The sequence below is a fragment of the Parasteatoda tepidariorum genome, chromosome 1 (genome assembly GCF_982258835.1).
Source record: "Parasteatoda tepidariorum strain Cologne lab strain chromosome 1, Ptep-v5.0, whole genome shotgun sequence".
In the NCBI taxonomy this organism is placed as follows: domain Eukaryota; kingdom Metazoa; phylum Arthropoda; class Arachnida; order Araneae; family Theridiidae; genus Parasteatoda; species Parasteatoda tepidariorum.
Window position 1 is genome coordinate 25,831,270 of NC_141755.1, and position 576,716 is coordinate 26,407,985.

General features: G+C 28.6%; 7 protein-coding genes across 8 annotated transcripts; all 7 read left to right on the forward strand.

Annotated features, from left to right (window-relative positions):
• Positions 1–6,594: 6,594 nt before the first annotated feature.
• LOC107450269 (protein O-mannosyl-transferase Tmtc3) lies at positions 6,595–256,940 on the forward strand. Its single transcript, XM_071180106.2, has 22 exons — positions 6,595–6,886; positions 66,571–66,595; positions 122,379–122,566; positions 128,747–128,883; positions 155,331–155,412; positions 169,226–169,325; positions 170,966–171,078; positions 186,602–186,765; positions 187,851–188,103; positions 191,023–191,171; positions 205,999–206,082; positions 214,577–214,714; positions 215,529–215,622; positions 221,062–221,196; positions 223,209–223,291; positions 227,283–227,355; positions 234,470–234,556; positions 235,874–235,947; positions 241,887–242,007; positions 248,144–248,245; positions 252,839–252,922; positions 255,685–256,940. The coding sequence occupies exons 3-22, from the start codon at positions 122,381–122,383 to the stop codon at positions 255,919–255,921; spliced, it is 2,496 nt and encodes an 831-aa protein (XP_071036207.1). The 5' UTR covers positions 6,595–6,886; positions 66,571–66,595; positions 122,379–122,380; the 3' UTR covers positions 255,922–256,940.
• Positions 256,941–358,067: 101,127 nt separating this feature from the next.
• LOC107450270 (uncharacterized) lies at positions 358,068–358,808 on the forward strand. Its single transcript, XM_016066030.3, has one exon. It carries the CDS (start codon positions 358,068–358,070, stop codon positions 358,806–358,808), a length of 741 nt encoding a protein of 246 aa, XP_015921516.1.
• Positions 358,809–412,370: 53,562 nt separating this feature from the next.
• On the forward strand, positions 412,371–419,781 carry LOC107450271 (uncharacterized). The gene is made up of 5 exons (XM_016066031.4): positions 412,371–412,548; positions 414,797–414,836; positions 416,259–416,302; positions 417,782–417,939; positions 419,275–419,781. The coding sequence occupies exons 2-5, from the start codon at positions 414,812–414,814 to the stop codon at positions 419,543–419,545; spliced, it is 498 nt and encodes a 165-aa protein (XP_015921517.3). The 5' UTR covers positions 412,371–412,548; positions 414,797–414,811; the 3' UTR covers positions 419,546–419,781.
• Positions 419,782–435,234: 15,453 nt separating this feature from the next.
• On the forward strand, positions 435,235–442,324 carry LOC122268334 (uncharacterized). The gene is made up of 4 exons (XM_043041562.3): positions 435,235–435,312; positions 439,378–439,437; positions 441,140–441,177; positions 441,272–442,324. The coding sequence occupies exons 2-4, from the start codon at positions 439,416–439,418 to the stop codon at positions 441,692–441,694; spliced, it is 483 nt and encodes a 160-aa protein (XP_042897496.1). The 5' UTR covers positions 435,235–435,312; positions 439,378–439,415; the 3' UTR covers positions 441,695–442,324.
• A 6,206-nt stretch (positions 442,325–448,530) lies between these two features.
• On the forward strand, positions 448,531–474,924 carry LOC107450272 (uncharacterized). Of its 2 annotated transcripts, none has more exons than XM_087160486.1 (5): positions 448,531–448,549; positions 471,178–471,230; positions 471,353–471,387; positions 472,197–472,403; positions 473,254–474,924. In XM_087160486.1, the coding sequence occupies exons 2-5, from the start codon at positions 471,206–471,208 to the stop codon at positions 473,491–473,493; spliced, it is 507 nt and encodes a 168-aa protein (XP_087016612.1). In that variant the 5' UTR covers positions 448,531–448,549; positions 471,178–471,205; the 3' UTR covers positions 473,494–474,924. The 2 variants fall into 2 exon arrangements, with proteins under 2 accessions (XP_087016612.1, XP_071036182.2); XM_071180081.2 differs by lacking the exon at positions 448,531–448,549 and adding an exon at positions 464,670–464,827.
• Positions 458,162–463,296, forward strand: LOC147816345 (uncharacterized). The gene is made up of 4 exons (XM_087150525.1): positions 458,162–458,416; positions 459,248–459,652; positions 459,884–461,388; positions 461,904–463,296. Exons 1-4 carry the CDS (start codon positions 458,162–458,164, stop codon positions 463,294–463,296), a joined length of 3,558 nt encoding a protein of 1,185 aa, XP_087006651.1.
• A 38,510-nt stretch (positions 474,925–513,434) lies between the features above and the next one.
• On the forward strand, positions 513,435–520,908 carry LOC107450285 (uncharacterized). The gene is made up of 5 exons (XM_016066043.4): positions 513,435–513,724; positions 514,742–514,782; positions 515,875–515,915; positions 516,547–516,753; positions 519,867–520,908. Exons 1-5 carry the CDS (start codon positions 513,627–513,629, stop codon positions 520,077–520,079), a joined length of 600 nt encoding a protein of 199 aa, XP_015921529.1. The 5' UTR covers positions 513,435–513,626; the 3' UTR covers positions 520,080–520,908.
• Positions 520,909–576,716: the final 55,808 nt, after the last annotated feature.

Genomic DNA, 576,716 nt, shown 5'->3' on the forward strand with positions numbered 1-576,716 from the left:
ATAAACACATAATGTTATACCATTTAATTTTTCAAAAAAAGTATTTTGAGAACAATTTTTATCAAAAAATTATAAACTAAAAAATGGAAAATAAAGAATTCTTAGGATAAAAAAACGATTTTAAGAATTCTTTACATTGAAATAAAAACTTTCATATTGTTTCTTTTTTTATTATTCTTATATTTCTTAATCAGACGTAAAAAACCATTCTGTAGAGAACCATCATCAAATGAAAAAAAATATTTACAAAAAATTTTTTATTGTAAAAATCATTGCACTTACCTGATTTATAATTCCCGGAAAATTCCAAAATGATAAGTTCCTTGTTTGAAAACTTTATTCTCAAATAATAGATACATAATTTATCCCTTCATTACTTTTAGATAACATACTACACAGCAAAATTTTGTAATTGATTTGAATTTGAATATGTAGCTAAAAGCAGAATAGCTGAATTCTAGTTGAACTTATTCTTTCAAAACTAAAAAATACTTACCAAGAAAACGATTAAAATTAATTAAGAATCAGCACAAATGGCACTATTTCAAGTAACTTGGGTAATTTTTTATTGTTGTTTTCCAAATTATATGGATACAGAAATATATACTATTCCATAACGAAGAAGAATATGCTATAACTATTACAATTCTGTATGTTCTGAATTCATATTTATTCACTGGAATGACGAAAGCAATGTTGATTTCACTTTAATTTGTAATGAATTGAAGACAGAAGAAATGCATTTTACCTTAATGCACACATCTGTAACAGTATCCGAAATTGGAAGTCATCAGTTGCAAGTTTGTTGATAATATAAATAAAAAATTATTGAGGAATTTTTCTTCAAATGTTTGGCGTGTTCTGTTCCTGAAAGATTTACTAATATTCTGGAGATTTTTTCCAAGTTCTTCGGCCTTCTCCTTAGGGAAATTTTGTTTCTTATTTGCTGCTAAAAAATGGCGTCTGATTCAGTCAATGATTTTGATGGAACTAAATGAAAACGTGATAAATTAATGTCTGATATTTACAGGCTCCCGCCAGACGGCGTACTCGAGCGTTGCGATCGCGAATTGTCATGTTTTTAGTGCATAAATCTGAATTGAACAACCTGATAATGCTCACTCTGGTTATTGTTATCTGGTTGCTCACTACGTGCTCTTGCGCTCCGAATCCAATCAATTAAAAATGAAAACAGTGGCCAGCGCGAGAAAAGAAATATCATCAGTTTTATTGATACATACATACATACGTACGTATTAGCGTTTTATATAATATAGATTATTAATTTCCCATGACTATAAAACTTGTTTATTCAAGTATAACAACGTGGAAGAAATTCCATTCTGTTTTTTATTATTTAATTTAGATGCTAGAACGCACAGATCGAGCTTCGAGTTCATTGTCAGCATTTAAAAAATGCTAAAATTTCATGACCAATTTTCATGACTTAGATCAATCAAGCTATGCATGAAAATCTATGTTTTATCAACCACTGTTTTGTGTTTAACAGCATTTTTTTCTCCTTTTCTCAATTTTTTTTATTTTTGCAATCTTTTTTTCACATATTTTGATAACTTTCTGACAATACATTTAAAAAATTATAAATGAATAACTGCATGAAGTTTAAAATAATTACAGTTTATTTTTCTTAATATTTTTTAAGTTTGAAATTCTGTTATAAATTACAAATAATAATAATAATAATATGCAATCTGAGTTTTAAAAATTGTAGAAATGCTAGAAAGAAATTTAAGAATGATAAGTAGAATTTTTTTTTAAAATTCTTAATAGTCGAACATAAAACTTCAGAAATAACAAAAAATCGTACTGAAATATTTTTATCATATAATATTGTTTTTTTCTGTAATAGCTGCAAACTTTATTGTTTAATCTCTACAGTATATGAGTATACAGTATTTGCTCTCTATAGTATATAAATATAAATAAAATTGCAAATTTCTATTTCATTAAGCAATTTTCTTTCATTTGAAAATTTCTAGTTCATTTAGATAGAAATGTGTAAATTGAACTCTTCTTTGACAACTCTCTCTAAATTCAAGATAATGAATAAAACATACATAGTAATAAAAATATTTAGTCACAATTTTGGCTAAAAGTGGATGTTAGGTCATAAAGGTCTCTTATTTTTCCAAACCTCTTTACGCCATCTTCTTTTTCCTTTTTCCTTACGCACCCTCCTGAATGCAATACTTGTAACGTTCCTCTTATAGTTCATCACATTTTAATAATTTATCCCACATCTTTTTAACTTTTTGGGTTCCTCATTTTATGCACATACGATTTGTTGGATTACACCCATCTTCCGAAAATTCCTGATTTTCTGCGCAGAGTCTGTTTTTAAACTACAGTGCACTCCCGATTATCCGGGCTGATCACCGGGACAGGTCGCACGAACTATCGAAAAACGCGGATAATCCGAAAACTCCTTTTATTAAAGAAAAAATCAATATCAGTACAAAAAATATAAAAATTACTCACATTTGCATGCTGTAAAACATCAAACTAGGAATTTTCCTTTTAAAAAAATGTTTAATGCGTCTTCGCCACTTATCGATACACATATTTTACTAACCGCAGTAATGTCACCGTAATCAAATCCTCCCATATAATCTAATAAAGTTTCCACAGAGCAGAGGTATGAGAAATTGTATTTCCCTCATTTACTACATCTTCTGCATCAGTTACTATCATCACTATTTGATTTAACAACATAACGATGTCTTCATCTGTCAAATACTAGAAACCAATCTTCTAAATTTCCTTCATCAAGAATTTCGAAACCTTAGATTCCTTTTGCTTGTTCGAAAATACTGTTATCATATTTTTCTTGAACATCTGAAGAAGATTGTTCATCAAGCGGTATGATCTCTCTCCAAGATCGTGATAACATAGACGATTTTACCCTTGACCATGCTGCTGATATTCCATATACTGTAATCCAATAACGAATATTGCTTCCAGAAATTTTGTAGAGTTATAACTTCATGAATCAAAGCTTTTTAATTTTGAAAATGTTTCTCTTTATATTTTTTGTGACTCCGGAATGAGCACGGATAATCCGCAAACCGGATAATCCGCAAACCGGATAATCCGCACACGGATAATCGAGAGTGTACTGTATATATAAATACTTCATTGCATTTACAAATTTATTCACTTGAGCAAACATTTCATAATCTTCGTACCGTTTTACATATTTCGTATTTTATATTATGTTCATATATTTTATCTGATTTTATTCTCTTACTTGTACCATTCTATCAAACATTTTTAATGATTATTTAATTGTAGTTTTTTATTCAATTTTGATTTTGATCTATTTTATTCTATTGTTTGATAAACCATATCCTCTTCAAGACTTTACGCAAATAAATCCTTTGTTTACTCACTTTTAGCCAAGTCAAAACTATGATTTGATATTCTTATTATTTAGCTATGCTTTGAAGAGGAAATAAAAAAGGGTTTAAAATATAAATATACGGTAATTCTAGAATAGATGACAGTATTTTTTATTGAAATAATAATATTAAGAATAGATGTAGAAAAATTGTTCATGCATACTTTAAATTCTTTTACATATACTCAACATATTTTGGAGAAAAAATATTAAAAAAGGCTGCTTGAAATTAAAGTTGCAAGAGGCCATCTCTCCTTAATGCTGAGGTTAGATAGCCACTTAAGAAAAAAGGAAATTTACGAAAAGTAACAAATTTCATACAGTTAGCGATAGAATTTTTGCAGTAAGCTGTAGGGAATGGATTTTATTTTGGAAAATAAAAAAATTAATCTAAGAAAGAAAATCTCTAATGCATATTTAATAAATAACTTTCAAAATAAACTTTACTACATTTTTGGCAAAGATTTTTACATTTTCGGAAAAGAAAGTTTGTGCATGTTTCATAGAGTCATGCCTGCACCTAATACACCGAGTCATTCACAACAAACTCATTGATATTCATCAAATTCTGAGACAGTAGAATCAAATAATATGTAGAGTTCTATCGGATAAAATGTTAGGTCTGTATAGTCGTACTGTAATATGCAGGGTTTGCAAGCTACTCACAAATTTAAAAAGTGGTTTCAGTAATGTAATAAAAAAGCTAAGGACTTCTTTTTTTTAGCTTTTACGAAAAGAAACCGAACGAAAACCAATATCGAACCCAAAAATTTCGTTACAACAATTTATTTGGAGATAGTAAGCTTGGTGGTGATGACTCATGTACTAAACTACATTTCATTACCTTAATTTTGATACCTATTTTGATGTTTTATAAGGACCCCACGATCCTTGATAAAACAATACACGTGAAAGAAAAATATCCATGTTTCCTCGTTTTTATGTGGCCATCTCTCTTACATTTGGTGATGAGAGGACCACTGAATTTATAGCGTCACTCAACTATAGCATTCTTCTATTTTTGTTGTCTTCTCAGGAACAAATATTGACCAATATATGTGGTTTAAAGGCCCACCTGGTTGAAAAGAAATATAACATACGCATTGAAAAACAACAGAATACTTAATGAACGAAAATTATTTGTCCTCTAAATAAAATAAATATTACAATTTTACATATTTCTGTAGTCAAAAAAGGCAATGCTTTGTCCAAATTGCTAAGCAAGTTAAACTTTCTGTGAAACTGCATCTCCTGCACTTCATTAGAAAAATTGTCGAAAATATTTAAAATATCCTCTATGTAGCCTCCTCTACAGCTATCTCACCTAGATTTACCCTGAAAAACACTGTAAAATATCTGAGAAAAAAATCATGTTTTTTTTTCTCAATTCCTTGCTACAATTATTCGATTATTCAAATAATTTGAATTAATTGAATTCGCAAATTTTTTTTATAAGCCTTCATAAGAAAATTGGTAACATAAACCTTTTCTTATCTTCAGAACATATTAATGACCATAAAATTATCGAAAATAGATAAACACAAGGATTGGTTTCCCCATAATTCGTGATCATGGGGAAAATGGAGATCATATTCGGTTTTAAGGGGTCGTTTTACATAAGAATCATTCTGAATGGTGTCTTTCAGTTTTTATATTGCAGAGGGAGAGGAAGAAGAAAGAGAAGAGAGTTATTAAACAATGTAATAGATGACAAGTAGTCTGATTTATTTTGACAATTAATTTTTGGATAAAAAAAAACAATGTTTTTGCCAAAAAATAAGTTATTAGTCTAAAGATAAATGAAACTTAAATGTTCGTTTTTTTTTTCTTTTTTAACACTTATTGCTGTTTTTTGTTTTGAAAGTTATTGTTTTTTTATATTTTTTGCCATAATTGCTGTTTGATTATTAATAAAACTTTTTTCTTCCAATGCCTGCCTGTATTAACATCCGCCAATTCAGGGATTTACAGGGCCTCTCTTTCAGGGACACCATATCAGGTGGGCCAACGTCGCTCCCACAGTGAGAACAGTTAGTACTGAGAAGGAAAGAACATCCATGGCTTGCCCAGGATTCGAACCCAGAACCGTTCTGATGCAAGGACAGTTTCCCGCCCCCTACAAAGGCCGGTCGGCACTAGTAAAACTTAAATCCATAATCTTCAAAGTACCAGAATACAATTTTCTGATTTCAGGCGTCTTTATTCATGTATTTTGTAAAATTATTATTATAGTTTTTTTAATAAATTCGAAGTTTATTTAGCGTATTGTTGAGTTTATTAGCAAAAATTTGATATGAAGATTTATACTCGCCAGAATGATATGATATAAATTTAGCTAGCTACTTCTTTTCTGATTATTCTTTTGGTGATAAATTCAAAAACCAACATCTTAAATTAAATTATTTTCAAGATAATAACTGCATAATATTTTTTTTATCATGTCTTTATTATCTAAAAAATTGAAACTTGTGAGAAAAAGAGAAATTTGAAAATTTAAATTAATAACTTGTGAAGGAAAAATTATATTAAAGGAGAGAAAAAAAATTCACTTAACAAATTTGTAATGATTTTAGTATTAAAAACAAAGATCATTAGCACAGTAATTATGAATAATGAGTATCATTTGAGAATTATTTGCAATAATAAATAATAAAAAAAAGATTATTAGTCTCATAAATTTTATTCAACTTGGTAATTAGGTTTTTACAACAAAATGCATTGAAATTGTTATTTTGATTCATTACTTTTTAATATTGAAATAATTATAATTTACATAAGGTTTCTATAACTATATAGTGAATTTTGCCTTATTTGTTAGCTCTGGAAAAATAATTATTTATATTAGGTATGCTGTGTTATTATCGGTAATATCAAATGAGCAAACTAATCATTAATAAGATTTGTTTGGGCATTAAAATGTAACGTTTAACTTTTGATGTGTAATGTTTAAAACTGGCTTTCTGGAGTATCAGCGATCGAGTTCTAAATAAACGAATTAATTCAAAAGCCGGATAATCAATCAGATTTTATTTGTTTCCCATGCCCTAACCATACTCGTTTTTTTTTCCATGCTAAAAAATTAATACCATAAGATTTGTATCCCCCTTCCCCTTGACATGCGGAGTGGTGGCGCTACCGCTGCTGCCGAGTCGACGTCATCATCTCCATGCAGCCATGGTAGTTCCGACGTGTGTGGCGGTGGGGAGGTATGTAAGAGGGGGTCGAGCGAGTGGCGCAATGTGCGGATTTAAAAGTAGGGTACGAGGTGGCAGACGACAACAGAACCGGGCATTTTCCCGAACCTCTTTCGTTCTTCTCAAATGCTCTTCTCGATATTTATCGTCTGCTACTGCAATTCGTGACGTAGATTAAGTCCAGATTTTCCGATTTTTCAATTCGCCCTATGGCGAATTGCACGAAAACTTAGCTGAAAGGATTTCTTTTTCTTTTCGACGATTGTTTTTAACGGTAAGGAGATATATTTTTTTTCATCTCCTTTTTATTTATTTACTTTATTGAAAATGAATTATTTATCAGACTTACTATGAAGATAAGCTTTTTTCTTGAACTGTTGCAAATTATTTTGCGTGTTATTGTACACTCTTTATAAATATGTTTTTTGAAATAGGTAAAATTCTTTTTTTTAGAAAAATACGTAGTTCACAGGAAACATTTTAAAATAGTCAAATTATTCTACCAAAGGGACGTAATTTAAAAGTGTAACAATGTTTTAAAATGTTTGATAAAAATAAATATCTTTAAACAGACTAATTATTTGTAGATTTTTTTTAAATGTTAATTATAAGTATGTAAATTATTAGAAAAATTTCAATACATTTAAAAAAAGAATATAAAATTATTGTCTGATGTGCCGAGAGGCACATTTAAATGAATCTTTATCAGATGAGAAAATTTTGACTCCACGACAGTTAAATTTTTCAATTATCCCTTAAAAAATGTATTTATCTTAAATTTTAAACAAGAAATATATGGTAAAATTGATAGTTTTACGTTTATAAAAAAACTCCTTTCGTTACAAATCCTACGTATTTCTAAAGAATTTTTCCGTTTCAATTTTTCAAGAAATTCTGTATTTGATTAAAGTCAAAACTACGCATGAAAGTCTTTGTGAAATATTTAACTGTGAAAAAAAGTTGAAAATTATGTTTCACTGCGAAAAAATATTAAAGTAAATACGCAGAACTTTGAAAGTGCCGAAAAATCAGATAAAAAACTAAGTTTATCACTTAACTGTAAAAATGGGAAAAAATGAATAAAAATGGTGCACTTCAGTTAGAAAACGGAATATTCCAGTTAATTTCGGGAAGAAAAGGGATAAATTAGTGCCTTACATTTTAATTCGACTTTAACGGGTCTTTTTAATATATATTTTTATCTTTTAACCGATAACAAAATATATTACGAGAAAATGCAAAATTCAACTACAACCGCAGTTGGAGTAATGATCCATAGTTTCACTTTCTGTACGTCATGCCAATGAAGTGTAGTATCTTTAGAATGAACTATTCAAAGTATAGCAAATCCAGTTAAATAGGGGAATACTGTAGAGAAATAAAGTTCTCTCAAATTTTTCCAGTTACGAAACCGTCAAGAGGCTGATAATTATTGCAGTTTTAATTATATAATCATTAATCACTCTAAAGTTATTAAAATTATACAGTTAAGCTCTGGTATTCTTGCATCACTTATTTTGTTCGATTTAAGGCAAGAAAAAAAAAGAAACATGGAATTCACACTGAGATGCGTAACTCTGAGAAAAAACAAATAGTTCAAATTACAAGAATAGGACAAAATTCACCAAATTTCTTGCTCTATAGTAACAATATAACGCTCAATATTTTTTTTCCGAAACGCTTTGGTATTGGTTTTGACAAGATTAACAATGAAATACGGTATATAATAAGTGAAAAAATTTGGTAAATCAGAAATTTGGCAATTTCATCATGATAACTTAGAGCTTGGCATAAGAATAATTTATTCGGTTAAATTTACTTTTCAGTTTTGTATTTCTTACTAAATGTGTGGTATTACGAGTTGTAAATTGGAAAGACAGATTTTTCCGAAAACTTATTACTATATGAATCTAAAAATTACCAAATGACTGATTTAAATGCCGTACATTTTGGCTTTATTAACCCTTTTTTTTACCAGAAATGTCCTTACCGTACAGTAAATTTTACCAGAATTGTTTTGTCTCTCCACATATCAAATTTATGTGATCTACAACAGTAACTACTAATATTCGGTATCGTGGACTTTAAGACAAAAAATAATAATGAATAAAGTGAGTTAACCATTCTTAAATGATAATAATGCGATTTATTTAATAAGCATTTAAATATAGGCAAATGAAGCAAATTTTCATTTTTCGATCAATAAATAAGAAGGTTAGTTAGTAATTTTTATTTTACGTTTGTCGTACAAAAGAAGAAAATGCTATTACGCCCCAAGCTCTTAATTAATATGAAACCATGACTTAAATTAAGGAGAAGTATTCTGTGCTTTCAAGAAAATCAATAAAATTTTGATGCGGAGTTGTAACAACTAAAGTAGATAAATTTTAAAAAATATACACAATTAAAGTATATTATTATGCAGAAAGGATTTAACTGAGATATATCCATTCAATGAAATTTATATTTAAATAAAATTTCAGTAAATCTAATAAATTTTTAATAGTGCAAACACAAAATACTTTATTAATCTAAATGAGTTATCATAGTCTCATTTTATAAATACGATAAAAGTACTAAAAAAGAGGTGTTGCGTTTGGAAACATACTTAAAAGCAAAATATCCGCCGTAAAGTAGGGCAAAAAAATTTACAAATATGCATTTCCAATAAATTACTCCGAAATAAGTTATTTATCATTAACGAACATAATTTCCAAGACTCTTCAGCATTATTTCAAAAACTAATAATTTATATAAAACTAATTAGAATAACTTTGTCGAGTAGTTTACTTTTTTGTTTTATTAAAAAATATTCGCATAGTTTCATATTATGTAAAAAAGTGATGATTTAAACTCGTGCATTTCTCAAAGTAGCTTAGTTTCTAATTGTTAAAATCATATAGTTATGTAATATTGCGGATACAAAAGATTCACACCATTTATAAATTATTTTTTTGCGTACTGAGGTCTTTTTTGGTATACATTTTATGTAAAACACATTTTATTCCTTAAATACTTTTTTTTAGTATGAACTAAGAGAAAAATTAATGAAAAACTTCAAGAAACATCTTAGAACAAATAATTATTTTTATTAATTGCGACAGTCATTGTGAAAAATAATAATAATGTTATACTTCTTATTACGAATCTATGCTTAAAATCATTCTTCATACTAACTTAGTTTTCAATTGTTTACATCATATAGTTTCGGTACTTTGCTGAGTCAAGAGATTTACACCATTTATAGTTTTTTTGCGTACGGAGTCCTTTTTCGGTATGCATATTACGTAATATAACACATTTTATTGCTTAAAATACTTTATAGTATAAACTTAAAGAAAAATTAACGGAACACTTCAAGAAACATCCTAGAATAAATAATAATTCTTTTTAATTGTCAATTTTAATAACAGTCAAAACGAAAAATAATAATGTTATTATTCTTAGTAAGAACCTATGCTTATAATAATTAAAAGAAAATCCTCAAAATGAATTGGTCTATCTTTCTATTTAAACTTGAAGTTTAGTAGTAAATTGTTAATAAAGTATTTAAAGGTGAAGTATAATATAAATCAAAACATCTGTTATCATTTAAAACATCAATACTTTGCGTTAATAACATCTGAATTTTTCATTATCATTCGCAGCACAGTTATAATTTTTTTGAAAATGTTTCTAATTTATAATAAATAAACATCGAATATAATACAATGAATTTATAACTGCAAATTTGATTTAAACGTTTTTTCCCAAGAATAATTTAATCGATTTGGTTCATATTTTAAATTAACCTATCCATTCTAAAGGCCTTGCCTCGTAAGTTACTTGATTATTAATTTTTAAGTTCCTTACTGCTTAACTTATTTTTAAATTCCAAAAAAACACAAATTTGAGTTTTTTAATATAACAATTTTTTTATTTTGACTGAAAGCATCACACTGATACTTTGTAAGTAACCAATCGCAAAGACAATAGAAAATAGTAATTTTCATCTAACACTAAATAGCAATTAATCAATATTTTAATTAATATCAAGTATCTGGCCACTTTTACAAATTCATACTTATTTGGCTGAACTGAAATTTAATAAGCAATTCACATAGTTTGCTTACATATTAAAATGTTTAAGAAAATTTGAAAAAGCTTAATTTATTATATGTCATTTAATATTGCTAACGTTATCAAGGAAGGAAATAAAAAGTTAGTTTAATTTTCTTAAAATAATTAATGATAGTTTTTCAAGTAGATAAAACTGTCAAGGGGGCATGAAGAAATTTACAAAATCATTTAGGGTGATATGAAATCATAGAAATAGTCAAATAAAATAAACCTTGAATGATTTTCTTAGGGACATGAATAAAAATATTTTTTATATATTCCTAATTTTCAATAAAACACGTCAAATACAAATACATATTTAAAAAGTACGGTGGAATCACATCTCCCAATATAAAATGACTTATTTAAGAAATAATTTTTAATTTATGTCCAAAAACATTTTGATTTCCTGCCTCTTCTATTCGATAAATTAAAATTTAATTATGTTAAAATTAATCGGAGTGATAATTTAAGTATAGAAATTATTTTAATTGAGAGAGTAATACAAAGAAAATACTCTTTTCTCAGTTTATATAACTTAAGTTAAATTTTAATTAAAATAATTAGATAAAATAATAAATTTCTAAAGCTTACGTTTCATACTTAACCATTGAATTGCAGATTCAACGACGCATAAATTGGCAAAATTTAACTTATATGCAACACTTACAAACATTTTAAAATAAATGTAAGAAAATTTCACATTATGTTTCAGAATTATATACCGTTACAATGTAAAAAAAAAAATATTCTTATGAAATAATTTAGTTGCAAAAAAATTAGGCAGGTATGTATGTAAACGAGCAAATAATTTCGCTTCGCTTTTACGACTGCGTGTATAATAATATGAGGAAAAAGTAGACAACCTGAATTATTCAGGATACATAATCTGTCGCATTAAAATTACCACATAAATTATAATCTAATTTATTTTCCTACAATTGTGAATATTTAAAATGTATCATTCAGATAACCTGTTTAGTTTCACGGTCTCTAAAATGTTCGTAATTTTATGACGTAAATATTATTTCTTTAGATGCAAATAATATTTAAATATTTATATTTTATGCATATTTCTATTAACAAATCATATAAAGCATTAAGTTGATAGCATTGCCCCTGTTTATTTTCAAGTTAAACTCGAAAAAGACAAACATTTGTTTAGAAAATATTTTAGTAAACATCATTGTAAAGATACTGAAAACTCGTAGAGTTTTTGAAATAAATTTTTTTTCTTCATTTCAAATTGAATCTTGAATCGAGTTTTCATCTTTGTCAAATAAAACAAAACGTTTTATCAGAATTTCCTTATTTCCGAAATTTTTCACAAATTTCCATATCGACATTAAAAAAAGAGTATTAAATATTTTATGCTCTGGGCCTTGATTAGGTCTATGAGTTTTTAAAAGATAAATGCTTATGCACTTTTACATAAATACTGATGCAATGTAAAAATGGCAGAAGTTTTATCTTGAAAATAATTATTTAAAATAAAAATTGAACATATGTGTTTATCAATTACTTTCCAAGTAATTATACGTAACATATTTTCTGCTACATATTCAACGATAGCATATTAACAAGTCAAATAAATTATGAAAATTTTTTAGCTATAACATTAAAGATGCTTAAGATTAAATAAAGTGACGTGATAAATATTTGATTTATTTCTTTTGAATTAAAACTACTAATGCCAAATAAAATACTTTAAACGAGAACTATAAAGAAAAGCTTAAAATAAACTGTTTATCTAAATTCGGAATGCAAACAGTAATCTGAAAACCGAGGATTATTTTATTCTATGTTTTTAATGAAAGTATTTTACTTTTTCTAAGTAATGACTTCAAGGTGTGATGCGATTTTAAAATAATTTTTTGTGAAACCTTTTAATGTTGTGTTAGAATACTGAGTTGAATGTTATTTTAGTTTTCTTGCACTAAATCACCTGATTTAAGAAAAATTTTCATATACAAAATGCATAGACATTAAATTTGTGCCCTGAAAAAGTTCAGAAAACGAGTAACATAGAAAAATAAAAATGAATAAATCAAAAAGATAATATATTTTTACATATTTTACTTTATTTTTTATTTATATTTTTTACACATAACGATGTAGTTTTGCTATAACTTATACTTTAATGAAATGTTTTCTCAATTTTTCGAAAAATGTTCGAAGGTTTTTTGAAATATAGTTATGTCAATCTTATGCAACAATATTGTTAACAGTATTTCAATATTTTTGAACTGTCAATTCCGGAAATTTTAACACTCCATAATATTTATACTGACTGTGAAATATTTTATGGAAGTTATACAAATGTAAAAATTATTAAAATGAGGCTATAGTTAAGATCATTTTAAGTCATATGTTAAAGCAAAAGTTTTGCAACTACATTAAATAATTGAGAAGAATTTTAGACTACAAGGCGAGGAAGTTAGAAGGTGTAGTATTTCTTTTAAAAGTCGATATGCTTTCTTAGATATGAAACTTAAAAATGGTCAGACACTTTTAAAGTTTGCGAAAAAAGCTATAAATTAATTCTGCAAAAAGCTAGAGACAACGTTACAATTGCTAACTAATTTAGTTTGAATCGATAGAGTATAAAACTTAAGATAAACAGCACGATTGGCTATATCATCTAGTCACCCTGTGAGTAGAAAGTCAAAAGGTCGAAGTTTTTATAAATATAAAATGCAAAACAATAGAAATTAAAAAATAAATCATTTGTCACTCTAATAACAGACAAATAGAATAACAACACTATTGGATGATCTAAACATTAATGTGATTTTAAAACAATTTCTGCTGTATGAAAGCTCATAAATATTCATCTTTTGTCAGAAAATTTTTTTTTTGTAAATGAACAATGGAAAGATGTACTATTTTTTACAATTGAGAAAATTACATACATATATTTTTTTTTTAAATTTTAAAGCAAGTTCTGCTGTATATGAATTCATAAATGTAAATTGAAAGTGAGCGAATCACTTTTTTTATTTATATGATATAAATAGACAAAAAAAAGATGCCTTATTTTTGGCTTTAAGTTATTGTTTTTACATAAAAAATCATTACTAATACGAAAAATGTTTTAATCGTTTTTTAAGGTTTCTGAAAGAATTTTTCAAAAGTAGTACTTATTGTTACGTTATTAGTTCAGATTAATCAAATAAGGAAATTCTAGTAGGCACTTTCTGAAATATTTTTTTTTTTTTGGGGGGGGGGAATTTTAAAATTTCGTTTTTAAAATCCATTAAAATTATTTAAATATTATGAACGATAAATTGCGATCTCATGCTATAATTATGTGCTATGTTGCAAACCTGAGTTGTAACCAATGTACTCCTTTGTAGCTGTGATCCCTGTAAAACTCTTTTACTGCAACATTAGATTGTAGGCGGTAAACACAACTTTTGGTGAAAATTCAGTCTCGCTGCATAGCAGCTGATATAATATAACAGGTTATAAATGATACAATAGGCTCTTACGAAATGAATTTAAATAAAAGTAGTGCAAAATCAGAAATATTTCTGCGTAATTTATGATATTGAATATGTTTATCAGAAAATTTTAAGATAGGCATTTTTTAGAAGAAGAGTTATTCTTAGTTATTCTTTAGATAGTAGAGAAAATATATAATGTTTGTTTCATAATTATTTGCGATAGGTTTATTTGTGTAAAGAGTTCTTTAAGCATAATATTAAATAACATATTCAAATGAACTTGTTTAAATATTCTAAAATTAAATGGATATATTTTTGTGTTACATTGTCAAATTTTTACATCTAATATAGTTAAGTATATGTATGTTGTTAAAAATATTCATTTTAATAAATGCATATATATAACTAGCTTGTTAATCGTATTGTTTTAATGCAATATTAATAAATTTTTCAAGTGTATATAATTTCAGTTTTTCTTAAAATGCTTGTTTAAAAGATATGAAAGAATTTAATAACATGCGGATTTTTAGAAATTTGTTAATGTGCTTGAAAGGTTAATGCACTTTTCCTAAATGCGAGTATTTGATAAACTGAATATAATGTTTGTATTATCGGCGTGCAGTAATAACACTTACGTATTCATCCAATGATAATTTTTTTCATTGCTTTGCTCTTTTGCTAATTTTTAAACTCTTAATGCTTCAATAATTTCGTATTTTTATTTTTGAGAATATTTTTAAACTGTTCTTCTAAACACTCTTTAAATAAGTTAAAAAAAAATAATAATCTTCAACCATTTTTTTCTATTAAGCAAGGTCACCTTTTTTTCATCTACAAGGTCATCTTTTTTTCATTTATTTTAATGCGTTTTTGTTAAAACAACTAAGCTTATAAATGTCTTGATGCATTTAAATTTCTTCAAAATTAAATATTTTGACTCAATTATTTATTTTAATCATGTTTTTTTAAACTTCTTTATGAATAAAAAAAAATCTGAAATATCAAAAAAACGTTCTGCAGGGAATAAGAAATTTATCAGACTTCGTGCCAGTGCAACATAAAAATTCAGTCTATGTACTGCACGGACAAAAGTCTTATCAAACATATAGAATAGACAAAGTGGCGACCGAATAAATATACCCGATTGAGAAGAATAAGAAAGAAAAATAATAATAAAAACGAAGACGGTAGTATGCTGGTTGCTAGGCAACGAGATGCCAAACCATTTCGTGCCTAAGTATAGAGAAGGTCAAAATCCAAGAAAATTCCCGCTAACAAGATTTGCTTACAAAAGAGCCTTTAAAATACCTTTTCCATCCTAAATCAGTCAATTTTATTTTGAGTTGAACTTTCAGCAGAGATCAGGGGTTAAAAAGCTTTTTTCATGTTTTAAATATTGATACTCTTAAGGAAATTCTAGAGGATTTTGTTTCTAATAAAATGTAATCGAAAGAAATAAAACGTGTTTTGTCACTTTTCATACGTGTTTGGAAAACAGAAATATCTTATTTGGTTAAATGGTGTTTTCTGATATACTTATGAATTATTTTTTATATATATATATAATGAGCAGCGGATGCTGAGTAGTTTTATTATTTTGCGTCTTATCTTTTGGAGATAAAATGCTTGATTATTTTTTCTCTTGATGTCATAAACTTTTTTTCAAGTTTCACTAGAAATTTTTTATCATATTCAAGTGATTAAAGTAGAAATATATTAAAGATAAAAACGATATAAGTGCTTGTAAAAAAATGTATTAAACTGTTCCCTGTTAAAAAGATCAAATTACGGTAAAAATACCGTGTGCTAGTAAATTTTACCATGAAATCCATTTTTCAGGAAAATTTTAAGGAACAAAAGATATTTTATACTGTAATTTTTGCAGTAATATTTAATGTCTTGCATTGAAAATTGTTTTATGCAATTTAACGGTAAAAACAGACTTTACCTTAAAAATACTGAAAACCTGAATTTTTAGTATTTATTTTGTAAGTAAGTTTTTGCAGTGAAATTACCTACTTGTATATTTAGGCTCTTCACACCGTTTGTCTTACAAGACAACCAGCATTCTTTCGTAAAGTGATTAACCGTTATTATTAATAAAACAACTATACCATTTATTTTTAAATAATATGCCAATTATACTACGTATTGTTTCGAGTAGGGAAACTGCTTTATATTTTTCTAATTGAAAATTATTAAATTTAGTTAAGTTAAACCTTTGTAATATTTAAAGAAAAATTTCTAAATTGAGATTAAAAAAAATTAAACATCACAAAATTATATTTAGACATTTTTGCATAAGTCTTCTTTAATCTGCTCTGCTAAACACTCTGCAGTTTAGTTTAAACTTTCTACAAAACTAATTAAACTTTCTTCGTGTACGATTAGCTTATTAACTTTAGTTATAGTGGCAACATAGAAGAATCAATATCCAAATCTCATTAATATCCGAGAAAATGAATAATACAAAACTCTAACGAAATTACTTTTTTCTATTGTCAGAAATTCTTTGATTTAAAGAATATTTAAACAGAACTTCTTCCATATTCAAGCAGAGATTAATTATAGTTGTGGGGTAATTTCACTAACGTATGATAGTTTTTGAGAAAATTGTGCTAAATTTATTAAAAAAGGGGTTTTCCTCACTGGTGTTATGAATTTACCATTTTTAAAATAGACGCTGTCAGGATGAATAATACAAGAGCATTTACCATATGCGAGTTCTTTTGTTAATCGAAGCCTTGCGATAAACTATCACCTGTCAACAACATAGTATAATTATTAAGAGCATAATTAATGACTTTAGTAATTGTTCGAAAGTTCATAAGAGTTTTTTTTTAAAAATACTGAATTTATAGCTTTTCGAAGTTTTGAAACTCATTTGATTCTAATTTTGACCTATTTTATAATGTTAGTTAGTTTTTTAAAAAATATTTTCCTTCGTTAACCAACATTTTTGTGGTATAATATAGATTTTTTTTAAAATTTTATGTTATGACACAGCTTGTACTTTATTAAACTCATTAATCTGATAATCGTAATTGAAGTAAGATGTCAGATTATAATTTATAAAACACTTTACCTATTTCGAATTGAAATGAAGGTATTTAATACAGATGTTTATTAAATATCTGTACTTGAAAAAAAATTCATTATAAATAGCTAGTATTAGAAACACAGTTAACCTTGGAAAAATGTGGTTATATTTAGAGTACCTTTAGGTTCCAGGAAAGAAAAAATATAAGTTTGCCGTCCTAAGGTTTCTAAGATATAAAAATTAAAGCTGAAAATTCGAAGCTCGTCTCGATTTCTCGCCTTGTACTCTGGGTTTTTGTTGTTACGTTCATATTTCTGGGAATTTCCAATAAATAGCAGGAATCGCACTGGATAAAGGCAATAAATATGCAAAAGTAAGTTCTAAATTTGATTATTTATGAAATGCACGATACTTGTATTCTGTGAAGCAAAAATAAACAACTATACTTCAAGTATTTCCGAGATTTGAAAGTAAAAAATTGTATCATTTCTAAATGCTTTTTTTTAAACTTTTATTATCTTAGAAATATCGCGACATAGCTTCGCTTACTGTATGAAACATTAAATGGCCACACGTGTTTTTCATTTTAGAAAAATCGTGACATAGTTTTGTCATTGTAAGGAAATTGAACCGTTACCAGTGAAATCTTGAAAATATCAGAGCACAATTTTCCCTGTTGTTATAAGAAATTAAATTTAACAAACTCTAAGGTATTTGAAAGTTCACTAGATAGCTTCCTGTTAAAGACAAACCCCGTGAAATTGTTTTACTTTTTTTTCTCTTTTAAAAACATAGTAGATGATAGAAATGAACTCTTACAGTGTTCTTCAGGTTTATTATTATTTTAAAAGCATCATAGTGTATATATATATATATATATATATATATATATATATATATATATATATATATATATATATAATGCGAGAGCTGCAGATACATGGCCTATTATTCTACGACTTCTGCAATATCATAGGTTTTAGAACTCAACTAAAATTGAGATAATAGCGCATCGACCTTTAATAAAAATATGTGTATGTTATATTAAATATGTTATATTACGCTATATAAAATATTTTACGTTCCTCAAAAAAAATTGCGAGCGAAAATTGCAAATCTATATTTAAACATCACTGGTCCAGTATTATTATAACTCCTATAGAAATATGAATATCGAGCCGCAGTGACACATTGGTTAAGGTACATTGTTTGGGACTAGACTGGAGTTCTAGCCCCCATGGTGGCTTGAAGTCCACCCCGTTTGGGATCGATCATGTGCCAGCTAGTCTGGGAAGAAAAATATGCCAGCTTTCTACCCTGAAGACATTATCATCATTATTCTATAGTTCTCGAAATTTTAGAGCTTTAACCCTCATAAATTTCTTCACATTATTTTAGCAAGTGCAGGAGTGCTAAAGTTTCTAACATGACTTTTTTTTCATAAATGAAATTATTTAAAACAGATATTGCACATTTTCATAAATTATCCCACATTAAGCACGTATGTTAAGCACGTAATGTTTTAATAGGCTTATACTGTTACCGTGATCAAAAGTTTGTTATTATACATGTTGGTTTAGAAATAAATACTAAACTTTTTATTATCATTCAAAAATATTCAGTTTTTTTATCTATTATTTTTTTTTGTTTTTTTGAAGTACATTTTTAAGAATCATCCAATTCCTTATGCTCTGAAATTCCAGAGGACTTGAATTGCAAATTTACAACGTGTTATGTGATTTTGTTTTCAATTTCGTTTCAAAGTTAAAATATAACTAAAACAATTCTAAAAAATTGAAACTTTAAATGATGTTCAATATTTAGATTTTGAAAATGCATAAAAACAATTTTTGTAGATTCCATGGTTTTACGCAGCAAGCTATGCAAAAGTTAGTTCAAGTTTATCAAAAATTGTTTTCAAATAAGTATGTAAGCCTTGAACATCTTGGTACCAAATGTGCATGCGTAAAAATTACTTTATACATATTCAAAAATTAAAACCTGCTTACAACTATTATTTCTAACAGTTCATCTTCCATGAAACGAACTATTTGCGTTAACAAATGTTTATTTTAACTTAACAATAAGTTTAAAAAAATAAATATATTTTATTATTGAAATTTTCATCAAATGCTCTAAGACTCTATTTATGAACTCTTATTTTGTTTTGAATTTCACCGATTACGCTAAAACAAAGCAAATGTTTTTATGACTTCATTTTCCCTCAAATAAAGTATCTTCATTAACTTCTGATTACATTCTTCCTTTATTTATGGTCATAATAAATCTTCTCAGTGATGATAAATCTTGTTTCAAATTGCTCTTTGAACCATAATTGAAAACAAAAATTTCTCAACGCTCTGGTCACTCAACTTGAAATTAAATGAGATCACTGTATACTCGATCCCTCATTTTTACTTTGTGAATAGCTAAGGAAAATAGCATCGCAATTTCGCGTTTTCATATCACTTTATTCTCATTTCATATTTGTCGGAGGCCATTCCTTAGGGAGGAGCCCATTTGCTGGCCCATTGTTATTAGGGCACGATAAGCCTCTTCGCATTTTCTTTCACCCCCCACTCGAACACCCTTTCCTCCTTGTAGCCATCCATAAATAGGCACCCTCCAGAAAAAGAAATACCCAATACACTGTAGTCATAAGCTTTCCAAGGAAGAAAAGGGGAAAAAATGCACCAGAATATAATGCTTTTATGGGAAGAAGAAATGTGGAAGGCTGATTCTAGTGTCTTCCGTATCCTTTGTTTGGGCCATTTTGTAGGAAATTATGTTGTTTTTGTTTTTAGCCTTTACGATGCAAGGGGAGTAATTCAAAAGAATAAGATGTATCGAAGGATTGCGAGAACAAACGAAATGAGGCTATTGTGAAATGTTCTTTTTCAAAATTTGTTAACATGAGATTTGTGTGAATTTAATATCGGAGACGGAGAACTCTTAAAACAAATTTATTCATTCTCGTTGCAGAGCGAGGAAATGCTGTAAGTGTTATTTTATTTTTTTAGGGGTGGAAAGAACGACAAATCTGTTAAAATGTCTTCTAAATCGATGTCACCCTAAATAAATGCTTGTTTTCAGATATACAGATCATTCATTCTGGGATTTGTATGCAGAATATTCCCCAGTGAACTTGATAAAAGAAACAGTTGTCTTTTATATCGATCAATTTTTTTAGGAGTGCTATCCCATTTAATAAGAGTGCCAAATGACTATTTTTTCAAGTTGAAAAATTTATAGTAAGGAAAAATTGCTGTTTACAAAAAGAAATGTGACTATATATAGAAAAAAAAAGTTATTTTTATTCTTTTGTTTCAGTTTGGATCAGGGAACATTTATATTCATTTATACAGCTCGGCTTAAAAAATATTTCTATTTCATTTAAATAACTTACTTTATAATACTAACTTAACTAAACTTAATAATTGACTTAGAAATGAATGACTTATTTATATTAAGAAATGAAACTAAATAGCAAGTTGAATACATAATTATTTTGTTGACGAATTACAAGAATTTAGATTAAAGTTACGTTTTAATTTTTTTTCATTTAAGTATAATTTCCATTTTTCATTAAATTTTAATATCTGCGTTGAATGTTTTTAAACATTTAATTATTTTATTTTAAAGATTATTTAATTAGTCTCCTTATTTAATAAAGTCTTTCTTCGATTACTAAGAAAAATTGTGAATTGAAACGTTTCTAAGAACGAAAACTAATTTCATGCGAAGTTTTTTTTTTTAATTTACTGTTTTTTGTACTGAATAATTTGTCTTCTTTTTCATCATATAAAGACATAATTACAAAGTGTTGTAAAATAATTTGAATCTAGTTAAATGCATTTATGTACTAATACAATTGCAAAAGAAAAGTTGATTTATATTTCTGCTTTAGTATCCCGTAAAGACATTTTATTTAACAATCTTGTATTCCAACAATATTAATTACTTTACGATATAACCAGCGTTTAGAAATCCCTTTAAATTTTGGTAAAATCAATAAGATTGTAATTTTGAAGCCAACTCAAAGAGCAAGGGAAATCTTGGATAAAATACTGGGATATATTAACCTGAGGTGTGAGGAAAACCACGGAAATAACTAATAGTTAACCCAACAGCAAGAGGACCCAAAACTAGTGATCCGTCGAACATTGAGGATATTTTACGTTTGCACTGTGGTTGGAAATGTGTCAAGATTTAAATGCAAGACGTCCAGATTTTTTAATCTTCAAAATATACAGGATGTATTTTCGGCAGAAAAACTCCTCTCTTTGAAAAGATACATGTAATCAAATAGTAAATATGGTGAACGTTTCATTTCAGATATAAATCCAAAAGCTATATTTATTAATTATAAGTTAATAATTTTATTTATTTATTTTTTGATATGGTATTTGATATTGACTGCTTAAACGCAAGTCGTATGTTTCAAGCAGAACCTTTCCCCTTGAAGCTTTAAAGCATTATATTAAATAAAGACTTTTATGGTATGTTTTATAAGATTTTAAGAACATCTTTTCACATTTAATAATTTTCAATTAAAATGTAAATATTCAAATCAACGCTTTAGAAATCTCTATGCGAAAAAATGCCCAAAAAAATTTTTGTATATGAATTATCGTCTAATAAAATTTTGTATGCGTGGAAAAGTTGATTCAAATTATAAGTCTTTAAGTTAGGTTCGATAAAGTATGTCAAACTGAACGGCGACACACACGGTGAAAAAATTTCAAACCAAAAATTTAAAGTCAGAAATTGAAATAAAAATTAAAAACCGAAATATACGATATTAAACCATTCATTCGGTATCTTTTCCCTTCAAGTGGTCTAATTAGTGATAACCAGCTGACCAGAAAGTCTGTTTTTAAAAATTATAGTTCATTCTACAGCACATTTAGTTAAAAATATAAAACTCAAAGGTAAATGCATCCGTATAAATTTTTTTTAAGCCATACTCTAAAGTATTATGATAAAATTACCAAATTTATCATATTATATGAAACCATATTTTGTTGCTAATTTAACCAAACCCATCACCGCAGCGCTCTATTAAAAACTACCGAGCTTTTCGTTTTTCTTGTAGAGATAGAAACATGGTAACTTTTACCATACTTTCTATGCTTATACCATATTTCAGTACATATATTTTACTTCATTTTTAGGATATGCTGCGCATTTCTACTATTTCGTTCTCATTCTCTTGGTAATTACCGAAATTAAAAATTGTGCTGTGTTTATCATACGTCCTATATATAAAACTCCGAGATTTACCCTAAATGATCGATGCACATTTTTAATTATTAAATATTTTTAACCCCTTAACTTAATAATCATTTTGTAAAAATACTGAAACTTTCCCGCGTTATCTTAGATTTCTGAATTAAGGGGGTATACCACTACATCCACGTCACTCAAAGCAATATCAAGTTGTGAAATACATTTCTACAAATTTAGGAAAAAAATTAAAAAAAATTAGTCACAAATAAAAATTAATTACTATATAGCAAATTTCGCAAATTTGAAAGAAATTTGAGTTTTAAATTTAGCTTGATTGGATGTATTTGGACACAATTGAATGTAATGCAGATTTTTTTCACATTTAATATGGCATTTGTCAGAGTTTAAGACCTGAGTTTCTGAAAAAAAAAATCCCAAAATATTGTTTTGAGTAGCTCTCTCTTTTTATAAAAAGTGAATAATCGATAGCTCATTTGCATTAGTAAGGGTATAAGGTTTACCCAAGTCATTGAAATTTCAAGACATCTAAAGTAAACAACAAACCTAAAGTAAATATATGTTTTCAGCTATTTTGCTTCTTTAATTATAAATATATATACAGTAGAGTCCCGATTATCCGAGTTAATGTGGACCAGGACTAACTCGGATAACTGAAAATCTCGGTTAAAACGAAGAGTATAAAAAAAGAAAGAAAGAGAGTTGATAAAAATGTAATATATTTAAGAAATATAAAATTCAAGCGAGTATACCACATATAATTCCTATTATTATTAAAAAGCTTACTTGTAAAAACTTAAAAAGTATACTTTGCGAGAATTAAAGAGTTTTTACTTAAAAAAAGTCCTTAATCGTTTTTTATTTTACATAACTTTGATGTTTTTCTGCAGCAATGTTTCGCCATTTTTTAGGGATAACAGGAAGGCTGGTGTCGCCTCTTTTTGTTGTTCTATGTATTCAGTAGCATTTTCGACAGCTTTAACTTCATCTGTGTGAGAGATTTTTATATGTTGATTTTTATCGTCACTGTCTTCATCATCTTCGCTAGGTTCATTTTCATTATTGACGATATTAACGATCATTTCATGGGAACAAGTTGTTAGATTTTGTTTTCCCGAGTGTTTGGAAGATAAAATTCAGATTTATTTTTCGGCGGTACTTTTAAAAATGAAAAATGAACTAGAACAAAAAAATTCTTAAAATATTTGAAAGCGCTCGGTTAAAGCGGAAACTCGGATAACCGGGGCTCGGGTTATCGGGACTCTACTGTATATATAGCACAATAAAGATAAAGAGAATAAAAAGAAAAGAGAGAAAAGTAGGAAAAATATTTTTTTCATTTAATGCCCATAAGCTGCAATTACATAGAACTCATAGAATAAGTTAAAAATATAGAGAAAACATGGGGAATAATATAATGAAGAATAATGAAAAGAGAAAAAGAAAAATTATGATTTAAATAAATATTTTTAAAATATTACATTTTTCTTTTTAGTTTAAAAAATATTATAAAGTCGGAAAACAAAATAACGAAAGACTATTATTGCCTCATCAGCTGACTCGATTATAACCGAAACTCCTTTGCGTGGATATAATCATATGAGCTGATGACGAGATTATATCTTTCCATTATTTCTTTTTCCGGCTATTTAAATTTTTTTTAAATTATTTTTTTCAAATATTTTATGCATTTTAGTTTACACTGTCTTTTAAACTCATGGAAATTTAAGAATGAACCGAATTTGCTATAGGTTAATGTTGTGAAATCATTGATTATGCTTTGCTGAACAGATCCATAAAATCTCATTCCATAGTTAATATGTTAATATTATGTTTTACATGGGTAATGTGCTTTATATGGATTGTTTTCGCATGGGTTCATGGACACACGTTAATTTCAGAGAACAAAAACTGCTAATAAAGCAGCAACCAAAATTCACACACAGTAACTCGTGTCCCTCTTAAACTATCAGTTATAAGAAATGCTGCAGAAAATAATTTGCTTTTCTATTGAAAGCAAAGCACTGAAGTAAATAATTAGTTGAATTGCTTAAAACCATTTATCCTTTAACCCCCGTAGTTCAAACATGACGGAATATAAAACAGGTTAGGCATTGAGCACATGCGCGTAACGCACATGTTCTATTAAATGAGTCTGCTCTAAGATGCTCAACTTGCAATCAGCTTTTTACAGATATGCAGTTTCTTACGAAATGCAAAAAATTCAAATTTCAAAGACGAAGCCAATTTGGTTGTGATTACCCAATTTTATCAGATTTAATTGTCTCTTTCATATTCAAATCATTCTACTTTTCACCAAGTTCATTCAAGAACACCAGACTATAAAATTAAATTTAGTTTCAGTTTTAATCGATTTATATTAATTTCAACCCAGTTATACAGATTTTAAACAAGTTTAATTTGCCTAATAGTTTCAGGCGCTGTATAGCCAAGACATGGATTTTGTTGCCAACAGTTCACATCACTCATTCACTCGACATTTAAATGTATTTAGACTTAAAAAATATCTTTTCAGTAGCAATAAATCCTCTTTTAGTCTCAACACAGCTTAACGCTGCGAAAAATTCCGGAACAAATTGCAGTATAAGATGCCAGCTATTTCGTTGCATCATCCAAAAATATCAATTTTACCGTAAAATTCATTTTTGCCATAAAATAGTTCTTACATTAATATTTATTTAATTAGAATGATTCAATTACTCTAGGACGATCATTGCTAAAATAATTACAGTATATCAAATTTTTTGTTCCGGAAAAAGTAACGGCATCTTGAATGCTGGATCTTTTTAAAGTAATGTGATCCGGAATTTTCAAAAGGGAATCTAAGACAATGAATTCAAAATTTGTGTTAGAAGTGGTATTTAATTTGATTTAACATCGGGAAGAAGCTGATCTTGATTTTGTAATGAGCTTTAGATATTCTTTGCCATTTAAAACAATGGCATCTGTTGAAGACTGACTTTTTCACAGAAAAAGTTATTTTAATAATCATTTCTTCAAACTAAGTGTCCATAAATTTTAACTTTATAGAAAAAAATTAAATTCCTTATCTCCTTATGTAGTTAATCGGTAAAAATTATATAATGCACTTCTTAAATAAATAAAAAATCAAAGCGTATTTACAGTATGCGTATATTATTCTCGTTTTAAATATTATTTATGATTACTAAACTTACAATGTTTTAAGATATATATATATATATATATATATATATATATATATATATATATATAATAAAGATTAAGGAAAAGAGAAGAGGAAAAGTTATTAAAATAAATTATTTTTATTTAAATTCATGGGACACCACAAGGATGGGATCTCTTAGCTAACTTATTTTTACACTATTGTGAAATTTTTGTTTACTTATTATTAAAAGTATACTTAATACAATTTTTTTTTTATAGATTTACTGATAATTTAATTATTTTTAATTTTTAAGATTATGCAATTTTGTTAAATAATATTTACCCCGAGGAATTTATCTTACTTCGTAATCATGATAATAATATGAATTAAAATCAAGATCATAATATGAATTATTAATATGAACTAGGCATTAAAAAAGAAAATATCTGCATTGTAAATTATACGATAAAAAAATACTATTACATGGAAATCCACTGTTTCTAAAAAAGTTTATTGAAATACCATTTTCAATCAAATGAACAGACTAATTTGTTTTATAAAAAAAAAAAGTAAACAGACAAATTATTTGAAAATTTGGTAGAAAAGCAATGTTTACCCAAGTAATGTATTTAAATTCTACGTAAAATCATTGAATTAACTCTATGCTTTTATTATTAATAAATTTACTACAACCTTTTTATTTTTATACTAAAAACTTTTTAATAATTTATATTTTTACTATGTACAAATCTATTTCGGGAAAATCTGCCACTAAAAATCTGTGCAAACTGAGCAAATCATGTTTTTTTTCTTTTTAAATAAATGTTGTTTTTTTAAAATCATTTAAATTGTATAATTAAGTATCAAGTTTATTAATTATAAACTTCAAATAATCCAGTAAAATATCATTACCTTGCGCAGATCCATTTTCAGGCCAATTCAGAAATCTAGCAAATCAAGAGCACTTTAGTACTGCAGCAAGAACGCGGCATATATATATATATATATATATATATATATATATATATATATACACATGATTGTGTGTGGATATATAACTGTATAACATATATTTTAAGTTATAGCATTTAAGTATTCACGAAAGCTTTCCCTATGATTAATAGTAGATTATAAAAATTTAGAATTCATGCCACTCACTCTTTCAGACTAATTATTTTAGTATTCCTATAACTATTCACTTGATCATTTTGCCTTAACAAATGCATAAATAATAAGATAAATGATAAAATATTAATGTGTGCGTACACACTTATATATTATAGCCATGATTGATCTATAGTTATAACAGAATGAATTAAATTAAGGGCATAAAAAAGTTGTAATGTATCACCACACGGCCGAAAGTCCCTTTAGACTTCTAGTGGCCAGGCGATTATGGGTCGATGACGGATCTAAAGAGGCGTGCCGATTAGTGAAACGAAGACGGTGATTCAGAATGGCTATCATGAATAGAAGGCCACTGGTGAGCAGTGACCCTCACTGTGGCTCTTTCTGCTTGGATGACATTTACGTGAAAAGTATGCATCTTCCATACATGAATAGAATTCCCTAACCTTTCATTTTACGCATCATCTGCAGTAAAAGGGAGAAACTATACCGCAGTGTAATATAACTTATGGTATTCTTATGTTATTAATATCGAGAGTAAGATAAAAACGAGGTGATGTGACTCAACTTAAAGACTTTTTCATGTAATAACCGTAAGATTAAATATCACTATTTGAGTTTTGAGAAATACGCTTCTTTACAAATGAAATTTTTTGGTAAACTATGAACATATTAAAGGAAATTAAATATTTCGACTGGGTGAAAAGTTATTTGAATTTTAATAGTGAATGTGAAGGAAGCTGAGTTTAACTCATATTTTAAAATTTCTTAGGGCTCTTCATTCAGAATAAGTATAGATAACAATTGCATCGTATATATATAAAGAAGATTCAAATTTAATTAACTTTATGAGCATAAAGTTGAATTAAATGTATAATCTCTTGTTACCTTAATTATTAATTTATATCTCGTTTTTAAACATTTAATATCATATTCTTTTAGTGATTTTTCCTGGAAAAGAGCAACGAAAAATATTATTCGACATAATAAAATGTTGCACATAAAAATAATTGGCATTAATTCTATAAATCTGTAAACTAATGAATACGCGATAAAATCAATTTGAAAGTTATTTCTTTAACTCTATCTTTTTAGGATGCGTTTGTCATATATGTTTACTACTTGATTGCCAGGTTACAAAATTTAAATAAAAAATTAAAAAATAATGTTTATCTTATGAGCCTAATATGGGACTTTAATACTACAAATGTGGTATGTAATCTATGGTTTTATTGCTGCAAAAAGAAATTTATTTATGAAATCACTTTTGCGGCATAGAAACGTTCTCATATATTGTCTGATTTCCCGTATAGTATGATTTTGATTCCGTAGTAATTTTGTGAATAATTTATAAACTTATTAACCATAGGTTTATATAAACATGCTCACTGATTGTCTAAATACCATCTGAACTATTATTTCATTAAATATTGTGGCTGCATGCTTAATAGATTAGTTTCAGAGTGAAGAAGAAGACCTCTTTTTATGTCAAATAATCAATATTATATTCAATTACGAAATTTAACTTGTATTTTGCGAATTTAACATCATGGACCTAAAATTTCGTATAACATTAAACATTTCATCGGTGCTCTTACAACGATGATTTAGACACGTGTCTGTCCCTGGTCCTCTAAGGCAACATTTTTTTCTGGATCTTGTGCACTTGAAGCCTACATTCAATTCAAATCAATTCAACTCTGTCCTTCTAGCCATTAAATTCCACATTCAAATTCAAAGTATCACTTCTGATTATAAAACCTAATAGAAGTACTTACAATGTGCCATACTTTACTTTTGTAAGCATTTATGCAAATTTGATCAAAATTTTCTATTTTTTAAACGGAAAAATAAAGTCAATAAAAATGTTTAAACAGATGTTTTTGCACTTAAGATTATCTACCTTCTTTAATTTCAAAACATATACTACAATAAAAGCACGGTTTTAAGATTTTTGTTTAAAGCAAAATTATATTGATTATGGCTTTTGGTTTAAATTATTTGTTGGTTGATGTCTTCGAATAATGTTTTTTTTAAACTTTTTATTCCAAAATTTACAAATTTTTGGATAGTTTCATTTTTAACAAATTATTGAAATACATACGATATATGTTAGTCGAAAGTACAATATATGTTTCCTTGTAACTTAAATTCAAATATATGATGCAGTTATTAAAATATATTGTAGACATTCAAATGTATATTGAATTCTAACATAATTAGAGTTATATGTGTAATGCGCAAAGAAAATAGACCACAATGATTAAAAACATAATTTTTAATAATTTGATTTCTCAGGAACTATTCGACCAATTTTGCTCAAACTTTATATTTTGCCATATAAAATAACATTCTTTAAGATAATATAAAGAAATGTATACTTTACATTAAAATTTTTTTGTTGATTATTAAATAAAACAATAAAAAATAATAAATATTTACTTTTAAGTTATTTTTTGCATGGATTTCTTTTTTTAGATAAAGAAATTCTATAACTGTGTGCAAAAACTTTTCAATTAACTTAAAAAGTTCTCGAGATATGGTGAAATATTTGAAAGTAAATTTAACAATAAAGAGTCCAACTTTGGACCGTTTTCCTGGCCAAACAATTAGGATCCTATTTCCCAGATTGCAGCTGTACCCTATATCTAGGGGGTCAAAAATTTGAATCCATCGAAAAAAGGGCATGTTTATTCAGATAAATTACGTTTATGCGTCTGATTTTGTAGCTTAAAATATAATCTGCATTTAATTAATTAGCATATTTAAGCCCCGGCCCTCCAAACCATTAAAATTGAGTCCTTGAACATGGAGATCCGATCATTAGATCAAAAGTTATTCGAGGTGGATGATTTATTTTTTTGCGCACTGTTCGTTATAAAAGATACGGTTACAGACACCACCATTTGTAAATATTCATTAATGCGAGTGTCTCATCTTTACACAAATCTTTTTTTAACTAAGATATTATATGGACTCTGGTTTAATGAAATCTATTATAAGAATGAAAACCATATTGTAAACTTAATATGAACCATTGAATATGTTAATATAAATATGTATTTGAAATGTCTTATGCTGAATGATAGTTAAAATTAAGAAACTGTTTAACTGTTCGAAACTAGAATGATTCGTCACTAACTTTCAAAGATTTATACCTGTTATAATATCTGTACATTTAAAAACAAATATGTTGGTATTTACATGCACTTGATTACAGATCAGAATTTAAATTCACAGGAGCAGAGAAATTTATTAACAAATTGATTAAAAAAATTAACATCATTAAATAAACTCCTTAAGGGTATGTGTTTCTAATAAAAAAATAATATTTTGAAAATAGTTTGATTTAAAATAATAATTATCTATCTCCTCCTTGAAAAATTCACACTTTCGTAAAAATTTACTACATACACTCTCAAGAAAATATATTTTCTTTTGTTTTTAATACTTCTATTGTATTTCATAGAGGTATAATTTTGTTGAAATTGATTGCAAAGTTAAATATATTTCTTCATTAATTTTATTCTTGAAATTTAATTATTAAATACATGAATTTATTAGTTCTTAAATGTAAAATTTTATATTAAATACACTATGCATCAATAATCTATAATGTTTTTAAATTTTAACATTCTATACTTTCAACTAAACAAAATATTAAGGAAAATATGATAAACATTTTTATTTAAAAGTATAAACAAATTTATATTTCAAATTGAAATAGTGAATCTATAAAAGGATATTTTAAATTATGATTCCACATTCATCTTTTAATGAAGAAAGAAAATATTATCAAATAATTTAAAATATATTTGATTAAATGTAGTTTCTCTGTGACTGTTATTCTTCATTTCTGAATTTAATTTTAAATGAATAGAAAAAAAAATCATAAAACCTTCACTATTTTTATTAAACGACAGTAATTGCGTAAGCCTTACATTATTTGAAAAATTTCATTTTCAAAGAAATCTCTAAGCGAATTCTTATAAAACATTTGCATTCTTTCCAATTATTGCTTGGCGCAATCATACACTTTATTTCCCTTTCATCGCATATTTAAATCTCCATCTAATTAATGCAAATACTTGCATCGATTTATGCAGTACATTATATTATTACTCGTAGTTTAATAATTAAAGAATTCTTGGTATCACATCTAAACTATGTTTGGCGAAAAAAAAATAGGATGTTAAGAATAAGAGAACGCTAGAAACGTGTAAAGCAAAAGTGATTTTATTGAAAATTCTGGAGGTATCCGTTGATAATGTGGTTGGTCTTTATGGACGAAGAGTTAATAATAAAGAGCAAGGCGGGTAGTTCTCTGGCAGGATTCCAGGAAAAAAAGGATCGAAGTAGCTTGGTTCACGTGATCTTCTTTCCCATTTTCGCTTTCTAGGGGTCGTCTTCCCTTTTTTCTTGTATAATTCTTTGACCTAAAATTATGAAACTTTGGTATTTTTGCTCCAAAATTTCTCATGTTTTACCTGGTATGATTTTTAATTCTGGATGAGCGCTTCTTATGTATTTTTAAAAGCATCTCTAATGTAACACGTCAATATAACAATATAATTTATTTATTTGATTTAAATGATTATTGTTAACATTTTACTATATCAAAAATATTAAGTTATCATATGCAAATGCTATTGAGTAGAGTGTTTTTCTTATTTTTAATAATCTTAAAGTTTAAAATACTCATTTTTAATCAAAAGCAGTATGTGTCGAGCATTTTTTTTTACTAATATATATATTTACTTATCATTTTCGATGGATTTATATCATTTGAACAATTTAATATCGTTCGTCAATTTATAATTTTTTAACTTCGTTTAATTTACATTTATTGCTATTAAAATGGAACACTAATGGATAATTGCAAAATATAATAATGTAGATTCGTTGACAAAATATTTTGATTCCGTGAGAAAGTGTCTTTAAGTGAGAGATCAGAGATGTGGTTAAAGTGTATTCAAGAAATACTATAGACATGATACTTGGGTTTCCATTACAAATAACAATCTGTTTGCTTTTTGAAACTGTATTTTTTAAGTCCACACAGTAAAAACAAGTAAATTATTAATAGGTAAAGAATATAAACTATTCGTTTCCCATTTGGTACTCTAATTTTTTGGTACTCTAATTTTAAGTATTGTTTTTATTTTTATTCCGCAATACCAAATATAGATTAAAAAAATTTTTGAATCATTTGATTATTTAATTTATGTTAGATTTATATGGATAGTTAATTCTTAGAATTAGTTAAATATTTCCTGATTGTGTTGTTTCATCATATTATGCATCATGATAGATATATATTCACGTTTTATTGGGTGCTGCATTTAAAACTCAATTGGCAAGAGCCCCTTTACTATCATACATTATTTCCAAAAGCACTTTACCATTGCCGATTATCTCAAACAAAACTATGAACAAAGTATTTGTTTTAAACGATAATAGAAACGGCATTGTTCAAACTATAATTGCAAAAGATAACCTCCCAATGGATGATTCATGCCTAAATATTATCGATATCCCGATCATCTTTGTTCGAATAGACAAAATCCCTTTAGTGAATCCCTTTAAAAGAATAGCCCGCATCCTAACGATAGGCTTTATCGGGACATTAAGATCAACGGAACGAATAATAATCCCCATCTCCAACAAACTCAATTACGCCACTGCTTTGAAAGAAGGCGACTTTAACAATTTTCCCTAAAATGTTCCCTCCGTAACAATTTATTCGCCAAAGTGTCTTACAAAACTTTTGGAAGGTGTCTCTTTCACCCTTGAGCCCATGGTTTGGTTTCAAAATTTTCGATCTTTTCCCTAAAATACTCCCAAAATACATTACTTGAGAGGTTAATTTCCTGAGTTCACGATCGAAATCCGGTATGAGAAGCAATTAGTATGCTTAATCGATGGTTTATCTAAAAGTTAGCGCTAAGGGAAAGTTGTTGGAGTGTAAGAACCGTAAGTAAGCCTTATAGTTGCTGTTTTAGAGTTGAATAAATTAATTTTCAATTTAAAATCGGCTCCTTTTAGCAAGACTTTAATTAAGATATTAAAGCCATTTTTCAAAATTGTTCTAAATCTTGATAGTCTTTGAAAACTTTCTCAACATTATTGAATATATTTGAGTAAAATATTTTGAGAATAAAATTATCAGTTGAAAACGATTATGTAACAACCAATTGCTGTCCTTAAAAATGCTTTTAGATCACTTAATACTGAGAGGATGGAATTCATTAAGTGTTGGGTTAGCATTTTTTGAGGTTTATTTTAAACTAAAAAGGACTAAAAACTGTTTTCTACTATTTTTTAAGACTTAACAGGTTAAACTAAAGCATTCTCTTTAAGGCAGGTTGTAGGCAAAGGGAGTCATGGGGGTAACCACACAACAATTTTGAAGCAAAGGTTTGAGAAAATTGCGTGCCAGTCATCTTTACTTCCCAAGCAAGTTGGTATCAATCCGCCATAGGGGATTACTTTACTGTTAAACACAATGACAACTAAGTGCATTACTCATTGAATACCGGACTGTGGAGGAATACAGGGAATTGGCCTTGCATCGGAAAGGTTCTGGGTTCGAATCCCGGTCAAGGGTTTTTTCATCCTCTGTATTCTTTGTCGTTACAGTGGAAACTACGTTGTCCCACACCTAATATGGTGCCCCTGAAAGTGTGTCCAACAAATCTTCCCTGTAAAATGCCTGAATTGTTGAGATGTCAGCACAGGTGGCAATTGGAAATATAAAAAAAATCACTCACCAAATAATCATGTCCTATTTAACTGGTTATATTATTTAAAAAAATTATTAACATTACATACTATTTCAGTTCTTGGTATTACTTTTTATCGAAACTTGCTTTGAAAAATATAAGTAAAAAAAGGAAAAAGAAATGCTTATTACTTTAGAAGTACCTTTGTGAATGGCCTTAGATATTCTGTAGAAAATTCTACGCTGATAACATATAATTAGTTTTACTTCATCTATACAAACTTGTCAAACGGTCAAATTTGTTTTATTTTTTAATGACGTAATGGTAGATCAGTTTAAACACCACACTTTTGATTTCTCCATTAAAGAAATCCACTTTAAAAAATAACTGGAAACATTATTCGTAAACTAGGGTTTTGTTTGAATTACAAGTAAAAAATCGTAGACTGATAAACAGATGTTTAATTGTAGGCTTTAACTTTATTACTCTTGTAAGAAATTAAATGAAATTAAAGTGAGAAGAATGTTTTTTTTTTATATCATCAATATTATTATTGTGGAAAAGAAATGTTGGTCAGATGCACAAAGAAATTTTACTTGTGCTGGCAGTTAGGTACTTAGCAACTAGCTCGAAGCAAAGTTTACTCCCAGAATGCATTGGAAGAAAGTGGAATAGAGTGCAGTTTGTACAAATGTTCAAGAGCTTGCATTTTGTCAAATATCACGTTAGAGCCGTGATGGCTCAGAGGATAGAGCGTTTGCCTTCCAATGAGGTGAACCGGGGTTCGATCCCGGCTGTGGCTGGTCATTACGAATTCCGCATCCGGCTTGCACCGAAAAAGTGCTAGATGGATCATGGGTTAGAGTCCCCTTGCCATCAGGCTAACCGTGGAAGGTTCTCGTGGTCTTCCTCACAATGTAACGCAAATGCGGGTTAGTTCCATCAAAAAGTCCTCTACGAAGGCAAAATTTCTCCCAATACTTGATCCAGGAGTTCCCTTATCTTCTGGATTGGATTCAAAATGACAAGGCTCGGAGTTGAGCATTAGTAGTCGTAAACCCAAAAAAATTGGGTCGGCTGTTCAACGACGGTTATGATATTAAAAAAAATATCACGTTAGAAGCCGTGATGGCTCAAGGGAATAGAGCGTTAACCCTTTAAAGAGGTCAACCTGGTTGGAATCACAGCGGTGCTGTTTGATACGAATTCCGCCCCGGCTCACACTGCCCACAGTGCTGAAGTAAAATATCCTTGGTGGTAGACTGATAACTGGTTGGAGTCCTCTTGCCGTTGAAGATTTTCGTGGTTTTCCCCTCCATCCAACGCAAATGCGAGTAGGTTCAATCAAAAAGTTCTCCACGAAAGCAACTTTCTCCCTATACTTGATCGGGATTTTCCCTTGTCTTCTGTATTTAATTCACAATTAAAAGGCTACGGAGTTGAACAGTGGTATCAATAAACTCAAATTTCGCTCAGCTGTTCAACAACGATTCTAAAATATCACTTAATGATTAATTATTACTGATCAAAAAATGCAGCTTAACGGTTGCCGAATCTTTAAAGGTAGGAATTTAATTTTTGGAGAGTAAGATAGGAGAAATAACCCATTGTCTCAAAACGCAGCGTATTAACATCAAGATCAGTTTTTGAAAAAAATGATTAAATGATATTCTTATAATCATATATTCTTATAATATATAATAAATAACAATGTTACGTAAGTTTATATAATTATTATGATACGATTATTATGATGTAAATTTATATAAGTTTGGGATAGTGTCTATACATTTAGGGTAGTATATGTATAATTTAGTTTTATAAATTATGAGATAATAGATAATATGAGCTGAATAAATAAATTTACTCAGTCGGCTTTATTTTTCAGTTGGCATGTGAAGTTTATGTTTTAATATAATTCGTGAGCTTTAAACTACTTATTTGTAAGTTTAATGTAAAAAATTTTTTTTCGAGTTCCATATATACTTGCTAGGATTTAAATAATGCATATGATATAAAAATACTTTTATCCAAGAATTTTGTAATATATCTTTATCCTAGAATTTGTTTATCTTTGCGAAAACAATCAAGGGCAAACATAAAATCAAACAATTTTAATGTATTCCTCTTTCACTTAAAAGAAGATCACATAAAAATTGTTTGATTTTTATGTATTCTTTTGGGCAACAAACGTCTTTCTAAATTTAGATCTTCTCATTAATGGTAAAAGCTTATGCACGATATGAAGATCTTTTTTAAGTTTTCTTTGGAAAAATCCTTCTTATTTTCAAACTTGAAAGAAAGATTTTCATTATTGAAGACTCTAACAAGGACTTTACAAAGAACTTGCTTTCACCTCTCATTTTTATTCAAAATCCTGGAAAAATGCGGAAAAAAATCCTTTCCTACGTCCTTTTTTTCTTTTCAAGCCCACTTTCTACTTCGGCGATAAAAATCAAAGTCCTCTGGTAATTACACGTCCATTATTTTTACCCCACACTGCAAATTTGCTTATGTCTCAAAAGGGAAGAGTGACATTCTTCTTTTCAAAATATGGTCTTTTAACCTTTAAGTGAGAAGGAGGCAAAGCTACTTTTTTTTTAAAAACAAAAAGTAAAAACTGGAAGACTAATGAAGAGGAGGTTCTCATTTCTCTGAATCAGCGCCTTCAAAACCTGTCGCTTTAGTAATTTTTTTGTAATATTCGATATGTTCTGTAACAATTTATAGCTACACCGTGTTTCTATATAACCCCTCCCCCCATTTATTGATCTTTTTTAGGCCAAAGATAATTAATTAGTATTTAAATGCTGAAAAAAATTTTGTAATTTACGTATACATACAATTGAAAATGATTACTAAGATTCAATTTGCTTTATTTTTATTAAATTTGGCAAGTGTCTTGAGAATTTATTTATAATGATTTTGAGGTAAACTTTGAATGAAAAAATTACTTATATATTTGTAATAATTGGGTAATTTCACCCTACACTGATGATTTTGTTATGTAAAGTAGGGGGGAGCTTTCAGTTGCAATAATTTATCGTAAAATCAGAAGAAAAAAAATCTTAAAAAGTGCTTTTCGTTACTGTGACTCACAAATTTTATTACCTGTTTCTTTTGTTAATTTAAAGAAGTGCTTTATGTCACACTCTCCACTGTTGATATTCACTATACCAATTTAAGAGAATAAGCAAAAATCCCGCAGAAAACCTACCACTTGCCTTCGCTTCAGAAAATTTTCCACAAACGGATTTTTCACAAAATGTACCGTAGGATTTAACAATGGGATTTTACACTGAGAAAATGTGAAAAATTTGGAATTGGGAAAATTTTAAGAAAGCCCCTATGGGATTTATTAAAATTTTCCCATACACTTTTACCGAAAACCTATGGAGGTTTTTTATTACTAGCTATGGGACACTTTTTCCATACAGCTATGACAACAGTTCTTCATGTTTATACATAAACAAATTATACTTAGAAAAAATTACACAAAAACAATGATAAGCAAAGGCCATCGTATTGCAGTGATATTTTTCAGCTCTTTCGCAAGGATGATTATGCTACAAGAATGTTAATAATAAGTGGAATTAATGTGTGAAATAAAGCAATTAATATAATGAGAAAACACAATAAATATTTAAGAGATCAAGGGACCCTTGCAGAATCTTTGCAACAAAAAATTATTAAAAACCAATTGTGATAATTTGAGTAATTATAAAGTAAATTGGAATACTTACAGATCTGTTGGCTTTCTACCGTTTATTAAAGCAAAATTAACGCACAATAACATGGAAATGCGCAAAGTATAACAGTTAATGCAGGTGTAATTCACAAAAAGATTGTTTTTGCTCGTAGATTCTTCTAAATTAATCTTAATTTAAAAACTATGAAGTTTATAAAATCAACTAAGTCGATATGTTAGAGAAACGAAACTATTAGGTTATTGATCAAGTCTAAGAAACTTGAAAATTGACCAACTCAGAAATTCGAAAAAAATAAAAATATTGATTAAAAAAAACCGAAAATTGTAACAAAAAATAAATGAATGAATAAAAAGAAGAAGAAAAAATTAAGAAAAAAATTTCCCGTTCTTTTAGCAGGAAGATACTACGTCGACGTCACATTTGCTTTTCCGTCAACTTAATGGCAGTAGAAACTGTGGAAGTTGCAATTTTTTGGTCGAAATAATTGAAAATAGTTTTAATAAATATAAATATCTATTAAGGTGGACGAACTTTATAGAAAAGCATCGTTTTTGATGGATTGAATTTTTGATGGAATTTGATGGATTTTGATGATTGGTTTAATTAAAGTAAAATCGAGCTGGATAGTCGGAGATGGAGTTAAATACGACTACTCCACACGGCGTCCGTTCCAACTCTCCAATAATAATGATGTACGCTTATGGAGTGTTCCTATTAGTTTGCTATATGTGCGCGATGCATCTCTTGATTCTCAACATAACATAATAATCGCATTAGAATACCATACATGTATGGTTTGTTGCCATATGTTTGCCGGATGCGTATGGTACATTTCCATAAGAAAGTCAAAGCCTTACGATTTTTCTGCCAGCAAATACAATAAAAATTTCTATGAATATCATAAGTTTTTATAGATTACTATAAGTTGGCATTGATCACCGTAGATTTGTGTGTGGCCAATTTTACTACAATTACTATTTCCACTATTATTAGTAGGGGAGAGTGGGGTCAATTGTAACAGGGTACGATTGTAACAGAGCAAAAATTTCGAGTGTCGGGTTCTAGATTTGGTTCCTAGGTGGCGCACAAGGTGTATTTAATAAATCTACATGTACACCCCTGATGGCAACCACTTTTATGTACTTTTAAAAGAGTTACATCACAAAAGATATTTTCACGCCACTCAAGTACTTTTTTTGGTATTAGAATATTATATTGTAACAAAGTAATTTTGTTTAAACAAATAAAAATTAGTAACCGAATATGTAAGTGGACACTTTAATTAACATTTCAGTAAAAAAAAAGATTAGTTTTGCTAATTAACTAGCATTGTTTTTAGCAAATGAAGCTGAAATGGTGTCTTGGGGACAATTGTAACAATAAGTAAAGGGACGATTGTAACAGCTGAAAATAAATAATCTTATGCTTACAAACCATTACTTAACTCTTTAAGAACCACCAATAGTTTCCTATATCATTTATATTATGTTGCATGTGCATTATTTTATTTGTCACCTTTCACAGCATAAATTAAAATTTTTAACCCCTTAAAGTTAAAAGTTTAACCCTTTAGGTTTCTGCTCATTATTATTTTTTCTCCTAAAATATCACTACTATTTTGATCAATAAAAAAATATATCACAACTATGATAATATGTATAATTAACTATGTTTTAGTTGAATTTATGAACTGTTACAATTGACCCCGTAAGTGGGGACAATTGTAACAACTGCACGACTGTCAAAAATTGTTAATAACTAATATAATAATATTTAAAATCAGGTATTTATTTTTTTTTCTAGTAGAGGATAGTCTACTTTACTCGTCTGTCAATTAATACTAATAATATATTGGATTTTTTGTTAGTTAAAAATAGTTAAGTAAAAAATGTTACAATTGACCCCACTCTCCCCTACTATTATTAGTAATACTATTACTATTATTAGTACTATTATTAGTAATACTATTACTATTATTAGTACTATTATTAGTAATACTATTACTATTATTAGTACTATTATTAGTAATACTATTACTATTATTAGTACTAATATTATTAGTACTGATCCAACTAATATTATTTCCCTACTATTAATAATAATATTACTTATTATCATGCTTTCTAATGCCTCTCTAAACTGATGATACTAATTTTATTTAACTTAATTTACCATCTTATTGAGATTGTATCAAATTTTTACAGCGAAACAGCCAGAAGTACTGATATTAATGAGATTGAAGCTCACATAAGAGGGTCACCTCGAACTATGAAGTTGAAAATACCGAGTTAAAATTTCCTTTTATTATTTCCGCTTCTGTTGCTGGCGGCTAACTTTTAACACAATTACAGAAGTAAAACTATTCTTTCTTCACAGACATTAGTCATTTCAAGACAGCAGGTTCGCCAGAAACGTCTTGAAAACGAATTACCTTGACCCTTCTCTTTGACAGACGAAATACGACGCCAAAATAATTCAATTGTCTCAGAAACTTCCAATTTTTGAGTCTTTCAAGTGTTTAGAAGACACGATGACTTCCACGTTTTTTTTATTCTATGTGATAAATATACATCGAATTCTATGCATGCAGAGATGTAGAACCATCAGCAATTTTTACGGATGTTCAAGTTTAGAAACCTCCGGAGAAGTAAAAGGTTGGATGAAAATAAATGATCTTTACCCTAGGATTCCATCTTTTAACCCCGAAATATAGCATCAGAAAACCATTTCTATCGAATCCCATTTGCTTAGCCAAGAATCTTTTATCTTCTCGCAAATAATTTGAGGTTACTTCCCATCACTCATCCCGCACCCTAGCAAATGCTGCCCCCCTTACCCTTGCAGCTTTGCATTTCCCAAATACCTCTTCTCTTCGACATTTCTCCGCGAACCCGGTTTCAATTTCGAAAAGAAATTCGAAAAAAATTTCTACAGTAAATGACAAAATATGCTTTGAAATATTACGCCGGAGGAGGAGGAAGTAGCTTTAAATTATTTCTGATGAATAGAACTGCTGAAAGGAAGAGGAAATGCGATTTGATTTTAAAAGTCAGATATGAATGTCGTTTGCATCTGTTACGGTGTAACGTTTTAGATATATGAATGACAAATATGAGTAAATCATTTTTGTAACAATGAATCTGTTTTGAATAAAAAACGAAGCATTTTTCAATAAAATGTAAATTTTTCGAAAATGAATGTGGAAATTAGTCGTAATTCTTTTTCTTCAGAAGATGAACAAAATAATTCTATCTCCATTTTGTAATGGGAGATTTTTAGAAAGGAAGAAATAATAAAATGCGCATATCAGTAGTGGTTGTTCTTATTATCTTCTTTTAAAAAATGCATCTTTTATTATTCAGATGGAGATGCTTAGGTTTCATTTAGAAAAGAAAAAAAAATTTAACAAATTATGAAGGCAAATAATTTTTCCACAAATAGAAAGGGACATTTTTGAAATTATTTAAAAACTTTTATTAGGGCTTTTTATTCCACGCTGTCTAAAATATTAATTTAATTAGCAAGTAGGAATTTTACTTTAATATTGTATTTGTTTAAAACTGACTTTCTAAATTTCTTAAGAAAAATAGATTTTTTTTCTTTTTGCAAATCTCATACGGTGCACAATCAAGTTAATTAATATTTAGTCAAAAACAATTAAGAAGAACTGTATCTGTTCCCGAAATTCCTTTTTCACAAAATTTTAATTTATGCAGAGGGGGTGTGCCTTGGGACATTGAAATTTCTCTGAACCTAATGGAGACATTACCCTTATTTTTAATTCTATTATGATCTTAACCAATCGTGGTAAAAATTAACATCTGAAGCATTGGATTAATATCTTAGTGAGGGAAAGAAAATTGCCTCTTTCTTTTCAATCTATCATGATTTTTTAAAAAATTTTATTTCTTAAAACTATTCAACAGCAATTTGCTTGACTTTCGAAGAAAATATTCTTAAATCATTTAGCTATTAGAAAATAATATTTAATTTAATTGACAATAGAATAACAATTGATATTGTAATAAAATTACAATAATGATTATCATTTTATTTAAACTGTAGGGTGATAGGTCTAGGGATAGTGAAATGTGTTGTATCTTGGGCCATACTTTAAAGTACTACACATGAATAATTTATATAAAACTACTGATTCCTTTCGCTATAAAGGATTATGTTCTAGCATGTTGCGAATAACATGTTCTAGCATGTTAAATTCATGGGACGCTATAGGCTAAAAGTATATTGTAGTTTATTATATTATTGCAATATTTATTTTGTTTATCATAATTTAACTATGAATTTGTAAATATTTTATTTGCTTTATGAAAGCAACTTTTATGGTATATTTATTTTTTTTTACTTTGTGAAAACTTAGTGTATAAAATTTCATTTGTTGTAATATGAGCCTTTACTACAGGCTTTGCATAATTTCAAGTATGACAAAAAAAAAGGAAGAAACTAAGGGAAGAAGAAGAGAAAAAAAACTATTTAGAAATTGAATTCCCCCCAAAAAAGGTAAACTGTGCTGATAAAAAAAGTATGATTATGATTTTTGGAATATGGTAAAATTTACCGTGTTTCTGGTTCTATGGAAATATCAAAAATCTAGGCATTTTTTCCAAAGCGCTTTGGTAATGATTTTGGTGAAACTAACACTTAAATATGGTTTTATAATGTGTCATAAATTTTGATAATTTTGTCATAATGCGTTAGTGAATGCTAGAAAAAACCAATTGCTCGGTAATATTTTTCAGTTTCGTATTTTTCGCTAAATGTGTGATAATACGAACGACAATCTTGAAAACCAAAATTTGTGGTACACCATGTGAATGGAATATACCATAAGAATTATACTTTTTTAAGAGAAATATTATTACTATATCGTACGGTAATTTTACCAGAATGTTTTTCTCCATGTATAGAACACAGTGTTTTCATCCCGTGGATTTCAAAAAATTATCCAAAATAAAAAAATTTCTAATTAACTGACTTTAAATACGTAATACAGTGTAAAAATATTCTGATTAAATTTACATTATTTAGGTACATAGAAAAATTTTTTAAAATCAAAAAATATCAACATAGAATAATTTTTTTTCATATACCTTCTAAAAATCTAATTCTAAAAATAAACAAAAACTTGCTATAAACTACCTTTAAACCTATTTTTTATTAAAAAATTCTCTAAGCTTAAAAATAATATTATGAAATAATTACTTGTTTTTTTTTTCGAAATTCTTTCTTTGAGTTATAGATTAGTTATGGATTATAGATTGAGTTATAGATTATAGATTGAGTTATAGATTTAATTTAAATTCTGACCCTATTCGTACACAAAATTGGATGTCAATCGGCTAAAATTTGTGGATTTGGATAAAGAATGCAAAAACATAAAATTAAACATTTTTAAAATTTATTTATTTAAGTATTTTAATATTAATATAGTGTTTTAATATTAATATATTGATATATTTTGCATCAGTCTATTTGGAGAAATGCTTTTTCCTTTTTTCATAAATTGAAAATGTTTTTATACGCTGTTTAATTAAAAAACGCTATTAGAAAAAGGCAATTTTTTGCAATTTTTTTAATTAATATGTAATGTGAAGGTTAAATATACTATGTAGTACCTATTTTTAAAAGATTTATTGACATGACGCTTATAAAAATATAAGCAAATGTGAAGAGTATTGAAAATTTGTAACCTTATATTAACATGTAAAATATTATATTTTTATACATAGGTTAATAATGAATAAAACAACTAGAAAAAAATAATTATCTTAAGATGAAGCTTTAATCTACAGTGATGTCTTAATATAATTTATACTTATATAAACTTTGTTGGAACCTTTTCTAATTATCTTAGATTTTTGCGATTGACCATAAAACAAACAGTCAATATTTTCAATGCATATTTTACAATATAAACCCATTATATTCAAATTTAACTTTTATGATGTTGTATTCTTTATTATACTTAAAGAATATGTTATGTATTTTCGGAGAACATGCAAATAAAAAAAATATTAATGTTTGTTAGATTACACTGCAAGAAACTAGTTATCATTTATTTGGATATTTAGAAGTAAACAAAAGTGATATATTTTTGCAATTGTTTGACATACATTACTGCTATATTTCTGATCTTTTCCTGAGTTCCTGGTTGCTAGTGGGCTGCGCCCCCTGCTCGCTAACGCTTGTCAACCCCTGAAAATTGCTACGCAATCTTATATGGCTATATGTTGAGCCACCTCAGTTAGATTTACCATGTGACATTTCTAGTGGCAATCATTGGTCGATTCACCGTGTAAGAGAAATAGTAACGTAAACAAAACAAAGCAGACGTTGCCACTGGTGGAAAAGAAATACAGTCAAAATTTGGGAGCCACGTTAGAGAATTATATATATTAGATTTTATCACTCTTACTAAAGTCCAATAATCCTTTTGATCTTGAATTCTTGATTATATTTAGAGAGTATGCTATGTGATTTTGAATAACATTCGTACAAAAAAATATTTATATTTCCTATATTGCACTTTATAAAACTAGACGTAATTCTTCTGATATTTAGAAGGGATCAAACGTGATATATTCTTGTAACTCCTTGGCATACATCATTGTTATAATTTGTATATTTTTTCGAAGTTTCCGGCTGTTTTATCATTCGGGCTGAAGTCAAATAATCTCTTCTCTAAAAGTCAAAACTTTTTTTCCTTCGTGTATCAAAGCGCAAACGAAAAATCGAACTCTTGTTTCTTTTTACGACACCCCCTGTTTTGCATATGAAGATTATTAGAAAGAATGGAAAGCTTGCACGCTTTTATACTCAATGCAAAACATAAATAAAAAAAAAATTCTACGATGAGCTTTCCGGAACAGAAAGATCGAAAGAACCAGACGGATGGATGTGCAACATACTAACATATTCTTTCTTCTTATAAAATAACAAGAAGGTTGGATTCAGAGCTGATTAGTACAGAGGATGGCGGAACGCATCCTAAGCCCCTTACAATCTGCATTGAATAATTTTCTGGCGCCTAGCTTTGGCGCCAATATTCAAATGAGGTATTCAATATTCCTCTGGAGACGAAACTCTAATTCTCAAGTAACACGAGTCTATTTCCCGGAAGCTTTATAAACTGGAAATATAGAGCAATGTGAAGTCGAAATTTTATTCAACACTTCGAGATGAGAAAAGAGTTGATGTAAAGGCGACTGACTTATGTCATTGGGATTCAGTGTTGAATGGTAGAACTGGGGATTTCAATTCTTTGTAGCGGAAACTGTTGGCGCATATTAGATTTTAATTACAAACGCAATCTTTGTGACTTTTATGGTAAGGGATATCCCTTACCGACTAATTGGAATACTTTTCGAGTTTCATTTAAAATAAAGACTTTAAAATTTTACTCCGTAAAACTCGTATATTATAATATAAAACTAATTATCTGATTTTGCATAAATGTAACGGTCTCATTTTTCAGCGATATAATAAACGCATTATTTTTTATTGTTGAGTTACTGAATTATACGGCAGAACAAATTAAACTTGCTTGTTATTTGAATTTAATGTAATATAGGTTGGTTATATTAATGCTTACTAATGTCTTTTATAGTTTTATAATATTAACGGAAATAGGATTCGCTTTAGCAAATTTTTAAGGTTGCATGAAATTATACTGTTGCTATTGTTCAAAAGAGTCGATGTTAATTTGCAATCATGGTTGATTTTTCTCCAAAAGGTTACAAGCAAAATAAAAACTGAAAATAGTTTTAGAATAACTAAAATATGTATATTTAGTTTTGAAGGGTAAGTCCCACTGAAGTAATTTATCATTACACATAGCAATTATTACATATAACAATTATTACATGTAACAATTTTCAAAACTAGATAAATTGAAATTATTTCGATGAACAGATGGTTTAATAGGGTACCTGCACTTCAAGAAGAAGATCAAAGATACCCACACATGTGACAAATGACGTCAGTGCCAGCTGATTGCTTATAAACAAAATGCCGTGTTCAACTTGAGCCAAGTTTCTCCACATAAGTTAAAATAGTTAATAATGTGAAATGAACTAAATACAGCCATATAGAGCACATCGAATTTATTGAAGCATTCTTTCCCGTCTACGTCTTTTACTTAACTTAGATTTATTATTTTGCTATGTATTTTATTGCAACCGCGACATATTTTTGCTTCGTGTACCTGACAACTTCGATGAATAATTAGTTTGTTTCTGTTCTACGTGGCTTCCTGCCTATTTTTGTGTAAGAAAGAAATATATGGTGAAAGAATTGAATTCTTTCTGAAGGAATCCTTGAGTAAAAATATAGAATATGTCACTTAAAAACTTTGGAGGTACAAGGCGGGGAATACCTCGAAAACCTGCCATGGTTTGCCTGACTGCAAGGGGACTCTAACCCATGATCCTGCTACCACTGAGGATATTTTAAGTCAACGAGAGGAGATTTGGTTTATTGCAAATTCGAACGCTATCAACTGAGCTCCCACGTCTTGATTGTTTCTCTGCTGTAAGGAATAGGTATCTGAATGGATCGTACTTTTCAATATCATGTCTTAAATATTCGTTATTGCTTCTAATATAATGTTTCCGACGCTTTTATATCTGAAGAAGTCCATGCACAGTTAGAGGTTTGAAAGGCGTTCGACAGTGAACGGGTGATCTCTTCCTACTTGTTTCTTTTAGTTAAATCGTGGTGTTATTATGAGGGTATGCAACATTGCTTTCATAGGATCATCGACAATTATATATCCTAGGTCATCGCTATTTTTAGTGTAACTGTAGTGCGACGTTAAAAAAAAAAAGCAAAAAAAATGAACGTAAGGTTAGTTGTTGAAGTACTTTTGGTTCAATCAGTAGTTATTTGCCCTAATTTTATGTTACTTGGATCACAACTGACTCCACTAGAAAGTACTGAATATCTCTCAGATTTTGAAGGAATGCTTACGGAATATGAGTGTTCCTGGAGGAAGTTAACTTTTTTCTTTGGTCGGTAAGATAAGTATAAAAACCCAAATCCATACTCACTGAGAAAAATTTATTCATTTTTGAACCATTATATCGGTGCCTTGAACCACAGTATCTGCTAAATTAGTAATAAATTGCGTAAGTAAGTAAAGTAGTACTTGTAAGTAAAGTAAATAAATTGCTAAGCTGGACCATTTTTTAATTTTAGTTTGACAACAGTATTTTGCAATTGAATAGAAGTATCAAGTTGCAGAAAATTTGAATAATACTTCGGTTCAATGTGGTCTAAAATTTCTAACATTCCAATTAAAATAAAATTAAACAAAATTCCAACAATTTTTGAGGTACACATAAAAGCGATATTTTTACGATACGTTAGAACGATTGCCTTTCTAATACAAAAAAATATGCACTTCAATAAAATCACAGAAAGATGCAGATAAGATTTAATAATATTAATTAATACTTCACACAGAAGGAGGCATGTGAGATAGAGTAGCTTTCATGCACTATGTCTATAAGCATTTTCTTATCTTCATATAAATGCATCTCTAACAGCATTAATGTAATCTGTATCAAACAGATGCATTTGGAATAATACCCATTCTCGTCTACATCCCACAATATTTGAAGAAGCCATCCACACACTGCTGGCGGGAGATTTATACGTTCTCCAGACAGGAACATGATTTCGAAGGCGGTCTATTATTCACGAGGAAAACGCAGACCCACACAAGATGCGGTACGAATAACAGCATTGTCCCGCGTCATTTCCACCCATAGCAATGATTCTCCCCGAGTTTGTTGATAGCATGGACTTAGAATAGGCCTTTTATTAGAACTTGTAATAGCAATAACTTATTTAGCCGAACAGATAACAGCAGGCTCAGACGTAATTGTTATCATAATTCAAGATGCTGTTCTAAGGAAAGGATACGTTTTGAATCGGATAATGTGGAGAATATCTCATTATGTTTTTGTTCCTTTAGATTTGGGGTTTAGGCCTTTTCTTTGTAAAATATTATTATTATTTGTAATATCAGAAAGAAATAATTATACTTGTAGTTCGGTAGTCTATGATATAAATCGATATGATGGATTATATTGTTTTCTGAATTAAATAGTTTTCTTTTCGACAATGTCGATGACGAATGTCATGTCAACTATGATGGTACATTGCATAAAAACAGGGAATATATGTTGTCACCATAACAATAAATTCAAGTGATAAATGGAATAAGCGAATATAATTTTAAATTTGAAAAAAAAACGTATTTTCCGTTTAAGAATGTACCAATTTGTTTTGACTTTATTTAAAATTTTGAAATAATTAACACAAACCATTAACAGGTTGGTAGTAAATTTATTTACGTCATACTGGAGCTGCACAATTGGCATACTGGTGGGGGTCTGGGAAACAATTTTGAGGCATGCCATCGCAATTTTAATCCTCTGCCGAGATAATTGCTCCCTCGCTTAAGTAGCCCAATGAATTGAGCGTGATGTGGAACACTTTAAAGTTTAACCAGGACCGATACCACACATCCTCGGTCACTACGCAGGCGTATCAAAGTAAGTGGTCGCCTACCTACTAATTACAGCAGCCAGTGTTGCTTGACTAATTTTGACTTGGTGTTCTACTTGGTGTTCTACTAATTTTGACTTGGTATCTCCTTGTCATCATCTACTGGCGGACGGGCAAACCATTTACAAAATATTTTTGGTGGAAAAAACTTTTTATGATTACGACATTGGACCAAAAAATATATGTTGTATATGAGCATATTTGAAAACAACAATCATCTACGCGATCATCAATACGTATGAAAGAATTTGGGCCCTATAATGATGAGTGACATTTTCAAATTGTTCAAACGATCTAGGAAATTACGTTATTTGAAAGAAGTTTAGCTACTGTACCTTATTTTAAACTACGAAAGTTTGATGCAAAAATGCTTCCTTTGAAATAAGAAAAGAACAGTTATTATTGGATTGTCTCGAAAACAAAATAAGATCTCTTGTAAGCAAAAAAAGGTACATAGTCATTTTGTAAATAAAGATACTATATAGTCTTTGTCGAAATTGAGTAAACATAAGTAACTTAACCCTTTATGCAAAGACGGGACATGTAAGTCCTTTCCATATAGCATTGAAATGGAACAAAACATTCTATCAGAACTTGTCCGTTCCTGTAATGTGACTTCCCGTTTATTATTACAAGTTGACAACACTAGTTTATTTAAAGTTAAACATCACTTTAAAAGCTATTTAGTTGTCGATATTTCTTTCGAGAACGTCATTTTATAAACAACCCTCAATTTCATTCCTCAATTCTCAAAGTTCTATATCGATCAATTTTGCAAATAAATTTTTTTACTGATTCGTTAATGTTTTAAACTAGTTTTAAAAAAATTAATAAATGCTAAGCTTTAATCGAAATTTTATAAGGTGCGGTAAGTCCTAAATTATGCAAATAAGAGAATAATAATAAATGAAAAAAATATGTTTATGTCAAACTATAAGATATACATTATTTTCTGGGACAAAAGGTTTTGCGCATTTTTTAATAATTTGATAAATAAGTGTTAATTTAAATATGTAGTATTACAAAACTACTTTTTTGTGGAATTTCTTTCATTACTTTTAATTATGACTAATGATGGTACATCCTAAAAATCCTTGCGAAAGAAAATAAGCATACAATTTTATAGAAACTGATTAAACAAGAATATAAAAGCAAAAAACGACAAAAAATATTTAAATTTGTCATGTCAAGAAGCATTTTCATTTAAGCAGCTGGAAAATATTTATATTCAAACATTAAGTACAAGGAAAGAAAATTATTATGATATTATATGATAAAAAAATATAGCAATGACTCGCTGATGAGTTTCCGAAAAAAATTGTTAATTGTTCACAAAAATAAAAGGACTCTTATTTTTGATTATCTAATCTTAATAATAACTTAAACGTCAAAGATAATATTTTGATAATATCAAAGATAATTGAATCCATAGAAACATCTTCAATGAAATAGGAAAACAAATCTATAGTGTTTTTTCCTTTTGTAAACGTAAACGAGATAAAATCTCAAATTAACAAAGTAGCTAAATTCTCTTGAGCACCAACCACATAGTCTTTTACGAACGAAACTATAAAGATCGCTTTGAAATGGGATTCTCTTCTTTCGTTTTCAAAGAAGAGGGTTATAATAGAAATCCAAACTAAGAGAATAGGAGTCCGCTTTCTCAGATAGACAAAACTCGTTTGAGTTTGTCTGGAGATTCAGCTTCGGTCCTTAATATCCCTTTAAAAGAAACCAAAATCACACTCTTCAAAGCTGTTTTCTTCACAAAATTACTTCTTTAATCTATTTTCTTTGAAGTGAGAGGAAGCCGTTTTTCGATTTTTTTTTTTCCCGTAATGGAAGTCAACGAAAAATCTTTGATTAGGAATTATTATTTTTTATTCGTTGGATTAAGATTGAGATTTTTTGATGTGTTGGGAATTTAATTCCACTTAAATTTTTTTCTAAATTTTAATGCATTAAAAAAACACTCCAAGTAAGTTTTAAAAAAAAATTGGCTCTGAATTCGTAAAAAAAATATGGAGTTTTTTTTATGTATTTGGTCTTTTTTTTTATTTGATACATCTTTTAATTAGTTCTTTAATTATTTTTTTCTGCAAAAACCAATTAAAAATATATAGATCACGCGTTGAGAAGTTTAATTTTTTAACAAAATTACCGGTTTTAAAAACATGAACCGAATTAACATCAAAACTTAATTTATTTTAATTAGCTGAAGACAGAAGTGAATTTTGTTGAATATTGAGGAAAAAATACATTTTGTAGAAAATTTCACGAGTTATTTTATGTTTGCAAGAAATTTATTTCATTATTTTTTCTTATGTATGAAACATATTTATTATATTTTATGAAACGCTTGAAAGATTATTCAAGATATTCAAAGAAATTTGAAATTGTTTCAAATTTATTTTAGAAAAAAGGCACAAAAAAACAACATATTTTCCATCTTCATATTTTGTTTATCTTTCATTGTGTATTCTTTTATTTTTTTTATTTTTTACTTAGTGTATTATCTTTTAATAAATACTCGCGTTATAAATATATACTGTCCTTAAAATAAATAAATAATCGAATCATTATGCATGACTTTTGATCAAGAGATTAGATTTTCTCGTATCTCAAACTCGAACTTAATTGTTCGGGGGGGGGGGGCGGTTGACCTCAAATATGCTAAATGTTTTTGTTGGCGATATTTTAAGTTATGAAATCAGACTCAAACACGTACTTTCTCTAAATAAACATACCTTTTTTACCGACGGATTTGGATTCGCGACCTTAAATACATAAGAAGTAGTCGCAATCTGGGAAATATTGTCCCCATTGTTTGGTCTTGAGAGTGTTTCACACGTTTGAATCCGTTCATGTAAATTTTACTTTTTGCATAAGTCGTTATATTTTGATAAATTTTTAGGGAATTGAAAAATTTTTGCTTACAATAATAGAACTAATTTATTTAAAGATAATCCCACACAAAAGTGTTTTAATAATTATTTATTATTAGAGGAAAAGGTGTAAATATGGGCACCCTCTTTTGTTTTTTGGATAAAGTTACTTTCAATTTGAAAATTTCTAGATTTTTATCTTTCATTAACAACTATAACAAGTTTCCTAAATGCGAGAAGGCAAAACAATGATTAACATCAATTATTTCATTTCAAAAACGACGATTTTCAAAAATCTTTTAAAAAAGCACCAGAAAAAATGGGGTGTAAATATGGGCCCTCTTCAAAAAAGCCACCAAAAATAGTTTAAAAACAGGATAAAACAATACAAAATGGTAGAGATTTTATTTATTACAGGAAAAAAAATTATTTACAGAAATCGCAAACATAACTGGCTCTTTCACCCCCGGCACAGTGCCCACATTTGGCACATAACGCATCTTACTCACACCTCTCCTCGAGTCTCTTCAGAGAACTTTCCATCACAAAAACTGCAAGTTGCATCGCTTGAGTCTGGTTTATCCCCACCGTTGACATTTATTAGATTCGTATCATCATCGTTTTAGATAAGAGGAGGGTCATCGAGTCTGATGATGAATCGTATCGTTGCGTGGGCCGAATTTTCTGTTTTTGAAGGCCTTTCGTCCTCCCACCCTGCCCTCTGGCCGGTCTCTTACCCCGGGAAAACTCAAGGACGTCTTCTTGAGAGCACTTGTCAAGCGTCTTGGTCAACTGATCCTTGTGTGGTAATCCGGTGATGAGGCTGGACCTTGCTGCTTTGCGTCCACGAGTAGTGATTATCTTCTTAATGTTGGGAACAGGAGATATGTCGAACGGAGAAATTGCACTTGAAGTTCCCGGGGAACATTGAGGTATTTCAGCTGCCTTATCAATTGGCATAACTAGAGCCTGATGTGCTAAACTCCACTAAAAAAAGTTGGTGTAATTATGGGCATCCTTTAAATGGGGGCCCATATTTACACCAACCCCACCTAAGAAGGATGGCCACTATCACAAGTAACCTAAAAGCGTGCGTGACTAAAGGTGTGCTTCAAAAAATAGCTTAAGATCTCTGCTTTCCGGATATCACTGTCAAATTATTTTTAACTGAACATAAGTACATGAAAAGAAAACGATTTCACATACCTCTCAAAAGTTTGCAGTCCAGAATAAACACAAATTTGCACAATAACTCACGCTGCATCCACACTACTTGAAAAAATGGTTTCAACTGCTCTGTACAATCTTATATTAGCAACTGGCGCCACATACAGTCCTTGCCGCCAGTCTTCAGTACCTCCCATAGCTACTAGGGAGGGGTGCCCATATTTACACCTGTGCCCATTTTTACACCTTCTCCTCTACTTATTGTTTCAATTTGAAAAAATCAAAAACATTTTGAGTGTTATATTCATAAAAAAAATTATAATTAATATAATTTTTGTAATAATAATGTTATAAATAATAATAATAATAATAATATAATATAATAATAAATAATTATAATATAATTAATAATAATAATAATAAAATTAATAATAATAATAATCATGAAATTAATGATAATAATAATAATAATATAATAAATAATAATACTAATACTAATATAATAAATAATAATAATAATATTAGAATATAAATTTAAATGAAAAATTACAAAAATTGAACGAAATCGGTCGAATTTTAAAAAAAGTCATAAAAGTCAGAGATTTGTAAGTTATTCAGGGGTTTTCATTTAATTTTTCTTACGCATTGCTTATTATGCTACCGCTCATTTATACTGATATATAATTATTAAATTTAAACTTTGCGTGTCTCTGAGTGATTTGGAGCAATACATAAGACATGCTTTTTTCAAGGGTGTATAACAATTTTTTTTATCAGCAATTTTATTTTTCATTGTTTGCAGATAAATTATTTTGCAAATTTTAAGTTTAACTTTAACACAATAAGAGGAAACGCCCAATTGCCTATAAGAAAATCGCACGATGTTATAGGCCAAATAAACTATGCTTTCTATTAATTCCAAAAACTCCTTTCTAAACAATTTAGAACTATGGCTTATTACATTGTTCCAAACCCTCTTTTATAAATCGTAGTATATTTCACCAGAAACGCCTTTCTAAACAATTTGGAAATATGGCTCATTATATTAATTTAAACCCTCCCACGTGAAGTTATTAAACAGATATAGTGAATTATTTTAGTGACTTTCGATCTCTAAGATCATTTCTCCCTTCAGAAGTTTTTAAACATCGTTTTAAAATTCTGTAATCATATATTTCACGGTAAAGGATGTTTTATCTGGAACTTTCTTTACAGTAAGGCTATTTTTATAGAAAACTTTCCGAAACACATATTCTTTCTCTTGGAATCTTTTGCAATTATTATTCTATTTTTTATATAATGTGCTTTAGATCATGTGTAATATTCATTTTGTTCTTACCTTGTTTTATTGACCATTACCTAGTTTAATTTTGTTCCGTCATTATGCTTTTATCTTTTCCAGAATGTCTATTAATAATCAATAATAATTACAATAATAACAATATGAATGATCGGATGAATTTATGAAATTCTATTTGGTGACCTAGTTAAGGGACTGTGATTAACTTTCTCCCAGGCTTAATCTCTTTTTAAAACAGTATGAATGGTCCTTTTTTTAGCCTTGTGCCACTATACCCTGCATCAATATTTTCGTCTCAGGCTTAATATGAGAGTCAATATAGCTACCAATATGTGTAAAGCAAATCACTGCAATATTTCATTCATATTTTATTGAAGCATTTAAGAATCATTTTCAGCTTTCTGTGAATTATCTTCACTTTTTTCAATCTGAATTATCTTTATTTTGCTCAAGACTTTAAGTCGCAACTTATTTTACTAATTTCTATTCAAGGGTCATCGTTTCACTTAATAAAACTATAACTTAAACTTTACGTATTATATCATTCTCGAGTATGATCCAGTAATTGGAAACCGATTACATTTATGTAATTTCGCAATATGGCTTTTGTGTGCAACAATCACGTTTGTTATCTTTTATTACTGATTTGATTTTTTCTGCAATTTCTAATTTCAATAGTTTTTTCGCCATTTTCAATTTTAGATAGCAGCATTAGCTAAAATAATAGCTTATTCAGTTACATTACAGTTTGTGTCATTCATTTTTTAATTCAAAGAATGAAAGGAATTTTATTTAATTTGTTTTGTTATCATACGAGCAAGGATAAAGTTTGATTGTGTATAGAAATTAAATCCTGCTAATTCTTTAAACCACCGAGCATATTTAAACATGGAATTCCATTACCTTTTAACATTAACGTCAGATCTAAATATACCATTTAAAAACAACTTCAGAAAACTGATAACTTCATTTAGCATGTCTCTGCAATTATTTACCAACCTTTTCATCGATTTTTCGTCTTAATTTTCACTTTAACTTAACAAAACTGATTAAACAATATCTCTTCCTTAATTGAAGCATTAATAATCTATCTGGAAAGAGAAATTTTCTGATTGAAAAACTAACAGACCAGCATCTGCGCGTACCAGAAGTTTCGTTTTACCCCTATCTACAAGTATTGACTAGAGAAATAGCGTTGGGCTCAGAGTAATTGAGCGGTTAACCGCAGAAGCATTGCATCGATTGAGCTAACGGAGAGTATTTTTCCTTCAGACTTGCTTTTAATTATTTGCAGAATCCTCTAATCTGTTAAGTAAAGTTGTTCTCTGTTTGATTAAGCGCGATTAATGAAGACCAGGAGGGGTAGGTCTGGTTTATCTACTGTTTTCTATTTCAGACTTCTTCAAACTCTTTTCTGAATTGAAATAGTAACAAATTTTGAACGAAATTGATCGCTCGCGGAATGAAAGCTACATTTTTAATAGTTTATGTAAAACATGCTAATTAGTTAAAAGCTTATTTCTAGTTACGTAATTTTAAAGCAAATATTTTGTGAGTTAACATTCAGCAAGCAACAAACAAATATTATTAGAATAATATATATATATATATATATATCCTCTCTAATATGTTTGAGTTGTTCACCCTATTTAGTTTCATAAATATGTTTTTGTCGTAAGAAAACATCAAATTTTTGGATAATATGTGGATATAATGGTAAATATGTGGATAATAATATACATCCTGCTACCACTAGATCTATTTTACTGACGCAAATAATAGGAAAGAATTTCACCACGCGATATTGCCTGATACGACAATGAACGTTTTGAAACTGGTTTTGTTTTAACTTATTGCGTTAAAGCATTAAAAAAGGTTTAGCGTTATTAAAACAGACTGAACAACGAAAAGGTATAAAAAAAGTTTGTCGTAACTTTTTGATTAGGTTAATTTTGATTGTGAATCTTCAACTGAATGTTGTATAAGAGGAGGCATATTATCTTCTTCGTTTGGTTGTAAATATCTTCTTCGACTGACGTACAAGCAATTCATGCACAATAGTAGGTAAAAAAAAAACATAGGTTGGTAAAAAAATAGTAGGTAAAAAAACGCAAACACAAATAATGACACTTAAGCAGATTCAAGATCGTTACTGTACTTTCTTCAGTGTCGTAGTATAAAATGAAAAATCGTTTATTCTGCGAAAAATGTGTTTTTAAAAAATGTGTTTTTAATTAACAGTTACAAAATGATAGTATGCCTGCTTACATTCTTTTTGCGTCACTTTCGTTCTGAAACTAATTGAAGTTTCATTTAAATTTTTTTTATGTTTTACTAATACATGCCTTTTTATGTTAATAATTTTTATTCGGTATTTAAATAAGAAAATTTAATTTTTAATCTAGAAGCCTCTTTAAGGACATCTCTGATATTATGTATTAGTATTTGTAAAGATATATGACATACATTAAATAGGGAACTATTGATATATGGAATTTTGAGCTGCATTTTAGCATTACAAATCAACAAACACTTTTTAACTAGGATCTACAATGCAGAATCTAATATCCTGAAAATCATTTCAGTTCTTTAAGATATTGAGAATGGAATTTTGATTTACTTTCAAAACTTTTCAAAATGCATCTTACGAAATTTTTCACTACTAGTTGTACTCTATTAAAATATCTCCAGGATTTTTACAGTTTAGCATTACAAATCAAATCCAAGCTGCATTTCAGAAATAAAAATCTAAAATATTTTTTAACTAGGAGTGACAAAACAGTGTCTAATATCCTAAAAATTATTTCAGTGCTTAAAGATGTCGAGAATGGCACTTTAATTTACTTTCGAAACTTTTTAGAATGCGTTTTACAAAATTCTTCACAACTAGTTGTACTCCATTAAAATATTTCCAGATTTTTGGGATAAGTGGAAAACTGAATCCATCTATCTTGTTTCTTAATAGAAAGAAAATGTTGAGAGTTTTAGGCAAAGGGGTAAACAGATGCCTTGCGCAGCGTGAATGGAGATCCAATACGTGTTCTATTCATCCGTCACCCAGTAAAATTCAATTTACGACATGGTCATAGCGTCATTTCCCCTGCTGCCAACGCTAAAGAAGAAATTCTATTGTAAGCGATGTGATTTGTATGAGCCATTCATCATAGCTGTGTCATAAGCTGTCATAAGAGTTGCTGGCTCGTAAATAACTATAGAAAACTATGGCACTATATTTCCTTGAGGATCGTTTTCGATGCTTAAATTGTCCGCTTGGTTCCTTCCTGTCTTCTATAGGCGTGAGTTTTGGAAAAGAATGTTGCAGTTTAGGGTTAGAGAAAGAAGAATGTGCGGTTGTTAAGTGTAAAGATATGATAGAGTTTTGTGGTTAGTTATTTCATACCCTAAATGGGTCACACCTGAGGAGAGGTTGTAATTTCTGAGGGAAATATAATGATTGTAATTTGCAATAAATATGGTAGCAATCTTTGTCATTGTAAATAAAAAGATATACATTTCAAAATTAGAAATCTGATTCAGGTATTCCCATTTTTTAGGTGATACACTTATTTTTCAATGATCATTTATTTACAACTTCAGGAAAATGCAGTATTTTCTTGCTATTGATTCTGCCATTGTATTACAGCATGAGGATACATTGTGCTACGTGAAAAAAAAAACTTTAAGAAATCTTTAACTATTGTTAATTCGTTTATTTCAGTAGTTGACACATACGTTTACCTTACTCGACTAACTCATCTTCATTTGTCATTTGGGAAGCCTCCTCCTAAATGCTGTACTTGCAATACTTCACTCATTCATCAAATCTAAATAGTTTGCCCTTGTTTCAACCAAAATCTTATCTTTTATTACAGCTCTATTTTATGTATAAAAAACTTGTTAGACGAAGTCAATCATCCTAACATCTATACATTTTGATTTTCTATTGATATTTCACTGAATTATCGTATTTTAGAATTTTATATTTTTTTATTCACTTTTGAATTCATCAGTTTCGGCAAACTGTTTTATCAATTTCGCGGAATTTAGTTTGAGAAATTTTTCAGCATACAATTTACTTTTGATTTTTTTAAAACTTCTTTATTGGCTCATCATGCTCATTTTTGGACCATGTGCAATTAAGTCTTATATTCAGTTCAATTCAATTCCAGTAGTTGACACCTTGTAACAAAAACTCAATTTTGGGTAGTAATTCTTGTTGGAGAATAATGTAGAATATTTCAATTATGGATCTTGTAATTCCCTTTCTTATAACTTTAAATGAATGTAATAAGTACTTGGTTTTGTCACTTTACGACCTATTACTCAGTTTATACATTATTCAATAAACATCATTACTTTATTTACTTAAAATTTCGTAAAATTATTCAGAACAGGTATGGTGATACTATATATTAAAATTCCAATTTAAAATTAAATATTTATTTCGAAATAAACATCGTAAAAAGTTTTTTTTCTTCAAAATAATAAAATAAAAGCGTTTCAATATTTGTTCCAATAAGGCTTTCTCTCTATTTTTAATAAAAATAGCTATATTTTAGAAGAACTTATAAATTTGAAGCATTCATTAACTGAAATTAGTACGTAACAGAAATTTCGTTAGATATTGATTACTAATATTTCTTTTCTCGCAGCAAATAAAATTAGGCAAGCGTGCTTCTATTTGGTTTCAGAAAAATATTAAACACTGAGTATCTGAAACATCTGCGTATTATGAGATGAAATCCCAGTAGTAAATATTCCACGATACATTTCCCCTCTCCCTATCTAACTAATTTCCCACAATCCTCTTTTGCTCGAATAAGTAGAAAGGAAGAAACTAAGTAGGAAAAAAAAACCTTTCAAAGGGTTTGATTCATCGCCAAAAATCGGTCTTGGCGAAATTAATTGATGCAAATCTCGCAATTACGCAATGTGCTGCCATTTGCATACAATTACGGTTCGAGAGAAACCGAATCGGCAAAGTTGTATGCAAATGCAATGGGGGTCTCGAAGGAATGAGATACATTTTGGGTGGGCACGGGGTGGGATTGGATCTTACAAAATTAACAACGAAAGAAAAGCTAAAAGGGAAAAGCTTGTTTCATGTTAATGGATATGGATTTTTAGGAGTGTATTTCTGATACATTGAACACAAACGGAAAATAATAATAAAAAAAAGAAAGGTTTTAAATGAAGAGGTGGTATTTGAATGAGAAAAGCGATGCATCATATTACGGTACTTTATTTAGTCGCCAGTTTTCGATAAAGGAAGAGATCAGGAAAATTATCATACAATAAAAAAATGAAAATCCTTCTTTTGGAGTTCCAATGTAGCTCTAATAAAGTCGTCTCTCAAAGATGGTATTTAATCAATTCTGTTTAATTTCTGCGCTTTCCAAATATCTCTCTCCCTCTAAGTAAAGTGTCTTTTAATTGAGGATTTATTTATTTTAATTAATTCTGGAAAGAGTTTCTTAATCTATTTTTATTCTTCAAACATTTATTTATTATATAAAGCAATATTGTACTTTCCATTGAGATAACCTTACAATGTTTCAAAAACATGTAATTTTGACTATGCTAAACTAAAAAAGCATAAAAACTAAATTATTTTTTTGAGAGTTAAACACGCATTCATAACAGGAAAGTTTATTTATTTGTATTTTTTTATTTTTTTCTTATTTTTTACAAAAATTAAATTTTTTGCATTGCAGGAAGAAAATCTTATAATGTGAAGAATATATAACATGTTCCCTCTGCTTAATTAAAAAAAAATATTTATTGGATTATAACATTCATTTTAGAATAATTATTTTTTCAGCTATTTCAAAAGTTTCATCTTTCAAAAATGTATTCATAATGTAGCGAATATTTTTTTAATCTCAGTTAATCTAATCTTATTAAATTATGAAAATATGCATTTTCCGACTACTTAATTTATGGTGGGGGAACTTATCTCCATGCTTTAGATTAGCCTAATTTTAAAATGTCTTATTAACTCTGAGGTAAGCATCGTTTTTTTTTTAGGAATATGTCCTCCTCAGTAATGTTAATACAGTCCAAGATGTGTTCCAAAGATGCTGAGGTATTGCAGCTAGTATACGGTGGGAAAATTATCATTCCATTTTTAAATCTCATGTACTTGAGGTTACCAATTCCGAGTTTACACAGAATTGGTGAGATATCGAGGGATTTCATACATCAAAAAATTACCAGCGGATTTGTTGTCATACCAATTAAAAGTAGAGGCTTGAGGTTGATGTAGCTGGTTTAGTTTCCTTCTCAAAATGGAAAGAGGATTATTATCGGAGAGGTTTCATGTTCTTTAGCCTCAAATAGGTCAATGACGCAGGATTTCTCCACTGCTTCAACATTTTAATTTGCTGCTAAATTGAAAAACATACTATGTTACTCTTGCTAAGAATTAAATGCATATTTTTCCCAAGAAGTTTCTTTAAGTGATAATAATGACTATTTGCATGTTACCCTCATGAAATTAAGTAAAACTCAATGGTTAATTCATGGTCTGCAAAAATAAACATTTACTTGTTATAACTTAACCATTAAATTAAAAATAATGTTCTAATAACATGCATGCAATTGAAATTTCACTGCAATTTCAAAAAAGCGAGAAGAAAAAAATTTCAACTGGAAAAAGAACAAAGCAATTAGATTTTTCCTTTTTTATTAGTTTGTATGAAGATGTAGTTTAATGAAGATTAAAAAAAGATTAGTTCATATAAAGATAATAAAGATTAGTTTATATAAAGATATATATATATATAAAGATATCTTAGCTGGCATCACTTCAATTACCAGACCACTGGCAATCCATCAATAATAAATCAGTTAGATAAAAACCAATAAGAATAAGTTTTATTGGAACTGGAATACCATATCGTTCGATAGGAAAAGTGCAAATAGCTAGTTGCATAGCCACAAAATTTTGACAGTTGTTTAATTTATTCCACGCAAGGATGTAGTTCAGCCTTTGGCTCAGACATCTCTTCAATGACCTTGTATACACCTAAAAAACGATACAAAATAACAACATTTAAAATTTAGAAGAGAAATGTGTATATAATTATATTCTTTGAGATGCTTATAAAATCTAATTCATTCAAGACTTGTTTTTTAGGTGAAAAATTCTTGAACACATATGAACAAAATAAGTATCAAATTATGCATTTGATCATTAACATTACATCAACAGTGTAATTTTATTTCAAAAAATATTTTTAGTCAAATATATATTATAATGACGGACACACAAACGTTAATAATAAAACATTCTACTCTTACAAGTGGAGATGGAGCAAAAATCTACTTATTGAAAACTGGGGATCGTGGTCTCTGTTTATACGCAGTAGGGTGCATATTGAATCTGAAAGCTCTCCTGTTAATGTTCTACAGAAGTTACAAGAAGGATATCAGGATCAGTTGTCAACTTAACCGAGATCAATATTACGAAGCGGTTTCAGCATATATGCTTAAAACAAGGCATGATTAATTTATTACCTCTTCTGGAAACGATATAATTATATTTATAGTGAAATTGTGCATTGAATTTCTTTAGATTTTTTACCTATCTTGAAGATTAGATAAAGATATTAGATTTTTTTTTCATTTCTCTTAGTTCAGAGCATCATCTTTTTGATGGTTCATCTTTAAAGTTTAAACCATTTACATTAAATTAAACTTTCCTAGAATAAAACAATTTATTTTTATTCAAAATATGTTTGCAGACTTTATTTTCATCAGATTTTGTTGCGTTTAAATAAATAATATACGTTGTTTAGTGACAGATTTATAATACATATTTTTCCCTTTTACGAAATTCTGAGAATTGAAAAACAATGCATTGCATGTGATATTTCGTACAAAGCAATAAAGGTTGTCTTTTTTATCAATATTGAAATATATTTTCTGCTTATTGCCTAGAAAAGCGACAAGATAAAAGTAAACTTCTGTAAGCAATGCGTATATTCAGAATGCGTTTCTTACTATTGAATAAATTTATATAGAAAGTGTTTCGTTGTGATGGCAACGTTTCGAGCTGTAGTTTCCCAAAACAATATTCATGGAAAGTGTTAGAGAACCAATGAAATCAGAAACAGTCCTCTTATTGGAAATATATTCTTATAGATCTTATGTCACCGAATAAAATTGCTGGCATTTTCGCTATGAAGTGAAACTTAGATATCTTATAAAATAAGTTAAAATATTCCTATAGACTTTCTAAGATATTCTATTTTCCTTATAAATGTCAAGTTCTTTGAATCTCTTTCAAAGCATATAAAAAGTTTTTAATATAATATAAAATGTATTAAAGCTATTGATATACACTTTTTCAATGTTTGCTATTTGTGTTTACGTGGTAACAATATTCTCTAAGTATATAGGTTTTGTGAAAAAAACTTTTTCAAAGCGAATATTTTGAAGCTATTTCTGTTAAAAGTTTGTGCAGAAAATCAAACATAATTTAAAAATAGTAAGCAAAATAAGAAGCATACTGAATTTTTAGTCATTATTAAAAAAATTTCAGTTCGCAGTTTTTTTAAAAAAAAGTGTTTAATACTTCGACGGAACTTTCAAAATTAAATTTTATTTCTTCCCCCTCTTTTATTTTTCACTTCAATTTTCGTCTTCTTTTTTTTAAACTTATATTTGCTCAGATGTTTCTCTTTTTTTCCAAGAAGCCGTTATCACATTTAATTATCAAAAGAATAAACTTATAACTACAGTAGTATTCTGTGTAGGGGGCAGGGAACTCTCCTTGCATCAGAAAGGTCCTGGGTTCGAATCCCGGGCAAGGCATGGATGTTTCTTTTTCTCTCTCTGCGTTCTACGTCCTTTCTCATTTGTGTGTGAATGTGACCCGCCCTCTAAACGTGTTGTGGTTACGTGAATGGCGTGGCAGAAGTCAAATTCCTGGCCATAGATGGCGTCACTGAAAAACAGGAACAATCGCACCTCCACTGCCTAAACAGGTGACAAAAAAATAAATAAAATTAAAAAAGGATCGAATTGAAAACACTAGAATAAAACAAAAAATTTTATATAATTTTTGTATAATATTTTGATATTTATTTAAAACAATGTATGCTGAATTTGTAAGGATAAATTTATGCAAAGAGATCAATTTATCAAATTTCTCACTTGTGCGGTCTAACTGACGGTCTATGTTTCGAATGGTTTTTAGGATTGGCGACTAAAATTTCTTCTAGCGTCCACTGTCCCAATTTCAGGACGCTGTTATTCTGGAGTTATAAAAAATAAACTCAAGCACAAATTTTTCCTTTAATAATTAGCACCATATCCATGTAACAAAATCCAAATAAAATTTGCTATTTCTTCTTTATTCCGAGTATAACAATACACATGTTTCAAAAGATTCTTTATTTCTAACTTGCATCCCCTTCAGGTAAAACATTTGAATTTAAAATGTGTTCTTTAATTTTTAAATGCACCAGACATCCTAACAAAATCCTATTCAAATTTACTGTTTCTTCTTTATTCCGAGTATAACAATACACATGTTTCTAAAGATTGTACATTCTTACTTGCAGTACAGAAATTTCTTACTTGCTTACCTTTCAGGTAAAACATTTGAATTCAAAATGTGTTCTTTACTTTTTAAATGCACGTATGCAGCTTTTATGCTTGGAAAAATCTTTCATAACATATTTGTTAGGTTATACGTTTATTTTAAACTGTTTTCTGCCCTTCTAATTGATCTGTATTGTTTAAATGCAAGCATATATAAATAAAGTCTAAATCCTTTTCCTTATTTACACTTATATCGTTTTAATTAAAACTGCGATCTTCAAAGTTAATGTATACGAGTATTGTGAAAATTCAGGAAACATTTCAGAGAAATGTAGTTTATATAGCACTTTTTTATCCTTTGTTGTATATTACAACGGAATACGGAGAAAGATCAATTTTTGTTGATTCATTGTAACAGAATTTTTAGCAAATCTCAAGTCGAGGCAACTAAATGTTACAAAAAGTTTATCATCATTAGCGAAATAAGAAAACCCCATAAGACGTTGGAAATATTGCAAATATTTCTAACGTTGCGTCATATTTATTAAAACAAGGAATGAGAATCAAATATGAATTATAAGTTTAAGAAAATCGAATATTAAAGAAATTGTATGTTTAAAATTCAATTTCTCAGGAGCAGTTCAACCAATTTTTTTCAAAATTTGTACTTTCATAAAATTACACTGTATAATTGTGCTTTAAAAAATTACATTGCGTAATAGATCTAATAGATACTAAAAAATTCTGTTAGATTATCTGAGTTACATTGGTATTATATTACCAAGAAAATTCATTCATATTCAAGAATTTATCTCTAATTTATTTTTTAAACTACCGAAATTTTAATAATGAATATCGGATAGTTGTTTTTTTTTAAATCTGAGCAACTACAAATAAGTGCATATTTGAAAAAAGTGCTTGAAAGTGAATCACGCTTGGAAGGTTTGACTTTCAATGCGGAAAAGCTGTATTTCATGTTGTATTTCAAAACCATAAATTATGAAAATGCTAAATTTAATTTTTTTTGTCCTAAAATAATGCAAAATAATGAAAAAAGTATGAAAAATAAATTTAATAAACATTTTGGGTTAAGATTGATTCCTAGTACATTAAAATCTGAACATTAAATCGAAATTTATTTCATGTGATTCTTTATTTTTTCAGCACACTGTACGTTAAATGCAAGAAATATTTTATGCATTGTATTAAACCATATTTTTTGATTGACATAGATGTCTAAAAAAGCTTGTAATAGTAACTAGTGCCAAAAAGCCCACATTTTAAAGCTATAATAATAAATTAAAACGGAAAAAGCCATTTTGACGCATTCAAATATTATTTTTATACTTTTTGTCAAGCGAAAGTTCATTCTTCTAGACGTTTATTATTTTATTGATGTTTCATTTCCAAAAATTAATCTAAGAAGAAATTTTCTTTTTTTTTAGTTTTGGTTATATTTTTAAGACATGAGAAAAGTCTCGAGGGGGAAGTATCAGTAACGATATCAAAGCATTCGCCAACTTGTTTCATGTCAAAACTTCAGTTAAAGCGGAAAAATTTTTCCTAGGGCATGTGTCATTTGCAGAAAAGGACCTCAAAAGGCTGGAACTAGCAAAATTGTCACGTAATGTCTTTCTAGATGTCATACTTTCTTTGCTCTTAGAAAAATGAAAAAAAAATTGAAATTGCGAAACTTTTTTAAACAATTGCGAAGAAAAAAAAAGTCTATACCAAAAAAAAGTGTTGGTATACTTTAAAAAATAACCATAAAGCAACAAAGTGAAATAATTGTTAATTCTTAAGATTTTTTTTTTCATTTATCATAATTTTAATTTGTAAATGATAAAAGCTGAGTAAATTACTCGACAATTAATTTTGCTATTATTTGACTTGAAATGCTTTCTGCTTAGGTGTATCATCAGAATATTTTTTTTAATCCGGGTTTGAACAGATTACTCAATTTTGAGTTAAGGATTATAAATATCTAACTCCATTTCTTTGCAATTTTGAACCCTACCCAGAAGACAAGGGACCTCCTTGAACATGCATTGGAACAAACTAGCCTTCGTAGAAGACTTTTTGATTGAACTAAACCGCATTTGCGTTACATGGACAGGAAAACTATGAAAACCTCCTGCGGATAGGCCGACGGCAAGGGATTCTATGATTCGTTTTTCACTTAGGGTATTGTACGTCATCATTGTTTCTGGTGCGAGACGGGAGCATAATTTAAATCTACCAGTCCTTCCTATTATTGAAACTTCACTTCATTAGAAGGCAAACGCTCCATCGCCTGAGCCACTACGGCTCCACTAGAGTAACTGCTAAAACTATAAAATAAATATTTATTTACAACTTAAGTATAATTTATAATTTTTTTAAATTTATTAAAAAAACTCTTTCCGATGTACAGCAAGCTTTTTATAGATTTATTATTCCTTTAAGCGGTTTTTAATTATGATGTGAAACTCTATTTTACGCATGTGATGAAACTTTCGTTGGTAAGATAGTCTTTACAGCAAAAATAATCAATTGTTTCATTAAATTAATTAAGGCTACTATTTTGGAAGTTGCTTCTATTAATATGAGAAGCGTCTTTGGGGACATTTTGATCGTTTTTTGCTATTTATTTTGCTAATTTTAATTGTTTGATATTTTTAAAGATACAAGTAAGCTTTAAAACTCTTTTTTTCATCTTTCTTTTTTTTTAAACTTTTCCTAAATTGTTTCTAGGAGTAATATATCAATTTTTTGCCTTTCTGTTGATTAGTGAAATAAAAAATTATGGAAATAACTAAAGCAGTAGAAAAAGGTCACTTTGGCTCTCATAAGAAAAACGTTCATTTTTTACATTTTTATGTCTGCTTAAGACTTTGCAGAACTGAAAGCATCATGAAGTTGAGTTGTAGAACAGAAATTATGGTCCACCATGAAATTATGGTCCTAAGCTTTCCATTAAGGCAATGGAGTTAAGTTATGGTTGAGTTGTGTTTTATCAAATGATCCGTGGAATGTGGTAGATTTAGTTAATCTGGTTGTTTTCTCTATAGTAAGAGAAGTTCAATATTATATTTTTTCATGTTAAGCAGATATATCGTTCAGCCATCTATGCGAGAATGAGAATATCAAATTTTGATAGTCCAGAGTCACAAATTAGGGAGTGCAAGACACTGGAAACTCTTCACGTACTTAAAAAAATGGAGGAAATATTGAAATGCCAACGCTAGGACTTAAACCCCCGTTCTGTCGTTTATGAGATTGACAGATTAGCCCTCTTGGCTATAATCTATAGCCAGTTGAAGGGAACGAAGTGGTTTCCTTACGTAGGCCTAGTTGGGGCAATAAAATTCTGGTTATTTAATGGAATTGGGGGAAAGTTAAGAAATGGTTCTTCTCACACATAACAGCTTTAATTCAGCTTTATAGTTACTTGACTTTTTTTGCAAATATGATAAAATAACAATTGAAGAAATTGTTATTTATCCTTTCTTTGCCCGAAAAATTTCAGATATTATATTATGTAATTTTATAGTCATATAATTATAGACACGTTGTAGCAAATTATAGCTCTTGCACATGGAATCCAAACCAATCCACTCAATCTGATGCAAAAGTTATTATTTGATATTGTTCTCCTGCAGTTTTAATTTTCAGAGTTAAATATTTAAGCTAATAAATTCGAAAATAAATTCTAAATATATTTTGAAGGAAAAAGACCTTTTATAGATAGTTTTAAATTTCAATTTCTTTTGAATATTGAAGATTATAATAAAACTTTCATTTTTTAACTTGTTTTATATATTCAGTTCAATGTATCTTGTGATTTATTAGTACTACGTTTTATTAAGTAAAAGATCTTATAAGAAATATTTGATGATTGTTTAATGGTATGATACAGTCTTAATGTTTTTTTTCTCTTCTTTTTTAGAGCTCTTTGAGTTTTTAAATACTTGGTAAGTACATTTTCTAGTTCATTTTCTTGAATATGTCATTTAGAGAATTAAAATATCTTGAATGTGTTTTTTTTTTCAAATTTATTCTATATATTTTGGGGAAAATAGTTAGAATTATTAATAAAACATTAAATAGATCTTAATATGGCAAAAAACTCCTATTAGTCAAATTAGTTTCATTATATTTTAACAGTAAAATTGTACTAATATTCATTATAATAGTTTTATTTTTAGAATATTTTACTTATTAGAAAAGTTGGTTATAGTGGATTTATTCATTCATGTGCTAATATGATTTTACTATCTCATTATTTTACCATTTTGAGAAAACTCATCAAAAAGCTCATGAATGTTTTCAGATATTTAAAATTGTAAAAACTGTTAAGAAAGTCCTAATAATAATACCAAAACTAAATAGGAAATTCGTAGTTCAAATTTTTGGAAAAGCAAAGAAACATTTCGCATAACTCGCCCAAAATAAGTTGTAGTACATAAGTAAAAAAACACGAGCTCTACATATTTTAAATTGAATTTGCTGAAATAGTAAAGTTTGTATAAACACGAAAAATACTCGTTAGTTTAAACTAAATCCAGACGGTAAAGTAAAAAATAATAATTCTACATTTTACGGAAATCAAAAGCTGTGTTACACTATATAAGAGTAATAAAACGAAGAAAAAACGATAATATTCTAGGCAAGTGAAAAAAAGTAAAAACAAATCTCATTAGTTGTACCATGAAATGTAAAAGCTTTTTGAATTTTGTCTCTCTTTTGAGATAAGAAAGTTCAGTTGCCGATTTAAAAAGTCATTAGGATTTTGAACTTCAGAGGAAAAGGAAAAAAAAAAACATAAATGAGATTTATATTCTTAATTTTTTTTTTAAATCGAGTTTAATAATTTTAATGAAAATCAGTTAAAATCGATAAGTTCGATTGCAATTCAGTAAAGCAAAAGTGTTTCCGTTTATGTTTGATTTTAATTTTATAGGAAAACTGTTCAATAAATGATACGAGATTTATTGAGGAATTCTTTTTTTACTACCAATGAAAACTTAATTAAAAAATTATTCCTGAATTAAGAAATGTTTGTGCTATTAACTGATAATGGTTTACTATGAAACGAAACTAACATCAATAGGATATTCTTGAAAAAGTTAACACAATGATAAATGATATACCATGGAACTACAAATAATATAATAATGGAATTGCAATTTTATGCATATTAAGTATAAAAAGATATGGTTTTTGACACTATTATGAGTAATATACGAACAAACTTAATATTTGTCTACAACGATTAAGAATTTTAGCCACGCTGCTGAAAATAACAGAAATGAACGTAACATTTCTGCTAACATAATCTCAGAAATGAACATAACATTTCTGTAAACATAATCACAGAAATGCTTTTATGTTAACGCTAAACATAACAATAACATAACGCTATTCATTGAATTGGTTAGGAATATTTTAAGCAATTTTCCTTGGAATTTACATATCCATTTCCAAGATTTATTCTTAAAAAAACGAGATGAACGGTGCGCGTTTCTTTAACTATTAATATTTATATATTAATTAGTATTTTTTTGTTTCAATACTTTGATCCATTTTAAATATTTGTCGAAAGCTTGGTGTATTTAGCACGTCATAATACTAGAATCTTTTTCATTCTCTTTGTTTTTTGTACTCCCATTAGTTTCAACACTTGTATTGAACAGAAAATAGTCATAGTTGGCTTTTAGTGTATTTCTTTTTATAAAGTGATGGTAAGAATTAAACAATTGGATTGCAGTATTTAAATAAGTCCACGCTAAAAATGAATTTCTAAAACCAACTTTAACAATGCAACACCAACTACAAGAAAAAATATTAATTTTTTACGTTTTCCAGCAGTAGTTTTTAATTTTACAAGCTCTGATTTGTAACACTTAAATATTCCCCATCAAGTAATTTCATTAATGATTTCTAAAATAGAACTGTTTTTCTCCATGGAAGCTGAAAACTGATTTTGCGAGTGGAAAAAGTTTTATCTACTGAACGGCCGATCTTCTCGTTGTAATAACTCTCGGAGAGATCCGATTTTAAAGTTTTGGTTTTGTCAAAAATTAGTAATGCTCAAAATGCAACAAATATTCATACGGACAATATTCAAATATTCAAAATGGACACAAATAGTGTTTTCTCCTTTGTCTTCACTTACATTTGACTGTCATAAATATGTATCGAGTTTAAGAAGGATCCTATTTTATATTAAAGCGTATTTTTAAGTGTAAAGTTAAAATATAATTCATAGTTATGTGAAATAACGCACATTGAAAACTAATACAAGAAAATAAAGTAATACGCCGTGCCTAATGAATTTTCTTGCTTTTGAATTTTAGTCTGATATTCCACACTTTATTTTATTGCAGAATATAATAAGCATTCAATAATATAAATTTGCGTTTCAAAATTAATTATCATAATATATTCCATATTTCTCAATACATTCTTTGACCATCGCTCAGTTCTTAGTATTTCCAATTAACATCATCAAGTCAATGCATCATTCCAAATAAGTATGTTGCATAAAGCATTCCATTCATTCATCTTTGGAAGATTTTAGCATCACATGCCAAACATAATGTTTGTGCAATGGCGAGGATATTGGAATGGGGGATGCTGTTCTAGAATGGTATAGCTAGTACGAGCAAGCAATAGTATTACCGCGATTGGAGGCCAGTAAACAAAGTAGTGCCATTGGGGAACAAACAGAGCGTATCTTGTGTTAGTGGATTATTAAAGTCAGAACAGAAATCAATAGGTATGTCTACTTCATCGAGTCAATATTTAATTCTCTCTCATGTGTCGAAATTTCAATCAATTCCAGAGCATCCATTTTGTGAGCGTTTAGTTTCAGACGGGATTACATTGTATTAATATTGGCAGAACGTATTATTTAATGCTGGAGATTCGTGAGTTTTGCAATGGGCGATAAATCGGAATTGCTGTGATCTGTTTACCCCGTTGAATTATATCCGGGTCTTTGATTCCAGCTACATTGTAATTCATGATTTCGATGTTTCAGGAAATGTAATCAATAAAGCTGTTTTGTTGGTAAAGAAAATGGTTATAAATAGAATGTTCATTGGCGAAGTTTCGAGAGGGATTTATTTGCTTAAGTGCACGCCAAATCTATTGAACAATATTAGTTTGATGTTAATAATAGTCGCCTAATCTGATAAAGTGAAAATGTTTAGATAAATGAACTAAAATGATCAGATTGAAAAAAAATTATGATTATATTCATTATTTTTTACTCAATAGTATTTATGTTTTAATATATATATATATATATATATATATATATATATATATATATATATATATATATATATATATATATATATATATATATATATATATATATATATATATATATATATATATATATATATATATATATATATATATATATATATATATATATATATATATATATATATATTCTTGTTGTATCGATTTAATTCTTTTTATTAAATAATTGTCTTTTTCCTTACAATTATAAATTCTAAAGAAATAAAATTGAAGATTTCAGAGCAATATATATATATATATATATATATATATATAAATATATATATATATATATATATATATATATATATATATATATATATATATATATATATATATATATATATATATATATATATATATATATATATATATATATATATATATATATATATATATATATATATATATATATATATATATATATATATAGATAGATAGATAGATAGTTTTCGGTCACTTCAGTCACATAGATTGTTCTAAAGTTACTGCTTCGTACACATTAATTACAAAAAAATTTATAAACTGCTTTTGTTATGATTGATAAATTTAGTACTAAACAGAATATGATAAAATTTACCATGTTTCTTGCTCTTTTGGAACACCAAAATGTTCAATAATTTTTACCTAATTACTTTGATAATGATTTTGGTAAAGTTGAAAATTAAATAAGGTCTTATAATGTGTGATAAAGTTTAGTAAGTGTGTTAAAATTTAGTAATTTTATCACGATAACTTAAAGTACGGCATAAAAACAATCTATTTAGTTAAAATGAATTTTCGGCATCGTATTTTTTTAACAAATGTGTGGTATAAAAAATGGTTATAAATAGAACATTTACGGGCGAAGTTTTGAGAGGAATTGTTTGCGTATGTACATGCCAAATCTATTGAACAGTATTAGTTGGATGTTAATGTTAGTTGTTTAATCAGTTCAAGTGAAAATGTTTCTGATAAATTATTTGTAATTACCTATTCAGAAATAAATTAGAAGCATGTAGTCAAACTAAAAAAAAAAATTAAATATATTTCTACACAATTGCGCTTGAGTTTTAGCTACGAGATATCAAATCTTGTGTTTCGAATAAATCAAGCCTAAAAAGAAATTTTTCTTTATAATATAATTTACTGTCATTTTTCGACTGCTCTAAGTTACTATTCCATACGCATTCATTTCAAAATAAAATTAATAAACTTATTTTGCTAGGATAGATGTGGTTATTTATAACAACTATGTATAATTAATAGGGCTTATTTAATATGACATTTCGGGTCACAATGTAAAGTGAACCAAAACAAAAAAGGTAGTCTGAAAAACTTTTTTGCACTGAGAAAAAAAGCATAGTCGAAACTACTAAAATATTGTAAAATTTACCATGTTTCTGGTTCTTTCGGAATACCGAAAATTGCGGTACTTTTTACGAGAGTGATTTGGAAAATTTAGCAATCAAATGTTGTTTTATAATATGTGATAAAATTTGGTAAATGTGGTAGAATTCGATAATTTAATCATGGGGATTAAAACCATTTACTCTGTTAAATTTTTTCTTATTTGTATTTTTATTGAATGTGTGTTAGTAAGAGCTGTACTTTTGAAAACAAAAATTTCCAGCAAACCGTTACCATATGAACGGAAAATTTACCAAGTGAATAGTTGCTTTTTTTTACTATAAATGTAATAACTATGGAGTGGGGTAATTTTATCAGAGTTTTCTCTGAGAAATAATAAGATTTTTACGAAATAATTATATACTGGATTTGAATTTATGACCACTAAAATATGGAAAACAACCGCAATCTGTAAAATATGATACCTTTAATTTACTCAGTGATAGGCATCGCAGTAATCGTTTGAATTTAGTTAGGATAGCGGTCAAACGTTTATGAGTTTTTTTTAAATGTTCTCAGCATATTTCACTATTTCAAAGGAAGTTTTGTACATACTTATGACATTCATTTATTTATAGATAACTTAATGCAAAGAAACTTTTAAAAATTATCTATTTTTTATTATTTTATTTAAGTATGGTCAAAAACATTTTGAATTCTGAGGTATACAAAATTTTTATATCCTCCTAAAATTCCTCGTTTTAATTGTCAAAATTCCAAATTTCTACTAAAATGGTAAAATAGTTCTTGTGTCATTAAAACTTGTTGATTTATATAGTACGAACTGTATATATAGTCATCTAAAATTAAATACTTTAAAAAAAATTGTATTCCTTACATTTTGAACTTTTTCCCACAATTAATTAATAAAATACAATAAATAAATTATTAAAACTCATTTTAATAATCTCTACTACACGAAACTTATGAATATGTGCAAAAAAAATATTGAACCACTTTAAATGTTTCAACGTGGTGAAATATGCTAAAAAAATTAGCATTAAAGGCCCAAATCTATTGTCCTCTCTCCTAACATTCCTTGGGGGATATACCCAAGGAATTCTTTGGAGGTAAAAAAATTCTCATTATACCTAGCTATTGGTACTGTAATTTCCGTATTATCATATTTTCCGTACCCACGACATAATTAATTAACTAATAATCAGAATTTCTCAAAATGGTTTAGTTTATTTAGCGAAAGAACGGTTTTGTACCTGATTTGTTAACTTTATTAATAATTAACACTGAATAGACAATATATTTGAAGACAGCCTATTGAACCATTACGATTGATACTCAATGTGCGAAAATCCAATCACGGGGTGTATTTTCTGGATTCATTAAATATTTTTTCAGTTACAAAATAATAAGATTCAGATGTATTTATTTAAAATATTAATTATAAACAAATAAAATTTCATTACTTACCATTACTTACAGAGACAACTGTTGGAGGCTTTTGAAAATTATTTTTTTAGAACTGAAGCAGAATATTTTTGAAACATATTTTTTTGTTTAAAAATAATGTTCGAACCTAATTTAAGAATGTGTCTATTTGACCTTATGGAGAGGCCGCGGCCAGAAGATAAACTACATCCTTGATAGAAATCAATCAATCATTTAATGTAATTTTCTGGTTGTGAAAACAACTAGCTGTTTGATACGTCCTACCATCCCAATAGAAGCATATTCCTATTGGTTGCTATCTAACTGATTGATGATTGATGGATTGCTAGTGTACAGGTAGGTGAAGGACGTCAGCTTATTAAAATATAAACACACTACTCTTCCTGCCACTAGGAAAATATGTACTGTAGTAGATTTATAGTCTTTAGTATTTACTTCGAAAAGTTCTCATTATTTTTCCAAGAAATTTCTTAAAAGACTGGTTATAAAACATTAAATGAATTTTCTTATTTTTTCCCATGATTTTTAGAATTTTAATTGCATTTTATAGAATTATTTTGGAAATCTAATTGCAGTTTATTCTTGTTGCATTTTTAATTTCGATTCGGATTTTATTAAAATTTTGATTTAAATAAAAAGAATGATATAAAAAGGATCCTTTTCAACAAAATTAATGGTCTTTATGTTTCTCGTATGTCAGGGTTTGATACGTAACTTTATTTTTGTAACGACTTCTGTTTTTTGAAAAACCTTTCAACGATAGATGATTTGTTGCTGGTATTAGATGTATTAGTAAAAAATATATAAATAACTTTACTTATTAATTAGGGAAACGAACCATATTTCATATTTTGAGGTTTTATATTACGTTAATTATAAAAAAATACTGAATTTTTATTTCATTGAAATTAAAAAGAAAACATTTAAATTAATATTTCCAAATCATTTTGTTAAATTTCTTTTATTTATCAAAAACTTAAAGGAACTGTCTTACAGAAAAAAATATCTATCTTCATAAATTTATAAAAATAGTTGTTTTCTTTTTTATTAAAATTCTAGTTTTTCCGGTTTGTTAACTATTTTGTAAAAACTGGATAATAAATAAGTTTTATTTTTGTATACATGATCATTAAATATTATTATGGTTTATTTTTCAGATTTTTTTATGCTTTTTTTATACTGTACTTACTAATTCAAAAATTTTTGATAACAGAAAACGACATAAGAAGCTACGAAGGGACTTTTTAATTAATATGATTGCTTACGTGAGGTTAAAAAATACTTAACTCACCAAAAAAAATGGGACAAAGAATTTTATTTTCAGAAAAAATTCTAGAAGCACTTAATGAATATTTATTTAGCTGATGAAAAAGGAATTTACAATATCTTTCAGGGTTTTTTTTTCTGAAATGAAAAATGAAATATTTAGAGGAATTTTATTTTTCCTTTTTCTTATTTTTCACTATTGTATTTTTTACATTCTTTTCCAGGCATTATTAATTTGCTTCGAATTTTCGAACTCTTGAAATTCTAGAAATAATTCTATTCTTATTTGTTTATTTAATTTCGGTTAGTTTTTTTTCTCCTTCGAAAACATGAGAGACGCTACATATTCGTTTAAATAAATTAAAAATTTTAATTAAAAGGAAATATGTTTTCGCTATTTGAGACACAGAGGTTTAATGGTACTAATATGATCAGTATATTCGATACTTGTCTTGAAAATGTAAAATATAGAATAAAACCATTTTGAAAAGAAGAAATATTTTTAATAACCATGCAAGTTTGTTCTTTATACGTACTGGTGATGTGATTATTATATTTTATGAAATTTTAAAGTTACTTAAATAAATATTCTCTGTATATTGCAATAAAAATATGTACAACTTGCTATTTCGAAGTTTAAATTAAACAAATTTTAAATATAAACTTTTAAAAAGAAAAGAAGTTGTTCAAACTGGAGGTATTTTGTAAAAAAAAAATTTTTAATTATTATATGAAAAATTTATAAAATATTTTACAAGTGTCTAATTAAATTTTTGTAACCAAACTCAGTAGCTTTTTAATCAAATTAGAGTAGTTTAAAAAACTAATAAAGTCAGTTTATGAGGTTGAAATAAAAAAAAGGCAATAAAGTTTGCTGTTAGAATTTTAAAAGAATAATTTTGATAGAATGTTTCTATTTGTGTTAATACAAAAAGCATTTAACCACTAAGAACATGTAATAGTTCTGTTCGCTCTAAAAATAGATATTTAATTATAAAATTTTGAGATAACATTTCGTCAAATAGGCAAAATAACTATCTCCACTTCTTCGTGGAAAAAATTCAATCAAAGTAAAAGTAATGTTTCGTCAATTTATTTTCTTCCATAAAAAATAATAATAAATAGATACCGTCACGTTTAATGTATCGAGTTTTTTTAATAATCAGTTCATGGAAGGCACCTTATAGGTGGATCACCCCAAGATCACTCGAAGGACCGATAAAAAAGAGATATAAATTACACCCATGATCCCGAGATCTTCCTCTTACGAGGCCAACTCCTTGACCACCATACAGTTTGGTCGGCTTATTCCGTCACTTTATTTTCAATCGTCTAATCTTCATTCTATGTTTGCATTTCTAGTTCACAATCTCTGACAATGAACTGCGATGTGACAATATGATTATATGAACTGCGATGTGAGGAATAACGAAATGATTCTCAAAATTAACAAAATACAGCTCAAGAATTGCTGAATCGTCAAAAAAGAGAATTTATAAGAAAGTGTAATGAATGTAAATGTAATTTACTGTATTATAAAATTATAATAGCGTAGGTTATTCAATAATCATGCTTGTGATGACATTGCTAAAATGCAGTCACCGGCATAAGAATTTAAAAGCTCTAAATAGTCGTAATTTATAGTTTGTACGCGAAATAGTAGGTGAATGTACGTTGAGAAAAGGAAGGAGCATAACAATCTGTATATGATAAAATTTACAGTGTTTCTGGCTCTATGGAGAAACACCAAAGAGCTTGATGATTTTTACGAAGGTCTCGATTTGGTAAAAATAACGCTAAAATATTGTTTTATAATGTGTGATAAATTTGGTAAATGTGGTGAAATTTGGTTTCTTTATCACAAAACCTTAGAGCATGGTTATTCGATTAAACTTGCTTTCACTTTTGTAATTTTGTATACTAAATATGTGGTAACTATAATTTTGAAAGCCAGAATTTCCTGTAAACTGTTTTCAAATGAATGGAAAAATTACCAAATTAAAAATTTAAGTACCGTATATTTTGGTTTTCTTAACCAGAAATATGTCTTTGTTTTTCAAACTTGAATGGTCCTAATCATACGGTATTTTTGCCATAATTTTTTTCCCTATGTGTAGGCTGATTGGAAAACCATGCACTTTGCACATAACATGTGTCTTTGCAATGCGCATGTCTAAATGAAAAATTCTTCAGAATTCATTTCTAATGTGCCTGTAAATATTTTGGTTATTTACAATAAGCATATAGACTTTCAAGCAAATAAAGAAATATGTGAAAGTTAACTTTATCAGATTGAATTTTTTTAAACTTTTCCCTCTTAATGAACTTTTAATAAGAATATTTAGAATAAGAATTTATCGGAAAATAGATGAAAACTTTTAGTAATTAATGAAATTTAGATATGATTTATATAAAAAAGCCAAAAGGAAAGTAACTCAGCGCAATAAGCCTAAAAATTGTCAGAAGTATTTGAAAATACCCGATATTTCTTCAATTAGTTGATTTATTTACAAAGAGTTGGATTATTCAGTTCTCATATAATATATTTATATATTAACCTTAATTAAATATATAATTTTGCTTATTATCAAAAGTATAAAAGTTTTCATTAATAACTTTTTTCTAAACAGATTTCGTTATTTCCTAATCCTTGTTTCAGAATTTTTTTGAAGAGCAATAAAAGCTAGAATCAGAAAAGAGTTCATCAAAAACTGCGATGAAAAAAATTAGAGCAGAAGAGGATAAAATCGAATAAAAAAATAAATTTTAAAATCCTACAACCAGCAGTGCAGCATGATTATTGGCACCTTGACGTCAATTAACGTTTAAAGAAAAGAAGCCTGCAAACGATACGGATCGATTTAGTAATTACGTTGCCTCATTTTTTTCTTGGGTGTTGCCATGACAGAATTAAAAAAAGAGTAAACACAGCTACCATGTGAAACACGCTCGCTGATTAATGTTACATCATGGCCAATTAGACCGTTCGCATTAATCGTATCAAGCAGACGAAAATTTCACCAACCCCCCCTTACAACAAAAGAGGCATTTAATTGTTTATTTTTAAAAATATGTGGCAACTTAGACGAAGAAAATATGCTCAGATATGTCAGATTAACCTTTGACCGATGAAGGTTTCCTAAAATAGGTATTTATATTCTTCATCTTTTTTTTCTACCTCAGCATCTCCAAAAAAAAATTTAAATTGATTAGTCATATACCTGTACGAAATAAAAACATCGTATATCTTATGAATTTTTTGCCCCAAATTCCATCCTAATTTGAGTAGAAAAAAATTACTTTTTTTTTTCTCAAGGCAACGATAGTGCTGGTTTGTTTTCGCTGAGATTTTGAGATCATTTATTACAAAAGAGAATCAATTATTTTTGTTCTTTTTTTATTTCTCCGTAATTTAATTGATTATCGAAGTAGGAGAATGGCCTTGTCGTGTGTTTTGTTACGTAAGTATTAATTTTTCATCACTGAAGTTCACTCGGTTGTAAGCGAATGTCTTTAAATTAATGACTTGTCTGCTAAATTAACGGTGTACTCTGTTATTGGAGAATATGTATGATTAAAATGGCTCCGATAAAGTGATAGGTAGTAAATGAAACTCGCCGTAATGTTTATTTAAAATACAGCTTATTTAAGTATTATACATAGATCCCGTTTTTGGGGTGTGATCCAATGAAATTGCTTTGACATTTTGAGTTGTGAAAGTAATTATCAAATTTCTCTTAGCTGCAAGGAAGAGTAACTATTTTTAGATTAAACTCTAAGTAAGAATTAACATTTTCCATTTGAAAAAATAAATTACTCTTTATTTCCTTTCTGAGAGTATTATTTAAATATTTTATTTAAAATTGACATGGCATATTCTGCTGAAATCGAAGCTGAAAAACAAATGCTACTACACTCAATTACTGGTGAAATTATCGTACTGTCTGGCAATGGCATTTCTGTTAAAATATGTCATGACTTTATTGCAAAATTTAAAGTATTTAAACCATTCAATTAGTAATTTTTCCATTCATATGGTGACGGTTTACCAAAAATTCTGGTTTTTGAAATTATAATTCTTATAACTACACATTTAATAAAAAGTAGAAAGCTGAAAAGTAAATTTAATCGAATAAAAGATTTTTATGCTATGCTTTAAGTTATAACGGTAAAATTGCTAAAAAAAATTTATTACATATTTACCAAATTTTATTATATATTTTAAGAGCATATTTTATTGTTGATTTTACCAAAATTATTACTGAAGAGCATTGGTAAAAATTACTGTGCTTTTTTGTGTTCTCATAGAACCAGAAACTCGATAAATTTTACCATATTCTGGTAGTTTGACAATACATTTTTTCTTAGTGTATGTATAGTAATTATTAGCTTCATGTAAAAATATTTCTCATGGCTATTTAAGGAACAAAAAATATAATAATATTAAACTTATCCTCTTTGCAAGCAAATTATGCATTATAATTATAAAAACTAGTTTATAAGTCCAGTTTTAAACATTAAAAGTTGAAGTTATAAGTCCAAAAAAGCAAAAAATAAAAAATAATTATTTGAAATTTCAAACATACTAACAACAATATGCAACAAATGCCTAAATAGAAGTGTCTTTACGAAAATAAAAATCCAGGGTCGTAACAGTCTTGAAAAATGTAAAAAGTGATGATTACTTTTCTACGAGTTAATCATAAGTTTCAGAGGATTTAGCTTCAAGTCAATTTTTAAAATTTGGTTGCCCAGTGTAACAAAGGTATTGAGTTGATGAACATTTTTGGTCGATAGCAATTAGCTAAAACGTTTTCTTTCTTCGATCATTTTCCTGCAAGTTTTTTTTTTAAATTTTCCTGAAAGTGGCGACCCTAAAATGTTGAAAATTACCTCTAATTAATCCGTGCAATAAAGTTCGACTATCTTAAAGAAAAGGGGCACTTTCAGGGGAACTTAAAAAAAGGGGCACTTTCAAACATCTAAACAAAATCAGGTTCTTAATATTAACCAAGTGTTGTCCATTACGGTAAAAAAATTACTAGCTGCATCAACTTATTCAAATAAACAGTTATACAATGCATTAAAAATGTTAAAGTTCACGTCTGATTAATTCTTACAATTGATTTCAAATATTAAAGACAAGAGGAATGTCAGAAATATCTAAAACAAATCAGGCTTTTAATCTTAACCAAGTGTTAGGCTGGATATAGCCGTTTTTGGCTGTTACGATTAAAATTAACTAGCTGTACCAACTAATTAAAATAATTTAGTAGTATTTAAATACGTACTAGTTAAATGCTAAATTTATGTTTGAAGTAAAATTAATTATACTTTAATTTTATATTTGTATTTATATAAAATTAACAAAATAAATGTTAGTTTTACTTTAATTGAACATTTTAAATTTTAGCATATAACATTTTATTGCCACCCTGTTATTTAGTTTACCCCATAGAGCAGTTGCACACATTTTATTTAATTAAGTTTATTTGTATCAAAATTATCAGTTTTATTGTCATTTATGTTATCAGTTGACTTGCTCAAATCGTTCGTTTTAGTTTCATGGTTCTAAATCGAAGACGGATTATCAATCTCAATTCATCAACAGAGTACTTACTGCAGTTTTATTTTGCGCACCCCATTGAATTTAAAGCATTAAATATGGGAATAAAAACCCATTAGAGAGCATATTAGCACATATTATACCCTCCTCTCTTCGCCTTCAGCACAGCTTAAGAAATATCTTTAAACGCGATTACCCAACACCAATAGTATTCCACCCAAAATGCGACTAATTTTCCGAGAGTAATTTCCCCCGTTTTAATATTAATTCCATTATTCTGCGCACTTCGTTATCGTTGCCAAATAGAGGATTGAATTTGTGACAGTCCATTAGGATTAAAATATATTGGTGGCACAAATTGCTTTTCGAAAACTCGATCCAAGTCGGAGTCTTTTCCCATTGAACTTCCCTTTCCCCCCTTCTTTCCGACCTCTTAAGATGGAATTACTTTTAATCTGTTTTGTTGATATTCTGGCATAAATTCTTTAAAGTGCAGTTGCGTTCGATTTTCTCTCTCTCTCTAATAGCAGCATCTTGGTCTTTTAACCATATAATTTCAACTTCTGTCAAAGAATAAAGAGAAACTCGTGAATACTTTTGTATGGACAAATGTTTGCATCCGAATTGGGAACAGTTATTGCTTTTTAAATTGGATACTTAGATCTGGTATTTAAATGTATCGTTTCTATAAAAGTTGATTAATTAAGAAGGGCAACCTATAAAAGTTTAAACTGATGTGTTTGAAAATGATTTCAAGAAATATATTTAAATTGTATTGGAAGTCATTAAAAATGGTTTGTAATTAAGAACTAATTGTTATTCTCTTACAAATTCTTCAAATTGCTCACAAACCAATAATCAATAATAATAATTGTAAACAATTTATTTTATCTTAAATGCAACATACATTATTTTTATAAATATACTCACTTCTATTTGTTATTTGAGATGTCGCCTTCTATAATTGCAAAGTTTTATTAACTTTACATCATACATGTTTCCCACTCAATTTCAGAAGGAGAAAAATTCCCTGCCTTTCCCAGGCATATCAGGTAAATTTTAATTAAAACCCAGGCCATATTTTATTTATAGCATGCAATTATTCATCATAAAATATTGATTTTTTTTATTTGTGATGTAATTTATTAGATTTTGTGATCAAAAACATATAATCGAACGAGAATAGAGACATTGAAAAGTTTCTCTAAAAGGTGAAAATTTATTAAGTAATTCTTATAGATGTTAGAATTATTTAAATCTAATCTCACTAACTGCTCACTAACAATTTTAAGACTGGATATTTTCGTTGCATAATATAGGAATTTTACTGATTTTTTTAAATAAAACAATGCAACTTTCTTTGACTATTCCCTACTTTTTAGAGTTAAAATAAAATTTCCTGACAACTCCAGGTTTTTCCTGTTCTGCCTGGCCCGTGGGAGTCCTGTCATATTTTAACCATTTGTTCCTGTTTTAATCACCTCCTTATTACCTTTTTTGGCAGCTCAATTTTATGCATCAAGTATTTGTCTGTTGTGGGTTATTTACATTGTCTATAACTGTTTTATCTTATTTACAATTTTATCTGAATTTATACATTTTGAATTCAACTGTCTTGCCATACACAGTTTTGTTAATGTCTTGTTTTTTAGATCTTAATTTGTTAAACCCAGCATTGAAATCAATTTTACATTACCTTAACTCATGGTTCGTTTCATACTTTTAAAATTGTTATTAACTCTAATATAGCTTGACTTGTCCCATAAATATGGTCACATGATCACAAAACAAGATCACGTGAAGTCATATGATCATACATCCATTTCACCATTGAGCCCAATATAAAATCTTTTATTGTTGAACTGCCATATACTTAAATTAAACCAAAGGTGCATGTGGACGTCACTTAAAAGATTTAGATTGTAACAGACTAAATTATTCAAGTAGAATAACCTAATATTGTGTTGCACTCAACCAAAATTAAGTTTCAAAAAAAGTCGCGCTAAGTAATAATTTACTGTATATGTAAAAATAAACCTTGAAACTTTGTCAGAAGACCAATAATTTGCTTGTAATAGAGCTTGTTTGAGATGGCAAATGATAAGTTTAAAGTCAATATTAAAAATAACTCTAAATGTACTAACAAAATTAACATGTATGGAATGAATTTCGCACATATTGGAAAATACATAGCACACCACAAGTACGCTGTTATCAAAGCTTATAGTCTATACTGTTGAATGTGTTTTATTTTTCCTTAATGAAATAATAGACATTACATTTTTAAATTTTCTTTAATTCCATGAATTTAACTTATTTAATCATTCTTTTTATGATTTTAATTTAATTAAATAAATTATTTTATTTTTATTACATTTTATAAAAAGCAAATATAAATATTTTATTATCTTATTAGCAATCAATGTAACGATTAACTCTTTATTTCAAAAAAAAATTATATTAACTAATTCTAACGCGACTAAATCGAACATCAAAATTAATATATCTTTATTAATAATTAATCTTTATTATTTTTTTCTCTTGACGCAAAAATGTTTTAATTACAGGGAAATATCAATTCTCATTGTCCTTTTCGGCGATTAAGCTACAGCTCAATTAATTAAAAATTTAAAATTAATTACGCAGCTTTGGCTTTGTTTTTGGCGATTTATTTTCTGAGAAATCATCAACTATGGATCTCTTCCTATGCTCCTAACTGTCTGTTTCGAATGATTCCATCACTTTTTAATTTGGCTTTTGTTTAGGCCGGTCATGGGGGGATTTATCTCTCATGGCCTGTCCTTATTTATATTATAATGCAAAATTTATTCTTTCACTTCAATTGGATAAAAATATACTTTTAATTTTGTATCTGGAGCTCTAAAAATATTACTATAAAAAAATTTTATTATGATCCAGTTTTCATCAAATGTAATTTTTATGATTCTGATTTTCTTCAATTAGTTAATTATACCTTGTTAATTAACTAATTGATTAATTAGTTAATTATACCTAGTTAATTATTACTTTTGCATTAATAAGTTTCAAGATTTTTTTTTTTTAATTTTCAAAATGGTGAGAATAATTGAGATCCCGTAGTTGTCTTTAGTTTTAGATGCCTATTTGCCTATTTAAATTCTTCAGAAATACTTATAGAAAATTACGATTAAAAATTGTTCTCTAAATGCAATTTGCCAAATAATTTCTACGATCAAATGACTGACAATTATAAATTCAAAATACTACTGCCAAATAAATAAAAAAGTTATTAGTTTTTATTATGAAAATAATGATTTTACATATAGTTTTAAATGATACTGTGGTAGTTCGGTTATTCACACAAAATTATACTTTGATCAAAAATCAATAAAAATATAAAATAAAGCAGAATCGGAAAATTTATTGCGAAAAATATTTCGAGTGTTTAATCAGTGAAAAGCATTTTTTTAGTATTTTTTTTAAAAAGTTAAACTTACGGAAAATAAATAAACTGTCGTTGATAAATTATTCTAAGTAAATATTTTTCTCATTACTAAATCTCAAAATATTCAAACGTCAAACACATAACGATTAATTGTGTAGCTTATTTATTGCTCAATATTTCAAAAGCATGCATTAAAATACATCATTAGAACACATATGTAAGGAAAACGTATTTTAAATGCAGATAAAATGTTTTTAACAACTAAAAAAAAACACAGCAATGTTTAATACCTCCCTCTTAGATAATTATTAAAAAAAGTGGAGCTTTTTTTCATTATTTTTCTATAAAGCAAATGTTAAGTTTTTCTTAGCCTTTGGCAAAATAAAGAATGATAAAAACAACGAGAATTGAAAATAAAATGCGCCAAAGAAAATTTTTTGCAACACCAAATTCTTGTTTATGAAAGACAAGTTTCGCTTTTTTAAACCCTCTGGATGTAGGAACTCTTGCAAAATAACAAAACACTCTTTCATTTCTTCTTTTAAATCTTCACTTTTTTCCTTTTATCTTTTTTAATTTGGAAGAAGACAACCGACAAATTGCAAACAATTGCAAGCACTTTCTTAATGGAGCAGAAACACAGCAACGCCGGGAATGGCATCAGAGTAAACTCCATGCAAATCAACGATGTTTAGCCCTGAAAGGGGTGGAGATTGGAGAACATTTCCGCAACTCCCCCATCCCTTTATTGACTCATCCCATGTTACTTTTTCGAAAAAGGCAAGCAAAGTCATAAAATGGTTACAGAGTCAACGACGTGGCCTCCAAGCAATAACTATAAAATGCGGACGATAATAATAACCCAAACCTTGTATATTCTTATCTTCAGTGATAAAAGGGGGACGGGAAAACATTCGAAAAAAGGGGGATGTTTCTCTACATCATCCCCCCTTTAATGCTGGAGGGAAGTTTTACTGCGATAGTACTAATACATAGGAAATGGAAATATAAATTAAAGAAAAATTCGAAAGAGTTGTTAAAAGAGAAGGAGACAGAGAACATTAAGAATTTTTAAGTAAAAAAAAAAAATCATGGATGGCAATTAACAGAAATGGGCGCCAAGCAGTTGGAAAAGAACAAGAATTGAGAACTCTTAAAAGCGTTTAAGAGGTGCTTAGGGTTAATATTCAAATGGTTCTGTTTGAAATTTTCGTCGATGGACAAAAATATTAATGAAGTGAATGAACAAAAAAAGTACAGGATTGAGATCACTTCATTCCTTAATTGACATCAGTTTTGTGGAGAGTGAATAAGCATCTTTCTTTATTTGAAAGTTTGATTTTGTATAATTGACACTAATTAAGCCAAAAAAAGAAAAACTCTGAAATAAATTATAGATAATAATCATTAAAATTAAATAATATTTTACTGCATATTTTATTTAGACACAGTTAATAGCTTAAGTTAGCACAATAATCATTCTTGAAATATATACATTATCTAATATTTTCCATGGCTAATATCTTTTATGGACTTAAGACTATTAACATCTATATTCATTAAAATTTGATTTCCAACGTTTGTTTCCATTACTGAAACAAAAATATAATAAGTTAGCGAAATTATGCATACATATATATATTATGTAAATTCAGAGAACTGTTATTTTTTGCTCAAACTTTTAATTCGCTCAATATTCTTTTAATTTATCCTATATTTTTAGCTCTATATTTTCTAATGCACATTCTTTTAAAGACGTTTATGCAATTTTACGGTGTCCAGGAACTATGAACTTTATATAATTTTTACAAAATTTAACTTTGACTAAAGAGCAACTTTAGGATTTTAAAAACTAAGAAGATTTATAACCGAACCTGACACGCTAACTCCAAATTGACTAGCTATCTAAAGCAACTCAAAAATCAGATTTTCTAAGTTTTATTAACCACTTATTTCCTGATTTTTTTTCTATTAAACTTTATATGACGAATTAAGTTTTGTGTGTCTTTGGAGGTATTTGTGTACTTGAAATTAAATTGTAAGCAGCCTTTTTTATATTTTTACGTAACCTGTTTATTAATTTGCGATTAAATGAATGCATTAATATGATTATTACTATAGAAAAGCCTCACTTTCGGCATTGTTTTCCTCATTTATTGAATGCAATATAAATTTTTCATTCATAGTTCAAAAAGTGCGGGAGGATTGCTCGTCCTACTTATTATATTTTACTTATATTTTACTAATTTCTGTTACACCCTCAAATGGTATCTCAACAATAGCTAAAATTTTAAATTTAAAACATAATACAAGTTTTGTTTAATGTTATTGTTTTTATATCTCTACCTAGTCAACGGAATTCAATTGGGTAATTGAAACCAACCTATTTTAAAAATTCATTACTGTTTAAATAAATTCTAATCATTGATGATTAATAAGAGTTTTGGTTTATATTATTAATAATTAATTTATATTTTGTACATAAATATATTTTTAATTTTCGTTTTTCTTTTCAATAAAGGCAAAATTTTAAACAAAACGAAATCCTCCGCAAAAAATGCACTTTTTCAAATATTCTTTTATTGCGAACTACATAAACAAGCATGGTAAAAAGGAAACTAAATGCAATGCCTTATGAAATGAAAAATAAACATATTTTGTTTGCTAAATTTCAGCAATTTTTCCGTCAAACACACTAAAAAGCAAAAACAGATTTAAAACAACTTTTAAAAGTTTGCAAGAAAACTATGACGTAAGAAGAAAAAATAATCTAAAACAATAGATGACGAGCCTATAGCGAAAATTCCAATTTGCCCTTTTTTATTCGAAAAAAAAAAATTTACATCCCGTCCCAGTAGAAATAGAAATGTAGCGCGCGTTTTCTTTCTTTCTTGTATCTCGACTCCTTTGCATACGATGAGCTATCAAAATGCATGGCAACGACGAAGAAAGAAGAAATGACAGTATGCATCGATTTTCGCCTATTTTTAGGCACTTTCCCGTAAAGAAAATTCTTGTTGCCTTTTTCACTTGGTCGCTTCATCTTTTCATCCTTCTTTCTCGTCTTTCTTTTCTCCAAGGAAAGAGAATAAGAACAGAGAATCTAGATTTTTCCCTTTTTGACACTCTTCCTCGCCAAGGGTCTTCTCCAACCACGCCAGAATGAACATGGAAGGGAAAACCGTCGCCGCAATAATCTGGAATTTCGTTTAGTATGTCCAAGGATAACAGTGGAATGAGACTGCATAAAAGAGGGGGGGGGGCGGAACTGTTGGCTTTAGGATGCTTTTGAGAAATTTGATGTTTCACGCTAGGAGAGAATATTCAGCGTTTCACGGCTTTGAAAGCTCGCTGATGGTTGTACTTATAACTTCCGAATATAACATCGCCTCAAGCGTTTCTCTCATCTGTGGAAGCTATTTGCTGGATGATGCAGGAATAAGCCATGGCCAGGATCATTTGATTCTTGGAGATTAGGTGTTGAAATTTTCGGGAAATCCCCGCAAAAATATGGAAATTTTCTGTAAAATGACGTGAGGTTGGCAAAATAGGGTTGTTGTAATGTGATTTTGGAGTTTACGGAAAGACGATGCTGTCGCTTCAAATTGCCTAACTGGATATTTAAAATGAACGTGCAGACAGATATTTTGAGTAAAGATTCTTGGCCTACGACAGATGCTTTTACATTCCGTTTGTTAAAATAGTAAAATGGTTTTATTGATTTTAATTAGGTAGATTGATGAGCATTTTTATATTCCATGAAAAAAAGTTAAATGTATGCATTATTTTTAAAAACAATTGACTTTTTTAAGTTCGATTTCATTAATTAATGAATACCAATTTAATTGCCATCCAATTTTAAGAAACTGGATTAAAATTGTTGTTTCTCTATTATGTGCAGTAGGATTAAAAAAACAAACAACTAGATTAGTAAACTTAGGAAACGTATACACTAATAAAACATTGTGGGTAGAAAAAATCTTAATAATTTTAAAGGGGCAAATGTGTTTACTTTTAAATGTATCTATATTAAATAAAAAATTAACTGCATCGTTTATTAAAAAGCAATATTATCATAAATAGTTGCATCAGAATTAATTAGAAATAAATATTATGCTCTAGTGGCCAAACTTTAGAAGGTCTTTAAGTTAGTTAAATTAAAAAAAAAATAGTTAAAAGGTCAAGCTATTCGATTTGTTAGTTTCCCAATTATAATATTTTAAATACTGAATTTCAAATCAGTATTTCTTTTAAAAAATAATTTATTTTTATTTTTCTCCATCAAATTTATTCTTATTTAATTGATTTAAATTAAAAGACTAAATGAAAATTTAAAATTTTATATTTAGTTTCTGTTTTATAATTATAAACTACAAACAAGCTGCATTTTTTAATATTTTTTTTTATAAAATCATGCTACTTTTTTTTAATAAATTCTTCATAAAATCACGGCTTTTCAATGTATGCATTTGAAAAAATTTAAATGAAATAAAATTGAAATAATATTTGCCATTGAAAAAAATAATTCTTGGGGTTAATAAGCAAAACTAAAAAAAGTGTAGTGCAAGGCTACCTATTATGAAATGAGAGATACACGGATAAAAAAAATTCCAAACTGTAAGGCAGTGATTTTTCGGGCTAAAAAACAAAACTTGGTAAATGAAGCCAAAATAATGGTAACTATTAATAAACCATTCATTTGATAATGTTTCGGTTTATATGGAAACGATTTACCTGAAATACTGGTTTTTAAAACTGTAGTTCTTATCCCCACACATTTATGGAAAAATGAAAAATAAAACTGAAAAGTAAATTCAACCAAATAAATGGATTTCATACCATGCTCTCAGGCATCATTATAAAATTTCAAAATTTAAACCATATTTACCAAATTTTATCGCATACCATAAAATCATAATTTATTGTGAATTTTACCAAAGTCATTTCCAAAGATCTTCAATAAAAATTAAAGTTTTTTGATGTTTCAATGTATCCAGAAACGCAGTTTATTCTTTAAGCTATCTACTTCGCTATTATAGAAATTTCACTACATTCAATAATCGCTAGATCTTGAAATATACCGTAATATGATATTTAGGTGAACCATATTGTGAAAATTAAGCAATTTTTATAATGGTTTAGCTAAAACGGAAACATTGTTTAACTTTAAATATTATTGTGTTTGAAGCAAATCTTTGTAATATTATGGTTGAAACTTCGAGTATTTAATGGCTCAATGTTATGATTAAAAGTGTCCACAATGTTTGTTGAGTTTTTTAAAAGGTTTGATGCGGAAATACTAATTCATTTATTTTGTAATTAAAAACATTAATTCCTATTATTTTCTACAAAGTAACAACAAGCTTTAAAAATCAGTAATGTCTAGTAGAATTTATATTTTTTAATGCTATATCAGCATTTGAACAGATTCATATAATCAATACATTAGCATTTGAAATGCGTTTAATAGGAAACCAGGACATTTCTTCCAATAATAATCCTCGTTATTCAGTCAATTTTCTTCTCACATTTTTGGCACCAAAGAAGAAGAAAGTTGATTTAAAATCCTTTAAAAGGTTACAAAATTCGCTCGTAAAAGTTTAGCGAAAACAACCTCGGTAAATTATCGATTTTGCGATTCTAGGGAAGGCTATATTTGCATTATATTACATCGCAATCTAGGCTATAACTTCACGGATCGATGCTCCAAGCTTCTTACGTATAAAGCCATTTTCATCATTTACGAACACATTGAAAATTCCATCATGTTTCCACGGAGCAACGATCTGAATATTCTCTCACGTGAAAAAGAAAGTCTGCCTAACACCCTTTAATAAGAAAGGAAGCTTATTTGAAAGTTCACAAACAGAGAGTATAGTAAGCATAAGCTTCTTATTTACATGCAATCATGTTGGCAAATATGTTTCGATAACTGAAATAAATGAAGCATATAGTACTTTAAAAAGTTCAATTCTTAGTTTGATAAGCTTTGGAATAAAATAATTTCATACATATTCTTGAAATAATAAAAGCATCTATATTTTCTGTGTTGAAATATTTCAAAGGAGTTTTTAAATTTTAATTAGCATGTTGTCATAGTATTGTTGAAAAAAAACTGCAACCAAAAATAAATCTTGCTCTTTCTTCTTTTTAAAAAAGGACAATATTTTATGATCACTGTTATCTAATTAGGAGTAAAGTAAAAAATGATATTTCTTTCTTTAATCAAGAAAAAAAATTAAAATATATTAAAATACCTTATGGTAAAGATATTTCTGTAAAAAAAGGCATAATTTTAATTAATAAAACCGAGCTAAGATTTATAGATAATATACGACATTTAAATCATTCATTTGGTAGTATTTCTGTCCATATCGTTTTCGAAAAGATAGATGTGTATTTGCTATTGTTTCTAACCAACCAGCAAGCCTGCTGGGTAAAACCAAGCCACTTTAAGTAAGAGGATGTGTTTCTTGTTTTTCAGTGGCACTATCTACGGCTAAGAATGCGACTTCAGTCACACACACACGTCACAGTCCATTTTTAGGACAGACCCAGCCACAGTCATACAAGCCACAGATCGTCAAACTCACGATCTCTTGGTAATAGGAACAATGCCTTGACAACCAAGCTATCCCGGCCTCAAAAATATAGTTCTTGCATTTAGCACACATGTAGTAAAAGTAAATATAATTGTAGCAATGATTTTTATGCCATGCTTAAACGTATCATGAAAATAACTACATTTACTAAATTATTTTATCACTTATATTGCAAAATCATACTTTATTGTTACGTTTACCAAAATAATTACCAAAGCACTTTGGCAAAAATTGCTGAGTTTTTTGATGTTCTTATATAGTCAGGAACACAGTAAGTCTTACCATATTCTAATAGTTTTGACCTTAAACTATTTTGAATTATAAATTCTTGTTTATTTTAAATAAATTATTTTATTATAATTCGTTTTGAATTTTAAAACTTTTTTTGTCTTGGTATCAGACATGTATTTATGGAAAAGAAAAGAACGGAAGTTTTTTTTAATACTTTTTCATCAGAATATAAATATATACTAAGCTTTTAAAGATACTTTTTTAGTATATAAATTGATTTTAATTACATAATTTCAATACATTATTTAAAATTATGATTTAAGTGCATATATATACTAAAACAATTGTTCTAAAAGTGCAGTGTATAAGAATTAAGAATTGAAATCTGAAATTAGCTTCGTTGTAAAGACGAAAAATTATGAAAGGCAACTATTTTGTTAAATTTCAGATAAATTCCTCTAATCTCAGAAAAAAGCAAAATATGTCACTATTAGGTAATAAACTCTAGGTAAGTTATGTATTAAAATAATACATAACGCATAAAACACTAAATAATTTTTGACCCGCAAATCAGATTTCAATGTAATAAAATGCAATCTTTATTGATAAATAATATACCTAATTGAAATAAATGTGGCAATAATTAAGTATTGACCTTTAATCATGCGAAGAAATCAGAGAAAATTATACAGAATTACATGAATGTAAAAACTCATTTAAATCTGTAAAATCTGATATAAGAACAAAATTAAACCAAATGTTACGCATTTTATATATTCTGAACTGTACATCTTTTTTTTAACCTTTCAAATATTTGACATAATGGGTTTTTACTATTTATTAGAATTGCTTTTTATTTGCTTAGAAAATGGAATGATATCAGTTAAGAAATCGTAGCCAACGCATTGAATAAAATAAATATATTTGTCCTTACAAATGCATTTGAAATATTGAAAACTTAAATTTATCAATTTTCGCGTAGTTTATGCGTTAAAATATCTTCTTTTCAACACTTTTCAGAAGGAGATTAGAAATCGAAAGCTTCCCTAAAAATTCTCTTCTTCGCCAAAAGATAGATCTTTTTTTTCCCTGTGTGATGATAAACTGGGTATAAATGTTTTCGAACTAAATTCTAAAATATTCCTAAAAATTTGGTTGGTTTCACACTTGAAATTCACGTTTGATGTAAACATGTTGTTAAATAATCCTAAAAGGGATTTTTTAGTCAGTTTGGCGAAATGATTAGAATATTTTAATGATTGCTTTTGGAGGACTAGTATTATATTTTATTTTATAGATCGTGTTTTATATCTTTGAACGCTATTTATAGTGATTGATATTGTAAATTAACACTTAAAGAATGCATAATTAGTGTGATACTTCATACAAGAATAATTAATGTATTTAATATTTAAACTGGAGTTTGTAAGCAATTAATGCAAAGACTTACGTTAGTATCTTATTTTTATTACAATCGATTGATTTTTTTTTCTGATATATAGCTCATTCGACTTTTCTTATTACGGATGATTTTTGTTGATTTAATGAAGCAGTGTTGTTGCTAATTGCAAGCAGAAGTGTCGTTTTAATTGCGTTAAAATTTAACAATATCCCTGCAGAATGATTAAGTTATTTATATGCGTTTCAATCATTTATGCGTTGCAAGTAAAATCCTTTTTGGTTTAAATAATTTAGCCTAGAATTAAATTTTGAACCTTTCGAAAATCTTTTAAGACATTATAATATAATCTTCCTACTCATTTAGGAAATTCGCTAGCTTTGCTAGTGTTAGTTTCCGTAACTTAAATTTTTGTTTAATACGTAAAGTAAAGGTATTGAACATTATTCATTGTAATTTCTAAATTTAAAAGGTTAATCCAAATACATATTGCAGTTATTTAATTTGCAATTTTGTAAAAGTTGTAAATCAAGCACATTTTTTTAACAATTTAAATGTGTTCAGCAGCATTTATAATGTATTAAAATGCTTTTAAGAATTAAACATTTTCTGTTTAAAGAAAGAAGCAAAATATTTAAAATATTGTATCTGAAGTTTTTTTTTCTTTTTTGAATTTTCTAGTAATATTTTGATATTTTCTCGAAAAATAAAAGAAATTTAACTGATCATATTTTTAAATCTGAATGTTAGGAATTCTAGTAATAAAAATCTTCTCGTCAATGTGGTAGGCATGCTATAAAAAGTCATACCAACTCTTAGCGTTAATCGCGTTATTAAAACGGTTTCAAAATTTTTTGACATTTCGACTACAACAAATAAAATATAGATCTCTAAAATTAGGCGAAGCGTGCTACCACTGCTCAATTGCTGAAATTGTATAGTTAATATTTTTCCATTTATCTTCACACTTTAGGTTGTTTTGAGGGTAATAGAATTCTACCTAAAAGCAACAAAGACAGCATTATTAGAGAGGTTGTTTTTTGAGATGTACCTTTTTCCCCACTTCCAGCAAATAAGTATATTTGAAGTCTGAACAATTTCACTCATTTACAATTAAAAATATTACTGAGATATGTATTTGGCTGATTTTATGAGATGTAAATGAGTTTGAAATTGAGATTTATTGATGAGGTTGGTGCAATACATAGCCTCATTTTCTACCTCAGGTATATTAGTACACCTATCAACCTCAAAATCCCTCAAAATCTCCTTATTTTTTTTCAAGCTATGTGCTTTGTGTTTGGGGTAATGATCTTATGGGATAATAACGTTAGTATACGGTAATGACCATTTTTCACTTTTACGAACAGTGTGAGCTATGTGCTTGGTTGATTTTATGAGATTTAAATGAGTTTGAAATTGAGATTTATTGATGAGGTTGGTGCAATACATAACCTCATTTCCTACCTTAGGTTTATTTTGTACAATATCAACCTCAAAAACATCAAAATCTTATTTTCTTATTTATTAAATCTTCTTATTTTTTGTAAAGACTAGTTTATGAATTATTAAAACTGAAAACTGGCATGAACTAATTTTATCAAATTAATATATTCCATAAAAAAAAATTTGAAAACGACTTCAATCAATAAGTTTTCTGTGCTTGTTACCATCCCGTTAACAAACTGTACCCAAATTTTACAGGAAAAAAATAATTCTTCCCAACTTTTCACACTTTAAAGAAGAGAACTCCCATTCTCGCTTTTCTTCAAAAATAGGGTTCTTTTGATGCAAATCATCGAGAAGGGTGAATAAAGAAAAGAGATTTCCACAAGTAATACGACTACATCATCCCCTCCCACTTTTTATGGGTATATATCTTACGGGAAATCCCCTTCTCTGAATAGGAATATTCAAATTGCAAGTCTGATGCATTCTCGCCTTGGCGGTGTTAGATGGCGAAGTTCAAATCAATTTCTGACATACAGGGGACTCCCTCGAGATGCAATTAGGACGTGATACTTCACGGATGCCCGCATTCCCACCCCTTTCTTCTTTGTAAGATGGAAAAAATGTATCTGGGAAGTGGGTGGGTGTATATGAGTAGCTCATTTATCAACGGAGGGTTTGCTAGAGATACTATCAAAGTTTTCCTCTGTGGATTCTCTTGCATTTTCGGGCTATACAACTGTTCAAAGATCGATACATAACTCTCTTATTGAACTTTGGTATATATTTTTTCTTGTTGTGAACTTTTTTTCTTTCTTTCGTCTTTGGGAGAGATCTTTATATCTCTTTTGAAGAAAATACTATATTTCTTGCTGTGCAATAATCAGTTTCATTCTAGGTTTTCTTCGTTGCTATCAAAGCGAAAATAATATACATCTCTAACATGAGGTTTAATGCAAAAAAGAGCATTAATTTCTTTTCTAGTTGATATAGTTATTTTATCATACAAAATGTAATGAGAGTACAAATATGTTAATAGAATTTTCATACAAAATTATGGTAAAATAACCGAACAGTGTCTGTGAATCCTACTGACCTTAAAGATTACGGTAAGGAACGTATTTTACCTTGATAAATTTGAAGCCGTTTGCAGCTAGCATGTGTCAAGAACTATGAAACTAAAACTATACATTTTTTAATTGCTTACAACTAGCATGGTTTCAAAACAGTAAAAAGAAATTTAACTGGACATTGGAGATATTTTATGGTGCTGCCATCTGTGCGTGAATGAAAGTATCGTATTTTAATTATCCTGAGCCACAAATTGGGGAATATAGGTCACTGTAAACTCTTCGTGTGTTGAAAAGAATGGAGGAAATATTGTAGTGTCAACGTTGGGACTTGATCCCCCGTTCTGTCGTCAGTCATGAGATGGACAGATTAGCCTTCTCGAAAATAATATACACCCATAAACAAAAAACTAAGTGGCTTTATTAAGAACTAGGTGATGCCACAAAATTGCGGTTGTTTAACAGTATTGGTTAAAGCAGTTAATAATCGGTTTTTCTCACTGTTAACAGTTTAAGTACCATCTTCTTATGATTAGTTGACTATTTTGTTTGAATATGGTAAAAATAAAGATTAAATAAATTGTTATTTAACCATTTTTTCTAAGAAATTTTGAACAGTGTTTGAATTAGAAACACATTGAATTAGAAAAGCGAATAACACATTTAATTAGAAAAGTGAATTATCACGAACGCGTGAATGATATTAATTGATTTCTTACATAAAAGACTATTTCATTTATAAAAAGCACACATTTTTATCGTATCCATAGATTATCGAGTAATGCCATTTAAGTAAACTACTTAGAATCGGCATATTATTTCAATGAAGAAATCCGATCAAACTTTTCTGTAACTTTGACTGGCTTTACACCTATTCAAGAATCGATACATAACTTTCTTATTGAACTTTGGTATATCTTTTCCTTTAGTGCATACTTTTTTTTTCTTGCATCTGTGAAAAAGAATCGTTATATCTCTTTTGACGATAATACTCCTTTTCTTGCTGCAAAATAATCCGCCTGATCCAGGTTTTTTTTTTCTCGTTGCTACCAAAACGGAGATTATAAATATCACTAACTTAGACCAATGAAGAGCATTGTTTTTTTTCTAATTCTATATTTCTGAGTCTATTCACCCAAATTAAATATATATATATATATATATATATATATATATATATATATATATATATATATATATATATATATATATATATATATATATATATATATATATATATATATATATATATATATATATATATATATATATATTTACCAAAAAAATTGAAAAAAACTGTCCTATTGATTATTTAATTTAATTAATAAATCAGAAATATTCGCTCATATCAATATAATAAATGTTATTACAGAAAATATTTGTAATGAATAGAAAGAATTTTAATTTAATTTAATATTTATAATTTGTTTTTGCAGAGAGTGCGAGAGAAAAAAAAAGTTATAACTCGACTTTAATTAGATTTTTAAGTTAAATCCATTTAATTTATTAAAATTTTACTTAAAAAAATATTTTCTATGATTAATAAAATGTCCTCAAGGCCAAATACTGGAATTGTTGATCAGCTCAAAGCATTTTATTCGCATTTCATTTTAATCACATTAAAGTTAGCTGGATATTATGATTTTAGTAAATATTTTTAATTTAATTTAAAATAATTAATTAATATTGCTTTAATAAGGAGCTTACATATTTCAAGGTATTAAAGATCAAACTTCCATATGAGTATGAAATATTTAGTCCAATATGAAATTCTAATTCATCCCTCAAAACTATTTTCACCTATTATTCAGTTAGTAAAATTCTACCTGATATTAAATTATGAATGGTAATAAATTTTAATTATTACAAAACTTAGGGAAATAATATATCGAGCCTAAATACAAAAGTTAACTGTAAATGTAATTTAATAATACCAAATTCTTTAATATGTGAAAAAGGAAATTTGTTTCAAAATGAATGATTAAACAATTATTTTATTAATATTAACCTTCAAAATTGAATAAGTTTAGATAATCAAACATTTAATTCAAGTTCCAACTATGTTTTTTTTTAATTATTCAAGATATAGGTAGGAGTATTTTTAAAAAAATTTTCTACACCACTTTCTTAGTAGAGAATTCAGCAGATTCTTAGTAGAGTCCAGGTCATACTTTACATAAATACTACAAATAATAAAAAAGCTGGACTCTTTCAACCTTCAACTTACACTTATAAAACAAAATTATTGAACAAATTGTCTTTTATAACACTGCATATTGAAAAATAAAAAAAGCGTTAGTCAACTGAAAAAGACAATTTATATTGTAAAATCCAAAGCATAATTTTTGTTTATTTTTCTGCTTAAATAGTTTAAAGCTTTTTATGCTAAAGAGTCAGAATCAATATATGTGTCAGAATATCAGAATATGTGTCAGAATCAGAATATGTGTCAGAATATCTGAATATGTGTCAGAATCAGAATGTGTGTCAGAATCAAAATATGTGTTAGAATCAGAATATGTGTCTGAATCAAAGACTTAAAATTCAAAAATAATTTTGCTTTTGAAAAGGTTTGGCGGGGACAAATAGTTACTAATTTTTTAAACCAATTTTTCGTCAAACTAACCTTTGGGAAAACCTAGTTTCCATCTCATATATGAAACTCATTTTTTCTGATAATCGTGGTTTTCATTAAATATTTCGTCACAAAATCGTATGAGGACTGAAGAAATTCAAACTTTCAGATGATTAATGAAACTGCTTCCTTAATCTTAAATCAATTCATTGTGCAGGAAGCTCTTCATCATTCTAGAAAGCAAACCCCTTTTTTTCATCTGATTAAAAATTCGTTTCCATTGTGTGGCTCACTTATTAAACATGTTTTCCACGCTTAATTACTGGTATACTTAGTCAATGATACTCTTTTTAAGTTTGTCTTAACCATTTATGTTGTATCTCCTATATTGTTTCAATGTATGCTTTATTTATATTAAATAATTACGCAACCAATCTGTACCACTAAGTAGAATGCTTTTGAAAAACTCTTATTCTTAAACAAGTGATGATAATTATTTTTTTTTATTTGACGAAGTGTCTGCTTGGAACATTTCTAAAGAAACGGTTTCGTCAAAAATAAAATAAACTTTGGGAGTATTTTAGAAACTTTTACTAGCTCTGCATTTTTCTACAGATTTTTTCAAGTAGTGTGACAGTTAAATCAATATAAAAAAGACTTTTTTGGTTGTTTATTTATTTTCTGGAGAGTTCGTAGTTTTGATTATTTTCCGCAAATACGGGTAAATTATTTGAAATTAAACATTAAAAATTTTTTACGAGTCAAATAATGCATCCAATACCTTACCAAAAAGGAGATCTTGCAAATCCATCTTACAAAAGTAATTTAATTAACAAATCACTGCAAACTCCCCTGGTATCTCAAGTATTTACAATAGTGTAAACATTTTAATAATGATATATTTAGAAAGAAATATTACATTACATATTCGAAATATCTGGAATTATCTTTAACTCCCCAAAGTCGAAACTATGTCATAATTTCTTTGTAGGAGTGATTTAAAAGCAAAATGTTTGGATTCTATTATGCAAAATCCATTTTAAATTCTTTTTATCAGGTCACAATCCTTATCGAGGTTCGCTACATTAAAAACATAACTTTTATATTGACATTTTTCTCCGTGCATTCCGTATCTTACAATAATTTTTATTTACGACTTTCTTAACGACCTCATATTAAAAGAAATCTGATCCCCAAACCTCTAAACTTTGAGTCTAATGAACAAGAAGAAGTAAAAGCGCGTTACAAATCAAAACAATCACACAAAGACGAAAAACATATTTTTGCCTTTGGGAAAAGCAAAACCATCTATTCGTAACCCCTACCACAACCACAAGCTCACAATTATCACAAAACTAGCAGAAGACAACAGAAGGATTTTTATGATCATAACAGAATATTGTTTTACGATTAATAAAATACGAAAAACATCCAGGACTGAAGATGTGGAGATAGGCTATATTTTTATGGTCCATAAAGAGCTCGTTAAGGGGAAGTGTGAAAGAGCGATTATGCCAAGAGCAAAAGGTTCTTCTTTATTATAAAGAAAATCTTTAATGAGAAAACCTCTTCTTTACTTTATTTTTATAATTCAGTCTCATTTCCTTAAGTACGCTTCTTTTCTGTTATCTGCTAAAGAATAGCGAATTCTAATGATCCACCAATGGAGTTTTGCACTTGGTGCTCCGTTGTCACAGAAACAAGGAGAAGAAAGCGCTCCCTTTTGGTGTATATTTTAGGAAAAGCAGCTAATTTCTCTACGTGAAATCTTTGGCGATGTGTAATTAAAAAGACGATAGTATAATATCTTTAATATTTTGAAAAATAATGATAAGTAAAAGCTGTTATTCAGTATCTGATTTGCAATAATCTTTTTTAGATGGATAATGTTATTTTGTGCGGTTTAAGTTAAAGAGAAACTCATGGTGAATTATTAATATTACGAAATTGGGAATTCTCTTTAAATGGTGTTGTGCATAATAATTTTTAAGCATAAATGCATACATGCGTATTTATTAGCGCCATGACTTCAGACAGTTAAAATAAAAAAGTAAATAATAAATGCTGTTGTTAAATAGCATTTATTTATTTCAATTTTTCCTTTAGTTAAATTTATATTAAACATATAAAAATCTTTCTGTATTATGACAACGTTTTCAAAAGCTAATTAAAGAGTTTTGAATATATCATTGCTAAACAATATTTTATTTTTAAACAATCAAAATTTAATTAATGGTGAAACTTGTTTTTCACATAATAAATAATTAATCTGTAATGGTTAAGGAAATGTTTTAAAGATAGTATGCTACATTAATTAGATAAAAGAAATACGTTATTGTGATTTGAAAGGAAAGTGCTTAGTAGTTTAACTAAATTAAATGCAATTCAAATCTTTAATTATTTTACTTCATCCAATTTAATTACTTCATACTATTGTTGTTTTCTGCACTAAATGAAACTATTTGAAACTAACACTGAAATATTGCTATTGAATAATGTTTTAGCAGAAAATATTTTCTGATAATTAGAGAAGAATGATAAACAAATATATATGAATTTAATTAATATATTTTTGAAGTCTAGTTATTATTGTCGTTGCTTTCTGTTTGGGGATTCACAAAAATCAATGTTTAAATCATGTTTTAATAATTTTTGTTTTACACAAACATATCTGTTTAAAATATTGTACCTATGAATTACACATTATTGTACTCCATTTTGATACTTTTCTGTTGACTGTTTAATTAATTTTTAATTATAAACAATAATGTTTCAAAATACTTTAGAAGCATAATAAAACAAACATTTATATCATTGCTAAATTCTTGTGACAAGAACCGAATGTCATACTTTTTTTTTAAATTTAAATTTTGAAGAATGTTTAGACAATCCCCGAGTGTAGACTTCTGATTGTGAGTGTTCTTTTAATCTTCTTGAAATAAGTGTGACACAAACAGAATGTCTTAAACAATGTTTTAATTTATATTTTCATGCTAGATCAAGCGTTCATCATTTATAGCATGTTTACAAAAGTAAGGCTTCTTAAAATCTGTGAGACACTAATCAGTTGTTTATCTTTAACTGATAATTCTTAACAACTAAATGCTATCCATTGTTATTCACATAGTATTTAAAAAGATTACTTTGCCAAATTAAATAAACCATCTTCTTCAAATAAGATTATAAATTTTAATTAAAAAAACTTTATTACTCTAGAATTCTAATGCAAAATAAGCGAAAACGCGAGCTTAAGCTCACATTGTAAGGCTCGTGAAATTAATCTCTACTTTAATATCTATAAACAACTCGTTGAATACGTTTAAGCATAAAGTATTATCATAGTTATTTTCAATGCGATATCGCAACTAATTTTCTGTAATACTTAGGATAAAACTAATTATTGTTGCATGCAGCAGAATGCCAATGTAGTGTACATGATAAAATAACTATTTAAATTAATTTTCCTAAGATAATGCTACAATTTCAAATGTAAGAAATGTGCTTTAAAAGACACAAATTTTTATATTTTCTTTTTCTTTAAGTCAAGGAACTAAATCACTTATTCACTGAAGTCAAGGAAAGTTTAACTTCCATACCACTTTTACTTTGATTGCTTAGTAGTAGTTAAAAATTAGAAATACAAATATAAATTGGATATTAAAAATGCATGATTTGAATAATTATTTATAGTTTTTTATTATACAAAAACAAAATAAAGCTATACTGATTAACTATACTGAAAACTATACTGATGACATTAACATGAAATTATTATCTAGCAAATGTCATCTTCACTTTCGAGAACTTTTCAGTTGTTTATTTTTACTTTTTTTATAAAAAAAAAATAAGAAACTTAGCTGAAAGATAGCAAGTTATCTCTAATATAGCTCAAACTTTGATCGAGTAATAATGTTTAACAGAGCAAACGAAACTTTTAAGGGGTTACAGTACCTTTGCAAAAATTTTTTTAAATAAAGGTATAATCATTCATTTTGAGGATCCTTTACATGCTTATTTAACTTTTAATCAATAATTTATCTTCAAAAAACAATTAAACAGTTTAAATTCTTTAAAATTTTAAAAAAAGTTGAAAAAATTCAAAATTTTTAAATCCTTAAAGCTTTTTTGTTCTAACTTATTTTCAATTTTTTTTCTTAGTGCTTACAATATTCTTCTTAACAATTTTGTGCATTCATTTATTGATATATCAATTAGAGTATTTTTTATAAAATATTTTGCAAAAAAGTAGAAAAAAAGGGTAAAAATTCCTGTTAGGTATATATAGCATACTGTAAAAATTATAATACCTTATAAAATGCTTATTCAATGCACAGTTTAAATAAGTGTATCATACTTAAGATAAAAAAGTTTACTTCAAAGCTTTATCTTAAATAGAAAAAATTCCTTAGGGATTTAATCAAGATCAAAACACAAAATTATCATTTATGAGGAAAAGCCCTTTAAAGTTTGTCTGCAGAGCAAGATTCTGTATTAGGACAATCTAAAATCATTCATAACTTTTTCAAAAATGTAGATAGAGACATGATTTTTTTTCAGTGCATTTGAAATAGTTTGAAGTTTCATTATAAGCAATAAAAAAAATTGGTATTTTTGTCATTTTTTGGGTACTGTGACCCCAAAATGCTATCAAATAAATAAAAACAATACTCAAATATTAAATAAATAATTCAAAGAAACTGAAGCGGTAAGACATTACTTGATTAAAAACTTCATTCGTTTCTAAAATATACAAATTGAGAATTGCAGTCGACATTTTTCGAGCACTCAAAAACAGGCACTCATTTTTGAAAGTTGGCTCCTGTTTTTCAAAGCTTGAAACATATCAACTCTCTTGCTTCCAGTTTGTATATTTTTGAAGCGAAGGAGGTATGTAATCAAGCAATGCTGAAATAGTCAAATCTTTGGAACAAGTCTCCCAAATTTGCTATGCAATTGGTAAAGGGATGACTGTTTCAATTTTTTTTAGATATATACTAGGACAATTTAACATTTTGACGAAAATTGTTATCTAAATCTGTTATCTATGAGGGAAATTTATTTGAACGAAATGCGAATAGAAAATAATAGTTTTATTTATATTTATAAAAGTTCTACAAACAAAAATAGCTTCCGATAGCTTCTATCATTGGATTGCTACTTGTCTGAAATATATCTCTTCACTTTATTATTTTCTCGTTTATTGATCTTTTCTTTTCAAATACAATAACTAATCATGGTATTAAAAATGAAGGTATAAAAAAACGGAACTTTTATTTTAGGAATCATAGTGAATGAGTGGGGTTTAACTCGTAATTCACTACGCCTGAAAAGTTCGGAATAAAAACGGAACGAAAGTAACACAATATTCCAATTTGCGATTTACCCTTATCTCTGTGACGCAAATGAAACAATAAAATGGCGAAAGATAATTAACATTTAGTTCAGACTATCGAAGCGTGTTGCTGTTGTATAATACAATTTCTCTTTTAAGCGAATAAGCTCGGGTAGTAATGATACAAAAATAATCTCTTTATTCAATTAAGTGTCCTTTTCTACTTCGTGTTTTGTTGCAATGACCGTTGAAGTGTAACAGACCATTTCTATGCCTGGTGATTCTACGTGAAAATGGCATATCTCATTCCATTAATGGCTATCTTATCTCTTGATTCTTCTTGTCATTTCCTTCACGTACTTCTGGCAATGTCATCTCCTTTCACTGCAAAATGCAAGAAGTGATGACGATCCGAATAGTTACGACGGTCCCCACTCCAGATATATTGCGCAGTAAAACGCTATGAAGTTACGCTAGTTGAATAAAATACGACACGATTAATGCGTTTGATCATTGATTTGCAACGGTGAATAGGTGATCAATTTATTATTATTAGTAAAATATCGGTGGTTGGATCCTAGACATGTGTCCCGATCGCTGGAAAAATTAAAAAAAAAATAATCGAAACATTTTAGAATGAATCACGCTGATTTCAAGGGCATTGATGTTGAAATTCTTATTAATATTATTCCGTGGAAGCATAATTTTTATAAAAAATATTTTTCATACTTTTCATTATTTTATATAAATTTAGATCAAATTAAGTGAAAAATATTATAATTAGAATTTTAATAATTTATAGTTATGAAAAGCAGTACGAAACTCTGGTGTTTTTTTCTGCGTTAAAGGTTAACTCTTTCTGAGATTCCAAAGAATACACTTATTTGCAAGTATTATTTTACTTTCTTTTATTTACAAAAAGGGTTATTGATGAATTTTTGATTATGAAGGGAAAAAAACTTACTACTTATTTTGGATTCTATAATTTAGTACAAATATAATTCCGATAATGTAACAGATTATTTTTCGTAACTATCAGACTGTTATTTGAAACCTCAAAATACCAAAATATATTTTTACTTTAAGAAACGTTCAACGTTTCAGAAGAAAATCTATAAAACGAAGAGGTCAGGGATAAAAAAATCAGTGATAAGACGGTAAATTAGACTTGACTGTTTACTTCTGGAAAAAATAAATTTAAGATTTCGACAGTAAAATGTAAGTTATATTTATTAAGAAAATGGAAAGAATTTTGAAGCGTGGTTTTTTTTAAATTTTAAAACTAATTGGTGTCAGAAAAAACAGCACAAAAAGCTACTTGATAAATTATGAGAATCAACATGATAAGGAATGGAAAAGAATGTAACAGATTGTTTGCTTTAATGCATTATCTAACCAAAAGTATTGCTTTAAATTTAAAAATAAATGAAATAGTCAGAAGCTTATTATAAAATTCCAATGCACAAACAATCATGCAACCTAAAATTACATTGTATGACTACAGAATATTATAGTTAGCTGTCAGTTTCTTAAGGCTTATATACTAACACTTCCCACAAAGTATTTATATTTTCAATTAACTTCTGCAAATTTGGTTCTATTTACGATTTTAAAGACACCGTGGTGACCTAGTACCTAGGATTCAAAACCCCTGCACATTTGATTTTTCTTGTGAGGATTTTTCCCGGTATTACACTTTAGTTACTTTATTTTTCAAAATATGCTTACTTTTTTTTAGATGTTGTTTCAGAAAATTTACTACAGAAAAAAAAAAGAAACTAAAAATTTTTTGTTTTCGATAGCATGAAAAACTGCATATGGGAATCTAATAGTTTTTATTAATATTTCTCCTTGATCACCATAATTCAAAGAACTTGAAAGTTAGATATCAAATCGGACTCATTAAAATTTTTTCTTTAAAAACAATTAATTCCGAAATTTAAAATAAGCAATATTTTACTAAATTTTCGAAAAAAAGCAGAAAAAATAATGCAATATATATATACACACACACATATATATATATATATATATATATATATATATATATATATATATATCAATTTTATCAATATGCATATTAGCACATGTATTTATAAATATAATACTTCAAATTTACTAATTTTTAAAAAAAAATATTATTCATCATTCTTAATGTAAGTGGTAGTACCCAGATATTAATTTCGAAAAGTTTTTTGGCAATTAGATCTCTTAAAGGGCTATTGACATTTCGTTGCTTATTATTTTCGTTCTGATAGGAGATTTTATTCTTTAAGAAAAATAAAATTCCTCTTTACGAAACAATTATCGATTTCTTAATTGAGTATCAGTGTAAAGTAGAACTGTTCAGCGAGTATCTCGTATTTCTTCACGCTACTAGGTATTTATTTCTTGATTAAAGAAGCATTTGGAAACATTCTAATCTATAAATCCTTTTTCTTCTTCTCCAGTCTAAACACGAAACTTTGAAATACTATTATGGTTCGATAATTAAATATGATTATAGAACGACCCTTTTACGTTTCGGAGCATTCGTGCTTATAACTATAAAATGAGTTACAATGCAAAAAAATTAGTGATCAAACAATAGTAAAAATTCTACAGACTAAAAATTCTGATACAGTGTAATTTTTACATAATATTTATCACTGCACTGTCAGAAAATGGTCACTCAAATTTGAGCAGAAATTATTCAAAGTAGCTCTGAAATAAATATCAAAATTGTAAAACAGACATCATTCAAAATTGAAACAGCATACACTTATTTTTAAATGAAAAGCGTAGTCTCAACGTAATGTGGAGGAATAAATATGTACGAGAGATGCTCGTAGGCTATTGCCAGGATTTAAACCAAAGATATCCGGGATATCGTCAGCTTTATATAGTCGCAAAGACACATCATGAAATGCATTCTACCCATTAAACAATTAAGATAAAGCGAAATGGGCAAAAAAGAAATTAAAATTATTGATCTCATGTCCGAAATATTGGGACTATATTTTCCAAATTACAATCATTTGTACCAATGAAATTGGAAATAAGTATATCGTCATGTGTCATTGTGGCTGTAACTATATAAAGCTTCTAAACTCTCTTCGCTCTTGGGTGTACGACTAAGGTTGTACACCCAATGTTGCTATGTTGCTTAGCTATGTAAAACTTCACGTGACACTGTTCTAATTATTTGTTGATTTTTGGTGGCTCAATAAAATATAAAATATTCCACTCAAAAATTGCAAATTATTTCATTTTTTTCTTCTGTTTTGTAGAAATTCTTTTTACAATTCAACTCCTTCATAATTGTCTTGATTCATTTTTACTGAAAATACAATTTTTGATTTGAAACAATGCATTTGTGTTCTGTGGGAGGGAAAGTTATTTACGTTAATAGCGACTTAGATGAATATAAAGAGACCCTCTGAGCACCTTCGTGGAAGAAAAATTATTCTTTTCTCTATTCAGAACATGTAACAATTTTGAAAATGAAAGACGTTGCCTTTTTGACCTAGCCATAATATTCAAAGAATTCTAAATTAAAATGGAAAACGATTTCTTTCATTTCATTTTCATCTCTCCCAAGTATCATTCAGAAATGAAATTTCACAGTTTTCGATTGGATGGTAGAAGTATGAAAAAAATATTCGTGATATAAAGATAAAATGGAAAAAAAAATGCCATTAATAATTCGGTGGGAAGTTCGGCAGTTACATTTCGAAGTTCGAACATCTGCGGCCCCATTTTCAAAGTCCGTCATTAATTTACATTTTATACCGCTACGGTTACGAGAGAAACTGAGATGAATTCGTAATTCTTTCTTATTTTCTTCTTTACTTTTAATGTCATGAAAGAAAGTAATTCAAAAGCATTGATTAAAAGAAAGTTCTTTTCTGTTTGTATGCTTTAATTAATGACATGCCGTGACAATGTCCTCCTTTCAAAATATTATTACTTTTCATTCTTTAACTTAACGAATGGATTAATTCACATTTTTTAAAATAATTTTTCACTTTTTAAGTTCTTTTTTCTCTTCATCCTTTTTATCATTAGTTTTTTTCGTGAAAAATAAATTAAGTAGAAAATAATTTTTCCATAAAGCCAAGGGCTTAAGCCAAAACATCAATTTATTTTTTTATTCTATTATTTTTTTTATTTTACCGAAACTAAACTTTTTTAGCGAAAAAAAAGTTTAATGTAATTTATTGCAATACTTAAATTAGGTGTTTTACAAATATCTTTTTACTGCTTTGTAATTATTGCAGACATTTTGTATTTATTACTTTTAAAAGAAGGATACATTTTATTTAAAAAAGACAATGTTGCTTTTAAATGCTAGGTAATAAAAAAAAATTAAACGAAGTTTACAGAAAAAGGCCATCACCATAGTTAAAATAATTTTTTGTTTACATTTTTAACCAAAAACTAACAGTTCTCCTGTTTCATTGGCTAGACCCAAAGCTGAACCCTTAGCTGAGCTTCTTGAGTGATGTAGTTGAGTTACTCGAACGTTGTAGCTAGACTACTCAAGGAATTAACCCCTAGATGAATTGCTTGATATTCATTTATTTTTTTAGATTTCATTTTTTTAGATTTACTTTTTTAGATTTGATGATTAGGAACTAATAATGAAATTAAAAATCAGAGATTCCATTAGAATTAGACCAGAATCTGTCATTTTGTAGCAAGACTCAACGTCGCTGAACCCTTAATTTAGCTACTTTAGAATGTAGTTGAGTAACTCCAAAATTTTAGCTAGGCTACTTGAAAAATGAACCCGTACATGAGCTACTCAGTGTTCATTTTATTTGAATCTTATGAATAAATCATGAAGAGAAAAATGTAAGGTTCCATTCGAATTAGACCAGGTTTTAATGTTTTGTATTGAGACTTAACCACACGACGGCAAGATGTTATAAGCATCATAAATGGTACTGTAAATGAAAATATGCAGCAAAAGATATTTAAAATGTAAAATGGAGTTGAATTGTTTTCTTATATTCAGTTCCAAACCCCCTTACTTTATCAAAACAATTTCAAAAGTAATTTTGAAATGCGCTAGCTTGAAAATGGGGATTATGACAAACGAATGTTCAGTGCACACTGTTAATTAATATCTATTCCATGGCTTTAACTCCTACCTAAAAGCATCAATTAACATAACTAACAAAAACTATTTTGTGAATATGTATTTTTGCCTGAAATATTTAAGTAGAAAATGTGAATACGTAAAAATAACATTATTCATATTCATAATAAACTGTGTAAAATTATAATACATTTTCCCTCATCGCGAAATCGCCAATTTTTTAATATAATCCAAAATTTTATACATTCAGGAAACTGAAAATTGACTGAAGAAAAAATATCACTATTATAATGACAATGACAATATAAATTATCATACCAATTTTGTGTCATACTATTTTTGCACACCAAATTTGTTTTTCTTCTCTAATCACTTGCTCTTGGAAATTGCAATGAAATATTTCTTAATTTAGTAGATTTTTTTTGCTTTTTAAATACTGGTTCTTTGATTAAAAAAAAACGTTCTTTCCCAGTTGAGAATCACGAGAATTAATCTCTTTAAGCTAAGAAAATCCTGAATCATTATTCTTTCAAAGCAGCAAGCCAAGCTTTTAAAACGGTTCGGTATACAACAAAAAAAATCAGTCAAACAAGCAATTCTACGCGGGAAATGTGAAACTGTTAGGCTAAGGCCAGTGTAAAAGGCGTGACAGAGTGAACCCGAATCCTTCTAATTTTCAGCTTTCTTGTCTTCCCAAAAACGCCTGGAAAAAAAAAGAAAGAAAAGTTTTCAAGTTTCGTGTTCTAGCAGAGACATAGACAGATCACCAAGAAACTTTAATCTTTCCTCCACTACGGCAGAGAGGGAAAAGAATTGCTTTGCCTTAGTCACATTGTGTTTTTTTAACTTTAGCTTCCATTCAAGTACAAGGCGAATGGGTAATTTTTCACCCTGGGTGACTCCGTTTGCATGGCACAAAGTGCCGTTATCCTGTGTTTTTAAACGTCCTTGCTTTAAAAAGAAAAATGTAGGCAAAGTCTTTGGTGAGACGATTCATTTTACAAGAAATTTGTTAAAAGAAACTTCGAAATGAAGTGAAAAAAAATTTCTGTGAACTGAAAATGGATTATTTCAAAATTTTGATAAATATGCTGTACTGGAAAACATTAAAGCGTGTTTAGTAAGAATTGTGATAGAATTTATAGCTTGCTTTTTAACAGAAAATTTATTTAAGTAAAAGGGTTGACAAATTAAAAATAATGGACAGGTTTAATTAAGATAACCTTTACTAGAAATTCCAAGAAAGGGCGGTGTAATACTATGCTTATATGGTCGACAGATTTTGGTTGCTTCTATAGTCCTGCACAGTTTCCTTCACTTCTTTCGTCCGAATGGAATCTTGTTCCATATAATGCTCTTTTAAGTGGCCCAATAATAATTTAAATAATTATTAATTTGATTAATTAATAGTTTAATTAACTAATAGTTTAATTATTTAACAATTTAAATTTCATATGTTTACTGGGAATAAAAATAAAAAACCGAAATAAAAAGTTTAAAAATTTACAAAGTTAAGTTTATAGTTTTATATTTAGAAAAAAAAATTTAAATATCCACATTGTACAAAACACTTGTATGCATGCAGAACGAAAACGAAGAATATTTTTTTGCCTTTCTCGAGTTGGCAACGATGAGCTAAGGCATAGTGAGCTATAAGCTATACAGAAATAAAAAATAAATAATAGTAAATCACTCATACAAATAACGAAACTAGACTGTAGGTATTTTTTTCATAATTTCACTTCATCATTTACGCCTGTTACTTAATAATTTACAGCTATATTTTAATTTTAATCAGGTTTTGTAATTTACGCTGTTATACTTTCTATACACTCATTCATTAAAAAAGTGTTTTTTTTCGATTAACTAAACTTATAAATGCATTTAAAGTAAAAAAGGAGAAATTTAAATTATTTTAAATCCTGCTCATAAATTAAATGTTTGATTTATTGTCGAGAAATTGATTTTATTTATTTTTTAAATTTTTTGATCATTAAGATGAAAAAGAAATCTTTAGTTAAACGAACGAAAATAAAAAAGCTAATAATAAATTTTTTTAAAGCTCAAAATGAATTCGAATATTTCAGTTTTTATTTTTTTACAATTTGTAGATATTAAGAGATCAATTATTTCAGACAAATACTCTTTTTTCTCTTAAATTCTTTGACTTGAGATTGACGTTACTAATTATTCATTTTTATTTTAAAAAAGATAAAATACTTAAGAGATGAAATACTAAATATTTTTTAAGAAATTTCTCGTTAAATTGTACATAAATAAGCATAAAAGAGAAATTGTTTTCTGAATACTAATCTAAGTTAGTTTCAAAGATTCTATTATTCCAAGTTAGTTTTATTACTGATAAGATAATTCTAATAAGATTCGTAATAAAATGTAAAATAAATAATATGGCTCCATGTTATCAAATGGCTATTAGATTTAAATAGTAATTCCCTAAGTAATAGTAAAGCTGTAAGTTAGAATCTGAAAAGCCCATATAAAGTAGTCATCTTATACACTGTATTACTTTTCGGTTATCAAGCTGTAAGGTAATTTAGCTATTTAATTTTATTTTTATTGAATTTTTCTTCTCTTTTATTGAATTTTTATGTGTTTTAAAAAATAAATAATATAAAAAAATGTTATTGGAGGTCTACATATATCGGCGACTTTTCGCTTGATTCATGCTAAACGAAAAGTACCTTATTTGTTAATGAGTTTATTGCGTTGCAAACTATTCAAAAGAAATGGTAATGCTTTTAATAGTTTGGTAATCTGCATTGCATAAAATATACTTCCATGCTTATTGTCCCAAAATCGAACTTCTTTTCTCGTGCTGGTAGCGAAAAGTTGTTACAAACTAAACAATATGTTGGGCAGAAATTAAACGTTTGAAATGTCAATGTTAGTAAACTGTTCCTTATTGTTATTTTAAATACACTATTTGCATATATAAGTAACATAATAATAAGGAGTTATATTTAGTTTTAATGATACACGAGGAAAAAATTCTGGTATGGTTGAGTAATGACATTTCTGGTCCAAAAAAAAATCTTGTTAATAAAACCGAAGTATATGGTAATTAAACTCTTCATTTGCTATTTTTTTTCGTTCATATGGTAACAGTTGCCTGGAATTTCTTGTTTACATTTTGGAAAAAATACAAAACTCAAAAGTAAATCTAACCAAATAACTGGTTTTTATACAATGCTCTAAGATATCATGATGAAGTTAACAAATTTTATAGTATAAAATCATATTTTATTTTTAATTTTAACAAAATCATTACCAAAGGACTTCCATTGAAATGAGTTTTTCAGTACACCCATAGAGCTAGAAAAATGGTAAATTTTACCATATTATAAAATATAAAAAAAATCAGCACTAATTACTAATTATATTGGTCAATATTTACTTTTTTTTTTACTATTGCATGCTACAATTACTCACAGTTTATCTCAACTTTTATCTATTAGTTACAACCTATTATTAATTATCGACTGCATTATTTAATACCAATAATAAAAGTATAAAACTAAGTTTTCGTTAATCAACATAATTAATGATAGAAAAAAAAATTGCGTGTCTCAGCAGGCATGAAAAAAAAAAGGAGCATGAACCATATATTAGAAGAGAGATTTACAGTAACACGTGTCGACCACATCTCCATTACTCTGCAGTCAAAAGAACAAGAAAAGGCTCTGATATTGATTTATTCTGTAATCTTTCAGTATCTGCTGAGATGTCAACGTGGTTTTTCTTCATAATGTGTATGAATGGACACGCAAGTCAAATAATGGCATCCATGCAGAGCTTTGATGTATATTAAGGTGTCCGAAAGAAACCCAACCGGTCGTCGTTCTTGTCGCCATTTCCTTTTTTTCCTTCTATTTCTTTCTTTCGCTAAATTGTTTCCACAGAGACATTGTGACAGCAATTATGAAATGTCGTGTATTTCATTATGCATATTTTATTTATTATGGGTGGTATATGAAATATGTATTGCGGTATTACGAAGGTCAATGTTTTTAATGAGATTGCTTTCTATCGAATAGGTTCGGATTTATCCGGAGAACGGCTTTAATTCAATCGAGGTTTGTTTCTGATAAATGTGCTATTAAATTGTTTAACGTATTTTAATTTATGTAAGTTATTTCACAAAATGGAATTAATTTCCTATATTAATATAATAAAGTTTAATTAAGTGTTATTAAATAAACTCCTGAAAAGTATCTCTTAGTTTGTTTCAAAACTCATTGATGTTAGGGGGCATTTTATTTAATTTTGAAAGTGATAAATAAAATTTTAATGAATTTGTGTATTAAGCATAAATTTGATAGCGAGTGATATTTTTATGAATTTGTATTATATTTTACACCTGCACTGTGATCGATGCGTGTCAGGAGCAGAATTCGTATCAAACTGGCACCACTGGGATTCGAACCTGGGTCACTTCACCGGGAGGCAAATGCTCTATATACTGAGCTACTGCGGATGCTAAGTTATAAATGATAACTAAATTTAAATCAGTTGATTGAAATTATTCTTGATGACTGATCAATATTGAAACAGTTATCAAAAATATTTGTCTGGTATATTCCATCCTTAAAATCTACTTAAAAATACTGAGTTTTCTGTTATGATGTCTTATTATATGCGAATTCATGCAGATTTTTGAAATAATATGATTTTTTATTTATAAATTAGCATTTTTAATTTTGTATTAAGGCTAAATTTTAACTGAAACAATAAGACATCTTCCAAGCATTTTTTTTCTTTCTTCATCATGGCAGTCGACCTTATTTCACAGTAATAATACTTGATTAATTATTTCTCCCAAATTAGGTTGAAACATTATGAAATATGTGGCATTAAATCATACCTTATATTCAATATTCCAGTGACCGCATTCAAATTTTCATGAAGCTTTCACGATAATGGGTTTTAAAATTATCTTTTAAATAGATCATAAATCACATAACTGTTCGAGTGAAACATTGACACGAATGGTTAATTTTATTTGACGATTCGCCCGTTTTTGAAAGCTACTAAACCGTTTCATCTTACTTTTTTTTCGAGAATCTCATCAAAAAAGGGTCACCCCTTTACCGATTTCAAATAAAGTGTAATATATTTAACTCGTCTACTATTTTTCCTGACATTATTCTTTTTCGAGAAGTCTCTCGAATGCAAGTGTATAATTTTGCCTACGAATGAAAGGTGGAAGGTAGTACGGCGACATCATTTATCAAAGGGCGTTTAAAAGGCCGTTTAATTCGGCTAGAGAGCGATTATTTTTATGGGCAGTCGCCTCGCCGGGCCGTAAAAGGGAATATTTCACCCCCGAAATCGACCACTTATAGGCAGCGCCCGATACTTCAATTCTAACGGCCTCAGTGATGAGGGGGGCAGGTGGAGTTTTCAACGCGACAATTTATTTCCGATTTATGGAACTAGAAGATTCCCGTTGCGTTACGCTTGAATTGGGCATGTATTAGGTTCACACTTATTTATTGCGGATGGTTGTATACGATCGTTCTTGCATAGCATCATCCGGTTTTTCAATTCACGTGGGTATGTCGGATGAGTGTGGAATACGTGAGTTTTTGAATGTTGAAATATATTCTTGAATTGGAAATTTTAGTTTTATTCTTGAAAAATGACTTTCATTAAATACAAAAGCTTTCTTTTTTCTTCTTCTATAATAGCTGAAATATACTCTATGTGAAATTATTTATTTTGTATTTTTATTGATATAATTTTTTTTTAAATTTTTTGTAAACATAGTGACATTTAAAATTGCATTTTAAAAGTTCATTGCAATGATTTATAATCATATTGAAAATTTTAATATGCACACTGAAAAAAAATTATGGATAAAATTGCTGCTAAATGTAGATGGTACTTTTTACAGTGAAACCAATTTTTACAGTATCTGATAAACCGTAATTTTTACAGTAACATTTATTATAAACTCACTGAATCACTGTAGTTAAGCAATTATTATTCTAATTATGTGATATAAAATTTTACGGTGAAGATAGATTTCACGATTAAATTAAATTTACGGATTATGCACTTCGGACTCCAGTACCTTAATTTGATCCAGAACTTTTTGTAGTGTTGAGAAAAGGGAGATAAAGATTACTAGGTAAAATAATTTTAGCATTTCTTAGTTTAAATCAAAGGTTCCCGAGCTTTTTTTTCTCGTGGACCACTTTCAAAATTTTACTATTTTCGGCAGACCCCTGCTACATTTCTTCTGTATTCCCAAAACTCATAAAAAATATCACCCTAAATTGGGGGTGTTAAGAAAAAAAAAAAGTAGCACATTTTCTTGTGTCCTATTTATTAAAATATTACTTGTGGTTATACAAAATTATAAACATTTATTATTACAAACAATCAACAATTGACAAAAAATCAACAATGAACTCTGAAATGTAAATCAACAATATAAAACAGTCATACTTTTAATGAGACGGATGTACTTGATGAATAGACAGCAAATTATCAATATTTGGTTTCAGTTTTGTAAGAAGTAATCTCAAATCTCCCCGTTCTGTGATGCTCAATCTGCTCCCTTTTTTGTTAACAGGTTGGTAACGGCACTAAAACTTCTTTCGACAAGATATGACGAGGGAAACGCTATCAAAAATTTTCTCGCAATTTCCCACAGTCCAGGATATTTTTCGGGGATTTCTGCCTGCAGCCAAAATGTTTGATAGCCTTTTTTAAATTTCACCTTCAGTTCCTCGTTGGTGCTGAGCACAAGCAGCTCCTCTTGTAATACCACATTCGCCTCTTCCGTTTCCAATTGGGGGTTATGATCCATGGTGGTATTTCCATCGTCAGAATATCTTCAAATCTATTTTTGAAGTCATCATGCAGGGTGTTTAAATGCGAGCAGGAGCACGGGCGGCACTTTGCAAGTCTCGACATGTGGTGTACACTTGTACTATTATCTATTGTTCTATTCAATTCTGTGTTTAAACTGGGTCTGAAATAGTTTTGAGTACCTACCTAGTGAATGATGCTACCTGCCTACGTTGATAGGTAAATCCAAGACAAAAAATTTTTTCTTTATTATGAAAACCGGAAAATTTTTCATGCCCCCCCTTACAACTTGTAAACCCCTGTTTTCTTTTTACGTCTACGTGGACCCCCGTGAGGTCTCCCATGGATCCCTGGGGATCTACCTGGACCACTTTGGGAACCTTGGTTTAAATTAACAACTATTGTTGATTCTAGCAAAAATGCTAATAGAACTAATGCAAGTGAAATTATCAGAACAGATAGGAAAATGAATCGTTGTTATTGATAAGTAATTGAAATCATGCATTCTACTAAAACAGCTGCATTTTTTGTTCTACTAAAAAATCCTTAACCAAACGGAACGGGAGAATGCAACAATTAAATTATTATGCATATTTAGTGTTATGCTATACTCAATAAAATAACAAACTCTTTCACTCGAATTATATTTTTAGGCTTTTTCTTCTTTTTTTAGAGAGAAAAACCGTTGACTGTATAATTTAGACGCTACAAGAAAATAAATATGCTACTTAGGTTTCATTGAGATAATTTTTTGGAGTAAAACTGTTATTGAGTCTGCTTAGCTATTTTCTTGTGTGCGGGTAAAAATCTTTAGAAATGGTGATAATTTTAATACTATTCTTGAACTACATTTAATTCATATTTTATCTGGAAGACATATAACCCACGACATATTTAATGGTATTAATGTCGTCTTAAATGCCATCAATATTAATTTTCAATAGTTTTAATATTTAAATAAAATTCTAAGCTCACTTCACTACATAAATTGCAAGAAACTTTCATAAGTATTATTATTCTTAGAACTAGCATCGAGACAAGAAAAAAATTAACTATTTCTTAACGAAAAGAATACTTAAATTTCTTTTACGAAGGAATATAAAATGTAATTTAATCTAAAACTGAGACATATATTTCAAAAGAAAAGTTTTAGAATTTCCTTTTCAATTTTCTCTAATGACTTCTGGTGCTTATTTGGATTCACTCCAATTGGCTATATAAGACCCCTTTCTTCATAAAATTTATTATTATCCTTTTTTCTATTTGATATTATTAACAATAAAAATTGCCTTTTCTATCTAAGTTACTTTTATGAAAACTAAATGATCTAAAGTAACAAAATAAAAACTGATATAGTTTGAAGATTTCAAGACAACTTTAATGAAAGTTATTATTATATTCATTTTATAATAGAAAAAAATATTTATTTAATCTAGTATATTTTGAAGAAGTAATATAATTGTTAGCAAAATGTGACTTTTTGCTTTGTTTTTAAATCCGTATAGAGTAACTGTAGCTTTTCAAAAATTTCGATAAGCATTTTGGGTAATATTTTCAATAATATCTCAAGATATTTTGGATAATATTTTTAATAATATCTATATTTAGAAAGGTGTGCTTTATCATTATATTGCATTCATAAGCCTAAGAGTATATGGTTTATAATAACATTAATTATGAGCCATAATAACATTATCATAACAACATAATAGCATTAATAACACAAGAACATTAATATTATTACCATGGCTATAATTACACAATAACATTAATTATGGCTAATTACTTGTTTTAACAAAAGTGACTTATTTTCGCAGTAGGCAGTTTATTTGTTTGTCAAAAAAAGCTTTCAATTGGTAGTTTGATTTCTCGAGTTTCATTAAACTGTACATTAGATTTAGCTGGGGGACTATTTCAATTAGAAATCTTTAATTAGGGTATAATACCTTAAATTAGTCTGTTTCTAAAATAAAGCAATCGGATTTAACTTTATTCTGTTTGTCTTTAATTAATTAGTAAATTACATAGCCTGCATCTGAAACTTATCCTTAATATTTTAATTCAAAATTAAGTTGGATCTAGCTGAATTCACTGTTACGCTCTTCCTAATCATATTTGTTTCAAAAATTTATTCTATTTGAAATCTGTAAAGTGTTATTCCTTGAAACCATTTACTCATCGTCCCGTAATCCCTAAATATAAAGATATTGCCTAAGAATAACCTTCACATAACACCTGCAATCACCTGTAAGAACATAACAGCGAAATTTGGAGACGTTTCTAAAGAGAATATATTCTTTTTTATTGCCTCTCTTCTTTCTTTCCTTACAATCAACGTTTATCGCCTAATCCCTTAAAGTTTCCAAGAGATTAACCAAGTATTTCGTCAAAGTGTTCCCCGATAGCTTAAATTTAAATCGTTGACTATTGGGCGAGATAATCGCATCTACTACCCCTGCCTCATTTGCATGTCATTAAGAGTGCGGAAACTTTTGGTAGTTATGGCGCAATGTGACACTACGGCTTAAAGCCAGAGTAAAGTCGATTAAAGAATATCATTTTGGTTAATCCCGAAAAGACGTGAATCTGACTTATCGTTTTCTCAGAAAAGAAAAAGTAAGTTTTCTCCTGGAATCCTCCTTTCCCGGTGAGGTACAAACCGGATTAAATTTTGTTTTAAGTTATGGATTCTGGGGGTATTTTCGAGGAGCTTTAATTAGCGACGACAGTTCAAGCTCAGCGAATATTCATATTTTCCTTGGCTTTTATAGTCTTACCTTTATTGATCTAAGTCTTAATCTTCGGTAACTTATTAGATATTGGCTGACTAACTTTAAATATAATAGGGTTATGAATTTTTACAAAATTGTAACTATTTGTTAAAATATAGTTAAAGGAAATTTATAGAAAATGTTAAATAAAATGAACAAAACCAGTTATCATTAAAATATTTAAGTAATTTTGAAAATCTTTTTTTTGTTGACGATATGACATAATTTTAAATACAGAAAAAAATGCATAATTTTTTTAAAATTCTTTTAATTTAAAACTTGAGTATGAAAATGTTGGTGACTTGCTTGATCTTCCTATTTTTTTTTAAAAAAAAATTTAAATCTGAATAATCAATTCATTACTGTTTGATAAATCTATTTGTTTTCATAGTTTTGAATTCCTAATAGGAACAAACTAATAAAGAAATCCTTTAATATATAAACATGTTGAAATATTTTAAAGATTAATGTAAAAAACTCATGCTTAAAAATAAAATGTGCACACTCGCTTGAAACAACACACTTGATATCCCACGTGCATTATTGATATACGTTTTAGATTGCTGATCTTTGCTTCGTTACCTAACATCACTTGGAAAGCCAAATTTGGATAAATTTCATGTAATAGTTAATTACAGGAAATTTATCCGTATCTTTATAGCTGTTTCCCGTCGGTCATTCTCGTTTTACCCATATGCATCTACTGAAAAACAGAACATATATCCATTTGTAATAAATAACAGGTCGACATTTCCATAAAAAACTGAATACAAAAGATTCAAACAATTGAGGAATAAATTAATTGGCAGCTTTTATTCAGATATTTCATCCCTGTTTGGTTATCCTACACATCGCAAACTTATCAATTTTATAAAGGGCATTGGGACTATATAAATTTTTTTTAAAGAAAAGTGTAACTCTTTTACTTAGTGACCAGCAGAGTACAGCCATATACAACCAACATACACTGGTTATCATAAATTAAGGAAAATTCAAAAAAATCGCGATAACTCAAGAAATTACACATGGAATTTTATGAAACTTACCCACAATATACAACACATAGTAAGGTATTAAACAACATAAAAAGAAATTATCAGACATTAATAGTAGTATAGAAATTAGCACATGTATAAAATAAACAAATTGGAAGTATCGGTTTGCAATAGAAAAAGTACCTTTAATATGGAATATGATTGCCTCTAGAAGCAATACAGCACAAACAGCGATGTGTGATGCTTTCAATTATGCGGTCTATCAGTTCAATAGGAAGTGAGAGCCATTGCTCTTGTAAAGCAGTTGCAAGCGTGGCAAGGGTCTGAGGGGGCGGATTGATGGCAGATACACGCCTCCCTAGAGCATCCCAAACGTGCTCGATAGGATTCAAGTCCGGGGATCGAGCTGGCCACTCCATGCGAGTAATTGTTTCCTGTTGAAGATAATCATCAACAATGCGAGCTCTGTGTGGTCTTGCATTATCGTCCTGTAACAGGAAGCAATCACCAATTGCCCCGGCATATGGGCGCACATAAGCATCAAGGATGTTGTCTCGATAAACCTGAGCATTCACGGTTCCCCTTGGAAAGACATGGAGGTATGTGCGCCCTCCTAAGGATATGCCTCCCCAAACACAGACACTGCCTCTTCCGTATGCATCTCTTTCACGGATGTTTGATGGATGATAACGGGTCCCAGGTTCTCTCCATATCAAATAACGTCTACTGTCACTTTCTAGACTAAACCTGGACTCATCCGTAAAGAGAACAGGCCTCCATTGATCTGACGTCCAGTGGACATGTTGTCGGGCCCACTGCAAACGGTCTCTCCTATGGCGTGATGTGAGCGGCACGCAAATGGCTGGTCGTCTCGCATACAGACCACCTTCGTGGAGCCTTCTGCGCACAGTTGACGTTGACACCAACCTTCCGGTGGCTGCAGCAAGAGAGGATCTAAGATGTGTCGGAGTAGCGGTTCTATTCCTGCGTGCACTTAATGTCAAATATCGGTCATCGGCACTGGTCGTAACAGTTGGCCGTCCTTGACTGAACCTCCTAGATGCCGAATCTGTGGTTTGAAATTGCCTCCAAAGTCTATGAACCACAGATGGACTCACATTTAGCCATCTGGCCACTTCTGATTGACTCTGCCCTGCCTCTAGTCTCCCGATGGCTCTCCATCGTAGTTCTTCAGGCAAATGATGCCTAGAGGTCATTATTACGAATTGGCTATCTCAGATTTTCAATGTCGCAATCACAGTAAAATTTGTGTGCTTTCTCTCAAACTTGGACTTTTATGCTCCAGGCAGATGACGTAAGCCGAGTGCAGCGCCACTAATTTGCATATTGCAATTTTACTCAGCTACTCTTAGTGGACAACATATGCAAATTTTGCACGGTTTGGCTTACTTTTGAAAGAGTTATCGCTATTTTTGTGATTTTTCCTTAATTTATGATAACCAGTGTATTTAGCCAATCAACCAACCAGATAGAAATGATTGTAAGAAAATTGAATTTTTAATTTAAAACCGCAAATTAGAAAACTTTTAATTAAATCAAGTAAAAATTAATATTTATTTGTTTATACTTAAGTTATTAAATTTCAATTACTTAAAAAAATTTAAAATATTTATTTTAATTCTCATTATAAAACCAGCAAATTTCTGGACAGAAAATAGAATACTTTGTTTAATTTTTGAAGTTCTCTTAGGCATTGACTCGTGGGCACTTTATTTCTGAATTTTTTTTTTAAAGTCCATGATAATTTGATAGTTCTAAATAAAATCTTATTCGAAACGTTACAAATTGCTTTAAGACCGCAGCGAATATTATTATCTTTAAATTTTTTGTATCATATTATCAAGGTTCAAGACCAAATCTAACTGATGATAATCTTTACTTTTGACGAAATATTCATGACTGCTTTTCGTCATATTTCTTTATCAAAATATGCTATGAAATGGGAATAATGCATATTCAGGATTCATGGGGAATTTTTATTTGTTGATTTATTATACTTGAATTCTCTGATATTTTACTGGCTTATTTTTTCCTGCTACCTGATACGCAGCAGAAGACATTGTCTTCTAAGCTTACTAGTCAGCAGTGCCATCTTTTAATGCTCTTTGTGACTATTTTTACAATGTCGAAAGAAAAAACACCCAGGTTCTAAAGCAACAAGCAGACTGTACATTTTTTATTCATTTATGTAATGTTTTTAATTGTTCATTATTTACGGTCTCATGGTTTATTATTTCATTACTGGAGAATTACACTGAGAAAAATATCATTTAAAATTGCAATAGTCCATTGACATTTTTTAGGAAAAGAAATTATTGTTTATAAAACTAAAATGAAATATATTTAAACCATTAACTTGGTAATATTTTTCATTACATTAACATGTAACAGTTTACCGGCGATTCTGTATTTTTTAAATTTCAATTCTTATTACGACATATTTAGTGAAAGTTGCAAAAGTGAAAAATTAATTAAACCCAATATAGTGTTTGTTTACCATGCTCTAAGATATCATGATAAAATCAACAAATTTCCCCATATTTACCGAACTTTATCACAGAATATAAAACCATATTTTACTAAAATTATTAGTATGGAGCTTTGGTAAAAATTACAGCGCTTTTTGGTGTTCCTATTCCAAATGCACACGATAAAATTTTACCACATTCTGGTAGGTTTGACCATATTTTTTTCTTCGTACATTCTCAGCCGGAAACATTTTCTATGAAAATGTAACGTATTGACTAAATTTAATTATTCATAATTTAATTAATATTTTACCACCAAGATAACACATTAAACCTGCTGAGATATCTAATATACCTTGCTTTCATCTCACGATCATCACACACCAGGAAATAAAATGTTCACATTTTCATCCACAAGATTCGAAACAAAAGACTGTTTTGATTAATATTCCAAGCAGCAAATTCAGCTTTTTTGCAGGACTCTCGACATACAAAATCACATTATATTTATTCTTAGTGTAATATTTTGTTACAAAAAGAAACTTTTTTCAACTGGATGACTATCTCCAGCGAACATCCATTGGATGTGGTCTGTGTCCTAATCGATATCCTCTTCCTTCCTTGTATGGCTCTGTATCTCCCTTAAGCCTATATCATTTGTGGCCATAATGGGCTTCCATGCTTCCTAAATCCGAGTCGGAAATCCAGTAGTAATAGATAAATCCGAATTTCTCATTTCCCTTCCTTACTCTATTTCAACTTGTACATTTTATTTACTCGGAACTCAACCAAGTCTCGTAGAAAGATCTTTTCTTCTTTTACTTCAAATATCGGTGATAAAGGGGTGGAATAAAAACCTTACTATTTCAAAAAACGGTAAGGCTAAACTGATTATAAAAGTTCGGAGATGTGTACCAATAGAAGGAATGTTCATGTTTATGCATCGAGTTAAATTATAGATTCACAGTAAAAAGTTTCGGTGTACAGTTGTCACCATTTTTGGTGTTGAGGTTAACTACCTTTTTTTACAGTTCTCATTTTTTATTTACTTTTACATTGTGATAGTTTAATTTGTTTATTGGTTTTGTGTATTCATTTTTTCGATTGTTTGGTTTCTGACTCCACATATTTTTTCACGTATGTTCGAATTGATTTTATGGCTTCAATGCAGAAATATTTCGCTTTTAAAAAAGCCCATTTTAAAAATTTGTTCGGATTTTTTTTTAGAAACATTATTTTTTTGATTTTATAAATTTGACATGTTATTTTGTATAATAAATCGGATTCTGTGCTTAAAAATGTATCTAATTTTACTCAGCATCAAAAAATTGTGTCAACTATACACAACGGAATTTCTTACAGTGTATATATTATAACATACATTTCTATAAAAATATAATATGGGTATCAATGGTGTGAAACAAGAAAGCTAAGCAATGTTTTTAATCTTAGTAACAAGTGCATAAAATTTGGATTATTATAAACACGTCTTATAAAGTACTAGGAAAAGATTTTAAATAAACAGAAAACGAATTTCGCTCCTGCAAACAATTTTTTTATTGTACTACTTTTTTAATTCTCATCCAGCTTGTCTACTTTAAATAAAGCTAAATTCCAATAGGGATTAAACAGAAAGTAAAAATAATGAACTTGAAGGCACATAAGATTTTATTTTATTTTAGACGAATAATATATTTTTCATAGCGACAGTCATTTATGCATATATATATTGTTCGATTTTCATTTTTTTTCCTATAAAAATTTACTACATTAGACAATCCCTAAATTAATTAATAGAATTTAACATCAATCATTTTAAAAACTATAACACCAAAAACGTATATAGAAGCCATTGGTATAATTAATAAAATCACAAAATGTTGTTTAATAATGTTCCGATATTTAAAGAATCAATTCAAAATAGTCTAAATATTAGCTGATAGAATGAGTGAAAAAAACATTTTGAAGTTTAATGATATGAAGGCCGTTTATGTACACGTTACCTAAGTAAAATGTGAAAAACATATGATTCCATTCCTCATTTTAATTCATCAACTTAACTAATCTGAATATTAGCAATGTAATGTGCACATTAATGGCTTTCTAATGTTAGCGGTTACATCTTGAGAGCAGATGTGTGAAAATATTACTCTTCTAATTTGCCACAATTTGTGTTGTTTTTATTTTAGTTATTCTCACACAATTGCTAGGTTGTTGCCAAAACTTGACAACTATTTTAGCGCAATATCTGATACAAAAATCTTCCCTTTATAGTCTTTATTGTCATTAAATGTTTATGGTTAAAATATACAATATTTATATATATATATATATATATATATATATATATATATATATATATATATATATATATATATATATATATATATATATATATATATATATATATATATATATATATATATATATATATATATATATATATATATATATATATATATATATATATATATATATATATATATATATATATATATATATATATATAAAATATGTTGTTTCATAGTGTCAAACTAAGGTCAGTTCTTGTGTTACAGGTATGGAGTTTGAGCGAGTATGCCCTTTTTTATTAGCTGCATTGGTAGCCGTATGCTACAGTAACTCTTTAAATTGTGGTTTTGCTTATGATGACATTGCAGCTGTAAAAGAAAACAGGGATGTCAGACTGCATACACCCATTACAAATGTTTTCATGAATGATTTTTGGGGAACGCCTCTAAGAAAGGTAAATATTAAATAGTTTTATTTGACTGAAATGAGAATATTAATCAGCTTTATTTAATTTGGAAAAAAATTATATTTCTACTTCCATTTCTATTGTCCTTTTCTGTGTCAAGAAGTTTTCATTCACAAAAACATCTCGGTTGAGATTTTTTATAATTTTAAGTCAGTTTTATGAATGTGGTAGTTTTGTTTTTAGTATCCGTTTAGGTCTAACTTTTATTTATATATATGAATCTAATACATATATGCCTCTGTTCTAAATTGTTTGTTTGCAATTTGTTTTAAATAATTATTTTATAATAGATTTAGCTGGATGAAATGAACAATAAAATATCTAAAAAAATGCTATAAAATACATGAAATTTGAATAAACATTATTTCCTTGATCATGTTATTTGAAGGTTTTGTAAAGGATGATAAAGGAAGCCCCAGTTTAATAACTTTACACTTGAAACAAATCGCTTCATTTAAATCATACATACAATCTTGTAATGAAGAATTAAATGGGCCTTATAAAGCATATATACCTTAGATATTTAAAAAATATATACCAGTTTTGTTTAAATACAAATTAGACGAGATTGTTTTCTTCAAGACGAAAGCCCTTAAAATCAAATAATAATTTTATATTTTCAAAAATTTCTGCATGGCCAGTCAATACTATCATTAGACAATACTGCGTATCTATTCTGAATTTAAAAAATAAGCTTTTCGTTTTTAGAAAAATGTGGCTTTCCTTTTTGTTGATATTTTGAACGATTCTGAAATGATTGTTACAAATTCACAACAGTTATAGAAACAGCGTAATATTTACACACAAGTTTTATTTCCTATGATGACAAAGGCTTTAGAAGCATTATTTATTGAGAATGTACCAATTTTTCATTTTCACGCGTAATTTCATTAAATCCTTACTTCTTTCGTTTCAAATCCAGAAAGTGCAGCAAAGATTCAAAGTTGCGCAAAATTTCAATTTTATTTTTATAAATCAGTAGCAACTATCATCCACTTCAAACAAAAAATTATTGCTGAATATTTCGTCGAGAAATGTTTTCGATAAACACCTACTTAATAGAATTTAGAAGTGTTTTGTGATAGCATTTTGAAAATTCTATTTTAATTCGAGACACACAGAGGAAAATCTTTTCTATTTCGCCATTTCTCTACAAGCTTCCAAATAAAGAATGTTTGCCTCGTATTCAAAATATTTGTAAGTATTTTATATTCTGTCAGAAATATTTGTTTATTAGTAGTTAAAGTAGCATTATAAGTACTAACATTGAACATATCTTGTAAATCTATTTTCGAAATCATTCCAAAACTCTTTGATATTAATGTTTTCGTTGCACAATCTTCTGCTTTGGCAACTTAGAATTATTAGCTGCTTCATCTTGCTGTTTGTATAATATTGCGAAATTAGTACGCCATACGTGATTTGAATTGACGAAATAACAATCTCAATTGAAGATAAAGGGGAAGAATGGTTTATGTCCACGAAAGCTGATTCTGAGGGGGGAAAAAAGCAAATTTCAAGGTTTGGGAATGTTCAGGGGCAAATATGTGTTTGAAATCGTCAAAATATAAGTACGCACGAATGTCACAAGTATTTATTTATATCCCCAAGAATTCTAAAATAAAATTTTAAATTTTTCATGTTTAAAAAATTAAGGACTTGTTAATATTGGTGGCAACGAGAGAGCAGATAGATTGGCCAAAGAGGGCAGTGAGGAAGATATGCCCACCGGGTCATCACTTACTTATCAGGAACTTTACTCCAATGAAAAATATAGACAAAAATCAATCTGGCAAGCTCCACCTACGCACCAATGGTACCTGGCACCCTTCTGGAAATCAATTGCGATCGAAGCTCCCAGACTGCCTTGGCCAGATTCTCAACTGGTGACCTAAAATGCGGAACATTCGAACGTGGCACAAAAATTTACCCGACTTGTAAAAAATGCTGCATCCAACCAGCCTCACCGAAGCATATACCTGATTGCGTCGGACTGCCCAGGGCAGACATAATTTCCGATCCCCTTCTTATCATCGACTTTCTGGCTGTCAACAACTTTTTGGAGTTGATCTGATAATGTCAGATCTATGAGGATAAGCTACAACAACAACAACAAAAAAAGTAAAATTTTAAAATCGGTTTAGACAATAAGTTTCTTCCTCAAAATTAATTTCTTATCAATACGTCCGCACTAGTATTTCCGTCACTAATATTAACTAGTGTTCACTTCTTTATTCTTCTCTCCGCCATTTTCTCTTTTTGCCTTCTGATGTACATTCAAAATATCTGGAGTTTTCATAAAATTCTTGTGATACAGACTGTAAATATCGATGTTTAGAAGCCTTTAGTGTCATTAAGATTTCTCTTGAGGACGATTTCCTTCTGCGTTATCTGTGCAGATGCCACATTAATATCGTTTTTCCTTTCCTTCCATCCCCGTGAAAACCTTACGTGAAAAATTTCATGATAATCTTTTCTTTTACTTGACATTGGATTTTATAATTTATTAATAGTATAGATATTAAAAATGTTAAATAAACCAAGGGACTTGGTTATAAAATCTAAGATCCTGAAAATAAATGGTGCATATAGTCATTTTTGCCTCTTGCGAAAGTTAAGTATTTTAACTCCTTTCCATAACCGCAGTGTTTGAATAAGAAGCATTCCTTCCAGACACACAGATGTTTATCATTTTTTTTCTCACCACGAATCTACTTCTTATAATCACTATTTTACTGTGTAATAACTGTACTGTATAATAAATACTGTATAATAATTTACTGTATATGTATTGCTTTATATTACTGTAAAATAACTCTCGGGGTAGAACTGATTTTCCTCGTTATTGGTGTGTCAAAACTTAGTAATCCTTAAAATGCAACAAATGGCAATACAATCTCAATTTTTTGTAAAATATGGACATAAACCATTTATCTCTCCATGATCTTTAAATGTTTTATTATCTTTCCCATTTCTTACTCTGTAAGAAATGTTGGGGCGTGTTGTGCACCACAGTGTTGTTCAAATTTACTACACCCTTAATATGTTGCTAAGTTGAACAGAAGCTTAATTCAATTATAGACTTTGTTCTTGTTTCTGCTGACTTTGCAACATATTATGCTCTAAGTACCGATCTTATGGTTCAACGATGAATCGTTTTTTCTGAGACAGTACTCTATGTTATATTCATTGAAATTAAAACAAAGATTTTCGATATGAACTGCATCAATTTCCGTTTAATTTTTATTTTGCTAAGCATTTACCATGTATTGAAAATAATATTTTGAAGCTCAAGTAATAGTGGATGAACTATATATATATATATATATATATATATATATATATATATATATATATATATATATATATATATATATATATATATATATATATATATATATATATATATATATATATATATATATGGCTTGAGAGGTACGTGAAGATAACTGCCAGGCAGATTTTAAATTGTTGCGAAAATTCAGCACCTAAAGAACTTTGACAATATAATGAACATCTCTTGAAAATAATTAAATTTGAAATCAAAGTACTTTCCCGAGAGCAAAACCGAGGAGAACATCTAGACGGTGAGAACTTTGGTTAATATATTGCTTGACACTAATTGAGTTGTTAAGATTGGAAGAAGGGTTGAATAAATTGAATATTTAAATGCAGTTGAGCTGTGCATCCGGCTTTGTTACCATTAATGTGTATATGTTGTACAAGATATTTCTGAAAGGTGACCAAGATGATAGTTACTAAAAAGGCAGTTTATTTTATTTTCTTATTATAATCTTTTTATTTTTTGTAAACGTTAAACAAGGCAGTAAATAATCAATCGGTAACAATCAATACTGCGAAATCAGACATAGACATGATAGGCAGATACGATCGCAATTGAAATATATATATATATATATATATTCCCATTTTTTAATAACTTTATGTATTTTATCCAAAAAAAACTATCCGTTTTTATTTATTATTGTTCATTTGTCTGTTTACATTATTAGATTAAGCAAAGTACAGCTATACATGTTCAGTTCCTAAAAGGTAAGTTACATAACTCAAGCATACTCAGTATTAATCGGAACTGAAAATTCAATTTCTATAGAGCGCGAATAACTCCTAATAGTCCAAATTTATTTCAGGGAACCACTTTTTTAAAATAAATTTTCCGTTTTAGACCATAACTTTCTTTTTCTTTTCAATTTGCACTATTTAGTTTCATAGAAACTCGCTTTAAAAGTGAGACAATTAACAAATACAGTAACAAGTGTTTTGCGTTTACAAAGTTTGGGTTGTCGAACTGGTTTGTCACATGAAAGCGCTGTCAAGAAACATAAATAATTTGACGAGTATTGGAGCGTTGTTGCTGAAAATCGAAGTTCAATGGGAAATAATCAATTAACGAATTTACAATTTTCGATCTGTCTTCCCGATAACATTTATATGATTTTACGCGTGATTGTATTATCGGTAAGATTGAAAAGGGCCGAAAAGTTGTGTTTCAAGGATTTGTAAATCCTTTCTAACAACTGGGATTTGTAGCTGGCATCAGGGGGGAGGTCGAGTTCCATTTACGGATCCTGAAGAAGACAGGTGCATAGTGCTATTGTAAAAACTTAACCAGTGCAGTACTGCCAGCCATGTAACAAATAATTTTACATTTTGCTACTGGCATGTAAATCACCCGAATAACTGCAGCCTTAATCCTGCAAGCAGGACTTTACAGATCGTTTGTTTGCATACCATTGTCCAGACGTCACCGTAGCATTATTGCAATGGAGTCTTCAGCATCACAGTTGAATCAAAGAGAACTATTCTTGCATACTTTTCTCAGGTAAGAGTAGATTCAGTCTCTCTTCTGATTGTCAACGGCAAAGGATCTAGCTTGAGATTGGTATTGCATATAGTCGAGCAAACATATAGGAAAGGAACATATATCATACATGTTGCGTCATGGAAAGGGCTGGCATTATGATTAATAGACGTACGCCCCTCTATGTGCTTCCAACTGGGACTCTGACTGATCAACGCAGTGTTAATGATATCCTGCTGCCTTATGTTTGCTTGTTCCATGGTGCTGTCGGTGATGAATTTGTTTTTATGGATGACAATGCAACATGTCATCGAACAGTCACTGGTCAAGGAGTGTGTACAGAATGAGGATATTCAACGTCTCCTCGTTCTCTAGATAGGAATCCCATTGAAAATGTGCGAGATGCTCCGGGGAGGAGTGCTGTTGATTGAGAATGTCCTGAAATAAGCAAGAACACCTTCTTCCGCTCACTGACAGAGTAATGGAACAAATTGCTCCATCAGCTGCTGAATACTGTTGTCCAAAGCAAACCATAACGTCTGGAAACTTGCATCACTCCTCATGGGGGTCATACCCCTATTGACATCGTACTCCAAGATTCCTACAAATAATATTTGCATTTTTTTCCTTTTTTATCAGTATTCAATAGTATTTACACTCACTCCTTGAATGCGTTTCAAATCTTTTGTGTTTCAGAGCACAATATATTATCTTCCATTAAGGCCCTAACATTCTCACAATCTGGCATTCTTTTATTTCACTTAGCATTTAACAACAACGCATAATCTTTCATGCGCTACGCAGTCATTTGTTGTCGGTCCTAAGCAATTGTCCAGCAGTGTATATATATATATATATATATATATATATATATATATATATATATACGGAAACGAAGAAAATTAATCAGAAAATTAATTGATTGATGTCATAAATAGCCATTTTTTTAAATTGCTATTTTCTTATTTTGATATAGTCCTCCAAAAAAAATGACTTTCCTCCTTGTTGTAAAGAAACATCATCATTATGTCATTAGGTTGAAAATAATATCATAAATTTATATTTCCCGCTTACAAGTGCGTCTTTTATTGTTTATTGTACGATAAAGATAATTAAGAAGTGTATAAGTATTTATAAATAAGTTTATAATTGTACAGATTTTTCTTTCCCACACCCATTTTTCCAAATTTTATTTATCTGTAGATAATATTGCGTGACGTTTGCGCAATTTTTTAAATCCATATTTAGAATTATTCTAATGCTGATTATTTGTTTTTAATTCTGAGAAGATATTCTATTGCATTGAAATTGTAGAGAAAATAAAATATTTTATTTCTTTTTAACAGGAAGGTAGCCATAAGTCCTACCGACCATTGACAGTTCTGACATTTAGAGCGAATTATGCCGTCCATGGCCTTAGGCCCTTCGGCTATCATATGGTGAATGTTTTGCTTCATGCTGTAGTATGCATTCTTTTTTACAGGTAAGTTGAAGTTTCCGACATATTAAGGTTGCCCAAATGAAAATAGGAAAAGGGTGCTGTAGTGAAATAGTGATAGCTGGTGAAATAGTGATAGCAGCACCATTCTTCAGTTAAAAAAATTAAGATAAAAGAAGTGTCGTACGAATTCCAGGTGGTTTAATTTAACTGGTTGGTATGAGAGCATTTAAAGTAAATTCAAAGTTGCGCCTGAATCCATGTGTCAGAATCTTAACAATGCGCAGTAGTATGCTCTTGTTCCTTATCCCTTTAGTCTAGAGCCCTAGACCAAGTCCAGAAGATCATGTCGCATAAGTAAGTCATAGACAGTCTGTCCATCACTCATCAGATGCCTCACAGAGGCACCAATGCAATCCAAAAGATGAGACGGAGAAACGATGGCTAAGCAATGACAACAGGCATAAGTCTTTTCTTTCGCTCTGAAGGTCAAACACTTTATATTTCCGGTCCTAAGTCTTGACAAAGCTGATTGAGCAAATCTAGGACAATTGCACTGCAGGGATAATCCGGGGCATTTGGCGGCATACCAATCATGATCTGGTGGGTGCTTCCACCCACCAGTATGATATTAAGTAGTAGAAGATGAGCATACTGCAAAACTTTATCGTTCAGGGTTTGCTAATAACGAATATTTTCTAAGACAAGCCGTGAACAAAGCATTTAAAGCTTAATGAAGAGCATTTGCATAGTAGAAGATGAGCCTACTGTAAAACTTTATCGTTCAGAGTTTGCTAATAACGAATATTTTCTTAGACAAGCCGTGAACAAAGCATTTAAAGCTTAATGAAGAGCATTTGCATAGCATTTGTCTTACCGTAATCGTAACACTAACCTTATTTATCACCATTGCTAATTATTGCTCATTTTCTATCACTTTGAGTTACTCTGATAGAGTTACTTTTTTCACGCATGCTCTGTTAAGCACAAATACGTTAGCGTTTAAGTTAGGGGATATAAGATAAACACCTCCTAGATGAAAGAAGTCCCGGATTCTAATCTATTCAGTAGGTCGACGTAAGAAACATAAATTGCTCAGTAGAGGTAAAATAAGAAAGATGTCACCTTGTACGGGCAACTAAGCTGCTTGGGGGAAAATACGAAGATGTCATTACGTTTGGACGACTAAAGAATCAAATTTCTTGTTTATGGTAACCAGTGCTGAGGCCTTCTCTCTTTTATAAGAAATTGATCGGATCTGCTCGAATTATTACCGGATTTGACAAGACTCACGGGAAGTAAAATCTCCGAACCCTAAAAAATATGTTGCTGTTGCTTATGGTAATATTTGAGGTCATTGTTGAGTTACGAGTCGCAGCATTTGTGCAGAAATTTGTCTGACATGAGTAAATTTTCGTGCTGTCGTCTGTTTCTACAAAAAATCTACTTCACGGTTCTAAATACATAGATTCTTCATAAATTGAATTTTTGCTCTCATGTGAACTAGTAATCTGTTCCTTTATAACTTTGAATTATTACACTGTATTTCTACAGCTATATCAAACTTGTCTACTTTTCATTTACGAAAAAAATGTTTCAGCGTTGGTTAAGAACCTGATTCAGTATAGCAAATTTGAGAAATCAATCTCATAGTATCTTTAAAATTTTGACTGTCTTGCTACCAAAAGAAAAAAAAACGCGAAGAAAGATTTCTGTTTGAAATAAAATAAATGTTACTCTTTTTTGAGATTGTGGAATAAAGTTACATTTTAATTACTGATTGTGTAACACTATTTTAAATAGCTATTTTCAGGTAAAACCATTTGAAAATTAAAAAGAGAAAGAAAGGTTTATGCCCTAGAAAGTTTATTTTAAGTAAAAACGAATTTCGCAGGTTGGTATTGCCAATTGAAATCGTAAAATAAAAATATACACACATATCAAAAGTATTTATTAATATCCCTCAATGTCGAAACGAAATGAATAATTCTTAATGTGAAAAAAATAATAAAAACCGTTTATAAAACCGAACATAAACCCTTTTTCCTCGAAATTTCTCCCTAATCTATACTTATCATAAGTATTTCGGTCTCTAGTATTCAGTTATACTCCCCTTTGTTCTTTTCTTCCAATACCTCGTCTTTTCATGTTCTGAAGTACATTCACGAAAATATTGTGAAAATCTCCGTATTCTGAAGTACATTCAGAATACGGAGATTTTCACAATATTTTCGTGTCTCAGATTTCTCCAACACGCCTTTCAGAAACAGTAAATCTATATATTTACAATCTTTATGTGTGGGGACTAGTAAAATTTCCTTTCAGGGGCATTTTCTTTCTGTGTTTTTTGCGTTGATGCTGTCTTATTAATATTGCTTCTCACTCTTTTTCGCCCCTATGAAGATTTGACAAATAGAGCTAGCAACTCGTTTATTATTATTTTTATTTAAGGCGGTGAATGTAGCAGCGCCATAAAAAGTCATTTTGGATGGTAACTAGGATTCGTCTCGGCTCACATTGAGTACCTTTATCTGCCGAATAGGTAGCACATTTTAAAGTGAAAACCAGATAACTGTTCCATCCAATTTAAATATTCCATCCCTTTTGATCTTACCTGAGTGTTTGGAAGAGTAGAACACTCTTCCCCGAGAGAGCGGACAGGAATAGTTTATCACTAGCCTAGCAAGAACTTTATTGGGTATAATAAACCACTTCGAGAAGAGCCAATTTTACACATTATTGATTTATCTATCAAACTTATTTATCCTCAAAATTCAACAAATGGCGAACTAATCGTCTTTTTTGCAAAATATGACCATTAACCGTTCTTGTCTTCGTGATCTACAAATGTCTTATAATCTTTCGCATTTATTACATTGTAAGAAATCTAGGGGCGAGTTGTACCATGATATCGCTCAAAATTTCAGCAACTTTTAATTATAATATGTTGCTGAGTTGAACGGAAACATAGTTTAATCAAACACGTTTTTTCTTTTTGCAGGTATATAAACCGTAAAAAGGGACATAAACCTTTCGCTGCGCTCGATTTCCAATTATGTTCTTCATTTATAAGTTTTAAAGTGTAAACTTATGTAATATAATAATTTATAAAATGTATATTTTGTCGTTATAATCATATTTTTCAATAAACCGGTAATTAATAAAACAAAACAAAACCCAATATTTTCATCTATAATATCTTCGATTATTATTTTAACCATTGAACACTTTATATTTAATTACTAAATATTAATTCGATATGCAAGAATCAAATTTTTTTTTAAATATTTTTAATTTTACACATTTTTAAGAAATTTCTTATAACAATGAGACTATTGTTACCAAGTAGAACTTTTAGATGCTGTAATATTTATCTCTATTTCTTCATCTTTTATAGCCTTAAGCCCGTTTTTGTCACTAACGATTATTTTGTTTCCTCTTGAATATTATTTCTTTTATTTGACATAATTTTTTCCGGGAGTGATATTTTTGAAATCTTTTGTCTCATAAAATATCTTGAAAGAGGAGGAGCTTTTATTCTCTGAAATCTCTTTATTTAAGGAGAGAAATCTCCCTTCTCTCCCTGACAAGAGATTCCCCCCAGGATAAGTCCATTACAACATGCGTCTTTGCTTTTGTTTGTCTTCCTTTCAATCTCTTCTTTTTTTTTCCTCTCTTTTTCTTGTTCAATATGCATTGAAGTATACGCCATGATATGTCGTTGTTTATACATGGTTGTGGGCTATATAAAATAATGTATGCTTGTATAATGTGTGGACGCATATTTAGGAAGGAAAATGTTTATTCGGTAGAAGGGTTTATAGGTTCTTTTATCGTCAACTTTACTATAGAATTTTCCATAGGATAATATATTTACATTTCTTTATTCAATGATTAGTTGAATCACCATTATAAAACAAAAAAAAATCTTGCTAGTTAAAAATATTTTTATTTTTCAATGGAGCACCTGTTTGCTCTGGTTGCAGCGAACCATTAACTATAAAGCTCATCTTGACTCAGTGTTTCAATTTTAAAATTAAAAGATGATTATATTTTAACAGTGATTATCGTAAATTATCGACTTTAATATGAGACAGTCAATACAGTTACCATATTTTCTAAAATGAATATTTTCTCGTCATAGTCATTGTTTGTCTTTTTCTATTTTTGAAAGCATATTTCCTTTTTTAATTTTACTAGTATATCTATCTCTTTTTAATTAAACCTGCAAATAATAAAATTAAAAATAAAACCCAACATTTTTATCTATATTTTCCTCAATAAATGTTTTGATCCTGTCAATTTTAAATGTAATTACTAAATAGTGAATCTATATGACTAAATATTTTTTCTTAATTTTATTTTTATTTTTATTTTCAAAATATTTTTAAAACAGTAAGACTATTGTTAAAGTAGAACTCAGGTGCTCCAATGTTTACCTATATATTTTCTTCATCTTTCATAGCCTTAAGCCCGTTTTCTACATAACTGATTTTTTTTCACTTGAATATTAGCTCTTTTATTCAACATAATTTTTTCCGGGAGTGTTTTGTCTTATACGATATCTTGATAGAGGAGGCACTGATGTACTCTGAAATCTCTTTATTTAAAGATATGAATCTCCATTTTTCTCTTGTTTAATATGTAGTGAAAGGTCATGTAGTTATTTCTACATGGTTGTGTGCTATCTAAAACAGCGTGTGCATGTATATTGTGTGCTAGGAATTTAGCTAGGAAAATATTTATTTGGTGGGAGAGATAAGTTCTTTTATCGTCAACTTTACCATAGAACTATCCAAAGATTAAGGCATTTATATTTGTCCATCCAACGATTAGTTAAAACACCATTTTAAAACAAGAAAATCTTTACTAATTAGAAATATTTAATACATTTTTTGCTTATATTTCGTTTATGCGGGAGTTATTTGCACGCAATAATTAAATTTAAAGTCATTTTAAATTTTAATCATAAGTAAAATATGCATAATTTACAGAAACTTTTCAGTAAAAAATATTATTGGTTGGCTATTGCACGAAAGTCAGCAAAGTAATTTGGATTCACTTTTCTCTAAGAAATGAAATGAATGGTTCTGTTCAAAAAGTAATGAAAGGAATTTTTTGCATGAAATTAAGGAATAAGGCATATATAAAGGAATGCGTAATGTTGACAAATGTGAAACATAAAACATAAATTTAAGGAAAACGTAAAATTTGATGTAAAGCACAGCATAAAATAAGGCACAGAATAAAGTAAAGCGTAAAATAAACTGTAAATGAAAGTAAGTAAAGTGCAACGTATAAAGTAAGGTTTAAAGTGAATTGAAGAAAGAAAAATGAAGTGTTAAGTAAAGTAAATAAATAATTGTTTAGTCTAAAGATAGAAAGAAATATTTGTTCAAACGAAAGAAAGAAAGATATGTTTGTTTAACTTTACTTCTTCTCACTCCATCTCAGTAGAAGAGGAAATGTGTGTCACTTGCTCACCTCTTCATACTTGACGAGTACAATACGAGAAAAATAGTCACATTAATTTTTTTATAATAAATAAAATTTCATCACATTTCTTTTGCAATCGGACAGCAATCGAACAATTTACAATAAATTACAATTACAAACAATCAAAATTACAATTGCCAACAAATGAAAATTTCATAAAATTGATTGCCTATAAATCATACTATACATACTATACTAATAAATCTATACTTTAGAGGTGACGAATTCAGATGGTTTCATTTCTACCGTTCAGGTTGTACCGTATCAAGTACATAGTAACCTTTAACATGTAAAATTACTTTTCATTATTTCTTATTCTCATAGGTTCGTATTCTCAACTTCTCAACAATTATTTCTTATTCTAAACAAAGATGAAATCCTTGTTAAAAAGAGATATGAATATTATTGAGTTTAAATGATTTTTTTTTCAAGTATAGTTTACAGTTCAGTACTTATTTAAAATCGAAGAAAACGTTTCTTTTGTTATGACAAACATATTGACAAAAGGTTTTTATATAAAATTCTAATAATCAAACGCTCTATAAACAAAATTATATATATATATATATATATATATATATATATATATATATATATATATATGTATATATATATATATATATATATATATATATATATATATATATATATATATATATATATGAAGATTTTTAAAGCTTTTAGATTTTCATATTATTTATGATTAAATTCTTCAAAATTATTATTTTTATCAATGGTTGCATTTGTTAATTTTCCATTTTTAAGAAGATTATAAACAATTTTAATGCAAATAATATGTGTTGAAATATTGTATTATATAGTATTAATTTACTTACTTTTATTAGAAAAAAGAATAGAAGATCTTAAAAACAGCTCGAAAAAGCCTTCTTTTAGAGAATTGTTCTCTTGAAAGGAATTTATTCTATTTTTTACATTACAACGCAATGTATTTATGTAATAAAACAAATAAATATATTCTTAAGACTGTAAATTGTAAAGACTTGCGAGAGGTGCGAATTGTGAAACATATTTTTACATGCTTTCCGTGTCATACTCTAAAGTTAGCTAGCGGAATAACACTCGAACATGTTTTTGTTGACTACAAGAATAATAATAAAATTTTCAGCTTAGAAATCAAATAAAAAAGTAATTTCCTTTCCTTGAATTATTATTCTGCAAAACTTAATTCTGAGAGCGAGAAAATAATTATCGTGTTTAATTTAGTGCAGAAGAGGATGTAAAAGAGTAAAACAAAATAAATTAAGTTTTTTCCTTCATAGATATTTTCAAGCGTTAAAAAGTAAGCTTAATAAACAGAACCTGTATAACAAATTATAGTTTTAATTGCCTTATTTAATTCAATTCGAATGTAAATTTCATGGAATAAGCGGATTAAGTAACAATTTCAAAATCTTCTATTATTTGTGTTTATGTTTCTAATCCTTTTAATATTTTTTTTTTACTTTCTGACTGTCAAATTATAATTCTTAAGAGATACTTTTTTCCTGTCAGTTACTGAGAATTTAAAAGAGACTCCCGATAGTAATCAATAAGTCTACTTAGTTTAGTTTTTAGATGATACATTCGAGCTATTTAACAAATTATGAGGTATTATGATATCTAGACTGATCCAAAAATTGTAATTTTAGATATGAAACTTCAATTATTGAAAAGGGAAACTTATTTTATCATGCACGAAACCATAATATTATATATATATATATATATATATATATATATATATATATATATATATATATATATATATATACCGAAGAGCCATTACATTATGACCACCCTGCTAATAACATGTAGGACCACCTTTAGCCCTCAAAACTGCTAGCACCCGCCGTGGCATTAATTCCATAAGGTGCTGATAGGCAGTCTGAGGTATCTGGTACCAAGCCCTCACGAACTGGTCCCGTAATTCCCTCACATTGCGAGGGGGTAGCGTGACCGCACGAATTTGGTTTTCCAAATAGGACAAGTGCTCTGTTGGATTAAGTTCAGGTGAATTTGGGGGCCAAGACATGACTTGAAAGTCATTGGAATGTTCCTCGAAGATTCGACCCTTATGACATGGTGCATTATCCTGTTGGTAAGCACCATCCCCCGCAGGAAAAACTGTGATCATGAACGGGTGAACTTGGTCAGCAACTATGTTCAAGTAGCTTACAGACGTCAGGGATTGTTCTATGAGGATTATGGGTCCCAATGTGCCGTGCCCCATGAAGACATTGTTCCTGGGCGAGAAACCATGAAAACCTGGGCGAGCCCATTGTTATAGATGGAGGGTGGTCATAATTTAATGGCTCTTCGGTGCATTTATATATATATATATATATATATATATATATATATTGTTGAATACCCGTTCTTCGCAAGGGGTGAATAAAAAAAGAGAAAAGAATCAATGAATCAGTACTGAGATACACACCGTAATCATGCTCAAAACTGGAAGGCATATACCAACACAATTAAAGAGCTTGATGGAAGAACCAGGTGAACGACATTTTTAAGGGAATTAATGAATTAGAAAAAATAACACAAAGTAGTTGTGTCAGTATGGGTATGTTTAATGTAACAGAACTATTTTTGATAATCCATAATCCATATTATAAATAATCCATATTAGCTTTTAGTAAGACTCATGTATTAGATTCAAATTAGGCAGTGGTAAATAAAATAAAGCAAAGAATTCTTAGTCCCTCCTTCTAATAAATTGGTAATTAAATAATTCGTATACATGTGTTTTTTTTCGCTCAGGAAATGTCACTGACCTGGTCCTTCCACTAAGTTTTTCAATTATATAGCTAAAATAATTAAAAAAAATGTTAAAATTTAATGTTATATGGCGTAATCTTCGGTTGCCTTACGTTATTAAAGTAAGCAAAGCTCATTGTTTGTAAATTCATGCCATTTGAATTAAGATATGTATTTAGCTTCTCTTGGCATGATGCTATTGCTATTGGCCAAATCATGATAGTTCAAATTTACCACTATTAAGTGATTTTCTCAGGTACATCCCTTTCTTGGAGCTGTAAAACACTTAATTCCAAATTATTGGTATTAAAACTGATTGACGCAGTTTTAATAATCACCAAATATAACAATATAATATTATATACCTATATTAGAATATTTGGTACTTATTACATAATCCTTCAACATTTTAGTTTATGCATGTTTGTCAGTAGCAGTCAACTAAAGCCAAATTTGTTTTTGCAAAAATATTACAACTTCGTAAGGAGTTTGGAGCACTATAATTTTTTTTTTATCCTACCATTAATTTACTGTTAAAATATTTATAAGTAGTGGTGAAAAAATGTTCTTTCGAATCTAATTCATTAAAATATTAATTCACTATCCTAGCTACCACTGGAAAAATATTTTCTAAGACTTCGGACAACCCGTTGTAGAATTCTTATCAAAACCAATTTGCCAATTACCATAATACCAGTGGTGCATTTTATCGAGAGTGATACACATAAATTAAGCGTCATCTGTGAATATCAATTTTTTACAGTTTTCTTGCATGAATTTTCCATTAACCTTTCCTCCTTGAGCTTGGATTTTTAGCACTTAGTTTCCTTTATTTTATTTCAATTCAGGCATATTTTTAAGACTAATTGAACATTATTAGTATTAATTAATATTAATTATTATCAATATTAATTGTGTCAATAATAATATGCAGATTTTTGTACTGTTACCCGAAACGCGAATAAGTATATTTTCTACTTATTTTCGATTTTTAGTTCCGAAGTTAAATTTTTTTATTTCAATTAAAACATATTACCAACATTAATTAAGCATAATTGTCGTCAATGATAGTACGCCAATTTCTTTCGGTTCTTCTTGACAAATAAGTACTTTTACTTCATTTCTTTTGCCTTCTAGTACATAGTTTATTTTTTATTTCAATATGCATATATTACTTTAATTAATTAAGCCTCATTGGCGTAATTGAGCTTTATTGTCGTCGATTTGTTTATGTTTCTCCTACACGAATTAGTACCACTATCTCATTATTTTTGCTTTTGTATGCATGAATATTTTTTTTCTATTCCATTACCGTTGGTTTTAAATAAGTAATTTTTTAGAAACACGTTTACAAGAATCAATGTGAATAAAATAAAAGCTAGCGGTATCAGACAAAATATAAATTTGGAAGCGTACACCACGCGTGCTGCCACGTAATGTTCATTGAATTTATCTGTCATAGTGAATATAAAATAATCAAATATTCAAGATACGTGCAATGAACTATTTTTTTATCAAATAGAGCTATAAGCTAGCAATTATCACTCATGTTATTTTTAAAATATGTAAAAAATTGAATCGCTGAATTTAAAGCAATGGCCAATGCCTAACCAATTAGAAAATTCCTTTTTGGTTTTCGTTCATCCCACTCGAACGGTTTGTCGTTGAATATTCTAATGTCGACAATGACAATCATCGTGCTTTCAACTATCTGTTTGCCAAAATAATAGTATGAAACTTTTATTATTGAAAACACTAACATGAAAGGATTTACTACTTACGTAGCTCTTATATTGATTGCGATTAATTTAATTCTTAAACGATACAGTTCGACATTTTTAAAAAAAAATGTGAGGCATTCTTATAACAAGTCTGATCCAGAAATATTATTTTAGATATTAAATTTTCATTATTGAAAACCAAAATACTAAGTAATTTCCTATTTATGATGTTATTGATGATGTAAGATAGCGATTAATATTACAAATAAACTTTGGATTTTGTCAAATTATGAGGCCATTCAATATCAAGACAGATCCAAAAAATATTGCTACAGTTAAGAACTTTGTATTCTTTGTTAAAAATGTAAACAATTAATGATTCTTATTACATGAAACCCCTTTAATCAAGATAGTATGAATTATTGTATTTAATGCTTTATTTGTAATACAGAAACTTTTAGCAAAAGACGCCAATGAATATTTTTGATCTTAAACTGGTTCGAACTTTATTCATTGTTAGTGAAAAAAATGCAAAAAAATGCGGAAAAAAAAGCTTTTGGAGCAAAATATATATTGTAAGTGCATAAAGATTTCTTTTTTACTATGTGAAATATATTTCCTTTTAGTCATATCGATATGATAAATTTACACAATTTACTCAAATTCATGGTAATTCGTAGTAGTTCATAGCAAATTGCGCAAGTTCTTAGTTCAAATTACTCATTACATAATTACTTATTTATTAGTTCATTTCAAATAGTCCATATAAACAAATATTAGTTCAAATTTATTGCGCTTGATTGTGAATGCAAGAAAAACTCTTAACTTCATTTCTTGATTAAGCTTATTCTTTAGAAATATATTTTAAATTCGTATAACAAATGTTAGTGCAATTGAATCCCTAAACGGATAAGTTTATAAAATATTTAAGAATTTCAAAGTAAGTAAACAAAACCAAGTTTATACTCCTTTCAGACGAGAAAAAATGTCTTGCTGAAAGCAAATTTACCAAAAACAATGCTGACTGTTTAAGAACTAGTATGCAGCACATCCTAATTTCATGAAATATTTCCTTATTTTGATCATTAAGTAAACTATAAAATATTAAAATTTAAATTCTTTTAAATACGCAAAATTTCCTTCAAATAATATTAAACTTAATTTAAAATTTAATTATGAAATTTTTTTATTCCAAATTATGCATGTTTTTTTTTACTTAATTTACTTTTTTTTCGAAAAAACAAAATAACAAATTTGATCTAAGTTCTTTTATGTCGTAAGAAAATAGAATCACGTTTTAAAAATTAATGCAGCAGTAACCTAAGCAATGAGCAGAAATGGAGCATTATTGCTGATTTCCGTCAAAGCTCGGAGAACCAAAAAGTTAATTATCTTCTGAGTTTGATTGATTGATCATTTCCTAAAACTTCGGATCTATTCTTGGTTGAGTCAAGCGAATATCTGGAGTTTGTAATGCTTTGCACAGTCTGCTTGGTAAGAAAATAAAATTTAAAACTCCTCGCTTCTGGTAACAAGAAAACGAATTTGTTCACATTTTCATCCAAAGAAAATATATCGATTATTTCTAGAAGATAGATTCGAGATTCAAACATCAATTTATATATTTTTTTTACTGAAGCAAATAAGTAGCAAAAAAAGAAGCTTTTATAAAATTTGTAAAAAAAAAAATTTATAAAACCTTAATAAACAATTTAAGTAAGACTGTTAAATTAGTAGGTTGGAACTGTTAAATAAATGTTTGGTTGGTTTAAAGTTTGGTTAAAAAGGTTAAGTTAAGGTTAAAGAGCTTTATACTTTCAAAATACTAGTTTAAAAGCAAATACTTAGTAAGAAAACAGCAAACTTTTAAATAATTGTTAGCAGTTAATGGCCGATATAGGGGTGTGCCTTAACCAACACATTATTTGCTTTGTTAAATAAGATACATTATCCAGCTTCATTACACGTTTCGTAAATGTATATTTACAAGCAAGCAAATTGTATATTATCAAATGGGTAATAAAAAAAGAGATTAAAATGGACTTAATTGAAATTGTTCTAACTTATTGATTGAGTTAAGGCTAATATGCAATCAATTTGAAAACGGCTAAGTCTTACTATCTATAGAGTTTCGATCTTTAATCTCTGCAGTTAATTACAAAGGGTACAAGTCATTTTGAATATCGTATGTATTGAATTTAATTTACTTTCCAGCAAGTGAAATCGTTTTTTTTAAAACTTATATCATTTGTTTAATTTTCATTTATTATTTTGTTTTATTTTACTCATATTAGAAGTCGTAGTGTACTTATAAATTTGATAAATTGTAATGCAGAATTATTAAAAAAGAAAGATTATATTTAAAATAATTAAATCATTGATAACAGCATTCAACTTCATGTAACTGAAATGTAATTATTTTAATGATCCTGAAATTAAAGAGAGTAGATATAAAATACGACGCTGATCAAATTTTAAATTTACGCAATCAAATAATGAGCCAATCATAACTAATTTCTGTGACATTTTAACTTATCATATTACTTTTTTATTAGTACAAACTAATTATATTGTTTTTAATACTATCTAAAGAACGCTACATAAAAACTATTTAATTCTCATCTTTTGCAAACATTCTGCTTAGATTTTTAAACAGGTGGAGCGTAGAATCGAAAATATTAGCAACAAGCAAAATATTACAAATAATATAAATAATTATAATTTATGCATGCATTTTATAAACTAATAAACTAACTAACAGTAAGCCAAAAATAACCTTAGCACTGTGTTGACAAAAATGGAATTTTTCAAAAAATGAATAAATATGAAAAGAAATTAGTTAATAAGGCGGTGAAACCATAAAAGGTTTCGCTCATAGTGAAACGTGGAAGCCTTATGTAATAGAAGTGTTTATTTGGTAAGCGAATATTTGAAATCAAGTGAAAGATAAGAAAATGTATTAACACAATAGATTATTTCAACTAAGTTCAGTTCTTTCACTTGATTTCTAGATATGAATTACATTTATTTATAAATTGAAAGCTTCGATTTAAAAATTGCTAATACCATTGCTTCTCCATAATTATTACTAGGAAGAAGATGCATAATAAATATAATTTAAAATAAATACTTATGTTCGTGTAAATTGTTACTGCATGTCAACAATTTAAGTAAATTGGCAAGTTCATTTCTAGGTCTTTCATCACTGAAAATTACAACACAGACGGAGAAACAAACTCTGACAGTGTATGGTAATGACGTTTCTGGTGAAAAAAAACCTAACTCTGGTTAATAAAACCAAAATATGAGGTATTTTAACCATTCATTTGGAAAATTTTCCATTCGCATGTCGACAGTTTATTATTACGTAAATTGTTTCGAAAAGTCCGTTTTTGTGACTTGCTTTCAGGAATCACGAAAGAAATTACAAAATTTTACCACATTTACTAACTTTATAGGGCCATATTTTATTGGCAATGCTATCAAAATAATTACTTAAGTGCTTTGACAAAACTTATAGAGCTTTTTGGTGTTTCCATAGAACTAGAAATACGATCAATTTTGATATATTCTGGTAGTTATAATCATACTTTTTTCTCTGCACAATACTATGTCAGGTTTAAAGCACGGTGGAGACAAACGTTATGCCATGATCCAAATAGCTTTATTGCTTCATATTTAACGCAAATGTTGGGGAATATTAACTTCATACCTAACGCAAATGTTGGGGTTGGCAATTTTGTAAATAGTTTGTAGAAATGTTCTCAATTTTCCACCAAGTTTCTTTTCTATCTTGGGTACATTTGTAGGACAATATAGGTCTGTATTATCAGACCAAGATGGAAATGCTTATATGGATTCAACAAAGGTATTTAATATTGATACAATGTTCATTTTCTTATGGGTTCGTTATAGAATGGAAACAATAGTACTATCCTTCTACTATGCTGCAAACCTTATAGGTAAGTAGTTTGTAACATTTGAAGTTGAAATATTATTAGTGTTAAAAAGTTTGGACTGTAATAAAATAGTTCGCATTTGTATACTGTGAAGAAAGATTTCTAAACTTTAATTCTCATAACCAGAACCCAGATTTTGTAATATAAAAACACTTATTTTTTTAATTTATAAAATTAGTTCAGTTTATTATTAAAATGACTAAGCATATTTTCTTATGAATTAACTGTTTAAAAATTCTATTTTATCACAAAAAATGGATTTCATATAAAAAATAAAATACTGTATGTTGAAAATTTTATATTTATTTCAGAAGAATCTAAATGAATGAAAATAATTATTTTTTCTAAACAAGTCTAGATAAATATTACAAGAATTGGAATTATGCATAAGATAAGAATTAAACTACTAAATAATTTAAGAATAGAACTAATAACTGAAAAAAAAATCTAATCTGGAATCTATTTATCTATCTCAATCTATCATCATCACTCAAGCCTTAAGTCTTCTTTTCCAGGCATCCCTGTTCTAAGTCAGTTCTCCTGCCTCCTCCCAAACAGTTTTGCTTTGCACAGATCTTAGTGCATGTGCTTTTACTAAGTAAGTCTCGGCCATCCTCTTTTTCGTTTTTCATCGCGTGCCCAAGTAAGTGTTACGTTAGCATTTTAGACGAAAGATAAGTCCAGTCCATCTTCATCCTTTCTTCAAAATTTCCTCATGAATGGGTGATGATTTTGCTTTATTAGTAGCTGAGTTATTTGAATAGAGCTAGTAAAGCGTTTTATTGCTTTAAAAAGTAATAAAATTAAATTAGTTAAGCTAACATTTAGATAACTATATATCACAGTTTTAAAACATCTAATTGAACAAAAAATATATATTTGAAATAAATACCTATTTATTTGTGATGCTGAATTCTGCTAATTAATCTGTAAAGTTATTAGACATAATAAAATGCATGTAACTAAAATATATCCATTATATGTTAAAATAGAAATTTTAAACACAATAGTAAGAGCGAAAAATATTTCGCTCGCCCATTAGCATTAGGTGAACAAAATCTATTTAATTACCTACTTCCATATACCTATGCGAGACGGAGTTGAGTACTCGAGTTGGATTTAATTTTCCACTTTAGTTGATCTTGCTGTACTATTCATAGAAAGAGGTACTTGATGCTATTGTTTGCTTTACATAAAGCATCTCGTCAGTTGCACCAAATATGTCTCCTCCGAAACTCCTCCAGAATGTATTATTCAGCTAAGTACAGTATCTAAACATGTAAATTTGTAATCTGAACTTACTATAAGCGGTATTTCATTAACTTTCTCACTTTCTAGTAGCGACAACATATGGGCATAATTTCTGTGGGATCATACAAGCATGTAATTAGTACGAGTTTCACGATGGCGCTTGAATTTAACGCAATTTGTGTAATAATGCATAGTTAGTATTGCATCCATTATTCAATCAAAAGTAATTAAATTACTTATTTAGAATGTTTAATATATATCAGAATAACTGCCGCAGTCTTATTCATGCAAAATATTTTTACTAATACAAATATATTTAAATCAAACCATAAAAAAAATATGGTTTATTGTATTAGATTGACCTGCTTTTTAACTTACAGAACTTTCCAAAATACTTCATTCAAATTGAACGGAGGAATAATAACGTAGGAAAAATTTAATATGGATAATAACTAGTAGAATACGGTATTTAGATTAACTACACAAGATAAACAATGATTATCTATAATAAATTAAACTGTGAAAAAAGCTTTTCTTTAAAATTTACATTTTAAGTCAAAGTAATCTCTAAATTTCAGAATCTAATCTCGAACTTTTCACCTCATTAAGACTTAAAATAGATTAAGAGTGTTAGTACTACTTGATTTTAAACTAATAGTTGAGACATAAAAATAATATTTCAGAAAGGTTATAAAAAATCATAGAAGTTTCAAAAATCTTTGAAGTTACTTTTTTCAAAGAGTTGTACCTTCAAACTTTATCAAGATACGTTTCAGTGTTAAATGCAAGAAAATAAGTATGAATGTTTTCCTGTTCTTGACTGTAAATTCTAACGAATGTAAATTCTAACGAAATTTTGAATGTTTTCATTACAACCAATATTTTTTTTTTTTACAATTTCAAGATAGAAATTTTACGAAATGCTTAAAATGACTTTATTTTCTATTTTCTATTCAAGCTGATTATAAAACATTCAAAAATATTTAAAGTAATTAAAAAATCATTCATATTATTTCCCTCCTGAATCTGCGCCCTGTTTTTCTATTCTAATCTTTTTTTGATCTAAAAAGTAATTCTATTCTTATTTGGGTGATTCAAGAATATACAAAAATTAGCAAAGATACCAAATAAAGGATATATATATATAAGGCGAACTCACTCTCTGGTTACTCCATTAAAAAACTTAAACAAAAAAATGTCTGCGGCAAATATTTCAAAAGAGCACGAACACACTGAAACGCATACTTGAATTCAAAATAAAGTTGAAAAAAAAAGTAATAATATGCACGTGTTATAACTCTTAAATCCCTTTTTAATCTCAATTTTCATCTGAATAAAAATCATAAAAATTCCATAAAAACCATCGCCAAATGAAAAAGTATAGAAAACTAATTTTATAAATAGTTATATAGGGGAGAGGGTGACTAGTGTGAACGTTGGGTTAGAGTAGACAGATGGAAGACTTTTGTTATTTATCACACAAGTATTCCGAATAAGTTTAAGCAGAACTGCAAAACTCTGTAACACTTTCATTTGCTATAAAAGGAGAATATTTATTCATCTTTTTAACAATAGGAGCTATATAAGAGTCTTGGTGCTGCCATCTAGTGTGGCAGAAACTAGACGCCCAAATTAACATGGCCAACGATATCTCACCCATTGTGGTGGTCCTGAAAGAGTGGATACCACTTCTGGAGAACGCACTAGGTCTGCTCATGTGTACGCACTTGTGCAGCTCATTGGAGAAAAAAAAACAATAGGAGCTATTATAACATTAATGAATATGCTTATTACTGTACTATCTTTAAATAGTCACGTATGATATTCCTTTTTTTATCGACCAATAATGAGTTCATATAAGTGAATGACTACTTGGATTTATTGTGAATACATAGGTGTAAACCTACTGTGGGCAAGTTAATATGAACGGATTCTTTTTAGGGTTAGTAAATTTACGTTTATGCTAGCAGGAATTTCCTTTTTTAAAATACCTCTGTTAACGATTGGAGCTTTGGTATAGAACAGTTCTTTATAGTTGGTTAATCAAATAATATATATTGGGAATCAAATTTTATTTCATCTTCGTCCCCACGTAATATTTTCTAAGAACCCAGATACAATGTTTATATTTTTACCGAAACAGAAGTTTCATTTAATTTTATAACCGTCGTTAGTTAAGCAGTCGATCCAATTTTGAGTTTTTGACTACCAATGCTCCACTCCGTTGTCTTGTAATGTTGTACCAAGTTCAGAAGATAAGAGAATTCCAGGATCAAGTATTGGGATAAATTTGTCTCCTAGGAAAACTTTTTTATGGAACTTATCAGCATATTTACGTTACATGGAGAGGAATACTACAAACCCTCCCCCTGCCTAGCCAGACAGCAAGGCGGCTCTATCTCATGATTCGTTTGCAACTGAGGATATTTTATATTAGCACTGTGGTCTGTGTGAGTTGGGTGGGGAATTTGAATCGACCAGCCATTGACGGGTCACCTCATTGGGAGGCGACGACTCTACCCCCTAAGCCTCCACGACTCTCGACGTGGAAGTTGCAGTTTACAATAATACGCTAGTGTAATAGAAAGAATCAAGGTTATAAGTTTTTTTTTTTAATTTCGCATTCACTAAATATTTTTTTATCACTATTATCGGGTCTTATATATTCATTTTACTTGCTTATATATCGTGGTAGCCAAATCGTTGCTTACTACCTTTATTATATCGGAAATGAAATATTAAAGATAAAAATATTTCATTGAAACAAGAAAAATTGGAATGTATGTATTTATGACACTGTGAAAGAAATTCGAATCAAATTATGGTAAAAAGTACACGCACTCAGATTGCCAGTAGTCGTTATTATAAAATCCATTCTTACCGTAAAAATTTATGGGGAAAAATCTGTTCTGTCGTACTTTTTACGCTCATAATTATTGTGAAATAATTGAATCACTCTTATTAAATAAATAAATAATACTTTAAAAATGACAGTTATATTTTTTACCTTTAAAATGAATTTTAATGATACTGCCAGGCAGGGTGCCAGTACTTTTTACAGTAATTTGATCCGGAATTTTTTTCAGTGTACGCTTTAACATTAAGTATTCGATGTGTTTTCTAGATTGACACAAGACAGTATTTTAAGGCTCGAATTAATTCCATTTTGAATTCGCTTCCTTTTCTCATAAACTACAATTGATTAAATAATGAGTTTTAAAACGCGTTCAAGCATCAAAATTAGCTTCGTTATAATTTAACATGAAGATAAATGCTCAAAACTTTTCATGAAAATCTGATCACAATAATGTTTAGTAAGCGTTTTCTACAAAATGTCCTCAATAGCCCCTATCCCTTCTTCGGTGTTTTCAGCATATAATTTCAATGAAAAAAATTTTTTCAATTTTTTTAAAAATCTTATTTGCAAATGTTAAATAACCACGATTCTTTTCTCTGGTATTTAGCTAATTTTCCCTGTACCCTTTCCCCTAAAAAGCATGAGATGACTTCTTCCTTTTTCATCACCTTAGAAAGCTTACCACGAGAGTTGCCAGTTTAGGTTAAACATTTTTCCCCCTGAAGAACAGGGAACAGGAACGAAAAAGGAGAAACTCGAGTCAAGAATACAAATGTGTAGTTCTCTTCTTGTCGTTTTCTTTCTTTTAAAGTCGAAGGCCCCAACTCTTCGGATCGCCTATTTTGGCAAACAGAACACGTGCTGTTGCTCTTGCTTCTATCTATCAATATCTTTGCGAGAATGTATCGATTTTTTTTCTCACTTTTGTTACCTAAAAAGTGAAGAAACACATACGTTCTTATAACTGAAGCGTCCTAATAGCTAACGACGTGCAAAATATTAAATGACAACAACAAGTCCTTTTTTTAACTTCCATTTGTCCTTTTTCTACTTTCTCTGTAATAAAAGGTGTATTATTTTTCACAGTGCGTAAAAGCTAGAATTTGATATTTGAGGGATTATTGAATTTCCTAGTAGAAAACTATACATCAGTGTGAATTTTAAACAGAATTTGTGAAGTTTCTATTCATTTCATGGGAGGTTAACATGCCAGTATTACAATTATTTCATTCACGTGCAAATTTCTTTGCCGCAAAATGGGGTCAATGGTCAGTGTAATTGTGTGTATAAAAAATCTATAAAGCTGAACTACTTATTTAGAAAAAGCTTGCTAATGATTTTAAAAAAATGAGTTAATAATTTTCACAACAATATTCACACTGAATGTTTGCACACTAGGTCAAAATTTTATCTCATTTTCAAGAGTATGAATGTGATTTTAATTCGTGTAATTAACAATGCAATTAACATTCGTGTTTGTGAAAATTGCAACATCATCTATGGAAATTGGACCAAGCTAATGCAAAATGTGGAGTGAGGAGAAGCATACAAATTATCAGAATTAAAAAGCGATAACTTATGAGACACTAATTATTAATATCTGGCGATTCCTTCATAGTGTTGCATTTTTACAAACATTAATGTGATATTTATCTAAATCATAAACTTATGCTTGCCGTTATTTCGCTTAGGAGTTATTATTAAATTTTAATAGTAGTATTATAATTCCTGAAAACGACGTAAACAATTAAAAAGTATTTTTCTTTATTTTTCTCATATCATAGGTCCCATTTTAGACCGGAAAACATCTAATTTATGTTTACATATTGTTAGAAATCCAATATGTTAAAAAACAAGAAGACCAAACTCAAATAAAATATTTATAAACCAGTCTTTTGCTGTTTAAAGTGCATTGAGAAGCGTCTTAAATCTACCTGGATGTTTCCGGGATTAAAAATCTTCCAGAAATAAAATATATTATTTGTAACAGATTTGTTTATCAGGACAGTTTGTTCCATAGAATACGTTTCTAAATTCTGGTTTAAGGTTTAATCCCAGATCGCAGGCAACCTTATGGCAAGCGTAGTATTTTCATTTTCCTTTGGTTAGAATAGAAAGGTTGACGAATTAATTCTTTTTTCAACTTAGTATAAATATTGGTATGTCAAGCTTGTTTTCTTGAATATTAAAAAACGTCATGCAAAAAACTTTCAAAAAAAAAATCTTATTTTCTAGCTTTTACTGTAAAACTTGTTTTTGTCTTTTGTTATTCTAGCTTTCCTAAAAGTATATAAATGCATGAGTAAATAAACATTGTTTCAGTGATGCTCTTAAAATCTAAGAAAATAAAAAAAATTGAGAAAATAAATTTATCTTCGGTTTGAGAATGCAAAAGATGATTCTTCTTCTATTTTAGAAGGTTTTTGTTTTCTTGTTTTGTAAAGGCAGATTCAATCTCGATATAAAATGGTGGCAAAACTTATGAGCAACTGGCATTATTAAATGTAACATTGTTTTAAGCTTGCATGGTTTATTCGCTAATCATTTATAAACCTTGCTAGGTTTTGTGATAACTGATGTTGCTGGCTTTAAAATCAAACTTATACTTCTATCTGAGAGGCTTTCTATTGAATTTTTCAATTAGTATCGTAATCAGTAAATAGTAACTAGTTTCTAAATTATAAAAAAGAAATCATTCCAAAGATTAATAAAAATACCATCCTGTATAACTGTATAATATTGTAGATAATCAGGATATTTAGTATACAGTTAATCTAGGTTCGAGTTCACAAAATTGCATTGTTTTCTGTATTTTGATTTCTTTTAATTAGATCTAAGCCTTTACTCGTATGACGAAAATAGTTTTATATATAGTTAAACTCTTACTATTATTGTTCTATTTATAATTAAAAATCTGCAGTACATGTTTGAGTATCTGATCAAACAGCTGTATTTTGTCTTGCATTTTGACTTTCTTTGACCATATTTTATCCTATACACTTGTGACAAAAATTATCCGGTTTATATACAGAGTCTAGACTATTGCTTTTTTCTAACCGATGAAAAGTTTTGTGGATTTTTCATTTTTCGTGTAGCATAAGCGCTGATTCATTTCACTGAAAAATATTTCCAAGATAATGTTATAAGTTACGTAGCATTGCTGTCTGTACGATTGTTAAATACCAATTCACTAATATAAAAAACGTGTTAACTCGATTCTATATTGGGTTACCTTTTAAAAGATGAAGGTTGACATTGTCTATAACATTCGCCCCACATGGATGATTTGCGGACATGAATTAAATCCTGCTTTGATCAATACGCCTACCTCAACTGAAACGCCAACTTTGATTTGAAAACACATAGTTCTATGAATGAGTCATAGTGAACTTTGTAACCGTGAACTTGCTATCTGTAACTGCCACACTGTCCTCCGCACCCCGTTTCTACTCAGTTTCGGTTACACACACAACAGGAGTTTGTACACACTCGACTGCTATTTGCAACACAACAAAAACTACGTCCACAACCGCTACCCAAATACAGCTCTCATTACCAGTACCATCACTTAAGGCCCGGTGATGTTAATACAGCTTACCCGGCCTCTCGCAAAAGCAGCAATGAATCAACTAGTGGTATCCGTTCATCAAATGCTATCATGGATAAAATTCTGGTCTGGGAGTAATGCAGCGTAGCTATAGTTTGTCTAAGCTAAGAACTCCTTCCGCCACAAAGTCTGAGGCCGTCTGGTGCTATAGAAACAAGAATGGCGCACTTTAGGGACCGTAGCTTCCCTCTAGGAATAACACAATAGACCGAAGACACACACAGGATAACACACCTCTAGACCGAATAGACCGAAGACACCTCTAGGATAACACAATAGACCACAATAGATCGATTCCCGTTATCACGCCAACCCGAGCCGAAACTACTTCAAAACAGTAACCCCGCATCCCTACTTAGTTATAACTCGTTACCATAGTTACCGCCACAGGTTCAGACAAATGCCTGGGGGAGTTCTTATTTTAGACAAACTATACCACTACAATTATTAAATACCAATGAACTCGATTTTATCTTGGGATACCTTTTGTTAGATGAAGGTTGGCATTGTCGATAACCCTCGATCCACAGTTATTTAAAATTAATTTAACCAAAATGTGGAAGATAGCTCCAGACAGGTGATTAGTAATGAGACTATAATAAATGAATTATGAAATGAAATCATTTATTTCAATCCAATTCCTTTTCTTAAAAAATGTATATAAGTCGGAAAAAAAATTAAATTTTTAGGAGATTTCTAAACTACTGCTTAGCTCATGGTTAACTCATTAAAGCAAGAAATTAAGGTACATAATCCAGTAATTACTGCATTGTTTATTCCGGTATAATTTCTCTAAATATCAATCGAAAATTTCCACTATAAATAGTAATTTTGTCCAAGTTCCAATTATTTGGAAATAAATGAATCTCTCAGCTAACAATTACTATGTACTCACTATCGTCCCTACAGAATGGCCCCAAGCACTTTCAATCCTGCTCTTACCAAACTGTGAATACGCTTTCTCCAGCCAGCTGGTTTTAACAATTCTATTTAGTTGTCATAAATTTGAACTGTTGAATGATTACTGATGACTTAGGCGAGCATTCTGTTGGTGAAGCATAATCAGATTAACTAATACAAAATTTTGTAAGCTCTTTTCACGTTTACAATGTTTGTACTTACTCAAATATTTAAGTTCATTTATTAGCGAATAATACAGATATTTGGTGCAAGATAAATTGAGTATGGCTTAAAGTTCTATTCAGATTAATTGTCATATATGTCTCAAGTCCTAAAATCAATTATATTTATATACATAATTGTTTGAAAGAAATGCCTTATCAAAGGTGTATATATATATATATATATATATATATATATATATATATATATATATATATATATATATATATATATATATATATATATATATATATATATATATATATATATATATATATATATATGTAATAACAGGGCTACAACCCTGTTATCAGTGTTGTATTTAGCTTGAAATAATGCAGTCTTAAGCCATCAGACGTTCTAAACAGGTTTATTTAAAGGTAGGCTGGTATTGATAACAGTTCACGTCCCCACTTCTGCAAAGGAGGGGGAGTGGACAAGACTCCTGACAATTCCGGAACAGCTTATCAGGATCACATGATGATGAAAAGGACACGCAAAACTATGCGTTCTTACGTTTTATACCAACACAGATTTGAGGTAAAAAGGCACATTTCGTACATTCCTTGTAACCTTACGCATTAAGGAAAATCATTTCTGCTTCCTTATATGGAAGTGAAAAAGGGAACGATTCTAAAAATAACTCTTCCTTTGAAATATAAATCTATTTATATTTCAATGGTATGTTTTCAGCCTTGAATTCCCAAAATAGAATCTCTCTACGCTTATTCTTTAACAAAGACATTTTATGAAAACTAAAGAGTTTTAATTCTTTTATTAATACAAAAGTATTTAATTTTTGTATTACATATATATATATTCAAGTTTCAAATTTTATTTGTTTTACAAAAATCACTATTCGGACAATTCTGCTGAGATGAAATTATACTGGTTAAAAAATTTATGTACTTTCTCGTTAGTTAGTGAAATAAACTAAAAAAATAATAATTTTAAAAAAATAGAGCTTGTATTTTGTATGAAATTATCTTTCGGTAAACACTTAAACAAGTACGCAAGGTAAATAAATAAACGATAAATAAGCAAATTCCACTTCAGTAGAAGATTTAAAAGTTTGAATAAGAAGCTATTAGTTGCAGTTTTTGCATGAAGATGTTAAAATGTTGGCTAATTCAACCAAACTTTTTAAACATTTGCATTGGATTGTCTATTACTCTGAAAAATATTTTGCAAAAGTTGCTGGCAGCTCTGCAGGTATTTTTTTCAAATAAAATGTGGTATAATCTCACCTTTTATATGATTAATAGATAAAAAAAAATTTACCATGTACTTATAACAATTCATCGAATTATAAAAATAATACAGATGGTAAATTTTATTTACACTGTAAAACGCTCCCGGTCATATTACGATCAAATTAGCACTTTTGGTGCATCATCCATAAAATCCATTTGACGGCAAAATATTATACATATTATACCATACTTATCACAGTAATATAGATTTAATTAGAGTAATACAGTGATGTCATGGTACTCATTACTGTAAAAATAACGTTATACCATATTTTTTGCTCCGCAACATGTTTCAGTAAAAATGAATTTGAAGGTAAAAAAGCACAAGCTTCCTGAGTGCTGGAACTTTTGACAGTAACTTGATCCGGAACATTTCGCAGTGTATAATCAGAACATATTTATATAGATATTCGATCTTTTTATCAAATAAGATACAATAGAAAAAATTTTAAAAAATATTAAATTTATTTAATAAAAGATTGTGTTTTATTATCAAAAGATTTGTGGTAGAGTTATTTATCATTCGAATAAAAAATTGTTTTAGAAATACTATCAGGGAATATACTTTCATTGTTTTCAAAGTTACTTTAATATCTCCCGGATTGTTTCCACAAAGCATGCATTTTAAATTTGTAGCGAAACAAACCATACAGTGTATTTTTAACAATAACCGCAACTTCTAACTAAAACAGTACCAAGAGTATCTTATCTAAACGTAACAAAAAGTTCTAATTAAAAGTAAATGTCAAGCAACCGCTAACGGCCCCGAAGTAATTCCTAACTCTTGTAATTCTCTCATTCGTAATGAATATTCTAGCCCATTCCATCTCATTTGAATTAAAGACGGTGATTCTGGTTTAAAGGTTCACAGCGGGAATTGGATTCATTGGTTTAGCTCTAGGGAGGTCATATTAATCGAACTTTCTCGCCATTTTGTGTTTCTCTTTTGGTTGATGGAAAAATGGAATCGATTGCACTTTTGAAACTCGAGCAATCCCCTTTTGCGGAATGCCCTGCGACTCAGGGTATTTTCGTAAATTGAGCAGACGTTCTAAAGACATGAAAGAGAAGACGGTTATTGGTCGCTTTTATTAGAAGAATAGTTCTGAATGGTATGCGACGAAGGACAATAAGATCGATTCGTGATTTCCCATAAAAGTTTGTGGGATTCAGTTCGATTTTTTTTTCTCGTTCCTTTGACGAGCTATTTCCGTACATACTTTTTGGGATGAGATAAGTTGCTAGAAAATTGAATAGATTTGGAAAATTTGCTTCCTTTTTTCTTTCCTGATCTAATACTGTTTTGCTTTCTTTGATGGAAACTAATATGAGGAGCAGGTAAAAGGTACTTACTGTTTTATGGTGAAAGGTTTTTGCTATTAAATCAGCAACGCAATGTATCGAAAATATTTTCGAGTACAATTTTGAGTTTGGTGTTATTAAGTCCAAATATCACAGCTTTGTTCTGTTATGAAGGTAGATTTTCTCTGAATTTTTTCGTGTTAGAAAATTCATAGGTTCGGTTTCGGTAATCACTATATATAGAACACTAAAAAAAAGTATGGTTAAAGTTACCAGAATATGGTAAAGTTTATCATTTTTCTGGTTCTATGGGGACATCAAGAAGCTTGGCAATGTTTACCGAAGCACTGTGGTAATTACTTCGGTAAAATTAATTGTTAAAAATGACTTTATAATATATGATAAAATTTGGTAATTTTATCATGATAAATATAAGACATGGCAAGGAACTCCTTTATTTGGCCTAATTGCTTTTTTCAGTTTTGCATTTTTCAGCATATATGTGGTAATAAGAACTATAATTTAACCTTATGAATATAAGCCTTATAAATGGAAATGCTACCAAATGAATGGTTTAAATACAGTATATTGTAGTTTTATTAACCAGAACTGCTTTTTTACACCAACAGTGATTATTGTTCTCAGTGTAATAATCTAATAAATTAGGGAAAAAATTTTGTAGAAAACAAATTTTTACAATTTTACTTTCATCTTACATTCTTAAAATTGAAAAAAATAATGTTAATCATTTAAAAAAAAATTTCTTCAAAAATCTTTTCATTAAAAATAATTTTAAACTGCACTGTCAAATGAATGAAAAAAATTATCCGTTCAGTTATTTATTATAATTTATAAATAATTGTGTTGATAATTTGGAGAGAAAATAATTTTTCAATTATTTTTTTTAATTATCAATATTTAATTATCAGTAGATTAGAGGAACGAATAAAAATACAATAGTGAACATTAGCACCCTTTGTCATTTGCTATTATAGTCAATATCAGAATAATTTAATTAAATAATGCTTTTGATGTTATGAGTTATAGTTTAACTTGCTCAAATGATTTTCGATATAAGGACATTTAACAAGTGCGAAGGTGTCAATGACTATTCAAAATATAACTTCAAAATACTAATGCTGGTTAAAAAATTTATTTTAGATTGTGCCTGCATTTTTTTTCTGGAACGAATAGTCTTGTATCATCAGCTCTCTTTGCCGTCCACCCCATTCACACGGAAGCGGTAAGTAATTGAATTTATATCAATTTGTAATTAAATAATTTGTATATAATAAATTAACAAGTGATATATTTTACACTTAACATCGTTTTACTAAAAAAAGTATACCACTACAAAAATATAATTCCAATTCACTAGCATATAAGACATGTTAACTCAATTCTATGGTGGGGTACCTTTTCATTAATGAAGGTTAACATTGTCGATAACAACTCTCTCCACATTGGTGACCTGGACGTGATATGAACAGGCCAACCTTGGCAGTAACGCCTACTTCGATGGATGGTCCAGATTGAACAGTTGACTTGTGACTGCGACATTATCCACCTCCTAGCACTGTTGCTACTCAGTTTCGATCACACACAACGTCGGCCTGCAGACACTCTACTGCTAATGGCAACACAGAGGCAATTCCGACTCTGAAATTAATGCAGCTCTCACGATCAGCAAAAAGTACGGTGATCTTAATGCAGCTCTCCCGGCTTCTTGCGAAGACAGCAATGAATCAACTAGTGATATCCGTTCATCGAATTCTATCACAAATATAATTCTGGTGGGGGAGTATTGTAGTGTATCTACCACTACAAAAATATAATTCCAATTCACTAGCATGTAAGACATGTTAACTCAATTCTATGTTGGGGTACTTTTTCATAGATGAAGGTTGACATTGTCGATAACAACTCTCCCCACAGAGCCATGAAGGAGCATTTTATATTGAGAAAAAATGTACCGATTATTTCTTTGTATTTTTTTTAATTCCAATTCACTGGCATGTAAGACATGTTAACTCAATTCTATGTTGGGGTACTTTTTCATAGATGAAGGTTGATATTGTCGATAACAACTCTCCCCACAAAGCCATGAAGGAGCATTTTATATTGAGAAAAAATGTACCGATTATTTCCTTGTATTTTTTTTAATTCCAATTCACTAGCGTGTAAGACATGTTAACTCAATTCTATGTTGGGGTACTTTTTCATAGATGAAGGTTGACATTGTCGATAACAACTCTCCCCACAGAGCCATGAAGGAGCATTTTATATTGAGAAAAAATGTACCGATTATTTCCTTGCATTTTTTTTAATTCCAATTCACTAGCATGTAAGACATGTTAACTCAATTCTATGTTGGGGTACTTTTTCATAGATGAAGGTTGACATTGTCGATAACAACTCTCCCCACAGAGCCATGAAGGAGCATTTTATATTGAGAAAAAATGTACCGATTATTTCCTTGCATTTTTTTTAAAGAATTTCGTTCAAAAAATAGTGTATTGTATGCAGCTGCATCGGAGAGAAAACACTACATAAAATAGTTGATAACTTGCTTTGTGATTAGAATTATATTTTTCTGTCATTTCAAAGCAACACAATCAATAATTAATGAATAAGTCAACAAAACCAATGATTAAAAGCAGCAATAGGTACTCTTTTGATAATCGATATGTTTTTTTATACTAAATTTACAAACAAATGATAGATTCAAGCAAAAATTTAGAAGGAAAAAAAAACGCAACATTTAAAAATAAATTCAAAATGAATTGCGCCATGAATAATTTCCATCGAGCAATTGATTATTTTCAAGTGCTTTTAGCTAAATTCATTTTTGAATCGGTTCCGCAGATTATGAGTATTAATTCCCGCTCTTTTGACCACAATCATCAATTTCACTTTACTCAGCTCAATTTTCTCCTGACCAACCCTCCTGAATTACACTTTATTGTGACAATAACTACCGATATCAAAAATCGCCATTTTATCTCCCCTTTTTACTTTTCTTGGACATTATTGATTAGATAATGCCAAGTAATTACCTCTTCCCTGTGCCTTACCCTCCTCTTCTATCACTATCACATCCATCAAAAGTCTGCCCTAGCCCCTCAACTCTTACCCGGATACTGATGATACTTAAGGGTTGATCACGTGGTCTGTTAATGTGGTCCACGTATTTGCTCCATCCGAACTTATCTTCAAACTCAGTCGACTATTTGGAAGATGAATGGTAACCACACGCTATATCTTCAAGTCTGGATCATATTTTTCGAAGATTACATCACCCTACGAATTCGAGAAAGATTTAGTTGCTAATAGAGTTTCGTTATCTTGTTTTTTCGTAAAGGAATATTATATTAATAGTTTGGGTTATAGTTTAAAAATTTAAGACTTCATGAATGATGACAAGAAAGTAAAACTTAGTCAAAACATATTTAGTGTGTATAAATTTTATTAGAAAATTTAGATTTGTGCTTTAAAGGAGTTCATCAAAATCGAAGATGATTTATGATCAGAATTGAATCTGAGTTGATATATGATCAAAAACAATAATAGAAAACATACAATATTTTAAAAATAAAGGACTTATTTTTATTTGAAAATATTTTATACTAACTCACGGATTATCTATGCAAATACTTGTTAGGCTTGTGGGTATGTAGTAATAAGTCACACTCTTTTTCCCAAAGATAACATTTTCAAATCACACTTTTCCCTGCATTTTTTTTATAAGTACTGTGCAAGTTTCTGAATGCTGACAAGGATAAATAAATTTAATGAAAATATATTTTGAGTGTGTAAACTACGTTAAAAAAATAATATTTGTGCTTTAAAGGAGTTCATTGAAATCGAAATTGATTTATGAACAGAGTTGAATCTGTGTTAATTTATGATCAAAAACAATAAAGGAAAAAATATAAGCTATTTTTCTTTTATCCATAAGATAACTTATGGATTACGTGTAAACATACTCGTTTGTCTTGTGGTGACTTAGTAATAAGTCACACTTTTTCCTACAAAGATAAAATTTTTAAATTAAACTCTTCTTGTATTTTTTTCCTGATAAATACTGCACAAGTTTCTTGTATTTCCATTTGTATGTAACGCTGTACATGGAAATAGCTTGTTACCTGCATGAGAATCACAATCATAGTGTCTCAAGAACGTTCTCCTTTATATATATATATATATATATATATATATATATATATATATATATATATATATATATATATATATATATATATATATATATATATATATATATATATATATATATATATATATATATATATATATATATATATATTGCTCTGAAATCTTCAATTTTATTTCTTTAGAATTTATAATTGTAAGGAAAAAGACAATTATTTAATAAAAAGAATTAAATCGATACAACAAGAATCAAAATTTAATATTCAACTTTTCAATTACCGTTATTTAATATATGATAAATAAATACATTTTTAAAAGACAAAGCATCTTTACACTGATTATTGGAAATATAATCTTACTAAATTTTCATTAAAGGCTAGAAGGTATACTATTTTCAAGTACTAACTGTTTAAACTGTGTTTAAAATAGAGCAAGGAAACTAACTATAAGAGTTGTGTCTACCATTTAGCCCTTCGACCGAGAATTTTCAATAAACATATTTATATTTCACATACTTTTTTTTCTTATTTCGTATTAATTTAGGTCGAAATAACATAAAACATTATATTTAGTATTTTAATAATTTATGGTTAATACAGCCTGAATCTCCAGTGCGTTTTTCTGCGTTAAATGTAAAATATTCCAAAGATGACTCTGATCAAAACATAAATTTTTCAAACTTGCATTTACTTAGATCTAAAAGATGCAGTTATTCCTCAATGTAATTTTTTTTCTGTGCAAAATCAATTATTGGTAAATGTTTGAATATGAATAAAAAAAATTTCCAACTATTTTTTTTGGATTTATATTTTAGTACAGACATAATTCCAACAATGTAACAGATTTTGTTAGTAACTATTAGACTACTTTTTCCAATTCATTAGTTCATATTTTTTCCAATTTATTACTAGCTTTATTAGTTATTAGTAATATGTTTCTGCTTTTAATTAGAGCTACAGGAAAGAAATGGGTTAAAAATGTCAAAGGGTTAAAAATTTTAAAATTTGCAACTTGAGTCCATAGACATATTTTAATTATTAAGTTGAATTGTACTCCTTTTGAAATTATAAATATTTTCAATAGAGATATATATTTGTCTAAATACCAAATAATAAATATTCTTTATCGAGTTATAAGGCAAGCCTGAATGCACTGTTTTATAAAAGAGAGTTTTTCACGCCTGTTTTAAGATGCATTAAAACTGCACTTAGCCAATTTATAAGTAATGTAAATCTATGTTTCACTGATTTTATTAGGTTTGTGTAGTGATGAAAATGCCGTGATTACGCAATAACCAAAATATAATTGAATATTAATATCTCAGTTGATTTCAGTAAAAATTTATAAAATTGTAAGCACTTGGTCCTGCAGGCAAAAGTAATGTGATGTAAAAATGAAAATGTAACATAGCAGATAATAATAAATTCCAAGCTCGTAGAAAATGCTCGGAAATTGCTTGAAAAATGAACCTTGAAAATTGGCAAATTCGAATACCGCCAAATGGCGATGATTTAGCTATTCGAAGTTCCAGTTGGCAATTAATTTTGAATTTTAAATAGAATTATTAGCCAAAAATGAAAGCTTAAATGATCATTAAAAGTACTTGATTTAATAAATTAGAAAATAAGAGGTAAAAGAAAATGGACAAGGTCTTATTCAAATTTACTGCTGAAGTGCGGTAAGAGTAGAAATCTTCAAGGTAAAAGTGAATTAAGGGAATAAATATGTCGGAAAATACTATTTCAGTACGACACTCATCATTTACTTTTATTTTGAAAAATAATTCTTTTGATTCATCAGCTTTTAGAGCAAAAAATAAATACATAAAATAAGCATTTACCTGAATCAATTCTACTTTTAATATATCGAAATAATGAAGGTCGTTGTGGGTATTTAAATTTTTATTCAAAAGAAAATTAATGTTTATTTACGGATTCTTCGAAACGTCGCTGTGAATACAAGTCAGAAAATTTTCATTAATTCCATCCATTTATCTAAATAAACAATCTTTACTTTGAAGTACTTCATATGATGAAATTCATGTGATAGGTCGTATAATGAATTTGAATGCATTTCTTATAAAATGAATATGAATGGCAATGGTTTTGATGCAGAAAGCATTTCCTTTTAATACTTAAAATTGCAGTAATAGATTTTATTTTACTCAATCTCTAATGAATTATATATTATATTGAATTCTCCGAATATGTATTTTTTACAAGGAACCTCAATTAAATTATTAATGAAAACCTTTTGAAGTTTATCTATTCCAAATTCCTGTTTACTTTGATAATTAATAAATAATTTGATCAAAATTAGCTAACTTGAATTATACATATTTATACTAAGATATTAAGCAATTTGGAAAAGTCTAAACATGATAAATTAGAAGTTTTGCAAAATAGTTTTGACTGGAAAATTAAACTAACATGTTTTTTCTTATGTTTGCATATATTACCTAACACCCTATAATTGTATTATTTGACCATTGTAAAGTCTATCTTTATTTAATGAGCTTACATTCAACTGCTTACATATTTGTTTAATGAAGTTTTAAGGTCTTGAAACTATTTTAATTTTTTAATATTTTCTTAAATCATAATTTAATGAATTTCCGATACAACAAATACAATATACAAAAATGAAAACAGAGTAAATATTTATATGTTTGATCCCTTACAATACAATTAATGACATGTCTGTAATTCTATGTATGCTTTAATTGCAGTAAATACATAATTATTAGAAAAGTATTAAGATAAATGAATAAATGATTCAATTTTCAGGTTCAAAATGTTTCGTTTATGATTAACAGCCATATCATGTTCATTTGAGACCGGAGGAAAAATATCTTTTTTTTTCTTCCTTTGTGCATCCTGAATTTGTTTTGAGATGCATTTCTGAGGAATTTTATCATTTTTTCTTAAGATTAAACTGCAATGCTTAAAATAATGCTAGGGAATGATTGCAAACTTTTACTTTAAAATAACCATTAGAATAAAATTAAACAAACGAAAATATTTTTTAAGAAATTGTATATTCAAAATTATTTTTTTAAATGATTTGAAATAAACTGAGGGTTTCTCAATTATGAAATTATCCTTGTGCAGATAACAAAAATTTGCTGCCCTGGTATATTTTGTGATGAAAAAAAAACGAAATACAATCACATATACTTGAATATTTTCCTTATTCTTAGTGTTTAGCTACTTTTTACATTCTAAATAGTGATAAAATTCAATCTTTTCAGTAAATATACTGATAAATTTAAAACTTTAATAATATACTTTAATTATCAATTTATATTATTTAATATTTGAGCAAACTTTTATTTGCTTCGAAAATATATTCCTTATAGTTTTAATTTCATAAAGATAAAATGTAATTGGATCTATCGAAATCTAAAAGGAAAAAAGAAATTCAATTTCAATCTTAGATATTTTTATGAAATTCATACATTTATTTTAAAACGAGTCAACTGCCTCGATTAAATAACAGTTTTCTGACTGCATCTTATGATTTTCCGATTATTCCGTATTTACAGTGCTGGCAAAAAGAACCACCCTAAATAACTTTTGATCTAATTCTCGGATTTCCACGTTCTAGAACAAATATACAAATATACAGCATATACAAATTAATTAGTGCACCGAAATTTATATTGAGAAATCATACACAGAAACATACTTTCTCTGAATAAACAAATCTTTTATCGGCGGATTTAGATACTTGACACACAAAATGTTTTGGGTAGCAGCAATTTAGGAAAATGATCTCAAGAGTTTCGGCAGGAGAGTGGTCCAAAGTTTGGGACCCCTTAATGTTAATATTATTTTCTGCGTATTCTGCCATGTCTCGAGAAATTTTTAAGCGAATTTAAAAATATTTGTACCCAACTATAAAATTCGTTTATCCAAAGATTTCGTGCACAGAAAATATTTACACAATGGGTTTGGGTAAATATTTACAATGTTTATTGTTTTATTTAGTAATAATTCAAAAAGTTTTTGAATTGTAAGTTCAAATTTATACCATTTTAAGGAATAACATTTTAAATACCATTACCAAATACCATTTTAAAGAATGTACTTTTACAGGATAAAAATTGCAGATTTTGAACAAACTCGGTCCAGTAGTTGATAAAAAATAATTTTTTTTTTTAAAAAAAAGCCGGATTTTTAAGAGGATTATATTTCCTAGGTCAACCTGATATATTTTAGGGCTTAAAAATCTAAATTCATCCAAAAAATGGTATGTTTATTCAGAGAAAATTTGTTTTTATGTCTGATTTCGTAAATTAAAATGTCGTCTGAACTAATTAATTAGCATATTTGAGGTCTTCCCAATCCATTGAAATTCAGTTCTAGAACGTAAACGTCATTAGATCAAAAGTTAGAAAAAGGTTTAGCCGCTAATTTTTCCTCTGGCACTGTATTTAGCAGCAGTACAGATATTAATTTTTAATAGTTTGGTAAGTCAATCACCAATCACATAGCAGCTATCATAATCACAAACATTACGCTGATTGCCACTTTAAAATTACTTATAAATTATTTCATTACTGTATCACTGGCAAATATATATATATATATATATATATATATATATATATATATATATATATATATATATATATATATATATATATATATATATATATATATATATATATATATATATATATATAATAGGTAGATAGATAATTTAGATTGTGGAATAGTTATGAATATTTCAATAATTTATTACGATCATTTAAAGTTAATATAATATTTGCAAAGAAGCAAATTTTAAAGCAGAAAATAAATTAGGTTTCAGTTTTATTCTAAGCCCACAGACATACGCGGTTTTATTGGTTTCAATAAATTTTGCAAGTATGAAATACAGATAAAGGCGTTTCAATTTATTAGCACAGAAGCAAACAGTTTTACGTCGATGTCGATCAGACATGACCATATCTTACAATACTTCATACTACTGTCATTTTTATAAACGTGAGTCTGAAAATTTATTCATTTCTTCATTGGAAAACATATAGAATTTTTCAATCCTTATTGTTTGTTATTTGAAGTTGAATGAAGTTTTTTTATATAACTGAAAGCTGCATGACATTTTTTAAGGTTTTGTTCCTACAATATATTTTAATTCCCAAAACTTAGTTTAGAATTAAGAGATAAATACCAGGAAGTATTATTATTCAACATTACTTATCTAACTCATGGTTTGAAAAAAGGAAATATCCTCTTCTTCCAGGAAAATAACTATTTTCTGGACATTTTTACGTCCTAATATGATTCAGTACCCGCATTGCATTCCTGTTAGGTTTTTCTTAACTTATATTAATGTTTTTAGTTTATGTGTCAATGCAGATGTCAGCTTTAAAAAGGATTATTTGAGTTTAATAATCATCTCCTTTACATCTATTTTATTATCAAATACATACTTCTTAATACTAGGTCAACAGGAAAGTTTTATTCATTATTGTTTCCTTTTGATCATAAATCTTTGTATACACTGTTAGAAATTTCTCTTAAAAATGGTTTAATAAGAATTTATTTAATTGTTATTTCAACGCACACAAGCAAAAAAGTCAAATAACTATGAATAAAATGGTATTGAAACTGTCAACTGAGAGTAAAACCGTTTATTAATGCTTTCACCCTAATACGGTAAAACAACCAGAATTTTATCTTACCAACTAACCTCATATAAAGGAGCTATTTAGTTCCTGTAGCTGTTTGTAGCTGAGTACGTATTACAGACAAGAGAGCTAACCTATCAATCTTATGACCGACATAACTGGGATTCATGTCCCAGGGTTGAGACCACAATATTTTCTCCATTCTCTTCAACGCATGAAGAATTTCCAGTGTCCTGCACTCCCCAATTTGTAACTCTGGAAAAATTTGAATATCATATTTTTATTTACGCATAGAGGACAGCAACATGTCCTCTTAAATTGCTTATTTACGCATAGATGACAGCAACATGCCCTCTTAAATTGATTATTTACGCATAGAGGACAGCAACATGTCCTTTAAAATTGTTTATTTACAGTATTGATACTATGCTGGTTTTAAATAGTTTAAAAACTGTATAGTATTGTATTCAGGTTTTTTTAACCATTCTAGTAGTAAACGGTATCAAACCCGTAAAGGTAAAGATGTTCTTTACTGTTAGCTTTACGGTTAATTGTATGGACAGACTGCAACCGGTTATTTTACCGTCGTTTTAGAATGAAAATTCTAACAGTGCAAATAAGTGTTTCTGCAGATAAAATAACATTGTATAAAAATAATATATTTTTATCCTAACACTAAAGAAAAGATATTACTTTGTACAAAAGCTATTGCCATTTCGCTACTTTTAAAATAGTTTTGTGAAAATTAACTTTAAAATAAAAGTCAGAGTGTTACTTATCTCCAAAATCTGTTCAAAAAATAGTTAACTTAGCTTTAACCTGTAAAGCAAGCAATGATCTGAATTTCTAACCGTAATTTCAATGCTCTTTCAAAAACTTTTCATAACTTACTGGAGCAGTAGTTTCCCTCTTTTAACGTGGAAAGTAAATTTGTCAGCAATACAAGTTAAATCCCTCGAATAGTCTCACAATATCTGACAGAAAACATTTCGTACATATTTATCTATGTATGCAATAGTCCCAAATATTAACGGTTAAATAAATTTTATACACATCCTTAAAAAATGTTTAAAACTATAATTTCGTATAGTCTATCACATTGAATCACTGTAATTAAAATAAATTTAAAGTAAGAATTTGAGCTTATAGTATAAATGTTATGAACTGGAATGGTGTTGAAATCATGCATAATATTTATTGTAAAGTGTTTGGTTCAATCTGAGCTAAGTGACTATTTGAGTTTTGGCTTAAAGTACTCAAAACAAGTAAATTTTCCTGCAGTGATTTCTTCTGGAGATTAATTCCCAACCTTTAACAGTAATGATAGGACTTCCATAGAAAGATATATAATTTTTTGACATTATCTCATCAAATCAACGAATAATTCCATACTACTTATTTTGTATATTTAGTGTAATTTTCATTGAAAACAAATTAAGTGATTATAATTTACCCCACAGATATTTGAAAATTAAACCTAAATTCATTATTTAACCCATGTTTTACCACCCACTCATTCATTTTTGAACAATTGCTTTGATATGTAAGACAAATACTTAGTGGTATGGTGCTTTGTCAAAAATAGCATGGGTTAACAGCTGCCCACCGCTACATCGAGCAAACATGAGCTACATCTATCTCATGTATATGGAGAAATGATTATGTCAGGGTCTTACTCTAGAATCCGTATTCGGGAATTGAGTAGAACGGATGCGACAAAAATGAAAATAATTAATTAATTTGCCTGTATTCGTCTGTATTAATGTTCTTAGTAAGCTTCTGATGCCCCCGTTTATTCAGGAAATTTTGTTAACCAACTGACACGGGACAGATCGTAAGAATTGTCGAATATATATATATATATATATATATATATATATATATATATATATATATATATATATATATATATATATATATATATATATATATATATATATATATATATATATATATATATATATATATATATATATATATATATATATATATATATATATATATATATATATACACTACCGGTCAAAAGTTTGCGAAAATTTTGAAATCTACAAAGAAAAAGTCTAAATTCAAATGTTCATAGAACTGCGAAAAATTATTCAAACTGCATGAGAATTTGATATGTTCTAAAGTGAACCCTTTACATTTAGTTACATATGATCAAATTGCAATACTTTGTTTTTTGCGAACTGAATCCAGCTTTTCATCACGGATTGTTTTTATGGTGAAAAAATTTCTAAAGTTTGAACACTTGTCAAACTTGCAAAAAAAATTTCCGTACTTTCTGTTAATAGAAAATAGTTATTTGAACCGTTATATGTAAGCCCTCAAAATTTCAGATCGATTCGATTTTTTTTGACGAAGTTATAGAATTTTGAAAAACATGTGTTCTTTTCTCGATTTTTGAGCATTCCACATATGCGATCTTTTGGTCTATACATCTTCTACCAAAGAGCTTTTTAATTTTAGTGTTTTCTATATTTTCAAATAATTAATATTTATTATAAAACAAATACTCTTATTCATAATTGAAATTATTATAGTTTATATTTATTGTCTATATTTATTGCTTTTATGTACTAGTTTTGCTGTGATCTTTTTACTTTACATTAAATTAAAATAAAAAGTTATAACAATAATTACATAAACAATTTTAAAAAAATAACAAAAATATTATAAAAAATTTGCATTTTTACTAAACTATTTTATTTACAACAGGTCAAATATTTAACATTTTCTTATTCGTATTTTGTAATTAAATAAATTAACATTTAAATCTTAGATTCCTCGAACCATCCACCTTTTGCTTTTATCATAGCCTTACATATACGTGACTTTCGTTCTAACCATCCATTAATCCCTTCAAGTGATATAGTGTTCCATAACTGATTTCGATTCGAAATATCAGAGCATCGTTTGCAGGAACAAGCAAATTTTCGATGAAATGTGACATCCCTGAGATATTGTTTTCATTATATTTATAATAAATTCTTTGTAATAACAATAATTACAATAATGAATAAGAATATTTGCTTTATAATCTATATTAATTATTTGAAAATATAGAAAGCACTAAAATTAAAAAGTTCTTTGGTAGAAGATGTGTAGACCAAAAGACCGCATATGTGGAATGCTCAAAAATCGAGAAAAATACACATGTTTTTCAAAATTCTATAACTTTGTCAAAAAAAAAATCAAATCGATCTGAAATTTTGAGGGCTTACATAGAACGGCTTAAATAACTATTTTCTATTAACAGAAAGTACAAAAAAATTCTTTTGCAAGTTTGGCAAGTTTTCAAACTTAACAACTTTTTTCACCATAAAAACAACCCATGATGAAAAGCTGGATTCAGTTCGCAAAAAACAAAGTATTGCAATTTAATCATATGTAACTAACTGTAGAGGGTTCACTTTAGAACATACCAAATTTTCATGCAATTTGAATGATTTTTCGCAGTTCTATGCACATTTGAACTTAGACCTTTTTTGGTAGATTTCAAAATTTTCGCAAACTTTTGACCGGTAGTGTATATATGAATTTCTTTTAAAGGTAAAATGTATTAAAGCCAAAATATCTTTTGCAAGAAGTAAAACTAACTATAAGCCTACAAATTGTAGGATATTTTAAAGTTTTCTCTAACATTGTAACCCAGACAGGCGAATAACTTTTACACAAAAAGTCTATCTCAGAAGTTGTAGTATGTCTGAAATTAAACTCATAATTCCATCTGCTGTTTGCTGCGTGAGTGTGCTATTTAATGACAGTAATAAACTTAGACTAATAGTCTAGAGTCTGTAAATATGATAACGATAATTGTCTCGTAATAAAACGTACAATTAAACATTAGTTTAAATAATATAATCACGTTAAAGCTACCGGAGGAATTATATTAGAATATAGTTTGCTATGTTCTAACATTTGGCTTTTAGTGCGAAGCCATATTAGAAGCCTACTTATACTGAATTAAATTGAGCATACGACTGTTTTATTCCAAATTGCTTAAAGCAATTTGTAGCAGCAATATACTCATTAAAGATGTGTTCCTACTTTAAAATTACATCACTACTAATCCATCATCTGCAATTACGTAAATTTTATAATGTATTATTACACTTTGTTGCTTTTTTGATGCAAAATGTATTATTTTCCTACTATAGAGGTTTCAAACCAATTAATAGATTAAAAAATAGTCTTAAAATTTTAAGTTCTCGATTGATTCGACGAACTCGTGAAACATTTTCATATTTCTAATCGCTTTTCTTATGAGCTGTTATTAAGTTTTATTTAAAACATATTACATAATTCGTATTTATTTTATAACTTTGTTATTAATTAATTGTTATTAATAAAACTATGATTGTACTTACACCAGACCTTAAATAAAATCTATATTAACACCTAGTTTGGTAATTTTTTTACGAAATATATTTGGAGCAAGAACATGAAAAGTTGTATATCTCGTAAATACTTACAACTTATTTATCCCGAATAGATAAACTGCGCAATATAATCAAAACTGATTCATTGCACTTTTGAATAACAATTTTCCAAAAAATAACATTAAACATTGAAAATCATTCCGGGAGAGACTCCGTTGTTGAACATTTATAATCTCTAATTCGATATATATATATATATATATATATATATATATATATATATATATATATATATATATATATATATATATATATATATATATATATATATATATATATATATATATATATATATATATATATATATATATATATATATATATATATATATATATATATATATATATATATATATATATATATATATATATATATATATATATATATATATATATATATATATATATATATATATATATATATATATATATATTGGGAATGAGCTTCTACAGGAAAAGTTATTTTAATAAATTCATTTGCTGAGACAAACTGCACATCCTTCTGTTTATAAGATCCTTCATTTTCTTTTATATCACCAAAACAGATAGCGTTTAATACAACTGATCATCTTATCGTTAAATACTGCTCAAAATAAAAGTTCTATTAATTGAACGCATTCAGGTAACATGCTTTGACATAAAAAAAAGAAGTACGAAGAATGAATTTTCAGAACATTCTACAGTGTTTTTTTCTTCCCATGTTTTGTGTACCTTACGGAAAATATGAATTAAATTTGTTTGAGATTCCATTCGTTTTAAAATATAATTTGTCAGCTGAAAATTCATTAAATTTCTTTTTGTTTTTAGGTGAGTGGGGTGGTAGGTAGAGCCGAACTTTTGTCTGCAGCTGCCTTCCTGTGTGCCTTACTTTATTATATTCATTCCAGATATCAACACAAAACAAATGGTAAGTTAGAGTTTATTAACATACCTTATTTAAGAATTTATTAAGCATTTTAGATTCAATTAAGCTAATAATATTTATTTTTTTTAAGAAAAATAGTCCATGATAATATGGACATTGATAAATTCTACACTCAAATGGTTCTATTTTGAAAAACTATTTCAGAACTATTTGAATTTATTTTTTGTTACTATAAATATAAATATTTTGCTCTATTTACCATAAATATAAATTAAATATTATATTTTTTTGTCATGATTAATTTCTTTAATTTCTTCAAATTTCTTTCATGAATTTAAAGTTACTAAATTTTACTTGAAACATTTGTGTTCATAATATTTTCGTTTTAATTTATGCACATAATTATTAAATTATTGTATGATTTTAGTAGTAAAATATTCACTTCAAAAATTGCTTAAATAATTGATATTATTAGAAATATTCAATAAAATTAAGTAGCGTAAAATAGATACTCAACTATGGAACAGAAACTAATTTAAAAATAAAAAGAATATAACATGAAAATTTTGGTTCATATTTATGTAATATTTCTAATTACTTAACTATTTGTATATATTATTTGCAATAGGATTGCTTATGCATATGGTTTTTATTACAATTAAAAAATAAGATACTTTTAATTAATAAGTATTAGTAGTAATGTTAGAAAAATATCTTTCATATATTTAAAAACTCAATTTAAATGTGTGTTAGTTTGAATATATTATAATTCTTATATTAATGAGTCAATTTAATGAATGCAATGAATGCATGTTATGTTTTTTTATTTTTTTAGTATATTTTTTCGTAAAAATAAGAAAACATATTTAACAATTTTCTTTCTTTTTATCATTTTAATAATTCTCTTGAAAGATGATACGATGTATTTAACTTTGAAGTCAAACTACTTTCTGTTTCTAAATCAGTGATAAAAAGGTAAAAATGTAAAAAAGAAACTATCATATTCAAACTTCCACTCTTTAGTCATTCCCCGCTTTGCAATTAATCTGAAAAATATTTTTTTTAAAAATTATAAGATACCCCCAATGGCATGATAGCTTACTAAAAATTAATGGTTAGCTCAAAAATAATCTGATTAAAGAAATTCGATAGTAATTGTTATTAAAAATGATTTTATCTTATGCATCCTTTTCTAGATATTCAGGTTTAATTTAATAATTAAAAGACCCGTTTTGAAAAAAAAAGATGATTAACTTATTCAGACATATAAATTAATTCTCAATAATGTCAGAAATTATATCTTAAAAATAAAACATATCAAAAAGATGATTAAAAAACTAACTGGAGATATTCTCTTTTAAAACTAATTTAATCATAAATATATAATTTTCGATTAATTTTCAGTTAATTATCTAACTGAAAAATATTAGAATTTAACCTGAACTGGAAGAATCAATTTAAAGAATCTAATTAAAAAATTCTAATTTTTAATTTGTTTACGTGTTTGGTTTGATTGTAATTTTTTGAATTTTGCGAACTTTTATTTTATTACATTTTATTCTCGACTAGTTAATTACTTGATGTTCATTGAAATGTTATTTTATTGCTCTTGTGTCAAATAAAAAGATATTTAACTTGTGATAATTTACAATATTTTAAAAATAAATGGTTTATGTTTTTAGTTTGGCAAGATTGTGGTGCCACATCTGCTTTGGCTTGTGTAGGATTATTATGTAAAGAACAAGCTTTAACAGTTCTAATAGTATGTTGCATATATGAAATCGTTAGTCCTAAGGTAAGTCATAAATAATTGGAAAACTTTATTTGCAGCAACATTTATATTGATGATATACTTTGTTTTTATCATTGTTTAAGTTAATTTTTTCCTTTCTTGTTACTTGTCTATGAATTGATTATAATCCATATTAGCTTACAAGCATTTAATTTACAGCTTCATTTAATTGTTAGAAATAAATTCACGTGTTCCTTACTTGTAAATTCTTATTTAGTTAATGTGATAATAATAGTTGTTCAGTTGAAATCGTTTGGGTTCACAAAAGTTACATTTTTGCAATGAGATATCTTGGGAAATGCGTCATATTTATTTTCCTTAAAACTATAAAGAATTTTTCGTTAAAGTTTTGATCCATACGCAAACAAATATTAATCTTCATGCAAAACTTATTCTGGAAAGTTAGTTGTTCTTGGTTTTGACATTACCTAAGTTTCATAACTTTTGCCAAGTTTTGAGCAAAGTGCATCCAAGTTATGGCTTTTGTGCCAGAAAAATTACGTAACTCATTTGCTTATTCTGTAGATGATATATATATATATATATATATATATATATATATATATATATATATATATATATATATATATATATATATATATATAAAAACATTGCTGGACACTGGTCAGAAATGGCTGCATAGCGCATGAGAATTAAGCGTTGTTGTTAAATGCCATGTGAAATAAAAGAATGCCAGAAGTCAAAATGTTACGTCATTAAACAAAGATAATGTATTGCGCTCTGAAACGCAGAAGATTTGTAATGTGTTCAAGAAACAAAAGCAAATACCATTTAATGTTGAGGAAAAAAGGCAAAATGAAAAAATTCAAAATGAAATTTTAATTCTCAAATAAATACAAATGAAAATGATAATTCTCTACTTTCTTATAATTTGTCCCATTCTCTCCATTTCCAATGCTTTATGTCTTATGGAATTTAAAAAAAAAAACATAATATGGAAGAAATTATTAATGTATATATTTTGAGTTTTGTAGTTTTGCGGCTATTTTTATGCATAAATTTATGTATTTATTATTCCTTAACCGATAAATTATTTAGCGCTCATTTATTTTTCATATAAAAACTACTATATTCACACAATACTTTTTATATGAAAGAATGATTTCAAATTGAAGGTATTTTAAAAGAGAAATTCCATTTTTTTTCCTCAGTTTTAATAAGTTTAATTGACTTTGTTTCCCAATCTTAGGTCTTAGGGAATTTAAAAAGAAAACAGTATGGAAGTCATTGATAAATTTTATTGTTTTTTTTTAATGTTTTTTGTTATTTTTGATAAATTGGATGTAAGAAAGCAAAATCTAAATCAAAAATGGGTATTTTCTTTGAAAACAAGAATTCCGATGTTCGGTTTGTTCTGCTGACTGGCCACAAACGCACCCGCAATCCCTTATAGTTTTCTCTTTTTTCTCACCATTATTTTTCTCTTGTTCTTCACTTTTCTTCTTCTTTATTGTTTTCTTTTTCGTACCGTAGCTAATTACTAGAAGCTCTGGGCCAGGATCCTGAAACGTAATTGAACGGTGTTTTTTCTCCTTTGGCTATTTTTTTTTTCTCTTCTTTTTAGTTTTCTTCTAATGCTAAAAGACCAGTTCTCCAATTTGCTTGGAACTAGGAAAAGGAGAGATCGAGTGATTTTCTTTTAATTTTGCTTCAATTTCTTTTTTTTTAACTGCTCCAGCGAGAATTTTTCAATTTAGGTTACGTTTCCGATCGGCTGGGTTTTTTTAGAATTGCAAACGAAAGCAGAATTTATTTTTTTCCAACTCTTTTAGTGCGTGAATATATATCCCTCAGGTAAAGTATATATTGTGTATGAAGAATTTATGAATATACATATTTGTTGAACATGCAAATAACCAATGTCAAATGTTTTCTATAACCTAGTTATTAACTAGTCAATAAATGTATCTTTAAAGTGAAATCTCTTTTCTTAAAAAATACTTTTTCGAAAAAAAAGAAAGATTTTATTTTAATATTAGTGATACAAAATTTGATATATATGTCGATTTTTTTACCTTGCGTGTAACTGTTGTATTTGTTTATATTATTAGATTAAAGCTAAAATTTCAACATGGCATACATTGAGTGCGTTATTAATCATAAAAATTAATTATGTGAGCTATCTCCAATATGTTATTCTTCAATATATCTTCAATATATTATGTGAACTATCTTCAATAAAACTATGCAATATCTTACTACATCGTTATTCATTAGCTGCTATAGTAATAAAATCGATCATAACCCATTTTTATCAGATTTTTGAATGCATCTTACTTTGCACATGGGAAGAAAAAATATCTTTGTTACATGCGTAAAATTTATTAACGCATATTACTGAATTACCCAAATAGACATACGAATTTTATTTCTATTTGTTTAGTAGAATACCAATTTCATATAGTTTCCGTAACTATTGAATGAATCGTTTAAATTATTCGACATTTCAAAACTTATTTAATGGAAAGTTTTGCATTCCCGAAACTTTAAAGTATTTAAGTATTTATCTCAACTTTAAAACATTAAGCTAACTTTCTAAAGTCTAAAGTATATGTTTGTTCAAATTGCATTTCTGTAGTTAAAATTGTGCAGTCATGGTGAGGCTAAAATTTTTTCCATTAGGCTGAATTTTTTCATTTCTTTAAAACTGCATCGTCCCTCAAAAACACTAACTATACCATCTTGTAGGTAAATGTATCAACTAACACGTGGAAAAGAAAACTAACTCAATAAGACCTTACCCCTTCTTCAAGAAAAAAATTCACATCTCTTAAAAATCACATCTGTTTTCCTTTTTGAGACAATAACGATGGACCTTAGTCTTTCAAATTAAGTTAAAATAAAGAGATTCTAAAAGAATTCTATTTTAAATTAATTGTATAATTATTACAAAGACGCCGAAGTATTGGGCCATAAAAAACTGAAAAAAGCATGGTTTTCTTAGTAATGTATTTGTATAAAGTGCTGTTAAAAATGAAAAATAAAATATAATATGTTATCTATTGGTTATTATTTACTAATTTTTTCTTGTAGCTCAGTTACAGTCTTAAAAGAAAATTTCGAGAGTCTAAAAAACCAATATTTAACAGTAAAGAGGCATTTTTTTTTCACACAAAAATTCTTCTTTCGTTTTTCCGTAATCATCTTCAGGTATTAAAATCATTTCGTTTGTTGCTCAATTCTAATGCACTTTTCCTTCACATCGCTGCTTCGTATATCAGCTATTTCTTCAGTTTGTTATAAACAAATGGTAAATTAGATTTAATGAAACTGACAACGTATACATTACTAAATATACATATCATAATTCTGGAAACATTTACTTTTGTTTCTTCTTCTTCTTCAAAAAAAGAAAATAGTACTTCTTTGATGAACTTTTGTATTTTACCTAGTTGAAAGATCTTTTTTTATCCCTACTTCAAATTTAGCGTGCAATGCTGCACTTTATCTGTCAATCTTTAGTACTAAATATTTGCACATGCGGAATTTTGGATCTTGCTGTCTTGCTGCTTTTTGAAATTTAAATAGGCCATGCAAAAATTCATTTGGTTGGCTAAAAATATCTCAATATCTTCTTGCCCATATCCAAGAGGTCGTGGGTTCGATCCTCGCCGGCCGAAGACTCCCCGTGTATTAAATGGTGACTGATGCACGTTAAATCTGTCGAGTCTCAAAGTCCTCCATGTTCCCACAACAAATCAATACCTCTGGGGGTACTGATCCAGGAGTTTCCTTGTCTTCTGGATTGGTTCAAAATTACAAGGCTACGGAGTTGAACGTAAGTAGTCGTAAACCCATGAAATTGGGTCGGCTGTTCAACGACGGTTATAAAATAAAATAAAATATCTTCTTGCAAGAATCATTAAAAAATATTCACATGAAGTTTTATTACTGAAATTTTCAAAATTTACATACATCATCATTATACACGTATCATTATTTATTACATTATTTAACCAAGTAGTTTATAATTCAATCAAGCAACTTAATCAAGTAACTCGTAGAGCTTGAATCTCTGATATTCACTTGAAAAAAGTTTATATCCTTTTACACTGTCAATAAAGGTTGTGCACGTCAGAAATATTATATAACTTTTTCAAATATTTAAGGTAATGTGTGATAATGTTTTCGTTGGCTTCGAACTATTAATTTAATAACAAACTGTATCTTGAGGATATAATTTAGAACAAAATCAGTGACTTGGAGGTTAACAAACAAACAAACGCCTCAGTGTTCTCCTTCCTTAATTATATCTTTTAATTACAGATAAAATTCTTATAAAACCTCTTTATTTTAGCATATTTTGAAGGAGAATATCAATCGTTACTGTCTCTAACGGAGGAGTAATGTTATTTTTAACACTGCATTTATTCATTTGTTTTTCTTTTCCACGTGTTAATAGAGACATTTATCTACAAGATATTACAATTAGTTTTTTTTTTGAGAGACGATGCCATTTTGAAAAAATCTAAGTAAAAAAAAATTAGTTTTGCATTTTTTGTTAGTTTGAATGAATATATCTACTAAAATCATCGATAACTCAGGAAAGTACTGGATTACAGAGCTTGTCCTAATAGTGAATTTTTATATTCAATAAAGAAATTACTCTTGTCCTGTTTTTTAACCAAGATTTTAGGGTGGAAAAACACTGAAAATCGAAATTTTCACTTACTTTGACAGATTATAACTCTGGAAAGCAACAATGCCCTATGGAACCAAGTGCATGTCCATAACTAGGCAGGCGACATACTAATATTATAGTAAAACAAAACTTTTGGGAGTTATTGCTTTCTTCCGATAAACCTCTTCAATCATACTCATATTTCACTTTTAAAGAAATGACCAGGTACTTTGAAATCTTCTACACGGGTGGGAACATTTTTTAGGAACTCAACTTGTGTAACTATTCATTTTGCATGAACTACTTCAATATGAAAAAAATCAAGTCATACAAAAGATAGGAAGATCAAAATTTTAGATAGAAAACAACAATAAAAAGACAGATATACGTAAAGGCAGTATAAATACATTAAATAGCAAACCTAAGCATTGTGGAATCTGAGACACTTTGATCCAATTTTGGCAAGCATTAGAAAGTAGTAGAAGTAGTAGTAGTAATACAGCAGTTAAAAAAAGAAAACGAAAAATTGAAAAATAAGCTTTTTTGCCTAAAGTCGCTGGGTCGATAAAAGAAATTTAAAGAAAAACTTTCTGAACCAAGAGAAAATGAATCCTGAAATTAGATCATAGTTATCAGGAGCGTTTCTCTACTACCATATTGACTGGCAAATCTAACTATTTTAAACAGGCCACAGCTAACAAATAAAATCATAAGATGCATACATTAAAATAAAAGAAAATTGACAAAAATAATAAATACATTATGTGTTTTCATTAATAACGGCCAGCTACAAATGCCAGGCAGTTTAGTCAATGTTCAGAAATTCATTTGGTAACAGAAGATGGTTTGTCTAGTTTGGATTTCGTGGAATCCCAAATACTTTTGCACAAATGATTCAACATTGGCAGGTGGTAAATACAGTCCTGAGCAATACTGAAGGACTTTTTTTCGCTTTAAGTCTTTGGTTACGTCAACGGGCACTTGAACTGAAAGAAGAAAAAAAATGTTTTCTCTGAGAAAAAGGGGAAAAAAAGTCCAGGTTGTTGATTAGGTTACCATTAGTAGCGTTTCCTTCTAAATGCTTTCGCTCCTGTTCTTGCGGGTAAAAAAGAACTGGAGGAAAATAAATGTACGGTTTCCGTCACTAGTAATTAAGTTTATTGTGGCCTGATTGCCGCCTCTAAGCGAAAAGAATTGCAAAAGTGTTCTTTTTTTATGCGTTTCGATGTAGGGAAAGTTCCAATTGATGAGAAAGTTTGAAAAAAAAAGTGATTGAATTGAATGCATGATGGCAAAGTGTACATTATCAGTGACAGTATTTTTTGTTAACTTAATTTTGAAATTTTATTTTCTTGTAACATTCGGGTATACATTCATTTTATTAGTCTAAGGGACAGATATTACACTTGACAAAATAGATCTTTAAGAGGTTTTCTCTGACTTTTTATACCCCTGATTGCAATAATACTAAATAAGTTTAACTACATTATTTATCAGCACTATATCTGCTTTAAAGGCTAAATGTCATGTGTCAGTAGCAGCATGCAACTTTTTTGTACAAGGTAAGCTCAGGTTGGCGTCAGTCATGCTGCCAAAAAAATATGTAACTTAATGCCCGTTTACCGTAAAATTTTATGGGCGGGGCTCGCTTTTGAAGATAAACGGTTAAATTCCGTAAATTTACGTTAGTAGTGTGTAATAGTTGCTTACTAGAATGTTTTTCCGGGCAAGTATATACACATTAGATACACACAGGACATTCAAATCTCAAAAAAAAAAAATTGCGTTTTACTTTCTATGTTAAAATCATCATTACTAGTGGGCTTCACTCGCTGCATTTTGACGCTAAGGTTCGATTTATAAAGTAAGATCACTTTGATCGCCACCAAGACGTACCCATTTGAGATAAGACTTAGTATAAAATTTTATTTAGTCAGATCATCTTTAAAAATGTTGATATTATTCCTCAATTTAAGTACTAAAATTGAACACAATCAAAGGGAAAAAATAAAAATATTCACAAATCCTCTTTTAATAAATCCACATTGATTACAAGCTACAGAAATAATTGCAGACACTTGAGAAAAAAAAAGTAGCAGAAACTGCATTACAATCTGCAAAAATGATGGGCAAATTAAAAATACAGTTAAAAGCTCCTACTAAACATTTTATTTCATAACCATCGTTGAACAATTGATCCAATTTTGGGTTTACAACTACCTATGTACAGCTCCGTGCTTTAAAAATTTTGAACCAATTCCAGAAAGAAATTCTTGATCAAGTATTGGGAGAAAATTATTTACGTGGAAGATTTCTGATGGAACTACATTACATGGAGAGGAACACCTCCCACAGTTAGCCTGGCGGCTAGGGGACTATAACCCATGATCCGTCTACCTCGGAGGATATTTTTACGTTAGCACTGTGGCCGGTGTGAGCCGGGTCCAGAATTCGTACCAATCAGCCATGGCGGGGCTCGAACCCGGTTTTCTTCATTAGGAGGAGAGCGTTTTCTCCCCTGAGCCACCACGGCTCCATACTAAATATTGATTTTTTTTTTAAACACATTGTTCCGGAATTTCGAGCTTCAATAGTAAAGCTGTCAAATGACCTAGCTCTTGAACGCTACCACCTTGCAGACTTGCCTCCCTCCACTATTTCGTATTTATCATCAAAGTTTTATTCAGCTCTTCCAAGGTACTTTTTTCTTGATGTAAATAAAGTAGCAGCGCTACAAATATTTACTTTTTATTTCTGATTTAATATTCATTTTAATTGCAGTTGAAGAACCAAAATGACGAGCATCTTTATATCTGAATTAATTAATAAATTTAAGTAAAGAAATATTACAGAAAGATTTATTAAGGTTTTATGTATATATATAATAAAACGATTTTTTTACATTGTTTTCTTTAGAAGACTTGCACTCAATTCTAAGTAATTTCATAAGTCGGATGATATTCTTTATATTTCATTCATTCTATACTAAGACATCCGCAACAAATACTGAGAATCTTTTGGTCAATGATATTTAATAGTTGTTCACTTTTTTTTCTCTGGTTCAGTTTTCTTACCAACGAAGTTTTTTGTTAGTTATGTTACGAAGTTTACATAACTTCTCCACCCCTCAAAACCAAATTACTAAATTCAATAAGTTTCAAATTTATCGTCTGCTTGTTATGCTGAAAATATCGTCTGCTTTATATATTTGTTCTGCCTTTTGATATTGTTATTGCATTTTTAGAACTCTTACATAAAAGAAATGTACATCTTTTTTTTCTTAAATAAGACACTGATGATTCCATTTCCAATGTTTATTTCGTTAAAAGCAAGTGATAATTTTTGTTTCATTTTTTTTATTTAAAATAAGGCAGACAAAACTGTTCTCGCATCTCAACTGACTTTAATTTTTTATACTTAAGTGCTTTTAAAGACGAACGCAAATAGTGTTATTAAACTTTGTAATTGTGTACTTGGAAGTCGCGATGAAGTGAATATTAGAATTAAATAGACACCTGCAAGCGACGTTAAGCGTGTTTGTCGAACCTGCTTGGCTTCTAAATCAACAAATGCCACGATTTTCTTAAATTTACGTCAATTGCAGGTATCAAATTATAAATTGTCACTACTTAAAGTTTACTTTTGATAAATTCATTCATAAATGTGCAACCAAAACAAGTGTGAAAACAAAGGAAATGATCGTTAACGCAGGAAATAAATTCTACTTTCCATTTTGTCTATCTATACCAAGGAGAAAGAATGCGATTAATCTATCGAATTTGGCGCCATCATGTAGAATTTTTTTCCAAATACAGATTTTATTCAAGGCAAAATAAATTCAAAAGCAAACGGCGGAAGCCAAAATCTGTTGTGTTGAAAAGGAATAGATGAATGACTACAACAATACTGAAACGTTTTAAGTTTCAGGGTTCATTTTTTAAATTTGCTGTCATGTGATGCATTATGAGAATTCCAGAATTCAGCCCCGTCCCAGTCTACTTTTGTTCGCTAATAGAGCGTTTGTCGGCAATTTGTGCTTTGATATATTTTATCCTAATAACAGTATGCATAACTGTGCAGAAAAAAAGAAGGACGGGAGTTAGTTCCCTTCCATTTTCCGAACATTTATAAGGGTTTTCCAGACGATAAGATCTTTGCGACCGGAAAAATAAATTGATGCAGTTTGTATTCATTGTGATATATTTCACTCAAAGAAAGTAGTGAATATTTAAGAATTTAATAGGTCCGTGATTTCCTTTTTCTCTTAATTGCTTTTGGGACGCATTATGTCAAACTTCGATTCGGAAAGTGAAAAGTTTTTATTTGAGATTTCTTATTGTTAAGCTTATACTATTTAATTTTTCTGTATAATGTGAAGTAAAATAAGTTTGCAATATCTGTGTGCTTGCTTATTACGATAATAGCATTAAACTAAGTTGTTCCGCATGAAAAGATGTAGGAATGATTCCTATTTAAGTCTTTAGTAGACCAGAAATCGGTAAACATTGTGTATATACTGTACGTCTTGATGGTGATTATTACGAATACATCTTGATGGTGATTATTATGTACGCTAGTGGTTTTCAAATGGTGTTCCCTTGAACTCGAGGGCTCTGTTCCATGAGTTAGGCTTTTTTATGAAAAGTTATGTGTTTTGAAACCTCTGATTATATTTAGATCCAACCCATAATTCATAATTTATTTAATCTCGCGATTGAATTAGTAAAATGATTTGAATTAGAATGCCAATAAAAAAATAACCATAATTCGGCATATTTCAATCATTTTCATATTGTGTCTATACACCAATGACAAATTCAGGACTACGCTAGATCTGGCACAAGGACTGGAAATTTAACTATCGTGCATAAAACTCAATTTAAGATCAATTATGATAAAATAATGAAAAGTCTGCATTACTCTAATTAAATAGCTTAAATATAGTTTTTTTATAGGTTGTAAAATTCACAATTACCTTAAACTTGATTTATAAAGTTGGGGTTCCACCGAAAGAGGCTTGAATTTTTAGGGTTCCGCAGACGAAAAAAAAATTTGAAGAGTTGATATGACTATATTTACCAACATAGTTTAATGTAATATGCGTAAGAATTAAGTCTAACATCTTTTTGTTACTTTTTTTATAAATTAAAATTAATTTGGGATCGTATATAGTTAGTATACTTCAATTAAATAATCCGTCCCATTTTTTCAATACAATTTCGGGTGTCAAAGTTAATATATACAAACATTTCATTTATCACGATCCAATTATATCCAAAATATCGCTATTTCGAATTAAAATGAATTATTCAAATACGTTAATTAATAACAACAGCTGAGGGAGATGTTTAAACCATGATATTGTTTTCATTAACAATAAGAATTATAAAGGAAAAATAAATTGAATTCTGGTAGTTTAAATGACAAATTCTAAAATGACGGAAAATATTTAAATTCCACTTTTCAATCGAATAATTTAAAATGAAAAATGTTAAAATTTTATGTTGCACAGCAGAAATTTCGAATATCAGCTCGTAACATTACCTTCATTGAGACAATGTTCAAAGATATCAAGCACTTTTAAGAACAGCGGGTACAACATAAATTTTATTGAAATAGACACCCATGTAGAAACATAATACGACCGCAAAGGGTTAATTTTACTACTAAACTCTTAACTTTTACAGGATTTTTTACACATATCATTCTAAAGCAGTGTGGCAAAAAATGTTAAAGCATATTTTTCAGTCATTCGAGTTGTTGCATTTTATTCTAATTAAGCCCATTTTCTTCGTTTACAATTGTTTTATGCTTAAACCTATTTTGATTGCTATATTCATTTTGCAAACGATGCGCGACCACCCCTAATACTGAGCTGCGGCCTCGTGGCAGCTAAGAGTATATTCGCGATATCCTTTAACTTAATACAACAGATTGGTGAAGACAGAGAACATCAAAATCACATAAAATCGATGTTCTTCATTATTATAAAAATACGCTACTATGTCACTGACTGGAATCCCTGCTTTTAATGACTGATTATTAGATTCTTATCATTAATTATAATATAATGCCCTGCCTGACTAAAATTTTCAATCGAAATTTCCAGTTCCTGAAAGGGTTAATAATGTTAATGCATAGTAGCAGTTAAAAGTGCCAATTCTAAGCAAAATATTCAATAACTCCTAATTATAAAATTTAAAATTTAAGGCTTTCTTTAGACAACAAAAATAAACGCAGTTTTAAAAAGGACTCAATTCACTAAAAAAACGGATACGTAAAAAATAGCAATAAAGGAAAAGAATTAAACTTTGTTTAAATATTAAGCTTGTACATCAATCTAATATTAGTGTAAGTAAATGACATAAATAGCAATAATTTATAGTGCAAAACACTATATTAACCTAGTGCAGTGTGCGGCAAAAAAATTGGACAGTAAATTTCCGAAACTACTTTTTTTTAAAAAATAAATGCATTAACGAATAATAATAAGAGTAGACTCTTATTTATGAATAAATTTATTTGGTTTGATACTTCCGCTGTTTGATGCAATTCAGAAACGCAAACGATTATTGAAATTTTCAGGTATGGGCGCCGCAAGTTTTCCGTACCCAATTCTTATTAAAGTGGATGATTTAGAGGGACCGTACTCTTTTGCACAATGATTGCCTACAGATGAAATGATCACACTATCGATTTCCCTATTTCAGCAATTTTAAAAAAGCATATCATTTGCTTGACATCCTAAAACAACTAAAAAGGCAGTACGTAAATTAAAAGATATATTGTAAAATATTTTACAATTAATTATAATTAAAGAAGTAGACAGAAAGAAAGGAGCAAACAAATTTAAAATAAAAAAAGTTAACTTCTCTTCTATGACGCAATAACTCTGCATCCTTGCCCTAGCCTGTATTTTCTTTCCGTACACACTTTAGAAAGGGAAAAAATAAAGTCTTCGTGATTCAAATAACTGGAAAAACTATTTTTCTTTTAATCCCGTTATACATAAATGTGCAACTTATTGAAATATTTGAACTAGAAAAGTATGTTATATAAGATCTATTTAAAAACAAACGATGAAATAGAACTATTTGAACATTTTATTGTTTGAACATTCCACATTATTAATTTAACATTCAAGTTTTTAGATTTAAACTTAAACACTTATCAATTTTATGTAACAATCATTAATTTGCTTCATTAAATGTTTAGTTGATGTAATGTCTGGGGGAGATTTACGTAGGGAATATAATAACTGAAAGGCAATTTAAGGGGTGTAAAATAACACACGACTTATCCCAATTTGGAGAAAAAGATTGATATTAATGTGCTGTAACGAACTGTTAATGTGCATTATTTTTAAATACAAATTATTTGTTGAATCTTCGAAAAGTAAAAAAAAATACATATCGAGTTATGAGAAAAATAATGTTCTGTACATTTCTCATAATGTATGTATGTATTTGTGCTGATATTTTACTTATACTAAATTCGAGGAATATATATATATATATATATATATGCCACGTTAGAGTATTATTAGCAACCTGCACAATTTAAATAACTATTTTATATAATAACGTAATATTTGAAAGGAAATTCAAGCTATTTAAAAAAATGGATAGTTTCTAAGGAACGTTTTCTACTAAATTGAGTTTTAAAAAGTATTATTTGAATTTAAGTTATCTTTCAGTTGTCAGTTTTCAATTATACAGGAATTTTTATTCAAAATTAGGAAAAAAAATAGCTTTCGTAAAAGTCAAAATTTCAAGAATGCTCAATTTATCCAAATGATATATCAAATATTTCTAAACTCTTTTAAACTGAATCAATTATATTAAACAGATGTATTTGAAAACATTAAAAATTCATTCGATTTCCCTTTAAATTAAATAAATTTCTTTTAATGAACATTTATCCAAATAAAAGCGCATAAAAGAATAATTTATGGATATCGTGTCCCATTATAAAAGAAACCTGCTATCTGAAATAAAATTTCTTTTCCCAAATTTTATTATTTGCAACCGTGAATAGAATGTTCGAAAAATTGTCGCTATGACATTTTTGAGTTTATTTGAGTGAAAAAAAAGGCGTACGGGACACGCTAATTTTCTTCCGGAGCGGCGAGATTAAAATAAAATCATCAAAATGAAAAATAAAAAATTTTAAAAAAAATCCGTGCCTCGCATCTGAATGTCAACTTTTATGGTTGGGTCATACAATCACATAAAGCAGCACAAAAACATTTAAAAAGAAAACATTTCCCGTCTTTAACAAATTTTCAAAGAAACTAAGAAAAAAAAAGCCCAACGGAGAAAATAAAAGAGATCTTAGCAAAAGAAAGACTTAGACACCGTTTTTTTCTATTCTAAATGAATAATGGCATCATTTTTTTCAACCATTTGTCCCGAATCAAAACAAGGCTGTTTCCGTTCCCGTTCGTAAAGAAATTGAGTTTATTTTCTTATACAAACTTTACATTCGTTCCATTATTCTCCAAATATAATCCCAAAGCCCCTCTTTTCTTCTTCTTTTTTTTGGAACATTTTCCCCTTTCTATCCGGTTTGGAATTTTGTAATCAGCATGCGAAGTTTCCATTTCTAATTTCATTTGCTGCTCATTTTAGAAATACTCCATGTTTGACACTTTTTTCTTATGTCCTAACTTTTTGTTGCCATTTTGAATTCTTTTTCTTCTTTCCCCGCTGTATGACTTAAAGAATTGCGACACAAATTAACTATTTTTTTGTTACATGTATATTTTTTTTAACTTAGAGCGCCGCCAAATAAACAAATAAGGTAGTTTGTGTTTTTTTTATCTCTCATTGTTTCCTTTTAAATGTATTCTTTGAATAATTTCCCTTACTTGATTAAAAAAAAGACCTTTTTTTTCTTAGATAGACACTTTTTCTTAATTACGAACACTTTTCAGTAATTGCTCTGTTAAGCAATTAAGTTCGTCGTCTGCCTAAATACTTCTCAGCGAAAATTGTCATAATCCTTCATAGCTTAGTTTAATGTGGCATTTATGTTACTTAGCCTAATTGCATAAAGTAATGCGATAATGTTTTGTGAAATAAAACATTAAAACGATTCTATTGATTCAGATTTAACGAGAAATTTATGACAAAGTATTAGTTAGGATTTGTAATTATGATTACCATAAAACAAGTATAATAAATTTTCCCCCTAATTATAGCAATTTGAACGGTTTTAACTTCCTTTGCGAAATGACTTAAGAAGTTGTTTATAGATTCCCTTAATCCTTTCCAATTTTCTGAAGTCTTGCAAAAATGTTTCAATAAATGTCCGTTTTTGACATGGTGATTGTTTTATAAATAGAGTCATTGTTGTTGCCTAAATCTTTCGGCAAACTGATGAATTAGTTCAATTTTTAGTTTTATCAACTAAATTATTCTCCCTACATCACTCATTGCCATTTTCGTGAAAGCTTGGAGAATTTTTGCCATAATTGTCAAAAAAAGCCTGAAGTAGTAAGAAGGATGAGTTGAAACTATTTTTTTATTTTTATTTTGAGTAAGGTAACTGTATAACAAAAAGCTTAAAATCATTTTAATTTGGTAGAGAAATTCAAAATATAAATTCCTCAGGGAATTTCCATACAAAGATCAAAATACAAGCTCCAGACGCTGCTCCATTTGCGAGATCTATATACGGCTTCATTTTAAGGCTCCATATACTTCCCCAGTTACAAGTTTCATGAACTCTATTAGTAGGAATGTTAAATATAAAATTCTCAACTGAATATTCAGATTTCAGCAACAACATTAAGCAAAAGTAGTTGTGCGCTATAAAAAATTGTTAGAATTGTAGAAGAAATATCTTTATTAAAGCTTAGTGCTGCATAATTACCTTAAGTTAATGAATCATGATTGAAGTAAAATTTTGTCGAACAAGCTGTTATACTATACGATTTAAGTATCTGACACAATAAGCAAGTATAAAGGAAAAGAAAAATCTATGCATGCTTAAAAACAGAAAATGCCGAATTACACTTGCTTAAACATAATTTGCATTAACATTGTTTTAAATAGTTACACATTAAAAACTTGTGTACTTGGTATAATATAAGATTATTACAGCGAATTTAAATAATTAAGATACATTTTTTCTAAAATTTCGGATATAATTTTTTTTAATTAATATGAAAATAGACTGGCTGGGATATCAATTTTATCTTAGCCCATAAAAATTTTACATTCAGTTTTTTAAAAGGATTAAATACATTTGTTTAGAATAGTGTATTATTCAATTAGGTTCAAGTACCCCTTCGGTTAGTTACTTGAACCTTTGTGTTATTTGTGCAATAAAATATATGTAGCCTATATAATTGATATTTTCGGTGATAGTAGAAATTATTTAATTATTTAAGCTAACTTCACTGTGCAATAAAATTTCTCCATCAAATATATCTTCAAAAACTCGAAGTCTAAGAATGTTACTAAATGCTAATTTATTTGAAAATTATATTCAGACTAAACTTCTTTGTTCACATACATAAAGAAAGATCATTACAGTATAGTACTGCAATTTTACCTGGTTGTTTATCGCTGCGAGCATTTGCAATTAAAACATGCATGTTTACTGCAGTTTTTATCAACTGTTGTTTTTAATTAATGACCGTCTAAAAAATACTGTTTATGTGAGTGCTTCCCTGAATAAAATTTAGTCTACTTTGTTTATCACTTTCTTCAGTGCAAGTATATAAATCATCTAATCTGTTAATACTATTACTGCCACTTGTGCCAGTAATGGTTTACTCAATGAACTAATCAATATGTCTAAATAGTTAAACCAAACTAACTAAAGCTCAATCCTCCGAGAAAGATCAAACCCTCTGATTTTTTTTTTCTTTTTCAGAACCAAAGGCGTGTACAAAGTATACGATACTTAATGCTTGGAAGAGTGTCTCCTTGGTTAAGAGATAAAGTATTAAGGATATCATTACTTCTGACAGCAGCTTTTGGGGCTCTTTACCTCCGATGTAGAATAATGGGACCGAAACTATTACCAACATTTAGTAGGTGAGAAGGTCTTAATCTTTGAGCATGTTCAAATAAAATATTTTTTTAAATGTTATTAATTTATTTATTTGTGAAATTTAATTCAAAAATTTCTTACTTTTACTACAAGCTTACCCTTATTGTAATACCCGATGAACGAGTTGACTTTGGAAAGGTGTTAAGTGACAAAAATAAGATTTTAAGGAAAGAAACGATTAAGAGTCGTTAAAATAACTGCTAAAACCATACTAGTCAGCTTAGAACCGTTTACTTTATCAGAACAAATGCTCAAGAGAGGAAATAGAAAACATTTTATTTAGATGCTGTTATAAAACTCATGGTACTATGGTTCCAAAATTTTAAGCATTTGACGGAGATATCTTTCTTGCTTCATTACAAATAGGCACTCCATATGTCTTCTGAAATTCTTTCTTTTTCGTGAATGCAGGGAATTTTTTTGTTATAAAAAATTCTTATATTGTTTCATAGTATTTAATCTTTTTCTTGTCCTGATCATGGATAAGTGAGATTAAGAAAGTTGTATGTTGGAAATGTCAATACGTACCAGCTTCATTCTCGATTTATGCGATTTAACTGAATAACACAAGTCATACGTTTAACTCTTTTACGTACAAGTCCCGCAGTGGATTGATCATAAAGACACGGTTCCCAGTAGAATACCGATGTCTAGCATCGCTAACTGTGCCTCAGTAAACATGTGTGTAACCATTTTGATCAGCCTGTGTAGAGACCGAAGGTGTACGGTGTCGGTCCTTGTTAAACTGTTCTATCGTAAAGTTCTCGATTTCGCGCTCTAGTCATCGGGCTACCAAAGATGGGGAATTATCCCCTCTCCTTAGTTGCGATGGAATGTCTTCGGAACGTCCTACGGGATGTTTCCCAGACTGTCGTCAATAGCCCACTGTTCAGCTCTGACATGACGTAAATAAAATACCTATCTTTAACGTACACAATTAGTCTCTGACTCCAATTATTATTGCTAAAAACAATTTTTCTTCACAATTTCGGTTACAGAAACTCCTTTTCAATGTCAACTCCTCAGTTATTCTCAATAGATCTTAAGCTATTTCAATACTATGTTGCAGGTTTGACAATCCAGCGGCAATTTCTTCAACGCCCACAAGGCAGCTAACATATAATTATTTGCTCTCAGTAAACGCGTGGTTGTTGTTATTTCCTCTCAATCTGTGCTGTGATTGGACTATGTCCACAATACCTCTGGTAACCAGCTTCTGGGACTCTAGAAATATAACCACACTTGTTCTTTACGCCTGTATTTTTGTGGCAGTTCGCACTGTTTTTAGATTAGAAGAGGATGCTAGAATGTCTCTTGTAATGGTATGAACGAAATTAAATTATTTTTGAAAAATTTAAACATATTCTATTTATTTTGGAGACATCAAAATAAAATTTAAAAAGTACATTATCTTTTAATACTATGCTAATTAACGTATTTACTTTTATTTTTTTTCATGTAGTTTAAATTTTCTATTGTGATATTTTAGATTCTATTTTTAAAGCTCCAAAAACCTAATTTAAGAATAAAAATATTTAAAGAGATTTTCCAAACTCTGCTTAAATTCTTTTCAGAAGACTTGCTTTTATTAATTTTTAGAAATCCGCTATGTATAGAAAAATGTCAGGGTTAAATGATATTTAATACTCTTTCAGATTTAAAAAAAAAATAAATAAAATGAAACTTTCACTACCATCTAAATTTTTTGAAATTGTTATTTTCATATGACATATTAGTTGCTCTATTGTTCCATTCACTTGCTTTTGAATCAGATTTTGTACTCTTAATAGGAATTATTTTATGTTTTTATAAAAATTTCGTATCATATTTTCGCCAAATTAATTGGTTTACCCAAAGACGTATATATGTAGTAAACTTTTCGATTGTTAAAGTCTTTTATTTTCTCTTGAGGCTTTATTTTTATTTTTTAAGCTTTTTAATTGATACTTTTTCTCGAAACTTTTTATATTTTAATTTCGTGTAGTATGATGCATGAAATATTCTCAAATTACACGATTCTCGGATGTCTTGCTTCTTAATGCAACTACAACCTCACAACTTAAGTACGGTAGACAATGCTTTTGTTTTCAAAAGTACTTACAAAGTCACCAATATCGTTATAAAGTTGAGGATCGTTACTTCTTTAGTAAAAGGACTTTTCTTTTGACTGTAGTTGCTAATGTGTTGTATAAGTCACCAAGCTATACAAATGATGCCGGATAAAAAAACTAACTGCAGATACATCCGATAAATAATTTAAAACCAAAATTATCACCATTCATTATCATGTTATATCATTGTTTTATAAATTAGATGGAACACATAGACGCACAGAACTTTTTTCATATTAACAGTGAATCCACTAACATTTGCATATTTAGAAAACGTTTTTGTTTCTTCATGCTCTACTATTAATTTTTAACCCTTTATTTCCATTGAGCTGCACAAGTGCGCACACATGAGCAAACCTAGCTCGTTCTCCAGAAGTGGTATCCAATCTTTCAGGACCACCACAATGGGTGAGATACCGTTGCTCATGCTAATTTGGACGTCTAGTTTCTGCCACACTAGATGGCAGCACTGAGACTCTTATTTGGATGCTAAAGTGCACTAGGAATTTAATTTTGCCGGAAATGCCAAGAGCCAATAAGGCACTCCAGGGGTCTTTTACATGCCGCATAATCATACGACATGACCGCTAAGGATTTTCTGCATCCCGAAAATCCGGTGTCTGGGCCGGGGATCGAACCCGCAGACTTGGGCTCAGAAGGCCGACGACAAACCTACTGCGCCACCCAGCCAGCAATTTTTAACCCTTCACGTGTAAGCAGTGCGTAAAATATAAAATCAAACACTTTGCTTTAACTAATCAACAATAACTTTTGATCTAATCTATAGATTTTCTCTTTCTAAGACTCAATCTTAATGGTTCGAAAACCTAGCATTAAACATAGTAATCATTTTATGAAGATGATAGTTTAAATTGATTACGAAATGCGATACGAAATCTTCTGTTCTCTTTTTTCTTACAGATTTGGATTCTTGACCCTAAAAATAGGGAAAAAGAGGTGAGGTTAGCCACAATATTGACCCAGTAGTCTAAGCAGGAAAGTAGTCGAAAATTTTTCCCCTTAAAGTTACTTCACTTTCTGGGTATTTCGGTATACTTCTGGAACTTTTGAAATGAAATAAAAAAAAACTTTTTCACGCAAATATTTTACTTGCTTAGAAAAAAATTATTCCATGTAAACAATTATTTTTTTAAGAATTTGCTATTATTTCTATTATCTAATTTTCGAATGGAGTAAAAAAAATGTTGAAAATCATAAATGTTTTACTCTAAAACTAAAATCAGCAGCACGACAGCCCATGAGGGCCAGGGTCTACTGTATCCATACTGTGATACAGTTTTCTTGACCTTGGGCTCCGGGGTGCAGGAGCAGATGTTCCGGTCAAATGGTCAGCTGAACGTGGAACCCCCAGTGTTTAGTTCCCAAGCATGATCGGTACACATTTATCGACCCACTGAATGGATAAAAGGCTGAGTCACCCTTGCCCGGCCCGAGGATCGAACCAGGGACCTGTGGCACGACAGCGCGAAGCGCTACCGCCCATTTTTGCTACCGCTCATGTTTACGTTCATGTTTTACTCTAATTAATATATATTTTGAGTGGCATAATCTCAAATCAGCCGAATCAGCTGTTTAGTAACTAAGAAATAGTTTTTTTTTTTAGAAATGAAAATTTAAAAATATGAATCTTTAAAGTAGAGAAATATGCAAGATGTTGAATTAACACTGAAGAGCAACAAATTTCGATCTCATTCTCTGATTAAACTTCAGACCATATATTCCAAATAAAATAAAGTAAAACATTTTGTTTCAGAGGAAGCAGGATTTCCAGTCAGATTTCGTACTTTAATGTATCTTCTGTACACATCTAAGAGAATGTTCAAGATCTGTGTTAGTTCGTGAAAATCTGATTATTAGATCAACGTGCCCAATTTTTTTTTTTAACCGAATATTTTGAAACTAAGAAAATAAATATATTTGGTGCCTTTTACTGTCTAAAAGAAGATTACTAGTCAAGTGTTGTACCCTAAAAATCTGATGCGGGCATATTATTTCATTTGAAAAAAATCAAAGCATTTTGCATGCTTCAGAATTGTAAAACATCATATAAATATAGAAACTCAGAAACAGTCTTATAAACAGCGAGTTTTCCGTTCTTTTCTTTTCTAGAGCTTGTCTTTGTTGACGGTGCCCTTCCTACCTGCAAGCAATCTATTTTTTCCAGTAGGTTTTGTAGTAGCTGAACGGGTTCTTTACATTCCTAGTATGGGCTTCTGTATGATGCTTGCGCAAGGATGGAGCACCTTATGGGAAAAGAGGTAAGTAGTGAGATTTTTCTCCCATATTTTAAAAAAATATTTAAATGTCATTTTAGTCTTTGAAAAGTATTGGCGTATTTTGAAGTAAAAAGTATTCGGATTACATTTATCAACAAAAGATATATAGTAAAAATTAATTACTTTTAACAATTACAACATTGTAAATGTGCATGTGAGTGTATGTAGATATTTTTAACAAATAAAACAACGAAATAAACTTATGTTTCATCAACATCATCATAAACTTATGTTTCATCAACAGGTTCTTATGCTTCATCATTTATAGGTTAAGTATAATGATCCGTTACAATGCAATTTTATTTTTCTTCAGTTTATACACAATTGCTTGTTAATAATATCAAATGGAAAACTCTTAGCACATCTCACCGTTTGCACTGAGCTTATTGGTAAATTTAACGGTTTAAAAAAATACGAACATGAGTATCTTAGCCAAACCTGATGCTTAGTAATTCTAAATGTTTTTCACTTTATAATGTGGATAAAATATTTTCATATTTTCCATTTTTGAGTGTGTATGTTTAACCTTGGCTATTTGCCTAGAGAAGGTAGTGAAGTTTTACCTGCAATCTTGTAAAGTAACAGCCGATTGTGGGGCAACAAAAGAATGAAGGCTACATATTCGTGGTCAACGGCGTGATTAGGGCAATGTGGTCAGTACTTCATACCGACCACCTTTACTTCCCAACCAGGGATGAGCTCCAAGCCTGAATAGGGGATCGAACCTGAGTTCTCAACCATGAGAACTCAGTGCCTTAACCAATAAGCTACCGTGGTTTTTTTAATTAAGCATATAATATAGTTAGCATAACACTTTAGTCACCTATCGACATCTAATTGAACCGACTATAAGTATTGGGATTTTCATAAGTGTTTTGAGTATACAAATGTATCTAAATAAGCAGTTGGCTACGTTTTTATCTTAGAATGGGTGACTTTTCAATTTTTTTCACAAAATTTTTTTCTGGTAGGTCACATCACTTTGTTAAATTACCTTAAATTATGTTGGAAAAAAGTATCTGAGAAAAAAAGTATCGCCAAATTTTTTAGAATATTGTAAAATTAACCTTGTTTTTGACTCTATGAGAACCCCAAAAAGCTCGGTAATTTTCACCGAACAGCTTCAGTGGGTATTAAAAATTACAAATAATACATTGCTCCATAATATGCACAACGGTTTGCTAAGTGTGGAAAAATTTGATAATTTTATCATAATACCTTAGAGCACGGCAAAAAAAACATTTGTTCGGCTTAATTTTCTAGTCAGTTTTGTATTTTTAACTTAACTGTTCATTACCATAAGAATGGAAAAATTACCAAATGAATTGATTAAATACCGTATATTTTGGTATTATTAACCAAATTATTGTTTATCTTTCACTAGAAATGTCAATACCATACATTACGGCAATTTTACCAAAGTACGGTAGATTTTTTCTCCACGCAGAAGATAAAAATATTATGCAAATGGATAATCCAATATATCTTAGGCTAAATCGATGGGTGACCAGCAGTTCATAGATAACTGGTCTCTATTTTTTGTTTCCTAAACATTATTCACTCGACTAATTCCTTGTTCACTTGACTAAGTTAATTGTTGAATTTAAATAGTATGGAGATTACGCTTATATTCTATTTATATTGAAAAGAGCTAAATATCGTTATGAGTGCTGCATCTGGAAAACTAGTCATGGAAATTGTACAGTCAATGCAAATGATAACGTGCATCGCTTTTTACTTGTAGTATTTGAAATAAATTGCAATATAAATGAAGAAACTTTAAAATAACTCAAGTTTTATCAGTTGAGGAATTATAAAGTAGCCAGACATACGACATTAAGTTAATACAGACTGGATAGTTTTTAACAGAAAAATCGATCTTTCTTATGCAAAATTTTTCTCTGCATTGAAGTTGACTCAGAAATTCGATTTTCTATAGTCCGGATTTTATCTGAATTTACCCACGTTGTAGGAAAACTAGTCGAAAAATATTTCAGAAGAGAACTTTGTAACAAGTATACTGAACCTAAAACTGCAAAAATATCATAGCGTAAGAATTTCCAATAGATCGGTAAAGAATATTGAACAAGAATTCTTTCGTTCGAGAAGAAGAAAAAAATATCTTATGCAAAATAGAACTACTATACTTTTGAGTAAATCTTTTCTCTGCAGTTTCTTCAAAAAGTTTAAACTCTAAAAATTGTACAATTTACTTACATTCACTTGAAGGTTTTTTTGTCATGCATCATTATTTGCTTTAATATTATTTCAATTAATCATTTCAAATAATTTGTCATGGTGGTATTTCATGCTTTTTAAATGATATTCGTTACATGATTCATGATTCTGATTCTTTTGAAAAATTCCGTTCATTATTCAAAACTAAATTTAGTACGTATTAAAATATAAATCATTCAAAAAAAGTAAAAGTGAAAAGGCGTTACAAATTGTTAATATTTCAAATATATTTGATTTGCATGCTTAAAAAATTGTTGTTGAAAAACGATTAATGTTTTTTTTTTCAAGTTTTTCCCGTGGAATTTAACCTAAGCTTTATAAAAAATAAACAAATATTTTTTTTTTATTTTTAAAAAGTAAAAGAATTTTTATACGCATTGCGTATGCAATAAAATATATTACATAGTAAAATTATTTATGTTTCTCAAACACTTTACTATGATTTTTCCCAAAACATAAAATAGTCATTAAAGGGATTGGATACTCCAAAGTTAATTATTTATTATTAACTTTGGAGCTTAACTGTTATTATTACTAACTAACATTATTTATATTTTGCTTTGATTTAGTTGTACACTTATTAAAGATATCAAGGAATTAATTTTTAGCTTCAATGCTTTACAGTGACCAGATCATTGGATTTCAAAATCCATTATTTTATTTTAACCATTATGTAATGAAAAATAGTGAAATTATGTCTTACTTTAAGATTCAAGGAATTAATTTTTAGCTCCAATGCTTTACAGTGACTAAATCATTGGATTTCAAAAGCCATTCTTTTATTTTAACCATTATGTAATGAAAAATAGTAAAATTATGTCTTACTTTAGGATTTTTGTTCATAGGCCACTACTATTTTAAATTCTGATATTAGTTTCAAAAATGAATAATATTTGCTTATTAAAAATAAAGTATTATAAGTCTGCATAGAAAATTAAAAAATGGTATAAACAAAAAAAGCTAATTAAAATGACAGAAAATGCAAAATATTTTTAAAAATTAGTTATTTTCATTGCGATAATGCCTGTGAGTAATACAGAAATCATTTCATTAAAATTACAAAGGAACTTTCGACAAACATATTTTAATAATACTTTCAAATTTACTTAGAATATGTTTAAATTACGAAAATGCATTATTTTAGGAAAAACTGAGTTAAAAAAAAAAGTACCGTCGCAAATAAAAATATTCTACAAACTAATTTAAATGCATATATATTTGGTATTTTTGCTTAAAAATACTGTAAAAAGATAAATACTATCTCAAAAGCAAATAAATATCTTGAATTATCTTCTTAAAAAATAGTGAAACGAACACAATGAAATCCAAATTTTTCGAGATTATTTGCATTTATCAACCCATCTTGACGTAGATCATAAATATTTATTTAAAACATTACCGTCTTTTCATCTAATTTAAAATTCTTCTGATGAGCTTTAGAATACGTTGTTTTCTCGTTGCATTGTGAAATGTACATAAAATATGCAAAAGATATGAATATACCGTAAGGTTTGTATTTAATTATTCAATAAACTGAAATATGTAAGTAAAACAAATTCTTTAAAACTTTTATTCAAAATTAGATGTCGGATGCCATGACGTGTTTATTTTTTATACATGGGCACCAGAAATATGTTCTTTAATAAAATATTCCTGAATGTAGGAGCCAAAAATGATTTTATGTGTGTGTGTGTTTTAAAGAAAAGAGTATGAATGTAAGAAAATATTTAAATTAACTTTGAAGTAAAGTTACAAAAAAGCACCTTTGTTTTTGACACGTTGGTCTTTATTTCTTACCTAGGCCTTAAATGATATATATATATATACAGTATCAAACATTTACTACTTTATTGAGTATGTTACGTCAAAATACCCCCATCAAATTGTTTAGAACAAGAAATATGGCTAGTTTTGATAGACATAATGCAAATCGGTCCCCCAAGACTAGGTGTGGTTTCTGTGTATAAAAGACAAAGCAACATTTAGGTAAACAGTGAAACTCGATTTCACCCTCCTTTCCTCCGCATAGGGTGGAAAAGGGTTGGGGAGGAGTTAAAAAATTTTCTCTTTTTTTTATTTATAATTGGTTACTTCTGCATTTTAGAACAATTTATAAACATTACTTTACTATTAATTACGATATTTCTTTGAGAATACATTTATATCATCCTTGTTGAATTAATCTAGCATATTTTGAGATGGAAAGAAAGAATAAAATGGCGGTTAGAGAGAGAGACAGCGTACGCAACCATACGTGTTGAAATGTCTAACAACTGGTTCACAAGTGACGAATCTCTTGGCTGTCACTTTGCTTCTTATGCGCATGCGCTGGATTATATATAAGATACTCTTCTATATCTGAGTGTGCTGCTCTCCCTGTAAGGTGCTTCTCTGATATAAAAAAACAGCACCGAGCAGTTACATGCGTCAGCTACTTATTGACTACGTATATTCTATGGTTTAGAATGCGTAGTCATTTTGTTGAAAATCTGACGTTTTTAAGCCAAGAATAAAACGTGATAATTATTTATATATTTTGTCTAGCCACTACGATAATCAATCTATGTAATCCCTTCTGAGTGTGTGAAACAGAAATAGTATTATATTTTACAGTTCATTTCAGTTATTAAATATAACAACGTATTTCATACACTGATGGCAGTATTTATAAGGCCTTGTGGTAATTCACAAAACAAATGCCGATTCACTTAGCGATCTTAATGCCATTTTACTTATCGATTGAAAGGGTGTATTTAGAGGGTTACTATAAAAACAAAGCAAACCCAAAGATTAAGATAGCTTTAAAATACTATTTCTTTCATACATGGCATCACTTATTCATGGCAAATACATTTCTTTTATTATTGATCTTACCTGCCATACCGAATGAAAAGTAACTAATTATTTAAGTTCGTGCAATAAACTACCAGTGCAACTATATTTCAATTGGATAGAGCAGCAAGCTACAAGACCCCACTGGTTTGAACATTTGAAAAAAACATAATTTTCTATTGTATAATTTTCAACAACGCATGATCGTAAAATTATGAGAAATATTAATTTATCTCATACAATTCTTGCATTTATTAAGGGATTATTAGCGAATTTTAAGATTATGGGCGAAAATAGCCCCTTGCGTTTCAAATTTCAAGACCAAGTCCACGTGTATGAAAAATACACGACAATACAATGCAACATTAATTCTCTAGAAAGCTATATTATCTAAAACACAAGTTTCTTAAAACACTATTTGAATCCTTAACTATATTTTTGAATAGACCACTTCTAGTCACTTTCTGACTGAGAACCTATGGTTGTAAGCAAAGCGGATCTTTACAGGTGAGCTTCAAAGCTCATATTATTTGACATTTCTTAAATTGTTAAGTATACTTTATCGATATTTAATGCGTTTATGTTGATCAATAAAATAAATAGTCATCTGAAATAGCCAACAGGGGTCATTTTGATTCTCCTAAAGGTTTGAAGTTTCATGCCTGTTTTTGAATTTAAAAGATTGCAAATTTGTAAATGCGATTTGAAGAACAGAAATTTAGGCCCAATTTATTCAAAAAATACCACGAAATAGTTTCCATTAATTAATATCGAATCTTAGATTAGGTGAGCTAAATAGTTTAGCTGACCTCTTATTGGATTACATATCCATCTGAAAGAACCCACGTTCATCCTGATTATAAAGAGTTGTTTTTCATAATCCTTGACAAGAAAAAGCTGTTATTGAATAGTTATTGCGATGTAAACCAAAATAGAAATTTATCTCACGATGAACAAGCCACATAACTTCAGGCTCTTGACTTCAAATGTAATAATATAATTTTTGAATTGTTATCTCTATTTCTGCGAGTTCAACTGAATTACAGCTCTGGGAAAATACAGTGCTTTAAGTATGGAACCACACTTAAACTCCGAGTACATCGGGACTACGGATAATTCTTTTTACCTCTCTAAAACTTGCAAAGGAATTTTTTCATTTAAAGAAATGCACGCATAATTGGGGTTGAGCGTCTGAACAAGAGAAAATTTCTGGGTATTTTCAGTGTCACTTCTTCAGCATGACCTTCATCTTTCGTATTGCAAAATGGCAACAAAATACTCAATGTATATTGGCAAAAGAAAAAGAATGTCATAATTTTGAATGGTTTTCATGTGAATGTGACTGTAAGCGACTACATATATTAGAATTCAAGGACTATGACTTGCTACAACCGAACAAAATATTAGCACTCTAAATGCTAAGGAAATATTCTACACGATGCGAAAATTGGAAGTGGCTCTCACTTTTTTTACAACGTTTGTGATTTTACTGTAATCAGTGCTTGGATAGTTTTAAAAGTATCTTTTGTTACCTTAACTACGAATTACGAGTTCAATCTTGAATTTGTTGAGGAAGGACGAATATGTGATTTGCGGATCATTTAGCTACTAATTTATTAAATTCAGTCTCTAAAAATAGGAAACACGCCTGTTTACGTCGCAAAGGGACATAATAACATTTCTGATAGCTATAAGAAATATTATAAACCAATTTGTTGATATTTTCTCACTTTCAAATCACGCATATATACTCTACACATAGGCTAATATTTAACTAATGTTGGACCTTCCAAATTTTTAAACATATGCTTACTGTTTATATTAGTGTATTTTCTTTATTTTCGTAGAACTTGTGTTCCAACCAAATAATGCTCTATAATATAATGTTATACCGTATTGCTATATTGTCAATTAGTTAGCGTTAATAAAAAATGACAACAAAAAAAAATTATCTCTAAAAACTATAAGTAATTATTATATTTTTAACAATAAATAATTATTGCATTTTTAACAATATCCGTCAATTGAAAAATAATTTATATTGGAATGACGTGAATTTCTTATGAGGGTCAAATTGAATCCAATTAGCAATTTTATATAAGTTCAAAATCTGGCTGTTTCAGGGTTCAGACAGTGTCAGTAAAAAGGCAAAAAAGACATATGTCAGGTGTTCGAACTAAATTATATTCACTGAATTCTATTCATTGCTCTATTCATTGAAGTAAGGAAAATTACACGAGCAAACGCATGGAATTTGGGGTTAGCTCCATACGCAAATAGGGTGAGATTACAACTCCATACACAAATACATTATCTCCATCGAAATGAGGAATAGTGTTAGAAATGAATTCAACAGATCCCGTGTTTGTTTCATTTAAACAACCATTTTCTCTAATTACCGAAGAGATATGTAGTGCCTATGATGAACGCAAGAAATTTTTGTTTATAATTTAAGCTTAATTATCCACCGCCCGTTTATTTTATTGTAACTAGAGGCAATAAAGGAACTATAGCGGCGTTGATATTGATTATTGCTCCATTCGTTAGCTTATTGGACCAGACAATAGTTTGAGTTTATTTTTTAATTTTATTAGAGATTAATTAGCGTTTCTAAACATAAACATTAACATGATGATGCAACTCGTTATGTGTTGGAGAAAAAAAGTAATTTTTGCCACAAGCATGAGGTCAATTCCAGCAGTTTTATCAGTGCACACGTTGTCGCATTGCGGCCACGTAAAACACGTTGCCCCATTTTCAAAAATTGAATTTTATACAACTTGAAAACAAAGTTTTAAACAACTAAAAATAATTCATTTTAATAATGCTGCGCATTTTTTAAGAAACATTTCTCAAAGTATGGTAAACATTATAGGGTTTATTTCTAAGTGGAACAAAATTTTTAAGTGTCAAGCGAGAAATAAAGTTATTTTTCAGAATGCTGTGAAATATTAATAATAGTTCCATGTTTATTAATTAATAATAATGATGAAGTGTTTATGTACAGAGAAAAATTGTACTATATAGTGTTAATATTTCTGGTAAAAAAAATATATATAATTCTGGTTATGATGGGATTTTTCAGTTCATACAGTAGCTGTTTTTCAAAATTCTAGTTCTTTTTACGACACATTTAGTAAAAAGTACATAACTAAAACGTAAATTTTACTGAATAAATGATTTTTGTGACGAGATACTAAAATTACCAAATTTTACCACATATTATAGAACAATATCTTTTTGTTAATTTTACCCCAAATGATTACCACAGAGCTTCGATAAAAATTACCGAGCTTATGGGTGTTCACGTAGACCCAAAAACACGGTAAATTTTACCATATTCTGCAAGTTTTGGAGATACTTTTATTTGTATTTTAGACTAAAAAAGTAGCCATTGAATGACGACTGGTAGACAATTTCTTAATTGGCATTTGCAATATTTAGTCACCATGTGACCGGTGACAACCGTTCATTTTGCCCTATCATTTTGTAAAAAATTGTTCATTTAACTTAAACTTGTATATTGTAGAGGAAATTCCTTGCTGTGTCTAAAATGAAAGTGGTAAACAAAATAATTATATATATTTTTTATATGCGTTTAAAGTAATGCATGCCATAAAAGATTTATGGTGACTTGTATACCCAAATGTTATCCTTGTTTTATGTCATGTTTGTTTTCCTACACAGAATGTCTTTCGAACTTTTCCATTTTAACGCCCAATACGCAGCATTCTATCTTCAAAGTAGAGTTCATCCTAGCAGAGTTTGCTTACACAGATGATTTTGATGTGGTCCAAACTTAGTTTTCCATTTCTTTTTCCTAAGTGATCTGACTATTTTTTTCAAGATCGATACTCAAACGGATTGAAGATTGTTGTCTTTTCAACTGGCAAAACGGATCACAGTCGTAAAAGAGGAGAGAAGGAGGGAATAAAGTGGTAAAGGGGGGAAGAAAAAGTTCCAATTCTGTGTGCTGATGCCCAAGCGGGAAGGCACGTAAAAACATGATTTAAAGATGAGCGGAAGATTCTTTCTCCCACGGGGGAGGGTTGGTGGTCTGAGTGGGCGAAGAGGAAACAGTCCGATTGCGTTTTGGAGCAATCGCTTCCTTGCAGAAGGCCCATTACTGCTACAGTCCGGTGGGGTGGAAAAGGAAGAAAAGGAACAAAAAATCTTGCCCAGCTATTTTAGGGGTCAGCTACAAATCATTCAAAAGGAAAAACAGAAGTTTGAGAGGGATTTTTACATGGCAAACATTGAAGACAATTTCTAGCGAATATTGTTTTTATAAATATGTCTGCCCTTACTCTGTTCCATAAGAAATTGTACGTTAATATCTCTTAAATTTTATGAAGAAACTTTTCAAAAGCGAATTTCTAAGAAGCAATATTAAAAAAAGTTGTCTTTTACTCATGCCCACCCGTCTATAATAAGTGTGAAAATGTGCGAAACTATTTTATTGGGAAACCCGACCATAATAAGTGTGAAACATATTTAACTAATTTTATACATGCATTTGTTTTGATGTAAAATGGGTGATACAGTAATATCTAAGAATCTTTAAAATTCTTCATTCTAATCTAATATCCACACTCTCAATATCTTAAAATAATTCGACTTAGGACCTTTTTTTATTTAAAATTTAAGTATAAAAAAGATACAAAGCAATACGACTTGTTAATGTTTTGAGGTTTATGAATATTTATGAACTATATTGCTACCTCTGCAACTATTTATGATAGCAGAAGTATGTAACTTAGTATGCTCTGCAACTAAGTTACATACTTCTAATTTCAACAAAATAAATTGACAGTAATAAATATCTTTGGAAAATTTTAAAAGAAAATTATTTATATATTGACTCAAATAAATTTAATGGTCACTAAAAAAGCAGTTTTAATAAAAACCCAACTTTTAAATTCACACTCAAATGTTAAATGGTATGACACATTCAGTCTATTTATTATGGTCTAAGGCGTAAGATAAGCTGGTCTCATTTAATTGATAGTGTCTAAATATTGAAACTGGTTTGTTATTTTCTATATCTTAAATAAGCTACAATACGAAATATATATATAGAACAGTGGTACACAAATTCTTAATTGCAATTATAGTGTAATCTAGCTATCACTGGATTATTTTACTCTTTTGTAAATTTATTTTCGTAAGAAATTTCCCGTTTATCATAAATAATGTTCAAAAATATAATTTGTAAGAGCAAAACTGTAATCACTAATTGCAAAATATAAAAATTTATAAATTTTAAAAGGTTCTGAAATAGCTTACATTGGAAAAATAGAAGTTAATAATAGCAAAAAAAAAATGCTAAATCGTGAATAAAGAAGCAGATAATTCCTAAGGTTTCGAAAGGTTTCATAAGGTTTATTAAATAAAATGAATCATGCAATATCAAAAAATCAAGAGATGGCAATGTTTGTAGTAGAATAATACACGAAAAATTTATAAAGATATGAATTAAAGCACTCTTTCTTACAACAAATATTATTTTAAAGGTAATATTCAGTTTTAATAATTAAATATAATCTATAAAATATGTTTTCTTAAATAATAATTTTAATAATTGGGAAAATTAAAACCCGAATAATGTAAAGTCCAATCGTTTTTCTTTGTTAACAATGTCATCTGTTGATGATATTTGTAACGAATTAAACAATTTTGTGAATAATATTTGGTTTCTTAAACATAACAAGCAACACACCATTTTCTTTCATTTATTTTTAAAACATTTGGTCATCATTGCAACTCATGCTGTATCAAATAAATTTAAACCTTTAAGTAATTGAGTTAGCTTTTCACAAAAAAATCTTTGAATGCTATCGAAATGTTTTCATTCTTTACTCAGATTACCATAGTTTAGCAAATAAATAAATAAATAATTAAATAGACAAAAAAATAAATTTTTATATTTAAAGAAGATGGCTATTTTTTCCGATAATCAACATAAAAACAGTTTTCTAATAGCAAAGTCAGGTAAGATGAAACAGATAAACTATTTTTTTAAAGCTATGTACATTTATATGTTATTGAGACTGGCGGAGTTTTTTTTATCTATCTTCTGACCATTTGTCAATGTTTTTCTGTTTGGCTAATGTAGTTCCATTACATTGCTTGGCAGGAAAGATGTGTTTAAAAGAAAGATTCACAATAAATAAATAAATTTAACATTTAATGGAGAGAGAAATATCGTATGTAATAGAACGAGTTTAACATTTGCATCCATAAACGTGTATTAGTACAAAATGAAATTTCTTAGAATTTTTTATTTCTTTAAAAATATAACTACCGACCCTTTACAAAAAGTTAAGATGTTTTTGAAATTTATTTGAGGTTGGGTTGAGTCATTAAGGTTGATTTGAGATTTATTAAAAACTGACTTCTAAAACAAACTTAAAAATTAACCTTCAAAGAATTATAATCAATGTGTATAAAGGTGTTTTATTCAACCAGCTTAGATAGTTGGATTTGGAGATGTATAGGTTATTTTTTTCGACACCTTCAAGCAAATAAGTATGTTTGAGGTTTGAATAATTTCTCCAGCTTTCAACTAAAAGTATTGCTAACCTGTACATATGAGGTTGATGTTAGGAGATGTAAATGAAGTTTAAATTTGGGTTAATTGATAAGGTTATTTTTGGTGCAAAACATAACCTCATTTTCTATTTCACGTTTATTTTTCTGTACCTGTCAGCCTCAAAAACATCTGATTTTATTGTAAGAGTAAAAATCAATAAACTGTTGGGCAAGATAAGTATTTTCACAAAAAATCATGTTTTTAAAATTAGTATAAATTAGCAACTTTGAATTATAAAATTAAAACGCATTTAGAAATGCCTCATACTTTAAACTTTATTTTTAAACATACATCTATTATACAGATATTTATTATTATAGACTACTATAACAAAGTCGTCTTTAATAATTGTAAGAACCTTTGTTATTGTTCCTTAAAAGAAAACTATATCTCTCCTCACGAACAATCTTGACATGTCATCAAAAAAAGTTTCTTTTTACTCCCCAGGGTATCATATTTCGTTAGAAAAAAAAGCGCATTGCTTTATAAAAAGACAAGTAAACTTTTTAGTGAATCCGCATGATAGGCAGTCAACTAATATTAAAGGGAAAAAATAAATACAACAGGGATGAAACTTTGAAATCAGAGTCGTGATATTCGGACCCAGGGGCAAATCGATTGAATGTTGAAAATCCCAAAGAAAAGAATGTTCGAATGGGCATCGATTTGTAATTCTAACTTTTTCGACATCGGGTCTAAAGAGAAGAAAACTAGATTCGAATATATACTTTTTTTTGTATTTTATTTCATCATGGTTCTTTCCTCTGGAATTCTCTTACTCTCTTGCCTTTGGAAGATTTGAACGAAAATGAGAAAATTATTGACTTTCTGCCAGCTTTACATCTGTGAGATTGGCTTATATGTACGTCAGGTTTGCGTGATATGTTAACTAAAAAAATAGGCAAAATATTTGTAGATTTCAATATTTTTTTTTGCTCGACTATTTGTTCAAGTTTTTGTCAATATTGATTCATGCTCGCAACGATATTTCAAAGAGTATGTTGCTTATTGAATACTGATACAAATTAAAAATCATTTTTATGTATTTATTTAGGTGGACTTAAATGTGGTTAATTTGTTAAAAAATAACAATGAAAAATAAATAGCTCTGCAATCACAAAGCAGCTTATTAGAGTGTATAATAGGTATTTTACAACCAAAGATACTTTCCACTTTAAGATCAAAACAAATGCTTGTTTGCAGAAGTTTCTTTTACAATATAATTAAATAATAAACTTAATTCTTTCGAAATACCCGTGATAATTAATAACACGCTGCTGATTTATACAATATATGATGAATAACGAACTAATTCACGCATTATACACGTTGCACAGAATGCATTTCATTTTGTTTAAACTGTTATTTATTAAATGATTTAGGACACATCTACTGGTTTCCTTCCTCAAAACCTCACAAGACGTTCTTGAAATAGTTTGCACCCAAAATTCGATAGAGCGAAAAACGATTTCTATAAATCTGTTTCAAATATTATATTCCAATAATTGGGAAGAATAAAATACAGAAATACATATATTTTAGGAGAAATCGATGTAGATAATACTTATAAAAATTTATAATGAAACATGTTTAATGAAGAAAAAAAATATGATCTTCAATCCAGCAGTATTTTTCAGTAAAATAAATATGATTTCATGATGATTGATTAGTTTTTATGTGGAATATGATTGATTTAGTAATAAAAAGTATGCTTTGGAAAAATTGGGAGAACCATAATACTTCAAAATTAGATTTAAAGTAATTTTTTGCATAAATAAGTCATTTAAAAATTTATTCGATCTGCAGAATGTTAGTATTTTCTTCCCATTAGGTTTTAAGAAATACTTTTAGTAAAACCCTTACAACCCACTGTAACCCTAACTTGTTAATTTACTTAATATGCTGGAGTGTTAAAGTTTGGTTTTTGTTGTATAGTTGCCCATAACTGCAAGTGTGCCGTATTCTTTTCAGAGAAAATATCCAAATATTGTTCTTTGACTTTACAGAAAATGAATTACAGATTCAAGAAACAAATTATTCCTGCAACAAATGATTCTCGTGATTAGTTTAACAAAATTTTTTAGCTTCACAAAATTAGATATTTAATAAAAAAGAAATTGAAAAACTTAAGTGTATAAAAAGAATTATGAATTATTTATTTCTCTATTATAGCATTTAAAACATGATTGTACAAAACCATTTCTCATTCTTGTAAACTTGTTTTTACGGGATAAGAAACAATATGTTATTTTTGGTTATGTAACCAGATTTGGTTGAGTATTATTAGCATAAAATTAATAAAAATTATAAAGTTCTTCTCTTAAAGTGTAAAATATCATTTATGTAATGTTATTTACCCGTAATGCTTATTATTCATCCTTCAAATTATTTACAGCTGAAATTACGTACTTGATTGATTTAGATTGTTATTCAATATTGAAGTCTTGAAACTAAAAATGGAATTAATTTAAAATAAATATAATATAATGATATTACCATATTACGTATGGTAATATTATTTATGATAAAAGTATTTAATTGTAATAATATCATTTATGATAAAGGTATTTAATTGTAAGTGTGTGTATTTTAAATTGATTTATATTAGCAACATGTTACAATTTTTTTAACAATAAATAAACCATGCTTTTAATAGTAAGGTTTATGCAAAACTGTGTGCATTTAACACATGCTAATGAAATACAAAATACGAATACAAAAGTATAAAATATTCTTAGACATTTCTTCCTGTTTTATATCTGTATGGTATGGGTATTGCACCGGATGAGTATTGCACCCGATCTTCTTTGTCATGGCTGTCATCTTGAGGAGGAGACTTCGAGATATATTCTTTGAGAGTCTAAAATCTTTTCTGCTCATAGATCTGGGACAACATAGAGTTAGGCCTGGAAACTACATGTGTTTCCTAAACTTTATTTCAGCTTTAAAGCTTTTCCGCTAGTCATGATCTATTGTTTGACTACAGTAGAACTCTGGTCGATGTGCTTTGCTCATTGGAGCTGCCCAACCTCTTAGTCTAAGTCTAATCTGAATGCGCTAATATTAAAATATTAAATTCACGTGAGTTTGTAGATTTTATTTTCAGAACCATACAGATTACAAATTATACTTTTTTTATTACTTTAGAACATGCAAACAACTTGCTGCAGTTGGAATCATATTTCTAGTGACTGTTCACATACTCAAAACTATTCGAAGGAACGAAGATTGGTGAGCATTCCATTTTGCTTATATTATTAAAAATTAGATTATAATTTGTATTATTTCAATGTTCTGTTTTTTTTCTAACGAGTGGTTAACGTATGACATAAAATGTATGGAATTATAAGAAATGAAGTTTATTAGAGATTGTTAACAACTTAAAAGTTCCTTAGAAGAATATCATACATTTTAGTACTACCAAATTTCAGAAATAAATAAAATAAGAAATATGGATGAAATTTATTGAAGTAAACTATTGATATTTATAGTTTTGAAGCATTTTCTAGAAAAATAATGCATTAATTTTTTTTTATTTTTAACATAGCCTTTTAAGCCGAAGTTGTGTTTATTCAAGAAAACATTTAGACGTGTTTTGAATAAGCACTGACTGACTAACATATTTTATTACCACTATAAACTGAAAAATGCTTTTATTGCTTTTTTCCCCATATCTAAAGGATGGGAAAGTTGTTTGCGATTAAAATAAACAATATTAAATAAATGAACCTGAAATATTTTTTCTTACGTGCCCCACCTCTTAAATTTTGAAAAACAAATTTTAAATATTCTATTTTATTTTCTTATAAAAATTCTTTCTTACCTTCCTAACTAACTGAGTACTTTTCCTTCAGAAAATTGTATTTATGTTATTTTGTTTCAATATATTGATTCATAATATTGATAGAAAAAAATATCCTCATAATGGGTAAAATATCCAGACTTTATTTTTATCGCATTAATAAGCTATCAAAAGAGGATAGCTGAATTATAAATTTACTTTAATCAAGTTAAAGTTTCATATATTATACTGCCTTTTTTTCTTTGACGATGAATAAATCATTTTATTTACACAGAAGTTATTCCAAAGTACTTTTTTCTGAAAGACAGACAGTGTTTAATTGAGTTTCTGCAAAAATTTAAAGTAAACCAAAAGATAATGTTTATAGAAGTTAACAACTTTAAATACAGACGAAATATTTTTAGTCTTTCAGCCCCTTCATCAACTCTGTTAATTAAAAGCAAACACACGTTTTTAGTTGGATTGGTGTGAAAGTATTCCAAGCTTAATCCAATGTGATTTCAATTGTACTAGAAACTGTCGCAAAATTTTATTTTGAAAACTTTCTCTTTGGCGAAAAAATTATAATTGAAAAAGGGCTATGGGAGTTAATTAGCCAAGTTTGTTTAACTTTAAGCTTCTAATCCTTTCTCAAAGTTTACTTAATCCCCTTAAAGCACAAACCGTATACTTCAGAGCAAAAACTGCATGTTACTAGAACGTTGTGTAAACTCTAATAACATTTTTTTCGGTTCTTTCTTTATAAAAATGTTCAGACGAAAAAATTATTTTCTTTCTCAAAGTCGTAAATATGATTAAGTTGAAAAAGCAAACAATTGTTTAATAAAAATTGTTTAATCCAAATCTATTGATATTGCATTCATTTACAATTCGGTTCAAATAGTGACTTGATTAATGTAAATAGATATAATTAGTTAACTGCTTTCTCTTCATTTCGTAACTATATTTCTCTTAATCTCTCTTATTTGTGGAAGAAATATTTCTATTTAAGCATATACTTATAGAACATGTAAAATGGCAATTTAATGAATTTGAAGAAATCATCATTAGAATGCATTTCATTCAGAAATCTGTCTACATATCTTATGTATTTAAACAATAAGAATTTTTCTTAACTAGAATTTGATTGATTTCCTCTTAATTGTGGAAAAATATTTCAGAAAAAGTACTTCTTCATGAAACATGCGAAATTTAAGAAAATTAGCTTCAGAAAGGTTTTTCAGAAATTTATTTCATTAAAAAAATATTTTATATTATGAATCACATTTCTTAAAGACTTCAAGGAATAAGCTAACGCTTAACATGAAATGAATGTTCGATTTAAATGATTAAATTCGACTATATAATTCGATTATATAATTAAATTCTATCACTACTATTATTTCCCTTCCCAGAGTTTGGAAATCTCAACGAGCTGTTAGACCTATTGTCTGTAACACGATACCCTGTGTTATAAACTAGTCAGCTGTCTAGATCGTATTTTCTCACTATTAACATCTAATAATGCCCATACTGCTGAAAATTGTCTAGATTTTGACACACAGCTGACACCTTTCGATTCTCCATCAAAATTATGGTCTCACTTAACGTAGTTTCTTTTTCTTCATAAATGCCCCTATCTCTAGTGCTATTGATCGTTTAAAACTATGGTTACAAGAATTTCATTACTCTTTCGTTAAATTTCAAGATATCATCTTCGTTGATAATTCTTGCTGTGAGGAAACTATTTTCATGGTAGATTCTATCAACAAGCTGAGAATTTAGACATGGGCAATAACCTCATTCACATGCTTTACAATATTTTTTTGAATTATTTCAATGAAAAAAAATTTAATTGGTCAAATTCGCATGCTGGAAAAATAATATAAAATTGGTGATATGTTTGTCTAAAAGAGAGTTAGACTCTAGAGACTCGATCATTCAATTTACTTCAAATGGGAAAAGAAATGTCTCGCTATGTTTTCAGAGGTTAATAGCTAAACACTATTCATTTTACCGCCTCTTAGTATCGTAAACGCTGCGCCGTTTTCTTGTTTCATCCTTTCATGTTAATTTTATCATTCAAGAGTTGGTTCGTCTTGATATTGGACGTTTAAGAAAATTTCGACATTTTAAACTTTCAATTTTGCCATAAAAAAAACTAAAAAAATTATGCAAAATAAGTTCTCTAGAAAACTTTGCTGAAACTCGTGCTGAAAACTTTGTAGCAGTAACCCGTTGAATATTTTAGAATATATACGTGGATGCTGACAAGAACGAACTAAATGTTGACATATATTTGTATACATAGATGACGAATTTTCCTCTAAACCATTTTTTAGCGATTTTCAACTTTTTTTCTCTTAAGATAAGAGTATTTATTTTAATTTATTTTAAAAACTCTAATTTCAATTTGAAAAAAAAATTTTTGAGGATAAGTTGGAAACATTTTTTTTCATACTACAAATCTTCTTTTTCTTCATATTACAAATCTTTTTCTTCCATATTACAGACCTATTTTGAAAGATCCAAAAATTAACCCTTCAATAGGATTGTGTTCCAGCACTCATAGTCTAAAGCACTCATGATAAGGATGAAGAACACTGATTCCTTATTTTCTTTACGGACAAGTGCAGCCCTCTTATATATCAGACTTAAACACAGACTTATTTGTTCCATTCTATGAGAATACTTTGAACTAATAAATTTACAATCCTTTAAAATAACCATTGTTCAAGGAATGAGAAAAGATATCAGAAGGTCATTGCGGCCTATAAAAAAAATTTAAACTTTTTTGCAGCTCAGTATTTAATCCAAAGATAATCTTTATCAATATTCGTTAACAAATTGTTAGTAACAATTTTTTTATATTTATGTAAAAGTTTACTTAAGTTATTTAACGAGTGTTAAAAGTATTATATTAGTATAAGTTATGTTTTGTTTCACGAGTACTTTCTAAAGTAATATATTTTTTTAACATGTATTTCATTGCAAAGCATAATATATTCCACTGTTTTTTAATATGTATAAAAAATTAACTCTTTCTGTAGCATATAAAAATTAGCTGATTAAACTATAATGCTTTTATTTTCCTAAAAAGAAGAATTGTTGAAACTTAAGCAATAGTTTCTTTGTTAATCTTTGAACACTTTTATCGGCCACTGTAAGGCGATGTTTTTGTTTCTTTTTACTTTAACTTTTAAACTCAAAAGAGCTTAAACGCTGAAAGTACGATAAGCATTTTGTATGGGATGACAAGATTGCTGTTGTTGATAAAATATCTGACCATTAAAGAAAAATTTTGCAATAAAAAAATTTTAAATGGCGAAAAAATTTAACCACATCAAATATCTGTATACATAGCTTATTTTCTTTTAAAAAAAAACAACACTGAAGTAGCGTTATTGTCCATCAACTTTTATCACATCAAAGAAATCTCTAGAGTTTAACGCAAAAGGCACATTTTTCAATTTATCCCCATCCATTATACCTACAAGAATGGGCCAAAAAGGGAAAAAAGAACTAAAAAGGGAAAAGGGAAGAATTGTTATAAAGGGGTGGCAAAAGTCTCTTTAAAAAGATAAATTCACGTATACTTTCATGAGTTTTTATTTTTCTCTCGCAGAACAAAAATACACAGTGAAATGATAGTTGAAGGGAGAAAAAAAACAGCTAAAAAGAGCTGAACGCCTTCATCTCTTAAGCCGATACATTTTCTGCTGCAAAAACAGAAGACCATCTTCCGCTGTGATAGTAGCCCGTATTTGTAGTCCAAAGGCAAAAATAAGAATAAAAATATCTTAAAACGAAATCTCTCAATCCGTTACTTGAGACTCCCACCCACCCACTCATATACACGCTTTAGAAATCCGGAAACAGTACCGTTGGAAGAAAAACTTTTATCTAAGCCAAACACTTTGTTCTCATCACATAGGTCAGCTATCATTGCGGATGAATAGGCTTAGTGTCAAAGGTATTATCTTATATCAGTTTCTTTTTTTTAAATTCAATTGCCGAATATCAAAGAAAGCTAAAAGCAAACACAAGCTGAATTGCTAATACCACTGTTTGAGATTTTTCTTTTAATTTCAAGAAGATCCATTTCTTTGCCTTCAATCTCATTTATATTCGTTTAAAGATTGTTCTTCCGTTGTTTTATCGTCATATGCAATCACGTTTTTTTAAGGAATAATTTAAAGTTTTTTTTCTCTTTTTTAACAAAACACCATTTTCGAAACTGTTCTAGTTAGTTATTGATAAGCTGCATGGTAAGGTTTATCTACGGAGGGTTAGGCTAGGAAGGTGTCCATCTTAAACTAGAGCCAGTTAGTTTAAGGACACCTTCCCAGCATGGTATCATTTAATGATTGTGTTAATTATTACTAACTTATTATTATTAACTTTATCAACTGTGTTAATTATGAAAGCCGCATAGAAATTTCAGAATGAAGAAAAGTTAGAGTTTTGTGAAAATAAGAAAATTTTGTGATATGGTGTTTCATGCTAAAAAAATTGCTCCCAAACTGCATTGCTTAGGTTCATCAAAATACGAAAAAATCTGCAATTATATATGTATTTAAATAATTTTCAACTACAACATTTAGGATTTTCTTTTATTTAAAAATTAGTGTTGTTTTTCTTTAAATAATGTCGATTGTTCATTTTCAATCAACCATAAAGTCCTGGGAAAAGTAAAAAATTCTGTTATTAAAGTATTTATAAGGCTTTTTAAATTGTGAATTTTATTCATTATTGGCTCCACACTCCTGAATAATTTTTTTGAAAATTAAAAAGTTTCAATATTTAATTCAGTCAATACAAAAATCTTTTTCTGGTCAAAATAAATTCTATGAAGCAATAACCAAATTTCGAACATTATTTCCCTATTTTTTAATATTTTCTGATTTTTAAGTATTTTTCAAATTTTGTGCAATATTCCAATTTGGTTTTCAGAAACAAATTTATCTAATGACTTTTAAAACATACTTTTTCAGCAAATCTAAGCTTATTCCAAATATGTTCAATGTAATTTAGTATTTTGTATGAAAAGAAAACAATGCTGTTTAAAAAAATTTTATTTTCACCTAAGAAATATAATAAGGAATATGTCTGATTTATTTACTTTGTGATATTCTCTTTCTATCTGGATTCTTATAATTGACATGGATTTATTTTTTTATCTATACAATGACTTTTTAAATGATATGCTTAAATATTCGAAACACTAACCGTCTTTTTTTTTATAGTTAGCCATGTTGTTTTCATTTTTAGATTTAAAAAACTAAAACTAGTAATTTGTTAAATGCCATACGGCAAAAAATAATATAAAAAGTAATAATTTAATAAATCATACTCAAACTGAGAAAAAAAGTATGGACAGAATTTCCAGAATGTGGTAAAATTTACCTTGTTTTTGGCTCTAGAAGAAAACCAGAAAGCTCAGACACTTTTAACAAAACGCTATGGTAATGATTTTGGTGAAATAAACAACAAAATATGGTTTTATAATATGTGATATTCTTTGATAAATTTGGTAATGTGGTAATTTTATCAGCATGCCCTAGAGTATGGCATAAAAACCATTTACTTTATTAAATTTACTTTACATTTTGCATATTTTTTATTATACTACTAATAATAAGAAGAATAAGGTAATGAGAACTATAATTTTGAAACCAAAATTTCCGGTAAACCAATACCATATGAACGAAAAAATTAGAAAATAAATGGTTTAAAAACCAGTTATATTGTTTCAATTAACCAGAAACATTGTTTATTTTTTTCCTGAAATTTTATTTCCATACAATACGGTAATTTGAACTATTAGATTTTCTTCTCCGTGTATGCTGAATTAATTTTCATATTATGACTTTTCTGTTAAAATTAGACAGAATTCCCATTTAGCATATTAGTTTAAAAGCATAGTAAAATGAAATTCTTGACAAATAATAAGTTTTAATTCAGTTTAATTACTTCCAAAAGATAAAACCCTTTGTTTACTGAAAATCCAACAAAACATTTAACTATCTGAAATCCACAGCCAACATTAAAGCTGAACCCACATTAAAACTAACCAGCTTCCTTAAGCAAAACATAAAATGAACATTGCGCATACATATAAAGCAAGTTCTTCAGTTACCAGCGAAGAATTCACATTACTCAAGAACAAACGTTCTGAGGATAACGGTGAGACTAATACATAAAAGTAAACATTACTCTTCCTTTTAGTTATTTAATCGCCTACTTTATCTGCTTTCTCATAAAAATCTCTCTGAGGACCGTCTTTTTATGATCATCTTCCTAGTAATTGCCCATAATTTTTGATAGAATTCCTTCTTTTTCGTTGCTTATAAAACGGACATCACCATTTTGCTACTTTTCAGTTACAGCGTAAAGAAGCACCATATAATTTATATATGTAGATGCCTAATTGATGAAAATTAGGTAATGAACAAAATGTATTTGTTTGTATTCACCGAGCGAAATGCTGCTAAGGATATTTATGATAACATATTTAAGATAAAACACGCGATAGTAATTACGACAAAAAAGAAATAATTATTAAAATAGTTTTTGTTTATAGCAGTTTTGAATATAGTCTTGACAATAAATAAATGAAATTAATGAAAAACACGAGGGATATTATTTTAATGATTATTACAAGTTAAAATTCTTTGTAAATATTGTTAAAATTTATTGCAATAAGTTTCTTTCTTAGAAGAAACAGCTCCAGAAAGGTTATTAAGGAAATATTTATCTTTGCTTATTATAAAATTTTTTCGTTTGAATTGTATTGAATTTTTTGGTGTTGTGTTGGCTTGTATAACTTTGACTTTTCTTTATTACAACATTGCAAAATAGTCGCATGGACTGGATAAAAGGTGAACACCTCCCTTGAAATTTTGAATTAAAAGCAGCATTTGCGTTACATGGAGTGAAAATAACGAAAGAAATTCATTTAGCTTATTTCCTAAAGTTTAAAAAAAATTTCGTGAGAAGGTGGCTGGTATTTTCAAAATTTTAAGTGCGGTACAGAATTGGCCATTACATTTAACATTTGTGCTTATAAATAACTAAATTGACAAATTTTGTGTTTATAACTGCAAATAAACTCGATTGGAAATTTTCAAATAAACACACGCGTATAGCACTAGAGAAAATGGCTCCTCAACCTTTGTCCTTGACCCCACGCAAGCTGTATTCGACATTTATATAAACAAAGCCCTTCATTGGTATTTCGCTTTTTATTTAATGTTGCTATAGATGGCAGCACAAATCACAATTGGATCAATAGATTCCCATCGGATATTAAAAATTAATGAATCTGATTTAAAATACACTTTTCCTAAAGGCCTTATAAAGGGTAAACCCTTTTAGAACAGGCGGGAGAAAAAAAGACCTAAGGTCAGGCTTAAAGATCAGGCCTAAGAAGAGCACAAAAGAGTGTATATACATGCGAGACGCAATACGAGAATAACGGAGATCATGTCCGCGTGATCTTAAGCCGCTAGAGGCTGAAAAACTCCTCCCATAGCAATAAAATAGCAATCCTACAATAAAAATTAAATGCTTTAAATTCAGTAAAATAATTGTATTCATTGATTCTTTTTAACCATTTGCTTACGGCTGGTGCAACATGTGACCCACATTTGATGGTACAGCATAAACATCGCAAGCAAAGGGTTAAGCTCCCGATGGTTCGGTTGTCACGATATTGAACTGTCATTGTGATGGACTGAGATTCAGTCAACTGTTGCTGACTGAAGCCAACCCCACTTCAGATCAATGGGTACCAGATTATCTGGGAAGTAGCGGCCAGTACGTAATGCTGACCAGATTGCCATTAACATGCAATTGATCATGAAATTGTGAAACTTTTAAGATTCATAACCATCCTGGTCCTTAACGGGCTGCTTTACATAACTATTAATTCTTATTTTGCAGGCGAACTGAATTTACATTGTACAGTTCAGCGCTATCTGTCAATCAAAGGAATGCCAAACTTTTCAATAACATGGGACGCGTTTTAGAATCATTGGAAAAACAAGAAGAGGCTTTAAATCACTACAATGAAGCCATTAAGTAAGTAAAATTTTTATAAATGTTTCTATTTAATGCAGTTTTGACTGCGTTTAAGCTGGAGTTAGTTATTAACATTTTCCGTGAATCAACTTCGAGATTTTATTCAGAAATTAATAGTTTAACATCGCAATTATTACACTAGTCCCTGTTATTTGAATAGCCGTTCTCTTAATAGCATTTTTACTATTTAATTATTAATTATTATTTATATTATTATATATAATTATTTATAGTGACGTTTGTTGTTTTATTTTATCTGAATTAATGTAATTATTATAATATTTTGAGTTAGGTGTATCTATTAATACAGGGCAAAATAAAAATAAAATGACTGCATTCATTATTAATTTATTAATAATAACGGTTTTCAGAAGAGAAAAAAACGAAAAATTAAATTTATACATTATTAATTTATTAATAAAAGCTTGTCACCTTAATAAATCATTATATTTTTTCTATGCATAACCACAATTAAAAATAAAACTATAGTCAATTAACAGAGCAATAATTTTATTTTTAATAATTGATCATAAATTATTTAAAATAAATAAATTGATTAAAAAAATAATTAATTATTATTTTTTATTAATCAATTACTGATTAATATAATAATTATGAAAAATAAATTAATAATGAAAAATAATTAATTAAATCCGTAATTTTAAATTATCAAAAAAGCTTTTAAAAACATATTTCACTTTCTAAAGAGGAATTATACAAGAAGATTAAATATAGTTAAAATATCAAAAATATTCCATTCAAATGCTTAGTTATTTTTTTTAAACGAGCCTAAAAATACAACTTTTTTTTCCAGAATACAACCAGACGATGTTAGAGGTTATTTAAATATGGGACGTGTGCTTACTCATCTCAGAAGATATGAAGAAGCTGAAAAAGTATATCTTAATGTAAGGAGACTTTTTACTTTTTTTTTCTTAATTTACGAATGCAAATTGAAAAAAAACGAAAGAAAAATATTTACTTTTTATAGAATTCATTTTTATACAATATATTGTACGAGAAGGTTGCCATTAATATAGTCCATTGAGAAAATAGTCCAGAATTCTTTTAATTTTCCATATAAGCAAAGCATAAATTAGCATAAAATTTAACTTTTTATAAAACAAATAAAAATAAAAATTTAAAGTTGAAAGTAAGCTTGTGTAAAAGGTAAAATATTCGATCTAAATTATTTTCCGAAAAGAAGTATCAGTGACCAACATGGAATCAACATGGAATCTTAAAGCAACAATTTTTTTTCAAAAAATTATATTAATACATAGTTTTTTGAAATCGGCAAAACAAAATCCCTAAAAATTGTCTATCTACAACTTTCTGCTTTTATGGCTCCAAGAATTATTTTTTATTCTTCCATTTTTTTTAATTCGCCTATTAGTGAAACTTAGCTTGGCTTAGATTTAGGTTGATAGTTTTTTTTATGTATCAAATTAAGAATATTTATAAGCTTTCAAATTTATTTTTCCAAGTAAGTGAATAGTCAATTTTCTTTGAAACTTTGTTATTTAGTAATATTTTAAATGAATCTATAGCACGATGTGACGCGTTTTATAATCTAATTCAAAAAATAGTAATAATTGTATTGTTCAGACATTTTGCTACATTTGACCTTAGTGCTGCAGTTTTTTTTGGCCTTTCGGAAACTATTTTACACATAGACATGGAATCTAATAATAAAAACTGAAGAACAAAATACCAAAATTTGAATTCGAGTAAATCGTCGATAATCAAAACATACGATAAATAAAACATCATAATTTTTGACATAAAATAATATACTACACGTTAAAATTTTTTATATTTCTTCTTTAAATCCTTTATTGTCACTAAGAAACAGTTTAAAAAACAGTTTAAAGAAACAGTTTAATAATATTTTAATAACAGAGATATGTAAAACGAATTTATAGTGTATGATAAAAATAAGTTCAACAAATCTTCAATTCATAATATTTTAAGAAAAGGCACGAAAAGAAATCGCTGCAAGTTTTATATGTTTTTTTAAAGAGTGAACTAATTTTTTTTTTCAAAAATAATTATTTTTTTTATCACTTACATATAATTCCCCGTCTTCTAGAGTTTTAAATAAAAATGAGCCTTACGTTTTTTTTTTTCGAAAATTATCGAACAAATATTTGTTTTAAAAAAAATCTGGAAACAAACATTAGAAACGCGGTAATTTGCTTGAATTTTCATCAAAATTCTTAATTAGAAAATTAATAGCCCTATTAAATTTAATGGGAAATAAATATATAAATTAGAACTTAATCCGATAAAGTTGTTATTCATTTAAATCGAATAATGATTATGAGCTTTAATATAAATTTCTTAATTTCCTTAATTTGTTAGAGAACGTATATGCTATTATTAATAATGTTATTAACTAATATTTTAGTTTAAGTGGTTAAGTTGAAACGAGGATAGTTCCAGAAGAGAATTTCTTCAAAAAAGGTCGGTACTCAGTGGTGGATGGATCATGGGTTAGAGTCCCTTTGTCGTCAGACTAACTGTGAGATGTTTTTGGGGTTTACCTCTCCATCTAACGCAAATGCTGGTTAGTTCTCTCAAAAAGTTCCCCCAGGAAGGCAAAATTTCTCCCAATACTTGATCCTGGAGTACCCTTGTCTTCTGGATCGGGTTCAAAATTACAAGGCTCCGGAGTTGAGCATTGGTAGTCGTAATTCCAAAATCGGGATGGCTGCGCAACGAAGGTTATTAAATAAAATATTAGATTGTTAAGAATAAAATTTTTTGACAAAAAGCCAAAGTTTATTGATAGTCAACAGACACAATGAACTGAACTGTAAAAAATCCGGGATTAAATTACGGTATAAAATACAGCACTTTGGGCGTGTCATCCATTTTAACGTAAGATTCTATTTTTTAAAAATTAGCGTGATTCCGTGATTTCCCGGTAGTTGATTGTGCCCGTGATTACTGCAAAAATTACGATATTTTAGATTTTTTGCTCTGCAGCATACTCCGAATGGAATTTATGGTAAAAAAGTACCGGTAACCTGGATATTGGTACTTTTTACCGTAATTTGATCCTAATTTTTTTTACAGTGTATTTCATTTTTCAATGCATGCACCTATATGAAGATCAATGGGAAAAAGTGGCGTTTGTCAATTTTTTTTTTAACAAAAATGACGATTGGATCGCCATGTGTTGCATTTTGTGGTGTACTAAGTTTTGGCAAATAAATAACGTGGAAAATTGGTTCCGTTTGAGAGGTATTACCGAGTGAAAATGGATCGTGCGATCGAAAACCAGTTTCTGTCCATGCTCAGAATTAGCTTTTCAGACACCGCTCCCCTCCACATGCCATATAAACGGCAAGTGGGTTACTTCTCTGGCGGGAAAAAGTTCATAAATTCATGATAGGCCAGTTTTACAGCTTTTTTCGGTATTAAATTATTTTGTTATTAAAATTTCTCCAATTTTAGAAAAGGTTATGTTTGATGGGGGATATGTCTTGTGAGTATTGAGGACGATGAAAAGGTTCCAATTCCAAATGCATGTAATTTTGCAATGTTTGGTTTGACAATGCTATGCAATAAAGCAGCAGACGATGTGTAGCATGTTTAGATGATTACCAATACCACTCATTGTTAGTAATGGCCAAACAACATTAAACGTAAACAACACTGGAGCTAAGTACACTGTTAATGTTTCTCGCTGTGTGCGATACCTCTTAATAATGTCTCTGCGATACCTCTTAATTTTTAAAAAAAAATGTATTTGAAGATGTTTCTTCAAGCTGGTAAGATATATGACTTTTTAAAAAAAATGGGTAAAATATTAATTTAAAGTCAAATAATAATTAAGTAGTTAAAGTTGACGCATTTAAATTGCAAATTTAGTACAAATTTAAAAATTCAATGAATTTCTGATATGCATGGCATTTTACTCCAGCGCCATATTTTGTCTTTTCTTCTTAATTATTAAAGACATACAAAAAATGATAGTTTTCTGAAATTTGGAGTTTAATTTTGTTACTTTACTTTAAGTTCTTTATAGGAAAACGATAATTTTTTTTCTTATTTTTAAGTTTAAGCTATTTGAAATAATAATTAGAAAACAAAATGTGCAAATTTGAATTTGAAATTCAATAAAAACTCAAAATTCAAATTTGTAAATTTCTTAAAACGGGAAGAACAAAAACAAAAAATAATGGTAATAAATAAATAAATGAATACCTTAAAATTTTTTCCAGTATCATTAATAATTTAAAACATTATTTTTTTTTCTGAAATGTATTACCAACGAATTTTAAAAAAACTTTTATATAAGGAAGTATCAAAAATATGTTCTGGACCCTCTTAAAAGTTCAAAGTCGCCTTTAAGAAACAGTGATACCAATACTTCATTTGTAATAGCTTTAATTTTAAAGAAATATTACTGATAAAAGGTCAGTATGGTTCGTGAATTAATTGAGATAAGTCAAAGCTTAAAACATATAAATTAATGTAGAGTTATTTAATCTTGTTCTTTGATGTCATTAAATAGCAAATTGTGTTGTAAAATAACTGTAATTTTTATTTAAATATTTAAATAATAATTTTGTTTGTATTCTAGCATATCTTAGGCACAAAAATGTGAAAAATTTAAATATACTGTCTTGTAAACCTTCAACTTAAGTATTATATTTAAATATTATATGCAATAATTTGGTCATTTAGGAGTTATTATGACAGTAAATGTTTATGAAAATAAAATTTTTCGCGATTTTTCTAGCAAATTTGAGAAAAGAAAAGGAAAAAAAAATTTTTTTTGCTTTCAAATCTATCTTCTCTGCGAATACTATGCTTAATTTCATCCATCAAATATTTTGGCTATTTTTGAGTTAAAATGATTGTAAATATTTAACTGTAAATAACCGGTCAAATGACCGTTTAAGAACTTTTGCATAAAAATGTGCTTATCATCTTATCGTTTTTGCACAGGTCACTTCATGATTTTTTCTAACATTAAGCTACAGTCAATACTCTATTATTTTTTTTTATCTCGTTTGTTTCGAACAATACTTGTCGTATACCTATTTCTACTACAATTAGTCATTTGACCGGGAGAACAATATATTGCTTCATAATGTTATCGGATCAGAAATTACGATGTAATACGCGTTCAACGTATAGCATTCGATTAGTTGCACATTTCAGCAAAGACAGTTGCGAAGTTGTTTAATCAAAATAACTGTGAATTTAAATTTCAAGAACGTACCTAAAATTTTAGATTGGCAAGAAAAAGTGACGAAAACTAAATGTTTTGTTAAGTAGCTTATATCTTATTTTGATAGCTTTACTTCATTTTTAACTAACTGTTAGTTTTTACCCAGAAGAATTTAGAAACAATTAAGACAGCACAACTTCTTGGAAGAAATAATATTAATCACAAAAATAATTATAAGAAATATAATTCTTATAATTCTTATCTATTCTTATAATTCTTATCTATTCTTAATATTCTTATCTATTCTTATAATTCTTATCTATTCTTATAATTCTTATCTATTCTTATAATTCTTATCTATTCTTAATATTTTTATCTATTCTTATAATTCTTATCTATTCTTATAATTCTTATCTATTCTTATAATTCTTATCTATTCTTATAATTATTATCTATTCTTATAATTATTATCTATTCTTATAATTATTATCTATTCTTATAATTCTTATCTATTCTTATAATTCTTATCTATTCTTATAATTCTTACATATTCATATAATTATTATAATAATTATAGAAATAATAATAATTAGACTAAAGATGTTTGATGAAAATGTTCAATGGAAGCACCCTGTATAGGTAAAAAATGCGTTGAGCAATGAATTAATAATTCTTATTCTTTGTATTTGTAATACATAAAAATTGACAATATGCAATTTTGTTTAATTATAATAAAGTATTTTTAGTTTATTTCCTTTCTAACATCCATATTTCATACATTCAATCAAGAAACATTAATTCCACTCATTTGACCGACTATTGTAGAAATAGGTACGTTAAGTGTTGGTATGTTTAGTGTTAAGTAAATAAGATGGTATCCAATGCATTTTATCAAACTTGAAACAAAAAAAAAAGAACAAATTGTTTGCTTTCTTATTAATCCACCCCATAATTACAGCATTTAACTTCATACATTGTATATTTTGGTCGCGTAGATGTTAAAAATGTCGCTCATAATTATTTCAAAACATCCATCAGTAGAATAGCTCAAACTCTAAAATTAAAGCGTGGGATTAATTACATAACAGAATGTTTGAATAGCAAATTGTGATGAATGTCCTTTTCCTAAATTAAAACACTGATGATGATGCTATTTCAGGCCAAATCACTGTTTCCCGGTCCAGAGGAGACGATGGAACGTGAGGTGCGGGTCACCCCCAACCACCTACAACTGTTCCTTAATCTCGCCTTCCTTATCTCTCGAAATGATAGTCGTTTGGAAGAGGCGGACGCGGTAAGTACACCCCTTCTGGAATCATTACCAAACAGCCAAATGACCCAGGGATCTCTCTCTTTAACTGTTCTGGTTGCTGTAGTCTGTGCGCCATTTATTTTAATCAATTTTATCCCTGGAGGACTGCATAGATATAAGTTGTAATTAATGAGTTTACTTATAAAATGCAACTCTTAAAGTCAGTTAATTCATTAGTTCAAAAGAGTAGATTACAGTAGGCATATGGGCAAAAAAAAAGACAAATAAATTTTAATTATTTTTATTGCCCATAGGTATCGTTGTTGATATTCATTTGCGCTTTTATTATTATTATGTTTAAATTAAATCAATTCCATGTGCATGGGAGGGTAATCTTTGCATCAGATTTTCAACCAGAGTATAGTTTAAGGATTCAAATTTCGTCTGGCGGTCTAATATGATGGAAATGCAAATTTGAAAATTTAAGCTCAAATTTGTCGTGTCTGATAACAATGGAAATTCAGTTATTGTCCTCTACGAGCAGAATTTATCGCGATGTTATCACCGAAAATAATTTAACTTCACTACAAATTTGTATAAGATTGACGCGGCTGTGGTTGTAACTATGACGGACATCTTCCTCTCCGAGCGACTAATTATTGTTGATTATGTTAGTCGATATATAAAAGAATAAAAATTATGATGCATTTTATAAAAAAATAACTAGCAACGTTTTTTTTTCTGTCCAGTGTAGTAAGAAAAGAAAAAAGAAAAAGAAAAAAAAAAGAACTTTTTTTTCTTTTTTTTTTCGTCTAGCGTCCACTGTTCTAGAATTTCACTCGCCAATCTCGTTCCTCAGCTAGTCTCGTTCTCCTAGCTTGAATTAAATCTTTATGCCAACCAACACCAACTTTAACGGATTGAAACAGAAGCTATAATTTATTATAACTCAATAAACCGGATTTTATTTTTTAGAAAAATATGCGTTGCAACCGTATTAATCAACTTGGCACTTACCTAAGCCATGGAAGGCATGGAAAAAGAAAACAATGCTTTATAATTAACAGAAATGAAGCATTGGTTAGAATCTCCATTCTATGTTACAAAACTAAATTTCATTAAAATTAAATACATTTTAAGGAAAAGTTGTACGGTAAGAAGAAGAAGATTTTCCATACCCACACATGTGACTTATGACGTCAGCAAAAGCTAATATCAGCAAAATGGAGTATGAAAGTTGAGCTAGGTTACTCTACAGAAGCTAGAATGTTAATTAATGTGAAGTTAAATACATAATATTGGAGAAAGAATCTTTGTGAAAGCATATAGACTGTGTTACTGAAGATAATTGGTACTTGACGGGCTTGACTTACTCGCAACAGAATAGAAAGAACAGTCAGTAACGTAAGCAAATGCTAAGTTTCAACAACCAATCAGGATCGAGATACCCACACTATGTCACTCGCACGTATCCCATTAAATAATATATTTTTAAAATTGCTTTTATCGGGATTACGACTGTTGTACCAAACATCGGAAGAAAATTAGCATAATTTGATAGCATATTTATCATATCTTGTATTTATAGTGAATCCCATATTTATCGTATTATATCTACAAAGTTTGTCTAAACTCATCTTCACACACATAAAAGCTAATTTTAAGAAAAAATTATATCCAAACAAATGAATATGAAATCCATACAAATAAATATGAATATGAAATCCAAACAAATGAGTATGAATATAAAATCCATGCAAATGAAAATAAACATGAATTTAATATTTCTTAAGTGAATGCTTTAATAATAAAGGGAAATAATTTATGCAATTTTTGTTTTAGTGAGTTAGGAAAAGAATTCTTTTATTAATAGAAAAAATATGAATATTTTCTTTAAATATGTACAGAACTAGTAAATGAACATAATTGCATAATTTTTAAAAATTGAAATTCATAACTCGCAAAATAAAATTCATAAAATTCTGTTAAAATTCTCATTAAAACATTTCATTTACCTTTAATGATTATCTTAAAATGATCTTTTTTTCTTCCAGTTATATCGAGAAGCCATCACGCTACGATCAGATTTCACAAATGCATATCTTAACAGGGGTGACGTTCTTTTAAAAATGAATAGGTAAGTTTATTTTTTTCAAGATTTTAGAAACAATTTAATAATAGACAATTTAATTTAAAACGAAATTAATAATCGTAATTTGTGTTTAGTACTTATCTATAAGCATGATTAATTGTAAAATTCTGGGGAATCACTGAAACTTTAATTGCTATAAAATGCTCCCATAGAATTGAAAGGTTTCATACTATCTATTTCTTTTCACTGTCTGAAACGATATTAATATTGCAATTTTTACGCAAAATTTTGATCTATATGTTATCTATCAACTACGTATTCTATGCAAAATACTGATGAAATAAACGTACTATTTCCTCTGGAATATTTTAGGTCAAAATATAAAGTAATATCTAAAACGATCTTCTTTGAAAAAAATGTATAATTTCTAAGTAAAACATTACTTTTTCCAAAATAGTTCTAAGTTAATGAATTTAAAGACCATTACTAAACACTATAGAGAATTATGAAGGTTATCTTGCTGTTTATACTAATGATCGTCATACAGCCGATCTCAAAACTACTAGAAGTTCGCGAGGACATTTCATTAGATCGCATTAACGTCTCAGTTGGCTAGCCTTCAATCCTATAGTTTACTGACAAATGAAACGTAATACTTAAAAAAAAGTTGATAGTTCTTTTGGTAGATATCTTACAGTAGGATTAAAAATGTAACACTGTAAAGCATTCCGGAGCAAATTGCGGATTAAAATAATCGCACTTCAACTGCATCATCTGTAAAATCCATCTTACCGTAATATATTACACCGTAATTTTCACAGAAATATTTATTTAATTAGATAGAGTCAGATATTTTACTGTAATTACTGCAGAAATTGCGACTTATCAGATTTTTTGTTCCGTAGCATGTCCCTGTAAAAATAGATTTTACGGTAAAAAGTACCATCACCTGAGTGCCAGTATTATTTACAGTAATGTAATCCGGAATTCTTTACAATGCATGATACATCAGAAGAATCATATACGTTTGATATCTACTGATTTATACAACTAAAATATGATTTTAATTTCCCAAATGCACTTACAATAGAACATAAGAAGTCATTGTAAGTCCTCTTAACCCTCTAATCTACATGCATCTCGAGATAAAACAAAAATTGGAACATGAACAATTTTACTGACCCATCCTTCTGTTAGTGCTTTGCCAAGCAATAACGTCTGGTGAATATTTCGAAATACTTCCAAATATCTCCGATCCACGCATCACAGATGTTTCCTCGGGCCATCCTCGGGCCAATCCCTGGAGGTCATCAAGCAGAGAAAACTGTCGAATCGACAACACGGTTGTGTTTTACGATGCAAGGCTTGGGCTCGCATTCATATATAACCAAGCCTTTTTCTTCCAGCAAAGCTTTCTGCATTAACCTTTCATGGCTTCTATTCGACATCAAATATGCACCAACATCGTCCCTGGTATGAGGGAATGTATTTTTCCTTACCCCCCTACCCTTTATTATACATCTAGCCCAGCCTTTCTATCTTCTTTGCCCTCTTATTTTATTTATATACCTGGGACTTGCTTGTGTACTTAGAAGGGCTGTTTTCACATTTTTTATTACTTCGCCGTTCGTTCGCGTTTCCTTGCATTTATTTTAGAGAGAATTTCTAAGAGTTAATGCGTTTGAAAAGGAAACACGTTGTTCGGGTTAAAATGACGAAAGTAGTTCATATCTCTGCGTAGACTATATGAATTTCAAATTTTTTGTTGGGGGGGGGACTATTTTAGTTTACGAATAAAGTATTGTTTCGTAAATTTTTAAGCTTTATAGTGGACGCGAATTTGTAAAGAAATAGAATTCGCTTGCTATAAATTTGTAGCAAAAAAGTTTGGGTTAAAAGAATAGTTCTTTTTTTTTAAATAAGGAATAGTTATGTTTTTTATGTGCAAGCCTTGCAAATACAATGGAGATGGGTTGAGAATTATAATGCAAGCTCGAATAATTTAATAAAATGCGAAGCCATCTTATTGATTCGATATAAGTATTGGTTAGTACTACGTCTGAAATATACAAGAAACAATTTTGGTGCATTGAAATGAAAGCAAGGCAAATTTATTAATTTGGGTGAGTTTTCATCAGCAAGGTTTCCTAAACTAGTAAAATTATATGTTTTATATGGATATTGCCCTGACTCATACTTTCAAAATACTAAATTAGATTTTACTTTTTACTCATTTAACTTTACAGCACGTGTTATCTTACATGAACGAGTGCGTCGTATTTTTACGACAGCTGTTATTTTTCCATTTTGGCACAGAAAACGACAGAAATAAATTCGAGGATATTAATAACAATTTTGTCAAGAAACAATCCTATCGTGTACAACAATCCAAAGTAGGCCATTATTTCCACTATTGAGGTAACAGAACAGTCTATATCTCTTGAGTATCCGTTGTAGCGAAATTCTATATTTATTTGTACACACCTAAGATTCATCAACCATATTTATGTCAATTATTTTTGGAAATGATCCTATTTCATCCTCTATATCCTTGGCATGGTGCCTTAGGCCAGGGCACACTTTTATAATATTCCTCTTCCTCGTTTTTGAGTAGTTAGCACCTTTTACTTTTCACCACTTAGAAGACTTATCCTTACCAACATGGGACATGTCATCATAATTTCTTTCCCCTATATTATTATTATCATAATTGCCCGAACCATATTGTTCAGATTCACAACTGATATTGTTTATTTCTTAAATTTTCTTGATCCAAGCGCTATCAATCTCAAATCAAAAATTTTCCCTCCCGTCTTTTTCTTCGTCAGACAGTTCTCGTATAAAGTGGCAAAAATCACCAGATTGTATGTATTCTCTTGCCATGAAAACCGATACAAAAATTATCGAAACAATTTTAAACAAACTGAAATAATACTCACCAATTTTTAACTCAAAATTACGAAACACTTGAAAGAGAAATATTTTTCGAATTTTCATCCATGATAAAGAGCATGCCGCAAATTTTAGAAAAAACAACCACTTAATACAAAAATTCGATTAGAAATAAAAATTGTCACGTCACTTCCTGTAGGCAAAGTCCAAGACGTGGGGAAGAGCAGAAAGAAGGAATAGAAATGTCCTTTAGACGTCTCAGCTGCGATATACGAAAAAAGTCCATTAAAAACAAAATTTGTCGTTAAATTTGCGCAGACGCGCCTTCGCGTTCTGGAAGGTTGAAAGCTATTACCAATCAGCTGTACTCAAATAGTCTGATATCTTACTTTTAGGCAGAGAGACTGTAATTCGATTTAAATCTTTTAATTAAATCATCTACTATAGTTTCTACCTTTTTTAAGATACTTTTACTTTTCTTCAATGGAATTGATACTATTTATTCCAATAGTATTTACTTTTACAGCGTAAGACTCCTTAATGGGTTATTTTCGAAAAAAGGTTAATTCAGTTTAAAGTAATTTAAAAAATTCCGATTGTGTGATGGACGTCTGTGTGATGGGCGTTGTTTTCTTCTTTTTCAAAAACTCATGTCCTTTACTTGACAAAAACTGACAGATACCCGAAAACATAACACATTTAATGACAAGGAGAGGAAATAAAAAATACAAGATCTTCGTCTCTCTGCTGAATTCTGATAGATGCCTCGAAAAAAAAGCCGAATATAGCTTTAAAAATTGCTAAGACCAATACTCCTTCCTAAACTGAAGTGTATCTTGCTAACACAAAAAATAAACTTCTAATTCGCCGTCTTAGTGTAGCATAAAAGGAAAAGTTAGATAAAAGAAGAAGAAGAAAAAAAAAAGAAGGAAAAAAATAAAGGAAGCTACTGCAAAAGCAATCGCAAAATCTCATGAATATTAAAAAGTTTTAAGACGGGAAGACGTTGCTTTTCAATCGATTCATGTACGCCATTGGAAAAGAGTATTGCATGTTTACTCTGAAATCTAGACGAGAAGTAAATTTATTCATTTCATTTCAGTTCCGTTTTTTTTATCATCGTCTGCTTTTTTTTTATTTTTAGGACGAAAGAAGCGGAAGCCATGTATCAGAGAGCGCTTGAATTCGATGATTCAAATCCAGATCTGTACTTCAACGTAAGTTTGGTTATATGTACATTTCTTTCACTTTTTTTTTACCTTTATCATTATTAGCATTTTCGTTTTTACTTATATACAACACTTCTAGCACTCTTCTCAAATATTCATGCAATTTTTTCTTTTTTTAACAGTCAAATGCTTTTACGGTGACGACTTGTGTCGTCGAATTTTTTTTTAAATATGAAAGAGTTCTTCAGACGGTATTGGATTGAATTATTTTTATTTCCAAAGAAAATATAATTCTTTGCGAACTTTTTGAAAGCGATATCCATTTGGAGGACGCCTCAACTTGTCTATACTTATTAGTTATTATTCTAAGTCATTCTTTACGATAATTTTTAGGTCCTAGAAGATCAACGGACCCTTGAGATTTTAGTACTGTCAGTGTTTGAAGTTGTAATGCATTCTAAATATACCTGAAAAAACACTTGCTTCATTAAAAGACGCATAATTTTTCTTTTCTCTTTTTTTCCCGCATATTTGATTTTTTTTTTGGAATATAGAATTATAAGTTTACATTTTTACTTTTTTATTAATAAGTTTTTCATCCGAGGTATTCATTTTACGAAATTTTTCAGTTCTCTTATGAATTCGATAAACAAGCATATTTATACAATGAAAATCGTACCATAACTAGGTATATATAAAACACCAGTTTTAAATAAAATGGAATTTTAAACTAAGTTTTTGTCTGACGTAAAAGAATTTGTCAATTTTAGCCCCTACCTCTAGGTTTTATGTATGATTTGTTGTTCATGCATTTTGAGTTTTAGTTATTCAAAACTATATGATAAGGTATCTGAATCATCAAAAAAATGGGTACCTAACTCGAGAAATAGTGAATTACTTAGATAGGGTACTAGGTAGTATAGTAATACAGTTCATAAGTGACTAAGATTAGGCCACTCCCCAAAGTTTATTTGGTGGAACTAAAAAGCATTGCCCACATATTTTTAACCATTTATCACATTGCGATAGCAGTCGCGCAATTCTTGTCCATTTGAAAACGTAGTGCTCATTGAGCTTACCGTAGATGCTTAAGTCACAAGGAGACAAATATGGACAAGTAACGTAGGTAGAGCCATTGTGGCTCAGGGGATAAAGCGTTTGCCTTCCAATGAGGTGAACCGAGTTCAAATCCCAGAGATGGCTAGTCGATAGGAATTTCACACCCGGCTAGCCCCGACCACATCGCTGACGTAAAATATCCGCAGTGGTAGATAGAAGGATCATGGGCTGGAGTCTCCTTGCCTCCAGACTAACAGTAGGATTTTTTCGTTATTTTCTCTCCATGTAACGCAAATGCTGGCTAGTTCCATCACAAAGTCTCCCATGAATGCAAATTTCTCCTAATATCTGATCCAGGAGCTCCCCAGGCTTTTGGATTGGGTTAAAAATTGAACGGCATTGAACATTAATGATCGTAAGTCCAAAATTGGAAAGGCTGTTCAAGGGCGGTTATAAAATATTACGTGGTTAGCGCAGGACTTCCTAGCTTATTTCCTACTGAATATTCTTAGTCGCATTGGTAGTGTCCAGCGTATCATGCAAGAGGAGGATTCTAGGAGACACTTTACCAAAAGATTTTTTAACGTTATTGCAGTGTTGAGCTTGACATGTGTTTTTAAATAGATTTTTAGTTTCCTAACACCAGTAAATCTGAGAAAAGAGCTCAAGAACGTCCTACAGCATTAATTCTGAGAAAAGAGCTCAAGAATGTCCTCTTCGTGAATTGCAGCTCAATAACCGCCGTTAATCCCTGGAACGTGTTGAACTGAGTTTTCAAATATTCTCATATTAATTCTCACATGACAATTTCCATTACTTAGTGATAGCAAAGCTAGCTAATTATTTATTTTTTCCGTAAATAAATATATTTTGGACCAGTCTCTGTTTCAATAGACAAATCTGGTAATTTAAGCTTAATGTGCTCTCGGTTTTTCTATGAATGATTTTACCTTATAATGCAATAACGATATTTTTATATCTTATAAATAAGAGAACGGGAAATTTATCTTTAAATCAAAAATATACACTTCTTACTGTAGTCGCAGATGTAATACGCTCAAATCTTTCTGTTTTTACTTGCTAATAATAGCTCTAGTTCAAATGTTTAATTAAATTAAAATTTTTATTAGCAATGCTATGCAAAGTTTGTCACACTTCCAATGAATCGTTTTTTAAAGCCAATTTAGTCTTTTCCGGCTCCGTTGACCTAAATTTATTGATCAAAACCGATCTGGAATGTTGCATTTAAAATTTATCTATATCAGATACCATGAGCGAACTCAATTTTTTCGACTTATATAAGCATTTGGAAACAGTCACGAACGTATTTAATTTTATCGTCTAAAAATAAATTAGCTTTCAATGAGAGAAAAAATACCATTTTGTCGATTTTCTGAAAAGACAAATGTTATTGTGCATCTGTTTTTCGAGATAGTTATAGTTGTTTTGTTTCCTTTCAACGATTGTACTTTATAATCTAACCACAATATATTGATATCTTATAAATTAAACTGCCAGCACTTCTTTCCATAATCTGAGTTTTTTACGATGTATGATAATGTGCCTTCACCCCCTACAGCTATTTTTTTTTCAATTTAAGACAAATAATTCAACACATACGGCACCATATATACCATTATTTTCAGATAAAACAAAGCATGTTTTTTTTTCACTTCCTTGACTGGTATTACTCTTTCGTGATCATTGCTTTAAGTCCATATATTCGACGAAAGGATATTCACATTGAAAGATGCCAGCAAAAATAATTTCGGGGCTTGAATCGTTTATTGAAATATTGTATCTTCAAGTTTATTGAAATATTGTATCTGAAATTATTATTTATTTTAAATAACTATCAAATTTTATCTCAAACTTACTTTTCAAAGAATTACAAAAAAAACGTTATCATAGTAAATTTAAATTCTCCGTTAAAAATAATATTAATTATATATCTTATAATGGGACAAAATGATTGATTTCCAACTCTATATAGCACAGACATAGTAGAAATAGTATTCATTGTTTTACTTCTGTTCATAAAATCCTGTGTTTAGAAATTGAAGAAAGATTAATGGGAATATGATGTATCACTTTATAAAAAAGCTGTCGATTCGCCAAACACTCCACAAGCGGATTTTGTTTCTAATTTATTAGGTTTATTCATAAAAAACAATTTGTAAGAACTCTGAACAATTAAATGCTTTAAGATAGAAATAATTTTGTTAAAATTATTGTGAAGGAATATACAGTATCTGGCCAAATTATTAGACGCCCTATAAGATTCTACGTAAAGTTTTAATTATGAGGGGATGCTATCAGCTTTATTGTTTTTATGTGACTGAAACCGATTTGTGTTTGTTTACGCTAGTGCATCAATCGGTTAAATTAGTCGATATATAATATAAATTTGACGATAGGATAAATTAGACGATATATTATATAAATAAAGAATATTTATTATATCAAGCATTATATTAGTATATTAAAATAATTAGATCAAATTATTAGATGCACTGTAGATTTTTAATAATTACATGATTTGCATGAGTTTATAGGCAATACTTTTATATATAAACATACCTGTAATGGATTTTTATTCGGGAGATTTTTTATATACTTATATACTTCCTATTTGTATTTATTTTTAACGTATGGCATTACAATGTTAACCAATTGATACAGGAGCGTAAACAAATTCAAACCGGTTTCATCCAAGTAAAAACAATACAGCTGATAATTATAATTTTTCATAAAATAATATAGGGCGTCTAATAATATGGTCAAGGACTGTAGCTTTCGAATAAAAATAAATTAATAAATTATGAAAAAAGCTATTAAAAGCATGCAATTTATAACATAGCTTTGACACAAACATTATCAACAACCACACCTATGCCCTGTATGGGGCATCTATTAGTTTAAGATAGTTTCGACCAGAAAAACAGGTAGGTTCCTGGCAAAGATAGCTCTTCCCAGATCCCCCAGCCACGAGCACCCAACCACAATGCCTCCAGGGTGGAGGCCGTGGTCAAGTCCCCGAATCTCCGCCAATCGAGTGCAAAGTTCTTTCTACAAAATTAATTTGTAAAATAGTTGCAAATAAGACAAATGCCTTAATAAGGATTTTAAGTAGCATTATTTAATAACATGTAATGCAAGAAGTTAAGAAATTGTGCTTTTGAGTCTGTCTTAACTTCTTGCATAGCGCTGTAGTATGCAAGAAGATAGACTTCTAATAACTAAATATATAATATTGAAAACATTAAAATCTAAATTGAGATTCCTACGAGTATACAGCTGACATTTTGAGAAAATATATTACCAATGTTGAAACTGTCTTAACTTCTAGTATAGCATTATGGCATGCAGGAAGATTGACTTCTATATCTATACATAATAATAAACGCGGCTGTGTGTGTGTTTGTTTGTCTGTCTGTCTGTAATCACAATTTATCTCCCCAGAAGCCTCGCCCAGGCACGAAACTCGGCATATAATTGTGTTTTGACATAACGAAGAAGTATTTTTTTTTCTTTTTCAAAAATTTGGATTAGTTTTTTAGTTATCAGTCATTTTGTAAGAAAATCTATGCTTTTTCGTCTTCAAAGAGCCATACTCAAAAAACTATTAAAAAATGCATATACTTTTCTCCACTCTTATAAATGTATGCTAATGCGAACCTTACAATTGAAATATTAATTTTCGTCAACTTAAACCAATAATATATGAAGGAATTAATAATTTAATTGTAAGGTTCGCATTAGTTTACAATTATCAAAGTGGAGAAAAGTTTAACTTTTGTATTAAAAATGTGGCAACATATTTGATAAGTAAATAGAACGCTTCGCTTTGATATATTTGTCGCTGTTCATAATTGTTATAATAAGTTTTTCTTCTTCTTTCCACGCTCTATTTTTTTTTCTTAAGCGAAGACGATAATTTTTGTAGCGGTATAGAAATAGAAATTGATACCATAAAAAATTGTATAGAAATAAGAATTGATACCATAAAAAATTAATTCGTTTTCGTGTTCTTTTTATGTATTTAGCATTTTAGTTTTTTTTTTCTTAAGCGTTGTAGCTATATAATATATAAAATAGGAATTTAAGACAAAATTGCAGGACAGGAACACTTTAATTGTCCACTAATCTTCAGATTTTCTGCTATGTTTTAAAAATCTTTATTTGTGAAAACCTTTAGCGTGGCGGACAGCTGGCCGCCTTAGGCGGCTAGTAATAACTAAACATATATTATTAAAAACATTAAAATCCGAATCGACATTTTTACTAGTATACAGCTGACATTTTGAGCCAATATATTACCAATGTTGAGTCTGTCTTAACTTCTTGCACAGCATTATGGCATGCAAGGAGATTGACTTCTATATAATAAATAAATATATATTATTAAAAACATTAAAACCCGAATCGTCATTTCTACGAGTATACAGCTGACATTTTGAGTCAATATATTACCAATGTAATATTTGAGTCAGCATAAGAGCCTTTTTAAAGAATGCGATATTTTTCTTTCACAGCACGTTCGACTTATGATTACCATGGCAACCAATACAGATATGGAAATCATACAATGTTCAGAATCTCTGATTTCGAACGTTTCAATATATCTAATGCTATCTTGAGAGCATTCTAAAAATATGATAGTTTCTTAAGGTAAACGAAGAAAACATTCATTTTAAATAAGACTTAGTAAAACTCTGCATCAAAGAAAATTTCTGTTTTTAATATTTTAAAGGCAATATGGTTTTTAATAATGAATTTCAGAAACTTTACTATTTAAATAAAGTATTTTAGGAAGTCATTACTAAAATGTACTTGGTGCTTCGAACGAAAGTTAGGCTAGACAACGTGAATAAAAGGCAAATAAAGCCACAAAAACATACATGTCTGTTTTTGTTGCATTACTTGCTCTTCAGTTATTTCGTCTAGCTTTCTTGTCATTATTAAAAAGTTCATTTATTTTTTCGTTTGAATAAAAATTAGAAGATATGTCGTGCTTATATAAGCAAAGTTTAATAAGTATATGCCATGTTAAAACTGTTACTCAAAATTTGATAACTACTTGTTTTATTCATAAAAAAATTAAACAAAAAGTATTATTTTCTGTTTAAATAAAAGAAAAAAAATATTTTTCTTATTTATGTCAGTACACTCTAAAGAATTTCCCCACCAGAATACGGTTTCAGACCGTCAAAAAATGCTCTAGTGACTGATCGTAAAATAAAATTACACCCGTAAAGTTATCATGCTCATCAAAATACAAGTCTATTCTCATTTTTTTCTTAAATCATATGCTCACTCACTGTAAATTAACATTGTGCTCATCGACATTATCTTCATTTCGCGCCTTAGCATTATTTGAAATAAGACGAAGCGAAACTAACCGTAAATAAGGCAAAATACTATAGTTCCGCCATCTGTTGAAGAATAAGAGAGTTGCATGTTCCTTGGTTGTGCTGCTTAATGTGGAATGAGTGAGTTGATTCTTGCCACCGGCAGGGGATCGAGTTTCAGTCTTTGGTGATCGTAGTCAGGTGCTCTAACAAACATGGAAAAGGGTATAAATCAGCGATCGAATTAAGAAGTTTATGTAGTGATCGATGTGCATTGTTTCAAAACTTACTGTACATTTGAAAATCGGTATCAAAATTTCCAGTGTAGTGCCATACAGGTTTAAAAAATTTATGGCGTGTTTTTATGCAGGGTTTTAAATTACCAGTATTATTGAAGCTGATGCAGGAACAAAATACCAATGGTGTCTGCACCACCTCTATTGATTCCAGTATTACCTTGATAGTGGCATTTTGAAGTCGATCTAATAATGGTATGAACTTAACAGCAAATTGCAGCTTCCCACAGTGGCGATACTTTTTCACAGGAGGTATTTTTCCGCCCTGCCTCTTACTCAAATAAAGAGAACTGGAAAATTTAATTTATTATTCAAATCTACCTAGTTTGAAATTTGTTTCAAGTACGGGCACGGGACTTTTTCTCAAAGAGAGGGAATTAACGGTCAATTCTACAAACCTTTAAGTGTATATAAATTTATTCTGTAATCATATAGAAAAATATTGTTTATTTGCAGCTTGGTATTGTATTAATGGATCAAGGAAGAAATGTAGAAGCTTTAGAATTGTTTAACAAAGCCTTATACATCGAGCCTGACCATGAGGTACGTCATATTTTGAACTTATTAAAATTAGAACCCCTGAATCAGACAGGCCGACTTATCATCTATTTTTGGAGCAAAGAGCTAACATAAGCACATAACATAACTAATACTAACATAACGTTAACTTCCGAACTTGTTTGCTCCAATATTGCTTGATAGGTCAGCTCTGATAGTATAAGAGCCTTAATTAAAATTATTCTACATGATAAGTACAATTTGTAAACGATGTAATTTTTTGAAATATAGTTAAATTAAGAACGCCAATGGAATGCATCCATATTATTAAAAAAAATATTCATGAATATTATAAATCAGTATTTATATTTTTGTTTCTTAAATAATTTAATGGAATTTATGATTTTTTACATTTCCTTATGACACATTTGTGAAATAAATATCTTCGGACACGTTTTCTCCCCATCAATTGGCAATGTAAATAGTGATTCGAAAACAGCGCATCTGAAGTATTTGGCATCACTGTAAAAACTATAAACAAACTTTTTTTATTGATCAACTGTCTTAAAGCAATATTCTAAAATTTTACAACATGAAGAAAGTGATTATTTTCTAAAAGCATTTAAAAACGAAAGTAATTGCTTCTTTTTGTCATAAACGAGGTGTGGCTATAAAATAACGATATTGTAGCTGTAAAATAATATATTTTGAATATATTTTTTTTTCATGATTATCACTTTCAATATACACCTCCTCTTTATCCCTACTATGTTCCATGCAAATGTTACACTGTTTGAAACTGTACCTGAAGTCTTTTCTGTGAGCTTCTTCCAAACGATAGCGCTTTTTCTTTTACAACGTTAACGGGCTGAAATATTGTTCCATTTTAAGCAGATTTCACCGTTGGTAATCGATAGATGGTGTATGGTGTAAGGTCTGGTGAATAATGTTGATGGTCCAACTTTGGGATGGGTACTAATTGCGGCCTGAGCTTGGATTATTTCCACAATTTTCTCGGCCATCTCTGAAACGTTTAAGCTACTAAAAAGCTGGCGATTCACCTTTGCAATGTTAAAGTAATACCTTCATAGGAAATTTACGATGATTCATTGTTTAAATATTAAGCTTATCATTTCTCCGTCATGACAAATCTGCTCTTCTTACATAAACGATCAGATCGAATTGTTTACAGACACAAGTGAAGCATATTCGAAAGAGAAGACTTCTCACTACAAAGCTATTGGTCACTCACGTAAGACGCATGCGCAGTTCTTTGGGAGCATCAGTCCAGTTATTTAATTGTCGCACCTCTTATTATATAATATTTAGGTCAAACATAACAAGAAACGTTATTATTTTTAGAAATCTTTGGAGTTTTCTGCAGTTCTTATTCATGAATCTGGAATGTCCAGTCACAAAAATTTAGCTAGAGACAGGTAAGTGTATTAAATTAAAACAAAATAAATGCTTAATAAAGTATATTAATATTTAATTTTATATAATTGCATGCATTTTTATTTAACCTCTATCGTGTGAAATCTAATGATCAGTATCTGTGGGTTTGATTAAGGGTCTAATATACGAATTGTGGTCTATTTTTAACTACGCAATTGCGGATGGACTTAAACTTATTTTACGAAATTTTATAGCTATTTTTAAATTCCTAGTGAATGATATAAAATCTGCTCCTTTTGCATCGAACTTTTTAATATATTTTCATACTGCATAATAGCAGGTGTCCCAAAAATAATAAGCGATTTGTAAATTCAAAGAAAAAAGGAAGTAGAGGGTAATTCTGGGTTTGCAATGTTTTGCTTAAAAGACTAAATATTTATTCTCACAGCGTTTTGATTGTCTCTTACATCCGTCAACAGATGGCTTTTGCGGAGAAAACTGTAAAGCGATGTTTACAAAACTAACATAGTTTATAATTTTTTCTCATTAGCTATTAAAGAAAATGAATATTATAGATCAGCATTTATATTTTTCTTTTTTAAATATGAAATTTATGTGAAAGTGAAACATATTTTTTTACAAACGATTTCAATCCATGATTTAAATTGAAGACGTAATAGTAGTTGCAATCGTTAATTTATGTAAGGCAAGGTTATTAGTCGCATCCGTCATTATTTCACGATGATGCTTCATATGGTTAAAGAAAAAAATATTCAATATAGAATGCATGCAGTGTACAATAATCATATCGAATCACAGTCAACAAATTCATAAAACTGATACGCTTTAATTTTTTTTCAGGATAATGAGTCTAAAATTAATGATACTAAGTGTTTATGCGGTTTATTATGAAATCAAAATAGAGATAAAACGATGAACAGCTAACGCTTTTGAACTTTTAATGTTTTTATAGCAAACTTTACACTTAAATTCCCGAAAAATCATCGGTCGAATAGGAATCACTTGAGAATATCGATTTATAGAAATAGGTCAATGAAACACAGACTGTATGATGACAAGTAAAAATGCTGTAATGCAAAAGCGCTGTCGTTATAATAAACTCAATTTAAACCAATTTATAAAGGCATTCTTTATCATCTTAATTCTTACCTAGGCAGTCCCTCATTAAATTGAAGAATTATCATCACTGAAAAATTAATTTCATCATAAATCTACACTCTCTAACTTGTCTGCATCTTCTCTTTTGAATAAATTAATTACCACCGTTTAATTCATTTTTAAGCGCTCGAAAGCTTAATGAAGTTCCTTAGGCAATATTTATACTTCTCGTCTTTCAGGGTCTAATGAAATATTGATGAAAACTTTATCCTGTGTAAAGAAATAAACAAAGGAAAAAAGTGTCTTTGAAAGACGTGTTGTGTTGGTTTAGTTGGTTAGTTAAATTATATTTGGATCAATGAATTGAACTAAATAATTAGTTTTTGAAAATAATCTTTTATTCTTGTTGTTGTGGAACAGATAAGGTGTATTTTCTTCATGAATAAGGAACAATGCAGTTTAAATAGAATCTTTTCAGAGTTAAGCCACAAAATTGCTACCTTATTTAGGTGTAAAATTGAACAATTTGTTTGCTCAAGCTGATCTCTTTGTCATATAGTCAAGTTTAAGAAGTGAAATACACTATTTATCATAAACTAGGGGAAAATTACAAAATAACGATAACTCTCTCGAAAATATGTCAATCTCAATGAAATTTGAATATGTTGTTAAACAAGAAAATATGTTGTCAAATAAGAGTTGCTGGAAAATGCAGAAGTTTTATAGATATTTCTGTGAAACTAAGAAAGATTGAGGAAGATTTTACATTGTGTTAATAAGTCAACAGAGGAAAAAACATCTTTTAAAGATGTGTGATGTTGGTTCAGTTGGTTAGGTAAATTATATTTAGATCGCTCTTTTGAACTAAATTATTCCTGTTGTTGTGGAACAGATATGCTAAATTTTTTAATGAGTGCAAAACAATACAGTTGCTGTAAAATCTATTCAGTGTTAAACCTTAAAGAGGCTACCTTATAAAGGTTTAAAATTGAACAATTTTGTTTGCTCAAGTTAAATCTGTTGTCATAATCAAATTTATGAAGTAAAATAATATGTATTAGCAAATTTGAGCAATATTATGGTTCTAAACGCTTTCAAAATTCTAAAAGGTGTTGATTCTAGTTCAATACGATTTCAATTATGTTTAGTAACTACATTTATAAGTAGTAATTGAACTTTTACTAGCTGAAAAATCTATTCATCCAAAAATATATATGAAATGAATTATATATAAGAAATTTAGTGAATAGCCACTTCAAAAAATGGAATTGTTACATAAACAACTAGAAGGCTCCGCTTGTTAACCCCCCCGTAATTACTTTTCATCACAATATTTTACCCTTAAACGTCAATAGGTTCTAAAAACACAGAGCATTTTATTTTCGAAATATACAAATTTTGTAGCATTATGCAAGAACGTTTTGTTAATACATTAATCGTAATAAAATAAAAGTTTTCTTAGATTTGATAAGCAATCAATTATGTACGGAACAAATTTACCCAAGAAATACAGCTTTTGGAGGTTGATAAGAAGAAATAAATAAGAAGCAATTTTACTCGTTTACGAGACGAGACTTCGAACAATTCATATCGAGAACGGTTTTCATCGCTCTAAGTTTCCGTATGTTTTTAACAAATTTCACTGCAAATGTTAAGAGTTATATCTGGCAATATATAATTTCCTTCTTTCTCTTTCTCTCTTTATTATTATTTAATTGACATCAATTCATAAATTCGATCAAAAGTTTATAAAATAAATAAAGATATCATAAGGTAAAAATAGTTTTACAACAATGGATGAATAGTCAATATTTAAGGCAATAAAGCTGCGGCCTGCATTATGGGTAATTTATCTCAGCAAGTTTAACAGTTTATAATCCTTGAACTAATTACTGAATGTTAATTTTGCATATTTTTCTACACACCTTCATAATTTCAAGCTTCTAAATCTTATAAATTTGTGATGCAAAACAAAATGTATCATTGAATTAAACATCCACAACAGATGCGTCGTTTGCGGCAGTTACGGTTATTTAATATAGAGAGAAGGATAACCCTTTGGAGAAAACATGCCAATGGTTAAATATAATTGAATTCTTAAATCGATCCAAATAACTAGACTAATATAATTTGAAAATTGAAGATTAAAATTTCAAATGAGATTGACACACATATTATTAATATTTGCTTATTTCTTAAATATGTGTCTTAACTGAAAATATGAAGCTATCGAACAGCAAATATTACGGTTATGAAAAACTCAAAAAATTAATTTAAACAAGCCTTTCAAGTTTTTTCCTTATTAAATAGATTAAAAAAGAAGTAAATATTATTGTAAATTGTCAAACACGAAACTTTAATTTCATTTCAACATCAGAACACACATGTTTAAACTCTCCAGAGAAATTAAATGAATTATTTCGTTGTGTAGGGTGAATTAATTGAATCACTGTCATTAAAGAGATATTTCTTTTCTGAAGGTAGACGCGTCAGCTAAATTATTCCTTGAAAATCTGATTAAGTTAAGACTACACTGACTCTCTAATTGACTCGTAACAACCTAATTCTTGGCTTTTGCTAATATTGAAACAGCTAATAAGCTAAAGTGGCACACTTGGCCGGTGCAGTTGGCGATAGACAGAAAGGACGGTGAGATGCGATTATAGGAAATGTGGTCTTGGAATCTTTAATTTAAGCTGGAATTTGATTGAGCCTTGGCGTCTTTTATTGAATGAGAGGAGAAAAATGTGGACTGATTTTAAAATTTGGTGATAATTAATCGCATTCCTGTTTAAGTTCGGAGTTCCATTGTTTGTAAATTAACTTGTATATGCCCATATAATAACCTTGATATGGCGCGATATTTTTCCTATTTTTATTAAATTTTCCAGAAATATACTTTTGTTATTTCTAATATGTTTTATAATTTAAAAATAATGATGCATTGATTTGTGTTTTATTTCTTGGGTCAAGCATGTCGCGCTTCATGCTTATTGCGAATATGATTTATGGTCATTTGATTAGGAATGTGGAATTTGCGATCGTTACGTATAAGGCTTAATTTGCAATACGTCATTCAATTTTGATAGTTTAGTTATACCATGCATTCACTAAATTACACTTTAAGGAACTAAATAATGCTTGTTTACTCTGCGATATATGTTATCAAATTATAGTCTTGTACAATTTACGCAAAAAATGCTAATAAATCTATAGATAAATCTATATTCCAAATAAATATTTTTCCAAATAAATCTATATTCGCTTATATAATTCTCTAAATTGAGTATTTTAAGAACAATTTTATTTTCCAAATTTCTAAATTTGTTTTATATATGATATATTAAGGTACGTCCTGAATTTAATACACTATGTTAGTGGAAATTGCAACACCACAATTGAATCAAACTTACATTGTAAAGTGAGGCAAGGCATGAAAATGATTAGAATTACTAAGTGATTGCGCATGCGGGGAACAAGAACTGGTCTGTCTCCTGCATGTAAGGGAAAAGCGTTGAAATCATTTTATCGTCTTCTGTCTCTGGTAAATGCTTAATTAGCGGTAACGTTGCTTCGTCAAAAGCGAAGAGGACCATATCAACAAGTTCGTGCGAGGAGGCATCGTCGGCATGCAAGAGGGTGGATTTTCGTATCGAGAAATCGCATCTCGTACGCTGTGTAATGCAGCAACAGAGAAATGGAGTTGGAAGAAATGGGCACAGGAGAAACAAAACAAGGCAAAAACCTGACAGTGGTGCACTCAATAGCACAACAGCAAGGGATAACAGACATCAAATCCCCATCGCTGTGATAAACTGTACAGTGTTCTCTCGTTCGTTAGCACAAAGTTGAAGCACGGTTATGGGTGTTTCGTTGTCTAGCTTTACTGTCTGTCACCGTATTCTACAACATCAAGTGCGTTCAAGAGTTCTTTACGCAGGATTCTTCAATAACAAGGCACCTCCGACTTCAATAGAACTAGCAACACAGTTCATGTCCATCATACGAGTACGCGTCAAGCGATATAGAATGGCTTCATACCGCACGCGCCTTGCATCATGGTATGAAGAGTGAATGAGTATAATTGTAAATGACTATCCTTATGTAACAACCTCAACAGTGATCGCTACATAAGAAAAACTTTGAAAGCATAATCTTCCCCATTCTCTGATGTATAACGGGGGCTATATTTCAGCAGGATAATACCCTTGCACATGTTTCTAACACTGCACAAGCCTTCTTTACTAAACAGGTTTCACTTTTTTCCACGGCCTGTTTATTCCCCTTATATGTCACCCATTGAGCGAATCTGGGATTTCCTTGCTCGGCGGCTCACTCGAAATCATTTGAAATGCCTTTCTCTAGGATTATATTCATAACCTGTAAGATTCATAGCCACAACGTGTACAGGTTCTCATCGATGAGAGGGCTCAAATACTGATTTCTGACGTTCTTTCTTGTACCTCTATCTGTAGTTTCATTAATTTATGATAATTCTTTCATGGTGTTGCAAGTTTTACAAACAATAGTGTAGTTGCAAATGCAAATGTCAGTTTTATTGATTTGGTTAAATTTTTTTTTCTAACTTCAAGTAACAGGTTTCTTTGCATCAAAACTATCTTCACTATTAAGACATAATTTTCTGCATAAAAGAAATCAATGCATAGCAGTAATATTTTGGTATGATTTTTTACAGGGGTTAAACACTTTTCTTAATGTCTAGGTTACTCTTAAAATTTTATTTTGTTTCAGAAAAATAAATGTTCCTTTTTCTAAGAAATCGCATCACATTTTATACAGAAAGTTTTATTATTCTGAAAATACTTTCATCATCATGACTTTATTTACTTTTATTTTACAGATTAGAGAGAATTGTTGATCAAGGAAAAGAGACAGACAGAGTTTACATGCGATTAGGTCTTATGGCATTAGAAAGTAAAGATTTTATTAGTGCAGAAAGATGCTTCAGAAAAGCTTTAAAAGTAAGTGCGTTCCTTTTTTTTCTGCGTATAAATCTTCTGCATAAATGTTATAAATTTTAAAAAAAAATACAATTTCTTAGCTTTTAGTTATTACATTATCGAAAATTTATAAGTATACAAGATTTAAATATTTCTAATAAAAAATTTAAAATACCAATTTGTAGTGCTTTTTTACATTTTATTAGATTTTAAAGCATGTTTTTTATCGTTTTTATTGAAGTTAAATTTGTGTCATAATAGTTTCAAAACTTAAGAACATTATAATGCATTTAAAGTTGGTTCTTTGGTTGGTTGATTGGTTGGTTCTAAGCCTGCTTGATGAAACCGAGCAAATTTAAGGCAGAGTTTGCGTTTTTTGTTTTTCAGAGGCGGCATCCATGGCCAAGAATATGACTTCTGCCACACCAAACGTCACACCCGATTTATAGGGCGGACCCATTTAAAGTAAAGATACTATTGTAAATTACGTCACAGGGTTACTTTAAAATCTTGATCTAAAGATTATCTAGAGATAGATCTTTATCTATCTTTGTTACATTTATCTAAGGAAAGAAAACCCCTAGAGGCCTTGTTGCCCAGTAGTAAATATTATGTAATTTAATGAACCACTGATTAAATAATGGTGTCCTTTACACACTCTTTAATTGTATGTAAGTAACCGTAGTTCTCGTTGTTTAATCTTTAACTTTAGTTTATTTTTTACAAAGTTTTAATTAAAGTAAAAAGATAATTATTCACCAATTTGTTTGACTTCAGATATTCGGATGAAAGTTCCAGTATGCCAATGGCACATTCGTAAAATTAATGTATATTTATGTAATTCCATTCAAAAGTGAAACACATTTCATTTATAATTTCAAGTCGGTGTGTGATCATATTAAATTTATAAACATAAAATATTGATGAATTCTTTCTAAAAATGATCAAGTAACAAATTAAAGTTATAGAAAAAAACAAGTATTTTGGCTCACTTATGCTAAAACTGAATGGAATCGTTATTAAGTTTCCCTTTTCTAATTAACAAAATCATTTATTTTGTTAAGAAATGTAATTAATTGAAGAGTAACTGAATTGGAAATTAAGTTTCAATTAAACGTATAATACAGGCACCGATGCCTATTTATAAATTATTTCATTTTAAAACGACCAGTTAAATATTTTTCAATAATATATTTATTTTCATGCAAAAGCCAGACACGTATATCAATAAACTCAATAATTTTTAGTTGCATGTCATAATCAACGCACGCGAGAATGCGTCATTCCAGTTTTAATACCCCCATTATGAATAATTTTTCCATTGAAAATTCAACTGCATGATTTTCTAAGCACGCTTTCTAAATTAACTCGAATATTTGTTTGGTGAAATGATAGCATTATAGTGAAAATTGAAGAACATTTAGCTTAATTACGCCATTAGTTCTTCTGAGTGTGCTTTGAAATATTTAATTAGGATAAGTTTACGAGTTACTTATAAATTTACAAATATCGTGTGCGGCAAAATTAATATTTTCGACAATTTGAGATATATTTTGACATTTTTCTATTGATAAGTATGTCTTATCGTTACAATTTATTGGGTTCATTCATTTCAAGAAAAAATATTGCTATTTAGAATAAATATTACCCGTTTACTACTGATTGTTTGTATAAACTGTGGTTTTTTAAAACTAGTGTTTATAAATACAATCAGAAAATATATAGATAATCAAAATAAATTACGTTTGTCTGTGTAGAAATAAATTTTATTCAAGTTTATAGCTGTATTCGAATTTGTACCTCAACTTTATAAACGAATATACTAAAATTCTCAACTGAAATTTTTATTAATAAGTAATTTGGTGGTATTTATGTGCAAAAATAGTAAAGTTATTTACTTTGCTTTTACTTTATCTTTATAAGGCTGGGATAGCGAGGTAGGTGGGTCATTTTGCCCATGAGCAAGTGGTTATGAGATTGATCTCCGCCGGCTGAAGACTATTTAGTAAATGGTGACTTGAGCACGTTAAATCTGTCGGGTCACGAATTCCTCTATATTCCTATAACAAATTATTCTTCTGTGGGTACAGAGTTGGAGATAAATTGTTCAATGGTTCAGAAAATAATTACGATCTATGAATGAATGAATGGATATATAAGAGATATAAACGAGCTGTGACATGTGTTTGGCTCGAGTCGTATTCTAGGCAATAGATGGCGCCACTGAAGAAACTGGTAAAGCATCCTCTACCCTAAAATCACTTGGTTTCGCCAGCAGACTCTGGTATTGACTAGTGACACTAGAAACAACAACAAATATCTTTCCAATCAGTTCAAATACAAAAATGGTAATTAACTACTGGAAAGTAATCATAATAAATATTCCGAGCTAGGTGAAATGGATTTTGAAAGAAGAATCTTTTAAAACTCATTTCACTGAGCATCTTTACAACTGTTCTAGTACCAAAATGTCAATTTACTTCTATAAAGTACTTACGATAAATATTCAGCAAGAATAAGCGAGTTTCAAAGGAAGAATCATACTTTTGCAATTACAATGAAAAAAGTCTTGTTTTAAAATGACTGATTTTCTGGTTTATATAAGAGCAATTTAACTAATATTTTTAACTATGTAAACATACTGCAATGAAGATAATGTTTGCATTCTAAATATTTGCTTGAAACTGCTGAACCCATATCAGTTAAAGAGAATTAATAGAGACTAAAAATATTCAGAATGAAACCTAATTAAAATATGACTCCAGTAACAGCTTAAATAAGCTTCATGATGATTTTAATTCTTACAGCACTAATAAGTCAATTTCAAATTATAAATGAGATCATACACAAATTGAGAAAATTTTTGAAGCTATCTCACATTTATGTAACTTGATTTGTTTGGGAAGTCAGTGGAAAGGGGTTTTAAGTGTTGATTTTTATGAAACGCCTTTAATATTATGAAAAGACATCTTCATTAAATTTTGCGAACACGTTTTTTTTTCCAGTTTACCTAAAACACTATTTACATTTTTCGATTATACATTGCAAATTAAGTAGGAAATAAATATGTTTAATGCAATAAAAATTAAATATTTCCATTACATTAAATACTAAGAAACACTGAGTGAAATTTTTTTTATCATTAGTAAATCAAATATTTAAATATGCTCTGTATTAAACAATACATAATGGTATTAATTGATATTTTATATTTTAGAAAGGAATAGAATTATTTTATGGATTATTTTATTTAGAAAGGGAAGGATTGCTTTATGGAAGGATTATTTTTAAAGGAATAATTTTATGCATTCTAAAAAAATAATTTTGTTGAAATCTTTAGTTAAAACCAAATTGAAACAATTATAAATCACTGATATTTTAATCGCAATTTAGTTATGACATAACGGACTTTCAAACTTAAATCTTTGAGAAAGACTTGATTTAATGTTTGATTTGATTTAAAGCCTCAAATACACATTTACTTGGTTCAAAATTATAGAAATACATTAAAAAATATAACATATAGAATATAAGTAAATAAACTCTTAATATCAAACATGATAATTTAGTTACAAACTTATTGGTGGGAAAATACTTTTAAACTAGTATTTTAGACTAGCAAGCTTTAAAAGTGTAAGTGTGAAAAATAGACTTACTTTAATTCTATTTTCTTTTCGTATAATTTATTACTTATGAGATTTAGATTTTTTTTAGTTCAGAACATTGTCCTCAAATTTGATATTCAGCCATAGGAAGTACCAAAAGCTATTTATGAATGGTCCTAGTAAAAACTTCCTCTTAAATTATAGTAACCTTTCTAATAAGCAACCGCTGTAATTCACAAAAAATAATAGTTACTATCAAGAAATTTGATTTTATATTTTAAATTCTAAAGCAGTTAAAAATCAATAATTAATCTATATTATATAAAACGCTAATACGGACGTATGTATGTATGTATCAATAAAACCGATGATATTTCTTTTCTCGCGCTGGCAACAGTTTTCATTTTTAATTGATTGGATTCGGCGCGCAAGAGCACGTAGTGAGCAACCAGATAACAATAACCAGAGTGAGCATTATCAGGTTGTTCAATTCAGATTCATGCACTAAAAACATGACAATATTTAATTTAAACTCAATTAGGAATTGAAGTGAGAATGCTTTAAAAGGCCGCTGTTGAATTGATATTTTTCTACTGGGAGCTACCTAAACGTCTAAAACACGTTTAAGTGTTTGTATTGAATGCATTGAATTTTTTTATATTTCGCGTTTATTTATGCATTGAATTTTCACGCTTTAAAATGCAGAATATTAGTGAAGCAATATTTGATAATTTATTTAGCTAATGTTTTGATTTTTTCACCATGTACAATCTAAACAGCTAATATACTTTTTTAAAAGCCAATAAGAACATTGGTAGAATTCTTCTACATAAGTACAATACTGTGTCTTTGATGATAAAATACTATGTCTTTGATGATAATATACTATGTCTTTGATGATAATATATTATGTCTTTGTGCTAGAACATTGTGTTCATTGGCGAGCGAGCGCAGCGAGCCATGGTTCACGGCGTGAACCACATAGGATTGCGTAGCAATTCTCGGGGGTTGGCGAGCGTTAGCGAGCAGGGGGCGGAGCCTCCTAGTTAAATAATAAAACATTAGCTTTGAAGGAATAACGTGCTCACGGTGAATAAACTCTCAAACATGAAAATGTAATCATAATTGTAAATGGTTTTAGGTTAATTTTTCCTAATTAAATTATTTACAAGATTTAAGTTGTTTTTTTTTCTTAAAAAAGACACTTTAAACTGCTATAAGGAATAATAATTACTAGGAGGCTCCGCCCCCTGCTCGCTAACGCTCGCCAACACCCGAGAATTGCTACGCAATCCTATGTGGTTCACGCCGTGAACCATGGCTCGCTGCGCTCACTCACCAATGAACACAATGTTCTAGCACAAAGACATAATATATTATCATCAAAGACGTAGTATTTTATCATCAAAGACATAGTATTGTACTTATGTAGATGAATTCTATCAATGTTCTTATTGGCTTTTAAAAAAGTATATTAGCTATTTAGATTGTACATGGTGAAAAAATCGAAACATTAGCTAAATAAGAAACATATTAGCAAAATAAATTATCAAATATTGCTTCACTAATATTCTGCATTTTAAAGAGTGAAAATTCAATGCATAAATAAACGCGAAATATAAAAAAAATTCAATGCATTCTAGACAAACACTTAAACGTTTTTTAGACGTTTAGGTAGCTCCCAGTAGAAAAATATCAATTCAACAGCGGCCTTTTAAAGCATTCTCACTTCAATTAATTAATTAATTCCTAATTGAGTTTAAATTAAATATTGTCATGTTTTTAGTGCATGAATCTGAATTGAACAACCTGATAATGCTCACTCTGGCTCTCGTGCTCTTGCGCACCGAATCCAATCAATTAAAAATGAAAACTGTTGCCAGCGCGAGAAAAGAAATATCATCGGTTTTATTGATACATACATACATACGTACGTATTAGCGTTTTATATAATATAGATAGATAGATTTATCACATTATTACCAATTTTTTTACACATATGAATACAGGACGCTATTTTAAATAGCTTTGAAACTTCATTTTCTTAATAAAATCAGTAAAATATAAATATCTAATAGTAGAAAATTATCATTTATTTTCATTCGGCATTTAAATTAGAATCAGTTTAAAGCAGTATAACAATTTCGGAAAATTACGAAACAAATTCCCCTTTCAAAAATTCGTAAAATAATTCAAGACACAAATTTATCATTAAAGCAACTATTCCTTCCAACCTCATATTTTATGCATTCTTTCATCTCAGTTCACTTCAAAAATTTCTTACATACTTCTCTTCAATAAGCGGTGAAAACAAGAGCTTAGTACTCCCGGAAAAATTCCGTCGAGGGCAACTTTAATTCTCTCTAAATAAATGACAATTTCAAATCACCCCTATTCCTTGTTGCATTAATAAGCAATTTACAAAAGGAAAACTTCCTGCTCGACAGAACAAAATTCCTCATTCTTAGTTTAAGTGATGCTTGTTATCCAGATCGTTTCTCTTGTGGTACTATCACAGAAGACTGTAGTACTTCTTATTTTCTTTTTAACAGAAGAAGCCAGACTCCCGCGAGGCCCTGTTCAACCTGGCTCTGTTACTGTCAGAACAGCACAGGCAGACGGAAGCCTTGTCTTTTCTGAAGAAACTTCTCGGGGTGAGTAATTGCTTCGTAAAAGATCGATTTCTCTTGTGTTCTTGTTCCTTTTTATTGCAGCTAACCCCTCCAACCCCCGGAAACACACTAGCTGCTGACATTTGTATCGCTTCCTTTTCAACAGTTCTCAAAATGTTAAGATTTTCCTCTTTTCTGGCTTGAAACGTTCGAACCACTGTTGACGACTTAGAAAGATTCTTTTGTAGTGAACTTCGAATGAATATGGACTAATGACTTTGATGAGGGATGGTAATTAAAGTTTGATACATGTACGTTGGGAAATGAATGATGGAACATACTTTCTTCGCTCTAATTAAATATTTATATTAATTTTCTTTTCTAGAAATGATGAAACACATTCGGTTTAGATAATTGAAATGGCTAAAGATTCTTTGGTTCTTTTCAAGCGATAACTTTTGCTAGAGTTACATGAAGTGCTATAGTTATATATGTATTGAATAATTAATAGTAAATACATATCAATGCTATAGTTAATTATGAAAGTATTATAGTTCCATTAAAAGTGGTATAGTTAAATATGTATTGTAAAAATATTTTGTTATTGTTAAATGAAGTATAACGTTATTAAATAATAGAGGACTTCACTTACTCGCTTCTCTCACAAAACCCGAAGCCTGTTTTCTTTAATTTTTTTTCTTGTTGATAAGCTGAGTGTTACATCAGAACTAAAAGTTATTCGACTAAAACATTTTTGTTTTCAGTAAACACATGTATGGTTTCAGATGTTCTGCTTCTGATTCTCGTAGGAATAATTTTAAACAATTTCTGGATAATTTCTTCTTTAAATAATTTCTGGAAATTTTTATTTACTTTTTGATTAATCCAAATCGATTAATTCATCTGTGCCATATTTATCTATAGTGCAAAAGGTTTATAAATTGCTTTATTAATAATGCTTCAGAAATTTAAATGGTTATTTTGAATATGTTTATTTTTAATTTTATTTATTTATTTATTTTGAGTTGTTTCGAATTCACACGTTTATTGATCACTGTTTTAAGTAAAATTAATGATAAAAGTAAAAATATAACTCAATAAAAAGTAAATGCGACCTATTATCGGTATAATAATTGTAAAACGACAACAAACTTTTTTTATTGTAACGTATTGCATGATAACGTAATTTTATGAGATGGTTGCATGTATTTTATGCTGCAGTGAGTTAATTTTGTAATTAAAACATTTTTATTTCCCGTTAATACAGTAATTTATTTCAAATAGTCTGCTTCAATAATTCTTTAAATATATTGATTTCGACATTTTGGTGAAAGCACTTTATGAGTAATATGTTTTCTGAACTTTCTGTTGCCTGCTTCTGGAAAATGTAACACCCAAATTCCTTGAAGAAAAACATTTTAATAAACATTTAATGCAATTGGAAATCACTTTATAAGTGATAGAGATGCATTGCATCTGAAGTAATAGTCAAATTTTTTAAATTCTAAGCGATACTTTTAAGCAGATTTGTTTTTTGGGGGGAGAATTTCCAATTTAGTTTCATTAGATTTGAAATTCATTAATTGTTCACCTATTATAAAAGTTGAAAAGTCAGTTGAAAAAAAATAATGTTATTAAAATAACACTTAGATGCATTTTCGTGATATTTTTTAATAACTTGTCGGTGAACAGCCGACCCAATTTTTGGGTTCACGACTTCTAATGTTCAACTTTGTAGCTTTGTAATTTCGAACCCAATCCAAGAGACAAGGGAACTCCTGGAGCAAGTATTGGGAGAAATTTGCCTTCGAGGAATACTTTTTGATGGAACTAACCCGCATTTGCGTTACTGGGAGACGAAGACCACGAGAACCCTTCACGGTTAGCCTGACTGCAAGGGAACTCTAACCAACGATCCGTCTACCATTGATTATATTTCACGTCAGCACTGTGGTCGGTGCAAGGCGGATGCGGATTCGGGCAGACCTGCCATAGCCGGGATTCGAACCCGTCTCACTTCATTGGAAGCCGAATGCTCCATTCCCTGAGCTATCGCGGCTCTATTTTCATGATTTAAACGAGCCCTTTCTGTTTCAATCAGCTATACATGTTATGTTACATTTACCATGAATTGACTTAAATGTTTTTCTGGTAATCATTTATAGCCTATCTTTACTGTATTTGTTATACTCCTACAGCATAACATCCAACTTTCTTTAAGAAAAAAAAGCGATCCAAATACTTTAATATTACATGCATTTAAAGTTGTGAACTATTCCCTAAATATTAGAAAGATTTAGGCACAAAAAATAATAATCACAGAACATCAAGCATAACATGGAACCAGTGTCAAAAACCTCCCCCCTTAAAATGAAAGTAAATTAATGTTTAAATAATGTTTCGTGCATGTGCTACTAAACCTTGCTTTCGTGTTCGAAAATTTCGTATTTCAAACTACTGCAATAGTTCATACATTCGAAAATTGTCTTGTACGTATAACATATCCTTATCTCCTTGCGTGACAAGACAAGATTTAGTGTATTCACTAAATATACAATCTGCAGATTAGATGATACAGATAAGCATACCATTAGTCACTATAACATGAAGTTGACTACATAAACAAATGAACGCCTACTTCGAATCGAATAATTTTTGATGTTTAAAAGCTTCTATTTTCCGAAAACATTGTTTATAAAGTTTCGAAATGCATATTTAATTTTTTTCTACTAATGTTAAACCTTAATGTGATATATTCTAGTTTCTAGTACAACGATCGTGGAAATTGTAAAAGGCTTTGTAAATGCAATTATTTTCTATAGTTAATAAAACTGATTAATATTTGTGACATAGTTTCCATTTTTTTAGTCAATGCTTTTATAAGTGGGCAAAGATTTAAAAGTTTAGTAAAAACTCATAATGCTTCTGACATTTCAAATTCAAATTGTATGATTTCAGCAATTTCATCTGATTTAAAAGGAAAACAAAAAAGAAACATCAAATCGAATTCCATTTTTCCGAAAATCTTTTATTTGCATTTATTTCTTTTATTCTCTATATATTCTCTTCTTAACGCTTTGGAGACTATTTAAAATGTTTTAAAAACATAAACTTTTCCTCTACTTTCCGATTTATTTTTCGAAAAATAAAATAGTACAAAGGCTTAACATAAATTCACCCTTTTTTTTTCAATTTAAACACATGAGATTTAATAATAATAATATTATGATAATTATGTATTTTTTATCTCCTAATAAAAAGATTATTGGATAAATGACAATAAAATTTCTTGAAAATGGAACCTCTAATGAGCTTTATCTTATGTTTCAAACGAAACAAGAATATTTATCAATCACAAGCATTAAATTCAGTTCAAACTATATAGTCGAATATGATTTTAACATCATTTTAATCTAAACAATGTTGGTGTAAGTTGATTTATATTACAATAATCCAGTTTGTATTGAAAAACTCATAAAGTGGGATGATAAACGGAACATAGAGTTTAAATGCGGGCATTGAAATTAATTTTGCTTTGCGTGCATGTAAGATTACACGATAATGATTATGATTTACTGTGATTTTTACTGATGTATACTCTGCTGTAAAGTTTCTGCCAATTACAACGAAGAGCCATTACATTATGATCACCCTGCTAATAACATGTAGGACCATCTTTAGCCCTCAAAACAGCTAGCACCCGCCGTGTCATTGATTCCACAAGGTGCTGATAGGTAGTCTGAAGTATCTGGTACCAAGCGCTCACCAACTGGTCCTGCATTTCCCTCAAATTGCGAGGGGGTAGCGTGGCAGCAGGAATTTGGTTTTCCAAGTTGGACCACAAATACTCTATTGGATTAAGGTCAGGTGAATTTGGGGCCAAGACATGACTTGAAAGTCACTGGAATGTTCCTCGAACCAATCCATGATTATTCGACCCTTACGACATGGTGCATTTTCCTGTTGGTAAACACCATCCCCTGCAGGAAAAACTGGTGCCATGAATGGGTGAACCTGGTCTGCAACTATGTTCAAGTAGCATACAGAAGTCAGGGATTGTCCTATGAGGATTATGGGTCCTAACGTGCCCCATGAAAACATTGTTCCTGGGCGAGAAACCGTGAAAACCTGGGCGAGCCCATTGTTATAGATGTAGGGTGGTCATAATGGAATGGTTCTTCGGTGTATATAGAGTATTGAATCTTGAATCGATAGAAGATCGCTGAGATCATTACTATTTTTTATAGTACACATACTATAACTATTTTACTGTAACTATAATACACATTCATGTATTCATATTTTCTGTAATTGCTTAAAAATACATTAAAACAATTGTTTGTTTACAAACATGTTGTTAATTTAAAACGTTCCTACAAATAACGTGAAAAGTTAAAGGGCGAAAATTTGAACAAATAATTCTAACATATAGTCATAAAATAAGAAACTAAAAAGATATTTCTTTAGTCACAAACTAAGTTACAAAGTCATATATATAAGATCAAAGTGCACTTAATAAAAGAAATGCATTGAACCATTATTTTCTCATAAATGTATCTTTGTATCATTAAGCAATTTTACTTAAGAAACTATCTACAAGAATTTTCATTTTCTCCTTTATTCTTATTTCCACAGCATCACCCAGGTCACATCAATGGCCTCATCCTATTGGCCGATATCAATGTCAATCACCTGAAGGACCTGGATGTCGCCGAAGAGGTAATTTTCCTTTCCTGATTCTTCTTCTTTTTCTCGCTACTCGGATGGATGGTTCGCTTTCTTTTGGTCATGTCTCGGTGTTCCGCTCCGTTAGAAATGTCTCCAAGAACGACAAATGGTTGGAAGGTTTTCTATAACATCGCCAAGGAAAGAGAAGTAATAGTTCCTCCTTATTTGGAACGCTAGTGGACTTCAAAGGATTGAATAGTACGTTCGAGGGGCATAGACAACGGGAAAGGAAAGTAATATCGAAACAGATTATTTTTCTTGCAATTCGGTCTCGGAAAAATCCATCCCACTACCTTGCTTTGGAACAAGAAAGCTAAAAACTTTCTAACAATGTCTTGCGTTGGGGTTACATGAGATGGGAAATATGAATTGCGTTTGTATAGGATGCTATGTACGAAAAAGATACATATGTTTTTTTGAGAATGATACTCTTCTGATTTTTACATGTTATTGAAAACTTACTCTAGTTTATTACTTGTATGATATAAAACAAGTATCGAAAAGTCAAAATGCCAGAGATGAATTTTAAAGTTTCAAGTTTTAGTTTAAGATTTTATTATAAAGTATTTCATTTTATTATAAAGTATTCCATTCCATTAAAGTATTAGTAAATGTCTATTTTTAATGAGATTTTATAAAATGATGTAACTTTAGCTAAAGGATTTCACTTCTTTATTTATTTTAGAAATCAAAAAAAGAACTGTTAATGAATTTGGAAAATTTTTATAACAAAGAATCATGTTAATATATTTGTAGTAAAGTTGGAATGAGTTATTTTTAGCACACAGATCTGACATACTATGAACAACTGCACCAAACAAGAAAATAAATACATAAAAAAATATTTTTCAATATAAAGAGGTTCATTAAGTTTTTTTATTAACTACGTATTACTCTTATTTATAGAGTTGAGTGAATACTAAATTGGTTTCTGAAAAGGTCAATATCAAATTTGTCATGCAAATATAGGATTAAAGTATTTCTTATAATTTAAAAACTGAATTATTACATTTTATTTCATTTTCTTTTCACTAAAATATCACTAATAATATTTTTAGTAACATTGGTATGCGAGAGGAAATTGAACTACTCTGAGAATTGCATTTTGCATTTGCGTAAAATTCGAACATCGTTGCTGCATTTTTTGATTTTATAAATTATCATTTTTAATTCTAACCGTCAACACATTTTATATTTTAAATCCAAGAATGGTAGAAAAACATATAGGCAAGAAGGAATAAATTGTAACGATTCATAGCCAATGTATGGATTCATTGATTTTCCTTAACGAAAAATATCCTAACATTTTCATGATCTGGCATTTTTAATTTTGAACAGTAAGGGTGTGCGCAGTGTGTTTCTATGTTCGCCTCAATGGCGCCTTTCATTTGTAGATTCTATATCTGCCTTCAAAATTTATATTTTCGCGAAATAACATATATTTCCTAATTATGGAGTAATTATACTGGCTAGTGATGGTTACTAGCCAGTATGAGCTTTCATCATTTCATAATATTTTTATCATTTACTGTCATCTTCAATTATGTTTGTCTTCTTCATCTTTCTTTTTCTACTAATTGGATTTTTCTTCAAGCTTTAATAAAGGCAATCCTCTTCAGAAATATGGGTTTACCTAATTTCTTAAAAACTGAAATAATCATTCCTCGTGCACCAACAGTGCATAATATGTTTTTATTTCATTTTTTAAGAGTTTTAATGTTTTATATTTGGCATTTGAAGCATGTTTGGCCTTTTAAAATGAAACATTATTTATCATACTGGTACATTTCAGTATTTCATAAGTGCAGTTTATTTAAACTGAATTTTTAAAGTATTTTTTTTATTACTGTCACTTTCAAATAATTGTTATAACAATAAATCAACCTACATAAAAAGAGATTCCATTTTTAAGAATAAAAATGCCGATATAATTTCCGAAATATACGTTGAAACAACTCACGTGCTTAAAAATGCATTTAGAGGACTAAATACTGTAGCAATATGTTTAATTTGATGGTTGGCTATAAAATGTGTGTTTTACATCAAAACCTTATGAGTTTGTCATGGATGACTAAGAGATGCCTTTTTCAGTCGTTTCTTTCCCATCACCTAGCAATCTCTTACATGAAACAACACAAATTCGATCAGACAAATATGATCTTATTTGCGTGATATTCAAACAGCTTGCTTATTTATTAAATAGTGAAAAAAATTCCAATGACTCTAAAGATTTTAGCTGATTATTAAGTTCAAAAATTATGCTGAAATATAGAACCGTGTTTGATTCGGTCATCAAAACTCTCAAGAAACTAGATATTATGTATCAGGGCTAGGAGCTTTGTTTCAATAAAAATTTTCGTCATTACGAACAATAGCTTCTGACATCATTTGCAGAAAAATTGAAAGCAGAAGTATTAAAAATTTGCATTAGGTGGTTTTATATATACCGGCTGAAAAGTAAGTTAACTTTAGTCAGGTTCTCACAGAATATATTTTTTTCATAAAAACCTTTAATATTTTGAAAGTAATACCTACTATTTATTTACTTCCTGATCATTCAACATGGTATTAGTCATTAATATATTTATATTGAATATCAACTGGTCATGTCAACTTTTGAACTTATGAAAAAATAATAGCTTCTGTCTATTCTACACTTATATTGCGTTAAATACATATTTAAATAGTTATATAGTTATAATACCAATAATTGCTATATGCGTCTACATAATTTCTTATTATTTCTTTTGCAGTGTTACAGCAAAGTACTAAAAATTGACCCTGTCAATCAAAAGGCACTCCACAACCTGTGTGTCTTACATTTCGAGCGTCAGGAGTTCGCCATGGCTGAGCGGTGCCTTTCTCACACACTGTCCCTGCATCCGACAGTCCCCTACATCCGACAGCACTTACAGGTCGTCAGGAACATACTGCAGCAAGGTCCGGACAGTGTCTTCGGACAAATGGCTGCATCCTACCCAGTCAGCTGACCAACAACCTACAGTCTGTTTCATCGTGAGCTTTCCATGCGTGAAGTAACTGCCTGCCTTCCACGGAACAATACGGCACGTGACAGCTGAGATTTGTTCTTCCGTCCTGCAAAGACGAATAAACATAGTCAAACCTTTGGACGCAATTCTGTGAGGGAACGCTGATATTTTATACTTGACTTGAGGAAGTGTTTCTACAATCTGTTGAAAATTCTACCAGAGATACATTTGGAGAGGATACCGTATTTCTTCTGCTTCATATTGCCTTGGATTTAACACGAGTGATTAAATTTCAAAGTGGCCGGGTCACGCCGTTTGTCATGACATCGCTACTTGTGGGAAAGAAGATGATATGAATTTTGGCTTTAAATAAATTATCTTTTTTTTTCTTTATTTATATTTAATAATTGATATTTCATTCGATCCCAAGATATATAACTACATTATTTTCAAGCGTGATTTTTAGTCTAATATTTCGAAATATTTAATTTAAATAAATGAAAGAGCTATTTAATAGAAAACAATAACTCAATTTACTGATTTTTAAAAAGGCACTGATGGCAGGAAAAATTATAACAGTGCTATTAAGATAAAGTTTTTATAATACCTGATAAGTAATGAATATAAATACTGCCACTGTAGACAGTATTTTGTTTGATTCTATTATAAATGTTATAATGTATATGGCCAAATGATAATTTCTTTTAATTAATAAATTTGCTCGAAATAAAAATACTTTTTGCTATTCACCCAATTTTGTGATAAATTTTTTTCAGAATCAAATTCATGAAAATAAAATTTAATACTGATATTACGTAAGCACTTATACGAATCAAGTAAATCTAGAGCTCACGTGAAACTGAAATATATAGCTAAAATAAAATAAACGTCAGCCGATACATAACATCTTCCTTCCCACGCGTAATGATGTCATTTTCGATAAATAGCATGATCCGGCCACTTTGAAATTTAATCACTCGTGATTTGACATCCTATTTACACAAGAACTGAAAAAAAAAGCCGTCTGAAAGCAGTCTTCTGACGTCACAAACTTGAAAATTTACACCATTTCTGATGTTAAAAAACTCCACTTTGCAAGAATTAGTAAAATATAATCACGTGATGCAAAACACCATTCATAACTCGCTTGATTACTGACCTGACTCGAAGTTTTTTCGCTCGGCAAAGCTTGTCTGAAAGCAGGCTAGGAGAATCGGAAGTGAAATCAGGTTTTCATTCGTCTTGTGACGTCATGAGCCTGGTGTCAGGCATCGTGTAAATGAGGTGCAAGGTGGTTTTGTACTTTCGTACAGTGATGAGAAAAGAGTTTTATTGGATACCCACGTTTTGAATTATCATCACGTTATGATTTTCCAAATGTGCACTACTTGTTTGTGTTGTTATTTCAGATGTATAAATCACTCTACTTATTACGAATTGTGAAATTTGAGCTTTTGATATTTGAAATTATTTAGATTTATTGATACAAATAAAGAGAGGAAGTGAGGTAAACATAAAGCTAATTATTATACTCCAAATAATTTTACAAGAGATCATAATTATGCAAAGATTTTTATCAGTTATTTATAACACTATTGAAATTACCATTCTTATTTTTTTAAATAGAAAACCAATATTAAAGTTGTGTGAAATAATCAAAATGAACTTTCTTTTATTATAAACGCAATGAATAGGATAAAATTTTTAAACTATCTTCGAAAATAATACGCGATGAAAATAAAAACTATCTAACCAACTTTGACTCGGTATTAAAACTCTTATAAAAATGAGAAAACTACGATTTCCTGTTTTCGCATGCTCATTCAAAACTACATAACAAATTTTGTTACATCAGTGAAAACTAACAACGCATTAAATAATGAAAAGAATCATAAGCAAATTGTTTCGAAAGCTTGAATACCGAAAAATGATTAACGCTAAATATGAAGAAAATACATGAATAAACATATGGAAACATGTAAGAAATGCATGTAAATAAACTTTCTCATAATGCTGTAATATGTACAAATTCAAAAATCAGTAAAACTTAGTTTTATTCCCTTTTTTGTTTAATGCGTCTCAAAGTTGGTTAGTTAATTATCATTCATCCATCATAAAATGTATTACTTCATAACAAGCTTAACACTTCTAGATTCTGGATTTTAAAAATAAAATCGAAAATGTTTTAAATTTATATAATTTAGCTGCCAAAACTGTAAATCGCAACGCATTCAGTTAGACATTCAAACAGCTAGTTCATATTTTTTAGTATCTTTTATTAAAGTCGTTGCCAATTTTAAATAAAAAAAAATCTCATTCCCAAGAAACAAATGTATTAAAAATTATTTAACTTAATAAAAATATAAATAAATACTGCTTTAAATTATCAGAATTGTACTTCCAAAATGTAATATACAAATATATACCATTTATTCCATTTTCCGAAAGTTTTAAAAATGTTTTAATGATGACGTACATATTAATTTTATGAAAGTGTATGTGGCGTGTTAATATATGTGAAAAAATGCTTCTAATGTGCAGTGTTTGCCAATATAATCAACTTTCACCGATTCATTTTTCTCTCACAAGCCTTACTTATTAATAACTCATTGTTAACTCCAGAAAGACTATAAAATGAACTATTTTAGAATGAGCTATTTTATGAATTTGATGAAATAAATAGAAGTAAATTGTGTCGTCATCAAATTGTAGCTTCAGTGACTAACAAATTCGTCACATTCTAGTCAAGGAATATGGATGCATTTGAAGCATAGATGAAGTTCAGCCAATTAGCAAGCAAGAATCATTAGTTAGGAGAAATAATTTTCAAATGTGATAAAATAAATTCTGAAATTTAAAAATAAATTGTTGATTAAAAATAGTGTTTTGAATTCAGTAGACTTTTTCTTATATTTCCTTTTAATTTTTTTCTCGAAACCTAAAAATGATTTTATAAAATTTATTTTTTTCAATTATTTTGCTGAAGAAAACTCGAAAGTAAATTTAAAATTCAAAAACACTTAAAACTTTTCACCTTTTTAGAATCAGCAGATGTTAACAATTAATTTCATAATTTTGATTCCTGGTAAATTTTGTTGGAATTCTATTTTTGTTTTAGTTATGATAAAATATGCTTAAACTTATTTTTATATTATCTAAACATATTATTTAGAAGACAGTTAAACAGATTTTGTAGGTTATCAAAATATAGTTTTTAATTTCAAGCAAAAAGAATTACTGTTTGCTTTAAATAATAATTGTGTACTGATGAATATTAAGCTATGAATTTGAGAAAAATTTGGTAAATGAAATAATTTATGTGCAACTAAATTCACTTTATGAATCCTGTCAAAATAAATTAATTAAACAGATTGTTAAAATTGTACAGGTTTAATTATATCCTTGTTTTGAATCACTTATTTTTTTGTCGGAAAACTGTTGAAGAAATATAATAAACTAAATGAATTTTGTTAAATGCGGAGTCTTATTATGCATTGTTGATTACCAGCCTTAGTATAAAAACATATTAGAAAATTATAAACTCAGAAGTTTGCAAGTTTGGGAACAAGATAAGAGACGTGCTGCATGCATGGGATAATAATTTATTATTTAAGGTAATTCAGTTTCCATTCAAAGACGTTTTGTAAATGGCCTCTTAATATGGGCTTATTTTTAGCAAACCTAATCAATCAGAAATCAATATGTTTTTTTTCTTTACTAAACTCTTCTGCTGCATTCTATTATTTATGTTATGTTATTTATTTGTAACATGATACTGTATATTGTGTAAAAATTTGGGTAGAATTTTATTAATTATTTTATAAAAAAGTTCTTTCTGAAAAGAAATCCCCATGCAATGCAAAGCATGAAAATTATTGAATAGCAAAAAAAAAAAAGTTAAATGTGTGACACTCTTTATTAAAAAATAGTTTGAAAACATTCCGAAAAAATTGTAAAACTTGTTACTTATGGTACCTTCATACACCTTCCATATTTATAACAAAAAGAACTTCACTAGTTAAATATCCTATCATCTATCGCCAATTTGGCGGTGACTGTTCCATTGCTGGAGAAAGCATCATTTTGAACAATAGCTCTATTCCATATGAATGTAAATGTGAAAAAGGATGTATATGCTATGGACAAAAGGCCTTAACTATCCTTTCGACTGACAGCTGTGATATATGTACTATATTGAACTTTTCTTCTTTTTTCTCTGACACCAGGTCACATCTCGGACATTGTACTTAGCGGATCACTGTTCAGAAATTGGATTCGTGCCAAAACTTAAGAATTTCTATTCTTACGTTCACTTTGTAATTGCTGCTTCACATAAACATTAATAAAAATGGATATTATTCTTGACTCATTCAGATAAATATGTGTATGTGTCTTTGTTCTAAACTAAACGTGGAAAGTTTGCAGTGTTTTGACTATTTATTCATTTGATAACAAACATCAAGAGAAAGATTACTGTCCTAATTTTGCCTCGTAAATTTAATATGACTGGACAGGAAATTTATATCACCGATCTAATTTCAAGAAATGAAAATCATGTCAAAAACATTTGGGTCAATATTAATCTTAAAATTATTGTTGCATGAGAATATTAAGTAGAAATAGGGGAAAACATTGCTTAAAGTACTGGATACTATTGCATTAATTTTAACAGTAGTATTCTTATAGGATGTTAATTTTAAGACTATATTTTTATTGGAGCTTGATTGTCATAAATTAATACCATTTTCGGACGCCAGTAACATTTATGCTGACTTATTGACAAATAAATAAGTAATGATGCAGACTAAGCCATCTACTCTGTACCATTAATTATTTCATAAATAATGACTCTCAAGTAGCAGATGTTTGGTTCATGGCTTTGTGAAAGTGCCATGTGTAAGTGCCATAAAAAATTTATTTGAGATATTTTCTGCTTCTGGCATATCTTGAATGTACGTATAGCACTAAAACAGTAAATCAATTTATCAGTATCAAAGCAAGTTTCGTAATAGAAGAATGTATGGACCCTAATAACTATAACTTTAATATAATTTTATGACATTTGGTCCCACAATTGTGAATTAAGGCATTTGAAATGCATGTTTTAATATTATGGTTGGAGCCGTGGTAACTCAGGTGGTAGAGTTTTCACCTCCTAATAAGGTGTAGCAGGTTCGAATTCCAGCGGTGGTTAGATGATACGAATTCTGCTCCTGACTCTCACCGAACACAGTGCTCACTTAAATATAATAACAACTTAAAATAAAATATCGTCAGTCGTAGACGGATCATGGGTTAGATTCCCTTGATATCGGGACAATCATGGGAGGTTTACATGGTTTTACTCTCCATTTGTAACTCAAATGCAGATTGGTTCCATCAAAAAAAAACTCCACGATGGCTAGTTTTCCATAATGCCTAAACCAGGAGTTCTTCCCTTGTCTTCTGGATTAGGAACAAAATTACAAACCTATGAAGGAGAAAAATAATTATCGTAAATTCAGAATTGAATCGAGTGTTCAACGACGGTTGTAAAAATAAAATAAAATACTGTGGTTGCAATATGAAGCCACAACACTGCAAGCGAAATGTATTGTAGATTTTGCTAAATGAAGTAAAAAAAAATTTTTTTAATTGAAACTTATTACAGATGCGTCATTCATTCTTGATCTTACACATTACTGAAACATTAGTGAAAGATGCAGAGATTTTTCTAATTGCGAATTACTTCAAAAGCGAATTAATTTTTCATCTTCAATTTAATAACAATTTGATTGCTTTTAGGCAAGCACAAGCTTCAAGACTCCGTCTTATTCTGTTTTCTTTATTTCGCTACAAACTTACCAAATTCAGGGATCTTTATGCTTTGCTCAGTCATTAAATTCGAGATTGAACGCGGGGAGTATGAGATGTCAGCTGAAAATTAAGTGCAGGATTGTCTTAATAAATCCGTTCCATAGAAATTACTTATTATGTCTGAATAAATAGAAATAATTTTTTTCTGAGTGCAGTTTATCACTACCAGAAGAGTTTTTTTTTTTTGTTTTTCAATGGCTTAGTTTCGTCTGATTGAAAAAAAAAGACTTATATCACCTTGTTTTACACCAATAGTTAGGGTAGCAAGTTTGTCACGGAAAAAATAGACAGCAACTCCCGAAAAATTCGAGAGAAATTTTGAAAATTTTATAAAAAAACAATTACATTAAGCACTACTAGCAATATAATGAACCTATTGGACATATTGTAAACAACAGAATTTAAACGTATGAGACAGTTAAAAAATAATGTCAATTAATTTCATGCAGTATTAATATTTCTATCCAATTAAAGAAAAGTTTGGTACAAACTATTGCATCTTGTTAGATCATTATCTGTCGTTTCATTATCCGGCATTTATACCTCTATTTTCAAAAGAAAAGAACTTTAATTTCTAAATCCGATAGCTTCCGTTCCCATTCATTTCAGTAATTTTTCTCGTTTAAGAGGAGCCTAACGAAACTGTTTCTTCTTTGTAAAATTCTTGCACTTCTGCGAAACATGGTATACTTATTGATTTTCATCCAGAGCGTAAGCCTTACTTTGCAGGGTTTGAATTTCCTCTGTATTATTTTCTTGTCATTTTGCTATTGATTCACTTTCCTAAATATTAAATCTGTTATACATTATCAATTTCGAAGGTTCAGAAAAGCAACAAAAAAAATTTAAATGTTTATAAAAATTTCAAAAACTGAAAGTAACTCTCTTTTATATTTTGCACAAATTGTAACAGTCCGGAGTAATTCGCGGATTTTTTTCTAAATACGTGAAAACCAGCGCAAAAATTCATGCCGCTGCACTGTTAGAATTTTAATTCTAAAATTACGGTAAAATAATCGGCAGCAATTTTTCCACGAAATTAACCGTAAAATTAACGTTAAAGAATTTTTTTTACTTTTACGTTTTTTGAAACCGCTTACAACTTCTATGGTTTAAAAATCAAGAATACAACACTTTACAGTTTTTTTTTACCATTTCCAACTAGCATGGTTTCGAAAATATAAAAAATGAAATTTAACTTGTCTATGTGCTGCCATCTATGGTCATGGATTGGAGGAATTATTGCGGTGCAAAAGCTGGAACTCTAACCCTAGTTCTGTTGATCATGAGATAGACAGATTATCTATTATATGTACCCAGAGGCGAGGAACTAAATGACTTCAGTCGGAGAGCTTAGTTGGTGCGATAAAATTCTGATTGTTTAATCGTGTTAAATGAAAGCAGTTAACAAACGGTTTTTCTCACGGTAAACAGTTTGAATATCAACTTATTTATGGTTATTTGACTGTTTCTTAATATGGTAAAGTAACAGTTAAATAAACTATTACTTAACCATTTTAAGGAGATATTTCTAACAGTGTATGAGCTAACCCTACAAATAGAGACAAATCTGTATGCATAAGGATTTAGTGTAAGAAAAACTTTTACTCTTTCTAAAATTTGAATATTTAGATTTCTTCTAAACTTTATTCTTAAACCATTTACTGGTGTTGACAAATATGAGATGCTTAAAAGAAAAATTAAATTACATGGAAGATTTATAATTGTCTTTGATTCAAATAATCTTAGTCTTCTCTGTATACATTTTATATTAATAAATACTAAAGCTAGTTTATATGTACTTTCTTAAGTCTTTAATTTAAAGTCTAATTTTAAATATTTAATTACAAAACATTCCGTATCATTTTAAAAAATAAATGTTGAAATTATAATCTGCTGCCTTGGGTTAAAAAATGCACATTTAAATCTATTTAATTATTTATTTATAGAAACATAAATTGATGTAATTAAAATAAGTTTTAAATTTGAATAATGTTCTGAGTATTTTTTGTTAATTACACATTGTCATAAGTAACATAATAATATGCTCAGAGTATAACATTTTTATCTGTTATTCAAGCATTTTACTTAGAGAAGCTATGAAATGTTTAGGAGATTTTAAGAACAGAGCTCTCAAAATAGAACACAGGATATTGCACTCAATTTATTATAAGTAGACATTTTTGAATAATGCTTAAATAATAAATGTGGGACTGTATTAGTTTAAAATATATTTTTGTTAAAGTTTTAAAACTTTTGTATTTTTTGGTTTCCAACTGCTAAAAAAATGTAAGTATATATGTATATAAATCTATACATCAATGAATATAATAATGATTGCATATAAATGTATGCAAAATATTTCTATAAATTGTCAGTTTCTTGAAGTACGTAAAATCCAATTCAGGAAAAGAAATTGGAAAAAAAGTGGCATAATGCTGGAAACTGAATTTAGAATAAAGATAATCGCATTCAAAATATTCCAAGGATTATCTAAGCATTAGATAAAATATTCATGTTATTCTATATCTAAATAGATAGCTAAATAAATTCACGAACAAAGTAGTATCATAGTCTATACCTGATACATATTAGATTTTTATAGAAAAAAAAAACGAAATTAAATCTCGTATACGGTGTATTAAAATAGTTTCAAAATACTGAATACCAAGATTTTTTCGAAATTTAAGTAGTTACTGGAGAAGCAAATGCTTTTAAAACTAGTATATATTTCGATTTAAAAACATAAATAAGATAGTAACTATAATACTTTGAATTAAGGTTTCCAATAACGAAATAATATTGAATATATATAGTTTTTGGTCTGGAAAATATTTCGCTTCAAATTTCTTACCTTTCTAAACATCCGTATTAAAACTTCTATTTCATAACAAAGTTTAATTCTCGATTTGGCATATGCTGTTTATATTACTTGTAAACATTAATTTTAACTCCAGAAAGATTAACTAATTAAATTATGTTACATAGAAAAATATTACGATTTCTTAAGGGAAAACGGTAGGGCAGACATCAATAATGTTAAAATTGACCTTTTATGATGTACCTTTTCTAAGAAACTACTTATCATTTTGGGACTTTTTTGGTGTATACGTGAAATTATATCAGTTGTAGGCCGTGACAGTATTTTAGCGTGAACAGAAATACTTTTGGAGTTATGAAAGATTTTTACGCGAAAATTATGAAACTTTTTAAAACATTAAAAGTTCTCAGTTAAGATATGTACAGTTAAACCCCGCTATAGTGAACCTTCAAGGGATCCAAGTTTCAGTTCACTATAACCGTCTAGTTCACTATATCCGTTACGCAGTCAATTTAACTAATGGTTCCTTAACTCCTCCCTTTTATTACACATTATTCAAATAAATGACTGAAAAATATTATGTAGCGGCAAAAAATTTGTTATTTTTCATTACTCTTCGTCTTGCGTACAAAAAAATTAGTAATCTTTAGCTGATGAGCAATCCTCACCGTCAGATATGGAAACACTTCCCGACTCTCAGATAATTTTCCCTGAATTTCTGTTACTCCGTTTTTTAAATCCGTCTAACCTGCCATTAAAGCACATAAAAGTAGTTTCATAAAATCACTTAGCAAATTCATCGACATTTGCCAGATACTGGAAGATTGCGGCTTCTTCGATTGGTGCACCACTTCAGCAATGTTTCTTCATTATTCTTGTGATCTGCCTTTCTCAACTTTTTTTCATGAGCAGAAATTATTAATTGCCTTTTTTTCCATATGTTACAAACTGCAGATTTGGAAAGTTTATATTTCCTGCAAATATCAGCTTGATTGCATCCATTTTCAATTTTTCTGATTTTACCCATTTTATCATCAATGGAGGACGTTTTACGTTTACTGCTAGCAATAGTTAAATTTGAGAAACTTGTTTGCAGGATTTATTTTAACTGAACTGAGAGCAAAAAGGAGTTGAAATGATGGCCTTATCAACACATATTAGTGTCCAACTCTTTGACCAATAATGAATAATTACTCATTCCTCCTGAAAAAAAAATGCATATTCATCCCGCTGACACCTTACAGGTGCATCGCCTGCCTGGGTTGGAAACATCTGCTTGGTTTGTTTAGGGATGGGAAAGTGAGATAAAGGAAGCAAACAAGAAAAAATGCTTATCGCTACATTCCCCTCTATAGATGGTTCTGAAAATCGGTATATGAATTTAATTTGAAGAAGAAATTTCAAAATTATTAAAAAAAAAATTCTAAAAAAATCAGTCGAAGACAGAAAAAAGTTCACTATATCCAACTTCCTCACTTTTTTGGTTCACTATATCCACAAAAAGTAACATTATCCGAGTATAGCAAGGCACGGGACCGAACATTTCGTTCACTATATCCGGGAGTTCACTATAAACCGTGTTCACCATAAACCGTGTTTGACTGTATTTACATTTATCAGAGTTTATGTGTATGTAAATATTCTGTGAAAAAAAACTGAAGCAATATCTTGTTTAGATGCTGAGATAAGATACATTGAAAAAGGTCAGCTTTAGCATCAATGATAAATGCCCTACCGATTCCCATTAAGCATAATAATTTTTTTTTTATGATGAACTTCGTGTAGTATTTCCACCGCACTTACGGATAGAATATTTCCTCTAAAATATATTTTTGTCTTGATATACTTCTATTTTTCGGTTAATGTAACATTTAATATTGGTTTTCTTTTAATTTTCTCCGAGACGGTAATTAATCGAACTATAATAGCCGAGACTATAATTATATAATAATTTATAAAAATTTTGAATACAGATCAAATGTTCTCAAAGCAATCCCTTCATAATTCAAAATCTTTCCTTTTGTTAAAAATGTATTATTAATAATCTATTTAAAAGGAAACCCTAACTATATGTTTTTGAAAAATAATAACGCATTCTTAAATTACAGATCGTTTTTTTTTTTCAATTTATTTTAAAATTTTATATTGGTTAAGAAAATATTTTATAATGTATAAGGGACTTGGATTTAAAATAAAAAGAAGCGATTGAGTTTTATGATATTAATTTAATCTGAGTAATAAGTGACTTTGACATAGGAATGGCAGTATATTTGTTTTCACTGATTTAAGAATAGAAGGCATAATGATACCAGGACTGCCAACTTTCTACGTTGCCAATAAAAATTTATTCTAGAGGTAGCTACGTTTATGTTCTATTATTTTTTGTTTTTTTAAACTTTTTTCCCTCACCCAGCATATAAATGATTTAAAAGTTCATATGCAACTCCATTCTGTTCCACCTGTATCGCGGAGAGGCTTTTAAAATGTTGGCACATTAACAAAAATTCTGAAAACTTTGATTTTTAAATCTCTACCACCTTATAAAATATTTTGCCAAAAGCGTAGCAGTTGGTAGACCTATAGAGGGTGCGTGGAACGTATCCGACTATGGCACGCAATAGGACCAGAAGTATGTAAAATGAGTTTAAATTGTGCTGCGTGTAAATATCACAGTGATTCATGATGCTTTTGTTTCTATAAAATGAAACCAACAACAATGCATTAGATATCTGAAAAAACTTTAAAAAAATTATGACATTGTAAACCAATGTTAGAAAATGAATATTGCATGAGGAAAAGTGAAAATAAAAAATTATGAAAAAAGCAGATCTCTAAGCTCCTGCCATTAATATTCATAGATATAGATAAAACGTTCAACATGTTCAGATGTATCTTACTTACAATGCGTTACATTTTAAGTACAATTATACGGCATACTGAAATGTGCACGACTAAAAAGTAGTATTCATACCACATGAATATTTTTTCCAGTAATCTGTTTTTCCCCCTTTTTAATCACATAAGAAAAAGGAGGGAGGGCAAAAATGCAGATTGATCGAGACGTATGAAAATTATAATGGATTGGAGGATATAACATAAATTTAAATGTGTTTAGAAATGTGCTTACAATCATATTTGACTCAGTAACTTCCATGTCATTTGTATTAGTTAAGAAAAAAAGTGGAAATAGATGTTACTACCCAACGCCGAATTCTTTTCGAACAAGATGCCATATAGAATTGTTTTAAAAAAATGTCTTTTACCAGAAAAAGAGAGCAGTGAACCTTTTTTCCTCATTTCTCCTTTCTCTTCCATTTCTCTCAATTCGAGCCTATAACATAAAACAGTTATAAACGTAATAAATATAAAATAGCTACATTTTTCAGTTTAGTTAAGATAAGGAAGAAATAGTTATTGATTAATTGTTAATACAGAATATCAATTTTTGTTACTATGTAAACGAAGTACCTGCTTCTATTGTATGTGCCCCGCAGTGGACTGATCGTTAAGACACGGTTCCCAGCAGATCACCAAAGTCAAGCATCACTGGCTACGGTCAGTGAGCGGGTGGGTGACCACTTGGATCAGTCTGCGTAGGGACCGAGGGTATGCGGTATTGGTCCTAGTTAAACTGTGCTACCGTAAAGTGCTCGACTTCGCGCGCAGGTCGTCGGGCTACCAAAGCGGGAGTGCCATCCCCTCCGCAGAGGATCAAAATTGTGATGGCATGTCTTCGGATCATTCTCCGGGATGTTTCCCAGACCGTCGCCAATAGCCCATTGTGCAGCTCTAGTGCGACGTAAATTAACAACAACAACAACTATTATGTGTAATAAATAAAAAATATTGTATATTGCTTTTCTTAGTAAGTTGTACACATGCACTAATATTTTACAATTATTTAATTAAGGAAAATTTTACTGGCAAGCATATTTATTTTAACCAGGGTAAAAATGCAGATAAAAATCGATAAATGTTAGAAATAATTCTAATTTGGATTTTAAACTTTGTTTTCGGGGATAATTTGTAATTGTTCATTAAAGTGTACTTTTTTATTTCTATGGCATCTTTTAAATTATTTCCCTTCTTGTTCTTGTATCTTTTTAGAATAATTACAAAGAATAACATAATTGTAATTGTATTAAAAAAATAACGAATCAAAGAGTGTCGTTTTTCTTTCTGTCTCATCAAGTGTTGATGGGCAAAATAGGCGCGATGAATTTCTTTGATAACAACGGAATTAGTTAAGGAAATAACTTTAATCAGTTAAGGAAACTTATTTGACTTTCAGTTATCGTAGCAGCATGGGATAAGATATGGAAGATTCGGTAAGTAGATTCGGATAGCGATATCTAGTGAGATTTTCTCGTTTGAATAAAATTGTTCCTAGTTTAAAAATTGTCTTCCTAAGTGGCAAAGGATGGACTTTGTGTTCCTGGAAAGAAGGACTTATTTTCTTCACCGGAACTCTGTCCAGTTTTAATGAGGCTGCATGTAAAGGGAACCAATTTTTCCATAAAGAGAATAATTTTCTTTCATTTTTAAGAACTTGAGAGAGATGAGATGCGTTGCCACTTCTAACACTTGCTGAGTACAGATATTAGAACTTGAGGAAAATCTTCACGACAAGCTCTCGGTTTTCTTTCCTTAAGGAACCAACACCAGTCAAAAATTTATTATTAAATTCATGTTTTGAATAATTATTAAAACCACAACCAATGGTGATAATATTATTTTCTTACTTTTTTGAGGCTCTAAATTCAAAAATGTTACCCCAAAAATTTTACGAGTTACCACTGTCAAGTCTCTATTGACAGCTTTTAAAACCTACAAGCTCTAGGTTTTCTTTTCTTTAAAAACTAACCCCAGTCAAAAATTGCTTATCAAATTGATGTTTAAATTGATTATTTGATTATTTAGACCATAATAAATGGTGTTACATCTTATTCCGTCACTTTCATGAATCTCTAAATTCAAAGTTCTTACCACCGGAGAAAAAAATGTTACCAGCCACCACTTTCAAGTCCCTTTTGCCAGCTTTTGAAACTATTTCTTAAAAAAAAAGTACTTATATATACGCTATATAATAACAATTTCTGAAGAACGTCCTTTAAAATGAGAAAGTAATTAAATTTGTATCTAAATATCCCGAGTCTCTGAAACTCTTAGTATTTGATCGTAGGAGTATCCTAACAATTAGCTCTTGGTTTATTTTTTCCTTAAGAATAAACCCTAGTCAAAAATTAATTATTAAATAGCTTGTTTAAATTGATTATTTAAGCCAAAGAAAAATGGCGTTAAATCATATTTCTTGAGTATCTAAATTCAAAAACGTTACCTTCTGAGACAAACATGTTACCAACCACCACTCTCAAGTCTCTATTGCCAGCTTTCAAAACTATTTCTTAAAACAATACTTACATATACGCTTTATAAAAACAATTTCTGAAGTACATCCTTTAAACTTTACCCTTAAGATGTGAACGGAATTAAATTTTTATCTAAATAACCCGAGTCTCTTAAGCTCTTAGTACTTGATTGTAGAAGAATCCTCACGACAAGCTCTCGGTTTTCTTTTCTTTAAGAACCAACCCCAGTAAGTCTTCCCTCTTATCTAATCACATTAAAAGAGGGGAGGGAAGTAAAGTGCTCAAAAAACGCAATTAGACTGTTGAGAGTAAAAGTGCTAATGGAATAGAAAGGGATTAGGTCAACTTTCCGGCTGAGCTTTTCGGACTCACGATAATTACCGCAGGGAAATCCCCTACGATGCAATAAGAACATCACTTCTTTTTCTTCAGCAATCGAACATTTTTATCCTTCTGCGATGAATCTTGAGAATATGTCCACAAGAATCTTCTCTTCCTGAAATACGATATTGTTTTCTTATAATCAGTGAAGAGTAGGTGAGGTCAATATAGCTAAGCTGAAATACCAGGATGTGCATTTTTGGAATTAATATGTATTTCCAAGAGAAATATTGAAGTTTCATTTTACTTCATTTATTTGAAATATATGTAAGGTATAAGAAGTAAGCTAAATATTCCAAGATACTTGTAAGCAAAGTAATAGTTATAGAAAATTTCATTTTATGACATTGAATGTACGATTGTATAATAATTAATTTTTAGAAATCGAGATAATTAAGCGGACTCTTTGATATTCCTTTTCTTTTTTTAACATAATTTTTAATTTGAGGTGTTTAAAATATGCATAAATTTATATCAACGACAAAATTAGTAGTAAATAAGCGTATTTTATGTGTATGATAAAAACAATTTATTATTAACTACTAACCTTCAAAAAAAATCATCAATCAAACAGAGTTCCAAACATATTTAAAAAAATAACAAAAACAGTGTCTGAGTACTTCATTCTTGATATTACAATACTATTAAACAGTTTTCCTTTTTAAAATTAATAAAATATTATAGATTATTATTTTTTTTTAAAAAAATAAGAATATTAAATTTTTTTAAGATAAATAATACGATTTATCGAATAAATCTTATCAATGCGAAATAAATTCAAAAGAGAAATTTAAAAAATTCCATCTTATATTTGAAAGCTTGATTAGGGAATTATCATTTCAATTTCACTAAATTTATAATTGTTATTTGCTATACTTAAATTAGGCTGGGCCTATTTTCTTCATAGTAAATTAGTAGCTAGTAAAAGTTCAGCTTTACGTTGTTAAATTATTTAAGTTGGATTTCCACAAAATTACTAATGAACTATATTTTTTGACTAAATATTTTAACGATACGAAATTTGAAAGGATTAAAATATTTAAATTTTGAAATTTTGACTTCAAAGGCGTGAGATATGAAATATATTTAAAAAACGTGTGAAAAACTACCGTACAGTAGTTTCCTTATAATGGTATTTCCAGTTTAAAAAACTAAAACTCTGAAAATGAGAAATTGACGAAATTCTAAGAAATCATTTTATCAAAGTCATATGCTTTAGTTTCAGCAAAGGATTTTCATAATCACTTTTTATCAAAGCTATGTAACATGTTGAATGATTATCTTCCTACTTTGAGATTGAAATGAAATTCTTCTAGTTGCAAAAAAGATTTTTCAATTACTATGATAGCTAATCATTAGAAACATGGAAAAAATGTATTATTTTTGCTGAGATATTCAATTCTACATTTAAATTTATAGAATTATATTACATTAAATCTCATTATTAAATTGGAGTCTCCACACACACATACATTTGACTTTAAAACAGTTGTATAAAACATTTTTTCACTAATGCAAATAAAACAGCTTAACCGCTTACTATTCAGTTAGAAAGTAGATTATTAAGAAGAAATTTCTGAATTAACTTGATCAAAACTGAAATATCCAGCTAACAAAAAAAACTTATTAAACTATAAAGATCGTAATCAATATCCTAAATAAGTTCAAAAAATATTTTATCAGTTTGCAAACTTGTTTGCTATGTTAAAGATTACTTTTTTCTTCAAATTAAATATTTCTAACAATTACATTTATTGTACACTGTGAAATAAATATGGCCAAATTGCCAGTATATGACAAAATTTATCGTGTTTCTGGCTCTATGGGAGCACCAAAGAGCTCAGTAATTTTTACTGAAGAGCTAGTGTAATTAATTTTTGGTAAAATTAACCATAAAATATGGTTTTATAATATGTGATAAAATGTGGTTAATAGTAATTTTATCACATCTTAGAGCATGGCAAAAAAACAATTTATTCGTTTTAATTAATTTAAGTTTTTAATTTCTGCTAAATGTGTGGCAATCAAAACCGCAATTTTGAGAACGAAAGTTTCCGGTAAACCATTACCATATGAACTAAGAATGTACCATATGAAAGGGTTAAATTCTGCATACTTTCATTTTATTAACCAGAATTATTTTTTTTTACCTGAAAATTATGTTTTTTTTTTCTAAACAGAATTGTAATTACCGCTATGTACGTTGATTTTACTTTTATCATACTTAGAGGAAATGACACAGGAAATTTTTCTGTTTCTTGAACATCGAAATCTAAAAATTTCTTTTTTCCTAACATGCTTTTTAAAATTCTGAGTAGAGGTACAATCTTTAATAACTCCATTATATTCCAATTACAAACTCAATAAGAAAATTAATTTAAAACCAGTTTTTATTGAAGAACCATTTCCCTCTGTAATTGATACAATACTGCTTTTAATTCAACCAGAACATAATAATATACTCTTATAGTAATTATTTTATAAATTCACAAAAAAATGAAGACTGGTTCACAGAAACTATTTTGTATGTTTGATTTTTTATTTCAAAGCAAACAAAATTTAAGAAATAAAAAGTAGCAAAACATACAAAAGATTTAAGTATTAATATCAGATATTATTTCTAGAAAGAGACTCGTGGCTTCTGTAGATTTCATGCTTTATTTGGCATCAAAGTCAGTACTTGAGACTTCAAAAGATTTTTTTCTACGCTACGTTACTCAACTTAAAGTACGCTAAACTTGTAGTGAAGAAGTTTTGGTCTCTGTATTTCTCGTATGTATGATTTTTCTACCTATTCTTTTTTTTCGTTTATTAAAAAAATCTTTTTGTGATGTGATTTTGTCCTTTAGGTAAAGATACTGGATTTCAAAGACCAAATATCAAAACAATGAGTTCAAGAGAGCAGAAAGCAGCAGCTCTCAGCTGTTGCTGGTTAAGATGAAAAGGGACTGTATCCAGTAATTCTTAAAAGAATTTTTTTTAGGATAAAGTATATCTATTGGGTGTTTAGATTTTTCTTTTTATTATCTTTTATGTTAAAAATATTTTAAATAACTAATAGTGTAAAGTATTGAATACATTACAAACAGAAAACGTTAACGAAGATTGAAACCAAAAGCTTTGTTTCGTAAAAAACATTAAATGTAATGTTTTCTTAGATAAATATTTTTGATTTTTATTGCTTTTCGATACAATCATATACTTTTATTAACCAAAAATACATGAACTCGTGCATCAAGCTCTAGAATAATTGAGAATGTAATGATAAATCTTACTGAAACTGTAGAAACCATACTTAAAAAATTATATAACTGTTGCTTGAAGAATACGTCAGATCATGTAACACTACAAAAAGTTTTTAGTTTCTTAAGGAGTTTTTTGTCCAGTATCACTTTTGTTTACCTCTATTTTACATTTATATATATTTTAGCTATTTTCAAAAATAAATAAAAGCTTTCTGTTGCACAATTTTGCGCTTTTTGTAAATATTGTGCATATAAAAGCAAACATTAAAGCACTGGATTGCGAAGAGAAAAAATCTGATTCTGTCTCTCGTTTATTTTTACCTTTTATCTTTGAACTAGCTCAAAGTAGAACATAGTTAATTTCCCACACAGAGATATTTTTCACCATGTAATTCTATAAAGAATATACAAATTCAATGTAAACATTTGTTAAAGTATCATGACAACTAAAGAAAACAGAATCCATAATCACGCATTCATTTTGAGACATCTATTGAACCATTTAAATTTTCTTTTCATTTTATGTAATAATTAATAATAAATAATCAAAATAACATATGAATTTTCTATGCATTCCACGAGAAAGATGCAGAAAAAAGCTTTTGTACTATTAATGTCTGTAATATTTTTGTCACTTTTTACTCGGGCTTATTACATTAAAAATAAGTAATCCGTAAAAGACAGTGCATTCAAATTTACGTTGCAAGTTGTTTTGTTCAGTAAAAGTTTAAAAAAAAGAAGATAGAAACATCAAATTTGAAATGACTATAGATAAATGTACATGTTGTATGAAGGAATAAAATCAATAACTATTCAAAGAGTTATTAATTATTGAACTTGTAGTACAAAACACCATGTGAGCCTACTCCGTCTACTTTGAAGACTTGAAAATGCCATTTATTTTTATAACCTTAACGAAAGTTCTTTTTCCTTAATTTTAATTTTTTCAAAAGTTATTTGCAAGTCTTAGTGTCAAAATTTTTTTCAATTCTTTCATCTTTACATAACTTGGTGTTACATTTTATTTTGCTGCGCAAACTCTATAAGACTTAAAAGCTTGAATCTGCAACGGAAAAAAGAAAATTAAAGTGCACGGTAGAATAAACAAAAATTAAAGTCCGAGCATTAACTAGAGAAATATTAATTGCGGTAATCTAAGCAATCAGCTGAAAGGACATTAAAAACTTGAAATAAATTCGAAATTCAAAAAGGGTCATTTTATTTATAAACAGAGGTCATTTTATTTTTTTCAAAATTCCAATTTGTTGGAAAGTTTTTACAACTTTAAATGCATTTGTCGAGATTTTTCTCCCTTTTTAATACTTTAAGGAGGACTATTTAGCCATTGTTGAACTAAAATCTATTTCTCACTCTCTACATTTGCATACTATAAACTCACGTTATGTTTTGTTGCGGAAAGAAAGTAATGAAAATATGAAAAATAGTTCATGCAGGATTAAATGTTTGGTAAACTGATCTATTCAGATTTTAAACACAAATCATCATCTATTTATAAATAAATTTCAGAAATTTCTAGAATGAAGTAACTAGAAATTTAAAGAATATATATTTCAGTATGTTCAACTTCATGAAAATTCTGGAAGGTTTTGAAGTATAAGACCGGAAGATATCAAGATAGAAAGATTAGCTTATAGCTTACAGAGATAAACGTATATGATCAAAATGAATGTTAACTTAAAAAAAGGAAAGAAAAAGTGCTCTCTTGAGTAATGGGTAAAATAAAGAAAGTAGAAAGAGTTTATTTTTATTAAATTGATTTTTTTTTTAAATATGAAAAACATAATTGAAAAGAAGATTGAAATTATTCCCAATTTGAACTGTTATGAATTTTTGCTTCGTATTTATTTCTTCTTATAGAGCCACATAAACTATAGTTCTGAGTTGTTGTTTTTTTTCTCTCAAATACAAATGATAATCTTCCAAATTCATGCAATTGTTCATTTCTTTACGACTGGCATATTAACAGAGTGTTCTCACATAACATTAAAATAGTAATGCACATTATTAATAAAATCCTCTTTATTTTTGGATAAAATATCGACCACTAGGGAAAATAATCAATAATGAATGAGAAACAATCTTGCGGGTGGAATGTGAAGTGAGTAGATGGCAAACCTTTTCCGTTATATAAAAATGTCACCTTTTCAAACTTTACATTTAATTTAATTTAAAACTCACCACGTTCTTTTACTCATGAACAGTAATTTATTCTGTTATGATGTTATGATCTTAAATAATAACGATGGTAAATAATAAAAACTGGAAATTCCAAAAATATTCATTCTTTTTCTTATTCAATGATATTTCGTTTTTCTTTTACATACTCGCAGCTAAGATTAAAAAACATCCTCATCACGAAATTCGATTTTAATTCGAAATATAAAAGTTAGAAAATTCTCTTAAAATTATTAAATTTTTAAAATAGTGATATAATTTTCAACGTTGTATCAAAATCCATCTTTAATCAGCTTATAAGCAGCTTATTGCTTATCTACATACGATACACCCAATACAGGCAACGAACAACCTTATGACACGAATGCAACATTTGGTGTAAGGTCTTAATCTAAAATTGATATAGGTTTTTTTAAAATCCCATACCCATCCCATATCTAATAAAAAGAGGATGTTGGAAGCACCTCGAACTAAAGTTTTCTTTTAGAATTTTTTTTCTCCCTGAAACATAAATAATTTATCACACTCTAATAATGCAAATGCGAGTTTGATTGAAAAATTTCCTCGCAAAAACGACCTTTCTTAAACAAGTTACTTACTCTCCCTTCTGCTTTTGATTATCAACATCTTTTTTTTTATTTATTCCACTTACTCACGACCTTTATGGTGCTTCCCCGGATAACTTTTTTCCCTTTTTTTTTCCTCAACAGCCATGGAAGAGGGAAATTTCGGAATAAAACAGGGAAGAGTGGTCGGATGAAGAATATTGTGGATCGAAGTCGGCGAGTTGGAATTAGAGATCTTCATTAGGAATGAGTATCCGACAAGAAGTGGAGTCCCAGAAGACTCCTAATGAAGCACAGGGCACAAAGTCTGTGGGAAGAAAAGAATTGCGGATCCCTTGCCTTAATCAAGGACACATAATGAGATTCGGCGTCCTTTTTTCTTCTCTCTGGTGACCTCTCTTTTAAATAGAGAACTTTTCGTCGTGGAAAGGTCGGTGAGTAACAGGCCAGCTGCGTTTTGTATTGTGGAAGACCTAATCTACAGATATTTCTTTCTGTGCCTGAAGAATCGTGTTCCTTCGAATGTTGGAGTGGCTACGTGATTGAGTCGGTTTTAGTTTTAAATTGGGGTTTCAAATTAAGTAAGCTCATTCTTATAAGTATCCACAATTTATTTTTAAATGCAGAAGTAAATGCATAATTAGTAATAAATGTTTCAAGATAAATGTTAAAGATATGTCGCTGGAATTGTAAAGATAGATGCAGGCATTTTAAATTGAAAATAAACGTACTTATTTACATTCATGATAAAGTCTCTTACTCTGCCTCCTGCTTTTCAATATCAACATCTTTTTTTTTATTCCACTTACTTACGACTTTTACGGGGCTTAGCCGGATGGCTTTTTCCCTTTTTTTTCCTCAACAGCCATGGCAGTGGGAAATTTTGGAATAAAGCAGGGAAGAATGTTCGGATGAAAAATTTGTCTATCGACGTTGGTGAGTTAGAATTTGAGATCTTCATTAGGAATGAGTATCTCACAAGAAGTGGAGTTTCAGAAGATGCCTAATGAAGCTCTGGGTACAAAGTCTGTGGAAAAAAAGAAATGTAGAACAGTTGTCTTAATCAAGGACACCTAATGAATTTCTGTGTCCATTTTTGTTCTGTTTGGTGACCTCTCTTAAATACAGAACTTCTCGTCGTAGAAAGGTCGGTGAGTAACAGACCAGCTGAGTTTTGTGTTGTGGAAGACTTATTCTTTCTGCGACTGATGAATCTTGTTCTCTCTGATAAGTTGGAGTTGCTACGTGATTGAGTCGTTTTAGTTTTAAATTAGGATTTCAAATCGAGGCAGATCAAACAGTAAAAGTTAGAACTTTAATTTTAAATGCAGAAGCAAGGACATATTTAAATGATAAATTTTTCTAAAGATATATGACTGGAATTATACATATAGCTGCAGAAATTATGAAATGGAAATAAACAATTGTACAACAAGAGGGTTGTAAATTAACAACGCAGTCTGAAAAATTGCAAAAGATTGAAAATTCTCAATTAAGAAACAGAAACAAGACATTGCTTTTGTCGATGCATAAAATGCATAAAATAATCCATCTTGTCACAAGGGATAAATACTGTGCAATGTTAAAGTGATTTGTATTTTTATTGCTCTAAACAATGTTTACACAATGTGAAAATGAATTACTGATCATTTTCTAAATTACATGGAGAGAAGAATTCAGGAAAAATTACCGTACTAGGTTGTAATGACATTTCTGAGAGAAAAAAAACTGCTTAATAAAACCAAAACGTACGCTATTTACTCCACTCACTCCGGGGTCTTAATTTATGAAATGAAATATAATAAATCTAAGTGCATATTTAAATAATTAGGAATTCAAAGATATGGCTAGGAAAGATCTTTTACTATATGTTTCTTCATAAAAAAGTATTATTATTATCATTTATTCATTTACCAAATTTTAAAAATATGTGCAATTAAATAAGTTATCACAATTTTTAAATTTGAAACTGCACGTTGTTAATCTACTTCAGGAGATACGAAAATTCCAGAATGTTTTGGGGGAAATACAGTTAGAAATTATTCTACATGGAAATAAAATTACTACAGTTTATGATGCAGGATTTCCACACTAATAGCTTAAAGGCAATGTAAACATAAAAATCTGAAAATTTTATAAAATCTTAAAAAGAAGGTCTAAGTATATTTCTAAGATACTAAACACTAGAAGGACGGCTTTTAGCCATTAAGGAGATGAAAAAATATTTATATATAGTTTTATATATAAATATCTTTGATACAGTTTTATTAAATACATTTTTATATAGTTTTTAAATATAGTTATGCATGGATTATATACAGTGTTTGTACGGATGCTTGATATATAAAGATATAAACACATTTACAATCTTCTAAATGAAAATATTATTTTTTTAAAAATAAATTTCTGAGAAAAAAAAACTGTCATGAGGATCACATGACAAATGAAAACTAATTTCACTCTAACATATTTCCTTTTACATAGTTCAAGTAATTATCAATAAAAATTCATTCAGATTCAATAACGATAAAATGCTAATAAATATAGATATAAAAACATTTTAATCTATATTTATTAGATTATTAAACATTTAAATTTATATTTATTAAACATTTAAAGTAATTATTGTTCTATTTTAAATTCTTCAGTATAAAAATTGGATTATTCTCAGGAGTTTTGATTTAAGACGTTTATAAGCAGCTAATGAAGCTGATAGAACTGTCGTTAAGCCTTAGGATCGATGCAAAAAGGCTTAAATAGATAATTCCGCGTTTGATTCTACTTGGTTCACTTGTGTTTATAAGTATTGAATTCCACAACGCCAAAGCAAATGAAACATCAATTTCGATTAAAACACTAATGTAAATAATATATTTTCACAATTGCGCTAAAAAATGGTAAAATTGAAGACCGCAAAATTAAGAAATAAGTGAATATCATTTTGGATATAATCGGGAAATACACGAATTAGCCTCTGCAGTGAACAGTTTGAGTTAAAAAGTATTATTCATGAATCTATTAATTTTTAGAGAAATCTCAGAACTTAAAGTACCAAAGGATACATCAAAATATTAAGAGAAATTTTCAGTTTAATTAAGCTTTAAATAATATCCCGACAATTAATAGTTCAATTTAAATTACATCAATTTTTTTATTATTAAATAAATTTATTTAAACACTTTTCTGTGCCATCACATTTCAGCGAAAATTATTTATTCAGATAAATGATAATCTTTCTCTTCCTGCTTAAATATTTACAAACTGTTAAGAAAAGGTAGGTACGTAGGTACATAATTTACGTCACTCTAGAGCTGCGCAATGGGCTATTGGTCGGTCAGGGAAACATTCCTAAGGATGATCCGAAGACATGCCATTGCTATTTTGATCCTCGGCAGAGGGGATGCTGTTAAGAAAAAAAATTGTTAAGAAAAATATAATTGTTAAGAAAAATATAATTGTTAAGAAAAATATAATTGTTAAGAAAAAAAAAATTTTGACAATTATATTTTTTTCAACTTGCAACCATTTAGAAATATTTTTTCACTTCGTATATAAATTAGGTTTTGTTTCTGTTATATTATTAAATTTTATGTCACTTTATTGCCGTCGTTGAGCAGCCAACCCTATTTTGGGTTTGCGACAACCAATGTTCAACGCCATAGCCTTGTAAGTTTTAACCCAATTCAGAAGACAAGGGAACTCCAAAATCAAGTAACGGAAGAAAAGTTGCCTTTATGGAGTACTTTTTTGATGGAACTAACCCGGATTTGCATTACATGGAGAGGAAAAACATGAAAACCTTCCATGGTTAGCCTGACTTCAAGGAAACTCCAACCCATGATACATTCAACACTGAGGGTATTTCATATTAACACTGTGGTTGGTGCAAGCCAGATGCGGAATTCGTATCGACTAGCCATCGCTGGAATTCGAACCCGGTTCACTTCATTTGTTGGCGAGCGTTCTGTCCCCTGAGCCATCACGGTTCTTTGTTTCTTGATAAGAAGATTCGAAATTAGATATGAAATTTCTGTTTGAATATTCAAACTTTTCATTAAAAGTGCAACCTTGAACCAGTCATTTGTTTAGCTATGTTCGGGAACCGAACTTACAGGCAAAAATGTTTTAAATGTTGGCCAAAGCTAAGAGAACCCGTTTAGATGTTTTTTTCCTAACAACGTTTTAGAAAACTTGACAGTATGGAAGTGACGTAAACTATGAAAATGAAAGCTTGATATAAGACAAATGTGTCATATGGATTAAGACTCCTATCGCAGTGAACGACACTGCGTATCGGTTGCTTTAGAAGTTACAGGTAGTATCTCAAGCGTCAAACAAAATACATTTAACAATAAATAAATATTTAGTAGATTTTAAGCAGCAGTTTTTTTCTTATTTTTAAATTTCTATTATAATTAACATTATGGTCAAATTAAGTCACTAATATTATGAATTAAAGTAGAAAAAAATAATCATTATCCTGGTGATATATCTGGTGATTCATTATTTTTACTATTTATAAAGCTACGTCATTGGTGACGGTAGTAATAGTTTTTATTAATTTCCATTACTCTAAAACCATCTTAGTTTGTTATACCTCAGGGAAATAATTAATAATTATTTCCAATAAATTTTTAAAAGTAAATAATTCTTATATTTGCAGCATTTAAAACCCCTAAACCACATTACCAATAAAAAAATGATAAAGAAATAAAATGCATAAATATTTATTTTATCATCTTAAACGCACCATAATCAGATACTGTTAAACCTGTCAACTTGATACCCATTTATTATCAATAACTGAATTTTTTCTACGTGATAAATTCTTGTAATGCATTTGTTACTAGATCACCTGAGTGTCTATTCTGAACCCTTTGTAAGTAAAACGGGACAAAAACTTAATCGGGAAATTTTCCTTGATATTTTATAATGTATGAAAGTTTCACTGATTTTGAGAAATAATATTAATAACTGAACAAAATCCTGACTGAACAAAATCCTAACTGAATATGTTAAACCAAGAACGATAGCTGATCAGAGAGAGAAAGTACTATTTAGAGCTTTTGAAATAAAAAGATTTGTAAGCATAATAAAGTTTAAAATATTGAAATGAATAAAATTTTATATGTTCGATCTGTATTATATGCTCGTTTCTTGCTTTGAGATTTTAAGAAGCTATTTTTAGCAAGTGAGTAAGATGCATCACATGAAAACAGGCATAGTTCTTTTTTCAAACTAATCAGAATGATACTCACTTTATGTAAAATAATATAATTCATTATGTAACTAATACTGTTTCGTAAGGCTTATGTTGTTTTGGTAACTAAATTATGAGAACACAATTTTTAAAGTGAAAAAGATTTAGTTACATTTTCTTTATTTTGATTGGTAATATGCAATATATGAATAACCGATTGATATATATATATATATATATATATACAGAGAGAGAGAGAGAGAGAGAAACAATGAATCATTCTTCGCAATAAGATGATTACGAAAGGAACATATAACAAATGATACCTGCAGAAATTTCCCACTATTATGCGTTAAGCTGTACGCTAAAAAAAAAAAAAAAAAAAAAAAAAAAAACACTAATTGAATGAAAAGTTCTGACTTTTCACGAAAAAAATGCGTTTGTTCTCTTTCAATGAGACTAAAACTTATTTATGAAATGGCTGGTTAAAAAAATTTTTGAAGTATCTGCGCAATTGCAAATACCTGCGAATATATTTATTTTGAAAGAATATTTATGTACTTAGTTTTGTAATTTTCATTTTCTGTAAACCCGTGCAAAAGTATGTTTGTTTTTTAAATGCGGGTAATAAAAAAGAGCAATAAAATGCGTGTAGTAAAAAACCTTAAAATATATCTGCTAAATGTACTTCATACTATATAATTGTAACTAAAAATGTTGCGTAAAAAATAAAATTAAAATGCTTCTACATTTTTAAAAACAAATTTTGCATCCATTGTTTTACCTAAAACTGAAACTAATTTAGTGAAAAAGCTTAAGATTTACTAAAGGTGATAAATGAATACTTCTGTTGAGCAAAAGAAACTATGAAAACATGTATTTTAAGAAAATGTAAAATATCACTTTAAATATTTTTAAATAATTCTTACATTTTAATCACAGAACCCTATTACTATGGAAATTTGCCATGGAAGCTTTAACATAAATGTGAAGAAGAAGAAATAGTCTGAACGAAAGAAAAAAATGAAAGTTTATTTCTTGGAAATTGCTTCTAATAAATGAAATATGATTATAATTTAATGCAATTATTTTGATAAAGTTATTTAGCATGAAAATAATTTTTATTTGCTTCACTTATATACATTATGAAGTTTAAACTAATCTAATAATAAGTACTTATGTTTAAGTACACTCATGCACTGATGTCCTTAAGTATACTTTTACTTAAGTACATATGCTTTTATCTCTGTGTCTAATATTGTTTTAAAATAGCTTCATAGTATTTTAAAATGAGTAAATTATAAATTTTGCAATATTCTTCTGAACAGCACGTTTCATAAAAAAACAAAAGTTAGTATTTTTATATATATTTATTTAAATTAAAAATTGTTGTAAAAGTACTTCTCTTATTTATTGTGTGATTGTTCAGGAAGAATAACAAACGATGCTTATAGAACTTAATTTGAAATAAAAAGAATTTAGAACAAAAGTGGATAATTATGAACAAACAATCATTACAAGCAATTAAATCAAAATTTCGTCCATTGATGTAATTTTTTCTAGAGTTTAGTATTTGATATGAGCCATGAATGCGAAAAAATTCATTTATGAAAGAAAATGTTTCACTCTTTATCACTAATGGAAATTGTGAAATTTCATCTGATAGCTCAAATAAATTTCCAAGGAATTACTAATTACTTGTAAAAACATATCCCAAAATAACATTTGAAGTAGAAAGTTTAAAGTTGCAAAGGCATTCATTAGTCAATGCAACAATATCCCCTTTCGGAAATTGTTCGTGTCGCAAATTAAGTAAGTGCCCTATATCTACTTCATTAATTCCTGTCCTCACTTGTTTCAGAGCCATATGTATTCAAATCTGAGCAAAAGCATGATTTCGACTTCGAAAATTGCCATTGCGGAATATTGCAGGGTTCATTAGGTATCACCAATTCGTTCTCTTTATGCATATATGCCCGAGTTTGCTATAGGTTAAAGTTAATGTTCGTTCGACAAATCAAGACATTCCCGGCTGTTACCCACCACCTGGACATATTCCACCATTTTAACCGATTGTCTAATTAACTCTCTGAAATGAAAACCGAAATTCGGAGCTGTTAGAAGCTTTGCAGCAATTCGCATATAACTCCCAAATCCCCCATAGAGAGAGGAATGACAATTAACTTCCATTGGTCTGTTCTCATTTCTGGAGAATGTCATTCGCTGATAAGCTTGTCGAAATCTTACAAGAATATTGGGGTAGTGTATTTCAACCAATGGACTTAAAGATCCCAAAGGCATTCCCTTGTAAGCCGATTCGATAGCGGCTAGATTCGAATGTCATTGCACTTTAATGCGACGAAGCGGGGATGAAAGTGACTAGATACGCATAACTTATTGAACTCTAGGTTTAGAATTCGGATGAGCGCATTATATATTTATTATAATTCTTCTCTCTCGCTACTAAAGGTAGGAGTATAGTCGTTAATATTAAAGCTGGGAAATGTGATATTACGTACACGGTTTGAAAGCTCGTTTGGCGTAATGCCCTCCGCGCTGCTTAAGAATTAATTGGCGTTACTGTGAATATTGCTCATTTTAGGCGAAATAATTTTGAAATATGTCTTTTAAAAGTGGGCAGTAAAATACTTTTGGTACCATTGGCTATTGAGCGTATGGCAATATCTTTATATTGGCCATAGATCTTTATATGGCGTTATTCTAATATTGGTTATCTATAGAATAACATCTTTTACGCATCATATAATATAACATAAACAGATAACGTTGGATTGTGACGAAGGTAGATACCAAATAAATTTTATGTGTTCAAATTATATAAGTATTTAAAGTGCATGATTTAATTCGCTTTGTTTAAGACGACTATATTTCATTGCGATCGAACGAATGCATTTTACTTTTGCAAAACGAATTTACACAAATAGTAATAAAATATTTTTATTTATGCTAATTTATTAATTTAAGTAATATTAATTGTTGTTAAATTGATTTGGGTATGAATTTGAGTATACATTGAGCAAAAGTATAATGTGCGACTTGAAGCCTTCGGCTAAGACAATTTTAGATTTCACTAATTACCATGATTTAATTTTTAACAAAAAAAACATTAACTTCATTGTCATGAATCATTAAAAGTTTAATAAACAAGTTATTTGCTTGTTTTTTATTCTTTCTCGTGGGAAATAAATCAGGGTGATATAATTAATGCTCTAGTTCAAATTAAAAAGTTTTAAAAAATTCCTTGTATATAAATATATAGCATAAAATAATTATAAAACAACAATATGATGGAAATATTCATCATGTGAATTCACGTGTTAAGCTCAGTATAAAATAAAGAAGAAAATTACATATCTTTATATCATTTTGATCCCTGATGATAATTGAAAAAAAATTACTATTCTCCTTTTGCCATACTTTTCTAATTTCATCTGATTGCCAACCACCTTCTAAATGGTTCAAATAATTTTCTATGTTCACTTCTTCTACATTTCTTGACAAAAATAGCGAAATAAATATATAGTAAAAAAAAACATTTACGTCTTGCATTGGAAGTGAAACAACTGCGTAGCGATGTGAGTTTCTGTCACATGGTTTAGTGAAGATTATTCAGGGTATTGCACAGAAAATAACAGAAACACAAAACACAAACCCTTTTGCCCTCTCATAATAGCTTTCATTAGCAAAAAAATCTCAGATTAGTTACAAAAAAATATACAAGAACCACAACAAACAGCCGAATGACAAGTTCTTACCCGCTATAATGATTGCAGCATTTAATTAATTAATTAATTTGTTTATTTTTTCTCAGCCGCGTTATTTATTACGCGATAATCGAGAAAAGAGTTGCCAGCAGCAACCTATTTACAGTACATACACTTATGACTACAATTTTTTGTTCACTAAATGTTATGGCAGAAATTTCCATCATCATATAAAGAAGAGTTAAAATTGCAGAAATTAAGAGAAAAAATATCTATATCATTTGTGCAGCAATTGATAACGAGATGCTATGTGTACTATTGTATGAAAATATATTTTCAATAAAATATAACAATTAATAAATTTTTTATCTATTCAAAAATTAAGCGTTGATTTAAAATAGTATTCTCTTAATTAAATTCTCACTTTGGACAATGAGTTTTATGTTTTAGCTTTAAAAAAATAATTACCCTTTACACTTTGCCAGATAATTGCCAAAAAATAATAAATAAAAATAATAACGCCTGATATTAATGGTTTCAAGGTATTTTTGAATTCATTTTTTTTACTCAGTTAATATAATTTATGTGATACGTCATTTACAGAACCTTCGATAAATTTCAACATGCCGTCGTAAAATGCTCACTACGATTTTTTCACTAAAATGCGTTCATTAATAATATTTTTTAAAAAAATAATGAAATTCGTTTAATTACTTCAGGATTAACCAACGATAAGATACTTAAAACAAAATATCCGAAAAATGTTGGGGAAAAAAGTTTTGGAAAATGATATTAAAAACACTCTACCTCCTCATACTTAAATACACCTGGTCTATGATATCTTTAAAGGACAGCAAAATTCTCTCAATTTTTCTGTCACAATCGATGGTCCGATAATAATATCTTGTAAAACATCATCAAACGTTAATGGACCTTCTCAATCTATGTAAAAGAGATACTTTTTTATGCAAACTACAGATTGAATAATTCATCAAATCGGCCGATTAACTTTTAATCTTATCGAGTTACAAGGCTCATAAAAATTGCACTCTTAAAGCCGATAATTGAATCTTTCATCACTGGCGAAGAAAAAAGATATTTCTGAAAGAGTTTTTAAAAAAATGGCAAATGAGGTGTAAGTGGAAAGAATTAACAAATGATTGGCGTCGTGTAAGTGGGGTGACTTTCAAATGCAACAGGAATTTGATCAGCGGGAGGAGAAATACCACTCAACTCTTCTTCAAGAACTATTTCTGAAGTATAACGCTGAAAATAGAAGAGCCAAGGGAAAAAAAATGGCAAAATGAAGTGGCGTAGGCTAGAACGGGGCTGTTAATATCTGAGAGGAAAGGAAGAAACATTAATCAGGGATCCGTTCAATACTTTTCTTCGTACAAAAGTCTGAAGATAATGGGAACTCAAGATAAGGAAAATGTCTCCTCATAGTTTGATTCTTCTCTTTATTAAGATAGGGTTTTTCACAGTTTTTTTCATTATTTTTTTCTTCATAAAAGCGCCTTGGGTGTTGTTGTCGATTGAGGAACTGTCCTGGGAGTTGATGCCAGACAGCTTGTGGTTTTGAATGATACTGATAATCTATATTTTTTTTTTGTGTGAATTTTTATAAGCTCCTTTCAGTGATAATTTTGTTCGTAAAGATGACAAAGATGAATGTTCTAGTGTTTCCAATATTTCACATTGTTTTCATTTTTGAAGAGCAGAAAATTGTTAGTTAACATTGGATAAACTTTTTAGGGAGATGATTGTTCTAGATTTTGAAAATCAATATTTGAAAAAAAGCTTCAGTATTAATAAAAAAGCTATTTTTAAAAAAATACATATCTATTCCTTCCTGGTACTTTTTTTTAAGTATAGATTTTGTATTTTGCCATTTTAAACTAGTAACTTTTGTTGAAATTATCAATATCTTTTCAAGAAAAACTTTGACACTGGAATTGAATGAAAGCTGCTCTAGTTCAGAGCTAAACAAAAGGCTGCTTATATCATAGGTAAAGATATTAAATAAATTTTAAGAATTTTAAAAAAGTAAGGATTATTTTAAAAAAAGGAAGGACAATAAGTAATAATTTTAAAAAAAAGTAAGTTCCAATAAAAAAGAGCAGTTTTAAAAAAAATACACATTTATCTTTATTGGTACTTTTTTTTAAAAATAGATTTTGCATTTTACCATTTCAAACTCGTTACTTTTGTTGAAATTATCAATATATTTTCAAGAAAACGATTGAAACTGGGATTGAATGAAAGCTACTCTAGTTTTTGTATCACAGGTGAAAATATTAATAATCTTTAAGAATTTTAAAATAAGTAAGGAATTGATATTATTACTGGAGGGCAATAATATTCCTTTTCAGTAATAATCGAATTCCAGTTCTTTTTTCAGGCTTTTTTTTTTGTATATTTGATGGTTTAATACTGTTTTGATGACAAAGCATTTTGTGTAAAAGTGTTTTTGTATGTTTACATTAAAAATTAATTCATTTCATGTAAAAATGCTTGTTAAACATTTCTAAAAAATATATAACTTAATTTCATGTGTGGCATGGGGAGAAAAAAAGGGTGCAATCAGTCCTCAAAGTCCTCAAAAATTATATTGTTCAACATGCATGAGACATGTAAAAATTTCAATCAATCACATATTTTTTTTTTTTTACTTTTACGCGTCTACTCGGGCTATTATGTATTTAACGAAACAGGATAAAATACTAATAAAGTATTTTACTTCCTCAAATTTAGTGAAAATTGTCACGATACTGTATTGGGTGTACGCATCTAACTCTTTTCTTAAAAATAATGTCCTCCATTAACTCTTTCAATGCTTAGTTGTGCAAAGAAAGGAAAAAATAATGCGAAAAAACTCTAAAAAGCGCTTTTTCGTGCTTCATATATTTGACACTTCTAATTAAAAGTGCTGATGTAGATGTATTAGATGATGTGTTATATTTTTTAACACATTTATAATTAATTTTAATTAATATATATTTTATAAAAGATGTTTAATAAAGTAAAAGTTTCTTTCGGGCATGACTAAACTGCATGGCGCAGGAACGATTTTCCTAATTTTCTGAGCTTTGTCTGGTAGGTTGCGTCAAAATAAAAGAAAAAACGAATCGAAACGATCGACTAAGACAGAATTAGACAGACTGAGATAGAATTTCATTAGCATTTGAGAAAAACAAATGTTTGCGTTGATATCTTCTAGCTCATACAATCCGTACTTGTAGCACTTTTGTGAAGAAAATTTATTTGTGTGCTTTCAGAAAATATTTTTATCCTAAAAACATTTATTTTACTATAATGAAATATTATCAGAAAACTTGGGGAGATATTTCTTAAGAAGAGTTCTAAATTTTACTAATTGAACCTTTCAAAGTTTTAGAAATGAGTTTAAAAATTGCGCAGTTCAGAAAATACTTATTCACTGCTGTTAACAACCATAAATATTGGAAAATAGCGAAAATTATGCCTCCATAAGCAATTTAAGAAACACTTAAAATGACGCCAAGTTAATTATTTCTTTAGAGAATCGCACTTTATCTCACTATGTCTTAGCTTCTTCAAATTTATTGCCCAGTAAACATTTTTAAAATGTTAGAAACTTAAAAAATAACGCCACTGATATGAAAACAATATTTTTCCTTTGACAAGGTATTGTTAAGAATAAAGTAAATAATTCAAAACACAAAGAAGTTTAAAAATTTATTTCAGCCGCCTTTGGTAATTTTCTACGCCTTTTATAATTTACAGTTTTGCGGAATTGCATTGAGGAAGTTTAATGAATTTCGTATTTAACATCGTTATTTGCTAATTAATTAAAAAGGAAGCGAAAATAAAATAAATATATTAGAGCTTTAAAGAAAGTTCTTGGAACATCTGTTTATTGATTTTGCTTGGAAAATATTTACACATCGTAATTACGCAGGCATTGAATATATTTCACATAGTTGTAAAATAGCTAGGAAATGTTTTGTTTGCTTATTATATATCAAACTTCATCGAAAATTATTTTTCTAAATTTGGTGATTAAAATTATTTTTTTTTACCGGAACAGGATAAATTTCATAATGTTTAGTTTCTCTTTATTATAACTTTATTTATTATTATTATTTTAAACAACGTTACATTTATGAAATGATTAATCTTTACGAAATAAATATAAAGTAACTTCCGTGTATATTGCTGGTATTATATAGACTTATAAGTTATTAGGATTTTGGCTTATTTCATATAAATGTTTCAGACTTATTTGAATATTCAAGGAGGAAAAACGTCTTACTTAACATTTGTTTTATATTACCTTTAATAGATTTTTCAACACACTTTTTTATTGTGGTCTAACACTAAAAAAATTGTGCTTTTTCATAAGTTGAAACACATTCGCAAAGCACGGGGTGTAATATTTTCTGTGAGTACAAAATATATTTTCTTTTAATTTTATGCTTTATTTTGGATGATTTTAATGCGGATTTATTTAAATGGTATTGCAGTTATTTTTAAAAGAAAGATCAAATTTACAGTATACATTTATTTAAAGAAGAAGGTATAATGTCTATTCAACCAATAAGGAAATAAAACTGTATAATATTGTCCATACTCCGTACTAATATAAAACTACACGGAAAAAAAATTCTCGTACAAATACTGTAAGTGTGTGGTAATAAAATTTATAGTTTAAAAAAGGACAGTGTTGTACCTTTCCAACAAAACATTTGAATAGAAAACTAATAACGAAATACTTCTAAGATTAAATAATTCTACGATAGGTTTGGAGGAATATTATTGATTTGTTTTTTATTCAACTAATAGTTAATCACTTAAACAAATTCCATACTATTATGATTCCTAAATTCTATGCTTTGTCAAGTTTGATTGATTATGTATCCATAGGTAACGTAACAATATTTTTTTATGTCATCATTAAATCTTCTGCAAGAGATAATAGAATGAATGGAAAAGAAAACAACCAAACCCATTAGATAGCCATTAAAGTAACGCATGTGTCTCCTGCCAGAAATCCAGCTACGCTAAATGACAACATTCACTACAATCTTATTGGTCGAATCATTTTTTGCCAACATAAAAACCTATTTTTATCCATCTTTTCGATTCATCATTGCAATTATCCAAAAATCTACCTCTACCAGGTTCAGGACAATATCTTAAGATCATTCAATTCAATTATTCTTTTTTTGAGGCCTTTTTATGCTTCCGTACTGAATTATCATTATCCTTCAGATCTTCAAGATTCAGAAAGCATTATTCGCTAACAATTTTCAGTTGCAAAAAAAAGGTATGAAATAGCTTAAATGGATGGCATATTTCAGTTTATCTTAGCATTTGTGAGAGAATTTAATATTTTTAATAAAGCCCCAATGTAATTGATGGCATAATTTAGAAGATATTTGATCTTCGGTGTAAATTTAATCTCCATAACTCTCCATTATATTTTAAATATGTATCTTTAATTAATTTGAGAACTGAAAAAAAAATATTTAAAAAAAATAGGGCGAGAATCTGATGTTAAATAATGACATATGTTTGAAAAGATTGAAGGGCTCAAATCAATTGTGAAAGGGTGTTTCTCTTTGTACAGTGCTTAAATATTCATTTAAGCAAAAATTTAATTTTTGACGCAATTGTCAATCGAAATTAAAGAAAACTTCACCCACTTTAATTTTCATTGAAATAAATTTGTATGCGTTTTTCCTTAAATATTAAAATTAAAAATATTATTTAAATTATATTAGACAACAAATAAAACAACATTTCCATTAAATACTTATCTAGCTGTAAAGAAAATAGAAAAATGTTCTTGAAAAACCAAATAAATAACCATAAATACGTAAATACATGAATTTAGAATATTTTCCCTATTTTTACATAAAACTTAAGAACATATTATTAAAGTTTGTGTGTTTGATTCATATAATTATTTTGGGTAAAGGGTGTTCTGTAATAAATTGCCCTGTTAGCGTATTTTTAAAATCATTGTTTTAAAAAGAAAGAAAGAATTTCGATGTACACACTAGTATAATATATTAAAGTGAAGAAAAAAATTTAAATAATGTATTAAAGTTAGATTAATCATTTTTGAAGTGATACGTAGTTAAAGTAATTGAAATTATTTTAATTGTAGAGTAAAACTGTAAGACATTAAAATGAAATAAAAGGCATTGATTTAATAATGCTTTTGAACTTTAATTTACCAGTGGAATTCAAACTGATTTAATGTTTCATTTTAAAATCACCACATTATGATATTGAATTGTGACTACTTATAAATGCTTCGTTATTTCATTTTATTTATGTATTTATTTTTTTGAAAGGGACTAGAAAATTATTTACTCATAATTAAAGATATGGAATCGAATAATTGTAGTGGTAGCTACGCTACAAGTGTTACCAACTTAGGTGACTAAAGCATTGCTTCAAATTTTACGACACTTGTATTTTCATCCTATTTTTGATAGCTCTAGGTCTAAGTTGATAAGTTATCTTTACTCAATCAATGTACATTTGTTGAATTCAAATCCCTTTACTTACTTAAACAGCTAATTCATTTAGATATTACAGATGGACAATGCGTTAAAGATTGTAACACAGATAGTTTCAAGCATCAAAACAAATCGCCAGGTATTATTTCATGCGTTTCTATTTCTTGTCTCCATTTACGTTTATAATGTTTCAATTTGTAGAAATTATTTCGAGATTCTTAACTTCAATCCTTGCATACACTGTAAAAACCATATGGTAAAAATGCATGAAATTATGTAACAGGCGTCTCGAATAAAGTTATTGATATTTATTAGCGGAAAATTCCAAGCAGTAAAATATTAAAATACATTAAGCAAACTACAGCAATATATTAAACAAAATACAATAAAATAACAAAATATAATAAAGTATTAAAGAATTAGTTACTTTGTAGAAATAAGGAAAATTAAAATCTGTTATTATTTTTTTACTCTTCTACATTGAGTTTTAACCAACTCTTAAACTGCCGGGGACATTAAAATCATGAGAAATACAATCGAAGAAAGCGCAATCTTATCAGACAATCAGCTTTTGCACGGAGAATCACATGATTGAATACGTGATAGACGAAGACTCTACCCATAACATCACCTGGGCATATAGTTAATTATGAAATGAATATATTGAAATATCTGAATGAAAATCAATTCAGAGAAACACACATTGAAATATTCTATATATTACCCTAGTCTGTTAATGAGAAACTTGTTATAATTTTTTTAAGAGCCTGAACAAGAGCTTACGTAATTTAAACTTAAATTCAAGTTCTTTTCTCCTTCAAATTTTTCACATACCTTTTCCAATTTGTGCGCATTTTTTTTCAAAAAAACAAATTCAACATTAAAATAAAAACAATTTGCGTTCGTGAAATATACGTCTTACCATTAAATGCCTATCACAGTAGATGGAAAAATAGCTCGGATAGAAAATGCAATGGAAAAATAGCTCTTCTTGCAAAATGATATTTTCATTTTATGTAGGACTCAATTTCGGCCTTAACACAGAACACGCAATACCTAAATCATGAGTGTGGTCCTGTTGCATTAGCTCTATGCTTCCCTTCACTAAATAATAGAGTAAATACTTAAGGGGTCATGTTAGGGGAGTTTTTCTTATTATTACATCTGACAGCAGAGCTATGGGAGATGAGGGAGGGATTGAATGCCTGAAAGAAGTGGGTTTTTCTTTTTATGATGGAAGATATCAGCAGAGTTTTATAACTATGATTGATCCTCAATGAATTATGTTATCGCAATCTGTAAGAAGTGTGATGGTGTTTTAACAGTAAATTTTTAATGTTTCTAACGTTTAAGAAACAGAAAAGTGTTCTGAAAAAGTAAAATGATTTATGTCTGCTGAGTGCTACATTAATGCATTTCCTTAATTTTCGTGATAAATTATAGAAGGAAGAAAATTTCGTCAAGGAATTAAGATCAAATGGCATTAGATCTTAATTAAAAATCGAAGAGGGATAAGGCATTTTTAATATAGATTTACTGGTTGAATTATAAAAACATAGATTGTAGTACTGACCAACGATCACGAGGTGAGCCATCAACTCTAGACTTGTTAGTAGTGACGAATTACATTATTATTACTTAAAAATTGTGCTTGGGTTTGGAGGTAGCGTTAAATTAAAAGCTAGTGTTCCCTTGGTGATTGGTTTTTGATTAAACCCGCCAATCTATATGATTCGTAAAAGAAGTGAACATATTTTTAATAGCTCATAATCAAGATACACTGGATACTCATAATCAGGATACATGGACACTCAAAATCAAGATACAAAATTAGTAAACAAACGTATCTTTCTGATAATTTATGTTACATCTACTAGTTTGTTTCTTGTGAATGTCAGAAAACTCCAATTTACAGTTTTCAAAATATTATATAACTTCATACGTCAATTTAAACTTCGGATGTTACGTCACATTTCAGTTATTCTGAGATTAAAAGAGGACGTAATTATGTTTTTCTTTTCTTAAAAAATAGTATAATATGTTTTTGCTTTCTTTTTCACGAAGAATTATATGCATATATTTTACCTTCTTCCGTACTTTAATATTTTAGATATGAATAAATTTTATTCTTGGAGGAAATGAACACTCAGTTAAAAGAGAGCTAATGGCACATTTAAGCAAGCTAGTGAAATTTAAATGAAGAAGAATTTATCGGCATATTTTTTGATCTAATGGCGTTTGTGTTACATTAGTATTTCAGGAATGTTAATGTTGGATATAAACGAGAAGCCATAATTTTATTTCTTTCAAAATTGATATTTTACAGAAGTAATTTATTGATATATATTTTACATTTCTGTAGTTTCTTATTTTAGATAGTAATTAACTCAGTATTTTATTATTTTAAATAGAAATAAACGTTTATATAGGAACAAAAGACATACAGTAAGCTGATGTAATCTGAAAAAGTTTTTGGAAAATTTTTACCCTCTTATTGTAAAATAAATAGATATATTTTTAAACCTCACATTTTTGCGGCGCATCTATTTTCCTACTTCGCAAAAATTAATGTAGGACTACAATATGGAAACAAAATTTCTTTCCAGTTTTCTGTACATTCGTTTTACATTATTTGAAGATCTAACAAACTAACTTAATAGCACCATTAGTAAGTTATCAATAAATAATTTCGGGCTATTTATTCCTATATTGATGAACAAACAATCATGTATTTCATGTATTATTCATTTATGCATAATTATATGTTATTTCACGTATTATTCAATACCGCAAATTTCATTTTCTTTTTTTTGCATACTGAACAAAAGTAAAGCATCCATTTTTTAAAAGTTTCATGGGATCTGCTGGACCTATATTGGAACTAGCAACGATGTACAACTAACTACAATTATAATCATCATTATACAATTTAAATTCGTCATAATACATTATAGACTTTTATTAATACATTATCTTAATAGTAGAAAATGCAAAATAATAGTTTTATGACTACTTGTTCAAGTGCTGTCCCTTTAAACAGTCTTTTAATGTAATTTTTAACTGACTCTTACAATATATGCCACAGAAAACAACTTTAATTTTATAGTTAAGTTAAGAAAAATTCTTATTAGAAAATAGTTTTAATTGATAAGAGAATAAGCCATCGAAGTCTTTATAAACATATATTTTTCAACAAACTATCAAACATTGATTTAAAAGTTTTTAAAGATCAAGATGTTAACAATTTTGTTAGGTTAAAAACTTAAATGAAATTTGCATGTCTAGACGTAAGTTCATTATGGATCAAAACATCATCGCAATAAGTTTTGTAAGTTATGCATATATTTTAAAGATCATATTACAGCTGAAAATGTACAATGTAAGAAGCAAAAAGTTAATCACACTTCAGTGGATATTTCTAAGTTAAATTTTAATACAATCTTTTAAGTAACCAAATAAAACATTTGAATAACTTCAGTAAAAAAAGAAAATAATAACTGCATAAAGTGACCATTAAATTTCATTTTTATGAATATTTATCTTGCCTTAAATGTCATTTTTGTTTTTATATTTTAATGTTTGACTTCTTTCAAGCTTCTTTTGTATAATGCATCTCTTTAGGTAAGACATAATTAAAAGAAATATATTGGTATTTGTTCCTTCAAAAAAATTATCTATGAGAAAAATTGCTTTTTTTTAATATTACTGAATTAAGAATAACGGTTAAAGCTACTGTTCAATGTTCAAAATTAGATTATTTCTGTAGGGTTGCTGAGTGCACAAAACTAAAAACCAAGATTGTGAAATCAATCATCATCAAGTCACATGCTTGTATATATATATATATATATATATATATATATATATATATATATATATATATATATATGTCTGTTGCATTTGAAGCAGTGTTGTTGTTGTTTGTTATTTTTTAATTTATTCCTACGTATATAGATATTTTTTTCAAATCGCCATCAATTTTTTTAAACATAAAATTTCCCTAATAAATTTTTTACAGTTTGTTTCATGAAAAGACTCTCAAAATTTTAGTTACTTTTTTGCCATGAATGGAAAATTTCTATAATTTGCTTTACAAAAAATTTAAAAAAAAAAATAAACTCATAATCCACCTAGAACTTGCTTTGCTTGTGAAACACTTTTTGAACCAGTGCATATTCTACAAGAAGGGAACAATAAGTATGTCTTTTTTTTTGTCTTATATGAGAGTGGGTAACTAACAGGAGAACATTATGCAATTAGAAGGGAGAAGTATGTCAGGTAATCATCTGTAATCATTAACTTTTAAGCAACTAGAAAGAGTTTGATAGACCTCTATAGTTTTTCGTGTCAGTACAAAAATTCATTCCATGATTCGTAAGCAACAAATTTTCCGAATAGAAATTTACGTAATACACATTAAGCTTTCTCCTAGATACGACGAAGCCAATTTACACTATACAATATATTTATCAGTGTGTATCAAAATTAATATATGAAAACAAGAGTAAGTTATATAAAATAGTTGCTTCACATGTTAATCTCACTTTCAGCTCTCACTCTTTTTCACTTATAATTTATGTTTCCTTTGTTGATAAAACAAAATCCTACTCACTGTTGGAGCTCAGCATTTACTGAATGTATAAACACAAGAAAAGTTTTATGAAGATTTTATTTTAATTTTAGACGAATTGCGAAAACGACGCCTTTTTTTTCAAAGCGGGGTAAAATGGTAACGTTTTTCTTTTTTACATGCATAATAGATAGCAGACAGTTGTTTTAAATTGAATTTATGAAATCATGTTTCATCTCATCATTTAGTCATTTGTCTTATTTGAATCCTATAAATGACAGGATGCTCTTTTGTCTAAGAGGAATCGAGTGTTAACAAAGAAGAAAAAGTACATTTTTTCTTCGCATCTTGAGTGAATAATAATTTGATTGAAAATGTTCACTGCTCACTATCTTATTTTGTTCTTAAAATTATTTTTGCTTTAAATGATGTAAATATTTATTTGCTAGCCAGGATTTATAATTTTTTCAAACTGGTATAAGATTATACATAAATACATGAGATAACCTACACTCAATTTTTCAATAAATTATAAATGAAGATTTTCCTTTTGTCTGCTTACAGTAAATATATATTATAACATAATTAGATAAAAAAAGAAACAATCATGATTAAATTATAACTAAATTGTACAGACACTAAATTGCAGATTGGTTTATTCTTTAAATCTAATGCTTTAACAAGTTGTTTTTATTATAGTTAATGGGAAAAATAAGAGGTGGTGAAAGAAAATCAGCTTCAGAAAATAAGCTGCAGTGACGTCACAGTGAAGAGTCCTAAAATTGCGTGATGCTTGTAAATTAAAAATATCAAAAATAATAAGCCGCAAGTTTATCTGATTTTAATGGTAAACGTTAAGATTTTACTATGCAGGTTATACTTACAATAAAATTTCCAAAGATTCAAAAAAATTAATTTCCGATTATCAAAGCAATAATTCAAGGATCCAAATAAAAGTAACCCATAAATAGATTTTTTTTTCTATAAAAGTGTAAAAATATTAAAATTTATACTTAGTTTCATTTTGTTTGTTTTTATAACAAAATAATAAAACAAAACAAAGAATGCTCTTTATGAAATCTTTTTTCCAAAAAGAGAAAGAAAGAAAAAAAAGAGAACCAATCTTATCTTAGCTTTCAACTAAGATCAAACAAAAAACAAATTGTGAAACACTCTCGGTTAAGTTCTAAAATTTGAAATGATTTGAGTTATTGAATTTCGTAGAAGTTTTCCAATTATTCGAAATACAAAATATATTTGATACGATACTAAGAAATTCATCTCAAGTCTTAGAAATTCATTAATTTGATATGATATTACTTTTATGTTACTAAATTCACAATGACAAATTTCCATCAAGTATCCCTTCAGAATTCTAAAATAACTCGATGAAACCGATTTCAAAGAGATTATCTTGCACGTTCGATGTATAAAATTGACATTTTCAGTACAAAAAGTAATTCAAAAAGTTCTTTGAAATCATATTCTCTAAAAATCCCGGATTATGTTCCAAAATTGAAACCCAATCCTTTCCATTTCACATTCTTTATTAAAAGAATCACCCAAAATCGAAAGCAATGGAATTTTGAACTCCAGCGGAAACGTTTATTGAATTAGGATCAAATCTGACAACTTTATATCACTCGAATTTCTCCCTTTTGTATTTTTGAACTATGAATTTAATTCTTATTGACAAAGTGACTGCTATTGTAGTACCAGAAATTACTTATTTGACAAAACTAACAAGCTCTTCAATGACAATTTATTAACGCTGTCGGAGAAAGAAATTGATATATTGATATAACCAAAGGTATTGATCCCAACTTCCAATTGTCAAAGTTTATATATATATATATATATATATATATATATATATATATATATATATATATATATATATATATATATATATATATATATATATATATATATATATATATATATATATATATATATATATATATATATATATATATATATATAAATATATAAATCCAAATCTTTTTCTTAATTGACGAAACGCTCTTTCTCACATTTCATTATTCACATCCTGTCTTTTAATCTATTTTCAGTTGAAGCATGCATTAACTAACATTTTAGCATTTATCCCTCTAACTAGCTCGTGGGAAGGAATTCTTCCCTCGATGTTTTAAGTAGACCAATTATAATTAATAATGTTTCCCTTCTTTCCTGAGACCTAAGACAATAGAGACACTCTTATGCTATTTTCCCTACGATAAAAACTCAAGCACACAGATTTCGGAGCATGGGATTGGGCTCAACCAATGCTTGAAATGATTTAAATAGACGAAGTAAAGCTCTGTCATCTCTTGAAAATAATAATCATTTGAATAAATGAATAAATGAAATATCATTTTCTTTCCAATTGTTTGCCTGCGTGAAGAAAGACCATGAATTATAATCAGCTATGTAGGGTTAAAAATAAATTATATTACGTAACGTAAGAAAGTCAATCAGACTGTATCAAAACTTCAGTTAAATTAGTCTTCCTGCTGCTCTAAATAACAAATAATGTGTATATAATAGGGTTACTTGCTTTTTGAAATTAAATATTTGGTTTCCTAAAATGTTCTCTTTAAACAATAAGATATCTAAAATAAATTAGAATAATAAAACTATAAACTGTGTGACCATTAATTTTTTTTCTACCTTCTTTATATTTTTATAAAAGCAACAAAATGTAAGGAAATAATTATTTAGAAATATTTTAAATTAAAAAAAAAAGATAGAAACTTTAAAAGTTATAAGAAATATAGATAAACTAAAATTATAAAGCTTAACAGTGAAAAGATATAATCTCTTTATCAACATACATAATTATATCAGATAAAATTAGTGCTTTCTGACATCACTTCACATTGTGAGGTGTTCCAAAATAAAATTTAAAAATTCAGACCAATTCGTTAACATGATTTAATCAAATGAAAAATTACAAAATTTCAAGAAAAAAATCAATATCAAAAAATCAATATCAATCACCAAAAAGAATAGATAAAGGTAGAAGAGAAAACGATTTCAAGCATTTTCACTCAACTTGCAAAATTAATTTAAGAATTGTTCCGTCACTCTGTTGCCCGAATACAAAATAAATTAAATCATAATAGAGGGAAATCGCATGAAAGTTTTAAGGCTCGTTAATGCTAAGAAGAGGTCAGTTATCGTATATTTTTCCAGAAAATTTATTCGAGCAACATAAATTTTATATTAAACTGGAAAATTAAAAAAAAGCATATAAATAAAAAAAATAGTGCGTGGAGTCCCTCCGCGCGGAAGAAGTTAAACTTCGTAACCTGAGACGTTAATTGTAGAAGAATCAGCAGTCGTAGAAGGATCACTAGTTCTATTCAACGACTCTTCTTCCAGCTCCGCTCGCTTCCGTGCTCTGTAATGACGGTAACATTGTGCATTTTTCCCTCGTGTACCTCTTGAACCAGTGGAAGTGCTTGTGGTTGCCTCATCGTCTCGCCATAGAAAATGTATTTGTATTAATAATGTATGTCATATTGTAATTTCAAAAGAGAAAACCTAACAATCAATTGATATTAACAAGAGACGTACCTTGACATAACCTTAAATCCGTCGCATTGTCCGTTGGATTGTTTTAACTCATTTTTTACATTTGTTATCCACTAAATTTGAAAATAAAAAATACTACCCTATTAAATTATATGTGTATCAAAACAAACTAAAAAAATATTTATAGAAAAACAATACTTTTATGATTTTTATGCTACTGAGAACCAAAACAATATGGAAATGAAGGAGGGAAAACTGCATCCTACCACGTGATTTCCCGGCCAATAAGTTGGAAGTCGCATAAGAAGTATAACTTCAATAAAAGGTTGCAATTTAAATACTGCATTTTAATTCAATGAGTTTCGTACAAATTATTCACACCTATTGAATACTGTTTATTTTTTAATAGAAAGTTATAAATGGTAGTTGTTTAGTTAAAATTTCAATCAATTTATCAGAATTGGATTTGCTTACGTTAACAATTATTTTAATTTAGATAACTTTTTGTATATATATATACATATGTTTTTATTTATTAATTTTTATATTCAGTTGGAATTTTGTACAGTATTTAATCGCATTTGTTGGGTAACAGTTGCTTTTAATCATATTTAGAAAAGGTGTGTCTATCTGTTTTGGAATAAATATCATGTTTTTAATTCCATTAATTTGAGCAAAAATAGGAATGTTTTTAGAAGCATCAAGCAATTTTTCTCTCTTTTCCCTTTTTACGGTCTTTTTTGTGTGTTATTTTGAATTTTTTCTTGAATATTTTTGTTGTTTTTACTTGATTAAATTATGTAAATGAATCGGTCTAGTTTTTTTTCCATCTTAAAGCCCATCACACTATTGTATTTGTGTATTTTGCTTTGCCTACATTAATGCAGTTTCAGAAGTTTCTAAATTTAGTCGATATAAGCATATGGATTCATAAATTGTTTTTTCATTTTTATAGTTAATTTTTTAAATTTTTATCTATGTATTTATGTAAAATTTTTATTATTTCATTATCTTTTATATTATAATTAAAATGAAAAAAAAATGAATATATTAAAATAAAATGAAAAAAGCAATAAATGCTTCAATTTTCTATTCTTTGCTATAATGTCAATGCTGAAAATTTGATTTTTGTACAATTTTAATAAATTTATTTCACGACCACTAGTATCCTCAATTTACGTTTATCCTCTCAATTTTTAGTTCATTTGAATTTAACTTTTTTTTCGAAACCATATTCGAATCTCATTAAGAGGAATCTTAATAAATTGTATATAATTTTAATAGAAAAGAATTTTTCAAATGAATTCTTTTACATTCTTACATGCTATATATTCAGTAAAATTACATATTTTGTAAATAAATTTGATTTAGAGAAAAATAGTATTTTAAGTATTTACTTTACATTTAAGTATTTTCTTTACATTTTTATACTTATTCTGATTCTATATTTTTCTAGATGCTTATGTTACTAATTAGGAAGGTCTAATTTCGTTTTTAAAACCCTACATTTTACAAAGAAACAATGCAATATCGGGAAAATAAATAATGATAAGCAGTGAAGACGAATTTTTAAACTATCTATGGATTTCAGCTGATTCTTTTTTTTTTAAGTTAGATATTTGTTATTTAAAAACTATGATAAATTGAAACGAAAATAAAATATTTCTCAAAAATAATATAAAATTAATGAAATAAAAATTTAAAGAAAATAATTCTTACGATGTGAAACATTTTATGATAAATAAAAGATTCTGGAAATTAAGAGAGAATATTATACGGAAGTACTTTGGGGAGCATTTATTATCATGAAAGACATTTTTCGAGTAAGTTCTTTTCTTTACATAAAATGCTTTTAAATTATTTGTATTTCTTGTGATCAGTTTTATAATAATATTAAGGGCAGGATGGTAGGGCGTCGGGTTCATCTGGAAGAGGACGTGAGTTCGATCCCCTCTGGTTGAATACTCCCCGTGTAGTAAATGGTGACTGGTGCACGTTCAATCTGACGGGTCTAGGCCGGGATAGCCTGGTCGGTAGGGCGCTGGACCCATATCCAAGAGGTCGTGGGTTCGATCCTCGCCGGCCGAAGACTCCCCGTGTAGTAAATGGTGACTGATGCACGTTAAATCTGTCGAGTCTCAAAGTCCTCCATGTTCCCACAACAAATCAATACCTCTGGGGGTACTGATCCAGGAGTTTCCTTGTCTTCTGGATTGGTTCAAAATTACAAGGCTACGGAGTTGAACGTAAGTAGTCGTAAACCCATGAAATTGGGCCGGCTGTTCAACGACGGTTATAAAATAAAATCAAATCTGACGGGTCTCAAAGTCCTCCAAGTTCCTATAACAAACCAATTCCTCTGTGAGTTCTGAATTGGATACTGATCATTTTCTGGTTCAGATAAAAGTTACGATCTGTGAATGAATGGATGGATGGATGAATGGGTCCACCTTTTAATACTGACTGCGACGTGTGTGTCGTATTTTTGAACATTGACGGTGTCACCAAAAAATAAGAAACGAACCTTCTGACTTAAATTTTTGCTTGGTTTCACCAACCAAGCTTGCTGCTATTGGCAAGTGGCACTAGATACAACAACAACAACATAATAATATTATCCTTTCAGCTTAATTAATATCGTAATTTCCCGATAATTTTATTTCAAAAACACATATAGATTATCCCAAAAGTTTTGAGAAAAAAGCTTCATGTTCTTTACTAAGAACAAAGATTTCCTCTATTGATACAATATCTCCGTCCATACCGAAAATTGTTTCAGTAACAATAAACTTCGATCTTAAGTCATTTTTGAATACTAGTTCTCGCCTAGCGTTTTTTATTTTCTTTTTTTAATGCTAAAAGTTTTCTTCCCTTGCTCACCATTGCTCGCCGAATTCCATAACTTCTAACACATAATGCACTGTCCAATACAGCACCTTTTCATTCATGTGTCACTAAATACAACAACAACATAATAATATCATCCTTTCATCGCAGTTAATATCGTAATTTACCGATCATTTTATTTCAAAAGCACATATAGATTATCAGAAAAGTTTTGAAACTAGCTCTTGCCTAGCATTTTTTTTTTCTTTTTTTAAAGCTGAAAGTTTTCTTCCCTTGCTCTCAATTGCTCGCCAAATCCCATAACTTCTAACACATAATGCGCACCTTGCTTCACCTTGAATTAATTTATAAGAGGTGATCTGATCTAAACTTATTACAATATTTAATGATTAAATATATTTATTAAACATAGCCTCTCTCGTACAACTAATCCTCATTCATTATAATTGGATTGAAAGCACGTTCCTATCTGTATCATCTGCGTTTTTTTTATTTTTTTTATTTACTTACATTTTGCTTACTTATTAGTTGCTACAAATACTTAATTATTCATAATTATTTTGGTCCGATCATAATATAGTTACAAAAAACTGAAGAATACTCATTTATATACAAAATTAACTAATCAGTACATTTTTTTATCATTTTATATTAGTTAATCCGTTGTTAGTTAATTCTTTAGAGATACATTTTGAACATTTTCCGGTAATGTTAACCAAATTAGAACATTAAAATCATGGTTTTATTACATTAAACATTATTAGAACTTAGATTTATACAACGTATCTGAAATTTTTTGTCAACCGAAAAAGGAAAAAAAAACATTTTAATATAAGATATCGGGTATTATTTAGATCTGTTCCAAAACACTAGCTTACTTGAATTTATTACAATCTTACACTTTTTTAGCTTATAAAAATTCTTTTGAGGTATGGTATTTTAATGAGAAAGAAAGAAACGTTATAATATAAGATATTGGAAAGTAATTTTATCAGTTACAAAATACTAGCTTAGTTGAATTTATTGCACGCTTACAATCTTTTTGCTTATAAACTTTTTTGTGGGAAGATATGTTTTTGAGAATTTATTTTTCAATTAAAAATTGTGGCATTTAAGAAAATACTTACTCTTAATAAATTATGTTTGAACTGTTCAAAGAGCTGAAAATACTTTCTTTAAAACGAAATTTTAAGATTTTTAAATGCAAACATAAATATGAATTTTTCATAAAAGCTTTTTTAATCCTACAAAGTAGCACACACGCATTTCAGAATTCTTTCTTAGAAGTATAAGTTTAGGTTTATATATGAAAGAAAAATTTACACCTATCTTTTCTTACTCAAACTTTAAACTGTGTTTTCTCAAAATAATATTCTTTGCATATGTAAACACAAAAATTTTTCAATTTCTCACCGATTTGATCTAAGCATGTAACAGAATGTTTCTTAAGTTGGTTTTGTTGCACGCAGTATTTTTCTTTGACGTGTTTAGAATTTTTAGTTGAATAATTTGAAGAATTTCAACAGCTAATGCAATTTCTTTGATATTCCTAAAATAATAGATGTAAAAACCTAATGGCAAGGAATATGAATATTGTATGGCAAAGATATGTTTAAAGGTTTCACTCATGAGGCGTGAACGTTATTGAAAACTCAATTTCATATTATAACAAAAATCACCGTTTGAAAAAAAAACACATTTTAACTTTTAATAGTTCCTTGAAAATCAAAAGCTTATGAACTTTATAATTTTGTTCAATTTGAGTAAAACTGTTATAGATACCAAAGTAATATGCTTGCGATGCTTTTTCTTTTAAAAAAAACTGTGAAAGAAGTTAGGTGCTTTAAATTTCTTTAAACACAATTTCCAAAGCTGATTAACTTAAAATTGCTATATTTTTAGGAAAATAAAAGCATTGCGTCTCCTCCTAATTTAAGTACACTTTGCATATACTACAAAACTTAATACCAAAAGTACACAGTTTATGTCGAAATATCTAAACCAACAATTGACTACGAGTAATACTTACATCATTGACTTTGAGATATCAGAGTTATATATTCCAGAAGTTTTTTCTTAAAATCTCTGAAGCAATATGCGTTTCAATCACAATTTTAAAAGCATTAATTAAAAATTGATTTATTTTATGAACTAAAAACAGGATATCTATTCAAATTTGAAGCCTATCTGCACATGCCACAAAACTTAACACCTGGAGTGTACAGTTTATGACAAACGATTTAAAATACCGATTTACTATGAGTAATGCAGTATATAAATAACAGCTTATATGCTAAAACTTCATTTTTCTACTTCCGTAAACAGCTTTTAAAACATAAAAAATAAGTAAATTCAAATGCAAATTTGGTTCATAAGCTCCAAACAAAAGCTATTTATGTAAGAAAAAAAAATTCAAATCCTTTCCTCAGAACACTTTTCTAGCAGAACATTTTTAAAACGATACGAGAAAAAAATGTTGTTCATTTTCGCAGGCAACCATTTTCAACCCTATATGATGATGAGTAAAAAGGCAGAATATCACCAAGAAGCAAACCATTTCCCTAAAAGTCCCGGAACTGTGGGGACAAATTCCCTTATCAAAACAATCATAATGGCTCCCGGAAACGGGAAAAGTCCGAGATAAAAGTTTGGAAATGTCTTTCCACAAGTTGTTCAAAGCTTATACTTCTATAAATTTAGTTGATACACATCTTAAACTGGCTTAGATATTTGGAATTTTATCGAATTTTTGAGTTTTTATGAGAATGGGGATTCAAAACATATTGTTAAATCTTCTTGTTAGAGGCGTTGCGCAGTAAACGGAAGAAAATTTAACACAGAATACAGCAAACATTTTGTTGATCATAAGATTTTTAAGTTCTGCTCTTTCCTAAATCCAGTTTTAATGATTTTGCTACCCTTTAATATGAAATATAAGTATGAAAGATAATTTTTATCGTCGTAGAGAATATATTTTTATGGTCTCATGAGCTGCGATAAAATAAGTGCGCTTTAATTCTTAATTGCAAACGTAATCTTGTTAAAATTTCATTCATTATTACAGTGTTTAAAATAGCATTAAAATAGTAAAATTATCTTTAATGAATCAAATGATCTCAAAAGTTTTTAAAAAGATATAATTTAAGAAATAATAATTGCAATTTAATCATTCTGATTGTAATATTAAAACTTTTTGTTAAAGTCAATCATTAAAAAATAATTGTTTCAAATTTTAAAAAAAAAAAAAAAAAAATTATATGTAAGTTGAAAAGCCGAGTTCTAAAATTGATGGCAGAATTTACTTTTTTTTCTTTTTCTGCTAGTAGCGTTATTTGTATTAAGTTATGTATTAAAATTTGAATTTTATTTATGATAATTAATATTAAAAAATATATAATTTAGTTTTATTGCAAGACTTATAAATATATTTTACTTTTGCTTAAGTTTCTTTTTTCTATTATCTTTAACTCATACTCAATACTCTCTCTACGCGGTAATTAGTTTAAGCCAGAAAAATAAATGCAATGGATTGAACGTAATTGATTAAGTAATGATCATTTATCAAGCTAGTGGCAGTACTTTTGTTAGAAAAAAATGTAAGAATTCTTAGTAGTCAGTTCCTTTCTAATTTACTTCCCTAATTCCGTTTTCTTACATACTTTGAAACAGGCACTTTTACCTAATTCCGAAATTTTTGTATAACCGCAAATAATGTAGATATTTTAACGTGTTACTTTTGAAATTCTAAAAATCTAAGCACACATAGCTGCAGTTTTTCTTCAACTACAAAATAATAAAAATTGTATCGTACTTTGTTACTTTTCAGAATCTACCTTTTAACTTTCATACAGGGAGAAAAGAAAATTTAATAACATTAAAGTACTGTATCGTAATAACATTTCTGGTAAAAATAAATTGGTGGAACAAAAATATATACTATTTATAAATCAATTTCTAGTTCTTATTACCAAACATTTAGTAAGACGTACAAAACTAAGAAGTAAATTTGTTTTCATGCCATTTTCGAAGGTATCACTTAAATTATTACCAAAGTGCGTCGGCTCTAAGAACCCATGATAAAAATCCCCAGATTTTGCCATGTATAAAAATTTTTATCACTTTCTAACTTTCCATAACATTATTGTTATGGAAAGTTAGAAACACAAATCAAGCAAAAAAAGAATTTCTAAAGATATGCATGTGATCAAAGACAGCTCTTCATAAGGGGACACACTGTCTGCTAACACTATTTTCTATTGCTAATTTAAGCAAAATCATTTGCAAAACATTTCAGCAAAAATTACAAAGCTTTTTAGAGTTCCCTTAGAAACACGGTAAGAAACATAGTGTTTTTTTCTCAGTCTAAGAAATATATGCTGATGTGACAAAATTCATGGGATAACAATATGCAAACATCCTGGCAGTAGTATCACATGCAAATAGGTGGGCAATGGCAGGACTTTTATTTGCGTTCAAGTTATTCATCTATGAATGTTGTATGACGTAATTATAAAAACAAGATGAGAATTAACACACTTAGAACGACAGATGGAAATTGGAACTAGACACATGAGACATACCACTTCGGAAATCGTGAGGGAATTCAACATTCCTTGATCTACAGTGTCAAAAGAGTGCCGAGAATATGTAATTTCAAGCACAACTTCCCACCATGGTGTTAACAGAATCTCGTGAAATAACCGCACGTATCAATGCAGGAAGTGTGGGTTAGGACATTATAGCGAAATTTGTCTGTAATCGGATATGGCAGCATAATCATTTACTAACAGCATGATATCACGACCAGCTTCTTTCCAGGGCTCGTAAAGGTCTGGTTTCTTAGGACAAGCGCCTTATCTGGGCGTCAGCGGAAAGTTGACGTAGAACTGACGCCACAAAAATACTTTTTTGTTAGCTCAGCTTGAGCAGTCGGTCCAACGCAGACATTATCTCTCATTGCGCATGCGTTAATAACGTAAACAAATATTTATTTTGAATTTGTATTGATTTTGTTATTGTCGACTAGTGTTTTAGAGAACAAATAATGACTTTGTCCAAGAAAAAACACATTATAGCTGAGTTAAATGAAGAGTGCTATGTTTAATGAAGAAGCTATGTTTAATGTCAAAATCAAAATCTTGGCTTATTTCAATGTGCTGTTGGATGTTGTCCGCCATTGATTCTGTGGTTAACGTCACGTTGTAATCCAACTGCAGTTGAGTTTGACTGCAATTGTAGTTCAAGATGAGCGTTCAATGACGTATACTATCAAACTCACAAATGGACCAATCAGAGGTTAACGCTGATTTCCAGCTGACAGCGTCCTGTCCTAAGAAACCAGGCCTTAACCATATTGGTTGGACCAGAGACGACTAGAAATTCGTAGCTTGGTCAGATGAATCATTATTCAGGATGGGTTCAAGTTTGGCGCAGATCCCACGGATTCATAAACCAAAGTTGTCTACAAAGCGCTGTGCCTTGTAGAAAACTATATTATGCACCATTGTCAAACATGAATGCAAAATATACATACATAACTATACATAAAATATATATACATAGACATTCTGCACATTTGACCTTTATTGAGTCCTATGGTCTAGTTGCATTAATCATTATCATTAATAAGAAATGATTTTATTCCGCTACTTGGAGACCACTTACAGTCATTCAACCAAACAACGTTGGGACGTTTACGTTGGATGACATACGTTGGTTGGCCTTGTCACCGGACCCTTACTGTTCGCGACTGGTTAGTAAAACATTTTGGACAATATCAGGGAATGATTTGGCCACATATATCTCCCGAAACGATCCCATTGAACATTTATGGGATATAATCGAGAGCTCAGTTTGTGTACAGAATCCTAAACATTTTCGCATATATGGACATTTATTGAGATTACAGGGCTGAATATACCTGCAAGAAATTTCCAATTACTTATTGAGCCCATGCCACGTACTGTTGATACACTTCGTAGAGTTATCGAAGATCCTACACTATATTAAGAGGTATCCCATAATTTTTGTCACTTCATTGTTTAGCGTTTCTTTTTTCTTACAAATTTGAGCTTACGTGATAATCTCTTTACTTTTGTTTCAGGGAAAGAGTTAGTAATCTCGAGGTTGTAGGCAGAAGACTGTCGTTATTTGAAACCAAACTTACGCTTTGCTTATTTACCAAAGCGCTTTTAATTAATTTTAACGTTAATAAATTATCATGTACATGTAAATCTGAGTGCTTATACAATTTTTATATGATAAGTAGGACCTGCTACTGCTATAATTTAGGTAAAGTGCAAGCTTTAATAACTTTTGAAATAAAGTACATTTAGTAGCAATACTATAAAGTACATTAGAACTAATTAAAACATTTAACAAGGATATAGCATAACTATGTGATACGAATGCCTGTTTTTATAACCATAAGCCACAATATATTATTCAATTATACCAACTTAAGAGATATTGCCTGAAAAATTGTTTGGCGTTAAGCCACAATGTCGGTACTTCGAAACAGGTAACAATAAAAAAGTTCTTATAATGAAATAAAACCATATATATATTCAGTTTGAACCATAATATAGCGTAATCAAATTTAGAACATGCAACAGTTTGGTTTATTTAAATACTATATTAATGTTGCAGTGAAAGCGTAGGTTCATTAAAATGTAACATATTTAGTTTTTTTTTTTTTTTTTCAAGCAACCAAATAAAAATATTGCTAAACACATTGAGAAAAATCTTGTAACATTTCATTTATGTTTAACTCCGACACATAGAATGAATATAAATGTTGTGTAATACATCGATTTATTCTGATGAAATTTGAATGTTCAAAGCAAATATCTCAGTCTTGACAGCTTTTCTATTTTATGCCTTTGTGCATCAAAACAATAAATGATATATTTCATTTCATGTTTTGAAAATGCCCTAAAGCTGCAAAGTTTCTTCACAAAGCTTTCCAATAACTTTCAAAACAATAAAAGCAAATTCTTTTGCACGTCCAGCTCTATTTTAAGTATATTGACGGAACACGTCCCTTTCTAAAATCCAGCATTCGTGATTCTCCAGCTTTGATCAAATATTCTTAAAAGTGCAGTTTTCGAATGTATTTCGTCAGGAGAAAAACATTTTCTAAAGAGTATTTCCTCCGTGTACTTCATTATCCAAAGTAATATGATACGATTGATAGGATTAATGAAAGACTTTTGTAATGAAAAGGTCCTCATTTACAAAATTGAAAATTTTTTGGTTTGGAACATAGTTTTAGACTTAAAAGAAAAAATATGCCAGTTAGCAGTGTAGGGTTGATTTTAATTTCTCCCACAAGTTTTATAAAGGATTATCAAATATACCACGCGAGATTTCTTACACTAATGTTAAATTTAACTATCTATCTTATTATATAAAACGCTAATACGTACGTATGTATGTATCAATAAAACCGATGATATTTCTTTTCTCGCGCTGGCAACAGTTTTCATTTTTAATTGATTGGATTCGGCGCGCAAGATCACTTAGTGAGTATCATATTGCAATTCCATGTTATATAAAACGCTAATACGTTTTAATTGATAGGCTTCGGCGCGCAAGAGCACGTAGTGAGCATCATATGTCTATCTATCTCCGATTGTCACCGAGAAAAAAACGGTTGGTTGGTTATGAGTACTGAAATAGTTCCTTTTCATTGGCAGAAATGACAAGTGTTATGCTATTGCTATTTTATTTTGAATTATTTTGAATTGAGCGCTTTACTATTCCACGTTTTATTATATTATTAGTTATGAGTTGAATGCAGTTTTAATATTTCATATTTATTTTAAGTTAAATTTCATGAATCTTAATAACCTACGTACGGTTTATAACAATCTCCGAAGACATCCGGCGTTCAGTGGCAGACTACTATTTCATATTGTTTTACAACACATGGTTTTAGCCCTCTGATGGGAAAGACTTTAAAACAAAACTTACAACAGTTACTTTTCTCAACAACTGAAATTTAGAATAGTGTGATTAAGAAAAATATGCGAACTGTTTGCAATTTCAAATTAATATTGAAATGCACAGGTTTAGAATTTTCTACAGTGAAAAGTTTTCGGAACTTCAGTGTTCAAAAAAGTATACAAAAGCTAGACGTTAAGAACGTATCTAATGAGCGAGCAAAACGAGCATCGGATTGCGAAGCAATCCGAAATGAATTGCGAAAGCAGTTTCGGGGTTGGCGAGCGCCAGCGAGCAGGGGGCGAAGCCTCCTAGTTTTAGTTTATTCGCTATGAGATTTGTATTAAGATTGCATAAGCAACTATTTTTACAGATTGAATTTGACTTAACGAAACCATGCTAGAAAAACCTTTAGAAATCTAGGAGGAATCATCTTTCTCATATTAAGAGTAGGAATGTTTCTAAACCGGCTTCTAACTAACTAATTAACTTCTCAATGTTTGTTTTAGATTTTATGACCATCACTGAAACTGGGTTTACTTGCGCAGCTTTTTGTATGCTTTTTTTTCACTTTATAAGTGATAGTTGGCGTGATCATTAAGTATTTAACACAAACAAAATGCTGCACTTGAAAGTCTTTACAAAGCTAGAATGAAAAAATTGGCAAAAGCAACATTTACAGTAAAAGCTGAAAAATAAAGGTGTTATTTGTGAGTGTTTTTTTTTTTAGCCTTTATTCACTCTTTAAAGAAACGAAGCTTGACATGCTAAATATTCTACTAAATTTTAAAAAAAAATATTAATCAGCCAATCTTTCTATGCCAACCAAATGAAAATGATTTTACAACATTTGTCGAAATGTTGTCTGCTGTCTGGGATATACATTTTCTGCTAAATTGTTTTGGAACAAAGAGAGAAACTTATAAGCAAAACTATGGAAAATAAACCAGTCTGAAACATTTGCAGTTACAAATATACACATTATGTACACTGTTAGCTTATAACACTGAGATTAGGAAAACAATGACTTTGAACAATAGCTATTGAAACAATGACTTTAGAAAAATCTCAAAAAATGATCCTGGCTGTTTTCTTTTGAAACGCAGAAATAAACATATTGTGCACTTTTAACTTATACCGTGTTTCAATTTCGAAGATAGAATTTTTTTAAATTTGAATTACCTATATTAGTTAAAGAATCAGAAAAGTACGATGAAATAATAATGTGTCAAAAAATGCTCAAGCTAGCAATAACGAATACATTACGTACATGAGAGCAAATGAATTTGCGATAATTTAATGTGATTGTGATAATTTATGCCATTAGGAGAATGATATATGGGGAAAAGGATACAATTTTGAGTCATACAACAATTTCAAACATCAAATATGTAGAAGGTTATAAAAAGCCAGCAGATAAGATTGCATGGTCATATCTAGGGCATGTCATATCTAGGACAGACTATATATATATAGATATATACATAATATATTTATTTTTAATATTTTGTACGAGAGTGGAAAGTTGTAAATATTTATCATATTTTATCTTTTATTAATAGTTTAAAATGAAAAAAGCTCAGATTTTTCAACCATTTAAAGTTCAGTTCTGAATAAAAATTTGAAAAGTTTCATTCAGCTTGTTTTTACTTACCTGATTGCCATTACAAAGACATAAAATCCAGCTTACACGTTACCCAAAGCGTAGTTTTATGTTAAGTGCAAAGCTATAGAAAAATAAAAATAATTTATTGTATGAGAAATCCTTGACAGCTATGTTTGGATAGCTTGGTGAAACAATATATAAAAAAAGCTTTTTGCAGTATTTAGTTTTACAAAATTATTGTATTTTTTGGGTTATCATTAATAATTATTGCTTAGGTTTTGTTAAATGTATTTTAGGTTTAAAGGCATTCAAAAAGATCAAATAATCATAATAATAATTGACATGGGAATAATATGAAAACGGAAATTACATTTATTTTATTAAAGTCAATAAAAATTATGATAAACGATTTAAATACCTCATAATTGTGTAAATACCTTTTGAAAATGGAGTTTACTTTTGCTTTTAAAGATTATGTTTTTCGGCTGGTTGGTTGTCGTGTCCCTAAACAGTTATGCTTTTTATTAGACTATTATGATATGAGAGCACTTTTTCAAATATTTTCACTTTTCAAAATCATTTTCAATCCAAATAAACCTTTTTGTAAAGTAAAATGATGGAATAAAATAAATGGAATGGAAACACCAAGAGCTCACAACTTCAATCATATTATCGATTTTATTACTATGTCAAAAGCACTTTAAGACTCTTAAATGGTGAGTTTAAAAAGACCATCATTGAGTTTTAATGTTAAGATTAGTTTATTTTCTTGGTTTTTATCGAGTTTTATTGAAGTGTGCTTCGCTATTATTATTTATAGGATTGATTTTTTATAGTATGGATAAAAAAAACGTAAGCATTTATTTTTATGAAATAACTTTGTAAATAGAGGCTCTAGCAGAAACGTGTGCGTGAAATAATCAAATTTAGTTCAAGGTTTTTGACAAAGTGCATAGTATGATAATAATCACGATATAAGACTTTGAAATAAGTTGTTTTCAAACAATTATCATGAAATATATTTTATTTGAATGTGCTGTTGTAATGGAAACTTTTATTATAGTAAACCTGCTTGATAGTTTAAATATTTATACCTCGGTTGAATTTTCCAAAGATATCATATAACGTTTCAAGCATAATACATGCATACAGTAATATTTAAAATTAAAATACAGCATGGATTTAAATTTGTGTTTATCCTCGTAATAAAAAATTAACTGAGCAACACACAAACACAGACTTTAAACAATGACATAGCATGCTATTCTCTATGGAGATATTTTAATCAGTGCAGACGTCATAGTCTTAGTGGAGACATTAGATAAAAGTCATCATAAAGGAAGCTAACCTATAAATATATATTAAATAAAAGAAACATCTTAACTTTCATTATTTTTAACTCTTACATAATAATTTAAATTTCATCTCAGAAATCGAATTCTTACAAGAGTTACTGGCTCTTGTTTTGTTAAGCGAATATTTCTCATCTATTTTAGTGTGTCAGTTTAAATATGTCTCAATACAGGTTAATGAGAGCATTGTTACAATTTACAGGTGTACTATTTGAGTGGTAGAAACCTTTATCTGTCTACAAGTACGCAAGTGTCGCGGCTAGAAGTAATACCAAGTATTTAACTAGCGTATTGTACGTCTTAGAAAATCTTATTTCATCATTCATTCGATTTGTTCAAGTACTTTAAAGTGTTATGAGGTAATTTTAAATAAAAAAAAGGCTACGAGAATTCTTCAAAAAATAAAATAATAATATAGCACCGTTTAAAGTAAAATTATAAAAGACAGGGATGTTTAAAGTTATCAAGTCTAATAATGATAATGATTATAAAACTAATGACCTCATTTGTATGAGGAGGTAGGAGACATCATTAGAAATGGTAATTAAATAGTAACTCATGTCCGAAAATATCATCGTATGCTACTTAAATCACCTCCTGAATGTAAACTGATTGCTTGTGTGCTGTGTAGTTTGAATTTGTACTTTTATTTTTATTTTAAAACCACCGTTGAACAGCTGACCCAGTTTTGAATTTACGACTACCAATGTTCAACTCCGTAGCCATATCATTTTGAACCCAATTCAGAAGAAAAGCGGCACTCCTGAATCAAATATTGGGAAAAATTTGCTTTCGAGGAAGACTTTTTGATGGAGCTAACCCGCATTTGTGATACAGGGAGCGAAAAATCCTAAAAACCTCAGACCGTTGACGTGTGATGGCAAGGGGGACCTTAACCCACGATCTATCTACCATTGAGGATATTTTACGTCAGCACAATGGTCGGTATACGCCAGAGGTGGAATTCGTATAGACCAGCCATCTTTCGGATTCGAACCCGGTTCACTTAATTGGAAGGCGAATGCTGTGGTGACATTAGCCTCTACAGCTCTTTTATTTATATGAATTATTTTAAATGCTCTTTGATGATTATAATCTAGAGCAGTATTCAAATAGGCGTAAAAGGATCTGCTTCATTTTTGTCACTGAATCAATAAATATCAATGAAACATCTCATTTTGGTGAGTATTTGAGGGCAATTTTTTTGACAATGATCATTCGAAAAAATAACGCTGACGAACCATCAATATGCTTCAGGGAAATAAAAGTTGAAATTCAGTTGTGCAGAAACAGTTAGTTCATAGCATTAGCACCCTTATTGGCGTACGTAAATATTTTCACTGGGATGGATTTTTGCAGCTTCTTGGCGGAATCCCACTTTTCTTTCTTTATAATTAAAATAATAAGTCGGCCTTTTCAAAAGAAGATCCGCTTTTTTCGAATTCCTTAAAAAAAATTTGCTCTTTGCGCTTATTCCTACCTGCGTAAATGCAAATTAAAGCTACATTTTTGGTAATGCAAATCACAGGATGATTCGTATTCCCGGGATTTAAAATAACACATCGCGATTCTTATTCATGTGAGTGTGTTGCTATGAAATTTTCAGAACCTGTATGGCTAGTTCGTAATGTCTGGACTACTAGTTTCAAAAGACGCAGTCTAATTTTATAATTAAATACAAAGTAATAGAGTGGTGTAATCATATTAGTAGATTAGGTCATTCCAAAACCTTAAAGATAATATTTATACCTTTTACCAGATCCAATTTGAAATTATATCACAAGCATTTTTACCCATTTGAAATTTTAACAGATTTATTTAATTCAGAAAACATTCCATATCAATTTTTGTTGCTAAATGGAAGCATACAATTAAATATGGAAATAGTTGATCCCTTGATGGTGGGGCATTTAGAAATCATTTTTCATAAACGCGTTTGTGTGTGAGCAAAATGCTGACATTTTTTATATCTGAAATTTCGAAGTAAAGTGTACTATGAAATACAGTTGTTTTATTGTTATTTCATAAAGTTTTCACATGGGTGACTTGCGGACGTGATCAGAGCACGCCTATCTCGACTGAAATGCCCTCTTCGGGTTGAACCCACCTAATTCAATGGAAGGTTCACAGCGAACAGTATACTTGTGATTGCGATATTGTCCTCCTCAAGCCATTGCTACTCGGACTAGATCACGCACAACGGGGCCTGTACACACACGACTGCTAATTGCAACACAGAAGCAACCATGCCCACAAACGTGACATTCCTAATACAGGTCTCACGACCAGCACTCAAAGCCCGATTATCTTAATACAGCTCTCCTAGCTCCTCACAAAACAGCAATGAATCGACTAATTGTGCTGAACGCCGGTATGAGATTAAATAAAATAACTTAGCTGTCTCTGCATGGCAGCACTTTTGTGTAGTAGTCGTTAGTAAATAAAGGTAGATGGTGTTCTTGCACTGACACCCTCTCACTTTCTAATAGGAAAACGACTCACAACTATCCCTTCTGGCCCATCGAGTTCAGACTCTGATTTAACACGTATATGGAGAAGTCGCCAACATTTAATTAACTCCTTTTGGAAAAGATGGCCATGTGAAAAGAAGATGGCCATTTCACCATGTGAAGAACCCACCTAAAAGGAACTGAAATCCGGGTCGGAGATGTGGTCTTATTGCAGGAAGACGTCAGACCTCCGCACATCTGGAGGAAAGCACGCATCGAGTCAGTGATCTTAGGCCGTGACAACAAAGCCCGTACATGCATACTGCAAGTAAATGGAGGGACAATTTTCCGGCCGGTGCAGTTGGTCATCCCCCTGGAGGTCGACCAGGGCGGGGAGGATGCTGCACGCCGGTACGAGATTAAATAAAATAATTTAGTTGTCTCTGTATGGCAACACTTTTGTGCAGTAGTCGTTAGTAAATAAAGGTAGATGGTGTTCTTTCAAAATATACCGAAGTTGTGATTTAATTACGTTTGTGCGAATTAACAAATTGTATCCATTCACTGAATTCTGACACAGAAAAAATTCTGGTGCGGTAGTAATGGGACACAGCTACCACTACAACCAATTCACTACTACATGAGACATGTTAACTCAATTCAATTTTGAGGTACTTTTTGATAGATTACGGTTGACATTGCTGGTAGCCAAGGCCCCACAAGATGTTTCCGAATTATTGAAAAACGTTTTGAAAACTACATGCATCTAGCAGCCCCATATTTTCAGAAGAGCTTCAGAATATTTTTAACTGTGTATATTTTTTAAATTCAAAAGTAATGCTTTCTGATAAGTGTTCCTGTTTTCATATACTAATCAAATAAATTTAGGCAATTTTGTAGAGGTGTAAACTATTTTTTTTTCAATATTTTGTGAACTACGTTTTAATATACTAAGGCATGCTCATTTTTTTTCACATTATTTATTTATTGAGGCATAATTACTTACTAAGCATTTTCCTGAAATTTCTTATAGTCATGCATTCCTTCTACCGATAATAATAAAAATAACGTTTAATATAATCTAGATACTCTTAGAGAAGAAACTCAATCATTTCATCAGGAATGAACCTTTCTGGTGATAGAATAAATGAAAATGCCTACTACGTATCTACAAACCATCTTTCAAGAATTTGGTGGTTCCTTGGAGATTCGAATACTACCTATTTCACTAAAACTTATTCTCCTAGGTAAAGAATTTAGTAAAGCGCGACGGTTGAGCAGGTTCAGACTGCCGAACTTACGGCAAAATGGGAAAACAGAAGGGTTGTTATACCCCAGGGAAAACTAGGAATTGCTATCTGTGTCGACTAGGCATTAGTTCGACATGAATTATCCAATGGATTAGGAAATTAAGCCTCCGACATTAGTTTGCAGTCCCATGGGGTCTGTAGCAGCTTGAGAAGATTGCTCCTCGGTTAGGAATATTTCCAAAGTTGTATCATACAGAAAGGGGGGAGTATTTGTAAGGCTATGCTGAGATTTGCTAAATCATGAAGGTATTTGTATAACACTTGCTTAATTATCCATAACAATGGAGGATGAGACAGTATCATTTGTGACTTATGCATTTGCGATATCTCCTTTCAGTTACTTTTGGAAAATCGAAAAGAGGATGATTTGCTTTTATTAACAAGATTGCTGCATTAATGCGATAAATAATTCTGATAACAAAGGGATTTCAAAGAGCCCAAGATTCTTAAGCCATTCGATTAATTCGGGATAATAATTCCGTGATAATTATTTCACGTTAAGTTGGAAGCAAATGTTTATTGAGTTTTAATTAATATAATTCTCCTGTGATGGATTTAACAAGCATTGGAATAGATTTAAGCTACATGATAGCAAGTGGTATTCGCTCTTCCTGGAATCGGTGAAAGTTTGAAACAGGAATTTTTTCTTTTTTACTTAAATTTATTGTTACTTTAAAATTTTAAATTTTTTATAAATCAACAGCTTGCACATTTGACTTCTTGCTAGTAAAAAACACAGTCTAAGATAACTTATTTTATCATAAATTTAATTAAAATATAATTGATTGAAAATGTAAATTGTAAATGTAAATTGTAAATGTAAATTGTAAATGTAAATTGTAAATGTAAATTGTAAATGTAAATTGTAAATGTAAATTGTAAATGTAAATTGTAAATGTAAATTGTAAATGTAAATTGTAAATGTAAATTGTAAATGTAAATTGTAAATGTAAATTGTAAATGTAAATTGTAAATGTAAATTGTAAATGTAAATTGTAAATGTAAATTGTAAATGTAAATTGTAAATGTAAATTGTAAATGTAAATTGTAAATGTAAATTGTAAATGTAAATTGTAAATGTAAATTGTAAATGTAAATTGTAAATGTAAATTTCTCATAAAGTCAAATTAAACTGCTGACAAAATTTCGATAATAATTGAATGATATATAAACCCTGTAAACCAATGAATGTAAGGATTAAATTCATATTTGCACATACATTTTGTTTGAATTAAAATAATGTTTGATGTTAAATGAAATATAGATTCAGCAGTTGCGTTTTTAGATTTCAAACACAGAAAAATTTCGAATTTAAAAAATATCAATGTAAATGATGTGCATGCACAACACTATTGACTACTCATGTTCGACATGAAAATTAAAATATTATTTAAATTAACAAATAAATTGCAGGCATACATGGTAGTTATAAATTCACTGGAAATAAATAGTTCCAACTGTCTCTGAGAAGAAGTTTTGGTGTAGAGAACGTCAAAAGAACAGTAACACCAGAAACGTTTTCACATAATAAATCGCAGTAATTAAATTTAATACAGCGGACGTAGGCGAAGCATAAGAGACTATTACTGTCTACAAGGTTATTAACTCAGTGCAGTGTGAAGTTTTGTTGAAGCGGTTGTATTAACTAAGCTTTATTTCTTGACAGCTACTACTTTAATATTTAGCACCTGCTTCAAAGAGACCTGAATAATATAAATATTAAATAAGAGAAAAAACATACATTAGCAAAATATAATGAATTGGGAGCTCTAAATATTCAATATTCTAACATAGAGAGTATTTTTAGAGTTAATGAGCAACCATTTTTGCAGTAATCATTTAAAAAAAATCCCCTGTTAACGAGCTGGTGTCTTGCTTGGACAAATCAAGATGTTTAAATTTTCCCTTTTCGATGACGTTTAATTGTGTAAACAAAAATCTTACAACAAATTCTCTTCTAAAATTTCCGTATTTAAAATAGAGTCAGGCATAAATGCGTGACTTTTCTCTGACACCATTTGCTAAAATAACTCAGTAAGGATGGCAAGTACGTAACACCCTCAATGGGAAAACACGACGCCTTTACGGTATTGTTTAAAAATTGTATATGTGTTCATCATTGAAATTGACTGCATTTCTTGCGAAACTTAGCTATCAGCTATTTCATTTCATGTACATTCTAAATTCAATAATTACATTTTTCTTAAAAGACGCATTAAACAAACTTCTCTAGATAAAATATTTTTAATTAGAAAGCAAGAGGAAAAATAAAAATATACTTTAAATTAAGTTTCATTTTTTTTATTAAGTTTATTTTAACGTAAGTTTTTTTTTTCAAAATAACGATCAAAAACAATATAAAATTATACACTAACGACAATATTCGTTCAGAGCTTTATTTATCAGACAAACCAAATAAAAAGCAATCTACTCAAATATGAAGAAATAATACGAATTGCTTTGCTAAAAATAATATAAAAAATATATTTAATCCAATAAACAATCTAAATTACGTCAGACGATGTTATTCCAATTTCAGCAACAAAAAAAAACTTTTCTTCGGAAAATGTAATCTTTAAGGAAAATGCGAAGTTTTCCAATTGGTATCGGAAGTAGTTCTTTGCTCAATTGCGTGACTCATAGATTCAAAACTGCTTGAGAAACTCTCTTTTCGAATGGCCATGAATACGCAAGACCTTTTTGTACATCTGTGTATTTTTTTTTTCTTCTCCCTTTTACTATTTTCTTCAAAGACTGCATAAGAAAACTTCACATCCTTCGTCCATGCATTGAAAGAGCCCAGAAACTCCTCCTCCTTCGGTATTTTGTTCAATCTGCTATTGAAAACATCTGTCGGCATTTGCTTACGAATATTCCGGAGCCACATTTTTAATGCTGTTTCTGGCACGATGCAGAAAATGGCGTCAGCTGGCGAGAAAAACTTCCCCATTTTCTGTGATCCAATCGAACGAAGATATATTGAATGTTCTGCTAACGTAGCAGAGGGTTAATATCTGGAAATGTATTCCAGTAGGTGCCTTTTTTTGCATTTAAAATGATTCTGTTAAATCGCAGGAGCCTTTCCGTGTAAATAGAAAACACTTTTTATTGCAGTTAGTACATGACATGGCCTAACACAGACATATCAATATGCGTTTAAATTTAAAACGTTTCCAACTGGTTAAGTAAACACTTCAATAGCATATGGTTCTCATGGTTCAGTGATTCTCATAGCCCATAGGCACCGTAAAAGCTTTTTACATTAAATATAAGGATATTTTTTTATCAGATTATCTCTTTAAACAACGTTTAAAAATTTTATATCGAAATGCTTAGTATTATAATTTTGCTACTGTACTAAATATTAATAATAACTAAGTTCAAAAATGTTATTTCACAAGTGTGTTTTCTTCACAGAAGTTCATTTAACTTAATATGCATTTTCAATAAATATTTAGAAGGTTTATTTATTATCATCATCCTATTTACCTTACGCCTCTAATCATTATTATATCATTATCATATCGTAAGTTAACATAGTTCTAGTTTGTAATAGGTGTTATCTTGTTATCAAAGTACTATTTGCGAACGAAGAATACACTTTTGATCACAAATCACAAGTGTGGTATTGTTGCTTATCCATAACATATACGTTACTTAGTTATCAAATTTTTACAATTAAAAATAAACAAAAATATGCATATTGTTGCCTCCTTTTAAATTTCCTAAATATGTTGAATTAAATTATAAATCAAACAGCTTATGTTGAATCAAAAATAACTATAATCAATGCATCTTTTAAAAACCTTATAATAATCAACCTCAACTGATTTAGCCATTTAAAAAATTAAACGAGATTAAGAGGTATTAAACGTAACTGATTCTCTTGCTTTCCTTTTCTTAAAGCTGTTGCTGTCTGATCTCCCCTACAAGCATGCATGTTTAGTCCTGACAGCCTTGCAAGCCAAAAGCTTTTTACTCAACCAAACTCACTCATTAGTCTTGCGGATCAAATCAAAAAATGAAACTAAATGTGTGGTAAACCACAACTAGCTGTGCAATAAAAATAGCTTGTGATTTGCTTGTTCAATTTGAGTTATGCAATGTGATCTGAAAAAAAAAATTTCATGGACTCGCTTTGTTTTCTTTTTCGATATGATAAGCGTTAATTTCGCCGCAAAATTACCTGTCAAAATACTAATTTGACATTAGTGTACCCACGTCTCTTAAAAACCATCTTCATTGGATTTACTCTTGCATGTTTTGACTGCCTTGATTTGCTTGAAATTAACGCTTCTCAAGAAAATTAGAGCAATCGCAATATCTGTTTATGCTTAAAGGGGCAAAATAATTCCAAGATTGATCAGTCTTTGATAGGTCTTTGGAAAATATTAGAAATACATTCCAGTAAACATACAATTTAAAAATGTTTTTTTAATTTCATATATTTTTGAAATTTTTCAGGATAGTGCTATATACACTGGTGTAAGAAATTAATAGAGTTTGTAGACTTGGTCGATTATCTCTTGAACTACAGGGGTGATTTTAATGAAATTCTATATGTACATACACTGAGTGGCCAAATTATTATAACCACCTCAGAGTTTTATGCAAATGAGTTATTGCGTCACATAGTTGCTGCTGGAGGGCAAGATAACCATAACACGGGAATGCTGGACAAGTGAGTCATCAGTTATACTGTGTTGCCTGCTCAGCTATGGGAAAGAAAAGTGATTTAACTGAATTTCAGCGTGGAATTATTGTGGGTGCGAGATGTGTCGGAACGAGCATCAGCAAAACGGCTGCACTTGTGAAGTGTTCTAGAGCAGCAGTTGTTAATGTGTACAAAGAATGGACAATCAAGCAAAAAACCGGATCTCAACGTCAGACTTGTGGTCGTCACAGGGTACTGAATGCTCGATCAGAGAGAAGGCTGGCCAGGGTTGTGCAGCGCAATAGGAGAGCAACAGCGCGACAAATTGCAAGTGATCTTAATCAAGGAGCAACTGTGAACGTCTCTGAACGTACTGTTCGATGCACATTGCGCCGTATAGGGTATGAAAGCAGACGACTGAAGGGGTGGTCATAATAATTTGGCCACTCAGTGTATATTAATACAATACAAAACAAATAACCATTCAACAATTGTAATACACCCGCATGATCATGTGCAACACTCGTTGGAGTTGAAAGGTATGAAACTGCAGTTGCAGAATAAGCATAAAAAATGGGTTAATTGGGGGTATGGTCTCCTCTTACAGATGTATACAGGCCTTGCAGCGTGACTTCATACTTGAAATAAGGCAGTTTATCATTTCCTTGAGCGACCTTGCCCAGTCTTTCTCTCGATTTACCCGGTATTTTGGAACTGTTTCCATAAGTTACACACGACGCTGGGCGTTAAATTGATCACTCAAAATCTGGATCTGAGATTGGCCTGCTTCTAGCCACTCACAATTCGCCACCTCATTCCATCATCTAAACGTTGGTGGTTACTCATTTTTACTGTTACAATTTGAGTTTAACTTATTGCTGAAAAATAACACCAAGAAATTCGCCGAGGTCTGCTAGCTAAACTAAATGCGTCATAACTTTCGCGCACTTATAAAACCTGTTTCTCCACTGTCTCCGCCTACACGCTACACGTGTACGAGTACGAATTTGAAGTACAATATTTACATTTTTGTCTAGAAACAATGGTTTTACAGTTTCAGTTCTTTCCAAGAAATTTGATAAAATATTCAAATTCTCTTAATTAATTTCTCTAGCGTATATTGGATATTTTACCTTGTCGTATTTAGATACTTCACTACCTTTGATATCAAGTGATTTGGTATATGATGTTTAATTTTTTATTGGAAAAATCAGCGAAAATAAGAAAATAACTTTCGTAGAGCAAGGTATTTATAAGAAACTTCTTCCCAGTAATGGAAACATTGAAAATATCTGATATCAGTCAATATCAGTCTGAAATTAAAAAGTGTTGATACAATCAGTGCTTCCAGCTTATAAAAATAAAAAAGTAAAATTTCAATACTATAACCCGTTTTTCAACAAAAATGGTTTCTGTTTTCTGTTGTGATTAAAATGAAATCAATTTTAATATATTTGATATTCTAGAAAAAAAATCATTTTCAACCTTGGATAAATTCGTTAATTTCAAGTGGTATATTTTATTTCTTCTATTTCGTATTTCAACTTTTTTTTTCTATCATGAGATATTGTTCTCGGAAAACAAAAAAAGGGATTAGTTTCCTTTTCAAATTTAAAAATTATTTTCTTTGAGAAAAGAACTACCAATTAAAAAAAAAGGAAAGGAATATTTTATTCGATTCCCCTGAGAAAAAATATCTCTTAAGGAATCGTATCTTTCTAATCTTTTGAATGAAAATAATAATTTTCTAAAAGAATTTGAAAAGATGGCTTAAAATTTTTCATATTCGCTTTTCAGTGATATTTAAACTCAATTGTTTGAAATATCTTATAAAACAGAATTCTTCCTTTCTTAAAATAATTAAAAAACAAACACATTAATTTCTCTTTAATATTTCGAATTCATTTGATGAATTTTATTGCATTAAATAAACTCGAAATTTTATTTTTATTAATATTAATTTGTATATTTTAATGTTTGTTTTAGGATTGTAAATATTTAATTTTTAATGTTTTCCCATTGGAACTTTAAAATACCTTCTATGTTAATATTTAACTAACACAGTTATTATAATTTGTGAAGATTTACTCTTAACGAAATTTCGCATTGTTTCACAATGCTTATACACTTCAGGTTTTAAATCAAATATTGTTTTGCTATTAATTATTTTTTCTTGATTTTTAACTTTTATTTTATTAAAAACTACTTTTTTAATTATTAAATATTAATAATGTGTAAACATTAGCTTTTAATAAATAAAAAGGCCTTGTTTTGTTTTGACTAAAGAATATTTCTGAACAGTATTTTTTTTTTTCTTTTCGAAAGGTGTTTTCCGACTTATATACATTAACAAAGATAATGAAAAATATGAATAGCTTTCTATGCTCGAACTTCTTTACATTTTTTTGAACAAATAGAAACATTAAACTAATTCCATAAATTAGGATAACTGTTATTAAATTTTAGAGTAGTTTCTAACGTAAGAAAAATTAAAAGGTTAAAATACAGATTGTAAAACAGAACATTTGCTTGCGATACGGAAAAAGTAAAAAAAAAATAATAATAACCATAGCAGTAAACAAACAACTAAACAATGATGAAGGACTGAATTTACTACTCAATATTGCTCTAAACATTCGTTTATATTAATGCTTTTAAGCAGTAGCCCATGATTGTTTCGGACTTAGACAACTCGGATTTGAATACCAGCATTACCGTCGCGCCAGGCTTAGGTTTTTTTTACAGTTATCATCTTTACCTCCATATTTAATATACATAAATGTGAATCAGTTTTTTTCAAAAAAAGTTTCCTGCTAACAAATGTTTGTTCTAATACTTGATTCATAAATGTTTTGTATTCCAATTGAGTGCAAGCAATGGATCGGCGTTTCAACTTTGGTCATAAATTGAATAGTATATAGTTTGTTTACACGCACACACACACACACACACATATATATATATATATATATATATATATATATATATATATATATATATATATATATATATATATATATATATATATATATGTGAGGAGATCATACTAGTGACACAAAATCGAAGAGTCTTTGAATAAACATAAGGTAAAATCTTGCAAACAAATGCAAAAAGGGAAGCGTTAGCACATATGATTGGTCCATTAAATAGGTCGATTGATTTCTCCTGTTCTTATGGTTCAGTTTAAGGGAAAAACTTAAAAGTTTAATTCGTCCATTCTCAAATCTAAAGATAGAATAAAAAGACAGGATCTGAATAATAAAGTGCTAGAAAGCGTTTAATTTTGAATAATAAATTATCAATTAGAATATATGTAAAGAAATAAAATTAAAAGAATTGTTAAAGCTTGCACGAAACATGCCGTGTCACGAAATGACGAGATACAAAACATGCAAAGATGGAATGAAAAAAAACCGATGTAATAAAAAACATTTTATTCAACAATATGAAATCAAACAACACTATGTCTCCCATCACAGGAACTGCTCAAAATTTTTGGTGCCCACATTAACGTTGGCTTCACACCGTCGAAGGAGTTGTCGTCGTACATAGGAGAAAACTCTAGGTATCTCTCCATATATGGTGTCAGCAGCTCCAAATATTCGATCAACAGGGTTTTCAGAAGAATTTATGGAACCATCACCGCAGTCGAGGCTCTTTATATTACCTCAAAAGAAAAAGTCCAGACCTAGAAAAAAAACCAATTCCTTCTAGCGTGTTATGACTTATGTTCTGACCATGGATTGTATGTTGACTTATGCTAGTCTTCTATCACCCCCCCCCCCAAACGTATGCATCATGAGTTTTGAAACACGTTTTATGTATATGTACACAGATTTTAAAATGTATTATGTATCCATTCCGAGCGCATTTAATTTCTAATAATTCATTATTAGGTCTAGGTAATTTTTTTTTTGCAATGCATGCTGGTGCAATTTTTTTTCCAATCATTCCCAAGAATTTTAGTGGACTTAAAAGTAAGGTTTTGCCTTACAAACCATGAATAATAAAATATTCTATTTACAGGAACCTTGATGGCTTGGAAACAGCATACTCGCCTCCCAATCCGGTGATCTAGTTTTGAAATCAAGCTGCAACTAGTCGATTCGAATTCTGGGACTGGCTCGAACTGACCATAGTGCTGAAATTAAAAGGCCCCTATGGTAAGCGGATAATTTGTTAGGATCTCTTTGCTATCAGACTAGCCAGGGGAAGTTTTCGCGGTTTTTTACTAGGAGATAATGATAATTTGAGTCAGTGTCATCCCAATTTCATCTGACAAATTGACTTGTTCTTGTGATTAATGCTGAAGTTTCCTTGTATTTTGGGTCAGGCTCAAAATCACCAGGTACGAAATTGAACCTTTATATCCACAATCCCAAAAATAGATTGGCAGATTCATGTCGGTGATAAAATAAAATAATTAGATTATACTCAATATATTTTTTGTATAATATGAATTACAAAGATACGTTTAGAGATCACATGAGCTTTATTTTGATCCATGATTTTCAAAGGTATATCAAATCTAGTTTTAAAAACAATGACAACCTTTCTTCAACCATTTGGAGTTTCAATTGTTCAAAAACTAGTTGTTCTAGCATAACAAATGACAGCCTATAATTATAGATAGTATTTTTGTAACATGAAATCGTGTTTTTTGGGTGAATATATATATATATATATATATATATATATATATATATATATATATATATATATATATATATATATATATATATATATATATATATATATATATATATATATATATATAATATGAACTGCAAAGACAATGCTTAAATATCTCATGAGTCTCATTTCGGTCCGTACCTTTTAAAGGGGATTCAAAACTAATGAAAAGAAAAAGAAAGGCTAACCGCTCTTTAACCAATTGAATCACCAGGTACGAAATTGAACCTTTATATCCACAATCCCAAAAATAGATTGGCAGATTCATGTCGGTGATAAAATAAAATAATTAGATTATACTCAATATATTTTTTGTATAATATGAATTACAAAGATACGTTTAGAGATCACATGAGCTTTATTTTGATCCATGATTTTCAAAGGTATATCAAATCTAGTTTTAAAAAAAATGACAACCTTTCTTCAACCATTTGGAGTTTCAATTGTTCAAAAACTAGTTGTTCTAGCATAACAAATGACAGCCTATAATTATAGATAGTATTTTTGTAACATGAAATCGTGTTTTTTGGGTGAATATATATATATATATATATATATATATATATATATATATATATATATATATATATATATATATATATATATATAATATGAACTGCAAAGACAATGCTTAAATATCTCATGAGTCTCATTTCGGTCCGTACCTTTTAAAGGGGATTCAAAACTAATGAAAAGAAAAAGAAAGGCTAACCGCTCTTTAACCAATTGATGTCTCAATTGGTCAAAAACTTGTAGATCAGCTGACTTCCTCATGTAAAATGACAGCCTGTATTTATAGCTAGTATTTTTGTTACATAAAATCTTGCGTAAATGGAATTTCATAAAATCTATCCGAGCTCATCAATATCCTTCTGCCAAAAAGGGCATCCGGGCATCATCAAATAATCGAGAAATTCCACCAACGCTCTTTTATTTTCTCGACTCCTTTTGTGGCTGACGCAACAATGGACAGGCAACGAAATTTGTCCCTTCTAAATATAATACGCCCAGTCCTTTGTTAACAAGCTCTATTGTTCGACCCTTCCTCAGTTTAATCTCGTCCAATATCGGAATTTTTAGTTCTTTTTCGACACCATCACCCCTTTGCCACCCTCACTTTCTCCCTTGTGTGCTTGAAAGAAAGATCTTGTGGCGAAAAGCTTATGTAAGCTTCCCTTATTCCATTCATCGTTGCCGACTATCGAGTTATATTTTTTTCTGCCCTTTAACTATTGGTATATATATATATAGTAATATATATTTTATGTTTTTTACCTCCATATGGTGCTCATCGTTCCTTTTAGAAAAGAAAAGTGCTTTTTTTTCGATTGTTGTAAAAGAAGAATGCGCTATTTTAAGAATTTATTGTTTATGGCTAGTACTATTTGCTGTAACGTAATATCTGAGCAACCTTATATCTATGCATGATGCATACCTTACACATAAAAAAAAATTTATTGTGAAATCAGTTATAAGAATATATTGAGATGGATGATTTTATTAAATATCATTTAATCATTTTTATACTCTTCTTTAACATGCTTATTTATCTATGTCACAAATTTATCAACGATTTTTGTATAGAATGAAGCGCAGGTTCTCACTGTTCTTTTTAAGAACAATATCATTTAAAGCTAATGTGAGTAGCATTGTTGAAGAAAGAAAACTATGTGTAATTTGTATTTACAGAGTGTACGTCTGCTTTTCAATTTAGTGTTTATTTCAATATCGTCTCAAAATACTCATAACTTAAACCTTGATCATGTTTTTATAAATGACTATATTAAAAAAGTGGGCATGCTTACAATAACTGTTAGTTGTGACTTAGTGTGACGTCATTTAAACAAAGGTTGTTTAAAGCGGTTGTCCAAAACAAATGATCGAGCTTGCTATTTGACACATAATGTTATAAAAATAAATTTTTTTCTCGCAGAAGTAAATTGCTTTTGAAACTGTTTATCTAGTCAAAAAATAATCAGCTAAATGAAAAAATATTACTTCGCTTTAATTTCAGATTAGTTAAGTGTTAAAGTTGCCTGAATATCTCCAAATGCCAATTATTATTATTATTATTATTTAGTCAAAGTTATTTAATAACTTTGAATAAAATAATGACCTATTAAACAGATGAATTAACTATATAACTACTTTTTGCGCGTTTATGAGTTAACTATTTTAGTTCTATTAACTATACCTTACCTAATATTAACTATACCTTCCTTGATATAGGAATTCTTTAGATTTTCTCAGAGAAATATTTTATTTACTGTTACAAAACTAATATTTTATCAACTGTTACAAAATAAAATTTGTTTATTATTTTTGTAAAAAATTAGATCAAGCGTCAAATAGACAAATTTGTGACTCTATAGTATAGTACGCTGATAAGAAAACTAAGAATGTTCTTTGTCAAAGTAACAAGTTAATTTCGCTTTTGTGATGATAACTAACTTGAAATGGAAGATCACAAACACCTCTTTAAATTAGCTCGATGGCTACAAGGCTTTAATATTTATTAATAATAACTTAGAAAACAACCAAATCACTTTGTCAAAATATCAAGTTATACCTGCTTTTAAATAGAAAACTATCTTTTTAACCTTTACAACCAGAGTTGAACAGCCGACAGATCTAATTTTGCGATTATGACTCCTTAGCTTTTAAATTTTGTACATTACCCAGAAGACAAGGAAACTCTTAGATCAATGGTTGGAGCAGACCAGCCTTCGTGGAGGATTTTTTGATGGTACTAACCCTCATAACCATCATTCATACTTGGAAAGGAAAACCGCGAAAACTTCCTACGGTTAGTTCAACGGTGAGGGGATTCTAACTCATGATCTGTCTACTACTTGAGATATTTTCGGCCGGCACTGTGGCCGGAGAAAGTCAGGAGCAGAATTCGAATGAGCCAGACACCGACCGCTAGGATTCGAACCTGTTCCGAAACTGGGAGATCGGGTTTCGAACCTCGGAGAACGATCTACCACCTGAACTACGACCGCAGATCAGGAAAACTAACTTGAAAAAGAAAGCTAAGAACACGTATTTAAATTGGTTCAATAGCAATAAAGCTTTAATATTTCATAACAATGGCATGATTTTGATGTCTCGTTACTTTCGGCAAGGATCATCATCATACTGGCGCTACAGCCCATGAAGAGCCATGTCCTCTTTTAAGATCCTGGATTATTTCTTTAGTAGGTCAAATTTTTTCTTATAGTTGGTAATTTTAAGTAATCTTAGGTACACTTTAATTGGCTCTTTCAGTCTAGTTCCAGGTTTTCTTGAACGTTCTAATTTTTAATTCAGTATATTTTTTTTTCTTTACATCTCTTAGTCAATATTTCAGATATGTCCAAATGCTTTTATTTTTTCTTATATTTGTAACAGTGTCTGGTTCCTTATATTTACTACAAATCTCTTCTGTTCTGATTCTCTAATACCCATTCTCACAAATCGTGCCAAAAGCATCAGTGCCGCTTTCAGTTACAGGTCCTGTCTGAAATTCAGACAACACAACTGCTCGAGCTAACTTTCAGAATGCAACCTTTTAAATGGATTTCATAACGTGGTTCATCAGAATGTACAATTATTGTTATTTTTGTCTGCCATCTGTCTCAAATCTGTAGGTTCATATTGTCAGATAATCAGCAGCATCCACACTTGAAAACTTACTTCGTTAGTTTTAAGTTAATTTGTATTTTCTTTTTGCAAAATCTACTGTTTATTTTTCCTCTGACCGAATGGCAAGCAGTCACCGGTAGTATTCTTAGAATACTGTGAAAAATGTCTAAGTAGCTTCAAATGGATTAAAATAGAAATAATTAACTGAATCCAGAATCAAGTTTTAAAACTCATTAATTAATTAATTAATATAATAATTTCCAACTACATTTGAATATGAATGTTGAAAATCTCAAATAATATTCCGAGATTATTAGCTTCTAAAATTTAATGGACATTTCAGATTTCGCTAGGCATTTATATTGTTAGAAGATGAAAGTAATTAGTATTATGGAATTACGTAAAGTGCTTTTTTTCCTAGAACGCAGAAAACACATGTGATTTGCCCGAAGGGTAATGAGATTAGTGAAGGTGTTGGAAAGTTGCGCAAATGAGAAGCCTTTTCTGATTAAAATGGAATTGTTGGGCCAACTGTAATGTGGCTCCCAACAGTGTATGTATTAATTACCCAAACATGGTTAGCAATAATATTTAAGTAGCAAAAAAATGCTTCAGGCAAATAATTTTGTTTTCTTTTTTTGTGGCCGTGCAACTGCCTTGCTGAGAGTCACATAACTTAAATCGCCAATCAGATGATTCGGTGACTCAACTCAAAATTTCTAACTGTAATTGCTTTGGTGGCAATACAATTTGCTTACAAACAAAATAACGACCAGTTTATTTATAAATTTTATAATCATGGATATAAAAAGTAAAGTTACATATATATTTATTGTCTTATTAATGAAGGGCAAATGTGTTTAGTAAAAATCAGGATGGGATAAATTTAAACATAATCTCAACTCAAAAATTCAAAACATAAAATCAATTTTGTGTGAAGAAATTGAAATAAAAGAATAAATACACTTTGCATTGAAAAGTAAGATAGTATACTTTGAATTCCTTTTTTATTTATTTAAAGGTTTAAGCGAGATAATTAAATATTCCGCTAGGAAATCTGCACAATTCGCAATAGAAATATAGGCATATCCGAAATAGCGAAATGATATTTACATATCCCTGAAATTATGGGACAGTCAATAGCCATGCTTATTTTATTTTAAGGTATATTTAGCAATTATTCATTATAAAACCTATTAAATAATTATTTTCTTACCTGGAAAAGTATATGGAAGAGCGAAGTATGCTTTATGATATGATTAAAAAAATCTGCAATGCTTTTGCAACTTCTGCTATTTTTCTAATTTACTTTTTATACATCCCTCAGCTTATTTTTACTTTAACCCTTTTTTTTCGTTAAAAAATTGTAGCTGTATTTTTCCAACCAGGCATTACTCACCATAAATAAATATTCCGATATCATTCACCTCCCAAAAAAAAAAAAAAAAAAAGAGAAAAAATACATGACATCTTATATATTCTCTTGTCACGATGGTTAATAACTTATGGAATCCAATACCACCCTCCCAAAAATATCGCCAAACTTCATCTTTAATCACCTCTTGGCGGTTATCCGGAGAAAACTTCTCATTCTGTACTATTTTTGACAGCCCTTCATTTCTTCAAGTTTGCAACGTAACGCCTTGAAATAGAATACTGTCCGAGAGTTCTTCCTCTAGGGACCAAGAACTGCCATCTCTCTCTCACTTGAAGCACCCCTCTCGACTCCCCCAAACTCCATTACGCCCCTGCCCGCGCCCCTTAACTCCTCTATCAGGCAAGAAGAGAAGACACTGAAAACAGTTATGACTGGTGGAACTATCGATCTCTCTTGGATAGTCCGGGAGTCAACTGCATGGACCGAAACTTCTTCGCCCTCAGGGTGTTTGGGCAAACAGGCAACGACACTCCGCAAATACACGCACACACTCATTTCCTGGCTTTGTGCCAGGTGCCGGACTTTCATGTAGATGGCCTTAGTGTAGAGCCAACATGTGTATATACAATAAATCTCTTCATTTTTGATGTACATAAACAAATGGACCACTCCTGGCCAAACGCTCAATATAAATTTCTGAGATAATTCATAACGAATGGCTATCATAGGCATAAGGCTTATTGATAGGTATTAATGCGAAAGGAAACAAGTATTCATTCCTGAATAAAATAAATGTAATCCCATACTTTGATACTTCTTCGCAAACTTCGACATTTTGTGTTTATAAATGGGTCTTGATGAGGAAAACAATTAACAATTACACTTTCAGAGTTTCTTCCGTATTATTGAAGGATGATTTTATGGCATAATTGAGTTTTTTTGTATTTCCCATTACATGGAATTAAAGATATCTGTAGCAGAAAAGTATCACAAAAAATAAAAATAAAAAAAGACAATAAAATGCAGCGTATAAAGTATACAATTAGGTGTAGCAATTGGCGTACGAAAGCAAAATTCCCTACAAAATTTGACTTGAAGCCTTTATGACAACGGATCAAATTATCACCATGAAATTCAATGCAAATTTAGTTTGTTAAAGGAAGAATGAAAACAGAAAACCTTAGTTGTATCGCCTTTTAAAACATTTTGCAAACTTAATTAAGATTTAATAACGCGCATATTAATTTGAGCATATTTTATTTTTTAAAAAATGTTTAAAATGCATTCAAAACAACTTCTTAAACACATTTTCATTTTTTCTTACATATTTATTCTCAAAATATTATTACTTAATTTTAACATACAAATTAAGATACAAATAAAAAGTGCTTAATTTTCAGTTAAAGTCAGGAAATTTATTTCTTGTAAATAGTGGAGAGTATCCCGCTTTACCGAAAATAACCTTTCCATCAAACAAGTGAAATAAAAATTGCTCTTCACAAATAGGAAAACTTGAATCTGTACGTAACTAACGAGCGTAATCTAGTTATTTGGTTGTTCCATATGAAATGAACAATTGTGAAATACTTGTTCGAAAGTCTCAAACACAGAACTATTTTAAAATATTTAGCCGAAATTTAGTTCATCTGCATAAACCTCTGTCTTAAATTTACTCTGTTGTGCGATAGGTAAGGCGCACATGGGTTCCCGAGCTGGACTTAAGCATTCTTCTGTTTCTCTTTTGAAAACAGTCCTGCTTTGAGTTTTAAATTTTTTACCAAATTAGTACATCTACCTTTTGAGCGGTTATTATTTCATTTACCTTAAAACACAGATTTTATCATTTTCAGAAAATGAGTTTTTTAAATTTTTGTTTGTTTTTCGCTAATTTTATCAAGTTTTTCGATTTAAATTTGTTGAACATCTTTTTTTGAAATTAACATTTATTTTCCAATGCATACTGACTAGCACTAGTGTCTATTGCTGACCAGCACGTTTGTGGTTGCATGTTTGATCCTGGAGTTTCCATTCTGCATTATCTTACGAGAGTGACGCACAAGGGGACAAGTAGATCTAGGAGTGCAAAGGCCGCGTGCTCTTTGGTCCCAGCTTCACTTTAGACTAGTAGAAGGTGGTCAAGTTTCTGTCATTTTCAATCAATTGGTAAAAGTGATTTCGTACCTTGTTAACCTTGTTAAGGACTAGTGCTGCTCCAGGGGAGTGCCCTTGAGCTGCAATAGTTTTAGTAGATCCATAACCCTTTGGTGTAGTGCTATATCTTGAGCAGCTTGGGAGTGAATATTGGGGCTGATGAATTCAGAGTCAATGCTTCAATTCCCATTGTTGGACACAGTGGTGTGCAAGTGAGCGTCCAGATCAGCATCTTTATTTGTTATAGCTACACTCAGGGAATCATTCATTTTCGAAAATATTCACTCACATTCGGCCTATCGTAAATGCTCTAATCATGATCCAACAAAAGCCAGATATCTGATAGTCAGCTCAACAGAAGAAAAAAAACTTTTTATTTTCTGGCGATTTTTTTTAATTGAAACCTGCTCTGTAAAGAAAAACACCTCACTTCTAAAATCACACAAACTTGGCAACATTCCCATAGCATACCCCATAGCACATTGAACAAATCTAAAGCCGTTATTACAAACAAAACACTACAATATCTACCAATCTCTAAAATATTTGAAAGCATATTCAAGCAAAGTGCAATAGATACCCCCTAACTGTTTTAAATGGCAAAAGTTTGGCAGCTTCACAAACGATTGCAAATGTAATGGAACCTGCTTCCACTGCGGGTCAAACTGGACATAATTTCAAATCTTGCACATCACCTATCTTCGCTCATTCTCGGCAATGTCAAAGACGGAAGCAGAGGAAAGAAGCAAATTATTGGCATTAAAGTCATAAGAAATCAATCGTACACCAAAGTTAAATCTAAAATTATCATGGAATTTCCTATGCTGCTGTGGTAACCAATTCAAATATAAATCAATCGGCATAGCATGTGACGTCATAGAAACTATATAAATAAATGTACAAACAAGATCTTACTAAACTGCTCAACAGACATCCTCTGCGTGGAAAACAATACCTTCTCAGCAAATACAAAAATCTACAATCACTCAATCAAAACTTTCACCTTCAACAAACAATTACAAAAACATTTAATATCTGAAAATAACTCCATAGCCAGAAAATGCTCAGAAAAAAATATCAACGTAGCCACCACTGTTAAAAGAAAACCTTTTTTTTTTCAAAAAGTATACAAAATCGTTTGAATAAAAACGAAAACAGATCATCCAACAGTAAACTAGAAAAATCTGAAGATATGAGCAGCACTGATAATACGACTAATTTGGACATGCATCTAGAGAAGGAAATGAAGACTCCAATTAACCTCTCACTCAAGTCTAAATCTATTCTAATACATACATTTAAATACATTTCTTATTTTTTTATTTTATTTATTTATTTATTTATTTATTTTGCAATTTCGAACAAAGAATTCTTCGAAACATAATCTGTAGATTTTCCGCTAGATTATGTATTATGGATATTCAAATTAAAAACTTTCTATTAAAGAGGATTCTAGTTTGATTTTAGAAATAAACGATGGCACTTAAATATTTATAAGCAAAAATCTTATATAAATTAATACTTAAAAAAAGTCCTGAATCAGATAGATGGCAAGTGCAGTGATTGTTCCCTACCTTTCTATTTCCTAAATACTAGTGATTTTGAACTTATATTATGATTTCATTTAATAATAAATGAATGGACATCAAGGTGTTATTTTTTCATGCATTTTACATTATATTTTTTAAAGTCTAAACAGACAATTCTTCAAACTGTAAACTGAATATTTCCGAGTGGTATTATAGATATTCAAATTTAAAATTTTCCATCAACGAGATTTCTTAGGGAAAAAAAGATATAACTTTATAACAGTCGTTACAACCAAAATGATAGCCAAGGAAATAAAATTTGCATGAATTGTCGACAGTCCGTTCACGTAAGCACGTCGGAAAAATGCTTTTAAATCATTTATTCTGAAAAACGAGTTGGTCGCTCCCTTTTTCGAATAAAGTGCATTTTCTAAATCGAATTCCTTTCGCAGGGAGATCCTTTGTCCAGCCAGAAAGATCTTTCTACTCCTTTAGAAACCCTTGGATTTGCATGTCTATGTTTGTTTTTCATTACAGATATCCCTCTAGAAAAGAGAGAGAAAAAAAGGAAAGAAAGATTGCAAGATATAGGCTGGCAATTGACCGCTGAACAAAACAGCAGCTAGTGCAAAGTTAAACGGAAAGAAAAAAGATTCTCGTTTCTAGAATTTCCATTTGAAAATAAATATAATGCAAAAGAACGTCTAGAATAGAGAAAAAGTTCTGAAGCTTTGAAAGTTGCACTATAACGCGTTTTGTTCATAAAAGGAAAACAAATATTAAGAAAAAAATTTTTTTTCGATTGGAAAACATTTCTTCTCCCACATACTTATTTAAATTATTTTTGAAATAAATTTTCGATAGAAATATTTTATTTCTTAAAAATGCTTTTGAAATGATTTATATCTTCTAAAGAATTTTCTCCAAGTAAGAAAATGAAGTCTTAGAATGGATTATTAAAGTGAAATTATTAATTGATTAGAAAAATGTATGATTGATGTAGGAAATATTGAAATTACTTATTTTTAACATCTACTAAGAAATTATCTTCAAATGATGAAATGAAGCATTAGAATAAATTATTAAAGATAAATCATTGATTGAAATACATAAAGATTATTGGAATTATTTATGTTTTAACATTTACCTAAGAATTCTTTGCAAATGAAAAAAAAAATAATGAACTATGAAACATGAATTAATGAAGTAACAAATCTAGTCAATGAAGATTTTGAATGGCATTATTGTGATGACATTATTTTAAAGTTTATACGTTGACAATAGGAAATCAAAAATATCTGGTATTTAGTACTTGTAAGTCTTTGTGTTCGCAATCCATTTTAATTTACTATCAAAAGATATGGACTTATGATATAAATATGAATAAATATCAACAATGAATTATTGTGTTGAAGAAAAAATCATGGAGGTTTAATTTTCAATTTTTTATAAGGTAACGTTAACAAGCATTAAAAATTCGATATTTCGCTCATGATAAATGGTAATGAGGTAACAACGGGATAAAATAAGTATACAAATACTGCTTAAAACATTTATTAGTAAAAATGATTTTGTGAGATGTTTTTGTCACATTTTTAGATGTCCCAATTCTAATTTTGTGAGACTACGTGGACATATTTAAAATTGGTGACAAATGTTCGGCTGTTAAAAATCATAGAGGTTCGAATTTAACTTTAATTTTAAAAAGTTAATGTTAATGAAATTTAAAATCTAGACATATTATCTTTAATTTACAAACATATTTTGGTAGATAGAAATTAGAATGAAATCCACATGAAACCTTACTTTTACAATAGTTTGAGCTACGATTAAAATTAATGATAGTTCCCCTGAATTTAATTTCCCCTGATAATGATTTCCCCTGATCATAATCTTGCATGGTTAGGACTGTCGAGGCAACACCTTCTCAGTAATCCATTGTTTTCCTTGAGATCTTTTGGGTATACAAAGTCATAGACCTAGTTTAGCATTGGCAGCTTTCGAAGATGAGCAACATTAACAACAACAGTATTTGGCAAGGTGAAAATTTCGATGAAAATTTTATTTCTTTTTACTATCTATAGTTGAATTTTTGTTCATTAGCTTAGTAAATCTTTTGTTCTCAGATTTTAATAAACAAAGTTGTAGCTTTTTTTCCAGCTTGATGACAAATGAAACAGAATAACAATTCCGTACTTCAGATGAATTTTCAGATAAACGTTGAGTTTGAGAAAATCTATTTACTCTAACACACATTACGAAAAATTTTTAATATGGAATTATTTGAAATTTTGTATGTAGAGTTTGTAATATTAGCTATGTTTTGGATTAAAATCCAAGGTATAAGTGTGAATTTATTTTTTTTCTCATGCTTTTAGTCTGAACGTTTGGAATTTTTTTTTTTTTTTTTACGAATTATTACTGAACAATATATTTAGTTCCATTTCATTCTATATTTAAAATATTTTAAAACCTTTAGTTCAAAATTCAGACAATTGTATTATTGATCTAGGAAAAAATTACTTTATTCATGTACTACAATTTGTTGCAGAGCTGTTGGCATGACATAAGAAATATGTTTTGTTTTTAAGAATTATTACTGAATTTAGTTCTATTTCATTCTATATTTAAAATACTTTAAAGATATTAGTTCAAAATTCAGACAATTGTACTATAGATCTAGGAAAAAATTACTTTATTCATGTATTACAATTTGTTGTGGAGCTGTTGGCGTGACATAAGAAATTTGTAGTTTTTATTATACGAATTTGTTGTCATTTTGAAAAAATAAAAATAAAAATATTTTACTAAAGTTTACGTTAGATAATGTTAGAACTCCAGTTAATAATGTTACCAAAAATAAAATTAAAATTTCAATTTAGACTATTTTTAAAAAACGAAAATGTTCTATACCCAAAAGGATACCTTAAAACTGTTTTAATCGTTAAGACAGTTGAAAAATGAAATATTTTTCTAAAAAACAGTTGGTATAGCAACAAAAAAAATGCAATCTTGTTTCTTTGCTATGTGTTTCATAAATATTAGGGTTAATCTTGAATTGTTAGAAGACATTTACAGTTTTCTAAAATAAGAGGTTTAACTTGGTAGGTTACATATAAAAAAAAGAAGTGTTTGTACATGTAGACTCCTAACCAAACAGGGGGAGGGGGAAACGTATATTCCGAAAACCAGTGGTTTATCCCTTTTTGAATTATGAATGGATTCTGGGTAGAGTCCATCGGCGAGAAATTGATTCCATTCCGCGTATCGTTCCATAAGTGGGAAATGGAAATGTTGGAATACCTAATGGGCCTCCGCAAGGAAAAGCGATGAGGTGTCAGAAGATGTTCCGAAAGTGTGTAACTCCCACACCTGGGGCACTCGCGAAAACTTAATTCTCTTTATGGCTCGTCTTATCGCACCCATCTATTCCGGATTCCTCTTCTCCAGAATTCCCTTTTTTTTTCTTTCCACCTCTTTTTTTTCTTTTTCCTCTTCTCTCGGCATTTTCATTTTTCGGGCTGTTTTTCGGAAGCGGGATCATTCGGTGCTTTTACCAGAGCGAAAAGGTTCGAAAGAGAATGGGTGTCCCGAAAGTAAAAGATAGAACATCGTGCTGAAGTGGATGGGGGCTCGTTTTTGAGTAAGAAAATCAAACTGATGCATCGGTGAGATTTGAAGTTTGTCAGATTTTGAATTGAATTGAATTGGAGGTGGTGCGATTTTAAATGAAGATCTGTGGAATGGTAGAAGGAAGAGAATTCAGTCGCCATATGATCAAATCAAATAGATATCGATTGATCATCCGAATTCCAAAAAAGAAAAGATCGAAATTTAACATACAGTCCTTGGCCGAATTATTAGACACACTATAAGATTCTATGTAAAATCTTAATTATCAGTTGATACTATACAGCTTTATTCTTTTTTACGCCGCTGAAACCGGTTTGCATTTGCTTACGTTGTAATGCAATATGTTAAAAATAAATAGAAAATATACAAAAAATATATAAAAAATCTCTTGAATAAAAACCCATTACATGTATGTTTAAACATAAAAGTATTGCATACAACTCGTGCAAAACATGTAAATATTTTAAAAAAACTACAGAGCGTCTAACAATTTGGTCTAATTTTTATAATATTCTAATATAATACCTGATGTAATAAATATTCTATATTTATATAATATATCGCCTTATTTATCCAATCGTCGAATTTATATTATATATCGTCTAATTTAACCAATTGAAACACGAACGTAAACCAGTGCAAACCGGTTTCAGTCACGTAAAAGCAATAAAACTGTATAGTATTACCTGATAATTACGATTTTGCATATAGCTTCTTATTGTCCGTCTAATAATTTGGTCAGGGACATTATACGCATAAAAATACCATTAGTTCATTAAAACAATTTCTGCCGGAAATAAAGTTAATTCTTTGTTACATTATCATGTTAGTTTTTAAGAAACTGCAACTTATAATAGGTTGGGGAACGTATAACAAACCTTCATCTAATATCTGAATAAAGATAAAGCACAGTTTAGCTCTTTTTTTTTTTAAAGGAAAACATTAAAATCAAAATAACACGAAACGATTTAAAATCAAATATTTGAAGTAATTGCTTTACTGTGGATAATTATTATATACAATTAATATATAAGTAATTAAACTAAACTTTAAGTGTTTTCTGAGAGAATGATACAGTTTTAGATTTTAAGAGAGAGCTTAAATTTTCTAATCAACAAAATTGAGATAATTAATGTTTTCTGAGAGTGCGATGGCCATTTCAAATTTTAAGAGGAAGCGAAGATTTTGAATCCAGCGTAATTTATGTGCTTAGTACCAACTTCTATCATAATTATGATACAAAGAAACAAATTTCACCAACCATTTAATTGTAAAGAAATTATACATAAATTTCTAAAAGCATTTAGTAATACGTTTTGGGATTAAGAACAGCTTTTAATACGTAAGATTAATTTGAAATATCAACATGGAAATAAAACTAAAATTGTCGAATAATTGAAAAAGACTGATACATGCATGCTAAAAGCATGCTGTAAAACTTCAAAGACATGCTGGTCAGAGCAACTGAAGCAACTTTGACTACTAGATATTTTGCTTGTTTTTACAACTTCAATTCGTGGAATTGTCCCCTTATCTGAAGATGAAATAAGAGCAAGAGAATAGTTTTTGTTCCTTATTTATTATTACCTATTATTTTTTTAAAATCATATTTATATTCCTCATTGATCCTTATTATTTTGGTGTTACATTTATGTAATTGCTTATACTTGTGACCAGAAGAAGTGGGAGTGGGACCAGCATTATTTGGCTTGGGTACACGACGAGGATTTGCCAAGTTTGTAAAGGTTTTAATGGTGTGATTTACATTTTCTTCTTGAGCATTGTATTCATTCTGCTGGTTTACTGAGTTTCTCAAAATACCAAAATTACTTTACAGCCAGGAAGTTAATGTCATAACAAAAATTTAGCTGTGTAGTTCGCACATAATAAAAATACAAAAGGACAAAATAGAGAATTCTAGCAACCAAAATTTTTAGAGCCAATTGTTTCCCAAATGTTTTCACTATTTAATTCTAATAGTGTATATACAACAGATGATTTAAGCTGAAAAAGAAAAAAAGATGAATATATCGCTATAAATTTGAAATTCCACTGAATAAAGATACTGTGTCAATGCAATGAGGAATTTTTGTGCTATCTCTTCTGTTTACTTAAGTAACCCCCTTGATGGTATTTAAAGCTTATCACTAAAAATGAATTACTTTTTATGTAATAAATATAATTAATATAGACATTTTCAGGTTTAAGGAAAATTTGAATGGCCAGAATTCGAAATCTAAGTCTTTTTTTAATCTTGTGACCTTTAAAAATTTGTTTTTTTAATATTTTTATTAGTATTTCAAATCCACATAATCAGCGCTTGCATTTTTTTACCAATGTAAACAAATAAAAATGTAAATTTTTGCAAAGGTTGAAATTTATACGCACTTGATTGCTTGATAAGAATTAATAATTCGAAAAAAAATTTATTATGTCGATGGGAAAATTGTCTAATTAAAATACCTTGCATACAATTAAAATTATGAATTTTTTTGCGTTTTATATTGAAATGAATTTCTGCTAAAGATTCATCTAAATTATTAAATGAAATATTATCATTTAACGTCTTATAAATATTTCGTATAAGTACTTACAAATTAGTTTTGATGAAGAAAAAAACGAGTTTAAATATTTATTTTGAATTGTTTTTGGGGAGAGGGAGTTTTTTATTATAATATTTCCTTTAAGTATGTAGCAGAAAAAAATAAATAGAAAAACATTTTCGTGCAATTCTAAAATTTCTATTCTAACCACCGAAAATATTATTGTAAATTAATATCTGATAATATCTTTTCGTAAAATAAGCAATTTGACTAATGATTTAGATGGAAAATTCTTTCAAAAAATATTTCCAATGTTTCTGAAAGCTTATGTCTTTTAACTCGGAATATCTTTATGCATATTTTAGTTATAGTTACTAGTAATTCTTAGATTGCCTTCCAAAAAATAGACAAAACGAGATAATCATGAAATAGCGCTTGAAAAATTTTACTTCGTGTTGGTTGTTACAACCTAAAAGTAAATATTGGCTCTAATTCTTATCCCTTGAAATTATTCATTAAAAGTATCTAGCCTTTCATAAAGTTTCTATACATAGTTATGTAGTTATATTAATTACTTTGTCTCAAAGTATATAAATTATTAATAAATCTAATGAAATAGAATAGTTAAAGAAGCTCTAAATAGTTAATAAAATAGCTCCTAATTGTTAATTCCATGCATAATATATAAATTTACGACTATTTTGAAAACCTATAATTTAATCATCGGCACGTCATTTAAGATTTAAGTTTAATTTCTTTTTATATTTTTCTCTAACATTAAATCTGAAAATAGTGATAAATGTGTCTTTATTTCTTAACTTGTTTAAAGAAGTATTAATATTTTCATATATTTGCTTTGAACTCCTTTTTGTAGTGAAGTGTTTCATGGTTTGGGATTTCAAACGTTGTGATATTTATACATAAATGACATTCATAAATAAAGTATGTAAAATATAGGAGGTTATTATAATTTTACTGACAATAATTTGACTATTCTCTTGTGATAATCAAATAATTTGTTTCGAGCAGTAGAAATTTATCTATATTTTTATAAAGATTTATACCCGAATCATCAGTTAATCTATTTTATTTTTTTCCTCTCTTTTCGTTTTACACATTTCTACGACGTTAAATCTGTTTTTTCACTCTTTCAGAAAAAAATATTAATTTTTTTTAAGGAACGAGAAGTGAGAAGTGTTTTTAATTATATGAGAAAGATTGTATGTAAAAATAATATTAACATTTTTAAGTCTAGCTTGTTTTATTTTTCAGCAGAAAGATTTGTCATTTTAAATATTTGATGATATTTATAAATAAATATTAGAACTATGGTTAATGGTTTTACTCACTCTATGTTTTTTATGATTCTTATTTGCTCCATGTTTTTTATGGTTCTTTTTCGCTCCATATTTCTATGGCGTTTTACTAATTTGGTTTATCATTTCGACTCTATGAATTTTACTCGCTTGGTTTATGGTGTCGAGTCTATGGTTTTTACTGCCTTGGTTTATGATTTATAGTTTCGAGTCTATGATTTTTACTCGCTTAGTTAAAGATTTATGGTTTAGAACCTATGGTTTTTACTCTCTCATTTTATGATTCATGGTTTCGAGTCTAAGGGGCTTACTCACTCGTGAAGCGTGTATTAAAACATACTATTAGCTAGAATATATTTTGTAAATGTGTCTGCCGGAAATATCTTAGTACCAAATACAAGTAGGTAAAAATAAATTGACTCATATTCTGAAAATAAAACATTAAATGTTATTTTTTATCTGCCTCGCTGCAGTCGAATTGTTTTATTTGAGAGATGAGTGGGATTTAATTAATTTGAATTACGTAATTGCGAATTTCATTACTTATGAGTTATGAGAATAATACTACTATTGTTAATAGAGATCGTAAGGCTATTCGTTTAGATTACATAGCGAATAAATGTAGAAACCGTGGCCATCAAATTAATAGCATACAGAGTTTGCAACGAAAACAACTAAAAAAAATACTACTAAGATTTCACAACTAACAAAAAATGATTATTTAATTTTAAATATTTCATTTATTCTCTTTCTAACAAATGTATTCTTATAATTTAATTTATACATAAAGCATACCTATGTTTACCCAATTAAGGAAAATAAAATTTTCACAAATTTTAAATATACATATTCCTTTGCTCCCAACTTATTCTTTTGTGATTAAGGGTCTGATTAGTGGACACACTAAGAAAAAAAGTTTGTTAAAACTACCAGAAAATGGTAAAATTTACCACGCTTCTAGCTTAATGGAAACACCAAAGAGCTCGAAAATTTTTACCTAAGCTCTTTTGGTATGATCTTAGTAAAATTAGCAATGAAATATGTTTTTATAATAAGTGATAAAATTTGGTAAATGTGGCAAAATTTGGTAATTTTATTCTGATGCCTTATAGCATGGCATAAGAGCTATTTAATCAGTTAATTTGCTTTTCAGATTTGTATTCTTTACAAAATGCGTTGCAATTAGAAAAGTAATTTTGAAAACTAGAATTTCTGGTAAACCGTTACCATATGAATAGAGAACTTTCCAAATGAATGGTTAAAATACTACATCTTTTAGTTTACAGAACTCTGTTTGTTTCCTTTTTACCTAAAATGTCATTACCATACAATACGGTAATTTTACCAGAATTTTGCTTTCTCCGTGATAAGTTCCTAATACAATGAATTAAGTATTTTGATTAAAAGTATAAATAAATAAATAACTAGAAAGTTTCAGTTTTCCATATTTCAAATTTTTTATTTTTTATTTTAAAAGTGTTTAATGTAAATAAATCAGTCAAAATTTTGATCAATGTCAATTAATTAATGTTAACGTATCTCTAATAGTCACTATCGTCCTCCGAATAAAATACTTTTGGAAAGGCAGAAAAGACAAAAACAGAAGTGATAATATTGAAAAGTTGCATTTTGTCTAGGCGTATTTAGAATTAATAACATCATCATGTGTTTCTGAAAATTAGTCCTTAGAAGTGTTGCTACTAATAATATAAAAATTAAATTAGAAGGTAGGGCCGATAGTGACATATAATAAAAGCATTCTTAACTTTAACTCTGGAGAACACGTGAGAGTTATTTAATGACCACCATGCATTGTATGCGCAAGTTCTGTCCCTAGCTTTTCTGAATAATTCCATGAATCTCCACCCATCCCCTCTCCAATAGATGTTTTATCAATCAAAGAGGTGCCCCGCGCGTCATTTTGTTTGTTCTTCAATCATTTTATTTCTCATGGCTGATGAATTTAGCACGTTATTTTTCATTTCTAATTAAAGTGATTTCTATTTGCTTAAAATGTCCATTAAAGTTTTTCTGTAATAAGTACTAGAAATGCTTTGTTATAAAACAACTAAGTGTGTATAAAAACCGACGACGGCTGTGTATGAAAATCAAAGAGTATGTAACTTCATGATCAACACCAGTAAATGAACGGTTAATTCATGTTTTAGTCATGAACTATAAGTTTAAATTTTAAATAGATTCTGCCAATCGCCAAAATAGAAATTAAAAACATCTTGAAAAATAAATTCTGCTCGAAAAATCGAGAACTGCTGGAACTAACAATTTGTCCTCAATTTCCTTTCCGAGAAACTTATAATTTCTGTGCGTGACTATTATCTCTGAGGAAAGAAAATAATAAGGATAAATATTACGATATACAATGTTTGCATTAAAACAATCATATATAATATTTTATATACTAATTATCAAAATGCTAAATATAATCATGTTCCATGACTCCCGCGCGTATTAACGTTTGCTCAGTAGTCACGCGTAAACCCGGGTTAAGCTGACTTAACCCTTAGTCTGAAAATTAATTATCTTCATTTTTATATGAATGATCACGAGTATTACAAATGGTTCATTCATGTATGGTTATGTATGTGTTGTTTTCGAAGTGAGTTGAATAATGTCTATATTAATGGGTAGTATTGATATATAAACTTAACTGCATTTTCTGATGAATTGTAAAAATGTCAATGAAAAATGTAATATTCATTTCTGGTAACCTTCACTTAAAGCATTGGTTCTCAACGGGGGCGATACCGCCCCCCTGGGGGCGTTGGAAGTATGCTGAGGGGCGGTGAACTTGTTTTGGGCAGTAGGGGGGGGGCGTTGGGTATGTTTTGGGTGGTAGGGGGCGATGAGCATGTTTTGTCATTCATATTTAAATTTAAAACTTACAAATAAAATTATTAAATTAAGATTTATTTAATAAATAAAATTAATCTAAAATCAATATTAAAAAAAAATTAAATTAATATAATAAATAAAGATTACCCGATACACCATTTGTATCAGCAATAAAACGAACTTATACGGCACCTATTCTCCGATCTGAACCAACATAGCTCAGCGCATGAGTCTGTATCTTTTGCTTTTGACTTATTCAAGCCATTTGTTGAAAATTAATGTCATTGCGCTTTCAGTATGATTGTTTGATTTGACCCGTGTTTCTTATAATGGTTTTTCTTAGCTTCCTTACAGTTTTTCCCCTGCCACCAACAATGTCGGTTGATAAAAGGAAGTGTCATCGATACAGTGCTACGTACTTGAAGTTGGGATTTGTTCAATCACTGTTGAACTCTCAACTACTCATGTGTTTATTTCGTAATAAAGTTTCATCTAATGAGGTAATAAAATCTTACCGTTATCAGAAGCATTTGTAAAAAACTTTACCTGACAAACAAAATAAAGATTTGACATTTTTCACGAACATCTTCTTTCACGCTTCTGAAGGCACTTTCGGTCTCAGGGTTACTAGCAACCTCATTACAAAAAGGCGACGATGGTTTAATAGATTCTTATAATATATCAAAATTTATTGCTAGATCTGGGAAAGTTCATACCATCGGAACAGAGTTGATACTGTAGTTTGTCAAGGAAGCTTTAGAAACAGTTTTACACCATCCAGTCGCATTCATTGTAATAAAAAACTATCCCATAAGCAACGATACAGTGCGGAGACGAAATGTTGAGTTGGCTGAAGACGTTGAAATTTCTTTACGCAAACTTTTGATATCCAACGAATTTTCCCTTCAAGTTGATAAATCAACCTTGCCAGGTAATGTATGCTTTACTGCAGGCATAGGTCCGGTTTGTAAAGGTAGGAAAAATTATTCAAGTGATGCTTTTTGCAAAAAGCTTGATCGTAGATATCAAAGGTAAATCTATTTTTAATACTTTCAAGGATTAATTTAAAGAGAAAAACATTCCTCTTGCGAATATTATGTCTATTACCACTGATAGGCTCCTGCAATGGTGGGTCGACATCGCCCTTTTGGAATACCAGATGTCTAGACAGCATTTAGTAGGGAAAAATCTCAGCAACTGTTTGCTTCAATCATTGCAATATGCCATATCTGCTGTGATCAAAATTCATTGTAATGCTCTCTACGATTGATTATTCAGACAGCTGTGTAATAAAAACAATAAAGAATTCAATCACTTGTTACATTGCACCGATATTCGCTGGTTTTTCAAAAGATTCTGTCTCAATAGGTATTGGAATCTTTTCGACTCTATGCTTGAGTTCCTCGAAAGCAGAGATGTAGCTCTGAGAGACAGATTGCTAGAATTTAAGAAAGAGTTTGGCAGATTTATCTGCCAAATTTAACAAAATCAGTTATTTCTGCCTTTCTAAAAAAACTAATTTCGTGGACGCAGAATTTTGGTTGGAATGAGTTCAGCCAAGCAGGCGAAATTCACTCTGATGCACAAGAATATTGTCAACACCATGACTCTTTGCCCATAAACTTTTCTGACCGTTTTAAAGATGTTTTGTTCCCTAGAAGTGCCTCAATGGGTTTATGGGTTCATTAAACGTATTTATTTTTATCGTAACAAATAGACTGTGATTACCTGCTGCGAAAATTATCGAGTTAATGAGCACATTATATTTTTAAAGAAACTAAACAAATTTAAAGCATAAAAAAATTGCTTAAAGATTTTGCTTCTTATAATTCAGCACACCTCCGTCCCCATGCTCTAAACAACTGGATTTTCACGAAGGGGGGCGTTGAAATGTTTTTTGCTCCTTAAGGGGGCGGCAACGTTAAAAAGGTTGAGAATCTATGACTTAAAGCAACAGGAACAAGCGCAATACAATTTCAACTCACTTTGTTCCTACATTTGAATTCTGTTTTAAATTACTGACTAAAAGGACATGAAGCAAGTGACATTTCACACTGTGTTTCAGTGAGTGTCAGAGGCTGCGTTTTCGGATGAATTGTGAAAATGTTAAAAAGATCAATGAAAATGTAATATTCGTTACTGGTAGGTATTCTTCACATAAAACAATGAAAACATGTACAGCATAATTTCAACCTCACTTTGTTCCTAGATTTATATTTTGTTTTAGATAACTGACTATAAGTTAAGAGACATGAAACAGAAGAGCAATTTCACGCTGCGTTTCAGTGAGTGTGAGTGACTGCGTTTTCAGATGAATTGAAAAAATGTAAAAAAAAAATCAATAAAATGTTAATATACATTTCTAGTAACCTTTACATAAAGCTAGCAAAAATAAGTAAAAATAAGTACTTTACATTTAAGGAATAATCCGTATGAATGATAAATTTATTTCATGAGTGGACATTAATAATGGCATAGTTATATAATTATTATATTATTTATATTATTAGTATATTATTTATATAATTAGTATATTATTTATGTAATTATGATATTAGTTATGTAATTATTTAAATTTGCAAAGATAAAATATGGCAATAATATGAATATTCTGTTTCCTTTATAACATAATCCATTTCTTCCCATTTTATCAACTAAAAATTATCTACACTCTTAATTCTCTTATTAGCCATGAAAGTAAATGTGAATAAGAATAATTATTTAACGTACTGCTACTCTATCTTTCTGGTTGATTATGTAAACGCCAATTTATTACATACAGCACATTCGGAATGATGAAGAAGTGCTTCTTTCACAAATAGAATCTTAATGTCTGCATTCATTTCTGTAAAGGAAATAATGCGCGAACGGAAGTGTCCAGAGAAGCTCGATACTATGAAGGTAATGGAGTCCAGCTCCAACTGACAAGTCTTAGGGGGAAATGTCGAGAGCGATCAAGCAGAAACATAGTTTGCGAACTTAACGGAAATGCACAGAGATAACTGCTCTTCTTACATTTGACGTTATCGGCACAATATCAACTAAGTTCATTTTCCTCCGGTGCGATGGCAGTTATTAGTCTGACAAGACTTGTCAGAATACAGAAAATAGTGTTCCGAATTTTAATAATTTTCTCAAGTAGAATGCTCCTAAAGGAAAATAATTTTAGATTTCTGGCGCCGAAACCATTTTGTGATGATAGTAATAAGATAATAATAAGTTATTTTCTGTAGATAGTAATTTTATAGTTGTATTTGGAAGTAATGGAAAATTAAATTGGTCTCCAATGTAGGATATTATTAAATATTAAGCGCATTAGTATGTTCCTTGCGATATATCAACCTATTTTTCCATGCTTATAAAACATATTTTAATTTGCCTTAATTAAGATTGGGTTGCAGAAATAACGACAAAACCAATTTTACACTAAGAAAATTGAAAGAGCCTTTATTATTATATTTAACCTAGCAAATATATGGCATTTTATTTAAAAAATGTTGAATTTTGTTTACCTAAGCTTAATTTCTGAGATTCTGTTTTGAAAAAAAATATTCTTTTAGATTATATTGTTATCAAGCAAGAATACTGTATTTTATTATTATATAGATATTTTTTTTTTGTGAATTACATAATTTTAAGAAGGCTCAGCAATCTTCGGTCCATATGAGCTCATACATAGTCGTGTATGCCTGAAACATTTATGAAATATTGTTTTTCCTCAATTCTATTTTAAATCTTGATATTTAACATAAAATGTATAATATAGAGAAAAATTGTTTTTATGAAAAAACGAGTTTTTGTTTTAAATTTATTACATGCGATTAGACATGCGATAAGACATGCGATATTAATATATCATGATCAAGGCAAGCCAAGCAATACGGAAATACGGAGGGATACGGTCACGGGGGATAGAGCGTTCGCCTTCCAATGAAGTGAACTGGGTTCGAATCCCTGACATGACTGATCGATACGAATTCCTCACCCAGATAGCACTAAACACAGTGCTGACATAAAATATCATAGTGGTGGTAGACGGATATCCTGGTTTAGAGTCGTCTTGCCATTAGGCTTGCCAAAGGAGATCTTCGTGGTTTTCCTCTCCTTGTAATGCAAATGGGGGTTAATTCCATTAAAAAGTCCTCCGTGATGCAAAATTCTTCCTATACTTGATCCGGGAGTTCCCTTGTCTTCTGGATTGGGTTAGAAATTACAATGCTAAGGAGTTAAACATTAGTAGTCGTAAACCGTAAATTGGGTCGGATGTTCAACGAAGGTTATAATTATAATATAAAAGAAAACAAAGCAATACGGGGCGTTTTGATCAGTGGATAGATTGGTCTTCTCTCAATGAGGTGACTGGGGTTCAAATCCCACCAGTGGCTGGATGATGTGAATTCTGCCCCCGGCTCGCACCGGCCTCAGTGATGGCGTAAAATATTTTCAGTGGTAGATGGAACATAGGTTAGGATCCCCTTGCCGTTAGGCTAACCGAGAGAGGTTATCGTGATTTCCCTAGCTATGTAGCCAAATGCGGGTTAAATCCATTAAAAAGTCCTCTACGATGTCTGGTTAGTGCCAATGCTTGAGTTCTCTTATTTTCCGGGTCGGTTTCAAAATTGCAAGGCTATAGAGTTGAACCATGGCAGTCGCAAACTCAGAATTGTGTCAGCTGTTTAACATCGGTTATAAAATATAAAAAAATATAAAGCAAAGCAATGCAATATTACAGGTACCTTCTTTTTTGACTAAGCTGTGAAATCATAGCTCAATTAGCATTTCGTACATAACTCTAATTTGTTTTGTTTCAACAACTCTAGTTCCGCGAGAGTCAAGATTTTCTCCAAGCATAATCATAATTCTTAAAATAATTAAATGACACTAATATTTTTAAGATAATTTTAGTGTACTAATTTCATAGTTCTACAGAGAGATCCCGGCCCGAGGATCGAACCGTTATAAAATGCAAACATTTGTATATTTTCTAATAATTAACATACACTTTGATTTAGTCTTAATTTAAATGGTATTTTTAAAATCATCATAATTATTAATTAATTTGCAATATTAGAAATTAACGCAAGCTTTCGATATTTGCTCCGCAGAAAAATATCACAAATATATCAAACTTAATTACCTACTTCTACCTACCTAAAATTACCTACTTCTCGGCATAAGTCATTCTAAAAATAAATTTAAAACACTTCTTTAAAATACTGTCCAATATTAATTTATACCTTTAAAATATTACTTTATGTGAACTATAAACTATAGTAATAGCATTCAAAACGATGCATTCTGAATTATAAGTGTATTAAGGAAATTAATAAATTTAATGCGCAGCGAATATTAAAGAATTAGAAAACGCATCACAATAGTATATGTCTTGTGGTGACATTGATAAACATTTCTTAAACTTAATTCCTCAACTATCTCATTCTCTATATTTAATGTTAATAATAATATACTTTAACATTATATATAATACTTTATTATGATACTAAATTTGATAATAAATTTTAAAATGTAAAATTAGGGCAAACATTTTTCATTCCAACAATCCAGAGAATGATTTTAGATAATGAATATAAATTAGGAAATAAATAGGAAACTAAATTGAAAAATAAATTTCTAAACAGAAATAAATTTGATAAAAAATTAAAAAGACAGAAATAAATTTACTTTTGACTTCATATTGCAGGAAATCTCTAAAATAGATACATTCGCTTAAGGATTTAAATATTTCGTTTTAAAAAATAAATTATTCTTGACACTTAGTATGCTGTACAACAAATGATAAAATTGCAAATTAAATTAATATCAACATTCGTTGAAATGACAATGAAAAATAGCAACAGAAAAAGAACTAAAAATACGAAGTTAAAACATGCTTAAATTGTTTAAAATAGAAAGTAAAATACTTTTGAAAGCTATCTCCATACAATTTTATGCCAAATTATATCTAGAGACTGTCGTTTAGAATTTCAATTAATAGTTCTAAACATGACATGTAGTAACAAAAATAGTAATTCCTTAAAAGCTAATTTCATAAAATTTTGATGTCAGACAATTTATTTCATAAATTGATATTCATATACTTATTATGGAGATTAATAAATATATTCGATGCATTTATATATTTTGATAAAAGAAAAAAAAATAATTCGCATGAACATATTCTAATGTCAACTGACATTTCATATTTTTATTTTGTTGACATTATTTAAAAAAAAAGGTTTTAAAATTGCTTCATCATTGTTACTTTATCATTAGTTTCATCAATGCTTTAGAAATATTAACAAATATTTCTTAAAGGTAAATTTCTCGAAACCAGATTATAGAGATACACAATCTTCAGGAATATTTAAACAAATAGTTCAAAGATTAATTTTTAAGTTTGTTTTTCTAGTGATTATATCTCATTATAATAGTATTTTTAAATGGCTGCTCTATATTTCATTTAGTCTAAAATTTGCTTTAACAAAACCGAGTAATAAACATTAAAATTCTCCTTGAATTTGTAATATTCTAAATTATTATTATCGTTAAAATATATTACTTTATTAAAGTAGATTGACTAATTTAAAAATGCATTATTTAAATGAATAAAAATAATTGAATAATAAAAATAATGAAAAATAATCGAAAAATAATTTAAAATGTACTTATATCCGCAGTTTTCATAAAAAAAAATCATATTTGTAAATGATATTTTAAGAGGCAATGAGGCAAGTGGTAAAAGGGCTTAAATCCGTTCATCATCATTAGGAACTTCAGTGTAATAACATATAGAAACTTTTTTTTTCTTCCTAAATTTCAGATTTTACTGAAAGTTATTTACACATTATTTGACAACGCTGTGATAAAAAAGCCATTTTGGTTCATTAAAACTTAAAGTGAAAATAAACTATGTTTTCATTAAATGACACACATATAAATGAAAATATTTCAGATGAAAGTTGCAGGTATTTGATGTGGTTATTAATTTAAAATGCTTATTTTATTTAAAGAAAATATTTAAATATATAAGACAATTGGGATTATGAAGCAGAATAAGAAACTAATATCATCTGTCATCCTATGAGCAATTGCTATCAGCTACGCTTTAACGTAATGAAAAAATATTAATAAATGTTATAGAATACTTTTCTATTATAGATCGTCATCTATAATAGAAATCATCTATAATATAGATCGATCGACATCTATTATAGAACGTCACATCTATAAGCTATACATTTCTAAGACGAATCGTTGGCATAAATCAACATCAAAATTGTGGGAGCTTTATTTATCAATGTCTCATTAACCTTAATCGCCAATCTTTATTACGATCAAATGGGGTTTTTAATTTAACAATTAATTTTGCATTGAAAGTTCATAATTTATCGGTGATAATTCCGCTCTCATAAATTTACCTCTAACAATGCTACAAAACTCTGGAACTAACATCTTTCTTTAACAAACAACATAATCATCACATAGTCATTCTCTGATTCTTCGTTAAGCAAAACAAAGTAAGTTGAGAACCATGTATCAATGACATGAAATTCCCAATCCAATCCTTTAGAAGCGAGGCTAGTTCTTAGGAAGGGTTGATATATCTTCCTACGTCTGGTCCCTAGTTACAGACTCAGACACTGGAGCAATTTGGACCCTTAAGTGCATCACCCCTTTTAATGTCCCTCGAGGCTTTCCCCGAGTCCGTTCACAATCTCATTTTGTGTACAGAGTGTTTAGTGAGGTGATCAAATGAGGCTCCCCTGTCAACAGAGTATTCCATGGTCCATGGAGTAAGCATTTCGAACTGCTTTAATTGCCCCAAACTTCTTTGCTCAACTTAGCTCTTTTTTTCAAGCTTGGTAAAGACAAAGGGTTTTGATAGTATGTACGGTATTTTCAAGAGAAACACTAAATTTTGTACTGAGTTCTTAAGAAAATAGACGAGTTTTTCACCTGAATTTAACCTGTAAAGAATAAGTAAATATAGATTATATAGATTTACTCTATCATTATTAGGATAATCGTATTATTGTTGCTTTATCGCTATCTTCCTTTAAGAGACACATTGCAGTCCAATGCAAATTACAAAGAGTATGTTTAATATTTTGAATAGTTTTCATAATACCCTGAATAAATAAATCTTAATTTATTCTTTTATTTATTTTTTAAGTTAAGGAAGTATAACGAGTTTTAATATGTGTGATACTTTCAAAAAGGAAGATTAAAATTAATACTGAGCTTTTTTATGAAATTTACAAAATGAGTGAGTTTCTCATTTGGATTTAATTCGTTAAGTAGGGGTAAACATAAATTATAGAGATTTTAAATATTATGATTATTATCGTATTATTGTTGTCTTGTTGTAATTTTGCTTTTAGGAACATATTGAAGTAGAATATAGAGTATAAAGGGTATAAAACTTTAAATAAATAAATCCTAATTTATCAGGTTGTTTAAAAAATAAATAAAAAGGTATAAGTTTTTTTTTGAAACCAAGTTAAAGCGAAAATCAATATACAATTTTATTTACAATGCATGGACTTTATTATTGGTACTGTAGTTAATAAGAAACCATGTTCTATGCATTTTATTACCAATAACAAGGAATTTTAATTTTTTTAAAAATTAACCTTGATTTTAATATATTTTGATTGATTTCCAAACTCACTGAATCAATATTGAAGCCAATAAGCAAAAACACTAAAACTTGAGTACATATCATTGTGTGATAGAAAAAAAATTATTTTTTTATACATTTTTTGGATTTATCTCGAATGAAATTTTGTATTGACATGAAATTCCCACCCGCAAACTTTATAGCTCAAAACATTTTCTTATTTTTAAACTTATTTTTAAAATTATTTTTAAACTCCATGCAATATAAAAGCAGAATAGTGTAATTATTGTATAAAGTCACCAACATGGTAAGAGGCTGAAGCTTCTGAACTAAAATGTTTCAAATCAATAAATTGGTTTGAGAAAAATACCGTAATAATAATAAAAACAATTTCATACCACCATAGATACAGGTGAGGCTTTTAAATAAATAATATTTTAATCAAAAACATTTTGAACACATATATGTATCTGTAAAATATCTATGAACTAAATATTTATATAAATAAATAGTTTAATTCATATTTATAAACGAAACAAGAATAAAAAGTATATAAAACATTTAAATTTTGATTTCCTCTCTTATGAAATTACCAATCATTGAACATTTTATTGCATATATATATATATATATATATATATATATATATATATATATATATATATATATATATATATATATAGGCTCATTAAATAAAATGTTTTTTTTTTAACCTGCATTTATTAACTCCATTTAATACGGTTTAACGATGGATTAAAACTATTAAAAATTTAAATTGTTTTTCGCATTCGTTACGCAAGTTTGCTACAAATTACATCTTTACTAGTTTCTCTTTACCTTTTGACTTTAAACTACTTCAATGTTTAAAGAATCTGCTTAACTGCGTCAAACTTAATGACATAACTTCAACAAACAACACTTCTCCAAACCTTGTTTAAACATATGCCTCAGAGCCATCAAAGAAAGATTTTCTTCGAAAGTTAAATTCTTTTTTTTTTTCGTCTAAAGTCTCGACATTCTCAATCTCATCTAACTACTTAAATAAAGTTTCCAGCCTCGAAACTGTCCGGAGACATTGTTCCGTTGGAAAATTCATCGTTTTAAATTACGCTTTTCTAAATAGATGGGGCATCTCTTTATGAAGCTGTCGTGCTTAAACTTTATTCCAAGCTGTCAGAAAGATGGATTATTGTGTATGAGCGCAGTCATGCATGTCGGTTGCATATGCACTCGTTAAAAGCAAAGGCTAATCTAATCAGCGAAAGCCTCTTCGTCTGCCACTGGAATTTTTGAAATGATAAAAGATGCCTGCGTAGTCAGCCTATAAGTATTAATTTCGGATTTCGCTAAGAATCTTAAGATTGAGAAATGAATTGCTGCCTTCTCAATTCGAATTTCATAGCCAAGAAAATGAAAACTTTTTCCTGTCCAGAATTGTGTTTGTTTTAACTTTTTTTTGCTAATATTAATGGATGTTTTGTTTTTTTAGATATACACTGTTAGAATGAAGCTTTCGTAAATTAAATTAAAGAGAAGAGAACTTTTTTTACGCTTGTACATATTTTCTTTCACTAAGTTATGCACACTCTTAAGTAATTATGGGTCATACTAATTAATTTTTATTTCAACTTCTATGCTTTTATATTCTACACAAGATTAAAACTGAACTTCTGTATCTAATTTATTGTGATCGTTTTTATTCGTTTATACTGTATTATCAAACAATTCCTTTTTTCAATAAATTCAAGTAATTGTACAATATATTTATGAAAAAATTTTTTAATTCCAAGTGATTTTTATTTTCGCTCTTCTAAATAGATCAACTCCTTCTGAAGCTATAGTACTTATGAATGTTTTCAATAAAGGTTTTGTTATTAAATAAAACAATACCTGATAAATTAGGACATACTATTTGTATAACTATTTTGGCCATTATCAGGTAGGGTAAAATTATGAGAATAACATGAAATATTTAGTTTCCAAACAGTTTAGGTAATGTAAAAAAGCATTTATCTGAACTTTAAAATCTATTCCAGAAAAGAACTAAATAATTCTCATCTAGCAGGAGAAATTCTCGGAAAATTGGCTCTATTTCAAAATATTTTTGGCTATCATATTTTATTTTTTTATTTATTTAAGAGATTTTTGCTTTTAGACTACTGCAAAGCTTTTTACAGTTCTGCTTAACATGTGTGTATGAGCACTGAAAAGAAATCTGGATCAAATTTCAGTATGAGGTACCTGTAATTCGTGTGTATCCTTCTTAAAATCTGTTTTATCATAAAATTGATTTTTCCGTAAATATTTCACCTTATATTTTACAGTAATATTTATTTAATTAGATTGATTTAGTGATTTTATGGAAACTATAACTGCAAGAATTATGGTATAATGGATTTTTGTTCTATAGCATGTTCTGATATAAATTGATTTTACTGTAAAAAGTAGCGGTGGTTTGAAGGCAGTTGCATTTTAACGTATCCGAAATATTTTACAGTGTGTTATAAGACTAGAACTTGACTCCAATTTTAAGTGACTCAAAATGTGAAGTTTTTTTGTATACATATATTAAGCTGAAGCAATTTAAAAAACATCCTTCATTATTCCAAGCTCTCAGAAAGATGACTTGAAGCATATGATCGCAGATATATCTGTTGTTGGCATATACACTCCTTAAAGAAAAAGACTAATCTGATCAGCATAAGAATTTATGTTTGTCAATGGGCGTTTTAAAATGCTTCCTTACACATCCTCATCCTGAGAGGATGTTTTAGTCGTTGTCCTGAAAAGATGTTTCCGTAAGCATTCTTGGCCAGAAGAGCTGCTTTCACTGGTATCCATATCCTGAAAAGGTGCATCCGAAAATCTTCTATAAATATTATTTTGAATTTCTTATTTTAATTTAATTTAATGGTTTTTATTCTCATCAAATTGTGGCTTATACATGAAATTTGGATAACTTAGCTATACGCAGCAAAATTGCAGCAATACCTGTTGTTTGCTAGCACACTCGTTAAAAACAATGACTAATGTTATCAACAATCAACAGAAGAATTAATGTCCGCCACTGGGCATTTTGAAATGCCTCCGTATACATCCACATCTTAAAAAGATGTGACAGTCTTCGCCCTTGGCCTGAAAAGGTGCTTCCGTAGTCAACCTTAGTCTTTCCACAGTTAGCCTTAGCCTGAACAGGTGCATCCGTAATCATTCTATAATCCTAAAATCTTAATTTTATTATTTTAATTTAATATTATGGTTTAAATTTTTACCGAATTATTGCTTATGTGGTGATAGGTTCGCCGCTCATCGTAAAATCAAGTTTATTTCATATTGTTATCTGTTTGTCTTTAATCAATTGTGTTTTTACTTATTTTTGAAGTGAACTGAAATAAGAGTTCTGACGTCATATTCTTAGAATTGTATAAATACCAGCACGCACATGACAGCCTGTCAGTATTTCTCTCATCACCTGCTGTGAAGATGCTTCTTGTAAATCAAACCAACTTGTATATAAATGCAAATATGTTTAATAAAATATTAGTATCTCGAAGGAGCTATCTTCGCTTACTTCAATGGTGACCCGGATGTCTGACGATACAAGTAACTTTTATTTTTGATCTTTCCCGTTATTGGTTCTTGGATTAATAGGAAACTGCAACTATGGCGGAATCATCTGCAGTAAAAATTCCCATCTTCAATATTACTGATCCACACCTGTGGTTTCATATGGTCGAAGCAACTTTCCAGCTTGCGACACCGAAGCCAATTACAGAGAGCAAAACAAAGTTTAACTACTGCTTCGCCCATCTTCCTCCTGAAGTAGCCGCAGTTGTAAGGGACGTCATTATAACTCCTAACGCAGAAGATCCTTTCAAAAAGCTGAAAGAAGAAGTTATTGCACGCTGCGGGGAAACAAAGTCCCAGGAAATTCGACGTTTACTTTCCGGAGAGCAACTAGGAGATAGAAAGCCTAGTGAACTCTTGCGCACTATGCAGAGAAGAGCTGAATCCCACGAAATCTCAGATTCGCTACTTTTGGAACTATTTCTAAATCAGCTACCACAGCATGTTCAGTCGATATTGGCCGCAATCCCTTCTCTAAATTCAACAAGAGCTGCTGAAATCGCTGATAAAGTAATGGAAGTGTCAACTTCAAGTGAAGTTTGCGAAGTTTCTTCAAGCCAACAATGCACCTTTGAGCTTTTAGAAGAAGTTAAAGCACTACGAAAAGAAGTAGCAGCATTGCGGACACGTAGTAGGTCTCGCAACCGGCACTATGCACAGTTTCGTAATCGTCAAAGCCAATCCTCATCTCCAACAAAGGAAGAAAAGCCAATTGTTACAAAATCTGGTCGCTGTGTGCATTTCCCAAAATATTTTGTTAAAGAGTATGGAATATAAAAGCATCTAAATATTTTGTATCTATTAATTGTATTCCAATTTCCAAGTTAAATTTTTTTTTCTTCGTAATTAAGACGTATATTTGAATTTACTACTTTGTATTTTATGATTGTTTTTAAACAATCGTTATTGGTATCGTGACTTTGTCACTGGAGGGATACTGTGTGGTGAAAGGTTCGCCGCTCATCATAAAATCAAGTTTATTTCATATTGTTATTTGTTGGTCTTTAATCAATTGTGTTTTTACTTATTTTTGAAGTGAACTGAAATAAGAGTTCTGACGTCATATTCTTAGAATTGTATAAATACCAGCACACACATGACAGCCTGTCAGTATTTCTCTCATCACCTGCTGTGATGATGCTTCTTGTAAATCAAACCAACTTGTATATAAATGTAAATATGTTTAATAAAATATTAGTATCTCGAAGGAGCTATCTTCGCTTACTTCACTCATACAGGAAATGTGGATAACATTGATATCCGCAGCAAATTATCCAGGTTTCAAAAAAGTTGAAATTTGAAGAACAAAACCATAGCCAGTTTATTTTATTCCCGATAGTTAATTCTCAAGTTAATATATCTTTGTGTAATGAAAAGTATTCTAACCTAATCACTCTTTTTTGCAATCGATATATCACCCTGACACAAAACAGACACCACGAGTTATTCATATCGTAATTTTTTATTCGTATTTTAATTATAAATTTTTTTACTGGTAAAATACATATTTTTACACTCAAAACACGGGGATTTGGGATTGATGTGTACGTTTTACTTAATTAAAATTCCCCTTTTACCTTTAAATATTAAATCGAGATTTTTTTCAAAATTTAAAATTTTATCGTGGACAATGAAAGTTTGTCCATCAATTTTTAATATTTTAAGCTACTACAGTGACGTAAAAACTTCTTTTTGATTTGAAAAAGAAAACTATGCTGTTTCCGTTTTTAGGGAAATTTACACTCATAGAAATTGAATCCTCTAAGGTAACATCTCTTGCAAAGAAGCATAATTTGAACTGAAAAAAATTATAGATAAAACTGAAATATTAACCATTAATCAAGCAATTTATAATTGCGTGATGTATATAATTACGCCCAAAATGGTTAGTCCGCTTGTTGCTAATTCTTCTAGCTTACAGTTATATCAATATCACGTAAAATTATTATGATATGATAAAAATTATCAGTAAAAGGTAACTCCTTTGAAAGGATCAAAATGTTACCTCTCATCTAATATTTGGTATGACAATCAGAAAACTAATCTCTCTCCGTTACAGTATGCTTCAAAAAGAAATTTTTGTCAACATCAAAGCTTGAAGTGGCTCTTCTCTATGAATTTGATGATACGAGTAATAGAATAAGTTTCAAATTTTCTGTGGAAAAATCATTTCCTCTAAGAGCCAAACTGTTTCGAGAAAAAGGCATATTTATTTATACTATTCCCGGAATATCAATCATTTCCTATTCCAGCAGCATATATTTTCCAATAATCATTTGAATGTTCGGAATAATCGAGAATTGCCTTAAAGATATTTTCCCGAAAATTTAATTATTCCGCATCAATGACCGTCGACGGTGAAATAGAAAATATAAATCTTTATTCGTTGTGTATTTCCACCTTCAGGGTTTAGTATATTTAAAAGTTTTAGAGATGCGGGCTCAAAGATTAAATTAAATTCGTAGAAAAATATGCTAGAATAATATAGTCTGAGGCAATTTAAATAAAAAATAAATGAAATGCATATTTATGCTTATTCTGCTTTGATTTTCGGTTCATTGAAATGGTAATTGATAATTTAAATTTCAAGAACAAAAGCTTTTAATCAATACTATACAACATAAATTAATATGCAATAATCCAAGATTAATTTAAAAATAATTTTAGTAAATTTAAGACAGGAAAGTTATTAAAATTTCATAAACAAAGCTTTAAAAATTATTATTCAAGCTCAAAAAATAACTTCAACTTTGAATTCATAACACCTTCAATCATAATATGTTAAAAAAATTGTTAGAAATTTAATAAGTTGGCAAATTCGACCATATGTTCACGCATGTTGAACTACGGAATCGTAAATTTCAGTTTAACAAGTACGACAATATGATCCAATTTAAAACTGTATTAAAGATGCAGAAAATGTGAATAATATGTAATCCGATTTAAAATATCCAAGCTCCCACTTTAATAAATAAAGTAATGATATTCTGGAGTTGTTCTTACTTGTTTGGTCCTTCAGTTCATGTAGTTAGAACGATGAACTCAGAGGATTTAGTCAATGCTGCTCTTCTTTGCTCCATACTCAGAATTGAGGAAGGCCCATATTTTATGTATAGATGCAATATATAGGGACCATAGCTGTTCCATTTACACATCAAGACTTGCGCAAACATGGTGTGATGAAATGGTTGTGTCCAGAAACTGGAACAGGCTTTCTCAGAGCTCTGTCTTGTTGAGAATCTCTGAGACGAATCAGAATTCAGATTACGCAACTTTACGCAACTGATCAAATCAACCATCCCCACTGTCCCGGTACCAGAATTTATGAAGTTAATTTGTATCACTATCTTCACAAATCTAAATTCGTCTGGGACCTCAGCACAAGTGAAAGATAATTATTGTAAAAATTCGGCTTCATCTAGCATAGGTGTAGCAAAATTTGTAAATATAAGACCATTCAAAATTATGCATAAAGACATCGTGTTGTTAAAATGTAAGTTTAATTACATGCAGCGAAGCTGAACAAAATAATTTCCTATACATTTAAGAATTTAATGAAGTAACAAAGAATAATTTCTTTACTTTGAGGGTGTTCTCTCAACTCAGTTTTTCAATTTTTATGAGAAACGAGTCAAATTACTAACTAAACTAAATAACTAAAGTAAACAAAGATATTTTAAAAAAAAGGAGTCTCAGAGCAATTTTCCACCATTTGTTTGCTTGTTTTTTAAAAATAGAAATGAAACTTAGAGGAAAAACAATCTGCAAATACTTCATTTATGGAATAATCAAAGTATTTATTTACAGCACTTACTTTATTTATTTGCCGTACTCACTGCAGTGCATGAGGGTTTTTACTACTAGGCTCGTTCATCCTGCACTCACTTCTGCTGTAAATAAAAATCAATTCCTTTAGCCGCCTATCAAAAACCAATCTAACTTATCAAAGTCTCCCCAGATGTGTGCAGACTTGTCATTGATGCAAAAGGGGTAGCCAAAGTCATATTATTATGGGCCTCAGAACTCTTCGAAACCGTATAACTGGTTGCCCGGATACTTTTGGCGAGATAGTTAATACATTTGAAACCACAGTAATAAAGTAATAGTGCAAAAGAGGGCCGAAATCATATTATTATAGGCCTCAGAACTCTTCGAAACCGTATAACTGGTTATCCGGATACTTTTGGCGAGATAATTAGTACATTTGGAAGCACTGTAAAGTAACAGTAATTCAAATAAAAAAACACCTTAAGTAATCCATAGTGAGGATAAAAGTAGGCTTATCAATCTATTTTTTGTGTGATTAAACTTACAAAATTCTAGAATCTCAAAATTTAAATAAAATAAAAATATTCAACATTCAAATTCTTACAATTATTAATTTTTATTCCGAGTTCTCATTTAATTACATAAAAATAATTGTAAAATAAAGGAGAAAAAATTGCAATATGGCACAATGGGAAAAAATATGGTTAAAACTACCAAAATATGGTAAAATTTACTGCTCTTCTGGGCTTATAGAAGCACCAAAAAGTACGGTAATTATTACCGAAGGACTTTGGTAATGATTTTGGAAACATTAACAATAAAATATTATACTATAATATAATATTATAACATAATATAATATTTATAATATGTGATAAAAATTTGACAAATGTGGTAAAATTTGGTAATTTAATCATGATACCTCAAAACATGGCATGAAAATCATGTATTCCGTTTAATTTACTTTTTAATTTAATATATTTTTACTAAATGTTTGGTAATAAGAACTATAATTTTGAATACCAGAATTTCCGGTTAACGGTTATCATATGAATGGAATGGTTTTTAAATCAGTTACTAAATGACTGATTTAAAAACCGTATATTTTAGTTTTGCTGACAAAAATCATGTTTTTTTAACCAGTCATTACCAGACAGTAAAGAAATTTTACCTAATTTTTTTCTACATGCAATTTTTGAAAACATGTGAAAATAATATTTTTTATTAAAAAGAATTTTGAATCAATTTTCCTCTCCTCTTAACATCTTAATTTCCATCAGCTTATTTTATCACTGCTTCTGCTCCATTTCTATCAGTTTTATAAAAGTTAAAAACAATAAATATTTTAGAAAAATCGAGAACAGAGAGAAGAAATAAATAACGCAGTTAAAATATGAATCGAATTTCTTAAAAGGAAACGTAACTCTAAAGGCAGAAACAAATTATTTTGAAATTTAAATTGTTTTATTTTTGCAGGTCAAACAGCATTTATTTTAATTAAAGTATAATCCTTTTCTATTTAAAAACATTAATTTCGAGTCTTATTTAACTCTAAGCAAATTGTAAAAAAGGTACTTATCTCGAATATATTTCAAATTTACTTTTTACCAAATGGCATCGATTCATTTATCTTAAGGTAGTTTTCTAGACATGCTTTAAAGTTTTATTTTTCTGGATATGAATTTTCTTTGTTTTTAAGGCACATTACGTTAAAAAGATTTATTATGAAAGAACAATATTAGAAACACATCAAGTTGGTTAAGGATGTAATGTTTACTGTTTTCAGCAAACTTTTTACATTTATATGTATAGTTATTGAAATATAATGTGGGAGGAAATAATTTTTTGAAGTTGACTTTCTAATAAGAATGCTTAACGTTTTTTTCTTTTATTAAGGACAATTTCTTTAAAAACAATCAATTTTTAAATTTGCTATTTCTCAAACAGAGCTTTGTTATTCCATTAAAGTATTATATAATTAGGGTTATATAATTAACTATTATAATTAGAGTTTAAAAAACGTAGCGCTTTAGAAAATAAAAGAACGGGTAACTATTTCAAGCTTTCTTCAGAATTCCTAATAATAGATTTAAGAGTTTCAAGCGTAATGTTTAATTTCAGAACAATTTTGAATAATTAGTCTTTTTTATCGCATAAGCAAAATGCATTATATCTGGCAGTGTTTAATTCAGAAGTGTCTTCAGTTTCCCCTAAGGGACGGTTCTAAAGTTGCATCAAATCAAAGAAATCATTTTTCAACATACATTGCAAATTATTTATGTTTTAGTTCTCACTTACTTAAAAAAAAATCTTTTCACTACTATGATATATCAAGCATTTTCGGAAAACCTTTTATTTTTCGTTTTATTTATTAATCTTTTAATTTATGTCTAACTTGAAACCTTTTTTTTTCTTCTTGTAATATCAAGTAGAAAAGACTAAAGATTTTTAATAATTTATAAAATAAATTAAATTATGCTTGGTTACATATTTTTATGTTACTCATTTTAGTATATTCATACAAAATTCATTTTAGTAAATTCATTTGATTTTTAGAATTCAACATAATTTTAGATCTTAGTTTTTCAGCATTTTCAATCACTCTCCGTAATTTTATGAATGTTATTATTTTTTTTTTAAAAATAAAATGCAACGTTTCATTTTTTCGAGACATATTTATTTACTTTTTAATATGTTCTTAATAATAAGGAAACATTTGCAATATTTTTATTAATTAATTGACTTTCAAAGGTAAATATGCAAGGGTTTCACGAACTAATGAATTGCAGATATACCTTTTTTAATTTTGTTTATTTCTTCCCTCTTATTTTTTCATTTTGATTCGTGTCAAACTTAGTCTACAGAACCTTTTTATTTTCGTGATGCGATTATCTAAGGTCATTTAAGTTTAACCGTAAGAGGAGCTTCTATCTTTTACGTATTTCAACTCTATTCAATGCAATAAAATATAATGATAAAAAAATGATAAAAAAAATTGGGAGGGTTAAATTAAAATTATTTACATATGGACGCACAATGTAGGTGTCGACAAGTCACTTATTCCTGATGCAGTACCTAGAATAGCCTATGTTCTCATAAATGACATTTAAAAGGATAAAGCTACTGTTATGTTACAAATGGCTATACTGTTATGGCTATACTGTTATGGTTACAAATCAAGATACAAATAAAAGTAAATTCAGCTCTGCGCACCAACTGGAGCTATAACTACTTCTTCAAAAACTAAGAGGCCCAATATACCCTTAATAATTCTATCTATCGTTCTTAATATTTTTACATGATTAATTAGCTTTCAAATTAGCTTTTAAGTAGAAAAAATCGCATCGAAGGCAAAAAATATGCTTCATATTTATTTGAACAAGCATTTTGTAAGCAATGAAAGTTTATTACTTATGATGTAAACATAGTAAAAGCCCAGTGCTGATCAATGTAATTATTTTCCTGTACAATACTTCTTACGTCACATACTAAACTTTAAATTAATTCAAGTTTTATGCATTAAGAGATTTCTCAAATATATGAACATATTTTCAAAACTGTAATTCTATATATTTATCAATTACGCAAAGAAACACGCTGCGAGAAATAAAAAAATATTCGAAAACAATCGTAATAGTAATATATATATATATATATATATATATATATATATATATATATATATATATATATATATATATATATATAATTATTATTTTTTTTTTTTAAAGTGTTTGAGAAAATGTGAAATGTATAATAGTAGATGTATAGAATATTTTTAAGGAGAATGAAGTCCGTTGAGAAATTTAAATCTTTCCAAAATTGACCTCGATTAACTAGTTTGTGTTTTAATGCAGTAATTTGGGCAGATTATAACTCGTTAATGAATAAATCAACTAGTAAAAATTATAAAGGCTAAATAATTCATTGTTTTGATGTACCCTTCTGCATTTCGAGCAAAATAAATGAAATTTCGTTTAAACTGACGAAATACACATCAGTGGATAATATATTTTAATACTTGATGTAATTCTAATAAATCAATAAGAGTATTTTGTTTGAAATTATGATGATCCTGAAAACGTAAACAATATATTTTGAAATCCTTCGGAAGGAAAATGTCTTTGCTTTTAACTTCGTCAATCCAAATATAGATGGCACCACTGCTTAAAAAATATTTTTTTTAGGTAATGGAATACGATGACGAATTTGTAGTTTTCTTTTTGATCAATAATCTATAATTTTGATAATAATAATACATAAAAAAGATAATAACTATAACACCACTATACTTTTATGTACTTTTATATACTAAAGGGCTATACTTTTTGTATAGTCCATTTGAATATCGTATAATTTAATAATAAGTATGCGTCTGTGAATTGTAATAACCCTTAAAATGCATCCAATTTAGTAATCTTTTTCTTATCCTCCATGTCTTAATGTGTTTAAGTTCTTATGAATAAAATAATGTAAGTCAAACCACAGTAGCGTTTGTGAGTTTACATTTTTTTAAATTTCCAAATATTTAATTTCTTTACATTGGTTTTCGCGAGACTGCTATAATTTTTTATTATCCTAATTTATCAAATGTCGGTAAATTCCAAATCATTTTGAACAATTAATAAATATTGCTTGAATAAAAAAAATACGAAGGTTTAACTAGAGATTTTTCATGATAGTGGAAAAATGAAATAATTTTAATCTATCCATTTTACGAAATGAAATATAAAAACAAGCTTGAATGTGTAAAATATGCTTGCTTAAAATGTGTGTAGAGAAGACTAACGTTATGCGAACTGTTTCTTATGGGGATTGTTGTTCTTGTCTTGCGGTTACTATTGCCTTAAAAAAGTTGTCTAAAAATAAAATGAAATAAAAAAAAAAATAAAAAAAATAAAAAGAAATAAGATCAATAAATGAAATTTTCAAGAAGAATTTGTCAATCAACATTTACCTTACGCAGCCTCGAAAACAAAATAAAAGTAAAACAATTTATTGTAGATTATATTTCCGTTTTATTTTATTTTTTTTCTTCCAAAAGGCATTTTAAACACCAAAGCTAAATTACATTAAAATAATGTAAGAAAAACGATTCACGATACATTAAATAAAGCAGTTACGTGTTACGTCCTTAGTTTGTATTTACTAAATAATGGACGTAGACTTGAAATATACTAAGTGCTATTAATATATAATCAATTATTTTTTTATACTCTAGACATAACTTTAACGATCCATCTCCTCAAGCCATAAAACTAACCTACAAGGAAAGATTTGACAAAACTTTCAAACAAATATTTTTTATCGCAAATTCATGTTAGCGGACGTTTTGCTTTCTCCGCCCCCAAAATATAGTAAATTAAATTAAAACAGTCGTTGAACAGTCGATCCAATTTTATGAACTTACGACTATTAATGTTCAACTCCGTAGCCTTGTACTTTTGAACCCAATCCAGAAGACAACGGAACTCCTGGATTGAGTATTGGGAGAAATTTGCCTTCGTGGAGTACTTTTTGATGGAGCTAACCCGCATTTGCTTTGGATGGAGAGGAAGACCACGAGAACCTCCCACGGTTAGCCTGAAGGCAAGGGGACTCTAACCCATGTTTCGTCTCATGTCAGCACTGTGGTTGGTGCACATCGGATGCGGAATTCATTTCGACTGGGATTCGAACCCGGTTTGCCACATTAGAAGGCGAACGCTCTATCCCCTGAGCCATTGCGGCTCTTCCCCAAAATATGGGGGGTAGCAGCAATCTGGTGGTCCCCTTATTTTAGTCAGGAGAGCTGCTCAAATTTTGGTTAATTTTAATTTTTGCGTATTTCACCATATCTCGAGAACATCTCAAGCGAATTTAATTTGTTTTCACACAATCATAAAATTTGTTTTTCTGAACATAATTACGTACAAGAAAGTTTTAGCAAATATTTACTATTTTTTATTACTTCATGTAAATAATAGTCAAAAAAATTTTGAATCGTAAGGTACACAATTTCGTACATCATTTTATGCGTCATATGATTTTATGATATTTTTAAGTATGTATTTTTACATACCAAAATGAAATCCAATTCTGAAAGAAGTCGTATATATCAAACTCGATTTCTCAGGAGCTATTCATCCAATTTTGCTCAAATTTTGTATATTACCATCTAAAATTACATATATTAATATGATGTAAAAACAATGCACCTTACAATTTTAAATTATTTCGACCACTATTACATAGAATAAAATTAAAGAAAATAATAAATACTTACTGACATTTATTTCTTGTATATACCTTCGGATAAACGAATTTTATAATTGTGGAAAAAAGTTTTTCAATTCGCTTCAAAAGTTCTCGAGATATGGCGAAATACGCGAAAAGTCAAATTAACATTAGGGAGTCCAAACTTTGAATCTCTCTCCTGACCAAACTAAGGGGACCATATTTCCCAGATTGCGACTACCCCGTACATTTTGGGGGTGAGAAATACGATCTGTCGAAAAGAAGGTATATTTATTCAGAGAAAATTCGTTTTGTGGCTGACTTCGAATCTTAACACATTGTCTGAACTTATCAATTAGCAAATTTGAGGTCACCGCTTCGAATCTCTAAGAATGAGTCCCAGAACTTGAAAATTCGATCATTAGATCAAAAATTATACAGGGTGATCCATTTTTTTTGTCGTTTTTTTTCCTTTTTACTCAGTATACTTTAACGTTTGATTTGTTTTAAAATCGTTTCCCAGGCTCAGTATGTCCTTTTTTTTAATTTCATGCTACCAACGCCTACAACATACCCAATCCAATACTCTGTTAAAGTAAAAATTTAATTCGCAATGTTTTCATATAACTTTGTTCAATCTATCATTATCAAGAGGTGAGGTTAATCATTAATGAGCAGATGTCAGCACAATAATTTTACGTAATGACGCTTGAAACAGTTTGAAACGTTTCTGCGATAAAAAATTAATCGTTAGGAAATGGGTGTAAATAAAAATAAAAATAATAGTCGTTTCAGAGTCGTAGACATTCATTGTACTAGCTAATAAATAAAAGTAATCTTGGCATATTTAAAGATGCGTTTGAAAGTTGCTATTTATACAGCGCATATCGAAACGTAAGTCACAATTCAAGAACCTTTAAAATGGAACTTTGGAAGCGTTAGAAGCATGTACAATAAGCAAATTACTTAATTCCTAACTAAAAATACCTGTTTTACTCATAAGGTTTGATAATAAATCTTTATAACCTATCAAATTTGAGAGCTGGTGGAGCCCGTTTAACAATTCTACTTTCCAGACAAGGTGTAGTTAAACTTCAGTTTAAAAAAAAAAAAAAAAAAAAAAAAAAAAAAAAAAAAAAAAAACATTTTCACAGCACACCTATGTGAATCAGTTGGTCCCGGATGTTGAGAAACCACAATTGGTTGACCAACGGTGTGGTTGTAAAAATGTGGTCAGCATTGCACAAAAGCCTCCTTAACTCTCAGGCAAGGTAGATGGGCCTTAGTCCTTCTTAGAACCTTAGTCCTTCTGAAAAGACTCAGTGCTTCAACCACTGAGCAGCCGCAGGTCATTGGCTGTAGAGTGCGGTCGGTAGTACTTCTTGAACTTCAATAAACGATACTATGTCCTAGCATAAATGAAAAAAAAATTGTTTAACACTTTATTGAAGTTGAAAAAATTCTGCATCCTATTATGTTTTAAGGTGCTGACTAAATGGTACAACATTAAACCAATTGTGTACTAGGCTGGCATATTTGATTTTTTTTCACAGATTGTTTCCCATGTTAGCAAATTATATACTAAATTTTTGTCTGTTTTTAAGTGAATATTAAATTATGAATTAGTAAAAATTACCATTTTTATTTCGAATATGTCACCAAGTTCTTTTTGAGCCGTAGACGAAGAAAAACTGCTATTTCTTTAATTTAAAAGACGCTTAATGGAAGAAAACTAAAAAAGAAATTAATATTAAGAACTAGAATAAAAAATTATGTTTTCTTGAGCAATAGATTCCCGAAATTCTTTCATAACTCTGTAACTCTGCTTTGTCAAGTAATTTTAACCGTAACAATTCTTTTGCTAACTTAGAACTCAAAAGAGAAATCTTTTTTCCTAATTTCCTAATTATTTTTATAAAAAATATTTATATATATAGTAAAATTAGGAGTTTGTCTGCCTCATACTCTACATATGTGTGTCAACAAATGATACTGTGATAATGCAGACCATTTTCTTTCTTTCAAATATTTTAAAATTACACCCGCGATATTTGCTAACTTCTACTTCTCCATAAGCTTCTACTTTGTTTCAAAACATTTCACGTTCCTTAACATTTAGTAATTTTTTTAATTAAAAATAAGCTACGTTAAAAGCATTATTAATGGAGAAATGGTACTAATCCGTTTAAAAGAAACAAAAGAAAAATACCATAGTATTATGACGCCATCATTGATACTTAATTAATTCTGGTAATACTGATATTATATATGGTGATTGGTGCAGTTCTAATTTGCACCAAATGTACAAATATGTATATTAATACATTTTATACTTATTAAAACCGTTTAATATAGATATTGTGAAAAAAGGTTTTTTGTGGTCCCTCTAAAAGTATAAGTGATGGAGAAAATTGCATGATTGTGGTAAAGTTTGACTATCATGTGTTGGTCTCGAGCAACAGCGTCGTGCCAAATGATTCTGCAAATGCTAATCTATATTCTGATGAGATTAAATGCTAAAAATTTATTTTGCTTAATCTAATAATGTAAGTAAAAAAAAATTAAAAATTTATTACTTTTAGCTTTATTAATTGGAAGGTACTTTCCTTATTATTTAAAACATTCGTTATAAAGAAATAAATTTTCCGCGATAAGTACTTTTTGAGTAATAGAATTTATATATAGTTAAATTTAACACAAGTTTCTATTCTGACGCACAGTTAAACTTCTAATTACAACGGTTACAGAATTACATCCATTTTAATAAGGAAATACATTCAAAATCGAAAAGTGATTCCATTATATTCCTTTTGTTGAATAAAGACTTGTTAACCTCCTTAAGAAATCTTCTCAAAAGATCTTTTGTACTTCTGAGCAAAAAGTGTAAAAGGGAAAGTTTGTTGTGCGTTACCTTTATTGTTTCTTTGCTTGTCAGGAGGTGAAAAGTTAAGTACTGTGTCACTCAGTTATCAGCCAATAAGCATCGTGACTGTGCAATGAAGGCGAAACTTTGTCTTCTTTGATTTAAAGCATCTCATCTGCACATTTATTTCGAATTCGAATTAAGTTAGTGGTCACTTTCCCTTTGTTCTCCTTCTTTGCTCTGTCGATAACTTTTGTTATGTACTATCACGCTAACAGACCTTTGATCTCCTCTCTCTTCTTTAAAGAGAAGTTTTTCTGAATTGATTTGATTGTGCCGTGAATGATGTACTTATATGGGAAGAAAATATTCCGATTAAAATTTAAGAAATTGTTCTTTTTATTTATTAACCTTGATTTTTTTTAATCGTTTCATTTTTTTTTTGTTTGACTGAACATTGTTTGGATTTGTAAAGATCGTTTTTGAGTCAAGAAATGAAGGAAATCACTTGACTGTTTTCGTTTGAAACTGACAATTTTGATTTTTCGCAAAAAAATAAAAAACAAATTTTTTTTTTTTCCTTTTTGATGATTATTTTGGATTTTTTAATACACTAGTGATATTCATTATAATATAAGTACATTTTATTAAATATAATAATTTGCGAAAGCAACGACCTATAGGGGGCGTTGTTATTTAAGACGAATTCCTGCTAGGAGAACAACAGGATCATCAGTTACACTGGAGATTTCTTCAGTGCAGTATGATAATATTCCTTCTTTATTCTGGCTTATAAAATTTGAAAAAAAAAATTTATGATATTGTTTCCTATGCAAGAGAAAAAAAATAGAATATCTTTTTTTTAGCGAAATAACATCCAAAACACATCGGAAAATATTTGCAAAACACATCGGAAAATATTGAAAATATTTGCATGACGATAAAAAAAATTATTCTAAAAAGTCCTCATATTAAAATAAAAAAAACTTTCATATTGTTTCTCTTTTTTAGTCCTAAAGTTCTAAATCACACGTAGAAAACCAATCTGTAGAGAACTTTCATCAAATTATTAAAAAAATATTTACAAGTAAATATTGTATTATAAAAATCATAACACTTACTTGCATTATAAATCCGGAGAATTCCAAATGAAATGTTCTTCATTTGATAATTTTATTATCAAATAATATACACATAGATTATCCCTTCATTACTTTTAGAAGACTTACCACACAACAAAGTTTTACAATTGTAATATCACGATATGAATTTCAATATGTAACTCAAGAGCAGAATATTTAAATTCTAGTCAAAATTATTCATTCAAAATTTAAAAATGCTTACCAAGAAAACGATAAAAAAATATTAATAATCAACGCGAAGGATACTATTTCAAGTAATTCAGATTATTTTTTATTGTTGTTTTCCGAATTATATAGATTCAGAAATATTTACTATTCCAAATAAAAGAAGAATATTATCTAACTTTTACAGTTCTGCACATTCTGAAATCACATTTACTTATTGGAATGAAATAAGCAATGTTGATTTCACTTAAGTTTGTAATGAATTGAAGAAAACCGTAATACACACATCTGAAACAGAATGCGATCACGAAATTGGAAATTATCAGTTGCAAGTTTGTTGATAACAAAAAGGCAAAAATTATTGAGATATTGTTCTTTAAATGTTGGGCGGGCTCTGTTACAGTAAGTTTTATTAATGTTCTGGGTCGTTTTTTTTCAAGTTCTACCTTTTCCTTACGGAATTGTGCTTATTATTTGCTGCTTAAAAAAGAGCGTCCTACTCTGACAATGATTCTGATAGAACTAAATAAAAACTTAATAAATAAAAGTCTGAAAATATACTACCCACTAGAAGGCGTATTCAAACGTTGTGATAGGGAATTTTAAAAGAAGTTTAAGATGAAAGAGAATTTTAAAAGAAGAAGCAAGATCGAAAAATAAATTATATTAATAATTTTGACGAAATATAAAGTTAAAAATATAGTTTTTTTTGCATTTTAGTAATTATTTAGTCAAATGGTTTTGTTAGAATTTTGAATTCTGTTAATTTATTTGTTTAGAAGGATATGGTTATTATAAACTTTATAAATCAAAATTGAATCAAGTAATTAAAAAGTAAAATAAAATGAAAATACATTAAAAAAAATTTGGAAAGCGAGTGTTATAAAAACATATTTTTATTTTTTAATTTAAATGATTGTAATTTCTCCTTAAAAAGTTGCATGAAGGGGTCAAAACTTTTTTTTTTTTTTAATGAACTATTCATATTTCATTTTTCAGATTGAGGCGCACCATTCCTGAAGCGAGTTTTTAAGAATCAAAAGTCTGAATCTATCGAAGAAATAAAAAGTAATTATGCTCAGAAAATACTGTTTAGTGGCGTATTCTGCTGCATACATTATTACATGCATCATTTAATCAGTATATTTAAGTCTGAATGTCCAGTCTGGAAATTTAAATCATTAGATGTTATTTATCATAGTATTTATTATTTTTTTAGTTTTACTTTATTTATTTTCTTATTAATCAATTAATTCCTTTTTGCTTCTGTACTTGACCTAGTATGTTTGCTTCCGCAAAGGAAGAATATACTGGGAGTAAGAAAAAATAATTTTTTTCAAAAATTGCACTTCAACTTAATTGCACGTAACTTAAATATAGTGATTATTTCTTTAATTAAACATAATTTCTTTTTTACTGAACTTTAACTAATATATTCCACATATTTTGATTAAGATTTTATTATTAACTAGATTAAGATTTTATTATTTATTATTAAGATATTATTATTAACTATTATTATTTCCTTAATTGTTATTTTGTTGTTCCTTAATTGTTACATTCACATATTTTGATTAAGATTTCTAAAATTACTAGGAGGCTTCGCCCCCTGCTCGCTGGCGCTCACCAACCCCCGGAACTGCTTTCGCAGTTCATTTCGGATTGCTTCGCAATCCAATGCTCGCTTTGCTCGCTCATTGGATACGTTCTTAACGTCTAGTTTTCGTATACTTTTTTGAATACTGAAGTTCCGAAAACTTTTCACGGTAGAAAATTCTAAACCTGTACATTTCAATATTAATTTGAAATTGCAAACAGTTCACATATTTTGCTTAATCACACTATTCTAAATTTCAGTTGTTGAGAAAAGTAACTGTTGTAAGTTTTGTTTTAAAGTCCTTCCCACCAGAGGGCTAAAGCCATGTGTTGTAAAACAACATGAAATCTATGTAGTCTGCAACAATATAACAATATGTAGTCTGCCACTGAACGCCGGATGTAAAGCATCGGCTTTGATGAAGATAATTTTGTATTTTTAATTCTCTGAAGGGCGCCACCTTAATAATAAAGAATTTGTAAAATAAATGTATATATTTTTGATTGTTGATGAAGCCCATTATTTTGTATTTTCATCAGCGTTCAGAAGCAGAACAACTATAAGTTTTTTATTTTATCACAAAAATATAAAATGTTTAAAAAACAAAGAAAAAAGTAAGAAAATGAGTATATAGTCATAGAAAAAGTTAAAATTATAATATAGTATTTAGTTAAAGTAAAAACTTTTTGTTTAAGTCACTGCTAACAATTCAAATTTCTCCGAGGCAATTCTAAAGAATATATTAAGGTAGTATTGTTAAGTTGAAACACAATATTTTTAGTTTTGATGTCAACAATACAATTCAATTTTTAAAAAAACGATTGTTTCCATTGTTAAGTTCAATGTCAACAATTCAAATTTTTCTGAGGCAACTCTTAACCTCTAAATATTATTTTTTTTATGTACAAATTTCTAAATGTCAGTAATCAACCACAAAACAACATAAAGTACTCAAATTTAGCATGAAGTTGTAAAATGTAATGAACGAGGGTCATAGCAATAATGTTAGTAGAAGTAAAGTTAGTACTGTAAAATTAAAACAATATTTTTAATCAATGAGCCAAGTTCTTCAAGAAGCAGTTGTAGAAGTAGGTTGTTTATTTAAAACTTTTTATAGATTTTCTTTAAGAACACAATTGTTAATTTGGGCATTTGGCGATACAACACTTTTAGAATTGAAGGATTTGTTATGTCAAGCGCTCAGGTATCATATCAGCGCTCAGGTATCATATATTTTGATCTAGTTGCGCTTCTATGTCATTTTGATTTATGTTGCTAAGTTAACTTTCAAAGAATTCTATGGCTGGCAACAGCATTTTTATTTTTTAAGTTGTTTATTTTTATTTCTTTTAGAATTCGTAATTTTTTTAGCGAAATGTGTTTTTTAACCTAACAGAATTCTTTGCCGACTGTTTTCTCTATGAATGAAGAAAATAAAGTAAATATTTAACTGTTGTGAAAAGAATCTTATTTAGTTGTACAAAGTACTTCAGCCAAAATTTGGGAGCCACGTAAGAGAATTATATATATTAGATCAGAAACACATCATTAAAAGGCAAAATGCTTTGGTGTTTTCAAAACAAAGCAAACGTTGCCACCGGCGGAAAAGAAATACAGTCAAAATTTGGGAGCCACGTAAGAGAATTATATATAATAGATTATTATTTATTATATATGATACATTATTATTATTTCCATAATTGTTATTTATTATTATTATATACTATACATATTATTTATTTTATTTAAGATTAATATAACGTTGTTAATAATAAGATTGTTATATATATTTATTAAAGTAATCATGAAAATGTTGAAAATAATACATTTAAAATATTAGTACATTTTTAAATGTATTATAATAATACATTTAAAATTATTGAGTGTTATAAGCGTAGAAATAATAATTTTTTCGTTTCGGTAGAGAACTTTTTTAAAGTCATTATTTAGCATTATGTACTGCGAAATTTACATTTTCCAAAATCCTTAATTGTTAATAAGTGTTGTATTGATTCTCATAAAAAGATAAATTTATAAATATGTTTTTGCATATCAATATAAATTTGCATAAAGAAACAATAATATTTATTTATATATATTTTGCTACGAATTTCATTTTTGTAATGTGTATTAACAAAGAATATTTTTAAATTCGATTCATCAATATAGTGCAAAATAATCGAGAAGTAAAATTCTTGCATACCTTGAAATCTGTAAAAAAAAAAATTTGTTTTGGTCTATACTTACTACTCAGTTTTGCTTCTGTTTATTGAATTTACATTTTTTTCAATTATTGTATTTACTAAAACCTGAACTAAAACATTTACTTTAATTCAGTAGAATGTCAAAGCGATTGTCAAATTTTCAAAAAAAATTTTAGCAGCAATTTTCTCAATCAGGATGTTTACACTAATTAAAAGTTCCAAAAACCTAATTTTAATTAAAATATTAATTTGAAGAAGCGACTAAAATCTTTAAAAAATGTATAAAAACTTTATCAAAGCTAAAATCCCTTTGATATTTAACCCTAATAACTATATTGCCGTGAAAATTGCTAAGTATTTATAATCTTTGATAAACGATGATTTAGTCACATTACTAGTTTTACATAATCATAAAAACATACTAAGGCCGAAATCTTCTTTTTCATGTTTGGAATTTTCATTCAGAAAAAAAGCTGATCAAGGGAAGATCTAACTCTTGTTTTCCATAATTTGGGGAGAAGACGTGGTTCGTCAATAATCGACCACCTTGAGTGTGGTTCGACCCCTTGACCCAATTCAATCATCGTTGTCTCGCCTGCTGTTCCTGGTATTTCGGTGAAATTTGTTTTCAAAGAGGGTCAAGTTTTGTATGGATGTTTTCACCTTTTTTCACTGAAATTATATGCAACTACTCATATTAGCACTGAATAATTAAGAACAAAGTAGTTTTCCTAACTAGTAGTATTTGGGTTAAGTTAAAAAAGAAAATAAAGGAAGAGCAATTTAAAATTTGGCTTCAGAATAACTTGAATGTTTATCGATGGAATGAATAATTACCAGCAAATCATTTTTCAAAATGAAATATGTGTAAAATAGCATATCTTAGGATATTAATAAATATGGTGAAAATTGAATTTGTTTTAATTTGTTGTGAAACGTTTATAGTAAAAACAGTCTGTTTAAGAATGTATTTAACACTGCAATATTATTTTGATTGGTTGGATACGATCATAATTGAAGACAAGGCCGGGATAGCCAGGTCGGTAGGGCGCTGGGCCCATGTCCGAGAGTTCGTGGGTTCGAAATCCCCCGGCCGAAAACTCCCTGTGCAGTTGGTGACTTATGCACGTTAAAAATCTGTTGAGTCGCAAAGTTCTCAATGTTCCCATAGTAAATCAGTACCTCTGGAGATACTGGATTAGAGACCAATCGTTCCCTGATTCAGGTCAAAATTACGATCTGTGGATGAATGAATGGATGTATGAATGGGCCCGCCTTAAAAACAGGTGCGACGTATGATGTGGCAGAAGTCGAATTCTTGGCCATAGATGGCGTCACTGAAAAACAAGAATCGCACACTCTGCCTTAAATTTGGTCGGTTTCACCAAGCAGGCTTGCTAGTATGGCAAGTGCCATTAGGAACAACAACAAATTATTATCGCAAAAACACTTTATTCTACATCAGTGTAATTCATGCATTACAGATGAAAGAGAGTGGACGTGAGAAAAAAGAAGAAAACAACAATAAACTACATGACAATAATAAATACAAAGCAAAAACAAGAAAATATTAAAAAACAAAAGAAAATCAGTCTCTGCGCGTCAACTACATCATCCAAGTTGCCTCCCAATATCGTTTACAAAGGACAAAGCAGGACACTTATTAAGGACAAGAAGGACACTTTCTTTCAAAGAAAGAAACTTTTCTGAATCATTTTTGTCCATTTCAAAATTCTGTTGGCACAAAATGCACAAAGGACTTCATTGTGAATAGGTATTTGATGAGAAAATCATGTCCGATCACCAGACGAGACGTCGCAAGCATCTGCTTGTAAGATCTGGGATATCATAGATCGAATATCCCTACTCCTTATTCTTAGTCTTTAAAGTAAATTTAAAGTCATAATTTTTTATTTTTGGTATTTTTCAATTATTCTTTTTTATTGTTTATAGTGCATCATTATTATTTAACTGCACACTTTTTTTCTCTTCTCAGCCAGACAGATTATTGTCAGATGTTCCAACATTTACGGGCGGTATCCGTTGCAATGCAATATTGGCCCCCCTTCATAGTAAGCTAAGTAAAATACATGCTTCAAATGTAACATTTATACTATGTTTCTGTAAATACAAAACTAAAGTTTACATTATATGTGTGTTATACACATATATATTATTTTGTGTTTCGCATGGTTTTTGGAATTCACTAAACGTGAGTTTCCTTTTTCTTTTTTTAATGACACTTTCTTGCTTGAACCATGAAAATTCCTGAAAATTCCTGAGCTAGCCAGTTATTGATGAAAGGGTTTATAAAGATTAAGGCAACGGCATAAAGGGGGTTGAGGGTAATGTTGACAGCATTGCGTATTGGTCTTCCTTGTTCTCCAATCAAAGTAATACCCAATGCTGTAGGCTTTAACTCGCCACCTGAGATAAAATCCTGGATCTACACAATACTCAGTACCTTATGCACTATGGCATTGCAACTCTTACTTGGACCATATCGATACATAATCATTTTTTAAAATTTTATAATTAAAATGGAGCCACAAATAAATTTATAAAATTTCGTTTTCGCTTTAGGAACTCTAACGTTCAGAAAGGCGCACATAACGTCAAAAAGTAATTTTTTGACATGGCTCACTTATTAAAAGTGAAAAAAAAAACAATAATGCAGTGCAAAACATTATATCCAGTAGCTACTGCTTTCAAAAACCAACTGGTCAACAGATGTTACTAAAATCTGCCGATCAAAGATTTTACCTTCAAACAAAATGCGCAAACGGCTTGATTTTCGAGCTTTAAGGAATAATGTAAGGATTTTTAAATCTTAAGCTTTTCTATATTATTTTTCGAAAAATTTTGATCTAAATAACTGCGGGAAAAACCCTTAGTTAAAAATTCAAACCGAACCCGATTCATCAGTATGCTTGAATAACTCAGAACCTTTTTGTCCATGATTGAAATGACCTTTTTATTCTTTAAAGTTACCAAAATAGGAAGCTCTCATCTAACTGTCTTTCACATGACGATACATTACCTTTATTTTTTTCATTCTCTGTTGCCGATACATTTGTCACTTTCTTCAGTGCCATACGTCACGGCCGTGAAATGAGGCCAAGGTATCGGCATTTCACCCCAATATCCATTTTTTAAAAATTCTAATTAATGTTTATAGGTTCCACTATACTCGAAAAGTATCAGATTCAAACCCCTCTGGCAACTCAATATATTCTCCCCTAGATACATCCATCTAGACAGCTTGACTTGCTTACGAAGGAAAACAGGAATTTTAAAATTCTTAAAAAATGTATAGGCTTTGACAAGCACGTGATTTTTTGTACGTAATTTTTTTCCTCCCGTTTTTTTTCTTCTTTTTCTTTTAACGCACTTGCGATAAAAGGACGACTAAGACTAAAGCGTCTTAGAAAAGAGTTATTGTTTTTTTCTAAGTAGACTCTCGATTTATTTTCATTATCTAAAGTTGTAAGTGACAAATAAACTAATAAATCCTATAGTAAAAAAATTGATATATTTTTCTAATTCACATAATTATAAATTTCAGGGTTTGGTGATGTAACAGTTTTAAATCTTATAATCTAACGTAATCTAATAAAATGGGTTCTTACGTGTTGTCCCATTGCCAACTTCACACCAAACTCATTTCGGTATCTTTTAAATTTATTTTAATGAAGTAATTAACTATAAAAATACTTTAAGAATGCAAATGTAGCTAATTGAAAAAATTGAAATGCAAAAAAAATGAATTAATATTAAAATTTCAACCGCTTCCAAATTTATTTTCAGATTTGATAAATCTGATCGACGGGATACTACGTTAAGTACCAAAAAAATGGTCCATTGAAAAGGTACAAACTAATAAGGGTAGTTAAAATATAAAATCATCGAGATATTTATGTAAACTGTGTACTTTTATTTCTCATCTTTGAAAAACTTTGAAAGCAGTTTGTTTTAACTTTACGTTGCCAACAGGAGAAAAAGATAATCATTTTTGTTACATTATACGCATTAGTGTTTCATGTAATAAAGATGGGTACTATGTTTTGTATAATGCTTGTATTTTACTGCATATGCGAGCAATATGCATGAGTTCAAACTTAACTAAGGCAATGACTCAAAAATATTCATTAGTTCAATAATTACGATTTTGAGCAACTAGGATTTTGCATCTTCAAAAAAATAAAAAACGGAAGAGCAGTAAAAACAGTAATTCTGACTTGAGTTCTAGAAACTGTAAGTAATAATTTGATTTTGAGCTTTTAAACCTTAACTGATGACTGCGAGAAAAGAAAGATGTAGAAATGAAAAGCATGAAATTTAAAAATTATTTTTAACTGCGGAAGCTGTTTAATTGTATAACACAGTTGACTTAAATAATTCTTTTCTTCGGTTCTTTCTTTCTACAGAGGTATATTTTATTTTCGTGCCGGAAAACTCAGGAATATTTGAACATTTTTTTCAATTAGAGCCTTTAAAAGAACATATGATGATTTTTTTTACAAAAAATCCTATTATTTTCTTGCTGTTAGTGTCAGAGTTGTGATCAAATGTTTATGGTTTTGCACGGGTGAGGAATTTTGACTGTCTGCATTTTACGATTAAATCATAAAGCACAATCTAAGCAAAACTAATTATTTTCTAAAATTTTTTGAAAACTATTTTAGGCTTTTTCAAAGGAGCAGAATTGCATGATTTTATTCCTTATTTAAAGGTATTTATCAAGATGTCGATGTGAAATCGTGAATAATGCCGTTATAGCCTGCTCAGTTTTGAATATATGACATTCAATTTTCCATTGAAGCATTTTTTATTGAATGAGTAACCATGTTTTTAATTTACACTTTAAGTATATTAAAACTTCGTACTAATTTTGTTTGAGAGGGCAGTAAAGAAACAATACCTATACACATTTTAGAAGTTACTTTGGTGTCGTAAATTTTAATTTGACATTTTAATGAATCTAGAGAATAAATATGCTCTTTCTTACTATACTGTTTTTAAAATCACATAAACTTAGGCTTATTTAGCTAACATTATATTTGATGTTTACAAATATTTAAATTTTACCAAATTTATTTCTATTGCCAAGAAAATTACTAGTTCGTTGTAATAGTAATCATATCTAATTTAAAAATGCGTAAGTAATAAAATAAATGTAATAATTTATATGCATTAAACATTATTTCAACTTTTAAATAACGTAACTTTATTTAAATGTATGTTAAAAATATAATAAGCACGATTTTTGTTTGAGAAAAATAAATCTATGTTTGACCTTCCATTGCTACTTTATTTGACATTCTATAGCGATGTTCACGATTTTGTTCCAAAAATAAAATTTAGTTAAAATTATAGTATTTTTAATCAACATATTCTTCCCGTTTTATTTTTAGTGTAATACAGTTTATTTAAATTGCTATTAATTAAAATGAGCCAAATTTTGAAATTAATGCAAATAATATATAAAAGAATGACAAATTTTTTCTGCTTTCTCCTTCTTAAAAATAGTTAATAGATAAAAACTACTTATTTCCTTCTAAATACCTTTAAATGTTTACGAATACTTGAGCTCAGTATGGATATTTCCATGGATCTAGTTCTATTAAAGTGAATGTCTTAGTTGCAAAAAACAATCTTAGAAGAAAAAATTGGCCAATATGAACAGACTTTTTGTCCACGAATATATTAAGAATATATTCATGGGTAATGCTATAATAAACATTTTGCAATTGTCGAAATTTTGAAACAATCTTCCTAGATTATCATCAGACTTCCAGAATTTTTTATACTGCAATAATTTATTTAATTAATAATTATAAAATGATTGATTTCTCATACTACAGTATAATTACTGATTAATCATTTCCAAACTTTTACTAAATAAGATTTCTTTTTTCTAGAAACTTAATTTATAAAAAAAAAATCACATTGAATCATTAAATCATCTTTATTGATTTATTACTTTTATATTTCTTAATACCATAAATAAGTCTCAAATAATAAATTGAAAGCTTAAGATTGAAAAAATGAGGCGTTAAGTTGTGAGGATTTTAGTACCAAGGTAAGTAGCATTTATCTAAAATTGTTTAGTAATGTATAGGTCGGTGTCTTACAATTTCATAGATATTACACTAAGTAACAACACTATATATGAACAACTATTTGAAAGTTTAACTTTTTATAAAATTGCTCTTAGCCATTCATTTAATTTAGAATAAAAAAAAACTATTATATTTTTCATGGTAGATCTATCTAACTTCTAGATACTTATCTATGTAAAAAAAGACGAATTTGTTTGCAAATCGCGATTTACCACCCATATGCATTACTTTTAACACAATTCACGTTGTTACTAAAACAAATAACACATAGTTTCAAATTGAAAAAGCATAATATTTCTTTTACTGTTAAATCACATGATTTTAGGGCGATAATAATGGTCATTATTGTTTCCCGATTTGTAGTCAAGAGGTTTGAAGAATTCCCACTTGGCAATCAATAACTACGCAAATACGTTTTATTTCTGTAACATAAATCTCGATATTGTAAAAATTAAAAAAAAATCATGACTTGTCATTATATTTCCCCAAAAACTGAAATTCCTATCTTCATATATAAATCCAATTCCTGAAAACTTATCTATGCAAAAAAAAAAAAATGTTTACACATTGTTGTTCACTTTCCATTATTCATTTCTCTTAAGAAGACACTTTGTTATTTACGTTGCCTACTACAACAAATAAAACATAATTTAAAAACAAAAAGAGCGTGCCATCTTCTTGGTTGCGATAAATCACAAAGTCCATGGCTTAAGGGTGTGAATAATGCTTAACCTAAGAATCAACTTCATGTCCTACTGACCGATCCCTTTCACTGCAGCCATCCATGAAATATCCCTGCTTATTAATAATGCTGGATTCCAACAAGCGGCTAAAGGTGAGGTGGATAGCACGAAAGCGAAATTTAATGAATTGATATACACGTCTTCCTTTTACGTTATACATTAATAGGTATATCAAAGTTTGTCAGTAAACGCAGACTTTTAGTTCTGCTCATTTATCTAGTCCAGGACGTGGGAAAGAAAATTTTCATTAAGGTGAATTACTCGTGAGTAACGATTTATTTACGAAATTAAAGTTGTAACAAGATATTAGGAGAACGTGAATTAATTAATTAATGAGATCAAATGTTTCTGAAATAGCAATTAATCTAAAGTTGCGGTAATGTACTCTAGAATAAAAAATGAGAAGATTATTAATTTTTAAAAGTCCCTGAGGAGGAAATATTTGCTTAAAGGATGTGCTCTTATTCATTGTTGTTATTGTTTGTAAATAACCAGTGATAAATAAGGGTAATTGATATATGGCTTTTGTTTACGATTATACCTTATGAATTAAACATTATAGAAACTATGAATTTTCATTTATTGAAGCGTTTGAAATGTTTCGTTAGAGTGGAAAACATTTGTTTTAAGAAATTAGCTTAACTATATTTATTTATTTTTTCATGTAAAAACTAAATAATTGTGGTTTTACACGGACAAAAACTTACAGAGATTGCTTATAACAGATTAGAAAACTTATGCTGAATTAGAAAATTTTCCATTTCAGAACGAACTTTTTCTATTTAAATACTGTCAAATATATGCTTTTTATTTCGAATATTCTTCAAATAAATTCATTTCCAATTTATAATAAAATCGTATGCAATAATTAATTTTTTGGTACAATACAAACTTTTAAAATTCTAATGCATTCATTAGTTACTTGTTCGACTGTCTAAAGAAATCTTGAATCATTTAAGTCATTTTATAGTTGCAATTAAATTCTTATAAATTGCATTTTTTTTAGAGTTGAAGCAAAACTTTGCAAGAAAACACCTTATAATCGAATGATTACAAAACTAGCACGTAAAGGATTCCATAATATATAGCTTGTATAATTTTATGTTTGCACAATTGAAAAGTAAGAACTATGGTTTATGGTTGTAAATAAACAAAATGTATGTGAAAATTGGGAAAGGACGTTAAATACTCTTTTATTGTCTACATGCAAATTTATGCTTTATATATTATTCTTTGTATACAAATTTTATGCGTTATCCAGTAGAAGGAAAAATACAATACTTAAGCAGTCTATTTTTCAGTCTGCTACAGAATTATAAATGAAATAAATAATAAAAATTTAAATAATTTTGTTTATAATTACGTATTAATATCTATGTAAGTCCAGCACAATCTATATAACTATCCGCTCTATTAATATTCATGTACACTAGAAAAAATTCCAGATCAAATACGGAAGAAAGTACAGATAACTTAGTTGCAACATCCGCAAAATCCATTTTACTGTAATTTTAACAGTAATATTTAATAGCACTCAGGATGCCGGTACTTTTTACTGTGAAATTATTTTTACGAAACGTGTAACGGGACAAAAAAATCTGATTTTACAGTACTAATTATATAAAATCACTGAATCTCTCCAATTAAATATTACCGTTAAAATTACGGTAAAATAGTTTACGGTAAAATGGATTTTGTGGACGGTGTAACAAAATTACCTGTACTATTTGCCGTATTTCATCCGGGATTTTTTTTAGTGTACATGAATATTAATAGAACAGATAGTTATATAGATTGCGCTGGACTTACATAGAATGAAAAATACAATACTTAAGCAGTTCATTTTTCAGTCTGCTACATAATTTTGAATGAAATAAATAATGAAAATTAATATAATTTTGTTTATAAATACGTATAAATGTCTATGTAAGTTCATAGATATTTATACGTAACTTTTACACAGACTACGTAGCTCTAACTTTTATACCGGTACTTTTTATTTAATAAAAAGTACCGGCCCCCTGAGTGCTGATACTTTTTACCATTATTTCTTAATGTGTACTTTAAAACATTTTTTACATTAAAGTAAAGAAAATAAAAATATGTCCGTGATTTTACAACTTAATGCTCCTATTTTGAAATAGAAAAAAAAAGGGGGGAGCATGAAATAAAACTGTTCGCAAATTAACTATAACCTTAAAGGAGCTTCACGTATCGTAAATATCAATTTTCTCTCCCTCGCAACATCGCATAACGACATCAGGTTATCGCCCTACAAGACTTTTTTAAATCATCCGAGATCTTGGCAATGAAAAAGCAAAGAAGTTAATCTGATTGTGAATTGTATGCATGGGAGATACGTGATCTAGAGCATTAATGCGCCATTTGAGAATTCTTCGCTATCGTTTTGCGAAACTAAACAGGCGTATTCTTTGAGAAAGCACACTCTAAGAATTTCCGAGAGCTTTCTCAGAGACCAGAACGGATACTAGGAATTTACAACGAAAATTAAGCTCGTAAATTCAAGAAGCCAGTCACGAACTATACAGAATTCGTTTTGCTGCCTACCATCCACAGTGGTATTTCACAGCGTAGGAAAAGGACATAATTTCTGAAGAAGTAAAGAAAAAAAAAAGAACGCTATGGGAATCTTCTTGTTCCAAAGACAAAACCTGTTTTGTGAAATACTTGCGGTTTCGTCAGGTTTAATCTGAGCTCTGACTCTAGATGGGATTAGGCGTAATTTCCGATTTCAAAGCGATGTGGACTCTTGGGATTTCTTTAAATGAAAACGAAAATAAAATCATTAAATTCCGAAGAGAATTAATGTCAAATGGAAACCAGGCGTAAATTTTTTTTCAAGGAAAAGTTTCGTGTTGAGAAGTTTGCCAGTAGATCTTAGCATATTTTCAACCTTTATTTACTTAAATTAGTTCTTAAAAAAATAGAATAAGTAGCTTTTCTAAAAGAAAACTTATTTTTATTTAATAAAAACTTTAATACAAAATGATATATAATACAGTATACTCTCTATATTTCAAACTTCTATTTCTCGGTAACCTTGTTACGTCAAAAAAATATTTTCCCTCTTCGCATTACATATCCATCCAATATTAATTTGAATTCCTAGGTCGAAGAGTTTTTTCTCAAAGTCTCGTTATGTCGACTATTTCGCGAAATAGAAAATGAATTTTTTTGAAAAATCACAATGAAAGTTTATTGGAAATCAAATATTTTCTATTTAATGCAGAATTATTTTTGTCTTACATTTAAAAATAAAACTATCATTGCTGTATTTAGACTTGTAGTAAACTATCATTACATACATAATTATTAATAGTTATTCTTACGTTTCATGACTCTACTTTCAGGAGAATTACTTTAGAATATATTTTTTCTACTTTTTGGAAAAAGTTTCTCTCGAAAACTCGCTACCTCGATTTTTTTCTAACGTCCCTTTAACTTTGAGATATCAAGAGTATATTTTATTTGAAATTAAAGACTTAACACTAATTTCACCTCGCTATTAAAAGAAAAAAAAACTACATAATAGGTGCAATTTTGCTTTATAAATGAAAAATGTCCGAATAGATTTTTTGTCATGGGCTATTTTTCAGCGAAAAAAAATCAGTTTCTACTAATATTTACAGAACTTTTATATACATGTTCAAAACAATAGTAGTGCTATTAAATAATGAAAAATATCAATGCCTGATTTCTACAATTCTGAACCTCAGGTGATACAAAAAATTAACTATTGTATTAGTCATAAATATGATTTGTATACGTGCATCTAAGCCTGAAATATCTTAGTATTAAATGTATAATACAGAAAATTGTATTCACGTGCCTTATAAAATTTGTTGTAAATTAAAATTTCTAACTGTCCCTCCTTCGATCACAAAAAAAAATTAAATTTTGTAGGATAGCCCCAATTAAGAAAATTTACTAACCCAGATTTGAGTTACAAGGAGAGGAATACCGTGAAAACCACCCACGGTTAGCTTGACGGCAAGGGAATTCCAACCCATCTTTCTATCATTATGGATATTTTACGTCAGCATTGTGGTCGGTGCGATTGTTCGGTCGGTGCGATTGTTCGGTCGGTGCAAAATTCGTATCTACCAGCCACCCCTGGGACTTGAATCTGGGTTATCTCTTGGGGAGGGAGGCGAATGCCCTATACCCAGAGCCATCACGGTGAATCTTAAAATTTTTATCTATGTTTGATTTTTCAGCAGTAGTTCTCTACCAATAGACAGTGAACACATTAAAAAGTTAATTAAGGATTCGCCCTATCAACAATATAGATGAAAGCAACAGGTTCCGAATTAAGGTGGCCCAACTGTCCATCGATAGTTGCTTGATAGCCCACAACATGAAAAAAATGAAGTATTTATCCTTTTAATGTACCTTCATTTTTATTATCTCAAAATAAAAATCTCACATATAAAATTTCTAAGCTCTAGTTTAAGAGTAATCTACATTCGCCGTGAATTGACTAGTTCGTCATGCTTTGACTAATTCACCATGCTTGATATCCACATGCTTAACTTAAACCTCTGCATATAATACTGGTCATCCATATTGAATGTAATGCGTAACTACCACTACAATTAATAAAATCCTATTCGCTAGAATATAAGACATGTTAACTTGATTCTATCAGGAGGTACCTGCAGATAGCTGACGGTTGACATTGTCAGCCACAAATTGACTAGAAGACAAGGACATTCTATAGTATGAGTGGCAGAAAGTAAAGTCCGTTATCAAATTTAAATGTAAACTTATTTGTTTGCAATTGTTTCACTTCGTATAGTTTCTTTGATTGCTCTCACTTTATAGATCAGTGCTGGCTTGGGAAATAAGACGAGACCCAGGATCGAATTCTGAAGATTGGTGGTTCTCTACTCTCAATCTGTACTGTTTTCTACTCTCAATCATCAGAGTGAGTAGGCAAAATATCATGTTATTTATGATACTTGGTCAAACCCAGATCTCAACCATTGGCTTTTTCGCGATTTAAATCAGGAAGTAGCGTCTTCGTTCAACAAGTGAGCACCGCAAGTGTAAACGTAAATCTTGGCTCAGAAACACATGGATAGATGGCATGGAGGGCACCTCCTCAATTTATGCGTAGATTTCGAGAAGAAGGCAAATTTCTCCAAATCCCTGTGACATGACTTTCGATTCTCTGACTTAATGAGCATGTATATCGAATGTTCTTAATGTTCTCAAATGCTACTCGCAAAAATCATTAAAATCTCCTTTATGAAAGAGTTAAAATTAAATAAATGGACCCCAAAAAATTCTGTGAGTCATGTCTTCACAAACACACTTAAAGCCATAAAGATATGTCAAAAAAAGACGAAAATGAGGAACTTTTAAACTTTTAACACTCATTTACTGAAATTCACTAAATTATCTCTTGGCCGGGTTCTTCCAGTAAGCTCTTGAAATATCCATTACATTTTTTTTAATATTTATCATTTATCATTTTTATGATTATATAATGAAAAACAATTAAAAAAAATATTGAGCTTAAAAGTAAACAGAAATAAATGTCTTGAACAAACAATAAATGATATAAAGATTTTAATACCAATCTTTAAATTTGAATAAAAGTAATTCTTTTCACAATAATTCAATATCACGACCATTCAACAATACGTTACAAACTTACAAGAAAGTAGGTCAAATTAAAATTGAAACAACACATTTTAAATTATGAAATAAAGAACAACAAAACAAAATTTTAACCATTTTCCCCACGTTTTGTTATCAATGAACAAAACTAGATTTCTTAAGATTCCAGATTATACTCGCTTATCAATTATAAGAAATTGGATATTCTTATAATCAACGTCATGGCTCAGATATAAAATTACATGCTTTTAGCCAAGGTGCTAAAATGCACGACCAACAGCTCTACGTGCAATTTAAAACTCATCACCCACGATTCCTATCTTGCTACTCTATCATCATCAATTATAATATTAGCATGCATGACAACTGTTCACTCGAATTCGAGCAAAGAAAGAACTATTTAGGTTAATAAGGAATATTCTGGGAACGGCTAAACAATTAAATATTGGAATGGGAAAGGTTTATTGAAAAAGTTGCTTATCGAAAGAAAAATTGAAGCTATTGATATTGGTAGCAAGGAAATCTGAAAATTACTAAAAAATACGATTTTAAATAAGTTTTCAAGTAATGGAATAAGTAAATAATTTGTTATTGGAACTAGAAAAAAAAATTAGATAACTTTCATTTTTGTTGTTTGATTATCAGTGCCTAAATTATTGCGTCATAGTTAATAATACTTCTTATATATTAGTTTCGCAACAATTTCATTCAAAACATGAGAAAATAAAGCTTTTCTTTTGTGTTTGTTGATTTATGCTTTTAAAAATGTTTGTTTCTTTTTAGCATTCACAAAGTAAACAATAGAAAACTAATAAATTTTGCTGCAGTAACTTTGATTCGTCTAATAGAGAGAGGAGAAGGGCGAGATAGCCTGGCTGGTAGGGCACTGAGTCCATGTCCAAGAGGTCGTTTGTTCGCTCCCGCCTGCCGAAGGCGGAAGAAGTGTAGAAAATGGTGACTGATGGACGTTAAATCTGTTGAGCCTCTTAGTTCTCCATGTTCCTATAAAAAATTATACCTCTGGGGGTACTGATCCAAGAGTTTCCTTGTCTTCAAGATTGGTTCAAAATTACATGGCTGCGGAGCTGAATATCAGTAGTCGTGAACCCGAAATTAGGTTGGCTGTTCAACGACGGTTAAAAGGGAAAATGGAGACATGAGAGAATAATTAGAGTAATATAAGGAAAGAAAATAGGTATAATTTTTTTTGCCTATAATATTTGCATTGATAAATTCCATAATGTCGGTGTCAATTGCATTTATGAATTTAAAATGACCTAAATTTAGTCAAGTAACTAGAAGCTCAACTTATATTTATAAAAATTTTTTTTTTAATTTTCATATATTCTGATAAGCCGACCAGTCTGTGTAGGGGGCAGGGAACTGTCCTTGCATCAGAAAGGTTCTGGGTTCGAATCCCGGGCAAGGCATGGATGTTTCTTTCCCTCTATCTGTGTTCTATGTCCTTTCTCCTTTGTGTGTGAATGTGTGAATGTGTGAATGTGACCCGCCCTATAAACGGGTTGTGGTAGTGTGACGTGGGCGACGCTGTTCCACCGCCGTGGCTTCGCCACAGGAGCCCACTGGGTAACGAAAAGAGAATTAGCAGTTCTGGCACTTTCTGTGGCCAATGGACAATAGCTCCAAGTGCCCGCCATTAAAACAAAAAAAATATATATATATATTCTGATAAGATTAACTTTAGAATTTTTGTACATGTTTAAGCGAGGTATGTATTTTTATTTTAAATTATTATGCACGTGTAATCGAAGAAAACTTCAGTAATAATTGAATACTTGCAACTCTAATCCGATGCAAATACTGACCACGAAAGTTTGTTTTAAATGATTAAAACATTTTCTTTTTATCTGGCGCGGAGTATGGAAAATGAAAATAAAATAACTAGTATGAACTAGAGTAAAGCGCTATTCTTTCTATAAACCTATTTTTTATAGTATATAATTTAATAAAATGAATTATAACTGCTTCGTAAGTGAAATGACGTAAGAAATTTTGAGATTAGAATAAGTATCCATCAGAAATTGTTTTTCATTATATGTTCTGAAACAGTTGTTTAAAAAAAGTAATCGATATGACTTTGCAAGAGGCGCCGACGTGAAGTTACTGGAAAGAGTCTAAAACACTTTTCCAGAAACATGCGATATTGCCATAAGCAATTGAGCCAGCTGGTCGTCAAATGCAGCTAATGATAAACACACATATAAATAAACAGCTAACTATTTGTATGTTTATTATTAGCTGTATTTTGCCATTTGCATTGCATTGTTTACAATAAAAAAAATATTATATTGTTTACAATAAGAAAACATTTGCCTTGAAAATTTAAAATGTGAATTTTCTTTTTATTTAAAATAAATACTACAGACAGGAATAAATGCACGAGGAAAAAATTATAAAATTATCGTATAGTAAAGATATTTCTGATAAAAAGAAATGATTCTGGTTAGCAAAACCAAAATATGTGGTACCTAAATCATTCATTTGAATATTTTCCAGCTCATATTGTAATTCGGGTTTGCAAAATTATAGTTCTTATTATCACATATTTAGTAAAAAATTCTTCCGTATTTTTTACTAAATGTGAAAAGTAAATAAATAAGCAGTTTTTATTTGATACTCTAAGATATGATGATAAAATTAACAAATTTTACTACATAAAAACCTTATTTAATTGTTAGTTTTGCTAAAACCATTACCAAAAGGCTTCGTAAAATTTACCGAGGTTTTTGGTGTTCCGTAGAGCCAGAAACACGATAAATAATTTCTTATTCTGGTAGTTTCGAGCGTACTTTTTTTCTCAATGTACAATTTCGTCAAGCAACAAATAATCAATTTGTTTTCTAGTTATTCTTTAAATCCTTTTTTTCCTGCTCATTTTTCTAACCGTTATGATGCATACTACATTTTTATACTATGATACATATTTATTTGTTTAAATTTATTTTCTTAAAATTTACATTTTAGAGGACCCATTTAAAAAGCAAATCTCAGTGTCTTTTCTTAAATTGATTAAAGAACAAATCTCATCTTTTGATTCGAGCATTCTCTTAAAGCACAGTAGCAATCTTTATTTATTTTTAGTCTTAAATACAAACAATTGTATTATTATTTTTATCAAAACAATATTGCATTTTAATCAAAATCTAGTTTCCATAGAATCAATAGCAAAATTGTTTATTATCTTTACAAAGGATTTAGGAAGAAAGTATAATCAAGTACAAACAGTATGCAACAAGTTTTTAGGATTTATCTCTATTGTTTAGTGAAGAATATCGTAAATAAGTATTTTGTTTCTACAAGAGTAATTATCACCGGCTCATGTATAGTCATTAAAAACTTGATTGTTAGGCTTTTCAAATCAAAAGTTACAAAAATGATTAAATATAATAAAGTGATTAAACTAATTGCCTGGATTCATTTCAGTTTTAAAATTTTTATGTCTTAATAAAATAAAGGTATGTTTAAGAAAGCAACAAATAATTGTTTAAATAATTGTTTCTAATTTATTTAAACTCATCTAAATTTTAAACATTCAATCTGTAATGGGCTTCAAAACATTCTCTGAGAAATGTTGATCCATAATATTTCCCACTGTGCACCCAAATATTGAACCATAATTTCATGAAAATTGACTACGATCTTAAAGTGTTAATTAAAACATGTGAGAATTTAAGTTAAAATTTAGAATTACGTAATTAATGTGAAGAAATACTGTAATATTGTTAAATTTTAGCACAAAAATAAGAAGCCTGCATATCTTAATAATATAAAAAAAAATAAAAAATATCAGGAAACACTAAAGAGTATAGGACACCTAGGAAATTTTTTTGATATTTTGAAATAGTGACTTTCAAGCTATAATATTATTTTTAAAATCAAATCATTACCATAAGGGATTCACAATTCTTTTTTTAAAACTAAAAGCATGATTTCGATATCAAAGCTTTGGTATATATGTCCTAACAGCTAGCATATTAGTAACGCTTAAAACTATCCAAATGATTGTATCATTCATATTTATTTAAAATATGATATGTGTAACTTATTTTTAATAACATATAACTTTTTTCAACATAATAATCGGATTTATAATTATGCTTTAAATACAGCAAGAATCATTATATGTATCTACGTTTTTCAACAATTAAGACAGTAAGTATTATAAATTATGCGAAATTCGTTAAGCAGACATTTATAACGCTTCTTTATAGCAATAGTAACTATAGTGACATTTTAGTATTAATATGACCCTTTATGTAATTAATGTTCATGAAATTTTCTTAAACTTTGTTATACTTGTTTTGTGAAACCTACGAGCTGAAGTTAGCATTAGTGGTAATTTTAAAAGCATATTCGCAAGCTAAGATTTTATTATTTGTTTTACCAAATGATATCTTCATATGTGGTGTATAGTAAAAGAGTAACAAAAAGTGAATAAAGAATTATGAAGAATAACTGATTAAATATATACAAAAAGAATCTATAGTTAAGTGAATAAATGAAAGACATGAGAAGAAAACAAAGAAAGAACGGAAGTATAATAAGGGAACTCTGAATCATAGATTTGACATGTAAGTAAATTACATTCTCAGTTAATAGGCGTATAAGAAGTCAATATAAGAAGTCAATATATTTGCCAATTAATTAATCAGAGAATAGTGAAGAAATGTATAAAAATGTAAATGGATAACATTATCTACATAGTTTGTGGTACGGAAATCAAAGATCACAATTTTTATTTATTTAACTAATTAATTAGTTAATTTAGTCCATTTAAACACTTATTATTTTCAAAACAAATTCTAATCAATAATGATATGAATAGATATATAGATATGTATTTCTGTATTTAGTGATAGGTATAGAGCTACAACAAGTTTACTTAAATGCTATTTCTCTCAAATGTTTACTATGAAGGGTATTATAAATCGGCTATGTCAACCTTCATCTATCAAAAGGTACCTCGAGATAGAAATAAGTCAACATGTCTTATATACTAGTGCAGGGGTGGCGAACCTTTACACACCAACGTGCCATTTTTTCAAAAAAATTGTTTAATGAGGTCATAGACGTGCCCTCAAATAATTTTGACTCCGTGATTATTGGGAAAATAATAATACTAAATACTATCAACTCAAAACTCTTTATTTTCATGAAAAATAAGTACATTGTGCCATGTCTCAGTTATACGCGTAAAGTAACATCAGTGTGACTTCTGTTGTTGCAGATTATATGACAAATAATTTATATTAGGTTGTAAGATGTTAGTTTAAGCAGGACTGTTAATTTTTTTTTACTAGTTATTTACTGTTAGCCTGTTTTTTATGGTTATTAATTGTTTTTTTAGCATTAATTGTTAATTTTTCTATTAATAATTGTTTATTATTTTTTTTTTATTTTTGTGAATTTTAATTTAATTGTTACATATGCTTCATAGTGTAATAACATTTGTGTATTAACAATTCATAGTGTAATTACAATTGTGATCGGTGACGAGCCCAAAATATTGTGTCTCGTGCCATTGGTTCGCCATCCCTGTACTAGTGAATTGGTATTTAATATTTGTTGTGGCAGTTACGCCACATTACTCCCCTTCCAGAATTTTATCTGAAATAGAATTCGATGAACGAATACCACTAGTTGACACATGCTGTTTATATATTTATATAAATTTTTGCTCATTATATATATTTTTTTAATGCATTTCTCTCATTATGATTTTTTTTCTTTGTAGCATTTCGCTTATTGTTATTTTTTCTTCATTATAGCATTTCACTCATTTTTTTTTTTGTTTATAGCATTTTGCTCAGTAATTAATTTTTTTTCCTTTTCAATATTGTTTATTGACCGGGGAGACTTTATTTACTTCACCGGATTTTTTTTGAGTATACATATTAAGCAAATCAATTATTTAATGTGTAACATCCATCGATGTTGGCAAGTTCATACCACGTCCAGGTCACCAATGAAGGGAATTATAAATCGATTATGTCAACCTTCATCTATCAAAAGGTACCTCGTGATAGAATCAAGTTAACATGTCTTATATACTAGTGAATTGGTATTTAATTTTCGTAATGGTAGTTGCGCCACAGCAATAACTGTAGGAAACTTAACTGACAAAAGTAAGCTAAATTCTGTGTTATTTCCCAGGAATAGAGAACCTGTAAATGAGAAATATTTTGCAATATTTAACATTTTCCAAAATTTATTACATTTATAACAAAAACAGATCAATAGAAGTGTTTGGGCATGCATTTCAAAGGTGTTTATAATCATATTTGAAATATATTATTTATCTAAGCATTATAAATAGAATTATTTACATAATTCGTGATGCGGATATCAAATATCATAAATTTTATTTATTTAATTTATTGATTTTTTTTCTGTTTAAGCAATTATTGTTCATAAATAAAATTCTAATAAATAATTTAATAAGTAAAAACGTATTTTTTCTTTGCTGATAGATATAGTATCCAACAAGTCCAAAAAATTTTATTATTCCTCCCAAGCATGCCTACATATCTCAGTATTGAAACGTAGGAAACGTAAATTACAAAAGTAGTATGAAATATGTGTAATTTCACAAGAATTAAGAACCTTTAAATGAGAATAATTCTGAACTTTTTATAAAAATTCAAAAGTTATTACAGAAACAGATAACTAGATGTGTTTGAGAATGCATTTCAAAGGTGCTTAAAATCATATTTTAAGACTATTATTTTTCTAAACATTCTAAATGTACTGAACTAGGGAGTAATTATATCTCACTGAATTGTAGAGAAATTATAGTTCATTACACATTATACATCGCTTCAAATTCTTACTGTATCTGCAACTAATTCTTGTATCTGAAAAAAATCTCGAAAATATATTTATCCTGTTACAGTTGGTAAATTATAATAGATTTTTACTTAAAGAAATATTCAATTCTAAGAAAAACGGAATCAGCCTATACAATTAAGTACATTTGATACAGTTCAAATTTAAAAATAATTATAGATAACTTGAATCACTCAGAAATGTCATTCTTATTAAATAACATATTTTGAACTGAAAAAAGATCTCAAGGTCTAACTGATGAAGATCTTCTGTTTTTCCAACAAAGGATATAAAAACTTTAATTCGTCTACAGCAGCAACAAAATGTAATAAAGGGGGAGAAAATTACCTATTTGAAGGTCTTCTTTCACAGTTATTCCATAATAAATTACAACGGGAACAATTTTCCACTGAACTTTAACCTCAAGATGGCTTGCTCGCCTTGAGATCTGAAAGAAGACTTGCTCATCGCTTAAAGCTTTTTGTTTTTGAAACTCTTTGTTTAGATTGTCAATATTAGATAAACAGATTATTTTTTCATAGATTTATAAAATAAATTCAACTCGTCAGTTTAATCAGGTTTTCTGACTGAAAATGTAAATGCGCGCAAATTTTCGAAAGGGTTAAAAATAAGTATCCGTGTGCAATTTATATGTCCAATTGATTTTCCGCGATGTATCCTATATGGACCAGTGTTTGTTTATTCCATACATTTATATCAGTTTACAACACAATGTTAAAGTATTTTATATTCTCATATGTTTCAAAACTGTTTGTTGGGCTTAGAATGTCTTTCGGTAGGTTTTGTTCTATTAAAATTCATTTAATACAAATTTGAATTTACTTAACTCTAGTATTAGTAGTTCATCGTTTTCTTTATAATTATGAGTCCAAGAACGAGAAGATCTAATCATTAGATCATATGTTATTCAGGGTAGGCAGTTTTTTATTTTGCACACTATTCATTTAAGTTGTTTTATTTTGCTTTCTAATCACAATTTTTTTAAACTATATATTTTGTTTATAATTTTTAAAAAAAAACAGATTATGAAATAAAAAGTAAAAAAGTTTAGGATCATAACTTTGTAAAGCATTTTTCAGAAAACGAATAACGATAATTTTTGAATTAAAAAGAACGTATAGGCAATTTCAACCACAATAATACATTGAAACATAATATTTTTAGTTATATACATAAATATTTTCAGTTATTAAATTTTGAAAGTTTTTTTCTTTTAAATAAGTCTTAGAAAATTCCATATATTTATTGTATAGTACAACAAAATGACTGATAATACTGAAAACTAAACATAATTGACCTAATCTACAATTTTGCCCAGCAGGGATCTTTAATACCATTCAATATAAGGATTTACATTTATACTTTGTTCAAAAAATTAAAGATGTTTTGATTAAAAACTCAATTCTGATCATTTTACCTACTTAGCGATTAAAATTACTTAATTTAGAGAAATCGAACATTATATTTTTTAAAACTTTTTTCTTTTTCTGACTTAGAATGCGGTTTTGTGCGAAAGAAATTCTTCTAAATACTATGCTGTTTCTTGCTCGGTGGCTCTATGAAAAAAATACTCCCTTGTAAAAAGTATGGACTAGAAAGTTATAGTATTTGTTTTTAGTTAAACACTAACTTATTTTCTAATTCATTTAAAAGAAAAAAATCATTGAAATATAAATTCAATTAATTTTAGAAACTGGAATTAACTATAGTTTATTGAATCAGCTACGTCCAAAATTATTTGTTTAATACATGTTTTGTTTTTAGTTGAGATCTTATGATAAAAGAAAAAAAAAACTTAACAGAAAAATAGCGAATTTTTCACGTCCTGCATAAAGTTGAAGTTTGTTTTTATGCATTTATGCATTATAAATGCTATGATAAGCCCTCAAATAATTATTATATCCATTACAACTAAAAAAAGCATAAAATTGCTTCTACAGTTTTAAATATGCTATTCAAAGTGACAAAATATTTTTTCATGCATAAATAATAGTGTTCTCGTTGAATCCGGAACATATTTTAGGATATGTGTAGATGATTCTATATGCACGAAGATCAAAAGCCAAGGTGATCTTCATTTTATTGCGTCTTTTTTTTCAAGTTTGATGCAGGATAAGTAATTAATATTATTCTTTTAAAAACTAGCTTCTTTTTTTTCCAAGATGAGTTAAGCTTTAAATAAAATCTGATGAGGTATTTTTTTTCTGGAAACCAGAGGGAATAAATACTTAGTTTTGACACAAAACATTCAATGGCAAGACCACTATATATAAGAAAACATTGGCAGATTATGTATTTTATATGTATAATTTTTCCTGGCTCGTATAATTGTAAATGTTTTCCTTTAAAAGTACGCCAAAGTAACAATAATTGTAATTGCGTTTTATTTTATAGTGATCCTCCTTCTTTAGTTCAGAATGAAAATATTTTGCGATTTTCCTGGCTACGAAAATAATATTCAAAACTTTAGATTCATTTCATGCTTGTTATAATTATTATTTTTCAATAGCAATCACTATACTATTATAAATTTAATTATTTAAATATCTTTAGTGTATCTAAAGTGTTAATGATGTTTAATTTATTTTTCTTCAATACTAGTTTATAATTTGATAGGATCAAATACGCGTTTGAGTGTTTATTGAAATTGAAATGAATGCATATTATCAGCGAATCAAGAAATCTTTTTAAACTTTGAGGTGACATTTATTTTTGCAAATTGAAAGAAACGCTACAATTATTTGAGATATAGTACTTATTTTTTTTAATGTTGAAACTATTTAACAGTATTTTTTTAAATATTTTTCTAGGATTTATTTTTAAAGTGCTCAAAAAATACTTTTCCAAGCGGAGTAAAATTTAATTAATAATCTTTAATAAAAATAATTATTCGGAAGGCTAAAATGAAAAATACACGTTTCATGGATACATAAAAATAATCTTCAATAAATTTATAAGTTGATACATATTGCTATTTGCAAAGGTGTCTAGTCCAATTTTATAGTGGAGGTAACATCACTGTAGTATTTAGGAATAGTTTAGCGGTCGCAGATACATTTACGTTTCTTACGACTGAGTAATATTTAATATGAGAGAATTAAACTAAATCTTTTAAAGAAAAATTGCTTAATTACTTTATAACTATTGTTAGAATCAATGTAGTTATTAAAATTTTAAAATTAAAATAAAATGTTCCCTTAAAGGGATGTATAGGGAGTCATTTTCCTCAGATCCCAATAAAGAAATATAAATAGACTTTCATGTTCGATTTAATAGCGACAATGAATTAATTAGTTTTACATTTGTACTGATTCAAAAAAGTAAGTCGTTACATTGATTGTTAAGAAGACAGTAAAATACTTTTTTTTTATAAAATGTACTAAAAATTAAATAATTCGTTTAATTTATATTAAAATTAGATTAAGAATGATTAAAAAAATAAATTCATGAAATTAAAAAAAATTTAAAAGCTAGGACACAAGTAATGCCTGTAATGGCATCAAATTATTAATCTTAAGAAAAGGAACTACCTTTTATTAACTAAAATTAAGTTGACTTAAATGTATATTTCAAAAATTTCTAAACTGCCATATCTATTTAATTTCAGTTTCATGGGTAAATGTTTATTGATATTAAATTCTATTTAGGAAACTCAAATTAACCTTTCGAAATGGACTATGACTATTCTTTTGGAAATGTTAAAACTTACTTCATGTGAAGCACTCTTTAATTAACTCAATTTCATATTTTTCCATTGTTAAGGTAAAAATCTAATTTGAATTCGTTTAAACTTAATTAGTAATTACTTTACAATTTATTATAATAGAAATTAATTGCCCTTCACCTTTTCAATAATTTTAATTGCACTCAAAAAAATTTTTGTTTAAATTTTAACTAATCCAATTAAGTATAAAATGAATTACTGTATAATTAATTACAAAATAAACTAATATATAACTGATTACAAATTAATTTCCTTTGAAATAAATATATTTTTCGTGTTTTCTGGTACAGATAGAGAAAAAATAATATTCACGGTGTCAGAACTATTCTGTCATAATACCTCAAAGATTATGTTGGCCTTCCAGAAGTGACAGAATTGAAGACCAGTCTCAATATTTTTGTTCTGTATTTCTGACCTTTATTAACATTTCTATTGATTCCGTATTTTGTTTTCATTTACTTTGAATAACGGCAAATGAAGAGTGTCATCATTATGATATTATCTTGAAAAGCAAATGGGATAACCTGTTTCGTTATGTGATTTCTCTTCTTTTTAACATATTATTTTTATATTAATCTATGGGTTTTGTCCTTGTAGATCTATAAAAATTTTGTTTAAATAACAACTATTAAAATGACCTTCAGAAACAGTCATTATTCAATGTAGAATAACTTCTTGAGTCCTTTTGTGCTTATGTTATGTTTAAAGTTTATGTGCTACACTGTAAAAAATTCCGGATCAAAAATACCGGATAAAAGTACCGGCACTTAAAGTGCCGGCTCTTTTTGCCATTAAGTCCATCTTTACCGGAACATGTTATGAAACAAAAAATATGATATACCTTAATTTTTACAGTAACATAATTACCGTAAAATCACTGAATAATTCTAATGAACTAAATATTACAGCAAAAGTTACTGTGCAATATTTCTCGGTAAGAATTTATTTTACTGAAAAATAGAATTTTTGTATGATGATGCTAAAGTGCCAACGGTAATATATTTCTTAATTTGATTCGGATTTTTTGCAGTGTAGGTACAGGGAATAAATAATAAGTTTTGATAGGTCTAACAAAAAAGTTATTTTTCTTAAAAAAATTGTAATTTTTATTAAAAATAAAAGCGTTTTTTAACTTATTTAGCAAATGATAATATAATTTTCATTGGGATTTATTTTCCAATCAAACAAATTGAAAAAAAAAAAAACTCAGATTTTTTTTTTGAAGAAGTACATGTCTTAAAAACTTGAAATACTCACCATCACAGGGGAAAATATATATTGTTAATGACATCAAGTGAGTGAAATAAATGCGAAAATTTGTAAGCATGTTGCGTAAATATTTACGCTTGTCCAAAGTACATGCTGTTTAATGTCCAATACTCTCCCCCTGCATTAAGCATTTAGTATGTATAAAACTTATAATCTTTTAAAATCAGTATTAGTTTGTTAAAACAATATACAGTAGAGTAATGAGAAATTTAAAATCTCGCGTCGCTTAGAAAAACATGGACATATGGCAATTTTCAGTTAAAGGCATTTATACCTAAAATACATTTCTATACAGAAATTTTTGCATTCTGTATAGAAAATGAAATTAAATTATTCTGTATACAAAATAAAATTTCGTTTTCTCATTAGTACAACGCCTTTGTTTCTATTTCACATTAAGTATTCAATCAATGCCTTTTTTTAAACATTGATAAAAAGCAGTGGTTTCTTTTAACAAATGATTGGTGATTAATGTTTCGCTCTAAGGAAACATTGTTAAAGAACAGTCTCTTCTTATAGTTGATACAAGGTAATAATTTCTTTTAAAATAGTTGAAGAGCAGAATTTATCCTCGTAAACGTTATGATATACTCCTTTTGCATATTCAAACATCATTGAAGAACAGACTATCCTTACATTGATTAATGTTCATCACATGTTTATTACAATCTAGTTCTGAATCCAATTCTTAGGAGAAAATGAATGGTACATAGTGCTCAGTACAACAAAAACATCCCAAAGATCCTAAGAGGTTTACAGGTGAGTCAATATGTTTATGCTAGGGTAGCCTTTCAATGACAACAATATACTCAATTACACTTAAAAACTATGAGATTAACGCAAACGTGGGAAACCATGTTAATCTCAAAATGTATTACAAACCAGCCTATCTTAATAGAAATTTCAATGCTGTAAATGTGTACCCTTACTAGAACTATAAAGGAGAGGGATATTTCCTTAGTTAGTTCAGTTTATTTTGAATTAGGGGTTGACGAACAGCACATTACTTAAGATAGTTTGACCCTCTAAGGTATACGGAAAAATTAAACCTTAATCAAACAAATAAATCGACACAATCTTTCTGAATCACATTACTTATAATACTGACACAGCTCACAAGGTTTGAGGTTTCGTGCACAACTCATTGACGTTCAGTTAAAACAGATTTTTTTAAAAAAATTAAAGTGGTCGCTTTAACGCTTTTGGCTGTCTAAATTCATTAGAACGTTCTTGAAACGTATATGTTTAAGTTTTATGCCATTTTTTTAGTTTGAAAATTTTCATAGCTAGTAAAGACGATCAATGGCACAGAAGTTGTGATCTAATGTGTTAAAAAATGTCACACTGTAATTTCCCTTAATTTGATAGATTTAATTTATTTTTTTATAATTTTTTGGTAATTAGATTTTTTTATAATTTTTTGTTAATTAGATTTGCTTAGTTGAGCACTTATTAAATTACATAATATTCATTGCGTGTGTAAAAATTCATGTACAGTGCGAAAAAAAACGGGTCACTTACTTTTACTTTTGATCTAATGATCGGATCTTCACGTTCTAGGATTCATTTTTAATAGTTGGAGAGGGTGACCTGAAATTAAGAAATTCAGACAATATTTTAAGTTACGATATCATACACAGAAACTCTCTGAATAAACATTCCTTTTCTGCAATGGATACGGATTTCTATCCCCAAACATTGAAGGAGGGAGGTAGCCTTTGGAAATATGGTTCCAAAAGTTTGGTCAGGAGGGCCGTTCAAGGTCTCAAATCCTTAATGTCAATTTCCCTTTGCATATTTCACCAAATCTCGAGAACTTTTTAAACGAATTTTAAAAAAATTTCGCACTTTCAGAATTTGTTTATCCAAAAATAACTCCAAGCGAAAAATAGCTTTCATTAATTATTATATGTTTGTATTTAAATTCTGTATTATTTGTTTTTAGTTTTATTAATAATAGACGAAGAATTTTGAATTCCAAGGTATTTAATTTTTGACATCATTTTAAAAAAATGTAATTTTACATTACAAAATACAAAATTTGAGCAAAATCGGTCAAGTAATTTCTAAGACTAAGAAAAAACTGAATGCTGTAAATTTATTCTGATGTTTATGATAATGAATGACCACTAAGGAAAAAATATGGTTAAAACTACCAGAATATGGTGAAATTTGCTATTTTCATGACTATATGGTTACACAAAAAGAACTCGGCAATTTTTATCGAAGCGTTTTGGTAATGATTTTGGTAAAATTAACAAAAAAATATGGTTCTAAAATACGTGATAAAATTTGAAAATTTTTAATGATACCTTAGAAAATCACATAAAAACGATTTCTTCGGTTGAATTTATATTTTATTTCTGAATACAGTGTTAAATGTGTGGTAATAATTTTGAATACCAGAAAATTGGTTACCATATGAACGGAAAAAATACCAAATAAATTATTTACAAACCATATATTCTGGTTTACCAGAACTACATTTAAAAAAAAATCTTTACCACGCTGTACATTTTTTTACTCCGTGTAATCATTAAAAAGAACGTTGCTCCTCTACCAATCTCAAATTTATCCACCCAGTGAAAAGCATAAATAAAAATGTAAAAGAAAACCTCTTGGTTCAAATTTTGCTTCACTGAAAGCTAATAGATATTATCCAAAATCTATAAAAAAATCTAAATGGCAATTAATATATATTTTTATACTACTTTAACAATTAAACAATTCATAAAAGAATACTTGAAGGACAGAGATTTTTTGCGCAAAATGACAAGACGTATGAAAATGCGAAAGAAAGCACCTATAGTATCGGATTTTGCATCGAATATCATCTCGAGAAATCATTGTTTATGAAGATATAGATATATATAAAGTGGAGGATGCGTGATGATTATGGCTAGTTACTCCGCCGATCTCTTGCAATTAATCAAGCCTATGATGGATGAACAACCTTTCCAACCTTTTCACGATTCGTCATTTCTCATTATACCCTTTCCAACCATTTCTACGATTCTCTTCCCCAGGTTTTTCTCAGAAAATTAATTCACAAAACAGACAATGATGGATTCGAAATAAACTGGCAATCAGGTGGTGAAGTGTAAAATGTGTACAAATTATAAATGAGTTTTTTTAGAGAGAAAAAGATAACAATCTAAAATAATTGTGGCGTGAGAGAACAATGTTTTTTCTTTTTTAAAAAAAATCTTAGTTACACACATTATTTAAATTGTTTGTAAATTGAAAGAAGGAGATAAAGAATTTAATTATTTTGTTTCTTTGAAATGTATTTAAAACCTAATTTTAATTTATTTTAAGTGCAATTCTGGAGTCTAAATTTTATGCATTTATTTTCGATGGAATTATTTCTTTTAAATTTTATGAATTTTTTTCTTAATTCTGACTTGTATTTACGGAGTTTATATGGCTTGTATTTCTGGATTGTTTCAAAAAATATATCGGTTTGTATTTAATTTTTCTTTCAAAATGTATTCCCGCTTGTAATTATTAGCTTTAAATAATTTCTTCTTCTGTGTCTTCTTTGAGTCAGCTTTCTTTTTTGTATCTTCTTTGATTCAGCTTTCTTTTCTGTATCATTATGATTTTCTAATTTAGAAAAAAACAAATTCATCTTTATTAATTTTAAAACAAAAATGCAAAGAATGGAATTTTACTATTCATTATTATTTCTTCCAAATTTTATGATTTTTTTTCAATTCTGACTTGTATGTATGGAATTTATTTGAATTGTATTTCTGGATTGTTTCAAAAAATATATTGGTTTGTATTTATTTTTTTTAAAATATTCCCACTTGTTATTAGCTTTAAATAATTCCTCTTTCTGTATCTTCTTTGATTCAGCTTTTTTTTTTTTTTTACCATTACGATTTTCTAAGTTAGAAAAAAAATCATCGTTATTAATTTTAAAATAAAAATGCAAAGAATGGATTTTTACTAATGTATAAATACATAAAGAATTTAAACCAATGAGTCAATTAATTCCCATTTTAAATAAATATAAATATTTAGCAAAGAAAACGCGATGAAAACAACGATTTCATAAAGGTTACACTGCGCACTTCGCCCGATTTCAATTTTCCGGTTTTTTAATAATCACAGTGCTTAATTTTTAACTTTAAACGTATTTAAAAATGTATAAATAATATGATAATTTTTGACGTAGCGTTCAAGTACTTTTTTTACACCCAGTGATTGCTTTATAAATCCTCGGTCATGGCAAGGTTCACTCAGCATTTCATTCCTTCATTGTATCGAAGAAATGAGTACAGAGCATGCTTGGGTACTAAACGTTGGAAGTTCCGCTTTCGGTTGATCATCCAACTAGAACAACTGCTTCTGCACCCCAGAGTCTAAGGTCAAGAAAACTGAGATGGGCATAGTAGGCCTTGGCCCTCTATGGGCTGTCGCGCAGCTGAATTTAGTTTAGTAGATTGCTTTATAAAAAATATAACTTTAGATTTTAAAAAAATGAGCAGATATAGATATTATAAAATTCGCATAAGTATTAAATTTGTGATCTTATTCTCAAAGGTATCGTTACACTTTTCCAAAAATTAAAGATGAATACTTACAGTGCATAACTGTCATTAATGTACTGGTTTCAGGATGAAATTTTTTGAAATTAATTTACCTCAACTTAAAATTTACGAAACATATTCATAAAACATATGGTTTTTTTTGAATTAAAAGAATTGAAATTTGTACTTCGAGGTGCAAATTTAATAGAATTTTCAAAGTGTTTCTTGTAGCATTAAAAGTAAAGACACTATTTCATATAACATTTAACTATTAAGTGCTAACCATAAAAAATTTTTCAACGAAAGAGCAAAATGTTTGGAAACAATTATGAGACAAAGGCTCGTGAAAAAAAATATGACCTAAAAATATAAGTTTTGAAGTATAAATGCTCATAAACAATTTCTAAAAATAACCGTTGTAGCGTTTAAGCTAACAAGGTTACACATAAATGCTATTTTCAGAAATAGTATAAGTTCAAATAAAAACTGCATGGCACTTATTTGAAAATAGTTACAGTTAAACATTATGTTCCTAAATTATAGATATAAGAGTACAAGATATGAATTTTTTTTTCTAAAATTCCTAGTGAAATGTTTAGATTTTAGACTGACTTTTATAAATGAGATGTCTTTAGGACAGCCAATTTTAAATACAGAAATTACACTGTAACAAATTCCGGATCAAAGTACTGGCACTCAGGATGTCGGTAGTTTTTATCGTAAAATTCATTTTTACCGGAACATGTTACGAAAATCTAAATTAGATATACTGTAGTTTTTACAGCAGTAATTACCGTAAAGCCACTAAATCAACTATATTATTGCAAATTTACTGTAAAATATTTGAAGGGAAAATTGGATACAACAGTAAAATGGATTTTACGGATTATGCACCAAAAGAGTCAGCATGTTTAGACAGTAATTTGATCCAGAATTTTCTTATCGCATATAGAACCATTTGAAAAAAGCACTTTTTGAATAAATAAACAAAACTTGTTGGTATTGGTAAAATATTATAATTTTGCATAATTATTTTCAAATAAAATTAGATGATAGCTTCAATTGAATGAGGAATGTTTCTGTTTTGCCTTTGCTACTGATTTAGTCGTTTCAATAAAATGTTAATCTTATTTTCGCACTTATTTTCTAAATCAGTTGTTCTGTATGACAAAAGTAAATTTCTTCTGTTTCTTTCAGTTTAGTCCAACAGCGGCATGAAACGGAAGGAAACGCAATTTGTTTAGCATAAAATAACGATTACCATTATATGCTCCACCAATTTCTTATTAGGTCATTTGTATGATTTTAAATTTTGATTTTTAATGTGTTAATACGCATTCTGAACTTTCATGTCGTATGTTTAGTAAAATCTCTTTTTAGCATTATTATATGAATGCCTCTTTAAATAAAAAAAATATTATTTTATTGTCTTATTAATTGTAGTTAGGATACAATAAATTAATTGCGAAAGTATCGGAAAAACGTAGTATGGAGCTTTATCTCGATTGGTGAATGTAAATTGTACTCTTTTCGAGTTACTGTGATATTAATACCTTCCAAAAGTTAAAGTAAAACCAGTTTTGCATGAAAGTTTACAAAAACAGGTCCTACGGAAACTGTTGACTCCTAACAGAATATATTGGTAAAATCAATTTTCTACGCCACCAATTAAGTTAAAGGACGAAAAATAAAGAAAGAAGACCAGACATTGAATAATTATTGTTACATTTCATGTAAGGATCTTGGGTGGAAATTCAAATCTGCAATTGTATTGTCAAGTTAATCCCGAACATTGTCTATCAGATCCTGGTATAAAGATCAGATTGATCAATTTTTCCGACAAAACCTCCTTCGCAGAATGAAGTCTACTGCAGCATTCAGTTATCCATAAAATGAAAACAAAACCATCTGAATCCCTTAAAAAAATTGAATTCTCAGCTTCAAGAACTTATCTCCTTATTCCAACCAGTAACCAGTTTTCAAATCAAGAGAAATCGAGCAAACCTTTCACGCCATCAAATAAATGCTTCCATTGTGGTCGATTTTTCAGGCAGTGGAAAGTTAAGGGATCCTAGGTTCTCTCCATTTAAAGTATGTACAAAGGACACACTACTAGCTCTCGAATGTCCCAATATTTGCTGCAAGAGAAGCATAGGTTTGACAGCCTAAGAAAAAAGCAACATGTTGGATGGTCGCATAACCCTTCGTACTTTCAAAATAGTCACTGTTACTGGTTTGAGTAAAGAGACATGTTTTTGAGCTCTATGTTTGCTTTTTTAGGGATTCAATGATTTCTAATATCCTTTATGTACATAAGTAAGCTGTTCATCAAGACTAGTAGTTGTAAGAGTGTAAAGATATTCATCTGGCAGATTGACAAGTCAGATCTCTAGGCATGAATACAAATTAAAATGCTAAAGACTATCTTGGCATAGAAATTGCTAATTTGAGTCTTCCTCCACTGTCACTGCATTAACTGGAATAGATGTTTCTCCATGTATGGCCTTTATTTCCCATTTCAACTTTTTATTTTATTTATCTATAATTAATTTAATAATAGGAGAAACCGATGCCACTAATGCTTTTTAGTTAAGGATAGTTACACTACTCATTAGAAGTCAGTTTTATAATGTTTTAAAGGCAGTTTTGCTCTGTGTGATGCTCTGTTTTCTCTGAAAATAACTTTTTTTCCAAAGTTGCTTTTTTTAAATCATGTTTCTGTTTCAATTTATAAGAAATTAGAAAAAACTTGTAAAGTGCAATTTTCTTACAATTTTTTCTACGTTCATTCGTTTTTTAATTAGAAGCAGAAAACTGCCTGTGCCCTTAACTTTTAAAAAGAACTGTAAATGAGGACTGCTCTTACGAGAAAAGCATGGAAAAATATTTTTTGTTGGAAATGATTTCAGACAGATTAATTTTACTAGTTTCAGTTTTTTTTAAGTAACAGAGGAACACAATAAGAAAGAGATATGTGATATGCATAATGCAAATTAGCATTTTAAACATTTCTTTATTTCGATATTAATAATAAAATATATTCTTTGCTTTCTTATAACTTTTAACTCAGAATGAAGGGAAAAAATAGTGAAATAGAGAAATATTTGCAATAAGTTAATTTATAATTAACGATCTATCTTAATTACACTACAATTATATAATGAAAGACCTTGAAAATGCAAAACACGTATAGGGTAAAACGCATTGACTATTTCTAAAAAGTCAGAGTATACTGTTGATTAAAAATCATTGATATTTAATAACTTTTAAAAATATTAGATTAGTCTGTTCTTATGATCTTAAAAGAAATAATTTTGTGTTTCTTTCTTTTAAAATTAACATATATCTTATAAATAATTGCAAAATATCAGATATGAAATTATATATACGAAAACACATAGTTGCCGTTCATGTTATAAACTTACCATATGAAATGGTTTCGCAGTTTTCTCGAACTGTAATTATATCACCTGATAAACATCATGAAATGTAAATAAAATCACGATTTGATTAAAAGATTTTGTAAGTAATTATAGATAAAAATCTATAGCATCATTTTTCGCATATTGCGATATAATACAAATTTTAAACTGAGATCCTTCATAAATAGATTTCCATAAAATGTATTTCTTTTAGGAAATTTAATGAATAACTTATAAATGGAACACTGACGTTGATAATTGGAATGGGAATTAATGCTTTTATGTATAAAAAACCTTAGAAGATTTTAAAGTTTCTGCCTTAAAGCTGTAATTAAGTGTTTTGCTAGTTCTTTTTCTTATTTTAGTAACCATTTAAGAACAAAATATAAAATAAAATAATATAAAATATAAACGCAAAAAAGAAAAATTGTATTTTCCTTTTTTAAATTATAATCATACCTTTTTTTATTCAATAATAATGAGAAAAATATGCATTTAAACAATTTCCAAAAAGATGGGAGAATAGTATCATTTTAAAATGTAGTTATTAAATTTGAATATATATTAATTCTGCTCTTTATTTAAAGTTATGCTGTGTCTAAACAGTAACTAGTAATAACCTATTTCTAGGAAAAGTATCATTTTAACTATTTTAGAAATGCCTAAATTTACTTAAAAAAAGTATTTGAAATTAGTTTATTTTTGTATATCTTGAACTCTAGTTTTGAGATTGTCTAGAATTGAGTTTTGAGTAATATAATTTGATGACAATGTTTAAAAACTCTATACAAAAAGTCAAGACATGAAAATACAATTTGGGATTATCTGGCTACATATATCTTTAGAAACTAAAAATTGTGAAGAAACAAACTTAACACTTTCAATACTCTAAATTTCAGAAGAAAAAAAATTCCGAAGATTTTCATGATTATGTTACTTATTTGTTCATAGATTTATGTATATTCATATAATAATAAACTGACAATATTAAAAGAAAATAATTAGACATTTCTGTTTTCTCTAGTCATTAAATTTGTTGAAAGTGTAAAATAGTTGAATTGAAAATGTTAAAATAGTTGAACTTTTTAGAATTTAAGCAAATCCTGGTAAATCTCTCGTGAATGACAAATTGCATTTTAAGAAACTAGCGACGAAATTAACGATTTAAAATAAAATACGTTCCATATCTTATGATGATATATAACTATTATTTCTTAATTTTGCAATATACATATTAATGTATTTTATAATACAAAAATTTATTTCTGAAAATGAACTAAACTAACTATAATAGTCATTAAAGAGTGCGATGAAAAAGCCCAGGGAAAATTATTGCGTCATAGAATAGAACTATATGAATTTCTTTTTAATTTGTGAGTTAACTTCCTTTTCTCAATCACTTTAGTTATAATAGTACATCTCTTAGTTTTCGCATTGTGCTTCGACTTTTTTTTATAATGTCAAGCAAAACATTTTCGACTTAAGAGTCGTTTAAGCAAAGTAAACAACAGAGCGAAATTGTTCGCATGCTCTGTACACAATTGTTTTATACTAGTAATTTACTTGATATTATAAATATGCGATATATCCTAATCCATTGCTGAATGTAGGTGTTCTCAAAACTTTTTCATGTCTGCTGTCTTTTGCTTGCTCCTGTAGCACATACAGATTAAAAAGAAAATTCATTTTAACACAATGTACAAACTTCGACATCATTATTTTAATAGTGATAATGGTGATTTATAAAGTTAATTGGCGACATGCTACATCTAAATCTTGTTCGATATCTTGATGACACTGGATACATTCTAATAAATTAAACTGGATTCTTAGTCTAAACCATACCTTTGGTGTGGTTTAGCTTTCTTTTGCACCAAAAACTCAAAACTTACGAACTCCAATTCACTCGGGATTCTTTTCTAATTTCGCTGCACCATCTTGTTTGTAGTTGCCTTCTTTGTCTTTTTATGACTTGAAGATATCAATGCAAGATACTGTAAGTTCAGTGATCGCAACTTCTTCATGGTACATGACCGGATTGACGTTTAATTTTGTCCCATAGCCTAACTTTTAACTTTAACTTTTAACTCGATAGCATCGAAGTTTTTTTATTGACCTTCTAAGTGATTTTACTCGTTTTTGATCTTTTATTCGAGAGACATTAAAATAATTAAACATTTAAACATATTTAAACATAAACTATTATCATTCAACACAGCATCACACATGTTAGCATACTTTTTTTAGTAGTTGTAGTAGTGAGTAGTTCCAATAGTTCAAAAGTTCTGCTCTAGAAAAATAGTGAGTAAAGCAGATTGATTGAATTCATTCCTCTACAGACCTAATAAAATCAATTGGCAATTTTTTAAGAAGAAGTTTCCCTTCTGGTACAGTTGGCGTAATTTTAAATTTCAGTTACGATTATTGAATTTAAATGGAGAATGACTGTCGGAATTAATGGCAATGCTAGGTTGAGCCCTATAGGATACTTCACGTTTTGTCGTGGAATTTTCATACTGTTTTCATACTTTAGCTACACAGATGATGCAGGTTTTAGTTCCAGATCTGATTGTTGAACTTAAAGGGACACTAACAGGTTCAGCCCAGCTGGGACAATGCGTGTTTTGCCGTGGAATCTTCGTAAAGTTTTTTTTCCTTATCTTTACGGTCTGAACTTTATAAGTGTATTAGTATATCATGGGCTTAAAGCGCATATTTGTCAGGCAACAGTAAAATTTAAACTGGTTGTATAGCTAATGAACGCAATTGAATCGAATGCAAATTACCTTCATCTGAGAACCATATTCAAAATAAGTTTGCCTGAATACTTTATATGGAGGTATTTGTAGCTTCTGTCTAAAGAATTGAATTTAACGACAAGAACAGGATTGGAAATATATATATATATACAATAAAAATAATTAAAAGCGTTTAAAACTAAAATGACTTTTAAAATGTACTTTTGAAAATTATGCAACAAAATATTCAAAAAGTACTAAATAATATTAAATTTTATTTGTTTCTATAATACTTAATATTATACTTACTTTTCAAATTATTATTTATTTACCTGGAAATACTTAATTTAAATCAACATCTTGCAAACAAATATTGTTATAAAGTATATTGATTCAAAAAACGATTAATAAAGTGAGTATCTTATTCTTTTTTTAGTGTAAAATCGTACTGCAATTCTAATTAAGCATTTAAATCATTAATCTATCTACCTATATGTGTTCTTTGAGCATCTAATCGAAATAATTATGCATTCAAATCGTTTTGGTGTAATTTGGGTGTTTCAATCATGTTCCACCATCAATTTTATCCTTTTCATCATTACATAAAGATGAAAATGATAAACCTTGTTGATATTCCAGTTTAGATCTAAATTACTCAAATAATGAAATAAGAAAACATATTGGCGCCAACATTCCATTTGCGAGTAATTGATGATCATGTTTTCAATTATTTATGATTTTGTTATTATTAATTATTTGAAGGAAAGCTCAAAAGGGATATTCAATTCTTTTCAAATACGCTATTCCATAATTCATTATATAGCAATAAAAGAATGCATTTTAATGGCGTAAAGAGGTTCCCAAAATTGACCCTAATGAATATCCAGCAAAAATGACATTGAAACCAAAGAAAGGGACAAAAAACTAAGTAAACTTTCATTAAAAAAGTATTTCACTCCAAAAAATCATTATTGAACGAATCTAATAACAAAAAAACTCTTTACAAAGTAACGGGTGTTGGTAAAACTGTTACTTAGGAATCGACACATTAACCCTATTGACAAATGGTCAATTGCAATTCACCATATGACATCATTTGATATCCATCTGGCAGGAAAAAAAACACATTCTCATGCGCCTCCTTTTGATTCTGAGGGAAAGTCTTACAACAAAAGGTCAAATTTCTGAAAAAGGGGCTTCTTTGTAATTGTAATGGAGATAAAGTTAACACAGGAAAAGTGTTATTTGTTCTAAAAGGTAGGAGGCGTAATTTTTTTTAGCAAGGCCGCACGGATTCGACATGGATTTTTTTACTACAGCTTTGATTGGTTGTCAGAAGTGTTAAATGCGTTAATTCATTTTCTTCTAGCGAAACAGTGTATATAAATATAGAATTTTGATGAAACAGAAAAGCAAGGGGATTTTTAACTTTTTATAACAATTTTTGTATAGTTTACGCAAGAAGAGTATCTTTTTACCAATTGAAAGCCCTAGTAAGTTTTTTTTCATGCATATTAAATATGTTAATATTATTTATAATTTTATGTAAGATTTAGCACATTTAATGTATTGTTTTAGGTGTTTTGAAAACTTTCTTCTCGCGAAACAGTCTGTAATTTAAAAGTAAAATTTCAATAAAACGGAAAAGTCTCGAAATGTTCGCCTTGTAAAATTTTTTACATTTCTTGACGCACGAAGTGTTTTATTTATACATTTTTGTTTACAGTGTTACGACTTGTTTTCCTTTATTAATAAATTAAATTTTTTCTGGTACACTAAATTATTAAAATTGACGGAAATACAATTTTATTCAAAACTTTTAATTTCTAGCAAAGTATTTAATAACTTATACAATTTATAAAGATTTAAAAAAAGCATGTTTTTTAATTTCTAATTAAGTTAAAATGCCTTTTTAATAACACCTGGTTTTTTATAAATTAATAAAAAGACATTTACCTCAACGGTGACTCATAAACCCACTACGTATCATCTAAAACGTAGTATATTAACTATTTTATTTCGGTATAGTACTCGTTCTAATAATAATAGTACATATCTAATAATAATTGTTTATTATTAGATATGTAATAACGAAAACCTTTAGGAAAACTTATCATTAACATTGGTCATTAATAATGATTTAACATCAAAATATAACGTATAGGACATTTTATTGAACGTATACTCATTTTAGCAACATTTAAAAAAAAAGTAATTTTAAAATGCACAGAGAATGGAATGCTTACCAAACTTTACAAGAAAATTTTACATTAATTCATGAGTAATGATTATATCTATAAACAAAACGGTGGTCTTATTATCAAGTTATCCAAGTGGTGTGACTCACAGATACAATCTTTATTTCGAACGTAATTCTAACGTAATTTCTATTTCTGCGGTAAACTAAAAATAGTTATCTCATTACAATAATTTCATTTTTAAACGTCTGTAGTAAGAAAACAATCCTAACATGGAAACATTATGAAAATTTACTTGAATAAAATATAATATGCTTAAACTACAAATTGGAGATAAATTTTTAATTTTCTGGAAGTAAATCACTTAATTTACAATAGTTTACCTGTTTACTTAATTTCTGCGATACAATTTAAAGTATATTAGCAGAAGGTACTGGGTGAGTACAGTTTTAACATGATGTATTATAGCTTTTCTAGACTATAGCTTTCGTTTTTCAGAAAGCTGTAAAACAATAACTATTCAGAAAGATCAAAAATGTGACCTGCGTATTCACATATAAAGGCAAACATAGGATATATGAAAAAAATAGTTTGAAATATTTGCGATAAATGGCAATTTAATCATATTGCAAATGGTTATTACTACCGGTGATATAAAAATCCCAGCTAATGAACGAAGTACGATAACATATGGTAATATAAAAAATAATATGCAATGTATAGAACCATGTATAGCAATATAAAAGGAATCAGATAAAATGTTGTAATATGAAAAGGTTATGAATGGATTAAGATAATATAAAAATCTCTTTTCACATTAAATTATGATTAGTTTCAAAACAATCACAAGTGTTATTATAACTAGCATAATCTTACTTTTAAGTTAATGATCTTTTCTAACTTTTGGATTTCTAAATTTAGTTATAAACTTTTGCTTTTTACGTAACTGAACCTAGAGTTATGCAACTACAAGTTCCAATCTGAAAATAAATCATTTTGCTAAACATTAATAAAATCTCATCTGCATACTACACCTTAAAATAAGCATTTTTGTGCATGCATTGCGTAATAAGTATTATGCATATGCTGTTTGAGGTATGTACTAAAATAAAATGCACAAATTAGCTTTGGTAAAACTGATGCATATTTTGACAATTGACTAAATAAAATTTATTTCTCAAATTACATTTGGTGAATTATCTCACAAAAAAACTGATAATAGTTATATTTCTTATATAAAATGCCTTCATAATTAACCCTGAAGAAAAATTATGAAGGATATATTTTTTTTCCAAGAATTTTAGATTTCGGCTTAAAACAAAGAAAAGTAGTATATTAATTTTTGAAATTCTGAACATGCCTTGAAGTGCAAGTAAGTTTTTGTGAATTTAAATACATAATTATTTATCTAAGACTTAATTGTGATATTTATATAAAATATTTGATACAAAGAACAAAGTTTATTTATTAATTGCAATAGTTAAATATCTATTGTTTGTATACTGTAAATCCCAAACTAAATATTATTTTCTTCAAAAAATAGGTGTTGAAATAAAGAATGATACTTACAGCAACGTTTACAAGTAAGTTTAATTATAAAATATACAGTTTGAAAACTCAGATTGATATAATTTAACAGCTCACAATACAAATCCGATTTTTATATCATCGCATTAAGTTTCTTGTTGTGTGTGTTGTGTATAGTAATCGAATCCATTGGAATAAACTTCTCAATAAATAACGAGAAAACCTGAAGAAGTTGTATTAGTTTCCTTTTTAAATAATACATTTATATAATAGTATCAAAACCAATAGAAAACAAAACAGTTTAACAGTGCAAGGTAATTTAAATAGAACGATTATGCTTCTTAAATCATGTAAAATCACATATTTTTTTTAGCAACAAATTCATATGTGGATCTAATGTTTGATATAATACTAAGAAAAAGAGTATAGTCAAATCGACCAGAATATAGAAACTTTATCATATTTCTGACTCTATGAGAACACCAAAAAACTCAGTAGTTTTTACCGAAGTGGTTTGTTATTGATTGATTTTAAGAAACATTTTGTCTATCTACCTAAATTATTTTCACCAGCTTTTACAATTATCAAAGCATCAGTAATTTTATATAGTACACACTAATTTTAAGAGTAAGCTGTTGATGCTTTAAAGCAGTTTTCATTGGTTTTAAATTTTTCGCGTAAATATTAGCATTAAAAGGCATACAAAATATTCCTGAAACAAACAAGAACATAGAACATAGAATAACCATACATTTGTCGTTAATTATTACGTTATAATATGCTATCATAAGCATAGTTACTTCAATATTACTTTTTAATGCTCTTTTTTGTTACTAGTAGTTTTTATAATAACGTTGTTTTGTTTAACAAAAAACTTTTGTTTCAAAGATTTGTTTATCTATATGAAAGCAGGTTCGGGTATAAAAATTCTACATCTTGAGGATCAATAACCTACAAGTAACAGTTATTTTTGAAAAAAATTTTGAATAGATTCTCAGTAAAATTTTAAATTAGTTACAGTTATATTTTGACGGTGGAGTTATTTTTTGTGAAAACACTTGACAATACAATTTGAACAGTGCTAACTAAAGCTCGTTTTTTTTCAATTATTTACAATCAGCAGTAGTTTACGCTTGATATTATAAACCCATTTTCTATAAATGTATTAATTACCAATGAAATTAATTCCAATTTAATGTGCATTAAATCTTGTATTACTTGGATGTATTACTTAGGACTGTTACGAAATACAAAAAATAAACTCTTCCCACGCAACTACTACGCTAGAGGAAAATATTATTAATAAGATAGAATAAATAAACGTGTGATGTTTGTTGTTTACCCTAAGACGTAGTATAACTTTAAGGGATAAGATTAGGATTTCACGTGATCATATTATTAAATATCTTTTATTTATAAAATAAATTCAGATTTACTTTGTTAATTAATCATTGTTTATTTATCATTTTTATTTTCAGCTTTCCTATGCTGTCTAGCAGTAACTTCCGCCTTTCCCAAACGGGTATGTGTTTTCCTTTTGATCAGAGATTAGTAAATGATTTTGAGAGTCCCGAACTTCTAATTTCTTAAACAAATTGTTTTTAACAGAAGAAATATTCTCATATGATACGTTTTAGGCTTTTATTGTTTAAATGAATATTACTAAGAAATTTTTTCACTATCGTCTAATATTAACTCCTCAATGCCAGGGCACAATCTTCTCTCCCTTATTCTTGAACTCACGGACTGCAATCAAAACGACATCATGATAAAGGGATCCATATTGATATTGAATTATTTAACAAATAAATTATTGATTTTGAAAAGATCAGAATCATTTATTGAACAAATGATTGAAAGAAGGATATACAACGGAATCTCCATAAAATAAACTCTTCTAACAGAGAATTTCACGTAAGAACGAAGTTTTGAGTTGCAATGTAAATGGCATTTAGAATCTTTGCAAATAACAGAGTATTTGACCATTACAGTTTTTCAGACATATATTAATTCGATTTTTGTCTATTTTAAAGAAAGTTAAATTTGAAAACTTGAATTTTAAAATTTGTTCGTACAATAAAATTATCTGGAAGAATAAAAATATTACCTACTTTTTAGAAGAGAACAAAGAATTGTTAATTGCTTGAGATTCTATATAGATTTTATATCTATTCTAGATATATTCTACGTATATTTTGAAAAGAGCATTTGACAATGAAATTGAGAGTTGTTTCGTTGGAATATAATATAATGAATGTGTGATAAATAAATATGTGATACATATAAAACTACATTGGACTGAAAATTAAGGATCATTTGAAACTTATTTTTCGCTTACTTTAAAATGGAGCATTTTTATGAAAATTTAAGACTACGAAATACAAATGCATGTAAAACCATAGAATTACTAGCACATATTATTAGTATATATTAAAGAATTGTCTTCCCTTTTAAACACTTTATTTATTCAATAAAAATTAATGGCTTTAAGAAACTTATTGTTAGCATTAATTTTATTTTTAAGTAAAAGTCATGATTATGCACTTTTGATTTTATCATAAGTGAACAAAAACTTTGAGACACTTAGGTTAGCAAATTTTCATCCAAAACTATTCAATTTCGTTATAAAGACTACGCCATGAAAAAATAAATAATTTATTTAATAATATAATTAATAAACTAAGTATGCTTTGCTAGCTATTTAATAAAAAAACTTCAGTCTTTATTCGAGATAGATTTTTTTTCTCGAGAAACCTAAGTGTCAATTTTCTAAAAAGACCGCAAACCCTATTTTGTGGCGGAAACCAGAGGATGGGGCCCCATTGTTCAAATACGTGCTCCAAGTTTAAAATTGAAGAAAAAGAATGAAAATCATATTTGAATGGGAAACTTCTAGATTAAATATAAATAGAAACTTTTATGTGGATATATACTAGTTTTATGTGGATTTATACTAGTTTTATTACAAAATTCGATTCTTAGAATGAAGTATTTATTATAGACACGAAGAGCTGCCTATGATTTGCCAGATGGTACAAATCTGTTATTAAACGACATTCGTTCAACTTTTTCTTGTGGTGGCGATGGATATTATGCCGATGTTGATAATAACTGCCAAATATTTCACGTCTGTCATGGTTTTGAAGAAGGTAGACCACGGTAAGACCAGCATCCTGTTTTTTTTAATTATTCTCTACCAATGAGCTTAAAAATATTTCATTGTAAGCTCTAATATGAGTTTAATTTTTGAAATTATCTCTGTATTACTTTCTAAGATGGTGAAAAATAAATTTATGTAGTTTTAAATCTATTGATAGAAAATTCTAGAGCTGAAATAGTTCTATCTATTATGCTTTCCATTTTTCTGATCATAGAACTGGTTAAATAAACACAATTAAAAATACAAGAAAAACTGTTTGCAATGTCAGTTAAATTAAGCAGATTTTTTGAAAAATTTCTTGATGAGATTGCTCGCTTAAAATAAAATAAACATTTCATGAATGTGCAGAATGATAATAATGGATAATATGAATGGAATGCCATGGATGCCATGATAATGGAATGCCATGAATGATAATAATGGATAAATTTGTCAAAGGTGGAATAAAATCTATCCACCTTACTTTCGATTATAATATGACTATTAAATTTACATCAGGTTTTACCTCTTAAACACTTGATTTTTTTATCAAAATTTTAAATTTTAAAACGTGAAATTATACAGTAAAATATTTTTCTTTGAATGCATGCGCGATTGTTTATAGTAATTTCAGTCAATTTTTTCGATTAAAATTTTCTGCCCCACAAAGTGTTAAAGATAATTCAAAACACGTATATAAATGTTATATCCAAATATTTTAGATGCATTTTAATTTATTTATTCTTGTTAAGAACCAGTCATTAACTACATAATTTTACATTTTATAAATGCCAATAAAATTATAGAGTGTACAATTCTTTAAGTTGCACTACAATGTAAGGAATTCCGGATCGAATAGCAAGATGAAATAATTTGATCATTAACTATTTTGGCACTATTGGCATCATCCGTAAAAATCATTATATCATAGAATCCATTCGTATCATCAAATGTTATACCGTTAATTTTACAACAATATTTATTTAATTAGATTGATTGAGATATTTTACAGTAATTATAAATCTAAAAATCATGGTACATCAGATTTTTTGTTATTTCATTAAAAATAAATTTCACAGTAAAAGGTACCGGCACATTTTACCAGAATTTGATCCGATTTTTTTTTACAATCTACATCTAATTTCAAAAAATTACATTAATATATCCACCTTTTGCTTCAAATATCCAATTTGCAAGCAAAACTTTTTTTAAGTTGAAACCTTTAAATCTTTGTTAACGAAATAAACCAATTTAAGAAACAAATGAATTTTTACGAACGAATGAATTAATGAACGAAACAAATGAATTATGCGAAACTAATTTGCAAATTAACTAAACAAATTATTTTTTTTTAGACAATGGAGTTTTGCTTGTGGAAACCAGACAGTGTTCAACCAACTCACATTTACTTGCTCATATCCCGAAGAAGCAGTGCCATGTGACAGGGCTCCTGATTTCTTTTATTTGAATTCCAATGTTCTCCAAGGGGATCCAGAAGTTCCTTTCCTAAATGATCAAGATGTTCAAAACGCTGCAGCTTTTGTGCCCGGAGTCAACAGATTATCCGCTAATAGAAACGACGCACCAGCACCATCAACACCGACTCGCCGACCAAGCAGGGGCTAACTTTGACTTTTCTGGCACCAAAAATAATATTTTGTTCTTCTATTGTTATAAAAAAAATTGAAACAAAAAATATCTGTGATTTAGCTTTTATGGTGCGGGGTGTTATAGGCAATTGAGGTTTAATATACCGTTTTTTCTTCTTCCTTTATGTATTATTCTCTTGAAGCTTATTTACTCTTTTTAAATTGGTTTATAGAGTACTATCGTTTGTAAATTAAAATTATTTAGCAATTGTACTATGTTTTGTTTTATTTAGCCTTATACGCTATATGTTGTTCTGCTTCGTTTTCGCATTTAATTTCCTGTATAACTAAATTTATAATCATTCGAATCATTAATTTTTAAAATTGTTGATTACAATTTAGTTCAACAGCAATTATCTTTACAGTTTAAAAATATGCTTTTACTAGTTTAAAATTTTTTTTAGATAATTTAAGAATAAAATAATGTTTTTTTTCTTCTTTTAAATACAGTTTAATTTGACTCTTCGATAAACAATACTGCACTTTCATGGAGTACATGGATACACTTATTCTTTTTTGTACATTTGTGTATCTTAATTTGAAGATTCGTTATTTTAATTTCTTAGCTTGAACCAATTTAAATATACCTGTTAACTAATTAAAATTAAGCGTTTATTTCACCGTTTTTGGAACATTTTATTTCAGAATCAAAGAAAGGCAAATTCCTAATAACCTCTCCTTCATATTTCATTTGAACACAAAATCCATCTATCAAAGAATTAATACAATATTTAGACAATTTTCTTTTGTATAAAATTATCATTCCATTTAATATATGTCACAGTGTATTGAAATGTGGTGAAAATATTCATAAAGCTCTTACATAGTTAACATTTTGGTTGGTTTGCTTTTAAAAAAGCCATTGGAAAAAATATCAATCTTTCCTCATCAAAATTTGTTCAGATTAAAGTATGATCTTATATATCGTTAAAAATATGTGTTGAAGTTCAAAAAATATTTTAAACATATTAATGTTATCAATGCTTCATACGATGATTTATCTTTAATATGCATGTAAATTTAGATTGATTATCTGGGGAAGCTATGCGTCAATTTTCCATTTGATTGTTGACATTAAGTTCCCATTTGAGTGAAATAATCTTGTTTCATCACCCTTAAAAGGTATCTTACTAGTGCAAAGACCTGATTTTGGGACACAGTTTTGAAATTGAGTTTATTATAAATTTAGAATTCTTGTACTCTTAGCTTTCTAAAAATATTTGACTTTTGTTTGTACTTCAATTATTTACAAAGTAAAAACAGTTTTTGCGCAAAATGAGAAGAGTGGATTGACTAAGGATTTCAAGTGGCCTCGTGGGCTCTGATGTTTAATACATTACAGTTCAGTACAGACTAATAATTTTAAGTCTTTAAATACGCTTATCTCAAAATCTGATATTTTCACATTTTACAAATTCTTAAGTATAATATTTCATGTTCCTTTATAATAATTTTACACAATTTTTCATGATTATAGCACACATTACGATTATAGCACACATTTATGATTACAGCACACATTTTTTGAACTACAGACTAAGAAAAAGCAGAATTTCAGCGAAAACAAGCTCGGTCATTTTTACAACTTTGCTGTTTTTTCTACATTGATCCCTATCTCAGTAGTATATGCACTTGTTTTTAAGATGGTGGTTCAAAACATTGTTGATAACCTTCTAAATAAAATCCTCAAAGGATGTTTTTGTTTTGGGAGATAGAATATTTTTGCAGTGTTTAACGTATATACAAAAAATGCCTTACTTTTAACTATACATGGTTATTTAAAAAATAAAATAAATTAATATTAATTTTTGCAGGTTTTACAAGTTTTTACACATAATAAAACAAATAAGCTAGTTTTTTTAAAAGTTCACATTATTAGTTTAAAAAAAGTTGCTGAAACTAGTCGGATACCTTAAGAACGTATTAAATATTAGACGTTTACTTAAATTCCACTACTTTTGCAGCTTTCCTATAACAATTTTATTAACATTTTTCAATACGAAACAATCACAACTCTAGTTAAAATATTATTCTAGTTAAAGAATACTATCAAAAACATTCTAAAACTGGTTTCAGAAAACTTACAAATAAAAACAAAATTGTCCTCTGAAAAGGAAGAGACTAATTGATGACAAATGGTAACCTCTAACTCTCTAAAATCTGATTAATTATCTGAAGTTAGAAAAAGAATTCAGCTTATTTGAGTTAGTTATTATTTATTAAGTTTAAGGTCATTACGAACAAATCCTTGACATTATTTAATTTTAAAGTTCTGTGTTAAGCTTGGAATTCTGCTTAAAACCACCCAGCGAAACAAGAATAGCTTTGTTAAAGTTAAATAAATTTTAATTATGAATTCAGGAAAACTAATTAAATATCACGTAATACAATTTGATATTTGTTTTGATTATGAAAAGTTTATAATTTTAATCAACTGGCTGATTTTTAATCAAAACGATATTTGCAATGATGAATAATGCATAGTAGAAAAAACTGAATTTTAGAAATTATTTAATTGCACATTTAACCCTATTTAAAAAACCGGAAATAAATCTACTTTGATATGTTTTATTGTTGCGAATACTAAGAAGTTGGTTAGCACACGCATCGTAAATATTTTACATTGAAAATATGCTTAGAAATAATTTTTCGTCTTTTTTTTATTTTGTTTAACCGAATATATAATTAAGCTTTCAATTTTTTTCAAAAAATTACAATCAAATTTAAAAAATACACTTTTTTTTCACCACTTTTTAGCTAGAGTCCCTGTATCTAATCTAGTGAGAGAATTACGGCTAGCAGCTTCAAGAACATGGTATTCATAGAGTAAGGCATAAGAATCGGTTATCACTCTCATACTTCAATTTACTACGTGTCAAAATAATGTTTACTGTATCGAGATATTGGGTTTTTTAAAAGACAAATATTCAAAGTTGTAACAGGAAAATATTAAATGTAACTTATAGTTCGCTGCAACCTTTAATACTACAGTTATGCTCTCAGCAAGCAACACTTGTGAACTGCAAAAAATTTCGGAGAAAATTACGGTAAAAAGTTCTGGCACCCTGAATGCTGGTACTCTCCTCAGAATAATATAAATTTTAATCGTAAAATTTTATGGAACAAAAATCCTGATATATCATAATTTTTACTGTAATACGTACTGTAATTTCCCTCAATCGCTGTAAGTAAATATTAATGTAAAAGTTATGGTTCAGAATATTACCTTAAAATGGATTTTTTGAATGTTGCACTCACGATGCAAGTACTTTTCACACTAATTTAATCTGGGATTTTTTAATTTTTTTTTATCAAAAAACTAATTATTTATTTGTCATACCATATCATAAATAACTGGATATAATTGAAAAGTATTGTTATTATAATATTTAAACGCTTATTATTTTACAAACAAATGATACACATGTTAAGAAATACAAGCGAGTTAGTCAAGGACCAGGTACTTTTTTTTAGATTTGATTTCTTCGGCATTAATAAACCGATATCAGTGTTTTTCACAAGTCTGTGTGAGTTTTTAATTTTCTAATATCACTTATTGCCACTGGTACAAATTTCAATCATGAATGACAATTTTTCTTTCAAATAACGCAATTAGAATTCAGAAAAACATATTTATATGAAATGTGTATTTCTCAAAGACAATAATAAGGGAAGCAATATTTGCGCGGAGGAAACAAATACCAGAATATGGTAAATTTTACCGTGTTTCTGGCTTTATTGGAACACCAGAGAACTTGCTCATTTTTACCGAAACGCTTTGGTAATGACTTAGATAAAATTAACAGTAAACATGACTCTCTATTGTAAAGCAAAATTTAATAAAAGGGAAAAATTAGGTAATTTTTTCAGGATATCAAATAGAATGGCATAAAAATCATTTATTTCGTGTAATATATATCTTCCTGTCTTGTATTTTTTGTGGTAAATGTGTGGTAATAAGAAATATAATTTTGAAAACCGGAATTTGCGATAAACTATTACCAAATGAATGGAAAAATTACCATATGAATGGTTTAAATACCGAATATTTTGGTTTTATTAATCTGAATTCAGTTTTTCTCTTTTACCAGAAAGGTAAAAGAAAACAAACCTTACAGTATGGGAATGATTTCAGTGAGCCAAATCGTATATCAGCACTTGGTGCTGATATTTTAAGTATTGACTTTGGACCTTTTAACTTATTTTAAATCGAAAATATAATTTTTTCCTGTACGGATACCAGCCGTTTGGATGTTAAATTATTTAATTTCATTCACGATGATTTCTTCACGGAGTGGCACTTTTTAGAAACATAAGATTATTTTTAAATTAAAAGTTTTAATAATATTGCATTTTTTATAATTATATTTCACATTTTTCTTTATATTTTGTCTTATTTTAGTGCGCAAATCAAGCGACAATTAGAATTATCATATTCTGAAACAAAAATCAATTGAAAGCCGTAATGCAATTAACTTAGATCCTTAAATTGTTCAACAGCAAATTTTTAAATCTGTTGATAGTTAAAAATTTCGATGTATATAACGAAACGTTTCTGTGTACTTTTATCTAATAGAAATTCCAAAACTTTTGAAAACATTTGGCTATTCGCTACAATACCCAAAGATTTTCAACTTTCCAAAACTGTCAATTACATTAATTGAGAAAACGTGTGGAAAAGAATGAAGAAAACAACATTATATAAGTTACGTAAATTAAAATTTAACAAGCTATTAGCAATTTATTGTTGCATTGAGCTTTATTTCAAACAAAGTACATTGTAATATCCAAATATAAAGCCTGTTATTTACCGGTCTTTATTTTGTTACACAGTGTAAGATGGGATCGTGAGGGTCGAGTTCATCGTTTACTCCATAATTCCATCTGAATTTTCAGGCACCATACCAATTCTATTAACTAGAACACGACCTAGTAATGATGCATAGGTTGAAACATTTGACTTTTTGAGGGAAAGTGAGACAGTCCCATTACAACACCAAAAGCTGGCAACTGTTTTGGCAGGCAGCATTTTAAAATTGATGGATGGATCCCAGATGAATGAGTCGGCAGCTGTTCCATAAAGGTTTAAAGAATGACCTTCAAAGGTCTTTTTTGAAAAGTTTCACTCTTTTGTAAGACATCTTTAAAATTCCGCTTGTATTCTCTTACTCTTTTGAAACATAATATGGTACGTGGCATGGGATGATCATTAATTTCATTTCTCAAATTCCTTATTATTTAATTTGTTTTTAAATAAAAATTGTTTGAAAGCCGTATTTGTTTTAGACGACTGCATTAAATTGAAATAATTTAATTCACCAGTATTGATGAAAATTGCAAAATCTAAATAAAATAAAAAGGTTATCGATTCAATAACAGTGATAGTGAATTAAGTCAAATTTATACGAAATTAAGAAATCAATTGAGTTAATTCGATAGAATTAGAAATTTTACTATTATGCTTAGAAATTGAATGAAATCAGTTGAGTTAACTTACATAAAGCTGATGTTTCATTCGATAATTCATAATCTGTAAAAAATATTATAAATATTTAATTATTCTTACTAATTGCTTGAAATAAAATTATTATTTTTGACAATTCATTGTGCCTTTGAGCTATATTTTATTAATTTTGTTTATTCATTGTGCCTTTGAGCCATATTTTATAATTTTTTACAATCTTATCGCCAAAAAGTAATCTGATTAATGAAAAAACGTGAATTGTTCAATGTTTGAAGAAATTTCGTCAACTATTGTCTTCTCAATGCATTCAGGGAATTCCCCAACATTTTTTTAAAATAATTTAAACAAATGGTACACTGTTTAGGGCTCCTGCTTGCTAAGCAGATATTTTAGGTACGATACACTGCTGCTCAAGGTAGATCTAAATTTATATTCTACTATCTATCTACAGAGCGATTATTGATGCTTTTCCTTACAGAAATTTAATGTTTTTTTTTCAGGTTGATTTGAGGTTTATTCGAAGTTGATTAAGAAAAAATTAAACAATCAACCTCGCAAGGTTGATTGTTTAATTTTAAATCTAGGTGTTAATTAATAATTAATCAATCAAGGTGTTAAATTAATAATTGATCAAGGTGTGTGAAGCTGTTTTATTGACACTTGAGGCTGTTTTGAGGCTGATGGAAATTAACTTTAAAGCAACCAGTTTACGGATGTTGAGGTGTAAGGATTAATTTTTCGACACTTAAAGCAAATATGTATGTTTAATCGGTAAATAATTTCACCCAATCTAAACTAAAATTGGTTCTAAGTTATAGATGAGGTTGATTTTGTGAGGTATAAATGAAGTTAAAATCGATGCTTATCTGTGATGTTTTCTTCTTTTTTCTTTTTGGTGCAATATATAACCTAATTTTCTACCTCAGGCACATTTCTTAACTTCTGTCAAACTTAAAATAATCTTAAAAACTTAAATAACCCATTTTAATCAATATTAGCATGCATGAGAATATGATTAGGTTATAAACTTCAAAAAGCAAAAATTTTTTTAGATTTTTTTAATGTTTTATTATTAAGAAAATATGCACAATATTGCTCAAACAACAGTTTCAATTGTCTACACTTTAAATATCCTTATTATAAAATATTTTATTTGCATATTTTGTTTTCGTTCGTAAATTGAGCGCTGAAAAACTTCTATAAACACTAACCTTTATTAGCAAAGTCGTTCACTGTTGCTCTTTGACCCACCACGCAATATCGTAAATTGGAAACCTCTTTTGTGACCCTCTTCTTGCAACGTCTTTTGTTTTCCCTATGAACAAAATTATTTGCCCATTTCTCAAATGAAGTGCTTCCGGGTTAATTGAGAAAACTTCCTTTGGTTCAAAAAGTTCTTTTACGTTACCCCTCAATTGATTTCTTTTGTGATATTAATGAAATGTCAATAATAAAGGATATATTTATTTAACCCATGAGAACATAAACTGATTTTTGTCGAAATTTAATTACTTAATTTTATATATGCGTCGTTAAATACTTTGAAAATTTTTAAATATAACAAAAAACAAATCAAGTTCCGCAGAAACAAAAGGAAAATTTTAATTAACGGTTTTTATTTCTCTTTGCTCTTAAATTGTCTTAATGTTAGATGTCTTAAATGTCTTATGTTTAATCTTAAAGTGTCTTAAAAGAGTAACTTAAAACAAAAATATAAAATTTTAAAATGACATTTCATGCAAATGATATTATAATAAAATTTTACTCGACGAAAAAATAAATTCTTTTTCGTTGTCTTTTTGTCCAAAGATATTTAAGTTTTTCTAATTTTCAAAATATAGGAATTTTATTAATTTTTGTGGCAACATTTTAAAAACCATGATGTATAACTCATTCCAAATGTATATTCTTTAATCTTTGCTTAATTTAATACAGACATTACTTTGGAGAGCTGATCCACGTATTAAATTAATTTTTGATATACGTATTAAAATAATTTTCTCAAAATCTATATTTTCCTCTTACATTTTACTTCTTTCACAGTCTAAGTTGCTTCGTACAAATAAGAAAAATACGAAAAAAAGAAGAAAGAAAACACACATGTTTTTTAAAACAAATTCATTTACAATCGTACTGCTCAGGAGTTTTCTAATTTGGATATTTAATAAATACAGGGGGCCAAAAAATGTACTATCCTGAATATGTTCCAGTCTCAATCTGAATAGTTTAACGGGACGAGCTAAAATATATTAACGCATGAGTGCAGTTATGAAATCAGACGCAAAATTGTACTTTCACTGTACTTACATTTATATTTTTTTGTACAAGCGTACAAACAACAAACGTACATTTTTTTTGACGGATTTGGATTGCAATCTGAAAAATATGGTCCCAATGTCTTAGTCAGGAGATAGGGCAAAAGTTTATAGCCTGTAATGTTATTTTTAGTTTTTGTGTAATTCTCCATATATCCATAAATCTTTATTTTTTGCATACGAATATAAAATTCGTTTATCCAAAAGTAATTCCACTAAAAAAACATCTTTAAGGGAATATTTATTATTTTTTTATTTTATTTAATAATAGTCGAAAATATTTCAAATTGCAAGGTAAAAAAATTTTGCATCATTTTAAAGTATGTAATTTTGCACGAGAAAATAAATACATAAAATTTGAGAGAAATTGGTCGAGTAGTTCCCAAAAAATAAAACTTTTAAAGAATGTCATGTTTTTACAGCTCAATTTTTAGTAGCTTTAATGTTGGGACGAAAAGTCTGTAACAGTATTTACCTTAAAATCTAACATATTAAAGTCATACTTAAGTGTAAGAACATTTAATATTGTAGTAGCCCACCCTTATAAAAATGCTTCTGTCATTTTAACTTATCAAAAAATCTTAATTTGAAGAATGATAATAATCAGATAGAGAATCTTTTTAACAATTAAGTCAATTCTCAGTTTTATTGAAATGATGTACAAAAACATAAAATAATTGCTGAAACTTCTGATTTGCTGAAAAGTCAAAACAATTATAGAAAATAATCGGAAAATTATTTGAGTAAATGTAATATTGTCGTTCGATAGAAAAAACTGCATTTCGAAGACTGAACTGCATTTGAATAGTCGGTTTTAGCCAGTTTATGATTAAGGTCAAAAAAAGTGTAGAACCGTTTTGAAAGAAAAAACTGCTCAAATCGTCAAATATGAGAAAAAATCTGGAAAAAATGGTTATTTTTTCAGTGTATAATTGCAATCTGTAACTATTTATCATGTGTTTTACCATTCAAATACTATCAAATCATGCGAAGAAAGTGTGGGCGTGGTAGAAAAATTACGTAATATTTAGTTTCACCTTTTTAAGGCATCCATGACTGATGATGAAATTAAAATTTTACGGTGAAGAAATAAAATCTTTATTGCATATTGTCAAAGCGCGGATATATATGCTTTAATGCCAATAAAATTTACAATATCTTCAATAGCATCAAAAGAACTTTATGAACGTCCATGTGATAAACACTCAAAAAATATGTAAGCCATAAATTAAAAATTTTGATTCTAATATCAGAAAAATTAAGCACTCTTAAAAGTTTTATTCTAAAATTAATGTAAAATAACCGGCAGCAGTGCATTCATCTAATTAACCGCAAAGTTTAATGTTAAGAACATTTTTACCTTTACAGTTTCCAAACCCCTAACAACTCGTATGTTTAAAAACCATTAATTCAAATGATAAGATTTTTTAGCCATTTACAATAAGAATGATTTCATAGCAGTAAAGATGAAACTTAATTGGACATTGGAGGTGGGATTTTCGTCTGGTAATGCTTTTCAGTTTTGTGTTTTTCACAGAATCTCTGCTACATTAATAGACCGGCGCTTTTCACAAGTCTGTGAGAGTTTTTCATTTTCTAATATCATTCATTGCCACTGGTACAGATTTCAATAACAAATGATAATTTTTATTTCAAATAATATAATTACGATTCAGAAAAATATATATATGTGAAATGTGTATCACTAATAATGGAAGCTATATATGCACTGAGGAAAAAATAACAGAATAAGGTAAAACTTACCGTGTTTCTGGCTTTATTGGAACGCCAGAGAACTTACTCATTTTTACCGAAATGCTTTGGTAATTATTTTGATAAAATTAACAATCAAATATGGTTTTCTAATGTAGGGCAAAATTTGGCAAAATGATAAAATTCGGTAGTTTTATAAGGATACCATACCAATAGCATAAAAACCATTTATTTCGTAAAATATACTTTCCAGTCTTGCTTTTTTGTGGTAAATGCGTGGTAATAAGAACTATAATTTTGATCTGCAGAATTTCTGGTAAACCGTTTACATATGTACGATCAAATACCAAATCAATTGTTTAAATACCGTATATTTTGGATTTTTTTAAACCAGAATTATGATTTTTTTCAGAAATTTCGTTATAGTCAAGTAAGTACACAGTAATTTAACAATATTTTTTTTCTCCATGAGTCATTTTGTCTAGCTGTAAAATATGAGAGACTGGTCTAGCATAATCACATATTTCAATAAGAAATTGTTAAATAATTTTTATGAGTTAATACTTTGTAAACTCATTACAAGCATTATTCGCTTAGTTGAACATAATTTATGCATATCATAGTTTGATTTCATTTAATTAAAACATTATTTTTAAATATATAAGAAAATGATTAATAAGAAAATGTGGAAATTTATATTCTTTTTATGCTAATTCTGTTCTTTTTTTCTTGTCTCTGCCTTTTTTAAGTGGGTAAGCAATTTGGATGTAAGCATACATTAATGAAATATTAATCATTTATGACACGTAATTCAGTTTTGCAAAATAAAAATTTCTTAGAAAAAAATATTAATTTGTTTAATGATGGATGGCTGTTTTTTGTTCTTCGTTTATTTTTTTGTTCGTAAAACTAATCATTTAACAATGCCATAGCAGATCATCCTAACTTGACATTTCTGAAAAATTTATAATATGAATTTAAAAGGGGATTGGTTAAAAAGAAATTATTTTTCAACTTCAGCATTATTTAATTATGAAATCTTAATTTTTTGTCTTAAGAATGCATTTTATGGAATAATTATTTAAAAGTCTAAAAATTCCTTTAATTTCTTCAACTTATTTTTTAATCATTCTTAATCGAATTTTAATAGAAATAAATCAATTAGTTAATTTTTATTAAAATTTATAAAAAGCAAGCATAAAATATTTTATTCTCTTCTTATAGATCAATGCTAACTTTTCATTTTAATACTAAAATAGACTCATTAATTCACTGTCGCGCTTAACTGAAAACAAATTTTTAACTCTTTATTTCTTAACACAAATATGTTTCAGTTACATGGTTATACTAATTCTCATAGTCTTGTTGGCGATTCGCGATCGCCAAAGAATTTTCAAACTTTATATTGATTATGGAGGGTTGGCTTTGTTTTTGCGATGTTATCTGTCGATAAATCACCAACCTTGGATGTCTTCCATGCTCCTAGCTTGTCCGTAGGGAACAATTCCATCATTTTATTTTAATTTGGCTCTTAATTAGGCAGGTCATGGGGGATTTACCTCCCATGACCTGTCCTTTTTAATATTATTATGCAAAATTTATTCAACTTGTAGTCTTATGGATGAAAATATAATTTTGTATCCCGAGCTCTACAAATACTACTAAATAAAGTTTTATTTTAATTATGATCCAGTTTTCATCTTCAACTGTTATTTTCATCCTATCTTCAATTAATCAATTTAATTAGTCATCTTCAATTAGTCAATTCAATTAGTCATCTTCAATTAGTCAATTATAAAACACCAAACACACATAATTTTTATCATTACAACAATATTATTTTTTTTTATATTTGCGTGCATTTTCTAAAATGTATCTTAATGCACTGTAATATTCTTACTTGATTTGAATAATGCCATATTTCACATGAAGCTTCATGTGAAGCTTCACATATTTGCTTCCATCATTTAAAAATTACAAAAATTCGCTATTCATCCAGTATTTAGAAAACACTATATATTTTGCTAAAGGGTTAGTGAGTTTTAAATTACATATAAATTTTTATAAAAAATTTCTATAAATATTTAAAACACATATGGATATTTTCTGAAAATGTTTACTCCAATAGTTAAATATAAAATCTTCTTAAAAATTCAGCACATGGTATAAAAGTTTACATCAAAATTCACTAATTCGCATTTATACTATACGCTATATATTTTTCGGAATTTGAGTTTTTTTTTTCAAATTAAATAATAATTTCAAAGGGTAATTTTTCAAAAAGTAATTTCAAAATATTTTTTTAGTCATATGTATGCATTTTTTCGGAAATATATGGAGCAAAATGTTTTAAAAATCATAAAATATATACAATTACGTTGAATATTCTCGGAAACTACTTACGTTTTAGGGTAAATTGAATATAAAAATATCTATTTAGAAACATAAAGGTAATTTTAAAAAAAATTACTATCGTAGTTTAATATAATATCTGTTTCGAATGAATCCCTTGTCAAACAAAGCTATAAGAAATTAGCAAATCTCACGGAAACAGGATTTATGCCTAGGAATTTGCTGGATAATTGGATAAATTTTCCAAAAGCAATTTTAGTTAACTAAAATATGACGCATGTAGGTTGAAGGAAAAAATATTTTGATGCTTTTGTGTTTGTAAGAGCCATTTGTTATTATTATTGTATTCCAATCCCTTGCTCAAAGGTCATTTATAAGTTGTTTCCCTGTTTAAGAGAAAGATAGATGTTATTTACAGTAATACCAATTATTACTCTAAGATTCTACGCTTTTAAGCAGTTTTTGAATTGGAATTTACTAAAGTAACTCTATAGATGTTCCAAAAATGACTTAGTAAATTTCTAAAATGGAAATCATAATAAATAATAAAGGTTTTTTCGTGAAACTTTTGTTAAAGACTGTAAGTTATATTATTCTGATGACAAAATCTCATTTTGCTTTAAGCTTGCAGCTTTTGTATATTTCAGAGAACAGCTGAAGAGATGTTAGTTGAAACTTATTTATAATAATGATCACATACCTTGCTTTCGCTTCACTAACTGGAGCTGCAAGATTGGCAAAAAAGTCTTTCAGAATGACGAATCAGTAACAGATTAGGGAAGATGTAATCAAAATGACAATAGTTTATCCATCTTTTTCAAACTGAGGAAAGCCACAGCTGACCCGAATCTAATTAAATGCCAGAAGAAAAAAAATAATGAAAAAAATATATTTTCAGCGGGTGCCTTCCAAACTTCGCTAAGCTTCCACCATATTTGGTCACATTTAACGGCAATCGTTGGAAAATTTTTAAGGCAATCATTTTTATTATCAATGATAATAAGCGTTTGGGGAACATATATAAAAAGGAAAAAGTCGATTTTTCTAAATTAACAAAAAGTATTTTCCTATTTAGCATTTAAGTTCTATTTTTGCTGTGTTACGTGTACATACTTATTACAAAATAACATCAAATTTCATTGCTAAAAATTTTCATTTAGTGAATATTTTCATCAATTCAACCAACACTGAAATTTTACTTTTTGCTTACACTTTAAAACTATATTAATATAACTTTGTTCTTCTTCAAATGGACATATGTAAAAAATGTATTACTAAAAAACTCATAAGATAGTTCATGGAATTTGCTAAAATTGTTCACTAGTCTCTAAAATTTTCAATCGCTTTATTTTTTTTTAACTGCAAAACTGTAATCTGCTATGCATGCCCTGCTTTTGTTTTAAATTTATATACAATAATTCTAAACTGACTTTCTCAGTTAATTAATATCTTATTATTTCATAGAAATTTTTACATATTTCATGCCATTAACATAATTTAAAAATAAATATAGAAATGACTTTTTCAAAATTTTTCATTGTAAGTATAAGCAGATCTTAAGGCTAACTCATGTGTTAAAAATTGTTTAAATTATTTTCAGATAAAAGCATTTTCAAAAATCAACAGCAGTGCTCAAGCTTAAAACTATATTTTTTTTCCAAAATAATAAATAAAGATAGTAAAAGTGATGATGAATATTCTTCATTTAAGTCTATAGAACTTAATTCAATGCTCATATTTTCTGATGTATGGAACTAACTAAAAAGACTTAATTTAAAAGCATTTATATTGTTTCAAAAGTGAACTTCACAGTTAATCCATTGATAGCGTCAAAATGACTTTTAACGAATTAACTTCCTTAAATATTTTTAAGGCTATTTTTTTATTTATCTGAAACACTATCAAATACCTAAGCATTTTCACATAAAACCCTATTTTGTTGATTAAACTAATAGGAGCTTTGACGATATAGTCTATATAGCTATATGAAGAAAACAATTTCTAGTAAAATTACTGTACTCTATAGTAACGACATGGTAAATCTATTGAAAAAAGTCTTAATTCTGGTAAATAAAATCAAAATTTAAGGTATTTAAGCAACTCATTTGTTAATTTTTCCATGTCAACGATGTACCAGAAATTTTTGTTTTCAAAATTATAGTTCTTATTACCATACATTTAATAAAAAATATAATACTGAAAAGTAAATTTCATAAAAAAAAAACTAGTTTTCAGGCTATGCTCTAAATTATCAGCATTAAACTACCAAATTGTTTCGCATATTATAAAACCATATTTTCATGTTAATTTTATCAAAATCACCTTTAAAAAAAATAGAGAGATTTTTTATTTTCTCATGCAGCTAAAAATAAAACAAATTTTTCTTGGTAGTTGAGACCATGTTTCTTTTTCTCAGTGCAGAATTTGTTTTTCTTATTTCTTTCTTAGGAAAATTATGCAAAGACTTTTCAATTAAACGGAGTGAAATTATGATTGTTATGTTCATCACTCAATGCAATTGTATACTAAAGTCGAGAAGTCATTATTTATAGTAGGCAGTTGGCATTTTATTAATAAAACTCTTACTTTATGTACCTCTATTAAGGAAGGTTACATTAAATCGCGTGATTTGATATGCAACACAATAAGTAGAGATTCATAAAGCATGCAGTAAGAAGAGGACATGATTACGATGACAAATAATGTTTTTTTTTTTCATTACATTTTATTTGTCCAACTGGAAATTGCCAATTTTTCTAAATACTCTAACCAGAGGAACACAAAGTCAAACACATGTATTGCTTATTCTTGAAAAGTGTTGCATAACCTAAAAACAAAACATAAAGATTTTGTATTCATTTGCCAGCCTTATTTTAGAATCCAGCAGACATAACATACCACCAGGCTAAAAATAATCCCAAACTTTGAAAAAAAGAATTACATTTTAAAACTGCTGCACTATTAGTTCTAAGAATCTGAATGTCAACCCCACTATAGATTGCACATATCGATTATTAAATAAATTTCTTATTAACTTATTCCTTACTTGATAACTCTTTTTTAATGCCAATGTTGTAGTTTTCGTATAAAAAATATACTACTGATAAATTTCTAAGTATTATGTTAAATATCTTTGAGACATAAAACCATTTTGTCCTAAGTCCTTCCAGGAATGTCTATTTGATTCTGTTATTTTTTTCTTTTAGCACTTCAGAGCCTATTAAAATCTTGTTGCAAAATACATCAGATATGCTTCTTCTTGATAGTATCCATAATATTCAAAAATCAGCCATTTTACAGTAAAGAGACATCTATTTTTGATTTTATACTTATGTCAATTATCATCATTGATGTAACTTTAAAAGAAATACATATATGCAGTTATCAGTGTAATATAAAACTAGTGATTGGTATATTGTTAAAAACATATGGTATATTGTATTGAACCATTACTTTCAAAAGTGACCAGAAATGGCGTGCAAGGCGCATCTGGTTATAAAAAGTACTTAAAAGAAGGACTCATTCATTTTCAGCATGTTGAGACAAAGACAAAAGAAAAAGAAGGTGTAGAAATCTAAATTTCAGAACTTTCATAACGACATGTCGTAACTCATCTTCAGTACATGTACCGCTGTATGAGGGGGGTCAAGTGTCATGCCACATGACAAGGTTGTGCTCTTATTCTTCCGCACACATTTGCACATTTGATAGTTCCATGATTAGATCATCTAATTTATTTTTATTGTCTATTTGCCACTGTTAGAGGAAAAAAGAATTTACGGTACGGCCTCTTTGACCCTCCTGATCCTTGAGTGAGGAATTAAAGAAGCGGCAGGTAGTATAAAAGCATGGCGGGTTGTCCCTGATTCATTCTCACCCTTCAGCAAACCATCATCAGTGGTAAGTCCTTATCTTATCTGATTTTATATTCTTATGAGTTCATTGTTTTGAACGTTTTTGGATTGTTAGCTAAATTCTAAGCTAATCGCTACCTAAATACTTTAATGCTTCAAAGATTTATAAATTTTACTAAAAAATTTTTAGCTATTCAATTTTCAGATTAGATAGAAATATTGATAGCTATAATGTTAATTTAGAAAGAAAAAAAAACAGTGGGAAAGATAAAAAAGTTTCGTTATTGATTAAATAAAATATTTCAATATAAATTTATATTCAATGTAAATACGGATATATGATTTAAATATGTGCTGACAAGTGTGAGGAAATACGTGAATATATAGATAAATGTCCTGACACGTGTTTTATTTATTTGCATAGATATATTTATATGTTGATAGGTGTGAGGACATCTGAGCATGTTTAGATATATGTGTTAACAAGCTATGAGAATAGTGCAAAGTATTGTTAAAGAATTTTAAAATTAATGTTCATAATTTGTGAATGTAAGTTATTATCTTTAAACGCATTGTTTGAAAAGAAACCATCGGTATGATTCATATGTATCCAAACTGTCGTTTTCTTCAAATATGCATAGGAAATTTAGATTTCAAAAATAACATATACATGCAATTAACATATATTAAACACTGAACTTCTTTATTTCGCCAGAGAAAAAGTTTGCAATTCAACACGTAAAGTTTGTTTGCTATAAATCATGGCTCACAAAAAAAAAACATAATCAGCAACTAATTTTTTTTTGTATATGAATTGCTGAAAAAAAATATTTTCTGGAAAACAGCATGTGTATTAAACTCCTACTTTTAAAAACACGGGGGCTAAAATTTCACTTTGAAGGACAATCAGAAATTATAATTTTTCACATGCTGTTTAATGACAATAAAACTAATTTTCTATATGTACTTCATTTGTTACTAAGATATTTAAGAAACTTAAGTTTATAGATTAAATTTAAAAATTCTTTTGAAAAATATATTAATTTGCATGCTTCACGTGTGGAAAAAAAATGTTGCAGAATCGTTCTGTAGTGCATTTAGTGTTAGCAATCAATCAATAAATAAAACCGTTTTAAAAAACCGAAATATTTATTTTTTTTTTAAAATTAGTTATAATATTATAGATAATAATAATGCATTTAATTCTTGCGCAAGATCGAAATTGTTGATTTTATCGTGAAAATAATGATTGCTTAAAATAAACTTAGATAATATAGTTTGTTACAGACATTATATTAAATATATAATATTTATTTAACAATTGTGTTTAAAACTTTTTTTTAATGCTACTGTAATTTCTTTGCCTTTTGTTTTGTGCTTCACTAAGCTATCAGACTTTTATATGCTCTTTAAAGTGAATAAAAGAATATCAATAGGCTCGGAAATTTCTTGAACGTAACACACTATTTCCTCTTTTGATGTTATATAGAATCTGAAATTTTTCTTTGCCACTGATTGCTAACATGCACTGAAAAAAAAATTATAAAAGCATTCGTTCACTCACGTGTTTTTTCTTCAACGTATCCAAATTATCAATTTTCGAATACAAGGTTTTAAAATAACTAATCATAGATAAAAAAAATAAAAATAAACTTTTTGTTCATTTTGCTTTTAAATATATGACATAATTCTATTTTTGTAGCCTACAGCCTTTTGTAGCCTTTCGGCTTTAAACTATTTTGGCCCTTGTTGGCTTCAAACTTGTTTAGAATTACATTCCAGTTATGGTAAAAAGTTCCATCACTCAGGTTACCGATACTTTTTACCATAAAATCCATTTTTACCAGAAAATATTGCGGTTCAGAAAAACTGATACACAGTAAATTTTTTATAGTAGTAATTGTCATAAAATCACTGAAGCACTTGAAATAAATAAATATTACGGTAAAAATTACGGTATAATATTTTTCAGCAAAAATGGATTTTACTACAAAATAAATTTTACGGATGGCGCACCCAGAGTTCCTGTACTGTAAGTTAAGTCGAATGCGCTTAAATAGCTTTCACAGTGCGTTTAAATAATTAGATTCTGTTTCAAGATCGTTCATAAAAGTGTTATCTTAAGTTTATTTAAACTAAAAATATTAGGAATAAATTTAAATGTACATTTTTGTTCCCATATGCATTTTTATTACAATATGTATTTTAACAACGAATATTTGCGTGTCTAAAAAAATAGGCTGTCACTATTATATACAAAACAGTCTATACTGAAATATATGTATAAAAAAACTTTTGTTTCATTGAAAGTGTTGCATGTAGTACCTCCCTTGCAGCTTTGTTAAAATTTTAACAATAAATGTGAAACCTTAAGAGCGTTGTCACGTGCAGTCTAACGGCATGACTCAATTTAATATTTTTTTTCAAGTAATGTTTAATTATTAATTCTCTTAAACAAAAAATGTGATATTTAACAAACTTCAATGTCGATAAGTATGCACTTAATACCAATGTACTTAAGTATTTAGCATTTTTTTTTAATTTTCTATTTTAAACATAGTGTAAAGGTTCTTAAAAATGGTTCTGCTAAACTGAATACTTGAATGTTTCAAATAACTGATAAATAAACATTTTTGAAACAGCATTTTAATTGTAATTGAGTCGACGATTATGTACATTACAAGTTTTAAAAAAAATATTTGTAAAAATGACATTATCTCTGAAGGTGAGCATATTTGTTTAGTTTTATAATAACTTAATCTAGTTCAAGTGGAAACTTTTTTACCAAGTTTCTTTGAAGGCAATTAAAGGTTAGGTTTAGAGCAATGATAAAAATAAGAGATTTTTTTAACATTTGAGATAAACCTGCTACTTTTTTTTAAAAAATATAGTCAAGTTTTGTTTAAAGTTTCGTTTTGCGGCAATACAAAGAGATCCTATCTTAAATTGATTCACTAGATTATTCACTAGAACAATTAAAGAATTAGAATAAAAACAAGTATTAATTCGCTGAAATATTTTTTTATCAGAAGTTTCAACTAAACATTCTTCTAGAACATTTCTATTTCTATTTTGAGTGAAGATTCTTAATTGTTGTTATTTCGAGTGACTGTTGTTTCATAATTTTATATAATATGGCTTGTTGGGTAACTATCATTCATTGGAGAATTTCAACCATCTTTGACTGTTCATAACGCTCAGCGAATCGATGTATATATATAGATATATATATATATATATATATATATATATATATATATATATATATATATATATATATATATATATATATATATATATATATATATATATATATATATATATATGCAAAAAATCCGAAAATGTCTCTATTTAGGGAAAAGAGAGAAATCTTAGAAATTTCTATTGGTTAATAGGTCGAGTGATTTCCACGAAGCTTAAAGGGAAAAATGTCTTTACTTAAATTTAGGCATACTAGAGTCAAAAATAGATTTAGGAACAGGATGTGGCTTTTTAAAAGTATGAGTAAGTGCTTCGATTTGAATAATTAATTAGGATGACGTTTTTTAGCAGAGAAAATAACATAAATAGATTAATAGAAGCTTTTTATGTTACACACACACACACACACACACACACACACACACATATATATATATATATATATATATATATATATATATATATATATATATATATATATATATATATATATATATATATATATATATATATATATATAATAATTCAGGATTACTCTTTATGTAATGCATATTAAGAGAATTTTTTTTATCCATTATCAAATAAATTCCTTACTTCATTAATAGTATTAGACATAAATATCTATTATATTTTCAATTGAACCATGATTCTTATAGAGTCGTATAAGTTTCAATTCGTGATTATTGCATTTATATTTCCAATATAATTCTTATTATGATGGTTAATTTATTAATGATTTAAAAAATTAACCGTATAAAAACTTTCAAAATCAAAGTTTGCAAGCATCATTTAGTTAATTTTGTGTATCTTAAGGCGTATTTTGTATTATTAAAGCCATTTATTTATTTATATTATTATAATTATTTTTGTATAATTAAGAGTATTATTAAAGTCATGATTTTTCTTACAGGGAAAAAATACAAAGCATAGCATTAATTTCAAACAATTATGATGAAGTACTTTATTATTTGTAAGTATTGCTTAGTATGAATTTTCTCAGAAAATTGTTTTTTAATATATTAGTCAATTTTTCCATTTCATATTTCCATTTCCATTTCTTTTCCTTTTCTTTCTTAGTTTAGTATATTTTTCAGAAACCATGCATTTAAATGATTGGTCTAATTTAAAATGTTAAAAATTTGTAGTCTGAAAACTAAGACCTTATCTCAGATATTATATGATTATTATTGTGGCTCCATTTTATTGGAAACCGCTAATGTATAAAATCGAGTTCACGAGATTCATGATGATCACTTTATGGCTTTATAAAGGTCATATCAAATTAAGGACATGCGGTCTTTAAACTGCTATGAAAATATCGGAGTCCCATTGTTTTACTCGCAGTTAAGTCCCATATCTGAATTGAAATCTCCAATAATTTCGAAAGAGTTTTAAGTTTCAAGAGCGAAGTTTTAAAATTTGCTACCAATTACATTTTTAATAAGTTTTATAATGATCTGTTTTTGAGTAGTTTTAAATAAAAATGTTTCCATTACGTAATTTAAATTTTAGTTACCATTGAGTATTAAATTATGTAGCTATTAATTATTTAACAAAATTAAAAAATACAGAAATTTCAAATTAAGGAAAATTTACCAACTTTAAAATTAACTCATTTAAACTAATAAACTAATTTAATTAAACTAATTAAAAATTAACTAATTAATTCATTCAAAAATAAAGAAATAATCAAAGCAAAGCATGATACATAGAATATTTCAAAGCAATCCCTTAATTGAAAATTTTACTCTGAATATATTTAACATTTTTTAGCATTTTACAAGTTGAGTAACGCAATTCTGTAAAGCAGGTTTTTGATATTGTTTAAGAATTAAGATTATCTATTACACTTAATTAACATAAATATGCTATAACATCAAGGAATATAAGAAATGTTTCGCTTTTTAAAAGTTTTTCTGTTTTAATTACCTTAGTTTAAGTATATTCTGTTTTAATTACATTAGTTTAATTACATTATGTTTTAATTACATTAATTACATAAAAGTTTTTCTGTTTTAATTTAATTACAACAGCTTATTTTAAGTATAAATCTGAAATAATAAATAGTTTCATTACATTAAACAAGCATGGAGTATTAATAACAGGAAAATGTTTAGTATCAATAAGGCCAAAGCAGAGTATTATAGTTAACAAAAAAGTATTGTTATCAAATTTTTTATAAGTACTATTGACGTAAGCAGAACTTATTATAAACTATTATGTGAATTATTTCCTTATGCGTAAACCATGGAAGTATTTGTTTTTTATTTATACATAAATTTTCTTTTTCAGTTTTTTTCTTACAATTTGAGGCAATTTCGGTATCTTGGCGATTTTCGACAAAGATTTCTGGCATGGTGTTTTTTGATTACTGTATTTTCTTTTATTTTAATGCACGGTATTTTTTTATTGAATGTTTCGATGTGCAGCCGTACATGTGGGAGTAAAATATGCATTCCTTACAGAACATATGAGAGTAAAATATACTTGCCTGATTGGACTAAATACATGCCCCGGGTATATCGCGTATTGTAATTTTTGACCCTGGCATCCGTTAAGAACACTGATTTGGACCACATTATCAGCATCGGAATTTTATTATGATATGTATTCATTAGCAGTAGATCAATTTTTATTTCATTAGTATTATTCCTATTTTTTTTCTCTTTTAGGTGCGTTGCTCTTTTCAACAATCTTAGCTGCACCAAAGGTAACAACAACTATAAATAAATAATAAATTTATTCTTTTTGTTGCAAATTAAGTGCCAGTGAATAGATTTTATTGTGAATATGTTCTATTACAGAGAGCGAAAAGAGAAGCCTATTCTCTTCCAGATGGAGCCGACATTTTAGTTGGGGCTATTAAAACTTCGTTTTCTTGCTTCAATGACGGTTACTACGCCGACGTAGACAACAACTGCCAAATCTTCCATGTCTGCCATTCCACCCCAAATGAGGATGGCTCCCAGAACACCCAGCAATGGTCATTCTTGTGCGGCAATCAAACTCTTTTCAATCAACTAACACTGACCTGTGCTGATCCAGAAGATGCCGTTCCATGTCCAGAAGCACCATCATTTTACAATATCAACGACAGAATAAATGCTGGAGACCCCCAACTTTATTTCCTCAATGATGATGATATACAACGAGCTGAACCTTTGCTTTATAGAAATCGTGGTGGAGAATATAACCAAGTTAACCGTCCAGCACCACAGCGAGGTTGATTCATAACTTGACAAAATGATGACCAGAAAACTGATACGGACAACAAGGAAAAATACCATTTATGGAAAACACTGAAGCTATTTTCGTGATTTATTTCTATTAACATAACTCGACTAAATTAACTAAATTATGTAATCAAAACTAATGGTTTTAGACATTGGCTGTTTTAAAAATTCGTTCTATTTTCGGAGATTTTTTTCCTTAATTTTGTGTTTAAAAATTAATAAAACTGATTCTCATATACTTTGAATTGCAAAGACATTACTTAAAGGCCACTGCCTAGAAAGTAACATTTTAGTTTAAGTTTTGTTTTTGTTTTGTTTCGATGATTGAAAACTGTTTACTTAACTATATCCGAAGTTAAAGGCCGCTGTCTATAAAGCAACATATTCCATTTAGTGTTATTTCTTTGTTATACTCTATTTTTGGGAACTGTTATTTTTTGTGAATATTGTATAATCCTATAGTTATGGTATTATGTTTAGTATATCATTGTGCTAAGTGGATGTTTGTATTCACTGTTAAAAAATCTTCGTTAACGTATTCCTGTGATAGTCATAACTGATTCATGAGCTTTTGTTGTTGAGTTAGACTATTTATGTTGCCAAATAAATGTAATTGCAAATTTATGTTTCGTACTTGCTGCTTCAAATTTACTGAAATAATTACCTACTGTACATTTTTAAATGCTTAAAGACCCTTTACTTTTAGAGGTTTCCAATTTTCCAAGATATGTGCGCCAAAAATTTAAAATTTTTAATTTAATAATTTAAAATAAGAATATTGATTGCAAAATTGTTTTTAAACGCAAAAAATTTTCAAGCAATCTGATTTGAATTTTTATGAAAATTCAATATTTTTTATCACTTATTTCTTAATAGTTAAAAAATTAATACGTCCTCACTTTCAATTAAATGTAAAAGGAGTAATATTTGAAAAAAAAGAACTAAAAATGCAAAGTGTATTTTCAATGCAATTACTAATTTTTATTTTCGCTATATCATAAGAAAAAAATAATGTTTTAACTTAAAAAATAACGTCAAGTACAATTTTCTCTTGTTTAAGAGAAATATAAATTTTGTATCGTGTAAGAAAGAAAGAATTTGTTTGAACAGAGAAATATGAAGGTACATGGTTAAAGAAAAATAGAAGAAAATTAAACTGTTTTAACATTCAAAAAACTCTTTTTTTATTAATAAAGATCTAATTATTTCATAAGTATTTCCTTTTCTTTTATATGTTTAAGTAAGTACAAGTATAATTTCAGCTAACACTATAAAAGATTATTAATTATTTTTGTTTTATATTAATCTAGCAAAATCTCTTATTGAAAATATTGAAAAAAATAGTTTTATCTCATCCTATGATTAAAATATGATTCGTAGCTAAGATGGAGCCTTTATGGAAGATTATAAAAAAATACAAATTTATGGCTGAATATACTAATAACATTTTTCAAGTTTCGTTTATTAAATTTAATCATTTTCCATTTTTTTCATTGATTTATTTATTTCTTCACTGAAGAAAACAAGATGATCAAAATTACCTGAATAGGAAATTTTACCATGTTTTCTGGTTCTGCACGAACACCAAAACACACGATAATTTTTACCAAAGCACTTTGGTAGTGATGTTCGGTAAAACTAACTATTAAATATGGTATCATTATCATTCTGTTTGGTAGTAAATTTGGTAAAATCTAGCAATTTTATGAAGATACTTTAGGGTGTGGTATGAAAACAATTAATTTGGCTACATTCATTTTTCAATATTGTATTTTTACTAAATGTGTGGTTATAAGAACTATAATTTTGAAAACCAGAATTTCGTGTAAGTTTGGCTTAACCCCGTCCCGCCTCCTGTGGGAGGCATCCGGGGAGGCAGATGATCCATTGAACAGACATAGTGTAGTTTTTACAAGTGAAAGATGATAAATATAATGGCAACAATGAACAGAAGTAAAGATGATCAGCAAGTATAATATTTACAGGAGAATGTTGAAACAGATGTGAAGATGATGGGCACGGTGGTAATCATGAACAGAAGTAAAGATGTTCGATTACACAAACAAAAAAAATGGTTTTTATATGGGGGGGGTTGTGTGACGAATCTACGGTTTCCAATAAGGTAAGGTCTAATTGGCATTATATCCGCGAGCTGTAGCAAGATTTCGATCTGTGTAGTGATTGTTATGCATAATGATTTGACGACTGTGAGAAGTGTTATCTGTCGATGATTTCCGGCGTATGTCTCTCGAAGTGTGACTTGATTATTTCAATGATTCCCTGTTTAATCTGTTTGTTTCTCCAATTTTGTCTCAATTGTTCGTAATTGAACCCGGCAGGGAAGAAGCCTGTTCTTATGGTTTGGTATTCGGGGCATCTGGTTAGTATGTGGTCCAAGTTATCGGTGGTGTTACATGAGGGGCAGTTAGGATCTTTATGGTGAAAGCGGGCCTGATAGGTGTGCTGGGTACCGTGATCTGTTAAGAATTGGTTGAGATAAAAATTACTGTTTAATGTACTTGGGTTTACGTTTTCGTGTAAGAATTTCGTGTAAGTCTTTAACATAACGAATGGAAAAATTACCAAATAAATAATTTAAATTAACGAAGATTTTTCTGTATAATTACCTGTATATGATTGTTTTTACCAGTAATATCTTTTCCATACGAATATGGTAATTTTGCCAGAGTTTTTTTCAGAGCATCTTGCAGTGTAATTAAGACCCCCCAAAAATGGATACATTTATTTTGCACTTGAAAACAATCAATCAATACACTTCCTATTAATTCATTGTTGTTTTCTCTTTAAACCCATATTTCATTAAAAAATACCATAAACTTAAATATTATTTTTTTAAATTTAGATTATATTTCAAATATATAAAATTAATAGTTGTTGAGAGAAACTTTCATTGAGTATGGCGAGAAAGAAATGATATCATAAATGAAAATTAAGGCTATTTTAAAAATTGACATAACCATTTACCATGTATAAAACGTACCTAAATGTCTATCCTAATTATTACATTTCTATCACGATTGCAAAAAATTCAAAGAAATTATAGTTGCTTGACACAAAATTATGTAATTTATCTGCTTTAATACTGTCAAGCTGATTCTGAGAATTCAAAAAGAATAATTTAAGTATAAAACGACCAATACATGTTTTATAATTATTTCAAAACTAAAAAAGCCATAAATATTCGTTCTAAGATGTAATAGCGTAATTAAAAAAATGTTTGGGAGTAATTAAAACGTTCTCTCTAAGTTTTTAATTTTTTAAAACGTTTATGAAATGATATAAGAAGTAAGACAGATGTTTCGTTGCATTAGGAAACAACTAAAGCTTTTTCAAACATGTGATAAGAATTATTTTACTATCTTTAACAAAACGTTTTGATGCAATGGAAGATAATATTACCTTCACACATGTTGAAAAAGTTTTAACTTTTATAAGTAACAAAATTTGGTGGTTTCAAACTATCATTTACTTTTAAAAAACCAATCCTTGAAAAACTTTTTGATACAAAAGTATCTTTTAAACGATAAGTGCACAAGATTTAATGCTTAATTTCTCTAGTAGACCTATCCTACTACTAATCTTGACACAAGAATACCTATTGAGTTAGTCAAATAAAGGCAACCCCTAATGATAACAACTGACATATTTTTATCTGTGTGTTCCGTTAAAATTGATGACTACGCCCACTTAACGTCGCCTAATGTACATTACACTATGCATACACCCACTTTACTAGCATAATTCAGTTTAAAGATTTACCCAACATTTGCCGAGTTTCTCAAACTTTTACATTACATTACAGAAATATAGTTTTTTTTAGAATCTTTATATAAATGTATAGAATTATAAACTTCCCATTGGAAAAGATTTTATCTCTAAATTACTTTTTATACCCTAAATTAAGATCTGTCTGATTGATTAAAACCAAGAATTATTTTGGAAAATGGGATTTTTTCGATTTCTCAGACAAGTATTGTCTCGGCTTGGTCTGACCTTTTGCTCTCAATAAAGACTGAACTAAAATCTTAATTCTGATTATTCTGCATTTTTAAAATACTACGGATGAAACTTAAAACCGTAGCAATACATATATATAAAATTGCATAGTTTTAAATAATTCAGAACGTACTTATATTTAGCATAGAAGTTTTAGGAACATTGAAGTTACAGTTACCTCAAATTTTTTTTGATTGGGCAACTAACCCATTATGTTAAAATTTCATTAACTTTAAAATAGGCTTTTTGCTTCTAAGCAGGAGATATTCTGTTTTTATATACTTCAAATAAATCAGGAGATTTAGACAGAAATCAAACAAACTTTGAACAAACAATTCTACTTTAAAAACTCCTAGAAAGCCTTATAGTAAAAATTGTTTATGCTTGAAGCAATCATTCATTTAACAAAAAAATTTTTAAAAAATTATATTCATTTTTTATATAATTACTAGCCACTACCCGCGACCTGCTGGTTCGCCTACTCGAACCCACATCTTCCCTGTTCCGCATTGTTTTCCGCATTCACGGAGTCACTGATTCGCTGATCCACATTGATTTATTCATTACTGCTTTATTCTATAAGTTAGTATATTTTAATGAGAGAATAATTCTCTACTGGTACACTTAACCAGCTCTCATTTATTAGCGCTATTTCTCGAACCTCTGTCTCCAAGGAAAATAAAAAAGCCATAGTTTAAGTGCCTTACACTTGAAGCAATGCGGTGATTTCAAACTATATTATCTGGCCACGGAGAATTATTTGGGCTTTAGAACAGACAAATAAGTTAAATACTTTAAAAGTTATTAAACATTTTAAAAATTCGCCAATTTGACGACATTTTCCCACCTCAATGAAATTTATCAAAATCACTTCCTTATTCTCAGTTCTTGCAAATTTTTAAATTGTGAGCCCAGATAATGCAGCATTAGAGTAAATTTTTAAATATTAAAAATTTAGACCACAAACGCTTTTATTTTGAAAAAAATGTGGATTTCTTACATATTAACGTTCTGTGCCATTTTCAAAATAAGATTGGACAGCTTTGGCTTTAAATACGCTAAATTTGTCCTAACAGTCATGAGTAACAGTTACAAACTCACACCAGTTTTAAAAATAACATATTATTCACAAAAAAGCGCTATTTCATATTTTGACAGAGCCTTTGGAAATCAGCCTTTAATTATTTATTTTCTCCACCATTGAACCAGCCACACAGTATTCATGAAAAATGTTATTCAAACTTCACAACATTTAAGCAACGGAGCTTTTAAATTAAGAATACATGCAGTATGAAATGCTTTACAAAAGAATAAACTGAAATTTTCGAATTGCTAGAACTTACCGCATCTCAGGAATAAAATTGAGCAATAATTTAAGAAAGAAGTTTTAAGTTAAAGGCTATTTGTATAAGCTTGAATTGCATTGATCAATATGATTATAGCAGTAAACACGTAGATGTATTAAAAGCTTTTCGCATAAAAAGAAAATAATGTGGCCCACTTTTAGTAATAATTTGGATTATTTTTATATTTTCATAACTGTAAGTCCTTATAAATTTGTCATTTTCAAAATTAATTTTTAAATTAATTTTGAATTATAACCATTATTTCCATTTCGCCATAATGTATTTTTTCGTATTTTACCTTATTCACACAACAATAAATTAATATGCAAATTAAAAACAAATGTGTCTGACACGAGACCAATTGAAATATATGAGATTCCCCACTTTATAAAAGAAATTTCACGAAAACAGTTTTTTTACTTAGCACCTAAATTATATAATAAATTACCATTCCAGTTGCAAAACATCCAAATATATTCTTCTTTTAAGCGTGCTTTATTTCAATTTATGATGTACATTGACGATTTAGACCACTATTTTTCACTTTAAAGGAAGCATTTGATTTTTTATACCAGTCTTGTGCCATTCCAAATGAATTTCTTACGTTACCTTTGTTATTTTTTTATATAGTTTCATGTATTTTTTTTTATTATTATTACAGTGTTCAACAATATATGATGTCTTATGATGCGCAAAATAATTCATGATTGTAATATCCCCCCTTTTTTTAAAATTTATAATTTAAATTTATTGTATTACTTTTCTTTGTCGCCTGGACAGGATTTTCCTCTTGATGATGAATATATATTCTTTGTATTTATGTGTTTGTTTTTGTACCCAATAAAGTTATATAAGTTTGTAAAAAAAAAAAAAAAATTCAAAATTATCTGCTTAGGATCAACCAACTGAAATAATTCGACCATTGTTTTCAAAATTATAGAAACCGACCTCATTTTCATAAATAAAAAAATCTGTTCCTGTTCTGAATGAATCGCAATTTTAATTAAATATTTGATCCTTTGCATGTGTAAAATAATTTTTTAATTGAATCTAATTAATTGCGATACTTTTTATTTAACTTTAAAAATTTTATAAATTGAATACATATTTATTGTAAACTTATGATCACTAAATTATTTTTAAGAACAATAAAAAATACCTTTTAATGTTGTGCAAAACACTATATTAAATTGAACGTGATTGGGAAGCCAATATTAGGTTTATTGTTTTTCCAACTTTCTTCTCAGATTTCCAATTTCTTGACCTTCACCTTACAAAATTCTTAATTTCACACGATTCACTTTCACTTAGGAATTTAATTGAAATAGACACTGATAATCAACTTCAAGGTCAAATTGCGTGAAGATAGGGGGTAATATACAAGTCGACGACTTATTAAGACCTTGAAGAGCATTGCAGAACATTTTCTCAGAAATAAGCATCCTTTTGAGGCCTCTCGAAGTTACCTGGTGGAATTGTTTCAATGGTAAGAATAGAACTATTATTAATGCCAAAAGTATATAGCTTGAGGATAACTAATTACCTACTTTTTCATACTGATTAAAAAAGCATAGCAAAAACTGCTAGAAGATGGTAAAATTTACCAGGTTCCTGTCTCTATAGTAACAACAAAAATCTCGGTAATTTTTACCGAAGTACTTAGGTATGATTTTAGTAAAATAACAATAAAATATAATTTTATAATATTTGATAAAACTGGGTAAATGTGGTTAAATTCGATAAATATATTACAATTTAGTAATTTTATCACGATACCTTAAAGCATGCCATAAAAGCCTTTTATTAGAATAAAATTACTTTTGAGTGTTGTATTTTTTACTAAATGTAAAATAGTAAGAATTGTAATTTTTAAAACCGGAATTTTCGGTAAATAGTCTTCATATGAAAGGAAAAATTACCAAATGAATTGTTTAAATACTGCTTATTTTGGTTTTATTAATCAAAATTATGATTTCTTTTTAACCAGAAATTTTATTGTCATACAGTTTTTACTGTCTTTATCTTCCCAGAAATTTTTCCTCTGTGCAGAAAACTGCAGAAGTTCGTCTGCTAATTACAGTATTTGTATACGGATGTATTATAATGCAAAATGCGATAATGTATTGACTACAATACAGATGGTAGTACAAAATGTTTATTATCTATCTTTAAAAAACACACACTTTCAGTTTCACTATGATTTTTAGGTTAAAGAAATAATTCTAATCTTGCACTGTTTTTGTTTGTATATATTTAGCATAATATTTCAAGTGAGCAGATATTAGTAAATTATAAACTTTTGATTTTTTTTTAAATTCTAGAGTTGAATAAAAATGATTTAAAAATTTGTTTTTTTAGGTCTTTAAGCGCAATTACAAAAGAAATACATTACGACAAAATTATCTCTCTTTTTGAAAGTACTAAATACAGATGGTAATTTTGGGTTTCAGCTTTGAGCTGAAAAATATTTTTTGTGTATGCCAAAAAAAAAAAAGAATTTGAAAAAAGGGAACTTTACTTATAAAAGCAGTATTTTTTTCTTAATAAATTGGTAAAAAGCGGTAAAACTTATTTCTGTATCATAATGTTTGTGACGTTTTATAGTATCTATTTAAAATATATCTTTTTTTTGGCAATCATATATTTATTTCTACATCCTTTGGTTTGTGAAATCAAATATATTCCACTAATGAAGTTAGCAGCTTAAACATCTTTTACCTGCCCCATAGCTACTAGGCTATTAAATCAGAAAAACAGTTGGGTTCGCATATCACCCTAATGATCTTTTGAATCGCTTGACCTTGAAGTAGCCACATTAAAAGGGATAGAAACTTAATTAATTGGTATTTCGTCTTACTCAACCGACTAGCACGGTTAAAAGATACCTCGAATGATTAATGGTTCTTTTTTGCTGAAAACATAAAGCTTGACTTCAGACATATTGTGTCTGGGTAAATATATACATATATTTAAAGTTAATAGGTAATGTGGGTAATAAATTAATCCATAGTTTTGTTTTATTATAATCTATTTTTAAGTCTAATAGCCATTTATTAAAAATGTCTTGAACAAATTACGGCTATTTATTTAGGAGAATCATCCTCTTCGGCAATTCATTAGAATTAGGATTTTAGAATTTACGATAAAGTTGTAAAATAAAGTACTGTAATGAAGTAGCACAGGTGCGTTGAAAGAAATATAGTAAGCATTGATGTAAATAATGTCTCCCGATAATTAAAAGATTTTTTTTTTTTAAATTTAAAATAATATCAACATAATCTTTCGAGTTAGTTTTTTTTTAATATTGCACATTAAGTTTAATTTATTGTATTCGTTTTTTAATATTACCGTTTTTAATGTTGTGTTTCAGTAATGATTTTTTGAGTAATATCTAGTTTCATGAATGAAAATACTTTGGGTAATATTTATGCTTGTTCGTGTCAAGTGAGCTGATTAAAAGCAAATAAATTCTTGCCAATAGAATGCCTGGTGCTTCTTCTTTCCGTTCAACAGATTAGGTTTGTTATGTACAGTAATTCCAAAAAAAGGGGAAGACTTTAATGTGACATCCTTATAAAGATGCTAAATGGCAACTAGCGGTAGTTAGAACAACCAGATTTAGAAAATATTTTGACTTTTTTTCTCTCTCAGAAATATGTATCAGGTTGTGAAACATTTCTGTGATTAAAAATCGGTGGAGATCTTCAAAAAAGTCCCTTGATTCTGTCTCTCTTCTTTTGGCTCTGTCTTTTCGCTTGCTGCATGCGCAGAAGTTTGCTAAATATCATCGGTTGTACTGCTATCCATATCCAGTATGAATTTACACCATCGATCGATTGCAATCGGTTAAGTAATTTCAACAATTTCAAGTATAATAAATGCAGCATATTAGAAACCTATATGTCTTTTCGTAAATAATCGTGCTATGGTAATCAAGAACAGTATACTTTGGCTGATGACTTCCTGCCAAAATTTAGCTATTTGTTGATCAATGATGAATGTTTTGATGACAAAACTGAAGTGGATGATGTTTCCACTAATGCCACAATAATAATAGAAAAGATAAAGAATTCTTAAGCAACAGGAGCTAATAGTAAAACAACAGAACTTAATGCTGTTTTCCATGCTGAAGCTTAGTATTATAACAAACTGTACTCTAAGAAGATACTAAAAGACGTCGATAAATGTGAATAAGTGACTGTTTTTGTTAAGGATAAAGAAAAATAATGAATTAAGTAGGGTTAGTCAGAATCTTGCATGGTTTGTCAGAAATTAAACAAGAACCACTTACCTTTTTCAAATAAAAATTATATAATAATTTTCGATGTTGATTTAAATGCTTCACTTTAAGTATTAACTATATAATTAATGATTTTAAAAGAACTGGCCGACTTTGATTGTTCAATTATATTATCTTGTTATTATATGGTTCAAATATATTATCTTGTACAACATATAAATTTTAATGTTAACCAAACCAAATTCACAGCTGTGCATTAATAATCTAATTCTTCAAGCGTTCAACCAATCCTAACATCTTAATTTGTTTCAAACAATATATTAACCAATTTTCCCCATCTAACTATTGCCAGGGTCGGTACTCTGATTTCAATTTTAACTATTTATTAAATCAAAAACCCACCGAAAATATGAGATCGGCGAATTTCAGCATAGTAGGAGTCATTTTTTCTTTTAACAGTGCGCAATTCTAGTCTTAACTGAGCAGCCCCAGTTAAGCATTCTATTAATTTGTCTACGTATTTCTTTCTCCTGACCTTTTCCATTTCATTTTAAACTTCTTCTGCGCATTATAATATAGGGCGTTGTTTTTTCAGTTTTTAGTGTTTTCTTTTCCTCTACTTGCTTTTGAAGTTGATGCTTGACCTGTGACTTAGTGAGTTTTTATTTTTCTGATGATTTTGATTGAGTTTCTTTTCTTAATTTGTTAATTATTTTGAATGTATCTTGCTTTTCCTGGACCTCTATACAAAACCATCGGGGTACTGAGGGAGATATTTTAAGCATTTGCTTCCCCCTCAATTAGAAATGGTTTTCTTTTTAATGGCTACCGAGGCCGGTACCTCCTGAAGACGTCGGCTTCGGTGGTCATATTTTTATTTTTATTTCCTTCGTTTCTTTTATTGATACTTTTTTCTGAAATTTCTGCTGCTTCTTAGCGCGTTTTTTTTTTCAAAGAAGTTTTATCCTTTTCGAATTTAATTATTTGTGTTTTCTTTCAGTATTCAATTTCAACTATTTATTAAATCAAAAACCCACCGAAAATATGAGATCGGCAAATTTCAGCATAGTAGGAATCATAAGTATTAAAATTATTTCCATCTCTGTGGTGAGATAGGATAGAAAATTTATCCCAAAATGCTCCATTGCGTGGTGTACTACTTTCTTACGCACCCCTCAAGCAATAATTTGAATATCATAAAATGTATATGAGCTATTTTATTTTATTTCATTTTATAACTGTCTTTGAACAGCAGATCGAATTTTCAATTTATGCTTACCAAACTCTGTATCCATGTAAGTTTTAACCCAATCCAGAAGACATGGGAACTCCTGGATCAAGTATTGGAAGAAAATTGCCTTCGTGAAAGACTTTTTGATGGAAGTAAGCCACATTGGCGTTACATGGCGACAGAAAAAAATACACCAAAACCTCATACGGTTACCCTGACGGCAAAGGAACTCTAACCCATGATCCGTCTATCACTGAGGATATTTTTCGTCAGCACTGTGGTCGGTGTGATCCGGGTGCGGAATTCGAATCAACCAGTCATTGCTGGGATCTGAACCTCGGTTCACCTCATTGGGAGGTGAACGCTCCATGCTTTAAGACGCCACGGCTCCTTCTACTCGAAAAATACAAGCTACGTCTTTTTCTTTCTACTTCAATTATTTCTATCGGGTTTATAATTACACTAAAGATTGGTTAAACTATTATTAAATACATCTCGTTTTCTTTAAATACAGGAAAACTACTCAAATGAAAAATAACTAGTCAAAGGGGTAAGTAACAAGAAAGAATGTATTATATCATCATGATGAATACTGGACAATGGATAATAATACTACTACAAAAGATGTAGACGTCTTTTTACAGGAAACTTTTATGACGGTTAAGGTTACAATTGACAATTAATGATGCCATCTAGTGGTGGTTTCTGATTTTTCCTCAACGTCCCCAATAATTCACATGAATGAGGCACCATAGCACCGTATATGTAAAAAACATCTACAACCATTTCAGAAAGAGTCAAAAATAAATATAAATAATAACTTCATAACTAATTTTTTATTTTTATAAAAATGCAAAATTATTCTAAATAAATACTTAAAGAATAACTAATTTTTATTCTATTTAAACTACTATTTAAGACAATCTAACAAAATAAATAATTACTATGATGTTGCCGATAAAGAAATATCCGAGTTTATGGGACGATGTAAAAGAAATATGCATACATTATGTGCTTTTCTCTTATGTAACTCAGAAAACTTTAAAAACAATTTATAAAAGAAAGGAAACGTTTATAAACAACATTTAAGATCTTCTCAACATGATCGGTCAAAAGTGAATCGCTAACGCAATGTTTAGCTTAGCTATTGCTAGATAAAAAAATAAACAAATGTCTTTAACACATTATTCACTTCGATAGAAAGAAAAAAAACTGCTTACGTATTCATCTTTGTTTTACTAGTAAAATTTACGGAAGAAATAAATCATTGATTTTACGATGCATCTGTTAATTTTAAAATATCGATACTTCTTCACATGGTTTTATTGAAATTCCAAATGTAAAGCGATGAAAGAGGTCTGTGATCTCTTTAAATTTATGTTTTTAAAATTATTCATGACCCAACCTACGTTTATTGGGGACATTCATCTTTAATGTTTATAGTACTGATAAAAATTCACGTTTGCCAACACAGATTTGAGTCACTGACTTTTTTGCACTTAATCAGTTTTATCAGCTAAAACACCTTTACATAAAAGGGGCACAACCTCCATGTGAGTCTAAAAAATTATTCATGTACCAGACTTAAAAAAAGTTACATAGCATTTGTAAGAATACAAAATAATGAATGCAAGCATTTTTCCTATAAGTATTAGCGAATAAATCGTTTTTTATTAGAAGAAAGAAGTTCTGTTACTTTATTAGTTACTCATATCGGTGAAGTCAAATTAATATTTGACAACAAATCCTGAATTCATTATTTAATTAATAAAGGAAACAAAATGAACAAAAAATCTGCTTATAGAATTTAAATTTATCCCAATTAAGACTGGATTTAAGATGAAGAAAATACAATTACGACAGAGATTTTGAGCCAAAATGCTATAGTCATTTTTCATTATTTTCTTCATTATTAAATCCTTTTTAGTCTATTCTCCACGAATTAATTGATTTTGCTAATTTTAGCTAAATCTTTGGTAAGATTAACAATTATAGTTTTTAGTATTTCTCTACTTGAAAAGATTTTATTATTAAAAAATTCTAAGATTATTTATTTATTTATTTTTTAAAAAATGGAAATGAAATTATTTTTTTTGTAGGTTTAGGAAACTGAATAAAATATCACATTCTTTCCCTCACTACAAGAGTTTTTAAGAAAAATAGGAATAAAAACAGATTCAACAATTCAGAACTTTAAGGATTTCAATATCGTTTTGTACAGAATATAAAATATTTCTAATATTTTTTTATTTCCAATGAGCTGCACAATCGGTCTTGCCGATGAGCAGACCTAACGCTCCTATACTATCAGAGCTGACCTATCAAGCAATATTGGAGCAAAAAAGTTCACAAGTTAACGTTATGTTAGTATTGTGCTTATGTTAGCTCTTTGGAACAAAAATAGATAATGAGTCGGCAGACCTAGTGCGCTCTCCAGAGGTGGTATCCACTCTTTCAGGACCACCACAGTGGGTGAGATACCGTTGGTCATGTTAATTTGGACGTCTAGTTTCTGCCACACTAGATACAGCACCGAGACTTTATTTGGATGCTCAAGTGCACTAGGATTTTAATTTTGCCGGAAATGCCAAGAGCCAATAAGGCACTCCAGGGATCTTTTACATGCCGCATTATCATACGACATGATCACTGAGGATTTTCCGCATCCCGAAAATCCGGTGTCTGGGCCGGGGATCTGTGATGCCACATTTGGCATTACATATGTATTTCCTATCTTTTTAATATATCCTTCATTACTTAAGCTTATTTTTATTAATAGAATTACATTTAGAAAAAAAATCAAAAACTTAATCTTTTTAAACGAACATAAAATATTTATTTCTTCTCTTCCAGATCAATGTAACGGATACTTTTTATTTCATTATTATGCAGACATATTAATTCACTGTCGCCTCTAATCGAAAACAAAAATCTATTTATAACTTTTTATTCTAATTTTCCAACGGCTAAATGTTTCGGTTGCATGGTTGTAATAATTCACATAAATTTGTTGGCGACTCGTGATCGCCAAGGTGTTCTTTTAACCCATGTTAATATGCTAGTTGGCTTTGTTTTTGGCTATGATATATTATGATAAATCGCCAAATTATGGATCTCCTACCCATAAATACTACTATACTTTCCGTTGGGAATATTATATTCACTTTTTAATTTCTAAATTGGTGAGGCTGGGACCCCTTTGGGGGCCTCCCAGTCCCAATTTTCTAACCGTCAGAAATGTTGTTCTGGCTTTATGATCTCTCAATAGAGAGTATTATTATTTCATCCCTTTAAGGGATTTCTTATTTTTTTTAATGAAGAAATGGCCATTTTCTAATTCACAAAATTATACTTAATAAAATCTAAATTTACATTCAACGATTTGTACATTATTTCCTGGAAATTCAATTGTTCAATTCATTCATTAATGGCCTAAATGAACATTCATATATTACACTATACAACTATACGGCTAATGACGGAGAAGCAAAGCTTCCCTCACAGGATCGAACCCGCAAACTTCGGCTCTGAAGGCCGACGACAAACCAACTGCGCCACACAGCCACTATATTTTTATTATTACGAGATTGATTTGCTCAGAGTCGATAACATTATATCATTGAATGAAATTCCATTTCCACATTTTTATAAACATCTTCTGTCCATGAACTGTTTATCTAAGTAGGGCATTTGGAATTATTAAAAAATAAATTCGAACCCTTTGACTTTAACTTATTGACTTAACCGAATCTGTACCTCACATATCCAGAAAAACTCATTTTCATAGAGAAATTTTTAATTAAAATTTTTCACGTTTGAGTTATATACAGAAGTATACCAAGAAAATACTAAACATGTAGTCTGACGGCAATAACAATTATCCGCCAAACACTATAATCAGATTTAATCGATGTAGTAAGGAAATAGTATGACCGCTTTAGAGAGCTATTGTAAAAAACGCAGAATCTACGTTATCACAAGCTTCTGAAAGAAGAACTCCTGTCATCTTGTCTTCCTTTGAAACTAAGAACTCCCCACAAGCCCGGCCTAACTACAACCATTACTAGAATAAATCCACAATCATGGCCTTTAGAAAAATTACGCGAATTTACAACTGATGTTATCGAGAAATTTCTCTCCGTCTAACACGAATGCTGGTTAATTTGAATGTTACCCAGAAAGCCTGATTCCAACCATTACTGGGATCAATCAACAATCGTGGCCATTTATAAATTACTCGAATTTAAATAGCTATATTCGTTGATTTTAACTCCCTCTAATTTGAATGCTGAAAATTTGAATGCTCCCCAAAAAGCCCGATTTTATCCGATATTATAATTGGTGTAAATTTTAAAAATGCTAAATTAATAAAGTTGAACTTAAGGTGTCGAAAATAAGCTATGTTGTTTAGCTGAAGCTTCTCAATAAGTTAGACAAAGTAAAACAAAATGACTTACACATTCCTTGAATCTTGATAACGCATTGGTTAGATATTGGAAACATTGACTTTTTGGAGGAAAAAAGTATATTTGATAATAAGTTTATTTTCTGTTTGCATATAAAACTTCGATACAATTATGAATCCTTTAGAAAATGATAGAAATCTTATAATCCACCAATAATATTAAAATATACTATTTATTCAATGATTAATAAGTAACTCCATCATTGCAATTTTTCCCTACAAAAAATTAGGTAAAAGATATATTTTTTTATCATTTTGTATAAAGCGAGAAAAAAATTCTGGTAAAGATATTTCTGATAAAAAAAGAAGAACATTATTCTGATTAATAAAACCAAATATACGGAATTTAAACCATTCATTTTGTAAGTTTTTCGTTCATATGGTAACGATGCGAACGGAAATTCTAGTTTTAAAAATTATAATTCTTATTACCAAACATTTAGTAAAAAGAACTAAATTGAAGCGATCACTAAATTTCATCATGCATTAAAAAACCAAATTTTTTTTAAACTTTACTAAGGCAAACTAAATACCTTTTTGATGTTTCCATAAGAGCCAGGAACACGGTAAATTTTACCATATTCTAAAAGTTTTGACCATGATTTTTTCTAAGCAGGGATAGCCTATTTGATAGGGCACAGAGCCCTTGTTTAAAAGGTCGGGGGTTCGAAGGGCGAAGCCTCCCTATGTAGTAAATGGTGACTGATGCACGTTAAGTCAGTGGAGTCACAAAGTGCTCCAATTCCCCACAACAAATCATACCTCTGGATGTACTGATCCAAAAGTATCCTTGTCTTCTGGATTGGTTCAAAATTACATTGCTACAGAGTTGAACATTAGTAGTCGCAAACCCAAAATTGGGTCGGCTGTTCAACGGCGGTTGTAAAAATAAAATTTAAAAAATTCGTTTTTCTTGGTGTTCAATACCTCAGAAATATAGCGCCAACTTGGCATCTTTGTCTCAGCATCCTCGCCACCGTTTGTTGTAACCCTAATCAGTTGAAAATTAGTTGTTGATCTTATAGCATGAGCGTGCTCGTAGCACCAATCATAATAAAAATCTTTAATACAGTCCATTCTATTTTAATCATTTGTTAACAAACGAACCAGCATAGAAATCAATCAATTGGTATCGAACATTAGTGATCCGTAAAAGTCGGAGATGGAAAAAGAAAAACTAAATAGATCGAAGCGTGCCGTCAAAGGTACCATAACAAAGCTAGAAACGTACATTGACCAGACGAAGGAACATAACCATACTGAATTAGAGGTCAAGCTGAAGCGTGTGGAACAATTGTATAAAAAAGTTGATGAATTAAAGGAGCATTATTATGGGCTAAAAGACATAACTGACCGTGAGGTAACTGAAGTAGAAACGGACTTGGAGGGAACAGTAGACAGACTCGAAGCTCTGGAGGTAAGAATTAAAGATATTCTTAACTCTTTGATAATTAAACCTTCAATAAATAATTGTGAAAATGAAATATCTCAGGCTGATTCGAAAACAAAACTAGAAATTAAACTACCCGAGATACCACTACCGGTATTTCATGGTAAATTTGACGAATGGCCCAATTTTAAATCGCAATTTGATAACATTATAACTAAAAACAATGATTTAAATGACTCTCAAAAACTGCATTATTTGAAAGCGTCATTGCTGGGCGACGCTAAACGTCTCGAAACTGTTGACGATTCTTTTGAATCACTTTTAAAAGCATTAGAAAATAGATTTGAGAATAAACGTCTCCTGACTGAGACTTACATAAATCAAATTTTGGAAATTGAAAAACTTACAAATGAATCAGCTGGAGATATTAGAAACATGGTAGATATTTTAAAGAAAAATATCAGAGCTTTGAAGCTTCTAAATTTTGATCGTAATAATTTATCTGACATACTTTTGCTTAACATCATTTTGAAAAAGGTAGATCGAGAAACTAAAAAACAATATGAACAAACGATCGCATCAAATGAAATACCAGAACTGGATAACTTTTTAGAATTTTTAGAAAAAAGAAGCCAAATTCTTGATAGTATTAGTCGAACAGCTTCTTCTTCAATTTATAAACATAAGCAAGCTGTTAATAAGAGTAAATCTTTCCTGAATTCGAATAATAATACTAACTCTTGTGTAATCTGTAAATTACCACACATGATTTATAAGTGCAATACTTTTCAAAATATGAAGGTTTCGGATAGATTTAATGAAATAAAACGATTAAATTTGTGTATTAATTGCTTAAAGAATAATCACAAAGTTAAAGACTGTAAATCGAATAATTCTTGCTTCGTTTGTAAAAAACGCCATAACACTTTACTGCATATTTATGAGATTTCTTCCCCGCCTCCTACCTCCTCAGTTTCTACGATGCCAGGCGCCGATCAAACAACTGTCTCGCAAGTGCATGATTCATTCCCACAAGAACATTCTAACACTTTTTCTAATTATTTAGTATCAAAAAAGAAACAAAATATTCTCTTGCCTACTGCAGTTGTTTATATTAGAAATGAATTGGGAGACTATTATCCATGCAGAGCGATTTTGGATTCCGCTTCTCATCTTTCTTTCTGTAAACAAAAATTAGCTAATAACTTAATGTTGAAAAAGGAAAAAATAAATGCTTCTGTTTCTGGATTGAGCGAAATTTCGGTAAATATCAAACAAAAGGTAACCACTGCAATTAAAAACAATAGTGGAAGTTTTTCAACATCTTTAGAATTTTTAATTGTTCCTTCGATTACAAATTTGACGATAATTAATCCGGTTGAAGTATCTAATATAAAGATTCCATCGGACATTAATTTGGCTGATCCAGAGTTTAACACACAAAAAGAAGTAGAATTAATTATAGGTTGCGAGCTCTTTTTTGAAATTTTAAAGCCAAATCAGCTTCGATCGCCATGTAGTAATTGGTTGTTTCAAGAAACTGTTTTTGGTTACATAGTCGTAGGGAGCTCCGATAATAGTACAAATAGAGCATATTGTGGATTAACGCTTAGTTCAGATATAAATTCGGAAAGCCTTGATAAACAGCTACAAGCATTTTGGAATATAGAAACTGTTGAGGAGCCCTCTGTTGAACATAGTGTCGAATTTGAGTTATGCGGAACTCAATATAAAAATACTCATTATCGAAATCATGAAGGGCGTTACATAGTACAGTTGCCTTTGAAGGAGGATCCCTCTTCGCTCGGTGATTCTAAAGCCGTTGCCGAAATGCGTTTAAATCAGTTATGGAAAAAACTCTCAAAAGATGAGGAGTTGCAATCACTTTACAAATCATTCTTAATGGAATATGCTGACTTGCAGCATATGCAATTAGTTGTAGAACCTCTTGATGAAACAACTTCGTATTTTTTACCTCATCATGGTGTACTTCGCCCAGATAGTAAAACCACTAAGTTGAGGGTGGTATTTAACGCTTCCTCCAAAACGACATCCGGTCTTTCTTTAAATGATATTTTGTACAAAGGCGGTACTATACAACAAGATTTATTTTCAATACTTTTGCGATTCAGGCAACATGTATATGTGTTCACTACTGACATTTCTAAAATGTTTAGGCAAATTTTGATTCACCCTGATCATCGAAATTTACAGTTGATATTATGGAAGAATAGCGTGAATGACCCAGTGCAAACCTTCAAACTTAACACTGTTACATACGGAACTTCTTGTGCACCCTACTTAGCAACCAGAACTATTAAACAACTAGCCATTGATGAGGGGAATAGCTTTCCCTTAGCCGCTGCTGTAATAATTAGAGACACTTATATGGATGACATTTTGTCAGGTAGTTCAGACTTTCAAGAATTTCAATTACTACAAGAACAGTTAGTAGACCTGTTTAAAAAGGCGGGTATGAGCTTACACAAGTGGTGCACTAATACTCCAAAATTTCCTAATTCCATACCATTAGAAGACCAAGCCTATGATTTCTCTTGTGAGCCACCTAATACCATTAAATCCCTTGGGGTTATCTGGAACCCAAATTTAGATTATTTTACTTTCAAGGTTGATGTAAATATGCATGACTCATACACCAAACGAAAGGTCTTATCCACCATCTCACGCTTGTTCGACCCACTTGGATTCCTTGGTCCCATACTAACCAAGGCTAAATTGTTTCTCCAGAAACTCTGGATACTCAGATTGGAATGGGATGAACCGCTTCCAGATTCAATGGCTAAGGACTGGCAGTGTTTTGTTTCTACTCTGCCTGCCATTGAAAACATGCAAATTCCTCGTCACGTGGGGGAGAAGAGGGGAATCCTGATTCACGGCTTGCATCAGCCGTTGCGTATGGAGCAGTTCTGTACATGCAATCAATTTCGGGAGAAACATCATATACGAGACTTTTGTGCAGCAAGTCCCGCGTTTCACCAGTAAAGCCTATCACGATCCCTCGCTTAGAATTGTGTGCCAGTGTTTTATTGGCACAGCTTTTGAACAAGGTTCTGAAGTCTCTAACCTTGCCCATTCAACAAATAATGTTGTGGACAGATTCTACAATTGTGTTGGCATGGCTTCAACGGTCACCTGATCAACTCAAGACTTTTATCAACAATCGAGTTAAAGTAATACAAAAACTCACTAAGAACTGTCATTGGAATCACGTTGTATCTGATAAAAATCCTGCAGATGTCCTCTCTCGTGGTCTGAATGCTTCGGAAATTGCTTCCCATGAACTGTGGTGGTTCGGACCAGATTTTTTGAAAGAAGAACTGAATATTGTTCCAATAGAATTTGAAAAACTCTCTTCGGACAGTGAATTTTTACAGGAACTCAAACCCCCTGCCAAAATACTTTTAACTTCTTATAAACTGGACTTAATTGACAATATTTTAAATCGTAGCAATAATTATACTAAAATTTTGAATGTTTTAAGTTATGCTTTCAGATTCATATTCAACTGTAGAAATCCAAGTAGCAAAAGATTTGGTAAGTTATCCTCTAATGAACTAAAGGACACGGAATCCTTTTTAGTTAGAAATGTACAAGCATCTGCTTTTAAGGAGGAAATAGAGGCCATTTCCAAGGGCAAGGCTTTTTCAGGTAAGAGTAAACTTAACTCTTTAAATCCTTTCCTTGATGGTCATCAAATTGTCCGAGTCGGTGGTCGTTTGCATAATGCTGCTCTGGATTATTCTCAAAAGCATCCAGCTATACTTCCTGCAGACCATCCTTTCACTAAATTGTTGATGACTCATTTGCATATCAAAAATCTCCATTTAGGACCTCAAGCGTTGTTATATTGCACTAGAGAAAGGTTTTGGCCACTTCGTGGTCGATCGATAGCTAGGAAAATTGTACATAAATGCCTTGTTTCAAATCAACTTATGGGAACCTTGCCTCGAGAAAGAGTAAACCCTAATTATCCTTTTTTGCATTCTGGTGTTGATTATTGCGGCCCTTTCCAAATTAAATATAAACACCAGAGAAAGGGGAATTTCCAACGGATTTATGTTGCAATATTTGTGTGTTTAGCCTCGAAGGCGATTCACTTAGAAGTTGTTTCCGATTTAACAACCGATGCTTTTCTTGCTACTTTAAAGCGTTTTGTAGCTAGGTGTGGCAAATGTGCTACGATATCATCTGATAATGCAAAAAACTTTGTTGGGGCTAGTAGGGAATTGCAGCGATTGCAGAATTTAACTAGATTTCCTGACGATAAACTAGCATCCTATTTGGCATCTGAAGGGATAGTTTGGAATTGTATTCCTCCCAGAGCTCCAAACTTCGGGGGCCTCTGGGAGGCAGGGGTCAAATCCTTTAAGTTTTACTTAAAACGAGCTACAGGAAATCTAAAATTAACATTTGAGGAATTCCTTACAATAACAGCACAAGTCGAAGGAATCCTAAATTCTCGGCCATTAACACCTTTGTCAGATGATATTGATGACCTGGATGTTCTGACACCAGGGCATTTTTTGGTTGGAAGATCTATAACTGCCATAGCTGAACCAAGTTTGTTGGATAAATCGGAAACCCGACTTTCTCGATGGCAAAGGTTGACAAAAATTGTTCAATACATTTGGACTAAGTGGTCTCGCGACTATTTGAACAATTTGCAACAAAGAACAAAATGGAAGGTAGAGAAAACAAACATAATTTTAAATGCGATGGTTTTAATAAAGGAGGATAATCTTCCTGTAAATCAGTGGGTCTTGGGACGAATTTTAAAACTATTTCCTGGAACGGATGGAAAGGTTAGAGTAGCGGAGATTAAAACGAGCAAGGGAATTGTTAAACGTAGCATTAGTAAATTGTGTATTTTGCCATTGGACAATTAAAAAAGATGTGTGTTAATTTTCTCATTATGTGTACCTACAGCATTTATTCAATCTTTGTAAATTTTATATTGGAATATGTTTATGTACCATTGTTATGCTAATTTGTATGTTTATTGAATATAATTCAACGGCGGGTGGATGTTCAATACCTCAGAAATATAGCGCCAACTTGGCATCTTTGTCTCAGCATCCTCGCCACCGTTTGTTGTAACCCTAATCAGTTGAAAATTAGTTGTTGATCTTATAGCATGAGCGTGCTCGTAGCACCAATCATAATAAAAATCTTTAATACAGTCCATTCTATTTTAATCATTTGTTAACAAACGAACCAGCATAGAAATCAATCAATTGGTATCGAACACTTGGTGTATAAATATACCACCAGCTTTTTAACAAGATGGAGACAAGTGTTATGGCAGAATCCAAGAGCGGCTTATTGTTTATGGACTAAAAATATGAAGGATACACCTGACTCTGATAACGCAACACCTAATGAGGTAATGGTTTACCGATCAAGTTTACCGAAATTTCTGATTTTCAATCTTCTAGTTCTTATTACAGTAAATTTAGTAAAAAAAAAAATTTAAAAAAAACAGAAAAGTAAATTTGACAGAATAAATGGCTATTATGCCACGCTCTAAGGTATCATGATAAAAATCTCCGAGTTTCACCACAATTACTAAATTTTTATCACACATTATAAAACGTTTTTTATTGTTAGTTTCACCAAAATCATTAGCAAAGTTGCTTCTGTAAAAATTACTGAGATTTTTGGTGTTTCCATAAGAAACACGATAAATACGGTCAATTTACGGTAAAGCAGAAAAGCGGTAAATTTCACTATATTCTGGTAGTTTTGACCATACGTTTTTTCTCAGTGTGGCAGTAAAATCTATAGTCGTTTATGATTTTCTTGCGAAACTAAAATGTTTTTTTAATAATAAATTACATGATTAGAAGAAAATTTTCTGTGTGTATAATGATACGCAATGTATGAACTCTTTAATTTTTATACGACCCTTAAGTACGCAATTAGTTTGATTTTCTCAGTGCATTTATAAACCCCTTTTCGCTTCAACAACAGTTTGCAACCCAAGTGACTTATTTACTGCTTCTCTTATTATTCTAACTCTAATAAATAAAATTGCACCTTTGTATTTTATAAATAACCTTAAATATCGTTTTTATTACTGTGTTCCTATCTCGCCTAACGTAATATACTCACCGTAAACAATAATTATATAAATATAAAATTCCCAAATTAAATACCAACTACAAAAAGAACACATGGTTATACCCCGCCCAAGCGAAACTGAGGTCAATAATAATCGCAGGGTCACCTTGCAAAAGTGAAGGTCTCGCGCTGAGAAGTCACTCACTTCACGAGAGCGACAATTCTCACCTGATTGGTTGATGAGCAGGATCGACACGCGACTATTTGTTTTTTCGTCCTCCGGATTGTTATATATAACCATCCGATGCACAGGGTCAGGGTCAAACTGACTTAAAACTTCTTACCTGGTCCCAACACGTAAGTTTCACACATTTTTCATCATCTCTTTTTCATTTCTTATCGTTCACTGATTCTTGAATTATTGTCAACAGACTATTTTCGATGTTTAACGATATTCTGCTTAAGCTAATTAATGTCGATGCTTATACAAGAGCCGAATACTAATATCCACCTGTCGCAGTCTGAATCGTTGTAAGAAACTAATTATTTGACTATACGGTGCTTTTCATAATAATGTTAAACATGCTTTATGTGAACTTTTTGCTCGACGCTTGTCAGAATTCCAAACTAATACCACAATTTAATAATCACTCTAGGACAATTATTTGTTTAACACTACTTTATTATGTTTCTCATATTGTTTTTAAGCATTGCAATTTTTATTTTGGAATTTTTTACTGTAAAATTATTTAACCACTGCCTGAAGCATCACGTTAAATTTTTAATGCTTAGATCTTTTTTAAAAATATGATAAATTCTGCATATATTTTTATTAAAATCGTGCATTTTATTACTATTAATTATTATTACATTCATTTTTTTTTAAATTTAGTAAACGTATTATTATTTATATTATTTAATGTTTTTAAAATAAAACAAATAAGGATGAGATAGATTTAATTTTCTAAATAAAATTTTGATTCAAAATATAATATTTCTAAAATGTCATATTACGGTAAAAGAAATTATAATTACCTAGCATCTTATCGGTCTCATGTTGCACTTTAACATAAGCGGATTTATATATTTTTATGACGAGCTAAATGCAAACAGAAGAATATTTTGATATTTTTTAATTATTAAAAAACAGCCTAATAGCTGCTAAAAATAAGCTGTTACATTATCGGAATTATATTTGTACAACAATATAAAATCCAAAAAACAAGAACTGTGATTTTTTTTATTATTTATATTTAAAAATGTTATGATTAATTTATTTTGTAAATTAATGAAGTTTTAATGATGAATAACTGTTTCTTTGATCTAAATAACTGCAAATAAGAACAAATTTAAAAAATTAAGTTTAATGGTGAGCCATGTTTGAAAGGTTTTACTTTCAACTCAGAAAAAGATACCAGTGTTTACTTTCAGTTAATACTTTCAGTCAATTAATAAAGTGTATACTATTTAGTTATTTTGATCTAAATTAATCGAAAATATTTTAAATAATGAAAAATATGTTTGATAAAAGTTCTGCGTCAAAGGGTTAAAAGGTATAACATATAAATTAAGCACTTCAGCGATAACTCTTATGGCAATGAACCCGATATAGATACGTGTGACTTAAGTTCGATTCACGGCTATTACAGCGTTTTTGATGCCCACAACGCTCATATATATTCGATTCAGATTCGAGTCTCCACGAGATTCATATATTTTTCCAGTTACGCTTTAAATACACAGTTGATACAAAATATCTGTATTATAAACTCACTGTCATCAAGATAACCAAGTGAAGATTTTATGATTGGCTTTTCTTTGAATACTAGTTAACTATTAGTTTCATGTCCACAAAGGTAAATTTGTTTGGATGCATGACTCAGAAGTGTTAGAGTTAGGAGCTAGCCATAAAACTATGTGGTTTAGAAAGCAAACGTCTTATCCTCAAATTCATTTTCGTGGCAGATGACCATCGATATTTTAAGAAAAACTAATATCATATTTATTTTAACAGATATTAGATTGTTTAAATGTGTTTCAATCCAATAATAACATTTGAAATATTGTTTTAACATTGTGTTACTATATGTTTAGGTCAATGATCAACTGCAGTGGAAATAAAACAAATGCATTTGGCACTTTTATTTGTTCACTTAATAAAAAAAAAGTACACATTTTAATAAATGCAACGCCGATAGCAACATTGTACAGCAAGATATATTTCGAAAAAAATAATAAACGATTAATTTCCTTAGCTCTTCAATAAACACACTGAATTTTTTCAGCTATGGCTTATTTTTAACTACATTCGGAGTTACTCTACAATCTATATGTCTCTCTCTTTCTCTCAAAACACGTATTAAAGAAAAATAGTAATAATCGCTACCAAAATAAACGCGCTTTTTTTTTATCTTTCATTTTTTATTTATTTTTTATTTTTTTAATTATGTTTTTCAATTTTTTTATTTTTTTACTTTTTATTTATTTTTTATTTTTTTTATTTTTTATTTTTTATTTATGTTTTTTTTTAAAAAATTTTTATCTTTTATTTTTTATTTATTTTTTACTTTTTTATTTATGTTTTTTTTATTCATGTTTTTTATTTTTTATTTTTTTTTTATTTTTTATTTTTATTTATTTCGTTTTTTTTTTGTTTGACAACAATCTGCTTACTTCCCTTAGGCTTAAAAAATAAAAAAATTCAAAAATTGTTTGTTTTGCACTACATTTACTGTAAATTTACACTTCAATTGACGTTATCTTACAGATGTTTTTTTGCGCAATTATAATTTTATTAATTTTTTTTCAATTTTCTGTAATTTCTTTTTTTTTTAATTGGGAAAACCCTTAATGCCTCAGTTGTTTCTAACTTGAGATCAAGAATTAAGGTGTCTGCTCTACCCCCAGGAGGTATTCGGGAATTTCAACTCATCGTCCTGACTCAACATGCCACCGTATTATTAACGTGAAATTTGATTGGTTGTAAGTGAAATCAGATGGTCGAAATATCACAGATTTGTCCGAATAACGACTCTGACAAGCTCATAAAAAAACCCTCTTAGGATTGAACTCGATCTTGTCCGCGCGAACTGCAATTTAATAATCGAAGACAACTCGATGTAATGTAGCTATTTTATTGAGAGAAATAGGCATTAAGAAATCCATGTAAAGCATTAAATTAACTATTCGCCTTTTCTCATTTTTATTCATTTATAAATCTTTCGTTCTCAATTATTATTATTATTATTTTTTTTTAGTTTTGTGATTTTTCTGCATCTGAATGATAATGCACACTGTAAAAAAAGTACGCATCAAATTACGATAAAAAGTACCGTCGATAAAAAGTACCACCACTCAGGGTTAAGGTACTTTTCCCCGGAAAATCCACTCTTACCTAAACTTGCAACGGAACAAAAAATCTGATATACCGTATTCTTACTGTAATAATTACCGTCAAATTACTGAATCACCCTGCTTAAATAAATATTACTGTAAAAATTACTGTGTAATATTCTACGACAAAAATGGATTTTACTAATGATCCAGAATTTTTTACAGAGTTTAGGAGTCTCTAATTAATATAATATTCAAGCTTTAAAGACACAAAAACGCTATCGAAATCTGTCAAATTGTTGACGATAGACACGGAATAAGAAAAAAAAACACAAGAGCTAGTTTGATTTCCTTATGAAATTAAAAGATTTTTCTAGCAATAGTTTTACAGTGTTTCTCTGTTTTATACAGGAATCAAGCATTTTTTTTTTCATTTTTTAAGCTGCTGTCATCAATACTTATTGGTTAGATTTCGGTAACATTTTTATTGTTTTGTTATTTAAATATAATTTTTCGAACCCCGATGTGTTGACGCTTTTTTAACCCTCTGCACTCAAAGTCCTTTCAACAGCTAAAAAAATGAACGCAACCGCTAACATTTTGAAATTTTTTTACAAATTTACCTTATCCGGAGACCACTGAATGAAGTGGTAACTAAGTATTAAGGTGAAAAAAATTTCTCATTTAGAGTGGTGGGTAATTTTCAGGCGACGGTGGTGATTGACGAGTGGAAAGGGTTAATTCACTTTGATAAGGAGTCTAAACATTTATACTAAGATCGGACAAGACAAAACATTCTTTTATATGAAAATTTGCCCAAAAATAAATGTCTCTCATAAATCACAATATTAAGAATATAGGGCTTTCAAAATTATTAACAGAATTTAAATGTTACAAACGTATTATTAAAGAATTATTTTTCTCTCAAATATTCATTCTCCTTTGCCTTATATTTAAACATCATTCAAATGAGCGGTGAATAATTACTCTACTAGTTTCACTTTCTGGGATAATTCATTATCAAAGACCTCATTTTTAATTCAATAAAAGGCAGTAATTTAATTATTCACGGGCTTGAATCATCTCCAAAATAATGAACGCCCAAATTGCGAAGATTCATCAAAGAATTTTCTGTGAGTCATACAATATCTTTTCATTTAATACTTCGAAAATTAATATTCAAATATGAATAAAACTATCTCGCCTCGAACGAACCATGGTGGTATGAAAGCAATTTGGCCAGACGCAGTTTCTAATGATTTCCTACATCTTTAGTTAGAAACACAATAGAACTTTGTAGTCTAGAACGGAATTTAAAACTCTCCGCTGCAAAATAATTGTGATGGATGATTAAAGTTAAGATGCGAAGAAAATGGATGACTTGACTCGTGAATAGCAAAGAGAGGAATTAGTCTGGATAAACTTGACATTTCTTAAGTGAAATTGCTCATAATTCATGTGAAATATTTCGATGAAAATGTGGTCAACGTTGGTGGAAATATATGGCATATTTAAGCTGAAGAGCCCTTTTAGTATTATAAATTTATCTTTTGTACGGTCTCAGGAATTCTTAGCTTTAAAAATTAATCTGCGTTATATTTTACGAAAGTTAGTTCTTGTTTAGGTGTGGTATATCCTCACGAAACATAAATAAAAGTTTGTAGTGTGATGAAATGCCTTCAGAGAAAAGCTTTTTTTTTAAAAAAAAAATACCTTGTTTAAATTTTTTGTGCCAGCAGTGAGGTTAAGGATGTAGCCAAAATAATAAGCAGCTACATTTTAAAAAGTGCAATGATTAAGAGTGGATTCATTTAAATTCCTTACACCCAACAACTGCTTTAATTCAACAATAATAGTACAGCTTTACTTTCGAATAAACAATAAATGTATTTAATTAAAAATTTTATTAAAGCAATAAATTATTTTTTTCGGTCATGGAATATTTTCATTTTATAATTTTCATTGAACAATAGCCAAAGTATTTCTGAGTTTATGATTATCAATGTTTAACTCCATGACCTTGTAATTTTGAGCATAGCCCAGAAGACAAAGGAACTCCTGGATCAAACATTGGGATAAACTAGCCTTAATTAGGGACTTTTTTTCATTGAACTAACCCGCATTGACTGGCATGTAGAGCCATTACTAGGATTAGAGCCTAAATCAGCTGACTGGGAAGCAAAGATCTAAGAGTATTAAAAACTATAAAAATTATATGAGAGTTTTACCAGAATTGTAACATACTTAACACACGTTAAAAAATTAAATCTTCGGTATTCATATACGTGCTTGGAAAATTATGTTTTTTCAAAGACAAACCGTGCACGTCCTTGCTGAAAATTATAAAAATATATTAACATGTTTCTTCAGAAGCTTGCAATAAATAACAACTATTGAAATAATAATAATTAATAACACGTTTTCAAAAATATGATTATTATGACCTATATGTTTCTTTTAAATTATCGAAATAGAGTATTACGAATTAATGATGGGATCAATTAGTAATTATTATTAGAAATGATAGTTATATTTCTACGAAGACCGATTGTGCACGTCTTTGAAAAATGTCATCAAGAATTTGCAATAAATAACCACCATGGTTATTTTTACATGTTATAATTAATAATAAATAACATGTTTTAAAAAAGTGAATATTATGATCTATATGTTACGATTAAATTATTGAAACTGCATTATTAGGAATTAATAATGGGAATTCATTATCAGTTAGCATTTTATGAAAATAAAATATAATTATATAGTAGAAATTAAATTCTAGCTTTTAAGAGTTTCAAGGTGAAACAATGCTAAATTATACATAAATTTATCGTAAAAAACGTAATATGTCATTCAATAGTAATTTCCACCTTATTTCGTAGAATACGATGGGTTAAAACTTATATTTTAATATAGATCCACGAAAAAAAAACTAATCTATTTATTATTAATCAAACTAACTCAATACTATTCTCTTAAATTATGCATATGCATACATGTTTTTTTTTTAATTTCAAAACGTATTCTTAATGAAAATAAAAAGAAACTAACCTAACATTAATTATAAGGCCCATGAGTTACAAAAAGATGTAAAAATGATATTTTTCTGTATGCTATTAGAATTGGATTTAGATCTTTTTCTTACTTATACTTAAAAAATAAATTGATCAAATTTTACATGACATTTTATTATAAATAAACTTTTATTGGAAAAAGCAGTTTAAATTGAAATAATTCATTCCTTTATTTGAGCCGCATATAGTATATACATACCATATGCATAATATCTTAAAGCTGAAACAATGGTTCTTGACAATCAAAACTTTATTTAGTATATATTTGCTCAACAAGTATTTTTTATTTTTTTATTTTAGGTTTGTATTCACATTGGAAAATTTGAACATGATGCTCTTAATTTTATTTATTTGTAAGTATAAAATAAAAAAATGCTGAATGAAACTAATTACTACAACTTTTATTTTGTTTTTTACTATTCTGGGACTTTTATGCATACATTTTATATTTAATATTTTCTAATTTTTATTTTAGCATTTGGAACTGTGTTATCAAAGTCCACTGCTATTGTAAGTTATTTCATCATTTTTATTATAAAATCAGTGAAAAGTGAAAGAAAATAATTTATGAAACTTTAAAATTAACTGCAACATTACATGTTTAGAACAATTTTAATTAAAAAGGTTTTCTGAAAAAATCAAGTTTTTTTTGGCTTAATATTAAGATGAGAACAGTAGTAAAAATGTTTTTAATTAACTTGGAATATCTACTATCTCTTTTTAATCATTTTATGCTCTTAATTTTACTATTTTTTAATTATTTCATCAATATTATTAAGCTAATTTTTAAAGGAAATGTTTTCCTTTTTCCTTTACACTTATTTTTCAATTTTTTGAGTAATTTCCTATCAAAAAACAATTTACCATCAAAAAAGTAAATGTTCTAATTTTTAGAGTGTCATTTGAATTACAAGGAAAATATTTCTTTAAAAAAGAAAAGAACGGCTTTATTTTAATTATTTACTTTTCCTTTATATATTATATATATATTCATTTATATATATATATATATATATATATATATATATATATATATATATATATATATATATATATATATATATATATATATATATATATATATATATATATATATATATATATATATATATATATATATATATATATATATATATATATATATATATATATATATATATAGTGTTAATAAATTTCGACATTTATACTTTATAAGACACCTCATATTTAGATAAAAAAAATAATGCATAAAAAGCGTCTTACCAATCTTTGAATTGTAATACAAAAACTCATACTCTCATGTCAAGAAATCTCATTCTGACGTAAGCTTTACTTTTTAGCAAAAACCATTGAAAGAAAGCTATTTATTACCTGAAGGTGCTGAACTATTAGTGGGGCCAATAAGATCGACCTTCAAATGTTTTAACAATGGCTACTATGCTGATGTAGATAATAACTGCCAAATCTTTCACATATGCTATTCAACAGACAATTCTGATGGATCGCATCAGCAACATCAATACAGTTTTCTATGTGGGAACCAAACGGTAAGCATGATAGGAATGTTATGGTATTTAAATTAGTTGCATTCATTTAAAATGACATTTTTATTAATACGGACACATTAGGACATTAGAGTTAATTGTTTAAAGCGAAAGAAATAAAACATATTTGAAATTTCAAATTATCATTACATATATTATGCTAAATAACTCTTAAATTTTAAGTAGTAAAGTTTTTAAATCGAAAAATCGAAGTTATAGTGAATTTATAATTTAATAACTACTTTTAAAAGCGAAAATTTTTATACTTAAAATCTATTCTTATACAAAATTTCAGCTTGAATGCCACGAGTAGACTTCAAATACTACTACTACTTCCTGGTATCATTAGTCTGAGTTCGACTTTGGTTTAATTATATGTTTTTCGCCTTTAATTATTCTTTAAACAAATTATTAAATATATAACATGTAATCTTAATTATTAGGTTTATAATATATTATATAATAAATGAAGGTGTTTTTTGTGGAAGTTACGGCAACTAGCAAAATATTTAACTAGAAATAATACTAATAATACTAAAGTATGATTCTTTTTGCCAGAGGTGTAATAAAAAATTATATTTTGATGCAGGTTTTTCTATGCGAATAACTATATTACAATAATAATTTTTTAATGTGAAATTACGTTTTTGGATGCTTATAACTATATTTTCCAAACCCATTCAAATGACTTCTATATAAGAATCATGTGCAAATCTGCTAATGTTTACCTTCATTTACATCACTGTAATAGTTTTTTTAAAAAAATTCTAATTTAATTATCCCTGCATTGCGTTTTTTAATCATCATCCTTGAAGCGTAACTCTTTAAACAATATTTTTAAATTTTTTTCCAGGTATTTAACCAATTGACATTCACTTGCACCTATCCTGAAGATGCCGTACCTTGCATGCACGCCCAAGACTTCTATTACTTAAACAGTCACGTAGAAGCAGCTGACCCCGAAGTCCACTTCCTAGATGACCAAGACATACAGCGGGCTGCACCTCTTATGGGACCCGATGTGTTTTCTAGAAGAGTAGAGAAACCCGTCCAACACTACGAGCCTGTAAGAAGAAGATTTGACTTTGAATAGAAATGTTGATGCTTCTGATATTTGAGACACCGGATTCATTTTGACCAACGGAAAACTGTCGTATTTTAACGTGCATTTGTTTAATCATTTCATCTTTGTCATTAAATCAAAATCATTTCATTTTGTGGAAATCTATCTGAAACTGCTTAATTAATTTGTTTTAAAAAACGTAATAATAATCAACTAGTTTTACTAGTCTGTGTAAGCCTTAATTTTTTCTACTTGAGTCAACTCTTTAGGCTTTTTCAAAAGAGAATATTGCAAAGCGTTGCAGAAAAAATTAATTTTAGGAATTTTATTTAAATTGATTGAAACCGTTCATTTAAATTGATTGAAAAAATATATCGGTTAGAAAACAAGTTATTTTCACCTTCATTTTCTAATTAGAATAATATTGTAGTTTTTAGATTGGTTAAAATTTTGTAATTCATAATATCCAATGTAACAAATTTTTCAGACCAGCAAGCAATATGACCAATTCATTTTAATAATGTTTATATCCTTCAATTTATTTATAGTTCCATTAATCTGTTTTGTGATATAATTGTTTTATTAAAATGTTATTTTACAAGGGACATTCAGTTAATTCACAATTTAATTAATCTTTTCTACAACAAAATATAGCTGCCTAAATCTCATTAAAAGTTTAAAAAAATACTTGATATAACTTTTTTACAGTAATTTTCCCTTTTGTAACACTTCTAAAAGTCATAGAAATGTATTTTCCTTACTCCCTGAAAAATAGAATATTCTGCTAACATAAGTAAAACATTTATAATTCTGAAACAAATCAAAATAATTGCAAAACTGTTTCAATTATTCTGAAATAATGACTACTGCTCCTACTTATTTTTAAGATATAAAATAAGAAATTTAACAACATTCTATAAAAATATTTAATTTTGTTTTACAAAATCAATTTAATAATAAATAAGGCTTAAATGCAATTCATTACAGAAATTATTTGTCCCTCGTCTTCAAATATGCTTCAAAAAGATTTTATTTGCTACAAAGATCAAAGTTTCATCTTATCACAATATGTTTTTGCACAGTATGCTGTTAATAATAATCATTTTCAGAGCACATAGAGATTTTAATGTTCTTGGATAATAAAACCAGCGTGACATTTTGTGCTGTGTGGGTGCTAAAAAAACATAATTGAAGTTATATGTTCAGGCAACTTTTATGAAAGTATCATTTCTGTCTACGTGCTCTAAAAACTTTTATTATTTTAATCATTTATTATAAAATTATAATTAATGTGATATAAAAAGTATTATAAACTTTAATTGTTACAGTATACCAAAACTGAATAATTCATGAAAGTTTGTATTTATTGGAGAAAGTATTCATTGCCCGTGTGATTTGAATTGGTTTGTTTTAATTAAAAATTAAATGACTATTCAATAAAATTGCTTATTTTTTAATAAATATATTTGAAGTTATTATTCTACAAAACATTTTACAGAACATTTGAATCACGTCTAAATCTGTAGTGCGTATTGAAATGAGTCATTTTTGTGCAACTGTTCCTCTTTTCATTTTAATACATATCCATTTTTGCACAAGTTACAATGAAGTGTAATGTTGTATTTAATGCTGGAAAAAATGTTTAATTATGTTTAAGGGATAAAATAATACCAAATGTTTACCAATAAATTAGGGTCTTGTGGGGATAAATGTAACAATTTCCTTAGATTAATTAAAATAAAAACTTATTAATTTAAAACTTATTTACTTATTATTAATTTATCACTTAAAATAAAATGTGTTTTTTGTAACTTAATGCGATTACAGAAGCTTAAACTGCTATATTTGATTTTATAAATAATTATTGCGCAGTTGATTTTAAATTTTACTTAAAATTTTTCTTAGAGCAAATGCCTTTCGCTTAATTGCATTTCGCTTAAAAGTCTAAAATGATTGCTTTTCCAGCTCTAATTAAGATTTGAAAATGCTCTAGACTCTTGAAAATGTTTTTGTTTTCATCAAATATTAATGAAAATAATATTCATTACATTAAAAACGTAGCTATCATTCATTATATGCTTCTTGAATGTTCATAAATTATGATTTTATTATGTATTTGTCATATATAGAAAAAACATATAAATTAGGAAATCATATATAGTTAAAATATTCCACTCTGCTAAAAAGAAGAAATTAAAACATTATTGCTATTTTTTATTATAAACTTTAATTTTAAAATGTAAGCAGTCAGATATATTTTTCTTTTCAATAACAGTTTTTTAAAATATGCGTATTTAACAAATTTTTCACTCATACATATTTGAAAATCGTAAGAGTGTTTGGTTATATTATTAGTTTTTAAAAGCTCTCTCATTTATTTTTATCATTATATATCAGTATTACATTATTAATAATTCAAAATTAACTTTTTTCCTTTAAAATTTCGATTTTTCTTAACCTTTTTCCGCAGAACAATTTATTTAAGGAGTTAATTTGTTTTCTACTTTTACAAAAAGTTTTTATTTTCTATAACATTTTCTAGACAAAATAAATGTATATACCAAAAAGTAAAGCAAATAAATATCTCCTTCGGTATATATATATATATATATATATATATATATATATATATATATATATATATATATATATATATATATATATATATATATATATATATATATATATATATATATATATATATATATATATACACATATATATATATATATATATATATATATATATATATATATATATATATATATATATATATATATATATATATATATATATATATATATATATACACATATATATATATATATATATATATATATATATATATATATATATATATATATATATATATATATCACAGATCAAACACAGCTAAATGCTTTTTTATCTTCTTTTCCTGCATTTTATTTATAAATATGCTGATAAATTTTTAAAAAAATAATTAATAAATATAAAAATAAACAATGAATAAAAAATAAATTTGTTAATTAAATAAATTTGAAAAATATGTTTATTCATTAGAACTAATAATCGAGATTTGTTTCAGTCCGTTTTTTTCGACTTGTCAGTTGAAGAAAAACGAGAAGAGATAGAAAGATTCAGTTCTTCCATGGAAACTAGACAGCTTAGTCTCACTAAATTTCAATATTTGTTCTAAAGTTCTTCAATCGATGGCATTTTTGTCGCCAAAAAAAATATGTTTGCAGCTAAGTGTTTGCAGCCATTTCAAATGGAATATTCGGGGGAATGTATGTTAAAATTTTCCTCGGACTGAGCCACGTTGTTTTTACAAACAGCAGTTACATGGGAAACTTTTTACAGCAGTAGGTGGCTCTGTTATAGGCCCATTTGTTGAGAACTGCTGTTATTTAAATCATAGATTGTCTTCAGGGCAGCTAGCGTAACAAAAAAGATCACTCTGATTTGCTGTTTTCTTCTAAAACTGCAGCAGTCAATTATTCAAATTTAAAAGCCTAGATGCTAGATAAATATAATTTAGCCAGATTTGATCTAACTTATAAAGTTTCTAAAAATGATTCAGCCAGTTTTTAAACAATTTTCCTTTTATGATATTCAAATTAAAAAATGGATACGATTACAATATAAAATATTACATATTCATTGAGAGAAATATAATTAAACAATTTACAAACAAGCAACTTCTGTTAAAAACATTTCTCAAAAGTAAAAATGTGTGAAAAACCTAGCTCTTATTATTCCATGAAAGTGAAAAGGTAAGTAAGTTTTGAATTAGAGTTGCTCTGTATTTCGACCTTGAGACAATTTCATTGAAATTCTGAATGTCTACCTCGAACTTCAACTTCAAAATTGGGTTGAAGGGCGTATGTAAAAATGGTTTGTTAAATTTAAAGTGTAAGAATTCTTTTTACTCCTGAGATAATCCATTTTATCTGGAAAAGAAAAATTTTCAAAAACCGATTTATTACATTGGAAAAAGAGAAATCTTTGTCAAAATAGATGTTTAAAGTGCCTATCAGCTTTAATTTTGACTTTACCGTGCATATTAATTCAAGAATTGCACGAGTAACTATGAAGATTATACAAAAACAGCATTTTAACATAAATTTCACAATATTAATTAAGGAAAATGTAACAATATAAACGATTAAAGTAATTAATGTTTTTACAATTTTACATAAATAAAACGAAAAATTTATATGTATATAATATTATTTAAGTTAAAATGTCTAAAAATCTTCAAATTGATGCTAAAGATTTTTCACTAGATCCATTGGACGCAGCTATGTTAAATGAAAATTGCTTTTCTTAGAATCAATGATTTATTAATGTACATGAAAAGAAGGATATTTTTTTCTGAAAAATTAGTAAGTTATATTTTTATAGCTTGTTCCCTAAACGAGAGTTTTGGAGCCTAGCGGTATATAGTCATATTTTTCTCCAAACCCCTCCAAATTTTCAAATGTGGTTTAAAATACCCCAACTACTCCATACAATTGGACAATAAGTGCAGTTTCGTGTCATAAATAAAATTTATTTAAAATAAGCAAGAGACAAAATTTCATTTTTTCGTTCTGTCTATTTGTTTTATTTCCTAACCGCAAGCTACAATGTAAGGCATTTTTAAATCATTATTCCTTTGTTTATTGTTTCTTTTATTTATTATTTTCCAAATCGTTATCGAAGTTTAAGGTATTTTAGAATAAACATCCTACGGATTAAATAAGTAAATTTTGCAGTTAAAACATTGCGCATATTATGTGCAAAATGTAATATTAATTAGCGTAAAATTAAAAAAACAATTCTAGACATAATAAAATGGCTATTTTTTTATAAACTTTTATCTTTCATGTAAATGTCGCAAAAAATCTGCAACTTCCAATAAGTAAAATAATTTGCATAGTTAAAAAAATCATTTAGAAATTGCAACTTTTAATTATCAAAATTAATGGTTTTAATTGGTTATTTTTCATTTAAAATTGGAATAAAAAGAAAATGGTTAAAAAATATAAATTCAGCAATTAGAAAATCTAATCATGTGAAAGAGATAAAGTATGATACCCTTGATAATGGAAAATATAATGGTACAAAAAATATCAGATTGAATCTTAATGTAATTATTAGTTTTGGGCATAACGTATTAAACCTAATGCAAGATATTTAGCCATTATATAATTACACGTGATAATAATTGCAATGCATTTTTTTATCAACTAGAGAAAATAATATTTTTATCGATATTGAATTCTGTCCTCTAGAAACTGATAAAAATATCTTTCATTCTTTTTATACTCTTTGACTCAACTTCTTTACTTTATTATTTTTTTATGTTTCTTTCATTTATTTTAATACATAGTTTTATTTTCGAAAAATGAGACACTGCAATGGAATAAATTTTGGTTATGAAATATGAAGCATAAAAAATGTTTTAAGTACCTTAACCACTTTAACCAAGAACAATTTATTCCTGGCCCGAAAATTTAATTCTAATTCACGATTAAATTATTTTACCCGTTTAACTTTTACTGATGCTGGGAAACTAACATGATAAATATACTTCTAAAAAATTGGAAATTGTTGTTTTTAATTTTTAAGCTTATTTATAATTTTATTTGCTTCTTAATGTTATTGGAAACATATTAAACAGAAGTATCTCAATTTTTAATTTAATAACATCATTTTAAACAACAAAACATTTTTGCTAGTTTTGTTAAAAGTTTTCAATTGAGCAATAAATAAAAGAAACACAAAATAGTTTATTTCCAGAATTCTTCCCATTTCAATTTTCATTTAACCTTTTTTCGAAAAAAGTAAATTTAAAAAAGATCACGTTCTTTAAGTAAAAGTTGATAGATCAAACGAATTGTTTAATGTATTGCAACTATTCAGGTCAAGTGAAAGTGTACTTTAAAATCTTATTTTGGCTTTATTAAGTATTTGACAAACCGGAATTGGATTTAAAAGAGGACACTTTGTGGTTAAACTTTGAAACGTTGATATATTCTCATTTCTGTGTTTTAATATATTTTAATATTTCCAGTATGCATATCAAGTTTATCTCATTATACAAGCAATCTTATATTTAATGTTATATTTAAACCACTTGTGGTTTGGAATATTTTTTACTTATACCTAAAATAGTTCTCCAAGATTTATTTTGAATAAATATTTAAAACAATTTTCAAAACTAGGTTGTTTTAAGTTGTTTTAAATCCTTTAAGTCGTTTGTTTTAACCAAATTGTAAAATAAATATGAATTTTTTTTGAAAAAATAACCCAGTTGAGTCGGCTTCATTTTAAATAAGTAACTATGTTTAAATATGAAAATCGCTTTTTATCTTTCAATTGTAAAAATATAATTTAAATTTTGATGTTTGAAATATTAGGCTACATATTCTTAATTTCAAACCATACATCATTTTTAAGTTAGTGTCAAAGATGATACACGAATTCTAGTCATAACTACTCATTATATAAATTAACCAATCTTTGATTTCCTTTCCATTTAAATACATTATTAAGCAAGATAACTGATTCACGTGTTATTAAAGAGCAAGATTTAAAATAATTTTCTTTCGCATTTTATAATTTAACACCCTTCAAGACCACCCTGCCAAAAGTTTTTAAAATGGATGACATTTTTCAATGTTAACTTTGAGCTCAAGACGATACCATAATTCTCCATTATTTATGCCTTCAGCGGGAAACAAAGATAATATGAAGTAGCGTCGTAGACTCTACACTATCGCAGTAAATAATACCTTCAGTCACAAGAGAGGGCGTTTAAACCGTATCAGGGTGACAACCAAAGTTCCACATCCATGTCAGTGAGATTATATAATTTGCTGCAGGGAGAGAGATGATTACAGGTGTGATGAATGCATCTTTTCGAACGCAGACACCATCACTTGGAAGAGCTATGGTACTGATTGCAGCGATTGCCGAATCATCTAGCATCTAAATCGTGCACCTCACTTGGCGATCTTGATTATAATTTGAAATGCGTGATTATTATTTGGCGAGAGTGCTAAATGCTGCCTGTATCAGTACACATTTGATGTCATTAAATGAGAGAAATTCAGTAGTGTTTTCAATTTCATCGCTTCTTTTCTAATCGTTGAGGAAAATGATAATGATTATGTTTTACGAGAAGTCGCTCAGTTAAAGAGATGATTTCTTGCGAAGTGGTTTCTAACTTTTCCGAAAGTGCAAATTAAATAAAACATTTTTGCTGCTAACATACGTTTTATTATAAAATATCGTTGTTTTATGACCTTAATGACAGCTAAACATTTGTTTTTTTTTTCCTTTCATTCTACTCAGTTAATGCATATCGGCATATTATCATAAAAATCCATATAATTATAGCAAAAACATATATTATCATATCGTTTACATATATTATCGTAAGATTTTAAATGGGATACACGTGGAAGAAAAAGGAATTTACTAAGAGGTTATAATTATACTACCTTTTATTTTAAAATGATTTAATTTAGTTTTAGTTTGTTAAAGAATACACTGTTCTTCCTCTTCAATATTTTTGTTGTGAAACTTAAAAAAATAGTTTAAAATAGTTTTAATCTGAGGAGAATTGCTTTCAAAATTTTAACCAACTTTGAAAATAGGTAAAATATTGTAAAAATCAAAATTCCCCAGATAAAAAATTCATAATAGGTATTTTGTCTTTATCGAAGCAGTTTTATTTAGCATATGTTTATAATCTAAGAAATTTTTGTGTAATTTAGAAATTGGCCGTATTGATTAAAAAAATTGATTTAAAAAAAACATTGCAGGTTACTGTAACGAACTAGAGCCTCATTAGTAGCGTTAATCGTTAATTTATTCGCTTATAATATAAAGCTTTCTAACTAATTCAAGGGGTGTACAGACTCTGTTTATCCGTTATATATGTTTATAAATATAAGGAAAATATCCCAACTAAACTGTTCGATAGTTGGTTGAATGGAATGTAGGTGGAACTCGTTGTGCAACCATCTGCACGTAGTGTGTTTTAGTGTTCTGATGTAATAAATTTAAAAAAAAGGATAGGCTGTAAAAATTTCGGAAAATTGGTGATATATCTTTGTTTAAAAAACGTCATGAGAATTTAAAATATAAAATTATGATCATAATTTATTTTTTAGGCTATTCAAATTATTAATTAAATATAAAAAACTTAAACGTGTTTATTTCAAAAATCTTAATCATCTTAAAAAAAGGTGATATTTTTAAATTTTCATTAATTTTAAGTACAATGCACGAACGGAAAATTTCAAACGATTGGAGACGATGGAACGATTTCAAAATTTTGCATACCGTTTTTATTCTGGTTACAATAAGTAACTTTTCCACACAAAAGCGTTCCGAAATTCCTTTTTTTTCCTTCTGACTCGCTTTAATTGAACATTTACGTTTTATGCTAAAAATCCACTAAAAATAAGTGTGATTAAGATATGGAAAGAGACTTCTGGATTTATATATTTTTTAACTTGTCATAATTTTCTTAAAAAACATAGGAGGTAAAAAAGCGCAAAAATGAATTATTTTTATTTTTTATCTAGTGGTATACAGGAATCAGTATTACAGTTTAATTAGAAAAAGGTATTGTATTTCATAAAGAAGAATTATTCATTTTGTATTAAGGTAGAAAGTAATATAACTTCGTGGCAAATTATAATGAAATTCTCGAACTATCATATCATTATGTTAATAAAAACAATTAATTTCATATTAATTTGTTAAGAAATCAAACTAAAAATTTGTATTCTAAAAAGTGAAAGAAAATTCACCTTAGATTTTTTTGAGTTAAAATTATTTTGTGCAGGACAACAAACAAAGCAAAAATGTTTTAAATTTAATTTTTTTATATATAAAATTGGCTAACGTTCTACATTAATAGCTGCTTTGATAACACGTGATATGAGCAGATTTAAAATTTTTTCAAAGATTTAGATAGAAAAAGGTTAATTAAGTTTATTGAATGCAATAATAATTGTTTTTGAAAGTTCAAACTCACACTGGAAGACTTCAACACTTACGATGCGAACATATGGCTGGAATAAACTATATTTTGTCTTTATATTCTTGTATGTGTTAAAAAAATCTTATATAACATTTGAAAAAATAGATATATGATTATAGACGCAAAGTTTGTATTATTTTTTTGCTATTCAAATATTTAAGAAAAATTATATTTATTTTAATTTTTTTGAAAATAATTTATTTTTATTTCGTCATTTATAGCTATTGTATTATAATCATACTATTTTGTTAATTATGTTTAAAAGTAGAGAATGAAGTAACAGTTATCATATGTTACATTTTTTTAATACTTAATAATACTAAATAAATAAGAATCATCCATAATCATAATAAAATTAAATCTATCAATAAAAACTATAATTTTAAGTACCTCTTTAAAAAAATTGAAAATTCAATAAAATTTTAACTTTAAAATGACATTTACGAAGTCTTCATCAGTGTCCCAGTTTTTCTTCTTCTTTTTTACGGACGTATTTAATATTTATTAGCTGAATACTCCCCCTTTGGGCTGGAGAAAAAAAGTATATACCAAATAAATCAACATTAATTAATCAATGAAATAATGATTGAATAATGAATAACAAAAGAAATATACAAACAAAATCAATAAAACAAAAATAATTCCATTTTTTTTAAAGTTTACTATTATCTATTTCTCCTTACGGTGATTTTACGTTATTCGATTAAGTAAAACAACGCATAAAAATAAAGCTGAACTCTACTCAGTATCATTTGTCATTGAAAAGTATGCTATGGATCGCAGTCAATTCATGAAACTCAAAATTTTTCAGAAGTCGCAATTTTTTACATTAAAGTTGCTCTTTAGTACACAACCTCTTGTTTTAATTTTAAATATCAATGATTTTAAATTACTTATTTTTAATGCATCCTTAAACAAGTAAATGAAAATATAGATTAAAAGCGTAACTAACTCGTGATTTTAGATAATTTGTGAAATAACAATTCATTTATACATACATACATACTGTGTACATACCCTTACATACTGTATACTTAAGCTTACCTGACATAGAATTAATAAATATTAATAATTAAAAAACATGAAAAAAAATCTGTTTTTGTTTAAACAAATCAGTAAATCAGCAAAAGACATTGATATTATATTATTGAAATAATTGGGAATAGAATGTCTTCAGTTTAGTTTGTAACAATGTCTATTGTTAACTCCAAGCAAAAAAATAACTTCCTACCCGAACTCAAAATAACCAAAACTCACTAATTCAAATTTTTGAACGAATTTTAGAATGGTTGTTTAGTATTGCCCTATGCACCTGCTGTCCAAATATAAACAAGAAATGAGGATACTATTTATTTCATTAATATATATATATATACATATATATATATATATATATATATATATATATATATATATATATATATATATATATATATATATATATATATATATATATATATATATATATATATATATATATATATATATATATATATATATATATATATATATATATATATATATATATATATATATATATATATATATATATATATATATATATATATATATATATATATATATATATATATATATATATGTCATTTTTCAGTTCATAAAATCCCAAAAAAGTAAAGTGAATAAAAAGCTCTGAAAATTTTTATATTAATAGAAATATGTAATGACATTATAAAGAAAGTATATATCCTATAAATTATACTTAATATTTAAATAAATTAATTAATTTCACTGTTTAAAAAATGAGGGAATGACGCTAATAGAGAATGATATTTTATTTTAATACATGTTTTTCTCTAAGTTACAGCTACTTCAAGTTTGAAAATGATAACATACTAAGTATATCTAACATTTATTATAATTTAGTTTTATATACTTAATAGCTTTTAAATGTTTGGGAAATTTAATGATTTACTCATCTTGAATTATTCCCTCACTTCAGCATCATTCCCTCACTTTATACACTAGTGAAGGAATGACAAATTTAATAAAATTTAAAAATAACAGTTAGGCCTAATTAATTTCTGAAATCAATCACATACAATTATATTCATACAAGAAAGCAACATATAATTATCCACGTTCTCGATGAAGTTGTATTTTATTTTACTCTGAAAAACGACGTGAGGGAATGACAAATGTAAAAAAAAATTCCAGGTTTGATTCATTCAAATTTATTCCACAGCAAGGCTTCTTTAAGTTGAAGATGGAAACATTCTGCAATTTTGTTCTATGATGCCAGTTGTTAACTGCTAAAGTTTTTATTAAAATATTTTTATTCTAAGAAGATTGCAGGTGATAAGAGCATTTTGTGAGAGAATGACGCGAAACACTAGAAACAAAGTTTAAAATAGTGCTGTGTTAATATTTTTATCAGAAATTAAATTTGAAATTGATTTTCTGAATTCTATATTTCAATATTCTGAAATAAAAAACACGAATTTGTAATTTTTTTTTTTTTTGTTTCAGAAACAATTTTTTCTTTTTTTAAATCAACAGTGGGGACAAGTGAAGGAATGACACATTGGTATATTTTAATTTCCTAAAATGAGTAAAAAATAAAAATTAATAATTTTATTTTTATTCTTTTGTTACCCTGCATTCTGAAGGACACTTTCCCTGAAATGTTTATTTCGTAAGTTGTAAAACAAACATAAAATCTACTGGGGACATGAAAATGACTGTTTTTGTGAGAATGACACACATATATATACATGCATGTGTTTATTCAGTTCAATTATCGATCTAAATTGGAAATGCCTCTTTTTACTGCTTTGCGCAAACAACAAAAGTAATAATCAATTTTAAATGATATGGCAAAGTTTTGCATAAGTAGTACAGAATTTTCAATCACCAAGGAAAAAATATACTATAATATCATGATACTTTCACTAGCAGCATTAGTTTAACTATCTTTATTTGAATGAAAAGTAAAAGTTAACACCAAATTTATTTATTTTTTTTCAAAAAAAAAAACGATATTAAAAAAATTTTTGTTCAGTAATTTTTTTTTTCATGGCACTGCTTAAAACTATGGTGCTGCCATCTAAGAACATATTGTGAAACAAACTCTGTAAAACAAATGTGCTTATGCGTTAATCAATATTCAAATATTAAACTAAATTAACTAAGCGATATCGTATGATGCTCAATGTAAAGCGTTAACAGTTTCCCCCGTTTTATATTAGGAGCAAAATACTGACAAGAAAAAGCCTAATTTACGCTACATAAAAATGAAATAAATAAATAAAAATAAAAAAATATTAAACCACTTGCAACAAGACGGACGGCAAATGAGCTGAAAAATCGCAATCTATATATTTACAAGTTTATTTTATTTCCATTCAACCTTAGCGTGTTATGAAGCTCAGAAATTTTAGTAGTTGTATTTTTTTTCTTTCCTTAAAAAATGTCTTTCATCAATGTTTATAGTTTTTCTCGTTCAATTAAAATTACTGCTTTAATAGGTTTAAAACATCATTTAAGTTACGATATCTAAGAGATTAAACCATTTTCCTTTTAATTCCGGGGCTCAACTTCTTTATTTAAAGTTACATTTACACAAATGGGAAAATATGATATGAAAATATGTAAGTTTACTCTGAAGATTAAAACAGACGAGTTTTTATGAAGCTGAGTATACAAAAAAGATAAAATAAATAAATTTAAAAAAATTTCGATATCAAAAGCAGGACATCGTTAAAGAAGCACTATCATCAATTTTATAGTATGTGACTGTTTCAAATTGTGATGTAGCACCATATAAGGCAGTACTTTTACTTTCGTTACTTGTACCACCGGTGCAAGTAAAAAGTACGTACTTTTACTTGCACTTCGTTACTTTTTAAATTTAGTACTCTTACTTGTACTTTAGTAACTTTTTTAGGGAAAAAGTACAAGTATTTGTAACGGAAATGTCGAATGAAATCGTTATTTTTTTCTAAAACTCGGTAAGCTTTCAAAAAAAAAAATTTTTTTTTAAATGTTGGATTTTGTTATTACATTTTTCAATTTTCTTTTTGAACTCACTAATAATACATTTTTGTCTTAATGCATTTTTTACTAAAATTATGTTTATGCCCGACCTTGTCAAACAACGCCCAGTCAAATCTGTGCTATTGAAAACTATTATAATTACTATTTTAACCCTTGAAAACTCGAAGGTATTAATTTAGCCGCTGATACTAAAATTCGTTTACAAATTTTAATTATTCCATTAGGCAAAAATTTTCGGAAAATGATTTTCTTGCATGACTTCAGCATTAGCCATTGTTACAAATAAAACTGTAGACTGTTCTGTTTCAACTTATACTGCACATTCAATTATTTTTTACTAGCTCAAAGATCACAAAGCTATCTGAAACCCCGTGTTCGCTTTGTTTATGTTTGTGCTTTTAAAACGTGTTTCTATAGAGCAAAACAATTTTAAATCAATGGTAATTTAAATGAATAAAAATAATAAACTAAAAAGTAAAATCAATAGATGCAATTTCTTTTTCGTGCAAATCCATAAAAAGTTTGATATTAAAATTATATTTGATTTTAAAATTATATTATACGATTATATTATAAAATTATATTATAATATTCCTTCGAATTTAAAAATAAATTGATGTCCATAACTTTCAAAATTAAAAATAATTAAATAAATAGCAACAATTTTGCAAAAGCATTGAAGAACATAAGAATATTATTCAATAAAATTTTAGGTTAATTTGAATTTTCGATTTCCTAGAAATGTACTTTTAAATCGTTACTTTTTTTGTTTAGTACTTGTACTTTTGCTTGTACTTTTTACTCGTTACTTTTCTTAAAAATACTTGTACTTTGACTCGTTACTTTTTAAAAGTAACGTTGCCATATATGTTCAGCACCTCATCTTTTTTTTTTTTTTTTTTTTTTTTGACGCGTGAAGAGTTGAACATAAAACATCTTACGAAGGAAAATAAAATATTTAAAAATACCACTAATTCAGTTTTCAAAAAAATAGACAATAATTTTTCTAATTTGAGGAAAAAAAAAGTGGCATTCTCCTTTATGTAGCAGTGGTATTCTCCTTTAAGAAGGAGCACGTTTTTCAGCTGACGCTAGATTAAAATATGCGACATCTTATGAAGCAAAACACCACATTTAAAAGTACAACTGATAAAATTAAAAAATACATAAAAACTGATGAAAACTAATATTAGTGATATACTATCTGCGTTGGTTTGGACAAACAAGGTAACTGATATTTTTCGCGTTCATGATAGAATCGAGCTTGAAAATTCCAAATTTCAATATCTGTATTGTCATTTTTTAACTCGTAACTACTTAACTAATTGGAATTGGAGTCAGTCGATTCGTTTAATAAAATTACATTCAGTGAGTATACTAAATTAATTCATTACTCTTAGTTGAAAAAAGAATGAACCAGAACAAAATGTTCAAAAGTGCAACTCATCTTGTTAACAAAACCAGACCATGATTTTGTGCTATGAGAACCAATGACATCGGTGACATGCATTTGTTTGGATTTAGGTACCTGAGATTTTTCTTGCTTAAGAGAAAATAAAGCTTTAAATTTTTAAATTTTATTATATTTCTAGTATTATGATTTTGTTTTAATTCATTGCAGCTAAACTAGTCTAAATATGAGTAAATCGATTTGTCTCGTAAAAGCGCATGCTGTGAGAATGCAAAATTCAAACCGGGGCACCTCATTGAGAGGCGAACACACTCTATCGCCAAGAGAAACCTTGACTTTTCTTTTTATTATGACCATATGGTTCAATAGTTTCGTTCTTATGATCAAGTACACCCTTATAGTATAATGAGATTAAAAGTTTGAAATTATTGTTATTGGAATTACTGAAAATTGAATGAATTACTGAAAATGTATGACTTAACACTCTGTTCAAACCGTTTTTTCGATTATAAAAAAATATTAAGAAATATTTTTCATAAATTAAAATATTAAATTTTAAATTGAAGTATTATATAAATATTTGTTATAAATTAAATCCAAATAAAAAAGACGTAAAAAAAGTAATCTACGGACACATATAAAACAATCTATCATATTCTAAAACCACAAAATATTTAAGCAAGAATTAAATTTTTTGCTCTCCAATGTTTCATATCATATCACTTGGTTTTGAAAACACACTTTTAATCTCTCCTTTTAAGTGGTTCGCTCCTGATATCCAATAAAAGAATGTTTTAGTAAATATTTGTATTATTCAGTATATTTTATAGGTTCTGCAATTAAAAATTTTCGTTTGAAAATATATTTAATAAGCGGTTAGAAAATGTATATGTTTTTTTTTCCATTCCAAGATTCATTTTACGATTTTTTATTAACTTTTACGGATTGACTTAACTTTCACAAAAAAGTTGTTTTTTTTTCACAATTCTCTCATGAAAAATCAATCCACGTATAAGACAATGAACTTTCCATTTAAGTGCTAAAAATCTTTGAGCTGTCAAATATTTTCTTATTTTTCTCAAAGTTCAAATTTTGCAATCGCACCGATATTCCACGGTCAACCACTTATCAGACATTCAATACTTTTACAAAAACGAGCTTTATAAAAAAAAATGTAAAAATTCTTCGATGTTTTAGAAATCATCACTTTATTTTTTGACACAGAGTCATTGCGAAACACTTAAGTTCAACTTAAGAGAAACTCGTTTTTAATGAATATAATAACTGAATGAATCTAGAATACAACTTTTCACAGCAGCTGAAAAATATAATATTTGATATATTTCGAAGTTATCTTTTAAAATAGGAAAACATAGTTAAAACTATAGCTATATGACAATAAACTTAATTTAAAATTTACGCAGTCAACGCAACAATGTTAGCATCAACTTTCAACATTTTCTAATCTATTCTGGATCAGAATATTTGCAGACTGACGTTCAAAATATGTTGAGGCATTCTTAACATTTATTATTAGTTAAAATTATGAACTGAGATCAATGTTATATACATCTTTGCGATTTATTTAATTTAATATTGTGTTTAATAAATATAATGAAATATACTTAATATATATAAACAAATATATTAAGTAAAGTAATACATTTTATTTTATACAAAGTTACTAATTTTGCTATTAGAATTATATTATACAAAATTTATGTTTTATTGTTAGAAATATTTTATACAAAGTCGCATTCAAATACTGAAGATGTGATTCAAATGTTTATCTGAAATATCATTTTATAGTAACAAAAATTTATCTCTTCTGAATAACACACTAATGCTAACATTATTTTACGAACAATAACCTTTATATAGATTATTTTAAAAGAAATAATATTTTCAAAAAAAATTATGATGGTTACGAATCTGAAATTCGGTTATTTAAAAAAGTAAATATTTGCATATAATAGTCAAAAACTGACATCTAGATAAAATTGAAGTCTCTTTCAAAAATATTTTTTGCAGTCAACTTTCGAAAAACAACCAGTAAAGTAATATTTTTCTTGAAATAAAATAAATTTTGAATAATATTTTAATGCATTGTCAAATTTAATATCTTTTTTCAATAAAAATAAAATGACCTTTTTATTAAAAATTAATGCTTTTGAAAAAAAATTAGCTATTATATATAATGCAATAAAACTTCAATAGGCCATCCGGCCTGCGTAGGAGTAAGGAAACTGTCCTTGCATCAAAAAGGTTCTGGTTTCGAATTCCGGCAAGGCATGGGTGTTCTTTCATGCTTTATTCTATCTGTCCTTACTGTGGGCGCAACGTTGGCCCATTTAATATGGTGCCCCTGAAAAAGTGGCCAACAAATATGCCCTTCAGATACCTGTGTGACGTAGGTCACTCCCCCGTCGGGCATTGGGAGAAAAATTTAAAAAAAAATAAAACTTTAATAGTGTTTGAAGAAATTTACTACCATTTTCCAATTAGCATTTTATGACAAATCAAAGATTTTAGCTTCCTTTTTCATTTTAAGAAAAAAAATATATATATTGCCTTTCTTAATAAAACAGAGTTGAAATAGAAATTATACTAGTTATAATTTAACTAATATTTAATTATTTTACTTTATTTATAAATATATCAGATCAAATCAAGTAATTTTTTATAAAAATGATTTGTATTCAAACTGCGTACATGCTTACTCCCATTCTCAAAAAAAAGAAGAAAAAAATTAAATCTTATAAATTAATGAGATTTATTTTTATCTAATTTTCTCATTTAATTGCGAAAAAAGTATTAAACACTTCATTTAGAAGAAAAATATTAACTTAAAAAGCACATTTACAAATCTGAATGAAAAAACAAGTACTTAATAGTCTTGCAACCCCTTATTTTCTAAGAAACCAAAATTTCCAAATGTATTCTGATACGTAATAAGTAGATAACCTTTCATCTGTGTGAAGGAGACCCTTCAAAAAAAGGTTGAATAGCAATTTTTTTATACGTGACTTAAAGATAAAAGGTTCAGTGGTGTAAAGAACTCGCCTTTGAAAAAAAATAAATTGTCAAATAGAATATCCAGCTCTCCTACCGTTATGTGTAACGTACAAAATTAGCATAAAAATTCTGGAAAGATATTCGTAAATGAAGCATTTATCTGTTCTGTAATTTACAAGTGGAGTTTTTGAACTTACTTCTTAAATGGAATGCAACGGTATAGATAACAAAAAAGCTTATTTTTCTGAAGTCAAAGCATGCATTAATCGTTACGAAATATAAGGCAACTCTAATAGCTTTGTACTATTACTACTTTTATATAGTCTGCATGAAGTTTGCTTGCAAGTTTAAATTTTTTTTAAAAAAATGTATCAAAAAACTCACTATAATAAACAGTTTAGTAAACGGAGAAACAAATTCTATTAAAATTACCGTACTGTATGCTAGTGACATTTATGATTAAAAAAACATAATTCTGGTAATAATACGGTATTTAAACCATTAATTTGGTAATTTTTCAGCTTATATGGTAGCGAATTCCCGGAAATTCTGGTTTTCAATTTTATAGTTCTAATTATGACGCATTTAGTGAAAAATACAAAACATAAAAGTAAATCTTGCAGAATAAATAATATTTTTATGCCATGCTGTAAGGCATCGGGATAATTTAACAAAATTTTATCACATTTAACAAGTTTAATCATATGTTATAATACTGTATTTTATAGTTAATTTTACCAAATTTATACTTTATATTACTTTGCTTTGTTCTTATTATTGGATGATAATTTGTAAATATTTAAGAATTCTCTGATTATCATAATTTAACTAATCAAGCTAAGTATTTTATTATTCTTGAATTAAGTCTGAATATCATTGATGATGATTTTTAAACTACAGAATACCGATAAGAATTTATTAAGTACATTACTTTCAATTAAAGCAAGGATCATCTAGATATCCCGTTAAGTCTTAAGAAAAATAAAAAAAAAAATTGCAAGAAGACTCCACGGAAGTAGTAAATCAAATATTGTTAGAACTTTATCTTATTCAGAGATAGACAGCACAGCGTGAGTTTTGTCCTTGCACAGAAAAATATTCCAGAATTTATAAGGGAAGATCCAGTTTTTTTATTAACTTAAATATGATAAATATCTTGCATTAGTAACTTTTAAAAATTCATATGTATTCATGCATATATGAGCAATACGATTGCAGCAGATTAACGGTTATAAATGAAAAAAAAATAATCTCAACGCATTATAGCATGATAACAGTTACAGATTTGACATCTCTTGATGTCAAAGTCAAGATGCACAAAGACAATACATTTATCATTGTACGAATTATGACATTGTTTTTTCTTTAAAAAAATGCAAAGGTTTTAGCGTCTAAAGAAATTTTTTTCGTATGATTTAATATTCGTAAATGTAGCAGAACATTAAAAAGATTTCCTCCCTTTTTTTACTATTGCCTAAATGATTTAAAATATTTTTTTTTGGGGGGGGGGATATATCATATTCTCTTATTCTTCGACAGAAAAAAGAGAGTGCCAAAAATATTTATATGGAAATTAAAGAATGTGAAGAAGCAGAATATTTGTATACTTCGAAAATCGATGTAAGGTATTTTTTAATATTAAATGCATTTTATCTAAATAACTTCATATTTAATCATCTAATACATATTTTTAGAGCCATATAATCTGTACATATTAGAAGAATCTATTGGATGATGTTAAGTTCCATATTGTGGCAACAGAGATTTTTATTTATTTATTTATTTATTTATTTATTTATTTATTTATTTATTTATTTATTTATTTTTAATAGAACATCATTCCTCCAACAATTTCGGATTACTAACCCTGGAATTCTGAGAAATTAGCACAACTTGGAAAATTTGGTCCAATAGTTTATATATAAGTTAGCGGACAACAGCTAACTTATATAGCTAGCGGTCAACATCCTTTCAGTGTTATTTATTTATTTATTTATTTATTTATTTATTTATTTATTTATTTATTTACTTATTTATTTATTTATTTATTTACTTATTTATTTATTTATTTATTTATTACATTATCTAGCATGTATGAAGAACTTATTGTCTAAGTCAAAAGACTTCTTAAACATATGTTCAAAATATATTGCCGGAGTAAAACGATTTCCTAAACAAGTATGCTTCAAGTCAAAGATAGGTCTATATGTGTTGGAGTATACTTCATTCCTTTGCAACAACATTTGATTGATCTCGACTAATTTTCGAAACATTTACAAAAGGATGATATAAAAAATAATTATATATAATTAGGATTATAGATAATTCAAGAAGCAAATTATGTACAGGATCTATTTATAATAGTTTTCTCATAGATATACTATCAAATAGGGAAAATAAGAGTAAATACTTGGTTGAAAACTATGAAACTGCTTCCAATAGTACAAAAGTATTATTATTATTATTTTCAGTAAGCTAGTTTAGTAACAATCTAGGAAAAATCTACTTCCCAAAATTCCTAACTAACTAACTCTTAAGTTGGAAGCCACATGCAACCGAAGTATCAAATTTAATCCACTTCAAAACTTACTTTTCTAAAAAGTTCAATAATAATATCTTCATGGTCTTAATCTTTATAATGTAGTATGAGTATTTAAAAATATTCTTCAGTATGCTTGGAATGATACTTGGTCTATGAAATTTATTATACCGAGAATGCATTGCTGTTATGAATTCGAATTCAGAAGTTTAATATTTGTGTTTTTTTAAATATTTCCTTCATATTTAAAGAAACTAAACAGATTTCCTGAACTAAGTATTAATTTAGAATACACAATTAAGAGTTTCAGGCATAATATAATGTTCACGTGGTTCAGATTCATGTTTTTATATCTTCGGCAGTGAATTAAATGTCAGAATTCCATGGAACACTGAAATACGACAGTGACATTTTTTTAATTAGTAAAGCATGTGAGAAGAATTTCACTTGCAGATATTGTTTCCAAAACATCTCTGAAACTATAGAAGCCAGCGATAAAAGCAGGTAAAGATACGTTTTTCAATCTAGTGTTTAAACACCCGATTCCTAGCGTTTAAACAGCAGACTATATCCTTTTTTTTTATAAGTAAATGGCTCTGCACGAAACTTACACAAAAGTACTTGAACGAAAACGCTTTTATTGATACCATTCCTGTAACCAACCTTCCTCCAAGCGAGCTAAAAACTAAATCTGAAATCTCAATATGGCCATCCAAGTGGCCAATGAGACAACTTTTCAACTTAGAATCCAAAAATACTCTGTATCAAATTGCGGTATACAGTACCTTCAATTTAGTTGCATTAACTGTAAAATACATTTTACCGTAAAATACATTTTCACGGTAAGATCCATTTTTAACGTAAAATATTATACTGCATTTTTTACAATAATATTTATTTAATTCGAGTCTTAGTCGTTCTTATATTCGGAGATTTTTCAGTAATTATTACTGTAAAAATTATGATACATCAATTTTTTTGTTTCCCAGCGCGTTCCGTACAAAAAAGTATTTTTAAGGTGTATACTTTTTTTGTAATTTGAGCCAGAATTTTTCACAGTGTAATTTTAGTTCGAGTATCGAGATTTGAGCATCAGTGGAATTTTTTCTCCGAGATTCATATTTTTTTTTTTAAATTCAAAATTTAAAAAATTAACACATTCATCAAAAGTTTTTACTTTACAATTTTGAGGCACACATTAAATATTTGCAAAGAAACAGCATCATTCAAAAATAATAATAGTTTTAAGTCTATACCGAAATCTAAAATGCAATAGTGTAGGGAGAGAATATTGAAGATTAACTTTAAATAAAACCATATTGAATTTCAACTTTGCTACAAAAACTGCAGGTAATAATGGGTTCTACAAGGATAAGGTTAATTGTATGCATTTGAGATAACAATGCATTTGAGATTTTTCAAACTTCACGCTCATCTCTGTTAAAATGGCTCCTTTAAATTATTGTATTTTTCTCGCTATGCAATTTACACAATGAGTGTGCATAATTTAAACTGAAATCATCACCACGCTTCTGCTCAAGAATGACTTCTCATGTAATAAACCGAGCCCACATAGACAGCTGCTGCTTACACGAAATTACTCTTGTTTATTTATTGGTAGACCATTTTGCTATTTCATGAGATATGGTGGTGCGGTCGACCTATTGAGCAATTACAGAAGTTCACGTTGTTCTGGGAGGTGATGGTGATATCAGCGATTCGTGTAAAACTAGTTAAAAAATCTTTGGAAAAGTAATCTCACTCCTTAGACTTAATCGAGACGTTTTCCGTGTGAACGCCCTCGTACATAACATCGAAGAGGCCCCTCTTGGTGTTGCTGAAGGACACGTGATTTTTTTTTCTTTAATAAATGATCTTGTAAAATTGAATTGACTGGATTGTGGTAATTAAACTTTCTGCGAAATTGTTTTGCCAATTAACTGTTTTGCGTTTAGAAATTTATCTAAAAATTTGTCGATTTAGATGTATTGCTTTTTTTTCATCCCTTCTTCTTTGTTTATACCTTTCAGTGTCCACATTCTGTTATTGTTTATAGACAGTTTTAAAAAAATATATCACAAACTCATAAATATAATTTTTTCGCTTGGAGGAAAAAATCTGGCATAATCACCAGTTTTAATGAGAATAACATTTTTAGAAAAAAAGGAAAAAAGCATAATTCCGATTAAGAAATTAAAATATGTGGTATTTAAACCGTTCATTTGGTAAGTTCTACTTCATATGGTAACGGTGTACCAGAAATTCTGGTTTTCAAAATTAAAGTTCTTATGGCTACACTTACATAAAAAACATAAAACTGAAACTAAATTTAACCGAATAAATGACTTTTATGTCTTGCTTTAAGGTATCATGATCAAATTACCTAATTTCACTTCATTTACCAAATTTAATCACATATATTGTCAAACCAACTTTTTTTTTCGAAAATTACAGCAAAGCACTTCGCCAAAAATTACCAAATTTCTGGGTGTTCCCATAGAACCAGAAACATGATAAATTTTACTGTAATCTGGTAGTTTTGGCTATCATTTTTTTTCTAAGTGCGACATGAATTATGTTCATATAATATCTATTCAGGTTTATTTATGATAACATGAATTTTCGATTAATAAACTGCAACCATTTAAATTTACACGTTCGACTAGAAAGTTGTTTTCTAAAATAAAAAAGTATCAACTTGGTTAATTAATAATTTATAAATTAATGTGAATTCGTATAACATATAGTAATAAAAACAGCTGTTAGAATACAGCTACAGTTAAATACAGTTGTTCTATTTTCTTCTGCAAAATCGCACAAGCATTTCATTTTAAAAAAATTTTGGGTTTGCATCTTTCTACCATATGAATACAATCATGCAAAATACATTGTATTCATTTTAAAGGAATAATTCTAATATCCTTCGGAATATTTACTGAAAATACTGATTACCACATTCAAAATTAATTTAGAGAACTGAAAAAATTTTAAGTATCGGAATAATAAGTAACAAGCAATAACAGTTTTCCTTTCAAAACTTATTTATTACATATTGCATTATTTAACACATTTTATTAAGATATATTCATAACGTATATAGCTTTACATCCATGCAAACTAAGTAGTTTACGTTAAACAGCTTATGAGTTACTATTTATTTATACCTATAACTTTTATCCCTGTCGCAATATGAAATTCTATATCTTTTACGTTGAAATTAGCGACTGGTACATAACAGAAAATGAGTGGAAAGTAGTAATATTTTGGGAACTTATAAAAGTTATTAGTTACAAAAACTGATTTCTAGTAAGAGGAATCATGCTCTATTTAAAAAATGTTTGACAATTTTCCTTGAAATATTTTTCTTTTCGAAATAAATGGTTTTGCGTGTTCTATGTATTTATTATCTACATCATAAGATATTAAAGCTTCATTAACGTATTTAATTCTGTGTACTACTTATTAGTGTCCTACTAATGTACTTTGTACTACTAATTGGATAAAGTCATATGTAGTGTTAGGAGGGGAATATCAAATACATTTATTTATCAGTTACTAAAGCAAATGAATCCAATAATTTTTAATTTAACTATTTAAAGAATTTTTTCAAAATTTTTTTACACGCCTTAAAAATAAATGCAAGGTTCTAATCCTCGTCCAAAAAAAAGCTGACTTGTCGAAAATTTAGGAAATGCATAATAAAAAGTATAAAATCAACATAAAAAGTTGGAAGTTACAAGTAGTATACTGCTATTATAATTTTTTTTTTGTGGATTTTTTCAGAATTTTTCGTTGTTTTTGAAATTTTTTAAGAAGTCTCAAAAAAGTAAATGAAATGTTTTCATAAAAAGACGGCATTTTAAAATTTTGTTTATAACTCTTCCAAAATATTTAAAGTTTCGAATCATACACTATTTTTTTCTATGTCTCTAAAATATGATTGAAATATATTCGACGCAATTATATTTTATATTGTTAATAGAATCCTGCTATAATTTAAAGCATATTCTTCAGAATAATTCTACTGCTTCTAACTATTTCACAATAGTTAGAATGTTTTCTGAAAATGCTGTCGAGCACATTAAAAATTAGTTTAAAGAATTAAAGTTTATAAAGTGAAAAATAGAAAGCAATGATATTTAATTCAATATACATTATCAGCTTTAGAATCATCTGTAGTGGATATTTCCAACCTTATATGTCTGAATTTCACGGCAATAAATCCGAGAAATCAGGCAAGCAATACATGCGCTGGTTACTGCTGGTAAAGCCATACGATAGCCAGATGAGCATATCAGTTGATTCAAATGTATAGATTTTTTTTAAATTTCGTTAAAAATTGAAATTAAATGTCCCTGAATGAACAACCAGGAAAACAACCATATGCTTTTTTTGACAAATATCATATATCATATGACATATTCACATATATCATATATCATATGACATATTCACATATATCATATGACATATTTTGACATAGTAATATTAATTATATCTTCTGATCAATCCCAGAAAGCATCAATATCACTCTTATTTATGGCAGACATGTTGTTTAACTGTAACTCACATTGAGTTTACTGATTTCTATCAAACAAGAGCATATATTGGAACCAAAGGTTATATTTTTAAGTTCAGTAACACAAGCTACCTCCTTTACTATAACGATGTTTTTTTAATAGAAGCTTGCAGTATCTGTTGCGCTCTTTGATTTATCCACTGGTGCAGAAAAAACACAAATATTAGGTTGTTAAAAAAGTTCTGAAAAACCTATGCAAATTCCTCTGCTAAAAGATCATCTCGTTTATAGCAATAACAAATCAAAACCTGATGTTCAGTGAGATCCAATGTCATTTAGCGCTTATTGATGTTAGTTTTAACTAACACCAGAAAAACAATAAAACAAAATAAAAATTCGTAAAAGTTGAAATTTTAGTAAGTGTTCTAGAACTTTTTTAACAACCTATCTCGAATATAATCTTCTATACATCTCGGTATCGCACATTAGACAAGTTAAGATTCGAAATAGCTTTACATGGACTAAGTACGTTAATTACGGTCACATGGCACTTTCTATCTAAGTCCCAAAGTCTTTTTAAGTTTTTTTTTTTTTTTTTTTTTTTTTTAACTATAACTTCAGACTATTTATTTATTATGCAAATTGATGATTGTTGACAATTTAGTTTGTTTTTTGATTCCTTAACTTTGCTTCTTCGAAAATGTGAGCATCATAACGTCTTTGAATGTTGCATTCTATCATACAACGCGCTCCCTTTGAAATTTTGATGATTGCTTTACGGGTGCTTGCTTAATGATTGCTAAGGCTCCATTTTTCTTGAAAATAACAGCGTTTTTCAGTCATTTTTTTTTCATTACTATAGCAATTTGCCCTTGCATGCACAATAAACACGAAAAAAACTTTCAATTTCTACCCTTTCTAAATAAATAACTTTGCTGAAATTAATAGTAGAATACTTCTCATTACACGAGTTGGTTTAGAGGCCATTGCGGTTAAGCCCTTGTATTACATTAATTTATTTTACATTAATTTGCTTCCCTTAATACACTCATATAGAAGCTCATTCTTGTAAGAGCCATGTAAAAGTAAAGCTGCATAAGTCGAGGCGTTTTATAATCACTAATTTTGTCACCTGTTAACCCTTAATAAAACACTAAACAGGCCAATATGTAAATCTTGTTTATGGACATCAATCACAAATTTTGTGCTTCCGAAATGATCATCTTTTAATTTTTTGCTTGAACTAATGTCATAAATTGAATGAATCACAAATTAGTATCTGTAGAGCATAAGTTGATGGCTCCTTATATTAAGAAAGTACTCTAAATTAAACAGAACATTTCCAATGTATTTGCATATTTAACTTTAATCAATATGTCATTTCCATATAAAATAGTAATAATTTATATTCAAATCAAAGATTAGATAAATATTGCTTCTAAACCAAATGAAGTTTAAATTAAACAGGCTTAACTACAATAAAATCATGTCATTAAAAATACTTTATGTTCTGCAGTTGGTTGTTAGTGCCAAACTATTTTAATAAATTTTAATCCTCATAAGGGCTAAGTAAAGATATTTTTCACCAAAATGGCGTAGCATTTTCTCCTTTCTAATAGTGTCTTATCACGAAAATTACTCCTTGGAGACTAACCTTTTTTTTTAAGAAAAAGGGGGGGGTGAAAAATGTCCAACGACACACCTCAAGTTTCCACGTCAAGTAGGCTTTAAGATATCACGAAGAAAAATAATAATTTCCTGACCCGTTTTGTAATGGGAAAGGTTATCATTATCACCGAGGGAGAGAAAAAGATGTAAAAATGACAACTATGCTTTCCGCCAAATAAATTTAAGAAATTTAGGAAATCATTGTTTTTAAAGTTTATTTATTGCCCACTTTTATGATAGCTTTTATGAGAATGCAACAAATAAGAATAAAACTCCATTTTTTTAAAATCTAACTGAGAAACAGATAATCGGTGTTGGATTTTTATCTTAGCAATATTTTTTTAAAAAAATAAGCAATTGCAAAACTACGTTTTGATGCATTAACGGCTTTTATGGCATAATAGAAAAGACAGTAGACTTCTGATTAATTATTTCCTCTCGGAACTAGAGATGTGTAATCCGGGGAATGGTTTTCCAATATAGTTGCCTTTTAACGACACCCTTAGCTGATTGGCCTTTTTTTTTTCAAATAAAATAAAAAAGTATTGATTATTGACATTTTTAGTTTAGTTAAGAAATTTTAAAGGAAATGAAAGTTTGCATTATAATTGGCACCAATCACAGTCAAGAGGAAAACCACCAAAAAAGAGAGCGACTCGTTAAAGGCTACTGGAATGTCAATTATAAACTGGGGAACGTATTAAAGAGAATCATCCTTTTATTTTTTAAGGAAATAAAATTGAAAATTTATCAGCTAGAATTCAAATATTAAATCATGCGAATAATATATATAGCAACGCATTATTAATAACGACAGAAATGAATAAAACATGGATTTGTAACAGCATTAAACTTTATTTTTTTCAAATGTTGTTAGTTACAATAATATAATTATCTTAGAATTAAAGCATACTTCAAAAAAGTTATATTGTAGTAAAAAAATCATTGCCACTATAGCCCGTTGTGGGCCAAGGGGGCGATGGAAGTAAAGGCTATACATTTTAGTGACTAGCGGCTTAATTGTTGCAGTATAGTCAGCATATCCTCTAGGTCACCTTCCGTAACAAACGAGCTAGGTGCGCTTCAAGCTGGCACTGGGGATCGAACCTCAGGTCTTTCTGATAAAAGTTCAGTGTCTTAACCACTTAACCATCGCGTTATCAATATATTTAAATATAAAACTGTTGATTTTTATTGCATTTTATTTGGATTATAAAAACAATAAAAATGGAACTGATATCCATAGACGAACCCCCAAAAGTGAGGAAGTACTTCACTTCTATACATTTGAAACAATCAAACGTTTAATAAAAATAAAAAAAACGAACGAAGAAAGAAAAATACAATAGCAGTTTTACTCTGCATATGCTTCTGTTCTTTAACCATAATTGAAGGAAAACTATAATTCTAAGCGGTTCAGCCCCAGCCCTGCATGATGCACAGATATGCATATTGATCGGATTTGCCCTATTCCTACGGATACCGTGGTTTAACTACTTTTCCGCATAGTTCGTCTTCCATTTCTCGTCGATAACTGTGCTTTTTCTTAACTGTTTCTGTTATTGTTAACTGTTAACTGAGTCGTGTTCGAACTCTCAAAACAAACCACCTTACATCACTTTTAATTATGAAACAAAAAGCAGCTTTCTTTTCTTGTCTTAAAATTCCTGCTGTTTTATTGTAACCTGTGATGCATTTTTAAAAATATGACAGTTTAATCTCGCTGAAACTAAATTTTCCCATATCTTCAAGAATGTTAAAAATAAAAATTAGAAATTACGCGGATGAAGTTTTAATTAATTTATAACTTCTAAGCACAAGTCAAATGAATTAAAGAATTATGCAGATACCTAATATACGTTTGAAATTATTAAAATATACACGATTTGTTAATGCTCTTTTGGGTGAGTACTAGACTGAATCATCAATAATTTCATCAAAAGAATTATCTTATAGATTAAATCACACATGCTAAAAACATTTTAAGTAATTTTCTTTGATCGTGATATAAAACCTGTACTAAAAGATGATAATTTCTATTCATTACTTAAAAGATTCCTATCAAATCTGAAAATTTATGACTCTCTTCATTAGGGCCCTTACCAAAGAAATAGCTTTTTATCTTTGAGATTTATTGCATACGTTTTATCGTTTTTCTGCATTTGTCTTGGATAAGATCGGAGACAAATTAGATTTTGAGGTTTGCGATTCATCAAAGCAAAATACGTTTTCATAATTAGAATTTTTTTTACCAGGTTGGTTATTCTTAATTACTTTTAAACTAAAATAGAAGAAGATGGAAATGGGACATTTTTAAGTAACATTTATAATTTATAAGGTACAAAGCAAATTCAATTAAAAAATCAGTTACCTTGCCGTAGTTTAAAAGTTTCTTTTATTTCCTATTAAATTATCCTCTCGTGTCACTTATACACATAGTAATGGATTAATGCGTTTTTTTCGAAGACTTTTGTCTTCGTAAGAAATGATGCTTTTTTACAAATAATATGCTATTTTCATAACTGCTGTGAGTTTGCATCAGTTACTCATGATTATTAACCCTTTGACTACGAATTATAAGAAATGATTTTTGTGTCCCGTTTATTATTCAAAAGGACAAAATAGGTCACAAATAAGGCAAATTTAGTATTTGGGATTTTTCGGACAAGCTGTAATCAATTTAGAGGCTGGGAGATATATGTCCCGGCAATACTTAATGGTGGAATACGTATCTCCATTAGTAATTTTTAAACATTTGTTGGGACAAATGAGTCCCGTTAGTAGTCAAAGGGTTAAATCAGGTTTAGCCTATCTAAAGCTAGCACTGCCTATGCTTATTCTGAAAATGGCCCAAATATTAAAAAAGACATAATTTTGCGAGAATAAAAAGCGTTTGTGGTCCATAATCTTTTAATATTTGAAAACTTACTCGGTTGTTTCCTTTTCTGGGGTCATAAAATTTTTTATCGATTTTGATAATTTACAGTCAAGGGGAAAAATATCGCCAAATTAGAGATTCTTAAGAAAGTTTTAATAACTTTTTAAACACTTAAGTTATTTATCTGTTCTAAAGCTCGGATAATTTTTCACGGCAAGATGGTATTTGTAATATAAAATTATAACTTTGCTCTAAGTGTAAAGCACCGAAGCTGAGGTTTTTTCATTTTTCTTGGTGAAAGAACTTCGAAAAACCTTGTTAAAGTTTTGCTTTGTTGGGATCTCTAGTCATGTTGGTATCCCAGATCACGACGGTGCCTGATTTAGCTGTCCGATCTGCAACAATCATCATAACCCTTTCCGAATGTATCTCAACGTAGAATTGCATGTTTAACAGTTTATCATGTCTTTATTACAAATCGGTAATACATTGATCTCTTTCTTGTCCGATTTGAACCCCTTGTTATGCTTGCACAACGCATATACATAACGCAGATGCAACGCGCACGCATCTCTAAATTTACCGCATCTTGTTCGAGAAGTCTTTCTCTCACTTGTAAAGCTCCTTCGATTCATCATATTTCAATCGTATGTCCTATTTTAAAAGGCAGCTGCTTACTCTTTTCCGTAATATTGTTTTATCTCTCAAGGAATTTTCTGATGAAACTCATCACTAAAACATCTTTTCTGTATGTGCATACAAGTATAAAATTTTGTGCAACTGTTATTTTGCATCTGTGTTCCTTCTTCAGTTTTATATCGTTCGAGTGTAGAATTTTATTTATTTTCAGGCATATTACGCTACTACTGACACAATTTCTCTGCACCTTACTTTCTAATCAGTTTCATTAATATGAATCTGATAAGTCTGCTTTTTTAAATGGACTTTTTTCTTCAGAAAGTACTTTGAGTTAAAATACAAGATAAAAAACTTTTAAAAATTCATACTGAATTGAATCTAAAATGGATACTAGAATGTCATTAAGTTAAAGCATGACCACAGAAAATCTGAGTTAGTCAATTTGTTCGGATGAATTGATTCCGACTAGATCCTTTCCTAAACTAAGTTACTATTATTTCGTACCGTAATATTTCAACTTCGTATATTTTAGATCCGTTCAATTTAAACGATTCTCTTGTATTTATCTTCTCATCCCACATAAATTTCTCTCTTTTGTATCGTTTATAATGTATTACGTCTGATTGAAAATTCTTTATAAGATTTCAAAACATCACTTCTGTCACCTATTTCACTTCAAACCTTAGCATTTGTTAAAAATAATTTCTCTAACTTCATATTCAATGTCTGTTTTAAGTATGGGTGTGTTTGAAAAATTGATGTAATAAGAAAATGAGTTAGAAAATTAAGAAAAGAATCTGTAGTTCAGTTATGAATCTCACTTAGTTGTTTTCTATCATCTTTTCCTATATGTGGTGGTTACAGTTTGTCATTTTAAGGTTTGAGCAAGCGTTCGTTTGTTTAGTTGGAAACATCATATCACCGTGTCAAATGCTAAGCTGATATCTGGATATGGCATGTCATTGTCTTATCTATCTTTTATCTTTGATTTATTTCAGTTTTCACCCTTGTTTTTAATTGGGCGATACCAATTTATCCAACTTGTTTATACCTCACACTTATTTAAACCTCACAGTTTGTTTAAACCTCATCATTTGAGCCTATTGGGTTATTGTCCTCTCACGATAGCTTTGGCCTTAGATCGGCCTCGATCTCACGATAGATCGGCCTTAATTTTTTTACTTTAAAATCCATAATTGCCCAAACACAAGTACATATACATGTTTCAACCTATTATTTTAATATATAAATAAATTTACTTAATTTGCACCATATATTACTTTCTTTTAAATTGCAACATCAATATATTAATTTATTTTTTTAAATGTTACGATAATATTAGTAGAATAGAAATTTTTCCTTTCTTAAAAGCATTTTCACGACGAGCTACTATTTAGTATCTTTGAAAAATATGATATGAAATACAGTAAATTTGCCTAAAAGCAATTCCACTAATTCGTACTATTTAATATCATCGAAAACTATGATATAATATCTAAAACTAAGATAAGAGTAAAATATTAAATTTGCCTAAAAGCAATTCCACGACTATGGAGCGGTTAAAAATAATTATTTTCATAATTTCTTTCATGAATGTTTCACTTTTCATGATTCATTATTTTTTTGAAACATGTGCGGGACGAATCTATAGAATCACTCTAAAAATTTACTGCAAATTTAATAAAAAAATAGAGAAGAATTCCTTTAAAGATAAAATTATTAGTTAACGTCAATAATATTCAATAGAAAATGGTAACCAAGGTAGATCCCATTTATACTTTAGTGTGATTAGAAAATATCTATAAGTATTCCTTCCTGGCATATAAATATATATAGATTTTCATATTCTAAAAAATATTTGATTTGGGGACAATAATTCTTACATTAATTGGACTTATCATAATCATAGTAGAACCAGAGTTTTATAAATCCATAACATTAAATGTTTACCATTTATAAGACAGTCTGCAAAATTTCTTAACAATTTTCGGAAATATAATGCCATCAGTTCTGACTTTCTTTAAAATAAATAAATAAAAATATACGCTTCAAACATTTTAAAAATAGAAATTAAAAATTTTAAAAACGGATATTTCTTCAAATTTCAGATTTCTGAACAGAATTAAAAATTTTATACCAAATAGGTCAACACCAAGGGGAGTCGACAGAGGTATTTGAAAACAAAAACGCCTTTTTTTCTGATTTCATTGGTGTTACAAGAAACTTTTAGATCCATCTATCAAAGGACAGGCATTTAATTACGAAAATTTCATCAGACTGGAAACATTATTTTTAATCAAAAAGAAGTTTTTTTTTTCATACTAACATTAATCGTTTTCTCAAATCCACCGTTACAATGAAATCTTCAAGTTGCAATTTCTTTCACTGGAAGAATAATGGAAGCAGCTTCCTATATAACCTCTTAACTCACATTAAAGCCATGAAAATTGATCTTTGGCTCCCATATACATTTTTCAATTGATCCCACTGACATTCAATTTCTAATTCTTGATTCGTTTTGTTGGTAAATAATCTCTTATTTTCGCCACACTTGTTTCTTTTGCAAGGTTAAAGGGACACTTATTCAAAATGTCAAAAAGCACTTAAATCCGGTAATTCAGCACCAATAAAAAAGCATCTTTTGAAGTGTGAGGGAGGGGAGCATTATAAAGAAATGAAATTAAATCACTTTGTTTTTAATATAAGTTTTTTTGAAGAAAATGCTTTTTTTTTTTTGTTTTTCTGTAAGCACAAAAATTATTTCTTAAAGCATTAATTCTGTTTTTCAACGTAACTTTAAATGCTTTGTAGCACAATGTAAGGGTATAAGTTTCATATACGATGGATATTCTGAAATGAGCAAAACATTTAAGCAACCAGATTAATCTTTGATCTAATTGTTGGATTTTCACGTACTTCGCAATAGTTCGAAGGCGTAACTTAAAATATGCTTATTAGTAATTAATTACTGCAGACGATATTTTAAGTTACTAAAAATAAGTTGAACAGTGATGGTTTAGGTGATAGAACGTTTGCCTCCCAATGAGATAACCCAGAGTCGAATCTCGGCGGTGACTGGTTGATTCAAAATCTACTCCCGGCTCGCACCGACCCCAGTGTTGACGAAAAATATTATCAGTGATTGACAGATCATTGGTGGGAATCCCCTTACCGTTGGGCTCCACATAGGCTAGTTTGTCCCAATGCTTGATCCAGATGTTTCCTTTTCTTCTCAGTTGGGTTTAAAATTACATGACTGTGGAGTCAGACATTGATAGTTGCAAGATCAGAATTGAGTTCATTGTCAATAAGAATAAAAATAAAACAAACGTACGTTATTTTCGACGAATTTGGAATAAAAGTATGGGGGTAGCCTGAGAATATGGTTTTGGGAAGGAGCGCAATTGAAAGTTTATGTCCGTAAGATTAAATTTCTCTTTTTACGTATTTCTCGAAAAGTAAACTGCGTATTTCAGCATCTCTAAGGAATGTTATTTTTAAATTTGTATTTATCAAGAACTATTTTACCGATTCTAAATAGATTTAAGATTTTTTTGTTCAAAATTATGTACATTACATTGGTCAAACATTTCTAATGCTTACAATTTAAAACTGTTTTGATCAATAGTATATTAAATAATAAAAAAAGAGAAAAGAAATATAAAAAAAATTATTTAAATGGAATTATATTTGAATAAATAATAGTTTTTTTTATTTCATTCCATTTATTCCGGTGATAACGTGACATTAAGAAGTTATAACTTTTGACTACTATTTCGACTAAGCTATTGCAACCATGCTTTCTAACCCACGTATTCAGAGAGTCAAGAATTCTAATTCATCGAAAATCATGTATGTTTATTCAGGAAAGTACGTTTTCCTGCCTTATTTCGTAACTCAATATATTTTCTAATAACTAATTAATTAGCTTTTTAAGTTCCAGCTTTCAATTCATTGAGATTGAATCCAAATACTTCAAAATACAAACATTAGATCAAAAAATTATTCTGAGTGCTTGTTTTTTATCTTCTTTTTTTCACATTGTATATTGTAATTTTTAGAGCTACATAATCTAGCTATTACAGATGATATACATAATGATGACTACACATAACATAGCCTAGTCAATATAATATGAACCTCCTGCTAAAATAATTAAAACTAAGAATGTAAATTAAAACTAAGAATGTAATAAGAAATAATAAGAAAATTAAAATAGTTATACTCTGAACCACATTAAAAATATTTACTCAGTATATTCGTATTCTTATTACAACTTCTGTTGCGCAAGTTTCATCCATCATTTCTAGGTATCGCAGTGTTGATTGTGTTAAACTAACATATATAATGGTTTGGTTGGAAAGAACTGCATAAAAATGCGTGTAAATTTCATCACATTACGCATTATTAAACAATAATGACTAAGAAGACATGTTAGTTATAGATAATAATTAGAGACTACATGATTTTCGTTAATTTAAGATTTTAAGAGTTGTAATATATGTTATTACGGGCTGATTATCATTTGGGTTGGAATTTGAGAAATGTACATTTCTTGGACGAAACTTAACAATTAATATTTGATTCTAAAATGATCAAGGAATCATGGAAAAATATACATAAAACTTTTTTTCCAAATACCATGGAAACTTGTATGATAATATTTTATGATTACACATTTATAAAGTTATTTCGTCTGAACTGAAATTAAATCAACGATTGAAAAAAAGGAAATTCATAATCATAACAAACTTATCTAACATCGCAAGATAACATTAATTTTTAATACCTCATTTTTCCATTCTCTCTTCAAATTGGACATATTTCGGTTTGACAGAATGAGATAATTAGGAAAATAACTTTTGTATATTATGAAAAATACCAAATGAAAGTTTTTCTATTATTAAGATTTCTATAGATTTTTTCTTTTGTTTGACTATTACATGAAATACAATGGCTTTTCTACTGGGTCTTTATATTAATACGTAAAAGACATACATTATACCCCGATTTCTTACGTGAAAAACTTTATTTTTTCTTAAATTATTGTATCATTTTGTCTTTTTAATTGTTTATCTTTATTAAAAATTTTCAGCTATTTTTATCTATTTATTTTAATTTTTCGTGCAGAATTAATATTCCTTATAAGTATAACGTTAATTAGATATATTTGTAAGGAATATTAATTTTGTATAAGTTTCGTTTATATAAAATCATAAGATTGTTTTTAAATTTTATTAATAATTCCATATACTTAATTTGAGATCATTCTGAAACTTTTGACATTTTGTAAAAACAATCACAAATTAATAAAATTTCAAACATTACTTTAAGAGATTCCACTGTGACATCGTCACGACAGATTTTTCAAAGTTTTACTTCACTCAACTCCAAATTAAGCCCTCTTGCGACACTAAAAGGATATTGTTTGTACATGTGGATTTGAAAAGATGATGCTATAAAATTTATCATTATTGTCTCTGTCATATTTTTATTTATTTCTTTTCATTTTTTTATCACTGTTTAAAATATATTAATAGTTCCAAAATTTAGATTCATGTTCTTTCCACCCGTTAATAATAGTTATTTTAATCAAAATATGATCATATGAGTTTATGTTGTGAAAAAGTTCTAATATAAGATTATTCTGAGCTCTGTTCTGTCTGTAAACAAATGCTCAAATTATATTTAAATTTATTATCATAACCGAGTGCTGTAAGCATTTGGTAGTAAAGTTTTGTAATTTTTTGTGCATTGATAAAGAATTTGCCTCTTAGTTTATTTTAGTATTAGAGTTAATTTTTATCATATTTCTCTGTGATTAAAACTAGTCTCTTTACAATGAATTTTATATATCTGTAATTTTATTCTAGCTTTCAGTATATACAACTTTAAAATTAAAATTTTTTTATGCTGTGAGCATTTTTATTTGACAAATCTCCGGATAAATTAATTTTAAACACTAGGAAGAATCCTAAAAAATAATAGCATTAAAAACTTTGAAGATTTAAATATATCTGACACCAATTTATAAGTATATTAAATGAACCTATAATATTTACGAGTCAATAAAATAAGTTTATTAGCCAATAATTTTCATGCGGGAACATGAAAATGCATTCTTGAAGGACGAACTATTAAATGGTTTAATATTTATATGAATTTTTAGCATTTTATCTTTGTAGTTACAGTAGTTGTCACAAATAGTTATAGTCGAGTGCTAAATCAGTTAGAAAGCTTTATTTGTAGGCGTAAATTAAATAAAAGTTTTTATCTAGTTCAAATTTAACAATCGAAAAATGTTTAAATAATTGAAAAAGATTAATGTGAGGCACATGATGACACACGTTTAAACACGAGATCAAAATAAATGCTGATGTTAGACTTTTTTAATTATTATTTACGAAGTTTTTTTTTATCGTGAGGTTAAATGTCACTTCATTTGAGAACCAAGTCAGCAAGTAACAAAATTGCAAATATGAATAGAATTACCATAAAAAAGCTTGTTTTGAAGAGACTCTATTAATCAATTATATTTTTTGCAATCGGAAACCAAACTTTCGTTCGATTTTTTCCAGTTAAAAACATTTAATTTTTAAAACTATTAATACACAAAGAGATGATGTGGAAACCAATTTCCTAAGAAAATTCATTTTTTGTTAGTTTATTCAAATTAAGTTTATTTACTTATTTTATTCATTTAATTATTTGGTACATTTTAGTCTTCCGTAGGCCACACAATCAAACTTTATTTATTTATTTTTATTTATCAATTTCTTATTTTATTTATTTATTTTTATTTTAGTCAATTTATTGTGCTTAAAAAAGTCAATAAAATAATAAAATTTTAAAAAAAACGTCGACAGAGGACTAGATTTTTAGCTATTTTGCTTACGCCAATCTGACCGGTATATAGTACATCAAAATATATAGTAGCTTTTTTGACAGCAAAGTATCTACACATTTATATTTCAATTATCTAATTAATTTAATTTTTCACCTGATATGAATCAAATTTTGACCTGTTTCCGTATTACCTATAAATGTCCAATTCTTACTGGCCTAGACTTTAATTGTCATTGATTTGAAAAATCACATTATTGTACCCGTTTAACCTGATTGTAATGTGAAATCTCCATTCCATGAGCCACTACGGCTCACTGTGCATGATTGTTATCAGAAATGGTCAAAGGAATGTATTTCTTCAAGAATATCGGTTCTTGGATGATATATGGCTGTGGTGCACCGTGCTGTGTCTGCATCAAAAATTCGAGATTCAGTTGGCACTGCAGTGACACCACAAATTTTTACAAATCGGCTACTTCAAGTACAGCTCTATACCTTGCATTTATTATACCTTGTACTTATTATTATACGAGAAACTCTATACCTTGCATTTCACTCACGCCAAACCACTGCAGTTTACAACGTGAGTGGTGTCGAGTTCGAGCTCACTGGAGGACAGAGTGGAGATCTATTGTGTTTTCTAATATACATATGACCCCTTTTTCACATAATAAAAGAATCACTTCGCACATAAATTGTCGCTAATTTGTTGGAAATGGGATTTTCATTTAAAAAATGAATCTATACCACACAGTAAACTGCCTTAATGAAACCGAAATCCCATTCAATTTAAGATCGTAATATATTCTTTCTTTTGTTTACTTACTTCGGCGTCAATCCTAAAAAGAAGTCTGGATATTACGGATCACGTGTCATAAAGGAAATAATAACTATATGCTGCAGGCGAAAAAAGGTACGGATTTGTCTTTTAAAAATGAATCTATATATATATATATAGTACACTAAATGAATACAAAGAAAAAAGAGAAAAACAAAAAAAATTAAAAAAGTCAGTAAGTTTTGGAGAAAACAAGGGAAAAATTACAAAATAATCAAAAAAGAGAAAAAGAATATTATTTAAAAAAATAATAATAAAAATATATAATCTCTTCATCAGCTCACACGATTATATCTGCAAAAAGGAGTGCTTTCTAATATTGTATCAATATAACCAAAGCAAAATATATTAATACAATAGTGTGAGGAGCACTCAAAAAAATTTTTTTTTAAAAATAGAATAAAACACATTAAGTTATGAATATCAAGTAAAAAAACAGAAAATAAAATGCAAAGAAGAAACATGAAACGAAATTTATAAAGCAAGCAGCGAATTCAAATGAACTTACATGAACAGGAAAAGTTTCAAAAATGATTTAAAATATTTTCGTAATAAGATTGACAGATTGCAAAACATGAAAAGAGAAGAACAAATTGGGGTAAAAGCGTAAATAAAGGATTTTGTTTTATAGTGAGTTCTTACTGCAGTACTGAAGCTCGTTTGATTTGTTAGTTACCAAGCATGAACCCGAAAATGGATGTGCACAAGGTATTATCATGCTGGAAAGTTTGAAGAAGTTTAAAATTAATAAGGTTGATGTATAATTATACAATTTTAATGATTTTAGAAAAATTATTTTTATTTAGAAAATGAAAAATGAAGGAAGAGAGAGAAAATAAACACGAATTGCCAGTTTTGCACACATTTGTAGCCCCAGATTAGCCCAAAATTGATTTGCACATGGTAAAAATTATTTAAATTAACAAAGAAATTTTTTAGTAAATTTATTTATAATAACATACAATTAACTCAATGATTTTATATAGAATTTAATTACTTTAGTTGGATAACCATTGTCATTTATCTAATTTTGAAAGAGTTTGCCTATTTGTTTTTTAGATAAGTAAACATTACTGTATATTCTTTTAACTATATTCACTTAATTTAAAATGGTATTTAAATAGATGCTTTTAGAAACATTAGAATTCCAAGTAATTAGTTCATTTATATAAAAATTAATATCATTTCTTTTATAGCATACATCAAGAAAGCAGATATTTTCTTCTTTTAAAATACCTAAATCCAGAAAATTAAAATTAATATTATCATCATGATTACGAAGCAAGATTAATTCCTCTGGGTAAATATTATTTAATAAAATTGTATAATTTTGAAAATTAAAGATAAATAAATCATCAATAAATCTAAAAACCAATTTAGTATTATGAGCATAACTTTTTTATATAACAATTAATTAGCTAAGAGAGTTGAAAAATTAGATCCTTGTGGTATTCCATCAATCTGTAGAAAAATATATTTCCATTGTAAAGTTTATTATTAAAAAGACAAAAATAAATCAGAATTTTTGAAATCATAGTAATAATCCAAAAGGACATCTTTTAGTTTAGAAAGGGGAATGCTATTGAAAAGATACTAGAAATCAAAAGATATATATATATATATATATCTATATATATATATATATATGTATGTATGTATATATATATACATATATATATATATATATATATATATATATATATATATATATATATATATATATATATATATATATATATATATATATATATATATATATATATATATATATATATATATATATATATATATATATATATATATATATATATACATACATATATATATATATATATATATATATATATATATATATATATATATATATATATATATATATATATATATATATATATATATACATACATGTACATACATATACATATACATACATGTATATATATACATATACATATATATATATATTTATATATATATATATATATATATATATATATATATATATATATATATATATATATATATATATATATATATATATATATATATATATATATATATATATATATATATATATATATATATATATATATATATATATATATATATATATAACACACTTTCGTGCCGAGTTTATCTTATTCACAGTTGTTTATCTAAATAATATATTTCCAATATATCAATTTTTTTCAAATAAATATATTTTGTTAAAAATGATGAAATAATCCTAAATTTTAAAGCAGTTGTGTTCATTATTCTTAGTTTTCTACTCACTGATAATTTAAGCAGAAAAAAATAGTACTTAAATTTAAAGCTTGGGCAACTAATTCTTATCCCTATAAAAGCTCAAACTGTAATTTAGTTAATGTGCTGTCTTACAACTAGTTTAATTCATCTAACAGCCTTCTAATACATTTTTCTTTCTCTTTCCCTGCAACCGTCTGACAGAAATATTTATTGGCACTTTCCTTTTTGGCCATGTTACCCATCAAAGAAACAAAAGCAAAAAAAATTAATAACGCATATCTTCTACCCGCAGAGTGAAAGAATGAAGAAAGAACAAAAAATATTCGATTCCCATAGCATCCGTAGAAGAAAAAGATAGCCCGGAGTGGAAAAAAAAAGAATCTAATGATGAGTAGAAACTTGAATGGAGCATCCTTTGAGTCCGGTTGGTCCGTCTAGTTTAAAACTTTCGATGGCATACTTTTCTGTAACCCTGATTGGATGTTGAGCACGTGCCGGTCACTTGCACGTGGGTGAAATAGTGTATGGATTATGATATAAATAAGGCACCAATATCGGTATTTGAAACAGAATCCAAAGTGAAACCCCAGACCATTCCGGAATATATCCTCTTGGAGAATACGTAAGTTCTAAGATTCTTGTTGTTTTATTTTTTTTTTCAAATTTTTATTCATTAAATTTTCAAGTATCAAAATTTTAAATTTTATCCATAAAATTCAACTCAATTAATCTTTTTTATATAGATTTTCTCTCTTCTGCACCTTTATCGATTTCATAAAATATGAACTTTATAAAAGGTTTATAAACCATAAAATGAAACTGTTTAATACTAATCTTTAATATAATAATGTTTTAATATTTGTATATTTTAATGTAATAATTTTTATTATAATAATTTTTAATATAATAGTTTTTAATATAATAATATATATAATAATAAATCCAGATATCAATTTGAAACTAAAAAATAAATAATTTTGCATTAAATATCATAGTTAAAAGTTGCTATTTACTGTGCTATTTATTTAAAAGTTGCTATTTACTATGATATAACAAAATTGAATATTTTGAAAATGACGTTTTGTTTCGTTTTGTTCAAGTTTATGTAAAAACACACAAATTAAATAAAAAAAATCTCAATGCGTATTAGTTTAAATTTTTTTCAATAAGTATTAGCATGTTTTTAAAAGCAAAGATTATGAAAATTTGTTCAAAATTGCTTAAATATATGTCTAAATATTAGGTTTCTACCTGCAAAGGTAAATATCTTCAAACGCGCATTTGATATTGAATTTATAATAATAGTAAAAGAAAATTGTCTGAATTTTTTTAATTAAAGTTTTAAATTTATTAATTAAAATTTTAAATAAAGATTTTAATTTTTTTATTTTCTTTTAGCTTTCCAATCAAATGTAAAGCACTAAGTATTTTAACCTAGTAATGAAAAGATAAATATTATTAGAAAAGAATTTCAGTATGAACGTATTCGTAAATTAGTAAAAAGTCAATAAAATATTTTATATGATAATCTTTTTCTTAAAAAAATATTACTTCTAATTTTCACATAAATTTATTATATTTCCGTAAATTATTTTTTAACAATTTAAGACCATATCTAATCTCAAATTTTTTGTTATAGGAGCTTTATATTTCTAAACATGAAAGTAATAGTATTTTGTGGTAAGTATGGACTTCGAACATTTCTTGGAGATTTTCCAAACTGTACCAGAAAATATTTAAAATGCATTAATAAGAAATAATTCAGTTGATGTTACAAATCGAATGAGCTAAATATAGAATTTTTAATACAAGATTTAATACTGATTAACAAAGTGTAATACTGATAGTGATTTACTTAGTATTTAATTCGAAAATTAAAGTAAATGATCGAAATAAATATATTTTAAAAATGTTTATAGAACATAAAATTTCAAAATTATTTAACATTCAAATACTTAATCTTTGACATGACATCTAAAGAATTAAAAGAAAATTTCTAAAAGTCTTAAAGAATTAATTTAAGTTTACAATATATTTTAATTGATATGTTATATAATAATCTCTTCATATACAAGTACTTTTTTAATTAAAATAAAGATATATCTATTTTAAAAATCGCCTCATGTGTTTTCAAAATGATCAATAATCAGTAATAAAATCAATTTTTCATTTTTGTTTTAAAAACTAAATTTAATACAATATTTTAGAAAATGTGATATATTCAAGAGTATTTTTTCAACACAAATAAACAATTTTCAATTGTTGCAAATTTATTACACATATACCAAATATGAAATTAAAAAAAGGTGTGTGATGAGTAGGTAGTTTAAATAGATACATAAAATATATCTATTCAAATAGTCTTTTAAATATCGTTTTCTATATTAATTTTAAATAACTGTAAAAATTATAAAAATAAAAAAAAGCATAAGAAGCTTTTATTTTTATAATCAAAATTAAAATTTTTCTAATTATTCACTAGAACTCATTCTGCTTCTTAAAAGTTTAGTAAAAAACGCAACAAAAAAAACTAAGATCTCATAAAAGATACATGAACAATAAAAAATCACTTTTACTATGTTTCAGACAATCAATTACGAATATTTAAAATAAATTCAACTTAGAATGTTTTAAGCTGCTTTATTATTTAGAATCCAATTTTCATTTCAAAAATAACAATTAATTTTCATGTAGTTTGATTTTTCACATTATTTTAGATATTTATAGTTTTTAATTTTAGTTTATAAATCAATGCATTAAATTTCTTTATAGTTCTAATTGCTGTTGCTGCTGCTGCAGTTTCAAAATCAAGGGTAAGGCTTTAGAATTTGACTGTTAACTTAATAATATTAAAAAAAGTATTGCTTTTTAATTTTTTAAATTATTTAATATTTGTATTTATGACATCATACTTTTTATATTTTTATTGCTTCAGCACAACTGTTGGTCAAAAATTAAATAACTTTAAATAAAATTAAGCAACCCAATAAACAATTATACAACTTTTTACGTACGTTGTAAAATACTTAACAATAGTGCAAAACAGAGGTGTTATTTTATTTTAGTTTGTATTTACTTTTTCAATTCGTTTTATTCATTTTCTTTTAAACTTTTTTTTTATTTCTTAAGAAATTATCATCGAATTCTTATTAGATTATAAAAATTGCTGAATGAAATACAAAAATACGAAATACATGATGAAAGGAATACAGAATTCAGCACAGTTTCTTGAATAGTATTCATACTTCGTGAATTTAGGCATTTAAGCCAAGAGGTATGAGGAAATGATAAAGATACTATATGTGATTTAATTTGCATAATTTCTTTGAATAAATTATTAAAACCCTGTTAAAACAATTTAAAATTATTTTAATTCTCTTCTTTCTAACATAAAATGTAGGTTATTTGTTTATTTTATAAATAAACATATTTTTCAAATTTCAGACGAAGAGAGAAGCTTTCGAACTGCCAGATGGAGCTGATTTATTAGTAGGCAGTGTTAAAACCTCTTTTGCTTGTCCCCAAGGTTCCGAAGGTTATTACGCCGACATTGAAAACAATTGCCAGATTTTCCACGTTTGTCATACCAACGTCCAAGAAGATGGCTCGTCGGAAACTACTCAATTCAGCTTCCTGTGTGGAAACCAAACGGTAATATAAAAAAATATCGTGGTTTTTCCAATTCATTAACAATTCAGACTTCTATGTGAAAAACCGAACGACAATATAAAACTAGCGTAGTTTTTCCAATTCATTTGCAATTCAGCCGTGGAAATTCTATTATTTTTAACGCCTTGAAAGTCAAAGTCGAGGATGATGTTCTTAATTTTGTTTATCGTAACTCACGAAATTTTGTTTCTTTGTATTAGGTAAATTTGAAAAAGAATTGTTTATATTCTGGCTTACGCTTTTCATTACAATATGACGTCATATACTTTGTATTTAGTTTTTTTTTCTCTCAAAGACGGAATTTGGATAGCTCTGAGTTCGTGAAAATGTATAAAAAACATTCCCAACAAGCAAAACATTTCCAGAATTATCGAGTGACTGTACGTAATTCAAAGATCAAGAATTTTTTCTTAATTTTTAGTCGCCATCGAACTGAAATTTGAATTTTCAAATTAAAATGAGAAAAAATTACTTTATGATAGTTTTGAACTTATAAAGTGTCTCGTATCGCAACTTTTATGGAAAAAATAAATACTTAAAAAGGAAAAAACTTCGAAAATTAAAATTCACAAAATTATTTTCTCAAACGTTTCAGATTTTCAGAAAAACGTGGATTTTTTCTTGACTTTAATAATTTTTTTATTGAAATAAATAATAAAGAAACGATAATTTATGATTAGTTAAATAAGAAACGATAAGTTAAAAATTCTATTGTAGTAATAACTTTCGCATGATGTCATTTCAAATATTTTAAAAATTTTAATTAAATTTGAACAAAATTTCCTGAAATATTTCACTAGATTTCGAGTACCTTATTATCGGTGACTAGAAATTACTGATTCTATAACCTATTCATGTACCTAGTCACCTATATGGTGCAAAATACTTCTTCTTAGTAAAATACCTTCCTGCATAAAAAACTTCTTCATGAAAATATAAAATAAGATATGCAAATTTTAATACCTCATCTTAAAATATTTCTTCTTGAAGATTTTAAGGAATTATTTTACATGAATTTTAACGTTTAAAATACTCTATACTTAATATATTACGTTGATATATTACATTTTATCATAGGCTTTATAAACCTGTACATTATTCTTAATAGGACGATACAAGACTCTAGATATTGTATTAGATTAAATGCAGCTCGTTCACGTAAATATGAAATTTAAGAGAATTATTCACGTAAATATGAATTTAGATAAAATGCAGAGATTTAAGAGTTCCTTATCAATCAACATCAAAAATAACAACTTGTTAACTTTACGAATGAATATGCAAATAATGTATCAAATTTATAATGGATTAATTGAAAATATTATATAATTACGCAATTATGTTTTAATTAAAATACTTTTTTGAGAATTTATTAATAAAAAAATAATTTAGTATGTTATAGAACAATGCAATCAAAAAGTTTAAAATGTAAATTAAATAGAAACTTGAATAATTAAAAGAGTTACAGAGTTTTATTTTCGGGTGTAAGCTGATTATATTATATTTCATTCTTCAAAAAGTCGAACTATAAAGTGTATAAATATTTAAAATTTTTCTACGACTATATATACATATTTTTTCCATTTCTGCAAAAAATTTATGCATAAAACATGTTGTCAAACATTGTATGGAATAGTTTTGAATGCATATTTCATAAGAAATATTCAATCAATATTCATTATAAATAACTAGAATTCATATGTATGAAATGAATTTATAAGTGATAAAAAAATATATGTAAGGGATAAAGGGGCTAGTGTAGACATTAGAATGTTGTGTGAATTTCTCAGTAATTTTTAGCATATTGGCAAAGTTGCTTCGTATTTTTATATGCACTTGCATAAAATAATGTTGTTTAATTAGTAACACACAACTTTATAGGGTATTTATTTATTAAATGAGATCATTTTTGTAAAATATTTAGTTTATACGAAACATTTTCTTCAATTTTTTATTAATTTCCTGTAATTCTTGCTCAATGAAAAGCATAGGTAAAAATTCTTAAACATATTTTAACTTTTATATAGCAGTAATAAAATGAATATTTCTGGATATTAAAATAGCTCTTTTTATTATTATACTGCTATTATAATATATATATACATCCAAATTAGTGTTTTATCATTCAATATAAAAATAAAAGTTTGAATTTTAATCAAAAAAGTATTAAATATGTATCAAAATGATAATACAAAATGATTTTATACCAAAATGATAATTAGTCTAATATATTAGCAAACTTATTAAGAATTTCTATTCTAGCCCTTCTCTCCACAAATAGGAGAAAAATCATGAAATTAGTGCCAAAATGTTTTATTTTAATATTAAAGCAAAACACACACTTGAGTGAAACTAGCCTGTATGACGATAAAGCATTTATCCCAATTTTTCTGGCTTACTTAGCAGAGTTTGAAAATTAATCAAAAAATCACTTTTAATTATCGAGAGAAATAATAGAAAATATGTTTTTTATATATTATACATTATATTTACTTATAATATGCTCTCCAATAAAACGAAATTAAATTTTAAATGTTTTTATTTATGATAATGTAAAAATATCTAAAACTATTTAATCTTCCCCATACTGAGAAATACTGGTATATTATAAACAATTTCAAAAACTTATTTCTTTGTATACATTTTTTCAAAAGTTATAATTAACTTATTGTTTTGGATAATTGGATATAGTGGATGAAGGTTCTAGACAACATTTTTGAAAACAAAATTAGATATTTCATATTATTCTAATCCTTTTTATTGAAATGTTAAGACCTTAGTGTATAAATATACTGAGTGGCAATAATTGAATGTTTTCTAAGGGGAACATATTTCCAAGAGCACCATTCAACAAACCGTTGATCAGTAACCACGAAAAGAAACCTATCTGTTGTCTGCAAATTAAAACACCAAGAGAGCTAACCCTATGGCTCTAACAGCTTAAATGATGATTATTTAGAACCTCATGAATAAAGAATAAAATATAGTATTCCTATAGTAAACATAAAAACTTTATATCATATTATTAAAAAAGAAGTTTCTTTAAAAATTCTTTTACTTTGCTCTCTAATAAATTTTTTTTAAATTTTTAACAGATGTTTAACCAATTGAGCTTCACATGCGGTATGCCCGAGGACTCAGTTCCATGCCAGGATGCGGCTAGCTTCTTTTACCTCAATGATAACCTACGAAGTGGTGATCCAAAAGCTCTTTTCTTAGATGACCAAGATATCCAACGAGCTGCACCACTCATTCAAAATTATGCAGCAAGAAATTTAAACAGCCCAGCACCAGCTAGACGAGGTTGAACCAATTCACATTACCACTAACTGAGAGATTTACTTGATATGGAAGCGCATGTTGGCAAAGGTTATTGCTGCGATAGCTTTAAGCTACCTACAGTTTTGAAAGACGGTAGAAAAAAAAAGTTCCTGTTAACTAAAATAGATATTTTGATGTTTCACGCTGATATTTAGATTTATTTTTTATTGACGCAGCTTTTTCCCTCTACTTTTAAATATAATTGAAAGCTGCGAATCTCTTAAACTAGAGCCTGGCTTTTGTAAAGCTATAAACTCAAGTTTCTTTGTTCCAAATTGAAATTTGCATCTGTTATCAACACTCTTCCTTTTAAAACCATATTTTGTGTTTAGAGAGAGTATAAGCATCAAAACAATAACGATAAGTATTTAAATCGACTTGATACTAATATACAAAATAGCTTGTGAATGATAAAATATAAAGTGAAAACAATTAAATCATGTTGAACAAAGCCTCCATATCATGCAAATTTCTTGATTCAAGGAACGAAATGGCTTTCTCGGTACCCGGATTAGACAACAAATTTCTGTGATGTGCCTTATTGTATGTTTTGTATTTAAATGAAGCCAGTATTGTTATGCTTGTCACGCTTTTCAAATCACCTTCTTAAAGTTCCATTTGTGTTATGTTTATGGAAAAGAAGATATTTATTCTTCTGGATGGGATGTGTGAAATATTATATAAAAGTTCTCGTAACGCACATAATTGTTTCTGTTCTCTGTGTAAAACATGTAAATGTGTGATACTTTTGTAAAAATTATTTTCTTTTGTGTATGCTTTGTGTGTAAATAAATGCAAATTTCATAATGCATAAAATTTCATTTATTTGAGTTTTCAACTTGACAAATGAACTCCAAATTATAGCTATCAGGAAAGATATCTTAGCCAGTGTTTCTTAAACTGATTTACTCGAATGAGTGGTAAAATATTTCAGTGTTTTATCGTAGATCTGTAAGGTTAGTAATTTGCATAATTACTTACCTTACAAGCCCGGCATAAATTTTACTCATACGTATACTATGCGTAAATTTCATGTGATACATCGTGGAACTAAAACATTTTCCTTATTTATTTGTTTTTACTAGTTTGCTGATCCTTCAATTACTCTCTACAAGGAAAAAAATTCTGGTAAATTTAAAACTTAGTGTACTGTATAGTAAGGCCTTTCTAGTATAAAAAAACATAATTTCAGTAATAAAATCAAAATATACGGTATTTTTACTATTGATTCCGTAGCTTTTTTATTCATTTGCTGTAACGGTTTACGCGGAAATTCTGGTTAAAACATTTTCCTTATTTATTTGTTTTTACTAGTTTGCTGATCCTTCAATTACTCTCTACAAGGAAAAAAATTCTGGTAAATTTAAAACTTAGTGTACTGTATAGTAAGGCCTTTCTAGTATAAAAAAACATAATTTCAGTAATAAAATCAAAATATACGGTATTTTTACTATTGATTCCGTAGCTTTTTTATTCATTTGCTGTAACGGTTTACGCGGAAATTCTGGTTAAAACATTTTCCTTATTTATTTGTTTTTACTAGTTTGCTGATCCTTCAATTACTCTCTACAAGGAAAAAAATTCTGGTAAATTTAAAACTTAGTGTACTGTATAGTAAGGCCTTTCTAGTATAAAAAAACATAATTTCAGTAATAAAATCAAAATATACGGTATTTTTACTATTGATTCCGTAGCTTTTTTATTCATTTGCTGTAACGGTTTACGCGGAAATTCTGGTTAAAACATTTTCCTTATTTATTTGTTTTTACTAGTTTGCTGATCCTTCAATTACTCTCTACAAGGAAAAAAATTCTGGTAAATTTAAAACTTAGTGTACTGTATAGTAAGGCCTTTCTAGTATAAAAAAACATAATTTCAGTAATAAAATCAAAATATACGGTATTTTTACTATTGATTCCGTAGCTTTTTTATTCATTTGCTGTAACGGTTTACGCGGAAATTCTGGTTTTCAAAATTATAGTTCTTATTACCACACATTTAGTAAAAAAATACAAAGCTGAAAAGAAAACCGATTAAATTATTTGAGGAATAATGATTAAATTATCAAATTTTGCTTTATTTACCAAATTTTAACACACATTATAAAATCGTATTTTAATATTAATTGTACCAAAATCATTACAAAAATACTGTAGAAATTACCAAGCTTTTTGGTGTTCTTACAGAGTCAGAAACGCTGTAAAATTTACCAGAAACTAATAGCTTTGACTATTTGTGTTTTTCTCATTGTAGATTGAAAAATATTTTGAGGCGAAACATATTAAAATTTAGATCAATTCTAATACACATATCAATTCGCGGGACATGGAGTTTGAAAAATAACGTGAAAATTAACATTCGCTAATGAGATTGAATACTTCCACACATAATTTTTTGGGTTAGGATTTAGGGTAAAATACGCATGAGTTATTATTAAATTTTAAAAATACCAGAAAAAAGGCTATAATTTTTACTTGGAATACATTAACAAGTGTTGTACATTCCGGAAATGAAGTTTTCTGGCTGCAAAATGCTGCTTCAATTCAAGATTTCTATTCTCTTTATGAAACTTAAGAATTTAATTTTTAAGAGGCTAAAAGTAGAAGATTAAATCTTGAATTCCAACAAAAATCCCAGATTTTTGTGTAAAATGTTGCAAAGTTTCTGCTTTACACAGATCAACTTTTTCTTCCAGAGTAGCATTTGTTTTCTAAATTAGAACTCTAACAGAAAATCGATTGGAAACATAATTTATTTATTAAGTATTTTAAAAGATATTCATATTGGTGACTAAATATAACAATTACAAACAAAATATAATTCATATGCATTGTATTAATGATCTTTTCTGTAAAACAGACTACTTGAGATTATGTATCTATCCTCAGCTGTGTTGAGAATTGAGGAGTCATGATATATATCCTTAAAAAAAAATTTTTTTTTTTTTCAAAAAAAAGTATAGTCAAAGCTAACAGAAGATGGATCTTTTGGAGGTTAATTTTCTATGTTTCTTTCTTTGTTCTAAAAGCTCGGTAATATTTTCGGAAGCGCTTTTTTTATACACTTGGTAAAATTTATAATAAAATGTGGCTTACAATATGTGTAAAATTTGGTAAAGTTCTATAATTTTATCATGATACCTTAAGGAATGATATAAAAACCACTTGTTCGGTTAAATATACTTTCCAGTTTTTTATTTTGTACAAAATGTGATTGTAAATTTGAAAGCCAGGAATCTCCTGTAAACCTATATCATATGAATAGAAAAATTACCGAAAATACAAGGTTTAATTACCTAATATTTTTTTAACCAGAATTATGGTTTTTCTTTCGCCAGAAATTCCATTCAGTATGGTAATTTGACCAAAATGTTTTTTTCTCCGTGCAATGCAAAAATAAGTAAATGTAATATTATTGGCAAAGCTCATCAAAAAATTGTCCAGGCCTAACAGATTAGGTTGCAATTTAACTTCATTAAACATTTTAAATTGTTTTCGTTCATAAAACTATGATAAAAGCAAAAACTATAATTGTTAGATGTTCTTAGCACTTTTCTAGAAAAGAAAAAACTTTTTTTTGTTTAAAATAATTACCAGTAAAGGATTTTCCCGTAAAGTGGATTCTCAATTAAGGTTTACAAAACTATTTGTTTTTAAATAGGGCCATGACAAAATTGCATTTTTTTTCTGCTGAATGATATTTTTTTTAAAACTAACCTTTTTTTTCAGAGTAACAAGTTTAATTTTTTATGAAATTTAGAATTCAGAAAAAACTGGAAAAAAAATTTAACTTGTCTTTATTTTAGATGAATATTTGTTTCATCTAATCAAAATTTAATAATTAACTTTGACGACTCATCTTAAAAACCTTAAAAGAAAATATGATAAATACAACTGCAAACTTTTCAAACTGACTTTAGTTTCGTAGCTTATAGTGTTTTGTATAACTCTTCAAAACTATGTCATCATTTATCTTAAAAACATCTGGAAAAAAAATGAATAAAACTATATTAAGACTGACAAATGCAATATTTTAAAAACATATTTGGAAAGGTTTTAGGAAATCGATACAGTAAGTTGCCTCTAACTATGCCATCATTAATCATTTCCCAAGTTATCAATGAAAATCTATTAATTATATCTCCGATCCATCGAAAAAAATCCATTTCATCTTGAACCTTAACTTAACATTTTTCCTTCTTTCAAAAATAAATGCGCATCTCAATTGTGCTTTTTTCAGGTGAATTTTGTTAGTGATGTTCTTCCAGCTGTGCGGTGACCTAATCTTCTCTTTTTAGCTCAATGTGAAAGTAAGCATAACTTTCTTTTTCGACAAATGTAAATGTGTTATCTCCACCCTTGATGTAAAAAAGAAAGGCTAATCATCTTTTTTTCCTCAAATATTTGTAAACGCCTGATATTTATGATAATTTCTTTTAAAAAGCTACTTTAAATTTGTATAAATCACTGTGAGGGGTCTTTGTTATTCAACTTCTATTTTAATTAAAGTGACACATGTTTGGTTCTCATTAAAATAATTCATAAGATTTTTGTTTTTAATGCACGATAGAATTACCTTGAATAACAATTGTCGCTAAAACACTTATATTAACACGATTTTGTTGATTTTATTAATTAAATTTTAAACTGAAGTTGTTGCTGGTTTTATTTATTAAAAGCATTCAAATGTATAAGAATCTACCGCTTTATTGAAAAAATATTGTGGACACAATTTTGTCTTGCAGTGAGAATAGCATGACATCGTACTTATTTCATCCAAATGTACAGACCTTCAGCTTAAAACAGACAAATTCAACAAGTATTCAAATAGTGTAGGTTTATTCGTAAACAAGAAGAAAACTAAAGTAATGAGAATAAATCAAAAGAAAAATGACAAAATTTAAATCGAAAATCACGAAATAGATGACATAGAGTCATTTAGCTATTTAGGTTCTATTGTAGATAAAAAAGGTGGAAGTAGTGAAGATATTAGACCGAGAATAATCAAAGCAAGAACATGTTTTAAAGGATTACATAAATTTTGGAGAGAGTCGAATATTGAAATAAAGACAAAAATAGTTGTTTACAAAGCTATTGTTAGAGCAGTACTATTATATGGCGCAGAAACCTGGAAACAGACTAAGATCGAAATACAAAAATTAGAAACCTTTCAAAACAAATGTTTGAGATTTATTTTTAAAATTTTCTGGCCTTACAAAGTATCAAGTCAAAATCGATTAAAGAAAGCTAAAATAAAAACAATAGAAGATGAAATTAAAAAACGAATATGGAGCTGGCTCGGACATATCCTTAGAATGCCCAAAGAAAAAATTACATCTGTCGCACTTACATGGGCCCCTCATGGTAAAAGAACAAGAGGAAGACCCAGACTTACCATCCAGCGCATGTTTTTGGGCGAATTAAAAGAATGTAGAATATCTGGCTGGGAGGAAGCAAGATCTATTGCTAGAGACAGGAGGCGTTGGAGGGATATGCTAAAGGCCTTAAGTGCCCAAAGGCACATAGAGAATAAGTAAGTAAAGTAAGTGAGAATAGCATTTAAAAGGAAGGTTAAATTACGAACATTAATTTACGAAAGGACGTTACATTACGAAGACGTGTTTAAAATGAACTAAGAGTACAATGAAGAAATAAGAAGAGTTAAGATAAGTTCAAAAAATGTAATAAACTGTAATAAACTGTAAAAATGTAATAAACGTATAGTTAAACATTTCATAAGGGACGCTGTGCATAAAGATGAATGCTAATATTCTTACATTAAATAATGACCATTCACCGTTTGTTTCTCGGGAATTAGGAGAACTAATTTTTCTTAGTATTTGCAAAAAACTCAAGTATTTGCAAAAATAAGTATTTGTATTTATTAACAATGCAACGGAAGTATGTAGTAACTTGAAAATGAAATATTTTCCAACATAAAATGACTATAAATAGTGTAAAAAAATGTAGAAGGAACTAAGGAAGTTTCTCTTGTTCTTCTCCATATGCAGCTATTTTTTTTAATCGTTGTAAAAAATTGTTTTAAAACTTAACTCAAGTGTTACATTTCCGCAGAGAAAGCATGATTTAATTTTAAACTAACAGAATATGAATAAATTTACCGTGTTTCTGAGTCTATGGGAACACCAAAACGCTTCGGTAAATTTTACCGGAAACGCTTTGGCAATGAGTTTGGTAAAGTTAAAAATAAAATATGGTTTTATAACATGTGAAAAATTTTCGAGGCGAAATTAAGTAATATTATCATGATACTTCAGAGCAAGACATAAAAATTAAAAATGAATTATTCGGTTACATTATTTGTTTACATTTTTTACCAATTTCTTGGTAAAAATCAGTGGTTATTTTAAAAGCCAGAATTTCATGCAAACCGCTACCATATGAACGCAAAAATTATCAAATGAATGGCTTAAATACTATATATTTCAGTTTTGCTAACCAGAATTATGTTCGCTTTTTTTTTGTTGCTAGAAATGTCAATACTATACAGTACAAAAAATTCACCAGAATATTCTCTCCCCTTGTACTTCTGAATTGTAAGAAAAAGAGCATAAACATCATTGCCTCAAATTTATTACAGTGAAAGGTTGTTTTTGGATAATTACAATATAAGTAAAATCGAGTAATATTTGTTTTACAGAGAAAAAAAATAGTTTGAGACAAGGATTAAAAAAAATGGATAGTTGTAAGCTGTCTTTGCGGGTGAGTCATAGAACCACAAAAAAGAGAAAAAAAACATTTTTACAAAAAACATTGATGAAATAAAACATTTGTGCAATCAACATTAATGAAATAAAATATTTGTACAAACAACATTGATGAAATAAAACATTTGTACAAACAACATTGAGGAAATAAAACATTTGTAAAATCAATATTGTTGAAAAAAATGTGAACTAAAGAGTAGTACTAATGCAGCGAAAAAAATAAAAATAACACTCTAATTGGAAATTTGAAAAACGCACGATATCTCAGCACTAGACTCGTGCTTACTCTAAGTTGAATATTGTTAATTTCATCTAAAAAATATTTTAAGTAAATTACTTTTTTTCTTTGCTACACTTTTACACAGCAGTTCCCGTGTCACAGGGGCTCCGAGAGACCCTTTTTTTATGACATTACCTTTTTTTAATCAGTTAAATTTGTATCGCATTAGTATTCCATTATTTATTTTTAATATTTCAGTTATTTCTTAAGAATTTCTATGAAATTTTACTTAATAAAAATTTTTACGAAGAAAGAAAATCCAAAGCAATGTTTTTTTCATCTTTTTGATTTACTCTAGTTACAATATAATGAATAAAATATGAATAGGATATGCATTCATGAAAAATTGCATTAGTATTTCGCATCGAATAGAAGTAACCAAAATCAACAATGAAGAAGTATATTTCTTTGATAAACATTTTCTGCGTTTATTTTTGCTTTTATTTTACCAGAAACCATATTTCAGCCTATTTATTTTTAGTTTATGCATACACTAAAATCAAATAAAGAACTAGACTACATGCCGCTCTAGACCTTTGAATTCCACTGTCTGACATAAGATTTAATATTAAGACTAATCTTGATAAAACGTTATGATAAAAAAAATTGTATTCTCTATTAATTCACTATATACTAGCAAATTAATGAATTACATTTAGATTATTACATATTTAAAAAATAATTAATATTCCTTCCTTAATTAATATGATAACAATCACTAATGGAATTTATTACTGATGTTTCTGGGTTCCAAACTAATAAGGTTTATCATTTTAATTTCCACAGTCGGAAAAAAATTAGTAAACCGTTGCTATAATACATATGTCATTAATAATTTTGATTCAAAATTACAAAAAATAATAAATTACAAGGTGAACAATAAGTCACAATCAACTTGAGTCACAATCAACAACAAAATATTGTATTTCAAAGGTATAACTTTTATTTAATTGCAAATACAAAGAAATCTAAAAACAAAAATCGAAGATTGAACAAGTTAATTAAAAAGGAAGGTAATTGCAAAGGTGTTGGTATCTTCTGGTATTTAGTTATGAAATTGCTTAATTTTATGTGATAACTGCGGCTTGAAAACGCAGAAGCAAAGCATTTTTAATCAAAGAGATTTTACTCAATCAATCAGATATGTTTACTTTTTCTTAGAGAAAAGACTTATTTAATTTATAATATTAGAAGTGTGTGTTTCAGATATTTTTCTATGGTCTCAAAGTGAATCAAGTTTAATTTTCTATTCCCGTACAAGATAGTAATTCAGAATTAAATGAGATTGCGGTTAAGAATTAATAAGGAAATGGGAAAAACAGAAATCTCACGTAAGTTTATGGTATAAATTTCTTCAACATATTGTACCTATTTTGAAGTTGGAATTATTTTAAAATAAAAATATATTTCACCTACAAATCGGATATATAGTAGAATATTGGTTTTTACCAAAGACGTTTCGATTAATTCCCGATTTTGCCAATTAAAAAACCAAATACCAACTGCGCTTTACATGGAGAAAAAAGTTTGGTAAAATTACCTTAATGTGTGGTAATGACATTTCTGATTTTAAAAAAATTAAATAAATAAATAAAAATAAAAATTACAAAAAACTTGTTTCGAATAAAAATCGAAATGTTCGGTATTTAATCCATTCATTTGGTAACTTTTCCGTTCATATGGTAGCGTGCTTTACCAGAAATTTTACCTCAAATGCTATAGTTATTACCTCACATTTAGTCAAAAATACAAATCTGAAAATTGAATTCAACCAAATAAATAGTTTTTGTGCCATGCTCTAAGTTATGATAAAATTACCAAATTTTATTGCATCTACTAAATTTTATCCCATAGTATAAAACTATATTTAATAGTTAATTTTACCAAATTCATTTCCAAAGTGCTTTTTATCTCTCTTTTACAATCTCGATTATCTTTTATTAGATAATCTTTTATTAGACTACCTTTTGAGGAGAAATTTTATATAAAAAAAATAATAATAATAAGTGAATATATAATAAATAAGGTAGTAAGTTTCGAAATATTTTCAACTTTACAATTATTTTATTCTTGTATTTTATTATATTATTTGAGAATTAAGACGAATATTGAATGAATATTTATCAAACTAATGCCATATAAGTGAGCAAAATTAATGAATAAATATAATCATACACCTTGAACAGCTTTTCTTCTTGTGATTGGATTTTCACGTACTAGGGTTCTAGTTTAGTCCTTCACGCAAGACATTAATTTATATATTTTAGAAGAAAAATGATCTTGTATCTATTTTTGAAATATCTTAGTATCAAATCTGAATGCATAATAATTTTATTAATACACTTAAAAAAACTGCAAAGTTACAATTTTATATTATCCCTTTACCATGGAATCACCTTTTGTAATTTTAAAAATTTCGTAAATTTCTATCTTCACTTATTAATGTTTCCTTAAAACAATTTATAAACAAAAAAAGAGTTTGTAAATATTTATTTTATAACTCATGCCAGAATGTAATAAAAAATGACATGCTGATGTCTTTTTAAAAATCAAGTGTATAATTTCTATTTTTACAAATTGCCATTTTTGTTTTTTAGTTTAAAGAAAGTCGTACTAAAGTTGACTGGATAAAAAAGGACACTGATAACGCATTTTATAATTCATGTAATTTAAAATAGTCGTGATGTATTTTTAAAAGTTAAATGTATTTCCTAACTTTGCAAAGAAATGCAAATAGAAATGCAAATTACATTTTTATTTCCTTTTCTTCTTGAAATTTATAGATTAAAATGTGATGACTTTGAAAATATTTTGCATCTCAAGCCAGAATGTTATATAAAACGGATATGATGATGTTCCTTTAAAATTTAGTGTACTTTCCATCTGTGATTTTTTGTTCCCTTTTTAGTACATAGAAAACAAAAAGATTGACTATGAAAATATATTTCTTAGCTCAAACCATAATGTAATATAAAACCGACAGAATGAGGATGTTTTTTTTAACAATTTAAAATAAAATATTGATATCTAATTATTTTCTTGCTGTTCTTTAAATTCTATTGAAGAAAGTAGTTATTATTATTTTTTTATCTCTTCTGACGCTTTGACAAAATAATTAATACATATTATCATTTGCAGTTTTCTCTTTATACTTTGCATTTTTTTTTTCAAATGTATCTTCGACTCCAAAAATCATTAATTTTATTTCATTGTTTCGTATAATCATATTTAACTAGTGTTATTAGCGTTTTATGATTAAGCATTTAAAAGTAAATAATTAAATGATTAAAATTTATCTTTTACAATCACAAATTAAATTGGGTAAGCATTCAAATTAAAAATAAAAAGAGAGAAAAATCTTTAGGTACTCTTAAAAATATTCCGGTACGTTGCGACAGCCAGCTGTGAATTTTTCTCCCAAAACATAATCTTTGAACAAGTTTTCAGAACCCAAACAATAGACTGGCTATCTCTACTCTAATATATCCTCTAAGATCTTCAGACGATACTTAAACTTACAGAATCAAACGCAAAAACTTATTTCCTCTGAATAAACATATCGTTCTTTCTACAAATTGGGTTTCATGACCTTAAAACAATGGGAGGGGAAGGGTACATTCAAAGTGCGAAATATAGCCCATATAGTTTGGTTAGGAGAGCAGTCGAAAGTTTGAACTTTTTAAATTTATTGTACTTTTTGCACATTTCGCCATATTTCAAGATTTTACACAACACTATTAAATTCATTTCTCCAAATATAATTCCTTGCCAAATTTCCAAATTCCAAAATCATTTTTAATAATCATTTATTATTTTTTATTCTATTTAATAATAGTCGAAAAAAATGAATTGCAAGGTAAGCAAATGCTTACAAAAATTTAAAGATTGTAATTTTATTTTTGCAAAATTCAAACTTTGAACGAAATTGGTTGAATAATTTCTGAGAAATAGAATTTTAAAGGTAATCCTTTTTTCAAAATTTTATATCCGAGGAACTATTCGACTGATTTGGTTCACATCTTGTATTTTACCGCACAAAATTACATTCTTTAAAATGATTATTTCAATTGAAAATAATAAACAATTATTAAATATTATTTTTGCATGGTATTATCTTTGACTAAACGAAATTGATAATTGCGTGTAAAACATTTTCAATTTGCTTAAAAAGTTCTCTAGATATCGTGAAATACGCAAAAAGTAAAATTACGTTAAAAGTTGTTAACTTTCACCGCTCTCAGATCAAACTATTGGGATCATATTTTCCATAATACAATTACCTTCCCACCCCATATTTTGAAGGTCAGAATTACAAACTCTTCGAGAAAAGGTCTGTTTATTCAGAGGAAGTACATTTTTGTGTCTGATTTCGTAACTTAAAAATATCGTCTGCACAAACTAATTCGCATATTTATAATTATCCCCTCAACCATTAGGACTGAGTCCTAGTAAGTGAAAATAAATTTTAGCGTTTAAGGAATGACATTAATATTTTTTTATTATTATTTATTTTTTATTATCATTACGGAATCAAAAAATTTTTTATGAACCTCAATAGATGGCGCACGTACAAAACATGTTTATAAGAAAATTTGAGAGTGTATAGTGCTGCTATCTATCATTGATGCTTCAAAGATTTGCAATTTTAATAATTTGAATAATACATGTTTTGCATTTTTATAATTAATAGCATTATTGTAGTTAATAACAATATTTAAAATTTGAAATTATTTTATGGGGCTGAAATTAACTGAAGTAACAACGCTCTTTTGGTCGTACTGACATGCAATTTGATGCTATACGTCAAAAACAACGTCTTATACGAGTGCGAACCTTAACCCGCGTTGATAGAGCTGTGGGTGTTTAAAACCGTTTATTATTATTTTTCAAAGAACAACACTCGTTCAAAAATGTACTTTTTATAAGGAAGGTATTACTTGTTTCCTGTAATTTATTATTTATTATCATTAAGGCATTTTTATCATATACTATTTCATTTCATAATTTTACAGTGTAGTGTACTGATTTTCATTTAAGAATTTTATCTTACTTCTTAACTGTGCATATTTTATGTTTATATTATTTTTGTATGAGTAAAATTGAAGTTTGATTGATATTTGAACTACTCGTTAAAATATATAAGAAGCCACAATTCAGATCTAATTCAGCTTAGACATGATAACTCGAAATTTTGAACTATACAATTTTAACAATGATCCTATTGGCTCGAATAAACTATACAGTTTTTTGTACAGTCTCCTTTTCATCCAGAATACAGTATTTCTGGGCAAAGGAGAAGCCATTTTAGGACAGAATGGAAAATTAATCTGTGGGAGATATTTTATAAAAAATATCTTGTATGACTCTCATCTATGTCACAAAAATGTAGGAAGTGCATGTATGGGACTAATTTAGCTTTTTTTTTTACCTTAAACTATTATATTCTTATTTTCTTCCAAAGCATTAAATGTGGATTGCCATTTTTTAGAGTATATGATCTTTAAAAAAATGCCCTTTTCAGAAGATAGTCATTTTCACAAACATAGTATTTTTGAGTTCATTTCTTTAAAATTATTCTTTGATGCTGAGCTAACCTCTCTAAAGTCTAATCTGCATCTTTTGGAATTTCACTTTATTTCGCTATATAAAATGCTAAGAGTTCATTATAGAGATTTAAATGAATATGACTGAAATCTTGATCATTTTTTATCCTACTGGATTTTTTTTTTTAAATTTTTCGAAGCAATAATAATTAATTAGATATCATTATTGTTTAATTTCAGACATCTAACTGAAATTATGAAGAAGGAAAAAAAAAGATTTTGTCATATGTTTTAAGGAAAATGCAATCTTTAAACATAATTTGGTCACTCAGAAAGCTTTCTTGACTGTTAGGTGTTCTGAGTTACAGTTCGTTAAACACCATGGCTAATTCGGAAGATGATTACCTTTAAACTGAGCCACAGAGAAGATATAAAATGTTTTATTTGGAACGACATAAAGAAAAAAAATTACATATTTTTTCTAATAGATAGCAGCACTATATCTCAAAATGATATTTTATAAAAAAAATGTAAATTAAAAAGTAAATTGAATTTAAGAAAAAAAATTCAAAAGTAGTTGGTAAACATTCTTTAAAAAAGGAAAATTGTAAACCTGAAAATTATGCGTTAAAGAATGGTTTATTATTTAACAAAAACTTTTAAAAACACAAGAATGATTCTGAAAAGTAAAAAAAAAATTATCAATTTCCTCAACTGAAAAAAAGTTTTAAACGTGAAAATTTGAAATAAATTCATACTTAAAATCTTTTCTTTAGAGAAATCTTGAAAGTTAGATCACTCTTTTAGATAAACAATTTTAGAAAGTTTTAGTTATATTTAGTTACGAACTAGTACATAACTAGTTAGTGGTGATAAAAAAAAATATAGAGATGTGTGCAAATTTTCCTCCGTATTATTTCGTATAAAATAAATATGCTGAAATGTGTGAAAATTATAATGCATTAATTAAAAGTTTAATTTTTTTGATAACCCTTGTGCGAGCAGAAAATTTTCGAATACCTTGCTTAATAAATTAATAACATATTTTGAGCGCTGCACATTAAATTGAAAAGTAGATGGCGCCACTATAAGCAAACCCGGGATTTACATTTCCCTCTTTCTCTTTTTACGATAATTTAATACACTATTATTATTTTGAACTTCTAATTATTTGTATAAGTGCCATATTTTAATTTAATATGATAAAAAGTTTACTTTAATATGATAACAAATTAACATTTAAAAGCAAGCACGTTTAGTTATTCTTTTTATTGAATTAAGATTTTTTTATTTTAAGTTACCTGTTGTACGAGAAAACGTTATTAGGCGCCGATAACAATGAAAAAGAGAAATGAATGACTAAATGTATGATTTTGTATATGAATGTGAGAAACATAGGGAGAAATGAAGTAAAGTAAATAACAAGTGATTCACTAAAAAGTCATAGAGCAAATTTGTTAATTAGCGATCAGTGAATGGAATCAATATATTAAGTTATATAGTGAATTCCTATCGATATAAAAACCTAAGTCTTACATAATTGTTTGCACAAAAGAGATTTTTTTTTTCTTTTTGAAAAATAACACAATACTGAATAATGATTCAAATTGAAAACTCGATATTTCTTATCTTATGACAGTGTTACACTTAATATGAGTTTAGTACGTTTTAGAGAATATTTATTGTTTTTTTTTTTTTTTAATTATTTTCAGAAAATATTTCCTGATATATATATATGGGCACTCGGATGACGGGTCGCAGAAGGTCGCTAGGATCTCCCATATATTTTCCCTATTCAGAAAATTTTGCTCGTAAATAAATTTTAAAACTCCGAAGATTGAGAGCAATAAATAGCAGGGGCCTAGCCTTTTATTTAATTAAAATAAAATATTGAAAAAAATATCAAGACATAAAAATTTGGTGGAGAAGCGGAAATAATGAGGATAAAGTTCTTACAAAATCCTTTCAATGCTAAAAGAAGAAAAAAAAGTAGAATTTAATACAAACTGCGAATTATCAATAATAATTTTAAGTAATCATTTGCTTTTCCTCTGTTTACATGCTTGTTTTATACAATTTATTGAACTATTATTAAATATTCTGTATAATAATTGGAAAAATTAGGTCGACTCCATTTTGAATTTAAAAATTTAAAAAAAAATATTTTTTGCATAAAACCTTGTCCAAGCCGACATTTTTATATCTTGTTTTCCCTTCTTATTGACTTTTCGATAAATCGAGAAACTGCGAGGAAACAATCATACGAGTTCGCACATTTTTCACCATTAACACACAGTGATAAATAATTTAAAAATCGTTAATTGTTCAAAATGGCATTGTTTTAATTCATTGTTAGTAGCAAAATTTTTTTTAATAAGGAAATGTAATCTGACAATTGAATATCTATTGTTAGAAAGATGCTTTCTAAAAAAATATATATATATAAAATAAAGTAGACTATTTGATCATGGAGTAAGGCAAAGTCATTAAATGTGGCATTTTTTTTATAAAAAGTTAACAATATTTTTCGATTTTCAGTTTAAAAATAATTTAATCTTGAATCTTAAAAGCAAAGTAAAAATTATTGTTCTAAGATGAACCAGAGTAAAAACATATTTTTATCAAAAATTTAAATAAAATCAACAGCGAAAATCTTTCTAAAATTATTTGGTTCTTTTTATATATTTGCTTACGTCTTAACAGGCCCATTTTCTTAAAAAAAAGTTTTTAGTTTTTACCAAAAATAGTTTGCCAGAAAGGAAAATATCATACAAATCTTAAAAAATGGACATGAAAAAAATTTTAAAAAATAATCTAGCGTTTAAATGTTTTATGTAATTTTTAAAGCCTAACAAGCGGTATAGTAATCCATTGTTTTCATAAAAGTACTATAAAACCTCCCGGTAGCGACCACACTCTATTTCACAGTAAAATAGTCGTTAAAGGTGATTGGTCGTTCATAGGGGTGACTTCAAAATTTTATCAAATGCACATGATTTTTTGCAACCAATTTTAATTTTACTCAGTGTCATTCTCTTGGTGTGGAAACGCCACTTGTGATGGCGTCAAGAATGCCGGATCAATGACCCCTACTGATATAATTATGTCCAATTATGAATGAGAGAACTATTTTAAATAAAAGTATAATTATAAATTTTTGCTTACGTTTGCATTTAGTTTCATATCATAAAATTAATTTACTTTAAAAATGATAGCTTTGTTTGTTTGAGATGCTTAGTCTTTCTAAAAGAACATTTTTTCCTAAATTAACTTTTAACTTTAAAACTAAACTGATTGCATTGAAAAGTAAGGTATTCTTAAGGAGTTTTTAAATATATATAGTTATATATCGTAAAAGAGTTTCGATAATAAAAGCAAAGAAAAAAATTGATTTGATTTTGCAGAATTCTTGAATAATGTCTGTTTAAAATAATGGAAATCAAAATATTTTCAAAAGGTGATAATTTATTAAATTAAAGTTAAGGTCACACTCATAAATTTAGGAATTCAAATTAATAACTACCATATATGGCAACGTTACTTTTATAAAGTAACGAGTAAAAGTACAAGTATTTTTAAAAAAAGTAACGAGCAAAAAGTAAAAAGTTCTTATTTTAAAAAGTAACGAGTAAAAAGTACAAGTAAAAGTACAAGTACTAAACAAAAAAAGTAACGATTTGAAAGTACATTTTCAAGAAATCGAAAATTCAAAGTAACCTAAAATTTTATTGAATAATATTCTTATGTTCTTTAATGTTTTTGCAAAATTGTTCTAATTTATTTAATTATTTTTAATTTTGAAAGTTATGGACATTAGTTTATTTTTAAATTCGGAAGAATATTATAATATAATTTTATAATATAATCGTATAATATAATTTTAAAATCAAATATAATTTTAGAATCAAATATAATTTTAGAATCAAATATAATTTTAACATCAAACTTTTTATAGATTTGCACGAAAAAGAAATTTTATCTAATGATTTTAATTTTTAGTTTATTGTTTTTATTTATTTAAATTACTATTGATTTAAAATTATTTTACTCTATAGAAACGCGTTTTAAAAGCACCAACATAAACAAAGCAAACACAGGGTTTCAGATAGCTTTGTGATCTTTGAACTAGTAAAAAACAATTGAATGTGCAGTATAAGTTGAAGCAGAACAGTCTACAGTTTTATTTGTAACAATGGCTAATGCTGAAGTCATGCGAGAAAATAATTTTCCGAACATTTTTGTCTAACGGAATAATTAAAATTTGTAAGCGAATTTTAGTATCAGCGGCTAAAGTAATGCCTTCGAGTTTTTAAGAGTTAAAATAGTAATTATAATAGTTTTCAATAGCATAAATAGTTCTGAAGTTCTTAAAGATTTGACTGGGCGTTGTTTGACAAGGTCGGGCATAAACATAATTTTAGTAAAAAATGTACTAGGTAAAAATATATTTAGTAAAAAATGTATTAAGACAAAAATGTATTATTAGTGAGTTCAAAAAGAAAATTGAAAAACGTAATAACAAAATCCAAAATTTTTTATTTAAAATTTATTAAATATATGCGTAAAACTCGAAAATGAATGAAAATAACTTGCTAATTAATATTTTTATTCATTTTGCAAAATAATTGCATTTCGAAAGTGGTGTCACTGAGTCTTCTGCGGGAATTTCTCAGAACGTGCTTAGCCATGCTGAATAAGCGCTCCACGGGAGCACTAGAAGGTACTGCAGTATTATATTTCACATATCATTTTTTACGACTTGATATCGATTCAAAATTGATATGCTTTCCGTTTCGACATTTGAGCTCATGTATGCCATAAATTCTTCTGTCGCTGGTGATTGGCATGATGTTTTCAGCTTTAGAAAATTTAAAATCCCTGGGTTTTTTTCTGTTACAATTCTGGAGAATACTCCACTCACAATGATAGATGCAGTCAAAAAAAGATCAAAAGAGCAGTCTTTTTTCTTTCAGGAATGACAATTTTGAAAGGTCAAGGTATTTAAACACGAAGTTAGCTGTGAATGCATATATATTGCACATTAATTTTATAAATAAAAGAAACGTAAGCATTTTTTTTTAATTTAAATTTTTTTTTACATTTTTTTTTAGTAAGCTTACCAAGTTTTAGAAAAAAGTAACGATTTCATTCGACATTTCCGTTACAAATACTTGCACTTTTTCCCTAAAAAAGTAACGAAAGTACAAGTAAAAGTACGTACTTTTTACTTGTACCGGCGGTACAAGTAACGAAAGTAAAAGTACTGCATATATGATAACTACACATATTGACATATAGTTGACACTTTAATAAGGAAAAATTTTGCAAAGTGACACAATCTTTAACAATAAATGATTTTGCAGGAATTTTTATAATAAATTTTTTGGACCAAACATTTTCCTAGGGTAGCCCGAATTTCAACCGAAACTTCTTTTGCGGAATTGGGCGTATTCTTCCCTCCTGCATATAAGTAAAAACAAGAAAAAAATATGAAAAATTAAGAAAAGTTTGAAATCAAACAACTATTGGCAACCACTTTAATAACACTTAATCCAAAAAAAAAATCTGCCTAAATTAAGGCATAAAAGAATTAAAATCAATATTTAAAATTGATAATAATTAAGAGCTCATAATTATCTTCAGTGTGAACTGAATAGTTATATTACGACATTGATCTTAAGGTATTACAAGTACTATATTTATCGAAAAACAAATTAATAGTTTCTATATTTTGGCAAGATTTTTTATATTAATATAAATCATAATTATAGTTGTATATAAAACAAGCATTGTGAATTATTTAATATCTTATAAAATTTCCCCAATGATAAAAAAGAAACTTGACCCAGCTAGGATTGACAGTTTTTGTCAGTTTTCGACACTTTTTAATAGATTTTAGACGTGTTATGACAAAAAGCAGCTTTTGACGTCAGAAATCCAGCTCTGATTTCTACCATTACACATTAGACCACTTATTATAATAACTTCTACTTGGCTTCTATTTATGAAGAAAAAAATAATCAAAAACACGATTGCCATGATTAAAATCGCACAAAAAGCTTTTAGTAGAAATTTTGAGAAAAAGAAATAACTAAGAAAAATAGCTAACACATTTGTAAAATTTTAAACTTCATTGCATATAATGAAACATAAATAATTTTTATATTTATATCACATTAGTTTTAATTAGTATCGTTTAATATTTCCAGAGACATCAGGCATTGTTGGTGGAAGCAATATGCTAATAGTAAAATATAAGTTCAAGTGAAAATAACCGAATAACTAAATATATGCTTTTATTAATAGAATTAATAATAAATTTATTCTATTTTAATTCATAATTTTCAAATATGGGCTAGCGCAAGTGCCTGGAAAGTAAATTAGTTAAAAAATGATGCTTATTAAAAATACTTCTGAAATGCTTTTTAATAGCAATTTTAGTTCCCTATAAAAAAAAAAAGATGCTGTATTACTTCTGAAATGCTTTTTATTACAAAAGTCTCTTAAATTGACAAATGTTCTTCGGTTTTAATCAAATAAATTTAAACAAATGATTTGGAAAACAATGTTTTAAGTTCTTATTAGTGTAATGTAAAAACATAAGTCTATACAATGTTAAAAATGATTCAGTATTATTATTATTATCCTGTTTTCTATGATCTGGAAGTTTTGCTGCGTTTTTAATTGATTAGTGAGTATTTTTATACAGTTTAATTAGTTATTTTTTGTATAATTTTATTAGCTAGTATATTCAATATAATTACTCTCCTGTTTTCTATGATCAGGAAGTATTGATGTTTTGTTTAATTACTGAATATTGTTAGATAGCTTGATTAATGTTGTAGTTACCAAAAGAACCTTTTATTCTCAACTACTAAATCAGTAACATAAGTGAAGCACAGAAAAAATATTGCGAAACAAAAACAAATAAAATTTTAGTGTTTAATTAAAAAAAAAAATCACCTTGTGAGAAAAAACACAAGAAAGTTCAACTTAAAAGAAGAAAAAGAATGTTCTACTAATTCTTTTAAAAAACAAAGAGAAAACGCGAACCACCAATACAATATGTCCTTTTTTAATTTCATGCTTTTTGCCAACCTGGTTAAATATGACTCGTCAATCTTCAACAGCAATTTAAATTCTGTTCTTTGAAAATAATCGTCTGCTACTATGTCTTTGAAAATAATCGTCTGCTACTATGTGTTTGGAAATAATCGTCTGCTACTATGTCAATCTTCAACAATTAGTGCGTGTTGTTAGACAGTTTGATTAGTTTTTTTTCTCCTTTTTCTTGTATAAATCGATTAGTTAGTGTTGATGTATATTTTGATTAGTAAGTGTTGATTTATATATGAGAGCTATAGTATAATTTGATTCAGTTGATCTGTGATAAGACTCCAAACAACTATTGCTATTTTATTATCACCCCACATGCTAAAAACCTTAAAAGAAGTCTTATTTCACTACTTCGGCACAAATAATATATGAGGACGAGAAAGTATTCTTTTCACGTCTTCAATATTAATCTGTCACGCAAAGGAATGATCAAGGGATTTCTAGGAAAAAATCAAGTGTGATGGGGCAGTATAGGAATAATCTGGTGGAATTACATTTCAATTACACCTGCCTCGATATTTGTTTTCAGAGGAAAATTGCTATCAGATCTGTATTAACATCGTATTATATTTGTTTATATTTTATTTCCAATCAATGCTATGACCTGAAGTAGTTCTAGTTTCACTTATACAATCCCGAAGTTGTCTATATTTAGTTTATATTTCTGATTCTTTCCCTTCATATTGAATTGTTATATATATAAATTTTAAACTAATCGATAATAGAGAGTAAGAATTATAGAATATGCTACATACATTGTATTATCATCAATGTAATTATAAAAATAATACTGTTTTATGACATTTAGTATTGTAATTCTAGAGAAACAATTTTAGATTTCATCATAATATATAATAGAAAGTGATTCGAAAAATCGATACTAATGATGCATTACATTATTGATGAATGATTATTGATTACAGTACATTGCTTCAGAATGAAAAATGTTACATTGTGTTGGGATTTTATAAGAAAACGGAGAGATTCAGCATTTTCATCTATCCTCTCACAAGCTTGTGAATCGTTTAAACTAGCTGTGCATGTCAACGACACACATTTCTAAAACAGCACTTGTTCAGTTATTGCAGTACTGAGTGTAAGAAATGGTACAGGAAATTGCTAAAATCTCCCCACATTCTTATCAAACCTTCGAACCTGGTTGACCTCATTTGGAGGCGAACTTTCAATCCCCTGTTCCCATTTGAAAGAACATGACATTATGATTCGAAGTGTTTAAGGGTAGTAAATTTTATACGAACAAGTATCGATAAGGCGATTGATAATAAACCAAAATCGTGGTGCCGCTGACTTAATGCAAATTATGTTTCATAAATGTTAGATAGGTTTCAAATCAAAAAGTGTTTTTAGAATACTTATTCTATTAATTTTTTTCAGGAGGAAAGCATTTTAACTGATGAATTCTCTTCTCTGAATAAATTTTTAATTTTTGACTTTTGTTAGCTAATTTAAGGTCCATCAAAGATAAATCAAAGATATATATATATATATATATATATATATATATATATATATATATATATATATATATATATATATATATAGGGGAGAGTCGGGTAGCCCCGCTCACTTAAGGAGTATTGCTTATATTTCTGTATAATACTGAGTAATAATCAACATTTTTGTATGTTTCTATTGTTTTATCATCCAATTAAATAATGCAAAAAGAATAAACCAAAAAAAGAATAGTTAAACTTAAAAAAATGGAAATTTAAAAAAACATGTTTTTCAGCTCTTCTCAAAATGTGTCGGGTAGCCACGCCCAGTTACAAAAATTGTGTTTTTTGGCTATTTTTTCAGGTGTAAATGAGAATGACCAATGTATTGACAATAGATAAATATCATTTATCATTTTTGTCACAAAATTATTTTATTTATTACATACTTATATACTTTTAGTGAATTCTATCATTTAATAACAACAAATGTCATACTTTTTATCATTATTAATGTATATTAATATATTATAATATTAATATATATTTATGTTAAATATTTAACGAAAATAATTTAATTTAAGTAACAATAATTAATAACAATAGTTGTTTTTCAATATAAACTTATTTGGTTGATCTCTTCTTATAAACTTAATATAAAATACTTCTTATAAAATTACAAATTCACTTTGTATTTTGATTGCATTCAAATGCTTTTGTAGATCGATTCGTTCACAAATAAATGAAAATAAATAAGTAAGCAAATAGCTTATCATAATATTTATGATTTCGTGTTATTAAATTTAATTTGGATATATCAATTACATTTTAAAAATATTTAATTTTTCATTTTTAAGTATATAAATGTATGTTTCATATAATATTAAAACATATATTTGTCGTTAAAAATGCATATAACATTCAAATTTGAGGCAATAAAATAATAATCTTTGCAACCGTACATTTATCGACGAAATAAAATTGGGCGGTGATACCCGACATTCATGTGAGCGGGGCTGCCCGAAATCCAATTTTTTTGTAAATTTGTAATTACTCGAACAATTTTTTACATACAAACTTCTTTCTTTGTGCAAATTTAACTTAAGACTACATACTTTAATGCTGTATGTATAGAAAAAATTATTTTTTTAGTATTAAAATGAAGTTTAATCGAAACATTCAACCAATTTTTCTTAATTTCATGACTACTGTATTCAACATATCTTCAAAACTATTGTTTACCATGTTACCAGCTGCATAAATACTTGAAACTTTGAAAACAATCTTTTTTTAATGTAACAATTAATGTCCGATGGCCCATTGACTTGAAAAAATATTCTATACATATGAAATTGACAGTGGGCGGGGGTACCCGCTTGGCGGGACTACCCGACTCTCCCCTATATATTACGCAATTTGTACATTGCATATTTTTAGTACAAAGTTTAGACATTTCATCTTGCGAAATTTTTACACGAAACAATTTAACATAATTATAAAAACAATATTAGTTAGAATTTGCCTTTTTCAAGGGAAGTTGAGTTAACTTGATTGTAAAGTTCGCAGAGTGTCCACTTTTTATGCTTAGGTATGACTTACATTTATACGTTTTCGGTGTAATTAATGATACCGTATAAATTCTGTAATTGGTGATTTGATTCTGGATATAAAATGCATGAATCTTTAAAAAATAAGTAATATATAATTATAGTAATTTTTTTATCGGCGTATTTGATTATAAGTGCTGAGTTCAACCCCTAACTCGCAAATTTTTAGAGATTATGCTTCACAATTCATCAGAAATCTTACTACTTTCCAACAGTTATAAATTGCAGCTTATTGATTCACATTCAGAATCGAAGATTGGAATTTGTAAAAACAATAAACTTTTTTTGTTTCTTTTACACTCTCATCAACGAACGTACGACTCTGTATTTCTTCTTCATAGACTTATGTTTCCTTGAATATAGGTCCAGCTGTCGACTAATCGTAAAGACACGGTTCCCAGGAGAACACCGAAGTCAAGCATCACTGGCTGAGGTCAATAAGCGGGTGGGTGACCACGTTGAGCAATCTGCGTAGGGACAGAGGTTGTGCAGTATCTGTCCACGTTAAACTGTTCTGCCGTAAAGGGTTTGTCTTTGCGCAGGTCGTCGGGCTACCAAAGCAGGGGAACCATCCCCTCTGCAGATGATCAAAATTGAGATGGCTTGTCTTCGAATCATCCTCAGGGATGTGTACCAGACCATCGCCAATAGTTCATTGTGCAGCTCTAGTGCAACGAAGCACCGAAGTATCTTGAGTATAGGTATACTTACGTAGCTTTAAAATTAGCGGCTCTCTTTCAATTTCAACTCTAATGAGATGACCAGAAAAATATTTTTCAAATTTAGCAGGAATAAAAAGAAAATCAATACATTAAAAACATCTAGTTAATTATTTCTGCTTTATAAGAAATTTTGCAAGTCTAAAATATTAAAGAAATTAAACACATATTTCTTAATATGGTTTTCAAGTCCTCTACTACTGTTATAAGCTGAATATCATTAGCTATTAATATTTTCTAATCATCTCCTGCTGATTTTTAATCCTCAGTGACCAAAAGTTCATTTTCTTATAATTATTATATGTAATTGCTATACTTAGTTCTGAGTATAATCAAGTGAGGCTTGTTGTCATGAAGTTGAATAACTATCTATGGTAGGGTTGGGTATATAGGCCGGTGATTCCTATATATGGTCTTAATATAGCTTCTGAATCTGAAAAGCATAATGCTATATCGTCAGAAATAAACTCACGAGACTAAATGAGTAAAATCAGTGAAATAAACTAAAGTGTCTATGTAGATAACTTATAGCCGAGAGCAAATTCCCCCGATGCAGCGAAACTTGCTGACTCATTAGTTTTATTATGAAGAAGCAGCTGAAGAATTTTAAGAAGGAAAGAGTTGCTGAAGTGGTCTCAATCACCGAAGGTACATCCCTCCCAATCTTCCAAGTTCGAATTCCGAATCATTCTCTTGATCACGTACGTCTCTTGCTTCTCAAAGAAACAGAATATTAAAAAAAGAAAAGAAGAAGACAGAAAAAGGAATATATTCGATTGCTTCTGCAGATTCTGACCCCAAATTCACTTTTCAACATTCGAAAGGCCTGTCTTGTGTGGTTAAGAGAAGAAGCGAGAGACAAGGCCCCGGTGCTCTTAAAAATAAGATCTGTTCTCTCTTTCGAAGTTGTCAGCAGAATCTTTTCCCTTCCATTTGAGATGAGTAAAAAGAAAAGAAAAAAAAGAAGATGCCATCTATCAGTTAGTTCTTTTGTATGCTTCCGATGGAAAGGAAGAGTAAGGTTAGATAGTTTCAGACAGTTTCTTGATTTTTAGATGAAAGATGAACACACACGATAAAAAAATAATAACTTTCTTTCTTAATTTGGAATTTTACTTAGCGTCTGATTCGGTTTAATGTCTACTTATGAATACTAAGAGAAAAGAAAGCTGGAATGACAATTTTTAAAATTCAGTTTATTGTAAATATCAGCATTATTTGCTTAAAAACAAGTATTTTAAATTAGATATAAAAGTCACTTTTCGGATGAATACAATAGTTGCTATTTCTCATATATTTGAAGCTGATATATCAAGCAACTATTTGTTTTTTAAAGAAACTAAGAGGCTCTGGTCACTGTTCGCTACACTCAATAACCCCCGTGGTTACTTTTTATTCATCATTGCTCTTTTTTTTCGTAAAAGTCGATTAAAAAAATAATTTTAAGTATATGTAATTATTATAAGTTTATATTCGCACATTTTGTTAATTGAAATCAAATGAACGGATACATTTTAAATAATTTCTAAAATTTTCACAATGATCAATTGTACCCGAAATCTTTTTCTTCTTAAAAATAAAAATACAGAATGTGTGACGCTATAAAAAGTAATGAATGAGAAATAATTTTAATTGTTAATAATATATAATTATGAGTTATATATAATTATAAGTTATATATAATTATAAGTTATATATAATTATAAGTTATATATAATTATAAGTTATATATAATTATAAGTTATATATAATTATAAGTTATATCTTAGATAGCATTTCAAATTGAAAGCGGGTTTTATATCTCTTGAGCTTTTAATGTTTTTGAAACCCCAATACGTATTTTAAGATTAAAATCTATCCATATCTTATCTCACAATCTCTATTTTTTTTTTGTCGTTGCTATTTTTTATAACAAGTAAAACACGAACTTGAGAAAGATAATTGTTTTTCGCAACAATAGGTAGTCATCATTTGAAATATTAAAAAAAAATATTTAAAAAAATTAGCAAAAAAATAGCAAAAAAAGTGTTTAAAATTACATTAAATTTCTGTCTGGCACGGCATGTCCTCCTTTGGATCTTGTGCCGTTAAACACTACAATCGACTCAATAAGGTCTGTACCCATGGGAAAGATTTCAGAAAAGTTCAGCTGACTGTTTTGGTGCAAAACATTTCTACTGTATTGCAAATACATTTAGAATAATTTCTTATGCTGCTGCAATGTTAACGAGTTTTTTTAAAGAAATAAAATGTGATAGGAAAATTTGTTTGCCTGTGCTTCTCATTCCTAAATGCATGATTTCATCACAAAAATAAAGTTATGGATTGAAAAATGTAAAAAAGAAAAAAAACAAGCGTATATCGCTTTATTTTATAACCTTTTGCCTACGGTGCCTTATAGTGGACCATCAGTTGCACCAGCAGTAAAAAGTTAACTTAATCATCCTTCTTTTCATTAAGGAAATAGCAATATCTGCAGACATTTATGACGAATATTGAATGAATAAAAAAGTAAGGAGATTGATGAATAACGTTTTTTCTCTTACTACTAGTTTGCGAACGAGAATTGTATTTAAATTAACCCTCGATAAAGCGGTTGGGGAGCATAGTACAGAGATCGGGGGATTATCAACGCATTTTGCCTTGCTATCTAAATCGTGGTAGTGTAATGTACGCCCTAAACTATAAAAGTTTCGGTTCATCATTAAAAATGAATCTTCAATAGATCATTATTTTTGCCCTATTGCGACATTCCCAACAAAACAAAACCGAATCTAAGGAAATGGTTGCATGTGTTTTTAGTAAAAAAAGTACTTGATCAGAAAAAAAGCTGATCAATTTTAAATTTTTTGAATTATTGAAGTATCGGTTAATAAACTTTAAAAGCTTCATTTACTTCTTTTAAATAGAATCGTTCTAATTTGCTTATCATCTATATTAAATAAGCGCCAATTGCGTTCCACTTGAAGAAATTCAAATATGATAAAAGAAAAGAACAATAAGCATAGTTTGCTTGCATACTGATTTTCTACCTTCACCAAAAATAAACTTGATCAATTGCATTTACCGAACGAAAACTGATTTAAATAAAAGTTTCTGCCGAAATCATATTTTCCAAAAATCTTTACATTTTATTAAATTTTTGACTTCCAAAAAACCCTTTTCATTCTTTTGAATTACGTTAGAATTCCTTCAAATTCTTCCAACCACATCTTTCTACCCTTTGCGTGATTTTTGTTGTCGTGTGAAAGACAAAATATTCTTGTAACTAAATAAACTTTTAAAACGAGTATAACCTGGCAGCTTTTTTCAACTTGAAATGTTCAGCCTAATTTTTAAGATTTCTTTTATTTCTAATCGTTTTATTCCTTCCTTTGATAGTACCCATAGAATTCTCGATCGAACAAAAAGAAAGCTCCCCTTCTCGCCATTCTCCCAATTTTTATTTATTTATTTTTATGTGTCTCTTTATCCCTCTTTTAGATCTTCATTTTTCCATCTCAGCAGATTCTTTCAACAGGGAAGTGAATATGTGAATCGGCGAACTTAGATGCATTGTGTGTTCAGGATTTCCTTTCATTTTTCTTGTTCGGAATATCCGGCATTTTTCAAGGAGTTGTTCGAAATGGAAGGTTATGTCTATCTTTCTCTGTTTTCATACATTTTCAGAGAATTTTTGTCATTCGAATCGTTCTTTTAATCTTTTCACTTAAGTTGAAGTAAACCTTCATCCTGGGAAATTCATTTTTAATAAATATTTTTCAAGCTCCATCGTTAAAAACTTCATTCTTATATTTTAAGAAAGAGAAAAATGTTTTGTGAAAATTTTATGACAACTAAAAAGGTAGAGTTTTATGACAGCTGAAAGAGAGAAGTATTTTGATATGACTGATAATAAACTTTTTTGGAACAGGAATCCATTTACTACATCCAATTTATTATTTACTAACATTATCAGATTTCATTTTTATCCAATTCTTTTACATCCATACAGAATTATCTTCTTTTTCCCATTAGTCTAAATTTACTTTATAAAAAGTTTGAATTGTATTGAAGAGTTTTTCAGTTCTACAATATCATTTAAATGGCTCAATAGAATTACTAGATTTTTCCCCCATATTCGTAAACTGAGGATAATTCAGAATTACTCGCAAATCGAACTCTGAAATGAAAAATTCATCTGTACAATTATCATACATATCTTCTAGAATGATATGAAAATTACAGGAAGTCATCCAATGACGCTCACAATGTAATATGTCACAATGATGAGAATGCAAGTGAGGGACAAATAAGAAATGGTGGCAGAGAAGTAAAATTGTTCACTAATGTTCTGTAAACCGCTTAGTGGCATAACCGAATAATTATGGCATAGACGGCACATACGGATGATTTTTTACGAGGTAGAATTGTCGGCCGCCTAGAATATAGGCGCACTAAGTTGGAAGTGTCATTTCTTGGCTTAGGAAACGATTACAAATTGATGTAAATGCCAATAGACGTTACAATACAGATCTTCTGCAAGTTAAAACGCCAAATGGAGACCAGTATTTGGCAGTGACAGCCAAAAGAAGCGGGCGGGGGCCATTTTCCCACCTGTTTTATCTGCTGCCACGGGTACTGGTACCACTAGCTGACGAAGGCACAGTTTCAAGGTGACAGACTGTGTATAGATGTTTGAGAAATACTGGTTTCAGGCCAGTCAGGTGCGTTTCGCTCACACCAACTCACTGTCGCCAGCGATTAGAATGAAATAGAAAACATGCAATGTGGACATCGTCACAGTGGGATTGTGTGATGTTTTTCGACGAGTCCAGGTTTAGCCTGCAGTCTGATTCACGTCGCACTTTCATATGGAAAATGCCAGACACCCGTTACCACCAAGACAACAGCATTGAGCGACATGGTTACGTTAATGCAGGATTGCTCTTTTGAGGTGGAATTATACTGGTCTCCAGAACAGATTTTCTTCTTCAAAATAAAATTATGACAGGGAAAATTCCTCTTGACATTATTTAACATGTACAAGGGTTTAGGGTTACCATGGGGGCAGAATTTGTGTTTATGGATAACAACGCTCGTCCTCGTAACGAATGTCTTCAATCTGATGACATCACTCGTATAAAATTTGCAGCATTCTCAACTGGCTTGAATCTGATGGAGTATGTGAGGGTAAAGCTTTGCCATGGAGTTGTAGCCCTTAAACTCCTCCTACATGTGTATCGGAACTTTGGAGAGCAATTCTTGAAGGTGGAGTTATCTTTTGCTGGATCAGCTCGATGATTTCATTATCAGGATGCTAAGACGCAGTACGGACTGTTTCATCGCATGGGAAACATAGAATGTATTACCACTCATACTAATCATAGAAAGAAATTTTTTTTTTATTTTTTTGCTCCAGGGAGCAGAAATCGTAATTTGTATGAATGGTATCAAAAATACACCATTCTATTTTTTGTTCTTTACCTTTTGTTTAAATGGACTTAATGAATAAGTCATGTTTGTTTTGTTTTTGAACCTTTGAACTGGCATTATCCTTAATTTTTGGATTTTAATTCATTTTTGGATTAATATTTGAATGATTTTCATAGATTTATTTAAAATAATATTCTATCTATTAATAATATTCACATCTATCTTTGGTGTCAGTAAAGATACATCAACACTTGAATATAACTAGAATTAAATACGCCAACTCTCATAATATAATTAATATTTTAAAAGAACAACGAATGAAATAAAAATAAATAGTTTTTTTACTAGGATAAAAAAGTTTCATAATTATTGCAAGAATATTTTCATGATCATAATGTATCAGTGTAATATAAAGGTGAAATACATATAAAGTGGAATTGCATTAAGGAGCCAAACGTTCTCTTGATTAAGCTATAGTGATGGTATTTTGAATATAATGGCTATCCTCCATATTTTGAGGTTCAAAAACCGAAAACCGTGGAAGAAACTACCTATATCCAGAAAACGTGCGATTTTTTGTGTTTGATTTCGTAACATACAATTTCGACTCTATAAATTAACATCTGTTTAAAGTTAGTACCACAAAATATTCAGATAGAGTAAGAGTACCTAAAAATCAAATCACTAGACCAAAAGATACTTCGTTTTGTATTTAGCATACTATATAGAATATTAGTCATTGAATATCGCACAAATATATTTAAATTATGCATTAAGAAATATATAAGCAAGATTTTTTTACCTTTAAAACCAAAATGTTTTAAAACAAGGCTCTTCGAACTGAAAGCGTTTTTAGGTAAACAAAGGAACTCTTAAGAACAAGAAAGACCTGTTCGTTGAACTAAAAGCCTTTATTTTTTTCACCTAATGGCATATTTTTTCAAGAACTGAGAAGACGGGAACTTTAAAAGGGTGTAAATGGATAAAGAATTTTAATTCTCACTTCATCTAAAAGTGAGGATAAGTAAACCATAAATCTAAACCTCACTAGAATGAAGTGGGGAGTAAGGAATAAGTGCTCAAAATGAGAAGCTCTTAAAATTGTTAAGAAGAATATATCTTAGAAATGAATATAACAGCATATTTCGTAGAACTTTTATCTTACTTTATTCCTGTGGAAGACACTTTTTTCCACGAAAAGTTTTTTTTTGTTTTTTGTCTACTTAATAGAAAAAAGAGAACCTCTTTTCCATCCCTTTTCTTTATACTTCGTAGGTAAAGAACTATCCAAACATGTTTGTTAGATGCATGTTTGCGAAGTACCTCATTTGTTTTCTATTTATACATTTATTTTTTTAAATTTTCTTTTCGCATCTATCTGAAGTTTGATTCTTCAGATAAACAGCAAAAGCATATCACTTCATAGATAGTTTTTTTTCCTAATGCAAATTTAACTCTTCTTCTACGGAAAAAAATGTTTTGAGAAAGATTTGATCTAACTGCAGTAAACTAGATTCTAGTAATTATTGTAATCATAATTAGCATCGCTTATCGATTCAAATATTCTCTGTTTTAAATGGAATTATTTTGTTGAATGAAAGGTAATAAGAAGTGCTCAGTTTAAAAGACAGCTCATTCATTTGCCCTTGTTTTTATAAGTAATTATCCAGCTCCGGAGATCAGCTGGTCTGCCTTCCAAAACTAGTAGAATTTCAAGCTTCTTTAAATTTAAAAGAATATAGTCCAAAATCACCACTAAGTATCAGTATAAGCTAATATTGCACAAGTAATACTAGCTCCAGTTTACTCTTGTATGTTCATGCTTATAAATCTTGGGTAATTTATGGCAGTTTCCAGATTTGGCGAAAATGGGTATCGTGCTAAATTTGCGTTTGAAAAAGGATTATACATATGAGTAAGATACATTCTAGCATTTTAAACAAAAACATGTAATTGGCTCAACGACGATGTTAAAGAACGGAAAGTAGCATTGCCATATAATTGAGAATTTATAATAATTGAGCTTACGTTAAAAGTCTCTACGTTTCTTCTTCTTCTTCAGCACGACAGCCCCTTACAGGCATTGGCTGCCTCAACCACGCGTAGCATCCAACGTCTCCATCCATGGCGACTTTTTCCAGTTGTTAATCTTTATTACTTTGAGATCTTTAGTAGTGTCCTCCAGCAATCTAGTTGGAGGTCTTCCTCTGGCCCGAGATCCAGAAGGATTTTTAAATTAGGCGATTCGTACTGCATTGTTTTCTGGACCTCTCCAGATATGGCCAAGCCATCTTATTCTATTGCTTCGGATGACCTGCACTATCTGTGGCTGTCCATACAGTCTATATAATTCAAAGTGATATCTGATTCACCAACAGCTTCCTTCCTGTACTGGGCCAAAAATATTTCTAAGGATTTTCCTTTCAAAAACACCAAAAGTACGCGTCTCTACGTTTAGTCTTTACATTTATCCGAAATGACTCATTTAATTGATAATTGAAATGGACTTTTGCGTGCAATTTATTTGCTTCTTATGACTAGATGAAATATTTATGCTCTTATTTTCTTTTCTTTTTTTTAATATTGAGACCCAATAGTTGATCCGTAACTGATCTAAATATTAAACTTGAATATAACTTGTGCAAGCTTAGGATACCTAAGTTTGCACCCACCCTGTCGCCACCTACTTAACGGTTATGGGGACCACGTTTTGTCGATTGCTCTTTTAAATTGTCACCCACGCAAACATTGGTTTCCATGACTGATAAGCACAAATTTCAATATCGTCAATATCAGTTTAATATCACAAAAATATAGACAATTAAAAATATATCATCATATTTCTCGCATTTTAGATAATTTATATTATTTTTACATCGGTCCATATTGTCATTATCCAAGCAAAATTTAATAGCATTCACGTACTCTCGTATTCAATAAAGATCGCTGTGTATTGTAGAATATTCACAATATTGTAACTTTGATATGTTATTGATAGCGATCGTATAGAGACAGTGTCATAAATATAGACATTTAAAAGTAGATCATAATATTTTTCCAATTTATCCAATTTATGTTATTTTACAATAATACATATTTCCATTACCCAAATTAATTTTAGCAACACCCACATCACTATCGTATTGAATAATGATTGTTGTGTATAATAGTCACTGTGTTATCTTTTAGTACTGTTCCTTTAAAAAATCGCCAAATCGGTAATAAAAAATCGCCAAATAATGGTGAGAAAATTTGTAACCACTAAGGCAATTCTTCAGTATAGAGGGAATAACGGCGACAATGACATTTAACCTTAGAAAACAACAGTATTGGGATTACTGGACAAGCATAAACCGGGCAGTGTCACGTAACCTTAAAAAAACATTAGTGTAAGGTTTTATGAGCAATGATACTTCCATCCCTTGATTAATAAGATTATTAAAAATAAAAAAATAAAAACTATTATGCATTGATTATTATGTTTTGTGCTTGATTTTGCGAAAAAAATACAAACCATCACCCATAGCTTTCTATACCGGGACAGTATCTTCTTAATATGTTATACATAACTGAAATTCTTGACGGTTCTGATTAAGATTTTATCGAGGGTTCTTCAATGTTTATTTTTTCACAAGTTCTGTCATCAACGTTAATAACATTTGTATGGGTGCTGCGTCATCGAAGTAGCATTCCTAAAGTTATCTGAAACCACGTGCTTGCTGTGCTTTTAAAACGAGGAAAAATTAATTTTCTTTTCAAATACTTGATGATTCCTAAAACTAAAAGAGTATACAAAATTACTTAAAAAGTTTTTTAAAAAAATTCATTATTGCGTGTAACTTATAAAATTCGAATTTTTATTATCTCGGTATATTTTGCAGGCATAATGTTTATTTTACATTAAGTGTATCTTGAAGTGTGTTGAAAGAAGTTCTTATAAAATGTTTAAAGGAGGCATAGGCTAAGTCGGTGGTTTGCGAATAACAATAATAAATCCAAATAAACCACCGACTTATCAATAAATTTTAAAAATAATTTATAAGAAATACATTTTCAAAAAAAATATTAGAAATTCTGCAACACATTTTAAGATAAACTTTATATAAAATGAACATAATACCAGTAAAATTGATAGACAATATGAACCAACAATATATAAACAGTGACCATATTAACTATATTTATAATTTACCCACATTATTTTAATTATTACTTTGTTATGCAGATCCATAGAAAAAGTGGTTATTTTTTAAAGGTATGTGTATTATTTAATTTAATCTATTTACTCAATCTTTCATTTATTGTTTAAATGCATGGTGCGAAAGGAATCATCCATACTTTTATTAATTTTTGCCACATTTTGTAACGAATATTTAAAAAAAAAACACATCAGTTCATATAATTTAAGCTTTAAAGGGATTCATACATTTACTACGCATTATTTACTCACGAATTCATTATTTAACTGGCAATTGCATTCATTTTTCTAACATTAAAAGCACACTATCATTATGGCACTTTATTCTTATTCATTCAATTATACTCAATCATCAATGCACTATATTATTATTGATTCGATCATTCAATTTACTTCTTCATTAAGTAATTCGTTTATTGACTCTCTAATTCATTAATTTATTTACTTACACATGCGTTATACTCTAAATTTTCAAAAGATAACTTACTCATAAATTGATTTCATTATTAAATGAATTTATACAAAATCAGATGGACATTTTAAAATAATAGAATAATAAAAGGAAGAGTTGTGTATTGTATGTGTATTTCTTAAAACACCCGAAGCATTTGGTCTGATTTCTTGAAAACTAGACAGCAGTTGAAAGAAAGAATCTTTGCCCAGATTCTGAAAATAGTTCGAAACTTTCAATTAGATCGTACGAGAGAGACGTTTGAAAAATGAGTTTTTCTCAGTGGTTTAGCATTATCCATATTATACAAATTAAACTGTTAACGTTTAAAACATTTTTCTTTCAAATATTTACATTTGCTAGCCTACAGAGAGGCGTCAAAAATTATTTACATATTCAAATTCAGTGTTCTGGAATATCATGCTAGGAAAGCAATGTGCTGCGACATCAGATCCAAATATTTGTATGTTTAATATATACTTTTGTAGGGACTAACTTTTTTTTGTGAAAAATAAATTCTGAAATGAAACATTCCCTCCTAACTGAAAAAATTCCGGCAAAAAGCACTGGTACTCAGGGGGCTTGTTCTTCTTAGCGTAAAGTTTAATTTTACCGTAAAATTTTTAGGAACAAAAAAAAATTAGATACCGTAATTTTTACAGTAAAGAGTCTCTGTAATAAATAAATATTGCTGCAGAAATTACGTTAAAATATTTTACGGTTAAAATGGAATTTACGGATGCTGCTCTTTAGGTACCAGTAATAATTGTCATAATTTGATCCATGATTTTTTGTTTTGCTTTTTTTTCTCTAAAAAAAAGAAGAGCTGTCCTTTATAAAAGCATGTTAGACACAAGATATTAGCCTAATATGTAAATCGGGATCCAGTCAGCTGCAAATCCACTATACAAATGATAAGCTTTCAAAAAACAATTTCAAAGTTACAATTAGTTTGCATTTATTAAATAGTTGGGAGGAAATATAAAAGATTTTTTTTTGTTTCAATCTATTTTCTAAAAATATTGTAGATAGCAAATTTCTTCAAGAACTGAGTTTTGCATTGTTTTAGTTATGTAACTCATATTTTCTTTTATTTAGTTATCGTTTAATTGTAGCGTTTACCCACATTTCACTTTTATTATTATTTAGTACGTTAATTACATAAAATAAAGTATTTTCGGGATAGTTTCCGTTTAATTTGAACCGAGTTTCTTTGACATCGCCTCTTTCTTTCTTTTTTGCTTAAAACTAAGAATATTAATTATGTTCGCAAAAATAAACAAATTAAAACTGATTCAGAACAAAATACACTCTGCTTTAACTAAAGAACATATTTTTTCCCCTCTCATCTCAAGAAATTAATTAACCTGTCAATGAAAACTCTTTTTTCTTAAACTTACTTCACATATTTCTAAAATTAAAAGAGAACGAGTGTAATATTTAACGAGTTTAAATATTTGGTATTTTTCCGATTATTTTTTCGTCATCCTGATTGTGAAATAAAGAATTATATTTGAGTGGAAATATTTCACTGAGAATTTCAAAATTGTACAACAGTTCACTGTTGGTCATAAACTAATTTTCAAAAAATTAAACATAATTTATAAAAAAAAATTGTCTTAAAAGAATTATGCATTTATATGAAGTAAAGATTAAATTCGTAGATTTTAGTGATACGAATGCTGATTCCTAGTAAATGGCTTCAGCTTTACCTTACCTTACATTTTGCTCTGAAACACTGCAAAAATTTCCAGACACTGCACACTCCCGCAACACTGCAAAAAATTTCCAGATCAAATTACGGTAAAAAGTACCGGAGTCGGTACTTTTTACAGTAAAATTCATTTTTCCGGAACATGTTACGAAACAAAAACTCCTTTTTTTGATGATTTTACGGTAATTATTACTATAAAAACGCAATTTTTATAGTTATAATTACCGTAAAATCATTGAATCACTCTAATTAAATAAATACTACTGCAAAAATTATGGTATAATATTTTTCGGTAACAATGAATTTTATGGTAAAATGGATTTTACGGATGATACATCCAAAGCTCAGGTACTCTATACCGTAATTTGATACGGAATTTTTTACAGTGTACCATCATCATCTTAGTCCATCATCAAGGTCTCTCTTTGTTTCTTCATTAATTACAGGTTTTGTTTCGCCCACCTGTAGAAAATTAATTTTACAATCCACTGAAATATCTAATTCGAGATTCAACAGTTTGATTGTTTTACCTTATTATGCGAAAATCAGTTATCAAATTGATTAGATTTTGAATAAATTTGTGCGCAAGAGCACGTAGTGAGCATCATATGGCTAATCCATGTTACATAAAACGCTAATACGTTTTAATTGATAGGCTTCGGCGCGCAAGAGCACGTAGTGAGCATCATATGTCTAATCGGTGAATTCTCACTGAATTATCAAAAAAATTCTCACAAAATTATCTTAATCGAAGCCGATGCTTTACATCCGGCGCTCAGTATTATTTCATATTGTTTCACAACACATGGTTTTAGCCCTCTGGTGGGAAAGTCTTTAAAACAAAACTTACAACAGTTACTTTTCTCAACAACTGAAATTTATAATAGTGTGATTAAGAAAAATATGTGAACTGTTTGCAATTAATATTGAAATGCGCAGGTTTAGACTTTTCTACAGTGAAAAGTTTTCGGAACTTCAGTGTTCAAAAAAGTATACAAAAGCTAGACGTTAAGAACACATACAATGAGCGAGCATCGGATTGCGAAGCATTCCGAAATGAACTGCGAAAGCAGTTCCGGGGGTTGGCGAGGGCCAGCGAGCAGGGGGCGAAGCCTCCTAGTATATTTGTAAAATTCCTGGAAGCATTAGAGGATTTCTATTTAAGTAATCGTGCGTGAATTGCAAGAAGTCTGAAATGTGATCCGGGAGAACATATGTATTTAATGCACACTGGGAAAACCTACTGACAATGTCTCATCAAATGGCCACTGGTGAATATGGATAAGTCTGCCGGGGATATTCATTTGCAAGTGTGGACAAGTCTACCACCAGGGCTCATTCTCATGCACCATTCATTTACTGGAGGAATTTATGGTTTGAACTTGTTCATATGCAGGTCACACTTCTTCCATATACAGTTAACAACATATTGAAAGAAATATATTGTTTCGGTACTTTTCCATTATACCGGCACTAATTTCGCCAAGCAGACTTTTTGGTAACATCACACAGTTGCCGGAACAAGTCACATAAAGCAGACTTTAAGGGCTACAACACACAGCATACACATAAAAAAACAGTTAATAAATGGTTAAAAAAAGTTTATTTAGGCATAAACATTTAAATGTCGATTAAAATTTTTTCAAATGGGGCTTCCGTTTGCCTTCTCCACATAAATTACGCAAGATAACTTCAAAGATGATGGTATGTCGTCCCTCTGTGTTTCTTAATTCGCAATTTCGCGCTAGACCAACAGTCTCTCTATTTTTTGCGTGCGTGTTTCAGTTTCCGGATCTATAAGGATTGCATTTATGGTTCACTTTGAAATGTTCGAAACTTTCATCGTCCAGCTTACTAGTGCAGTATGATTTCCATGAAACGGAACACCATTTAACTGAAGTTAATTCGTCGCTGCAACAATAAATAAACCGCACACACTTCAGAAAGCTCATTTTCGATGACTGAAACCATGTTCATCTCCCATATGCAATTTCATTTCATGATTCTTATCACAAGTTGCGATTTCAGCCAAAACGTCTTTCTCTTGAAAGAATCTAGCAACTTCTTCCTCTGTTTTGGGCAAATCCCAAATTTTCATCGCTTTTTCGTTAATTTTTCGTACTAAGAAAAAGACGTGACCGATTAAAAAAAATGGCAGCTAACTTGCTTTGAAAAATTTATTTTAGTTTGATCTAGTCCCTTTCATGTAGATTTAAATTTAAAATTTTTATAGGAACCAAAATGTTATCTCTTTCCCCCGTAAAAAATATCACAAATTAAACCCATTAATCATTGAAAAATTTTCCACTCATAAAATATTTTTTTAGAATACTTAAACTAAAAAATATATAAATTATTTTATTATGTTAGCAAACATTAAAAAAAATCACTTTTTATTTATTTATATTTGATTTACAAAAATTTAACTCTCTTAAGTATGACTTTGCATATTTCAAAAAAGGGACTGGAATTGGATTTTTAAAGCAATGGAATTGATAATTAAACTTTTCAACAAACTCCTGCTACGACTTATTTGCATTCCCAAACTGAATTTTCATAAATTTTTCTCTACCATACATTACAACTTAATTCGAAAAAAAGAAGTTAAGGAATTATGAGCTAATTAACAAGTAGAGTATTGAATCCTCGGCAGCCGAGGATAAATGTTTATCTGAAGATTAATAGCATGAGTTCTCTTCTAGGAATAGCCACCTGAACCAGAGCCTCAACTTGAGAGAATGAGTTGAATTACGGACGATGAGTAATTACGCTCGCTACGTGAGCTTACTGCCTTTTGCAGAAACATCCAGCCATTTCAACTTATTAATGACATTATTAAGAGGCAATCGAATGTTAAAGCTCGCACGCACTTCAAAGTAATGAGATTTTTGAGAGTTTCCGCAATTTCTGTTACCTTTTATTATAACTTTCTTCGAAATTAGTATTTTTACGAAAGTTTGACCAAATTGAGAATGGTTTGCATAAAAATATTTAATGGCTTGTAATAAATATTCGGCGGTTAGTTTTGTAAAATATTTGAAACTCATTAGTTAATTTTAAAACTTCTTTAGGCCAATGGAGCAACATTTTTTAAGATCGAAAAATTTAGATTGATGTTTGTGCTATTAAGTAAACTGATAATTGTGTTTTGCAATCTATTTCAGCAGACTTTGTAATAATACAAAACAAAATTTAATTTTTCTTTTAAATTATTGATAATAGTTAGATTATAATGTTCATATAATTACACAATTGGAAACTGCTGGCACTTCGTTGATAAATGCTTGAGCTAATAAAAATTCCAAATTATATTATTCATAAGACAATCATTAGAAATTAAATTTCTGATAGTACATTAATAGGTAAAACATATCAATATGAATTAAAGAAAATTTTAAACTATACTAGTTAGCATAAATTAATGGAAACTCATAAAAAGGACCACAAAAAAATACGCAAAGAATTTATTGAAACTGGTAAACACTATAGTGCATACAATAATGTATAAAGTAACATAAAACGTATTAGCCAGACAACTATGGTGTTACAGAAATTAGCATATGTATGAAATGAGTAAATCAGATGTGTCAATTTAAAAAATAGAAAGTACCTTTGTTATTGAGTATGGTCACCTCTAGCATACAACAATGTATAAAGTAACATAAAACGTATTAGCCAGACAACTATGGTGTTACAGAAATTAGCATATGTATGAAATGAGTAAATCAGATGTGTCAATTTAAAAAACAGAAAGTACCTTCGTTATTGAGTATGGTCACCCCTAGCAGCAAAACAACACATACAGCGATAGGAGATGCTTTTATGTAGTTTAATTATGTAGTTTACCAATTCAGCTGGAAGTGATAGCCATTGTTCTTCGAAAACAGTTGTAAGCCTGGCAAGGATCGGATGAGGAAAAATCACAATAGCTACACGACTCCCTACAGCATCCCGATCGTGTTCGATAGGATTAAAGTCTGATGATCTTTTTGGCCAGTCCATGCCATGAATTACTTGCTGTTGAAGATAATCATCCACTATAATAACCCTATGCGGTGTTCTGCAGCACGAAATCAACACCTATTGAACCAGTAAAAAGTCACACATTAACACCAAGGAGGCCATCTCTATACTCGTCAGCATTCTTGGTTCCACGTGGAAATACATGCAAGTATGTGAGTCCACCCAAGGTGATACGACCCCACACACAGTCATTGACTCATTGGTATGCATCTCTTTCATCGATGTTTCATGGAGGATATCGGATTCCAGTTTCTTTACGAATCAAACATTACCTTCTATAGATTTGGAGGCTGAACCTGGACTCATCTGTAAAGATAACAACACATTGGCCAGTCGTCCAGTAAACATGTTGCTGCGCTCTCCTCAAACACTCCTTTCAATGGCGTGGCAGAAGTGGAACGCAAATGACGGTCGCCTAGCGAACAAATCTCGTTCGCTAAGTATTCTATGAACAGTAGACGTTGGCACCAATCTTCCAGTGGTTGCACTAAGTGACGATCTGAGTGACTCAGAGTTGCAGTTTCCTTCCCTTGCGCATATAACGATAAATATTCATCTGCGCTTGTAGTAGCATTTGACTGTCCTTGGCTGAACTTTTTGGAAGCCAAACCTGTGGTTAGAAATTGATTTCAAAGTTTATGAACCACAGAAGGACTCACAATTAGCCACCTGGCCCCTTCCATCTGACTTAGTTCTGCGTCTAGTCTTCCTATCGATCTCCATCACAGTTTTTCGGACAAATTATGCTTAGAGAACATTGTTACAAATTGGCTATCTCAAATTTTTAATTTCAGAATCACGGCTAAGTTTGAGATCAAATATATAATTGCATATGCTCATTGCAGATGACGTCATTCCATTGCAACGCCTCTAAATTACATATTGCGATTTTACTTAGCAACGTATATTTGATTACGTATTTAAATTTCATTTTGATTAGTTTATGTTTCAGAGAATTATTGCTATTTTTGTGATTTTTCCTTAATTTATGATAACTAGTGTATAATGATCATAAAAATGATGTAATCACGAGAAATTATATCCCTTGATACGTAATTTTATAAGCTGAAACATATCTATTTGAGACTATGAATTTTTTTAACTACTATGGAATTATTTTATAATGTGAAAGCCTGAGAACTGCTTTGAGGCTAACAAGGCAATATAAAATTAGTCCACCTTGATTTAGTAACGATGTTGTATTAAAAATAGTTAAACATGTTCTTTCGTCTTTGTTTTTCGAAAGTGCAGCTCATGATACTGCATCACATTTTAATGTTATCATTTATGGATTCCTTTGCGAAAGAGGGAGTTAAGTAACGAAAAATGATTTTTAAATAAAATTTCCAGTATATTTCATTGAGGAAAGTTTCCAGCTTCAATTGACTCTTACGAATCAATAGCTGTATTAAAAAATAAGATTTTACGTGCAGAAAAATACAAGTAAGAACTGCCGATAAAAGTTTTGTGTAATTTGACGTGATGGACTTTTCACCTACAAAGAGAATATATCTGAAATCAATGAATGTCACAATTTGGAAAACGGGAATTAGGCTCCTTTTCTGGAGTGAGAAACTTTTCTCCAAATGAAAAGCATAGTATTTTTAATACGTGTATATGTTTTAAATTCAGATAATTAAGAGATTAGTATCTATTAATCAATAAAAAAAAGAATATCAAAATATTATGAAAAAAAAGCTGTTTAGTTAGAAGATAGCAAGTAGTAATCAATGAATGATCATAGAATGTTCATTTATATATTGTACAATGACTGCTTTCAGTTTTTACAGAAGACAGAACTTTCATTAGTTAAATCTATCCTTAAATTTTCGTTAACTGCATATTTGTCATGCTGAAATATTGTGAAACTAAAAGCTGTGTCTTTTTTTAAAAAAGGACTAAGAAAATAATGAGAAAAAAAACACTTTCTCCAAACATTGCTATTTTTTCTGAGAAACCACTGTTAGAAAAACAATTTTAACGAGAAAAGTAAGCTTTTTTGTAGTAAAGGACATTGTTCTTTTTTAGTACTTTTTTTCTGAAAGAAAAAAAAATTGATTTCTGATACAGTTTTAACTACAATTGTTTCTTCATAATACAAATACGTTGTTGATAAAATAAGACGATTTTCTCCAACATGGCATGGCCAATATATTCAGGAGTTTGGCTTAAGAAATTGGAGGAAGTAGTATGAGTTCGATTTTTTATTTGCAAGTTCAATATCATATTTAACAGGTGAATTACATAATAAAAACAGATTTTGAACGGAAATATTTAAAGTATCCTTAAAGTCAACAAAAGGTAATAAGATAGATTCTAAGCAAAGAGTTTCAAAGAGTTTGCAAGTCATGTTGTAAGGAACTTGACTTGTCTAGAGTTTAAATTTGCAAGGAAAGAAGGAAAATTTGTAAGAAAAGTAATAAAAAAATGATATCTAAAATAAATACAAACACAAATATAAATGAGTGACCTTATTGAATTTTTTAAGTTAAAATAATTCAATTTTTTTCAGAAATGATATGCAATAACTTTTATGTGCCAAAGAATTACATGAGAAAATGGATAATTCAAGGTATAGTGCAATTAATTATTGAAGGTATAGTTTTAAACTAGTGCAAAAACAGGTTTTTGGACAAAAGTTTCGAAATTGAGTTTATTGCAAATTTGGAATCCTTATACTCTTAGCTTTCTAAAAGTGCTTTTCTTTTGCTTGTACTCCAATTATTTAATAAATTATAGTAGTTCTTGTGCAAGGTGATAGCAATGTATAGGCAAGTGATTTTAAGTCTTTAATTGTTTATCTCAAAATCAGATTTTTTTCACATTTCACGCCACCTTAAACTCGACATCTCAAATAATTTATAAAGTAATTATTTGCAATTTTTCATAAGTGTTTATGATTATAGCACACCTGTTTTGAATTGCAGAGTAAGGAAAAATGTAGAGTTTCCTTTTTCATGCATGCTTTTTCGAAAAGAAAAGTGCGAGAATTTTTAAAACAACTTCTTTTTTAACTTCATTGATCTCTATCTCAGTAGTATATGCACTTGCTTTTAAGATAATAGTTCAAAACATCAGGGAGTGGATAAAATAATGGAAACACTTTAATACTAATAAATTTTTTCAAATTTCTCAAGAAATACTTGAAGAATCATTTTATAACTTTGGAAGTGTTTAGATCATGCAATTTCTCATACTTATCAATGAAGTTTAAAGCTTTTAGCAGCTTGAGGGACCGACAATAAATTACAAACGGATATAATTAAATATATATAATGAACGAATAAATTACAAAAATAGTGTTTTTCAACACCCCATGCCAAAAAAATGTAGCAATAAATTTGTAACTTATAGCAATTATTTTAGTAGTTACGTGAAATAATTGCACAACATTTCGTAAGCCTAGCTGAAATATTTTTGGAGATAGGAGCGTTTTTATAAAAACTAATTTTTTTTGTCTTAGTTTTTTTTTGCTATAACTTTATAAATATTCAATAAAATTTTTAAAAAAAATTGAGCAATTTAAAATTTGTTACAAAATTATTACTTTAAAATTCATTGAATTATTAATTTGATAATAAAATTAATTTTATTAAATATTTTTAAAAAGTAGCAAAAAACGTAAGACAAAAAAAATTGTTTTTTATAACAATATCCATATCTCCATACATATTTAAGTTAGGCTTACGAGAATTTTGTACAGTTATTGCATATAATAACTAAAATAACTGCCACTAGAGCCCCTGAATTAGACAGGCCGACTTATCACTTATTTTTGGAGCAAAGAGCTAACATAAGCACATAACATAACTAATACTAACAAAACGTTAACTTGCGAACTTGTTTGCTTCAATATTGCTTGATAGGTCAGCTCTGATAGTATAGGAGTTTTAACTGCCACAAGTTATACATTTATTGCTGCATTTTTTGTCATAGGGTGTTCGAAAACACTATTTTCCGTCTGTAATTTATTGTTGGTTCCTCTAAAGCTTTAAACTTTATTGATAAGTACGAGAAATCACATGATCTAACCATTTTTGAATTTATGAAATGTTTCTTTAAGTATTTTTCGAGAAATTTGAAAAAAAAATTATTAGTATAGAAGTGCTTCCATTATTTTGTCCACCCCCCGTAGTTGATAGCCTTCTAAATAAAATCCTCAAAACAAATTTTTTGTTTCGGGAAATTTTTTTACAGTGTTTAGCATACATGCAGAAAAATGCCTTATTTTTTTACCTAAAAATGGCCATTAAAAGCTTAATAATAATTTTTTTTTCTAGCTTTATGAGTTTCAACATATAAAAAACCCTTATAAACTAGTCATTTAAAGTTTTATATTAATATTTAAAAAATTGTTTAAACTAGCCAGATACCTCAAAATAAAATAACATTATAAAACTATAATTAAATTTAAAATTATTCCCAGTATTAAGGCTGAAATATTTGAATTCATACTAACGAGTTTTATGATGCATTACTCTTAGACTTTTGAAAGTTTGATTAGTGATCTGAGTTAAGTGCTTTTACGATAATTTTATACATTCATATAATAAGCGAATTAAACCTTTCATTGAGCTAATTGAGTACGAAAATCAATTTTCAAGAGTCAATTTCAATTTTGAAGATCATTTAAGTTAATGATTATCCCGTAATTTTATCCTATAATTATCCCTGAACATATTTTTGAAATTCGAGCGAGATTAACTATAGAATAATGTAAAGTAACAAGCTCAAATTTTCTATGCATATTAATTTATCCAGATGACATTTTGAGCCTACAAAATCACACAAAATATATTTTCTATGATTATTAAACATAATTTTTCGCTGAATGTTGATTTTTGACTTTCAAAATAGCAGGTAGCAATCTAGGATGTATGGACTTAATAGGTCAGGTAGGAGTCTTAAATTTTTATAAAGTCTCTGGAATTGTTTGATCAAATAAAAATAGTTTTGCTCGCACGAGAGAAAGTCTTATTTATTTCCGATTCTGATTTAAGAATTTCGAATTATAATTTTTGGATTGATCTTCAACCGCCACAACGCTGTTGCAAATAAACATTGCGAAGCAAATATCATGCAAAAGAAGAACTTAAGCAGAATTAATGTAAATGTAACAGGCATATCTATCGATAATTTAATTACTCGATAGATATACCTGTTATCAAGAATGCAACAAAAACGTACAGTGTAGGAATCCTGTGCATTCAAAGATGAGAAAATTATATCCAACCCTGCTTGTTTATCTGTCACATCAGCGTATTCAATCAATTTTTAATCATTTATCTATCATCCGCTGCAGTTTTTTTGAGATTTCTTATTCAATACTAATTATATACGTTAATAAATATATAAGACCATGTTTTATATGTCTGTTTATGCCTGAGAAAGGTTGCCCCTTAATGTACCTACCAAAGAAAAAAAATCTTGATGGTTTTCCATCGATGGACCAACTAAAATGTGATGGTCATCATCTTAAATTCCCATAACAAAAGCATCATACTGCTTGATGGGCCCATCAAATCAGCTTAACATCCCAAGTTAGGAATTGTGTCAGTTTCTAACTCCTTTTTACGGTGGGCCAACTTTGCATACCCAATACAGTATGATGGATTTTGTAATAGGCTAATAAAACTAATCCATCATGATCCAAAAAAAAATGTACTGGTTACTGTTACAACTTTTCATGGCCGGGATAGCCTGGTCGGTAGCTCACTGGGCCCATGTCCGAGAGTTCGTGGGTTCGAGCCCCGCCTGCCGAAGACTCTCCGTGTGGTAAATGATGACTGATGCACGTTAAATCTGTCGAGTCGCGAAGTCCTCCACGTTCCCATAGCAAATCAATACCTCTGGGGGTACTGGATTGGAGATCGATCATTCTCTGATTCAGGTCAAAATTACGATCTGTGGATGAATGAACGGATGTATGAATGGGTCCGCCGTATAAAAACGGGCTGTGACGTGTGTAGCTGAAGACGAATTCCTGGCCATTGAGTGGCGCCACTGAAAAAAACAAGAAGCGCACACTCTGCTTTAAATTTGCTCGATTTCCCCAAGCAGGCTTGCCCGTGGGGCAAGTGGCATTAGAAACAACAACAACAACATAACTTTTCATCACAAACCATCATTATTCTTTTTTTGGGACCATCAAGACTGCCCAACACCCCGAAATTGAAGTTGTTCCAGCTTTATTTCTGGCTAACGCAAAATCCTTACATAGTTTGATAGATTTTTATAGCGGATCAATAAGAAAAACCATATTCTTTGATTGATACCCCAGCAACAGTAACTACTTTTGTAATGTTACGTTTGAATACTATTAAGTTAGTAAGCAATCCATCATTAGCCAATATAAATTTATGATTTTCACCATCATTACACAAATAATTGCCAGTTAGGAAAATTGATATTTTTTGTGACACCCTCCCTTTTTTTATTTCCTACAACCAGAGATTCGAAAAGTATTTAAGATAAGGAATTAATTAGTAAATAGTTATATTTTTATCTAGCTTATTGTACTTAAATGCAAATATTTAGATGTGGATGTATTTTTGACTGAAGATTTATTATTGTAGCAGACGAAACGTCTTCCATAATTACAAGAAAAGTTTTTTTATAAAATAAGAGATTTTTTTTAATAAACTTTTTATATTACATCTCATAAGTTTTGTTTAAAATATCATGGATATTTGAGATTAAATTAACTTTTTGGAGATAACAAATAATTTCATAAAATAGATTTCTATAGTTATGATATTAAAGTTTTATGAAAAATATAGTTTCAGATAAATTTAGAATATAGTTTAGTACAACGATTGTGAGTTTTGGTTAAAAAAGAAAACTCGTGTTCTTAAGTACAGTTGTATAATTATAAGTCATAATCATAATAGCTGAAAAGCATTTTATCCTGGACCTGAAACAAATCAATACTTGCTGACTTGCTGAGGATGGCTTCACACACGAAACGTTATGCCGACTCCTGTTAATCTTACTTTCACGATTTAGGCTAATGACCATTAGCAAGATTAACGATTTAAATCTTTCTCGAGAAATAAAGTTTATCTTAAAAGAACTCAAGCAAATAATATATATATATATATGTATATATGGGTGATTCTTTTTAAACAAGACAATTCGGACAAAAAAATTTCTTCAAATTTAAAGTCTTCAAAATAATCTGAAAAATTTTTTGTATACTTCTTTAGTTACACTTATTAATATCTTATAGACAGCAGTGTAGTTTATTGACATTTGCTCGAGAAAAAAATGAAATCGAAATTCGCCAAATCTTGAATGTCAGGAAAATGACATTTAGCTTAGAAGTTTAAAAAATAGTCATTTTAAGTTAATAGTAAGTAACTCAACTTAAGCCTTTGTGTTAGATGGACCATAAATTGCTTAAATTAATTCTTTTTATCCACTGTAGAAGGAAAAAAAATTTGTTGCTAATATGTACAGAAAAAAATTGCGTATAATAGTCAATCATTAAATAAATAAATAACTTTGATTAGATTCAAGCATATTACAGTCATACATAAACTTGGTACTTGGTTAATATTTGCATTCCCTCCTTACAGTATTAGCAGTTAAAAAAACTTAACTTCTGGTAACACTTCAATGTCCTGGCATTCATAAGCCAGGAGAATGACAACCAGGATAATGACAAATTTGCCATTTCATAGCATGTAACTGTACTCTAATTTCATATTTTGGCCAAAGACGTTTATATTCCGCAGAAAACAACTTGATTTTGTAAAATAACTCAGATAAACCTATGTAGTTTGTGTTATTAATGATTTCAAGAAGCCAGGAAAATGACAACACAAAAACCTACTCACCTTGAAAAATTTTTTGAAACAGATTTTGGACCAGAAAATTGGTTCTTTATTCATGCGACAAGGCATGTTCATATAGGAGGGTATCTAATCAATCAATTCACATAAGATATTGATTGCTGGCTCTATCTATTTTGGTTATAAACCACTAAATAAAAGTAGCCAGGAAAATGACAGATTTTCTTGGGATAAACAAATTATTGACGGAAAAATTTTTTTTAAGCGAAGTTTTGTAAATAATACTCTCTGCGCATATTCTACATATGCTTACACCGGTTGAGAAAAAAAAATTGATATAAAAAAATTTATGGGAAGTTAGAAAATGAAGATAAAAATAAGAAAAATAATAGACATATGAAAAGTGGGGGGGGGGGAATAATAAGTAAAAAAATAACAAACAACAGTTTAAAAAAAAAAAAGGATGAAAGTTTATTTAAGTAAAAAAATTTTAAATAAAATTTCATCCTTTTTTTTTCCTTTTTTTTTAACTGTTGTTTTTTATTTTTTTACTTATTATTCCCCCCCCTTTTCATATGTCTATTATTTTTCTTTGTTTTATCTTCATTTTGAGCTTATCTAATGAGTTCTGTTTACTTACAGCTTTTGCGCAATAAATGAAACTTATTGTTTTTCTTAACTTTCTTCGTGTTTTCTTGTATTTATTTATTTATATATATATATATATATATATACATATTACTCCAAAAAAGCGGATCACCCTGAATAATTTTTGATCTAGTGATCGGATCTTCTTGGACTCAATCTTAATAGTCTGTAAGGGTGAACTCAAATACGCTCATTAATGGATGCAAACGATATTTCAAGTTGTGAAATCAGACCCCAAAAAATTTGCTTTTTGCATTATTCGCTAAATTGAGAACTTTTTAAATGAATTAAAAAAAGACTTTGCACATGACCATAAAATTCATTTATCCAAAGATAATTCCAGGCAAAAAATAAATTTTGGTAAATATTCATTATTTTTTATTATCTAATTTAATAATAGTCCAAAAAACAATAAACAATAATTATTATCATTTATTTCAGATAATCGTTTTTCATATATAGACTGCTATTTGTGCCTGGGCGTAAATGGGTAAACACAAGTTTCAATTTGAGCCGATGAGCAAATTAAACACTAATTTCATGTTACTAAATACTTATGCTAATGGAATTAAATCTTTTTAAAAAAAATTAACTAAAATACAGAGATTAATATAAATTCATGAAAGAAATTTTCCCTCCTCATATTACTTAATTGGGAAAGAATCTTAAGAAGTTTTCTGAATCTCAGTAATTGTAATAATTGTACTGTTGTGGTTGTCGTAAGGCATTAAGGTACGAGATGCGATTGCTCTTGTTTTCAAGTGGCGCCATCTATGGTCAAGAATTCGAGTTCTTCCACACCCATACGTTATACCCATTTATTGAGCGGACCCATTCATCCATCTACAGATCGTCATTTTGACCAGAACAAGAGAACGCTCAATCTCCAATTCAGTACCCCCAAAGGTATGATTTGCTATTGGAATATGGAGGATTTTGTGATCCGACAGATTTAACGTTCATCAGCCACCATTAAATACAAGGGAAGTCTTCGGCCGCCTGGATTCGAACTCCCGGTCTCACGAATGAGAGTCCAGCGCATTGCCAACCAGACTATCCCGGCATTGTATTCTGACAAAATAATATGAAGTTAATGATTTTCCAAGAAATAATTTTTTCAAAAAATTTTATACTCAAATGAAACATTTCATAAATTTCATTTATATTTTTTACTTATCACAAAATTAGCATTTTGATAGTATAATTGTTAATAGATACATTAAATACAATAACACAATTAATTATATTATCTAATTACGTCATCTGCAATTTTGAGTATGCATTCAAAATTCGTTTCCGTAAATGTCAAGTTAAACTTTGTATATTAATTAGTTTTCAAAAAAGTATCTAATTGCATTTGAATAAATATTAAATTACTTTAAATTCGTGTTTAACAGCCTGAAGCAATTCGGTAATTTAATTCAAGTAATTGTTAAAGCAGTGTTGTTTTTTTTACGAAACTTTTTTCTTTGCTCTTTTTCCGTGTTTTTTCTACTTAGGCTTTTTTTCCAGACCTTTTTCAAGCGGTTATAGCAAAATTCCACTTATTACAAAGAATTTCACTAGTCTTTTGTGTTTGTGGCAAAAAGTGTAGTTTTTTTATTCGGTGAAAGCAAATTCTATTAAATTTAACAAAATTCAAGAAGTTTTCTATAAAAGTAATCTGTGTTTAATGAACATTAAACGGTGTTACATAAAAATAGAACAATGTATCATAAATATAAAGCTCTGTGTTATGAAAATTATTCTTGGTGAACATCTTCCAAACCAGACGTGATAAAACAAACAATTTTCAGATTCGAAATCAGCGTAGCGAACTGCATTAGAAAGTCTAAATATAGTGCGTGATCATAGCTTGTTTAACAGAGTCATTCAAATGAAAATTAAACGATGCTACAAGAAAATAATAAGGTATTCCGAGACAATTAATTTTTTTGAATATCTTCTGCTTCAGAACCTGTTCCTGACGTGATGAAGCAAAGCCATTTTAAATTTTTTTCCTCCTTAAGTTCATTCATTATGTAATAATTCTACTAAATTTATAGAAATTGTTGATTATTAAAATGTCTGTAACTTATGATACTAAAATGCTCAATTTTGAATGAGATTGACTAGCAATTTATACTAAATTAATTATTTCGTTCCATTTTAAACACATTAACTTCATTGTAGTCAATCGATTTCGAATGAAATTCTAACCACAACTTCAAGGATATCCTACACAGTTGATTTTCTAGAACAAAATTTAATCCTTGAATAAAAGTCAGGAATTCTTCAGACTCTTGACACCCGAGAGGACACAGAGACAGAAGACAAAAATGCTTGTTGACTTTTGGCCGATGAATCTGCTCATCAAGTTGGAGGAAAGAACCACTCACTTTCTCTCAGGACAGGAAGTCAATAGTAGGTCTTTATCATTTATTCCCGCGGCGTTGATTTCATTTCTTTGCTCTGTCCCACGGACAGGCAGGAACACCAGACAACCCTCCCCAAGGGTGTGTTCTACTCACCAAAGGATTGAGTTCAGAGCAATGGCTCTGGAGGAGAGGAAAGAAGATATATTTACCCCTAACCTTCTCTTAAAATTGTAACAGTTATCAGCTGCTGATGGAAGTTGAAAAGTTTGACAGCTAAAGAGAGATTCGGTGCTAAATCAATCTTTAAAGATTTTATTCGTCAGACATAGATTACACAAGAAAAATAATTAGCGTTTATGAAATTTCTGTGACAATATCACTTTGGAATTTTCGAAAATTGTAAAAAGACATTATTTTAAAATTAGCACTTAAGTAAAAAATAAATAAACAGAACGAAAATCAAAAGACATCATTGAAGACGTTTTTTTCTTCTTTCTAAAAATCACTGCTAGATCCTTATACAAATCAGCAATTCTAAACCAATTCATATCAAATTTTGTTTGTCATCTCTATCCCCTTCGAAGTGTTATCTCGTTTTCAAATGTTCAAGATCAAATGTTCATGACAAATATTTCTATATGATTAACATGAAGACTATTGTTTAAATTAAATTGTTAATGTTTTTGTTTTAAACAGATTAAAAATGGTAATGTCATATTTTTTTGAACATTCATGAAAGTAATTTATTTTTAGTTTACTTTTCTAGGTTAGTTCAGGTAAAACAATCTCATACTTTTTTATTGACTTTATTCTCGACCGTGTTCTTGCTCTGAACGGTAGAGAACAGTATTTGCAGATGTTGTTTCAACTTCCGGTAGAAGATTCACTTGTATTGATTTCTATTTTTTCTTTAACATCATCTTTCGACTTTTTTTTTGTGTGTAGTTTTGATGACAAAAAATTCATTTGCAAGTTGAAGCAGTTGTTCAGCTTACACTTTGTGTTGAAGCACTAATTTGTTATCTGACATTAAAATATTTAAATTTTCTAAAGACCCATTATACAGAATTCAAGAGAGTAATGCATTAAAGAGGAAAGATGATTGGAAATAAGAGAATTAGTCACGATCTGTTATGACGTCAGATAAAAGAAAGCAAAACTTTCTATAGGATTTGCTTGTTATCGTTTGAGCAGATGATGAATAGGTCAAGATTTACACTCTAATGAAATATAGTGAAAGTGGGCGTAAACAGAGCCCCGATTTGTACCTATTTCCTTTCTCTCTCCCTCTCTGTCTCTCTCTCACTCATTTATTTATTCATTTAGCTTTTTGTTGTTAAGAAGGAATAGCAGAGTTTAATGTTTAAAGTATGTAGCAATTTCCCGAACCGATCCCTCGTCGAAACTACGAGTTTTTCCTTACCGCCTGAATTAAAAAAAATTTAAAAACCCATAAAAAAATCGATCGCTCCTTTAAAATGTGTAAACGCTGACAATTTACCCAGAAATCCCGGAAGTATGACATTATTAAAATGTGTGTTTGATTTCTAAATTGCTCGGTATTTTTAATGGGGAATCCGGTCTCTAAATCACTTGGGATCACAAACTTGATGCCAAAATATACATATTTCAGGTTGGGGGGTGGAACTACTCATTTAAGTACTAGTTTTATATAAGCGCAGTCAATTTATTTTTTACGTTTTTTAAACATTATTAATTTTAACTTAGGGGGGAGGCTCCGTTTTAACTTTCGACTCTACTATTCCTTTCCAAACCTCAACCAGGTTATGGCAGTAATCCATTTATGTTGGAAGTTTAGTTTCGTCTTGAGCTCGAGCAACATAGCTTTTACATGTTGAAGCAAGTTTGGGTTCAATAAATCAATACTTACATATCAAATGAAGGAATCCAGTGCGAACAATGGCGTAATACAAGTTAATTATTTGTTTCCTTTCTTTATAAAAATATTCCAATTTTCTGATCTAAAAAAGTTGGTTAAAATATACTAATTTGCCATTTAATATATTAAGCACCATGGAGGTTGGGAGACTGTAATTTTATGACTTCTTGTTAGTGTAGTTGTAATCCCTGCGACTAAACATTAAGCTGTTACGTTACATGTTAATAGTTATAGGTGTTGAGATTCGTTCTATTCATTAAATGCTGGAATAAAGATATAAAATATATGAGAAGTAATATAGTCTAATTATAGCAGAAATTGATAAAATTTTGAATAATTTGCATTCTTTCTTTACCCATAAGTAAATGCATAACAATTAAAAATATACATGTGAAATTTGAAAATTTTGTTTTCACACAATGAATGTTTGGCAAGGAGATTGACATCAGCTATGAAAACTGGCATGTTATAATAATGACAAATGTCAATACAATTTCTTGCTGCAATTTGAATTGCCATATAAATTTTGAATTCAAAGGACAATTAATATACTAACAATTGAAAGCTGGTAATACAACTGAGGAGAAAAATTAGCTGAAGTACTCGGTTGAGCAAGTTACATGTCAAGAACTGGACATGGCCTTATTCAAATTAAATGTAATAAAAAACTTTTTTCAAGTGCACAGGTAAAAAATGTGGTAAAATTACCATATTGTATGGTAATGCCATTTTTCGTTTTTAAAAAAAAAGCATAAAAACTGAAAACCGGTAATAAAAACTGAAATATAAAGTATTTAAGATAATTATTTGGTAATTTAACCGTTCATATGACAATGGTAAACCGGAAATTTTGTATTATAAATTATAGTTTTTAATACCAGGCATTTAATAAGAAAAAATGAAAACTCAATAGTAAAATAAGCCAATAAATGGTTTACATGCCATGCTCTAAGTTACCATTGTAAAAGTTCAAAATTTTACCAGTCACCAAATTTTTTCACGAATTATAAAACCTTATTTTATTGTTAATTTGACCAAAATCATAACTAAAGCTCATCGGTATAAAAAATATCAAGTTTTTAGGTGTTCCCTTAGAGCCAAAAGCACGGCAGCCATGATATTCTGGCAGTTTTGGCCATATATTTTTTCGCAGTGTTTAATTCATAAATTTCCAAATGTCTCAATTAATTAAATGAATAAAAACATACGAACATTTTTTTTTCTTTGCGTTATTGATTAAGAGAGATATAATACCCAAATATCTAATGGTATACTGAAATAGTATTACAATATCGGAATTTCATAATGATTATGATATCCAACATGGTCGACACAGAAGTGAGTTCCGATTAAAATTTGAAAAGTAGGTTTAGCTAAGTTTTGCCCGGGGAAAATTTTGTTGCTTTTGTCCGCTGTGTCCACATTAACTCTAAATGGAAAGTGAGCGATTTAACTGTATTTAATGTTAAAATCTCTTATAAAGGAAAGATCTAGGTTGTGTCTACAAAAAAATTGGAGCTTTTGTCAGCTGTGTCCACATTAACTCTAAATAGAAAGTAAGCGATTGTATTTGAAGTTAAAATCTCTTTTTAAGAAAAGATCTAGGTTATGTCTAGTAAAAAATTGGTGCTTTTGTCATCTGTGTCCACATTAACTCTAAATAGAAAGTAAGCGATTTAACTGTATTTAATGTTAAAATCTCTTATAAAGGAAAGATCTAGGTTATGTCGCGAAAAAAAATTGGTGCTTTTGTCAGCTGTGTCCACATTAACTCTAAATGGAAAGTAAGCGATTTAACTGTATTTGATGTTAAAATCTCTTATTAAGGGAAGATATAGGTTATGTCTAGTAAAAAATTGGTGCTTTTGTCGGCTGTGTCCACATTAACTCTAAATGGAAAGTAAGCGATTTAACTGTATTTAATGTTAAAATCTCTTTTTAAGGAAAGATCTAGTTTATGTCTAGTAAAAAATTGGTGCCTTTGTCGGCTGTGCCCACATTAACTCTAAATAGAAAGTAAGTGATTTAACTGTATTTGAAGTTACAATCTCTTATAAAGGAAAGATCTAGGTTATGTCTAGAAAGAAAATTTGTGCTTTAGTCGGCCGTGTCTACATTAACTCTAAACAGAAAGTAAGCGATTTAACTGTATTTGAAGTTAAAATTTCTTATTATAGAAAGATATAGTTCATGTATAGAAAAAAATTGGTGCTTTTGTCTGCTATGTCCACATTAACTTTAAATAGAAAGTAAGCGATTTAAATGTATTTGAAGTTAAAATCTCTTATTAATTTCTATGCAGGATTTTTTTACCGTTACACACATGACTTTAGAATTAATTATGAAAGGAAAATCTTTGATAATTGAAGTACTCTGGAAAAAAACTGAAGGTTTGCAGACCAATAAAATGTACTTTCCTTAGTAGTCTAACATTCTTATTTGAGAAAGACCTCTAATTAGTTCCAATTACAAACAGTTAAGATGTTAGCAACTCCGGTAAGAATACAATAGTATTTTTTCCGATTATTTTCTGTGAGGTGTGAAGTTGTCTTCGTAACCAGATACAAATAACGGCTGAGTACATACATTTCTTTTGTGCAAATCCAGAAATAATTGCGATAATTATCAGTATCAAGAGACCAATAATGTGATTTATTTAGACTTTTGTTTATCTTTAGTTGGCATGAAAAATCCCGTCCCGTCGATTGTATTGAGATTAAGTATACTTTCTCTTGGGAGCCCAAAGTCTTCAATCAATTAACCTCAGAGGAAAATAGCGACCTGAACACTTTTTTGCGGATTTACAAGTGATTAATGAACAATTGCAGATTGGATTGTTTGTTTGACTTTCTTTTTAGGGAACAATGTATTCCAAATTTAAGAAGATTAGTGATTTTAAATTAAAACATTTGTTTGTAATGAAAGTAGTTGTTTCAGCTTTCATTATTTTGGCTGTATCTGTATGTTCTTTTAAACGCATTTATGTGTTCTATTGAAACTACCAGTTTAAATGAAATTCTTTATGATCCTAAATAAGCAGATAAATAAATTCTTTTTCTAGTTACATTATAACTGTATTTTATAGTGATATTCATGTTGTACATTCTAAAAGAAACAATAAAAATCCTTTTGTTTCAACTGACATGTTGCAGTTCAACGGATATGTTGTAGTTTATGTGCTTCATGACTTTGTATCTGTCTTTGTGCTAAGTAAAAAAAAAAGGTGAAATAATTGAACTCTCTGTGAAAGAAAATAGAATGTGTCACTCAAGAACACTGATAATTGACGGGCTTGGATTACTTGAAATAGAAGGGAAAGAGCAGTTGATAATGTAAACATATGCATGCCACGTTTCAACTACCAATCAGGATAGAGACACCCATGCATCGTCAACTGCTGGTATCAGATCGTTATGATAGTTATAACATGCTTTATATATAGGAAAAGGTGTAAATATGGGCACCCTCTTTTATTTTTTGGATAAAGTTACTTTCAATTTGAAAATTTCTAGATTTTTATCTTTCATTAACAACTATAACAAGTTTCCTAAATGCGAGAAGGCAAAACAATGATTAACATCAATTATTTCATTTCAAAAACGACGATTTTCAAAAATCTTTTAAAAAAGCACCAGAAAAAATGGGGTGTAAATATGGGCCCTCTTCAAAAAAGTCACCAAAAATAGTTTAAAAACAGGATAAAACAACACAAAATGGTAGAGAATTTATTTATTACAGGAAAAAAAATTATTTACAGAAATCGCAAACATAACTGGCTCTTTCACCCCCGGCACAGTGCCCACATTTGGCACATAACGCATCTTACCCACACCTCTCTTCGAGTGTCTTCAGAGAACTTTCCATCACAAAAACTGCAAGTTGCATCGCTTGAGTCTGGTTTATCCCCACCGTTGACATTTATCAGATTCGTATCATCATCGCTGTAGATAAGAGGAGGGTCATCGAGTCTGATGAGTCCGATGATGAATCGTATCGTTGCGTGGGCCGAATTTTCTTTTTTTGAAGGCCTTTCGTCTTCCCACCCTGCCCTCTGGCCGGTCTCTTACCCCGGGAAAACTCAAGGACGTCTTCTTGAGAGCACTTGTCAAGCGTCTTGGTCAACTGATCCTTGTATGGTAATCCGGTGATGAGGCTGGACCTTGCTGCTTTGCGTCCACGAGTAGTGGTTATCTTCTTAATGTTGGGAACAGGAGATATGTCGAACGGAGAAATTGCACTTGAAGTTCCCTTGGAGCATTGAGGTATTTCAGCTGCCTTATCAATTGGCATAACTAGAGCTTGATGTGCTAAACTCCACTAAAAAAAAGTTGGTGTAATTATGGGCACCCTTTAAATGGGGGCCCATATTTACACCAACCCCACCTAAGAAGGATGGCCACTATCACAAGTAACCTAAAAGCGTGCGTGACTAAAGGTGTGCTTCAAAAAATAATTTAAGATCTCCGCTTTCCGGATATCACTGTCAAATTATTTTTAACTGAACATAAGTACATGAAAAGAAAACGATTTCACATACCTCTCAAAAGTTTGCAGTCCAGAATAAACACCAATTTGCACAATAACTCACGCTGCATCCACACTACTTGAAAAAATGGTTTCAACTGCTCTGTACAATCTTATATTAGCAAATGGCGCCATATACAGTCCTTGCCGCCAGT

Coding starts and splice junctions, on each gene's coding strand:
- LOC107450269 (XM_071180106.2), top strand. CDS start 122,381: ATGGAGTTTGAGCGAGTATGCCCTTTTTTATTAGCTGCATTGGTAGCC. Junction 122,567..128,746: donor GGGGAACGCCTCTAAGAAAG/GTAAATATTAAA, acceptor TCTTTTTAACAG/GAAGGTAGCCATAAGTCCTA. Junction 234,557..235,873: donor ACATCGAGCCTGACCATGAG/GTACGTCATATT, acceptor TATTATTTTTAG/AAATCTTTGGAGTTTTCTGC.
- LOC107450270 (XM_016066030.3), top strand. CDS start 358,068: ATGGCGGAATCATCTGCAGTAAAAATTCCCATCTTCAATATTACTGAT.
- LOC107450271 (XM_016066031.4), top strand. CDS start 414,812: ATGATACTTACAGCAACGTTTACAA. Junction 414,837..416,258: donor ACTTACAGCAACGTTTACAA/GTAAGTTTAATT, acceptor TTTTATTTTCAG/CTTTCCTATGCTGTCTAGCA. Junction 417,940..419,274: donor TTTGAAGAAGGTAGACCACG/GTAAGACCAGCA, acceptor ATTTTTTTTTAG/ACAATGGAGTTTTGCTTGTG.
- LOC122268334 (XM_043041562.3), top strand. CDS start 439,416: ATGATGAAGTACTTTATTATTT. Junction 439,438..441,139: donor GATGAAGTACTTTATTATTT/GTAAGTATTGCT, acceptor TTTCTCTTTTAG/GTGCGTTGCTCTTTTCAACA. Junction 441,178..441,271: donor CAATCTTAGCTGCACCAAAG/GTAACAACAACT, acceptor GTTCTATTACAG/AGAGCGAAAAGAGAAGCCTA.
- LOC147816345 (XM_087150525.1), top strand. CDS start 458,162: ATGGAAAAAGAAAAACTAAATAGATCGAAGCGTGCCGTCAAAGGTACC. Junction 459,653..459,883: donor CTGGATTGAGCGAAATTTCG/GTAAATATCAAA, acceptor GAAATTTTAAAG/CCAAATCAGCTTCGATCGCC. Junction 461,389..461,903: donor GCAAGTCCCGCGTTTCACCA/GTAAAGCCTATC, acceptor TTATGCTTTCAG/ATTCATATTCAACTGTAGAA.
- LOC107450272 (XM_087160486.1), top strand. CDS start 471,206: ATGATGCTCTTAATTTTATTTATTT. Junction 471,231..471,352: donor GCTCTTAATTTTATTTATTT/GTAAGTATAAAA, acceptor TTTTTATTTTAG/CATTTGGAACTGTGTTATCA. Junction 471,388..472,196: donor TATCAAAGTCCACTGCTATT/GTAAGTTATTTC, acceptor TTTACTTTTTAG/CAAAAACCATTGAAAGAAAG.
- LOC107450285 (XM_016066043.4), top strand. CDS start 513,627: ATGGATTATGATATAAATAAGGCACCAATATCGGTATTTGAAACAGAA. Junction 513,725..514,741: donor TATATCCTCTTGGAGAATAC/GTAAGTTCTAAG, acceptor TTTTTGTTATAG/GAGCTTTATATTTCTAAACA. Junction 516,754..519,866: donor TCCTGTGTGGAAACCAAACG/GTAATATAAAAA, acceptor AATTTTTAACAG/ATGTTTAACCAATTGAGCTT.